Source organism: Podarcis pityusensis (genome assembly GCF_964106645.2).
Source record: "Podarcis pityusensis genome assembly, chromosome: 5".
Taxonomy (NCBI): Eukaryota; Metazoa; Chordata; class Lepidosauria; order Squamata; family Lacertidae; genus Podarcis; species Podarcis pityusensis.
Window position 1 is genome coordinate 53,877,534 of NC_138032.1, and position 541,920 is coordinate 54,419,453.

Sequence of the window (541,920 nt, forward strand, 5' to 3'; positions counted from 1 at the left end):
ACATAGGCCAGAGGAGAATGAAGTGGTGCATCAGAAGCTCCTCCAGGCACATTTGAACCACTGGGTCTAGAGCAGGTCTAGGGCACAACAACAACAATAACAACAACAACAGCAATTTATTATTTATACCCTGCCCTCTCTGGGCGGCTTTCAACAAAATATTAAAATACAGTAATGCATCAAACATTAAAAGCTTCCCTAAACAGGGCTGCCTTCAGATGTCTTCTAAAAGTCTGGTAGCTGCTGTTCTCTTTGACATCTGGTGGGAGGGCGTTCCACAGGGCGCGTGCCACTACCGAGAAGGCCCTCTGCCTGGTTCCCTGTAACTTGGCTTCTCGCAGTGAGGGAACTGCCAGAAGGCCCTCGGAGCTGGACCTCAGTGTCCAGGTAGAATGGTGGGGATGGAGACGCTCCTTCAGATATACTGGACCGAGGCCATTTAGGGCATAGGACTGTACCCTTAAGGCACCAAAATGTAAAAGTAGTGACACCTCCCTCATAGGCTTCACCCTGACACATTGGTGTTTCGCTGAACAAAGAAGAAAGGGAAAGGTTATATAAAACACTGCTGCTGCTGACATCTAATGCTGCTTGCCTGGTGCATCAATAAATTATGCAGTTCAGGATTTTCTCTTACAGATATCTGTCACCCAAACAGACAACATGCTTCCTTTATCTTGATGCGAGATATGTTTGTACTGACATTTCAAAAATGTTTCTGGCTTCTTGAGATTTCTTTGAAAGGACTCTCTCCCCCCTCTCTCTTTGGCAGTACTTTTTTCAGTCATGGCATTAACTTTTGTGTCCCCCCCCCCCACATTCATTTTCTCCAACCTATAATGAGGCCAAATAGACTATCTCTCCCACTTTCTTGCTGCTACCCATGGAATTTTTCAAGCTACATCTTTTGCAGAAACCTTTCTCTGTGATCAGAGAGAACTGAAGTGAAAAATGTTCAAGATGAAGTTCTATGATTGAAGTCCCTGAAAAGTTTGTGGTTACTTAGTTATTGTGTCCAGGACATAAAAATCAGAACATTTTAATTAGATGAAGAGCTATAGGCATCCTACTAGTATAAAGATACTTCTTGGCAAACAAAACCTCAAATAATGCAGGAAATACAATGACCTGTTATATTTCATATCCAATGGACAGAAAGCCTGTTTTATAGTTGGTTCTATGCTATTGAGTCTATAACATTTTTGTAGTGCACATTAAAATACCATTAGACACTGAACTCTTAGAGTCTTCCTGGAGGTATGCCATTGTTTCGTTCTAATTAGGGTTTTTACACTTGTGTTATATTATGTAACAGTTTTTCCTACATTTTCCTTCTTTACTTAAGCTTGTTACAGAAGTGTGGAGTCTTGGCTTTCTAAGTAGTGCTGCACTGTATCTTTATGATATCTGATGGCTGCTTCAAAACTGGTCACTGGGGCTTCTGAAAACTTCTGCATTCCAGACTTTTGTGTTGTGTTTGACGTATCTGAATGCACAATCATGCTCCTAATGAACTCAGTGGGATTTACCGTATTTTTCGCTCTATAGGACGCACCTGACCATAGGATGCACCTTGTTTTAGAGGGGGAGAACAAGAAAAATAAATTCTCCCCCTCTCTGCTCAGCGCCCCTTCAGCGAAGCGGCAGGAGAAACAGCCCCTTCCATTTCTCCTCCCGCTTCACTGAAGGGGAGCTGCGCAGCTCTCCCTCTCTGCTGAAGCCAGGAGAGTCTTGCTCTCCTGGCTTCAGCAAAAGGAACCTGAAGCCTCCGAAGGCTTCAGGTGGCTATCCCTGAAGCCTCAGGAGCACAGCGTGAGTTCCCGCTTCGCTCCGGAGGCTTCAGGTTCCTTTCCCTGAATCTGGGAGAGTCTTGCTCTCCCGGCTTCAGCAAAAGCAACGCAAAGCCTCCGGAGCGCGGAGGGAGCGCTCCCTCTGCGCTTCGGAGGCTTCACGTAGCTATTGCTGAAGCCAAGGAGCCTTCATTCACGCCATAGGACGTACACACATTTCCCCTTAATTTTTGGAGGGGAAAAAGTGTGTCCTATAGAGTGAAAAATACAGTACTTCTGAGTAGACATTACAGGGCGGCACTGTGGAATGTTTTGGCAGTAGCTAAATGAGGTGCAGAATGAAGTTCTGTGCCTATTTATTTCATTTCATTTTATACAATTTTGACCCCCCCCCTTGATTGTAACCCCCCCAAAAAATGCTATTACAATTACAATAACACAGTGGTGTGCCAATGAGAGCAGCCAGTTGAAAAAAGTAATATTATCATGGCATCACAGCAGGTGACCCATAAGAAAAGTTCATCATCATCTTATAAAGTGAGTTTGGAGTAGGGGGCTTCAGGCTCTTGGGAGTTATATGTGTCCCCTGGACCACATACTAGTCACATCTCTTTAATAGAACAAGCATAGAATTGAGGCAATCCTAGCAAACTGTGGCCATAATCTATTGCTTATCAGCCATATGCTATTTCAAGCAAAATTACCAAAAATGACATAATTAAAAGAGAGTCAATGCATACTAAATTAGCAAACGTTTGCAGCAGTCATTAAACAGCAAGACTCCTGGATAAATGGTTTTTCTCTAACAGGGAGCAAAAGTAAACAATCATTAAAAGAGAAATGGCTTCTGCATCTCTGCAGAAGACACAGCTAGCTTTAGTACCGGTACTTGCTGCAACCAGTGCAAAGGGGGGTGTTTGTAAAACATTGTAATTCTTGGTGTTTCATTGCAGCCCAGCCATAGAGCCTTTTGTTACAGAGTGGCATACAAGTGTAATTTGTAGGATTGCACAGCAATACAAGGTTCTTACATTAATTTAGTCCAGGGGCCACCTAAACCCTTCCATTCCAGCTCCATCACAGATATCTGCTGGAACATCACCCAGGTTAGTGAGGCTCATTTGACAACATGAAGGAACCAAACTAGACCTGTGGAATCCTCTGCCAATTAATATTCAGCAGGCTTATTCTGTCCCAGTTTCTTTCTTTCTTTCAATATGGATTCAATAAAGTAAGCAAACAAACAAAAATCCATAAAAAGATACTCATAATATTACAACAGTACTTAAGCCATAGCATCTCAGTTACAGGCTAGCAGATGATGAAACATCTTCTTCCACTTCTGCAGAATATTATTATATGTATTAAACCAATTATAATAAATACTTTAAGGTGCCAAGGCCCTGTTGTTTCCAAAGCTGGAATCACTTAATAGGTGCTGAGTGGTATACCTTAGCTCAATCAGCTCAGAATCTTTCCCAACAGGAACCCAGGAATTGGTGATAAAACTAATTACATTTAAATTTTCATCTATATGATTTAATAGCACCTCTGAGACCCATGCTAGGGATGGCTCTGTTCACACTCATGTTTCCTTAATGCTTCCTCTAGTTGTATTAGGCCTGAGGTTTATTAGGCAGTGCCAGTAGCAGCTTGTTCAATTGCTTTTTACTCGATATATGTGTTATCTGGAGAAGTGATAGCCTAGCATAAAAGGTTTGCAAGATCAGACACAAAACACTGTGGGGAAAGCATCTGACATTTTGATTCGCTTACTAGTGAATTAAACCAACCTTTTGCCAGCATAAAGGTAAAGGTAAAGGTACCCCTGCCCGTACGGGCCAGTCTTGACAGACTCTAGGGTTGTGCGCTCATCTCACTTAAGAGGCCGGGAGCCAGCGCTGTCCGGAGACACTTCCGGGTCACGTGGCCAGCGTGACAAGCTGCATCTGGCGAGCCAGCGCAGCACACGGAAACGCCGTTTACCTTCCCGCCAGTAAGCGGTCCCTATTTATCTATTTGCACCCGGGGGTGCTTTCGAACTGCTAGGTTGGCAGGCGCTGGGACCGAGCAACGGGAGCGCACCCTGCTGCGGGGATTCGAACCACCGACCTTTCAATCGGCAAGCCCTAGGCGCTGAGGCTTTTACCCACAGCGCCACCCGCGTCCCTTTTTTCGCCAGCATAGATCCACATAAACTCCTGGCTGAAATGGATGCCCCCCCCACCAATGCTGATTCGCAGGCCTCCCACATCCCAACACACCATGCAAGGTATGGGCTCTACCTCAATCTACAGAGCTGTCTGAGGCTGGTTTTGGCTCATCCACTTTACCTGTCACACCACCAGCTCTGCCAGAAACCATGTGTAGTCCCTTCTCTCTGGGGCATGTACGTTACCCTACTTGTCTCATCCACCTCTGACGATGCAGCAATGTCTCCTCCGTTGCCCAGGTCATGGAGATGCTAGCACAGGCATGAGCAGATGGGACTGGCTTTGCCTTCTTGGAGAAGTGCTAGGCCGCTTGCCCAGTCTAAGGATCAAAACCACTTGCTGTGCTAAGTTGTGCTTGACCCTTTGCCTTGTCACAGGGTTGAAAGGGACATGTCATTGTTGGATCAACATCTTTGCTTTCGTAGCCTTTGGTAGCACGGCACCTGCCGTGCCTGTGAAATGCATTTTGCCCATGCATCGAACTGATCTGAGCATTAACGATTTGGGTAGCATCCAGAACCATAGCCCCAGCAGAGAGCTTGTGGGAGTCGCGGAGTGCAGGATCCCAAAGAAGGATGCTAAAGACATGAGAATGGCTAGTTCTAGGTATAGACTTGAGGCAAAGCAGCCTGACAATTTCCTCACACTCACCACCACCACCATCACCACACACACAAGGCTGTTGTTTTAATTATTCAATATCTATTTTATTTGAGGAGATAAAACTGATGGGAATTCTGGAAACACTTTTCACACGAACATGTAGAAGAGAGACAAATAAAAGCTACAAATGCACGTGTGAGATGTTTATATGCAGATAAAGTAAATCAGCATTCTTTGTTGCCTTGACAAAGCAGCAGCATGTTGACAAGGCCCTAGATACTGGTTCTCTCACCTGGAAAGCTGTAAACTCATCTCATCGTACAAAGCACTGCCAAGGGCATTTGAGCAAATATCAGCATGGAGCAGAACCTGTTTCTCGATTTCAGCTGATTAAAAGTTCTTCAGTCAAGACTGTTTCTCGTTTGGCAAACTTCATAAGTGACATTTCCAGAGGTATTCATTATATAAACTTCCCCGTTTTCAGAAAAGTTGTATCAGGTAATAGGCTAAAAAGCAGAGTTAAGGCAAAAAAACCCAACTCCTACAGATTGGGGTGAGGGACCTTTTTAGCGTTATTTCCCCCACCTCCCATGGGACAAGTGTGACAAGTGGGCTGAGTTGCCCAACAGTCATCACCTGACCTCATAGTGAAGTCAGGTGACCTTGTTTGCCTGTAGGGATCTTCAGAAGCCCCTTTCAAAGTGTCGTCCAAGATAGTGATTGGTGGTGTCTCCAAGCCAGTGGTCCATCTCATCCATCATTCTGCTTTCACAGTGGCTAACCAGATGCTTTTGGGAAGCAGCCGCAGCAGCTCTCTTCTCCAATTGTGATTCCCAGAGTCATACTGTATTTCAATATAGAGACATCCTGATTTAAGTGAGTCTAATTATGACTAAGTCTGGATCTAACCCAAAGTTATCACAGATGGAAAATGAGTTCTCAAAGGGTGAATCAGTTTATGTTCCCCCACAGAAAGAAAAAAAAACATGTTTACCAAGATTCAGATTGCCATGGAGTTATCAAATAGCCCAGCTTTATAATGCCTGCTACCATTGCCTCTATGCTTAATGTCTCTCCCCCCCCCCTCCTGTATAGCACTTCTCAATATGCTACCTTGCTGTCAGTGGATGCTCACGATCTTTCTAAAGCACCCTAATTGCAAGTTCTGAAGTGTTGACTTTAAGTGGTCCAGCAGTTATACAGTGCATGAAATACATTTGGTGTGTTAAATGGGGGCTTCAGTGCCCCCTATTTCCAACTTGGGAAGAAATGTTTATTTTCAATTTCCACAAGCAGGCAACTTGGTTTTCTAGAAAGGAGGGGTGGATGTAATATTTATTTAGGAGTTTCCCCATAATCTACTGCAAAAAGGAAGTGTATCTAAAATAGTATTTATAAATCCCTAATGTAATTTATTTTATTTTTATTGATTTGCTCACTTCCTTTTCATTTCATGCTGTAAAATGCTGACAGTGTGCAGTGACGATGGTAGGAGATTATGCAAAATTTCCAACTTTTACAGTCCTATAAACGGGCATGAGGAAGAAGGTGAAGCAATTACTGTGCAAAGCTACTAAAATATGTTTTGCTAAAAATATAAGGAGGCTATATAGTGTGATAGAAAATGTCACCTTAGCCTTCCTTATCATTCTTCTAAATTATCTTCTGAAATGGCCAGATTGCCCAAAGAAATCAAACTGCTGCTTATAATGTCACTCTAGAATCTGTGGCATTGTCTCTAGCCTGTGTTCCTTAATAAATCTGCACAAATGGAGTAAGGTATAATCCTCATGCTATAGGGATTGTAACCACAACTATTCCTAGTAATATCTAAGCTTGACTACTGTAATACAGTGGTACCTTGGGTTAAGTACTTAATTCATTCCAGAGGTCCGTTCTTAACCTGAAACTGTTCTTAACCTGAAGCACCACTTTAGCTAATGGGGCATCCTGCTGCCGCCGCGCCGCCGGTCCACAATTTCTGTTCTCATCCTGAAGCAAAGTTCTTAACCTGAAGCACTATTTCTGGGTTAGTGGAGTCTGTAACCTGAAGCGTATGTAACCTGAAGTGTATGTAACCTGAGGTACCACTGTACATTATTGTATGTAGGGCTGCCTTTGACCTCTGAGTAACATCAGATAGTTCAAAATGCATAAACTATGCTGCTGACTACCCCCCATACCCTCCAACATATCTCTGATGAAAATAGGGACATCCCATTCCATAATGATAATTTTACTATTTATACCCTACATATCTTGTTGGGTTGCCCCAGCCACTCTGGGCAGCTTCCAACATATATAAAAACATAATAAAACATTAAACATTTTTTAAAAAAACTTCCCTATACAGGATTGACTTCAGACTGCTCGGATAACTCTATACCTTCCAACATTTCTCCATTGAAAACAGGAACATCATAAGGAAAAGTGGGACATTCCAGGATCAAATCAGAAACCGCGACGGCTTCTTTAAATCAGGGACATCTCTGGACAATAGTGACACTTGGCGGGTTTGCACCCCACCAGTTTTGAAATAGCTTCACAAGCTCCCCATGCATGTCTGGGTGCAATACAAAATGCTTTCCACAGTCCTACATAGTCCTATGGGGCTGGGAAGACTAACCTATTCCCATACAAACCTGTCTGTAGTGTTCAAAATATTCCTGGGTGCCCTTCTCTGCATTCTGCTCCCTACTCAGAAGAGGCAGATGGAGGCAGAGAAAAGGCCTTTTCTGTGGTACTCCCCTCTACACACATGTAAACATCCTACTTACTGGTAGGTCTGTAGACTAACCACCAACGGCTATGAGTTTTACAGGCCAGCTAAATTCTTTTTCAGTTTGCCAAGACATTTTAATTTCAGAGTATTATTTTGTTTTGCTCCCTGCTGTCTTCAAAACATTTACCAGTTTTTACACACTCTTTTGTTGCTTTTCTTGCTTTTGCTTCAGTGTCTTAGATTCAAACTGCAATGGACCATTTGTTTAGACATTGCTCATAGTATTTACAGCCCAATCTGTCTCTGAATGGATAAGGGCTAATATCATCTCAATCATTTTATACAAACACCTATTTTTCATATTGTGATTGATGCTGGTTTTTATAATGCAATCCAACCCTATTGTGATCCTGACTCCATTGTTATTTACACATAACAGAATGAATTATGCTTGGGAGGATGCTATTTTAAGCACTTGCAAACTAAAAGGGCAATGTGCATATACACCCCCCCCCCCGCTTAATAAGAGCCTAATATAAATAGTTGTCTCCTTGAGCAGGCAAAACAAAGGAGGAGTACATATAGTTGCCATATATTTTAAGTTCCCAAATTAGTTGCCTTCCTTCTACATCCTCCTACTCCTGTCTATCCCTTCTGTCTCTTCTATGCATGCAGTGCCAAGGTGTCAAAGTTTCTTTATTTGTGGTTCCTCATGAGAGCCCAAAATAACTTGACGGCAACAATTCCTAACTAGTCTGGAAACAAATAGGAAGCCAAACCAAAGCAAAAATGGGCCAAACTTTCAGATTTCCTTCCTAGATATAGCACAAAATAGATCAAAGACTGGAAAAACTGGTAAGGCAAAGCCAGTTTTGCACTGGGCATTTATTGATTTTAAAAAAGAGGCTCTCCCTTTTCTTCACATTTGATTCTAAATGAGAGGCCAGACCCCCCAAAAAAGAAAATAAAAAGAAGGTGTGAGTTCCAAAGGGAAATAGAATGGATACGCCATGTCATCTAAGCCAAAGGAGAAAGAAATGGCTGGGTAGAAAGTCCTATAGGATATTAAAACAGAAGTAGAGGATCTCAGGATAACTTCCAGGAAGCCAAAAATTATAGAATGAGAGTTGCTGTACAAAAAAGAAACAGGTCTCAAAATCAAAATAGATCTGATGAGATCAGAACTAGTTCATGGGACTAATCAAGCTGTTGGTTGTTAACAGAGGCAGCTAGAGGCATCAGGACTCACCAACCATATAAAAAGTCATTCTCTGCAGCCATTCAGAATGATCCAACCAAAATGAAATGCTTTTATATCCAATTGATTTAAATAAGAGAGCATTAAGGAAGAACTGTTTTTTTTTTAATATCAGCTGCTTAAAACGGCAGGACCTAAAAGTACTCAGGGTTTTTGGGGGCGGGTCAATTAAGTTTATTGAAAGTTTCCAACATAAAATACAATAAAGGCCAAACTAATTTATAGAAAAGGGGTTTTTAAAAACAAGAGTAAAGGAAGGGGGGGAGAAGAAAGGGGAGAGGGGGGGGAAATGAATTGGAGAGCCAGCTCATACAGTTGCTGTATTTTTCGCTCCATAAGATGCACCTGACCATAAGACGCACCTAGTTTTTAGAGGGGGAAAGCAAGAAAAAGAATATTTTGTGCAGCGCATGTAAGCGGCTCTCGCTTTTCTTGCTTTAAACCCTTCTGTCCCTCCTCCCGCTTCGCTGAGAAGCCAGCAGAGCAAGAGCGATAGCTGAGCAGCGTCTCTTCTGCTGGCTTCCCAGCAAAGCGGGAGGAGGGACGAAAGGGAGCCCTTAAAAGGGAGCGCTGAGCAGAGCCTCCCACCTGCATTCGCTCCATAAGACACACACACATTTCCCCTTACTTTTTAGGAGGGGAAAAGTGTGTCTTATGGAGTGAAAAATACGGTATCTCTTAACTGTCCACACACAGAAGGGTGAAACCCTCCCAGCTCTCACCTGGAAGTTTCCCCCTCTTCCCCCAGTCTCCCACCTTGGGGGGAAAATTGCTCAGCATTGGAAGGATTGAGCCCATTAATTTGTGCTAAATGTGTTCCACAGTGCTAAACAGATCGATGGCATTCACTCCTATGCATATTTACTCAGATAAAGTAGATTATATTAAACGTGTGAAGCCTTACACTGCAAGATAGAAGTCTGAATGTTGGAAAGGAGTGTACTAAGTTGGCAAATGTATGTGTCCATCACATCATCTCAGAGCAATGAGACGCATCAGAATCACTTAGTCCAAACCCCATTTTGTTAATGGGTTTAACTCATCCCTAACAGACGCTCTTTTGGTCTGCTAATCAATCTTCAGCAACAAACCAAGTGAAATGTTGCCACACTACATGGAAGGGAAATTGTAAGCATTGAACATGTAGTTTCATTCATTGCAGAGCTGTTGTAGCATTGGAAATTTGAGTGCTAAAGATATAAACCAAGATTGAAATACTGATTCGGTCTTTCTTACTGGCACAGTAGAAGAGAGACAACTATTATTAGAGAAACACAGGCTCTCATTTGATAAGTTTCTAGTTGCTGAGGAAAACACCCTCTGCACCATCACTTTCAATAAAACCTTCTATATTTTCAGTCTGAGATGAGGCTGAGCATCTGCCTGTTTCATCCTGGCCCTTTTCAACAGCAATCAATACGTAAGTCATAAAATGGATTTAGCAAGCAATAAGTGGAAGGTTTTTTCTAACATAATGTCAAAATATTAAAGACAATCCATCAATCTTTTTTATTTCTATTCTGCCTTTCCAAAGTTAAAACCATGCTCATGGCGGCTTGCAACACATTAAAAAAATTGCCTAACTACAAACGTAACTAAATTAGTCATAAACAAAATATCAAAACAACCAGACGGAACAATTTCCACATAAATCATAAGATCCAAAATAAAAGTGCAAAAAATTAGCAGCAGCAACCCCACCCACAACAAATAGCCCTACATAATAGCTTAGCAGTCTCAGCTTTTGTAGCTGGAGTCAGTCAGGACCCTGCCCTCCCAGGCCAGGTGGGAAAAGACCTGCAAGGCAGGGAGCAAGTCTTCCAGGACTCGCAGCCAAGAAGATTTTAGCCCTTATACTCAAATTACACTATTCAACAACAAATTTGTTGTCTGCATTTTTTCAGCTGATTTAGGATGAATCTGATGCGCTGAATCCAAAAATCACATTGGTTTTGCTCAATCAGGTCAAGTTTTTGAGCTATGGCCACATGTCTTTTTTTACATTTTTGTTCACATGTACGCTTGTGTGGAGCATTTTAGAAGAAGTTGGTGGGGGTAAAATGCCTTGTCAAATAATTGTTTTGATTGGAAATGATTATTTTAATGACAAGAAGTATTCAGGTCCGATAGTTCTGGGTGATTATGTTGAAAAGGGATCAGTTTGAAGTCATAAATCTTCCATAAATTGGTCCAGCAAAGCATAAAGTTGGGGGATCAAAACTAAGTTAATGGGGCAGCCGCCCCACGAAGTATCCTGATCTTCAATCAGCACGTCGTCCTGTAGCTCATTGTGATGAAATCCCAGTGCCTATCTTCAGAGAACTTCCTGACATTAGTGACGAAGATGCCTCCAGTGTTGAAGGACATGAAGAAGAAGAAGTTGTTCTTGAAGATGATGCTCCACATCCATTTTCCCAAAAGGAGTTGAATGATCTAGTTCGCGACCTCAGCTTGTCAAAGGACTCTGCCGAACTGTTGGCATCCAGATTGAAGGAAAAAAACCTCCTCTCTGACAGTGCTCGCATCAGCTTCTTCCGCAACAGGCATCAAGAGTACCTCCGTTTTTTCTCGGAGGTGAAGGACTTGGTGTACTGTGCAGATATTGCGCAGCTTCTGCTCAACCTTGGAGTGCCACAGTACGAACCCAAAGATTGGAGACTGTTCATTGACAGCAGCAAGCGATCACTGAAATGTGTTCTGCTACACAACGGCAACCAGTTTGCCTCTATACCCCTGGCTCACTCGCGTACACTGAAGGAGAACTATGAAGCGGTGAAGTACGTGCTGGAGAAAATTGGTTATGATCAACATAAGTGGTTTATTTGTGTTGACCTGAAGATGGTGAACTTTTTGTTGGGACAACAGTCTGGCTTCACCAAGTACCCATGTTTTCTGTGTATGTGGGATAGTAGGGACCGTGCTCAGCATTACAGGAAGAAGGACTGGCCTGTGCGGGAGGAATTGGTGCCTTGCAAAGAAAGGAACATCATCAATGACCCTCTGGTGGACAGAGACAGAATACTCTTCCCACCGCTGCACATCAAGCTCGGCTTAATCAAGCAGTTCACCAAGGCTCTGGACAAGGATGGTGACTGCTTCATTTACTTGTGCCAGGCTTTTCCAGGATTGACCATGGAGAAGTTGAAAGCTGGCATCTTTGACGGTCCTCAATCCGTCAGCTCATCAGAGATCCAGAGTTCGGAAACTCAATGAACGAAGTGGAACTGGAAGCGTGGAAGGCATTTGTTCTGGTAGTGAAGAACTTTCTTGGCAACAATAAGGCCAGAAACTACGCAGAACTTGTCAACAACATGCTGACTGCTTTCAGAAACCTGGGCTGCAACATGAGCGTCAAGATGCACTACCTATTTTCACATATGGACCGGTTTCCTGAGAACCTGGGTTCAATGAGTGACGAGCAGGGGGAGAGATTCCATCAGGACATGAAAGAGATGGAGACCAGGTATCAGGGTCGCTGGGATGCAGTCATGATGGCTGACTACTGTTGGACTCTGAAGAGAGACCTCCCTGCCACTGAGCATTCCAGGAGTTCCAAGAAACAGAAGTTCAAGCCCTGAAGTTTGAAAAATGGTGAAGCAACATGCAATTTACGTGTACTTACCTTTATCAATGCCCACCATTCAGTTTACAGAAAACCTGACCTGATGGAGAGAAACGGATGCCATTTCCTGATTCAGCAGTGCAAAAATATCCTAAATCAGTTGTAGAAGTCTAGACAACATTCAAAAAGTAAAAAATTGTTGCCCAGTGTTATATATCTATCTTAAGAGAACACCATCAATTTACATTTAGCTGCTTTAGAAATGCTTTCTAATATTTTTGCAGTGATAAAATTCATGCAATAGAAGAAGGTGGTCAGGTGATTGCTGAATGTTTCTTCTGACATCCTGGTTGCCACAAAGTGATGGTTTTGAGCAAAGAAGCAAATATTTGCAATTAGTAACTGCCATCTGAAAGCTGCAGCTGCTCCGGTATTTTTGTGTGCAATGATATAGCTGTTTAGAATATATTGAAACTCAAATTGTCCTCCTTACACAATCGAGGCAAGGCATATCCTCAACCAGCACAGAATGTGACTGTTGAAGATAAATTTTGAAGAGGGGTGGGGAAGCAGATAAGAACTTTTCAGGGTCACAATCATCTTAAGGTCTAATAATCCTCAAAATAGCAACTATTTCGCTACATATATGTTTCTAAGGTGGGTAACCTGTGTATTGGTGCCCTGGGGAGAATCTCTTCCGGGACCCTCTGGCAATATGATCTTGGGCTGCGGGAGAACAAGTACTTTAGTGCACTGTGAATCCCTTTCCCCATCAGTCACCTCAAAGGCAAAAGGCGGAGTGGTGCTGAGTAGTCTTTTCTTCCCTTCCAGAACTTCTGGAACCAATCAGCAGCACTGGCATGGAATAATGGAATATTCACCAACATTCCAATTGCTTAAATTTTCAGGTGCTCTTTTCAGCTCAGCTTAGCTAGCACACAGAGACAGGTAGGTCAGTTTTGAGGAGAAGCTCGATGATTGGGTCTAGAGAATGGAGAAGTTAAGAAATAACTGTGGAGACATGGTGAAGGAAGGCATGATGCAAAGGACTGTGAATGAGGAACCTAAGGAAAGGGTAGGTGGGGGAGAGACATTTACTGTGCCTACTGCCACAGAAGCACTGTGGCTTGGGCAGGGCCAGCCCATCACTTGTACTAACGCTCAGTAATAGTGTTTTGCACTACAGGTCATTTTGTCCAATCAGTTCTTTTGGGTCTTGTAACCTGTTCTGCTGACATTAACTTGGAAGGCAGTTCTTTTGAGATTAATGGGACAAGAATCCTGCAGTCAAGGAACTGGCTCAGAGGGCAACTAATATTATGCATTTGAAAGCCCGCCAGCAGTAGTGTAATTTGAGGAAGGGAGACGGCAGATAGGATTAACTCTCTCCTGTCACTTTTTTGCCCTTTTGGAAGTGATTTTTCCGGTTTAAAAAATGGTTACCTGGGCAAAGTTACATACACATATCTGCTTATATACTTTGCTGGTAAGTAAGAAGTACTTGACTATCTTGGTATTCTATGAAGCTCTATTGGGTTTGGCTCTAGAAATTTCTCCTCAGTTTATCTGCACACCTGTAAAGCCCTCTGATCTCTTGATTAGATGCTTTTTAAAGCAGCGCAGCAATTAATCAAAGTGGAGTTTGCAGGCTACATGTACGTGCTCCACTCTTGCTTATGTTGGGGAGCCTTTGCAAGTTTCTTCACAGCTGCACCAAGTAAACACCTCTCTCCCCACTTCTTACTTCCATGGAGACGACAAGGTTTTCTCATTTTTCCTGCTAGGAGACGTGGGCTTTTACCGTTGCACAGCAAACACAAATTCAGCAACGGTGGCTTTTCTGAGCATGGAGATGAAATGACACAGAATTTATTCCATGAAAAATGGGGGAACCATAGGAAAGCCTATAGTGCCATACTATGGATATGGATTCAGACGTAACGCCTGTTGAGTTCAATGGGACTTGCTACCAGGTAATAGTGCATAGGTTTGTGTCCTTAAAATACTTTCCTCATGTGTTGTCTTGGCTGATTATCTATCCAGGGAGAGCAAATTATGCCTATGGCCTCAGAGTCATGACCTCACGTGTCATTTCCCCTGAACACTCTCTATATCCCTGAAAGTCTTTACAATGTTGTTAATTAATCATAACTGAGTAATTTGATAAAGAGATTGCTGATTGATTTCCAGACCTGCTACTGCTGTTCACGTAGCCTCCTTTCTGCTTTGATTCCCTGAAATGTTGTCTTTGGCCTTGCCTGTTTCTTCCTCAGAATCCTACTCAAGCATCATGTCTTTGTGTGTGGGCATTTGCCTTCTCCCATTTGGCTTCTTTTTCTAGTGTCAATTTCCATAATATAGTTTCCAGTCATTTTCCTCTACCAGACTCACGCTGCAGACTTAATATCTGTTGGCCAGTTAGGTATCCCAAAATGCCTCAGCCTATTGTCCTCTTTTGAACATTCTATGGAAGTGGTATGAGCATTACTTCACATTGACCAAAGTTAGGTCATTTCCAAAGTTTCCTGTTTCATACCATTGGGGACCAGGGACAAGTGTGATTAAAATGCCACATGAGAAGTTTTAATATTAGTACTAAAGCAATCTGCAATGTGCAAATATAAACAGTCTCTTGACTCCTTTATGCGCTTCATTAGCAAACGTTTTCAAGCCCTTCAGAGGAAAACAATCTGCTTTTTTTCTCTATTCTGAGGATGGCTGTTTGAGTAGGAATTACTGTAATTAACTCTGGGTTTTAAAAATATCAGCATATGACTGCTGCGCTCTTTCTATCAAAATGTGGAAAAGCGAGGCTGGTTTGGTAATCTCCATTTGTAGAGCAAATATAAATACTAAAACTGATGAAGCCTTTAAAGATAACAAAAAAAAGCAACACAAGCTTTGTGGTAAAGTTATGACAATGCAATGCTATGCACATCCACTCAGAAACAAATCCCATTGATTTCAATGGTCCTGATTTCCAGATAGTATGTATAGAATTGCAGGCTTGATCAGCTTAAACTTGTCATTTAAGAGCCATGTAATGTTATTTCCACATTTGTAAGGCATTGGTCTTTTCTCATGGCAGCACCTACACCCAAGAACTCATTGCCTTTTGACTGGCACCTTTGCTGTACTGTTTCCAACACCTTCTAAAAATGTTTTTGTTTCGGCAAGACTAACCAGATAAGTAAGATTGATGTGTATTTTAATATGCATTTTTTTTGAAGAAATATATAATGTATATTTTTAACTGCTGGCTTTTTTATGTCTTGTTAGGTTTACTCCTTTTTTTAACTTGATTTTTATCAGTGGCGCAGCATGTGACTGAGTCACTCAAAAGATCTACCTCTTACACATGAGTATTCAGGACCATGCGTGAATTAAATGTACATATGTGTTCCTAGAGCCATTTGTAACAGCGTACAGTGGAACCTCTGGTTATGAACTTAATTCGGTCTGGAGGTCCGCTCTTAACCCGGAACTGTTCTTAACCTGAGGCGCACTTTTGCTAATGAGGCCTCCTGCTGCCGCCGTGCCGCTGGCGTGCGACTTCTGCCCGCATCCCGGAGAAAAGTTTGCTACCAGGAGCATATACTTCTGGGTTAGCGGAGCTTGTTACCCAAAGTGTTCATAAGGAGGATGGTACATAACTCGAGGTTCCACTGTATAGGTTTGCAGCCTCAGGCTACAATCCTATAACTGCTTTCTTAAGAATATGCCCCACCGAACTCAGTGGAACTTACTTCCAAGTAGCCATGCATAGGAATGTGCTGCATGCCTGCAAAACTATGCATGCTTAGCAGGGAGTAAAACCCAATGAATGTAGTGGAACCTACCTGCAAATAAGCATGCATCGTTAGGCTACAGTCTGAAAAACGTACACCTGGGATTGAGTCCCTTGTTGACCCTAAGCAGAACTTAAATTCTGAGTGAATCATACCATAGAGATAAAGCTCTGTTGGAAGCTAAAATGCTGTAAACCAGCAAGATGAAATATGAATGACAAGCTAGATATTTTGGCAGGCACAATCTACAAATGCTTGCTACGACTACAGGTGCTTCCCAGTTTGCAGGCCATATGGGTTCCTTGGTAAAGCAGCCAAATCCCAGATAATAGAGCGAACTATCATTTCTGCTGCAGTTGATTCTCTGGCAAGCTCAGCATCCAATGTTGTACACTGTGGTCTCATTGCCAGAGAGCAACAATCATTCCCACCGAACAAGGGTGGAATGCAAAACACAAAGAGTCTCTCCAAGTTCAGAGATACAATATGCTGTGCCAAACAATTATTTTGTTAACAGAACTGGGTGTTGCCATCCAGAGCAATATCCAAAGCAACCTTGCCAATCTGGTTCCCTTCAGATGTTTTGGACTACAACTCCCATCAGACCCAGCCAGCATTACTGGGAAGGGCTCTAAGAGCATAAGAGACTGCTGGATCAAGCCATTGGCTCACCTAGTCCAGCATCTGGTTCTCACAGTGGCCAACCAGATGCATGTCAGAAACCAGCAAGCAGGACCTGAGCGCAAGAGCACTCTCCCCTTCCACAGTTTCCAGCAACTGGTACTTGGAAGCATTACAGCAGGTTCCCAGCTTGATAACACAGTAATCGTAGCTAATTAAAAAGGAGGATTTATTGCAAAAACAAACAGATAGCTCTGGACGGCTCTAACAAAGCCTCCGGCATCATTACTCAAGATGACCCTTCTGAAGACTCCTTCCGGTGTTTCCAGCAAATATTGAACTTATGACCCTTATAACTCTTGTTTTGCTCCCTGTCTAACAAACCCTCCAATTTGCCAACTCCTCAGACTTATTGGATCAGCTCCAACTTCTTCCGGTTCTGAGAGGCTGTCTCTGAGTTTATTCATGCCTGATTGTGCTTCTGGCAAGCTTTGGCTGTGTTTTAGCCTCCTCTTATCTACTGCCTTATCAGTCTCTCCGTCAAGGTCAGGAAGAGCTGAAGTCTGCAGCTGCCGGCTCTCCCCTGTCTGACTAACATCAAAGCCTCTCTGTTCCTGGCTGCTTACTGCAGTTGACTGCAAACCTTCGCTGGGAGCTGGCTCATTCCTGACAATAGCCATCATGGATAGTAGCCATTATCTTCTATGAAGAGCTGTTACCAGTCAGCATGGACAATGTTGAACAAGATTTGTTTCTAAGATTTCCTACCTACCCTTCATAATAAGGTCCCAGGGTGGGTTGCAACAATATAATCTTACAATTAAACACAGATACAACAGTTTATAGAATTATCAAAACAATTCCCAACAAAAGCAGCATAATGAAGTTTAAACTAAACAGAAGCTGTGCAGCCCACAGAAATACCCTGTTGAAGATCAGGGTAAAGATGGACTGTTGATCAGACTCATCATATGCTAGATTCCTATCTTTAAAAAAAAACACTTCCAGTATTTATTTGCTATGTCTCTCTTTCTGGAACTCTTTAGCAGTGGTTCCCAACCTTTTTCTGACCATGCCCCACCTAAGCATATCTAAAATCCTAGTGCCTTCCCCCTGTGACATATAATTCTTATTATTCAAAAAGTGAACTCCTATTCATGTGGAGGAAGCCTTAAAGGCCATTAACTGTTAATATCTCATTCTCAAATTGCCCCCTTAAAAATCAAATTGCCCCCCTGTAGGGTGTGTGCCCTACATTGGGAACCACGGCTCTATAGTCTGTTGCTAAACTTTTAATATTTGCCATAACTGCCAGTTCCATTCTAGAAATATTTGCATGGCCCATCATGAAACTGCTCTATCTTCACACTGGGCATCCTGCCATATTAAGCTTTGCTATTATGTACCGCTACTGCTTCCATGCTGGCCAAAGCTGGTGAAAGCTATTCAAGGCCATCACCACCACCACCATCTAGACAACCAAGTAATGTTGGGGTTTCTATGCCACTTTTCATTCAAATGTATCCCAAAGCAACTTACAAACAATAAATAATATGGTAAAACATAACAGAATACCACAAATACAGCATACATCATTTAGAATAACGAGCAAATCATCAGTGAAAACAATTGTAATCTATAAAACACTGTTAACAAAGCAACAGCTAAAATATAAGCTATACATCACAATTAAAGCAAAAGTCGTATTATATGATTAATAAATCAACACAGCATTTATAACCTATAAAGCAATATTAGCAACATTAACAAAATAGCAGCCAAAAGATAAACTAAGTGCTGTTAAATTCATACACACACTCTCCACAGCCCCATGACTCATACTCTTTCACTCTGTTCACCTCATTAAAATACACGTACGCATAATGCCCAAGGTAGAAACTCCCTTCTGAAGGTTCCTCAGGTTGCCGGTTGAAACCAACCACCCCCCTTCTTGTATTTTCACATTCTATGTGCTGCAGGTTTTCAGCTGCATTTGAACAGCTTTAAAAGCTTCACGTGCTGTGACTGGCAACTCATTTTGCCTTGAAATTTTACTATATATTGAAAACCACATCGACTCTGGGCGACTTCCAGCAAAATATTAAAATACAATAATTCATCAAATATTAAAAGCTTCCCTAAACAGAGAATACTGTTAATACTGGTCGCTTTTTGTTTTTTTGTTTTTGTTTTTAATGCAAAGGTACAAACTTTAGGCAAGATATAATGGGTTGTGAATACATAGCTGGGTGAATAGATATGTACATCTGGATGAAAAATTTGAATGGTGTTGCTGTTTCTTTATGGACCAGCTACCCATCCTGTGGGTCTGAAGGATACAAGCTCTGTGTGCCCAGCTAGCAGAGATAGTAGGCTTCATGTGTTGCTTCTCTTCCTCCTATACGTTTATTCTTTGGTGTCCAAATAAAGTTAGCTTTATATAAATAAATAAAGTCTATACTTAATGGATTTCATTTGGAGTGTTATGTTGTTTATGGCCCATTCACACCTGCAGGTCATCCCTTGGTAACCAACCTGTACAGTGGCTTAGACTCCTTTGGACCAATGAGGCTGGAGTGAGCTATCCCTATTCATAAAGCTGTTGATACTGGTGTATGTGTGGGTGATACCTGTGATATCCTTACCTTCACTTCTCCCCCTACTCCTTTGCCCAGATCAAATATTACAGCCTACTACCAGGTCAGTGAGGCACCCATAGTCTCATAACTACTATATATTGATAAACTCCCAGAGTAATTCATGTACTACCACTCTGGATTTGTAGTCACATGGATAACTCACCGTCATATTCCAGCCTCTGGAAAAATATTAATTTGATTAAATGCAGTTTTGTTATGGAATTCAGCTCCAGTTCTGCAGTAATAAATGGAGGAAATGCAAGATTAAAGGGGGGGGGACATGATTACAGCAGGGAGGAATTATCTGGTGTTTTGTGATTTCTTTAAACCTTTTAATATATTTGTCATGGAAACTGAAAACAGAAAATACCTGCTTTTCCGATTGCACTTAATGGATTGTTTCTTATGGTACAAAATGTCAGCATAGTAATTTCACTGCCTTAAGTGCATCTTGGTGACATTTTAAAAGAGTAATATGAATCCATTCTTTGACTAATCTTTGAAATGCAAGTATTTTTTTATTGTTGTTACAGACCAGCGTATGTTGTAATGGGCATGAATAGTGAGATAGACAGCAGGCCTGTGCATGGTGAAGTAGACATTAATCACAAGTGGTGAATGGACTTCTTTCCTGCATAGAAAATCATCATGCATGAAGCAACCCTCATTAGATGTTTTTGCCATTTTGGTCTGTCTTAGTGAGAATTAGAAAATAAACATGTTTCGCCCTGTAGCCACACGAAGTATCACAACATTGCATTTCCTTGTTAAAAGCTGAGATGCCATTAACAACCCATCTGAATATCATGAGGCTGTAGCTGAATGGAGCACAGTATTCATCTGATACATCAGGATATGGACTGATCCACTCCTCACTGCAGCATTGTTAATAGTGAAGCAGTGGTCTAGTGCTTCACCAGGAGATGAGATAGCTGGCAAGTCCGCATTGAGCTGAATGACTTGACTCATTTATGATTCCTCTAGAGAGAAGCGAATTTGTAAACAATGGTAGAGTCATCATCACAGAAGTGGGTGGGAAGCTTTCCTGATCCACCCAGTCATCCACCCTGAAACCCATGACAACTTGAAATGGTCCAAGATACTCAGTAAAGAAAGGCAGATAGAAACATTATAGAATTCTTGTGGCTTCATAGTTCCACTGGTACTGGCAACAGAAGAAGTATAAGTGGCAAGGGATGCATTGGGGAGATTTATGGTTCTCTCTTTTTGTACAAGCCTCAGAAACAAAGATGAGAAACACGAGTCATTCATACTTCCTTTGCCATCGCTGTGGATGAACATCTGAAGCTGTTCTCAGAATAACCATCCCCAAACAATAATGAACCTGCAAAACCATCCTTGATTTTTTAATCTTGAAAACAAGCCTAGAAACGGCTTCTGTGCTCCTCCACATATCCTTAAGCTTCCATACCCTACAATTAGTTATCTCCAGTGCTTTTTTTCTGGGGGGGACACAGGGGGGACACATACCCCTAAACATTTTGTGAGTCTTTGTACTTTTTGTCCATTTACAGTGGTACCTCGGGTTACAGACACTTCAGGTTACAGACTCCGCTAACCCAGAAATAGTACCTTGGGTTAAGAACTTTGCTTCAGGATAAGACCAGAAATTACGTGGCGGCCACGCGGTGGCAGCGGGAGGCCCCATTAGCTAAAGTGGTACCTCAGGTTAAGAACAGTTTCAGGTTAAGAATGGACCTCTGGGATGAATTAAGTTCTTAACCAGAGGTACCACTGTATTTATTTTTCCTAATTTGAACTATAAAATGGTGATTTTCTTGAGTCAAAATGAGAGTACCCCTAAACATTTTTTTAAAGAAAAAAAGCACTGGTTATCTCTACCTCTAAACCGACTCTCCAGAAATCATTCATTGCAATGGCCATTATTGTTAACAGTGGCATTTTTAAAAGGACAGGGTGTTAATTTCATCTCTGCTTCTGTATTCAATTAATTTTTGCTTGGTTTTGTTTTCAAGATGAGGAATAGAGATGCTGGGCTATGCTAATCCATGTCAACAGCCAATTCGAAGCTGTCAATATCCCAACACATGTTGACAGTTATTCCCCTCGGGGAAACACTTTGCTTTTTTATATACTGGAGCAGGAGATGGCAAACCATAATGAAATGTTTGCTGCTGTCAACAGCAGGCCTTGCATATCATCTGCAGATTGTTTCCACCCTCTGCCATACAGCAAATGCTTTCCTTTTTGTCAAATCAAACAGCAAATTATAAGTGGCAACCAGATAGAGAGGGTCAGCTGATATTTGCTGAATGAAATTTGGTTTAGGTGCAGGGGAGCAAATTAATACAGTCAGAGATTAGCTGTAAGCAGTAGCATGCCTTCAAGGGAAATTGGGGTCAGGAACTTGGCATTTGCAGCCTCCCTGATTGAAATTTTTAATTCCGGGAGCTCAGTCGTCTAAAACCCATGTACCAATGTGCCAGTATTCAAGTAACCTTTATTTATCTATTGAATACCATAAAGTTGCTGGAGTAGTCTTTTGATTTATTATCTTCTTGAGCAGATGCTTTATCACTTTTCCTCCACCACATTCATATGGCGTGATGTATTGTGCTTTATTCCAGTCAGTATAAACAAAGAGAAGAAAATAGCACCACCATCGGAGAGAGCTATTGTACCTAAGCACTTCTCTCACTTAATAATACATTGATGGTCTCTTTGGAACTAGTATTCCCAGGGGATCAGCTTTCATCAGGACAGTTTGGGTCAACAGCAATTTCCCAATCACAAAAGTTAATTGATCAGAGACTAATGGTTGATCTGGGGCTTAACAGCACATAAATTCCTCTTCATATGGGAGTAATTTGCAGTGTGTTGGGGGGGGGGGGGCAGGAATTAAAATCCTAAAAACGCACTAGTCCTTTTATTAAAACCCAAAACTTCATTAAATCTTTCTATTTGGTCTCTTATTTCTGGAATGCCCTGCCTCCTGAGATAGCGACATTTCTGTTGGTTTCATGCTTTAAACAGTATTTGGAAATATAGTTGTTTTCCTTGAGTTTTACTTCTTAGTTAATTCTCCTCCATTTCTCTTCCTGTATCCCTCTTGCCTTTGTTAGTAAGGCCGCAGATAGGGATTATCTATAATTTGATTTATTCTACCACGCTTGTTTTCAAAACGCTTTTGGAATAATAGTTCTTCTTAAAGCATTGCTCTTTCTCTAGATTCTGGCCTCGTCTGTCTGCACCTGTCAGTTGACTTCCCTGCAGTTACCCTGAGATGATGACATGGGGCAATGGAAGGGTCAGATAAAGAGCTATGGCAAGTGGAAAGAGAATGCAGCACTTCTTTTGAGACTGGGCCAAATCAAAGAGCATGTTTGAGGAGAAGGACAAAAATAAGAGGAAGAGAAAATTACTGTATCTAAAAAAAAACCCACTTTAATAAGGGATCACCCAGTAAGATGTGCCACAAATAACATGTACAAAATAGAGTGGTCTTTTTGTAACAAAACCAAACACTGAATCGGGAGTTGCCCTTAAAAAAATATATATTTAGCTAACTGTCAACTCCTGATTTCATCACTGACGGATAACCGTCTAAATGAAGAGGGCGCCTAGGGCAACAGCCTTGAGCACAAAATCTTGACTAATGGACCTGCAAGCCTGTTCATGGTCTCCAGTGGCACCCTGCTCTACCTATTATTTCATAGCTATCTGGGGTCATCTGAAAACAGAGCAATCTGCAATGTTGCTAGGCAACTACTCATGTAATATTTATCAGGCCCTCTCCTCTTTTGGAAGACATTTTTGCCACAACATTAAGCAACAGGTGGTGTTCTGCAGCAGTGAATAGGGTCATGACTCCAATGGCCAAGAGGACAGTCCCTGAAGAAGAGTATGGTGGGAGCACATCCTATACACTGCTAATGCCTGCCATTCTCTTTATAGGTTTTCAGTTTGAATGGACTTTATGAAATAGTGATGCCCTTACTGCAACGTGGTTTTTGTTGTTGTAGCAAAAGGTGTTTTGACAAACCTTTTATAACTTCTTCCATCATTCCTATTGCTGTACTCCACCACCAGTTAAAATAGGATTTCATGTTTTTCTAGAACCTCGTGTAATTTTGTATCATGACGTTAAACTACAAAGCAATGTATGTAGGGCAAAGCTTTAAAAATGCAATGTATGTAGGGTTTCCGTTAAAAATGCTCCAGAAACTCCAGTTAGTCTGGATGAGGGCAGCAAGATTGTTAACAGGGCCTGGGTGATTTGCTTACCTTCAGTGGATTTCAGTCCAATGCCAGGTCCAATTCATGGTTAACCATTCATGTCTTAAATACCCAGACATGTAAAGTAGGCATGCATTATAATCTGTGATTTTATTTTATAATGTATTGATTTTATTCATGGTTTTTATTTATTTTTAACTTGTTTTTCACCTTGATTTTTATTGACATTTTCAATGTATATTTTATATTCTTTGTATACTGCTTTGAGGTTTAGTTTGCAATCAAGTGGTATATAACTTTTATTAAATAAATACATGGCTTGGATCCATACATGCTTCCATTTGCATGTACCTACTGGGACCTTAAGATAATATTCCTTCTGCAGCTGTTCCTTAGATCTGAGATTCAGAAGCAGCTATCCTTTAACATACAGGACACACTCCACCAAATTTTATGATGCAGTTCTGCAACTAAAAAATGAGTACAAAAAAGCATATATTAGGGGAAAGTGAGTATCAAAATGTATATAGAAGTGAAAATAACATACAAAAATGCATTTTATTCAGGAAAATGCCTTGCAGAAATGTGCATATTCTTTAAAAAAATAATATTTATTGCTTTTAAACCTTACAAAAAGAAGAAAAGAAAAGAAGAAGAAAAGCAAAAGAGAAAACAATACAATACAATATATAAACAATACAGTGGTACCTCGCAAGACGAATGCCTCGCAAGACGGAAAACTCGCAAAACGAAAGGGTTTTTGGTTTTTTGAGTTGCTTCGCAAGACGATTTTCCCTATGGGCTTGCTTCGCAAGACGGAAACGTCTTGCAAGTTTGTTTCCTTTTTCTTAAAACCGTTAATACAGTTGCGACTTGACTTCAAGGAGCAACTCATAGCACGCGGTGTGGTAGCCTTTTTTGAGGTTTTTGAAGACTTTGGTGATTTTTGAAGCTTTTCCAAAACTTTTCCGACACCGTGCTTCGCAAGACAAAAAAAACCGCAAGACGAAAAAACTCGCGGAACGAATTAATTTCGTCTTGCGAGGCACCACTTTATAAAACGCAACATTAACACATTAAACAAAACAAAAGCAAAAACAATTCAAAAAACACACATCATACCATCTCAATATCCTCTCTTTCATTCCCTTGTTTCATCGACCTCCTCTCACTTCCCTTTTTGTATTCCATTTCTATTAATTGTTTCAGCAAATCCTTTCCATCTTTCTCTATTTTCTGTCATGTAATTATCTTAACATATTTTAACCTTATTTTCCATTAATACTATAATACTTATTTATACTTAATTCCTTAAAATATTTCTACTAAAGCCGTATAATTCCCTTCCAACATTTTTCTAACACTCATTAATTTTACATTATTTCCATATATAGATTTTAAACTTTTTCCAATATTCTTCCACTGTCTCTTCTCCCTGGTCTCGGGTTCTGCCAGTCATTTCCGTCAATTCCATATAGCCCATCAACCTGGTGATCTTCTGTCCGAGGCTCTTAACTCTTTTCCAGGTCCCTTCTGCAAGTCTTCTTCATGTTTATACATGCACTTTACTTTGTCTTCTCCTGATCTTGTTCTTGTTTTCCTTCCTTTGATGCTGAAAAGTAGATCTCCAGGAAATTCCCATCTAGCAATGTTTTTATTCCTTCTCGACAAGTCAGCCAAATCTCCATAGTTAGAACTGAAATTCAAAAGATATTTCCAGTCGTGTTTCAAAGTTCCTCCAAGTCTGGCAGTCCCCACAACTCCAGTCTCCTTCTGACCCAAGTCCAGGTCCCAAAGGTCAATAAACCCCTGCATGAGGGGATCTATCCAACTTTCTTTCTCCAATCCAAGTGGGGCTCCAATCCTAAAAGTCTGGCTTTCTCTAAATTCAGTCTTGGAAGGCATCAACTTATAATCATCAAATTGCAACTGTAAGGCTGGGGCTCTCTCCCTCACCACTTGTGCCACTTTAGGTTCCACAGCAAAGACTTTCTCCCCCGCCTTCTCAATTTGCCATGTCAAAATAGATCCCTGTATCGATTCCTGAATAATTTCTGTATTAATATTGACTTTTTGTGCCAAATTAGTCACTTTTTGTTCCAAGTTATCAATTTTTATAGTCCTCGCATCCGTCTTCTTATAAAGCTGTTCCAGTGAATCATTAATCTTACAAAATGCAACCACTAAGGCTTCTTCTGTCAACATTCTTAACAATTCTAGTTCAATCCCAGATTCTCACAGTTTTATCTTGCAGGTGGAAAATTCCCCCAGCTCAGCTCTTGTAACAATTTCATAGGCTTCCTCTAGGGGGAAACAATTTCTATTTGTATCAATCCTTTTAAGCACAGTTCAAACAATAAAGTTAGTTTCAATTTTCAGTTACTTTTACTCCTTTTTAAACGCAGAAGGAGACAATGGAAACAATGTATTTCTCTTCTTTAACTTACTGTCAGCAGACGATCTATTCACAGTCAATGAGCATATCCGAAACTTCAATCTTACTAGCAGCCCGTTTCCAGGTTCAGAGCGGTGATAATTTGACTTTCTTCACTCTCTCCTGCAGGCTTACGCGATTTTAAATTTCCCCCCTCTTCTCCTGCTTCCAAGGGGGGTTTGATGATTTAACCGATGGAAGTTTAATCCTTTATGAGAGACTTTCCAAGGCTTTAGCTTGCAGCCTCTTTGCTTCAATCTATTTACAAAAGGGGAAGGCGGACTTCCTGTTTGAAACCTCCCCGTTTTGGTGCCAAATTAAGACGTTTAAAAATCCAATTTTCCGTTCTACTCACGGGTAGTTGTTTTAAGATCAAATTGTCCACAGGAAAAAGTCAGCGCTCTCCTGCAACAGCAATGCGGCTTCACTCCGTGAAAGAAGCAGTCGATTTGAAGCACCGCGCCACTCACCCCACGTCGCTCCGGATCCCCGAAACCGGGTTTCCCCGCGAGTAGGGGAGGCGCAAAAGGTGCCAGCCAAATCCCACGTCTACAAGCTTCTCCCGCCTGTGGTTTTTAGTGGGTCTCCGCCTTCGCCGCGGCGGCCAGACCCTGATTTCCACGGAGTGGATTCCTCCCGATCAGAGGAATTCCACCATTGCCGGAGGCGCTAGCCCAGAAGTCCAGAAATGTGCATATTTGGAAATAATGTTCACAGAAATGTATACGAATTTTCATTCCTACATGTAAATGTGGGAATGTGGTGAATTGAACTTGTCTGGGGGCAAAAATAGTAATTTGTAAAAATCAAAATTGTCAAATTCACCATCTTTACTTCCAAATAAACATGTATAACAGATGGTCTAGCTAACTTGCAGCCCTCCATATGTTGCTGAACTACAGCACCCCCATCCCTGATCCTTTGGCCATGCTTGCTGGACCTGATGGGAGTCCAACAACATCTGAGGGGGGTGGGGGTGGCACAAGCTAGCCATACCAGATATAAAGGCTTCCCCCCACCCCCCGACACACCTTCTACTATGAGTCCCATAATCCCAGACCATTAGTTGGAGCTGATAGAGTCCAGCAACATCCTGAAGGCCACATGTTCCCCAATTCTATCCTCTATCCTCTTGCAATGCAAAATTGCAATGCAAATGTAGTATTATTTCGTTACCAGTTTGAAGGCTGGCTCAGTTCAAATTCAGTTAAGCTCAGGTGGTGTTGGTGGCAACAGTGATAATGAAACACCATCAGATGGTTATGTTCAGCAGATGGTTGTACTGAGCAGATGGTATCCCATCCTACTGTTATTTGAAAACTCAAGGAAGCAGGACCAGATTTGGTTTAAATTGGACATATTGTATTGTTAGCTTCTGTGGTTTGGGATTCTACCAGGAACAAAATGATTTTTTTTTTATTTTTTTTTGAGGAATGGGCTTAATGGAGATGGAAGATGAAGATGTTCAGCTCCTCACAAGGAGCAGCTAATAGCTTAGAGGGCCACTTTTTGCACTGCTTAAACTAATATCCTACTTCCCTGTCCTCAAGTAAAAAAAAAAAAGTATGTTCAAAACTGTGTATGTTCAGAACATAAAGCAATCCCATTAGGGAACATTACCATAGAACACAGTGGAAACTACATTAGTTAACTGAATAGGGAGGAACCAAACCTATTCACAAACTGCAGGAAAAATAGCATAGCTAATGAACTATCCTAAGACAAAGGCTCTCTTTCCATTTTCCATTTAAAAGAAAAGCAAGAAAAAGCTTGAACTTTAGTTTTCAGAGTGAGAGATAATGAGATGGAAGAATTATTGATCATTCCATTTATATGGCCTGAAAGTTATTCTGAAGGGGAAAATATTATGGAGAATCTAATTTAATTGCAGCTGTAAAGTGTGGCTCACCCCAAGCAGATTTTATTGCCATTCCACCAAAAGGGAAACAAAGAAATCAACCCTAATTTTGATAGTGATTACTTCCTCACTAACAAGAGTGCATAGTTCTTGCACAAGCAGTTTCTAGTACTACTAGAAGGGTGGTAAGCCAGCCTGGTCCAGGGGAATGAGTTTTGAATGAAAAATGCAATTCATGCCCCTAATCAGTCATGGATTCTCCTATCTGTCATTTGGACAATCTGCAGAACTGGAACAGCGATCAATATTAACATAACAATAGGGCAGAGATGATAATAAATGGAGTAAGGCTTGCATGACACTTTGCACATACAAAACAGAGAACCCCACATTATGTCAGTGGTTTTGATATACACTTTTGTCATACAGAAATGAACATGCATGTGTTCCATAACACATGTTATTGTTAGATACAGCATGACAGATATAAGTGGATACGAAGGTAGCACTTCTAATTGCAAGAGGAGTCCATGATGGAATTCCCACAAAACAATTTCAGAACAGACAAAATGTAAATGGGGGGGGGGGACACAACCCACCCCCAGCAGCTCACTACAGACAAGACATGTAAACATTTCATCAGATTTGTTGCACTGGAAAGCAAATTAAATTTTTACCATTCACTCTCTTTTTGGCATCTGAATTAAAGAAAATGTCTGAGTGCTTTGAATCCCTAACCTCATGTTTTTCTCCTTAATAATTTAAGTGTCACTGCTTCCCAAGAGTCAGATCATTGCAGCCAGTTTTTAACACTATCCTTAGTTCACCTTTTGCATTCTCTCTCTCTCTCTCTCTGTGATATGCAACAAAACCTTTCTTATTGCCTAAGGACAATGTTTCAGACAGTTGAATGTTTTCAGGCATCTGTGGGGTTGTTGTTGTTTTTCAACCAAGACAGATGGTTTTTAATGAACTCACATAAAATTGTATGTGTGTGTGAGGCTTTTGTATTTTAGTGCTGTTCATTTGGTAGTTTGAAAAGTTTCCTCTAGGGGCAATATCTGTGTTTGGGAAGCTAGCAGTGGCAGTGCTGAAACAATGAGGGCCAGTGTGTGTGTGTGTGTGTGTGTGAGAGAGAGAGAGAGAGAGAGAGAGAGAGAGAGAGAAGGAGGGAGAATGTTGATTTTTATGGGAGGGTGAATGTGGTCCATTCTATATTGGAGTAAGTGATTGTAGACTTCCATTGATAGTTCTCCATGATGTGCTAACAGGATTGTACTCAACGCCATCCTCAACTTTTACCATACTCACTAAACATGGCATCAGAAATGTCATTTACATTGTGGCATCAGAAGCACTTATCTACATAGAGTTCCTAGATAATTGAAAATGAGAGGTTGTGCTGAACTGATTTATATAGCTAAACATATAAGCCATTTCCGTTTTTTTAAATCTACATGGTATACAATAATACATGGTTATAATCAGGAAAAGTAATAATAATAATAATACCCTGCCCATCTGACAAGGTTGCCTCAGCCACTTTGGGTGGCTTACAATAAATAAACACATACATATAGTTATGTAAATATACAAATATGCATAACTAAAGCAAGGGGGTTTATTACTGTAAATGGCCACAAGTTCCAGAGTATGGGCTAAGACATTAAAGTGTCCAGACTGTGTGCCTGCTTATTCAGAGAGAGTGCAAATGTAAAATCCAGTGGATAGTTAAGTTCAGACAAGCACATTAATATGATCAGCACAGATCAAGGCATCTTGTATCAGAATCTGCAAAACTCCAATTCAAAAATCCCAACTCCAACCTTGTGATTCAAATAGAGTAGGACAAGCCCAGTGTTCTATACTGATGGCAGCCTTTTGAGACCCAGAGCCCTTCAGATGTTCTGGATAATTTCCCTCAGCCTCAGCAAAAGCATTTGGGGGGGGGTGAGGTTGGCAAAGGCTGATCTAGGGGATGGTATATACTTGCACGTATTTAACATCTTAATTTCGGATGTTGTGTACTTTCAGCCATTCCAGAGAAAACCTACCGGGGTGCCTATGGCAGTAATAGAGAACTCAGAACTGATTATCAAGAGTTTATAATGTATCCAGCATGAAAGTGGCAACTGTGAGACATGGCATTGTCCAGAAGGTAAGACAATTTGGAAACATGCCAGTATGCCCCAGATATCTTCACAGCAGGATTCAGTTATAATTTTATGAGACTGAGTGTGTAGCTGTGGAATGTACTGAAATAAGTTCTACATTACAAAATCAGTTTGAAATGAGATACCACAATTCCATTATTCACTCTTCTTTTCCTTAACCTTCATTTGAGGGGCCTGAATATATTTTTCTTTCACAAGTCACTATGATTCCTAAAATGGTGGGTTTGTTACATTTGCAATGGTCAGAATGATAAGATCTTATATAAATCCAATGAACTGAAGGACTCTGGTACATTATGATAAATGATATGTGGGAGAATTTTTGCAGCTGGGAACTGATTTTCACCTTTTACAAAAAACAGCAATTCTGCAGGATGTTGTTGGTTATGTAATAAGTCATGAGCCAATACTTTGATGGCAACATTCTTGGGCTACCTTAATTGAATAGACCTAAATGACACAAACATTCTACCCTATCCAATTATTTGTTTTGTGACTTGAACACATTTCTGCTTCTTAAAAACCTGCACCATTTGTTCTTTTGATAAAGGAATTTCATATCATTGTCTCTTTTTCTTGCAATTTAAGAATGTCAGTTTAAGAACCAGGGCTTTTGTTACCAGCTCTTAAATTATCTGAAATGCTTTTCAATTGGATTAAGTTTGAGCTTTCAAACAATCCAATTTTCAATAGCATCTTTTAGAATTTAAGCATTGCTCACTTGCGAGAAAAATATTAGATTGTCAAAATACTAGCTTCCTGCGTTTTGCATAAAGCTAGTCATCAGCAAATCAGTGACACCGAACCCTGAAATTCTGGATGATGTTTCCCATAGGTTTCATGTAACCTCGCAGGCCAATGGTTAATGCATTGAACAGGAGTCCCCTAGGACCACCTACTGGGTTCACCACTCCAAGAAGGAACAGAGTCATTGGAAAACAGTGCCCCCAAGTCCCATCCCAGCAAGGCCACCCAAAAGGATGTCATGGTCAATTGTATCAAAAGCCACTGAGAGCTCCAGCAGAACCAACAGGGATACACTCCCCCTGTCCAGTTCCTGGCATAAGGCATCCACCAAGGTGGTCAAAGCCATCACTGTCTCATAACCTGACTGAAATGGATCTAGATAATGTTAAGAATAAGAACAATAGCACTCTTCCACTTGTGATTCCCAGCAAATGGTAGTCAGAGGCATATTGCCTGTGATATAGCCATTATTGCTAACAGGCATTTATAGCTGTTTCTGCCTTGAATTTATCTAAACCCAGGCATCACTACATCCAGAACAAAATGTGTAGGGTCAAATGTCTCTTCCTTACTCAACAGGCTTCAACAAAGTATTATGTTCTTCTTGCAGAGATGCTGAATTCAAATTACACAGCAAGGCAAAAATGAGCAATGCATTGTCTTTTTATCTTTCTTTTTTTCTTTCTGACATCTAGAATGACATCTAGAAAAGTTGCCTGAGGGCAGTTCCACACCATACATTTTGAGCACATGCCTTCTTCTTCTGTCCTTGGACATACCAACTGTGAAAGAGGTACATTGCAAAGTTAGCATTTTTAAGCCACAATGATTTTAAGAGGAGCCTAAAATTCACATTGACATCAAGATTTAAAAGTGCTTGAATTTGCAACACGGTATCCCAAATTTGTAGGGCACTCTGCATTTTTGCATTTTTAAATATACCTTTTCTTGCTTTTTTTTTTTTTTTTTTTGGCAGGTGAATGAGAAGCAAAGCAGCATTCCTCTGAGCAGTCACAGCTACATGCTATGTGCAACCCAAATGTAAGCAGCACCCGTGAAAACAGTATCCCTCAATTATCTACATCAGAATACAGCTGTTTGATTTTTATGACTTAAGAAGGTGACAAATCTAAAAGGACAATAGTGATAATATCCATGTCACAGTGACTTATTTTCTAAATGTGAATAAGTTATGTTAGCTGTTCCAGAAGGCAGGAGCCACAAGAATAGGTCATAAATCCCCTCAATGAATGAATAAAATATGGCATGCATTGTGAATGCATGTATGGATGGATGAATAAAAGATGACTCAAGTCGTGTGCAGATGACTGAAATGTGGAGATATCCATGTGGCTGGGAGTGTGAGGTTACTCCTTTTGATTCCATTTTGACCCTCCATAAATTGAGTTGGTTCCTATACACAGATAAACTGTAGAAATGGCCACCAGTATAAATAGCTATAAATGGGGATTAGACAAATTCGTGGAAATTAAAGCCTATCAGTGGGTACTAGTCATGATACTACCTCCAATAACAGAGGCAACATGCCTCTAAAAAGTACCAGTTGCTGAGAAACATGAGCAGGAGGGTTCTTGTGGGCTCCCTACAGCCATCTAGTTGGCTACCACAGGAACGAGGATGCTGAACTAGGTAATTTGTATCCATTGGGGCTCTTCTTATCATGGGATACATTTTGCCTTGAGAGAGCTGACTCCATCAACATATGGATGTGGGGCCTGGGGCCAGTAGGCACAATCCTACTCTACCCTCCACACTCATAGTTCCCACATATTGGTCCTCTGAGCATGGAGCTACTGATTGCCTCACTATATAGAACAAGAGGAACTACCGTAATACTAATAGTATTTACAAACTGTAAAGCAGAAACGTCATTCATGTCACTCAGCTTCAGTGGGGGAAAGGCCATTAATGATATAGCATGGTGAAATCTGACAACTGCCCTTTCAGGCTGCCCTTTTAGGTAAACGTATGTTCAAGCATTAAAGCTATAGCACGTCAACATTTCAGATGTCAGATAGGCTATTGCATTGAGGTACGTTTTCCATCCTCTCTTCACTTAATAAAACTTGGGAAATAGCATCTGACAGAGGCCAAGCCTTCTGTTATGCTTTTAAATGAGGTCACCAGGTCTCTGATTCTACAGTTAGATGTATTTGGATGTTTACAGCTAGGGAAAATCCCCACCAAATAGCTGTTCATTGCATGCAGGCATCTCAAAGGAGACTTGATGGTCCAAGTGAAACTACACATATACAAGGAAGATTCAAACTGAGATAGAAAAACTGTTCTCAACTCCAAAAATAACTTAGGCTCCATCTGCAGTATACATTTAAAGCAGTATTGTGTCACTTGAAACTGTCATGGCTTCCCTTCAAAGAATCATAGGAAGTGTAGTTTGTGAAGGGTGCTAAGAGTTGCTAGGAGACCATTGGTCCCCTTACAGAGCTACAGTTCCTAGAGTTCCATGAAAAGAGGGGTTGATTGTTAAGATGCTGTGAGAAATGTGAGAATTCCCTGGGAAAAGCCACAGATGTTTAAAGTGGCATGATAATGATTTAAATGTATAGTGCAGATGGGGTCTTACAACAATGATGAGAAAAGATGTAAATTTGTTTCACATTATTTAATATTTGTTTATCATTTGGGTAGCATGGCAGTATGGGGCCTGCAGTTTGGGCATAAACAAGATGGGAGGGAGAGCAAGTGTGGAAAATAGATGTACATTACTGGGAGCTAGAGGTCTGCACAGGGGTGGAAGGCTATTATAATGTGGGGTAAAGGTAAAGGGACCCCTGACCATTTGGTCCAGTCATGACCGACTCTGGGGTTGCGGCGCTCATCTCGCTTTATTGGCTGAGGGTGCCGACGTACAGCTTCTGGGTCATGTGGCCAGCATGACTAAGCTGCTTCTGGCGAACCAGAGCAGCGCACAGAAACGCCTTTTACCTTCCCGCTGGAGCGGTACCTATTTATCTGCTTGCACTTTGACGTGCTTTCAAACTGCTAGGTTGGCAGGAGCAGGGACCGAGCAACAGGAGCTCACCCCGTCGCAGGGATTCGAACCACCGACCTTCTGATCGGCAAGTCCTTTAACCCACAGTGCCACCTGCATCCCTTTTCTTTAGGTAGGATGCTTTAACATGCTTGAGGATGCTTATACAAAATTATTGTCATGTACATCTGTATGGTTTTGTGTAGTTTCTAGATGTTACAATCTCTTAGGTCTTGTAAGAGCTGCTGGATCCAATGCGAAATAGTGTACAGAACAAGCAGCAGTTTGACAAATGAGCTGCTACCCCTGCCTTGCTCTAGGCTGCCATACGTCTGGGGGAATTTCTGAAAGGTGGTGCTTTGTCCTGGATCTTAGGCAGGTCAATCAAAAAACCATGGAGTTGTTTTTTTGCCTTTTTGTAAAAAGAAGGTCAACAACTTTTGGGGTGTCCTGGTTTTTACTTTTTGAAATATGACAACCCGACATGCATACACAATGGTGAGATAGGAACAAACTGTCACAGTGAGAGCAACTTAGTGACACAGAGGGAAGGCATGTATTGAGGAAACTGAATCATGAAGTGACTCTGCAGAAATAGCAGAGCCACACACACACACAGAGAGAGAGAGAGAGAGAGAGAGAGAGAGAGGAGGATGGAGAATGAGAAGTTTGCAGCAGTTTGTGGGATATGAATCCTGTATACTATTAATAGGAAACTCATTCTCTGTGTTCTGCTCTTTGTTTACCCAAGATGGCACCATCTGTGCATAAGCAGGCCTGGGGGCAATCCCAAGGCTTGCAGAAGTACAAAAGGATACACTAAAACAAAGGGAAACCTGAAAAAGCCAAAGAAGACTAGAATATGGGCTAACTGAATGGAAAGGCATTGTGGCAGAGGAGAAGCAATGGAAGAAGGTATCCTGGGTCATTTCTTGCACATTCATCTGATTTGTTTTAATAAAGCTTGTGCTGAAGTTATATGATGTTTGCTCTTTATTGAGCATTTCTTTATCATTTGATTATCTCTCCTTTTTTATCATCATTTTACAGCAGTGCTGCAAAATCAAAGTCAACAAAAACAAACAACTATAACTGTCAGTTCTGGAGATTTTCCAGTTTGCAATTGAATCCCTCCTGCAAAATAGTGACAGTTTGGAAGAGCTCAGTGGCATGACTGGCTGGAACCTTGACCAGGAGCACTGCAACATTTTGTTGCAAACCCCACTATTTTGTTCTAAATTGTTTTGATCCTCATCAAGCCACTAAATTTAGAGAGTAGAAACAATGCTTTTCTCTGCTCCCCATTTACTTAGTACCTTCATTTTTTCTGAATGTTTAACCAATACTTTATTGTGTTGCCTTTCTCCTTATGTAACAAAAACACAATCTTATACAAAGCCTTGACAAAAAAGAAAATCCCCAGCACTGCTATTTTCCTCTCCCAGGTGATTCATTTAAACCACCAACTAATAGTGCTTAATAAAATGTTATGCCTGAGATATTGTGGAAATCAATAGTATCATTCAGGCCACTCAACCTTTGGCAGTATTCCTGACAAGTTAAATTTGTGCAGTGAATACACAAAGCTGTATTCTGTGACTGGTAGTGATATCCATTATGATATTATATCAAGTGTACACTGGGTTGTACATTTCACTAATGAAGAGAGAAGACACAACTGCACACCAGTTCCATGTTCCCTTAGGGCCATATTTATATCACAATAATAACCTAGCAATAATGACTGAAATAATTACAAAGCAAACAGAATTTAAAAATGTGCCTTTGCAGTCCAGACATCCACCAGCTGGGAAACAAAGAAATGGAGAGGGGGGGGGGGGCTAAATAGGCAAGTATAAACCTGAACCAAAAACCAAACAAATGATTGGGGGGGGGGGCTTACTTTCATAGCCTCTGTGATTCATGAAAGATGATTCTCCTCTTCCAGCAGCTTCTTTCTTAACTTACTGAATAGAATTCCTCCTCACAGCTCAGTTGTTGCTACTTACCAAGGCAGAGCAGTGGTAAGATTGGGGCTTTGTGGGCACACCGGCAGAGCCTATATAGCATGGGTAGGCAAACTGAGGCCCGGGAGCTGGAGCCGGCCCTATCGTCTTCTAAATCCAGCCCGCAGACGGTCCGGGAATCAGCATGTTTTTACATGAGTAGAATGTGTCCTTTTATTTAAAATACATCTCTGGGTTATTTGTGGGGCATAGGAATTTGTTCATCCCCCCCCACAAGGTCTGAGGGACAGTGGACCAGCCCCCTGCTGAAAAAGTTTGCTGACCCCTGCTATATAGTGTTTCTGCCAATGCTGTCATGCAGCTCCAACCTTTCCACTGCCACCACCCTTCTCTTTTAAATGGGACATATTGGGGTGGGGGAGAGAGACATTCAATGTTGTTTAAAGGCAAATATGCTTAGTTTGTCCATTCCAATATAATATGGGAACCAGAACACAACCGTCCTCCAAATTTCCGACTTTAAAATTTTGCAATGCAAATCTCCAGCCAGGTAATATGTACGGAACTGTGCATGCTCGGGGAAGGTGTGAATGAAAATGCATTATACTAGTGAGCTTCTGAGTGTCCAATTTTTCTTCTGTAGCCTAAAGAAGTAGGATTCCAAGGTCATCTGCTCAGCACTATATTTGTGCAATTATATTTACTCATGCAAATAAAACTACACATGGCATTGGGGGGGGGGGGAGCCTATAAAATCCATAAAGGCCCACCTTTAATGCTTAGCCTCCTGTAATGTAGGATAATTTTGTAATCGATTTTAGGACTCCCAGGCTTAAAAAAAAGGAAAGTTTTGTTTCTCCTCAATGATACCTATTAATATTCAATATTGATTTTGCAGTAACATCTTACTTTAAAAATTATGGGCGGAACAACCAAAAAATCAGTGTAAAACTGATGGTGTTGTGGCCCTAGGAAGAAACTGCCTTTCTTCAGGAGATGAGGCTGAGGATTTGGAATGTGAGACAGAATTGCCCTCAGGCCAGATATGCATAACCAATCAGAAGTACTTGCATAAGAGAAGCCCATGATGTCAATGCCTCTGTGGCCTGAGGACATTATACTGTCCTCCTCTGATTCAGAAGACTCCAGCTCAAGAGGCTTGATAGAACCAAAGTCTTTCCTGCTCCACTAGCATCAGTATGAAGGGTTTATATGAAGGCTCCCCTCTCACTGAAGGTGAAGACAGAACTGCTGCTTCTACTCAGGGCACAGTCTGAAGATGGCTGCTTCTGAAACAAATCCTGAGCCCTGTTCTCAGGGAGTCTTTAGCAGGAACCTTTCACTGAGCTCTCCATGGTCCTATGAAATCCTTGCCTTTGTACTGCCAAGGCCATGGCTCAAAACAGAAGAGGCTGAGGGTCCATTGGAAACAGTGCAATTGCTGCTCCATCAAGAGCAGGGGTTGGCAACCTAAGGCCCAGGGGCCGAATCTGTCCCAGTCGCCTTCTCAATCCGGCCCGCAGACAGTTCGGGAATCAGCGTGATTTTACCTGAGTAGAATGTGTCCATTTATTTAAAATGCATCTCTGGGTTATTTGTGGGGCCTGCCTGGTGTTTTTACATGAATAGAATGTGTGCTTTTATTTAAAATGCATCTCTGGGTTATTTGTGGGGCATAGGAATTTGTTCATCACCCCCCCCCTCAAAATATACTGGCCCACCACATGGTCTGAGGGGTGGTGGACCAGCCCATGGCTGAAAAAGGTTGCTGACCCCTGGTCAAGAGAAAGGAGCTTGGTCTGTGTGCTGATATTTACAACTGATAAGCTGGTGGAAAGTCATGCCAGAGTAGATTAGAACACCGCTTAGAAATTCCTGTGAATAAGTAGTATATAAAGATTTCAACGAAATAATAGATGTATGAGTGGTGTCTCACCAGCAGTAGGACCTGAAACAGGCCATTCTGTGGGTCTGTTGTGGGCAGGGCAGGGCTCAGCCTTGAATCCACAGGACCCAAAGCTGCCTCATTTCCCTGCCATAAACATAAATAAGGCCTAAAAACTGTATTAGCCCTGGAGCTGACACAGTTCATTTTCCTCCCACTGTGGTATGTGGGAGGGAAATGGGGTGGGCTGGAAAAGAAGTAGAAAAACTCCCTTCTAGGCAACAATCTGCCACACTGACTGTAAGGAGCTGGCAAGGCTTTGTAAGTGGCAGAACAAATGCCATGGAAACTTTCCTCAATGCCCCTCCCCCCCCCCCATTGAAATGAGCCTTGGTGTGCTCAAGAATATTAAGCTGCAGTATTAAAAAGGTTGTTTTCTTGTTTCTAAGGGACTGGTATTTTCACCTTAACATTTTATTTTACTTTATTGCATTGGGTGGCATACTTAGAAATTGCATTGGCCTGTAAAACACTTTGGAACTATGTTTTCTTCCAGTCATTACAATCTTATCTTAGAAACCTGTTTATGATTATTATTTTTCTAAAAAAAACAAAGAGAGAAAGAAACAATTGTGCCCTACAATGAGGTAAAATAAGCACACAGTCATGTTTTTAGTGAATGTAATTAAAACAAAGATGTCTATGACAGAAGCCATTAACTAAGCAATTTATAGATTCTCAAAGGAAACTAACTCTTCCTTATGCAACTACAAATGTATAGAGTTTTATAAAAATCAAGTTTTATAAAAATCAAGCCAGTTTAAGAACAGCAACGAAAAATACTGCAGAGTAAAAGGAAGCATAATCAAAACTAGGTTCACACAAGGTAATGCATAAAAGCCAGTTCTGCTCTGTCAGAGCTTTTGACAGAATATCCAACCCTTCCTCTTTGCTAGGGGCAGATTGAAAGAAAATAAGCCAGCAGCCAGAACCTTTCCGAAATGGAAAGGCCTTCTGGGCACAAAATTAGTACCAGTAATTATTTCCGTGTGGACCCTAGCAGCAGACCCTCCAAGTGTCCCTATTTTCCAGGGATGTCCCTGATTTAGAGAAGCCATCCCGATTCCTGATTTGATCCCAGAACGTCCCGCTTTTCCTTAGGGTGTCACTATTTTCACTGGAGAAATGTTGGACAGAATGGAGTTATCCAACCTCCAAGCCGCCTGAAGGCAATCCTGTATAGGGAAGGGTTTTTTTTAATGTTTAATATTTTGTTATGTTTTTAGACATGTTGGAAGCTTCCCAGAGTGCTGGAGCAGCCTAATTAAGATGTGTGGAATATAAATAGTAAAATTATCATTATGGAAAGGGACGTCCCTATTTTCATTGTAGAAATGTTGGAGGGTATGTAGCAGAATGAATGGGAGCCACACCAAAGAGGCTCTGGATTACTCTGCCCCCAAGAAAACCTCAGACCCAGGTCTAAATGTGGAATTCAGGACTCACCCTTTCTTTCCAGGACACAACCCTCCCTGACCTTTCTTCATACACTCCTTGAGCGTGTTTTGCCTGGCTGGAATATGACCTTGAACTGCAATAATGACGCTTGCTTCTCTGGATGGAGGATAGAGAGGGAGGAGTGTAGAAAGTAGCCTAGTGCACAGAGGTAACAATAATATCCATTGCTTCATCTGGCTTTGTCTCTGACCTACGACTAGCATGAGGCCACTGGAAGCTTGCCCAGTAGTCACAGAGGTCCTCAGACTAAAAAAGTTTCCTCACTCATGTCTTATACCGATTTGTGACCAAGTGATTCATACATTTGAGACACAGACCAGTGGCTGTGATCCCTTTCTTTCCTGTACGGACTTTCATTTTCGGCTGCCTTCAGCAAGATAAACTTTAATCTGATTATTGTATTACTTGCAGGTCATAGATCAGTATAAGACATGGAAGGATGGAGTAAGTAAAATTAGGGCTACTAACAATACATTGGGAATTCCAGTCATTGTCACTGGACACGGAAAAGTTGGATGCAGTGGGAAAGATCCACCCATTGTTATTAATAGCTCGAATAAGCAAGGCACATGGTTTTACAATTTCATATATCAATGCTGTATTTTCTTATTCTCCCAATGCCAGTCTAAATTAAATATTTCAATTGAGAATTGAAGACATGAAAAGTTCCTGGTTTTTTCCCCAGCTCACCACCAAATGAATAATGTGTGATTTGGAAAAGTGTGTCTCAGGTGTACCCTGGAAAGTTTTATTTCTGGTTGCCCTGTTTCTTACCATATTTGGTGGATTATTTAGCTGCCGTCCTTCAGTTACCAGTGTAGTTTCAGCTAACATTTTACAGCATTAATCCTGTGCTGTCCTTCACAGTCCAAGCTTTAATTCCTCCAAAATGTGGCATATCAACTTCAAAAAAGATAAGGGATTGAGTTCTTCAGATCAAAGTGGTGGTGCCGGATAAAAGAGAACCGGGTAGTCCTTGAGGAATTAGAGGGGCTTGAGAAAAGGTATACAGAGTACTGATTGGCATGTGTGGAGAAACAGAAGAGGTGCAGAGTCCTAACAAAGAAGCAAAGGATTGCTCTTAGTTAATCAAAAATTGAGATTGTAATAGGAGAGACAATAGATGACCACTCTCACTCCCCCCCAAAAAGTATTGCCTAATTCTATATGTTAGGTTATAGAATCACAGTCATGGCCCTATATTCAGGATAAGCCAGCTAAAAGGTATTCCATCATTATAATGAGAAATCAGTTGGGGGCAGGGAGATTTTATGACATAGTTATAAAGTGATTCAACAGATGATGGGAATCTTTAATATTTTACTTTGAAAACTTCTTGGGGCTATAAAACAGGGTTGTTACTGACAAGCTTGGTGGAAGTAGAATTCTGCACATACCCCAAGATTATGTGTTTATTTTGGCTTCACTTTGAATGAAAAACATAGCTCTAGTGCAAATAATCAGAGGAAGTTCATGCCAAGTATAAGTTGAGCTTAAGCCCAGAATCATTTATCTACGGGAAACCCCAGGGATTCCCAACAGGGATCCTCCCCAGAGTCACTGCTGTAGAGGGATATTTCCCTGCAGTAACTGATATGCATAATGAATCAAGTATCTGCATGTCTAATCAGTCCCCAGAACTTCTACCATATCTAATGCAAGGATAACCCTTATTTGGCATTAATTAATTCTAGATAGTAATGAAAAGGGGCAGCCTCCAGCAAGCATCTCCCCCTGGTAATTCAATTGCTTAAATTCACATTTCTTTGGAAAGCGTCAATACCATTTCCAGTGAAGACAAAATTGCACCCCAAGAGTATGCTTTGATTTGCTAAAATATTGCTCATGACTCCCCTGAAACTCTCTGGCAAGAAAAATCATATTTGATGTTTAGTAACACCACATTACCTGTCCCCTCTACCCAGCCCTGTCCTGAACACCATGCCTTTCAAGAAGCTTCTTCTCTACAACTTGATACCTCTCAATTCCTAATTTGTTCAGTTCAGTTTTCCCCACTTGGACTGTTCCTTGGTTCAGCTTGTTTGGAATCCTCCAGGAGGCAGTTGCATTTTACTCTGAACCTGTAGATCATTGTGGGTGCTAGGGTTCTTCTTTAACTTCAGCTTGACCAGGGATGGGGAAACCTCTGGTCCTCCAGGTGTTCTCAGATGCCAACTCCCACCAGCCACAGCCAGCATGGCCAAAACTCATGGACAATGAGAGCTGTAATCTGCCAACATCTGAAGGGTCACAGGTTCCCTATCCCTGAGCTAGACCTGTGGTTTTTTTGCCCTTGCCTTTAAGCAGTGTTTGTTGTTTCTCTTTCAGATCAGTTAGGAACCTTGCGGGGGAAAGTCTGCTTTTTTTCCCAAAGGAAAGCTTCTACTTTTAAACTGCTTGGGAGAGTTTGAATCTTATTTGGAAAATGAAAACCTTGGCCACTGCAAGGTAGCAAAGGACCAATGGTGGTCCTTTTAGAAAATAAGCTACCAATATCTGGCTCTGCTTATGGACCTACCATCCATAAGAAAATTCTGCCATCCATCACAATCTCATTTGGATGCAGACACAACCTTGAATGCTTAAATCATGGTGAAAAGCCAGTAAACTGCTTCTCTTTGCTCCCACTAATGCAAGATAGGCAACCCTTGTATGTGAACCATTTTACTTCACTTAGTTCACTAATCTCACATCTCTAGTTCTCTCAAAATCTGGACTGTAGCCAAATCTTCCCCCCTTTTCCTGGTTTGCTTATTCTCTCTGCCAATTTTAACAGGTTTCAATATGTCAATATATCTCCTCCTATCTCTATATCTCTGGGAGGCATTGGTTAGGGTGGTTAGTCTGTGTAGTTTGTAGAACATAGACTTCCTCAATCTAGTACCTTTGGCCAGGCTTGCTGGGGCTGATGAGAATTGTGATCCCAAAGAAAGGGTTGGAGTAGGCTGGTATAGTGTGCAAGATACCGTAATCAGAGATTCTGATCTGGTTCAGGCCATATGTAGAAGGTTTCTGACTTCCTGCTCATACTTCACAATGCTTTGCAAGAAAATACAATTCTAAGTTCTTCATACACTTCATACCTTTGGAAACTTAGAATGAGTAAGACCTCAGTTGACAAAGGCTGCAATAGTCCCTGTGGCAACCATTGGCTTTGACTGTCATTGTCATTGGTGGAGTGGGAAAGTTTGTGGCAGGCAGCTAACATGCTTACAGGCTCCGTGGAGTCTGTAGAATCTTAATTTCAAGGGTTTGGGCTTTTTCTGTAAGCATAGCGAAGCCGCCAGTAAACTAAACCTAACTCCTTTCTGTCAGTACTCTGTGGGCTTTAGAATGACATCTTGTTGCGGCTAGAGATGGAAAAGGGCAGACAGCAGACTTCAAGGTGCATTATCTGACAGTTGCTTTGAGTTTGGGTCTACCAAAGAGAATCAGATCCTGACAGGGCCGGCTTACCAACGAGACAAGGCAATAGCCTTGGGTGGCAGCAGCCACAGAAGCAGCAAAACTGGCCTCCTAGGAATGCATCACCTGCTGCTGCCACCACAGCGACATCAACAGCTGTGGTGCACTCCTAGGAGGACAGATCTGCCCCCCAATGCCACCTCTACCATGGTCTCTTGGTGAATAGGAGGTGCTGCTCGTCTCCTCCCACCCATGTTTCTGGTGTAGACGTTATTTCATCCTGTCTCTGATGTAGATCTTCACTTACCCATTTTCCCTGGTTGGGGGTGGGGCCTGCCATTTTGTGGTTCACCTCAGGTGCCAAAATAAATGTCAGCCCTGGATCCTGAACTACAATGTGTACAAAAGAAAAAAGGGGGACTCAGTGGCAAGGTATAATAAATCATTTCCAAATGCATGTATTGAAGCTTCCCTGTTTTAAAAAATGAAAAGCAATTTTGGAAGGAACGGGGAAAGAGATCCTTCAGATTTTATGCACAGGCCTCCTTTCTGCCGAGAGTTGCCCCCAGCTGCACCTCACAAACTAGTTACAAATGCATGTATCCTGAACCTTATGGGGCACCCTGAGGGGAGCAGTTTGGAGTGAATTTGTGTTGGGAAATGACCATTTACTTATTATTACATGCATAGCCCACCCAAGAGCTCAAGGTGTCATGCATGGTTCACCCCCCTGATCTCCAGTTTAAGGTCACCCAGTGACCTTCATGGTTGATCTCCCAGGTCTTAATAAGACACTCTAACCACTATACTATGTTGCCCATCAGGGAATGTGTTATGTACTGTCTTTTTCAATCTCCATTCCCATTTCTCAATTCAAAATTGCAGCCTGACTGCTTTTCTTTTATATAAAAAATAATGATCATGATTAGGGCTCCATTCTACAGTTTTGCTTGTAATGTGTGGTTTGACCTTTCTTCCTATTACAATGATCTTGTCACAGGAAATTTTAATTAGTGGGTGCTCCAACTTCATATTACGACCACACATTATGTAATCAATGTGGGGAATGGCAACGGCTTGTTTCAGCTGGCAATTCTGTTCTGGAGACAGAAGGGCAGAATCAACAGTATTAAGTGTGGTTCAAATGACATAGGAAGATGATTCAAAATGCACAATTATTGCGTTACCCAAAAAAAGACCCCATTAATCTTAAACAATCTGTTATTTTTCCATTAGCTGAATGTCACCAGTCAATGAAGACTTTCAGGAACTATTTTCATATCTGTAGGGTATTATTTGTTAGGCTACACAGTTATAGCCATGGATAACTGATACTATGGACATTTTGCCAAAGTTACCTTCCTTCCAACTAAGCCTCATCAATGTTGATCACTGACCTACCAGATTATCCTTTTGATGATGATGACAATGCAAAATAGTTACACATAATTTCTTAACAACCATCACTTTATCCACAGCAGGGGTGGGGAAATATCATCAGCTTTAAGGCCATATTTCCCATGGACAACCTTTTGTGGACAGCCTGCTAGGGATGGACAAGGCCAGAGGGTAAAAGCAGGAAGAGTCTGTTGTGACAGAGATTTTTACATAGCACCTCCACTCACCCACCCACCCAAATGCACACATCTTCACCCAAGCAGTGATCACAATTCAACAACACGTTGTAAGTTTTTAAACTGTTTTAAATGCTGTTTTTAAAATTGGCATCACTGCTCTGGAATCTTAGGGTGAAGAGTGGAATGATGAGAATAATAATAATAATAATAATAATAATAATAATAATAATAATAATATATTTAGCCAGGCAAAAGCACTTCAGGAGGGTGCAGAACCAGGACAAAGGGGGGTGTGTATGTGATGGTGTAGTAAAAGTATAGCATTATTACAATTGTATTCCACACAGTTGGTATTCCCCACGGTTGGTATTCCCACATTTTCTTCTTCCAACCATGAATCGTTTGTGACATTGCTATAGCATCAAGGTTGTTTTTGTTTGTTTGTTTGTTTGTTTGTTTGTTTGTTTGTTTGCTTGCTTGCTTGCTTGCTTGCTTGCTTGTTTTAAAAGGGAGAGAGATGGAAGTGGTCTTCATGAGGCCTCCATAAATCTGAGAAGGATTCATGGTGTTTGGTTTTAATCAGTAGTCGTGCCTCCACAATTCAGGCTGCAATCTATACACTCATTTAAAGGTACCCCTGCCCATACGGGCCAGTCGTGTCCGACTCTAGGGTTGTGCGCTCATCTCACTTAAGAGGCCGGGAGCCAGCACTGTCCGGAGACACTTCCGGGTCACATGGCCAGCGTGACGAAGCTGCTCTGGCGAGCCGGCACCAGCGCAGCACACGGAAACGCCGTTTACCTTCCCACTATAAAGCAGTACCTATTTATCTACTTGCACTTAGGAGTGCTTTCGAACTGCTAGGTGGGCAGGAGCTGGGACCGAAAGACGGGAGCTCACCCCGCCGCAGGGATTCGAACCGCCGACCATGCGATCGGCAAGCCCTAGGCGCTGAGGTTTTACCCACAGCACCACCCGCGTCCCCTACACTCATTTACCCATGAGTAATTCCCACAATGGTACTTACTTCTAAGTAGATATAGATTTCGCTGTTGGTATAATAATATATTACAAAAATGGAGTCTGTTATCTGTGTGAATGGCACATATTTATTTGTGTGTGCAGTTTTCAGAACATGTAGAAGTTGAGCTTTCTGCTTATAAAACAGAGTGAATATGCAGAAATATGAGTGAGCATGGGATTCTTGTCCCACTGTCCTATGCATGGGTAATAAGGGCTTATGCCACAGCATACAAATCAGGGTCAAAGTTTCTCTCTTAGTGTACTTTCCTATGTTGCAAAACTGCAATTTATGTCCTTCTATCAATAGCAGAGTAGGCAATAATCTGGGAATTAAGTCTTAATGGATTCTTATTAAACTGTATTTTAAGAAGGCTGCATCTGGCAAATCAATAAGACATTAAAGCATGGTCCATGTATTCATCCCCAAGGGCTGTTCAGGTGGATATTAAAGATCCTGTTTGAAAGGGAGAAAAGTTAATTCCACTGAGCCACTTAGCACGGAGAAGAAATATTAAGACTTCTGCAGGGTGTGGGGGCAGGGTGGCTGCACATGGCAACAATTACAAAATGTTTGCTGTGGTTTCAGTCACTTAAAAAAAAATCTCCTAAAATTGTTAGACATAGCAAAGTTTCTCCTCCTCCTCGTTAATAAAGATGTAGTAGATACAAAAGAAAAAAATGTATATGCCAAAAGCTCTTTTTTGTGGGAACAGTAAGTTTGTTTCAGTAAGTACTCCTAAAAGCTTCACACTGAGAAGCACTTAGAGTAGCCAAGAGTGAAACATATTGTATTGTGTGTTCTTGTATGATTATCTGGTTCTTTTAACTTACTATTTCTGTACTTGCTTCTCTTATCTGTCAGACGGAAAACTCTTGTTTGCATTTATCAAAAACTGAACACAGAACAGGAAACTTTGTGGTGTATTATAAAATGTAACATCTTTTTTTCTTCTCCACATCTACTAAATATTTTTGTCATTGGCTTGGATCTTTTAAAACGTTCACTTAAAAGGCGTATGTGGAAGGAAAGTGTCTTGTCTGCAGTCATGGTACCCACTCAAAATCTTAAGTGGGCCCTCCTGAATGAGATGAGATGGGGCAGAGAGGGGCTGCTGCCCGATGCAGGGAATCACCCCAAATTGAGTAGTGATCTAAGTCTGTCAGAGGTTGGGAGCTGAAGATGGTCTGGACACTTTGGCTCACTTTGATTTATATTGGATTTATACAGTGCTTTTTTCTATGTTTAGGGGTACTCTCATTTTCCTACTCATATTGAAATACCACCCCACAATGAGGCCAAACTTAGATTCACAAAATGTTTAGGGGTATGTGTACCCCTACATCCCCCCCCCCAAAAGCACTGGATTCATACACCAAGACACCCATGGTATATTACAATTTTAAAATACTAAAACAAATACAGTAAATAAAACAGAGACACAGAGTCTTCCCAGGCCAACTAGAAGCTGACAGTTGCACAAGCTCCCATGCCTGGGCTCCCTCGCTTTTCACTCCCTCAGCAAACACAGAGCTCTAGGGAAGGTAGCAGAGGAGCTGTCCCAACATTTAATTCAGTCCACTGATGGAATATGTGCTCCCTAGTCTTGACCCCCTCACTTCTGAATATGCTAAGGAGAGTGTTAATTCACTGGGACCAGGCATTGTGAGCATATCACACTGCTTTTTTTACAGCTGCACTGCATACCAATTCCTTTCTAGGTTCTCATCTAGTCTATATGTGACCCCAGACACTGATTTCAATATTTCCATCACCTCACCTGAGTCAGATATAAAGCAGGGAAGGAGGCAGGGGGTGGGGTTGTGTCAGGTGTCTTTTGCATACCAATAATATCCAACTTCAAAACCCCACATGACTAACTCAGCAGTTTAATGCAGACACTAAAAAGTATGAAAGATGAGATGCAACTCCACACTGCAGCTTCTTTTGAAATTCCATTTAGGTGAGTTTAGATTTCAGTCTAGTATTCTTAACCAGTATGTTTGCTACTGCTGCATTATAATTCTTCAATTAAACATATCAGCTCTTCAATGGACCGGTGTGATTGCTCGCTGCAAAGGATCACAGTTAGAATGGAAGCGGAGGAGTCTGACTGCCTTCTCAATGTACGAGCTTATGACTGGAGCAGTGCAGAAGCTGTGCCTGCTTGACAACACAACAGCAAACAAAAGCCCTTATTAAAACCTTTACAAAGAAAATGGCAAAATAAGCTGTAGATAATTTATGAGTGTACAACTGACTTTTGCTGCTAGCATATGTAATACCCTCAAGGCAGATCAGACTCATTTGTAGAATGTTGCTCAGCTCTTATAAAATAAACATCACGCTGCTCAGGTTGCAGTGACTACAATGTTCTCCTAGACTAATTGTTTCCCAGATGGTTGGTCTATGGACAGCCTTTCTCTGGATTTAATCTGTGATGAGGCAGACAATAAGACGAGAGAAGGGATGCTGCAGGGACAATGCAGTACATGCCACAGGGCTGCAGTCATGAGACTTGTCATTCGGGAAAGAGCTAGAGCAGAGAATCAAGAGCTTGCTATAGAATCCAGGTGATCCCTTGTCCAGACACTGCACAACTACTTTCTTAATATTTTACACTGGATCTCCAGTCCTGATCTCCTTTTAAAAACAAATAAACAATACAGTTGTACTTTGGTTGTCGAACGTCCTGGAACTCGTATGTTTTGGCTTCCGAATGCCGCAAAACCGGAAGTGATTGTTCTAGTTTGTGAATGTTCTTTTGGAAACTGAATGTCTGACGGGGCTTCTGCGGCTTCTGGTTGGCTGCAGGAGCTTCCTGCAGCCAATCAGAAGCTGCAATTTAGTTTCCGAATGTTTTAGAAGTCGAACGAACTTCTGGAGTGGATTCCATTTGACTTCCAAGGTATGACTGTACCACCTTTCCTCTAAGGAGCTTAGGGAGCTTACAACCTGCCTGCCAGCCCACTTGCTGTCCTCACAACAACCCTGAGAGGTAGGTTAGTCTGAGAAGTAGTGGTGAGTCAAGGTCACCAAGTGAGTTTCTTGGTTATGTAGGGGTTTGAACCTCAGCCCTCCTGGTCCTAGTCTGCAACTCTGACCACTCACAGTGATTATTACAGCAGCCACACTACCAGCATAGTTTGAAAAAGCTTCCTCTCTGCTAAAGCTAGTTGGTTGTTTTGTTATGAAAAGGCAGAAGGTACATATCTCATGACAATATACCCTGGAGCTCTGGCCTGGATTCTGGAGGCCATGTTCTCCCCTCCTGGGGGCCAGGGTGGGATGTGAGCAGGCATTGGCCCATTTAAATGGGCCAATCAGAAGCTTTGGAGGAGGCTTTTGGCCTTTTAAATGAGGGCCGCACCTGGGGCTCCCCCTTCATGGGGGTTAGTCATGTGAGGTTTGGAAGTTGGACATTATCAGTATGCAAAGGACCCTTCTGGAATGTTCTATATGAAAACAAATGAGGTTCCCCAAGCTGCATATATAAATGGTGCACAAAAACAGTCCAAAGGGCTACAAATGTTACAAATGCAGCACTAAATCTTTCTTTTCACACTTATTTACCTCACACATATTGTGAAGGCAGAAAAGCAGCAACACACAAGAGCTCTTTGGTGCCCTGAAACCCTGTTTGAGTAAAGCAAACACCAACATTTCTAATTAAAATTCAGTCAGGCAACAATGTTATCTCTGTGTCCCAGGGACCTGCAATGATGCAATTTCTTCCAAGTTTTAAGTAGAAGGAAGAACTTGGGGTGACACACTAATCACTGGGAAAATGTAGCAATTAATACAAATAATTAAGGGCAATAAAGCAAACTGAAAAACTTGGAAGGGGATATTTATGTGTAAGCAGAGCATTATTTCCTCACTCCCCCCCCCCCAAAAAAACACACCACCCCTTTGCAGTATGAATTAATATAAATTCACAGAATCGGATAAGACTTAAAGTCAAACAAATCCATTTTAGATTAATTTATTTTTAACTATGGAAACAGGGATGTTCTATCCAAAAGAGGTGTGTGCTCTCTATATTGCATCTGGAGCAACATGAATTCAGTCTGACAAGTTCCAAAGTTTTAAATATAGATGTAGCTCCCAGCAGCTGCCTGAATAAAATTAAACAGGAATTATTTGTTCTCTTTGAGGCTACAGAACTAAAAACATTAGCTATGTACAAAAGGGAATTGCTAAATCCAAAGATAATGCTGCTCAATGGATGGTCTGAGCTGCTTAAGAAGAATGTTGGGTGTCTATAGCAAAGTTATACGATAGAAGATCTGTGGTTTTCAAACTAGTTTGAGCATAGCCGTGGGTTGGCTCAGCAGCTTATTCATCATAAGATAATAAGTCATGGTGTGCAATTTTTCTGAATGTTTGTTCACCATTTTAACTTACTGTACCAGCTACTGCAGTGCTCTGATGTTTCCTTGGCCATCCGTACAAGCTGGGCAATAGAGGTGTGTCAGGCCTCACACACTAATATCCCTTTACCCGTGGTTGCACTAACCCAACCCTGAGATACAATAATAAAGAAGCGAAATAACAATAGACATCACATTTAAACACTTCAAAGTACAGTAAATGCAGTTGTTTATATGTAATTACAGTGTGTGGCTGATGTTTGTAACTCTCAGCACTTTTAAAAAATCTGATTGCTATTGCTTTGTAACAGTAAACCCATTCTCTATATAAGGGATTGTGAATATCAGCACCTTTAGAATGCCCAGGGCAACAAATAAACGGTCTAACTGAAATGGCTCCTTTGGATTTGATGTTCCTGCTCAAATCACGCAAACAGCTAAAAACAGGGTTGTAAGCAGTAGCAGTGCATGCGGTAAGACAAAGCCACCCTCCGAAGAGAGCATTGGTGTTGCTTCCCTGGATGAGAGTAGACAGTGGCGAGGTTGGGGTGGTGAAGTCGCTCTGCTGGGAATGCCATTGTCAATCTGTTACTCCTGCACAACCCCTAACCTCACCCCAATATCTGCAGTCCTTCTCAACCTCTCTAGACTGGACTTCTGGGATCTTCCCAGAGCAGTCAACCCCTCGTGAAATTCCATGTACTGAGCATGCCCCACCAGCTAGCTCTGAGAAGAGCAGGAAGACAGCAGCTGCCACACCTTACTCATACTATCCTCAGTCCAGAACCATTGAGAGCTAACATTGTTGCAGAAGGGCTATGTCTTGCTATAATGCTTATAATGATTTTTTGCATCGAAGGGTCTAAGGTCACTGCCAGTGACTGCTATTGTAGTCTTCGTTAAAGGCAATACTCCTTGGAGGACAGAATTGAAATGTGAAGGTCTCAAGTTTAGTACTTGTTACTATAATGCAAAAGGTTTGTTGAGAGGGCAGCAAGTTGTCACTGTGACAAAGCTAATTTGTTGCCATGGTGCTTTTGTAGCAGGAACAGATTATAAGGTTTACTACGTGTGACACTGGCATCTGGGCTTACACATCCAGGGATGTAAGAACTCTGCGAGGCTTCATTGTGCACCATTATGGGGTGGTAATTAAAGCATATTGCCATTGTCAACTGCTACTATTAGGATCAGCCACATGACCAATCACCGGCACATTTTTAGCATTAATACTACCTTCTGTGGTGTGGGCAGAATGTTTGGTAATCAAAGACGCTTGTGCTTCCAGTGGTGCAAAAATTGGACAGATGGAAAGCACTTAAGCATCTAAGAGACTTAATGTGCACCAGGAATGTGAATGAATGTAAATCCCAAACAGAGGCCTCCTTCAATGGCAAAAAAGTACAGACTAATATTCTGGCTCCAGTGCTGTATATTTATTTTCAAACTGCTTTTGAGAATTCTTGAGTTTTAGGCTGTAGTGCTATATACACCAACCTGGGAGTAAACCCCATTGAACGCAATCAAACTTACTTCTGAGTAGATGCATGTGGGGTGGCACTGTTACTCTTTGTTGTATACCTGATCAGGGAGATCATTTCCTAGTTTGGGGGGGGGGGGATGTGAGGTGAGTAGGTCAAAATTACCATGAAAGAAACCATACTGTGTCAACCATGGTTGTGTACGGGTATATTTTGTCCCTGCTTTGCATATTGCACCAGAGTTCCTTTGTCTGTTGCTCGGGTCGGGTTGTATGCCTTTCTTGAGTTTCTTCCATTGTGGGATGAGAGAGGATAGCTAAAATATTTTCCTCTGTGTGAATTTGAAGGAGCATACTCCTGAGTGTATGTGGTGCTGTTACAGACAGCACCACAGAATTTCCTCACTTGTTGCTAGTGTCTGGCTCTATTGTATTTCTTTCCCCATGTGGATTTGAGCCAGCAAACTACTTAGCACATGTCTGCCTTAGCAGACAGCACCACATCAGAGTTTCCTCGTTGAAACATAAAAAACCGTCATAAAATAGCAGTCAGGACAGATCAAAAAGGCTTTTGGTTAAATACTATTCTAGAAATTCCAGGCAAAACACATTTGGGTTACCTGATTTTCATAAATGAAAATCATATATGAAAATCAGGTAACCTAAAATGTGTTTACAACAACAGAGTTTATGATATAATGAAACTCATGGCATATAAATCCAGGGAAGAAGAACAGCACATTGCAGTTTTCTTTTCAGTCTGTCAAAGAGACCTATAAATGCTTTTAATGCCCGCCAGGGTAAAAGTGTGGGATCTCAGTCCATTTTTAGACAGCAGAATATCATTAATATTCAACTAAGAAGAAGAGCTTGCAATATTTGATGCAGATAAAATGCATATAGAGAGAAGTCAGATTAATAAAACATTAATTTCATATCAACCTATCAAGTAACATCACAGGTAAATAGAGAAGAAAGAGCGTCAGGTGTTTTCTGTAGGCTTGGATCCTGACAAAATGAAAGGGAGATATCAGGAATAATTAAGTCATCAGCCATACTTTAACTACTGTTCTAAATAAACAAGGCCAGATCCCATCTCAGCTAGGTAAACACGAGTGTTCCATTTGCTATTCATCATTTAAAGTTTGGAAATACTCGGCAAATCTCCAACTAACTGCACACTTGATGTATCTGAAAGTATATACTTGTGATAACCTAAGCATTTTGTTTATATGAAAATCAAGAAAAATAATGGTGGTGGGGGGGGGACAAGTTCAGAAAGTATCCTGTACTCATTTGGTCTTAAAATTCTAACATGCTGCACTAATGTGTTCTGTGGTGGTAAGGGTCATATTAAATGTGACATTTGTCACATAGTTTGCCCTTGCATAGTTGCACAAAAATAAATTGGCAGATTTGTTGTTTTTTCTCTTTAGTTGGCTTTCCTGGATCAATTGGGACCATGACACAAGGGAATATTAAATTTATCCCTATGCCCAACATTTATATTCCTTCAGAGGTACTAAGAACCTCTTTTCATACCAGCTTCAATAGCTACAGTAATACTGTACCATGATTATACTGTAGTAACAATACCCTATGTGTTTTAACATATGGGCATGCTGAAGATGGTGAGGTCAATACTTAGCAACTATATTTGGGGCTTATTTTATGCTAGCATCAACATATTATTTATATAGAACTTTTAAACATACAAAGTGGTTTATTTAATTACTAAAGGCCTTCTTCCTGCTTCTTCCCCATAGAAGAGGCTTCCTATTTTGCAGAAGGGAACTGAGAATGATATATAATAACTTGCTGTTAACTGAGCTTAGGACTGAGACGGGATAGAATTATCTCTGCCTAGTCCAGAACTACCTTTATCTTCTCTTAATGAATTTCACTGACAACCTTAAAGCATCTTGCAAATGTAATGGCTGAGTCTTGAGTTTTACTATTGAAGAATTCCTGCTAAATTGTAAAATATCTCTGGTACCTTTTCAGCTCAGATGCAAAGCTATGATTGCTCTCCAACAATACATTTGATCTTCAAATGTAATATATATTATTTAAACTGCTTCAGAGAAGGTGAATCCAAATGCTTTTGTCAGGCGAATGTGTTCTCAATCTGACTTATTGCTTGTGTGAATAAAACAGGGTAAAGATGAAGGAATGGGGGAAACTGAGCAGCTGCAGAATATATAAGCAGTGCAAAATATATGCTAGTGCAATGAAAATGTTTCTCCTACTTAGGAATTGTATAAAAAAATATGTTCACATTAGAACAGGGGTGAGGAAAATCAGAGGTAGGGACAGGAGAGAAATTCGGTCCTCTTTGCATTTAAAGGAAAATCTACCTAATTTGCACTTTCTGAAAGAACAAATTGAAACACAGCCATTTTTAAAAATGTGCACTTCCCTAAATTTTGCAGCACAATTCTCCAGCCAAGTAATGTGTGCAAAAATGTATATATTAGGGTAAAAACTCATACATTATTGAAACTAACATACAAAATGCATTATAATAGGGAGCATTGTGTTATAAAAATGCCTATATATTAGGCAAAAATGCACATTATTATTATTATTATTATTATTATTATTGGCAGGACTCAAGGTGGCTTACAGATAAAAACAAGAATTGTTTAAAACATAGGGGGAAATCTATATATAAATATTGTGTAAAACATACAAATAATTGCAATGGAAACAGCATGACACAAGCCCTTTCATTCAAAGCAGTCAGTTCCCAAAAGACTGTTGGAATAAGGGCAAAGGGGAAGCCAGTCTAGCTTTACAACACAATGCTCCACATGGAGGGAGCTCCGGAGTCTAGGAGCGGCCACCAAGAATGCCCTTTCTCACGCCCCCACCAAGCATCCCTGTGAGGATGGCAGGACCAAGAGAAGGGCCTCCCCCAATACCGTGCATATTAGGAGAAATGGGCATTAACATGCTGATGTTACTGAAATGAAGATTCAGGAAAAATGAGAAACCAGGAGAAACTGAATTGACAGATTTGCCCAGCAGTAAGTGGAGCCAGAGCCAAAAATGGGTAGAACGCCATCTCTCTCTCTCTCTCCCTCACCCCTTTCCTTTATTTTGGATACCCATCTCTCTCTCTCTCTGTCTCTCTCTCTCTCTCTCTCTCTCTCTCTCTCTCCCTCTCCCTCTCTATTTATTTCTCTCTCAGCCCAATGGATTTCAGAGGGAGGGACAGATCACTCTGAACTGATGGCTTACAGAGGGCTTTCTCTGCTCCTCTTCCATCTCGCCATACATTTCTGCTCCCCTTCCCTGTTTCTCTTCCTTCCCATCCCCCTCTTCTCCTTTGGGTTTCCTCCTACATCTGCATGAAATTAGGCCAAGGGCCTTGAGCAAACCTTGAGCTGCAAGTTGCCAATACCTCTATCAGAGCCCTAGGTCACCTGTTTTCATCTGTGAGATTTCCACCTGGCAGCTGCCTCCAGGGGCACGACAATAAATTTTGGTGTCTGAGGTGGAATAACAAACAATGCCCCCCTCCCAAATTGAGGTGTATATGAGCCCAGGGCTCGGTAAAAAACAAATGTAGATCATGCAAGCCTAAAGCTTGCCAATTTCTTGAGGTAAATACTCCTGAGAGCAGATAGCATCCAATCGTTCTACAAGAACTGTCAAAATAGTCATGTACTGCCGAAGGAAATCAGACAAGATGATGAATTCCACTAACTTTGTCTCTCTTAATGCATGCTTGCCACTTGGGCACGTGCTTTCTGAAGAATAATCCTTAACTGTAGTACATAGGCTGTTTACTCTGTTTTACTAGAATTATGATGGCATACTGAAGCAATCTTTCCCCAGAGTACATTGTGAATGTGACAGCGGCTGGATCTAGACACATCAAAGAAGCATTTCAGTTTGAAGCGGCGTAAATTTAAACAGGGAAAACAGGTAGAGAGAAGCGGAACTCCACATCACCATCTGGTGGCACAATGTTATATGGCACATACAACGTGTATGAATTGCTTTTTCTTTGCCAGTCTAGCTGAGTCCAGCCTTTGATACACACACACACACACACACGTAGGGATTGCTTTTTTTCTGGGGGGGGAACGCAGGGGTACGCATACCCCTAAACATTTTGTGAATCTAAGTTTGGCCTCATTGAGGGGCAGTATTTCAATATGAGTAAGAAAATGAGAGTGCCCTTAAACGGTTTTTTAAGAAAAAAAGCACTGGATGTAGGGTTCCAGTACACTAATGTCAGTGTACTGGAAGAAGCAAAGATCACCAGTGTCAAAGTGATGATTCTTCAACATCAACTTTGTTGGACTGGTCATGTTCTTCAGATGCCTGATTATCATCTTCTGAAGCAACTACTCTATTCTGAACTTAAAAATGGAAAGTGTAATGCCGGTGGTCAACAAAAGTAGTTTAAAGACTCAAGGCAAATCTTTAAAAATGTAGTATAAATTCTGACAACTGGAAAACATTGGCCTGCAAGTGCTCCAGCCTTTACCAAAGGTGTCATGGGCACTGAAGACACTCGAATTCGGGACAAAAGGGAGAAACGTGCTAAGAGGAAGGCACACTTGGCAAACCCTCACCATGATCAACTCCCACCCGGAAACCTATGTCCTCACTGTGGAAGGATGTGTGGATCCAGAACTGACCTCCACAGTCACTTACAGACCCAGTGTTAAAACAGTGTTTATGGAAGCCAATCTTATGTGGCTACGAGTGATCGCCTAAGATAAGAGATTTAGTGGTCTTGGGCTACAAATATTCTCCAGTGCAGTAGCTTTTATGATATTAGTATTGGGGTGGGCTGCTGGACAGGAATGGAACAGTACACATAGCTGATTAATTTCATTTCCTTCTGGACATGTCAGGACAAAGTCTGAATAATGCTCCACTTCCAAGCCCCTCAGCAGCCTTTGGCTAAGGAAGGTATTTTCTGTAGTTATGCTGTTGTTCCAAGAATTTATCAGTTAAATGGATAGCAGGTAACAAATCTAGCAACTCATCTCATGGGGAGGAGTAGCATTATGGCAATAATTACAAAGCTTCAGAGAGCAGAATGGTTTGAATGAGAAGGAGCAGAATGAAGTGGAAAGATGTTGTATCTGTTTAAGCCCCATTCAGGTATTCTTAAATTGCATCCCTGGAGAGGGGCAAAGGGTCCCTTTGTCAGCCTCACCTTCTCTGAGAGGGATGAATCTGTCAATGTTAGTTTCTCTCAGTGTCTCGTTTTATCAATCTTAAGCTCACTTTGTCACGATTTCTGCATTAGCTTGCATTTTTAAGTCCTCACAAAAACTGGTCAGCATTTTCGTGCACAGTTCTAAAATACACATTTCTGTATGTGACCTTGCCTAATAAACATGGGTTTGGCAAGCAATCCTCCTAATATAATGCATTTGTGTTTCTTCTTTAAAAATATGAAACTTGGAAACAGAGCCTAATTTTTATCTGCTTTGCTACAGAAACTCCACACGATCCTTTTGAAATTCTGTGGGGATATAAATGAGAAGAAGGTGGAAAATGTAGCAGTTCCTCGAGTGGTTTAAAATCCTGTTTATAAGGATGGGAGTTCTACTTTTGAGAGAAAAGTTGAAAGTTCTTTGGAAGAAGATGAGATTGTTTGAGGCCAAGCTTGTTTTTAAATGAGTGGCAGATCATTGCTGTGGAAGGATGCTCTTATATTTCAGAGAGCTCTTTTTGTAAGCGTTACCTTCAAACTCTGGACTGGGACTCCTTAATTAGGCATTTCTTTGGATCAATATTTCATATTCACTCCCTACCCAACATACCCTTGTTTTTGGAAAAAAGAAGGCTGCCTTGCTTTCCCATGGTTCTCAGGAGACATAAAAGCAGCAGTTATAAACAGGAACACTGTAAATAAAACCTACCATAACATTGCTGCCAATGTGCCCTGGGATTCACAAGCTGATCTCTTGTGCTGCCAAAACTGGTCATTAAAGCTACATGCATAGACAGAAGAGTACACATCAGTGGCAGCTAATGCTTTAAGGGACCATCTGTTGTACCTCTGGGAAATTCTGCTGTTCTTTCTGAGAAGTTCCTTGAAGAAGGAAATGTGAACATAACATCCCCACACATGCGCACACACAATCTAAGCGGAACAAGTTGTATCTCAGTAGATTTTCCTCACATGCTTTGAAAATAATTTCATCACCTGGGACTAGGGATGGGGTTCACAACCGTGTATCTATTTGTTCGTTCTTTTCTCACAGTAAACTTGGTTTGTTTCAGTTCTCAGCTTGTAAAATGCATGTCAGCTTGGCCTGCTCTCCCCTTTTATGAAAACGATGTAATTGACTTTGATTCTCCAGTTCTCTGTGTTGTGAGAACTCCTGACAGATTTTCAGCCATTTGCAGTTCTGCTCCTGTTAATCAAGGCCCACCAAATATCCATTCACTTGCCCCCAGGGATATTGTAATTTGTTCTTCTTGCAGTGTCTTTGATACCAGCAGAGCAACTTGGGCTCCTGACCATCTTGTCCCTTTTATATCACATTTCCCCTTAATTTGGTTTCAATGCAAGAAATAAAATGGTAAAGGGAATCAGAGAGCGGGGTGGCTGAAATTTTCTGCGATAGTTACTTAGCAACAGTAAAAAATAAAAAAGGTATAAGGGTGGAATCCTAACATGACTTACCTGGGAGTAAGCACCATTGATTTAAATGGAAGTTACTGCTGAGTAGACATGGTTAGGCTTGGTTTTCTGGCTAGGCCAGTTATGTACATAGATGCTATTATTTTACTATTTTTGTTATCATCTGTTAGCAAAAACAGTGACACTGCCATGGCAATGGCATCTTGTACAACATGGCGAAGTGTGTGTGTCCATGGATGTCTCTCTGTGTACAACTTTTACCCAAAAAATTAGTTTCCCAATTACCACCATTACACATTATCACCTTCACAAGCACACACATCACTCACAAAATCATGTCAGGATTTGAAACATAACAAGGAATGTTAATGGCTACTATCATCACTTCTATTAAAGAGAGTTCAAGAGAATACACATTTCAGCAGCAGAATAGATCTGACATTGAAATGGGTTGCGCAGTTATGGTCTGGTTCTATAAATTGCCGTTTAGCTTGTTATTTTTTTACGACTGGATAAATTCGTACTGCTGAGTATCAGCTACACTCAAATGAAATCTGATCAGCTCGCAATGCTCATGAATGGCTGTGAGCAAGCGAGTAGGACTCAGCTTGAGTGCAAACTTCATTATTGCAAAAATCATACCACTCCACTGGAGACTAGGGCTGCCAGGTTGCAACAGGCAGAGCAGCCCAGTAAGGATGGGCAAGAAAGAATCTGTAGCAATAGATCATCCAACCCTTTCTGTAAAATTTATTTTATTTATTAATTTGTTGTTGTTTTTTATAAGATATTTATTGAGATTTTCCAAATGTTACAATATAAAAATGAAAAAAGGGAAAAAAAGAAAAAAAGAAAAAATACAAAATACAAAATAAAAATTATTAAAAACCACTCAATTTTTCCATTACTTATTTTTCCTTAGCTTGTTTCCCGGACCTCCTCATACCTCCCTTTTTTGTATTCCAGTTCAATTTGTTGGTTCAGCAAATCCTTACCCTCTTTGTTTATCCTAATCTTTGGTCTTAAAATAGTAACGTTAGATTTTTACCTATTAACAACCCATTTTTCATATTCCCTTAAAGCATTACAGCTGGAAACCACTTAATTTCTATCCAACATCATTCCAACTTTCATTAATTTTACAATATTTCTGTAGATAGTCTTTGAATTTCTTCCAATCTTCTTCCACCGACTCTTCTCCCTGGTCTCGGATTCTGCCAGTCATTTCTGCCAGTTCCATATAGTCCATCAGCTTCATCTGCCATTCTTCCAGAGTGGGTAGATCTTGTGTCTTCCAATACTTTGCAATGAGTATTCTTGCTGCTGTTGTGGCATACATAAAAAAAGTTCTGTCCTTCTTTGGCACCAATTGGCCGACTATGCCTAGGAGAAAGGCCTCTGGTTTCTTCAAGAAGGTATATTTAAATACCTTTTTCAATTCATTATATATCATCTCCCAGAAAGCCTTAATCCTTGGGCACGTCCACCAAAGGTGAAAGAATGTACCTTCAGTTTCTTTACATTTCCAGCATTTATTATCGGGCAAATGATAAATTTTTGCAAGCTTGACTGGGGTTATGTACCACCTGTATGTCATTTTCATAATATTCTCTCTTAAGGCATTACATGCCGTAAACTTCATACCTGTGGTCCATAACTGTTCCCAGTCAGCCATCATTATGTTATGTCCAACATCTTGTGCCCATTTAATCATAGCAGGTTTCACCGTTTCATCCTGAGTATTCCATTTCAACAGCAAGTTATACATTTTTGACAAAATCTTAGTTTTGGGTTCTAACAGTTCTGTTTCTAATTTTGATTTTTCCACCTGGAAGCCAATTTTCTTGTCCAAATTGTATGCCTCCATTATCTGATAATAATGAAGCCAGTCTCGCACTTTGTTTTTTAATTTCTCAAAACTCTGCAATTTCAGTCTATCTCCATCTTGTTCCAGAATTTCCCAATATTTCGGCCATTTGGCCTCCATATTGAGCTTTTTCAGAGCTTTTGCTTCCATCGGTGACAACCACCTTGGGGTTTTATTTTCCAATAAGTCCTTGTATCTTATCCAGACATTAAACAATGCTTTCCTGACAATATGGTTTTTAAATGCTTTATGTGCTTTGACCTTATCATACCACAGATATGCATGCCATCCAAATACATTGTTAAAACCTTCTAGATCCAAAATGTCAGTGTTTTCAAGAAGCAACCATTCTTTCAACCAGCAAAAAGCTGCTGATTCATAATAAAGTTTAAAGTCTGGCAGGGCAAATCCACCTCTTTCCTTTGCATCTGTTAATATTTTAAATTTTATTCTAGGCTTCTTGCCCTGCCAGACAAATCTAGAAATATCTCTCTGCCACCTCTTGAAACAGTCCATTTTGTCCACAATTTGCAATGTTTGAAACAAAAACAACATTCTAGGCAATACATTCATTTTTACCGCAGCAATACGGCCCAGCAGTGAAAGCTTCAAATTTGACCAAATTTCTAAATCCTTTTTCACTTCAGCCCAGCATTTTTCATAGTTGTCTTTAAATAAATTCCAGTTTTTTGCTGTCATGTTAATCCCCAAGTATTTAACTTTCTTAACCACTGTTAAACCTGTCTCATTCTGAAGCCTCTCTCTCTCCATTGGTGTTAAATTTTTCTCTAGAACCTTGGTCTTTAACTTATTCAATTTAAATCCTGCAACTTGACCAAATTCTTGAATCAGTTCTAAAACTATTTTAGTACTAGATTCTGGCTCCTGTAACGTCAATACTAAGTCATCTGCAAATGCTCTCAATTTGTACTGTTTGGCTCCGACCTGTATACCTTTAACCAACCGGTCCCTTCTAATCATATTCAGCAGAACCTCCAGGACCGATATAAAAAGCAATGGGGAAATTGGGCAACCTTGTCTTGTCCCTTTTTCTATCCTAAATTCTTCCGTCACCACATTATTTACTATTAGTTTAGCCTTTTGTTCTGAATAAATTGCACTTATACCGTTTTCAAAACCTTGGCCTACCCCCATCCCTTGTAGGTTCTTCTTCATAAAACTCCAAGAGATATTATCAAAAGCTTTCTCCGCGTCCACGAATATCAAAACTGCTTTAGTATTTATGTTCACTTCTAGTTTTTCCAAAATATCAATTATATTCCTCAAATTATCGGACAAGTGTCTTCCCGGGAGAAAGCCCGCTTGGTCTTTATGAATCTCTTCCATCAATACTTTTTTCAATCTCTTGGCCAAAATGTCTGCAAAAATTTTGTAATCCACATTAAGTAACGATATGGGGCGGTAGTTCTTAAGCTGAGTCTTTTCAGTCTCTGTCTTCGGTATAAGTGTAATGTACGCCTATTTTATTTATTAATTTGTTTATTTATTAATTTATTAATTTGTATGCCACTCTTCATCCATCACAGTGCGGTTCACAACATAAAAATACAAAATGAGAACACAAAATATACATTTTGAATGCATTTACCCTTAAAATACATATTTATTGTACACATTATGGATAAAATATGCACTTTTGCATATGTATCACAAACTTCAGAGTACTGTGCAATCCAGCTGAAAACAGAATTCTCATCTGCATATATGTTTGGGAGCTGGGAATAGGCCAGTTTGTTTTAAAACGTGGACCAAATGAAATTCTCCTTTTTGTCAACTTCAAATGCATTTGATGTTTGCTATGTCAGCCTCCAGCTCTAATACATTGATAAAGTGTTAACTTTAAGGACACCATTATTTGAAGAGTGTGAGCAAGTTTGTGAGTCCTACACATGCCCGATGTGCAATATTGGAACATAGCTAGTCAGCACAGCTATTCCATGCTCACATGTAAGGAGAACCTGCAAATAAAACTTCTGAATAGGACTGCCATTTGGTCAACAGGTATTTGGTGAGCAGGGTTAGAATCAGGTTGGCAAATGCAATATTTTTGTTTAAAAGTGTTTCTGACAACCACAATTCTTTAAGAAGTCTAATATATTTTCAACTCTACTAATGGATGTAATATTTCAGTAATGTCATTCCCTTGTAATGACATTTGCAAGTGCAAGACATTTTTATATGTGAGTTGTGATGGTTCTTGCGGGATGCTTTATTTCCACATTAATTTTTGCTTTTTCAGCACTATTTCACAGTCAGATCAAATCATGGGGCTACTTGAGGGAAACATTTACATAAGCTCTTTCAACTCTAAAATTCAAACAGGGAACAGGCCACAATAGGAAAAATACCAAGAACTATTTTTTTCTGGCTCTCTTAACTCATGGCATGCTTCACTGAAAAAGTTAAAAATGCAAAAATAGCTTCCATCCGTCACTGCAGTAATTCATATAATCATTAATGAAGGATAACACAATAATGCAAATCTCATCCATTGTCTATGGACCAGGGAAATTTCAGCTGAGTTTTTAAAGATAGATTTATCTGGTTTGGGCAACTATGCCAAACTATGGAGAATATTCCATGAAGATTTGTCTTAGAAGAGACAGGAGCAAATGCTGTTGTTTTAAAATTGCAGATAGTAGTGGGTGAGGCTATGGCTTTTATATTCAGAAGCACAAGCCAGAGCTATAAAACTTATACACACAGAGAGAGAGAGTGGTGCTGTATTTAGGTATCAAGCCCAGCCAAAGACATTTTTTTTTGCCGGAGGTGGCACAGCAAATGACACTGACAGAGAGAGAGAGAGAGAGAGAGAGAGAGAGAGAGAGAGAGAGAGACAGGCCAACCAGCAGGGGTGGCTTCTCCCAACTCAGGTCTATGCTAAAGGGAGTTCCAACAAAATATAAGTTGGGGCTGTATATCCATTGCAGCTGCAGTCCATATATGTGGTTTAGAATGTAATGTACTGTGAAACTTCTTTTCTTTTTTAAAAAGGGTATTTTTTTGTTTTTGAAGCTTAAACGTAGGCATGAAAGCATATGGGCAACGAGTGACATCTCAAAAGTGAGACATGGGACCAACCAGTGGTCGGTGAGTCCCTTCCCGTGACTATCCCAAACAGAATAAATTATGCAAATATATGCAAATACCATTGGCTCTGTATAAATTATGCACGTTGGAAAATTCACTTTTCTTTAACATTATTATTATTATTTTTTCCTTTTAGGCCAACAAAGATAATTCTGATGGCTTGATCAGGCATTGATAAAGTATTGGTGAAGACTGAGTAGAAAACAGATGGAATTTTGTAATGTTGGTCATAGTAGTAGTAGTGGTAGTAATCTATTATTATTATTTAGTCCTCCTGTACCCAAGTTTCATCCCTGGCTTAAAGAGATTAATTAGTTAAATACAATACTTATTTGGAGTGAGGTTTTTATTCTTGCTGCTTACCCAATAGGAACAACCAACTTTTTAACTCATTAGGATTCTGCTGTACATCCGTTTCCTCCCACCCCCAAATGTAACTACATAGCTTCCCACAGAGAACAAGAAAACAACATCTACGCAGGCTGCCTTTTGCACTAAATGGGCCTCAATACATCACCCAGGACTGGTATGAGGGGTAGACCATGATGGTGGCTTCACTTGGCAGTATATCGCAAGTGAAATCACCACTCTTGGCTCCCTCCAGCTGGCACTGTTAGCAGAGGGACTCAGGAGTGGTGGCAGTTGCACCAGCAATATACCCGAGTGAAACCACCATCCCACTCTGCCCTCATACTGGCAGAGGGAGAAGCAAGCTGCATCCATGAGGTGTGATACAGCTTGTTCCTCCCTCTGCTTCTTTAAACTGCTCAGCTAAGGAGTGTGCAGCTGCCCTTGCCTCAGCCAAGCAGTTTTATAGAGCTGCCACCGGCTTGCATGAGCTGAGGGTAGGGTGTGGGGCTCCATGAAACTGCTCCACTGAGGGGGCAAGTGGTTGCTGATCTCCTCAGCCAAGCAGTTAACAGAGTCCCAAGTCTGCCGTTGGCTCATTCAGCTGGGGGGGGGGAGGCCTCTTCCACCTCCCAGCTGAGGAGTTCAGCGAAGCCCCGATACTCCTCGACTCGTACATGAGCCTGAGAGGCACTGGGACTCGCTCACTGTGTACAGCTGGGCCATGTATTTCGGCTGCTTCTTGCTTCCCTACGGCGGGAAGAAGCAGCCGAGATAAATTCCAGTCATCATGATATAACAGCATATCCTGGTATTTAGCTGCTGATATATCACGATGTTGAAAAGAAAGTATCGCCCAGCCCTAAACTAAATCATCAGAGGGTGAGCTGTCGTTCTAATCATAGTGGCAATTGGCTTAGCTATTTCCCCTGTTGGGCAAGATGAGGCATGAATCCCAAACTTGTAAGTCAAACCCCTAATTGGGAACCACTGGTATAGAATATTCCGACTATGTGTTCGGCAGGTACCTGGGAAATGTGGGGGCACTTCAAATTTCTACATTTGTTAATATTATATTGTCCTCTACATTCCTTTTCAGCAATAGTAACATATGGTGTTTCTGCTCCCCCTGCTGGCCAGGTGCAGGTAAATCTTTTAAATGTTAATTATTGCTGACACCTTAGCCCTGTCTAGGGAGATAAAGAGTCTAAACTTTTGTTGACACTGAGACAAAACCAACCAAAAAGTGAGGGGTGTGTATGTGCCAAGGAGCTCAGTGGAGACAAGGAAGAGGCTGGAATAGCAAGCAAGGCTTCTCTACGAAGAGCCTTGGGCCAGAGGCCTTCTGTAGGCTCACCCCCATCAAGCCCAAGTGGATAGAGTCAGAGAGGAAATATCAGATGGAGGCTCTGTGGGTGGCTGAGTCCTATGTCCTGTCCTATAACTTGAGGGTGCTCCTGGATACAGCTTACTCAAGCGTCCTCTGCAGATAGCAGTGCCTTCTATCAATCTTGCATGATTCCCCAGCTACAGCTATTCCTGGTCAGGGATAGCCTGGCCACTGTAGTCAATGTGCTGATAACCTCCAGGCTGGCTTACTGCAATGCACTCTAGACTGCCCTTTGGTCTGGTCTAGAAGCTCCAGCTGGTGCAGAATGTAGTGGCTGCTGAGAGGGGCAAGTAGCTGACATATGGCACCACTATTAAAACATCTGCAATGATTGCCTATCGGCTACCGACCAAAGTTCAACTTTCTTGTTTGCAAAGCCTTAAACAACTTGGGCTCAGACCAGCTTAGTTAAGTACTGCTTGAACCCTTCTATCCTACCTTGATCACTGAGAAGAATATCTATAGGAGCATCTTTGGTTGTCTCCCAAGTTGGCAAGGCTCATCTGATGTCAACACGAAACTGAGTCGTCAGGCTTAGCAGCCAAGTCTTGCGGAATGCCCTTCCCATAGAGATTCTCTAGGCATCATTCAAATTAATGTTTAAGAAAAGAAAAAATCTTAAAGTTAGCTGGTGATCTGTGATTCTCCTTACACAGGGAGGCCCAGCATGTGTGGATGTCCTCCCAGTTGAACGACGTGGCCCAGGGAGAGAGGGAAAAATAGTGGAAGTGAACAGCTGGCTTCGCAAATGGTGTAAACAGGAACGGTTTGGATTCTTAGATCACGGACTGCAGTTTCTTGAAGATGGACTTCTGGCAAGCGATGGGCTGCACCTCACAACGGTTGGGAAGAATGTTTTTGCCAAAAATCTCAGAATCCTCATCAGGAGGGCTTTAAACTGACTAATGTGGGGGAGGGAGACAGTGCTCCTGATCATCCAAATGTCATAGACCAAATGGAGCAAACAGCACACAGACCTAGTGGTGGGAGGAAAAAATCCTTAAATAAGAGACACGGGGGAATGATTAATGGACTTCAATGTCTGTACACTAATGCGCAAAGCATGGGAAATAAACAAGATGAGCTTGAGCTCTTGGTACAGCAAACTAAATATGACATAATAGGCATCACTGAAACCTGGTGGGATAAGTCCCATGATTGGAATGTAATAATGGAGGGATACAATCTATTTCAGAGAAACAGACCAGACAAGAAAGGAGGAGGAGTGGCGTTATATGTCAGGGATGTGTATAACTGTGAAGAGATCCAAGATTTAGAACCTCAAAGCTAAAGTGAGAGCATTTGGGTCAAAATTAAGGGAGAGAAGAATAACAGTGACCTCATTGTGGGAGTTTACTATAGATCCCCAAGCCAAACGGAGGACATAGATGATGCCTTCCTGGAACAGATGGCCAAGCATGCAAAAGGCAGGGAGATAGTAGTAATGGGGGACTTCAATTACCCGGATATTTGTTGGATGTCAAACTCAGCCAAGAGCATAAGGTCAAACAGATTCCTCACTGGCCTTGCAGACAACTTCATTGTCCAGAAAGTGGGAGAAGCAACAAGAGGAACAGCCATTTTAGATCTGGTCCTAACCAATGTTGATGACCTGGTTAGTGGGGTAGAAGTGGAAGGATCATTAGGCGCGAGTGATCATGCTCTTCTGAAGTTTACTATACAGCGGAAAGGAGCAGCCAAGCATACTAGGACTCAATTTCTTGACTTTAAGAAAGCCGACTTCATAAAACTTAGGGAAGTGCTGGGTGAGATCCCATGGGCAGTAATACTAAAAGGAAAGGGAGTTCATGATGGCTGGGAGTTTGTTAAGAGGGAAATAGTAAAAGCACAACTTCAGGCAATACCAATGAGACGGAAACATGGATGGTGCCTAAAGAAGCCAGGGTGGCTATCTAAAGAACTTTTAACTGAGTTAAGATTAAAAAAGGATGTGTACAAAAAATGGAAAAGGGGGAAACCACCAAAGAGGAATTCAAACAAATAGCCAGCACGTGTAGACACAAAGTCAGAAAAGCTAAAGCACAGAATGAACTCAGGCTTGCTAGAGAGGTTAAAAGCAACAAAAAAGGCTTTTATGGGTATGTTCGTAGCAAAAGGAAGAACAAAGAAACAGTGGGGTCACTCAGAGGAGAAGATGGTGAAATGCAAACAGGGGACACAGAAAGGGCTGAACTCCTCAATGCCTTCTTTGCCTCAGTCTTCTCCGATAAAGAAAACAATGCCCGACCTGAAGAATTTGGAGCAAATGATTCAGCAAAGGAAACACAGCCCAGAATAACTAAGGAGATAGTACAAGAATACTTGGCTAGTTTAGATGTATTCAAGTCTCCAGGGCCAGATGAACTGCATCCAAGAGTATTAAAAGAACTGGCAGATGTGATCTCAGAACCACTGGCAGTCATCTTTGAGAATTCCTGGAGAACAGGCGAAGTCCCGGCAGACTGGAGGAGGGCAAATGTTGTCCCTATTTTCAAAAAGGGGAAAAGAGAGGACCCAAATAATTACCGCCCAGTCAGTCTGACATCAATACCAGGGAAGATTCTGGAGCAGATCATTAAGCAAACAGTCTGTGAGCACCTAGAAAGGAATGCTGTGATCACCAATAGTCAGCATGGATTTCTGAAAAATAAGTCATGTCAGACTAACCTGATCTCGTTTTTTGACAGAATTACAAGCCTGGTAGATGAAGGGAATGCAGTGGTTGTAGCCTACCTTGATTTCAGCAAGGCATTTGACAAGGTGCCCCATGATATTCTTGTAAAGAAGCTGGTAAAATGCGGTCTTGACTATGCTACCACTCAGTGGATTTGTAACTGGCTGACTGACCGAACCCAAAGGGTGCTCATCAATGGTTCCTCTTCATCCTGGAGAAGAGTGACTAGTGGGGTGCCACAGGGTTCTGTCTTGGGCCCGGTCTTATTCAACATCTTTATCAACGACTTGGATGATGGACTCAAGGGCATCCTGATCAAATTTGCAGATGACACCAAACTGGGAGGGGTGGCTAACACCCCAGAGGACAGGATCACACTTCAAAACGACCTTGACAGATTAGAGAACTGGGCAAAAACAAACAAGATGAATTTTAACAGGGAGAAATGCAAAGTATTGCACTTGGGCAAAAAAAATGAGAGGCACAAATACAAGATGGGTGACACCTGGCTTGAGAGCAGTACATGTGAAAAGGATCTAGGAGTCTTGGTTGACCACAAACTTGACATGAGCCAACAGTGTCACGCGGCAGCTAAAAAAGCCAATGCAATTCTGGGCCTCATCAATAGGAGTATAGCATCTAGATCAAGGGAAGTAATAGTGCTACTGTATTCTGCTCTGGTCAGACCTCACCTGGAGTACTGTGTCCAGTTCTGGGCACCACAGTTCAAGAAGGACACTGACAAACTGGAACGTGTCCAGAGGAGGGCAACCAAAATGGTCAAAGGCCTGGAAACAATGCCTTATGCGGAACGGCTAAGGGAGCTGGGCATGTTTAGCCTGGAGAAGAGGAGGTTAAGGGGTGATATGATAGCCATGTTCAAATATATAAAAGGATGTCACATAGAGGAGGGAGAAAGGTTGTTTTCTGCTGCTCCAGAGAAGCAGACACGGAGCAATGGATCCAAACTACAAGAAAGAAGATTCCACCTAAACATTAGGAAGAACTTCCTGACAGTAAGAGCTGTTCGACAGTGGAATTTGCTGCCAAGGAGTGTGGTGGAGTCTCCTTCTTTGGAGGTCTTTAAGCAGAGGCTTGACAACCATATGTCAGGAGTGCTCTGATGGTGTTTCCTCTTGGCAGGGGGTTGGACTCGATGGCCCTTGTGGTCTCTTCCAACTCTATGATTCTATGATTCTATGTTCTCTGTGTGTGCTGAGCATATAGGGATGTTCTCCCCGTATCGGAGGTCCTTGCAATAGTCACACGCAACACCTTGTCCTTCATAGTGCTGGGCATCTTGCTAATACCACCAAACAAGGTGCTCAAACAGAGACAACTTCATAGGAGTGCAATTCCAATTCAGCATTTTCCCCTTCTCCACCTTCCCTCTCAATTATCACTTCTCTACGCATCCAACCTCCTCTCAATTATCACTTGCCTTTGCCTTCAGCCTCTCTCTTTACCTAGCAGAAGATAGCCCTGAATCACTGAGTAGCCAGTCACTATTACGATATAGAAGCAATGCAGCTGCGAGCTGCTAGCTTGAAAATATCACATGATGGAATGTTGGGACTGTTCTGTGGGAAACAGAGGGACAGTCAATTCACAGTGCGAAGCACTGGAATTAGCTCAGAGTGTAATATGAGCTCTTCCTTTTGTTCCTGTACAGGAAGTACAGGAAGTGTTTGTCTCTCGACTGCTGGAGCTTGAAGAGAGCAGTCATGTTTTTTGTAACGCTGCAAAGACAGAAATAAAGGCATGTAAATACGTTTCTGTCTATCTCTTTCCCCTGCCGGGGGGGCAGGAAAGAGGGGGGGGTGTTCTTCTCACGCTGAGAAGGATCGCCTATCGCAACCTAGCCTGGATCTTGCTGGGGAATGCAGCCAGGGAGGTCAACAAGGAGATCAAGCCGGGTGCCTGGAGAGTTGCCAGTTACTACTGATATAGGCTTGAATTCCGACAGTCACAACACACAAAGGCACTGGATTGATATTATCTTTGATAACTGCAGAGAGGTGAGTAGTAGTTATCTACTAGGGCAATAACACTGGCTCTAACCTTGCTGTCAGCAGCTACTGTAAATTACTATTTTTGCACTCCCCTGATGAAACTCCTCAGCAGCTCACCTTAAAACTCTAAGGCTTAAGGCCCCATAAGCTGGTGTTACAAGGTTACACTCAATTAAAAATGCTGTAAATCAATTGGCTTGCTCCAAAAAAAGGCAATCAGCAAAGGCAACCTTTGAGGAGTTTCTGACAGAACAGCACTGCTTCCAGATAATCTGTTTATTTAGCACTCCTCCTGATTTGTAATTTTTTATGATTATTATTTAATTACATTTCTATACTGATCTTCATCTGAGGACCACAGGGCAGCTTACAATATAAAAATGCAAAAATACAAAAATCTATAACACAATAATGAACAAACACAGTTCCCCCCCTCCCCATTTTAAAAGGCCATAGATTGTTTCATTAGCCAAAGACCTGAGAGAAGAGGAATGTTTTTGCCTGGCACCTAAAGATATATAATGAAGGCACCTTACCTTTCGTCCTGCACTTTCCAGGGACAGGTCTACACTTTAAAATTCAATGTCTGAGATCTTTTATTTTTCTTTTCTCCCATCACGTTGCCCAAGGAAACACGCTCTTTAACACTGGATCAGAACAAACAGCAATTCGGGTTTGCTGACTACAGTTTGCTGCTATTCAGCAGTAAAGAATGACTTTTTGTGGGGAAAGCACCAGGCAACAAAAAAAGCAATCAGAGGAAGCTTTAAAGCACAGACCTGTGCCTAGAAACGCAGCACAAAAGGAAGTCTGGATGAGCCCTACATCATAGTCAAGGACTAGTTATACCATATTTTCCAGTGCATTTCCCATCACCTTTCTTACTGATTACTTTTTTTTAATAAGCAGGTTTGTTGAACACTGGTGCACCTTGTAAAAATGTACCCCTTATTAGGGGCATTGTATGTGAAATTGTAGGATTGTGCTCTGATGCCACACCCTGAAATGTTCTGTGGCGCTGCAGTAGGATATACCTTGCCCATTTTGTTTCCAGAAACTGGTATGTATCTGTGCAGAACAGATCTTGGCTGCAAACAAATGGGTTAGGTAACAGGTAAAAATGGCCGGAGTGTTTCACTGCACCATAGCAAGACCACTGATCTCTTTGATTATATGGGATGAGAGCAAAATACAGGCAGCTCTGAAGTAGCCGTTGGACTACTGATTGCTTCAAATACATTGGCAGTCAGTTGGCTGCTCTTGTGCATAACCTGACTATGTTGGAGTGCTAGTAGAAAATGCAAGTAAAGCATATTGAATTTGAATGTGTGAATGCTATTTGAATCAGAAACTGTAATATTTCCATTTTATCAGCAGCTGCACAGCATCTTATGTGTGGGTGCTGTTCAATGTACAGTAACTATAGTTCCACAGCTGGTGACAGCTGTGGAGAAACTTTTCACTAATGATATTCACACAATAAATGTTGCACAGTACCTACAGGGAAATGGGACAAGAAGCCCTATCTTTGTTACTGCCCTCTAAAAAAGGGGGGGCTGTAAGTGTAAAACTCTTGTGGGTGGCAAGAAATTGCAACATGGCAGGACTTCATACCTGACTGAAATCCTATCTGCCTCTTCTATCTAGGCATAGCAAAATATTATAGCTGTCTTTTTAAAAATGGAATGAAAAATATCCACTTCTCAGACGCTGCTCACCTTATAATAACAGGTGATTCCACAACATATGGGGAATCAAGGCTGGAAAAGGCCACTTTAATAGCTTTAGGGTTGGCATCAGGGGAGGAAAATCACCCTGCACAATATGTATGCAAGATGCATCTTCCCATAAATTTGTGTAACCTACACACAAAGGGCTGTGTGTCAAGAATAACATAGAAAACCAGATGTATCAATCTGGTGGTGTCTATGATAACAGCACATTGACTGGGAAACAGAATTATCCTATTGTTTCTCAAAGCATTGTTTGGAAAATGTGTTTGTCTCTTCCCATCAGGGGATTAAATTTCTGAATTATTACAATACAGTATCACAAAAACCTATACAACTCCAGATCCTACAAAATTGCTGTCACCTTGCTACCTCACAAGTCTATTCAAGCCAGACAAAGCAGAAAATAGCAATCACTCTTTGCAAACAGCTTATCAACACAAGGCATTATCCAGAACAGCAAAACCCTCAAGTAATTATAGAAAGCATGAATGGTGCAGAGCCAGGAGTAAAAGAGCAGCAGGAGAAACATTCTCTGATCTGCGCTTCCAGGGAACTTCCTTACTACCCAGCTGCCTGGTCGTCTTTTGTCTTCAATACAGCACCAAGCCAGCCTCTGCCCACTTGGGAAGGACAAATCACAGAGAAAGTACAAAATAACATGCTTTTCAGTCCCACAAGGCTTGTTAGGCTTAAAAATAGATATCTTCTGTAAAAAGCTGCCAGTTACCAAGCAGAAAATTATTCTTAAGGAAAGAGTTTTCATCCAAGCTTGGTCAGGTAACCTTGTCTTGTTTCTTTCTAACAACCTCAAGGCAACAAGCAGCAAGCCTGTGGTTTTCAAACCGTGTTCCAGAGAACCCTTAATTACCTTACACTAGGAAAGAGAAATGTCGGGACTAGGGGCCAAATGCAGCCCATCATGCATCTCTATCTGGCCCTTGGGATTCTCCCCAGGCCACCCCCCCCCCCAGGCACGTTGGTCTCTAAGCCGCATCCTTCACCAGCCCTTCTTTGCATCCTCCTTGACTGTTTTTGACTGGCTATATACTGTATCCTTGAATTCAGGTAATGCCTCTTGTTCACCTTAGGTGAAGGGTAGGGAGGGTTCTGTGAGCGCCTAAAGTGCCAAGTAGTCACATTCTTATTTCTTCTACACACACTTTTGCTTCTGGCATCCCTGGCACGCCGCCCTCCGCCAAAAAAACCCTCCCAAAATAAATTAGAATTGCGAATATCGTGCATTTTCCTGCTCTAGATTTAGTTACATCTCCTTCCTTCCTCTGAACAATCCCTGCCTCCTCGCTCTATCGCAGGGCAGTAAAATAATAAATGGCAGAAATCCCGTCCGCGTGACTAAAGCGAGAAACTAAAGGCAATGTCTTCTCTGAAGGCTCCTGAGCATGCTCAAAAGAGAACGAAGGCCGGTTAAGCAACAGCAGTTTCCGTTGCCTTACTACGCGGAAAAGAATCAGCCGGGAGTCCTGCCCAATCTTTCCTAGGATCCCCTCCAACACCCCCGTCCCCAACACAAGCTCCAAACTGAACTATCATTTGGGGGGCGGAACCAATCTTCTTCAGCTGAGGGGGTACACCGGATCCGTCGGGGAGCTGGATTGGTGGTGCGCCATCTAACGGAGATCGCTTCCTTCCTTAGTTCTCCGTAGGTACTTTTCCCTGACCTGTCGGCCGCTCTGGCCCACCGGTCCGCCCCCACCTTGTTCCCTTCACAGCCATGCAGCCCTACATGGTCAACATCAAGCTGTCGGCCCGGACCCTCACCGGGGCGCTCAACCCGCAGAACCGAGGGGCGGCGGACTGGTGAGTGGGGGAAGCGGCGAGGGACCGGGGAGGAGGCGGGCCCAGGCCACGCAGGCCGGCGGGACACAGAGAGAGGGTCGTTATAGCTCCGCGCGAGCTACCAGAGAGAGAGAGAGAGAGAGGTGGCCGTCCCATCTCACATGCTGGAGTAGACTTCAGCGAGGCTTACTCGCGAGTAGGCGTGCACAGGGTCGCAGTGTATGGGCGTGAGAGGGGCGCCTAAGACCGACCAACCTTATGGCCCTAATGTGAGAGGGGATTTTAGGGGCAAAGGAGCCATTGTTTCCCTGAGGCGTGTAAGCTGCTAATGGCAGTTGAGTGAAGTTCATAGAGTCTTCAAGAAGAGTTGTGTAATGCAAACTATTGGTAAAGCCTGTATGGGGTTATGGTGCAAGTGTATGTGTGTATGTATATACAGTGCTTTTTGGGGGGGGGGTACGCAGGGGTAAGCATACCCATAAACATTTTGTGAATCTTTTGCTTTTGTCCATTTACTGTGCTGTATTTATTTTTCCCGATTTGAACTATAAAATGGTGATTTTCTTGAGTCAAAATGAGAGTACCCCTAAACATTTTTTTAAAGCACTGTGTGTGTGTGTGTGTGTGTGTGTGTATGTGTGTGTGTGTTTTATGGATGGAACCAGTGTTTTTTTTTCTTTAAAAATGTTTAGGAGTACTCTCATTTTCCTGCTCATATTGAAATACTGCTCCTCAATGAGGCTAAACTTAGATTCACAAAATGTTTAGGGGTATGCGTCCCCCCAGAAAAAAAGCACTGTATGGAACATGTGTGGGCTGACATGTATGTAACTTTGACTTCTCTGCCGAAGGCACACTCTTTCCAAGGTCCCCCAAGACAGACGGGTGCCAGCCATGTGTGGGTTAAGAAAAGGATGTCAGGTGTAGTGCTTGATTATGGGAGCAGCCAGCATAATGGGCATGTGAGCTTTGGCAACTGGGTTGATTTCAATCAAGTATAGGATGAAGAAACTTGAACTGGTTTGGTTGTCATCTTTCTGTCTCGGGAGACTACAGAAGAGTGCACCTTCGGGGGTAAAGTCAAACCGTTGGGAGAGTTACAGCGCTTGCTGTGGCTGTAGAGACCCATACAGGAGAGGCGTGTTTTGTTGCAGCCTGTCCTTATTAAGCAGAAGTGAAAGCTGTTTGTAAAACACTTAAGATGTCACGAGCGGAGGGATTTAGGGTAGGGTGGAAATAAAAGCACAAGACTTGCCTTCACTGGAAAACTGAAGGGAAAAGTCTCCTGTAGTTGGTAAATACAACAATTTGGGGGTTCTTTTTATGCGTAGGAGTGGTTGCCAAAAGATTCTTTCAGTTCTCTAGTGATTCAGCTAGAGTTGCTTTCACTTCCCCTTTTTTTTGGAGTGGAGGATGGTTTGAGACATTCAGTGACTATAACTTTGGATCTAATTTATTTCTATAATTTATATACCACTTAACACCAGTCTCCAAGAAGTGTAGTTTAATCATGCATTTCATATGTTTTGGCTTTGTTTTTGTTCTACGGCTTACCAAAATTATGTTTCTGTGTCTGACAGTATGATTACTATTTTCTAGGGGCTGGCAAGGGTTGATTGCATATGGATGCCATTCTCTTGTTCTGGTTATTGATTCCAAGACTGCCCAGACCCTACAGGTTTTGGAAAGGCACAAAGCTAATGTTGTCAAGGTAAGTTAATAACATTGTAACCTGTTTAATGTAAAAATCAGGTAAGAGAAAATAATCAAACAGCAACCCTATCATGTTTAGGCAGTAATTGCATTTGTTTTCATAATGCTGTTTCAGTTGTAAGAAGTAACAAACGTATTGCTATCTAACCACACCTTTTGACAGAAGTGTTCATGTTCAGTGTTCCAGTGAGCCATTATTTTCAATCAAGATATTTCATTCCTATCGTCCAGTTCTCTTATTTTTCTTTTTTACCTACCGCTCAACATTTTGTGGCTACAGAGTATATTCAGAGGCTACAGAGTATATCCAGTCTTCACTGGGCTCTTGTGGGGGGAGGTGCTTGTTATGGTTTTTTTTAAGTTTGTTGTACTTCTCCACATCTTGGTGGTCCTCCTCATGCTTTGGTTTAATTTCTGTCAGCACTTACCACTTGATTTCACTGTCAGAGAGAGTGCTGTGAATTTGAAATTTGTTAATTTCAAATTGCCATATAAGAATATTGGTGGTATTAGATTTGTTTGCCCCTTGGGATTTATTCACTCTTCCCAATTCATTTATTACTTACTATACAACCTCATGTTACAGATTTGTAAGTTGCATATACTAGAATTAGTCTCAGGTTCTAATTTCTTCAGTTCCTTTATTTATTTATTTATATTAAATTTATATACCGGCCTTCATTTGTAGATCTCGGGGTAGTTCATGACATAAAAATACAGTATATAAACGCAATTCATTAAAAATAGTATTTCATGCTTCTGTTTATGTTACAAATATCTCTGAATGTTGCTTACCTTCCTATGTTTAGGTTAAATGGGCTAAGGAAAACTACCATCACAATATTGGATCACCTTATTCTTTGCGCTTGGCTTCTGCTGATGCCACTGGAAAGATCATTGTTTGGGATGTTGCTACAGGAGCTGCTCGCTGTGAAATACAAGAGCACACAAAACCCATTCAAGGTAAGGAAACTTTTGTATGTGTGTGTGTGTGTGTTACACCATCGTGCAGTAATACAGTGGTACCTCGGGTTACATACGCTTCAGGTTACATACGCTTCAGGTTACAGACTCCGCTAACCCAGAAATAGTACCTCGGGTTAAGAACTTTGCTTCTGGATGAGAACAGAAATTGCACTCCAGCGGTGCAGCGGCAGCAGGAGGCCCCATTAGCTAAAGTGGTGTTTCAGGTTAAGAACAGACCTCCAGAACGAATTAAGTTCTTAACCCGAGGTACCACTGTAAATGGATTTGCTAGCTAAAAGAAGAAGGTTACGAACAATAAGTAGTCAATCTGTATGCTTCCATTTACATTCAAGTAATTCCTGCATGTGTGTTCCTTCTTGCGTGGAAGACATATTTCATGTACCTGTTTTTAAACATTTAATTTGCTTTGCTGGTGGGACTTTTGAATAGGATTGTACTGTAAGTATATCTGTTAGGAAAGTCCAGAGGCCCAGGATGGTGAGAAGTTTAGAAACCGAATAATCCTGTGAGGAATGGTTGAAAGAGCTGAGTGGGTTTATTCTGGAGGAAGATTTAAGAGGAGACAAGATAGTGGTCTTCAAATATCTGAAGGGCTCTCATGCAGAAGATGGAGCAGGCTTGTTATCTGCTGCTCCAGAGCACAGGTCTGCAATTAATGGGTGCAAAGTGCATGAAAGCAGATTTCAGTTGAACATTAGTAAAAACTTTCTAAAAGAAAGATTTGGTTTAACAGTGCAGCAGGCTGCCTCAAGAGGTTGAGGCCTCTTGTTTAAGTGAAGCTTGGAACAGCCACCTGTTATGGAGACTGTGGTTGCATCTTGCAGTGCAGATCCTACATTGAGCAGGGAATTGGGATTAGATGATTCTTAGGTCCCTTCCAACTCTATAATGCAATAGTAAATCCTTGCATTTCAAGGTCATAACTCTCTTCTCATCTCACCTCCTCTGGGCATAACAATCTCCCCCCTTAGTTTTCTGTACCCACTACCCCCTCTCACATCCTCCATGGTCTTACAGCTTCTCTTGGTTTATTTGTCCAATATTGACTTACTGTCTCGTACTGCTGACAAAGTCTAATAAATATAAACGACCCTCAATTTATTGTGTGGTTTATACATTTTGAAAAATGTGTTTATTTCAGTGTTCTGTTGCTCCTATCTATTTCTATTAGTGCCATAGGGAAAGGGTTTAAAACCTGCAGAGTTGGGCTTATACAGACTTTCCAGCCTTGTTAAATATGACAAACAATGCCCCATTGTTCAAGGCTACCCTAAACTTGTTAGCTCAGTTTCTGGAGAAGGCCACTCCGTCGCTAGGCAACAGTGAATTAGTTCAGCAGCTGCATTTCAGCTTGTGGTACAGGTTGTATAACTGCCGATTTGCATCCACAACCAACAAACTACACTATCACTGAAGCTTGCATACCCAGACTTGTTCATATTTTTTGCTTCATCACAATGCCTGGCAGGTGGGGGAGAAAATTTGGGATCTTTTATGTGAAAAGTAACAAGTATCCTGATATTTCTCTTGATGATGCCAGCAAAGCAATATTGGAGAAGACTGATAATGATATAGACTAACTTGCAAAAATGAAACATTGTATAGAGTCATAGCTCAGTGTCTGAGCCCCTGTAAAAGGTCTTCATGTCATCTCTATCTTCTTTTTCAGCCCTTTGGTATCATGTAATTGATCTAAGATGGATTTGGTTTAAAATCTAATAAAGGTATTTATGGTAACCCTGCCAGATCTATCATTATCAAATGGCACTAATTGCTCAATTTAATATCTTTCAGTAAAAGGCAGTAATAATATACAGGGATTCCCCTTTAAATTGTGAACTGTGGCATCTTGAGCAAAAAGAAAATACTGTATTCAACATTTTCTCTCTCACTCCCCCCCCCCCCAATTAATGCCCTCTAATGTCTCTCAGTTCTCTTGTGGCACTCCACTCTCTCTCCCCCTCCCGACTTTCCAGGAAGCTGTGCATCTCCTGCTGTGTATATGCTGCCCACATTCCTCATTATCATCACAGTTATAGATGTCTTTTATTCCTGAAGTAAAATTCACAGCATCTTGGTGAAATTTAATTCCAGCATGGGCTTTCATGAATAATTGATAGTTTGCTTGCCAAGTTGTCTCATAAAATTTTTCATGTACCATAATGACCCAAAGATTCCACCCCCACCCCTTTACTGCATTGCTAAAAAGCTGGTGAAGTTACACGAAATCTGTGTTGATTGCTTCTGATGATGATGTGGAAAAGGAAATGGTCACAATGCATAACTTAACTATTCAATGCTGAATACTTTTATCTAATATTAAGGTGTTTAATTGCTGAAAAAGTTTTGCTGTTATTTAGTTCTGATGTTTCTCTGTGGACACATTCGTTATCTATAAAGCTGCCCACATATGTAAGGTAATCTTTAATGCATTCCTCAATTGTTGGCAACATAAAAATGAAAGCATTGTAATTCCCTTCCAATAATTATTCACATTCTCTTCAGAATTCATTTTTCTTAGATGTCATTTTTACTTATTAATTTTAGCTTCCTCTGTCACAGAAAAGGAATAGTTTAAAAAGAGAACAATGATATATAGATTACTTTTTCCCAATGATGGAGGTGGCTGATACCCACATGATTTTTTGGCCCTGTCTCCTTTTTTGCTCTGTTTTAGAAGTGGCAGCCCATTTGTATAATGCCACACACCAAATTGCAGCAAAATTGTGTCATGCAACATATCCAACTGCAGCCATTTTCTGGCTGGCACCCCATAACATTTTCTCAAAACTCCAGATGTGCCCACTGGTCCCAAAAGGTTGGCAACCTCTGACATAAAGTTTAGTTTTGTGTAGACTTAGGTATTATTTTAAATTGCTTCAGGACTTTCCTAGTGAAAAGTGATGTTACAGTATAATCCTAAGATTTAGATTTATTAGATTTGTAAGTGCCATTTGAAGATCTTTATTGCTAGCTGATGGGCATAGAAATAAAATCTACACCCATTATGTCAGATATTCTGGAACAGTTATTGATCTGAGCCTTGGTGATCCTAGCTGTAAAAAAAAGAAAAAGACTTCATGATTAAGATTTGCTGAAACAACTTACTGCTTAAAAAGTGCAATTGAAATATGAATTCTCTTCAGTGAACTTAGTGGCAGGTTTTGGGTTTATATTTCATTTTTCATGCTTACCTGTGAAATACAGAATGTGTATTAATTGGTTGTCTTTAATCAAGTCTTCATTCATCTCTGTTGCCCATGGGGTGGGAAAAATTTCCACCAGAAATTTTTGTTCATTTAACATTTATAAGCCACTTACTAGAACAAAAGACCTCTAAATGGCTTACAATTTTCTTGGAAGTGCAGAAGAAACATCACGTAGCACCTGCAGAAGTGCTAGTTTCACAGACCTAAGTGCTTAAATGGGCATACACTGGATCAAGTAAACAGGTCTCAAACTGTTGATGGATTTATATACTAATAAATAGCACCTTTAATTTGGCCCAGTAACACATTGGCAGCTAGTGCATGTCTCTGAGCAGGGCACTGTGTTATGTCTGGGTCTCCTGTCAGTGGAGAATACTACAGCATTATTTGGATTGCTGATTGTAGCTTGAAGTAATCCAACATTGATGTCATCTGTGCCTGAACTACTAAAGTCACCGTATCAAAAAAAAATTCTGTTGGAATTAATTCATAACTATGAAAGTTGCAAATACAGCATTAGGTAATGTTGGCAGCTTAAAAGTTTTTAGCTAAACTTTGCTAAATACAAGTAAATAAGCATGCTAGGGAAAATATTTCCAATGCACCTTGAAAAATTTCTGCATTTTCTGCTGGACAAAATATTTTGGTTGAAGAATAACAAGTCTTCTGTGTACATGTGGAAACAAACAATCGTCTCCACCCTAATGGGCTGCTTGCTTGAAGCCAGCTCAGATCTCTCAAAATATTGTGTTAACACCATGTTGTTACAGTAGCTATGTTTTCAATTTTTATTTTCAAACCAATCTTCTTGCCATACCTCTCCTTCCTGACTTCCCAGTTAACAAAGGGAAAATGCAATTTACACTTGCACACTTATGTGGGTTTGGCTCAGGATTCCTTAACTGCTGGTTTTTACTAGCTTCAGTCTCTTTTGATGTCAAGCTCTACCCATGTACAAGTGCCATGTTCTTTCACTGATTGCAAATGTTCTGGGATGTCCTTGGGTGAGATACATTGGCAAGGGTTGGCAGCAGGACCTGGCTGAGTTGTGTGAGCTCTTGGGACCATGAGTTTGTATGAGGAAAGAGGTGCTGGCTGTGATGGCTCTCGTTACTTGTAAGATGGTTTGAGCAATTCTGGTATCAGTTTTTCTTTTTGCATCAATAATGAGAGCTCTAACTTTATGTTTTACTGATGCCACATTCTGATGTTTGCCTCAGAAACCTAGAAGATGAAAAGGGGAGCTGTTATTTTTAGTTCCAAGATTGACTGACTGTTTTCATCTCTCCCTCTCTTTCCTCCACCTTTCCTTTCCCTTCCTTTCCTTTCCTTTCCTTTCCTTTCCTTTCCTTTCCTTTCCTTTCCTTTTACTGTTTGACAGACATGCAGTGGCTGTGGAATCAGGATGCCTCTCGAGATCTTCTCCTTGCAGTTCACCCACCAAATTACATAGTGTTATGGAATGCAGATACTGGCACTAAACTCTGGAAGAAAAGTTATGCAGAAAACATCCTTTCTTTTTCGTTCGATCCCTTTGATCCTTCAAATTTGACATGTGAGTTCTGTTTTAGGAAAGTATGTTACCTTTCTGTTCTACAGGACTGAATATTGCTGTCATACAAAATCTTGCTGTTAGATTGTAACATGTGCCACAGAGGCTTAAAAATGCAACATGAGAACTGAGAGTGAATAACATCGGACAGCTTCATTAACCTTGTATTATTTTAGAGGTAGTTTGTGGGGGAAATGAATCTGAATGGTCAAATAAGATTGTGAAGGGAAGTCATGAATTCGTAGTTAATTACAAAGTTTGCCTCAAGTCAAAGTTGTGGAGAATGAAATTGTAGCTCATATTACAATGCAAATACAGCTTTATCATGCCTATGGGGTGTAATAATTAGAAATGAGGAAATAGCTTCTGTGTATTACATGTGAAGAGATACGTAGCTTGGCATGTTCACTCAGAAGATGGTCCAATTAAATTCACTGGAACTTGCTTTTGGGTGAGTTGTATAGGACTACGTCCCTTTAGTCTCAGCAAGCATGGCCAGTGGTCAGAGATTATGGGAATTGTGGTCCAAAACACCTTGAAGGTGCCTGGTTGGGGAGATTGCTTTGGGATAACACAATATAGTTGAGGAGCTGCAAGTAGGTGAAAATTAGTGAAGAGCAACTGTGTCTGCCAGTAACCTTACATAATTTTTTTTAAAAGGGTTAAACTTCCATGGCCTCAAATAAGAATGGATCATCTATCACTCTTTTCCACAAGGATGTTCCTTTTATCAGTTTGCCATGTATTTCAGCATTCGTAAAATTTGTTACCACTTTTCATTCCAGAAGTACATTGAAAAGTGAAATGCTACCATCAAATCTCTCCTCATATTTTACAGTAATAACTGTCTCTTTTCTTGGTGCAGTGCTTACAAGTGAGGGAATAGTGTTCATTTCGGACTTCTCTCCTTCCAAGGCTCCTGTCAGTTCAGGGAAAAAGGTTTACATTTCCAGCCCTCGTTCTAGTCCTGTTCATAACAAGCTGGTATCTGCTGCAGGGGCTAAAAAGGCCCTGGACAAAGTAAAAATTCTCATCACTAATGAAAAACCAAGGTAGGTCTTAAGCATGTGTTTTCTACTGTGCTCACAAGACTTGTTCTATATAGTTAAATCTATATAATGCCTACAGTGCAAGGCATGTTGTTCTGGCTAATCAAGAATAGGGATAGGGTAAGCCCAGTATTCCATTTTTGTGCTTGAGACCTGGGATTGCTGTCAGTGTTTCAAGCCATATATGGCTGTGAAATATCAGGCTTTCAGAATGAGGTATTTCCTTTATCCATGTAGACATGGTTACTTACCAGTTTTCCCTTTGTGACTTAAGTTATCTTGCTTCAAAAAAGTTTATTTACTTTTTCACTTTTGAAACAAGATTGCTGCCAACTGGAGCAGACTTCTGCTTGTGCAACCAGCACAACCAGCTTGTGCAATCCATCCTGTGTACCCTTGAAATCTGCTCCGGGCATCATTTGGAGCAAATTTTCGGGGCGTGTTGGAGACTGCTTGCGGGGTGAGGAGAGGAAAGCAAAGTCCCAGTGCACAAATGTAAGTCTGCTCGTGCACCATTTGGATTCCTCCCAAAGGGAAGCAGTGAGTAAATTTCTACTCTAAGAAGTGATGATTGGGTCAGCTCTACCAATAGGTAAGGGAAGGCAGCTCATTTTCAGATTTTGGAGTACCATTGCAGGGCAGAAAATCATAAGTTGTTTGTTTTTTTATATTCTTTTTGCCATTTGAGGGTGGTCTTACATAGAGTTTATTGTTTGTCTTGGCCAGTAGGGCTGTTTCTAAACAAAGATGACATTATATCCGTGGTTCCCAGCATGGGGCACATGCCCCACACAGGGGCAATTTGATTTTTAAGGGGGGCAATTTGAGAATGAGTTATTAACAGTTAATGGCCTCTTAGGTTGCCTTCACATGAGTAGGAGTTCTTTTTGAATAATAAGAATTTTATGTTACCAGGGTGGGGGGGTGGTTGTCAGGATTTTAGAGATGCTTAAGTGGGGCATGGCCAAAAAAAAAAAAAGGTTGGAAACCACTTCATTATATTCAGTAAATAAGCCAGTTGGACCTTTCAAAACTTTCTTTGAATGGACTATAAACTACTGCGTGCATTTTCAAGCACTGGAATTCATGGACAAGTTCCAGGGATTTGGATTCTGAAAAAAAGCAGTACCCTGAATCATTATCTCATGAAAAAATGAGGTTGCATGATAATTGTCATTATAAACTGCCCAGAATAAAAATTTCAGTAGTGCAATAAGAACATTTGAAGGGAGGGATGGTATTTTTGTTGTTGGTTGGTTGGTTGTATTTGTTGTAGCATAAAAAAATAAGTTTATATAAATTGCTTCAGAATTTATCTATTTGTTCACATGTGGTGGTATTTCTACATGGTTGTGGGGCATTTGAGAATGATCACAGGGAGGAAATGTGGTAAAAATTGGCTTCCTGATTGTGTAGTCTGCTGGAAAGCTCTCCTGTAAAAAGCCCTGTTTAAAATGTGTGCTCTTTTGTGGGTCTTGGAAGTGTCTACTGATGTGTAAATGTGTGGGGGGGGGGATCTCTGTTGATTTTTTAAATATTACCACCTATTAAACTTGATTATTGCATTTTGATATTTTTCCTGCAAACAATCAAACATTAAGCTCCATATGGCACAATTTTCCTTCCTTGTTGCTGTTTTTCATCCTGAATACCTTTAAATGTGTCAGTAATTGTTTTAACAAATTCATCAGACTGTATTGTGAATCAGTGCTGAATGCAACATGTTAATGTTGGTAAGATCAATACTTTAATGAGAGCTTTAAGTTTTGAACAATAGGCTTGATGGCATCTCATTTTGCAATTCTTTGTGAATTGTGATCTCGTGTCAGTTGGAAGGGCATGAAAAGCCTAGAACTATTTACATTTTCTCCTTGTCAAAAAGGAAACTAGTGGGGCAGCTGCCGTTTCTTTGTTGCCCAGTAATGATAGAAGTATTTTCGGTGATGACTTGCACATGCCCTTAAGAATTATGGGTCTTACCCAAGTTTCATTGATTTCAGTGGGACAAGTATAATTAACTTTGTCTGAATTGGAGCCTTTTATTAGGATTAGACAGATGTAAGTGCTTGCCCTATTCCATGCCCCTCTCAGATTGCTTTAAGTGAGTACATGCAGGTATGAATAAGCTGCAAAGGCTGAAATATTATAAATAAATGTGATATAATAGTGGTGAATTTCCATTTTTCTTTTGCTGTTCTCTGTAATCAGGGATGGGAGAAGAGGGCATTGAACATGACAGGTGGGTTATCGTAGCTAAAAACTAAAAGGGTGTGATGGTGGTGGTTGTAAACCCATGTAGGGAGCCTGGGTTTACTCCAGAACCTGAACCTGCGATTGCAACTGATCCTGGCTCTGTATGATGTTTTCAAAGGCACATTTGTCACAGTTTACATGTTCAGGTTTATACTTAAAACTTAGGTGTGTACTTGAATATAACCTGTAAGATTGTTCTCACTATCCAACCAATACGTCTACTCGGTTAATGAAAGAACCCTCTTTTTCTTGGCCCGGGCAAAACCCTTTAAAAATGCTTACTGCTTCCCTTAGTAACTAATGTAATGGCTCGGCTGTTCTTAAGAACGTGGAGAGATGCTGCTTTTATAGTTGCATAATCAATTATTGATGAGAGAAGCATCTGAGATGGGCTTGGTAGCTGTTTGCAAAGCTTGATTACATATAGCTGTTTAATTTGATCATAAATTGCATTTTGGATATTTGAACACTTGAAATCCTGGACCCTTTGCAATGAAATGTATTTTAATAAGACTTATTTGTGATGTGTCTAGTGCTGAATCAGTAACACTGAATGACTGCCTTCAGCTATCCTACCTGCCTGCCAAGCGAAACTACATGTTGTTACTCTACCCAAGAGAAATCTTGATTCTTGACCTTGAAGTAAACCAGACAGTAGGTGTGATAGCAATCGAAAGAACAGGAGTGCCTTTCCTCCAGGTAATAAATCCATCTTGCCATTGTGCATGCCTTCGTTTTCATTTTATCTTTAGATTTCCATTCTGCCCTGTATTTGTCCAAAGCTGTAGATGACACAAGAGACAAAACACTTTAATTTGCAGGCTAAATGCAACCCTGTGCTAAATAAGCTTGTTTCTTCCACAAAGCATTTCCCAAAGGTTTTATTGAGACTTAGTGCCTTGGCTCACTTGCTCTGTTTCCTTATGGAATACAGATGTTTCTGTTGATACACTGGATGTGTGCAAAAATCATCCAATACAAAAGTTGTGAGTCAGTGAGGAACATGAAAGCAAAGGTTGATTGCTAAAAAAATAAACTAACCTTGAAGGGGAATTACAACTGACAGCTATAACCTTGAGATCACTTTTTCCTCCTTGCTAGCACTATTCCAGAATAATTGTTGACAATTTGATTGATGTGAGCTGTTGAAGATTGTGGGTGACAAAATGGAGACTAGAACATAAGGCTGCAATCCGAATCTACTTACCTGGGAGTAAGCCTCATTGAACTCAGTGGGACTTACTTCCGAGTAGGCATTGCTAGGCTTTGCAAAGTGTATTTTATAAAATCCCACAAATACAATAAGCAGTTGCTGGGTTTTTATTGTGAGTTTGGATGCTGGTAGTCTTGCGGTCAATGTGTAGTGATAAGCAGTAAGGTATGAGACACTTAAGAGTCTGACATGACCAATGATTCAGCTCTTTAGTGTCTGCTAGAAAAATCCACCTCATTTTGTGGTATTATAAATATTACTAAAGTGGAAACAACCCCATAGTGAAAAGAAATGGCATGTTATACTTGTTTAGAAGTTTCCTCCAACAAAGGCACAAGCTTATTTGAACATCTGTTTCTGCTTGGTTAGGCAGCTAAGTCATGTCTAAAGCCTTATCTGAGCTGCCTTGATCTTTTAGAATATTTTATTTATGTGAGCTAAAAAGAAATAATGCTAAGCTTTATAGCTTTTGTCTGAAACTAAAATGTGTGTGTTTTCTCACTTATGTGAATGGTTCGCATTTATGGCTGCTAAGATGGTGCTATTTTGAATGTATTCATAAAAAATAAAATTCACTTTCATGTGATTATGGCAACAGAGGTTTATTATTTTGAGAAAAGAATTAAAACCTGAATGATTCCATTGATACAAGCACTCATGTGTTTTATTATGACAGAGTAGCTGAAATCCCCATTATAATTAAACAATAATATTGTTTTAACTAAATAATAATAAATAACTATAATCAGCTTTCGAGACATCTGAAAAATCGTTCATTGCAAAGCTGCCTGTAATTGGGTGTCCTGTCAGACATTTAAGTTTTTTAAATCTCATTCCCCAGTCTTTCTCTGCTGTGCTCGGTATCGCCATCAGTGTGGGAACAGCTGAAGCTGTCTTTGCTAGAGGGGGTTGGATAGAGCCTCTCATCTGATGTTTAAAGAAGTGGTGTACCTGCTGGTTGTCATATGATGTGCAGTTTTCTTAAACTGAATGTTCTCACTATACATATATACCCAAGGTTTTCAATACAAATTTTAAGGTGTGGTGGTGGTGAGTTAAATCTTCTACTACTTCTACTTCTACTATCCAGGTTCTTTAGACGGTATTAAACTAAATTATTGCATGAGCGGAACAACTTCATCTTGTACAATGGCAATTTTGCCCTTCTTCACTCCCTCTGTGTACCCTATGCTGCCCCCAAATCCTGTCCAAAGGGTGGAGGAAGCCTCAGATCAGATTTAGGGGTATGTGGGACGACGAGAAGGGGAAAATGTCCTGTTGAGCAATCTGAAGTGCTGCTTGTGCACTTATTTAGATCAGTACTTTGCACTGCTTTTTGCAGGGAAATTGCCCACTGTGGGGGGACAGGACACCTTCTATCACCCGTAATCATTCTAATTTTATATTATGTTAAGTGTGCATTTACTCTAAGCAGTAAATTACTTATTAGCATTAATAATTAACATATTCAGCCCTTTCTTTTTTGCAAGTAACCTGCCAGACTACCCTGTGACATGTACAAGCGTGTGTACAATTGGGAAAAATGGATTGATAGAGTTCTGTTTGTCTAATAAAATAGTAGGCTTTTAAAAAATGAGTCCCATCCTATTCCATAGTGAATAATGGGTCAATAAACTTTTAGGACGTTTGAGATATCTGTATCAAGTCCTCCTCTTGTTTACGTGATTTGTGCAGGTTTATTAATATGGAGGGTAAGATTTCAATAGGAACATGAAGAACAATATTAAACTTGGGGGTTCTTGTTTGTTTGTTTAGGTAATCCCATGTTTTCAGCGTGATGGGTTATTCTGCCTGCATGAAAATGGCTGTATTACTTTGAGAGTTCGCAGATCTGTTGGTTGTGTAAACAGTACATTAAACGAAGATCCAGGTGAGCAAGCTACTCCAGTCTACCGAACTAGGTATCTAGCATTTGAAGTTACAAATTCAATGTTACAACCAAAATTTGCATTTATTCTTATTAAAACTTTGGCCATCAATTTTCCTACCTGTATCATTTCCAGTACTGTATAGTAAATAACTTGAAGGTGTTTGATTACACAAGTCAAATAAAATTCCCCCACCTGGCCCAATGCTGAGATGGAGATGAGTGTAATCCCAACTTTGGCCTTGCCTTTCACTGGCAAATATTGCTGCATTGGCCAGCAATATATGTAGCACTCACACTGAAATAGGTTAGTGACCTCTGGCACAGATTCATTAAAATAGACTTGAACAGGGTATGAAAGACATAAAGCTGTAGATGTGACAAATGTACCCTGTACCCTCACATTCTAAATGTCTTTTTAGTAATTAGTTACTATGTCTTTATTATGTAAATCCTCCAGTGTACTGACCTGCCTCTGTTTCAAATGCCCCAATATTTTGTGTACCTCTATATTATTAAAAACATTGTCCGTTTTTATCATACTATAGATGTAACAGTGGTAACCAGCAGAATTAGCACAAGAGCCCGGTGGTTGCTACATTTGACTGAAAGCTGTGTGTATCTGCTATCTCATGTTTTGACATTTGCAGAACCTGACCCCATTCAGGAGCTGGTCTATGACTTACGAAGTCAGTGTGATGCTATCAGAGTTACCAAGACCGTTCGCCCCTTCACTATGGTGTGCTGTCCTGTGAATGAAAATTCTGCAGCTCTCATAGTCAGTGATGGTAGAGTAATGATATGGGAGCTGAAGTCCATCATTTCAGGCCGAAGTCAACGGACTAGGTAACCTTACTGAATGTTCAGGGTTTTTTTTAATTAGTAGTTTAAACACAAGGAATCCGTGGACTTGACTAAGCTGCTTCATTTCTAATGTTTATAACCATGTTGTTTAGTACAACTTTCTACAACAAGGGTTGTTGTTCAGCAAAGCTGTCATTTAAAATGAGCAGCCAGATGACTATGGCTAATAGTAACGTCTGACAAGACTTGTATATGATTTATACTAATGTTGTGTGTATTAGGCCACAATTAATAGGCTTATTGCACCTGTGTGATACAGCATGGGTTGTCATCTTGTTTTGTGTATTATTCTTGGTAATAGTGGTGCTGTCTTCTCTCACCTTCAAAATCAGTGTTGATATAAAATGAGCTCTCTCATTCTTAAAAGATCTCAGTTAGCTCCTCAATATCATTCCATCAGTTTAAATAGGCATGATCACAACAAGCTATGTCTGCACAGAGGACAAACTTGTATATAGCAGAGAGGTGCAGCATGTTGATGTCATCTGTACATGAGGCACTCTAAGGGATCTCAGTTGACACAGAATGGGGAAACCAGCCATTAATTGCAACAGTGCAGTAATGTGCTGTGTTTTACTCTTGCCCCTGGACATGAATGCCATTCGTTTCATGAAGGAATACCATCAGGGTGGAGGACTAATCAGTTGTTAATTCCAGCCACTGAGAATCAAGGATGCTCCTTTTTGTAGAAAAGGAACCTTTCTGCATAGGTCATTCTGGATTCTGTTTGGTGGTCAGGCTAAAGCATGATATAACGTTTCATTCTTCAGTTTTATTGTAATTGTCTTTTTGCAGCAATTCAACTGCATCACCTTTGTACTCGCCAGTCTCATTCTGTGGAATACCTGTTGGGGCATCTCAGAATAAACTTCCGGACCTGTCACTGGATAATATGATAGGTAAGAGTATGTGAGCCATAACAGTCATCTATATTTTACTTCAGCTTTGGTAACTATTTTAGCTTGCTATAGTATTCTAAAGCAAAAAGCTGTGTTTCACAGTTTTGAGATTGGTAATTGCTTATGGCCAAATCATGAAATCTATTTTGCTTTTTCTGTTATATTGTACATCAGGGCAAGGCACACTTTCTACCGAAGAACAACAAAAAAATTACTGTTTGCAAGAAGTGCATTTAAGGTTCCTGCTAACAGGGCTTCTTTCAGGACTCCCTTTGCCTCCCTTTGCTATCCGCATGTGCCCACCTCTCACCACAAAAAACTTAAAACAGTATCAGCCTCTCCTTGCTGTCGGTAAGTGTCTTAAACAGTACAGTTGAATATATTGCTCATTTTGACTTTTTGCAGTGATACGTTTGTATGATAAACTGTGTGTCATTCTGGGGACTATTGCTGTCTGACATAGCATGCCCTTGAGTTGCTTGAATTACTTCCCAGAATAAATGCTGTCTTAAAAGAGAGATGAAAAGTTTTTCCAGTTCTTAGATATTCCTGCCATATATATTATTAATTTTGTGATTTGTATCCCATTCGAAGACAAACGTTTAGTGTGGCTAAAAATGCATTTTCCCTCTCATTAAAATACAAAATGCTAAAAGAGCAGTGAATTTAAATGACCCCAGCTAAATACCTGCTTAACTCTGGCTCCAAAATGCCAATCAGCACATTAAGTCCTGGCTTATGTTTTAATATAATGCATTCTAAAAACTGGTTTAGTGAGGTATTAAAATGCATCTTCTGAAAGCAATTAATGGATTCAGTGTATAATGGCTGACCTGATCCCATGCTATGTGAAGAAATCCAAATTGTGCCCACTCAGATCTTGTCATGGCTTGCCTTAGCTTTTACACAGCACAATAGATTTTTGAAGGTTCAGTACTGACGCAAGTTGAAGTTTGATGCTTACTGTGGCAAGTTTCTCACTGACTTTTTAAAGGAAGCATTTATGTATGAAATGAGTCCTAAGTTCAGTGCATTCATTCTGCTTGTGCAGTGACAAGGTAATAAATCAAAATCAGTCTATCAGGATTCTGCCTTGAAGGTTACTTATGGTTTGGCACCCTCCTTACTTGAATATGCAGTGGTATCTCAGTTTTCGAATGTCTCGAAAGTTGAACGTTTCAGTTTTTGAACGCCAAAAACCTGGAGGTAAATGCTTCCGTTTTCGAACGCACCTCGGAAGTCGAATGGCTTCCGCTGAGTTTTTTTTCAATTTTCTCTATTGAGTTTGCAGACCACCCTTGAGTGGTATTCTCTTCCGGAACAGATTATGTTCGAAAAACGAGGTAGGGGAGCGTCTACCAAATGAGCAGACAGAAAAATCTGTCCCTCCACTGCCAGCCTGCTTCATTTCTTCGTTTGGTTGTAGATGAAGGGACTTCCCTTCCTTTACGGCTGGCATAGAAATGTAGTTGGCTGGTGGAGGGGTTGTGGAACATTCTGTCTCTCCTCCGACAGCTCATTGAATTTCCATGCTTGCTGCAGAGAAGGAGAAGCTTCTTCCCCCTGGCCTCCTTGGACGCTATCTTTGCAAGCATAGGAGTGAGAGTGGCCCATTTCACTTCCACTGTGCTACCCACTTTCCTCCATGGAAGTAGTCTATGTAGCCTATGGCTACCCGGTGAGCTCTTACACTCAAGGCTAGTGTAGTTACCAGTGGATCGGGCCTAATGTTGTGGGTGGGTGATGTAAAACCTGCCTAGCAATCTAATCAATCACTTGAGGATGAGTGAATAAAGGAAACTATGTGGAAAAATAAGTATAAGAGATTCACTTTTGTGGCGGGGAGGGGGACAAAGTTGATTTTAAAATGTCAATGTGATTTCTGTAAATTTTGCAATTATTCAATTGACTCCTTGCAGGAACAAGCAATGGCTCGGTCCTGGTGTATAACCTTACCAGTGGGCTCCTACACAAAGAGTTAAGCATTCATTCCTGCGAAGTCAAGTGAGTTTCTTTAAATAGTTGTTGATTTTCTGGAGAAAGGAAGATTAAAGTGTTTAATGTGCTATAAGCAATGCTGGCATTTGGCTTAATCATAAAAACTAAAAAGGAGTCAATGCAGGAAGATTGTTCAATAGGGTGGTTTTCTTTTGCAAATAGAGCCATAGTTCTGTGAAAACTGTTCTGCTTTATAAATATTTGAATTGGTAACTAATGTGTGTGTGTTGATCAAGGCTGAATATAAGCCTTTGTGTCCCTAGACATTGCAGCATAGAGAATTTCTGCCTAATGTGAGTCTGATTACAGCTATATTTATAAGGACCATACTATGTGCAAGGCGGTTCCACAATTCTTCCTCCTGACTGATATTTGTATTAAACAAAAGCCCTAAATGGCCATGGAAGTCTGAAAAGAGGAATGGAGGACCAGCAGCTATGGGAAGACCATGGACTGCTGAACTCTGAACTCTCATCCCATTGTTTGTCCTGTGTCTTTGTCCCTTGTGGGGGCGGGGAGGTGGACATGACAAGTAGGGAAAGGGTTGCACGGTCCTTTGAACCTGCTGACAGTACTTCACCATTGATCTTAGGCTTACGTGGCTGCTTATTTATTTAAAATTGAAACTTCAGGATATGGAATAATAAAATGGCTGTTACAAGTAACTTGGTTGCTTCGACTCTTGTGACATATTTCAGTGCAGATCAATCTGTCCACGGAGACTTACTTTTGTGCTACAACTGCATTTACAAGGAGATATACAGTTATGAGATGCTGCCCTTAGGTAACAATTCAAGAGGATACAGTCTCATGCTCAGCATGTTTTGTGAGCATCTCAGTGAATTCTGAAACTAGAGTAAACCAGACTTGTTGCAAAGCCTCTGGAAGTTACTAGCCTGGAAACATTTGTACCCTGTTCCTTTTTACTCAAAAGATTCCGCTTCATTTTCCCCCCATGGGTGCTGCTCTCATTATTACCAGGAAGTGGTGCCTTTCTGGTTCTCTTTCTCCTGCCCCCCCCCCCCAATTTTAATAATGGCACACCCACCAAAGGGAAGTGCTGTTGGAGACAGTTCAAGCTGCTTGAGCCAGTCCTTCACCCAGAGTATCTCTGGGCCCACAGCTTGGGCCCAGAAGCTGGTCCACCTGGCAAAGCAATTCAGTTTCCCCCTGCTTTGCCAGCCTATTCAGCTTCTATATACCTACCGCCTGAGGAGGAGGTGAATCCACTTCCTTTGTAGCCAGTATAGTCATTGATCTGGCTGGCAAAGCAGAGCTGTGCTCCTGCTTCACTCACCTGCATGGAACTCCTGGTCAGAGTCAAGACAGAAATAAACAAGCATGCAATTTGAATATACAATTACCCATTTGTACTTGAAGCATCAGGTGTTTGGTCACAGATATGCAGAGCTGATTGAACTACTGGTCTCTTGTACCTACCTGCTGATCTTTTTTTTAAAAAAGGCAAACAAAACTTGCCACAACCTTTCAGGATGTGGTATGCTGGAAAAAAATCTCTCTGACAAACATTATTTTTGTTATCTATGCACAGAGATAGCACAGTTGGTTCCGATAATGCTTTTTCCAGGCTACAAGCAAATCAGAAAGTGGTTTATGCAATACAGTACATGACATTTATGCGTGACCTGTGGCAGACCAAATTGCTTTGGCTTATATCACTGCTAAAGACATCAAAACACAAGAAGCAGTTAACTAGAAGTGGGTGATCATGAAAATCTGCTGTGAGCTTTATTGCCAAGTTCATATAGATGATTTCTATTGCACACAGCAGTGTCTAGGGAAAAGCGTATTTGCTTTTAATCTTTGTCTAATTTCTTTTCTCTTCCATCATGTGCTACTGTAACTTTGATATTCAGTTGCTCAGCTTTTTGAGTCTTTTGAATCCTGCCATGTTTTATATTAATATTGGAACATTTAATGCTTTAAACATTAGTCCTAATATTTCCCCAAAGTTAATTTTAAAACTATTTAAAATGCCTCATCTCATTGCAGTTTGAAAAGTGTCTTACATAATTTTATATACTTCACTTTAAGCATAATTATACTTTCATCTTCTTCTCAGTTTAATAATTGATCATGTTAGTTTGGGTATTGGAAAAGCCCAATCTTAAATGCAATCAAGTATTAAAAAACGTTTTGAACATTTTAGATTTTAAATTAAATTTAACTGAAATTTGCACATAGCTCATAACTATTGGGACTACCTCAGAAGTGCGTGAAATAAAAAATGAAGGTGTCTCACTTGAAGTAAGCAGATGGACAGAAGAGTGACAAAATGCAACTGAATTTTACATTTCCTAGCTACAAAACCATGGAACCTATTCATTATTAATTCTTCTGTTTTATATATGAAACAAAATATATTCTGTTTTGGGAAATAAGTTGTTATTATTCTTGTATATAGGTTCTGAAATTATGGATATTTTGAAAGGTAAAGGGTAAGAGTTTGAAAGCATACCAGTGCAAGTAGATAAATAGGTACCACTGCAGCGGGAAGGTAAATGGCGTTTCTGTACACTCTGGCACTCGTCATGGTGTTCCATTGTGCCAGAAGCAGTTTAGTCATGCTGGCCACATGACCCAGAAAGCTGTCTGTGGACAAACGCCAGCTCCCTCAGATATTTTGAAATATATTTGTCAATAAGCATTGTGGGACTGATTTACAAATGAGTGCCTGCCATATATTTTCTTACCAAGTCCTGCAAAATCAAATAGAGTAAACTCCCAAATGTGAACAGTGTGGGTATGTGGACATAGTCAGCAAACATTTCCTTCCTTTAAAAAAAAAATAAATCTGCCGTATTTCCAAATTGCTCAGGCACTGTTTGTGCTCACACCAGTTTTATCCTAGCAACAATCTTGCAATGTAGGTTAGAGTAGACCAGGCATGGCCAAACTTTGCCCTCCAGATGTTTTGGGACTACAGTCATACCTTGGGTTGAAGTAGCTTCAGGATAAGTATTTTCGGGTTGCGTGCTGCGGTGACCCGGAAGTAACGGAGCACGTTACTTCCGGTTTTCTCCGCTTGCGCATGCGCAGACGGTCAAAATGACGTCATGCGCGGAAGCGGCGAATCGCGGCACACGCAGACGCGGGTTGCGTTCGCTTCTGGATGTGAACGGGGCTCCAGAACGGATCCCGTTTGCATCCAGAGGTACCCCTGTACAACTCCCACCATCCCTAGTTAACAGCACCAGTGGTCGGGGATGATGGGAATTGTAGTCCCAAAACATCTGGAGGGCCAAGTTTGGCCATGCCTGGAGTAGACTAAGAAAAAGTGAATGGCTTAGGGTTACTCAGTGAGCATCTTGCTCTTCCAGAAGGTATTCATCTAAATGGGTACCAGCTTGGTGATATCCAGAAATTGGGGATTACAATTCCCATCAGCCCCAGCCAGCATGATGAGGGATGACTGGAGTTGTTGTGGTTCAAAACATCTGGATGGCAGCACCTCAGCTAGTCCTCCTCTAAAGCTCTGTGGGACTTTAGTGAATGCATTGAGGGATGTGCTTGCATGCAGGTGCTCCTTAGAACAAGCAGGTGTGTATCAGAACTGTTGAACTGATAAGCAACAATTTTAAAATAGCAAGGTGGAGGGGAAGGAGAGCCTAGCAGTTATTTCTCTTCTACAGGCCACATTTCCTCACAGAGGCTGTATGAATTTAATATTAAAGAGTGACTTGAGTAGGTTGTCTTGGGTTAGCCAGAAGTTAAGAAGTTGCAAAATTCAATATCTTTCTATTCCATAGTTAAAGCGGCTGTTACAAATTGCACTGTATATAAAAATACATGAGCCTTGCACTAAAGAAATAGGTGCAGTTCATAAAACCGGTGTTCTGTGACTACTAATTGCATCCAATGAGAGGTAGGTAGTTTTTTATGCCAACTTATCTGAAAAATGGCAATATTCCAGTAATAGATTGCTCTTGCATTAATGCTGGAACATTTGCTCTGATTTAATGCAGTGAACAAATTTCTTGCACCTTTATTCAAAGGACATTAGCGGGGAAAGGCTTTATCAAGCATTTATAAGCAGAAGTACACTTGACTCCCAATGCTTCTAAGTGGCTTTCCCCCCATCAGCATGAAACTATATTGCTCTCTATGTGTGTGTTGTGTTTAGATGTAGCAGAATAGCCCAGAATTCCAGAACAAAAAGATTCTTCTCCCCAGGACTCAGATAATAGGAGAGGACAAAAATGGGTAATGGGTTTTGTGTGTTGGAGACTTTTTTAGTGGATTTTGTCCTCAATTAAGAATATTTGTGCCATAAATCTTAATCCTGTACCTTATATTGCACAATCTGGTACAATAAAGTGTGTACAATAGAGTACATGCATCTTAACACATCAATGCATCTAAATTCTCAGTGGGTTAAGAGTAAATCATTAAGATCACAATCTCAAGTATGTTTACTTAGGACTCAAAACAGTGCCATACACTGATTACTGTGGGGAATGAGTGTGTCAACCTGCATCTGGGAACACCTAAACACTGGATTGTGGAACACTGCATTGTGGGAAACCGAAAGTGACCATGGTGTGTCGTACTGCAATTTGTAAAGGTCTGGTTTCAGCATCATAGGAAGCTGCCTTATCCCGAGATGTGTAGAGCCGTTGACACAATTGCACTTAAGTGGCCTTGTCATCACTGTGGAGTGTGCAGGCTGCCTTGGTTCTCTAGTGAGCTGCATGCCGTGAATCAGGGGGGCTGATGCCTACAGGTCTGGTGGAGTTAACATTTGTCCGAACCTGACTTAATATAGAGGAGAGAACATTATCATGCCTATCATATGGTGATGGTTCTCATCACCCTGGAATCAGAGTCCTCATTTTCAAGGGAACGAGGGCAAGGACTCTGAAGCTGAAAGAGAATGGCATACAGGGCCAGCCTCAAAAGCGTGTCCCCTGGATCACCCATTAGTGCCTGTGCCCTGCTCTGAGAATGTAGTGTTGGCTTCCACAGAACATCTGTTTGAAGCCACTGGGAGCTGTCATTGGATTTGGAGCAAGGTGACATCAATATGCAGGCGATGCCCAGCTCATCTCTCCCTCCCATCGTAATCAGGAGAGGTGGTTTGAGTGCTAGATGGTGCTTGGAAGTGAACCAAAAGGTGAATTCTCCTAAGACAGGTGTTAGTATGTTCAGAGTTCTCAGCTCAAGACGTGGGGAAATGGCCTGTTCTGGGGTTGCACTGTCCTGGAAGGAGCTGGTCCATATCTTGGCTGGGTTTCCATTTAGAACTCCCATCCTCCTGTTTTTTCAAAAGCAGCTGCTCAGATTGCTAGTTTGTTTCTGGGCCTAATTCAAGGTGCTTAAAGCCCCAAAAGACTTTGGCTTGAATTCAACACCTGGTCCCGCTAGTGGAAGTCCACTCAAGTACTTCAGCTAGTACAATGGGGCTTTCTCCCTCTCTCTTTCCCATTGCCTACCCCCCATTTGGCCCCATTTGACATCAGGAGAACCATCAGAAGAGCACATGGGAGGAGGAGTGGGGAGATGGTTCACTTGGGCAAGCAAAAATAATTGGACTTCTAGACCAATTGTAACAGCAAAATGTTGAATTCCTCCCTTGGGCCTCAAATATCTGAAAGACTGCCTCCTTCTCTTCCATTTCAAGGGAAGGGCAAGCAGAATATACTGTAATTATTATTTTTTAAGTAATTAAGTTTGTCTTACATACATTTAATGTTTCCAATTTGAGTGCTATTCAGTCCGCTATAATAATCTGTTGTATCTTCCTCCCTTCCTGCATCCCTGCAGCATGCAATTGGAGCCATATTTTCCCCACTCCATTAATCTGCAGCATTTCCTACAAATTCAGATAGTTTGCATAATGTGTTCTATATTTTCTACTCTGGCAGGGGCATTGAGTGGACAAGCTTGAGCGGCTTCCTTTCCTTTGCCACATCGACTCCTAATAATCTGGGGCAGGTGAGAAACGAGCTGCAGTTGGTTGATCTTCCCACAGGTAAATATATTGTGAAGCATAACTGTTGATGACAAGATAGGTGAGAAGTGATACCTGTGTAATGTAGGTTTTTTTGCAGGCTCTTATCAGTTGGCTTCATCTCCATTATAAAGACAGGAGTGGAATAACTGAGCAAGGTGGCTAACGTAACTATTTTGAACTCTGAATTCAAAACATTTTAGACCATGATAGCTCAGCAAGCCCCACACTCATTTCATGAATCATCTTCAGGGCATAAAGGAGAAGAAGTGTCTATGTCAGCAAAGGGTTGAATACTATTACAACTGCATATATTTTAGCTTCAACACCAATTCATACAGCACTAGGTTATAATTCCAGCTAACTCAGTAGTTTTCATACTTTATGCAGTCTTGTCCTCATTCTAAATTTACTATATTTGCTGTATTTTCAACATCTCCCATTGGAGATAGCCCATTTCTCTGCATAACTTGAAGGCAATGGCCTGTGGCGTAGTGTGACTCTTTCCTTCTACTGGTCTTGAAATTATTTTAGTTCACAGTTTGGACAGGGGTTTCCAATGTCTTCAACTTGGTTTACTATATGCAAGTAGTATATATTAATCGGTACGTGTTTTTAAATTTGAATCAGTTGGTTGAAGGAAATAGGATTTGTTCAGTTTTCATCGCAATAATTAAAATTGATATTTATGGCAATATCTCTTCAGATAAAGGGAAAATGTTCCATGTTTATGCAATTTTAAAAATACTTTGAACTATAGCTGGAAGTATTCAAAAAATAAAATCAGTTATGTACACTCAATATATTCTTAGATATTTAGAAAATGTAGTTTTTGCTGTAAGTTGAGTAATTAGCCCAACCAATGAACATCATGGCTGAGCTAGATTGTATGTTCAAAAAATAATGATTTAGCCACACCACCACACTGGTTTTCATACTGATGATACAAACTTAGCAGCCCTGTGCAAACCCCATTGAAATGAATTGTGATGGCTGGGACAGTGCCTTCCATCTTCTTTGTTTTCTTAGCAACTTAGTAGAATATGCTTGCTAGTAACAAACTTCATACTATATTGTGATTACTGCAGCACATTCAGCATATTTCTCAATTTCAAAAACGTTACCCAGATGGATTATGTTTTTAAAACGTTCATACTGTTTTATAACTATGAGCTATAATGAAAGAATGTTGGTGAGTAAATGTGAAAATACTGGATCAGTTCATTTTCCTCCACAGGCAGTCTGCTATTGCTGCTTCCTGTGATGTTCTCACTAAGTAAAGAAATCTGCCACTGATAGGAAAAACAATTTTAGAAACGGCTAACGAAATGGAAACGTCCTTTCCATTTTCTGAAATAGCTTTCCCACAGTTTTTTAAATATACAATTCTATACTATTTAATATGGGGTTTGTGCAGACGTAAGGGCAGCAAAAATAAGATTGTAATGATTTGGAAAATCTGTTCCTATTCAAGTAAGCATATATTTTGACATTGTGCTGGTATCCTTCTATTAAACATAGGCTGTGAATATATCCAATACTTATTGTCTTGTGTGGGAACCATGTAGTTGGAAATGATCTAACAGATCATGTATCCAGCCTCCAGTAGTACCACAAATTATCTTCACCTTAAATTATCTTCAATAGATGCTCATCTAATCCTTACCATAGGGCTTTAAAAAAAATTTAAGCACAAACAAATAAAACTAAAAATATGCAAAGACTTTAAAGGCACAATTCTAGGATCAGTACAGATAACCACTCCTGCCAACCTAGCAGTTCGAAAGCATGTCAAAGTGCAAGTAGATAAATAGGTACCGCTCCGGCAGGAAGGTAAACGGCATTTCCGTGTGCTGCTCTGGTTCGCCAGAAGCGGCTTAGTCATGCTGGCCGCGATCCGGAAGCTGTACGCCGGCTCCCTCGGCCAGTAAAGCGAGATGAGCGCCACAACCCCAGAGTCGGCCACAACTGGACCTCATGGTCAGGGTTCCCTTTACAGATAACCACAATTGATACAGAGGTCATTAAGATACCCAAATTTCTCTCACTTATGCAAAAAGATGAGTTCTGAATCAGAACCAGAAGGATATGTAACGAAGTCCCACTATATGGCATTATAATATTCCGGGACTTTTGTGGCAGTGGAAATTTTTAAATTATGAGAGGGTTTTCTGAAATAGCTATTGTCTCTCTGTTCTTTTACCAGAGTGTGATGTGCAAGTCATTTAGGTCTTTCCATTTTTGTTAAGTTGAAATATGAGCTGCTGTCAGTAGCCAGGTTGCTAAATCCTTCAGGTATTGAGTACCCACATGCCCATTCCATAAATTCTGCAAAGCAAGTTCAGAAGACATTATAATATTGGTTTTACGGATTTTAGTCCTTTCCTTATAGCCATCAGACCTAAATTTAGAGACCTATGGACATTCCCACGATAAATATTAGAAGATTTAGGTGAGATTGATTGAAAAGCAGCATAGAAATATAATTATCAATTAATCATTCACATGAATCACAAAGCAGCTTACAAGCAATAAGTAACCAGTTATACCTTCAGAAATCCAGTCCTGCCTCCCTGGGGCATTTGAAGTCTTTTGTAGCTTCCTTAGGAAATTGCTGCAACTTGCAGTACCTATTACAATAGTTTGCACAAATAAGGCACATTAGAGACTTCAGGTGTTGTGCTGATTGTTCTGTTTCTGTAACTTGAAACTGATTGAGTTAGCACAACATCAGCGAGAGATCGTTGGAAAGTCTTAAATCAAAAAGACTTGGAGAACGGTGGTAAATTGCAGATTGAAATCAGAGTTTTCATCCTTGTGTAAAGCAGAGGAAAATTGGGTTTGTATAATTGAATGGCTTGGAGCCAGCATTATAGTAATGCTTCATGCTCAATATCCATATTACAAAATGCTAGCATAATGTGTTTGCGTGGGCAGCAGAGACTCTACGTGCAGTTGAGTGCTGAGAAGAAAAAGCAAGATGATCAGTGTGATTAAATAAATAGCATTTGATATGTCAATTACAGTGGCTTTGCTTGTGGTTGCTACTTTACATCTTTTTTCCTGTATCTCTTGCGTCTTAGGTAGAAGCATTGCATTTCGTGGCGAACGAGGCAGTGATGAACCAGCCATTGAAATGATAAAGGTGTCTCACTTGAAGTAAGCAGATTGGCCAGGAAAAGTTTATGTGTTCCCCTGCATTGAATTGTGCTAGAATAATCCAGTACCTACAGTGCATTTCTTTCTGTAGGAGGAAGGCAGTTAAAGAAACATTATTGAAATATTGAGCAAACAAATCCAAATGTACTGATGAAGAACTTGGTTGTGTGCCACTCAAATACATTAGGCTTTTCTTCAGTGCTATGCTTATGAACTAGGACAGGGAGTTATTGCTGTAATATTATACCAATCTTCCCACTTTTCCATTTCTCCCAGAAGCAGTTCAGACATTATTTCGAGTTGCTTCCTGCACTGGTAGCAAGCTAGTATCTCCTTTCAAGGGGGAAGATCTGAAACCAGGAAGATCAAGTATTTTCTAAAGACTGGAGTAAATTTGTAAACAGTTAAAGTCTTTGGCAGGGATGTAATGACACTTGTAATGCGGAATTATTTATGGTAATTATGGTTATATAATAGATGGGTAATGGTAGAAGATGCAGTAAATTTAAATATAAATATTGAACCCATGGAGGGAGGGAAGGAGATCTGAAGGTTCGAAAGAACCTTGTATTTTAATGTTTGAAATGGTTTTGTTTTATGTGTATAAAATTGTCAAAAACTCAATTAAAAAGTTATATAGAGAGAAAAGTATCTCCTTTCAAGGTTGGAATTAAATATTACAGCCTATTCAATCACCCCCTGTCTCTTCCTCCTCTTTCCATTAAACATATGCGATTTTTGGAAACGTTGACATCCTGAAAAATGTTTTGTTTTGTTTTTTAACCAAGGAGGGTGGGATCAACGCTTGTTGCAGCAACCATGCTTTGTGCAGCTCCCATTCAGTTCAATAGTACTTCTAGCTACTGGGAAGTTCTCTTATGTATGTATAATGCTGTAAATAGCTTCTTTTTAAAATTTCAGACAGTATTTGGCAGTAGTATTTAAAGACAAACCTCTGGAATTATGGGATATCAGGACTTGTACTCTTCTCAGAGAAATGTCAAAGAACTTCCCTACAATTACTGCTTTGGTAAGGAATGAATTCAGTCAGCTTCTCATCAGATAACTAATTCTTACATACCTTCTTGCTTTCAGAATGGTGTCTGTCCACTAGTCTTAGAAACCTTTCACCCTAGGTGGTTGGACTAGATGACTCTATAGGTTTCTCCCAACTCTACAATTCTGTGATTCTCCCAATGTAAACAGCCAGTAAGGAAATGGGACTTGACTTGCATATTGTTATCTTTCATAGCATTTTTAAAAATCACTCTCATGCATGTAACACTGAATCTAATTTAGGGTTGGTAAATAATACCTTAAGATGTGAACAGTCATAACTTCTGTTCTTCCAGGAATGGTCGCCTTCTCACAACTTGAAGAGCTTAAGAAAAAAGCAGCTTGCAGCCCGCGAAGCTATGGCCCGGCAAACAGTGGTATCAGATACAGAACAGAGCAGTTTGGAGTCATCGGTGATCAGGTGATCAGTGAAAAATCACACCAGCTTCTCCTTTGAGTATTTGTTTTCCTGCCAAGAATGCATTGCATTAGCACTGAATTTTGGATTTACAGACCTTTATCGATGTTGTAATTTAAATGGGCTGACCTTTAAGAATCTTTGTACAGTGAAAGTAACAGTAGGTGGCAAAGCATGTGTCAGAATCTGATGCCCTGCATTACTGTAGCATGTAAATTGAAGCCCTGTATATGTGAGAGACATTATATGAATAGATCAGCTTCACTTTAATTTGTTGGTTTAATCATGGGCCTCTAGACCATGCCCTGGAACTAGGGACCAGAAACCGAAGGCGGTTGTTTCTTGCCTCCTTTAAGCTAATTGTGTTTGATTCTTTATGTTGCTTTCATTAATAGACTACTTAGGGTGGAATTCAACATTGCCCTAAGTTGATAATTCTGTCTGGCAAACAGAAGTGCGTGCGCTGATTAAACTATTTCCTCTCCCCCACATTCACTGTTTTGGGGGTTCACTTGACCTTCTAGAGCAATATCTGGGGATGGCATGCAAGCAAGGGGAGGAGGGCAAGGTCCTGTTGCACTACTAGGACTTCTTGTGCTGGCTTCTGTTGGTGCTGCTTATAATTGCAATGTTTGAATTAAGATACGGCTTTTTTCTAATTACATAATACATATACGTACAGTATGTGTTCATTTAATAGTGTAAGTGTAATTTGAGTGAATCTGATCGTTTTGAAAATAAAAATCAGCAGTTGGCTTCTCTTTCAAAGCTTATTGCAGGAAGCTGAGAGTAAATCGGAGCTGAGCCAGAACATTTCTGCTCGGGAACACTTCGTGTTTACAGATACTGATGGACAAGTTTATCATTTGACAGTAGAAGGGAATTCTGTCAAAGACAGTGCAAGAATTCCCCCTGATGTAAGTTCAGTGCTATATTTCTAACTTTTTATTCCTTTTATAGATTTTTACAAAACAGCTTCCAACAACATACTTCCAACTATTTTTTTTAAAATAGTAAATTTTATTAGTATTTTCCACACAACAAAAAACGAAAAATGAAAAATAACAATACACAAAAACATACATATGAAAAACAAATCCAAATCTTACAAATCGATAGTATAAACACTAAAAAAGAAAACAAACATTGACTTCCACCAATCCCACAGCACCTCCTTTACCTCTCTCCCTGTTTTCCTTATCATCTCGATCCTAGCATCTAAATATACATCCCTCTTTCTTATCCTTTCACTTCACAAGGCTATTCCAGACTCAGCCAGACTTCTGTCCTCGAACCTTGTCTTTTAAGGTATTCATTTAGGCACTCCCATTCCTTTTTCACAACACTTTTTGGTTTTTGTCTTATTATATCTGTCAGTTTGGCTAACTCGTAAGTATTCTGAAAGCTTACATAACCATGCTCCCCTAGTGGGTAACTGATTCCCTTTCCAATACTTAGCCACCAGAATTCTTGCTGCAGACGTTGCGTATAAGAAAAATTTAGTTTTATCTTTTGGGACATCGTCGTTTAATATTCATAAAAGGAATGCCTCTGGCCTTTTACTGTATGATATTCTTAGTATTTTCTTTATTTCTTCATGGATCATGCTTCAAAATTTCCCAATTTTAGAACTAAGGGTCATGCTTAGTATCACCGGAAAGAACACTGAAGAATATAACAACTATTCTTGAGGCAAACATTGTTAGTTTGACCCAACAACTCCAGTAGCCGTGTAATGACTCTGGTATGCACAAGGAACTCCATGCCAGTAGGATTTGGAATCTATTACCTCTGGCAGCAGAACTAAGAATACAAAATCTTCTGCTATGCTGTCCCAGTGTCTCCAGTAGGATTACTTGTTAAAAACACTTCAGAATCTGCTTTCTTCCTTTGCCTTCAGATTGGTAGCATGCCTAAACACACACTCTTTAAGTCATAGTTATGCATATGAAATGCTGACCTCCTGTGGCCACATAAACAACTTTTCATTGCTGAAATGTTCTAAATTATAGCCCTTGGCTACGTCCCTGAAGCTACTCACATTTGACAAATTCCATCAACCTTTACCATCTCTACATGATTTGCAGCTTCACTGTCAGTTCTTAAATATTTTCAAACAGAATATTTATTTTTCTGGTTCTTTGCTTTCAAATCCAAGTAACAAAAGGAGCTTCTAAATTAACCCCAGAGGCTAGTTTCCTGCCTTACTGCCCATTTATTATTTGACCACTAAACAATTGTAAATCTGACATCAAGAACCCCATTTGTCTTCTAAAGTGCCTGGATTTTTCTAAGCAAGACATGAAGTCATCCTTGCAGTAGCACACCATGTGTAATTTTGCCTACAGGCATTTGTAGGCTAAATGATTGTTTGGCTTCCAAATGCCATCATGTCACAGTAAAACTGATCCCCCTCTTTCAGGGGAGATGAATCGTGCCACAAAAGAGGACATTCTTGGCCCAGCTCAACATTTCACTCTGAAAGTCTTCATTTGTTCTTTTTCATTGCTTTAAAGCTTTACAAATCTTTTAGAGATGCTTTTCTCATGCCTCCTTTATATAGGTCAGCAATCAAGATATTTTAAAAATCCTTCTGTTCAAACTGTCAGGGTGTCTGTTTTCAGATAATGTGACAGCTATCACAAAGAGTGACCTGCTGTTATAAATCCAGCCTCCGATGGCTTTAGAAATATGTCAGATTATGGACTGGGGAGATGAAGAATAATAATGGCAAAACTCCTGTATTTTGTGGGGTCTTTTCTTTGGGGTTTAGTAGAAAATTATCTGTTACAAATATAGATGTAATATATAAATGTCGAAGCTACTTCAACAACCTTTTATGTGAATGTCATTGGTAAAGGGAGGGGGTTATTCAAGTGATAAATAATCTATTTTACATTCTGTATGGATAATGGTTTGTGTCTGTGCAGAGGCATACATATAATTAGAGAGCATACATGTTCTGCTATTTTCAAATCACTTAACATCAGTGGATTCTTAAGTGCATTTACTTGATTGTGTGTAGATACGTCTTCATTTTTGTATTATGTGCAGTATAGTGCTAAACAAATAAATAAATTGTGGTTCACGAGTAGTTTAAGGGTCAGAACCTGGCTCTCTGTTTTTCATCTCCGAGCTACATTATAAAATAGTTCATCTAAGCAAGTAGCTTTGTCAGGGAGGACCTTTTATTCAGTTATAGGATTAAAAGAAAAGGTAACTGAGGTTGACTGCATATTCGACCTTGGCTTCTCTCTTCCCTAAAGCAAACATACAGTTGCTACCCATTGATCCTTTTATTGACATTTGTGCTTTAGCATTTGAAAGCTTTCATTTTCAAACCAAGGAGGAAAAGAACCACAACTCTACAGTGTAGCACACATATTCCCGAGCTTTCAAAATACAATATTAAAAAAATAAGATTCTGGCCTCAAAACTATATTAATGTTGTTTTTAGTGGCCTCTCTTGTATCAACAATGGAAGAATTTGACTTACTCTTTTTTGGTATGAGGTCAAAATACTCTGCATGAGTTGGCACAACATCACAAAGTCTAGAAATTAACCACATAGTTGATAATAAAAAGCAAGTACAAGTTTGCATATTATTGCTTAGATCCTAAAGCAAATTTGTTTAAGAAAGTTCACAGAAGAAAAGTTTTCCATCCCTTGCAGCCACCTGCATGCTACTCCCACAAGCCTCTTCAGACAGTTGTGCAACCCTTACGATCAATGTGAGTGGAGTTCGGGGCAGTTTGGAATGATTCCCACATCTCCCAGCATCCATGCTGGATTTCACAATGATCAGAAGAGCCTTCTCACCCTCCAAAGAGGCTTTGCAACAGGGAGCAGGAAGAGCCTGCAGAAGAGACTTTCCTTCAATGAACTTTCTTAAGCTCACTTAATTTGGAATGCAAGCCCGGTTTAACTGTTTTACAAATGATTGATTGGTTTATACTGCCACTTATGCCTATTTTGTGTAGTTTCTGTTTCACAGCTTTAATCTCTGCTTTTTAAAACTTTGCAGGGAAGCATGGGCAGCATAACATGCATCGTGTGGAAAGGAGATATCTTGGTCCTGGGAGATGTTGATGGAAATTTGAACTTTTGGGACTTAAAAGCCAGAGTATCCAGGTAGTGATCTGTTAAACAACAACTACAAAACAAACCCCTCCAATGAAGCCTAATTCGCACATGACTCATGTGATTGCCCCCCAAAAAGTCAGAGATTGAGGTGTGGAAAGTCATTTTCTGTGAATCAATAATCCCGTCGTGAGAAGCTGCCCAGGAAAGCTCCTCTACACATACACCTCCAGAATCTTCCTGACATTTCTAGAAAATGCCCAAACCACGTGGGTTATGTTTCACAAAAATGGCTAACCATGCACACACGTAGGAGTTCAGTGCTGTATTTACTTTTGCTGGCAACTACTCTACCAAGTAATAGAGAAAGTGGATCTAATTCATAGCATGTGTTTGAAATAAGTCTAAATTTTGCCACAAAACCATGTCAGACCCAAGTTGTCTATGAGCACACTAGCTGTACACCTTTCTTTTTACAAAATACGGGTCCAGAAGGATTGCCACACAAATACTGGGACTGTGTACGTAATAAGCTGACATGATGCTGTTGCTATAGTGATGCTTCCTGAGGCGGTTTTGGGGTGGCACAACCAGTGTGGCAGCACAGGGTGCTGGGCTGCAGGGACCCCCGCAACAATACTGCAGAACGGAACGAGAGAGGTTGTGGGGGGGATGCGCCAAATTTTAGCATCACGGTGCTGCTGAAATTTAAGAGCCCAAAGCCCACCACTGATGCTTCACTCGTTTGCTATGTATTTAATCAAAATAAGAGTAACTGTAGAGGGGCGAAGTGGTGGTTTAGATGACAAGTTCTCCTTATGATTCCATTTAGAAGGAATACTTCCATTTAGATGGTCTCTGAAGTTTAGTTCTTCAGTCTGTCCTTAAGGTAAACTCAAGGGGGAAATGTACTATTTGTGTCCTACCCTTTCCTTTCCAGAGGCATCCCCACACACCGCGGCTGGGTGAGGAAGATACGCTTCGCCCCTGGAAAAGGAAACCAAAAGCTAATAGCAATGTACAATGATGGAGCTGAAGTTTGGGACACAAAGGAGGTCAGTACCAATTTTGCTTTACTTGTCTGAATTGGTTCTAAACTGCAAGCTTAAAATGATGCTTACTGGTGTCACAAAGGAGATTTAATTTTTCTTGGCTCTTTCAAACTGCTACCAGCTGCTTAGTTGGTTTTGCCTAGATTTTTCAGCCATTAAAGTGTTGCTAAACTAATTGGGTGAAATCCAACATCAGTCATACTCTAAGCAGAGCCACTGAAATCAATGGACTTGGGTAATTGTTTTATTGTGTTTATTATTTATCACAGATGCATTTGCTGCCCTGGGCTCCTTTGTGAAAAAGTGTGGGATATATATTTACTTGAATAAATCAGTCCATCAATTTCAGTGTATTTAATTTGTCTGATTTTCAGACCAAAGGTTCTTGGAAGTTAAATACATTCCACGTAGAAATACAACCAAGCATGACAACAACCGTTATTGAATGATGGCTTGTCCTTGTTTTTTCAATACTAGAGTTTTGCTTAACAGGCATTGTGCCCTGATCAGACACAGCACTACCATCTTGACTAGATTTAATTGAATAGAGAAGCTTCAAATTCAACCACAAGGGTGGAAGGGAGAACCAAGTATTACTAATTACAGTTGAATGTATGTGTAGTGTTAAATTTAATTTTTTTAGATGTTTATAAAACAAAAGGAACCCAGAAATATTTGCAATAAGGACTGACAGTAGTAAAGTGGAAAATATTTAAAGCATTTATGAAATATTCACATTTTGTAGACTGTCACAGTAATGCTGCCACATATTAGCTGGTAGGCTTTTACATTTTAATTTTTGTTTTATATAATTGACTCTAAAGGACAGCCTTTCTCCCTTGCCTGATTATATTACTGAGAATCATGGAAACAAAACATAATTTCACTGTGTCTGTACATGGAAAGGGAGACCACTTCGTCTTCTAAAGCTAAAATATGTTGCATTTTTTTCAGGTACAGATGGTGAACAGCTTAAGAACTGGAAGAAATGTCAATTTTAGAGTACTTGATGTTGACTGGTGTACCTCTGACAAAGTGATCTTGGCATCAGATGATGGCTGCATCAGAGTGCTAGAGATGACAATGAAATCAGCATGTTTTAGAATGGATGAGCAAGAATTAACAGGTATGGACAAAGGCCAAGCAAATGCAGCCCAATGCTTTATTAGATTGCATTCATTTGGCACATGAAGTGATCGACAGAGGAGTGTTCCCTGTTCAAATAGCCAGAGGATAAGATAGATGCATATATTTTTTTACCAGGATTATGGAGTCAGAAGAACTGAAATGTTCTTGATTTCAGGCAGGAAGCTACCACTAGCAGTTTTCCTGCCAGTGGTAGCGGCAAAGGCTCCAAAACTGAGTGTTCACAATAATATTAATGTTACAATATATCTGCCTTAAATGATTACTGTACTTCATAACAGCACTTCAGAATGAAATGAAGAATGTTTCTTTGTTGACTATGTATTCTACCTTTTAAAATTATTATTAAAAAATAATTGGCCCATTCTGAGGTCCTTTCTCTGGTTTACTATCGAAAAGGCCAGAATCCCGCCAGCATGTGCTTTGAAATCTATCTGATTTACTTGTTTAGACATTGCACTGTACAAGAGTTTAATCATTGTACTTTGGCAATTACCGTATTTTTTGTCCTATAGGGCGCACCGGCCCATAGGACGCACCTCTGTTTTTTTTGGGGGGGGGGGAATGAATAAAAAAAAATTATTTCCCCCCCCCCAGCCGCGGCTGCCGCCCCAAGCCTTGTGGACACCCGCCCAAAGCACGGGGAGCCCTCCGGAGGGCTCTCCGTTCTTCGGGCTGCAGGCTGCCGCCCCAAGCCTCGCGCGCCCGGCGGGACCTCCCGCCGGGCGCGCAAGGCTTGCGGATAGCTTCCTGAAGCCTGGAGAGCGAGAGGGGTCGGTGCGCACCGATGCCTCTCGCTCTCCAGGCTTCAGCGAAAGCCTGCATTCGCACCATAGGATGCACACACATTTCCCCTTCATTTTTGGAGGGGAAAAAGTGCGTCCTATGGGGCAAAAAGTACGGTACTCAATATTTTTGTTTTTAGTATCGTGACAGGGCAATTTCCTAAAGATACTTATACACAAATGTGTATGCAAGTTCCATGTTTAAAATAAATTGCCATCTTCTATTCAGCAGATTCAAGAGGTATTTCAGTCCATATTTTTTGAAAAATTATACTTCTTGAGTATGTGTTGGAGTACATCATTAATTCTCTTTGCAGTGTAAAATAATGATGCTCCCTGCTATTTTATTAGACTGCCAGTGTGATTTTTAATAATAATAATATCTATTACTATTCACGGTCTTGCATTTTGAGTCAGATTCAGATTTCCTGTTGTATATTTACTATCAGATATCCCCTGGAAACACAGACAATTCTGTGACATAGCTTGTGCTGTTTTTCCCCTCTGTGCTCCTGCCTTTTCATGAGCCACTTTATAATTCCTCTAGTGCTATCTAACTATAAGTATCCACTTGGTTTTTTTTTTATCATCACTGCTCAGATCTTTATTTAAATTGTGGTTAATGCCCTAGAACCAGAGCAGCAGAACTATATGATTCCAAGGCAAAATTACACTTTGGAGCTCTTATGTACTACTGAGAAATAATCGGCCTAAAATCTGTGCTGGACTTTCTTAAGCCATGCCCCTAAACTATGCATTTACTTCTTTAACAAAAATTTGATGGAGGAGATCCAAACCAGTTACCTTTTCAGATCAGTTTTTCAAACCCAGACTGCAGTATGCCTGCAAGCCAAATATTTCCAGTGAAGCTAAGCACTGACAACCGCGAACAAAAGAGAAAACCAGTCTCCTAACCCTTGGTCATGATTCCCAGGGTATGCACTCAAAATCACACCCGTCCATATTACGGTCTGTGCAACGGCAACAATTCTGGGGACTGCAGTTCTTTCTGGAACACTGTAATGAAAACAAGCCTTCTCATACCCCATTGCAGATGCACTGTAAGCAAACACAGATCCCAAGTTCTTTAATATCAGATTGACTAACAACAGATTTTCTTTCTTTTTTCTCCCTTTTTTTTGGTTCTAGAACCTGTGTGGTGCCCATATCTACTTGTTCCAAGAGCTTCCTTAGCATTGAAAGCATTTTTGCTACACCAACCGTGGAACAATAAATACTCTCTTGATATTTCACATATGTAAGTCTAATATATATTATTATATTGCAACGCCTGCTTTTTATAAATTGGCAACGTGCCCACTAACTGTTTAGGGGTATGTGGGTGGGTAATAAAACCCAACTATTTTCCATTTAAATACTTGAATTTTACCCATCTAGAAGTGATAGTTAATCATCATTTTAGTGTATCCATCCATGGGCAAAGTATATTCTCTCCTGTTCATGCAGTCCTGACTTGAAATGTAGAAAAGTGCCCAGAGTGACTCTGGGACATCTTGTCAGCATCCAAACACTGATCCAGACCTGAGAGAAACCCACTTATTTCAACTTCGATTGCTCTTGATTATTTTTGATTTGATTATTTAATTTGATTATACAAAACACTGAAGAAACAACAGACAACTTAAACAAAATATTACAAAAATCCATGGTTCCATATAAACATGTTACATTAATACAAAGTAGTATATATAAATCAATATCAATTCATTTTCCTTCTGACACACCCTCCCTCTGCGTTCTCACCCAGCATCCAAACAAACTTGGCGCATACAGAAAAGTTTCACAACGAGAGGAGTTCCTAGAAACAGCAGACAGCACTCTAGTTTCTCACTCTAGACTTGCTTTTTCCCCCCTTTGGCTCTTCTGAACTCTGAGCACAGCCATGCTCTTCATCAGATTGGGATGTTTCATCTGAGACTCTAGATATTTGTCTATTAAATCAAATGTTTCCTTTGCAGAAATTATCCAGAGAATGAAAACATTAAAAATCTGCTACAGGAACAGTTGCACTCACTGTCAAAGTAAGCATATTTCAGTTTGTGTTATGCTACTAAAATGCATTAACATTGTTTTCTTTTGAGTTCTCCTCTGTTTATCCCCAATATGCATCTTGAGAGATATTAATGTGGCAGTAATCTTTAAGTTCATATTTCTTATCAGATCTAGTCACACTGTTAACTTCAAACCTATATAGACTGAAATCCTATACATGCTAGCCTCAGAATAACTACCATTCAATTTAATGGAGTTTCTTCTGAGTAGTGTATAAGACTGCATGGCAGACAAGGAAGCTTTTAGAACAGTTTTATATTTTTACTTTTATGTTAGTACCGCTACTGGCAGTCATATTGATCTGGAAGCCAAATTAATGTTACGGATTAACAAAATAGTTTAGTGTGATGCAGAATCCGTGCTGGCACATACTACATGTACTTAAATACAGTTTTAATCCATGACTCAGCTTTATCACGTCCAAAATTTGCCATACGTTTCAAGCTTACTTTTCCTTTAAAAATCCACAGCATCCCCTTAATAATAAATGTTTCCACAAAATACTGGAGGGGCTATGGGAACATATTTTCATATATGCCAAGAATATAGTACCATTAATGGGTTCTGGAGGCAAACCATTGATGAAATTATGCCCTAGAATTTTGTACTTGTAGCTAAATCAGCAATGTAATGTCTTTTTAGACAGCCATCTTTTTGTCTTGCTAGCAGCAATACTAGAAATCGCATACCAGCAGGAGAATCTCATTGGGATTCTAGTGCAGTAAAACACTGATATTGACAAGCATACAAAACAGCTCCATGCTTCTAATTGAATGGCTATGAATCACCAATTAAAGAGTACAAATTATCTGATTTGTAAATGAGTTATTGGTTGAATGGTTTTGTAAAAGATGGATGTCATTTTGTATAAATAACTTAAATCCTGTAATAGTGATATACTGACTCTATATGAACACAGGAAGCTGCCTTATACAGAGTCAGACTATACAGAGTCAGACTATCTGTCCCCCTAGTTCCATATTGTCTACACTGACTGGCAGTAGCTCTCCAGGATTTCAAACAGGAGTTTTTTCCAATCCTACCTAGAGATGCCAGGGATTGAACCTGGGACTTTTTGCATACAAAGCTCCCTGTCAAGTTTCAGTGGTTATAATTTGTATGTTAACCTTTTTATAAAAATGTGTGGGAAATGGTTTCCTTTTAAGTAAAAACAACAACCACCTGCAGTATCTAGGTTGATGCACATAATGTGTCTGAATGTGTTTCATAGCAAGATACAAAACTATAAACTATAAATTATCTTTTCTTAGTGACATCAGGAAACTTTTGCTTGATCCAGAGTTCACCCTCTTGCAGCGATGTCTATTGGTTTCAAGGTAACAGAGAACTTAAGTCAAACGCATAATCCCTGTTTTGCAGTAATTTGTCTGTAGTCCTTAGCCTGGTGATCGGTATTTTTGTTTAAAACCAATAGGGCTATTAGAGCATGCTTTCTGTAACAGAATCAGCATCCCTGTATAAATGATAGGTGCAAAGGGGTATGTTACTAATAAAAAAAATCATTTGAAGTTCTGTATTTGATGGTGTTATCTATAAAGTTGTGTACAGTAAAAGCCTTTCAGTCTTTAACTACCTGTCAAATCACATTTAATCCTTTTTGTGCGACTGCATATATTTACTTGTGCAAGATACATCGTCTGGAAAGCATACATCAATGTTTGGGACTTGCCATGTCAGAATGCTGGTATGAGATTGTGTGGCTGAATGTTCTTGCCTGTAGAAAACCAGCATGTTAATTTAATTTTCTGTACATGTGGGGAAATAGTAGAAAGGACCATCTGCAGTAGCCAAAGGAGGCTTGCCCATTCAAGCTAATAGGGCACTGCTCCACCTGCCCACCTTCCTATATACAACCAGTCCAGGGAGAATCACTGCATGGTGTTGTCCTTCTGGAACTCAGCAGGGAGGAAGTTGGAGGCAAGTAGAATTAGTTGGCTCCACCTGTCATTGGTTCTGGCTCTACTTACTGATGGACTCACTGTCTTCTGCCCTACTAGCTCCAGTGGTCACCAGCCACCAGTGGTAGCATCATAATCCCAAGTGGGCTATATTGCTGCTCTTTGTCATTACATAGCAATAAGCATAAGAAGAGCACTGCTAGATCAGACCAAAGTTATATCCAGTCCATCATCCTGTTCTCACAGTGGCCAATTAGATGCCTATGGGAAGTCCACAAGCAGGACATGAGTGCAAAAGTACCCTCCCCACTTCAGATCCCTAGCAGTTGGTATTTAGAGGCATAATCCCTTCGATACTGGCTACAGCTATCCTGATTAGAAGACACTGATAGTCATATTTTCCCTGAATTTGCCTAATCTCTTTTTAAAGCTGTCCAAGTTAGTGGTCATTGCTTCTATGATATGCAGTAAATTTTACAGCTTGGATATGCACTGTGTGATGAAGTGCAACCTTTTGTTTGTCCTGAATCTTCCAACATTCAGTTTCATTGTATGAGCCTTGGATAGGAAGGAAAACCTCTGTCTGCTTCTCTATACCATGATTTATTTTGTACATCCTTTACATGTTATTTATCATTCTCAACTAAAAATTGCCACCGTTGTAACCTTTCCTCATGGGGAAGATTGTACAGTGCAGAACCATGTGGTGTAGCGGTTAAAGTATTGGACTAGTATCTGGGAGACCAGGTTTCAAATCCCCATTCAAGCCATGAAGCTCACCTTGGAGCAGTCATCACTCTCAGCCTAACCTACCTCCCAAGGCTGTGAGGATAAAATGGGGAGAAGTATGTACTCCGCCTTGAGTTACTTGGAGGAAAATGGGTTATATAGGTGATAAATAAATTGCCTATTTTCTGCATTACTTCTTTGTGTTGCTGATGGTGAATTTAATGGCAGCTGTTTTATTTTGCCAGGCTGTATGGAGATGAATCTGAACTGCATTTCTGGACTGCTGCTGCCCATTATTTGCATACTTTTTCCCGAGGGAAACCATTAACTGTAAAAGCTGAAGACACACTGATTCCTCAAGGAAAATGGATCAGTCCACTAGATATATGTTATGATATACTGTGTGAAAATTCCTATTTCCAGGTATTGCAAGATTTTAAAACTAAGTCAGATCTTTTTGACACAAAGGCTTTTCTCCTTTTCAGAGCTTTTATATTTAAGAGCATGTCTAATTGTTTTTGTTATTCGTGCACTAAAATATTTAATTATGTGTTTTTTTAAAAGCAATTATACTGCTTGGTTATAATAAAATCTCTAAGTGGTTTACAAGGAATGTAAATAGATGTACAGCACGGTTCAATGTTTGTTGAATTTAGAGAACATTGGTCACTGATCACAGTAGAAATAGTATTTATTTTTTATTTTGCATTTATAGCTACATTGCCCCATACATAGCCTGTGGCCTGATTTATACCAATTCTGCTCTAAAGACTAGGTGAATTACTATCAAGAGGTTCACTGGTCTTGATTGTGAATTTGAGGAGCTTTCAGAAACAGTGGAGTTAACTCAAATATTCCTGTCTCCTATTGTACAAATGGGCTAAAGTTCCAATAACTTAACTTCAATGTCAGGCAAACCCACAGCCTATTGTCAATCATAGACCCAAAGTGATGCAACCTAAATACCTGGATTCATTAGTGGTGTAGTCTCATATGTCTTGTTTTCTGAAAAATCATTCTCAGTTTCTTAATCACTTGATTATTTGCAGAAATTCCAGCTTGAAAGGGTCAATCTCCAAGAAGTTAAGAGATCAAATTACGACCACACCAAAAAATGCACTGACCAGCTGCTGCTTTTGGGCCAGGTTTGTGGCACCTAGTTTAGCCTTTCTACAGTTGTTCAGTTTATTAGCAGGCTAGGAATAAATGAGTGAAACATTGACATTAGGCATTGCTACAATGTAGTTTTTGTTTTCTTAAAAAAAAAAGTTCTCATACTTGTGTGGTGGGTTAGGTATTTCTGAATGTAAAAGAACCATTGAAATCTGCATAATGTTTTGTTTTTCCTCTTTCCTAGACTGACAGAGCTGTGCAGTTGCTTCTGGAGACAAGTGCCGAGAATCCCTATTACTACTGTGATTCCTTAAAGGCATGTCTGGTCACAACAGTCACTTCCTCAGGTCCTTCCCAAAGTACTATTAAATTGGTAGCGACCAACATGATTGCAAATGGAAAGCTGGCAGGTGAACTGTTCGTTCTGTTTCTTGAGCCCAAAATAATTCCTGAACTGACTTAGGGGTCATGGGGGGAGAGGAGAAGGAGGGCAAGTTCCTTTGTGCAGCCAAAAGCAGCACTTAGTTGGATACCACTCCCAGTTTTGAGTGCCGCTAGACACTTGCAAAATTGCCTGCACCATATTTAGCTAGGATAAAGTTCAGCTGATTTTATGCTGTGCAGGGACTGCCTTCATAGATAAAAACAGACGTATCTATACTTTTTTGTGCTAATGAAGCATTAAAAGAAGGGGGATAATAGAGTTAGGAAATCAGCCCTGAGTGCTTACTGGAAGAACAGATCCTGAAGCTGAGGCTCCAATACTTTAGCCACCTCATGAGAAGAGAAGACTCCCTGAAAAGATCCTGATGTTCAGAAAGATTGAGGGCACAAGGATAAGGGGACGACAGGGGATGAGATGGTTGGACAGTGTTCTTGAAGCTACCAGCATGAGTTTGACCAAACTGCGGGAGGCAGTGGAAGACAGGAGTGCCTGGCATGTTCTGGTCCATGGGGTCACAAAGAGTCGGGCACGACTAAACAACAACAATAGAGTTAGGTGCAAACACGGCACTGCAACTAAATGGTTTCTTTGAGCTCTTAGAAAGTTTATTTGGGCTCTTTTAAGTGTCTTTCTACAGGATAGAAGTAAATGTTTGTAAGTAATGGAATTTGGGTCAGAGGATAATTGGGCTGCTTGCACTCTCTAGGTAGAAATACTCACAATCTCTTTGAAATTCTCCATGTTTTTAAATTGTGTTTTGTTAAGCTCAGACAACTTCTTTTTCAGAGGGGGTCCAGTTACTGTGTTTAATAGATAAAGCTGCTGATGCCTGTCGTTACCTGCAGACCTACGGTGAATGGAATCGAGCAGCATGGCTTGCAAAAGTAGGCCGTTTTTCCTCAGTCTATCCTGTATGAGTTGCTCCTTGCTAATAAATGTTAAAGCTGGCACACTCTTAGTTCACTCGCAGGAATGTGAGGGATTTTCAGCTTCAGTGTTTTTAACTCTTGGAGGAGGTAAATTTCATGCATGCACATTTTGATGACAGCCTGTTCAGGAAACATCACACTTAAGATTGTTCAGGTTTAACGATACACATCAAAGAGAGTATTGCAGACTTCTGAATAGAAGCAACCAACATTGGGATGGCAGGGGGAGGCTGTTAGCCAATTCCAAGGGAGAAGAGTTGTTTAACCAGAATCATTGCCTTTGGAATTGAGCTGTCTATGACAGCTGACGAGTTGTTTTCTCTCATAATACTGCCAGGTAAGTCTTGCCCATGTCTCCTGATTGGAAACTCATAGATCTCCAGAATTTATTTTTATTTATTTATTTTAAAAAATGCAGTTCAGGCCCAGCTTTTACTTCCAGGTTCTTACTTTTGCCTCCCCAGCTGGTCTTTCTTCACAGTCTCCTTCTGACCTTATGTTACTCTTTGCCTCCAGTTCCTATGGTCTCTCAAGCTCCCTTGTGTTCTTTATTGTGGTCAGACATTTCCCTGACCTTGCCTCTTGTGATGATGTTATTGTTGCTTTCTGCTAGTCCACTTCCAATGCTTAACTGGAACCTTCTTGCTTTTGGGGAAATACGTTTCCACTCAAGGCTCTTGGCAGGACCTGACCTTGGAATTTGTGGTGGGAACACTGGTGCTTTCTGCAGGATGTTCACAAAAACAGTTGTGTGAATACAAATCTATAAAAATTCTCCCCACCCCCAAATGTTGTTTACTAAAAACCTTTTTAAAAGCTTCCACCCAAAGGAGAGGCAATATAACTGGTATGCAGTATTATGTATATTTTTGTACCTTATTGTGCTGTTTCTTGGCTTCTAAGATTGCTTCAAATATTTCTAATCTGTCGCAGGTTCGTCTGAATCCAGAGGAGTGTGCTGATGTGTTCAAGCGTTGGGTCGATCACCTTTGTTCTCCACAAATCAATCAGAAATCCAAGGCCATCCTTGTCCTCCTTTCCCTGGGTTGCTTCGTGAGAGTTGCAGAGATGTTGCACAGGTCAAATGAGGAGTTTTTTCTTTGCTTTGTTTATTTGAAAATTTACTAGGCATTCCTCAATAGATGTATATACTCAGCGGCATACGTAAAAATACTGTTGTTACAATTTTTGAGGTCAACAACAGGACCATATATACAAACAGAGGAAAACCAAAAGTAGAAAAGACACACATTCAATTGAGAATTAAAACAGCAATTATTCCTAAAAGTCATATCTGAATAAGTTCAAATGCATGTGTTTTCTCTGAGAGAGCATCTTAATTTTTCAGTAAGTACCGTATTTTTCGCTCTATAGGATGCATCCGACCATAGGACGCACCTTGTTTTAGGGGGGAGAACAAGAAAAAAAAATCTCCCCCTCTCTGCGCAGCGCACCTTCAGCGAAGCGGCAGGAGAAACGGAGCCCCTTCCATTTCTCCTCCCGCTTTGCTGAAGGGGTGCTGCGCAGCTCTCCCTCTCCCACATTGCCTTTGCCTGCAGTGAAGGCAGCCCGAAGCCTCCAGAGCGCAGCGGGAGTTCCCCAGGGACCACACATTTGCTCCATAAGACACACAGACATTTCCCCTTAGATTTTAAGAGGAAAAAAGTGCGTCTTATGGAGCAAAACATACGGTAATCTGATTGGGCTCCAATCCTGTACCCAGTTACCTGGGTGTGAGCTTCATTAAACTTCAGTAGACATTTATTGTATTGTGCTGCTGTTTGTGTTTTAGTCCGTTACAGCAAACACATTAAGTGTCCTTTTGTAGCCAGATACATTGTGGTATAAGCATTCATGGATTAGCTCACTTGAAGTGTCATTTTCAGTTGGTAGGTAATACAGTGGTGCCTCAGGTTAAGTACTTAATTCGTTCCGGAGGTCCGTTCTTAACCTGAAACTGTTCTTAACCTGAAGCACCACTTTAGCTAATGGGGCCCCCTGCTGCCGCCACGCCGCTGGAGCATGATTTCTGTTCTCATCCTGAAGCAAAGTTCTTAACCCAAGGTACTATTTCTGGGTTAGCGGAGTCTGTAACCTGAAGCGTATGTAACCCAAGGTACCACTGTATAGAAGTGTGCGAGCACAGTTGCACACAAACATAACATGTAAGAGAACAATATAAACGCTGGGCAGAGGTCTATGGAATACAAGCATTTTCATGGACTAGAGTCCACTCCATCAAATGCTATGGGGAATCTTCATCTGGCAGATAGATACATGCACGCAAGAGACATAATTTCACGCAGTGGGCCTCAAAAGCTACAAAATGAGTAAACTACTATTTGTATCTCCTTGTTAATGTGTTTGAACTGTTACATTTCTTTAGTCAGTAGAGGCTAGAAAATAGTACTTTTACTTTTAGTGGCGCAAATGCACGTGCTATATAAATTCTTGCTCAGAATTGGGGAGCTGAGCCTGTGACCCTTTCCAGGTTTTGCATTAGAGGCATTCCTGACTACAGTCGCAAGCCTCTCAACATACTCTCATAGTGACAGAGAATGTTGTAAGCTGCCTTGCCCTTAAGAATAAAAACCATCTATTCTCTTTTAACAGCATGAGGTATTTTGACAGGGCAGCCTTGTTTGTTGAAGCTTGTCTCAACTATGGCACAATTGAAGTCAACGAAGATGCAAATATCCTTTTTATCCAGCGACTGAATACAAGAAGTCTCTTAAATAGGATTGCTTTGGGGGTTCTGTACTGTGTAATGTGTGTTTCAACTGAATTACTCATTTTGAGAGAAGAAAAAAATATTCATTGTTGAGGGAAGGGATAACATTTCCCCCAAAATGATATGGATGATCCAGGTGATTATAAGCAGAGAGTTCAGTGAAAAATAGCACAAGTAGTATTGGGCATTTTCATGTTCAAGAGCCAAGTATTCCTCTCAGATAGTGCTAGCTTATTTAATTTAATTTAAATTAATTTGCATCGCTTTCTAGAGTCATTATGACTCTGTTTTGTGGGGGATGGGAGAGAAGAGGTCTGGTAGCTGGTTGTCTGTTTACTCACTTCACTCTGTGCATTCCTTAACCCACACTTTACAAAAACTCATCCATGCGATATTTGCAGACTATGCCAGAAGCCTGAAGACTCTGGGGTTTAAACAGGCTGCTACTTTATTTGCCTCAAAAGCAGGACCAGCTGGTAAAGATCTATTGAATGAACTTGAACAGCTGAAAGAAGAAGAATGACAGCTCTTAAGCGAACCACTAAAAACTGAGATTTCCCATCAGATGTAATCATCAGTGAAGTAACTCTTTTAAAAGACAATGAAGGGGGCTTCTTGGTCACAGTAGAAATTGGAAATGCTGAATGTCATGTGTGGGCAGAATTTTCTCCTAATTTGTAGAGATAATGAGTTAAGGAAAATGTCTGCATTTCTCTTAAACCAAAATTTAAGTGCCCATAAGAGCTTTTAGCTACTTAAGGTAAAGAAATGATTCATCTTCTGGTGTCTTTGAATGAAAAGTACAGAGCCAGGAGAAGTTCCAACATTTTGCAACCCCCAAGCACCCATGTCACATGATCTGACATTTCCAGCAGAGTCTCTTACAATGATGCAGATGATATTGGGACTCAGTCCTGCACTCTAGCATTCTCTGTGGCTTTGTGAAAAGGAGCATACATTTCTGTTTGTACACTGCTTCACTTGTTCTGCTAAATATATCACTGCTCCATGCAACATCTAAGCATCTTGCTCACTTGATACTGGAGATGACCTGGTATTTCATCTCAAAGTGAGCTTCTTCAAAAAGGGGGAGACTCTTTCACCCAAAAGCATGGGAGCTATGTAATTCCCAGAGCTTGTCTGACCAGTCTTCCTTACCAGTTGAGGAAAAGCTTGGACAGGATTCCCTTTTAAAGCATGATCTCTGTGTATGTCTTCCTTCACCCCCTCCCCAAGCCCACGTGACTAGTAAGCTCTGCTGTGGACTTGTTTGCAGCCACTTGGATGAGAAAATGTGTAATGGGATCCTGCCTGAGCTTTAGCACCTTGTTGGGATGCTTCCCAAGCATTGTCAGGCGAGCTCTGGAATTTCCCAAGTTCTTGCTGTGAAGGAGTTTGGAGGCCTTCAGAGCCAGCATTTGATACGCTTCCTGCTTGTGTCAAGGAGTCAGGCAAGAGACATAGATGAAATTTCAAGTGGACTTGAATAAAAAACATATGAACTCTGCTGGATCAGACCAAAGACCTACCATCTAGCCCAGCATCCTGTTTTCCATAGTGGTTAACCAGATGCCTATGGGAAGCCCACAAGCAGGGCATGAGTGCAATAGTCCATTTAATGCTGGACGTTTATGCAGAAGTCCCCATGCTGCCTCCGATTCTGGAGGTTGTATATGGTTATCATGACTACTAATCATGATAGCTTTAACCTCCTTTTGTCCAATCCCCCTTTAAAGCTGCTCATTTTCCAAACAAAACTAAAAATGAGAGTATGCTCTCATGTACATTTTGCTGAGCTCTCTTGGCTATTTTAAATGCACCTATAACCCTAACCTATTTTAAATGAAACCAAGGTTAAACTTCTGCCAGTTGCGTAATATTGTTTTCTGTTTGGAACTGGGACAGGGGCCCTTTCTCAGAGCCACATTTCCCTGTGGGGGCAGCCTTGTGGGGCCTGCATGCCAGTGGTTGGGGCCCAAGGCCATAGTAGGTGGAGCAACGGATAAAACTCTCACCTTCTGTAGTGCAGTCTACATTGCAGCCATGTGAAAGCCCCACTCCAGCTCTTCTATCCTTGATCCTACATTTAGGCAAGCAAGAAACATTATCAAAGTTCAAGGGCTCTTTTTTCGTAATTCTTTTTTGTGTTTTTTTACAGTCAAACTGTATAAATTTTATGAAATAAATTCCCACCAGACAAAACCACTCAAGGTAGCAGGCCAGTGGGGGCCTTGGCCTAAGGAAAGCTCTGAGGGCTAGAGAGGCTTAGAGGGAAACATTCGACCTATAGCTTGAAGGTTCTCTCTCCCTGGTTTAGGAAGACAAGCACAGTTCTGTTATTCTAATTCTTTATTTCTCCTTTTGTATTTTGGGCATTATGTGTGTGTTTAATTGCACGCTCAAATACATTCTGATCACGGCCTGGTCTCTTTGTGTCGAGGCTGCCATCCCATTCTGTATACATTAAAGCTTTATTAATGAAAAATAATGTATCTTTTAAATATTTTATGCAGCGTTTCTCCTCCAGAAAATCAGCATGGGTTTTCATCATCACTGTGGCATAATACGTATGGCTTCCTGAATCGCTTTGGTTCCACGGAGGTATCTATGGGTTCTGTTTTTTTAAGTATGCATCTTCAATGGAAGGGAGCACACAAAACTTTCCTCCTTTTTGGCTGATGATCTAATCTAATGGGTATACTGTGCAAAAAATGTATAGCTGCAGTACAGTACCAAATTCCACAATGCACTCACTCATTCTTAGAGCAGAAAAAGATGTTATCGCTTCGGGACAGCTTCTCCCTACATCATTCTTGATCGTAGGAGATAGTAGTAAATCATTCAGTGAGAGCAAATGTATATTTCACAAGCAAGCACCCTAAGGGTGGGGATGGAGAGTCAGAAATGAGCGAACACATGAAGACTTCATAAAACTTAGGAGGAACATTTCCTACCTACATGGGCTTCATAATAATAAAATATTAATGCAGAGTACAAGAAAACAGGGGAAACATACACATTTGGTATTTGGTCATTTAAACTTGCCCATATTGTTTTGTTCATTGTGTTTATTATAAGGGTATATTATCAGGACCTATTTGCATTCCATGATTTTATAATTTCACTTACGATTTGCACTTAGAAATGGGTTCTAGGTCCTCAAACACAACTTTGTTTGCCAGTTTAAATAAATCAGTTAATTGTGCAATACTGATAGATTGATGTGAAACCAATGTTTCTGCTTTGGAGCACAGCAACCACACAGACGGCTGCATTGCCTTTAACAGCTAATGTCACTTTGGCACAGCGAAGGGCGAAATGAAATATCTTATCAAAGGAAGAACAACAAAATAACCCCTTTTCAAGTTCTTGTGAGAGAAATGATCATGTTGGTTGGATTTCCAACTTCTCTGGGAACTGGATAATTGGTTTCTGGCAATATGTAATGTGCACTGAACTGTGGATTCATTTAACTGTGTTTTGAATGTCTCCTTTGGCTCCTTTTCATACAGATTGCTTCATAGGATCAGTGCAGTAGAGGATCTTTTGATGCCTCCTCTTTCATCTGGTTGTGATTTCAAAATCGTTAGAATTTTAGACTGAGAATAGTCTTACTCAGATTCTCAGACTTCTTGAAACACAGGGAGTCTTTGCAGTGGTTGAAAGGCTATTGTGGTTAACAAGACTGTTTGAGTGGCCTGCCTTCTGTGCTAGTGCTAAACAGTAGTGCTAGCCACTTGAAGACATCCTAAAACAATACCATAGCTAAGTAGAGATCTGTTCAAAACCCATTTATGATGTCTGGGAGCATTTCTATCTGCAGAATGGTCATAAGATGGAGAAATGTATGAAGGTGCTTGCTTACAAATGTTTTCAACCTGCAAGACCTTTCCCGCTCATTTATCTGGCAGGAATTGTAAAAGTCTGGGTGGAGGGATATCACTAATTTCAATTGAAGCATCAGATCTGTGGGCATATCTTTCTACGTGCATGAAAATGCTGCTTCCATTGAAATTAACAGGGCAGCTCACAGGAGAAATACCTCTATCAGAAAAACACAGATCTAGGATGTGATGACTGTATGATCGTATCTTTAGTTCTTTGGTTCACAGTGGCATTTCCCCCCCACATCTATTTTTTTGTATAGCAGGCCAAGTTATCTCTTAGAAATACTGGCTGGGGCAAAACATCATTATATGTGATTTGCGCTCATGAAAGCTGGTCAATTCAAAACAGTGCTTGTTGAGTGAATAATGTTCAGAAAACTGATTACCCTGATTTTGATAATTTGCTCATTTGTTAGCGGTTTGTCAGTATTCACAATTTTTGTAGTCTAGTTTTTCCATATATCTTCTAGTCTCTTAAATTTCCTTTCCCTTTCTTTTCTCCTCCTTATGAAAGACATGTCTCTGTTTTTAGGAAGCCTGTAAGAAACCCTTTTTAATTCAATTGACACACAATTACTTAAAGTTGCTCAGTAGTCTCAAAATTTGTGGATGTATTATTTTAATATCTAAACCAAGAGAACATTGCCAGTGGCAAACCTATTCACAGTGGAATTTGTTATGTGGCATTTATAATAAGCAAAATTGATGCCATTGCTTATATACATGGAAAACTGTAAATTATAATGTCTTGAAGTGTTCTCAAGACATTTTCCTCAACACATTTCACTTGTCATAATATGCATTCCTTTTAGACAATACAGGAAGTGTGCAACTCCTGCCAACTCACTTTTGAAACACCTTGCGGGTCTTTGTGTGGGTTTTTTTAAGTGTGCTACTGTCACATCACTGCATTCAGTGTCCCCTTGCAAGCTGTAGACAATGACTTGAAGTAGGAGACAGGAAGGAGGTGCTAAACATGATATTGCATTGAAAGTCAACATAGCAATGTCCTGGTCCATTGGTAAAGAGAAAATATGTAATAACTTGGCCTTGGGGAAATTCACAACAGAACTGGCTTGAGGCTTTAACTTTTAGGCTAAGCCACATAACATACTGTCAGCCATGCTCTTGGTAGACTCCATCATTAAGACATGTATAGCGGCAGCAGTCTTTTTGTAAAAACAAGGCTGTGCATTTGTCACTCTAGAATTTCACATAGCGATAGTTAACATTTTTTTAATCAGTACCATCATGTTTGGAAATCGTTGACGTTGAGAGGAGCCTTCTTACACTGGGTTTATGTGCTTCACAGCATGATCTGGTGCATGTTTACTCAGATGTAAGCCCCACTGTGTTCAGCTGGGTCTACTCCCAACTAAATATGCACAGCATTACAGCCTTAAAGTTTGTATATTTTGCACAATATGAAGTGCCCCGTCGATTCCTTGTACAAAGATGGGGAAAAAATCATTGTAAAATGCTTTTTGTTGTTGTTAAGTCATGGAAAATTTACTAAAATTTAGTTTAAAAAACAGTTAAGTGTGTTGTGATGTAATCATAGAAATTGTAGATGTACCCTGATATTGTACAGAGGTACTTAGTGAATGTGTCATTCACGTAACTGTGGCATAAGCTTTTGTGTGTTATATCTGTTTTCGTCTATCTGTAAGCCATTGGCTGAGTTGCTGTGGTATCACAGATGCAAGAAACTGTCAACACAGCGTTGACAAGCAATGTTCTTCCTCAAAGAAAGAGATCAGTTTGGGAGAAAGCATACAGAGGCTAGGGACAGGAGCAAGTAGGGAAGCTTTAGAACTGGAAAGTGTACAAACTACTTAAAACATAAGAATCAATTGGAAATTTTCTCCCTTCTACAATGGCTACATTGAACTCTTCTGCTGCCCCTGGTGGTGTGTAAAAGGTATAGCAGGTGGGGAAAATCATTATTAACAATTCAGTTGCCTGGCCACGGGTAATCTGTTCACCCACATGGAGCACATGAAAATGAGCTTTCGTGTACTAAATGCTTTTACACTTTCCTTTATGCCCAAACATATGCTGCCAGCATGTAATAGCTCCCTTTTCTTCAAAATAAGTGGATAAAATTCATAACTGCAAGAGAGAGGGTTGTGTTGCTATGAAGTGTAAATAGAGATTCCTCTGAAGGCAGGCTGGTGACAGGTTAAGTCATTCTTTTCTATTTCAGTTAGGCTTCACCTTTGACAATGATCTATTGGTTCTGACAAGCTGCCATAAGATTACTCTTCCCACTGCAGATCTTGGTGGGAGCAAGGTATGGGAGGAAATATGTATCCAGATGAGGCTCAAATGTGATCAGAAATATGAATGCTGCTTACAGTGGAGAGTACTGACCTTTCTCAGTTCTTACATACTGCAGAGCTGTCTTGAGTAACCCATGATGTGTTGTGCTACAGTTAGATTGAATGAAATGGAATGGCTAGATACTAAATTGAAAAATTAAATACTTGCAAGGCTCAACTGACAGCAATAAAAAACCAGGCATTTAGCATCAGCAGCAGTCCTATGGAATGCTCTGCCAAGAGATTCAGCAGGTGCCTTCTATTTCAACTGTAAACACATGCTGAAAATGTCTATGTGCCAGGTGTATGCAGGCAATAGTTAATGGTCTCTAATTTTAATTTTTTACTTAAAAAATACTTAGAGACTATAAACTTTGATTTTTATGATATTTGTTGTTGTTGTTTAGTTGTTTAGTCGTGTCCGACTCTTCGTGACCCCATGGACCAGAGCACGCCAGGCACTCCTGTCTTCCACTGCCTCCCGCAGTTTGGTCAGATTCATGTTTGTAGCTTTGAGAACACTGTCCAACCATCTCGTCCTCTGTCATCCCCTTCTCCTTGTGCCCTCCATATAGCAACATATTAATATTTCTCTTAATGTAGAAATGTTGGGAACAGCAAAATGTATAGCATGTTACTGAACTTAATGGGACCTGGTGACAGCACTCACTTAAACCTTACAAATGAAACTCTGGTTCCCATTGTATTGAGATAATGAGAGCTGTAAGAATACTTGCATTCGGTACCCTTAGTAGGTATGATAAATGTCAGCTTTCATTTTAGAGGCCTCAGAGTGCATGGTGGAGAAGTGTAAGTCGTCCCCCCAAAATTGGATTAATATGTAGCTGAGAGAAAAAGTTTCTAAAAGATGGGGGGGGGGGCATTACACTCTTTCACTGTGGCAGAGGTGAGTCTCAGGAGACTTTTTCTGACAGAGCTGTTAGACAGTGGAACGGACTCCCTCAGGAGGTGGAGAACTTAACTTATTAAAATAATAACCAGTTTTAAGTTGTTGTCTGGAACAAAAAAAGCAAGAGTGACTCAACTTTGGTTGATGAAATCTGAGCACTAGTGATGTGGAAAGAGCTGTTCTGGAAGAGCTGCCCCTCATGTTTCCTCTGAATTATTTCCTGCTACCAGCTTGTCTTCCATTCAGACCTCTCATTATCTCGTTATAGTCAAATTAATTGCAATGGGTGTTCTTAAACGTTGTTGTTCCTACTTTGCAAAACCACAAGCATCCTTCTTAAGGAACAATCTAAGCCATTCATGACAACATCCAACAGGCATTTCATCAGCAGGGCTCATTTTATCCTTTGTTTTATTCTTTTCTTTTTTCTTTTTTCTTTTTTACAGAGCCTTCCAGACTCGGAGGAAGTAATTTGCCAGATCATTGTTCTTTTGCTCTTGTTTTCATGGCTATGCCCCCCGCCCACCTTTCCTCTCAGGCACTTCTTATCCCAAACAGGAGACATGGGCACTAAACAAACTTGCTCTTGTTTGACTCACTTAGACTGGGTTCCCTGACCTGGAACTTGGCCAAGGCAGACTACATAATGTAAAGATATGAACCCGCGAGGCATAAAACCCAGGAAGTGAGCTACAAAGGCTTCCAAAAATATGGTGGGTATACTTTACTAATTTGGCCTGCCTCCCATTCTTCTCTCACACATCTTATGCTGTACAGCAGTCAATGCCCAAAGCCCCAGGCCAATGTATGCTGCGATCCACACCCAGAGCTGCTGCTCAAGGCAAGAATGTGTAAACTAACAGAGCTGTGTCCCCATTCAAACAAATGGGAAAGCTTTTCTCATGAGATAGCTTAAGTATGTGCATCATCAGGGACCCTGTGCCTATCAGGAATCCTTTGACTATGTGATTTCTGGTTTAGAGCTATCCTTTTTATTTTCATTCGTTTCCTTCTAAGACCAACTTGAGCCCCACAAAATGCCCATTTTCAATTGCTTTTCTCCTGCACTTGGCAGAACCGTTCAAATGCACACCTCTCCTCCTCCTCTCCACCCTCAGTACGGCAGCAATTGAGATGCTGCCTTTTCCAGTTAAGGAATCAATCCATAAATTATTCCTGTGTCCAGATAGCTTGACACACGTGTCACTCACTTCACTGGAATGCATTGTTCTGAGGCTGGAATTGTACGCTTGGTATGCTTGCTTCAGTTCCATAGAAGACTTTTGCTAAACAATAACTCTCCATGTGCAAGATTTAGAAATACCATGAAATCACATTTTTTCCTGCATAGCTAATAGTCTGAATTCTTATTTGTACATCACAGCCATGAAAGGGCTGCACAAGTAGAAAGGGTGGTGACTTGTGCTGGCTTCCCCTTGTTTAGGGGTAACTTGGTCAGCACCAAGTATCCCCCAAGCTGTGTACCTGCTCCTTCAGAGGGAGTGTAAATCCCATGAAGAGCAGGCAACCTCCAATCCATCTGGTCTAGGGAACCACCCACTAACAATGCTTAAGTCTTATCTAGATTGAGCTTCATTATATTGAATGTCATCCAGTCCATTACTGAGGCAAAACAATGATCCAGCTCTTTCACTTCCTGGGATAGAAGTTAAAACTTTTCTCTCTAAATGGCCTTGGTCCAGTATACCTGAAGGAGCATCTCCACCCCCACCGTTCAGCCTGGACACTGAGGTCCAGCTCCGAGGATCTGCTGGGAGTTCCCTCACTGCAAGAAGTAAGGTAACAGGGAACCAGGCAGAGGGCCTTCTCGGTAGTGGCACCCCCCCCCCCCCGGAACGCCCTCCCACCAGATGTCAAGGAAATAAACAACTATCTGACTTTTAGAAGATACCTGAAGGCAGCCCTGTTTAGGGAAGTTTATATTCTGTTGGGAGCTGCCCAGAGTGGCTGGGGAAACCCAGCCAGATGGGTGGGGTATAAATAATAAATTATTATTATTATATTATTCTATTACCTTTGATGATTGCTTCCCTATTCGGTTGTGCTTTTATTTTGCAGGTATGAATTGACCATTTTAAGACAAAAATGAAGAAAACAACGTAGCAATCTTGTCCCAATATTTTCTTACATTTGTGACCTGTCTTGTGCCCTACTTTGTAGCAGAAGGAATGTTATCCGTAAATGAAAGAAGTGTGTTACGTTATATTTTAGACTACATAATTATAGTATCATTAGGAAAGATGGTACTGTTCCGTTATCGTCTGACACCTAGCACAATGTAGTCTGATCTTTGACTGACTCTTCTTTGGAATAAATGTGCATATGATATTTACTGTTCAAAATAGTTGCTTTCAATGAAATGCACTAACCTGTAAATGATAACCATAGCTCCTTTAGTAAAGACAGTCACAGACATTCTTACATATTTAATCCAGCAGAGTGCAGCAGAGATCAGGGAATCATAATATGGAATACTTAATTATATCGGGGAATAGTTATTGTTGTGGGGAACAGAAACAAGCTCAGTAGTTATTTTCATCTAAAAGTGTGCTTAATGATATGGCAGCCCCAATATTACAATTTAGCAGAATAGCAGCAGTGTTGTGGCTTTTTGTGGAAAAATTACTATTTAAAATTTGAATAATATGCATAGGGCAATTTGCATTTGGAAAAATTTAGTTTGCATCAGAAAAATTGCTGGTGCCCTAGAATAATTAATTAACTTGTTTGTTTTTCTTTGTATTTAGTAAACAAAGCTAAAATGTTTGAAACTGCCAATTTTGCCTAATATTGTGTTTGCAGTTGGAAACCATTCATTGATATTAAAGAACTTATGAAATCAGGAGGGAAATATTTTGAAAAATATAGCAGTAGAAAATGTTCTGCCCCCTATCACTTGATAAAATATTTTCTTGAAAATTCTGCTTTTGTGTTTAACTGTCTTGAAAGGTAAAAATCCTATTGCTCTGCCAAGAGAAACCGGAGACTACTTTTTCTTAAAACTGTGGAAATAATTCAGAATGAAATGATTAAAGTAGTTTAATGTGAACTGATGGATTATTGGAGAACATTTGGTTTTCCATGAGACCTCAGTAACATCCTGTCAAAATTCTGAGGACAGAGATGTTAAAAGCATAGATGATGAAGGCATTTGGCTCAAAAGTAGTGAACAAACAGTGGTTTCTTGATTCCAAATTGAAAAGCAAACTACTTAAAAAAAATCATCTGACCTAGGCTTGAAGAACCTATCTAGAACTTGAAATGTGTGTTACTCAGATCAGTTTACATATCTTACTGACAGAAGAAAGGAGGGCATGAAAAATTTATGACAGGAAAGACTTGGCGTGTCAGAGTTTTGAAAGACACAGATCAACAAACTTGCTCGTACATGTTTGTGTGTTCTTTCCCCCTCTCAACTTCTGGTGAATTGTTGCTCCAGAGACTGATTTTACAGATTTAAACCTTTTCAATAAGCTATGACAAGGTAAGAGCCTAAGTGACCTCAGGTGAAAGAGACCGGTTACTGCTGGGAGATATATTTGTTCAATAAATCATCATTTCAACAGCCAGGTTGCTTTAACTTTGCCAGCCCTTACATCACCTGTTAAGAATGCTGCCTTGGCTGCGGAAATTCATTTTTAGGAGAAATTCAAAATGCTGGGGCTGTCCTTTTCTTCCTGTCCATTTCAGCATACAGTGTATTATTTAAGGCCTGGAGTAAGATTGTTCTGAAACAGGATGCAGAGAAGCTCATTTAGGAGTGCTACTAGGCAGCAGCACCTTAAAGCATTCCACCGTAAAGTCATTAGGGGACCACATTTCTCTTACAGTTTGCATTATGCTTCTCTCTGTGTGTCATTTGAGCTCTCTGTGTTTCTCTTAAACGAGAACCAACTGGGAGAAAGCCACATCATCGGGATGAAGAAGAAGAAAAAATCTCCAATATTGCTTTGGAAATTTCACAATCAAAAGCACATTTTCGAAGCCCAGCCACTGACAGTGTGAACTAAAATAGGAAACATATGACATAGGGAACATGACAGCCGAAAAGAGAAAGTTGAACATTGTGACTATTTCATTATTTGTCTTCAGTCTAGAGCAGCCTCCTTCAATAGAAGGCCCTTCAGATGATGCGGATTACAAGTCCCACCAACCCCAGCCAGCATGGCCACGGACAACCTGAGTTCAAATCCACACTCAGCCTGTGTAGTCAGCTGATGGGAACTAAAGTGCAAAACAGCTGAGAGCACCAGGTTGGGAAAGGCAGCTGCAGTCTCTCTCTCTCTCTCTCTCTCTCTCTCTCTCTCTCTCTCACACACACACACACACACACACACACACTTCAGAAAACTGTCCTAGCACTGCTAATAACTTTTTTAAAAAGATTATTTTGCCAATACATAAATCTAGTCACTAACTAAAGACTGTGCCACCAGCTTTTTGCCAATGCATGCTTGTACACGAGGAGCCACGTCTTGAGTGAGAGCTGAGCTAATGCATTCACTTTCTACTGCAGCAGCAGGAGGACTGGGAAATCTTCCTTCCAATGGTTGACATGTGTCCTCTTTTCCCAGGACGCATCCTCTTTTTCATGGGTAAGTAAAGTGAGAGTGGTCATAGCGATCCATAGTTAAAAGTAGAAGTCGGCAAACGTGTCCTCTTTTTTGCTCTTCAAAATACGGCGACCCTATTAGGTGAACAGAGCTGGCTTTAAACGGGAGATGAAAGCTCAGATCTGCACTCGCCTGATGTCAGCTACAGAGTACAGTGGTACCTCGGGTTAAGAACTTAATTCGTTCTGGAGGTCCGTTCTTAACCTGAAACTGTTCTTAACCTGAGGTACCATTTTAGGTAATGGGGCCTCCCACTGCTGCCGCACAATTTCTCTTCTCATCCTGAAGCAAAGTTCTTAACCTGAGGTACTATTTCTGGGTTAGCGGAGTCTGTAACCTGAAGCGTCTGTAACTCGAGGTACCACTGTACTGGCATTAACCAAACGACAGAGGCAGAATTAGGGGCATGTGACCAGTTCGATCACACTTGGTGCAGAGCCTCAGGGGTGCTGCAGAGGTCCACAACTATTATGTAGAATGGAGTACGAGAGGAGGGGGTGCCGATTTTTGACGTCACACGGGGTGCTGCTGAAATTTGAGACCCTAAGGTCTGGCACTGCAGACTAGATCAGGAATGGGAAACCTCAATCCCTTCATGCTTCTCTATGTGGTCCTTGGAGTCCTCCCCAGGCTATACCCCACACTGGTCCCGCTTTGCACCCTCATATTTTTGCCTGGCTGGAATCAGTCCTTTGAGTATAGACAGTAGACTACATTGGGTTTGATTGATAAATGGCTTGAGCTGTTATAAAACAGCTTCCTGGGTTCTTTATACTCTAAAGGCATCAGATTCATTTGCGTTTACACTCCATCAGAGTGTAGCTGTACAGAGCAACAAGATAAAAAGTAAAAACGCATAAGGATCATAGACAATGTAAAATGGCAACTCATTCTACTTTCTGGTGCAAAAGAAGAGAGAGGAGGAGGCTGCCCCTAAGTTAGTGGTGGGACCACACATTGAAGGGATCACTTTGAGAGTTAATATGAGCACATGGATAAATGGTTTTGGTAGCTGAGAAAGACAGTACGCGTGGAAGTGGTATCAAAATACAAGGCTGTGCTAATATTTATACAGCTGTAATATAAACAACCCCCTGTCCTTATGTTCCAGGTCAAGTAACTTTTTGGGTCATGTCCTTATCTTTTAAATATCTGTTTGGGCATAAAATAATCTCCCCTAAATATCTTAAAATGACACAAGATGGCAGTGTTTCAGAGCATTGCTTGAGTAGTATGCTATATAGCTATAGGGTTTTTTTAGATGTCCATCTCAGAAAATCCTCTCTGTCCAAGTGACCTGGGATACAGCTTAGCTTGATCATGGAGGTTTGTATAAACAGAACATTTCACCAGTGTATGCCACATAACTGAGACTGATGGGCACCGGCAGGGTGCGATTGTGACAGGCTGTAGCCCATTCTGGTCAAATGGCCCCAGGTTGTTTAGATGCCCTACAGCAGCTTTCCCCAGATCTGTGCTCCTCCAAATGTTGGACTGAGGATATCCGTTGTAGTCCAACAACAATATGGAGTGCACTAGGTTGGGGTAGACTGACCTAGAGACATAAATATGCAAACATGCTAGTATTTATGTTCCTGCATTTGTAAACTGAATCCCAAGGAATGAAAATCTCTTCAGGAAATTAGTAGTTCCACCAAGGGACTAGGGAACAGTTGATCTGAGAAAGATGTGCTTAATTGCCTCACTGTCTCTGCATGCTATAGGCCACCCTTGTGATGTCCATGCATATAATATGACTGAAAGTCATTAAGTGCGTGATTTTTCCATCCATCATTAACTTGTAACTGAAAGGCATTGAATGTTTTTTTTAAGAAAACCTAAAACCTTTTATTCCCCTCTCATATGTATTGCCATCAGTTCATTTTATTTGCTACTTTCTTTACAGCACTTTGCAGCATATGTTACCCAAAGGCATCAGAGCAAGCTATAACAGTTAATGTAGATCATAAAACATGAAATATACTATCTAAACTTGCCCAATGATTTATTCTTGGCCACTAAATGCCATCTAAAAGAAAATTATTGTATGCAATTTCTGCTTGGGCCACAAGTTTGTACTTTTCTCAGTCTTCGGGGAAAGGCTATTCTTCACTTGTGGAACAGCTATGAAGAAACCTCGCTATAAACCTTTCTTCTATATACAGATATTTTCATGTGTGGGGAAGGGAAGCTATGTTCTCCCCCCCCCCCTTTTTTTTTTTTTTTACCTCTGAGGCTTCCCTGATAGTGTAGTGTCCATGCAAATAAATTTGCTGGGAAATTTAAAATCTCACCCCAACACATACACCCAGTCTGTTTGCAATCCTATTTCAAAATGTGGCTCTGTAAATATCACGAGCATCTATTTATTAGCATTCGTAATATAGCACTAGATCAGAAACACAATTCCCCTCCCCTCTCTCACACTCAATACCAGTACAGTTTTTGTCTATGTTTAATATTTTCCCTCACTTATATAGATATATATATTTAAAAGGTTAGTCAAAAAAATCTTAAGGTTGTCCACTAATTCCCTCTCTGCTTGTCAGAATGTGCATCTTACAGTACAAGACTCCTGCTATTATTTTATGGGTACTGTATTTCACATCTTTCAAAAACATTTTCATTGCTCATCTGCTTAATTCGCCACTTTGGTATACATTTAACTTAACTTCAAAGTAGAAAAATCGTTTGTCCTAGTCATTGAATGAGGATGGGAAAATCACACTGTTTGTAGTAGAATGAGAAGCAGTACAAATAATGGCCATGTGAGTTCTGGGGCTTGCTGAGAAGCAGTTCCACATCATAATCTGCCATCGAAATGCCCACACAGACCTTAGCAGCCATTGTAGTCTTCTGGCTCAGATCATTTAGGGCTTTTAAGGGGAGATCCAGAACCTTGAATTGGGCTCAAGAACAGACAATGGAGTTTGTAAAATATTGTTCCATGCCACCCCAATCTCTGAGTGCTTCCAGGCACTTACTCAGGGTTCACATTTCCTGTGGGAAATGAGGAACAGAAGAGACTGTGGTGTCTTTAGGATATATGGTTTACACATATATATAACTTGATCCTACGATGGAGGGCTTCACGGCATTAACACTCCAAGAAAGTCTTGTTTGTCCCATAGGTGTAGCCTTGGATTCAAACACTGCTCTCAAACATCGTTCTGCCTCTCTCTCTCTCTCCAGCTTGCTGCTTTACTTCCAGGTAACATCACTGCCACTTTAAACTCTGGCTTCATCCTTCTAACGATGAGCTGGGGGAAGGGGCCAGACCTTCTCACACAGAGCCCCTTTCCATTGTTTCCCTTAATAGCCCATCACTCCAGCTATCCAAAAATTCAAAATTCAAAATTGGGAAAGGAGTACGGCAAGGCTGTATATTGTCTCCCTGCTTATTTAACTTACATGCAGAATTCATCATGCGAAAGGCTGGGCTGGATGAATCCTAAGCCGGAATTAAGATCGCCGGAAGAAATATCAACAACCTCAGATATGCAGATGACACAACCTTGATGGCAGAAAGTGAGGAGGAATTAAAGAACCTTTTAATGAGGGTGAAAGAGGAGAGCGCAAAATATGGTCTGAAGCTCAACAACAAAAAAACAAAGATCATGGCCACTGGTCCCATCACCTCCTGGCAAATAGAAGGGGAAGAAATGGAGGCAGTGAGAGATTTTACTTTCTTGGGCTTCATGATCACTGCAGATGGTGACAGCAGTCACGAAATTAAAAGGCGCCTGCTACTTGGGAGAAAAGCGATGGCAAACCTAGAGAGCATCTTAAAAAGCAGAGACATCACCTTGCCAACAAAGGTCCGTATAGTAAAAGCCATGGTTTTCCCAGTAGTGATGTATGGAAGTAAAAGCTGGACCATAAAGAAGGCTGATTGCCGAAGAATTGATGCTTTTGAATTATGGTGCTGGGGGAGACTCTTGAGAGTCCCATGGACTGCAAGAAGATCAAACGTATCCATTCTTAAGGAAATCAGCTCACTGAGTGCTCACTGGAAGGACAGATCGTGAAGCTGAGGCTCCAATACTTTGGCCACCTCATGGGAAGAGAAGACTCCCTGGAAAAGACCCTGATGTTCGGAAAGATTGAGGCCTCAAAGAGAAGGGGACGACAGAGGACGAGATGGTTGGACAGTGTTCTCGAAGCTACAAACATGAGTCTGACCAAACTGTGGGAGGCAGTGGAAGACAGGAGTGCCTGGCGTGCTCTGGTCCATGGGGTCACGAAGAGTCGGACACGACTAAACGACTAAACAACAACAACAGGCTATCACCTCAACACAGGAAGCTAGCCTGGCTTCTATTTTAACACTTGCTGGATCCAGGGGCTAGAAGGGTCTCACATACAGCTTCCTTCCCACCCCCAAACTCACAACTATATCACTGATGTGTAACAATGTCATTGATGGGCTCTAATCTGCAGTCTAGCTACTGAATTCTGCATAAGATGAACTTTCTGGATGCCTTTCAAGAGTAGCCCTGAAAAGTATGCTAAAAGGAGTGCAATTTGGAGGTGGCCAACTCTAGGAAGTTCATAGGGGGTACACCAGCTGAAGTTGTGTTCATTATCAAATCATGTTTAATAGTATGTTCATTAATGAATAATGTTTATCAGTGCATTGCATGGGGAAAGCTATAGTTACTACCCCCACAAAAACATATTGGCCACAGATGGCAGCCATATTCTTCCCTCACCTCCACTGTCCCACTGCTTTAACTTCCAAGGCATTTCAAGGAAATCCAAGATGGTGGTTGGAAGCCACTTAGCTGCAGAACACTGGAAATTTGTTTTAAAGGAATCAGACGTTGGAAGAGGTGCCTATAGAAGGAACTCTATACAACAGCACTTTGCTGTGAATCCCCTTAACCCTTGATCATGCCCTGTCACCATCCTTACATTCTAGGATCTGGCTATGGCATTTGCCTTACTGTTGAATCAGCTGTTCAAGCATATCCTGTCCATTCACAGTTTGTCAACTTGGCTTTGTATCTTTCAGGAGAAAGTGCTTCAAATCATTTTGTTACTCCCCAGAGGTACTTTCCCCTTTTTTTCTTTTATTGTTAATGAACAAAATCTAGGAATGCTTTCAAACTGTAGCTGTTTTCTATTTTAAAACATTTTTAGCCATTCCCCCACGTAATACAAAATAGAAGAGGTATTTATGAATGATGGCTGCAGCATGAACCAAAAAATTATTCTCTATTAAGACTTGTTATCGCCAGTCCTGGTCAAATGCCAAACTAAGCATTGCGGCCAGTGACAGTTTTAAGATCTTATATACCTTGGGGGTGGGGGGAGAGCTAAAGAAAGAGTTGACTTATGCTATTAGAAATTGTAGAGTCCCAGGAGCATACAGACTTCCTTTCTCGGCCTGGTGTCCTCAGACTCTGTAGCCTCTACATGACATCATTCCAGTATACAATCCGACTTTGTCCTTCCAGAACTCCCAACCCACCTGGCGTGGTGTAATATTTGTTGTTGCTCATTTTATGAACTACTACAGCTAGGACCCAACGAATCCTTAATTATAGTGCAAACTGCTTCTCTGCTACAATGCTTCCTGCCTTTCTCCCCTGGGAATTTGTAGTATTTTCATTGAGGCCAAAACTTGAGTGCAACAGATTTCTTTCCCTGTAGAGATCGCAAAGCTGTTTATGATGATAATAAGAAAATAATTCTAATATCTCTTGCTGAGGCACGGGAAGGGAATGCGGTTATGTATGTGTTAATTCTTTTAATACATGCAGTCAGCTGACAACTCAAGTGCCCCTAGTTACGTACAAGCTGCCTTTTCTCTAATGCACCCCCATGTGTCTTGGGTCTATGCATAAGTGACATAACCACACATGAATGGCTGCGGTTTAGTAGTGGAGCATTGCATAGAAAAGGTTCAAGTTTCAACAATAGGAACATAGGAAGCTGCCTTATACAGGGTCAAATTATTGATCCATCTAGATCTAGAGTGGCTGGGGAAACACAGCTGGATGGGCAGGGTACAAATAATAAATTATCATAAACATCATCACATACAGGTACTAGCTCTCCAGGGTTTCAGGCAGGGGACCCTCCAAGCCCTACCTGGAAATGCTCTACCTGGGACTTTCTGTATCCAGAACTGATGCTGTACCACTGAACTATGGCCCTCTATTAGCATCTCCATGGAGGGATTGGATAATCCCCAGTCTGAAAGCCTGGATACTTGGTGCCACTCAGGGTGGATGCAACAGAGCTAGATGAACCAGCAACCAAGTCTGGAATAAGGAACCTGTGACCCTCCAGAGGTTCCTGGACTCCAACTTTCATCAGCCATGGCCAGTTGGCAGGGATGATGGGTGCTGTAGTCCAACAACATCTGGAGGAACATAGGTTTTTCTATCTTTGAATTAAATGATTCTTGTAACACTTCAGTAGTGACTATTTAGAATCAGATGCTTATAGGCTTCCCTTAGGCATCTAGTTGGCCGCTTTAAGAACAGGTTGCTGAACTAGATGAGCCAGTGGGGCTCTTCATACATTCTTTTCACCCTACCCCGATTATGTGTGCACACAATAATGTGTAATTGATAGGGGTAGATTCATTTTATGGCTTGCTAATAATTTTGTTATTATGGCATGATGCTATATGTGTCCCAGCCACAGCTGTCAACGTTTCCCTTTTTTAAAGGGAAGTTCCCTTATTCCAAATAGGATTCCTCACAAGAAAAGGGAAAAGTTGACAGCTATGGTCCCGACCCCTTGGCCTACCTAGCGGCAAGTTAGTATGTGAAGTCCCCAGCCCAGGATTCATCCAAAGTCCAAACTGAAGCACAGCCCTAAAGCATCCAAGCTGAGGTCCATAAATATGGGCAGTTGAGTAGACCCAGCACCTCAGCTCTGCTGCCCTTTTGTACTCTGCATGTTGACTGCAGCATATGGGCTTGATGAGGCATATGACCCTCACCTGTTCCAAGCCCACTCCAGCTGAGGAGTCACACCCCAGGGCTAGCGAGATCCACCTGGCCAGCTAGGGAACTGGGCTGTGGGCCCTTGCCTGCCTCAGCCTCCTGGAGCACCCCGACTGGACTGCTGCTCACAATCCCTCAGAGCCTGCTGGACAGGGGCCCCTCTGGCTCTGGTGGTGGGTCCTGCTGCTTTCTGTGTACTGACCCTCATCTCCATGTCATCTTCCATCACTCTGTGAGTACTTCCTACACCAACCTCTCCTTCTCCACCCCCAGCTTGCCCTGGTGTGTCCCTGTCCCAGCTACACCCCTCACCAGGATCTTCTTCCTCCTCCCTGTAGCCCTGCCAGTTCATGACAATATGTGAAATAGATCCCTGAACTGCATTATTATTACTACTACTATTATTACTATTACTATTATTATTATTAATTTATTTCTTATATTTTGAATTGTTATTACAGCTATGTGATTTTTGGCATGCATTTTGCCATTAGTATGTAGTGTAAACCACCCTGAGTACAATATTCTCAAAAGACAGGACACAAGTTTAAAAGAAATAAAATGAGGATTGTTTGACTTTGAAGTGCCACAAGGCTCATTATAATTTAGAAAAAAAGCTTTGTCAGTTTATAGGCTGCTGCAGGTTTTTGTTTCTGATAGAGAGAAATGGACTAGAACTCAACATTCCTGGGGCGTTTGCTAAGAGAATGAAACAACAAACACTTTTTAATCTCAAGGGGGTGAAACCACCAAAATAACAAAAACAATTACTGAACCCCACACATTTGATACTTGTTCTCTTCTTTCCATGCTATTTGACTCTCCTAGCTTATTATGATCAGGTACAACTTTTTCGGACTGCTGCTTAATTCCTTATGATGTCCATTTTGATTTCTGTTAGGTCTATAACATAGTTCAGCTGACACTTCTGACTGGCACAACTCTCAGAAATCAACATTATTGTGGCTTGCACAGCTACCAGACACCATTTGATACCAAATATATATGCTAACCAAAGAACCATCCAGGCATGGATAAAAGCTTCTTCATGTTGTTCCTCATAGTGCTATCATAGTAACTTGGTTGGAGATGTCTGATGTCCGACTCTGCTCTGTTTTGTGCCTTTCTTCGTAGGTGCAAATTTGCCAGGGAAGCAAGATTTATGGTGTTCTTTGCTGTTGATTCGTTTTCTTTTAAGACAAGTAGCACAAAAAAGTGAAGACAGAAATGACTGGCAGAAAATAATAGACAAATGCAATTTACTTACATAATAAAAACAAACTTAGAGCATGTGTATCCAAGTTATGACATTGTGTTTGGTTCACTTGAGAGGAGAACCTCTTTTCTGATACTTGGCAAAGTACATCAAGAGACATTTTGTTTTGCCCTGATGCTACTCACTTGAAATCTAGAATCTGAATCCAAAGCAAGTGGAAATGTTGTGAAACAAATGCATTTTTATTTTTATGCAGACGTGGAATTTGCCATCATTGCCCGCTAGTAAATCTGTCTCCCTCTCCCTCGTTCTTTCTCTCCTTAGCTACTGTAATTTTTGTGTTATGCGCTCATTGCTATCCTTTCTCCATGACAGTCTTCCAAATTAAACTTTAGGATTCCAGGAAAAAATTCTAACAAATGTTTAAATCACTCAGAAGCTTGGGCTAATGTGAGGAAAACAGAAGCATCCTTTGCAAGACTTACACCGTAGCACTGGACCATTTTAATTTCCAGCGGCCCATGTTACTTCTCAGGGATTTCATATGGCAAAAGGATGTAAAGGAAGGTGAAGCTTCCTTTAGGCTGCAGTGAAGTGGGAATGAAGATACAGGTGGGCATTTGAGTTAAACCAAAAGAGCACAGGGAAACTTGTACTTGGAAGAACATTTTGACATATTTTTCCTGCTGGGATCTGACAATCAAAACTGAATTTTGTATCTTGTCATTTGTCTTCTACCACAATCTCTAGCCAAACCATCATTTGCCTTTTGCTGAATGGAAGTTGCAGTGATCTTGCTGCAGACTATTGACTGAGAAGCGGGGTGGCAGTGGCACTGAATTTTGGCATTACACAGGGTGCCACTGAAATTTGAAAGCACTGGAAACAGAACAGTTCTCCCCCAAAGTATTGCATTGGGTTCAGCAGGAGAGGGGAAGACGATGGCATATGTATTTATTGATTTGAAACAGCTTGGTGCCGTTCATTAAAGGTACCAAGTTGGTTCACAATGTACGTAAAATTACTGAAATAATCAGTAAAATCTACACTTTAAAATGGAATACAGTAAAATGCATCAGCATATATCTCAAGTTACCACAAAAGCTTGGTATTAATAGCCAGCAAATGCCTGAATGAATAGATGAGCCTTGTATGCCTCACATTGGGCTATAAGTAGCTGAGAAACACATAATCAGATGTTGGTTACATTCTGCAAGATGGTTAATTATTTGAAAAGCAACACTAATCTCACACGGGCCATTCACATTTTAAAAATAAATAAATCATTCACATATTGCAAAATCAGTTCCCATTATCAAGCCAAAGTACATTTATGTAGGAACAGAAATCTGACAGTGGAGCTACCCAGAAAAGCCAACTTTCCAGCTCATTGTATAGTTGGAACTATACAATATTATTGCATTTGCAATGTGATTTGTATGCTGGTACCCTGGGAACTGGATCTATTATTTTTCAAAGTGATGTTCACCTAAGTTTCTATCTCCCTAAGTGCAAGATTCTTCAAACGGGTTGGTGGTCTGTTCAAAAGTATCAAATCCCAGTAAGGGCCGCACTTGTTATCATACATATAAATGAAATAGCAAGCAACTAAGTGGGAACTGCAGTTCTAGGAGTTTTAAAATATCAAGTTTTGTTTGCTTGATGTTGACCTCGGTGCTTGCTGTAATTTGGAAATATAAGACCCTGCTGGGTTTGTTAGTTCTATGGAAGCCAGCCAGAGTACTGGAGCTTCTAGGAATGCCTGCTGGAAGAAACAGTGTAAGTGAAGGTTAGATCACTGTAATGCAACTTCCTATATTGCCTTCCTCCAATATACTATTATCAAAAGTTTCAGCAGGGTACATGGCATTGCCTGGGTTGCAGAAATGCATGCCTAGAATCCCTTCTTTGAATCCCACAGCATACACATTCTGTCTAAGCAAATTTCACGTGACAAAGTCTTATCCCTAAAGGTCTAAGTGATTTGGGTGTTTTCAAATGAGTGATTCAGTCCCATGCATGTCTCTTGGGTTTTATTACTTTGAGGGACCTAAACAATAATTTCTGTTGGGTCTTTGCATTCTTCCATTTCTTTACACCTCAACAGGTTTGGGTCAGTTCTTGTACTTGAGGTTGAAATCAGATTGATATGAACCACATGCAGGTACATTTTGGAAATAGTGAGACTGCTCAAACTTCCTGACCTCATAGGAAGACTGCTCTTTTATTTATAAGGCAGAACCAAAACTCACATTTTACCCAAACTGTAGCGAAATGTGCTTTCTAGGAAAATTCTACAGATTATGCTTCAACATAAAGCTTGTTAGGTTCAGTTTGTATGGAGAAGGCTGTTGTTCCTTACAAGTTCTTTGATTACACTGTGGTCTGAAATTAAGGTCTTTGACTGATTGAAGTGACCCTTGCAATATGGACTGGTTGCATGACAAGGTCCCCAGGGCCACCCCAATAACTCACATATCACACAGGAATTTTTGTTTAAGGTTTTTGGCATAATTTTGGCCACAAATTTATTAAAATACAAAAATGTGAGTGGTTGCTTAGGCATTGGTTGCGACTATCTGCCCCCCCCCCCATGGGGGACAGACTGACATTCCACACGCCTGCGAAAGTCAGAAAAAGGGAATACACTTGGGGGTAGCGACAGAGCAGGGAACCTGCCCTCAGCCCTCCCCAAATGCAACCAGGGTCATTTGCATGGCCCGAGCCCCTTGCTAGGGTGGACAAAAGCAATAGTTAGCCCCTGATTCCTTTAACGGAATCCCTTGTAGCAGCAGCATTAGAGGGGCAGGCACAGCCAATCCATGCCCCTCAACCAACCAAGCCATAAACCAATGCCTAACTGCAACCTTACAAGTTGTGACGATTTGCTACGCAGTAGGCAAAAACCAAATGGCCCCAGCCAATCAGCCAGATGGACAAAAATCCTAACGGGCCCCTGCCCCAAGAGCAGATGACCCCATGACCGGCATAGCAAGGTCAAAGCAAACAACCCTAAATATGGGGGGGGGGGCAATCCGATGCATGGGTGAAAAGAGGAAGCCCTAGCCTTGTGCAAGGAGTTTTAGCATTTCTTGCTGTCAGTCAACAAATGGCAACATTAACTTCTTCCCAACAACAAAGGAAGCCCAATCGCATCAGTGGCCAGCGATCAATTAGCCCGCCCCACAACTTTGGAGTGTCCTGTCAGTCCCCACCGCAACACGTGCTCTCCATGAAGGAGAACACGCTTTATTCCTAAAGGCTTTGAACGATGTTGTGTGCCTTGCCTTTGTACAGTGAGTTCTTAAATTCCTAGGCTCTGATCCAAAGATCTTTGAGCACAGCAGAGGGCGAGAATCTGTGAGTTCTCACCTGCCAGACATATGCTGATAGCGATGGTTGGTGCTGTCAGACCTGATAACTCTGTCTATCAGTTCAATCAGTGCCACGCATGTAGTCCCATCGTGGCAAATGAACTGTACATGCGTTTCATCCTTTTGTACATATGGAACCTAATTATGAAGGGATCAATGTATGGAAGATTTATTCCATGTGCCGACTGGTCCTTACTCATTCAGAACAATGGTGGTTGCCTGCTCTGAATTTGTTTGTAAAACTTTTCTGGAGGTTTCTAAAAGCACTCCATTTCCTGTCTCCAGTGGTGACAGAAATATGTTTGCCACTATTCGATCCTGTATTGTTCTAAAGCCAAGAACAATTCAGAGCTATTTATTTTAATATTGATGGACAGCAAGGATTCTATTTGGTAAATCATTATCCTAACAGTGAGTTGTTTCTAATATTATCTTGCTGCTTTTTGTATGTGTATATTGGACTCGTATGAAGATATTTTATGTCAAATACATCACAGATTCAGGGATGATCTTAACAGATGAACATTTATTTTGGGTTGCAGTTAATAATTTTTCACTTTGAAGAATTGTTGAAGCACTTCAAAGAAGTGAAAAAAAATATGCCAAGGGTGAACTACTTATTTTGAATCATTATGATCCATTTCAGGAATGTGACCTGGTTTATAGATTTTATAAATAGATTTTCTTTCCCAAGAATGCATTCAGTTTGAATCCCATTACAACCGTTTATGATAAAACTCTGATCTCCTTTCCCCCATTCTCCTCCCCAAATACATACAGAAACACAGAAGCAATCATGGAGGTCACAATTTATAATTATGAAACTAAGAAGACTCACAGTGTGGTTTGCTTCTTAATTAGCTATGAAACAGTCTCTTTTTTACCTTTGGGAAAGCTGGGTGAACTTTTTTTCTTAGTAAGTAAAAAAAAGGAGGTGTAATTATTATTTGTTGAACCTTAACTTCTCTAGTCAAATAAACATATTTTCCATTTAAAAAATCCCTGAAATTCCCTTGCAGCAGGGGATCAAATAACTGGGAACTGCTAATGTGTTCTAGATCCTCAAAGAAGATCAAATGGAGAACTGGTCTCGAACCACTGATCAATACATAATGTTCATAGCTTTTCAGATATGTTGTTTTGACAATATAATGAACAGTACTTACCACTGAACACCAGTAATATTCAGGAGTTATAGAGAAAACCGGTGATGTGGTAATGCAGAACAAAAAGAATTAAGGCAATCTTTAGGTTGTCCTTGCAGAAACATATGTAAAATCTGGGAAGCAATGGTTCTGGCTCAATGAAGCACTAATAAGAACTTGCTTAGAGTGCAGTAATGTTGAGAAATAAAAAAAAGATGACAGTGAAGATTATTAAGGCATTAGAAGTCAGGTAGGGCTGTACGAAACGCAGTTCAAACAGGGAAAGCAGGTACTGCATTTTCAAATAGTTCAAAAACTTACAAAATGGAAAATGGTTGTGCCATGTGTCCATTGAGGGTCGGATGGAATTGTAGGTGGGCATCTAGGTGCAAAGTAGAGGATTGGATTAGTAGAATGTGTGTTAGATGTTTAAAGAAGTTTGCAATAACTTTTCAACAGCAGCATCATTTCCCTTGTACACAGACCACATACTGATTATCAAATTGTGCTCAAGTATCACACAATTGTAAAAACACTCGCCCAATTCACAAATGCTGGTGTATTCTCTTCATTTTATATGGATCCTCACAGTTCTTATATCACCCCAGACCTTGAGTATTGTTTCACAACATCTCAGAGTTATATTAGTTAAAGAAGTACTTAATGTTTTAATCTTAGGTAATGTCAAAATGGCACAGGAAAGGGAGGGGGCGATATCTCTCTCTTTCTAAACACTGAATTCATATCACTCAGTCTTTGAGCTGGCTTTTTTCACTTGGCGGCTACAATGTCCAATAGAAGAGACTTCTTAGAGAAAGTCAGACATAATCTTCTGTCTTTTATGTACAATTCATGCTGACATAATTGGCTAAATAGCATTATTTTTCAATGGGGAAATTTGTACCGGCTGAATTAAAGCAGGCCAGCAACAATATGATGTGGTGGCTAAAATGTCCTTCCTGTTTGGCAGGAAGAGGATCCATGAAATCTATGGGACATCCTCCCGATTGATAATCACTTGAAAAACGAAGAAAGAAAAAAAGAACTGAAAGCTGTTGATAAAAAATATTTTAAAAGGCTGCTTTTTATTTAACTTTGCTCATACAAACACTGGCACATCTCTAGTTTATTGAGTCCCATGATATATGGCTGTACCAAAATGAGTTTGCAAAAAAGCCCATACGTTTCCCCAAGATGATGAAGATGTAGAGGGATTTTTTTTTTTATGTTTGATGTTTTATTATGTTTCTGTATATGCTGTATATTCATTTTTTATCTGCTCTTCACCATAAGATTTCACCATAAGATATAGTAATAATGGCACTGAGATATTATTTCCCGCCCCAGTCTCCAACTAACTTTAAACATTTATTTCATGCAACACACACATATACCAGAAATATATGATAGCTTCCCAAAGCCATCATGCAAATTTCCAGCTAGTTTTCTTTGAAAAGAATCTTCCAGGGATACATTATAAAAGTGAGAGAGACAGAGAGAGCGCAATTGCTTCATTTCTTGACAGAAGAATCTTTAAAAGTACAGCCCATGCCAAGGTAACAGTTCACAGCCCCATTAAACTTCTCCAGCGAATGCCAACAGCTTCTCGTTGTGTTATCATGACTAGACCTGACCACTTATATCTTTGGCCTCAGCTCCATTTGTTTTCATGTTTCCTATTCTGTTCTTCATAAGGTGGGGAAGACAGAACTGTTTGGCACGACATTCTTTCCCCCTTATTCCCTCAGCCTGCTTATCTTAACAGAGTCCAGGCTGGGTGATTTCATAGAAGCCATCTTACTTAGTCTTATCTGTGTTATGCTTCTATATTTAACCAGGGAGGGTTTTGCGTTGCCAAAGTAATATAAAGCATAATGCTACTAGGTGGCTGGCTTGTAAAGAGAGGCCATATATCACTTTTATGTGGCTGTTCAAAGAAGGAGGCATTTAATAAAGCCGAAAGACCAAGCCAAGGGCCTCAGTTAATATAGAACCAACAGTTTAATTATTAACGTCTCCAAGTACTAAATCAGCTTGTGGGAGGACAATGCCAAAATATTACGAAAGTCAGACTAGATAACTCGTTGCCTTGAGGCAAAAGGTGTAGAGCAGCACAATGCAGGGAGAGAGTGTTTTGTTTTGAATCTATATCTAGAGATTGGCCTTGGTTAAAATATGGGCTAGATTACATTTAATGGAGCCCTTGACCTTTGGATCATGGGTACTGGAATTTCATCTTCATTCAGAGTCATGGTCTGGATCTCAAGAATTTCTGACTAGCCCCATTCCCATATAAAAAGCATTCCTGTTTCCAGTGGCCTGAGCAGTTTTGACCTGCAGTAGTGTAGCGGCTAAGTGCATGCATACATAATGTTGTTGGCCAGCACTTTACACCGGTGATGGGGAACTTGTGGCCTTTCAGATGTTATTGGGCTACAAATATCATCCCATGCAGGCTCACAGGCTCCCTTCCAACAACATCGAATAGGCCACAGGTTCCCCATCATATTATTTGATGTAGATAACAGTAGCCATATTGGATAAGTGGTGAGTCATCTTCTACTCTTTAATAGCAATCCCTCAACTAATGATAATTTTATCCTGCTAAAGTTGGCCTACTTACACTGCATTCACATCATAAAATGTTGGTTTAGTCATTTGTTGATTAATGTATGTGTAACCCTTAGATTCTTCCATTTCTTCACTGATTTTTTTACAGAGCATCCTAGGGATTCTTAATTATACATCCATTTCATTTTTGAGATACTAATTTCCTGTCCAATTCCACATGATTTTGCTCTGGCTATTCCTTTTCACTCTCTAATTCCATAGTATCATTAGGAAATATCAAATATTGGTCATCAGCAAAAGCTAAGGGGGTTTGCTGTCAACACTATTCCCATATGCCATTGTTTGTGTGTATGCATGCACTTTCACTGAACAGCTCAACCATTCCAGAAACTCAGTAAATAGCTTTGGAAAAGTTCTCATTATTTTGTAAACATGCATGCATCATGTATGGCATAATATTCATTGTAAGGGTTGGGCTGATTAAGACAAGTCAGCATCTACCAAGACAATTCCAAAATTATTCTGTGCATTAATTACAGTGGCCTCCCAGATTCCATTTTCCCTTCTAAATTCTTCATAAATTTCCTGCACTTTGCCAAGTGTTTCTCTACAGAGTACGTCACAATTTCCCCACCCTTTTTGTCGTAAGTTTCAGCATTCTAAACAGCTCTATTGTTTAGAGCAGGGAGTATCAGATTGCCCCACACCCAGGAAGGAAGACATGAAAAGCCAGAGCTTTATTAAATTACCAAACTCAAGGAACTGCAACAAACAGGATTGGTAAAATCAATCTGGGCAGGTATCATAAGAAGTTCAGACAAAAGGGAGTATATATCCCAGTTTCCCCTGAGGGTGAACTCACCCTGGCTTTAATCGACTGATTGGAAGAGTAACTGATACGTGGGCACCTGGAGGTGTGCCGAGGGAGCTGTCGTTAGCTGCATGCCTCCACCGCTGTCCAGTGTCTGGAATCACAAGGGATGCTTCCCTCTCCAACCCCCAAGCTGATGAGAATGATGAGAGGTGGATTAGGAAGTACCCCTCCATATAAATAATATCATACATTGTGTGCTGTCACACACAAAAACGATACAAAGGATTTGAGGATTGCCCATACCCAAGCTGGAAAAACAAATGCAGTCATTTGACTGAGGTCTCAGGTTTGGGCCATCCATAGGACGCCTGATTTTTTTTCGAGCCTGGTCTGAAAATGTATTCAGAAGATAGGCCTTCCTTGTTAGTTAGCTAACTAATCTTTGCTTTCAGCTTCAGATGTTCTTAATGCCTTGCACTGTTTTCTTTGCTCAGTCAATAATACAGACCTTCTGTTCTGAGCATGCATCAATCATAGTGCAAATCCCAGACAAAAATAAACAATGTGTGTGTCTTCAAGGTGTAGCTGGAGTTGGGTGGCCATTTGTAGAAACTGAAGCTGCATCTTTCAAGGCTTGTTCCTTACAGTAGGCCTTCATTGCTGTGTCAGTCAGCATGCCTTTTGTGGACAGCTTTAGTCTATTTTCATTGCACTGACTGAAAAGAACTTTTGTGTAAGACTTGTCATCCCCCAGTAAACCAAGTTCTGAATGACTTGTCCAGCAACAAGAACAAATAGAACCAATGTATGCTGAAGTTACTATCTGCCTTCATAAAAAGTCTTTTGTTGTGATCTTAAAGCAACAACTGATTTAACCAATTATTGATTATTGTTTCAGTAACAACAACAACACAAGGCCATGAGTGCAAATCACAATGCACTGTCTCACGGAGTTTCCATTTACCCTATATTTTAAAGTTATTCTTATTAATAGGTGCCTGCTACCAGGAATGGATGAGAAATTGGTTTGGCTTGTATTTTAATCCAAACCTTCCAGATCCACATGTTCTGAAGCAATACATAAACTGAAACAAACTTCCCCCCTGAAATCTGTACTTCTCTGAATTTTGCAATACTGTTCTCCCACCAAAGAATACAAAAATGTCTATGTGCCTGAAAATAAAGTATAAAAATGCATTCCGTTCAGGAACATTGCTTGCAAAAATGCTTATATTAGACAAAATATCATACAAAATAAGTCAGTCGGTAGTATAATGAGTCAGTATATCCATTATAAATTCATATTATTTTCTCTTCTGACCACAAACTTCACTAGTTTATGTTTTATTCTGATTTTCCTATAGTTCTTTTTTAAAGCAATGATTATATATATGGTTCATATATATGAACCAAAATGATCCCTCAGAGCAACTTGCTATATACTGTATATGGTAAGTCACTCTGAGGGATAATTTTGCCATATGGCTGGACATGAAAACGAGACATAAATTAATTAATTGCATTACCTTGCAAACTTCTTTGACCCATTTTTGGCATGCAAACGAAGGTGGTGGGCGCTGACCACACACCCATGTGGAAAAACAGGTGCCCCCAGAAAGTGTTTAATTGCCACCGTTAAGCTGTCTTGCAAATCTGCAGCAGTCCTTCAAACTTTAGGGGGAAAACCAATCCAACTTTAACCTGGTCTCTTTTTTTTCTTCTCCTTCTGCAAATACGTCTGAACAATGACTTGAGTGTTCTCTCTGAAATCTCTTAAAAGGTGAGCGAATGGACCACTATAAAGTCCAGAGCTTTTGGTTATGAAGGGCACCTTTCATTTGCCTGAACGGGTAGCCACACAGCACCGCATAACATTTGGTATAGACTTGTGTCATCACACACCAGAAATGAGGTAAGATGTTTATGGATGGAAATGTAAGGAGTGTGGTCCTGTACCCCTGAAATTATGCACAAAACACTGTTTCTTCACCTGCCTGTCAAAAGCTAAATTAAGGAGGACATACAGCAAATTTCTTCAGAGGAAAACCTCCAAATCATTTATTTGAGAGCTAATTATGTGAAATGTGTTGACCTCCAATATGTGGTCCAATTAAAAAAGGGGCGAGGGGCAGCTCTGGAAACTGTGATATTTATTCATAGTTCACTAGTTTCTCAGGTAGTGGTGAATGCATTTATCAAAGAAATATTAGGACATCTATATAGTTAGGATACCATGTGCATTGAAGATTCATTTAAGTAGCTGAAATCAATTACACCATACTATATATAGCTTTCCAGCCTGTTAAGATCAGTTCTATAATTCAAAGTGGTATAATACAGCACAGATCACAGACGACGATGATGATGATGATACAGTTGCAGCAAACATTATAATATTGTGTGTGGGTATAACATATGCATTGCTTTTTATTGTTAAATACTGCATACAATTTTTCTTTATGCCTTAAAAGGCATAAGATTTTGCCAACATCCCATGATTTCCTGATAAAGATTTTCTGGTTTCTGTTTGCATTTCTAATTGCAGCTGAGATGGATCTGAATGCCTTTTATATAATTGTTTAAAATATATTAAAATAAACTCACTCATAATTTTGAGATTGTAAGGAATGAAACAAACAAATGCTTCTTCAGTGATCCTGAATATGGTTGCCACTGTTATTATTGTTGCTGCTGCTTTCTGGCTGGATGTTCTTCTGCTATGCAAAAACACAGGGAGGTCTGTAGCTCAGTGGTAGAGCATCTGCCTTGCATGTTGGATGCAAATGTCTCCTATCTGAAACCCTGGAGAGCCACTTGCAATCAGTGTAAATAATACTGAGCTGGAAGGACTAGTGCTCTGGCTCAGTGTAAAGAAGCTTCCTGTGTTCTTATCATGTCATGACATGGATAATCTCTCTTTCATTGTATGAAAAGGCCCAGTCCATTACTGTGGCTTAGAAACATTATGAATGTGCCCTCATAGTGGAACTTTGATATTCAGTCCTGTGAGCTGGGATGTTATATCCCCAGGGATGCTTCTGAAAATATTACCTGAATGCCCTCACAGAATTGGCATTCCAGATTACCTAGCCATGTCTCCAAAATGGAACTGATGCATTTGGTAAGACTAGGTCTAATGGGCCAGAGAACACCCCAAAATGGTAATCTGGAGGGATCGCCCTATTTGATTTGCATCTCGGGGTGATCGTAAACTAGGATCGATCCTAAAGGAGTTATCAGCCAGCAACCAGGTTGGCTCATTCAGGATACATACCCAATGCCTATGCCAAATTGATTACAGATTGATTATATCTGTAATCAATAAAGCTGTGGCCATTTTGATTCCAAGCCATTTTGCTGCTTCTACGCCCCCCCAGTGGCCCCCAGCCTGCTGAGCATGGGCCCGCAAAGATGTGAGTTGCTTATGTTGAAAACAATTCATTTTCATAGCCTCTTGGGGCCTTGAAATCCCTCCAGATAGAAGTTATCTACACTTTTTTGAGAACATAAACAATTGGTTTAAGAAAGTTTCCTTCATCTGTCTTTTATCTTCTGTACTATGAAGGCTATAATGAGATGCAGAATGGCATCCTTCCATTTTATAAGCCTAATTAGGTCAAGCAAGCTGGTTCTTGTTTAATGTTCTGGTTGCACACAGAGAGAGTGAGTGAGCGAGAGAGAGAAACAAACAGAAAGGCAGGTGGTATAGCAGGCAATGCCAAATGCTACAGGATTGACTTCTCAAAGGCAATGCATGTTTCTAGCACTAGACCAGGTGGATTGGTATAAAAGCAGCCATAGGAATGTGGAGGAAATCAAAATGCACTTGGTTCAGACAGATCTCCCAAACTACATGAGCTCACAACTGTGGTTCTTTAAAATCCAAAGCTTGTATGATTGAGCTATGCATAAAAATGAGAACATTTCACTATTTTAGACTCAGACCTCTGGCTAATCTATGCCAATACAGTGGTACCTCGGGTTACATACGCTTCAGGTCACATACGCTTTAAGTTACAGATTCCGCTAACCCAGAAAATAGTGCTTCAGGTTAAGAACTTTGCTTCAGGATGAGAACAGAAATCGTGCTCCAGTGGCGTGGCAGCAGCAGGAGGCCCCATTAGCTAAAGTGGTGCTTCAGGTTAAGAACTGTTTCAGGTTAAGTACGGACCTCCGGAATGAATTAAGTACTTAACCCGAGGTACCACTGTACAGCAATACTTCTCAAGCACTATATAAGTTATAACAAACAACCATTATTTCTCATCTGTCTTTAAAAAAAAGAGTTTTATAGTTTTAGTATATCATGTCTATGTTCTCGTTTGTTTTTCAAAAACCAAAACGCATGCTAGTGGAGAACCAAACACTTTTGCACAATCAAATCTAACCAACATGTTAACACCCTATAAATGCATATTGTTGGCTCACATAAGCACCAGTAATTGGGGTAGTGTAAATGACTATGCCATAGACATAGTCTTTATGCTTGTATCAACCTGACCAGAGGTAATGGTTATTTTAACTCATTATGAAAGAAAGTACCTGGTGTACTGTTATGGCATAAAGGGGAGTCAGATGCAGAAAAACTGGGATCACTAAGCAAGACAGGGGGGAGAAATTCAACAAAACTGGAAGCAGCTCAAATTGGGGAGCCATGTTGTTAGAGCAGATGTAGAAAGGCATTCCTTCTGAAGTAGAAAACTGGATGACTCAGAAGGTTTCGGAATCCCGAATCCTCGAAAATTCACTTTGGAAGTATAGTGGTCAAAAATGGTTTGAAAACTTAACGTGTGCCATTTTGATTGTATAAGTTGAGTGGGAGAGGTTGTTTGACAGTGTACATGCAATGGTGTACATACCTTGGGTACATACAATGAATTTCATGAAGGAACGTGGCAATCCACACACAGCTTTCATGCCATTTCCTACATCAATGTGAGTTCCATGGAGGAAAATTTAAAATAGCTCTGAAGAGCCCTAGCTCATAATACTGGAATCTGAGGTCATCCAATAAAGCTAGGCAATACAAAAGCATGTACTTCTACACACATAGCTAAACTATGGAATTTGCTAGCGTAAATTGTAGTGATGGGTTGGTACCCAACTAAACAGATCTTCTATTGCAAAGACTTTTAGCTGCGCAGTGAGAGACTATGTCTGGCTCAAGTCACTCAGCGAGTTTAGTGGGATTTGAACTCTGGTCTCCCAGGTCCTTGTCCAGCATTCAAACCACTACACCACATTGGCTCTCAGAGGTGGTATGACTTGGAATACTAGTTGCTGGGGTTCACAAACAGGAGGTTGCTATTGAACTCATGTCCTACCTGTAGGCTTCCCATGGGGAGCCAGAGTGCCACTGTGAGAACAGAATGCTGGATTAGATAAACCTCTGGTTTAATCCAGCAGAGTTCTTTTTATGTTCTTAGGAGTAGTTCTCAAATTACTACAATTCCATATGTCTCCGAGTTCATATATGACAGTCAGTGGAAATCCTTTATGTGTCTACTGAGACATAAGTGCTATTGAATTCAACGAGTAATTCCAGGTAATAGGACTGTGGCTGATGTGTGTTTTGCAGCATGATAGTGTCCTCACAAGTCTTGCAGAGGGCAATGTTGGCCACATCATGCATCTGGAAATGGAAACACTCATTAGGGTCCAGACATGCATATTTCACCTTCAAAGGGGGGGCATTTGTATGATTTTATTTTCAAACCACAAAATACACACCTGAGGTTGTTTGGCCCTTGGCAGCGGACAGGACACATTTTCTCACTGTGTGCATAGGTTACACCTGCACAAACACTTGGTAGTTGTGATATTGACACAGATCCTCAAGTTATATTTAAATGCAACCTTTATAGAAGTGTTTGTCTCTGCACTCTTCATTCTGGGCAATTTGTGTTTCCTGCCATTAAATCTCAATATACATTGAGACATTGTGCTTGGAGCTCTACTGTCTTCTCCTACATCTGTCTTAAGACTGGATGAGTTAATTCTCTGTTGATCAGAGCTAATTAATAAGACAAGCCTCCCACAAGTTGCCACAAAAAGAAAGTTTTCTTAATTTGCACCATTTCTGGTGGAGGCTTTTCCTCTTAACTCCAAAAAAACCCTGCTGCACCTAAGGGCCTCTCATAATCTTTCTCTTCCCTTCACGTCACTTTTCACAGGCTCCTTGTAAAGGAAAGTGGGTGTGAAACATTGGCATAAGGTAGGAGCTGTTCAGACCAGTTAAACATTACAACAATACATGTTGATTAGGCGATATTTTGGCCTCCTCCTTTGCCACATTCTACTTGATGACATCACCCTGTCTCATAACTCCTCCAGCCATGGCCAGTGGAACAGCAGTAAACACCGAATGGCTGTTGTAGAAAATGTCGAAACCACAGTTCCAGGGGGGGAAATAAAAAGGAGAAGGAACAGCCAGTTCTCCATGGGCGTCTTAACATTCAGGCTCACGTGGAAAAATCCCAAAGAAGTTGGAGCAAGCTGCTTCGCAACAATGGTTTAGGATCCCATAGTACTTCCATAGTTTGAAGACACTGAAGCTTCCCTTTACCAAACACATGTACGTCTGTGATATCAGCCCCTTATAAAAATACCAGACTCGTTAATTAATCCTTATAAAAGCAGAACAGCTACAACACATGAAAGCCATGATTGGAATAAATACCAATGTGAAGTGTAGAGTTTTGGAACACTATCATGTCTTTTATGATCTAAAGAGTCCTTAGTGGGACTTTTCCTGTAAATTGCAGGTTCTGGAGTAAGCTTGGGTTTGGCAAAGGCCAAAACAAGATGCTTACTGCTGGCATAGCCACTCTTTTCTGGACTAAAGAACATTATGCTTAACATTACCAAATAGGTGTTTCACTCTAAGCTAGCACATGATTGTTTCTAATGAGATGAGAAGGGGTGAATGTTGGCCATGATTTCAGCAGTGGATGCATTACTGGGAAGGCAAAAGCTAACAAACATGCAAGCAAGCCCACTGTACATCCAGGCTGCACAGCAACATGGAGGCAAGGAAGCCTGCTTGGGACTAGGCTGTCAAAGCATTGTATAAACTAATAATGGCAACAATCATTCTAGTTTCTATGCTACAGTGCTAGACTACTGAGGTTCATCAGATTTAGATGAGCAGAAGCTACTTACCAATTCTTATCTCTCAGCAATTGCTTCTACGTATTATTTATATGAAGCATGTGAAGTTCTTTGTGCATTCTGGGAAAACTCTATATGTCTATGCTATCGATGAGCATGTGTGCATTGGCAGGCACATGGAAGAAAAGCAATAAGTGGGATCAAATCTTCACTCCCAACAGGATTCTTTTTGTGCAGTACTTTGCCAATGTACAGGAGGACATCAAATAAGCTTTTTCAATATTTAGAGAATTGCCTCCCCAGGGAAATTCATCTGATGCCTGCATTGTTGTTTTAAGCACCAGGTTAAGACATCTTTATTCTCTTGATATTTTTAAATGAACCCTCTTTATTTAACTGTATAAACCAACCTTTACAAATAGATCTCAGGGCTGAATATGAATGAGTTCAAAATTACAAATGCATTCTAAATACAAAACAACAATGCAATAAAACGAAGAGGAACAAAACCCCTCAACCAGTTGAAAATACTACAATCTGGGGCAAGCCAGCCATATGGGCAGGGTATAAATAATAAAATAATTATTATAACCTAAAACACCTGGTTGTACTAATCTGGGTGTTATAGATTATAATCTAAAACACCCAGGTTTTGACTGGGTGCTGAAAAAATAGTGTCTGCCCCAAATATTGCTTTTGGGGGGGGGGGAGGGCATTTCTTGATTAGGGTGCCATCAGCAAAAGAGACCATGTCTTTTGTGCATACATAAGGCTCCTGTTAGGATGTGGGTAGTGCTGTGGTCTAAACCACTGAGCCTCTTAGGATTGCTGATCAGAAGGTCAGCGGTTTGAATCCCCGCGACGGGGTGAGCTCCCGTTGCTCGGTCCCAGCTCTTCCCAACCTAGCAGTTCGAAAGCACACAAAAAAGTGATAGTAGATAAATAGGTACCACTCCGAAGGGAAGGTAAACGGTGTTTCTGTGCACTGCTCTGGTTTCGGTGTTCTGTTGCACCAGAAGCGGCTTAGTCATGCTGGCCACACGACCCGGAAAGCTGTCTGCAGACAAATGTCTGCTCCCTTGGCCTGTAAAGCGAGATGAGCGCCACAACCCCAGAGTCGTCTGCAACTGGACTTAACTGTCAGGGGTCCTTTACCTTTACCTTTACCTTTACCTTTAAGGCTCCTATACATGGAGCACAGCAAAGAGTCTCCTTAAATCTTATGGGAAAAGAAGTAATTTTTTTAACATTGTAATGAGTCACCCCTTCTAATGTGTGTGTTGGGAGACCACCTGCTGCTTGTTGAAACAGCACATGCTCCAGTTCTGGAATTCTTTCAGAAATTCTCCTGATTTACATAGGAATTCAGGAGGCATAGAAAGCAGGGTAAGGCAAGCTAGAGAAATGATAAAGGAAAGGAACAGTGGAAATCCTCTCATCCCCTTGTAATGACACTAGACTTCTTATGTGGGAGAATGTTAAAAACAATGCAGATATATTTACCACCTAACGACTGCAATTTATGGCTGAAGAGGAATACGTTCTCTTTATTATTCAGTCATCAGATTTACGAAGTGAGTTTGCTCTGAGTAACCACAGCTATCCCAGTGGAAGCATCGAGTTGAATAGCAATTAAAGCATCCCGTTGCCAGGTGTCAGGCTGGGTCTTGCAAACGTTTATGTCACAATATGCTAACAGGATTAAAGTCGACGGTACGGAAGCAACTGGAGGTTTGCCTTGTGCTGCGCTTACCGTCTCGTGTTATCTTTGGTGTCTCATGCCTAAAAACCTAATACACAGCTACACACAGTGGCGAAACGTAATACCTTAAATCTCTGCCTTGTTCATCTGTTTGGCAACAGAGCCCGGAGTTATTGTTTCCAGAAATGGCAGAAGCAAAATGCGACATGCTCCCGGTGCCAAAGTAAACGGATGAGTATTGGCTGGCGATTAACATCCCCTCCCTGCTATGCCAATTGTTAACACATACCAATTAATTCTTTCTAACAAGCCATTTCTTTCCACGGAACCATCACTCACTAAACTTGGACAGCGCTCTCTGTGGATTTAAGTTACAGCAAAACTGCTCCCCTCATGCACTCTTTTGAATTCATATCAACACCACACCACTCCCCATTCCATACCACCAGTGCTGAACATCTCATGAGACACAGCAGAATCCAAACCTGATTTGAAGTCTTCTCTTCCATCTGTGAAGTCCTTTGCTCCCACTTGGGGTGTATACAGGCACTCTGTACATGTTCAAACCCTCTCTCTTCTCTTTATTATTGTTTCATACGTCCCAGGTCTGAGGGCAGAACCCTGGATTAAACTGAGCCCTGCAAGGTGATAACAATCGGGGGGTTTTAACAACCAAAAAACCCTCCAGTCCCCTCACTGAAATTAACAGAATTAAAGGTTTCCATGTTGCAATGGCTTTTTACGCAGTTGATCCTGAATCTTCCTGATACCGTGGTACCTCGGGTTAAGAACTTAATTCATTCTGGAGGTCCGTTCTTAACCTGAGGTACCAATTTAGTTAAAAGGGCCTCCCACTGCCACCACACAATTTCTGTTCTCATCCTGAAGCAAAGTTCTTAACCCAAGGTACTATTTCTGGGTTAGCAGAGTCTATAACCTGAAGCGTCTGTAACCTGAAGCGTCTGTAACCCGAGGTACCACTGTACTTCCATGAAACACCGCAACCTATTTCTAACCTGAAGGACTGCCATTTCCACACTGGTAAAGCAGAAGGAAATGTTAATTAATTGCCTTGATAGCCCAAGGATCCTAGAGTGATGTACATAGTTCTCCCTCTCCTTACAACAGCCTTGTGAGGCAGGTTGGGCTCCAAGTCACTGATTGGCCGCCCAGTGAGCTTCGTGGCCAAATGGGTATTTGGACCTTGGTCTTCCAATTCCTAGTCTGACAATCTAATCGCTATGCCATACTGGCTCTCTTAATATGAAGGTGACTGATCAGCTCTAGAAGTAAATGGGATGTTCTGCTGCTGTACAAACCCACTGATACATCACTGTCATGGGGAACTACCCCTGCAAAAAAAGAGAGGTGCTACTGTATTCGCATCTGCCTTCATCTGTACACAGGTGGGCTTAAATGTGAGTTTAATCAGTTTTAACTTCTCTTTTTTCGCACGTGGAAACTAGTTTGTAGAATCATAGAATTGTAGGGCTGGAAGGGACCCCACGAGTCATCTACTCTAAATCCTGTGATGCAGGAATCACAGCTAAGTGGGAAAAAAGCCCTTTAAAACATTGGGGAAGGGGAGATGATGGGTCTGAAGCAGGGTTGAGATATGTACAGTGCTTTTTTAAAAAATAGGACACACAGTGCATGGAATGCACGCTAAACTGCAGCGTGTGAAACACATCCTAAATACAAACCCTATTAAATAAACACAAGTATAATACACAGCAAAAAGCACAGCAATTAGTGCTGGGTGCTGAGCTGAGATTGTTGCAGGAATGCCTGGGAAAGATCAGTTGTTATTTTAAAGTTATTATATTTATGCAGCACAGTGAATACACACAGCCTGAGCAGAAATAACAGCTCGCTGCCCCAAGAGCTTAGAATCAAAGGTTTGTCAGTGCAAAGCAGCTCTAGCCAGAGTGGACTTTACACTGAACGGATGCTGACAGTTCAATTTTGTGAGATCCGAAGCCCACCGTAGCTTTATAATCTTGCCAATAAAGCAGCGGTTGTTATTTGGAGGAACTAAATGGCCCATAGCTGCCTTTAATATGTTTCTTTTCTTTCTTTTTTCTCTAGGAGAGAGTCCAGAAATGTGAGGGCTTAAGTTCTGAACCAAACACATTACTTTTGGAAATGTATCACGATAACCTAGCCCTAGGGATTAAGATTTGTTACTGAGGAATAGTTAGTAGGAAGTAAGAGGTTTCTCCTCATATGCCATTCCAAGACCCCTTGGCCCTCTTGGGGGGGGGGGGAGAGAAAAAATTCTATTTCCCTAATGCCTTCAGACCTCTGGAAAATCTATCAATGCCAGTTAGACACAGGTTTCCCGCCCCCCCCCCCCAACACTAGCAGTGGAACAGAGACCTCCGCACTACTTCAGAATGGACATTTTAAAAAATAATGATTTTCATGCATAACCAATGTAGACTACATTTGAGGCACTGACTCAAGAGGCGAAAGCTGCTGTATCCCATTACTCATATCCAGAGCCACCAGGACTTCATATGTACGAAGAATTATAGACTTGTAGATTCATCTTGACTTTTCCTGAAGAGAAAATATAATAAACTAGTACAGTGGGTGAGGCAGGTTAATCGCACACACACACAAGATCTCAGAAGAATGACGAAGCTGTGCTTCTTGTTCCAGTTTTGATGAATTTCTTCCAGTGATTAATTCAACTTGAGGAAACATCATTTTTGGAGTCTGTGGGCTATGCTGGGAATCTGACTCTCTGCAGTAACTCTTGTAAACTTGTTTGTAAAGACTGCATGGAATTTCTTTGGTTTAAAACAAGGAACATGGCCATTTTATTCTTCTTTCTCAAACAATCAAGAGCTTCTAGTTTGGAGCAGTAGGTTTGGGGCGAAGCTGTTCATTTTTTCAGTTGTGTAGTTTGGGTTAATGAACAACCGCAGCTTCAACTTACTTCAGCATATGGGTAGGTGGTAATTTATACTGAAGTAATCCTTGCCATTGGGGATATAACAGATTAATATTTGAAGACTCCAAATCTTCACGTTCTGAAAGCTTAGCTTGCAGTCTTAAAACTACTCCAAGTGGTAGCAAGTGATTGAGAGGAAAGAATCTGTGTTAAGTTTTTCAAATGTATATCCAAATGTTTTTTCTCCTATAATTTTTCCCCAAAACAAAATGTTGTGCAAGCAGAACCAAAACAGTAGTTAAGGAGGAACTTCTTGGAAAGGAGTAACTGTACTTTATATATTTTAAACTGTCAACATATACTCCCAATTAATCTTCTTTACACTTAGTGTAATCCGTTCCTTCAACCTGTTCTCATGGGATTTGTCTTCTGGCCTATGAAAATATTTTTATTTTCTCCCCTGAAATTTTCCAGCTTGACAAAGTCCTTTCCTGATGGATGGACAGAGCAAATAATACAATTTTCCAAGGCCAGGAAATGATGCTGCTGTTGATACATCCGAAAATGGCACTGGTTTTTGTTGTTGTTGCTGTACCACACTGCTGACCGAGCAGTTTGTTTTCTTCCTGGGCTGGGGCTGGCAAGACAGCGCTTCTGTCTAGAGCAGTTATTAAAAAAGAAAACCTAGTCTATTTGTGCTGGCTTCTTTAATTTTCCTGTAGTCATGAAACTCTCAACATATATTACTGCCTGTAGTTCAATTCGGTGTTATGATATATACATAGTGCTTTTTTTCTAAAAAAATGTTTAGGGGTACTCTTTTCCCTACTCATATTGAAATACTGCCCCTCAATGAGGCCAAACTTAGATTCACAAAATGTTTAGGGGTATGTGTACCCCTGCGTACCCCCCAGAAAAAAACACTGTAAACACATATATGTTTTCTTTTTAAAATCCCTTTTGCTAAAGCTGGACAAATGGAATACCTGAGCACTCGGATGCATTTATGCAACCAAAGTCTGTATTTCCTCATAGACAATCTTCCACTGAGCCAGTGAGAGCCAGTGTGGTGTAGTGGTTAAGAGTGGTAGACTCGTAATCTGGTGAACCGGGTTCGCGTCTCCACTCCTCCACATGCAGCTGCTGGGTGACCTTGGACTAGTCACACTTCTTTGAAGTCTCTCAGCCCCACTCACCTCACAGAGTGTTTGTTGTTGGGGAGGAGGGAAAGGAGATTGTTAGCCGCTTTGAGACTCCTTCAGGAAGTGATAAAGTGGGATATCAAATCCAAACTCCTCCTCCTCTTCTTCTTCTTCTTCTTCTTCTTCTTCTTCTTCTTCTTCTTCCATGGTTAGCTTGCCAGTAGTATGTGAGGTCGGAGCACAGAGCAACATGGGGGTAGTAATGGATGTGAGCCTTGTCCTTTTACAGTGGGCTTCATTGCAGTCACATAAAGGTCTGAGTTTTCTGCACAAAGGTAATCTAGGAGCGTGTGTAACAAGGCCAGTGAGGGCCATGGCCTGGTCAGAATCTCAAGGGTCTGGTAGAGAGGCCTGGAGTGCCACACTAGCATTCCCTGCTCCTAGTTCTTTAGCTACTTATAATGCCAAGGCCAACTCTTGCTCCTGGGTGGATAGTGCACTTCGTCTCACTCACCAAACCTGGTACCCCTTTTCTTGCCCTAGAAAACTAGATTGGCTGTGAGTTCTGGAAGACCTGCTCCCTGCCTTGGAGGCCTTTTCCCACCTGGCCTGAGAGGGCAGGGCCCTGACTGACTCCAACTACAAAAGCTGACGCTGCTGAACAGATACTTGGGCTGGGGTGTTTTTAAGGAGGTTGGGGGGGGGCGTTGTTGTTGATGTCATTTATTTGTATCTTTATTTCTAGATCTTATAATGACTTGTGTGGAAACTGTTCAATTATGGTTGTGTACTTTTTGATGTGTTTTATTGTTTATTACTGCTTTTGTTATGTTTGTAATTATGTAGTCTTTTCATGTTGTAAGCTCCCTTGAGCATGGTTTTAAACTATGGAAAGGCAGCATGCAAATTAAACGAGGATAGGAAGACACCTCCCTGAGATACCTTGCAATTTTAGAAATCTGGCACATACTGAAGGATGCACGCCAGCAGTGGGAAGAAATCAACCTCAGATTTTGTTTTTTGTTGGGTAAGATTAGGCTGAACTTTATTAAATATAGTTTTACATCATGTACTTTAAAATATTCCCTCAAGCACACACTCCTGTTTTTTCTAGTAAAATATATCCGGTAAAAGTATTTATTCCTCATGAATGGTTCCTATTTAGTTCAAGTTCCTTCCTTCCTCTTGAGGTTATTAAACTGGTTGGTTTATTAATTCATTATTAGATGTCACTATTCTTTAATTATAATGTGGTTTAAGTCTCCTCCCCCTGGAAAAATGGCCAGTCTATTAGACGAGCCCAATAGATCATTCTGACAGGGTTAGAGACTGAGCCCCTCAAAAGGGCATACAGTGTTAGCAAGCAGTGGCTGTTGATATGCCCTAACTCACAGCTGCTATTTTCCAGCTGCTGTGCTATACATAAAAAAAATATATTTAAAACTGCAACGTTGTTTGTTCAAAAACACAACTCGCTGTGTATTTTCCTTCATTCGACAAATGTGTTAAATATCATACAGGTTAAGCATTCCATTTAAGAGACATATGGCAAATAAAGGCACCTTACCAAGTCTCTCAGAATATAAACACCTTCTGGAGATAATGAATAAATATTCATTGCACGCAAGAAGAACATATTAACCTTTCGGGCTTCGGATATTTGCTTTGCTCATGCAAAGTCAACTCTTCTTTTCGAGACAGTCTTTAACTCGATCGTTTCTCAGAACCACTGAAGGAACACAGAGGACTTGAAGTGCTCAAATATCACATGGAGGAGGGGGGAAAACAAGTTTCTGCACTATCTTATTGTAATTGCCAATTTAGTTTTAATGAAATGTCAAATGCATATTATCTGCTGCCACTGCCAGCTGTTTCAGATTTTTAGAAAACGAAAATGGTGGTCCGGAGGAATTTGCCAAAGATTTCATAGCTGGCTTATTTCCGTTGGATCCATCTGCTAGATAGTCCTTTCAAAGGGAAATCTCCATTATCCATTGTCTGCTTGAAATATGCTATTGCTGGATGTTATGGGGTGAGAGACATGTGAACTTATTAACATTATGAACATGATACCTATAGGCTGTAGCTTATTGTGCTTTATATTGGATTAGGTAAGCCATACTCTTGCTGCTGTATCAGCTCTGACCCCGTATGGAAAATCTACGTGGCCTTTTAGATGAAAATTATATTTATATACCTTCCTCCAGCAAGCACATCAGGCAACAAAGGCAGAGCCTGACACAACATCCCCAAACCTTTGAACCAGTGTATTTTCCTGGTTCTTGGCTATGGTTGGTTGCTGGACTCACTTCACTTGTCATTAGCTGAGGCCAAGCTCCTTACTCTAGATCTCCTTGTATCCAGTCCCAACACGGTATCTGTGACCCTTCATGCAGTGCTCTAGGTTCCGGATTGCATCTCACTCAGCAGAGCTGGTACGTAGATCGATTTGCCTCAGGAATACAGTTTGGACCATTAGCTTTTGTTCTTTTACAGATCTATGGTGATGTGGCCAGGAAGGCCACAAACAGGACGAGAAGCACTCCATTGCCTCTTGAGACAGATGGATGCCAACAACTGGGGCTGGTGGGAGTTGAACAACATCTGGAGATCTTTCCCCTTCCCATTTCAGAGTACCACAGTCATGTACATATGCTAAGAGTTTATCCTGGTGTCCTGCTCATCCATTCCTAGTTCCCTTGCCTCCTTTTTTCTCCATCCAGTTTTTATACAGATTTGTGAAGGCCCCACTGTTAAGCACATGTGTTCTCTAAACTGCACTACATTTCAGCAATCATAGTAATGGAAACTTCCCTCCTTTTTGTCCCAGCAATGCCTCTTCCATTTTGCTGAACAGGTCAAATAAACATGTGTCTCTTGAAATCAGGGTTTCATAAACACATCCGGCGCTGCCTGACTGGAGACACCTTTCCTCTTGTTCTGAGGTATTTATACAATTTACAGCAAGCTGTCTTGGAAGGTTGACTGACGCTCTCCAGCATAGCCAGGAGCATCTGCAAACTCTGCATATTAAATTAAGAAATTCTCTCTCTCTCCCCCCCCCCCCCGCCACATCCTCACAAGTTCCTACAGGAGAACAATTTCACCCCTCAGCATTTTGCCTTTGGCGCAGTACAAGGTTAAACTTTCTTTTCATTAATCCTGATTTGGTGCCACTTGAAACAACAACAACAACAAAACAGTTGAAGGAACATTCTGTGCCCTGTTACTTATCTATTTGTCTTAATGTGCCATTAGCATGATTCACTCTGATAATTTAGTTTAAGGCTCAAATGTCTATACAAATATTATAGATTTGCACTGCTGTTTTTTATAGACAGCCATGCCACATCTGTACTGCCTCTTGAGTAAATATCAGGTTAAATCCCTATGGTTGATTACCAGACATAAGCATGCCAGCTGATATTATTTTATTGTCTAGAAGATTAGGACACTTATATTTTTAAGTGTTTTAATTTTTTAAAAAAACACCCACCTATCCACCCAAAGACCTATTTTGGTGCCTTGAATGTGGTGTTGTAAAGGAATTATGCATCATATGAGGCACTTTATTATTACGTCATGTATTCCAAGGCTAATCATTAAAGGCAACTTAGATGCCTCTAAGGCCTGCAGCCTAGGCGGCTGCCTAGTTGGCCTCATGATGGCACTGGCTCTTGGCTGAGGGGAGAATTGAACCCTGAACCCAGGTCTAGTCCAACACTCTAACCACTGCACTACATTGGTTCCATATTTCTTTCCTGAGGGCTCCAAACTGTACAGGTGTAGACAATAAAGAAGCGGAAGATACTTTGAGATTAAAAAAACAACGTTTTTTTGACAAGGGTCCCACTGTACAGAAGAAATGTTCCATGACATGTAAAGAAGAAACTGCAGGATTACGAGAAACCACAACTAATACAGGTGTCTTTTACAGTGAGTAAAGAGTTTGTTGGAAGCCCATAGTGTATATGTGTAGTGTACCAGCCTCATAGTTAGTGAGTGGGATGCACTGGGAATCATTCAAAAGTTTGGAAATTAGCAATTAGTCATTTCATGACAGAGGAGACAGGAAACCTAGACAAAGTAGTTATTAAAAGGGATCCATTTTTATGTTCAGGCAGGTTCCTACAGGAATCAGGTTGAAGCAAAATTCCAACTTATGAAAGCACCACTTTCAGCTGTGTAGGATATAGTTGGTTTTTGTTTTGAGAAGCTAATTAGGTTTTTTATTATTATTATAAGTCTATTTATATCCCATCTTTGCACCTATAGGCACATTCATTGTGCTCCAAATTAGTATTAGTTGCTGGGAATTAAATCTTGATAGACAGCTATAGGCAGAGCTGGATGTCCGTGCCAAAAACACTCGAGTCTGTGATAAGGAGAAGCAAATTCTGCTGCAATGGCATTATGTAAATACTGGGGGAAATGAATATACATTAATGTATTATAAGTGCAATACTTGCTTTTTGGGGTTTTGGTAAAGTTTTAATTGATTTTTATTGAAAATTTATTCAAGAAGGGGGGGGGGAAATCCTCAAAAGGGAAAAAAGCACAAAAGGGAAAAGGAAAAAGAAATGCTTCAGCTCAAATTAATGACACAATAAGCAATGCATGGAGATGTATGCTGGTAGAACAGTGGGGGCAATCATTACCTACTACGTACCCAAACATGAGCACCTGAAAACTACTTGAGTTTGAGATTGCAGGTCCCCATTTGCAGTCTTGAGTAGATGCTTGATTTTTCTTTCAAGAAGTAAAACAAATACATCTTTTGTTTCACTTTTAAAATGGATATAGACTTAAATTCTTATAGTTTTTAAGAGGGTTAGATAAAGGAGGGTATTTAAGAGGATATTTATGGAGCATATGGCTATCAATGACTACCAGCCATGATGGCTGCGTTCTACCTCAGGAGCAGGGAACTGGATGCAGCCAACATGCCAGATCCTTACCCCTCCATGGGGCAACTTTGATGGGTGGGTGCAGCTGCCTACCTGTTGATCACCTCATGCCATTATGATATCAGGTGACAACTCCCAAAGGGCTTGTTTTCAGTGCTGGTCAACTAATGACCCCTTTAAAGGAGTGCCATCAGCACCAATCAGCTGATTGGTGCTGACTCCGCATCTTGCTGATGGCACAACTCTGATTCTCAAAAAGTGTGGCAAAGCTAGTTGTGGTTGTGTGGATTTTTGTGGCTGTCATTTTGATTCCCCACCCTGATATGTTGATATTCTTGAAATATGCTGAGATATTACACACACACACACACACACACACACAGTGGTACCTCGGGTTACAAACGCTTCGGGTTACAAACTCCACTAACCCGGAAGTAGTTACCTTGGGTTGTGAACTTTGCCCCAGGATGAGAACGGAAATTGTGCGGTGGTGGCGGGAAGCCCTGTTAGCGAAAGTGCACCTCAGGTTAAGAACGGTTTCGGGTTAAGAACGGACCTACGGAACGAATTAAGTTCGTAACCCGAGGTACCACTCTGTGTGTGTGTGTGTGTAGAGAGAGAGAGAGAGAGTTAGTACTGAGGCAAATGAGTAACTGGAGATGTTTTGTGGACAGATTTGCACTGGTACATATTCTGGAGCAATAAACATTTTCCATTTTTGAGGTGTTTGTAGTTCTGTGTAACCTGACTTCTACACCACAGGGCGGCTTTTTGTATTTTAAAGGATAATCATTTATTAGAAACTCTGACTTGCTCATAAACTATTCAAAGAAGGGACTCTGGGGCTTTGCTCATTAAAAAACGTGCTGACACTGTTGGTCACTTTGTTCTGGGAAGTTTTATGCTGCAGTCAGAGTAAGCATTCCATGCGTGGTTTGCAAACAAAAATGGCCAATTGATGAAGTCAGGTGCCAGTCAGAGGCTGAGGTGAAGAGAGTGAGACCTCGGCATGGGAGAAAGACCTATTTTACCCATTAAAATGACTTAGTACGTTGTCAACAGTGGAAGTGATGCTATTTCAGTTGAGTCCCCAGAGCCATCATCTGGCTGCGGCACTCTGAGAATGCAGGACGACAGGGCAGTTACAAACGAACCTTACTTTCCTTAGGAGGCAACAGTGGTATTAAAGCACAGTTTAAACATTTACATCTTTAAAATGCAAAAGCACAAAATCAGTTTTCTCTTTGTTCCCCCCTCCCCCATGTCCATAAATTTGCTCTATTTGTCCACATCCCTCAATATATTTGTCAGCCTAATATCTTCTCTGATGTGCTAGTTTTCCACGTGAAGGTTCTTCTTCCTCTCCTCCTCCAACCCACTGCAGTCTGCAGTGCTATTGCCTGAACTCTTACTTGTTATTTGTAAGATTTATGCCTCAGTGGGGATTAATCTCAGGGTAGCCCTGTGTCCACCACACCTCAACAATTATCATATTATGTAACACCTTGTTTTTAACAATGTTGATTCCTTTTTAAATTCAGAATACCTGCGTTATTCATGTTAAATAGTTTGATATAATACATTGCATGGTATTTCCCCCCCCCCCTCACATTCTAAGGTTCTCCTAACACCTTAATCCGTTGCTTTAATAAGGGAGACCTTAAAACAAGGTGCAAACATATTTTAAAATAATTAAAATTTGAAATCCACTACACTCAGGGAATAGACGCAGGGAATAGAGGCTTTCACAGCGGCCCCTGCAGCAGAAATGGGACAAAGCACTGGGGGCAGAACAAAATCAGGAGCACACAAGGGATCACTTTTTTTAACACTGTAGGTTCCAGGGTTTGGGTCCTGAGTTGAGGGAGCTTTTGCTTCTCTCCTTCCCTCCCTCCTCCGCTTGCCTGCCTTCTTCCCATCCTCTCCCTGCCTATGGTCAGCGCCAGACTCTGCTTTGTGGGGCTTTCGGTGTGGCTCCTCCTCCTCTGAGGAGACCCAAGGAGACTCCTGAGTCGGTGGAGGGCGGCGGACCCGCTGCTGGACGCCCCTGCTGGGCGGGCACCATGGCACATGGCGCCACTCAGCCAAATGGAAAAGACGGCCCTGTATGGAATTGCTACCACAGGATATATCAAAGGCCACAAGCTTGGTTGGACAAATTAATGGAGAGTAACTCTTGTCAGTGGCTACTAGCCATGATGGCTATAATAGCTCAGTACAGGTATGCTCTGAATACCAGTTACTGAGGATTACAGAGGTTATCCTTCATCTAACCACCAAGACAGAGTTCACAATAAAGCAAAACTTGATGGGGTTTCTGTAGAGAGCAATTCTCGAGCCTATTGCAAATCTAGGTCATCCCTTGCCCCAACTGATACTGAAATGGTAACACGGAAACAATTCCTGAACCAAAACACAGTTACATAAGAACAGCAAGTGCCTATGATTGTATTTGTTCTTTGTGCTCTGATGACAGTTGTAAAAGTTGCACATGCAACTGCTAGCCATCTGCAAAACCCACCAGAGATTGCAGACTGGCCTCTGCAGTAATGTTTTCAGTATTATAAAAGATAATAAAGCTATAAAGAGGCAGAGGCAGCTGCTGGGATTCTCTGCTCTCCAGGTGTTGTTTATAGGCAGGCAAACAGGCACCTTTCAGAATACGATGCTTTAAGGTCACTCTGACTGCAGGCAGTTGTCAGAGATTAAAGGTGAGCTGAGTGCAGATGAACGTGAACAACATATTTGCCATATGTGCCTGGGGAACTTTGGCATGTTTTTTGTTCTTAGCATTCCTGTGCAAAGCCACAGCTTTCCATATTGGATGGTAAAGAATGCAGTATATCATTTGCAGTGCAATTCTATACATGCCCACTCAGAAGTAAACTTTGGTTTGTTCAACTGGACTTTCTCATAACAACAATGTAAGGAGAGCCATGCTGGATGTGACCAAATGACCATCAAATCTTGCATCCCGCCCCCATCCTTTTCTCAGGGCTTACAATGGCTTACGATCTGCCAGTCTCAGCTCAGCTAGCTGAAACCCAGCTGAGCAAAGATGGTGGACTTGTGGTAGAAGATCTCTGGCTGGGCTGGGGTTGGGGACCTACCGTGCCATACTAGCCCAGCTGAAGCAGAGAAGTAACCATCTGAACTGGAGACCTACTGGATCCCTGGTTCCCCACTGGATCTCTGGTTCAAATGGTTAGTTCCCACCTCAGCTGGGCTAGTATGTCAGTGTAAGTCCCCAACCCCGGCGGATCTGAGCAAAGGATTGCTTCCTTTTGTACATAATGGAAGCTGTTGGCACAACCTTTTATTTATTTGATGGCCACCAATTTGGGCAGCATTAAAAGTAGATTAGTCAAATCATTGGATGAAAAGGCTTTGCTTGAAAACTACATGGCAATTTCTTGAGCAGTGTACAGTCCCCCCCCCCCCCATTGAATAAAAACAAACAGTGTCAAAGTTCTTTGAGACTCTGCAAAGACAATGTCCCAGGTGTAAAAGTCAATGAAATACAAACAATTCACCATGGTATTATATTCTTTGGCTGTCCTTGAAGTCTTTTTTCTTTTCCTACAATTTCTACCCCCAACCATGTTCTCTTTTTCTTCCCTCGCAGTTATGTTTTGTGTTTTCTAAATTACAGGTTTCTAAGGGAGGATGATGTCATCTGTCATGCAGCGCTTAATAAATATGAGCAACAGGGAATATATTTTAGTTAATAAGTAGTTAAAGAACCCCATCGAAACATGCTGGGCTGTTTATACTTGCAATGCAGTCCCATGCGTGGTTACTCAGAAGTAAGCCCCACATTCGTTAATGGGGCTTACTCCCAGGTAAATGTTCACTGTCGTGCAGCTTAGTTAAAGTCATAGCCTAGTCACTGGCCAAAAGGCCCATGCTGCCTTGCTTCCTATTATCATCTCAAAATGAGCACAGTGTAATTTTATTCCCCACTGTTTCTCTTCTTAGAAAACAGGGAGCCACTGTGTGCACATGGATCTAGATCATGATCAGCATACACCAGGGGTCAGCAACCTTTTCCATCCCTCAGACCATGTGGTGGGCCGGACCATATTTTGGAAAAAAAATCGAACGAATTCCTGTGCCCCATAAATAACCCAGAGATGCATTTTAAATAAAAGCACACATTCTACTCGTGTAAAAACACGCTGTTTCCCGGACCGTCTGCGGGCTGGATTGAGAAGGCGATTGGGCAGCATTCGGCCCCCGGGCCTTGGGTTGCCTACCCCTGGAATACACTAAAGAGAGAGAGATCCTATTGGCATAACACACATCATAAATATACTTTCTCCAGAATCCCCCCTGCCTGAATGCTAGGACCTTTGTGTTTGGCTAGGCAAGCAGGTGAAAATGCCTATGGCCTTTGCAATTTGATAGCATGTAGTAGACCATCAATAGCATTGCAGTTTGCACAACAGCTCACAAAGCACCTTTGGGTGGCAATCGGCTAACAAGTTTAATCTAATAATAGTCATAATAATAATCATAGTTTTGAAAGGTCTGCTGGCCTCTGTCTTTAATTTTCAAATTTACCAATTGCTGGAGATTTCAACAAAGTCAACAAAAATGTCAGTGTGGTTTAAAGGCACATGATGTGACACTTTGTTGAAGCTAAGCAGATTTGGATCTGGACAGTGTTTGGATGGTGGTCCATCTGGGAACCCCTGTTTGTTTTTTTGTTTAAATTTATATACAACTTGATTGTTTCTTTGTTCTGGTACCAGGGCCCAGGAATGGACCATATACCACTTGATTGTTCTTTTTTACTTATATAAAGCCTTCAACGTGCATGGCACTTTGCACACTATAAGAAGACTGGTTCCTGTCCCAGAGGTTTTTTGTATATCATTCACCATCTTTATCTGCAATATTGAGTGAATGTAATCTTGCAAACTTCACACCACTGCTTTTTTCAGGCGGAAATGGTAGCATGTGGTTAATTAAATTCATGCAAACCTGAATCTGTATAGGTAACCAGGTTCATTAAGCAATGAAAATATTGCAGTCTTGATAATACCTTAACAAGTCTTTTGCACATCATTACAATGTCATCTACCTGAAAGATGAGTGAAGTGTTTGCACTGTTAATTAATCTACCCGTTCTGTATGTTTAGGTCATTAAATCTGAGGTGTTGCGTTTTTTCCCCAGACAGAAGATGTCATGTGCCTGAAGAAAAGGCTGAGCTTTGAAAGTTTGGCTACTCTTCTGCCAACAGATGGTGGTTAGCTAATTAAGTTTGGGAGATGCTTCTTGTTGTTAAACACCAAGAGCAAAAACTAGGGAGTTTTGGTAAATGGGGTCTTGCTAAGACCTGTTACTTTACCCTTGTGCCATTCCTATTCATTTCATAGGGTTTACATAATGAGAACTTGCCAGGGGATTCAGCCTTTGAGTACTGGAATGCTTGTTGTGGTGACTCTAAAATCATTTAAAAATGTCTAAAAACACAAAGGACTTCACCTTCCATTGACGGAAAGGCTTTGTCTAGCCACAAACCCCGGTGGAGTGATCCTGCTGGCAATTGGGGTGGGGAGAATCAGCAGAAGACCTCTCCCCTTTTCTGCCATTGGTGGAACTGATGCCCATATCCAATCCCAGAGCTGCTAAAGCAACAGGGGATTGTATTTAATGGCCGCTTTGCTCTCTCACACCCAGTTTTCTCTGACCCCCTACTCGAGATCCTAGATATTGGAGCCCTCTGCATCATTTCCTGTACAGAGGGTCCCCCAACTCTCAGCAGCAGCTTTGGGAGGGGAGGTGTTGCAAGGGGCCACAGTGGATAGGAGCGGTTAGCAAAACATGAACGTAAATGGTTGACATAAATGATAAAGCCTCAGATACAACTCATGGATCCATCCAAGGGGTGGATTACTTACCTGCAAATCCCAGATTTTTCTTCTTCTCCCTGCAAGATCCCACTGATCTTTTTGACAGCAATGGCAAAGGGGCAGAGGGTTTAAATAGGCACTGCTGAGGTGGACAGGGATAATTAATTAAATTTGTATAGGAATGTTTAAACCTCTCCTGGCAGCCCAGACCGTTATGTATTGAAGTGCTCACCCTGGCCACCAGGGGTATTGTGTATATAGTTTTCACTCAGGTCCACGTCAGTTAATTTAGGCGGGAAACCCTGGGGTGTTGTTACAGTGTTGACAGCCGGCTGCCTATAAAAGCAAGCCAACTGAGCTGTTCAGTTCAGTTCAGTTCAGTTCAAGCTTACTATAAAGAACCACTTGGAGAAATCTCTGTGTCGTCTGCTTTGTCAACCCATTACTTAATACAGATCATGGTGGGAAGGCACGCCACTCCCTTCCTGGTTATCAGATTGATCATTTTGATAAGCAGAGAGCGCTGTGTGTCTTTGTATGTGTGTTGTATGTGTAAGACTCTGGGTTAGCCACTCTCACTGCAGACATGTGGTTTCTGGAGTATGGGCCAATGGTCAATGCAGTCCTTGGGCCCCCCAAAATCCCCACCCCAGTCTTCTTCTTCTTTGGCAATCACTTCTGGCTGAGCAAGATTGTCTTTCATGAATATGGTCTTAACGGTGTGTCTGTGAGTGACTGTGGAGGCCAGTTTTGGATCCATACATCTTTTCACAGTGGGGACATAGGTTTCCAGGTGAGAGTTGCCGAACGTGCCTTCCTCTTAGCACATTTCTCCCTTTCGTGCTTCTTCAAAGTCCATGATGCCTTTGGTAGAGGCTACACTTGCAGGCCAGCATTTCCCAATTATCCATGCTTATACTGCATTTTTTAATATTTACCTTGAGAGTGTCTTTAAACCTCTTTTGTTGTCCACCAGCATTTCACTTTCCATTCTTAAGTTGGAAATAGAGTAGTTGCTTTGGAGGACAATAATCAGGCATCCATCACCAGTCCAACAAAGTTGATATTGAAGAATCATTACTTTGATACTGGTTTTCTTTGCTTCTTCCAGTACACTGACATTAGTTTCCCTGTCTTTCCAAGTGATATGTAAAACTTTTCAGAGACTTTCGAGGAGTTGGATATGGTGTTTATAAGTGATCCACATTTCACAAGCATGCAGCAAAGTTTATAGTGCAATAGCTTTGTAAACAAGCATTTTGGTTTCCCTAAGAATGTCCTGGTCCTCAAACACTCTGTGATTGAATCAGGAGAAAGCTGCACTCGCAGAGCTCAGGCGATGCTGGATTTCAGCATCAATGTTTGCCCTTGTGGAAAGATAACAGTCCAGGTAGGAAAACTGACCGACACCTTCCAACGTTACATCATTAAGTTGGATTTGTGGCACTGCAGAGGGATTGTTTTGTGCTTGTTGGTGCAGCACTTTGGGTTTTTTTCATATTGAGTGAAAGGCCAAGCTTTTCTTAAGCTTCTGCAAAGATATTTAGGATAGTTTGAACCCCTTAAACCTCTACTAGCAAGCATGAACCCTGCCTTCATTTTGCCCTGCTCAGCTTCCTTAAGCTACTCTGCAAGTAAAAAAGAAGGGGGGGGGACCCATAGATTATTTAAAATAATCTTTTAAAAACAAGCCTCCTATTTCACGGCTTGTTTCTTTTTTTAAAAGTCCTCCTAATATGAGGTAGCTTAATTCAGGAACTGTCATGCTTTGGGGAAATAAAGAGCCTAAGCCCCGTGTAATTCAAAACATCAAATTATATGGCCATGAAAAATTAGGGTTTCTAATGGCAATGACAACTGACAGTCCACTAAAAGCGATAATGTGAATGGCACTATAGAACATGATATGTCTGTCTTTGCAGCCTGCTGCATATGGAGATATAAATTATCCAGTTAAGCCAGAGATGGAAATGATGGCTCCAATCCAAAACAGACTCTACCACATGAACAAAGACTGGAGATTCTGAGCGGACTAGGTCATTAGTTATGTGATTAGACCAATGCCCATCCATGCATATTTCTAATTAAGTGCTTTGCATTGAAAATATACAGGCCTATAGCAACAGCTTAATTTAATACACATTTAACCACCATCAATGAGAGGAACCCTTTAAATTTAATCTAATATATTTTTATTTCCAATTTATTTCTCAACTTTTGACCAGGAGAAAAATTATGTACTGCAAAACCAGTTAAAATCCATTTAAAGGCACAAAAACCAATACAAAGCAATAGAAGAAACACACTGAAATCATAGCTGTCAAAATGGCAGCACTACAATCAACCAGACGTCTCAGCCCATTATCCCCAGAGGCCTTTCTAAATGCAATAGTCTGAAGGCCACAGACAACAAGTAAAGTGGTCCTCTAATAAACCGATTCCGTCCCTGGAAAGCAAAGTCCATAATGACAGCACCACCACCAATAAGTCCCTGCTCCTTGCATACAGTTCCAAAAAGCTAGTACGCCTCTTCAGAAGACCTAAGCATATGGAGAAGACTTGCACATAATTAATTTGTTTATTTGTTTAATCTCACAATATTTATACACAGCTTGATTGCAAAAAACAAACAAACCCAAAAGGTTTACAAAAAAGACATATGCAGCCATTTAACTGTACAGTTCAGCTACTAGCTATGAAGTAGCACACTAAAGTAGTTACTTTTAAAAACTTGGGACTCAGCTACACAGCTGCAAATAAAAAATTTTAAGTGTGTTGTAAAGTGCATTGTACAAATGGGACACTAGATGGCTATGGTGAGCTATGGCAAATTCAATATATTTTTCTAAAAAAAATTAAAAAGCATTTTTACAACATTTTCTTTAAAGTGTGTCTAGATTCCACCTTGGTCTTTTTCACAAGCTGAGTTCTCTCTCTTCAGTTTGAAAACAAAGAAAGTACCATGGCCAGCGGTAGCACACTCAGATGTTGCTGCATGCTGGGGTTGATAAGGGGGGGTCATAAGAATGGGTCCTGGTAGCATAACTACTAGAATTTCTCTCTTCCTGTCAGAAATTTCACTTAAGTTTGGTTTCTGAGACAGTTTTCTTCATAGCACGCCAGGAATGCATAACCGGTAACCGCATCATTACTTTTGCTCTATGTCATTATACTAATTGGGGCTTTCCTATCTTAAACACATTTTAGGCAAACTGGGCTTGTTTCTTTAATTAATCTTCTTTAACACAAGGAAACTGGGTGAACCCAGGAAGGTCAGAATCTGGGTCCTTTTTTGTATAAACTGTTCGAACCATGTAAGCGGTTTCTCCCCAGACAACATGAGGCAAAAGGTTGTTGGATGGAGGTTTGTTAATAAATGATTGAGAGGTCAGTAGTTCTAGGATAAGCATTTGATAAGCCACAAACTATTTGAAGCGATGTGTCCTTTGATCTGCCAGAGCCTCTGGCACATAGAGAAATGCCATCGTGCACCAAAGGCCTTCCTAATGTTCCCAGTGATGGTGTGCAAAGAATGCTTCAAAGACCAAAGTAGGTGGTGGGTGGGAAGGCCTTTCACCTCAGCTTGATTAGTGGACCTTTAAATCAAGAGACTGACCTCCCTTTCAAAGAGAAGCATCTGCTTGCATTAAAGCAAATACATTCAACAGTCTATGAAAGACACTTGGTTTTTGTCTATGGAAGACATTAAGTTGCGTCTCCAGAGTTTTGGTATTCAAGCCTATTCACCACCTCTCAACAGCCTTCACCTGCAAAGCCACTTTTAGATGGGAGGATGCTAAATGAGTTCCACCTCCCATGGGTTTCCCCGCTATCTGTTGGCACCCACAACACACTCTCAGATTTCAAATGTGCACTCTGGTCCAAAAAGGTTGCATTTCCACCGTAAACAATGCCAGCTTTCCCCCTTGCTGCCTTATCTGATGCACAAGATCCGTGTGATGCCATCTCTTCAAATTTCTCTGCAAAGCCACGAAGACTTTGGTGCATCATATCAGTCCATACATAATGCTATAACAAAGCTACGTACATCATTTAACTGAAACAAATGCATACTCCTTGTCTATTTAGCCCGCCTCGCACCTCCCATTTCCCACATGACATATTTTTAGATTTTAATCCCCTTTTGACTTTTTTCACATTGTAAAGTGCCATGCAACATTGTCATCATAAACACATATTGGCCAAAAGCATTCAAAATTTTCAATTAGAGCTTAAAAACAGCAACAACCCAATAACATTTGGCAACGCCAGCGCAAACTATTTGCATGGAAATTAGTTTTTAGACACCTGCTATCTCAAGAACTCAGGAAGTTGCAACAATAAGTTCTTTGGAAAGCCAGCCTGCAATTGTTGGGGCATGCCACTTCACCACCAGTAATACTATTGAGAGAATTCCCAGAAATGCAGCGACTCTCAAGAGGACATCCATCCCATTCCAATAACAATTCAAATGTCAGTAAGCTGGAGCTGTGGGCAAAGATGAGGTTCAGCCAGCAGACAAACAGCTAGGTTTACTCTATTGACATCTTAAACTGCACATTGCCCTCTTTCTGACGACAGTTGATGGTTTTCTGGTTCTTATGGAAACTGCAATGTTTAGATTGACTCTCTACTTCCTGCGCGTGTGATGGGTTCTCACTGTCTGAAGATCTGTTTCTCAGAAAAAGCTTTCGCCCACCACCCAGGAATGTTTAGAAATGTTTATTTGTCTGCCTGTGTATCAGCATGTCCATGGCTGTGGGGGCGCATGTTTGTAAGTTTAACTAAGTTTAAGTAAACTTTCTGGTTTGACGCTGATAAGGGCCAGATGAAAGTAATCACTGAAACAGCTGCCTGGAGCAATAAACAGAACAGCTTTGCACCTCATGTCTCCCTTAAAGGTAGCACCACACTGATATTATCAAATGGAGAGGTGTAATAACATATTTGTGCATTTGGACCAGTCAGTGTGTTGCACTAGTAATAGTGAGGATTAATTGTATAATTACATCATTAGCAGCTCAGCAAAATAACTGAAATAGAAGCTGCACCCACACTTCTCTGCTCCCCCGTAACCTTTCCCAAATACATCCTTAGCACTCTTCCCTATACAAACCGCACTCTCAAGCATTCCCACCAACCACATAGATGACACAGCTAATCCCCAGTCAACAAAATGTCCAGGCTACAAAAATATCTCTGGTAGCATTAAGCATGATTTAGAACCAGTTCGTTTGCCCACCGCCATCTACAACTATGCAGTGACAAACAGCGACATCGCTTCTCCCTGCCCATCTTCCACCCAGGTAGGGCCTTACTCTGTACTGATTCAGTCTCTGACACTGAGTTGCATTATGCAGCTTTGAAACACAAGCATTACAGATTATCACTCTGGGAGGCAAAAGCACAATGCCAGTTGCCACCTAATAATATATCACTTACCTCCTACTAAAGAATAAATTCAATAATGCATCATAATGATGCTATGGAACATGATTCACAGGTGAGGGCAGGGTCCCACCCACCTGCCAAAGTTGACCCATGGGATGGGGTGGGGGAGATAGTGAGCAGGATTGAACTCCCTGCCCATCATCAATCCTGCTTTCTTCAGGCTTCAGGCGTGCAAAGTAAGTTTCAGGTAATGGCACCTCTTTTCTTCAACAAAAAAAGCTCTGAATATTGGAAACTGCATGGAAAATAACATTTTCCAAAGCCTACTAATGCCAGATTCTGGTTGGGGCAATGGTTATTACAAGCAACATGCCATGGTGCTTGACGAGATTTAGCATACATAGTTTTTCAAATAGCATGTTCAGAAATGGTTCTGAGAACGGGCCCAGAATACTAAGCTCATGTTAGAAAGAAACCTCAGCCTAAGTGACAGATCAGTGACCGCTGCATAAATTAACAGACATAATATTCACGGCTACATTCCCTAGAGAGTAAACGTAGACATTTTGAAATATCAACTCCTTCCCTATAATTACAAAGCTACGTAGTCAGCCCCAATAGAATGGGTGCCAGGAGGTTCCTGGCATCTAACCCCAGAGGTTTCTATGAATCACTCTGGACCGCTTGACCACTGATTTATCTGTTTGCAACACCCGTAAATAATGAGCACTGTAACCTTGAAAAGCATATACTGTGTCAGAGCCATTCTTTCCCAGACAGATGCAAAGGTAATGGTAGAGAGTAGACAGTGTTCATTCAATAAGCTGCTAGTTCTGTTCTAGTTTATTTATATACCATGGGGGGGGGGCAAAGGGCCCCCAAATAGTAAACTGAATATTAATGCAAAAAAGGGAAGAAACAGAAGACTATACTATAAAAGAGCAAATCACCCAAAACCCACCACTGGGTATACCTTTGTGAACTGTATTCCTACTTTTAATACAGATGTGGCTCCCCAGCATTCCATCTCTCGCTAGCGAGCCGGGTTAAATCACATCTCCAACTCTCCAACCTGCAGATGCTCCAGCCTCTCACCTAGGAGCAAGTCTATCCTCAACCAGTCACCCATGGGGCGTGTCCTCACCCTCATCGCACCCTGAAGGAGTGACCCACTATTAGTGTCCAAACAGAGCTTCCTTCTATATCATGTATTAAAGTAGAGGTAACCAATAAGCCCCCCCCCAACTGCAGATGTTTGGGACTACAACTCCCACCAGGCCCAACCATGGCTAATAGTCAAGGGAGATGAGATTTGTAGTCCCACCTGGACGGCACCACATTGGCTAACCTTATATTAGAGTCTGCCAGGAGTTAACCAGAACAATGGCTCTGGTAACAGATATAAATGTTCCTGTGATCAGGGCATCTACAAGCCTACATTATCGTATCTGTGTGCAAAAATGCCTGCTTGCACAGTATAGAATTCAGATTAAGAGAGTCTTGGCTTTCCTTCTTTAAAAGTTAATCCCTATGTCATTAAAATTCTCCTTTTTTGCTTCTGTTCAGTTGTGTGGTGCATTAAGAGCTGCACCTTATAACACACCTTTTACCATATTTGATAAAGTTTCTCAACATGAAAGTCACATTGGTTAGAACTAGGTTTTGCCAAGAAGTGGTGTTGATGCTATCGGCAGCAACCTGCAGGGCCTCCTTACCCTCTGTGACATGTCAATCAACTTACCTTGTGCCCAGATGTCACTGTGCTGAGTTTTAGATTATACTCGTTAGTTTTATGCTGGTTGTAATGTGTGTGTGATTTATTTGTATTTGTCTTTTTTGTTGTAAGCTACTTTGAGTTACATTTGGTAAAAAAGAGAGAGAGAGGGGAAAAAAGATGATGATGATGATCCTTGCTTTAGCATTGTCTGTCATTACCCTCAGACAGGAAGGCACTGACTCCAGAACAGGAGGCAAGTTGCAGGATATATTTTAAATGAGAAATATTGCTGGACTACAATTCCCATCAACCCCCAGCCAGAATAGCTAATAGCACAAACAGCTCAGAACCATGATACCTCAAGGATCGCCTCTCTCCATATGAACTGACCCAGACCCTGCAATCATCATTTGAGGTCCTCCTTTGTGTGCCTCCTCCACGAAATGTATTCAGGGTGGCAACACAAGAACAGGCCTTTTCTGCAGTGGCTCCTTAATTGTGGAATGCTCTCTCTAGGGAAGCTTGCCTGGCACCTTTGCCACATATATTTAGGCACCAGACAAAAGCATTTCTGTTTTCCCAAGCTGAGGCAGGCAAGAGCCCACAGCCCACAGCACACCTCCCTAGCTGGCCAGGTGGGACTCGCTAGCTCTGTGAGGAGATGTGTAATTCCTTAGCTGGAGTGGGCTTGGAACAGGTGAGGGTCACATGCCTCATCAAGCCCAGTTGCTGCAATCAGCAGGCAAAGTAGGCCAGGGAAGCAGAGCTGAGGTGCTGGGTCTGCTCAGCTGCCCATGATACTCCAGGATCTGAGGGACTGTGCTTCACTTTGGACTTCGGACACTTGGATGGACCCTAGACTGGGGACTTGGCATACTGACTTGCTGCCAGGTAGGCCAGGGGATCAGGGCAATATGGCCTTTTAAATGGGGAGGGGGGCTATTGTTTTTGTTTGTTACCATATTGTGTAATTTTGTGTTTCTATGTTGTAAAATGCCCTGTGATCCTTGCATGGTTGTGGTATAGCAATTTAACGAATAAATAATTGCCAGAAATGATGGGAATTGTAGTTCAAAGATATCTGGGGACTCAAGTTTGGGAAAAGTTATCCTACTGGTTGTAGTTGTAGTTGCGGAAGGACCTGCAAGCTGGGCAAAGACACTAGATTCAAGAAGGTTTGTTTTGAATATTTGTTCCCATTCCAAATAGGTTGTTCAACTGGGCTACCTTAGGTAGTTCTCCTCTGAAGGTCATGTTTATCTGCTTCATAACACAGCTGGCATCTGTGTATCTGTGTTTGCTTAATTCATTGTTTACTTTTCGATGATTTCATTCTCCTGCTTGTTTTGTGCAACATGGTTCAGTGGCCCCGACCTAGAAGTCACGTGAGCCGAGTTGATCTGGAATGTACATGACGGCGCTTACATGTGGGTTGTATTTTCGAGCCCACATGTAGGAAAATGAAAATATGTGGTGATTAATGATAATTGGAAAAGATAGGTATCAATGTTTCCAGTCTGTGATAGAAAGCTCAGAGAGAAAAAATTAAGAAGCGCCCTGTGTTTCTGAGATCTGATTATATGGATAATGTGTGAAGAATGGGCTAGGAAGCAAGAAAAAGAGAAATTGCTGGACAAAAATCTGTAACGTGCCCCCATTAGTGCGTCTCTTCTATGCCTTTGCATCATTTTCCACCTGATATGCTTTTTCACTCTTTGGACCATTAACCAAGAAGTCAATGAAAGTAGTTCCTAGAAGAAGGTATAGAAGCATAGAAACCTTAGGGTGTGGGGAGTAGGCATTTTTCGTCACTGTCCCCCAATTCGTTCAGCCACTCTCCAAATAAAGAGCCCATTTAACTACACCACACCCATTGGAAGCAAAAGGTCTAATTCTGCCTGGCTGCCAGGTATTCTCTATATGGTCACTATTGCACATTTAAAGAGCAGCCATTGCAGCAGTGACATCAGATGCAGTAGCAACAGCAGCAACATCTAAGACCTGGAAAGAGGAACCAGTGTTCCTACTTTGCCTTATCTTATGTTTACTATATATACATTTTTTGCTTATTGTCAGCCTTCTTCACAGCCTGTTGTCTGGTATTTTAAATAGATGCACAGCCAAAAACAATCTCTTTGGATCTCCTCAGCGTTTTCTCTCCCTGAAGAAAGAGGAATAAGTAGCAGAAAGGATGAATAACACACAACATAGCTTTGGAAGCGAGGGAAGATGATCATGGAAAGAAGCAAAGTGATGTTCCCTTTTGGCAAAAGGCAGGTTAAAAGGGGATTTGCGTTTTAAGCCTGTGATGTGCAACCAGCATGGGAAGATGTTCTGGTGCAACCCTCTTAAAAACATGGTGATGAAGTTTCCACAAATGCAGTTCCTGTCAGAAAACAAAGATTGTGTAATTTGTATTCTTTGGAAAGAGGAGCAATTAAAAAAAAAAGTGGAACTGGGATAAAAGCTCACTCTCACCCTCTCTTCCCCATCGTCACAGCCATGGCTAGGCAAAGCCCCCTGAGAAATTTGACTAGTATCAAAACTGTTGTTGAGCTCTCTCATAATTCTACATGTCTGTATAAGCTGTTTCTTACACACTGCTTGGTTTAGTAATCATTGCAGTTTCTTACTTGGCCTCTGGGATCATTTATGGGCATCTGATGAAATGTAAGAAGGAATGCAGACCTATTTTGAACATCAAAACTACTTGTTTGTGGGGTGTTTTGTAAGACTTCTACGGATCCTAGGCGGGGTCAAATCTCTCTTCTGCCTAAATAGGACTGACTGAAAGAGTCTTTGTGAAGCTAGCCCTTTTGGTAAACATGACATCACCCCTCAATGTCATAAATCTCCTGATTCAGGACAAGAACCAACTAGTTTATAGTCTTGCTTGCAGAGGCACCAGCATTTCAAACAAAGTTAAAAGCTTTCTGCTAGACTATGATGCAACACTGGCTGCCACAGTTCAAATGCACACATAAGCGGGAATCACTCCGCACATTTGTGTCAAAGCAAGAAAACTGGGGGAGCTTTGATTTAATAAATAACACAATGTCATTATTATTGTGGTTAATAGGGAAATTTATCTGAGGGTGGCAGATGCAGGAAGTCTTTTTAATGTGGAGAAGTTTTTTTAACCAAGTAAACCTATCAAAATAATCCTGTACCACAGTTTCAATTACTAAATGCCATCTGCCCTCATCCAAAGTCCTGTTATGCACTGTGAGGCAGACACAGAATTCTTTTATGTTTTGTTTCCCCACTAACTTCAGTGGAGAGGGTGACTGAGGGCATAAAGGGATGTATAAAACATAAACTTAAAGAACCCCTGACAGTTAAGTCCAGTCACAGACGACTCTGGGGTTGCGGCGCTTATCTTGCTTTACTGGCCGAGGGAGCTGATGTTTGTCCGCAGACAGTTTTTCCAGGTCATGTGGCCAGCATGACTAAGCCACTTCTACTCCTGCTGAAATGGTTTGGGGAAATGACAGCATTTTACCCCAATCTACACTGAATTTTCCATTTACATAGGCGTATTAAATTAAAATGGAGCACCCATACATGGCAGGATTTGGTTTGCATTTGTGTGCACAAATCACTTCCTGGGGTGATTCATTAGCGTGCATGTGTTTATCGTGGAACCTATAACATGCTTTCATGTTTCCTGTGACAAGAGAGGAGGCCTAGATTAGTTGTACTTTCACTGATTGCTGCTGCCTTTCTTAACACGGCGGTCTGGATTTTTGTGAAGAAAACCCATCAAAGGAAATTGTTGCTGCTGTGCAGTATGTGGCAGAGAAAAGCTGCAGATGACATTCTATTTCCCGACTCCTTTGCAGTTTTCTCTGTGTGCCTGGAGGCACCTGCTCCTTCTGACCGTCTCTTCTGTTCCTCCTGGAATCTTAGGAACATAGAATTATATGAATGGAAGTATCCAAAGGGTCACCACACCCATAATCCTCCTCCAACCAGCACCCACAACCCCTACGGTGTGGGCAGCTGCTGCTTCTGCCACCATTAACCACGTGAGCCACCCTGCCATGTCCACATCAGCTTGACAGAGCAGAGTAAAAAAAAAATTAAAAAAAGATTCACACAAAAATCTTCATCACTGGCACGGCACACAACATTCAGAATAGGGGATTTGTAGAGGACCAGTTAGGACACCGCTCTGTCTTTGGGAAGAGGTTTAAAAAGAGGACATCTGGACATCCTTGGCATGAGCTCTGGAAGGGGGAGAAAATGTGAAACCTCCTTATGCTTTCTCTCTCACTTCTTCTGCTGAAAGCGTAGAGCAGCCTTTGGGGGAATTTCAACCCAAATTTAGAGGAGTAAGAGAGAGAGGCTTCAAAAACATAGCCTTTAATGTAGAAGATCATTACGGACATTCCCACATTCAGAAAAAAAAGAAAAAGGCAGTCCGATGTACCTCTTAATAATACATAACAGCCTGTTTGCCAATATCAGTTTTCTTTGTTTTGTAAGATATTTCCCCCCTCTCTACCACTTAAGGATGCCGTTACTGTTCATCCATTTCCAAGCATTTCACTACAGGAACTGAATGGAGCAGTGTAGCATTTAGGACCTGCTTTTCAGTGACGTTGCGGCCAGCTCATGAATGGGAGACAGATGTTTGGCTATTATGGTGCCGTGCTGAAATGCATCTTTAAACAGATTTTCAAAAGTGTAAATTATTTTGGGGCAGAGGCTGAGACTCCATGCACTGGAAATAGTCAAAAATACTGAAATTTCAGGTAGCCTTGTGTGTTGTGGGTTTGAGCCTTACGTTGGGTAAAAGATCCCTGCATTGCAGGAGGTGGGACCAGATGACCCTCATGGTCCCTTCCAACTCTACAGTTCTGTGATTCCTGTGGGCAAAGCAGAACTGCTTCCCATGTTGCTTGTCTGTGCACACATAATTCTTTTTTTTGTCCTTGTGCTATTTCCCCAGCATCAGTGACATGCCAGTAAGGGCTCTAACTGTGCCAGGACATCTGTTTTCAATGCCAGCACTCATCCCTACAAGACATCAAGTAAGGATGGTGTTGCCAGATAATAATAATAATGTTGTTGTTGTTGTTGTTGTTGTTGTTGTTGTTGTTGTTGTTGTATGAGGATACATACAGTCTGAGGCCAAATGCTCCTGAGCAAGTGCAGAGTCCATTTCCCCTCATCACTGTGTATCTTTAGAGAGACTTTATACATCAGTTGGGAAAGTTGGATGAGACTTCTAGACAGACTTGAACCACATGATTCTTTTCCCAGAAATTAAGCGTTGGTGCCAATGAAATTATAAGTGGCAAAGTGACAAGTGGGCTGATTAGCACTAAAAAGCAAGATGTTGCAGAGAACAATGCCTCATATATCCGAAATCCTTTCTCTTCCTCCCATCCTGCTGCTGGCTAGTGCGATTTTTAAAACCTAAGAAATTATCAGGTTCCCAGTTCGTTATCAGTCAATGTTTTTTGAGTAGATGCACTTACAGCACAATTCTATATGATGAGGTTTCACAGAGTTCAGTGGAGCCTACTCCCAGGTAAGTGGGTGTATAGGATTGCAATGTAGCCTTAGTCACTTGATTACACTCTCTTCTCCTTCCCTCTTCATCTTTAAAACACTTGCAGAAATCTGTTGCTATAAAAGGAATACTTTTTTTTATCTGCATTTATCACTAAAGGCATTTCTTCCCTGAGGGGATGGAGTGACATGCTCCTTTAGGAACTATGCTGAGGTATGAAACAAACCAACACAGCTGCATAAAGAGCATTAGTGAGTCTGTGTACTGATCCAGGCACAGCCATCTATTTATAACATGGCCTGTTACAGAATATTTCAGTTCCACGGTTTCTGATAATGTCCCAGTTTCTTTCTGCTACACTTTTGTGAAACTGCTAAGGGAGCTTCAAACATGATAGAATTTCAGACCTAGGTAGCACTTCCTATTAGAGAATAACATGCACATTACAGGTTGTATTCAATTAACTCGGAGTAGACCCATTGCAATTAATAGACTCAGGTTTGCCAGTTAGTTGAATCCAACCCTACATATCCATCATGACATGATGATGCCTAAATACAATCTATCTTGTCTTCCATTTTTCCTTTGCGTAGCGTCTGTTAGATTGTAAGTTTCAGGTCTGGGACTAGTTACTGACATTTCGCAAGCTGCTTTAGGAGCCTGTTTGGCTGAAGAGCCCGGTAAAAATAAATACATGCAAATAGATTTCAAAGGCTCCATCTGCTACAGCTTCCCATTTCATGAATGCACCACGCGATAGACCAATATGTGATGACCATATCTGACAATGTATAGACACCACTTGCATGTTTTTTGTTACATGTTCTGCGGCCACATGTGGGGCTGTAAAGACTCGTGAGCATTTTTTTGAAAGCACACTAAAGCCTCTTGGAAAACACTTCTGGTAGCAGAAATAGCAAATTCATGACTTGGGAGGCTACAGAAAGCAAAGGGGGGAATTTGTGCGGAAAACTAAAAACATACTTAGCCACCCCCCTTTCAATTTTCCTGCTCCTTTTGCTGCCCTTGTTATTATAGCTGCCTTCAGAGAGACCAAGCAAAGTTTGTGGGAGAGCGGCAGTTGCCAAAAGAGATCACTTCTGAGAAGGGAAAGCTTTCTGGCTTCCAGGATCTATCCTCAAATTTCCTAAACCTTTGCATTTCTGTCTGGCGGTCTGCGGAATTAGTACATCTAATCTCAGGGCTGAGGGTTGGTATGTACAGACAGAATCCGAAGAGGCAATATTTACAGAGGTCAATGCAAATATTTTACACTGGAACAATTTGCTTTGCCTTTGGTTTTTTAAAAAGGCAAACATCTCAGTGACACATTAAAAAGCCATCACGTTTCACCTGTGTTCGTGCTGTAGTTAAGAGAAAATAGATGGTTTTGAAGCAAACTCGTATATTGTCTTTAGGTCATCCCTACTCTGGGCCAGGACAGGATCTGTGTTATTAGGGTGCTCATAAGCTTAGGGAAATCCGCCACTCTTTCCTAGAAATTTCCAGCCGGTGGTATAACTGGCTCCACAAAGGATTAGGGAAGGCTTTGAGTATCTACCAGGCAAGGCTTCCTAGACAGGATGTTCATATTCTTCTACAATGGGAGGGGGCACCATAGACGTGTGTAGCACATTTCATTAGGCTGTGCACCCATGAATTTTGTTTTAATTCAACAAAAGAGGAGAATGACAAGACAAACAAATAAAGACAATGAAGAGACAAGGAGGAAAGAAGGTAACAAAACAACCACTATAGGAGAGGTCAAGAAGCTAAAACAGCTTTTCCCTGCAGAAAATAAGACCTGTGTCGACCAGATCTGGAGGGCCGAGGGCAGGATGACTCCTCTTGTTTGCTCACATGCCACAAAAGCAGCCCCTCACCCCCACAGATCTTTCTCCACCAAAGGTGGCCAATGGAGCTTGGACAGGGACAGGGCCTTGGGACAGAGACAGATGCAGGCAGAAGAAAAAGGCTGGAATAGAGACCCTCCACCCCATTCACCCCACGGCCACTTCCAGAGACAGATCCATTTCAGCCTTTTTCTTCTGCTTGCATCTCTCTCTCTCTCTCTCTCTCTCTCTCTCTCTCTCTCTCTGAAACATCAGAGTGTGCCTGGACATACTTAGCAACCCACCTTCCTTGGGCATATTTGAGGGGACCACATGCATTATAATATCGAAAAAAAGAATTCAATAAGTTTTAGCAGCTGCAGCGGGTCATGCCTGGAAAAAACCACTAATCCTGGGCAATACAAGAGACATGTGGCCCCATCATCATCATTTGCCTCATTTATTCACTTCCTAGTAACATCTAGATTTTCTCAGTATGCGAAGGGCAGTTCTCCTCTCCGTAATAGCAATGATCTGAGGAGGAGATGGAGAAACTAGGCTACTTATGAAATCGTCAAAAAGAGGAAATGCATCACCAAAGAAGAGTACAAAAGAAGATGCAGATTTGCACCAATTTTTCTTTCAAAATCTGAAAGAATTACTATAATTTAAATAGAGAATTCAGTACATCTCACCATAGTGAGGGGAAGTGTAACCAGGTGACCTGTGAGCCTGCTTAGTCAGTTGTCCAAACCCCAAGCATTTTGGAGTGATTTGACCCTCTCAAATTTGCCTTTCAACTTCCATCTTACTCATTTCAGGGTGGTTTCCCTTTTTGAAGTCAAATGTGACCATGTTGGATTTTCTTAGCCATGTGACACACTCTCTGTTCCCAGTTATTAGTTTTTTACACAGTAAGAGAGATGGCTCCAGCATCTTGTGACATCTGGATAAACCCTGAGGTAGGAAGAAAGCTGATACTTTGCCCTATCTTTACAAATAAGCACATATAAGCCCCAGTAGACAGAAATACTAGTCTCCAGTTTGGCTGTTGTTCTTCCTATCAGATCCTCTGGCTTTATTTAAAGGTAAAAATAGAGAAAACTCCTCCCCTCAACTATTTCACAAGATACACCAAATTTTTAGTGAGTGTTTTCCTCCAGACATATACCAAGTAATCAGCAATGTCATTTTAAATCAGCATGGTTTATTGAATAGTGTGTTCTTTCAAATACAAATGATTTTTCTTCACATTCTAAATGCAACTTCCAGTGAATAATATGTAGATTTATTAAATAGCCACAGAGAAACTCTGGGACATGACGAGGTTAGATTAATATAAATTCCCTTAACACTTCAGCAAGTGGCCCTTTTGTACACTCAAAAGCATTTAGCCTACCTAAAATTAAACCAAAGAAATCATGTGCAATATTCTCAGGGGAGAAAACAAAACCACCACAGGCTTTTCACTTTACTAAACCAAAGAACTGTTAATATTACTAGAGCTTAATGGAATTCTGAAGTAGGCCTCCCTGAAGTCTTGATTCTAAATCAAGGAGAGAACTCCAGCAAAGCAGGTCAGCCTTGGAAAAGCAAACTTGCTGCTTTTGAACAGTAACACCAGGGAAGGGGGTGGGGTGGGAGAAGACTTCAAAGTGGAGATGTTAATGTTGCTTGCCTTTTGCAATTGGACAGGTCAATGTAAATAACTTTTGCTTCGAAGCAGGGATGGATAAGAATGAATTTTGAATGACATTTGTGTTTTGGTTCGCACATTGGTTCATAAAGTGCGAATTAGGTTGGTTCGCATTAAAATGTGAACCAAACCGATTTATTCTCCAGCTCTACTTCTACATGTTTCTTTACTTGATCAATTATCCCATGAGAGCAGCTACTGATATGACTAAAGACTGTGAGACATTTGCAAACCCCACATGTAGAACTGGGCTGATAAGTAGAAGGGAGCCAGCAGAAGGGAGAACCTGTCAGTTTTGGTTCTCTCCATTTTACAAATCCTAAATTTTTGTAATTATGCTTCCAAATCCCCATGAAAATTCTGCAGCATTTTAGTGTGGATTTCTCCTAATAAAAACATTTTCAAGCCAATTTTAAGTAATGAGCACATTTTGCAAGCACGCTCCCATAATATTATGCGTTTTGTATGTTATTTTCACTAATATATTGATTTTTAAGCAAATTCATAGAGGCAGGGATGGCTTGGATGTGGTAAATTCTGAAAAGACTTGTCCATGAGGTGGGGAGATGACCTGCTCTGGACAGGATGGCTCCCCCTTAAAAGGAGCAAGTCTACAGTTTTGGGTGCTCCTGGCGTCAGCACTGTCCCTGGTGGCCTCAGTGGCTAGCATTGCTTTTTACAACTTCAGCTGGTTTGCCAGTTATGGCCCATGTTGGACAGAGATGACTTGGCAACTTCCAGATTGGATTGTTCCAATGTGCTCTATATGTGACTGCCTTGAACTTGACTCAGAAACTTCAATTGATCCAAACTATACCAGATTACTGGCTGGGGTTTCTTTTCGCTCACATAACCTCTTAAAAAAAACAGCAGCAGCAGCTGCTGCACTGGTTGCTAGTTTGTTTCTGGGCCCAGTTCAAGGTGCTCATATTAGCCTTTAAAGCCTCAGATAACTCAGGCCCCTCAGTTTGTTAAATTGTTGTCCAGAAAACCACAGGGAGGGAAATGGATGCCTTTGTCTTCTCCCCAATACTATAAAATCAACCAATCCTTTTTTCACTTATTTCTCAGGATTCATACCTTGGGGTACATCCATGATGTATGTTATTTTCATAAACTGTCCATAAAACAATTGGGGGGGGGGAAGGTTTTTAAAAAACACACACAAGAAAACACACTCAAACCTGGTCTGGAGGGCACTGTGGTATCCTTGTGACTGGCCAGTTGCATTTTGTATGTGCATTATGTAGAATGATACCTGTTATTCAGCCACCCCCATGCACCCATTGGCTCCTTTTGCACCTGGATTATGTTTGGACATCAATGCTAGACTAGTGTGATTCTTCATCATTCTTCATTATCTCGTGTTTCAAGTTGGAGGATTCTGCTGCCAATTAGCTGCTCAAAATATATAGGTTTGCAACTACATAATGTTGATATTACTCTGGTATAAGCAATGACATCTGTCACTACTCAATCTTTAAATAGTAGAGAAAAGGATATAAATTTATAACATATTATTGGCAAGCTACTTAGGGACACATTTTGGAACTGACATGGCAACCTTGTAAGGCATCCCCTTCCTCCCTCATTTCTCTGACTACAGGACCCTAAACCAACTTCTTCAAAACAATGATTACCTCAGAGATTGTTATTTGAACTCAATAATATTAAGGGTCCAAGAAGAATCCAAACAATATTCTACAGGTTGATCATTTATCACTGTGGTAGTTGAAAGAGCTGGCCTGCATTTTATACATCTGATTTTTTTTATACAGACAATTAATGCTAAGGAAAGAAAACCAAATTGGCTTAAAATCTTAAAATATAAAATAGCACCATTAAGGAATAGACACTGAATTATATTGTTTCACCTTTTTTAAAAAAATGTAAATTTATATATCAAACAGATGGGAAAGGAACCTACCGGTATTGCATTAATGTAATTTTTGAAATAGAATGGTCCCATTAGGATTTAGTTGTAGGAGGTTTTTGTTTGTTTTTTTGTATTAGCCCATGAAAAATGAAGCTGAAGAAAAGACTGTTGTTCATTTCCCTAATCTTTATATTAAATCTTTCTTCCAAGGAACGGATGTAGTGTCAATTACAGCTCTATCAGAATATTCTCACATTTTTGTGACTGTGCCAAGGAATATGCAATTTATGGAAATACTGAGAAGTGCTTCAGGGGGAGATAGCAGATATTTTACTACCTGCATCTTTCCTGGCCCCCACTTCAAGAAGGTAAAAGGAGACCAATGCAGCAGGTGGAAGGGATAATGAACAAAGACTTTTCCAAAGTAGGGAAGTAGCATGTGAATCACACTTGCAATTATTTTAGCTGTTGGGGTGCTGTTTTTTTAAGAGTTGAAATGCAAGGGTTAATAATTGAGCTTTGAATTTAGAAACAGAGGTCTTAGATGGGACTAACTTCCTCAGCCTCTCACTCCCACAGAGAACGCATTTATCAGATCGCTAATTAAAGTATATCTAAACAATAAAAAAAATTCCAGTGATGCAAAGAGTAAAACGTTCCTGTAGACAATAAGCAGCTCTCAAATCCTCAGTGAATTAAGGACTTCCCCTGCATGTGAAGACAGGTTCTGGCAGATTTATTTTATTTTATTTTATTTAAAATAAATTTATATTCAATAAATGAGCGAACAAGGTGAATAGTGGGTCCAGTGATCAAGAAGGCGGTTTCTGCATGTGCTTTAGAGGGAAATGAGGGACAGGTGGGGCTCATCAACCTGGGAAAGTAGCCCATCTAGGAGAAGGAAAGCTCTGATCCTGAAATCAGGGTGGGGTGGGGGGTCTTGTCATCTAGGCAGCCCAGGACCTCCATACACCTTACTCAGGCTTTCACCCTCAGAAGGTCACCTCAGGGCTGCTAACACAGCGTTTGACTTCACCCTCGGAGGCACACTCCATTTGTTTGTCAAGAGACAAACTGATGGCAACAAGCAGGTATAAAATATAACACTGCAAGAACAGCCTGAGAATATGGTCTGTTCTGTGGCCCATTAACAGATAACAGTAGCAGAGACCACAGAGCAACTCATCATTTCATTCAAGGAATGAGTGGATGTCTTCTTCTCTTCCATCCCACTATTGTTCTACGGGTTTGCTCTGCTCCACATTTTGCTCCCTAAAAGTAATTCAGGGATTGGTGCATGCACAGTTTGCTGATGTTTCAGTTCACATCTTTGCACCTCCCCAATAGGTTTCCAGTGCACACAAGCACATATGCAGATTGGACTAGAACTGGGCGAAATTGTGGTAGATCTCTGTATTGTTAGTATTAGCAGATACCATACCTCCTTGTGACATTGCGCCGATGTGTTCAGGGCTGGATTTAGGTTTGATGAGGCCCTAAGCTACTGAAGGTAATGGGCCCTTTATATATCCAACAGTCTTTTGTCAACAACAAATTGTCACTGTTTTTTGTGCTGAATATATGCTATATGGTAATTTATGGACCTAATAAGAGCCAGTGTGGTGTAGTGGTTAAGAGCGGTAGTCTCGTAATCTGGGGAAACGGGTTCGAGTCTCCACTCCTCCACATGCAGCTGCTGGGTGACCTTGGGCTAGTCACACATCTTTGAAGTCTCTCAGCACCACTCACCTCACAGAGTTGTGGGGGAGGAAGGGAAAGGAGAATGTTAGCCGCTTTGAGACTCCTTAAAGGGAGTGAAAGGCGGGATATCAAATCCAAACTCTTCTTCTTCTTCTACAGTGGTACCTCGGGTTACATACGCTTCAGGTTACAGACTCCGCTAACCCAGAAATAGTGCTTCAGATTAAGAACTTTGCTTCAGGATGAGAACAGAAATTGTGCTCTGGTGGCGCGGCAGCAACAGGAGGCCCCATTAGCTAAAGTGGTGCTTCAGGTTAAGAACAGTTTCAGGTTAAGTGCGGACCTCCGGAACGAATTAAGTACTTAACCTGAGGTACCACTGTATCTAAAGCCTACATGCAGAATGTAGGGACCCTATGTATAGAAATGAGCCCATCCCTAATTTTTTATTTTTATTTATTGGGGCCCTAAGCTACAGTTTGTTTAGCTTATACATAAATCCGGCACTGAAGGTGTCATATATGCATTGAGCAGAAATGAGATCAAGATGAAGCCTGTATGGATTTCAAAGCAACGACAAGGTGGGGATGTATAAGTTCATCTGAACCATTTGAGTGATGCTTCTGGTAAAGTAGCGTCATTGCAAGTACTGGTTGTTCTGCAGGGGGCTGGCATCCTGTTGAAGTGAAGAGGTTTTAGTTGTTTCCACAACTTGACAGCTCACAAGCTGAGGAGTCCTAGCAGGGTATGCACTGTGTGGAGTATGACCTCGGTTAACTAGACCTAGGTCATCAAATTGCATTATCCAGATGAATTATAAAGACCCTTAATCTTTCTGCAGAGATAGCCCACATTGCATCAGATTTTTTTAAAATCTTAATTTGAGCATTGGATTAAGCGTGTCATGGAACCTGTTATTTAGGGTTGTGAATGTTTTCTGCAAAGAAAAACATAACAACGTTTTTCAATTACACAAGCACGGGGTTACCATAGTAATTTACTTAAATCAAAATAACTGCACTTATGCAAATAGCCTTTGGGGAATTCAGAACATCTAATTTAGAAAATAAATAAATAACACCATGTTGCCAGATGTGGTATTTTAAAAATATATCCAGGAGGCATCGTTTATCTTGTCAGTGTGGAAAAGGTTCCTTTCTAGGTAATTTGAACCTCTTCTTGAGATAAAGTACTTATTAGGTTACAGTTTGGGAATTAGCCATTGGGCTAGAGGGTGAAAATATTTTGTTTAATAGCAAGTTTGCAGAATGTACTTCTTGTATTGGCATAATCTCTTTTTAAGGGAATGTCAGTTGAACATAGAGATAAGCAATGGCGCAGGACCTTTCCTGTGTCATTAAATTACATTATTTCCTTTCTTTTTATATTCCCTCAGACAAGATCAGTTCAGTGAGTATGCTAAAAAAAATGAACAGGCTAAAGAGCTGAACATTGTGTACCCTATTTTAATTACTTTTTGCCATTCTGTGAACAACGGCTGTGCCTTTTCCTCACAAAAGTCCAACTCTTTTACTCCATTCATTCAGAGTTTGGGCTACAGAATAAATATTTTACATTAAATCCCCATAACAGCAATGAAGTATTTAATATATCCATTTATCCTGGCAACCCCAAGATTGTCCCTGAGAAGGATGTCCCCAAAACCAAAAGAAGCATTGGATCTTTCTCTCCAGAGCTGAAGAGGGAGACCTAGGAGAGGGAGGCTGCCTTATAAGGAGTCAGAGCATTGGTCCATCTAGCTCAGCATTGTCTTCACTGATTGGCAGCAGCTGTCCAGGGTTTTTGGTCTCTCCCAGCCCTACCTGGAGATGCCAGGGGTTGAATTTGGCACCTTCCACACACGAAGCAGATGCTCCACCAATGAGCTACAGAGCTTGTCAGAATTTCCCTCCACTGAATCAAACTGCTTATATAAAAAAAATCAAAGTAGTATACACAGACCAGCAAAATAATTAACAATACTATGCAGGTGTGACTTCCAACCATGCCTTAGGACAAGGGTTGCCATTATGGCAACTGCAGGTACCTCTTATGGCACCTACAAAAGGTCTCAGAAAATATCCCCTCAAAAATCTAATGCACACTATTTACCACTAATTCATCATATCTGTATATTTCTTTAATCAGCCAAAGGCCTGGGTGAAGAGAAATGTTTTTGCTTGGTGCTTAAAGAGGTACCGTGGTACCTCGGGTTAAGTACTTAATTCGTTCCGGAGGTCCGTACTTAACCTGAAACTGTTCTTAACTTGAAGCACCACTTTAGCTAATGGGGCCTCCTGCTGCTGCCGCGCCACCGGAGCACAATTTCTGTTCTCATCCTGAAGCAAAGTTCCTAACCTGAAGCACTATTTCTGGGTTAGCGGAGTCTGTAACCTGAAGCGTATGTAACCCAAGGTACCACTGTATGTGAAGAAGGCACCAGGCGAGCATCCCTGGGGGAGAGAATTCCACACACACACACACACACACACACACACACACACACACATTTAAGTGAGGTTTAAACTCAGAATATACCCCACCACAGCATACACTTTGCTATTACTGATTATTTAACTGATTATTATATTAATATTTTATACTTTAGAGCATCTTGAGTACAGTTTTAATGCAAGTTCTTGGAAATACTTCTTGGAAATAAGAATTTAAAAAGCCTATGTCTCCTTTAGAAAAGAATTCAGGGAAAATGAAATGCTTGTCATATGGTGAAAATATGTTGAACTTCAAAGAAGGAATTAATAATAATTGAGAAAACTGCAACAAGTTTCTGATTTTTCTGAGGTTTGAACCTTATGCCAGATTTAACATTATGAAACTTTGACATGCCTTTCTGTTGGAGATCTCAAGACAGAAGGAATGTTTGGAAGGGGGAATTAAACCTCTTACCATTTTCCCTTTGGCATTGTGTAACTCTCTGAGGTGGTGGGTTTATGTGATGTTCTTTACATGCTGAAACCAGACCCTAGAAAATAATGTCGCTTACTTTCTTCAGTCAATTTCTTATATTCTCCCTCTCCCAGAAAACACCTTGTTATTTGAAGTCACAGAGAGTCTTCCCTGCTCTGATTCCCTACCCAACACTTACTATGGCATAGCACTGCAACATCAATAGCACTGGCTTATTATTTACTGCATTCAAAACCATCTACTACTTGTTCAGTGGATGAACAAAGAAAACAAATTATACCATTGCATTTGCAGAAAACATTCCCTACGAGGTGTGGGGCCACCACAGAGAAGGCACCGCTCACTTGCAGGGCACTGCTTGTATTAATGCATGGGTAGACTGATATGGAAGGAGGCATTATTTTAAATATTTGGACAACTGGCAGTTTAGAGCTTTGTATGTCTCTATAAGCACCGTGAATCCTGCCCAGATAATAACTGACAACCAGTCATATTCTTTTAAATCTTCTGTTATATGAGATTGGCTCACAGTGCTGGTTGGGTTTTGTTTTTGTTTCGTTTTGTTCTTTTAAAGCACAGATACAGATAGGAGGCAAACCTTTGGGGCAGTGCACATTTGCAACCTCTGGACCATTTATTCAAAGCTACGGTTGTCCAGGTACCTTGGAGTTTCCCGTTGCCATAGACTTCAGCCTTTTATTGTCTTGAAGTCTCATTCAGTTTTATTTTTTCACCCCCAAAATTAGAAGATTGAATCAACGCTTATAGGAATGAATCAGTTACAAATACATATACTTTATTTTATCTTTCAGTGTTCAGGTTTCCCATCTGCTTGTACCAGTATTGGAGCCGATGCCTTCCACCACTGTGAAACAGTTATCCAATAGCATGGAAATAAGTTGCCTACCTCCACAAGTATGAACAGAAAGTTGCAAGTCCATAAATGTGCAATAATTAATTTAAGAAACTCAAAAGCTGGCATCAAAGAGAATAGCAAGGTTTTTGCCTTAGGGATTAAAAATGCAGCTGCATGTCTGTAGGTTGGCTTTTAAAAGAGGCACACACTTCTGCAGGATAAGGCTCAATAATGCTTGTAGCTGTTCATAATGGCTATCAAATCTTTGGTATATCATCATTATTCCTTCTGTCATAGCAGCTTTTATACACATCTGCTCAAAAGTAAGACCAACTGAGTTCAAAGGTGCATACTCTCAAATGGAACTGGGTATAAACTCATTGGCTATGAGCAAACCCCATTGAAATATGCATAGGGTTGGGCTGAACAGTATCCTTCTAAAGCTCTTTCATCTACCATGGACTCAGCTATACAGCTGCAAATAAAAAGTTTTAAGTGCTATATACACTAAATGGCGATGGTGAGCCTTATGGAAAATTCAATGTATTTTTAAAAACCGTTTTCAGAATGGTTTTCCCTCATGTATCTCCCACACGGAACAAGACAAGGGAAGTAGTCATTGCTTGGCTTTGTGGCAACGTATCTGGCCAGAAGCACCGTGGGTCAGATGAAACCAAGAGCATCGTGGAACAATTCAATTAAGGCCAAAAGATTTACAGAGGAGGCCTGGACCTCAGGGGTGTCTATCTACAAGCCCCTGCAATGATCACACTGGTGACCTATGCTCAGACTACTGAGCAGTAGCAGCAGATGATGATGATGGCTGATGATAATACTTCAGTTTGAATTTTTTCTCCTACTGATTCAGTCAACCACAAGTAAATGATTTCCGTTCTTGATCCTTGGGATTTGGGGAAAAGCATGGTCACTTAGTCCTTTTTTTTTTTTTTTTGCAGAAAATGGTGCATATTGACTTTAGCGTCCAAAGCTCAGATTTTGACAATTCTACTCTAGAGAACTCTGCAGTTTAAAATTCCTAGATTTTTTTTAAAGCCTAAAGAACAAAATATAATGCTTTATTCTTGTACAGTATAACCTTTAGCACTGCATTCTGAGATAATCCATAAAGGAAAATGCATCTGAAACACATGCTTTGAACAAAGAGCAATAGTGTTCGGGGCTGTGTGTTTGTGTGTGTGTTTTCCAGTTAAATGAGGAGCCAACTTCCTGGAAGTTCTCTTGCACTCCTGGCTTTACTAGAGGGCTTTTCAAACATGTCTCAAATGTGCTTGTATGGGTGGTCTACCTACCACAGGATTTCTAGCAGTAAGCGACTTTGTTTACCAATGCAAGTATGATAACAAAGTGTGTATACAAGCACAAAACAGACTTTATATTTGCTAGGAAGATGGAGGAGAATGACGAATCATAACTGAATGCATCTTTTTGCAAAAAAAAAATAATGTTGTTCTGGTGCATGCATTAAAAGAAGTATTTCAGCTAAGCCGGGTTATTTTCTGCAGAAAGACAGATGTTTACCAGTAATTATTCTCTTTGCATAAAGCAGATCTGACTGTTTCTTAATCTCAAAATAAATAAGTAAGAATACATAGCCATATGTGGGCAAGTGTATGAGCGTTAACACCAAGTCAATGTAGTAGAGAACAGTATGCTGAAGAAAACTGATGATATTTGAAATTCAGTTGGTTAAAAAAAAAAGAAATTGTTGCAGAGACAAGCAATACTACTAGCTCCCATGAGAGTATACAAAAATGTTGCATCCATGTATAGGGATGAAGCTGTTAATTTTGGTTTCTCTCTATTACTCATTTCCCCCAGTCTTAAATTTCATTGTCCGCATTTCTGCATCAGTGAGCTTTCTTAAAGTTCTCATACAACCTCTGCAGCATTTTGGGGTACGTTTCTCCTAAAGTATGCATTTTGCATGCAGTTTTCTTTACTATACACCTACTACAAAACTATGAGTTTCCAGGATTTCCTAGGAAGAGAATGGCTATTACCGGTAAACCAGTTTAATCCTGCAGCATGGGTATGTCCTTAGTCAAATTACAGCTCAACTCTGAATTCACTACTTAGGATTGGGTATCTCACTGTGCCAGCTTCCATTCACCATCTGTAAAATGGAATTATCCTGCTCATTTTACAGAAATGCATTACAGAAAAAAGAACATAATTTACAATATTTTGCACTTTGAAATATTCTACATAATTGAAAGTGTACTTCTGATTTTTGTTCCTATCTCTTTTGGAGGCAGGGAGGTGACACCTAATTTGAGGCAGAAAACTATTTTTACCCGGTAAATTAGGAAACAGCAGTGAACTGCAAAAAAATAAAATGAAAGCTAAATGCAGACTCCTCAATTAAAGGTAAGGCATTGGAAAGTATTGTTGTGGCAGTTTCGACAACACTCCAGCATATTTAAAAAGGAGAGTTTGCTCCCACTTCCTCTTTCCGTAAATTATCAGCACAGCACACACCACTTGGCTCTGCAGCTCAGGAGAAGTTTCATCTCTCTTCTTTCCTGTGCACACAAGATGAAACCTTTAAAAATGCTTCTATGCGTGTCACTTTGTATGTGTTAGCTGATCCAGCTGAAATGTACACAATAATGAATTTGGTGGAATATTTATACAACTGAAACGTGGTGAAAAGTTCAAGCAATATCCGAGCATCTCTAAATATGGAAGTACCTGCCAAGCTGTTGACAGCCAGCAATACTGCAGAGTAAAATATTTAACAGTAGAGGGTGAAGAGGTATCTTAGGTGGATAATTGCTCACTCTTATTAATTTACATATCCCCCCTTTTTTTCCCCTGCCCCTTCTTCCACCTTCTCTCCCTTCATCTTTGAAGCAGTACAGAAAGTTTTGCTCAAAACAAATAAAACTGTACCTCTCGGAAAGTGAGAAGTTTTATAACAAACCCATTGCAAGAATAAACTTGTATCGGAGCTGCATCTCTTTGTTTATGATTTATTTAAAACATTTATGGCCCCTTTCTTTACCTTTGCAAAGTGTTGGCAACAATAAGTTAAAAATTAAACCAAAATGACTACTAAGTTAAAATACAGGAAAGATACAAGATTCTTTGATTAGGCATACTCTAGTAACATTCCTTCAGTTCCACATCTTTTTCCTTGTCTTCTTTGGCCTAGGATTCCCAATTTCCTTAAAATCATTTTATTTGTTATTTTTATAAAATTTCTTACCCATTTTTTCTTATAAAATAATCCTGAAACAGCAATCAATATGAAATACAATAGAGCAGTGTAATCAACCAATCAATAAACAACAAAACAGTAAAATGGGTGAGAGCAGATGCACAATCAAATAACATTACTATTTACAAAGTGCAGCAACACAGGTTCAGCTAAATGCGTCTTGTGTGGCAAGACTGGCATGGGGCGGGGCGGGACTTCACTCTGGATTTACTCTTTTCTTGGCTCCCCTCACTTGGTTTCGTGGGCCAATCGAAGTTTTTTTCTGAGGTGCGGCCACTGACACATGCTGACAGCTTCTAGGAGGCACAGGTGAGAGCTGAGTGCAGGGTAGAGACCAAAGATGGACAAACCCTCAGAAGCAGCATGTGTCACCCCCCCCCACAGAAGCTACCCCTCCCCTAACAGCCCATGCTCTGGATATTTGTATGGACTTCCTCCTTAATTTGTTTTCAGCCCTCCTTTTGCAAATCTCCAGAGTCATTCAGACCCTCCACGTGTCCTTATTTTCCAGGGACGTTCCTGATTTAGAGAAACCATCCCGGTTTCTGATTTGATTCTGGAATGTCCCACTTTTCCTTAGGATGCCCCTGTTTTCATTGGAGAAATGTTGGAGGGTATGGAGTTATCCAACCCCCCAAGCTGTCTGAAGGCGATCCTGTATAGGGAAGCTTTTTTGAATGCTTAATGTTTTATCATGTCTTTATTTATGTTGGAAGCTGCTGCGAGTGGCTGGGGCAGCCCAACAAGATATGTAGGGTATAAATAGAAAAATTATCATTATGGAATGGGACGTCCCTATTTTCATCGGCAAAATGTTGGAGGGTGTGAGTCCTTTCTGTCAGAAATCTGTTCCTGTATCCACATGGATAGGATTACGTTGCAAATATCACATTTATGCAGGCTCCCTGAATTATCTGTTAGTAAATAATTCTGTTTATTTCTATTTGAGCCCCTCTGTGCAACTCAGAAAAGCTTATGAACTTGCTGCCGTTTTCTGACAAAGACGCCAGGAACCTGTCAATTTATATTATACATGTGTGCTATTTAGGTGGGAAGAGCAGTCTGAGAGGGGGAACAGGTTGAGATAAAAATAGCACCCATCTCCTTTGTCTCCACTCTGACAGCCTGGTCGCTTGACTTTAAATGATTTGTCCCTTGAACCTTTTGATGCAGCTGATACAGAACCTCCCCTGTTTCCTAGCTTTGTGAACCAGAAGAGAGAATGCAGAGAGAGGAGAAAGAGAGCGAGGGCAGGGACAGTGTGCCTACCTGGTGGTATTCACAGCTATAATTTTCTCCACATGGGAACATGTGTTCACAGTTGTAAAGAGATGTTGAGTAATTGCACATGTGAGGCATCTTCTCTTTAACATCCCCAGCATGTTCAAAGGTTTTCCTCCCTCCCAACTCGCCCCCCCCGCCCCGTTGACAATTGCATTGTGGCCTTTTTGTTTGTACTTAAGAGGGTGCTGCTTCTAGCTATAAATATAATTAGTAGCACTTGTGCAGTCTTGTTTTCCTCACTGGCCTACAAACAATTATGACTTGTAACCCATTCTCCATTGCCTTTGGAGTTCTTGCCTCCAGTGGTTGAGGAGAGGCAGACTTATCAGCTCTGTGTCCCTTAAGACTATAGGTTATTATTAGGGAGGTTGATTGATCTCCCTATCATGGAGTTACTTGTATCTGCCACTCATTGCTAAGCTGTCTCCCAAGGTGGGGGAGGCTCAAACGAACAGGAAGCTGTTCCCCTGACCTTAGAGGTGTATGGGCTGATGGTTTTATTATGGACAGTTTTTGTAGAGTCGTTATGATATTTACTCTGTCTGTGAGTTCTAGGGCTGGAGTACATACTCAGACTTCCTTCCATCCCTTGATAGATTCTGCTCTCAGGTCAGGTCAGCACTCAATAAAGATGAGTAGGTTGATAAACAGTTGCTTTTACAAGGCACAACACATGGGGTTACAACACATGCTGCCCTAAAGGAGTTCCACACATGCTGTGGAGAGGATTATATGGAGAGTTCCTAGGGTTTTCTAAACCTCCATCGTCAATACCAATTGTAAAGCAACTCCAGTCAGAGAAACCCTATTGAACTATTGGCAATTTTGTTTGGTAGTTTTAACTCCTCTCTCTCTCTCTCTCTCTCTCTCTCTCTCTCTCTCTCTCTCTCCACACACACACACACACACACACACACACACACAACGTTATCTGCTTTGGGAACATACTTGACCAAAAAATAGGGTGGAACAAGTACTTTTAAATCTAGTAAAGAAAATATGCCGGGGGGGGGAGTGATTTTTAGTTTTAAGGATTTCCAGGGTTATTCATTCTAGGTAAAGAAATTCAGAGCTCCAAGTCCTCCCCCCGCACACTTGGATACAGTATCTGGAGTTATGCACTACAGCACGTCAAAAGGAAGCTGTTTAGGAACATCTGGCGACCTCTTCTATTTCCTGCAATTTCTTTTGCCTGGTTTTGATGTCATTAGTTTTAAAGACTCACTCCTTAATGGATGCTACCTTATCAGATGAAATAATTTCGGAGTGGTGGAGGATTGGGTGTGCTTTCAATTAGGGCAATTGATTTTTTTGATTTTTTTATTTTATTTGACTACTGAGGGCCAGGCCCTTGACCTACGATCGTAATTTGTTTTGTCTCCACTTGCTTGGAAAATGCTTCTCTGTTCTCTATCCCCCCCCCCCACACACACCGCCAAAGAACATTCCTCATCAGCAAAGCTGCCCACCTACCACTAAAACCAATAATTAAAAGATATTTTTACTATTTGGAAATACTGTGTTTAAAGAAATCAGTTTACAAGATAATAAAGGGGGTGGGGGAGCACAAACTCACCAAAAGAGAAGCTTACAATATAAAAGTGTTTCCACCGATGTTGTTACTTTGCTTTTTACTTCCATCTGAATATCTCCTCAGCACGCCTCTCTAGGGAGACTGTTTTTCTCCTTATATGACTACAGAGGGCAGCATTGATGAACTGTCAGAACTCATTTACACCAACAACGATTTAGGAGAATAATCAAATTAGGGTCCTGCAACTCCTTATTTGTTACAAATAATTAAAAAAAATCCACGAAGGCAGACTACATCTATGATCCCAGCGTAGCTGAAATGCATAGCTTTCTAATTTACTCATTTTTAAAAGTTACCATGTTGTACATCTTGCTTTAAAATCTTTTACACTTTTCATCACTGAGTAGAAACTAATTTTGTGACATTCTAGAAAAGGAATGAATAGTCAGAGCAATTAGGTTTCATTTTTAATTATGGAAAAGCTCCAGAATAAAGGAATATATGATGTGCCCTGAGGCTGCCTGCATATTTCCCTCTCATATTACCTCTAATTTAGCTATCGAAATGCAGGGACGGAGCTTTTGCATAGGGGAACTGGGAGGGTCTATCTCTGTCCATCGTTCAGCCGGCTGTTCTCCACAGAACAAGAAGCGCTTTTCATTCAGGTGTGTTTCTGATGAGGTGCACCAGACCAGATGTTAAGGCTTCTTTGTATTTTGAAGTGATGGCATAATCACTTCTATTAGTTGGATAGAAAGGGATGCGTTCTTCTTTCTCTCCCCTCCATTTTATTAACTTCTCCATCATCCTAGAAAAAGTGGTTCATTAACAAAACAATACCATGATGCCTGAGAGAATAGTTGACTGCAAACAAAATGCAAGGAGTTGCCACCATCTGATTGCTGAAAAAGCTCATTGGTGCAAACTGGGATCTTTTCCATGGATATGGATAATTTGCCAAAATCTATTCATATTGAGGGAAATATCTGGTATATGCAATTTATTTTTATTAACAGTATTTATAAACCCCCTTTCAATATATGTTCACAAGATACTGTGCAAGGTTAAATGATGATGATGATGATGATGATAAAATAAATTCCCAGTAAGTCCAGTTAAGACAATATCATTCTATATTCTATTAATCGTTTGCTATTAATTTGTAACCAGCCTTCATTGCTAGGTGGAGCAGCCACATTTCTAAGTGGGGCACATTTTGGGGTGGGATGGGAATGCACAGTGTCAGCCAATCCCCCTCTCTCCCTGACTGGTGGAGAGGATGTGAGAGCCAGGCCAGGGGAATGGAAAGGCAGTGATTTTCACCCTAACTCCTCCATGCAGAGAGTGTGTTAACTTACACAATGGACTATGTGAAAGTCAGAACAGAAAATTTACTATGAACCTTAAGAATTAAATAACTGGCTTTTTTATATAGGAGAGAAGGATGCTAAGGATACAGTGAACAAGGGGAAAGCAAAATATGTAAAACAAACAAAATAGCTCATACTATCACTAAGAAGTTTAAAACTAGTGTGGAATTTGTTTTCTCAAAAATCCACTCTGGTCTTGTTCTGGACATTTAGATTTTCCTCCTTGTTGGACAGTCAAGGGAAAACTGGTTGCTATATGGAGGACCAAGTAAATAATTGAAAACTAACTGTGAAAGGCAATTGGGTTTTCTTTTACTGGTGGCTGCGTTTATTTTTTTCTGGGGGGGGGGGACCACAAACTGAGCTGCACACATTGAGAAAATTAGAAATTGAATTACAGCCTAGCTTGTCAGCCAGTTACTAACTGTAGTGTGTACAGCAGTGTTTATATTCTTCTAGGGCGGTTTTCATCCATTGCCATCAAGTACTCAAGAAAATGAAGAAAGAATAGCCACTATCTTTGTGAGTGTTTTAAAAGAGTAATTTAGGGTAGTTCTTTTTCTTGATCACTTTAAGTTATCTCTTTATTTCACCATTCAGCAACCCAGACCTGCTCTACTCATCATCATAACTGCAGAGTAAACAAAACCTTAGTTCTTACTAAACACAAATATGTTTCTTTATTGCTGGGTAGGTAAAAAACACAACCGAAACCAAAAAGCAGTGTGAAATCCAAGGGATGGAGTCTAACTCTAGCCCATAATGCAGAGTTCTAATATTTAACTCTGCAAGGCTCATGTTACTATACAGGTTGTTGTTTTTCAGGACCACATATGTAATTATAGGGTGATTGTGATAATGGAAAATCCATACTCAATTCAGAAATGTCTTGAGTAAGCAGGTTCTTCAGAGGTTTTTCCACATGTAACTTTTGTTGTGCAATCACCCTGCCTTGCCCACCAAAGTTGTCAGAGGATCCTAAGCTTAAGTTGCTTCTGTTCTTAAAACAAGCTGACCTCCTTTAAACGTCATGTCACAAATTAAAAAGACAATATTCAATTTTTTAAAAAAATAAATCCTGGATGCCCATGCAACTAATAAAAACCTCCCATTGGTTGCCACTCGTTTTCTTTTTCAGTTTGGTATTCGTGTGCTTTCTGAATTATTTTTGTGGTATGGCACCCAATAGAACATATGCACCTCCTGCCACTCTCACACAGTATACCCAACACTGTGCTTTCCTTTCCCATTTGAAAGACAACCTCACAGTGTTCATTTCAATAGCAATAGATTCCAGTGCTTAAACAGATACAAAATTGCAGCCATAGAGTTTGAGCTGCTCAAGGTGAAACAGCAGTGTTTCTGCACCTACATTTTATGTTTTCCAGATGGTAATGTTAAAAGTGTGTGGCAAGTCTTAGCAAAATAGAATCAGTCCTTTTGACATTAATAAAGGTTGCAGTGTGAATAATATAGTAAGGGTATATGTGCTTATGCACACCCCTAGACTCACACTTCCATGTACACGTACCCACACCCTTACAAACAACAAGGGGAAATTGTGAATGAAGAGGAGGCTGGGGAGATATCAGCCAAGGTAGGAGAAGTTAAGTTGTAGCCCTGAAATTACAAAAGGGCAGCGTGTAGTTTATAAGTTCACACAGACGGCTGTGTAGAACATTAATACCATTTCAGATAAATCTCTATGCTTTTCAGCTGAGTTAATTAACACACCTAAATCCCAAAGTTATATTTTAGAAACAGATTTTTTTCTCTATAAACCTGGACGTGAGTCATACCTTAATTTGAACCAGAATACTCCCAAGGAAATGCAAAAGTGTGGCTCTGCAGCACAGGATAGCATAATAAAGAGACAGTCTTTTAACGTGTGCATTATTACTTTTCTGCATTTCTACCTTTCAGAGAGGTATGCTCATCACTTGATGGTTGCAACAAGTGATGATTTCTCTGTATGAATGAGCCTCAAGTAGAACTTTCAGATCTTCAGATCTTCAAATGGAGATGACCTGTTCCTTGAAATTGGTACATATATTCAGCTATCTACCATACTCTGGGACGTTGTAGTAATTGAATGCATGAACCGACTGGTCAGCTAGGCCAGCTCACTGCCTCAGTGGGTGACCATATGGGAGCCATATGTCCACCACCCTGGGTTCCATGACAGAAGAAAGGTGAGATATAAATGTAAAAAAGTGTTGAGGATAGGAGAGACAAATTATGTACATGGTGGTACATATGGGACTATGGGTGCACAACTAACCCAAAACTGTATGACAGAAAAGCATGGTAGCCAGAGGAGAGTGCTAGAGATCCAATCATGTTAAGGATTGCATCCAACTAAATTCTACTCAGAGTAGACCTATTTAAATTCAATGGACCCATTTACTTCAGTTGGTATACTCTAACATTGGGGGCAACCACAAGCACTGAAATCATTGCAACAGAGGGGCATATGAATGGTACTTAAAGCAGCCACTCAAGTAAAAAAATAGTAGCCAGTTAGTCAATAAGGCTGCAATCCTGTGGACTCTTACTTAGGAGTTGGTCCCAATGGACTTGGGACTGGGGAGAAAAGTGTTTCTGTTTCCCATTAACTGTGAACCTGAAATGTGTGCATATCTGAATTTTGCAGTGCAGTGCTCCAGCCAAGTAATGTTTTACCAAAATGAATGTTCGGAGGCAAAGGGTAGATTCAAAAGCACATATTAGTAAAAATAACATACAGAAAACCATGCTCTTGGGGTAAACTGCTTTGTGAAAATGTGTATATTGGACAAAATTGCACACATATGCCTGTTCAGAGGAATTCACATTAAAATGCTGGTGAATTTTCATGATGATTTTTAAAAAATCTCTCAAACTGATGTAGAAATTTGGATATCTGGACCTAAGAATGGAGAAATAAGAAACTGAGAGAAATGAAAACTGACATATTTGTCTATCCTTCCACTGAAGACTGTGTGACTTAGACACATAGTAAACATTTATAGGATTGCACTATATATTTACTCGTGGGAGGAGAAAAACAATAGTTTTAAAGCAAAAAATACTTTATTTTTATATTATCTTAGATATCTCCCACTCTCTCACAAACATGGGAGGGAATGTGTGTTTTATATTTACTTTAAAGTAAGCCCCACTGAGTTCAGTGAGACTTACTCCCAAATATATACACTTAGGATTGCAGCCTTAAGATGTCTCTTGCTATCACCAATTTTTAAAAGTGCCTGTATTAAAATTTATCTATGCTGGTTAATCAGCAGCACTTTTTAATTACTCAAAATACAGGAAAAGAACCACACATCCAACCTCTAATTTAGGACTATAGGAGATCTTTCTGAAAGATCTGATAACATATTGCACTTCACTATGATGCTCTCTAATTTGTGTGGCCATTAATTGCAGCAGCAGCCCCCCCTTTTTTTTTTACTTTTACAAGTACATAATGTATAATGAGATTAATAGCTGGGATAATGAACATTCTGGCAAGGCACGGAAATAGTAGCGAGGAGAAAAAAGGAGAGCAAGATCTGAAAAGCTAATGATCCATTAAAGTGAATACTGGCTCTGTGTAGATCCTGCATTGTTCATTACTGCATAATAAATTTAATTGACAGTGATAGATTCAGCCAAGAAGGGAGCTCATCAAATAAGCCAGAAAACCTCCTGCTTAATTCACTGGGCAGACACTTGGGAATTCAAAGATAATTGAATTACAGTTTATTATTGATATTAATCCCCACAAGGATATGCCTCGACTACAGAAATGTCTTCTGATATTTTATTGAGTGGTGAAACGTGTTACTCTCCATGAAATAATGCACACATAAGCTGTCTTGCTATGGTGCTATCATTTTCCCAAAGAACCAAAGACAGTCATAGGTGAGGGTCACACTTCAGGGAAACTGCCTGTACTAATTCTCCCAGTTGTCAGAATACCACTTTGCCCTACATATACTGGAAATGTCACATTCAGTCCTCCAGAAGGTATGTTCTTATCACTCAGCAAGCCTTCCAGTTGACTTGGAAATAAAGAATAAATCATTTAATAGTCTAGCTTCCTCAGGAAATTGTGGAAGTGAATATGCGACCTCTCCTATATTATTTCCTCCAAGCTGTGGGTCTTGTGACCCTTTTCTTAATTGGCTGTCTTCCTATCTGTCAGGTCACTCATTCAGTACTTCCACTGGGAATGTTCTCAATCTGCTCCTCAGGGTTCAATTCTTGGTCCCCTGCTATGCTGACTCCATCTCTTCTTGGGTGACCTCATCAAATCCCATAACCAGTGCCATTTTTCTAGAAAAAGAGGTGCCGGAACTCACCATGAACGCTTCCCTCTTTCTCTTAGAATGGCAATGACACCTACCTGAGGGGTGTCGGAACTGAGTTCTGGTGAGTTCCCCCTGAAAAAAAGCCCTGCTCATAACTATTATTACCACTGACTGATGCTGATGATACCCTCCCATAAACACCCTAAATGAATAACCAACAATGTTGAGCTGATTCTGCTTGCTTTCTGGTTTTCTAAAGTCTCTATTCTTGGTATACATGATTAGATTTCAGTGGATGGATTGCATCTTTAGCTGTGTCAAGCCAAGAGCTTGAAAAGTACATATATTTAACAGCCAAGTTTCTTCAGGAAAATAAACTTGCCATCCTGTTAGAAACTGCCTTCTCTGGGAAATGTGATTAGACTTCAACCATTGATGTAGAAATGACATTCTTTCTTTTGGTTCAATACTTCCCAGGCGTGATTCACCTAAGAAAATAAATTTTCATTTATGACGACTATATAGCAATATGCAGTCTTCAACATGGCAACTTTCCACTTCCTATCCTTATTGGCCTTGCTATATGATCACACAAAAGAATCTTTGTTAAATTCACCACACAGTTATTTATATGCTATCCCCAGCACCTTCCGTGGAATGTAATTTCTTTGCTGTGGTTCTTCTGCAGTTCTTCAAAAATTACTAAGTGTGTATTGTAATCCAGCCGATGAATACTTTCTCTCATCAAAGTATATTTCAATGATGGGGCCAAGTTGGCAGTGGTGTGTGAGGGTTACAAGACTATGTGCTTAAAAAGGGAGCAGGACTGCATTTGGGTCACATGCATGGGAGATGTTTTAGACAGATTGTACCTAAAAACAATTTGTTTTACAGTACCTTGGTTCTCGAATGGCTTAGTTTTCGAACAAAATGACTCTCGAATGCCACAAACCCAGAAGCAAGTGTTCCGGTTTGCAAACGTTTTTTGGAAGCTGAGTGTCCGTTGCGGCTTCCACTTGAGTGCAGGAAGCTCTTGCAACCAATCAAAAGCCACGTCTTGGTTTTCAAACTGTTTTGAGAGTCGAGCAGACTCCCAGAATGGATTAAGTTTGAGAACCAAGGTACCACTGTATTAACTAAAAACCACTTATGTGAAAAGAGATATTAGTGGGAGAACCATTGTTCAATAGCCTGTTGGGTTTTTTGTTTTTTGTTTTATCAGTGGCATTTCCACTTGTGATTGGAGTCTAGGGTGGGATCCTCACAATACTTGTCAGTTGCAATCTAAGCCCAAAGAGGGGGAAAGTAATAAACCAACAAATGTGCAGTTACTGATCCTGAAATTGTACTACTATCTGCTTTATTGTTGCTTTTCCCCCCTACAGTCAAGCAGTATATACATTTTATGACATAAATAAAAAATAAATGTGGCTGTTTTGCTTATGCAAAGGGTTTCACAATGTGATGCTACTGCAAAAATAATAACAGCAGTCCAAACTCTGTAGGCCGACTATGCTGTTTACTGAACGTTTGCTATTTCTACTGCAGCGACTCTTTCTGTACAGATTAATTTATCTGGATGGTTTAAATCTGAAAGAGGAAGCATTCAAAACATTTAAACATTCAGAATGTGAGTGCTGGAGCTGTGGGGGGCATCAGCAATGGACAGATCAGCCTATTTATAATCCATGTCAGGTTCAGTGTGAGCAACAGGGACTTTCATGGGCAGCAACTAAACACATGCAGGCTTTCACTGGATCCCACTTGGCACAGACTTCTTATTAAAAAATAACAGGCTGTGTTCACATTTAAAGCCCCAAAGAGCCCTGGGAAGTGCCGTTTACACCTCACAGAGATATAAGCCCCATCTCAGGTCTCATGATGCTTTGGGGGAAGTCATGTGCTTTAAACGTACAGTGTGTGCGCAACCATTGTCCTACACTAAGTAAAATAATGCAGGATGTGTTCAGCTAAATGAAGAAACCTGTTCAGAGAAATGGGCTGTTCCTGTCTGCCTTAGCTGACTGAGGTTAATGGCTAGCCATCTCTGACCTGGGTCCAAATCCAGATCCTTGCCAAATTCCTGCAGTACACTTCTGTATTCAGGGAGCTCCCAGTTGAGCTAATTGCCTAGAAGAGTTAACCACTGGATTTGAATGAGTGACAAATAATGTGAGGGTTTAATCCACTTCTGATCTCTGACACTTTGGGACAAGTCTGTCCCATTTCTGAACTACTCTGCGAATTATTTATTAAAATGCTTACAAAGATTTGCATTTAAATACAGGTTTAACAGTATTTCTGAATATGTACCTCAAAGAATCCATTTCATATATGTGTGTGTTTTTGATCAGCTTTTTTTGAACTGAGAACTGCATTGCAAAATGAAGAACTATGCTCCAGTTCTTAAATTATTGTGGGAGGTGTGGATCGGGTCAGTTCATATTGGAATTGCACAAAGATTGAATAGCATCTCTGGAATGGTTTTTTCTCCCCCTAAAGGTCTCCTGTTAAAATAACTAGGAACTCTGACAGAACTGAATTTTCCATAATGGCTTTTTTTTTTTACTGCTGTAATACATAAACATATGCAGACATACACAGAGAGAAGCATTCACTTTTCGCATTGACTATGAAAAAAAAAACCCATTTAAAAATATTTTTATTTAAACGACATGATATAAGGCCATTTTTTCCAGTGCAGCCAACTGAGCATAGAGAGAAGCTTTGTATCCCTGTGTTAGTACAACAGTGATATGCAGCTACTGTCAGGAGACGGAGAAGTTTATATTAGAATTCATGACCCCAGTAAGGCAGAAGTACAAAGAGGTGCTGCCTGGAAGCTACTTGCCTGACGTCCTTGTAAAATAGAAGGAATTCTGCATGCAAGGAGACAAGGTTTATTTTCCTTTTTAAAGTGTATCGAAGAACAGATCTAAAGTACTTCTGCATAGATTGCCCAGCAAAGTTTTTTCAGACGCTTGCAGTCATTTTATTTGTACTGAAAAATAAGTCAAGCACATGCCATTTTAATGTGTTTCCACCCCAAGACCTATTTAACATTAGTTTGGCAGCCTGATATTTAAGCCAGTGCAAGTACTGCGAAGCGAACAGTTCAGGTGAAAATGAAACCCTACTGTCAAGGCATCCAGAGGCACCTTGATCACTTATTTTATGAAGCCATTCATTCAAGGATTTATAAACTGCATTTCTGCTCATAAAAATGCCCAGTGCAGCTAACAACAGACTTTAAAAGAGAGATTTAAAATAACTTAGCACTAATTTAAAGAAGCTTAGCGTCATACGTGTTCTGCTGGGTGCTCGTAACTTTGTTGCGTAAGAGATTGCGGAATCCGTTGCGCAACGTATTTCCGCCGGTTTGATGGTTGCATTGGGTTCCGCTGCTGGACAGCATTAAAACTCACCCACCCATTAGTGTGGAAGCCCTTGTGCTAACAGACAAATAATGTTGTATGCAGCCCAATCATACGTCTTTTCTGCTTTTTTGCAATAAATATAGCAATCACACTATTGAAAGAGAGGCAGGAGATAAACAATTCAGAAATAAATAACCAGCCCACTAGATTAAATGTCTGCTGAAATGAGAAGGTTTTTAAGAAGTGCCCCCCCCCCAAAAAAAACCCTCCAACAAAGAAAGGAGAATCTAGTACATTTCCAAGCACAATTCAAAGTTGGTGCTGACCATTAAAGCCCTAAACGGCCTCGGTCCTGTATACCTGGAGGAGCGTCTCCACCCCCATCGTTCATCGCGGACACTAAGATCCAGCTCTGAGGGCCTTCTGGCGGTTCCCTCATTAAGAGAAGTGAGGTTACAGGGAACCAGACAGAGGGCCTTCTCAGTAGTAATGCTCGCCCTGTGGAACGCCCTCCCTTCAGATGTGAAGGAAATAAGCAGCTATCCTATCTTTAAAAGACATCTGAAGGCAGCCCTGCTCAGGGAAGTTTTAATATTTAATGCTGTACTGTTTTTAACACTTGATTGGGAGCTGCCCAGAGTGGCTGGGGAAACTCAGCCGGATGGGCGGGGTATAAATTATTATTATTAATCATTATTATTATTATTATTATTATTGATGTATTTCCAAGGGAGGGTGTTCCACAACCTGGGCACCACTACACAGGGCTATGGCTTTACTCCTTGTTGCTGTCCAGCACCTGGCACTCTAAGGGACACAGGGGCTCTGAACCTGAAATTTCCATGATTGTTACATTTTAACGGACATGTCCTCTATGATCAAGTGGGGAACCTATCTTATGTCAAGGGCTGCAATGCGTTCCAAGGATAGAATGGGCTAGAGTTGGCAGGAGGAGGAGCCAGATTCAAAAGTGGGTGGGGCTAGAGCTGTCTGTGGATAATCTATTACCATCTTCCCCACTTTCTCCCTTTCCTATTTTCAATCATTTCCTTACACACACACACCCCTCCCTCTATTCCCATTTAACAATATTTGTGTACCAGTTATCTGCTGTTTACATTAAATTTATCAATAGAAGTCAAACTTTACTCATTTTCTACTTCCTCTTCTATAGGATTTACACATATCCACCCCATGATTTGCCCTCAAATAAGTCCCTGTATCACAGGGAAGCTGCTTGTTTGGCTACTCTGCCTGTGAAAGGCAGCGACAGGTTAGAGACCCTGTAGCCTTATCGTGCATTCCCTTCGTCAGACAAAATTCCCACTGACATCAAAGGACCAAAGAGTGTGTGATTAAGCTCTATGTATAACTAGATTCCAAATTCACCTTGGTTCCCAGCTTCATTTGCGCACAAGATGAAAGTAAGCAAGTGATTATATGTTCTCAGATAATTGCACACATTATTAGTCTTTGGTGTGAGACAAAGCTTCTTTATAAACAGAAAGTTTGTTACTGCCAGAGGTCCACTTTAAAGCTTTCAGCTGACCAGTTTCGCAAGCTACCTAAAAAACTTGTCTCTCTGCCGAGCACAAGCTCCTTCACTCAAATTTAATTACCATTGACTGGAATGTTATAAAGTAATTTATGATACGGGGGCAATACTGCTTTTGGAGTTTTAAAAATTAAAAGGCACAGTCTGATGTCATTTGAAAAATAGTGCTGTGGTATTTGAGTCATATATGCAGTTCACCGACGTTACAGATTAGGAAGCCTGACAAATGAAGCCATTCCCCAGAAGTATACATTTCCCCCCACCATGTTTTGTTTCATTGGGGAGGGGTCTCTTATTTCTTTATGTATTTTATTTCATTTATTCCTCACCTTTCCTCCAAGAAGCTCAGTGTGGCATGCAGAGTTCTCCATTTAATCCCAACAACCTTGTGAGGTAGGTTGGGCTGAGAGGCAGTGACTGACCCAAAACCACCCAGTGATATTCATGGTCAAGTTGGGATTTGAACCCTGGTCTCCAGGCCCTAGTCTGACACATTCTAAGTGCTACAGTACACAAAGCCAATCATGACATTCATTGGACTTCATTATAAATGGTTATCTCATTCCCCAAGCTCTGCAAAGGGTGGATCTGGCCAGGCAGCCATGAAAGAAATTGATAGAAGTCACTGCACACTTCTATTTGTGTGAATAAACTCAGCTGCTGCCATCTTCATTTTGCCCTTCTTCCTGAAGCTTTGGGGCATCTTACAGGTATCATCTTTATACAGGTATTTAATGCACTGAAACATATGGAAGATGAGGCAGAACACTGTTGTATAGGTGAATTTACAATGTCAAGTGAGCCACAGATCAACAGGTATCTTACATGCACAAGCAAATGCACAGTCGTGATTTGTACAAAATTTACAGCTGACAACTTCAAATCAATGACAATGTAGCTAGGAGATACAATACTCAGTTCCAGATCTAAGCATCTCCGTGCTTTAATACATTTGGGTCACATATATAGCTCAATTTGTAGTGATTTGTCTTACTGAAGATCATCATCATTGTTTAGTTGTATGCTACTTTCTCACGGCAACCCATGCTCTAAATCACGGGTGTCAAACACAAGGCCCGCGGGCCGAATCCGGCCCGGCAGACCTCGTCATGTGGCCCGTGTAGCCACCGCCGGCCGCCAGCCTTCACCTTTTATTCTCGGTTGTTGGTTTTTTTGACACAAGAAAGCCGCCTCTTCAGCGCATGCGCGGCAGCCTACAAGCCAGAGAACGCCTGCCCTCTAGCGGCGCCGGCCGTTCTACACAGGAAACCTCCACTTTACATGCATTCAGGAAACCTCCACTTGTTTTTATATTGAGCGCATGCCATCCTGTGATGTGACAGATCCAACGGCTGCCTGAACCCTTCTCTCCTGTACTGTAAGTCCTACAGATACAACCGGCCCTTTGAGGGTGACCAAACTGCTGATGCGGCCCCCGATGAATTTGAGTTTGACACCCCTGCTCTAAATGATGCATAGCAGCAAAAAATGTTATGTAAGATAATTCACTAGCATTTACAAGAGGCAACCCAATGTAAACAGTCATACAAACAATAGGTTAATAATGAGCATCACATTAATAAATATACAATCCACTGATAAGATGGGCCCCATTTAGGTGGATTTAAAAAATGGCTATTTTTGAGAAACTTTAAAAGCCGCACTTCATTGGAACTTAAGTATAAACATGCTAAAATGGAAATTAATGAGAGGCAATGATTCCAACGCAATACAGTTGACAACAATGAAAAATAATAGTGCTCTCAGGAACACTGGAAAGGGCAGTGAGCAGAACAAATCACTGCACAAACACTGGCTGCCTAGGATGCCAAAATACTCAACAGACCAAGAGACGTGACGCGAGGTGGAGTTGTGGAGGAAAGAAACAGCGGCATCCAGAGGGCAGAACAAACTTCAGAGTCTGCAAAAAACTTCACACTGTTTACCAGAAAGTTTTTCTGTCTCTCTTTCTCTCTCCATTTGGGTATTCTTAAGAACCCAAAGGAAATGGAGCAATTTCTCTAACTCCATGTTTTATTATTCCATTTGCAAATGAGTCACAAAGGAAGACTTTTTTTATTATTGGTAAAATGCTGGTTTCATGCTTTTTTTGTTTTTTTAAATAAAATTGTCAACGTGTTTTGGATTCTGAATTCATCGCCAGCTAGAAACTTTATAAAACAGTTCCTTTATACAAGTGAGGGCTGCCCATAACCTGGTGGACATTTTTGTCAAAGAGAATATGGCCAATGTGGGGGGGGGGGGGGACCCTCATATGATTTGAATTAAGCTTAGATAATATCCACATTTGGCTCCTCTAAATTTGGAAGGAGGGTCCATCTGAATGACTCCTTGGAGACTTTGGCTTTTGCGTAACTTTTATATTGAGGATTAGAAATGATGGCTTATTTCAGAATAGAAAAAGAAGGAAGGAAAACAGTTCAATTCCTTCAAAGCATGTACATCAAGGGGCTGCCAGCCTCCATAAGCTTGTGGGTACCACTTCTTTTTCTTCTGAGTGCGTGTTGTGGGCACCACATCTTCTGGTCACTTCCTGCCTCCCTCTCCTGGACCAGAGATGGGAAGAGAAAAAGCATTCTGACACACACTTCTAATAGCCTAGGCTGATCTGGGCTTTGCCTACAACAGAAGAAGAGCTACTGAAAGAAAGCTATATAAGAATTTAAGACCTTGCTGGGTCATCTGGGTGGTGAACCTGCTGCCTTCCAGATTTAATTGGATTACAGATCTGATGATTCATGGCTATTAGCCACACTGGGTGGAGCTGATGGGAGTTGGACACCAGCTATGTTGGGAGGGTCACAGCTTCCCCATCCTTGGGGTAGTCTGGCAGTTTTTTAGCAGCAGCCAGCCAGGCCCTCACAATGAGCGCATACATGATGATTATAGATTATAGAATCATGGAGTTGGAAGGGATCCTAAGGATCATCTAGGTCAACCCCCTGCAATGCAGGAATATGCAGCCGTCCCATACAGGGATTGAACCTGCAGCCTTGGCGTTACAGGCACCACACTCTAACCAACTGAGCTGTCATGGAACTGACACAGCTAACATCCATGAAGATGCTCAATTTTTTTCTGTGGTCTAACTCCTCATCCCCTCAAATCTAAGCTAGTTTATGTAACGGCTTGCTACATACATTATAGAAGCCTGATGTCTCCTGGGAACTGTCCCAATTAATGGCCCTTTGGGCAACGACTTTCTCCTCTTTCCTGGGGCAAAGATGCTTCTGATACTATTTCAAATTTTAGTAATTATTTTAAAGTTAAAAGGAAACTGGCTCTATATTTAGACTTGTAAAGGAAAATGTGGCGGGATCCTTTTCTGGGCTGTTTGTTTTATTTGCATATCAGAGCTCATACTATAACAGCTTTTAACATGAAATTAGCCCCTGTTGAGTATAAAAGGGAGCAGTTAATTATCTCCCTTTGATTTACATAGCCTGAAGTTGGAAGAAGAGGGAAACCGGAGGGAAAGGAGAGTTGTGGGATGCATATGAACATTGTATTTTGCAAATGCCTCTCAAAACTCACTGAATGGCTGGTCACTGCATAGGTATATCAGGGTGTATTTAGCCACAGCTGATTTGAATTTGTGGGAAGAGAGTGTTTGTAAAGCTCAACACTTCAGAGATAATGTGGCACAGGTGACTCAGCAGGACTTCTGCTTTCAGCCTAGCTACTTCAAAACACAATAGGAATGAGTCATCAATCCATATATGGTCAGCCTAACCACTGGACAGCTAACATATTGCCTGAAGGGCAGCAGGTGCCCCTCAATGCATTCTTGTAGTCAGCTTGCCAGAGACTATTGGAATCATAAGAATGTGAGCATACATTTTTGAATTTTAAATATATAAAGTGTCTAGCCCTCATGGCTGGAAGGGGGAAAAAAGCGTAATGACAAAAGGGGCGGGGGGGGGGCTAAAGAATCAAAACAAAGGAAATCCAGATTTTTTGCATTATGTTTCAACATTCAGAAGGGAATAATGGAAACACAGTGCAACAGAGCCAATCAACTGCAGCTTAGTTCTGCCATGACTGCAAAAATTACATACATGTTGTGTTAATTGTACTTACGTTGCACTTCCAAGCAAACAACTCCACCAAGATGAAATCCGAGATGTCAGCTTTCTCGTTAGAGGCAATGGAGCATTTGAACTCAAACTAATCAGCAACAGCTTTCTAGATTATTGTACATTTCTGACACAGCTGAGAATCCCTAACAAGAGGCTGCATTTATCTACCCATATACGGTCCTACTGACTATCTGCAAAGACTGAAGATGAAGCAGAGACAAATCTGGAAGCTTCACAAACTCTGTCCATGAACTTTTATGCAAGTCCACTCACCTTCCCTGGTGTGGCAGCATTGTGGGCCAGTGGTGGCCTCCCTTGGGCCCAATGAGGGGGCTCAAGTCGGGGGGCCACTAGGGGGCGCATTGGAAGATGGCTGACAATACCATCTCTCCGACCCACACGGGGTAATTAAGAGGCTGTTATGGGAGTAGGCAGCCTCCCTTGTTGCCCCAAGGAAATGGGGAACACTGCCCTTGCCTGCTGTGCCCATAAATCACCCCCTAATTTGAAAGAAGGGGGTGAGGGCCCTCGGCAGAATGCCCCCGTGTGGACCTCGGCTCTCCTGGACGCTGTCTCTGATCGCGCACTAGTTGCAGCAATTTGGAATAATTAATTACAAAAGAAGCAAATGCACATATTTCAATTGAAGAAGGGGAGTGAAGTCTGCTAATTTAAGTGACCTCTGCGAAAGAAGACGACGGGCTGGAGAAACAGGAATATTTTACGATGAAGATACACCAAAGGCGGGGTATGTTGACAACGGGGCTGAATGGGGGGGGGGGAACCTTTTTTACTTTCCTTCTATGTGATTTACAAGAACCCCTCCTCATTAGAACCGTTGGTTGAACTGACCCGAGCAGGATGATTAAGGTCTGTGTGGAAATAAACTTTAACCAAAAGTATGCTTTATGGAGACCGAGAAGCAATAAGAGCTTTTGGGAATGGCGCAGCAATTAATTCAGAGTCGCCATCTTGCCAAAGGATTTACAGCCGGGAGGAAGAACGGATTTGTTTTCAGACTGCATTCCTAGTGAATCTCCTCAGAGGTTTTGAGAAAGGAGGCAGATTGGTGAAGGTTAATGACGCTAAGACTGTTTTGATGTATGGAAGTGATGTTATATGGAAAACGTCTGGATATGGCTACTGGATAAAAAAAATAATATCCACGCAGGATTACAAACTGTTCTAACCAGCTTGCGGAGACTATCAGAAGTCACAAAGAGAAAGGAAAAATATATGAAAATAACAACAAGAGATGTGGAAAAATAATAAGAAAGGACTGGATAGTACTGTGAACATCATAAGGTTAGATTTGTGGACATTAAAACAGCAGTAAGAAGCAAAAAGTTGATTGGATCCCTTCGGAACTTGAAATATGGGTACCCCCAACAAAAATTTAAAATTCGGCTCTGTAATTTGGAATTTATGTAATTTGGTTTGATTTGATGTGATTGGTCGGTTAATAAAAAATAATTCTTAAAAAAAAAAATGAGGGGGCTCAAGTCACTGGAATCGTGCCTGAAAAGGTGAGGAGCTGGATCCAAGCCTGCCTGCGCAATTGGCCAATCACAGGCAGGCTTGGATGCAGGGCTGGCCTTGGGGGTGGACCTGACACAGCAGGTAGGCTGCACCTGGTTTGTCTGCAAAGATTGAAGAGGAAGCTGAGACAAATTCTGAAGCATCACACTCATTAGGAAGTCACAACTGAATGATGCCCCACATTAAGTGTTCTCTGCACATCTGCAAGAAAGAAAGAAGCATAGACTAGAACTGAAACACATGGTAGTATTCAACCCTGGAGGAATCTCAGTCCATTGTGCCCTTGTCCAGTGCATTCTGAAGTAGTACAGTGCCAGGGAGACAGTATCACAGTCCTTTTATGAATATGGATTCAGTTAAGTTTCACATTCCATGCATTAGAATATATTATGTAACATAGCCTAGTCATAGAAATTTGCTTAATTTGCATATGTCACCCCAAGCACCAATGTAAGTCTGGGATTCATTTGCACTGAATTTTAACTTTTCAATTTGGGGTACATGCAGCGATGCTTATATATGTATTTTGATTGTTTGGAAGAAATGACATTTCCGCATACACAAGCTAGACTTCTACAAACTAGTTTGTTACCTTTGGCAGCCTTTCAGAAGGAAGAACACACACTCACACATATATACATATATACTGGGTGGGTGAAATGCTAGCTTTCCGATTCAACAGATCTAATCAAATGACATTGAGCAAGATCTCATGTGCCAAGAGGGAGGAATATGGCTGTGTTTTCAATGTCATTGTGTGGCGTATGTCATTCTATGGTGCCAGCTGTTTTGCTGGTATCAATTAAGCAACGCGTCTTGTGTTTCTGCTGGGAAACCTCAACAATCCTACATTTTTTCCCTCAGAGAAAAAGAAATTGTCTATTTGTTAGTGAAATAATTAGAATAGAAGTTGGCACAAATCTTTCCCGGGGGTGGGAGGAAAGAAACATGCCCAAGGCTAATAGGAACGTTCTCCATCATAAGGCCATGTCAACCGAATGCCAAAACACTGACAAATATACAAAGTGTTCTGTAGGCAGTAATTCAAAACCCTTCGTTGGTATGATGTGTGCGAATTAGCAGAGCGTTGTTGTGAAAAAAAGAAAAGCCTTCATCGAAGCTGCAGGAATGACTGCTTTTGCTTTCTCTGTAGATGCTTGAGAGAGAGTAAGCCAAGCTGTATCCCACCCTCACGTTCATGTGAAGTAGACAGATATCTGGGTTTCATGCTAGAAGGGATTTTGACCTTTGTTCTTCCAGCTGTAGAGTTTTGTGAGACTGCTGTCTCATTTCACCTCTAGAAAGTTTCATTTACTGCACTCCTGTTGATGGAGCTGCACAGCTGTGAGGAACCTTTGGCCTTTCAGACGCTGCTGAACTCCAACTCCCATCAGGCCCAGCCAGCATGGCTGATGGTTAGGGAGGAGGATGGGAGGTTTTATGGAAGGCTTTCCTAAAAATGATCAGATTTGTCAAAGCAACAACCATGATATAATAATAATAATAATAATATCTTTATTGTCATTGCCCCCTTCGGGGACAACGAAATTACTTGACTGCTCCATAAAAACACTAATTAATCAATACAGTATAATACAGCAAGGGAGAGTAGATGACTTTCAAAGTCCGGGCTTCCCATTCAGGGCCGAGATCGCTCTGGAGAAGAAGCTGTTCTTAAGACGGCTCGTTCTTGTCTTCATCGTCCTGTATCTCCGTCCCGACGGCAAGAGCTCGAAGAGACAGTGACCAGGATGCGATGGATCTTTTACTATGTCCAGTGCCTTCCTATGGCACCTTGTGGCATAAATCTGCTCTAAGGTGGAGAGTGGGCAGCCAACAATGCTCTCTGCTGCCTTAACAACCCTGCACAACCCCATCCTGTCCTGGGTAGTACAGCTTCCGTACCACACACATAAGCCATAAGTGAGCACGCTCTCAATGGCACAGTGATAGAAGGCAAGCAGCAGTTTCTGCGGAAGATGGTTTTTCCTTAGTATTCTCAAAAAGTACAGTCTCTGCTGCGCCTTCTTCACAAGCCCCCTTGTGTTGACACTCCAGGACAGATCCTCTTGTAATTCAATGCCCAAAAATCTGAACGTTGTTACCCTCTCCACACAGACCCCATCAATCAAAAGTGGCTGGATGTTGCTCTTCTGTCTCCTGAAGTCCACCACAAGCTCCTTTGTCTTCCTTGTATTTATGAGCAAGTTGTTAGCTCTGCACCACTCTGTCAGCCGCTCCACCTCATCTCTATAATCCGTTTCACCCTCCCTTTCAGAGATGAGCCCAATCACGGTTGTGTCATCTGCAAATTTGACAACCCTATTACTAGGGTATGCACTGTATTTGCATAGTACAGTGGTACCTCGGGTTACATACGCTTCAGGTTACATACGCTTCAGGTTACAGACTCCGCTAACCCAGAAATATTACCTCAGGTTAAGAACTTTGCTTCAGGATGAGAACAGAAATTGTGCTCCAGCGGCTCCCATTAGCTAAAGTGGTGCTTCAGGTTAAGAACAGTTTCAGGTTAAGTATGGACCTCCGGAACAAATTAAGTACTTAACCCGAGGTACCACTGTATCTAATTTAAGTTGAAGTTCCTGTTCATTCAGTTGGATATCATTATTACAAAAGTGATAAAGACCCCTGGCCAGCTTTTTTTTCTTTTTCAAAAAAGAGAGCACTGATATTTGGAGACCATCGACTACTTTCATTTCATTTTGAACCAATGGTTTGAAACCTTCTTCTGGAATAACAAGAACAAGGCGCCTTATTTGATTTGCAATATAATAAAGTTCTATATTAGAGAGTCCCCACCCCTGTCACTTGAGGGGAGATATAATTGTTTTTCTCTTATCCTTGGGCGTTTACTTGCAAAAAAATAAAAGAATTTAATTGTCTTTGCCAGGAATGCAATTGCTTGGATATAATCCAAACCAGGAGAGATTGGAAGAAGAAGAAAAATAAGTTTTACCTATGTTGTTAGTTAACTTAAGTAGCACCAAATCACCTGGGAGAAAGGCAGATTTTGACTCATCCCCGTATTCACGTTAATATTGGAGATATTATTGGAGATAATGTTGGTGTGTGGAGGAGTTGCAGCATGGCTTGTCATGAAACCCCTAGGAAGCAGCAGCGTGAAAATGGCTTCACTGCTGCTGGGGGGAAAAGTGAGCATCAGATCCAAACACGTTGAAACAGCTGCTGCCAATTCTGTGTCCCTTCACCAATCCCCAAAGATCCACCTCACCTGCCATGGGCCATCTGATTGTCCAAACATCCCAGTTAGACGATACCAAACATTCACTCTGCTTTTTCATATATCAGTGAAAGTGGTCTTATGGTACAATGCTATCCATGTCTGTTCAGAAGGAAGTCCTGTTGAGTTCAGTGGGACTTAAGTGAGTATAGGACTGGTGCTCTCATCAGCAATTAGTACACTGTTGGTATTAGACAAATGGTAATAAAGGCTTGTAGTTATTTACTTACATTTAGAAGATAATCTGTGGCAATAATACAGACACAAAAAAAGTGGGAAGCGATTTTGTAAGCACTTTTCCCATGTGCTGTAGAATGCTTGGTCACCACAGCAATTGCTTTTTTTGGGGGGGGGGGGGTCATTTACAGAGAAAGAGATTACTATCAAAATTTGGTCACCAAACTGCAGTAATGCAAAGGGCGGGGGGGCAACACAAATATTTGTCTTTGCATCAGTCATCCAGCAACATAATTTTCTTTCAGGGAGTTTTACAGGACATGACCCATTTAAAATTTTGACATGTTGTATATTTTACATGAGAGGAAACTAGAGAAAGGTATAAAATAACAAACTACATTTTGCCTATAACAAATTGTGCTTTTAGAGGAGAAAATGTGCAGGTTTCTCTGTTAACATTGACATTATTCATTGGTTATTTTATTTTTAGCATTAACATTGTTATGACTGGTCTTTAATTATTTCCCATAGCTTTGCACAGTAAATCTGGTTACAGTATGTCAAAAGGTTAAAAGTTGCTTCTATTACTCTTACTGATATTGGTATTTTCAAAAGCTGCCTACATTTCTTTAAAGAGGTTGCTTGTATAAACACCCTACATTTAAGGCACATTCAAAGTATACAGCTTCCATAGAAAAATCATGGAAACTGTAATTTGTTAAGGTTGGTGGAGGTTGCAGATCTGTGAGGAGTAAACTACAGTTCCCAGTGTTCTTTGGGGAAAGTACAACAGTCCCATTTCTCAGAGGTGAAGAACAAGAAGTTGTCCCATTACACATACAGAAACACATACAGGAGCCCTCTCATCAGATGACTCGACACTGGCAATAGGAGGGCATCATCTGGAGTGAAGAGCCTAAGTAGCATAAGGTGGCCAATGTGGAGCCCTCCAGATGCTGTGGACTACAGCTCCCATCATTCCTGGCCAATGGCCATGCTGCCTGGGGCTGATGGAAGTTGGAGTCCATCAGCCTCAGGAGGACACCCCATTGGCTACCCTGAAAACTGTGGAACAAATGGTCTAAAATTAACAAATGCATTCGAGCCAAAGAGAAAATCTCCAAATATAAATCATTCTGTACACTCATCTCTTCAAGCAGACAAAAATAAATTCTGTGCCTGGCTTCGACTGTGACAAAGTCATTGCGAATGATCCCATTGTGATTCAGCGATCAGATGATTTGCCTCTCATTGTTCCAGAGGGATAAAGCAGTGAAATGCTCTTGATTTGTGGTGGATTGGAGGCCATTTTGAGCCCTTTTGGAGGACAGAAGGAATGTTCTCCAGTCTTAGTGAGTATCGGGGCAGTAGTATAACTAGACGCTCGGGTGCCTGGTGCGGCAAGTGCATCCTGCAGCGGGGGGCGCTGCACACTGGGTGGAGCCTCTCCACCGCCTCCCCCTCCGCTGTAGGGCGGCTGAGGGAGAGGCGGAGGGCAGATGCAAGTCCCATGCTGCTGTTTCAGGAGAGTGCTGGGCCCCGCAGTGTGGCGCCCAGTGCCAGCCATGTTTTGTTGCATTTGTTGACTGAACTAAAAAGTTTCGTGAGCCCAATTTTTATTTTATACTCATATTTTTGTCATTTTGTCACCTACCCACCCCAGTGATGACACCTAGGATGACCTGCACCCCACCCCACCCCTTCCTTCATCACTGATCAGGGGCAAATACTGCCTCAGTTCAGTTTCAATATTTGGGAAACATTTGACTGAACACGCAATAGTTAACAGAGGGGCCAGGAGCATGCACGCTCCACCCTCTCTCTCTCTATCTCACGCACTCACACAGCTCCTAAAATTAATATCCACACCTCCTTGTACAGGACTGAAGCAGACCCACTTTTAAAGAGATGGATATGCTGCCATCATGTCTTCTTTGGTCCTGATATAATTATAACTGAACCAAAACAATTTGCATAGCTTGGTTGATTTGGTTTTGTCTGAACATGCAAGCCTAGGAGCTTTTGTAGGATCCTGCAAACATGTTAAGGAGATAATTGTTGTGAAGTCTAATTAAATGTGTTGAAAAACTTATTGGCAGCTCTTAAAATTGCAATCTAAGTGATGCAAGAAATCAGAACCGTGGTGTCATTTGCTGGCGGGGCAGATTATAAAGCTGCTGCAAGAAAATATTTTGCCTAATTGAAGTCCTCAGGGTGCTTTTTTCATGCATGTAACATTAATTGAAAATAGAAGTTTCAGGGTATTGAATCTGATATGCTTTCAGTAAGACCCCCATGTGGATTTCAGCTAACAGAGAAAGTTGATTTGCTGTCCAGAGCTGCGATGCCTACAGCCATGGACTGCTCATGTGGTTCTATAAGCATGTATCAGTGCAGGTCTAGGTTCTCAATAGATGGCCAATAGTGTCCAGGTAACTTCACTAGTTACCTAGTGCACAAATCATAAGCCATGGTAGGGAACGTTTCTTGGTCCAAGGACCTTGTGCCTTCCAGGTCCAACATCCCAGTGGTGGGCAGGGCCAGAGGCAGAAGTGGATAGATTTTACCTCTGTGCATTAGGATAGCTTCTGCATATTCTCTCACACAGCCCTCTAACCTATAGCCAAGCAAGCAAGAGGCATTTTCATGGTTTGAAGATACAATCCAGCAATGCAAAAACTTTCAAGCAGGGACAGTGTGTGATGTGGCTTGCAGAGAGAGGCTGTGTCTGAGGAAGGGGTGTGGTGGGCCAGATAGAGGCTTGGAGGGCCACATTTGAGCCTCAGGTTCCCCACCCCTGTCCTGTTCCATTATAGCCAATCATGTCTGTAGATTTATGTGTTGGATGCAGCACAAGAGAGATCCCGTGCTTGAAACTGAGTGCCTTTTGGGAGTATCCTTGAGCAATTTAGTGAACTTTTTTTTCTGCACGTCAGTTCAATGAGGAGAGAGGGAGGGGAGGGAGACACCTCTAGCTGCCCTTATTTCAGTTGGTTCTCCATTATCCTGTTTTATTCTCCATTTATAATTAAGAATCCCCGTCTTTACAACGTTGCACCAAAGTTCTGCTGGCAATGATAAAGCACAAGAGAGAGCCCCAGTTGTCAGATTCACTTCATAGCAAAGGTTGACAATGACACTGCTGCCTTTTAGTTACCAGGTTAAGACATTTTTATTCTCACAGGCGTTTTTCCATAAAATGAACGTCAAACATTGTGATGGTAAAGGAAGCTGCATTTCAAACCTGGTAATGTAATCACCCATTCTGCTGTGTGAATTGATTCTGAAGTGGTGACAAATCTGAAAATGTGCTTGCGTCCCTACCATTTTAATTATGTAATTGCATTTTACTGTAAATTCTAATTGTAAACTGTCCTGGAACATATCTGCATGAAGAGCAGTATACAAATACAATGAAATTAATTAATTTGGAATTAGTTCAGGCAATATTGCATTAGTTAAGACTCTCACAAGGAAATGCTGACATACGTAGTCTATTCTAACCATGGAGGAGGAGCTACAATCTTATGCAAATCTTCCCCTGCAGCATTCTTCACCCTAAAGCCACATCAAATTAGTGCCAAAACACTAAAAAAAGAAAGAAATGCACAGTGTGCTCTGCCGTTGCTAACTTGAAACCCTTTATTAGTACGCAATGTGCTGATTCAAAGTGGTAGGGGGGAGTTATGTTGAGAAATCTCTTTGAAACTGAGCTTTCTTTGTAAAAGCTTGCCTTTTTTTACATTTACGGTATATCCCACCTTTGTATCCCAATCAGGTGCAGGATAGTGCTCACGCTCTCTCTCTCACACACACACACACATACATCCCAACAAATTTAAAACAATCCGAGCACTGAAACAGCAGTGTAAAAAAAGAAAGCTCAACATGTCAACAGATAGCAATCACAGGCTCTGAATATTCTGTTGATTAATTAAAAGATTTCTGTACAGCATTTCATTTGCATAAAGAAGTATTGAAGCAGTTCACACAGCAATAAAACATAACAAGCCCATACAAACAGTGATCAATAAAACCAGTAAAAATTGTAGTAACCAGTATTGATAATATTAAGGGTCAGTGAAAGCCCGAGTGAACAGGTATGTCTACAAATGGTAGCAAAAAGACCTCATGGTTGGTGCTCACCTGATCTCAATGGGAAAAGAATTCCACATGGTAGGTGTCAGACCAGAGATAGCTCTCTTCCGTACCCCACCAGTTGGACCTCTGCGGGCTGTAGTATTGGCAGGAGGACCCCATCTTTAGTAGTCTATATGGGAGCTGCCATTCCCAGCACTCTTGACAAACTGCAGATCACAGGGTTTTCCATGACTGTGAAAGCAGTATGATAGTCCTTTAGATGTGTGGTGTGGATGCCACCCTAGTAAGCAAAATGTGAGATGTCACATTCTGAGATACGTGCTACAGTGAAGTTGATCGTTGTCATCAGATGGTGCCTTCTCTTTTCCACATTAAAAACCCAATCAGATTGGAAGCTGAGTCCTACTTCAACTCTGCTAACAGGACATTGTCTTCTACTACCCTTGTGGGTAGCAGCCTACCTCTTTAGGAGGTGCCCCTATGGCACAAACAACCCTTCCTTCCTGCTTACTGGCATCTGCCGCCTAAGGCAGCTGCCTCACTCTGCCTAATAGTAGGGCTAGCCCTGACTGCCATGTCATCAACATACTGAAATGTCTTTGCCACCTTGCTTGCCTATAGGACCATCCTAATGACACTGCAGTGCCAGCTTCACAGCTGTATTTGTTGTGTTGCAAAGGCACCCCCATCTTAACCATATATGAACTGGCACAGCAACTCTTGGAATAAGATCACTGCTTGCCCAATTTACTCTCCATGTAAAGTTTTTAATGCAACCATTTATGTAAGCCTCTGGTTCATCCAGACCTTTGATCTTCTCAGTGTTTTGAATGCCCTCCAGCAGTTGTGCTCTTTCTTTTTAGGCCACTGTTAGTCAGAGGTTAGTTAGAAAATGCTTCATTATCCAGCCTTTCAAGGAAAAGTCCTGGAATAGTACAGTGCATTGGAAGTTTTCCATATTCCTTAACAAAGTAAAAATATTTGGAGAGGACATTTCCAATCAATTTAAATGAAAGGCCCAGATTTTATTAAAACCACCAATGATCAGGTTAAACTGCTCACTTTGGCTGTTTTTCTGCAAAGGGAAGTGTTACAAGATCCAAGGACAACATGCTGTAGGTTGAACCGCTGAGTTACTAAATGGTATACCATTACACCAACATTAATTGCCATTTTATTTTTATTTCCCCCTTATTCTCTTTCTCCTCGGCCTCAGGCCAAGAGAAGGAGGAAAAGCCATTTTGAAAAAGATTCCTGTTCTGAACTCTGGGGACAAGGATAGGAATCCAAAGTGGTACAGTATGTGCAGTGCTCTGCACATACATGAGGATTTTTCACAGCTCCCCTGTGGCAGCGCTTCACACACACACACACACACACACACCAACACACACACACCAAAAGACCTGGCTTGATGGTCTGGGTCCCTCTGGAGAAGCATCCCAAGGATCTGGAGAGACGCACTGACACAAAAGATTGCCCAGTCTTTGCACACATGCAGAAGCACTTTGTATGCAAGCATGGGTTCCTGTAAGTTCAGGCCAAGGCTTTCAAATCTCATTTATTTCAACCAAGCTTGTTCTCCTGTAATAATTTGGACAACACCTCATGTTCTCAAAGTATGTTGTTGCAGCATTTCATTTCCTTTAAACATGCTGGGTCTAAAGATGTCTGGAAAAATCTCTAACCCAGTGTGTGGGCGCTGGCGATTGTTCCTGAGACGTGACTGTGTCTATCCTTGACCAGCACAACTGGTGCCCTACCATACCAAACACGGCCCACCAGCCAAGTATGATAAGCTGCCAAGTGCTTCTCAGCCCTGTTTCGAAGGCCAAGCAGCAGAAAGAGGAGGTTTATCATGGCTGGTAAGCCCCATGTTCTGTTGAAGGAGCAATTGCTAAAGGAGGTAATTCACCCTATGTTCTTGGGGGTGTCTTCTAATGAAGAGTTATCATGAAACCACTGCTTGACCTTTTGCGTCAAGCAGTAGAAGCCCTGGCAGCTCTCGGTATGAAGCCAAGAAGCATTTTAAATGTTTTAAAAGCATGTCTAATGAACCTGGTCAATCTTTCTCTACTTACCCAAGCTGCGACAAATATATCAAAAGCAGAAAGGGTAAAAAAAAAATAAAAAAATACTCCGCAGCAGCAGGCTTTGACAGTGTTAAGCCTGGTGTTTTACTGCCTTGTTACAGAGTTCTGCATTGCACCCGTTCCAGTGGCAATGGATGGGGTATGACTGCATTACACTATATAACAGCATGTATTTTTGAGGTGGCAAAGTGCTTTTCAAACTTCTCAGAGAAGGTAATAAACTCCTCCACCTACACTAGGCAGTAATCTCTAGATGTTTCTATTATTTTGCTGGCAGTATCGCACCATTTTAAGGAAGTGTGTCAAGAAAAATAGAAATCCAGGCACAAGGAGGATTTAGGGCTTGTGTCAGCATATAATTTTGCCAGAGGGCCACTTTTCAAGGGAGTCTGGTGAAGGTTTATTCTATTTTATATCTTGCCTTTCACCCAAGTTGGGATTCAACATTCCCCTCAGTAAATTTTCTGGGGTTTTTTGTTGGATGCCTGTAATCTGTACCAAAGGTGTGGAGGGGAAGACAGAGAAGATAGAGAAGGGGTGGGACATCATAAGACAAGTATGCCCACCTCCTTTTCCTGGCTAGGCATGCAAATTCAGGAAGACTGCTGATTATTTTGAGTGGATCCTTTGAAACAGAGTGTTTAGCTCGTGGTTCTCTAGTTGTTGTTGGGTTCCAACTCCCAGCAACCGCACCCAGTTTTAAAACAGTGATGGACAACCTGTAACCTCCAGATGTTGTTTGACTCCAATACTTACCAGTCCCAGTCAGCATATCCAAGGGGTCAGGGATGATGGGAGGAGCAGCCCAGCAACATTTAGAAGCCCATATGTTCCCCAGATCTACTCCCCCATTTTCTTTTTGCAAATTATATTTTATTAACTTTTATAGGGACATAGGAAGCCACCTGGCCCATCTAGTTCAGTATTGTCTACACCAGGGTTTCCCAAACTTGGGTCTCCAGCTGTTTTTGGACTACAGCTCCCATCATCCCTAGCTAGCAGGACCAGTGGTCGGGGATGATGGGGATTGTAGTCCAAAAACGGCTGGAGACCCAAGTTTGGGAAACCCTAGTGCATGGGTAGGCAAACTAAGGCCCAGGAGCTGGATGTGGCCCAATCGCCTTCTCAATCCGGCCCGCAGATGGTCCAGGAATCAGCGTGTTTTTACATGAGTAGGATGTGTCCTTTTATTTAAAATGCATCTCTGGGTTATTTGTGGGGCATAGGAATTCGTTCTTCTTCTTCTTCTTCTTTTTATCCAAAATATAGTCCGGCCCCCCACAAGGTCTGAAGGACAGTGGACCGGCCCCCTGCTGGAAAATTTGCTGACCCCTGCCCTAGTACATAGTGATTGTCCAGGGTTTCAGATAGGGATCTCTCCCAGCCCTACCTGGAGATGTTGAGGATTCAACCCAGATGCTCTTACCACTGAGCAACAAATGCATATACAACACACAAGCAGTCAACAAAAACTGAGTACAATACAAGATCCTTAAAGAAGTATCAGTGAAAGTACCATCTGTGAACTGTAGGCTAAAAGAAAGATTAAAGATGTTTCAGGAAAATAGGTTATGCCCCACTGTCCATTTGTCTTATCCAGCCTCTCCATAAGGAATCGTGCTTAATGGGGGTGGGTGAGGGTGGGCACAGACTGACAGGAATCAAATATGGCTGTGAAACAATAACAACAATCCATGTATGCTGCATTAGCTTTTCAGAGAGAGCCGTGTCAACACCCTTTGCCAACAGATCAGTCCCATTCCCTACTTTAAAGAGTCAAAATACTGTTTAGCACCATTTGGAACTTTCCCTCTCCTTTATGGCATTTCCTGTATTAAACTGCACTTGATGAACTCAACTGGTGGGAGAAAATGAGTGCAGTAGTCCTGTTGACCAGTTGAGTTTTCTCATAGTACCAAAAGGGGAAAAAAGATCCCCTATTCATCTCCACAGCAGCCTTCTCCAACCTGCTGACCTCCAGATCTTTTGAGCTACAACGTCCATCAGTGCCCGCCAGCTAGGCTATTGGTTAGGAACATTGGGAGTTTGAATTATCTGAGGGGTGCCCCTGAAATGCACTGGAAAGTGCAGGCTACTGATTTTTGAAATCCTCAACTAATGCTTTAAAGAGATCTGGGGATTGTTGGGAATGCAGGTTCAGAGGAATTGGCACGTCAAAGAAGGTTGTGCAAACTTGTACATTCAGCATAAGCTTATAAACTTTGCTCCAAGCCGGGCTGAGGTTTACATTTGTACTAAGTACCAAACCAAATCCAGCCCGCATTTGGCCAGAGTTTGAGGTTCATTGCACATAAATTCACACAACTTCACTGATGCCCCAGATAAATGGAGAATCCTGGAGCCAGTTGAAGAACCTCAAGGTGTTCCAAGAAAAGCAATTTTTTTTTGCCAAGAATATCTTAAATGGAACTAACAATAGTTGAGACCTGAAATCATGTTATTTTCCCCACCCCACCCCCCACAAAAAAGTCATCTAGCTAAGTGCAGCACGCAGGTTTCAAGTACCTTCGGCGGCAGAGAAATTAAGCAAAACAAAAAGCTACAAAACATCCAATGGAATTTGACTTGCCATCCAAAACTTGTGGTTCTGCTTTTCTTTCATTAAAGGAGAGCATACTCAGTTTTCAAGCCTGCTTTCAACTCATATCCCCTTCCTCACACAAGCCTGCTAGCCCCTCAAAAAATGGCTGACTCATTACTGCCCAGGGGCTGGATGTGGCCCCCAGGCCTCGCTATCTGGCCCTTAGAATGCTCACCAGGCCACACCCCTCATGGGTTGGCTTTGTACTTTGAATGTTTTTGCCTGAGTGGAATAAATCCTTGAACTCTGATAATAGCTCTTGCTGGTATGGATGGAGGATACCAGGGTATGTGTGCTGGAATTAGCCTACTGTACAAAGGTAAACTTTCCATTTGTTGCTTGGCTTGCTTTTTCCCCGGCCTCTCCTGGGACATTGCAGCCCTTAGGCTGAAAAGGTTTCCCACCCTTGCTTTACAGGATGGTTTGTTTCCTGCTCAAGTTTTGCTGAAGCTAAGCAAGCCTGGATCTGGTTAATGCCTAGTTGGGTCACTGCTTGGAGACTGCATTTAGTGGAATATAAATATGAAGTGGAGAAACATTTGAAAACAAGCAACTCCCATTAAACTCAGGGGGACTTACTTATGGGTACACATACATAGACATCCATACAAACTGTGAAGTAGATAAAAAATGGTTTATGAGCACTTCCTCTTTCTTTCTTTCTTTCTTTCTTTCTTTCTTGCTTGCTTGCTTGCTTGCTTGCATTTATATCTGACCTTTTTTCTCCAAGGTGGCGTACATGGTTCTCCACAACAACCCTGTGAAGTAGGTTAGGCTGAGAGGAAGCAACTGGCCCAAGGTCAACCAGTGAGCTTTAGTGCCAAGTGGGGTGACACTGCAGTCTAAACCACTAAGCCTCTTGAGCTTGCCAATCAGAAGGTTGGTGGTTCGAATCCCCATGACAGGGTGAGCTCCCGTTGCTCTGTCCCAGCTCCTGCCAACCTAGCAGTTCGAAAGCACACCAGTACAAGTAAATAAATAGGTACCTCTGTGGCGGGGGGTAACCAGCGTTCCTGTGCACTCTGGCATTCATCATGGTGTTCTGTTGCACTAGTAGTGGTTTAGTCATGCTGGCCACATGACCCGGAAAGCTGTCTGTGGACAAATGCCGGCTCCCTCAGCTTGAAGTAAAATGAGCACTGCACCCCATAGTCGCCTTTGACTGGACTTAACTGTCCAGGGGTCCTTTACCTTTACCTTTAGCTACCAGGTCCAGGTCCAAGACTCTAACCACTACACTGGCTTCCCTGCCCTTCTCTTTCTATTCTTTTTTTTTAATCCATATTTTCTGGCACTACATTCCATGATGGTCTTCAAGGATTTTATTTTATTCTTCATACCTGAAGAGTAAGCTGGTATGTGGAAGCATGCAAACGTAGCCAAAGCTCTGGAGGTAATTTGAAGCGCAACCTGTATTGAACTTGGCATATATACTTTTGAGGAACTTCAATGGCACTCAGAATGGTTTCCATTGAAACTTCTCTAGCTCACGCTCCTGATGTGTTGTTTCTGTTTTCAACCAATTCACTCTGGCATCTGTATTATACAAAATGTTTGCAATCCTTGAAGTTCATCTCACAGATAGCTTTGAGGCACATATTTAACATATGCATCTGGAGGAATGAATTGCTCTGTTCATGCCAGAACTAGCCATGCTGCCTTCTTTTCTACTCACATACTTGGAGGAAGAACATATGCCTTTATCAAAATCTCAGTTATTCAAACTTGCTGGATACCTTCAAACCATTCGCATATACAACACTGCATTTTATGGCAAAAAAAATGAGTTTTGTGGTGGTTGTTTAAGAGAGACACCTACTATATTTTTGAACATGACTCTGTTGTAGGTTTCCAAGCATCACAATTTCACAGAATATAAGAAACAAGCCAATGACACAAGCTCTGAAACATTAAGGAATTTTTGTACTAGCGGACACCTGTTTCTATAAATACAGACCCCTCTGAAATAAGTGAGCACTGTTGACTTTAGAAAGACAAGCCTTGAAAGGTGTAATGAATGAATGGGGTTTAGGGTAGAAGTCGCCTGTTTCCTCTCTCTGCAAGATAAATTATTACTAGAGATACAAACAATCATTCTCCTTCTCCTTTCCACAATCTCCTCAGCAAATCCATCTCCAACCCCCCTTGATGTTAACAGATGACCAAAAGAAGCAACTCGTGCATTCCTCCCTATGAAGTTTTCTTTTAAGCAAGCAGTATATGAAATGTAAGGGATGCGGATGGCGCTGTGGGTTAAAACACAGAGCCTAGGACTTGCCAATCAGAAGGTCGGCGGTTCGAATCCCCGCAACGGGGTGAGCTCCCATTGCTCCTGCCAACCTAGCAGTTCGAAAGCACATCAAAGTGCAAGTAGATAAATAGGTACCACTCCAGTGGGAAGATAAACAGCGTTTCCGTGTGCTGCTCTGGTTCGCCAGAAGCGGCTTAGTCATGCTGGCCACATGACCCGGAAGCTGTACGCCGGCTCCCTCGGCCAATAAAGCGAGATGAGCGCCGCAACCCCAGAGTCGGCCACGACTGGACCTAATGGTCAGGGGTCCCTTTACCTTTACTTTATATGAAATGTACATGGTGGCCCCCTCAGCAATACTAACAGTGTTTTCTAAATAAATTATATTGCTGTTTATGCACACTGGGGTAGGGAGTTAAAAGTCTGACATCTAATTTACTAACAATCGATTATATACCTAAAAACTTAACTCTGTCATCTGCACCCTAGTAAAAATCCCATATAAATATATTCATGCTGCTTGCAGTGTAATAGCTTACTGTAGGACGGATGCAGGTACCCACTTGTGGACCAGTCGACTCACTTCAGGGCAAATTACAGTGTGCAACCAATCACCTGTAGCATCCAGACATGTGGAGAGGTCCAAGCAACCCGTCGGAAATGTCAGTTGGCACATGGCCACTTGTGACTCATGTTGATTCGCCTAGTGGCTACCACATTGCAAGCAGTTGCGCCTAAAGACTTATTAAAGGCAGAGCCTCCAAAGTCAATTCAAACAATAAGCATAAGAGCATAAGAATAGCCTGCTGCACCAGGCCAGTAACCCATCTAGTCCAGCATCATGTTCTCACAGAGGCGAGCCAGTTGCCTGAGGAAAACTAGTGTCAGGGACTGGGCAGAGGAGGAATGGTGGAGACCACCTCCCCAGCCTGACCCTTCCAGAGAAGAACAGTTCAGAATTACAACAGGGGGTAGAGGGAGGCCACAGCTCAGAGGAAGATGAGGGGGAAAGTTGGGAAATAATGGGAGAGGAAGAGGAGGCAGAGCCGGAGCAACTGGCTGACATGTTATCACTAGAAAGCATTCCAGACCCACCATCTCCCAGAACCTGGCGAGCCTTAAAAGTAGGAGAGCAAACGGCTCAAAGACAGATGGGCCTAAGCGGCAACCATAGAGTGGGCAGTGCTGTTGATGAATGAGGAAGTGGTAGAGAAGGGGGGTGGAGATTCTCTCGGGACAACGCCATTATTCCAAGAGGCTGCATTTCCAAGCCTCTCTCCGAAAATATTGAATAAAAAGCAGGTGGTAAGGACTTTTCCTTGTCTATCTGTTCCTGGCAACCTGCCATGGGGGTTGGTTCCTCTGCCACCTGACAACTAGTGAGCAGAGCATGAGAACAAAATACTCTCCCTTTCTGTGGTTTCCAGCAACTGGTATTCAGAAGCACGGCTGCCTCCAGCTGTGGAGATAGGGCATGCCCATCATGGTTAGTAGCTATTGACAGGCCTCTCCTCCAGGAATTTGCCTAATCATCTTTTAAAGCCATCCAAGTGGCCATCACTGACTCTGGGCAGAGTTCCATAGTCTGACTGTATACTGCATGAAGAAGTACAGTGGTACCTCAGGTTACAGACGCTTCAGCTTACAGACGCTTCAGGTTACAGAGTCTGCTAACCCAGAAATAGTACCTTGGGTTAAGAACTTTGCTTCAGGATGAGAACAGAAGTCGTGCAGTGACAGCAGGAGGCCCCATTAGCTAAAGTGGTACCTCAGGTTAAGAACAGTTTCAGGTTAAGAACGGACCTCCAGAACGAATTAAGTTCTTAACCCAAGGTACCACTATACTTTCTTTTATCTGCCTTAAATCTTTGAATGTCCAGTTTCACTGGACGTCCATGAGTTCTGGTGTTATGAGAAGTGTTATGGAGTTATGTGATAACATCAACTATTCTGTGACAGCTGCTAAGCAAACACAGATCTACAAGAAGAGAGCACTTTTTAATTATTATCCAAGCATAGATCTCTCTCAGAAGAAACTTGCCATTCACTTATTCCCAGTGGACTGAGTTCTGGGGCTGTGAGGCCTCCTGAATTCATAAAAAGAATTGCTACAAGTGGAGTTTTGACCCAAATGAAAACTCCAGCAAGCTTAACTTTATGTAGCATAGCATGGGAATTAACGGGTTTTTAACAGGGAATTCTTAGCACCTTCACATAACTATTTTCTAGGGGTTGCTTGAGGTATAGCCTCAAATGACTCTACATTAGTATAAACTAAGCTGTGCCAAACATTCTCCAGGTTCAGTTTTCAGGTAACAGATGCTGATTTTGGTAGGGTAGAAATATTTTCCCTAAAATGTTTTGTGTGAGTTTTTATCTTTTTCTTTTGGCTGTTGTAGTTTGGGAACCACGTGCTACCTGCACTCACAGTTTCTGCTTCCTGTCTTAGTCCTAACCAATCAGGGTTTTTAGTGAATATTCTGGTCATAAATAATGGGTTTTGGCAGGGTGGGAATGTTTCCCCAACACCACCACCCCAATTAGTTTGTGTGGCTATAAACTTTTTTCATGGTTGCGGCAGCTTGAGAATCATTTCCCCCTTGGCTTCAACTTCTTAATCATTCCTGAGTTGGTCACAACCTATCAGGGCTCATTTAGTGAATGGGACGATGTCACAACAACACCTAACATGGGCACTAGTTCCTGACTTAAATATATGTGTGATCCCAGCCAATCGTGGATCTTACAATGAAAAGATTGATGTCATGACATTGTAAGGCCAGACATATTTGACTATTTGATAATGTCAAGTGGAGCCGAAATGGAGCAATTTGAGAGTTAGAACAAGAGCAAGAGAGGGCAATGTCAATGAACAGTAATCATAAAAGACAAAAATGTTTAAAAGGAGAGGCCTTTTTAGGCACTTCTGGAAATGTTCTTGAAATTATGAGTATTTTTGGCCCAAGCCTAGTGGAAATTAGAAATAGCACACTGTTATTCTCTTATTTCCATGCAAACTATTTAGCTATAAAGATTTCATTTTAAAAATGTGAATGTTTACTGAAAACAAGCTGGCACATAAAGTGACCTTAATGATCTTGATTGGAATGGCCTTAATAGATCCTGGGACATCAATTGATCATCTTTAACCTTGCATAGAGAACTGATCAATTGGGTCATCCTTTAAATTAAACACCAGCAACAGTCCTGCGTGCTGCAACACTTCAATTCCACATTCTGGGTAGACATTTAACCACTAACCTCTAATTGGAAAAATAAAAGGACTTTCTGTGTGGACTTTATTAAACACAGCATCTGGCAAATAAGACATTCACATACAGATTTCATTTTGTAGCAAAATATTACTCCTAATTTTTAGCACATTTACAATAATTTTTTGTACCTTGGATTAAAGAGAATGCCCTCCTCTCCCCGTCATGCTAAATTCACTCACTCTACTTTCAGCTTCAAACATTGTACCCTAGCTTATTCCTTGCCATGGAATTTCAGTTTATATTTGAGGGGCATTACCTTATTTTACATTGACACTTTTTATTGGAATATATGATTCAAGGCCACCCCAAAACCAATAAAATTTAGATACAGGTCCAAACTTTGCTTCAAAACCACTTTCTTGGATGATCAGTCTTACCACTTCCTAACTACTTTAATAGCAACAAATATCCTGTTTCAACAGAAATATTGCAAGCTCTGTCTTGAATTACAAGTGCCAGCAAGAGTCAATGTTAAGGATAGATGATAGATAGATAGATGGATAGATAGATGATATAGATAGATGATAGATAGATGATAGATAGATAGATGATAGATATAGCATGAGAGAAAATTGCTTAGCCAAGTTCATACAATGAGTTTATAACTTTTGGGAAATTTGAAGCCGGATCTATCTCAAGCCCTAAATCACATTAGCTTGAAAGTATGAGAGAGACTGTGTGCACATTACCTTCAGCTCCAATGCACTCCTGCTGCTGGTGTTTGAGGCTGAGTACACATAATGTAACCTGTAGTTTTCTTGTTTGATGTTTTCCCCTCTCAGTGATAACACCAGGACATACAGGAGGTTAGAGGAATGGGCAAAAAAATCAGGTAATATGCTTCAGGTAAAGCCTCTTCTCTGGTATGTAAAGGCAAAGGTAAAGGGACCCCTGACCATTAGGTCCAGTCATGTATGACTCTGGGGTTGCGGCACTCATCTTGCTTTATTGGCCGAGGGAGCCGGCATACAGCTTCCAGGTCATGTGGCCAGCATGACTAAGCCGCTTCTGGTGAACCAGAGCAGCGCACAGAAATGGCGTTTACCTTCCCGCTGGAGCAGTACCTATTTATCTACTTGCACTTTGACGTGCTTTCGAACTGCTAGGTGGGCAGGAGCTGGGACCAAGCAACGGGAGCTCACCCTTTCACGGGGATTCGAACCGCCAACCTTCTGATCGGCAAGCCCTTGGCTCTATGGTTTAGACCACAGCACCACCTGAGTCCCTTCTCTGGTATGTACAGCAAAGTAAAAATGAAAACAACCTCTGCATTTTAATTGCATTTTAAAATGTAAACAACCACTGAATTTAATCCACTAATGTGTTTTAAGCCAAAAATCAGTACATAAGGCTGAGATATTTGAAGCTTAAGCTTTAATAAGGGGAGTTCTGAGACTGTGATCAAAAACTTAGGGGACAGGCGAGTGGAGACTAAAAATTCACACCACACAGCATATTTTGTTTTTACGACCTCCTATTTTATAAAGACACCTCCTGATTCTGGTATATGTCTGACAATTTAAGTGATTGCTGGTGTGAAAGTCCTTATACGTTTGAGTTTCAGCCACTCTTTTCATAGGGTCATATTTAATCTGTTTGTGATACAGTTCCTACATAACTTAGGGCAGTGCTCATATTCGTGTGATGGAAAAGTGGGGACACCACCTTCCCTCTAGCATACAAATGATGCAGTGCAAGAGCTGAGCCCTCCATCCAACCATAGCTGTCAACTTACAGATTTGAAAATAAGGGACCAGCAGTCTCGGAAATAAGGGATCAGCAGCCAAAATAAGGGATTTTAGTCAACCAGCAGCCAAACGAAGCCTCAAGTGGTGGTTCCCACAGCGCAGCAACCTGGCAAAGGGGATGCAGCAAGGAATACAACCGTCACCTCTCCACTGGGAAGCACTGAGCAAAGGCGAGGCCCCAGGCAACGCAGCCGATTTGATCGGCACAAAGCATGCAAGCTCCATCCGCCAGTCATTCTTAGACTCCTTATTGGTGAGCAACACAGCCAAGCAACACAGTTGGAGTCTCCCTCCTCCCTGGCCAGCAGGGAGGGAGGGAGAGGAGCTGCTTCCTTTGAAACCCAGGAAATTTAAGGGACATCATCAATAAGGGACAGCAGCGGGACACAGTGCTGGGATAAGGGGCTTTCCTGCCAAATAAGGGACGGTTGACAGCTATGCATCCAACACCCAGTCATGCAGAGCAGTTCCATTGGGCAGATAAATGTAGGTTGGCAGGAGGAAATCTATGCAAGCAGGGATTCCATGCAACTGCCTATTAAATCATCTGGGCGAGGAATGGATGGAAGGGGTGCCCCCATTGTTCCACTGGCCTCTCCTACATAATTCAGCTGGGCATCTGATTTGGCATTTTTGACATGGTGATTATTATTCCAAATGTTCAGGCAGGTGTTGAGATTTCAGTTTATCCCATCCAGACCAAAGCTGAACCTTGGCTTTTTCTGGCTAGTATGTTTCTTACAATTTACATCAAAACTAGAGGATGGAAATATTTCCATCCTATGCTAAAGCTGTTCCCAACAATAGGTTTTGCTAAGCTGTTATATGATCCTGGGTTTGGATATAAACCATAACAGGCTTCAGGCACTTGGACAAGTCACTAGTATCTGAGAGTGTTGGACCAGCGTGTGGCCACAGTCTTGCCTCTGAACTTGTATCAAACCAATGGCCTGGCAATTTATTGGTATATGGAAGCATGTTGCCTTGATTGAGATGGGATACCTCACCACCATTTACAGCCATAGGTGGAAAGAGAATGGAAAAATGTCTGCCCTTAGGCTGCGCCTCACAGGATCAATGGTGTTAATTTGCATTTTGGTTATTTTCCAGGTTGGGAAAGCAACTTTTGCCCAGCTTAGTACTTTTTAAACTTATGATTAAATGCACAACCATCTTTCTCATTTCCTGCTCCCAGTTGATGTGTAGGAATACTGCTCACTACTCAACAACTTCTTCCTTGTCTGTTATAGCAAAGGCAAAACTTATTGTGGGGAGGTGGTTTCATTATGATTAAAATGCTGTGTGATTCTTTCCTAATGAAATCCCCAGTCAACTGTCTATTTTTAACACATATTAGTGCTGTGCTTGAGGGAAATCAAAAGCAACTATAGAATAAAGATAATGACTTACAGCATAGTTGTAGATATATTTATTTCTGTAGATGGCCAGTTTCCCTAAAGAATAAGTTGGGGAAATATTATCAGCTCATTATTACAAATCAGTAAAGTACTCAGGAAAATATTCCATTTCTTTGAATTGTGCAATACTTCAGAAGAAGAATGACCCAACAGTAAGAAATAATAATTTATTGAATGACAAGTAAATCAAAATGTAGATGCTAATAGAAAATGAAGTAGGATCTGTGATCTTCTGCTTTTCAGGTGCATATATTTCATTTGTCAACTTTCCCTCCTACTGATTGCTTTTCCCCTGGTGACCCTTTGTCATGATACAGCAGTAGGGATAGAGAAGAAATTCATTTCAAAATCTCACTTTCCAAATCAATAGGCAAACCAAAACACAGCTATCCTCCCAAATTCGCACTTAACCAGATTTAGCAATGCAGTTCTCCAACCAAACGGTATTTACAAAAATTCACATATTAGGTAAAGTATGTGCTTAAAAATGAAGCTTTAAGTGAAAATATACCAAAATGCATTATATTAGGGAATTGCTTTCATGCGCGCGTGTGTGTGAAAACTACATATAAAAATGTGTTTATTAGCAGAAATTCACACTAAAATGTTGATGAATTTTCATGAGGATTCTTTTTTAAACAAACTGCTGCACAATGCAGAGAACTGGGTTTAACATTGGAAAAGTGAGAAACCAAAAGAAGTGAAATTGACAAAATGTTCCACTTCAATTCAAGAAGATTGGCTGTAGCAGAATCCCCTGGGAGACGGGGTGGTGGTGGTGGTGCATAGATAAAATAATGAGCTCCTTTGATGCAAATGACATGTTCACATTCCCCTAGCTGTCACTTTGCAGCTGTTGGCTGGTCATTTGGTTTCCCAGATCAAGGTCTGCTTCTGATTGTGTGGTTCAGGCTTGAGCTCTATGTCAGTGCTGAATTCAAGAGTTCTGTATATATTGCTACAAATAAGAGGCCAACTTAAAAATAAATTACACTGAGGACAAATGGGTGAAACCAACAAAAATTGGTTCCAGTGGTTTATCATAAACCATCCATTATGAATATGAAACTCAGTTTACATAAAAGAAGAAACATTTGGTCAAACTGTGAAGTTCCATGAGTGTGTGGTCGGCTACAGATGTAAATTTATGGTTCACTGTGACATGCATGAGCCTTTGGGCTCACATGTTCCCATTTTCCCTCTCATCTTTTAGCATGGACATGAGTTTTCACTTCTATTTTGAACTAACTGCCATTTCTACAATCTAACTAACTATGATTAGTCTTAATAATGGTTGAGGGAAACGAACCATCTTCAAACCATTGTTTACAATCCTGGCTTGTTTGCCTAAACCATCAGTAGTGTTAACCATGGCTCTCAGTTCAGACCAATCAGCTGTGGTTAGTTGATAATACAAGGAAAGGTTTCTGATTCATGGCTGCTCAAGAGAAGTAAAGGGAAACTCGTGAGTCTAAGGCTTGCCCAAGATTGTTTCTATAGCGCTGGATCAGCATTACATCCAACTGTAGCCTATGTGTTCACATGCATGCTGTTTTGTGTTGGTTAATTTGTGATGTTGGTCAACTCCAGAGATTAGAGATTGCCCCCCCCCCCCAACAGTATAAAGCACATTAGGATGCTTCCATGATCAATGTGGGTATACTGAATGCATGGAGCAGGGAAGAGAATTGTGGTGGCTGGCAGTACCTCTGACATCCACACAATCATCAGCTGTTTGGCACAGAACCTGACTGTGTGCAGCATGTACAAATGCCATGTGCAGAACAGCAAACAGACAGACCTTGCCCACTCTTTGATGTGCTTGCTATATCTATGTTGGTGCCATGAAGAAAGCTGTTGTCATGTGTGAAGAACACATATCTGTGTGTCTCCTCAGTGGCATGACACTGACATGATTTGATTCGATTTGATAGTGGTCTGTGTGCATGATCATGTATACGTGTTAGCCATGATTTTTACTGTCTAGAAATTAAAGGAAGAAGAAAACTCCTTTAGAGTTAAAGCTTACATTGTGATTTCTCTCCATCAGGCCAGAAACTAATATATTAATAATAAAGGGCTAGTATTCTCGTGTACTAAAATCAATGGATGTTTCTCTCTATACCATTATATGTGGGAATGGGGAAATTGTGACATGAGAATTAAACAGCAACTCTAAGAAACTGTGGAGCTCAGAAATAGCTAACTAAACAGAGCTCCACATATTTGTAGCATGTATATTTATTGTAGCTGATAATGCGTAAGCCCTAATAGTACTTGGTGTTGGAAACAGATAAGTGAATGGATGGTTTATATTACTAGCTATTCAGACGGCCTCCCTACTGTTCAAAACACCAGAGAAAGCACTTTTCAGTAGAATTATGGCTTTGTATTCACCCAGTGACCATGCATTATATATCTGCTTATGTGTCAGGAAAGTCCAAGTAGGAGCCACATTGACTTCCTTGTAGTGAACATTAGAGGCACTTCACGGTGGGGTTCCACCAATTACGATGACTGCTTTTCCCTCCAAGCATACAACAAGAAGGCTCAAATTTGCTATGTGAAACATACAAAGTGGAATAACTGAACAGATGTCTTAGTAAAGCATCTAGAAGTGACAGGAGGGCATTAGCTGCCTGGGGCCAAGGGGAAAAAATTGTCAAAACACAGCCCAGACAAAATAAATACTTAGCAAATGATGTTTCTTTGGCAGGTCATCAGTGAACGCTGGTCAAATGAAAATAGTGATGTGCCCAACCGGCTTTGAGCGCACTTATTTTAGGCAACTGCAAAGAGGGAAACACTGGGGGCTTTCATGCTGAGATGACGGGTTTGCTTGCACCTCTGCCATGTTAAATGCCAATTACTTTGCTCTTGTATAGGTGCACGCCCAAAAGGTCACTTCAGGCAAGATGTATGCATGTTATTAAAAAGCCACTGCACTCTTGTTTGTTGTTGATCTGGCACCATTGCCCATCGTATCTCAAGTAGCTCTCTGAACATCTAGAGCAGTGGCTAAGAGAACGAACTATAAATCAGAAAACAGGACCAGCCCTACCGTAATGAGGTGTCCACCTCAGGCAGCTGGCTTGGGGTGTTGTGAAAGGGCAGCAAATTGTTAGTTATTTTTAAATTCTTATTGTTGTCTTTTTGCTTCCACAGAGGGGAAGAGGCACTACAGGAATTTTCTGTCTTAGGTGCCAAAAGCTTAGAGACCATGTACCTTGAGGCAGCGGGGGGTAGGGAGTGCCATTTGGTGCTGTGCCTCAAACAACAGCAACACGTCTTGAGATGGCCCTTCAAATCTCACACCTGCCACAAACCCCATTGCTAGACTTAGGCAAACCATCCTCCATCCTCTCTCTGCATTAGAGCAGGATATTAATAAAATATAGACTTGCCTTATAAGATTGTTGTTAAGGATGACATGACCATGCATGTTAAGTGCTTGAGAGGCTATTCTTTCTTTAGACACACACACAAATATACCACCTGTTATGCAGGCATATCAAAGCTGTGTATGAGAAAATATATGGTATTCAACTAAGTATTACTCAGAGTAGACTAACTGAACCTCATGACTATGAGTTAAGTTAGGTCCATTAATTTCAATAGATCTACTATGAGCAAAACGTTGCTGAATACCACCCAGTATGAATATACTAATGATATAATACCGTAAAATCAGGCACACAGTAAGAATATAAGATTATCTTAACAGCTGGCATCAATAGCCAGAAAAAGCCACGTTATACCAAAATGTTTTCAGCTTGTGCTGGAATTGCATCACTGTTGGTTCATACCTTGTATCTAGGGGGAAACTATTCCATAGAGCAGGCGCCACCACGGAGAAGGCCTTCCCACTGGTTAATGCCAGATGGATGCCTGCAGACTGTACGGCTCACCAGAAGGGCCTCTGTAGATGATATTTACTGATGGTCAGGTCTGTATGGGAAAAGGTGTTCTCTTAGATAACCTTGCCACAACTTGCTTAGGGACCTAGAAGCTAATACAGAACCTTACACTTGGTCCAGAGCAAATTGGCAGCCAGGTTTCTTTTTCTTGTCGTCTTTTGTATGTTTGGCGCGAAGCAAAGCACCATGTATTCAAATAAAGGTAGCATTCAATGTGGGATAGATGGGTCAATCAATCAATGTTTATTATTATGGCAAATAAAAAGGTAAAGGGACCCCTGACCATTAGGTCCAGTCGTGACCGACTCTGGGGTTGCGGCGCTCATCTCGCTTTACTGGCCGAGGGAGCCGGCGTACAGCTTCCGGGTCATGTGGCCAGCATGACAAAGCCTCTTCTGGTGAACCAGAGCAGCACATGGAAACGCCGTTTACCTTCCCGCTGGAGCCGTACCTATTTATCTACTTGCACTTTGACGTGCTTTTGAACTACTAGGTTGGCAGGAGCTGGGACCGAGCAACGGGAGTTCACCCCGTCGCGGGGATTTGAACCACCAACCTTCTGATCAGCAAGTCCTAGGCTCTGTGGTTTAACCCACAGCGCCACCTGCATCCATTATGGCAAATAGCCAGCATTAATATGGGATGGATGAATTAGCTCCAGTTTGTTTCAGTAGAATGATGAAAGCTTCATAGTAAAGATACCAACACATGGTTTATTAAAAATAAAAACAAAAATCTTTTATTTGTATTTCAAGGGCATTTTACATATAGTCCATTTTGTACAAATGGAACACCACTTTTATGCATGCCATACGCTCCCCCAGAGTCCTCTTACTGAGTGGATTTTGCCACTGTCTGAAAACTTGTTTCTCTAATATGAAACCATTTAGAAGTAACCAAATCAATTAGACCCTTTTTGAGCTGCTGCAAAAATATTCAATGTTCAGTTTTGATGTTGTATTTTTAGGATTATAGTCAATCATATTTTATATGTGACCACAGTACTTGCTGCAGAGTTATTGTATCCCACACTGGCATCCTTCTGATGAGGGTTAGTCAACAACTCCAATAAAGAATCATATATTACCAGAAATGACTAGGAAGTTCAGTTGGATAAACTTTGGCACAGTAATTACCTATCGAAGCTGCCTAAAATTGAGTAGAATGTTTGTGATGAAGTTTGAAATTTGGCTGGCGATTCCAAGGCCGTTGGACAGAATGTCTGGCTAGAGATACAGTGGCAAATATGCATTAGTTTGTGGTGAGGAATTCCAATGGATTTTGGATACACATTGCAGTGGGGTGGTGCGAAATAGAGCTTCCAGAGGCAGAAGGTTCTGCCAGAGGGGTGTTTATTGTGGGATTGGTGCTCTTTACACATGCAAACTTTCTCGCAACACCCACATTGTTATCTAAATGCCAGACTGTATCACATACACACTAGATTAATCTGGATTGACCCTTCCCAGTAAATTATAAAAATCTGTTGCCCATTACCCATTTCTGGTGTCTCAGTGATCTGTTTACACTATCGAACTCTCTGTCTGGAAGCAACCAAAAAGTCATTCTGGATTGCCTCCCTTTTCCCTATCAGAAGTGTACATTTTTTTAACCAAAAGCAACCGTCCTTAAATATGGTTTCTTAGGCTTCACGTTCTTACATCCTTGTTCTTTTTATGTTCACATAATAAAGTTAGCATTAGCTGGAGCCAGGACACTCACAATGTTTCTATTTTTGTTGCAGCTATACTGCGTTCTTTTCATTTGTTTAATCAATTCATTGTGTTCTAACGTTCAACGTTACTATACTTTTTCATCTTATGACCACAGCTAGATAGATACATAGATAGTAAGAGTGTGTGTGTGTGAGAGAGAGACAGAGAGAGACAATCACATCTGTTTATACTAACATAAGAGGCGAGGATAGATTGAACTCCTGAAACCATTTATTCAAAAGGTTCCCGATACACCTAGATTTAAAACTATTACTTCCAAATTAGGCAATTTTGGTTACAATGGCTTTCAAATGTAATACTTGTCTTTGAGAGCTCTGTCAATAAAATTACCTAACTTGCCAACAAAATTATTTTTTCTTCATGTTTCACACAGGATGTATCAGTGAGGTTCTTTAAACCTACACTTAGCGATAGGCAGATATGTTCTTTTTTGTTTCCCTCAGTTCATCATTTTTCCAGTATTAAATACAGTTCTCCACATTTCCTTGTCCGTTTACAAACTGTGCTTTATGTACACTTTAACTCAGTATAGGTATTTTTTATACACGTTACTTGGCTGGAGAAATACCCTGCAAAATTCAGAGAAGTGTGTATTTCAAAAGCTGGCTGTGTTTTGCTTCACGTATTGTTTGGGAAAGTGCAGATTAGGGAGGGTCGCCTTTAAATGCCAACAACATTGAAATAAATGATGAGGTCCAAGGCTTTGAGCAGAGTTCAAAAGGCAGGTGCGCAGTGCCGCCCTCCCTAGGGCTTTTTCCCCTGTTAAGATAAATGCAGCTTCAATTCACAAACTCCCTCCTCTTACAAAAGGCCTCTGCCAGTCCATGTGACTGTTGCCCCCTGCAATGTGTGGCTTGTGGATTTCAGCATTTGCTATCACACTCTTCACCTTTTAATTAAACTGCACTCAATGAGAGAAAGAGGGAGAAATAAAAGGAGTTCTATTTGTCGCAGGAAATTTTACAGCACTGACAAAGGGATGGCCAGTGGCAGGCAGCCAAGGAGGAAACTCAATCTTGGTCAGTTTTTATTAAAGTAACTTTACACTGTTGACATTTGCCTTTGTCCTTATAAAACTCCCCAAACGCTTGCAAGGATAAAGGAGGCAGTTAAGCTAAGCATGGGAGTTGTTGGGGAGGAGGAGTTGGGCTTTTTTGCTTTTTTAAAAAGTCAGCTGCATAAGCAGCCGCAAGTCAGAACTACAGCAGCATTGTATTAACTGCTCCTAGTGAGCAATAAATTTAAACTAACTTGAAGGTCATAACCAGAAAATGCTGGAGCTGAGGCCGTAATGTCCATGACACAGCTTCAGACAAAGAATGCTTCAGGTTACAATATGAAAGACTGACCTTCTCTCATAATATTGAGTTTGCTGGGTATGTTCACAGGCTACCTCCTAGTGTTTTATGGCTTATTATTTTGAGGGACCAATCAGCCTGAAAATGTCTCAGACAGCCTGGCAGAAAACACAAAAACAGGAGAAAAAAGAATGAAATTGCAGGCATAATGACTGTAACGCAAATTCATTTGGCTCGACTTGGTTTCCAAGCAAACGCGTGCAGCATAGTGCATATTCTCTCTCTCATTCTTTTTTTCTTTTTCAATAACACATGATGTGCCGTGGAACTAATCCTGGAATCTTGTATAACCCGAATATAATTTCAGTCCTGCATTAGAATTGTTAAATCTCAACAGAAACACACACACACACACAGAGAGAGAGAGAGAGAGAGAGAGAGAGAGAGAAGCCATGAAACCTAATGAAACAACTTATTTCAGACATTCAGACTCAGCTTTCACGCCACATTTGGAATCACATTAATAAAACTCTAAGCACTTGGGTGCTCCTTTGGAAAGCATAGAGGGGCTTTTAACTGAAAGCTGGAACCCCCCACTGTTTGCGATGACAGACAAACATTAATGTGGAAGATCATTTCCAATATGGTTAGCCTGAACAGCTCCATATGGATCATGCTGAACTCATTTCCCCCCCCCCCAAAAAAAACAACTCTTGAGTTTTAATCTCCACAACATTTCTGATGATGTTCTTCACTGAACACATTTTCCTTCCCCCGTCCCTTTCAAAAAATTCAAATGGAGAGCTTCTGAAGCGACATAACCTTGACGTACATTAGCTAGCCAAGATGACCATTGGCTTGGGTATCTGTTGGGGGTGTGTGTGTGTGTGTGTGTGCTTGCACTAAGCCATCCATCTCTGAAACCATGTGAATGTCTCTCACTTGTATCAGCCTTCATTTCAGGAGGTGAGGGGAACCAAGCCAACTCACACTCAAATCCAGTTTGCGAGAGTCCTCTGAGCCTTATCAAACCTCAACATCATGTCAAGAGTGCACCACTGAGGAACTGTAGTCCATTCTCATATGCTTGGAAATATGGTGGGTGTGTGTGTGTGTGTGTGAGAGAGAGAGAGAGAGAGAGAGAGAGAGAGAGAGAGAGAGAGACTTTCAGGTCATGGGGAATGGCTTCCAGATTATCTTTCTCCCCAGGACAGCTTTCCCAGTTGGTGGCTGTCTCTTCATCTTCAGCGAATAAATTCCACAATTTAATGATACACAATACAAAATAAATAAATAAAAATAAAAATATTTTGTCTGTCCTGAATTTTCCAGCATTCAGCTTTCCTGGATGAACCCAAGTCCTTGCATTATGCATTTGTTATTTTACTGCCTGTTCACCCAGTTGGGTTAGAACAGAATCCCTTTTTGTTTTCACCACATTGAACAATCACCTGCAACCTTGGCTACCTCAGTGTTCACCTTTAATTCTAGGTCATTTCTGAACAAGTCAGAAAGCACTGGTCTCAATACTGATCATTGGGAAAGACTCTACTGTCTACATCCTTCCATTAGGAGAATTGTCAATTTATTTCTGTGCTTTGCCTCGAGTTCCTTAACTAGTTACTGATCAATAAGAGGACCTCTCCTCTTATTCCATGAGTGCTCAAGAGACTCCGGGGAGCTACTTTGTCAAAAGGCTTTACATAATGTCAGTTGGATCACCTGTGACAATCTTCAAGAACTCTATGCAGTTAGTGAGACAGGACTTACTCTTGCAGAAACCATGTTGGTCCTGTTGAGCAAGCATTGATTTCAATATGCTTGGTAATTCTATCTTGTCAGGCAAAGTGGATTAGAGCGGTTGTAAGTAGTTGCATACCTGAGATCAATGATAGCACCGAGGCAATGAGAGGAGGATGGGGTACAGAGCCAGAAGTGGCAGAATCAATGCTGCATTGAAGATTCGAACAGTGCCAGTTTTGGGAAGAAGAAGAAGAAGAAGAAGAAGAAGAAGAAGAAGAAGAAGAAGAAGAAGAAGAAGTGCTGATATTAATATATTGGTAAATGTGCTCTGGGTGGCAGCACAAAATGGCTGCCATGGGAACACACACACAAAATGAGGTAACAGTATTCCATACTGGTGAGTATTGTCACAAGGTGTACTGGAATACTCACCAGTATGGAGTACTGGATAGAAGCATAAAATGGGGTGCATGGGATTTATAAGGTTTCGTTTCATTTCAAATAAACGAATGTTCCACAATACAAGACCTGAACCTTTCCTGTGGACTTATACAAAGTTGTGGTTGTTGCGGGGGGGGGGGCAGGGAGAGCAAAAATTAGCCATCCTGTACTTCAGTAACCTCTATTTCACATTGTCAGTAGGCTTGATAAATTCTGTATGAGGAAAACACACTTTGGACATTTCAGTAGCATTTCTGGATTCTGATGCCAGATAATATTGGATAATAAACGTCTTATTATGATGTTTGCTGAGTTCCCATTGGTTCCATGCTTCTTCGTTGAGCAATGAATGCATGCATCTTGTGAGATAATAGGATGCCATATAATGCATATTAATATAATACTGTATCTCTTTGTATTATATTCAGTAATCTGTTCTTTATTTTGTTTTTATATGGTGCATAATCCTATTACGACAAAAGCTGAAGCAATAAAGCTGGAACAAGTTCCGAAAGCTCTAAATATTGTTGCTTTTTCCATGTCTGGAGTTGTAACTTTCCACACAATAAAAGAATGAAAAATTCAGGAATGTGTAGTTATACAAACCTCAAAGATGCACAGTCAGGGGAAAAATATGCTTTATTTTCATCTAAATGCTGAATGTTGCTTTCTGCATCAACAGCAACAAAATGTTTGTTTTTCAACTCAATGTAGTAAACGTTTTTTAAAAAATAACTATATAAAATTATCTCTTCCCTTATTTTTTAAAAGCTATATTTATAGTTACCAATTGTCAGTTTTAAACTGAAAAACTCTTTCTGGCATCCTGTCTTTTAAAATGTTGGTTCTATTTCTATACAGTCAAGAGCATCTATTTTCCATTTGCTGAAGAGTAGTTCTCAAATTAAAACAATGCACAAAGTCTGATTGCCCTTTAAAGCAAATGGGGGGGGGGTAGAAAAAGAAATTTATTCCCAACCCCGCAGAACTTTGCTCTGGGCTTTCTCTAAATTAAAAAAGAAAAGAAAAGAAAAGAGAGCCATTCAAGTTGCAAAACACAGAAAACAAAAAGCAGAGCAATAGTAAATATTCAGGGTGGAATTTCACGCAGTGCTAAGAAGAGAGTTCCATCAGCTTAAGCATTACAACTTGCCAGGGGGAACAGTCTTCTCTTTCCTCCTCCTGTGCACTCCAAAGTGGATTTGGGGGAGGTGAAGGGGTTCAGGTAAAAGGTAAAGGTAAAGGACCCCTGGACGGTTAATTCCAGTCAAAGGCGACTATGGGGTTGCAGCACTCATCTCACTTTCAGGTTGAGGGAGCCGGCGTTTGTCCACAGGCAGCTTTCCAGGTCATGTGGCCAGCAAGACTAAACTGCTTCTGGTGCAACAAAACACCGTGACGGAAACCAGAGCGCACGGAAATGCCGATTACCATATTTTTCGCTCCATAAGATGCACTTTTTCCCTCTTAATATCTAGGGGGAAATGTCTGTGCATCTTATGGAGAGAATGTGTGGTCCCTGGGGCTGGGGGTGGGGGAAACCTGGGCTTCCCCCGCCAGCCCCGACAAGCTCTGGGAGCAGCGGGAAGGCTGCGCTGCTGTTTGCTGTCAGTGACGGGCTACCCTTCTCCCTCCTCGGGTAAAAGTCCCCAAGAGCCACACACACACTCCACGCAGCTCTTTAAAGGGAGCGCTGAGCAGAGCCTGGGACGCATACAGGCTCTGCTCAGCACTCCCTTTAAATATTTTTTTTTTCTTGAATCCCCCCCCCCCCAAAAAAAAATTAGGTGTGCCTTATGGTTAGGTGCGCCTTATGGAGCGAAAAATACAGTACCTTCCCACCGCCACAGTACCTGTTTATCTACTTGCACTGGCGTGCATTCAAACTGCAAGGTTGGGAGGAGCTGGGACCGAGCAACGGGAGCTCACTCCATTGTGGGGATTTGAACCGCTGACATTCTGATCAGCAAGCCCAAGAGGCTCAGTGGTTTAGACCACGGCACCACCCACGTCCTTGCAGGGGTTCAAGGGAGGGTGGAGAGGTGGAAATCTAGGGGTGAAAAGGTAGGTGTGTCAACATAAGATAAAAAGTGTGGTGCAGTTTGAACATGAGGAAGCAGATTGTATTGATTTTAATCAGTGAGCATTTATGGGCTCTTTTAATTCATGTGCACTAGATGATCACGGAGTGAAAATCATTAGGAGTTAGTGAAGAGCATAGCCATGTTTGGGCATGGGGCGGGGGCAAGACAAAAGAGACCATTTGGTGACAGTCAACAAAAAAACCCTGTAGATAACAACAATATGGCAGTGGAATGCTGAATGGCTTTTCTTGGTGCTTAAAAATATATTCTTTTTCTCAACAAAACACTTGGTAATTAGACAGCCATGACCTCTGGAATAGCTATCATTTGTAGGAACAAAGGAGGCACCAAGCTGCTTAGCCATTCCATGCAATTAATCAAAGTGTTCCCCACCTAAACATGAGGGACACACATTTGCCTTGCCTTGTGTTTCGTTTAACTTTTGTCTCCCACTGTCCTTGGGCTAATCTTTGTGACTGTTATTTTTGTGCTGGTTCCTTGTAGTCTCCAAGTTTAGCGTTTTTAATTCATCCATGCTGAATCTGAGACGTTGCACCTGGGCACTTCTATGCATGAATATCCCTGTAAATTTGATAACATCATCCATTAGGAAATGCAACTTGACAAGAGTTTATTAGAGAAACTCTACTTCGCACACTTTAATATGGCATCCTCTATAGGTAAGGGTGGGACGCAGGTGGCGCTGTGGGTAAAACCTCAGTGCCTAAGACTTGCCGATCGCATGGTCGGCGGTTCGAATCCCCGCGGCGGGGTGAGCTCGTGTCTTTCGGTTCCAGCTCCTGCCCACCTAGCAGTTCGAAAGCACCCCTAAGTGCAAGTAGATAAATAGGTACCGCTTTATAGCGGGAAGGTAAACGGCGTTTCCGTGTGCTGCGCTGGTGCTGGCTCACCAGAGCAGCTTCGTCGCGCTGGCCACGTGACCCGGAAGTGTCTCTGGACAGCGCTGGGCCCCGCTTCTTAAGTGAGATGGGCGCACAACCCTAGAGTCGGACACGACTGGCCCGTACGGGCAGGGGTACCTTTACCTTTATAGGTAAGGGTGGGACGCGGGTGGTGCTGTGGGTTAAACCACAGAGCCTAGGCTTGCCGATCAGAAGGTCGCCAGTTCGAATCCCTGCGACGGGGTGAGCTCCTGTTGCTCGGTCCCTGCTCCTGCCTACCTAGCAGTTCAAAAGCACCTCAAAGTGCAAGTAGATAAATAGGTACCACTCTGGTGGGAAGGTAAACGGCGTTTCCATGCGCTGCTCTGGTTCTCCAGAAGCGGCTCAGTCATGCTGGCCACATAACCTGGAAGCTGTACGCCGACTCCCTCGGCCAATAAAGTGAGATGAGCTCTGCAACCCCAGAGTTGGCCACGACTGGACCTAATGGTCAGGGGTCCCTTTACCTTTACTTTATAGGTAAGGGTGGAGAAAATGAATGCTGGCATACTCCACCACAACGACACAATACATTGTGACATGGCTCCAAGCATGGGTGCTCTGCATAGCTTACCCACTTATTTTTTAACCGCTGTGACACATCTAAGTTGTAAATGTAGTAGGACCATGCAACCATTCATGCTTTCCCACAATAGCTACATGGAGCCTCTTTATGTAAAGCAGTGGTGACATGAAATAGAGGAGATAGTGCCAGGATTGTGGATGAGCTAAGATTAGCTTCCACCAAAACTAATTTGCTGATGAAATTAACACGGCTGGCATCCTGAAAACGCCCCCCACAATATTCATGGAACCTATGGGGGAGAATGGGATTGTGCCCACTAGCCATGCTCCCAATGACAAGATGCACATTCCCTATCCACATACAAATGTGCACACATAGAAATTCAAAAGGAGTGGTCGTTTTGGCCAGTTAGGGTCCCTTGTTAGCACTTGTCTATGAATAATGTCTCTTCAGACCAAACTGGGTCTGTGTGTTCTGCCACTAGGAATGTAGGCAGCAACCGCATTTGTGTCCAGGGGTGCGGCCAAGGAGTGTGATTCCATATCCCTCACGCAACTGGTGACTGCCTTCGAAGAAGCTCAGTGGTTTCATGAATAGGTTCACAGGTGCAATCACATTTAAAAACACACAAACATTAATACACACACAATTATAGAGGAGGTGCACAAGGGAGAAAAGTCAAAAACTGGGCTTCAATTAAATAGGAAGGGAATGGAGACAGATACAGTACTAAAAGAATGTGAAAAGAGGACGTATACACAGTAATATAATTGTTTTTTTCATCATGAGTTTTTGGGTCTGGAAACACCCAAACCACAGTCCCGATGTGGTAAATCAAGAGATATTTACTTGGCATTACTCTCCTATCTTGTAATCATTGTATGATAAGCAGTGTGACCACAGTTTCATTCTAAGGGAAATGGCACGAACTAGAGAAATTTCACACTTTTAATCTTGAACTCTCTTTTTGACTTTGTCGGAAATGCATAAATGCTGTGCAGGGACACACATGCTCCACAATTGAAAAGCCCTGCCTGGCAGACAGCAATGGCTTTCTTATCGGGCTTGACCACATGGCCACTTTCAGTGCCAAAGTATATACATTTCCAGAGCACTGCTTGGAGAACAATACAAAAGTTGGTTGTCCCTCTTCCAAATGTCCATATACTGCAGTCAGTGTCAGCTCATTTTTCCTTCTTGGATTGTGTGTATGATTCTGTTCTGCTTCCCCAGCATTTTTCTTTGTTTTCTAAGTGTTGAACATTGCCATGAAGGTTGGCTTATCTGCAGCATGGGAGGCATGAACACCATTCCTGAAATGGCCCTCCTCAGTACTTTTTCTTGAGTCCATTTTAATTGTCCACCCTGGGTCAAATGGTCTCACTGTGTTGCCCTTATCTACGGTTTGGCAATAGCAAGCTTTAGATATGGCTCATTACAGTTATTAGCAACGGCTGTGCTTCCTAAAGTGTTAACAACCTTTGGCTTCCCCTCCTGATGGTTCGCAGACTAGCAGGTCATTAACCACTGGAAACGACCATGTTTCTAAAAATTATATTCTAAGCTTTGGAATCCACACAGATTGTACAAACAACGTGTCCTTTGTCATTTTTCTAAAAAATTAGATGGACTCCCTCTCTTTTTAAACACAAGGCAGCCCAATTCTTTAATCCCTAAATATTTCAGTTTATATCCAACTCAGTTGTACTCAGTTATACCACTTCAACAGTCATGGCTTCCCCCTAATGAATCCTGGGAGCTGTCGTTTGTTATGGGTGCTAAGAATAATTAGATACCTAGTTCCTTCACTGTTAAGGTTCTGAGAGTGGTTTAACAATCAGTCCCTCTTCTGAGGGAACTTTGGGGATTCTAGCTCTTTTTGGAGGCGGGGATAGAGATCTCCCAAATACTCTCAGCACCCTTAACAAATGACAGCTCCCAGGATTCTTTGTGGCATAAATAGTGCTTTAAATGTATGTTGTTGCTGTAGCCCCGGACACCCAAATCCACTGGAATCACTACCAACTTTGCTAGGTAAGCCCATTAGGGCCCACTGATAATGAAACCTCGAACTGACCTTGCAACAAGTGAAACCCAAATTCGTATTCCAGGAGAATGTGGTAGGATCTCTGTGATGATCTTGATGTCTGGAGATATCAAGTGAGTTAGGACTCTGGCTTGTGTCCCAGCTTGGAAGCAATGAAGGCAACTACTGCATGAAACTTTGAGGAACTGCTTCTGCAGCCTTGGCAGGATTTCCACTGCACCACCCTTTACTCAGGTTGCCAACAAACCGAAGCAAGTGGTTCACCCTGCTCTTGGCACATTTTACAAGAGTTTGGATGCTTTTTACACAATGGAAATAAGCATTATCACCTTCCTCAATGGTTGGTTGAAAAGCTGGCAGGACTACTCTTCTTTGACCTTCCTCCAGAGTCAAGCTTCCACGTGGTGCCTTCTTCCTTAAGGAAGAATCTCACTGTTCAACTTCCCTCACCAAAAAAGCAGAAGGATCTGCAGGTTTGGATGTACTTCCACCATGCGGTCATTTTACAGCAGGATGGGTCACATGGAGGGAACCCACATGCAGTGCAGTCCTGTCCGTGTCTACTTAGAAGTAAGCCCCATTGAGTTCAAGTGGGACTTATTCCCAGGGAACATTATGCGATGTTTCCAGAACTGTCATTTCAGGTGATTCAAGACCATTTTTCGTTCCTGATCCATTTCACCCATGCAAACACATTCTTGCGATATTAGAATTCTCATGTTTGTGGTTCAGTTTTCAGCTTGCAATTTGCTCCAAAGTGCTTCATATTTTCATTCACATTACAGGGCTGCTGAAAGATTTTTGGAGCAGTATCTCATTATTCAAAGCTTGTTTGGACAAACCCTTTTATTGCTCTCCCTCCTTTTTTTCAAAAGGAGTAGGTTATATTTTTTTAAAAAATGTTTTAAGCCCTTTCATTTCTGATGCATATAAAATGTAATGCCTTTGGTAGGCCTGTACAGTCTTGTCATCTCTGCTTCTCATGTGGGATGAGAGAAAAATATTTCATACACCTTCCAGTGCATTATTGATTTGCGGTTTTCTTAACAACTGTAATTAAACTGTGCTGGGTCTTCTCTGTTAGCATATTTGATTCTGAATTTGTGGAACAACTTTATTCCTTTCATTGCCGGAAGAGCCTTATGGGATTGAATATGCTAGTGCTTGTAATGAATTTATAAGCTCCTAATTCTCGCCGTCCTCACTGTCATTCTTACAAGCTCAGGAATCAAAATGTGTGGTATGAGGGAGGGTAAGACAAGACTGGAAGTTTCATAGTTGAATACAGATTTTTATCACTGCACTTTTGAACAAAAATTAATATATAAATTACTATTACTACCCATTTCCTTAATTCACAGATTACCATTAGTTACCATTAGTTGTCCAATGGTCTCGTCCCCTTTCACTGTCCACATGGAGGGTGCTGAATGTTCACATCAGGGAATTTTCTCTTCTTGTGCAGGCTCCCTGTATAGAACCCTGATTATGTAGATTTAGAACTGTGATTCCATGTGTATGGAACGAGTATGGAATGAGTATCCCCTGAAGACGTTCTGCACCCAGTATGTGGATGGCAACAGGGAGGACACAACAGAATGAACAGGCTGGACAGTCTCAACCTCCTACTTTGCCTTATTACATGGGAGGTATGTAACTGGGGCTGCAAAACAATGATAGATCTCAACTAAGTGTTCATAGTCCTGTGAAAAGAATAAAGGGGGGTTCCTATGTGATCTGTAATAAGGAGTGAGCTATAGCAGGTGCAACTGGAGTTGGAACCACCTGTCAATTTCCATCCCTCTCAATTTCTCTAATATTCAGTTCTCCACATTTCTGCAGCAATTTGTGATTCTTTCCACAACCCCCTCCCCACAAACCCTCATGAAAATTCATCAGCATTTAGTATGAATTTCTCCTTATAGACACATTTTTCCCATGCAGTTCTGATTATCATTTTTGCAAGCCCTGTCCCCATAACGCAATGCTTTTTTATATGTTATTTTCATGAATATAGACATTTTAATGCACACGTCCCCTAATATGTGCACTTTTGTACACACATTTTGGTTGGAGAACTGCACCACTAAAAGTGTGAACTGTGAAGAACAGTTGGGGCTAGAGCTGTGCATTTGCTCAAGAAGTGTAGTTTCCTGTTAAAAATGCAAACAAAATTAAATTTCCCCCCTATCCCTGGGTGCAATGCAGCTTGCAGGGAAAGGTGGGGGAGGCAGTTTGTTGACTTGGCAGAATACAAGCCTTCCTCCCCTCTTGGGCTGCAGCAGTGGGTACAGATGAGTTTCATGCTGCCCAGCTGTTACGTATCCTTAAGTGGAGAGGCATTTATTCCCCATTCACCAAATTCAGAGCAATTCCCAACCAGCCATCTCTGGTCCTGCAGCCCATAAATTGATAAGCATGCACATAGGCATGCTTTCAACGTAAGGTATGAACAAGTTTCCTCATAGCTTTGTACTTAATTGATTCATTTGTCATATTTATAGTTTGCTATATACCTAAAAGTCTCAGGGTGGGAAAGCATTAGTTGTTGTTTTTTTAAAAAAAATTACAATAAACCCAACATTTCAGTAAAATGTGCAACGAAAACACTATACAGGTGATATATAAACCTACCCAAATAGCTCCTAAAACCTCACTCGCCTCCCAAAGGCTGAGTTAAAGAGTCTTCAGCTGCCAGTGACAATGTTGACACTGGAGGCACACTAGAGAGGAGGTTTTTCCAGAGAGAGGGAGCCACCACAGAGAAGGTCCTGCAATGTGTTGCTACTCCCCTTAAGACTTCCTCAAGTGATGGAACCTAATTTTTAATTTAATACTTTGTTGCTCTGTATGAATGTTCCATGGTAAAAGCACAAATAAATACACTATCTCTTAATTTGGGAGTACTGTATACATCAGGAGGTCTCTGTAAATATTCACTTCTACTATATATATATTAGAGAAAGGCAGAAATTTATTTATTATTCTGGAATTTCTTCAGAATCTGGAAAGAAGATTCTGTCCCAGCCAAGGAGGAGTGGTAGACTAAATTGATGGACTATGCTGAAATGACAAAACTTACGGGAGCAATAAGAAACTAAGACGGGGGGGGGGGCTTTATCAAAGACTGGGCAAAATGTGTGGACTATTTGAAATGTTTTTGTACACATATAAGTTCATTATCAGGATTAACTTAAAACCAAGCAGTTAAAATAAATGTTAGAGGAAAACTGTTGATGTTGTTTAGTCATTTAGTCGTGTCCGACTCTTCGTGACCCCATGGACGAGAGCATGCCAGGCACTCCTGTCTTCCACTGCCTCCCACAGTTTGGTCAGACTCATGCTGGTAGCTTAAAGAACACTGTCCAACCATCTTGTCCTCTGTCATCCCCTTCTCCTTGTTCCTTCCATCTTTCCCAACATCAGGGTCTTTTCCAGGAAGTCTTCTCTTCTCATGAGGTGGCCAAAGTATTGGAGCCTCAGCTTCACAATCTGTCCTTCCAGTGAGCACTCAGGGCTGATTTCCTCAGAATGGATAGGTTTGATCTTCTTGCAGTCCATGGGACTCTCAAGAGTCTCCTCCAGCACCATAATCCAAAAGCATCAATTCTTCAGCGATCAGCCTTCTTTATGGTCCAGCTCTCACTTCCATACATCACTACTGGGAAAACTAGAGGAAAACTAGGGAGTAATTACATCACTACTGGAAAAACTAGAGGAAAACTAGAGAGTAATTAATAATTAGAGTAATGAAGGAAATGCAGGGTTATGAATTTTTTTTAAAAGACACCACAAAAGGGGTGGGAGAAGTCAAAATATACCTACATGTTTATTGAGGAAATACTGGATTTGTATTTCTGTAAAAACTTTCTTACAAACTGAAAAATAAAATTTATTTAAAAGGGGGGATTTAATTATTATTATTATTATTATCATCATCAAAATTTATATTCAGCCTGAGCATAGTAGAACTTCCAAGTGGTTTACAAGAGAAAATCCCTAAGTGGTTTACAAGATGAAAAATGCTTAAGTTTATTCTATGTTGTGTTTCCAAATTTAAGTCACTCTGTAAGGTAGTATACACACAGACAATTATTTTCTCGGGAGCAAAAGGAGGAATTTCCCCCCTACTGCTTCTGTAGCATTGGCTCCTGACCTTGTAGCTTGCTAATTGAAATAAATATAATGGAAAATAGGAGATACTAGTTTGTTTTTTGAATTTATACCTCACCCTTCAATGTTAATATCAAGTCATGCTTTGAGTGCTTGTTTCAGCATTTCTGGACTACAGACTGAAGCACTTCAAAAATCTATAAAACCAGTTTGTCAAAAGAAAACTTTGGGGTGCAAATAAATAAACAAACTAATGAGGGATGCCTATAAATTTTCTGGTTCTGCATCTCCAAGAAGCCATTATTTGTATAAAGCCAGGATTACTTACTTAACTTAATTCCTTTCTTTCTTTTTAATTGGCTAGTAAGCTGATTAAATGCAAGACCACTTATATTGACTAAAAACTTCATCAGCCTTAATGCCACTGACATCATGCACCTCCTGTACTTTGACGGTATAGTCTGAGGGGATCCTACTGGCCTTGCAAACCAACTCATTTATGTTGCAATGTATCTGTCACTGGTGATACCAGTTGCGGTTCTGCCTGTGCGTGTCTGATTTCCGCAAACATTTTACAGGGTAGTAACATATCTATCGCTGTGGATATCGATCATTGTACAAATTACTCTGGGACTTATTGTTGGCAGATCAGCTCACTGCTCAGAAACAGGCTCTGCTCAGGACATAAAGCGTTGCTCTTCTTCTGCAGAGACTTCTTCTAGATGGAGGGGTGGAGTCGGCGGCTCTCCCTGATCCAGGGCTGAGTCCAAGTTTAAGTCACAGTCTCAACTCTCATGAGGGAAGGAAAGCCACAACCAGATGGAATTTTTCAAAGCCAAAAACGAATGGCAGGGTAGTTTTGAAAACAGACCCAGATGAGGGACAGATGAGACCCGAACAGGCATATAGACACAGTCTCTTTTCCCTGCCTCTGTAAGCTAACCTTGAAATTGTTTTTAAGTGCTCTAAGGCCACAAGTGTAAATGTCGACCTCTTGCAAAGCAGTTACAAATTTATAGTTTTGCTTTAAACAGAATTTTTGTTTAACGATAACATTGAACTGAACGCCATACATTTCCTTTGATTTAGCTACGGTAGGTCCCAAAAGCATTCCCTAGAAAACAATAAACAGCTTTCTTAACCCAACTAGGAGCGGAGTTATCCAGAAGTGATTTACGCTGTTGTGAGTGACACTTTCCAGTACTGCTTTGCCCAGACAATGGGACAGTTCAAAAGAGCCCAAGCTGTGCCTATGAAATATAGTCCCTCCCAGGCGCCCTCCTTGAGAAATTGCTTTCTAATTTCCAGATTGGAGGTTTATGTTACTAACTCCATAGATGGCTATTTGGCTTTCCTGCCCTTAACAACATTCAGATATGAGAGCAAAAGGAAAACATACTTTATGGCTCTGTGTGATGAAGGGCCTTGAAGAATGCGCACTTGATCCCTGGACGCAGAACGCGCAGGTATGCGTCATCTTGCATGTGGGTTATGTATGTTTCTGGTGCTGCCCCACCACTTTAATTAAACTGGAAACAGAAGGTTGTTATGAATGGCAAAATATCTGCCTTTACAAAATGTTTCCATTTCTCCAGCATGCACACAGGGTAGGGCTTATTCAGAGGCCGCCAAAGTTGTTCATTTCAACAAGGTGTGAATTAGCCCTCTTAAAATGCAAGGTTTTTCGAAAGGTTTCTAAAATTTGGAACCAGATGACAAAGATGCTCAGAAATGCCTGTCCTAATGTTCTTGCTGAAACAGAGGAAATGAGAGTGAAAATTTGGTTTAACAGTTGCAACCATGCTGATTTTGTCAACAGATGAACCAACCCATGATATGTATATATATATATTTAAATCACCCCACTCTCCCCTTCCACAAAGATGTTACTCAAAGTGTCCTAAAAGATAAAAGCCAACATTTTAAAATTGATCCAACCATAAAAATGCTGTTCATATGCAATAATTTGTCATTGATCTAAAAGGTATTGTAATAAGTTTGTGGTTAGGCTAAATGAGTTTTGGGGTTGCTTTCAATTCTGTGATTTTATAGCTGCAAGAGCAGATTCTGTAGAAATTAAAGGGATTGATGAAGTGGTCAAACTAGGCAGGAAACTTAGCTTGGTAGATTCTGCTTCTTTGGGACTTTGCATAATACAGGGCTGCTGAAGAAGATGGTTCATAAACTTCAGCTATTGCAGAATTCAGTGGCCAGGTTGCTCACAGGGGCAAGACAGTTTAAGCATAATGCACTGATCCTGGTCTCACTGTACCAGCTGCCAGTTAGTTTCTGGGCCCAATTCAAAGTGCTGTTTTTGGCCAATAAAGCCTTAAACGCATTAGTACCGATATACCTCAAGGACTGCCTCTCTCCATATGAAACTACCCAGACACTGAGATCATCCTCTGAGGTCCTTCTTCATGTGTCTCTTCCATGGGAGATCTGGAGGATGGCAATGCAAGACTGGGTCTTTTATGCAGTGGTTCCCCATTTGTGGAATGCTCTCCCCAGGGAGGTTTGCCTGGCACCTTTAGGCACAAGGCAAAAACATTCCTCTTCAACCAGGCCTTGGGCTGACTGACATTCAATGTAGTTTTAAATATGTTGTCGGATGGAGGATTATTGGTTTGTTTTTGTTCTTTTTTCATTTTGTAATTTTATGTTGCGAACTGCCCTGCGATCTGTGGATGAAAGGTAGTATACAAATTTAATAAATAATAAACAACAACAATAATAAAGAGATCACCAAGTACAAATGATATGTTGCCATCAGACCTAAAGAACCTTTGGGAAGGTGAACAGAAAGGAGCATATCTTCTCCCCTAGTCATCAGCATGTGTGAAAGAGAAAAAACAAACTAGCAAGTATAGAGCTGTAAGAATAGAGCTGTAAAGGAAACACAAAAGACTTGGCCTTTTCCTCCGTGCAAAATCCAATGGTACTCTGCCCTTCCCCCGGGCTGGTCACCCTAGAAACCTAATAAACCTATTTCCAAGTAAACCTGCATGAGATTGCAGTATAAATGTCATTTCCCTTGGTCTCTGAAAACACAGAGGGCTGAAACAGGAGCTACAGTGTGTCTGTTACGAAGCAAAGTAGAAGCTGGAGGCTTTTTAATGCCAAGCCTCTTGCCTTAGGTACTAGGCCAGTTTCTATCCAAATCTCATGTGCCCCAATTCTTTATAACAGAAACCAGGTTGCCTAGTAAAACAGGATTTAACCCACTGCCCTTCATCTCCTTCTCAGAGCTCCTTGGGGGGCTACAAATTGCATCTATGTAATTATGAGAAACCGAGTACCCTGGTGTACTGCAAACAGGGTACACCACAGGGGAACAGAAATACTGGGATCAAATGGGAGACGTTCCTATCATTTAGCCAAGTTATGGTAGATTTTTTTGTTGTTTCACTGACTTGGAGGCTCAGTCAAGAAAACCATCAATATCTTGTTCTTTTTAACATACAAACAGGAAAATGTTAACACTCATTTTGATCATCTTTGGGGGAATTTGTAAAAACAAATAAATCCATGTTTAGCATTTACTAGTTCCCAATACATTACAAAAAGAGGTAGACGTTATATATTCATTATTCTCTGGCAATGTGTGAGGTTACAACTGGCTGAATCTCATCACATTGTAGAGCAGAGGATGGAACTGCAAAATGATTGAGACACCATAACCCAGATTCATTTGTAGAACAAATTGTAAAATCAGAACAACAGAGCATGGAATGACCCTGGGGCCCCTTCCCGCATAAATCAACTTTGAATGAGAACAGAAGAAATCTGTTGGAAAATGTTGTGAAATGTCCATATGGGGCAGTTCCACAGTCCCCTTGAATTACTACAGAAGCTTGAGTGGCCAGAATGGGAGGCAGAGCAAGTGAAAGTGAATGCAGGAGACACAGGGTTGGAGCTTGGAACAACCATGGGGTCAGAACATTTTAGTTCTTTTGAGATGCACCAGATGCCTCTATTCTTGGTCCCACTTCTTCATAAACCAGGGCTTTTCCATTTTATGACAGTGCTCATCAATACAGAGTACTGATGCCTCTTTTTTGCTGTCCATGGCAGCCATATTGTGCTGGCATCTATGACACTTTATCAATATATGATCACCAGCACCTCATTTTTAATCGAAAAAACTCCCAGAACTGCCTAAACCAGAATTTTCCTATCTCTCAAATCTTCAGGTCCGGAAGGAGTGCTTGCAGGATTCAGTCTTCCTCTTTGTGTTTTCTAAACACTCCCATAATATGCAAAAGTTTCATAATACACCCGTGCTAAACCCATTAAACTATTTTCTGTTTGCTTAATGCTCTGTAAAACGGAAGAAGAGTTGGCCTTCTAGCTACACGGAAATGACTCTTCCTATAACAATCTCATTGCAGTAAAAGAAACAATCTGTGGCTGTTCTATCCATGCAAAAGATGCAAGTCATCATCAGAATAAAAAAATGATGAGCTACCTTTGTGCTCTGATGTTGCCGATTAAATTAGCCACCAGGGAAAGACTTGCTTCTTTCCAACTCCAAGACTGGGCAGCCTAATAGCTTATGTACTGGCAATAGGGAATGTGCAGGTGATTATATCCTGGTAAGTAGTTAAGGTTAAAGTCCAAAAGTCTGTGGAACAAAAAGCTGTTTTCTATTCACATTTGGCTAGAGATACTCAAAATGAAGCAGACCACCCACAGCCTGACACTTAGGGAGACTGCAGTGCATTGAATCTGCTGAAAGTCGGCTACAAAAATAAAGTTGTCAGGAATCTGCTAAGAGCTAAGGAAAAAATTACATACAGTGTCATTTCTAAAAAAGAAACTCATGACCTACGCACATATATATGCTTAGATAGTCCTAACCAATTTTATATACAGAGAGAGAGAGACAGGGTACCCTTTCAGGGTTTTTTTCATGGGGGGCGGGGAGTATTCACACATTTGCGGGGAAGGGTTAAAGGCCTGTTAATGTTTGTATTCAAGACTTTATGAAGAAAGAAAGAAAGAAAGAAAGAAAGAAAGAAAGAAAGAAAGACATTTGTTGTGGTGACTTCTTTGTAGCTCATAATAACCTGAAATTGAGGCTATGGGATCCTTAAAATCAGGGTATATCTGAAAAGGAGGTAGAAGCAAGCTTTCTTTGGCCACAGTAAGGCTTTACCTGGAGGAGTACAGAAGAAAGATAGTTAAAGCCAGGACTTCTGAGTCAGACAGCCTAGAATTATTGCAGTGAGACCTCTTTTGGGTTCAAGAATATATCACCTAAAATTCCATGATGGAAGAAAGGCACATAAGAAGAGCCCTGCTCCTAGTTCTTCATCCTGTTCTCACAATGGCCAACAGCACTGAGGCCTAACCACTGAGCTTTTTGTGCTTGCCGATCAGAAGGTTGGCAGTTCAAATCCATGCAACAGTGATGAGTTCCTGTCACTCTGTCCCAGCTTCTGTGAACCTAGCAGTCTGAAAGCACACCAGTACAAGTAGATAAATACCGTATTTTTCGCTCTATAAGACGCACCAGACCACAAGACGCACCTAGTTTTGGGAGGAGGAAAACAAGAAAAAAAAAAATTCTGCATCTCAGAAGCCAGAACAGCAAGAGGGATCGCTGCACAGTGAAAGCAGCAATCCCTCTTGCTGTTCTGACTTCTGGGATAGCTGCGCAGCCTGCATTCGCTACATAAGACGCACACACATTTCCCCTTACTTTTTAGGAGGGAAAAAGTGAGTCTTATAGAGCAAAAAATACAGTAGGTACTACTGCGATGGGAAGGTTAATGGTGTTTCCGTGCACTCTGTCACTCGTCACGGTGTCCCATTGGTTTCGTCATGCTGGCCACATGACCTGGAAAGCTGTCTGTGGACAAACGCCAGACCCCTTGGCCTGAAGCAAGATGAGTGCCGTACCCCATAGTTGCCTTTGACTGGACTTAACCATTCAGGGGTCCTTTACCTTTACCTTTTAGTTTTTCATCCTGTTCTCACAATGGCAAATGAGATGCCTGCGCAAGGTACCAGCTCCTGGGTACAGGAGTTTTGTCTGTATCACCAAAAGAGTGGTATCTGTATATCTATAGCCCACTCCCCAGGGCTGATACCGACATTGGAGGATCTAGATCAGGAAAATGGCACAGTGGAAAGAGTAAACCCTTTCCTCCTTCAGGGGCAATGCTACAATAAATTCAGAGCCCCCTGCAGCTGCTTTAAGTGCAATAAAAACAAGAGGTGCTCCCATCACAGGTTTTCTGCATCCCATGTAATTTGGCTCTTCGTTGGAGTCTTCCCAATAGGAAATGTATAGTTAAGCTCACAAATAAAAGCTTGTCTAGGAAGGAGTCTCCAAATATATCCACCTTAAGGCATATAACTTCTTAAAATGATTTGTGGTGCTCTGGTGTGATTCTGATTTCCTTCAGTATTCCGTCTTCCTGTCCTGGAAAGTGTATGTCTGTTTACGTCATGTGTCACCACAGCCCCCTTTATAAACAACCAGGCAGAGAATTCTTCATAGAAAGATAAATGCAAGGCAAATCCAAATGCCGTCCGTAAGGATTCACAGAGGCTTAAGGGGAAAGGGCTTGCTTGAATGAGATTCTGGCAGATGCACGGGGAGCTCTGCTCCTTCATGGGCTCTTCCTTCAATAGAGGTGGGCCCACAGACTTTGCAGAATTAAACTATCTGTAGAGTTTGGTCATTCTCTATAAGGTTTCAAGGGCTAAAGTTGTATTTTCATGACATTCACTCAGCACTGCAAATAGGTTATTTTTACCGCCTAAGCCTATGTCTACATCAAAGTAAGAGTGGTATGTGTATGTTTTGCTTCCCCTATATGTTGTATGGAATATTAATATACTATATGAGTCCCCCTTCTTTTCTATGATATAATGCTTTTTTTCCTGGGGGGATGCAGAGGTATGCATACCTCTAAACATTTTGTGAATCTTTGTACTTTTGTCCATTTAATGTATTTCTTTTTCCCTATTTGAAATATAAAATGGTGATTTTCTTGAGTCAAAATGAGAGTACAGTGGTATCTCGGGTTACGAACTTAATTCGTTCCAGAGGTCCGTTCTTAACCCGAAACCGTTCTTACTGAGGTGCACTTTCGCTAATGGGGCTTCCTGCCGCTACCGCACAATTTCCGTTCTCATCCTGGGGCAAAGTTCGCAACCCAAGGTTCTACTTCCAGGTTAGCAGAGTTTGTAACCCGAAGCGTTTGTAACCCGAGGTACCACTGTACCTCTAAACATTTTTTAGAAAAAAAGCACTGGGTATTTATGCGTATACATACACTGTATATATTAAGGCACTTGGGGAACCTTTGGGTGACAAGTCACTAATACGTTTATGACCAATGATGATGATGATGAAGAAGAAGCTCACCATACCTTGACAACATCTGAGCTCCTGATTTTTAAACTTTAGGGTTGTTGAAATATATACAAAAAATAATAATCAATTTGAGTTGTGTGACTCAAAACTGGGTCTACTAGATCCAAAAAAATTAAGAAATGTGGACTAAAATCACTTCTGGGGCTCCTCCTGGATTAGAGGTCCTGCAGCTTAAGCTTCAGGAGGTTTCACAGTAGATCCACTCCTACCCAGCAGACCTTCCTTGCTCAGCAGGGGATGGTAAGGTGCACATGGACATGGGGATGGAGAGAGGGAGAGGGAGAAGGTGGAGCTTGCATGTGTGTTTGCCCTTGCCTCCTCTTAACTATTGCCATTCAGGCAAATGGATGTTTTCCAAATGTTGAAACTGCTCTGAGGCAGTATTTGCCCCTGATAATCACTAACAGTGGAGAACATTCCTTCTAAAAGGACCAGAATGGCCTTGATCCACTATAAATCAAGAACATTTCACTGCTTTATCCCTCTGGAACAATGACAGGCAAATCCTCTGATCGCTGAATCACAATGGCATCATTCATGATGACTTTGTCACAGCCAAAGCCAGGCGCAGAATTTATATTTGTTTGTTTGAAGAAACGGGTGTAGAGAATGATTTATGTTTGGAGATTTTCTCTTTGGCTCAAATGCATCTGTTGATTTTAGATCATTTGGTCCACAGCTTTCAAGGGTAGGCAACGGGGTGCCCTCCTTAGGTTGATGAACGCCAACTCCCATCAGCCCCAAGCAGCATGGCCATTGGCCAGGAATGATGGGAGCTGTAGTCCACCGTATCTGGAGGGCACCACATTGGCCACATTCACTGTATGATTGTTTTATTCCTGCATGCTACTTAGGCTTTTCACTCCTCATAGGAATGGTGGAGGATACTATCCCATGGCCAGTGTTGAGTTATCTGGTGTGAGGGCTCCTGTATGTGTTTCTGTATGTGTAGCGGGAGGACTTCTTCTTCACCTCAGGCCAACTGTGACTTAGGCTTGCTTGTTTGTGCTAATAGCAGTGAAGTGTATGAGTGAGTAGCCTATGGATAACCCCCGTGTGTGGCATTCAAATAAATAAAAGGGTATTTCTATGACTGGCTTTCTTCAGTGCTCTAACGTGGCAAGGAGCAGGGTGAACAGGTTGCCAGGCAAAACATCCCCCTCTGTCCACAGCAGGACAGCCTATTGCTTGAGCTATGCAGCTAAACCACATTAATAGGCTGGGGTTGTTAGTTATAAATCACATATAATAGCACTGAAGTTTTATCCAGAAAGGAGTCCTTTAAAGAAGGGAGAAAGCCTTAAATTAATTATCTTTCTAGCTGTTCTACACTCCTGTGCCTTTATGCATTATAGGTCTGCTGCACAGGAAATCAGTTTCTAAAAATAAGATAATTTTCATTAAATTAGAATTATAGAGAGGATGCTATACGACAGTTAATCCTAAGAAACTCTGGGAGCTTTATAGTATGGTTTCATGGTGGCTTTTGAATGATATATAAGGTAAGATATGACACTCTGTGGTGCTTTATATTATCCATATGGCAATCATTTGTTCTGTGAGTACCCATTTCCCTATCCTTATAAGAGCCCATAAAAAGGAATAATAAAACTAAAAGTGATAGGGAGGTGGGTGCTCTTAATTGACACCACATGTCTGTCATATACGCTGCATTGCCCCTCTCTCTCAGAAGGAATTTTGCTCCTACAAATGAAATCTAAAGCTGTCCTTTCTGCACATTTTCAGGACCAGGCAGCACTGCCCTGTGTCTATTGAACAAATCCCCGCTGCAAACCTTAATGCCTGCTCATGCTGAATAGGTTGAATCTTTAGATAGGCTATCCTATTTTCTCTTTCACTGGACCAGACAGTCTTCAGTACCCTCAAGTGAAAACAGAGCCATATTTAAAGGCAAGTCTTCTACTGTCACATGTCTGGCCCACAATAAAGCCTTCCCAATGAAAAATGGATTCCAAATACATGCTGACCTTTAATGATCTTAAGAGTGGGGATGCAAGAAAGCATCACTTTCTGATCCACTCTGTATTTGTTGCATGCATCACTGTTTCTATTCCACTATTCAGTTTGCCTTCCACCCAAAATGCTGGCTATTGTGGCCAGTTACATAACTTATGTACCTATGTAATTAATTATGTAAACTACATTGTAATTCATTATTCTGCCCCATTCATCTCAAAGCTATGGAAACCATGCAAATGGCGGAAAACATAATCAATTACATATTGATTGTGAAAGCTACATAAAGGTAAAGGGTAAAGGGACCCCTGACCATTAGGTCCAGTCGTGACCGACTCTGGGGTTGCGGCGCTCATCTCGCTTTATTGGCCGAGGGAGCCGGCGTACAGCTTCCGGGTCATGTGGCCAGCATGACTAAGCCACTTCTGGCGAACCAGAGCAAATACTAATTGTTTTCACCACACTAATTTCCATCCTGGACATGAAACAAATCAGCAATTTCTGCTCCTGTTTTTGTTTTCGCCAGAATTCTCTGACATCTCTAGTTAATGTGTGTGAATGACTTTATTTTAACATTCTCATGTGTGCCAGTTGGCTAACCAAAAATTTCAAAGCAAAGTTTTGTTCATGGACCATTTCAATGATCTAATGTCCAAAACCCCATGCAAGTAAAGCCTACAGAGTTTAGTGGGACTTGCTTGTGAGCAAAAACAGACAGGTGAACCTTCTGTAAGGCTGCACTACTATATACACCTACTTGGGAGTAGGTCCTATTGAACTTAATCCTACAGAAATAAATTGATCGTTCAGAGATGGGTTATGAGTTTTGATGTAATTCCTATATTACACCTGGAAGAAATTAGTGTATGGAAATAAAGGCTGTGTCCAGATGGCAGCTTTGCCCATGGTTGATTTAGCACTGAAGCACTAAACTGGAAGAGGAAGAAAATATAAACTTGAAGAGGAAGAAAGAGATGACAAGGAGGCTAGGACTTTCCACAACAGGCACTCTTTTGAACTATGCCCCAATGCAAATCCTGCTAGATGCCACTGTAGAAGCCCTTAAAGTAGCTCTTGTCTGCTACCAGACTCTTGATTCTATAGCAGATAGAAGTGTAAGAATAACTCCACTACACCTAGAACTCTGAATCTGGATCTTTATGGAAAGCAGCTTACACATTCGGGCCATTTAAGTTTAAGTAGCCTGGGCTCAACTGGTTTGACAATGGAACTCCGATGCAATTGAAAAATGTTGCAACTATATTACAAAAAAGTTGAGAGTTTTCTGAACTACTTTTCCATTCCTCTTTGGAGGAAAAGTGTGGTGGGTCTGGAAAGTTGTAAGCCAACAAAAACAAAACATTACAGTGAAATCCAGTGTGTTTCTTTTACTAGGATAATAGTCTTTTATATGTGCGCCTTCAGCTAATAAATGTAATATAACTCAAACATTACTTACGTTATTTAACAAAAGGTGTTACTGAGACCAACATGCATTACTATGATGAATCAGGCCATCAAGTTCTCTTGGCCTTTGAAATATTGCTAGCCTGGAACTATTCCTTGCTCTCACCATTTATTGATGGTTAAGATGGAGCGTTTGAAGGTAAGATGTTCACCACCATGGAACTTACTTATGATTATGTTATTTAAAACATCTTTAAATTGTCCTTCATCCTTACAGGTACCAGATGCTATACAGTGGTTGTGACTAGGTTAAGTAACTGATGGATATTGGAAAAATGCACAATTATCAACAAAGTGTATATATAGAGAGAGGAGAATATCCTCACCTAAAAAACAACAACCCTGAAAAGCTATCCCATACTGAACTGGAACAATCAATAATTAAGTAAAGAAAAATATTTGGATTCTTTTCCTAAGAGGGGACCCCTTATAATAGAAAACAACCATTATAAAAACAATCCTAATTATGAAGAACAGAGGAAGTTGCTGCCATATACTGAGTCAAGCCATTACAGTGGTACCTCAGGTTACATAGGCTTCAGGTTGCAGCCTCCGCTAACCCATAAATATTACCTGCGGTTAAGAACTTTGCTTCAGGATGAGAACAGAAATCGTGCAGCAGCGGTGCGGCGGCAGCGGGAGACACCATTAGCTAAAGTGGTGCTTCAGGTTAAGAACAGTTTCAGGTTAAGAATGGACCTCTGGAACGAATTAAGTACTTAACCCAAGGTACCACTGTAGTTCATTTAGCTCAGTATAGTCTACACTGACTGGCAGCAGCTTTCGAGAGTTTCATATACAGTGGTAAGGTATATGAAGGTAAAGGTACCCCTGCCCGTACGGACCAGTCTTGCCAGACTCTAGGGTTGTGCGCTCATCTCACTCTAAAGGCCGGGAGCCAGCGCTGTCTGAAGACACTTCCGGGTCACGTGGCCAGCGTGACAAGCTGCATCTGGTGAGCCAGCGCAGCACACGGAACGCCGTTTACCTTCCCGCTGGTAAGCGGTCCCTATTTATCTACTTGCACCCGAGGGTGCTTTCGAACTGCTAGGTTGGCAGGCGCTGGGACCAAACAAGGGGAGCGCACCCCGCCGCGGGGATTTGAACCGCCGACCTTTCGATCGGCAAGTCCTAGGTGCTGAGGCTTTAACCCACAGCGCCACCTGCGTCCCTATACAGTGGTACCTCAGGTTAAGTACTTAATTCGTTCCAGAGGTCCATTCTTAACCTGAAACTGTTCTTAACCTGAAGCACCACTTTAGCTAATGGGGCCTCCTGCTGCTGCTGCGCCGCCGGAGCACGATTTCTGTTCTCATCCTGAAGCAAAGTTCTTAACCTGAAGCACTATTTCTGGGTTAGTGGAGTCTGTAACCTGAAGCGTAACCTGAGGTACCACTGTACAAGTCTTCCAGCCCTACTGAGAGATGCCTGCCCTAGTGAGAGATGGGACCTTAGATGCTCTCCCACTTAGGCTAGCCCTTTTGAAGAGAAGGCACCGTACCAATATGCATGGCTAGTAATTTCCCCCCTAATACCTAAAAGCAGACAATGCAGGAGTCAACCTGATTTCCCAGGGCAGGGAACTCTGTGTTTAACTCATCACTAAGAACCCCGCCCCTTCTCTCATGGCCACCAGCCACACCTCAGAAGAAGACAGGAAGTGGGGCAAGCAGATTCATGTTGGAGGAGGGAGCCATTTGGCTAGCCTGATCCAAAACCATTTAAGTTCCATGAAACCAAACAAAAGAGGGATTTATTATTTGATAGGTTTTCATAACCAGGCTACTTTAGAGTGAGCCCTTTGGGGACTGCTGCCAAGACGATATGATTAATCTGTATTCACTTTTGACATACTGCTGTCGTTATCTGCTTTATCAGTGACAGGGCCAATCAAGTCATTCTGCTTCTTTTATGGCTTGCTTTGCTGAAGCTTTAAAAAGAATTACAGGCTGGAGGGATGCAGAGTTCCATTTTAAATCCACCGAGAAAGGATGCCAAATGTTTATACAACTACTGAGACTTAACAAATTTGTAGTTCAGCCATAGTGCATTCATTGCTTATACAAACAGTATTATTGTTTTTTTGTCAGATAAACCTCCTCTCTCTCTAATAGGGTGCTTAATCTGTTCACATTTCATGCACTGGGACAATCAGAGCCTGTTCTAGAGTCAATCCCAGAAGAGAGTATAGTTGAATGGTTAATTATACTTGTTCCAGTAAGGGAGTCTTCAAAAATACAGCATGATCACACAGAAACACATTTTCTCCTTTGTATATTTCCATGGGTCAGGAAAGTGACCCAACACTGAACAGATTCCAGACTGTGGAGTATATTTCGCATATGTAGTATGTTCAGTAAACATGGGCCAAGACATGGCAACAACAATAATAAATTCTGCTTACATCACAGTCCCGTGCATCTGCACTCAGAAGTAAGTTTCACTCTGTCCAATAGGACTTACTCCCTAGTAAGTGTGTTTAGGATGTAGACTCAGTACAGGCATAACCAATGAGGTGCCTTCCCAATGTTGGTGGACTACATCTGCCACCATCCCTGATCATTGGCTAAACTGGCTGGGGATGATAGGAGTTGTAGTTAAACATCTGGACGGCATCATGTGAGCAAGTTTGGGTTAATATAACACTTTTACTATGTGCTGATCAAAATTGTTCACATAACATTGTTTGTGAACATTACAACAGTTCCTTAAAGTATAACCACTATAGAGTGTTCTTGGTGAAAATCAATAGCCTCCACAAATGCAGCAAATTTGCCGGATTTTGAATCAGCGCGTGTCTGTGGATTCTTCTACCCTTCAAAATGTCTGGAATATTTTTCTAAGCACACTTAGCTCTCTGCATTTTCAGAACTGTCCAGTTTTAGATTTGATTTGAACCCTGTGCTTTTCAGCAATGAAATCCACATTTTCTCTCCCCCACCCCATCCCACCCCCAATCACATTTGTTATTTGGTTCCACAGCCTTGCTTGGCACTAAGCATCCAGTTCCTGTGCCGATCTGATTAGGTCAAATTACATGCTTTTACTACTCCTACAAGCAAATGCAGCAAGCCTCCAATTAAGTGTGAGGTGCTTTAAATCCTAAATGGAGCTAATGTCTGCCCTCACCAAAAGCCTGAGGTCCTCATTCCCCCCCCCCCTTTTAAATTGCTATTTTTTTAGGCTGCTTTCCAACAGCTGAGCCCCTATGACAAGTCAGGACGGTGAACCTACCTTACAGTTAGAATTACTCCCTGGCCATTTTTAGCATCTTTGACAGCTTGTTGAACATACAATATTGCCCTTGTAAGGGAAGAATGAATGGGAAACAGCACTGTGATGTCATTCAGTGTTATATAATATCGGCATTGAGGGAGAAACACAGTTTTGATGCATCCAGGGACGTGTGATAATTGCTGTTACCTTTCATGTCTCCTATCGTTTGGAACCCAAATAATAATCTACTTGTAAAGAAAGAAGAAAAATGGAACTATTTTGGCAAGCAAACTGAAAGCCTTAGAAGTGTTTGCAGCCCCTTGGCCCAATGCTTCCTAAAATGATGACAGAGTCTCCAAATTTGTTATGCTTTGCTATTCTGAAAACAGCAAAGAAGGAAATAAATAAATGACTGATAACTTGGCTTATAGCCTCTGGACCTTCGGGGGGAAAGGACTCCTTGTTCAATATGATTATATTTAATCCGCTGCTTCTATAAGTTATGGCAATCCCTACTTCGAGGTGAAATGTGAGATAATTCTCTAGAATTGTACTTATGGAAGTTGCAAGCATGTGGCCTGTGGAAAGGCACTAAATTAATACAGTCATACCTCGGGTTGAATGTGCTTCAGGTTGAGCGCTTTCGGGTTGCGCTCCGCGGCAACCCAGAAGTAACAGAGCACGTTACTTCCAGGTTTCGCCGCTTGCGCATGCGCAGACGCTCAAAATGACGTTACACGCATGCGCGGAAGCGGCAAAATGTGACCCACGCAGACGCACCATTGTGTCTTACGTTCTGTTCAGGATGCGAACGGGGCTCCGGAACGGATCCCGTTCGCATCCCAAGGTACCACTATAGTGCAATCCTATGTATGTCAACTCAGAAGCAAATCTCATTGAGTAAATGGGAAAAATATACTGGGGAGTCCTGCCCCAAGGTTGCTGGACTACAACTCTCATCATGCTGACCACTGGCCATGCTGGTTGGGGCTGATGGGAACTGAAGTCCAACAATATCTGGGAGGTTCCACATCCCTGCCCAAACCTATAAGCTGCTATGCATCAAGATCTAGATTCAGGGTTCAAGCTGTAGTGATCTTGACACTTCTGCAGACTAGGGATAATCCTCCCAAATTCATTGATATCACTTGTTTTAATTACGTGGCGCTTTTCCAGGGCACATGGGATACTGCAGAACATAAAAGTCTGAAAAAAAGTTGATCTGATGTGACACATTATTTTAAAAGATTAAACTAGAGGCCTGCCATCAAGGTTTGTGTGGATAAATACCTACACAGATAACATTCTCTACCCCTTCAACAAACAATGGCCTTCCTTCACTCTTTGTCTTGTCAGTCTACTACTCTCTGCAGCAGTCTTCCCCCACTTGGTACACTCTGGAAGCTTTGGATGAAAACATCCACCATCATTTATCTATATATTTCCCACCTATCTGAGTTGTTGACTGGAATGAATGGGAGTTGTTGGCCAAAACATCTAAGAACATAAGAAGAAGCCTACTAGATCAGGCCAATGCCCCATCAAGTCCAGCTTCCTGTTCTCACATTGGCCAACTAAATACTTGTGGGAAGCCTGCAAGCAGGAGCTGAGCTCAGCAGCACTTTCTTTCCTTTCTCTTCTTATGCCAGATGTGCCTACTTCTTCACATCCCAGATCCTACTTCCTGCGAAGCTTATAGCCCTCAATGCTATGCTTTCCCCCTCTCTCCTACCAGCCTCCGCTTCTCCAGCATCCTCTTTCATTCCTGCTGGTCTTCTTGGCACTCTTACATGCAATATAAGACGGGACATTGGTCTGCATTTATTTTTTTACTTCCTTTATTCTTTGCACATCCTCATTCATCCTCTTTTTTCCACACCATAGAACATTAGATACAGCAATGCGGTACTGTGGTAAAGAGAATGTGGACGTTAGATGTTGTTGGCTGTTCCAGAAAATAAATTATAATGACAAGTCTCACTAGGATACTGTTTCCCTTTTCCATGAAAAGGAAAAAGAACTGGGGCATTTCGGAGATCTCCACCAAGGAACAAACAGATCTAATTTCTGTCTTTTCTTGGGATAATTTTTGAGATAAGCCACTGTGTTTTCCATTTTAGGAAATACAATTCCCCCCATTTGGATCCAATTCAGAGAAAGCCACACACAAGTCCCCTTGAAATTAATAGGATTTTTGTGAGACACAACTAATTTGATCAGTTGATTTCATTGCTCAGCTAGCTTTCTCTGAAAAACATGTTTCAAACGTTCTACTCTTTTGTAATGCTTTAGCTGGATACATCTCATACGATATCCCCTTAAAATACTTTACTTAGAATAATATCTTATTAGAATATTTTATTAAAATAAATCTTTTCATTAAGCTATTTTTACTCAGAAGTAAGACCACTATACACCGTGATACTTACTTCCAAGTAAGTGTGTTTTGTATTGTTTTGGTTTTGTTTGTTTGTTAATCACCTTCCGCACACACTCTTCAAGACAAGGTACTAAATGCAATTTTAAAAATCTAAAAAACTTAAAAGCAACACAGACAACAGCAGATAAATTTTAAAACATCCATGGCAGAAACCTATTCATTCAACTAGGAAAGTGTGTCAGAACAAAACAAAACAAATCTTGTCATTTCTGAAAAGTGCAGGTAATAGGCTCTGTCATTTAAGAATGCATCCTATCATATTGCTATTTCTGTTTTTTGTTTTTTTGTTTTAAGTTTCAATCCATGTTATCCAAAAATGCGTATGTATCCTGTACTTTGTTATCACATACTACTATTTGATGTGTTGTTTCTCAAACTGGCTTCACATTGGATGAAGTCCTTAACCTGTTTTTAGAATTTGTTTTAGGATTGTTTTGAAGGTCCCATACTCATAGCAGCTGCCCAGAGAGCTGAACTAATAAGCTGAGGTATAACACTTCTTAATAAAAATTCTAAAAACCCGGGTTTTTAGAATTCTTGTTTTTTTTAGAATTCTTGATTTATCCAGTAGCCTGCTTTCATTGTTGCTCCCAAAGATCTAATACCTTTCTCTGTTCCAATTTGATCCACTCCATTATGCGTATCTGGATATTTGTCTCTCCACACGATTAATATCCTGTGAAGGAAGAAGAGGAGGTGAGCACACTTCCCCATCCCTGCCATCACCAGGCAGAGGTCCTGAGGGTTGTTGGTCCCCACGTTCAGTTTCCAACACATACATGTAGGTGGCTGAGTAGAAGAGGGTCAGATTTTTCTCCTTTTTGTTCTGGATATTGTTTGGTTCTTACCATGTTAATTGTTTTTACCTCCCCCCAAAAAATAAATAAATAAATCAGATTCTGCATCTGCATCAAATTGCTTTAGATTCTTCTACATGTGGTTTAAACAAATAAATCATACTAGAGGGAAAAAGTTGTTTTCCCCACATAGCTAAGCTACAAGAAACTGTACTGTACAAGTGTGATGCCTGCAAACCATCCACTGATTCCCTCCCACCCCTTCTTCTTCCTTGTTCTGTTTTGGCACCAGTATGTCTGTGTTTAACTTTATATCTCTTTGCCAGATTTGGAAAGTTGCTTAAAGTAATTATCACATTTTTGTCTGCAGGGAGGAAATTGGGCCCTGTGGCGGTGCTGAAGAAAATAATAGCAAATGGGGATACAGGGGTGTATATGAATAGTTAAGAAACCACTGCTATGATCTAGGACAAAATTTGTATTCAGATAGTCAAGACTTTTCATTAATACTTACTACAGGAGGCAGGCTATTAAGCTGCTGTGTGTGGGGGGGCACTATTCAAAAATGTCCCATTTCATAATCTAATTTGAATTAAGTTCTCTGAATGCCGTTGCTTATGTTGCCAAAACAGCAATAGTAACACAAAGAGGAGGTATCAGCAGACTTGGGGGAACCTGGAGATCTGCAAAACCACAAAAAATATTCAGGGGAAAAACCCTAAAGGGAGGGGACCCCCAGACACAATCCAGTGAGAACTGAGCACACTTAATGCCCGTGTAATGCTGACAGATTGTCGAAAGGGGGGAAAATGAAAACCAGGTAGAAGGGGAATGAAATAGAGTGGCTGAAAAGGGAAGATTGAGGAAAAGACATATAGGGCCCCATGTGCACTATACATTTAATGTAGTATCATACTATTTGAAACCGTCATGGCTTCCTCCAGAGAATCCTGGGAAATGTAGTTGTTAGATGTGCTGAGAGTTGTTAGCATACCCGTATTTCACTGACAGAGCTACAGGGGATTGTCTCCTGTGAAGACAAAACATTCTTGCGTACAGTGAGTTCAGGTATCAGGGCTTCTGCTGTGTATGTTTGAGTAATAATCCTTTACAGTACATTCTCATTTTTATTTTTAACTTTTCAGCACTTCATTCTCGTACCTGACAGCGTCTCTTTAAATATAGTCTCACCACCAGCCCTGGCAAAACGCTTCTGGCAACACTTTCTAACGAAAGGCCAATCCTGATTAGTTCTACTCTTGATACTCATTTCAGCTGCCATTAATCATGATGAACTCGGCGTGCCGATCTTGACGGCCATGTGTAATTTCTTTGGAATTTCATTTTCATTTAACATTAATTAAAGAACACTTATGATAAAGTGTTACCAAAATGAATTCCTGCTCTGAAGCCTTGGTCTGCCAAGCTTCAACCTTCGGCAAATTGTTATGGGTGACTAATAGACATCCTAGGAAAATGAGCTTTATTATGGAATCTTAATCTTAGCTGTGCAGCCGATACAGCAACATAACAAAAGGGAGGACAATTTTGAAGGAGGCTATCCACTTGCAATCGTATTTCTTGCCTGCTTTCTATCTCCTCCACCCCTGCACTGCCTGAAAGCATTAAAGACGCTTAGCAAGCTAGTTTGGTGTAAATGTGGCCTCTTGACACAATGGATCTTTACTCTTGAGAGACTGATTATGACACACTGATCAGACGCAGGATATTAACCTAGCTGGCAATTCAGCTTCCTGTTGCTGAGGTTGTACAGACACCAGGGTGATCCTTGAGATGCAGCCTCGTTCATGAAAAAATTTATTTCTTCACTCATATTTCTTGAAGCTGTCATATCCCTGTCAAGAAAGAAAGCAACTGTACGCATTTGCTATGTCTTCTTCTACCCCGACCCTTTCCATCTGTGACATTCACCATGGGGTTTATACTTTACATTTTTTCCCCACCTTCCCAGCCTTAGAAGGAGAACCACTGTTGATATAAAGGGCTTTCGCTGCATTCTGTTTTCACAAGAAATTCTGAATGGATCATGAATGAAATAAGTAAACTTTAAAAAGAGGTTGGTCATTGTTCTTTCTCATTCTCAGTGGACATTTACCATTCATCCCATAGATTCAGTTCCGTCATTTTGGCATTGCTCCCAGAGCACAAGGAATGCAACAGGTCTACATAGGGAAGGGGACGACGACCCACTGAGGAAGCAAAGAAGGGTTTCAACGTGATTCCCCAGTTCAAGACCTACTGAGCATGTTTCCTACATCCACACCATGCATTTAAAGCACTTTTCTTCTCCCAAAGAATCCTGGGAACTGTAGTCTACCCTTTGCAAAGCTACCATTCCCGGCACCCTTGGCAAACTACACTTCCCAGGATTCTTTGGGGAAGCCAAGTATTCGTTAAATGTGTGGTGTGGGTGTGATGGATTCGGGACCAATTCACATGTGATGATAATAAGAATAAGAATAAGAATAATGTGATGGTACCTGATGTGTTTTACATAGTGAATATCTCCTGTGAAATTGCCCACATGAATGAATGTGTATCCCTCGGTTTTCTTGCTTAAGATTGTTTCGTTTCACCCACCTGGCATTCCAGTCCTCCTGAGTTCCAGTTTTACCAATTGAAGTTTTAACGTTAATTCTACAGCTGAGCATGTGGCATTTGCTACAGCTTTTGGCTCCTTAAGTTCATTTACATCTCCCCCCTCCCACCCATTGTGCTGCATTTGTGCACTGATAATAATAATAATAATTAAGAATAATAATTTTATTATTTATATCCCACTCATCTGGCTGGGTTTCCCCAGCCACTCTGGGCAGCTTAGTGATGCCTGGGGGTTTTGTGTCAGCATCACTTTGGTAGGGTCTCTTTCTATTCTCTTGCTATGTTTCCTTGGTGGTGAAAGAGGTTGGGGTGGCCTAGGATGTGGTTGATTGTCTTTGGTTGGCTGCAGTGAGATTTCGCGTGGGGGGGGGGGGTTGTTGGGTTAAGTTAGCCATTTTGAATCGTATGCTGTTGGTGGGTTCGTGTTGTATAATTCTTTATCTCCTTGACATCTGAAGGGAGGGTGTTCCACAGGGAGGGCGCCACTAACAAGAGGGTCCTCCAAGCAGGAGATAGCACCAGTGCTCTTCTTCTGGGGGGACGCAGGGATATGTGTACCCCTAAACATTTTGTGAAGCTGGCACGATGGCCTCATTTCATGTCCTGAGTCTCAGACGGAGTCTGAGTCAAAATGAGAGTACAGTGGTACCTCGGGTTACATACGCTTCAGGTTACATACGCTTCAGGTTACATACGCTTCAGGTTACAGACTCCGCTAACCCAGAAATAGTGCTTCAGGTTAAGAACTTTGCTTCAGGATGAGAACAGAAATTGTGCTCTGGCGGTGCGGCAGCAGTGGGAGGCCCCATTAGCTAAAGTGGTGCTTCAGGTTAAGAACAGTTTTAGGTTACGTATGGACCTCCGGAACGAATTAAGTACTTAACCCGAGGTACCACCAGTGGCGTAGCGTGGGTTGTCAGCACCCGGGGCAAGGCAAGTAATTTGCGCCCCCTAACCCAGTAGGGGCAGAGAGCTGCGAGTGCGAGCGCACCCCCCCCAGATGTTGCGCCCGGTGCGGCTGGCCCCCCCTGCACCCCCCATGCTACGCCACTGGGTACCACTGTACCCCTAAACATTTTTTGTATATATAAAAAATCACTGGATAGCACCACTCTGGCAAGACAGTCTGCAGGCAAGTAGAGTCTCAGCCTGTGATAAAAGAAGGGAAAGAAAGAAAGAAAGAAAGAAAGAAAGAAAGAAAGAAAGAAAGAAAGAGGGAGGGAGGAAGGGAGTAAAAGATGTGATCATACTAGTCTCCCATCAAAATTCTTTTTGTGCCATGTTATGCTGATGTAATCCTCCTGCACCCCTGGTAAAACACCACACAAAATGGACCTGGATGCAATTCTACATAGGATCCCATCAAGGTTGCTCTGTTGCACTGTCCCCAGAGCATGCCTACAGTAATGTAGACTTGGTGGGGAAGACATAACTGAACCAAAAGAACGGAGAACTTCCTAAGCACAGTGCTCAGTACCAAATTTGTAAATGTATACACACAAAATACTCTAGGATTTCTAATATATCAATTTGGAAAAAGGACCGGGTAATTCAGAAATCCCAGGGGAAATATTGGATGAGGAGAATGTTATAGGCACCCCTAAAAAATAGATTTGAGAATAGGCTGACAGATTGTAACACAAATATGCCGTCAATATTTTGGAAAAGCCCTAATGGTGTGGGAGAGATGCTATTCCAGCACCAGCTCCTCCACTGTTCTCTTGTCCTAGCTCCTCCTCCTGTGCATGCTGTAACAAGCACATAGTGCATGCCTAAAAATGCATTTCATCTCAAGATGACAGTAGACCTGACAGTGCTGCCTGAGTCGCTGCCATTTGTCACTGCATTGCAATTGATACACATACCAAAAAGGTGTCAAAAGTAGTTTCATTTCTAAGGAGACAGAAAAAGGTGGTTGAAAAGTTACATTTGCAGATTTGCACTCATATCAGAATTGTAAAAGATTGATTTTATTTGAATAACCAAAAGTGTTGTCACTGGATGAAATAGAACCAACCTAAGACAGCCTCACAGGGCTCATGTGCCTCTTTTCTTTCTGGCAAAACATATGTGTCTTCAGCATGGCAGGCCGCCATTCCACAGATTTATTTTAATGTGTATATCAGAGGCATTTTACTCCACTCTTCAGCTGACAAGATTCCTGGGCAAGCTTACATAAAATCAATAAAAATAATAACAAATCAACAAAAGCAGGGAGGGAAAGCCGAGCCGATAAAAAACAATTAGCAATGAGCCAGCATTAAAAACAAATTTTAAAATCCAAAGCGAAAAGCTTCTTACTTTGTGCCAAAAGGAAAACAAACTTGTGTCCATTAAACCTCGAGGGGAGAAAATGGGAAGGTCAGGGCACCACAACAAAGAAAGCCCCGATTGTATTTGATGTTGGGCTAAGTAATGTGTTTCCTCAGTGCAAGGAATTAATCCTGCTTCACAGAACATCCCCCCCTCTTTCTCCCACCCTAAGCCTATTCTGGGGTTACCCCAACCGTCCAGAGCAGATTTCGGGGGTGGCCTGGGCAGAGGGAGGAGCAGCTGGGTAAACTTGCCCTGGGCCTCAGAGGGCTAAGCTGGGTGGACTTGCACTGTCGTGCCAAGAATCGTATTGCAACAAGACTCCCGGCCTAGGCCTCGGGTAAGCTTGCCATGGGCCTGGGACATGCATAGGAAGAGGAGAGGGGGGAAAGTCGTGTTGCACAAGCAAAAATCCTGGCATTGATGGAACATGTTAGTTGGATACCACTCTTTATCGTCAGTCACCATCCACCTCATCTTAGATGGCAAGGAGACCTGAAGAAGCACCTTTCAGCAGATTATAAGATCCCAGCAAATTCCTCTGGTCAGTGCTCTCAGGTACCTGGTCCCAAGCAGTGAAGATTAAAACCAGCCCCTTGTTGAAACTTCCTCCAATTTTTTCTTGCCACTTAGCATCAAATATCTATTTTCCACTGATCACTTGAGAGAGTTTGGCTTTTCTGGTCATCTCTTCATGTTTTCACTGTAAGTGAGGTACCCATTTGATATTTACATTACCGAATACATTCAGGAACCCCAATTAAGGGGTAACCTTCAAACTGAAGCTCAAAATCCTACCATTCAGCCTCCCACTACTAAACCACAACCTTCCTAAAACAAGTTGTTTTCATTGCATCTTTTTTCAAAAAAACAAAAACAAATTGTGAATAAACAAGTTATGCAAGAAATGGAGGAGGGAATCTTTTCCCAAAAAAGAACAAACATTGCCTGGGGCTTAATATGGATGTCTGAATGTTCACTCACATGGATGATATAATGTGCTCTACTAAAAATAATATAAATTAACGATGAGCATTTCCCCTCTCTGAAGCCAACTAGCACACACCTTCTTCAAGCATCTGCCTGCAGCAACTTATCTACTTTTTCAAGTGCCAGGAACACGCTAACAGAACATTGTGAATGAAATCTGAGGCTTGTGATTTGCCTCCGGACAAGGCAGGGAGAGACAGAGAGAGAGATTTAAAGTGATAATTGTAAGGATCTTGGGCAAATCATTCGAAGGTCCCCTTTTGCTTCCCACAACTTTCTCATCCACACCATCCAATTCCTCCTCCTCCTCCAGAGTCCACTCTCAAACATATGATACTTGTATAAAAGGACTGACTTATTTCATGCTAACAGCAAAGAAAATACAAAGAACATAGGATACATGCTGAATTAGATGTGTTGAATGTATCAACTTGTACACAGAGTTTTTCTTTCGAATGGCAAAGAAGCATTCCACAAAATCTATCGGTGAAGTCCATGCAGATATCTGATACAATAAAAACAGAGCCCATCCTGCCAGAGCTGACCCTATTATTAGGCAATGTGAAGAGACTAACACTCAGGCAGAATATGCTGATGAGCAGGAAGTGGTAGAGTGGTGTTGAAGGACAGAGCTGGGTGTGCCGAGTGTCCTGCCCTGCCCCGCTTAATGGACATTGTCCATTGCCAGTGTTAAAGTAAGATTCGACTGCCAATTTGATCAGGTTTTGTAGGTTAGGTGAGACAGGAACATCTTGTCCTTTGCCTCAGGCAGTCTAAAGTCTTGGGCTGGTTCTGCCTCATGTTTAGGTCATGCATATAACTGAACAAAGTTCAAAGATATAACCTGAATGTGTTTAAATCATCTTGAAGTTTGCTGATGTTAAAATATATTAAAACCTGACCCCTTTGGAGTTTAATTTGATGGCACCAAATTTCAGACAAAGAGAAGCAATAACTAAGAGTGTATATTTATGTAGGTGGAACCACTTTTGACATAGAGAGGATTAACAGTGCTCTACCAGCACAGAGTGGAAGCTGTGGAATGAATCTTGTTGGAGATATCCATCACTCCATTTAAGATCTCCATTTTATGACAACATTGAAGAAAAATAAGAGCTCCATATGTAACTAACATTTGTTAGAATGAAAAGAGAAACAATATAACCACCAGGAAAAGTACAGTTCTCCTCTTGTTCGCATTGATATACCCAAAATCTTACATTTATTGAAATGTTGTGAAGTAAGGAGTTAAATGCTTCTGTAACTATGGAAGAAGCAAGAAGCTCTTGGGGTATGAATGCTGTGCACCCCTTCATTGTAGACTCGGGCTGTATAAACCATTTTTCATAAAGACACTACCGGGTCTGCTGTGCCTCATTTTTCCAGAAGGAATCACAGACCCTGGGTAAGCATACCTGGAACCCCTTAATCTCAGACAGCTGTAGAGATTAGTGTGGCATGTAACAATAGTCTATGGCTACTGAGCATTATTTTTGCAATGGTGCTCACAGCCTGAACACTGGAAATAGAGGGGAAATGGCATACCCAGAATTACTTAGGCACAGTGACTTCATCTAAACACATTTCCTATATTTGCACTGGTAGCTTGAGTGCTGTGTTTTATTACCCTGTTTTTCTAAGCAACCCCCTTCTTCTCTGTGTATTGGAAAAAGCAGGACTTTGAAGCATATGTTCCACTGAAAACAATGTCTGTTCTAATTTTGGGCTTTGCGTAGTCACAAAGGTGAGTAAGGATAACTTATTGCCAGCACCCCCTTCGTCGCTTCTCATCACTTCTTCTCTTTCTTCTGGTTTCCACTTCCCACTAATATTCACAATATGTTGCGTGAAGTGATGAAAACGAGAAGCTTATTTCCATGACAAATTCAGAAATCACAACAGGGTGGAAGAAAGCGCATTTAGCAGGCAAAAGATTCATGCAGAAAAGACTTCCCTTCTCATCCATTTGACAAAGTGTGTTCAGTATATTATAATCCAAATTTCTCTACATATACTGTTATCATTTTTCTTTTCTTTTCTTTTTTACCATTCAGATAGTGCTCCCTAGCTTCTCTGGAGTATGCAGGGAAATCTGGTGAATGTTACCATTCTTTTGCAGACAGGAAGTGACCGCATCATTAACACTATCCAGAAGTGAGCAGTGATAAACCTTGGCAAGGCTACAGACAGAAAAGCTGGGCAGAACGACACAAGACACTGATATATATATATATATATATATATATATATATATATATATATATGTTCCAGTTCAAGGAAGAAAACCCACATGAACTCAAAACACACCCCATCCAAATAAACCTTGTCCTTTGCAGACTATAAACAGAATATGTTCGAGGCTATATATATATATTAGCTATGGCAGGGTAGTGAAATGAGATATTTTGCTGTTTCAATATAAATGCTGAATACATTTTACTTTGGGTTTATATATACACTTCAGAATATGGTCTCATTCAGTAAAGACAAGTTGTAGCTACCATCTTGAATTTATCTTGCGAGAGAATTTCCTGCTGTTATTATCTCAAGATCCTGGCAGCTTAATTGACACTGAATGCTGCTAACTCCACATAAAATGAAAAGAAAAGTACTGGGAGGGAGGGCCTTCCGAGTTTCCTTTAGGTTTAACCTGAAACTTGAGAAGTTACCTGACTACATGCTGCCTGTGACTCTTACTGCTGTGCAGAGTGAATAGCTGCCACCACTCTTCTTCGGTGTAAAATAAGAGCTTGCTAATGAACTTCCCTTATTTTCTGAAAGGTTCACAACACTTAATTCATATAATCTGTGACCCTCCCTGTCCCCCACCTATAGAGGTAGAAGAATGCAAATACACTGCTATTTAATCTATCATTCACTATGAAAATTAGATTTTTTTACATCTTTTTGATGGATGTAAGGACCTGAATTCTGCTCAACTGAATTTCCCTCCTTAATGAGTTCAGGGGAATCTAAATATTTGCTTTGGCTCACTAGATATTTTTGCTGCATATATTTAGCCCGTTCAGGCATGATCAGAAGCAGGAGAATTCAATAGATTTTCTTCCATCTTCCTAAGTCTGTGGATTTGATAGCCAAGTGCCAGCTTAAAGTAGTCCAGACAACAGAGTGGAAAAAGAAACTTTAATACTAGGTGTGAAAATGGTGTGAAAATTACGTAGTGTAAAGGCACAAGATGTAGCCTGCACTTTGAGAGGGAGGAGAGACACGCCAACCAGTAAACCCAGCCACCCTTCTCTTGGCCATCACCCTTGCCACCAAGAGGGCATATTACGTCTATGGCTGCTCCCAGTAAACAGACTTTTAATATCTGTAACTTGCTTAGGGGCTCAGCAAACTCACTATACTGGGTAGTCTGCTCAGGCAATTAGTTGTAGAATGAATTCCAAGGACTCCAGAGTAAAGGAAACCAAAATCAAATAGGGCACTAGAGGTTTTTGTAGAACAGTAATTAAAATCATTATTGTCAAAATATCATCATTTTAAAATTTGATTTAATCAGTCCGAACACAAGAGCAAGGGGAAATTACAAAGGAAAACACATTGGAAAGCTGAGTGTAGTCGGACATCCACTCTGGACTTGAAGAAGACTGGTTTTGAAAAGCTTAAGGGACTTCTGGGTGAGATCCCCTGGTCAGAAATACTCAAACATAAGGTGGAGTCCAAGTTGGATGGGAGTTTCTTAAAGGTGGAATATTGAAGGCAGAAAAGCAGCCGATTCCAACAAGAAAGAAAAGTGGGAGGCATGTGAAGAAACTGATGTGGCTACATAAGAACAACATAACTGTTAGGTGGATTTGTAGCTGGTTGACTAACCCAATCCAAAAAGTGTTCATTAATGTTTTCATCGTCCTGGGAAAAAGTGACAAGTGAAGTGCCGCTGGGCCTGTTGTTATTCAATGCCTTTATAAAAGACATTATAAAAGAATTGACGGGATGCTCATCAGATTTTCAGATGACACAAAACTGGGAGGGGTAGTGTCAGGGGTGCTCCCTAGCAAAGGAATGCACACAGCAGAAATTTCACTCTTTATTGCCAAAGCTAACACAGCAGTTTCCATGGCTCTGAATACCACACACACCAATTTAGCGTCTAGGCAGCTATTCCCAGGTCTGTATTCTACAAAGCAGTTGCAGCAACAGGGGCCATGCCTCCTCCACCATCTTATGTATAATCCCCCTATATCTGCGTGGAAGCTGCCTCTGTTCTTCATGCCTCAATTCTCTCCTGGTTCTGGGGGAAAGTGGAGCAGGAGAGGGTGGGGCAGCACCTGGCCCTTTACTTGCCTGACCTGCCACTCTCTCTGCATGCTTTAATCTTGATAACTATGGTGCCTGGCACCTGATATTTAATTTTCAAAAACACACGATTGTTGATGTCACATGTCACTAAGGCTCATGAAGACAGGAATTGCAGGAAGAATTCTCCCTGGAAATGATAGGAGCTGAGTGTCATGGTACTGCCAGAGAATGCCGCGGAGGAGCAGGAACAGGCAGAGGGAGGTGGGCAAGAAGTGGCGATTGAGGAAAGAAGGGAAAGCCAGGAGGCGGGAAGGCTGTCGGATGTTGAAGCAGAGCCTCAGCACCGCACAGGAAGGTCTGGCACCGATAGTGAGACAATGCCTATTCCATCTGCCAGGGAGAGGAGAGAGTTAAAGAGGAAGGGCGAGAGGCATCACATGAAACTTCCCTGCCTTTTCTGTTGGAGGAGAAGCCGGCGTAGGCCACTCCCAGAATCTGAACTGGAGGATTCAGATGCACGATTGTAATGCGCTGTCTGTACATATGTAAAATAAAGAACTGTATATATCTCTGAGTGAGCAGAGGTACTTATTGAGAAGAGCATTCACAAGCCATCACACTGAGCCAGATGGAAAAGTTGAACTTTTTCCTTGTTTATAGTAAAGATGTTCTTTCCTGTGAATTTATTTATTATTCTCCCCCCCCCCCAACTCCAAATCATGATGCTTTGCTGATTTTGCGTACGTTGTGTTATGTTTTCATTCTGTTGAGAAAAACAGTGGCATTCAGTCAAATGGCATTACTGGTACTGCAGTTCCACTATAACGCTATGAAGATCTCTGAGTTAGATATATTCCTTTCCACCACATTGGGGCTTATAGATGCTCATCTTTTAAATGTATAAATATTTATAAACTCGTTCTGCAGAGCTGGTCTCAGTTGTCATAGGGGTATTTGAGTACTCTTGCCCTGCTTTTGAAAAATCAACCAGGACCTCTCACATTGAAAATGTGCCAGTAACTGTAAACCAAATGAGTGGTGGATGCCTTTACTTAAAAAATGTTTTCAAATGCTGTATTTTAAGAATTTGTCAGGCAAAAAAATAAAAACGTGCCTCACAATGAAAATCCTATATAATGGATTAGAAGATGAACCAAATCCCAATGTTTATTCAGTCTAATGGAAACAAAGAATAAACTTGCTAGCATATCACAATAGAGAATTGTAGAAGGAGCCATAATAGGCCTCTTCTGACAGCCAGTGAAAAATAACATTTGTGCCTATAAAAAAAATCCCTCATGTCTATATTTCATGTTGAAAAGCCAATAGGAGACTTCAGCCAAACATTTTTATCACTACACTATCTAGATTTATATTCTGTTTGAAGTCCTCAAAATGAAACTTTCAATCTACTCCTGGCTAAGTATAAAATTATTTTCACTTTCCCTGGATATGGGACTGAGGGGTGGAGAACAGCATAGTCAATGGTCAGGGATGATGGAAGTTCCAAGAACATCTGTCTTACACTACAATTATAGCAGACACACCAGCACAGTCTTTAAAGGCTGTGTGTAATGGTGGTGGTTGTGGCAACTTTGGTAAAGGAAATGGAACATTTCAGGAAATCTAAAATGGGTGGGAAAGAACCATAATGTTCTAGGCTGCCCTTGAACTATACTGTGTTAAAGTTCTGTTAAAGTAGCTTGGGCTAAAATTTTACAGCCTGGTCTAGAGATTTTGCAAATGATTCCTACTGCAGGTGTTGGGCCACCTGAACTTCCTGATCTGGTGTTATATCCTTCTTCCTCAGCACAAGAAAACTCAAAAACAACTGTGGTAATCTTAATCAAGAAAGAGATCAATGAGCACATGTTTTTGCATGAGGGTCGCAAGTTAAAAGGGGCAGGAGATGGAAAAGAACTCTGCCTGAAACCTTGTTGCCATCAGTAGACCTGTATTCCTGGCACCTGCACCACGAATTCAAAAACTGTGATGAGGAGCTTGTTAGGAATACAGTGAGAAGCAGGGTGTTATGTACTGAGTTGAATAGGATCCAAACTGTAGCAGTCTGATTGGTCCTAGAACAATAGGATCCAAAAGGCAGCAGTCTGATTGGTCCTAGAACAATAGGATTCAGAATGCAGCAGTCTGATTGGTCCTAGAACAATGCAGCAGTATGATTGGTTGGCAGGAACCACCCAATCCTGCTCCAGATAGAAGTGAATCCACAACCTGATTGGCTTACAGTAGAATTCCAGAATTAGCCAATCATGTGCAGCCCATTGTGTAAATAATGTATATAAAGCAGATACTGTGAGGGGACATTTATTCATTCCTCCTCACCACTATGAGCTGAATAAAGAGCATGTAATCACTTTGCGACTCTGAGTATATTTCACTGGCGACGAAGGTGGGATCCCGCTGAGCTGACTGCCACACACAGCACCGCAGCACCGCCAACTGCCGCACCGCTGCCTCGCACCGTGTATCCAGGCTTCAGCTCCGGGGCACAAGGAACTCAGAATGGCAGCCAACAGCAGCTTCTCGCCATTCAACCCAGCATCTGGAGACTGGGAAGCGTACGCCTCCCGTTTCACCTTCCTCCTAGAAGCCAAAGGGGTCACCGACGAAGAAGACGCCAAGAAGAGGGCGATATTCTTCAGCGTCTGCGGAGAGGAGACGTTTGAAATCGCCCGGGCTCTCCTTGCGCCTGAAGACGTCGCTACTGTTCCATACAAAACAATAATGGAACAGCTGAAGGGGCACTTTTCGCCGCAGCCCTCAGTGGTGGCTCGTCGAAATGCCTTCTACGCAAAGCGGCAAGCCCCTGGGGAAACCATAACTGGGTTTGTGACCTCTCTCCACCAAGCCGCCCGGTTCTGCAACTTCTCAGAGCTGGAGAACATGCTTCGTGACCGCCTCGTCGGTGGCCTGAAGGATGAGAAGCTGCAACGACGCCTCTACGCTAAGAAGGACCTAACGTTCCAGGTCGCTCTGGAGGAGGCCCTGGCAACAGAAGCTGCCGAGAGGTCGACCCAAGAGGCACGGCCGAGCCTGCCATCCCAACCGAGGGTCCACCATGAAGACCTCACCGACGACTCAGGATCCGACAGGGAGGAGGTGCACCGAGTACAGCAGCGCACTCAAGCAGCGCACAGACCACAGCTGCCTCGACGAGAAGGAGGGAACTGCGCAAGCTGCGGGGAGAGTCACGAGAGGAGGACCTGCCGTTTCCGCAACGCAGAGTGCAGGCAGTGCAGAAAATCGGGACACATCGCCCGGGTGTGTCGGGCTCGGCCCACCCGACACCAGGCATCAGATGACCAATCCAAGAGCCCCAGGTCCCGGGGCCCAACGCACCAAGGCAACTCGACGGAGCTCACGGACTTCCAGGTATACCAGTTGCCCCACCCCAACGTAGAGAAAATTTATGTAGAGGTACAGATAGAGGGGGCCCCATGCCGCATGGAGCTTGACACGGGTTCAACTCTATCCATAATCTCGGCAAGGACCTTAAGGAAACTGTGTCCCACTGGGGGTCCCAAACTCAGGCCGGCCCCATTCACCCTCCGGGACTTCCAGAAACGTAAGGTCCCCACAATGGGGGTGGGGACCTTCAGGGTGCAATACCGAGGGCGGACGCGGCAACTGGACTTGCTTGTGGTCAAGGGCCCCTACATTAGCTTACTGGGATTGGCATGGTTTGGACCACTGGGGCTAGCTGTCACCGGGGTGAACCACACTAGCTTACAAGTGGACGTGGACGCCATATGCAAGGAATTTCCAGGGGTTTTCGATGGGAAATTGGGACAATATACGGGCCCCCCCATTGCGCTACAGCTTGACCCCGCAGTACGACCGGTCAGGCTCAAGGCCCGCCGGGTCCCGTTCGCCTTGAAACCCCGTATAGACGAGGAATTGGACCGACTCGTAGAGCAAGGAGTGCTGGAGCCGGTGCCTAATGCTCCCTGGGAAACCCCAATCGTCACACCCGTCAAGCCTAATGGTTCGGTCCGCATCTGCGCAGACTACAAATGTACCATAAACAAGGCCCTCACGGCCCACGCATACCCAGTGCCAGTGGTCAGCCATGTCCTTGCCACCCTGGCTGGGTCGAAAATTTTTGGCAAGCTGGACTTGGCCCAAGCATATCAACAGCTACCAGTAGATGAGGCCACAGCAGAGGCACAGACGATTGTGACGCACAGAGGAGCGTTCAGGGTAAAGCGGCTGCAATTCGGTGTCAGCGTGGCACCAGGCATATTCCAGAATATGATGGACTCTCTCCTTAAAGGGATTCCTGGCGTCACCCCCTTCTTCGATGATGTGTTGATTGCCGGCCCCACACCAGAGGAGTTTGAGGACCGCCTCCGCACCGTTCTGCACCGTTTCCAGACGGCGGGTCTCAAGGTGAAGCGGGAAAAATGTCTACTAGGAGTGCCTCAGGTGGACTTTCTGGGATTTATGGTGGACGCAGAAGGGGTCCACCCGACTGGGGACAAGGTACGGGCCATTTGTGATGCCCCAGCGCCCAAGAGCAAGACTGAACTTCAGGCCTTCTTGGGACTATTGAACTTTTACCATTCCTTCCTTCCCCACAAGGCGGCGGTAGCGGAGCCCCTACACAGACTCCTGGACAAGCGGGCCCCTTGGGTGTGGGGCCAGCGCCAGGAGGCCGCATTCCAGGCAGTCAAGGACTTGCTTGTCTCAAACTCGGTCTTGGCACACTTCGACGAGAGGCTGCCGGTGGTGCTAGCATGCGACGCCTCACCCTATGGCATTGGAGCTGTCCTGGGGCACCAACTCCCGGATGGAAGAGAGGTACCGGTGGCGTACTTTTCCCAGACACTCAACACAACCGAGCGGAACTACTCGCAAATCGACAAGGAGGGTCTGGCAATCGTAAAGGGAGTAAAAAAATTCCATGATTTCTTGTACGGGCGGCCCTTCACCGTGGTGACTGACCACAAGCCGTTGCTTGGCTTGTTTGCCCCCGAAAAGCAGACCCCCCAAGTGCTGTCTCCTCGCGTCCTCAGGTGGTCAATTTTCCTTGCCAGCTACCAGTATGCACTGATTCACCGACCTGGGAAGGCGATGGGCCATGCGGACGCCCTCAGCAGGCTACCACTACCGGAAACAGGCCCTGACCCAGCACCTGCACAAGAGGTTATGAGCCTGGAGCTGCTTCCCGACCGCCCCATTCAGGCACAAGAAGTTGCACACCATTCCAAGAAAGATAGGGTCATCTCCCGGGTCCTGGACTGGGTGTGGAGGGGATGGCCCAGCAGCAGCCCCGGGCCAGAATTCGCCGGCTACACAACCCGCAAACATGAACTGTCGGCCCACAAGGGGTGCCTGTTATGGGGAAGCAGAGTCGTTGTTCCCCAGCCCCTCTGCAAAAGGGTCCTCACAGCCCTACACGAGACACATCCAGGGGTAGTAAGAATGAAGGCCCTTGCCAGGAGTTATGTGTGGTGGCCGGGGATCGATGGAGAGATAGAGGCCTGGGTCAAACACTGCCAGGCCTGCCAAGAATCCCGCCCAGATCCCCCAAGGGCCCCAGTCCAGTCCTGGGAGTCCGCCCGAGCACCATGGTCACGCCTGCATGTGGATTTCGCTGGCCCCTTTCAGGGGAAAACATTCTTCATAGTGGTGGACTCCTACACCAAATGGCTGGAAGTCGCACTGGTACCGTCCACTTCCACGTCCGCAGCCATCCGGGTACTACGCAGGCTGTTTGCAACCCACGGGCTCCCTGACACTCTCGTCTCAGACAACGGGACTGCATTTACGTCAGGAGAATTCCAAACCTTCACAGCGCAGAACGCCATCCGCCACATCCGTTCGGCGCCGTTCCACCCTGCCACCAATGGCCAAGCAGAACGCATGGTGCGGACCACCAAGGACACCCTTCGCCGCATGACGCAAGGGGACTGGGAGTACCGCCTTGCCACATTCCTTCTAGCACAGCACAGCACCCCCAGCTCAACGACTGGCCGGAGCCCCGCTGAACTACTAATGGGTCGGCGCCTTGCAATCAGATTGGACCGCCTGCACCCCGATAGAGCTCAGGATGAGGTAGTGGTGGGGGAAGGCAGGAACCCCCGGACCTTCGAGGCCCAGGACCCAGTGTACGCAAAGAATTTTGGGGCAGGCCCAGCATGGGTACCCGCCACAATCACCAGGGTCACTGGCCCCGTGTCGTACGAGGTGCTAACGGATGGGGGGCAATGCTGGCGCCGCCACTGCGACCAGATACGGCGACGATTCCCGGGAGAAAACCAGGAGGAGGACAGGTCAGAGGAGTCCCAAGGGAACAGCGGGGCAGTGAGGCCCATAGAGCAGGAGGGGCCAGCAGGAGAGGCAGAATCAGTAAATACAGAGAGGACCCGTGAGGCCGAAAGGACACCGGAACCAGAACCACGACTGAGCGAGCCGGTTGCACCAGACCAAACAGCCGCATCACAGCCAGCATCCTTGGAACACGAGCCAGAACCCGGAGCCCGGACCAGGGAACACCCCAGGCCACAACGCACACGTAGGCCGCCGGCATACCTTGAGGACTATGAATGCGACCTCCCGGGCAGGACTGGAACTTAGAGGGGAGGGGTGTTATGTACTGAGTTGAATAGGATCCAAACTGTAGCAGTCTGATTGGTCCTAGAACAATAGGATCCAAAAGGCAGCAGTCTGATTGGTCCTAGAACAATAGGATTCAGAATGCAGCAGTCTGATTGGTCCTAGAACAATGCAGCAGTATGATTGGTTGGCAGGAACCACCCAATCCTGCTCCAGATAGAAGTGAATCCACAACCTGATTGGCTTACAGTAGAATTCCAGAATTAGCCAATCATGTGCAGCCCATTGTGTAAATAATGTATATAAAGCAGATACTGTGAGGGGACATTTATTCATTCCTCCTCACCACTATGAGCTGAATAAAGAGCATGTAATCACTTTGCGACTCTGAGTATATTTCACAGGAACAGGGAAGATCCAAGGCAGATCATATCAAAAACAATCCACTTACAGGAGGATTTGATATCTATCCCCACAGACCAACTGAAAATTGCTGATGGTCTTGGATTTTTCTGCCCATTCAGTACTGTTCTAGATGCTGAATGTTTTTATTATTGTTGTATTTTACAGGCATGCCGCAGACCACCAGAATGAAGGCCCCTGGACCGCAGGTAGGGAATCCCTGCTATAATTAAATTGAGGCTGCTAGAGGTTACTTTTGCAAGCAGGTAGAGCAACCTAGGGCTTAAACCAGGTATAAGGAAACTGTGGTCCTCTAGATGTTACTGTCCTACAACTCTCACCATCTCTGACATTGGCCATGCTCACTGGGACTGATGGGAACTGGAGTCCAACAACTTGAACTGGAGGGCTAAAAGTTCCTCACCCTTGGCCTAGCCAGTTTCTGTGTCAACATACGATCATACCATAGCTGAAGAGACTCCTTGCTGATCCAGTACGGTGAGGTGTTTGGTTATATGTGAGGTGGTCCATTGCATCTCCCAAGGCCAAGGAAGTTTGAGTGTTGTGCAACAATGAATCACTGTTCAAGGTTTCTTTCACTGCAAGACAGTTTTCAAGCAAAGGTGGCAATTGACTTGCTCTGCATTCATTCACTCTAATCTTAACAACACACAAGGAAATCATTATCCCTGTGTTCACAGTAGATGTTATATAGTTGGTGGTTCGCTAAACTAAAAACTTAAGCTCATATGGAGTTTCAGACTTTATAATAACAAATCTCCACACTTCCTACACACAGAACAAAAAGGTAGACTGCATGGGGGTGTTCACTTCCTTTTGTGTTCATTGCATAAGCCAAAAAACCAACTCCACAAAGTAAATGAAGGTTCTCCTATTGTCCTGTATAAACACCCCTTTGTTGCTTTCCAGTGAAAAACGCTTCTTAAAGAAAGCTTTATATAGATTTCAATAAAGAAAGCACTGTATGAAAAACTGGATTCACAACACAAATTAGACCAGCTCTGTTGCACTGACTGGTGCATGAAAACTAAAGCCAACAATGTCAGATAATATTTTATTTGGAGCTAAAGTGACCCATTGTGAACTTTGACATGCCACCACTTCCAAGTTATGTGTACCACTTTGACAAAAACTGGGCTGAATTTCTTTTGGCTGGGAGCCTATAGGGACCTATATTCCAATTTTACCTAATATTAGAAGTAATTTTCTTTTTGCCTTACTGGACAGTCACAATTTTCCCCACCTACTGTTTCGTCTTTGCCGAATCTCCTCATAGTTCTCGGTGCTATTCTTTGTTTGTTTGCTTGCTTCATTTTAAAAATAAAACTCAACTGTTTTGCTCCAGGAAACATATACGAAAAACGGTCAGAGCCCTCTTTTAAAATCTAATTGACTCCTGTATCAATCTGTTGCTGCTGGCTTATCAAAAGCAAGGAGAGCCACGGTGCTGTAGTCTTAAAAAACAAACGAACACTCTTTTGTTACCATAGATCCAAAAGGGAGGTATGTACATATTTGTAAAATGGATTCTTGCAGACTTTTCTCTGACAGTGCCCTAACTTCTGCCCAGAAAATTGGATTATTTGAGGTGATTTAATTGTGTGGTAAATGCTCATATCAATACAGTCAAAACTTCACATTTTGGCAAAGCTTTGGAAGAAGACTCAACTATAGGATCTCTTTGAGTGTTATGCGCTGAATAATGTGTGCAAAGAACAGCACCCTCCTAGGAGGGCCTATACTTCAGGATTAGGAGACAGGATCATGTGTGTGTGTGTGGCCAGATCATGCTTGGATGTCCTATAACATTTTATCAAAAGTCTGGAAAGGGATATGGTAGAAGGTTTACTAACTCCATATCTATTTATTACACAGATATCCTACCTTTCCTCTGCAAGGTAGGTCAGGCCAAGAGAGTGTGACTAATCTAAGCTCAGCCAGTGAGCTTCATGACAATGTGGGTCTCTCCAGTCTTGGTCTAACTGCTACCGAGAGAGGGGTGGAAAAGCAAGTAGGAGACTCTTGGTGAGAAGGCTACCCTGTAAATTAAACTCTCAAACAGTAACAGTGATAAAGCAGTGGAAAGGTTCATTTATAACTGAGAATAAGAGGATCTGTGATGCTTTTACAGATTATTACTCTCCATTACACACTTCCAAAATGACTCTTATATCCACATTCTACTAGGAAGAGCATGGGTTTAGGAAAGTTACAAGGAAGAGAATTCTACATGTGTGTGTTTAAAATTAAAACTAGAAGCCCATGAAAGAATGGTATTTCCTTACAAAGAGTTTGGGGATATATTCAACCACCCACTAGCCGCTTTATTTCATAGGATTGTCTCCAAATAGATTATTCTTGAGAAGAATCCAGAATCCAGATTGTATTTAAATCTGATTAACAGAAGAACCCTAACCCCTGATCCGCTGAGCTGGAAGGGATTAGGATGTGGTGAGGGTGTCCCTCCACCCAGCTCTGCCATTGCAGAGCTCCCTGTTGCACCAACTGAAAGCACAGGCAGTCTGAAGCTATGATGACATTGCACAGCCACAAGAAATGGCTGTATAGTTAAGGGGAGGAGCTAGATTATATTGCATGAATCTGCGGTAGCTCACTATGGGTTCAATTCAGAGAAGAATAAATCAGCAGGTAGCCTTCGCTCTGTCGTCTCATGCGAGAGTTTGTACAATACCATAAAAGGCAGATGTGAGAGCAGTTCTTGCGCTTCTACTTCTGTAAGGGGTTGCACAAGCTCCAGAAAGAGTTGTACAATAGCACTTCCATCAGTAGAAGTCCCTTTTCTCACGAAGTATTTTTTGATCCCACCTCTTATCTTGCCTATTTCTTTTCAAACCCTTCCGTATTACTTTCAGCTGGACAAAACAAAGATGAAAATATAAACATCTTCATGTTGAACAGTTAAGCCAGCGATGTATACAACATGGTCACAGAACGAAGGTGGGGAGGAATCAAATACCTTTTAAATCAGTACTGTAATTTACATGATAGATGGCCTGTGAAAGTTTAATACAGAGTAATGGAAATAAGTTACTAATGCACAGGTCAGAATGCACATAAATTGAAAGGGGGCAGGCTTAATGCAGAGGACACCTAATAAAAGAAACATACAAACTGGCAGCCAGCCAATGCAATATTAATATCTACAAATAGAGCACTGTATTAGATATGACAAACATTTCCACTGCCAGCCTAAATGAAAGAAAATGTTTAGTCTTAGCACACAAGTATGACTATGAAGTCATCAGAGGCCTTCATTTCAGGCCCATTTAAAATAAGCATTCCAACTAGCATTTCTTTCAACCAACATGTCTTCTGGGCACCATTTACAAAAATTCAAATAGTGACATAAGGGACCGTCTTAGATTCCATTCAGTACCAGACCTGCCCAGAGCATCAATAGATCCTTTGGCCATTGCTGCTGCTGTTCAAAGAACTGCAGTTCTGCACTATGGTAGGGAACAAGGGTTTTCTTGCTGCTATAGTAATTGACAGGCTCCTTTCACTCCTGTTCCAGTCTGTTATGTGGCATTCAATAAAACAATGTCTGGAGGAGATTCATCACAGTGCTATCTCCTTTTTAAAATTTAAAGTTCTGGCAGCTTGCTGGAGTGCACGATCTCATGGCAGTTGCTAGCATGCAGTCTGGCAGGCCAACAGGTCCAAAGTCCTGTCGCCTTGTCTTGCTTCTTTAAAATAATTGTTCTGAATGCACAATACAGTTTTCATATATTAATTCTTGACTACCTTCAACCTGGAAGACAGGAGACTATGCAAAATGTTGCCTGTGGAACACCAAAGAATTCTGTTAAAGCACAGCAGCAGAGGATTATTTTTCTTTTAAGTTAAAATCCTATGCAGATCTGCTTAATAAAAGAAAGAAACAAAAAGTTTTCAAATTCTGCAGGCACCATTCTAGACAGCCTCATATGTTATGTCCCATTGGAGCACACAGAGAGAGGGGAGAGAGAGGGAGAGAGAAGCAAGAATATGCACTACTTGGCCATGTCTTAATGACCTTAAGGTAAGAAAAAGAGAAGTCTCCATTCTGCCCTGCCCTCATAAATAAAAAATTATTGAGAAAAGTGAATCCCCTATATGTCTACAAGTTGGCGTACGTATTCTACTCTGGAGAGGCTCATGTGCCAGTTAATTCCATCCACTTTGGCCAAAAGGAAAAAAGGTCAGAACCATTTTTAAAATTTTCCATTATAGTGAATGTAAACCACAGAGCTTCATTTTATGCAGAGCAACTTGGGATACAGAATACACACTGAAGTGCAGAGAACATACAGCTACTCAGAAAGAGAATGAGATTTACAGAGCATGCCAATGCAAATTGAAACCTATGCAACCCCCTAAAGCATATGGGTGGACTTAGACCAAGAGAACGGCTCAGCTATGAAACTCACTGGATGACCTTACACTTGTCTCTATCTTTCAGTCTACCTGATGAGAATAAAATGGGGAAACTGGCTGTGTTTCTTCGCGAACTTCTCAGGTAAATTAAGTGATTGTACAAACATCTGAGGAAAAAGCAGTGAATTTCCACAGCCTTGCCCGTATACAGATTTTAACTATTTGAGATATGTAAGCATAAGGTGCATGCATTATATTAGACCCACAGAAAGAGCCCAAATTCAACTATTGGTATGGTTATCAAAGCCACCTAGGTTTTTTCTCTCAACAAATTTCTGTGAAATACGGGGATTAGGGAAAATGTGAAATTTTATCTCTCTTAACAACAAATGGCTGGCACTAGGCGTTCTCTTAAAACACCTTTTTAATGGTCCCCTGAGATCACTTATCACTTCCAATCCTCTTTACATTCTAGCACACACTCCACCATGAACAGGATTTTATAAATACTATCAGCTTCATACTTCTTCTTTGACTTCCTCAGACAAAACACTTCTTCATTTCTCATTGTGCCATTATCTTTAAACACTCAGAAACATCATTTTTAATGCATACCTGTTGCCAAAAACAGCAAAGACTCTTACATTTATACATGCAAGAGGAGATAAGTGCTTAACCCTGTTACCGTACAATTAGAGTCTTTCAGCATGACATTTGCTTGACAGATCCCTGCAAATCCCTCCAGTGACTTGCTGCAGACTGTGTTCCTTAAAAAAAAATCTCCAGATGAGCCCCATTGAAAGGCAAACCAGTGCCTAAGAACAGCAGCAGCCAACTATATTTTAGTGCCTCAGCCAGAAAATCCATATGGCCTTCTCCCTTCAAGCTGTAGTAGCATTTGGGGGGTGGGGTTCCACTTTGGTTGTGCCTGCCTAATTTGCACTTTCCAGAACAACTGAACTAAACTGAAATGTTTGAAAATCCCAACTTCTCCACACTTTGTGATGCCATTTTCTAAACAAGCAAGGTGTACCAAAATCCATATAATAGGGGGACGTGCCTGTAAAAAGTGCATATCACAGTAGTAATAAACATACAAAAAATGCATCATGTTAGGGAAAATTGTTTGTAAAATATCTGTACATTTGGCAAAATTTCATACAAAAATGTGTATATTAAGAGAAAAATGCACTAAATGTTCTTTGGGGGATTTTTTTTAATGCAAACCGATGTGAAAAATATGACAAACTGAAATGAAGAGTGGAAAAAATGAGAAACTGAGGGTAACCAAAATTAACGATTTGTCCTTTCCTAGGTAATATATACCATATATTTTACACAAAAACCACAAAATGTTTCAATCCTTTTTATTGCTAAGAAATTTTATCTACAAGCACATAAATGCACAAAAGAAAAAGGTATGTGTGTATCTATGCATACACTTACACTAAGCAGAGAATAAACTTTTGATTTCATATATTTCCAATTGGGGGGAAAGAAAACAAGCTGTCCCTATTGCAAAGCTTCTAATAAGTTATATGGTTGAACATCATCTCGTACCTTATTGTTCTAGTGCAGTACATAATAAACATGGACCATTTTTCAATGAAACTTTTATTTCCCTTTCTGTCTTTTCTCTATTTAATAATGTCTGTAAGTTTCAACATGTATATCACATCCCAGATCCTACTAATCTTCTCTTTCAGTGATGGCGGTTCTTTCTGTTTCCACTTATGGCCAACTGCTATTGTAGCTGTTGTGAATTCCCTTTCAAGGCATCCCAAATCAGCTGCTGATTTAAACACAATGCTCACTTTTGTACTGATTTATCTATAAGCAGAGAAACAGAACTTTTATTGAAATATTTAAAAAGTTCAGTAAATTTAAGTGTGATGGTGAAGTCGTACGTATCAGACTTCTGCACTACAGGAAAAGAGAAATGTATCTGAAAGTGGTTATGCAAAGTGCCTCAGAGGAGATCAAACCCAGTACACAATTATATATTAAAGCAAACCTAATTTGAATTATTTTAACGTTACCCATTGTGCCCTATACCCAATACAGCAAGCATGGAACTTAATGTTATCATATTTCGTTGGAAGCTGCCCAGAACCTAGTCTGGGGCAACCTAGTCAGATGGTGGCATCATCATCATGCCTGTATTGTTGCTAGCTGATCATTTCTTTCTTAGGCCAACTGCTGGTTAGCAAACCAGTATAATAATCTACTCAGAACCTAGTCTTAGGAAACCAGTCATTACACGTCCACCATGGCTCAACAACCAGCACTTCCATTTTAGCCTTGGCTCCTGCTGATTTGAGCTTCCTCTTGACACCCTTCATTCTCACACTAGCTGCTGACCTTCCTGAGCCCCTACTGTTTGCTTGTCCGGACTCTGTAGCCCTGCTGACGCCTATCAACTCTCTAGAATAGGGGTGGGGCACCTTCAGCCTTCCAGATGTTGTTGAACTACAACTTGCATCATCCCTGACCACTCACCACGTGGGCTGGGGCTGCTGGGAGTTGGAATCCAACGACATCTGGAAGGCCAAGGGGTTCCCTACACATGCCTCAAAACTAACCGTGCCACTTTGAATGATGTTTTACTAAATAACTTGGGGCAATGGCCCTGTTACCATTTGGAATGCTGATCCTTAGTGTACCATCATAGATCCAATAGGCAGGAGCAAAGGAGAGGGGAAACAAACTATACAGAACTCAATGGTGTGCGGTCCATGGACTAGTGGGACTAGCCTAGTCCCCTTAATGTTCCCAGCGGGACCTTTCCATGTACCTTCTGTGATGGAACTCCTACTTGGGGACTTCCCTGGCTTTTTTCTGGCCCACGTAGGAGCAGTCTGGATAGTTAGCCTTGGTGAAGACTTGACGTTTTCCTCCCCAAAAAAGTTTTTGAGTTTCTGCTGAAATGAGGCTGCATTTTAATGTTGCATTTTAATCTTGTCTTTTAAGTTGTATTTCAATCAATTGTTTTATATCTGGTGTTATACCTGAGCCTGGTCTTGGCTGGGGGGGCAGGGTATAAATAAAATTTATTATTATTATTATTACCTGCTTAGCCAGTGTCTCCAGGCTCCGTGTATGTGTGCATGCACATCTCTCTCTCTCTCTCTCTCTCTCTCTCTCTCTCTCTCTCTCATTACCTCTGTAATCATAACAACACACACATGAGTAGGAAGTGGCTGCTTGAAGCAGAACTGCAGCCCCTTCTTCATTTTTTAAGGAAGAGCAGTCAGAAAGCCTGATGTGCCTATGGGGTAGGGGTGGAACAGCCACTGTGTGTGTGTGTTTTGAAAGCGTGGTGTTTTAATAACATAAACCCCCAGCCCCAATCTGCCAGAACCTGAAGGATCAGCAGCAACATGCAACAACCACCAACAACATGATAATAGAAAGGGAGATGATGAAGAAAGGGTGTGTGTTAAAAAGGGGTTTTTTTAAGGGGGGGTCCACGCTTCCACCTGGGGTTGTCTTTTTAAAAAACAAACAAGGCCAAGCCAAACTTTTCTTCTTTTTGCAAGCTGCTTGGAACTGGCAAATTGACCAGCTGGGGAATGGACTTCCTTGGGAGGCTGTGGATTCTCCTTCATTGAAGGCTTTTAGGTATCTGCCAGAGATGCTTGAGTGGAGTTCTGTCTTGCAGGCAGTTGGACTAGAGGACCCTTGGGGTCCCCAACTCTACATTCAGCCCTGTTCCCCTATAAGAAAATTCACTGCACGCCACTGACAGAACCTGTTGGCATGCTTGTGTTTCCATGCATGCAAGGACATGTTGGGGAAAGGTGTGTCGTATGCAAAGGGAAATTTGTATCTAGCTGCTACTAAGTACATGCATGGCTGGCAGAGAATAAGCCCCCAGATGTGTAGTCAGCAGGATTATTAACTGTGTGAGCCACTGAACAAACAGTTGCAATGCCACCCTGGTTTCTAAGGTTTCTTAACATCTTTCTACCGGTGCTCCACACCTTCCTGATTAGCAGGGCTTAGGAGCAATGGCTGCTTTTGAACCTCCTGTACTGATCTGTTTTAACTTTCTAAATTGACCGGCTTTTTCTGTTGGAAGACAGCCAATTGCTTTAATGGCTGCTTTGTATTTTGTTTTTTTTGAGGAAGGGGGAAGGTACGCTGCTGCTTCTAGGAGTTTTGTGATTCTGTATTATTATATTTAACATATAATAAATATATATTAAAAGGCCTTCAGCCTTTTTAAAAGACATATAGGAGAAAGTGGGACAGAAATAGTTAAATACATAAATAGATGCCATAATAAATCTGGTAGTCTTTAGGGTGCCACAAGACTTTGTTGTTTTAGCGATTTCAAATCTATCACTGTTGTTCATAAGACCACAGCTGTAAACAGTTTGGAGCATACTTTGCTGAACTGATTCCTCTGAAGCATTTTTGAAACATCAAAGGTGTTTTGCATCCAAGCCTTGATTCAGGGCTTTTCCTTCATGCAGTTGATATTAATAGTGAAGCAGGTGCTCCGCGAAAATGCCCAGTTGTGTGAAAGCGTTTTGCCGTACAATTATTTTCCCCTCAGAAAGGGGGGCGGGGAGGCAGCAGGAAGGAAATGTGTGGAGAATCCAAAAAACTCAAAGACATGTTTGAAACCATCATGGCCTAAAAGCAGTCACCCAGCCCTGCTCCCAATAAAATCATTGCAGTTTTAAAAAGTGGCTTCTATGAGTTCTAATCTCACAGCTGAAGACTTTTGAAATTCCCAGTCAGTTTCTCTCATGTGTGGGGGGTTAAACATTTCAAAATAATACCTTACTCTTGACTAGGCAGTGACTATGTTTGTGAAACCATATACAACAAACCATCTTCCTTTTAACACAAGTGTGGCTTTTCATGCTGAAGGAACTTCCCACCTCTAGTGTGACAGTATAACGTCTGGGCGTGATTTAAGGCAAGCAGAAAGAACGCTAAGAGTCTGAAGTGAAGTTATTCAAAACCAGAGAAGAATTTTAGGTAATGGAAAAGCTTGAAGACTGATAGGCAGCTGTCTCCTCCAGCTTCAGTAAATTAGGCCTTCGGAGTTACGGCTGCTGACAGCTACCTTAACATCTGTCTGGTATTTTTAAGGTGATAACATGCAGCTGATGTCTTTGATCTTAATGGAAAATGCACATCAGTCGCAACACTTGGAGAGGCCCCGTTTTTGGATAGAAGCGTTTACCAAGCAGGAAAAATTGCTGAGAATCTTTTCAGTGTACGGTCAGAAGAGAAAAGGAACTAATGTTTTAAAAAAATTCTCCAAACAGGCTTCCCTGCAGAAAAGATTACCAGTGTGGCCAAAAGCCCACCCTTTTCCACACAAGAGCAATTCCAAACAACCTCGAACCTTGTTTTTCAAAAGGATACTACGGTGAAAGGTATTCGCTCCTATTTCAGTGACATGAGCATTTGCCTCATACAAACTCTGGTTTCAATGTCTCTCAGTATTTGTCTTTAACTAACCACAAGGGCTCAAGGAATGCCTCTAGTTTTCCATGTTCCTACAGCTCAATATGCTTTCAATTATTTTCCTGGCAGAGGTAAAGAAAGGGGGTTTGATAGTCTTAGGTCCTTATGTCAGGAGCATATAAATGTGCCTTTTTTAGAATGATACAAATATCGCTTTCTTCTCTGACTGTCTGATATAGTAGCAATTTCTAAAATGAAAGAGCAGGCTTTTCTTACAAGCACTGAAGAAGACATTTGAAGACGGGAAGCAATGCCTTTTATCTGTGCGTCCCTTGTCAATATTCTTGGGCTCCTACCTCCCACTGAGGGAGTCAAAACTGAACCAGTCCTGAAATCTGGGCTAAATGTGTATTTATTTTTTTCTTGAACTGGAACAGAATATGAGCAATTAGTTGCAAGTGTGCTGAACCTGAGCCAGAACAGAACCTAATGAATAGGTGCAGGTTAATGCTTCAGAATATCAGCTCAAAAATATGGCTGTGTACACACTATACATTTAAAGTATATGACTTCCCCCAAAGGATTGTGGTAACTGTAGTGTGTCCCTAACAGAGCTACAATTCTCAGCACTCTTAACAAACCACAATTCCCAGATTCCTTGGCAGCAGCAGCAGCGATGCCAGCGCCAATGCGATGCCGCTGCCAATGCAGACCTCACTCCAGACCCCTCTGCAATGCTTCCACTTCTGGGACACAGTGCCCTTCCAAGCGTGCTCTCCTGAGCATATGTGTGCCCCCCAACCTCCCCATTAAAAAAAAAATTAGAAATGCTCCCAAACCCCAGACATTTGTATAAAATGCAAAAATCCACCCAGATGGGCATACTGCCCCCCCAAAAGAGGACATGTCCAGACATATGGCAACCATAATATATGCATGCAAATTTATAAATAATTATATGAGACATCTCACTATAGTGTGGAAGGCTGTGGCCATGTGACCTGTGTCTGCTGTTCGAGTGCTAAAGAAATAACTGTTGATGGGTATCTTCAAGACTTTTGTTCTCCCTTCTTGTAGTTCTTTGTCTTTAACCTGGCACAGGATCCTTCAAACAGACAACTGTCCTCTGACAGCCCTCTGAACCGACGACTGTCTTCTGTAACATAGGAAGGGAACTTGTTTGAACCGAAGGCCCTCTGGCCAACTACACACACTGCGAACACTGGATATAAAACAGCTCAGGATTAACAGACATCTTGGTTAGTTTACAGCCGTGAGCTCGATGCAGAATTGTAGCAGCTGATGTAATGGAATCCGCAGAGTCCATACCAAAAGAAGAAACTGAAAAGTAGATTAAAATAAGAATAATCTAGCCATTTGGATTATTATGCTTCCAAATACCAGGAAATAGCTTGGAAATTGCTTTCAGGTATCATGTTTACTAAAATTGCTTTCCTGTATCATGTTTACGAAAATGCAGAGTTATTATCACCTACCGGGGGGTAACTGGATATAGACTGTAGTGTTTGTAACATAAGAATTATTGATGGAGCAGTGAGTTAAATGCAGGCTGCCACAGAGTGCTTGAGTGTGCTTTTCCCTTGCAGGTGAATGCAAGCATCCTTTCTGTGAGTTTACTGTACTATTTAATGCAAAATGTAGGGGTGATTATTCCTTGACTATCAGGATTAGAGAAGCTTGTTAAGCATAACAGCTATGAGTCAACTTCATACTCTTTTATCTTCCACTTAACTGATTTCACGCAAGCTAGGATATCCGTACCAAGGAAGACGCCAATAATATCTTCTCCCTTTTCTGAACTCTAATTTTGCAGATCCTTTTAAGAACAGAAAGGTATATGATGCACACATTTGGTCTGCCAAAAGGTCCAGCAAGCATTTCAGGTATCAATGAGTGCTTTTGTTTAAAGGACACTGAAAAAGACACCATATCTCACAGACGTTTCCTATTAGAAAGTACATTCCTAATTTTACCCAAGTATATAGAGATGCTGTGCTCTGTTGAGAAGATGAAATTTTGGATAAAATGTGTTTCAGGCCTCCTGCAAAGTGAACTTATCCAAGTAACTGGTCCCTTCAGCTGAACTAGAAATAGTACTATTAAAAGTGATGGGAACCATTTAATAGGGCTGTAAACCCGAATACAAATTCCTTAAATTCCTTAAGTTCCTAGTTGTATTAAACAAAACAGGTCCCAATTGTTTGTTCATCCTTTTCAAGGCCCAGGGAAATCCCTGGGTTCAAATTGGCTAATAATAATAATAATAATAATAATAATAATTGTACCCCAATCATCTAACTGGGTTGCCCCAAAGGTTTAGCTACTGTAGAATTAATTCAGCTTCACACTGTGATGTTGTACAAACAGTAAACATACAAAAAAATGCAGTAATCACATTAACACTATTGTCTAAGACATTGATGTCACAGGACTTCAGTTTGGATGGTGTATGACTCAGTTTGGCCCAACCCTGGATCAATTTGTGTCCAACACAATTGCAGCATCCACACCATTCAGCACTTATTATACCACTTGAACAGTCATGGAGAATCCTGGGAATTGTAGTTTGTAAAAGGTGCTTATCAAGGGTACCGCTGACCTCACAAAGCTACACTTCCCAGCAGGGCCTTTTTCCAGCCAGAACTCTGTTCTGGCACCTCTCAGGTGGGCACCATTGCCATTATAAGAGAACAAGGGAGGTGTTCATTGTCAGTTCTGACACCGCTTTTTCTAGATAAATAGCAGTTTCCCAGTACCCCGGGACATGCCCTTGGTAATAAGATGTTGCGCACCACTGCAGCAAATACAGTTGCACAACTACATTGTAGGAGAGATGGATATGACCATGCCTTGTTCCACTGAGATCACATGAAATACTATTATTCTGGATACACATGTCAATGCAGATATATATCTGCATCTGATATAGGAAACAAGATCGCCTGTGGCTAAAGGTAGGGCAAGACCTTCCGTCTTCTCCTCGGAAACCATCTTTGTTTTTGTGATCATGCAATCAGCAAGAAACTCAAGGAGTTTTGTGAGTACTCATAAGGAATGATTGCAACTGCAAAACCCAGGTGATGGACTCCTCCTCCCTTCCATTGCACATGGGGGTGGGGAGGTAAGGCAACAGAAGGAGCAAGTGTCTGGTTCCTCAGACTCCAGATTTTTAGATAATATTTCAGATCATGCTCAGAAGTGTCACTTTAACCTCTGGAGTTGGTTGTGCCAGCCAGTGGTGAGGCCCTCTGTCTTCTGTCACTGGTTGCCCTCCCCTTTGTAAGGGGAGAATCTGTCAGATGAAGGGGTCTAAAGTTGTGGCCTTTTTTTGAAGTTCAATCCATAGATGACCCCAGTGAGAAAGCCTGCTTCTGTATGTGGACCTCTATTACTGGCTCTGAATAATAGGACAAAATAGCTGAAGAGAGCCCATGCTGGGTCAGTTCAGGCCTTGGTCACTGCTTGCCAAACTGAGCCTGATTTAAAGTTTGGTTGCTGTCATCCCTCTGATAAGCATGACAGATAGGGTTGCGCATGGGACAGAACATTTGGTGTTCTTTAGCTGACACCTTTTATCTTTAAAAGAAAGTTGCATAGCGTTGTTGCTTTCTTTTTGCAGACTTGTGATTTGTACGTTTTGTTCTAAGAAAGAAAGAAAGAGTTAAATTATTTATACTGCTGGTCTAACCCATGCATCATCTCATGCTGTACCACTCATGCCAGTGCAACAGTGGGATGCAATTTGTAACTGAAACCGCTTCATTCTAATGACAGCAAACAGCCCAAATGGCATTTAAATGGGAATGGAATTTAAAGTAAAGGAATGGAATGTTATTCTTTCTCAACTCATTGGGGTGGAGGGAAGATTGGGCAAAAGTAAGTTCTCCTGCATGCCTCTCTGTTGAAATGAATTGGAGCTGCACAAGAGCATGGCTACAAACACATGCTGTTCTGTAGTAATTCCATGCAGGGCCAGCCCTATTATTAGGAAGAGTGGGGTGGCTGATTTGAGGTGTCATGAAAGGCTAGCTAATTGTTATTTATTTAATTATATTTTTACTGCCCCAGGAGGGTGAAGGTGTTTGTTAGATTTTCTGTCTCAGGCACCAGAACAATTTGACCAGCCTAGGATATCATGCACTTTGACTGCGGGGCAAAGGTGTTATTTATCATTCGTACATTGAATAAAACTCATTTATCACGCTCAAGACAGAGCACTTTCTAAGGCAGGGTACAAGAAAGTAGAACAATATAAATACTCATTATATTCTGGGTCTAGGCATGCTTCTTCAGAAAATATCCAAATCAGTCTGAAAACAGCTGTTTTCAGTCTCAGATCCAAAGCTGCCCACAAGGGAAGCCATGGCAATTGGATATACTCATTGCAAAGCCAAAATGACCAGTTACAAGCTTTCTGAAGCTCAGTAGCCTTCTATTAGTTTGCCTTTGCTTTGAAGTTGAGAGCAAGGCAAAGCACCTCTCTGCTTATTGAAGGCAAGGGCAACCCACTACATTTTGCTGCCTGGGCCGAGTGGATAAGATGGTATATCGCCCATTTCAAGTACAGAAACCTGTCAGATTGCCAGTTTGAACCTCCAGCACTGGCAATAGGACCAAGGGGTGGCAAGGTAGTTGAAAGGGTGGAGAGTGGACCACCTGGTACAGACAGGTCTGTACTGCTACAGAGGGAGAGAGGCTCAAGCAGAATGGTATTGACTTCCTCACATGCACACATACGCATAGTGCCTTGCTGCCTGAGGCAGCAGCCTCACTCTCCCTAATTGTAGGGTCCTGCCAGAGGCTCATGCTGACTGAAGGAAGCATGTGAATTAGCTACCTCTCCTAGAGTCCACTGCATCTGTCAGTCACGGAACTGATCCTGTGTTTTTATGGAATTGTACGGGTTGGGGATGGTGTAGAGCAGGGATAGGAAACACTTTTAAGTCTGAGGCCAGATTCAAACCTGGCCAACCTTCAGTGGCAAGAGGCAAAAGGGGACAGGCAAAAGTGGCTGGGGTCAAAGGTTGCCAAAGCAAAAAATAAATCAATAAATACAGTGAGGCAAAAAATGCTGTAAAATTGCATTTTACATAATGTTGTGTGTTCTAGAGACATTATCTGACGTCATACCCATGCAACGCATGCTGGGGCCCCTCCATCTTAGGCACGACAGCATCTTCAAAATAATACCATTGTGTAATAAACCTGTTTGCTGCATAGGAGCATTATTTATACTTACTGCCTCTGATTCGACTGTTAAGGTAGGAAACTCCACAATTTATTAGTCAGGCCCTCCATTTCTAGACAATTGACAAGCATTCTCCAGAATCTGCAAATATGTCCTGTTTTCATGAAACAAATGCCGTCCCTTCTTGTGGGGCGGGGGTGCCAATTCATCCCCACAAACCAGTTTTTGGAACAGCATATTAAAATGCATTTGGGTTAAATGTACAGCTACGCTCATGATCACACAGCAAAATGCCGAAGGCACTGTAACAAGCAGGAGAGCAGGGATGGGTAACTTGCCCCCCTCCAGCTGCTGTCGGACTCCAATCCCCCCTGACCATCAGCCTCATGGACCAAGGTTGATGGGAGCTGTAGTTTGTCAGCACTGAAGGACCACAGGTTAGCCGCCTATGGGCTGGAAAGAGGATCACTACTGCAGGAAGAACGCTGAACTAAATATCTGGTTGCAATGAATCCAGAATGATTCAGTGTGTGGTGGCTTGTGGGGAAAGGGGGAAACTATTTTTCTTCTGCTGCTCAGAACGGTAGGAGCTAAAAGCCTTTCATAATGAAAAGTATACAGAATGACAACAGCAGAGGCCAACTCTCAAGCCTATGTATAAACATAATTGCTCGATTTGGGGTTTTGGAACGTTTGTTCCTCCAAACCTTATACTCTTTTTTTTTATTTTCAAATAGCATGCCCCCTGCCAAGAAGTTACATTTTTTCCTCTCTTTAAAATAAGCAGTGAGGGCAATGGCATGATGAACAAATTTCATTTCTTCTGTTCCATTTTTTCCATCTTTAATACAGCCTCCAGCAGGCCAAATGGCACCAGTGCAATTGCTAGTAAGTCAATACATCTGGCTGCATTCCTGAAATGACAAATCTGATGGATAGAACTCCAGCTCCTATACAAAGCCTCTTTTCAGAATGCTCTCTCCCTGGTACTTGTCTGCTTGGAGCAAAACCTAATGTGTGAAAACAAAATAAAAATCAAGCTCTTTCACCACCCCGTGCTAGTGTTTCATTTTCAGTGGGCTAATGTTATTATTAACACAGCTCTCTCGTGCTGCCCAGATTCTGCACCTCTGCCTGGATACGATGAGAGCTTTCAATTTGGCACCAAGGAGATGAGCGGCTGTTCTGAGGGCTCCTTGCTTTGCTACGAAAGCATGACATGGCACACTGCTAAGTGTCTAGAACTGATCAGTATCCGAAGAGATACTGCTTTGCTCACCAAAAGCAATGTGATTGTGTTGGAAATTGCCAGTGGTGAGGAATGCAAGCATGCAGGGAGGCGTTTTACCTTTCAGCTTTGATGATCTTTCAGCAAGAAATTATGAGCTAGACATCATGTGTGACCTTGTGACTGTATATGGGGAACAATCTGTCAGCACATCACTGGGCTTTAGTCTGTGAAGGATTCAGCACATGCCCATGGCATGAAGGTGGGATACTTGGCATTCCATTACTTTAAATTTAATGAGCAACTAACACCAGATCTGTATGAACTGGATTGGCTAAGGAGCCAATATTGACCTTTAATGTTTTCTATAGTCTCAGACCATGTTGCCTCAAGGATTACCTTCACCTGTCTGGACCAGCGCAACCCTTAAAACTGGCCATGGTGGGCCTGCTCTTTGGTTCATTGGGAGTAGACATGCCTCGTGGCTCGTTAGAGTCAGTACCACAACTCTGAAATATCCTCTGTGAGAAAATCTAACAGATTCTACTCTTCCTACTTCCAGATGGCCTATGAGGACAGACATTCATTATTGGAGTTTTTAAACTATTTGAACGGCTCTTGTGCCGTCTTATCTTTCATTATTATTTTCTTATTATATTGCTTCTGTTTTACGATAATTTTTTATTATTTAGATAAATACAATTTTTTTTATGTAGAAAAGTGGGATAGGAACCTTCCTCCTACTCCTGGTCCATGGAATCAGGGTACCCCATTAAAAGGATTCAGGGCCATAGCGCCCACAAAATGGTGATTTCAGAGGAGGGGGTTGCCCTAGTTTGATGTACATCATAAAGCGATTCATATCCTTGGTTAATCCTGCCAAATAATCAACCAGCAGAAGAGGTTAGTTGATTCAGACTACACACCCAATGCCTGCACCAAAACCTGCTGACATCTGTAATCAATAACGTTGTGGCCTGTTTAAGTCCCAAGTGGTTGTCCTGTGTTTACTGCAAGTTCACCATGCCTTGGCCCCACCACCTGCGGCTTCACTGCCCCTGGACCCACACACTGTCCTTCCAATAACTTCCTTAGGATTTAATTGACTGCCCTCAGAAGTTTTGTGGTACCTTTGTGGAAATGTGTTTCACCTCTAGATTAGAATGAACAGGAAGCCGCCTCCATCCTAAGAAATGTTTGCACTAAAGGAGATATGAGGCATATCCCAGAACCTCATGTCTCTAGACTTCTTGGGACTCCTCTCAGAACCAAACCTCATTCTCCCACTGCCTGCGGAGGAAAAAAATGTCTGTTGGCAGGTACAGTCTGAATCCAAACCTAATCTCCAAACAGACTGCAAACCACCAGACCTGCAAACCCACCAGCCAGATCTAATTGCTCACCTTTGACATGGGCTTTGCTTTTTGAAATAAAACAAATAAAGGAAAACAAATGTTGAATTAAAATTTGCCCATTTGAATGCCACAACATGAAGATGTTATTTTCAAAAAATGCATTCTCAAAATGTAATATTTCAACATGAAATATTAGATAGCCAGGCAAAATGTCCAGTTCATCACATTCAGAGCTATTCCACTGAATTTTTCTCAAATGCATGTACTTTTTTTTCCAATGGTATGTTCCTTGATCCCCCTTCATCCAGGAAATCCTGTACAAATGATGTAGCTTCTTCCACAAAGACATGACATTTCTTTGTATTTCTTGGCCACACAGAGTGAGGGAAAGGGGCGAGGCTTTTACAAACGTCAGAAACACTCTACTATTTCTGTAGTGAATTTTGTCCAATGATACATAGATTTCCCTGTCCAATATAACTACAGTAGTAAATACTGAAAACAGTGACAAGAAACAACAAGCACAGATCTGTACAAACTCAGGAGAGTAAAGCAGCCTAACATTAGTCCCTTTAACTCATCAGCAAACTGAATAAGGTAGCAGTAAATCTGTAGGTTTAAACCCAGCAGAAAGTATTGTGGGTGTGGAGATGACACCCCAGTTAATGGAGCAGAAGGGGCACCAGCGTACCAGTGAGAGGCAGTGTAGCGTAGTGGTTAGAGTGTCAGACTAGAACCTGGGAGACCAGTGTTCAAATCCCCATTCTCTGGGTGACCTTGGGCCAGTCACTCACTCTCAACCAGACATACCTCACAGAGGTGTTGTGGTGGTACAATGGGGAGGAGGAGGGGAACTATGTATGCCACCTTGAGATCTTTGATTGGGTGGGGGGGAGTGGGATTCACTGTTGTTGGCATCTGTCTGTCTTGAGAAACAGTGGAATGCGCCTCCAGGAGTGAAGTCAAACCACTGTGTTAGCAGCACCCAAGTGACCTCTCTGGAGCACAGACCTGGGCAGTGTGTATGGAGGTCCTGGGCTGCCCAGACAATAAGATCCACCTCTCAGCCTCACTGATGTGGTCCAAAGGAAAGCAGAGCAATACGTTTGGCACCAGCTTGGTTGCAGGAATGGCTGGAAGGAGGCATACAAAGCGCTATCTAACCGTCTTAGGGGCTGCACTCTGGATTTGTGTAGGGTTTATTCTTAAACTGCAGCAGTAGTTTAGGATCAGAGTTGAAACTGCCTTCTTGTCTGCTGGGCCCACTATTGGTCTCATCTGCTCAATCCACCAGAGCCTGTCTTTGCATGCCGGGGAAGTCTCACCAAGGGTTCAAGACCCACTGGCTACCCTCACTTGGTTTAGCTGGCCAGTTGAAGCCATTCCTGGGGTGTTGCCGCTGTCACATGCTGACAGTTTCTAGGAGCCACAGGTGAGAGCTGGGAGCAGGGTGGACGGCAAAGGTGCACGAACTACCCCAGAAGGAGCATGACATTTCCCCAGCCAGAGGTACTGCCGCTCCCCTAACATCCTATACACCCCTCGTTGGGGTACAAATATAATAATATAAATAAAGTGAGCCTGAGAGTTTTTAAAAAGTGAAGCAAGGAACCTTTGCAGAGGGGAAGTGCAAGCATTCAGAAGTTTCCATCTCCTTCACCCGGGACCCTTTTCCTCTTAAAATCTCTTGCTCTCTTGGCTCTCTTCTCTTCCATTTACTTTCCCTCTTATACACGTACCTTTCTACTATATTGCAACTGAACTGAGACTTATGTCTATTTTGGCCCTGAGGCCTTTATCAATAGTTCCACATTCTAGGTGATGCAGAGAGCAACCCAGGTAATGGCCAATGAGCCTAGCTCAGCAAGTGCAGCAAGAGGCTCTTAATCTCAGGGTCGTGGGTTTGAACCCCACATTGGGCAAAAGATTCCTGCATTGCAGGGGGGTTGGATTTCATGACCCTCGTGGTCCATTCCAACTCTACAGTTCCATGATTCTTTTTTTTTTTTAAATAATTTTTTATTAAAGTTTTAAACAAAGAAAAAAGAAAAACAACACACACAAAAAACAATACAAAACTTAACAATGAAAACATAAAACATAACAATTAAAAACAAACTCTCTTTTCCATTTCCAATTTTAAATTACTTATTTTCTGGACTTCCTCATACCTCCCTCTTTTGTATTCCAATCCACATTATTTGTCCAGCAGTTTCTTTTCCACTTTTTTATCCCAATCTTTAATTTAATAAAATGTTAAAATATATAACTTCAACTTTTTTTTAGACCTAATCCTTACTCTTAATGTCATATAGCTTTAAATTTTTCCCTTTTATTATCAAATTTCCATTTCTTTAGACATCTTTAATCTTAATCTTTAATCTTAATCTATCCTTAACTTTAACCTGTACAGCTGGAAACCACTTATTTTCAATCCAACATCACTCTAACATTCCTTAATTTTGCAGTGTTTCTGAAGATAGTCTTTGAATTTCTTCCAGTCTTCCTCCATCGACTCTTCTCCCTGGTCACAGATTCTGCCAGTCATTTCCGCCAATTCCATATAGTCCATAAGTTTCATCTGCCATTCCTCCAGCATGGGAAGTTCTTGTGTCCTCCAATACTTTGCGATGAGTATTCTTGCTGCTGTTGTTGCATACATAAAGAAAGTTCTATCCTTTTTTAACACCATTTGGCCCACTATGCCCAAATATTCTATCATCTAGATAAAGTGATAAATACATATTGAGACATCTAGATTGACAAATAATATGCCAAGTTGTCTGCACCGTAGTATTTTGGGGAACCACTGGGGAGCACTTGTCTCACAATAAGTGTGTTTACATATTACATTTAACACAATAGCTGAGCAGCAGAAATCAACCAGTGTACCCCCTTTCACACAAACACTTGTAAACGTGAAGAGACACCTTGTACCTGTGTTCAGTATAATGTGTGAACAAGCCTTTTGTGCAAGTTTGGGCACTAGTCGATGCTTTGAAGCGTACATACAGAATGCTGGATTGCAGTAGTGTTGTGATTTAAGCAAACTGATGATTTTGAGTATTTAAGAGGAACTGAATGCATGCAACTTCATTCACAAATGAATTTAAGGTGGGGCATAGCTTATATGTAGTGCGGCTTCCAGATTTGCACCCCATTATGATGTCTATCATCTGGAGATGAAATAGAAAACTAGAGGTTGCTATCTAGACAACAGCAAACCATGGCTGCAAAAAATAAAGGCGCTTTTCAAGGTTCATTAAGCACTAATCAATGCCTAGATTAAGACTAAGGAATGACAAGTCTCAGACGATTTGAAAGGGTGTGTTTCATGCTGTTAAGAAATTCAAGAGCCAGACAAGGCCGTCCCGCAGTCTATTTAATTTAACAGATAGTCATCTATTATACATTTCTTAGAGGACTGAGAGCGTACTGTATGTCTTTCTCAAAACTTTAGAGCACACAGTAAAAAGAGTAGGAAAGAAAACAATCTGAGTGAAAGGAACACAATTTTGGAAAAGGACCAGCTTCCTTCTGTTCCCCAGCCCCCAGAAAAACCACCAATTAAAGTGACATTACTGCAGAACTGTGCCGGAAAGCCAAGTGGATGCTGCTTGGATCCAGTCAAGCAGTTCACAGACTGATGGAAAGAACTGTTCATACCACATGCATTTAGCAGTTAATTGACCTCATCCATGAACACCGACTTTTGCCAACAAAAAATTAAAGTCAATATCCCTATTTATTTCATATGCTTGTTTGGTGTTTGCTGAATGAGATATGCACCGGGTTTTTATTCCAGTGCTGGAAAGAATGTGAGAAAGATTGGTCAACATGTATGTTTATGCTTTGTCTCTGTTCCACAATCGAAAGGGTTGTCTATGGCAGCCATCATTTCTGTGCTGACTAGTATTAGTCAGGGTCCAGTGCTAGCAGTGTAATACCTGTCACCATGATGTGTGTGAAAGAGATAAATACCTGCCATAATGCAATGGAGTGGTTTCTCTCTCTGCTCTGTGAATTTCGTCCCATCCCCCACCCCATCCGCAGCAATATTTTGAGCCTCCTGGCATACTTAACTATTTAAGAAAATAGGGAGGGGGGTGTTCCTGTGGGACTCCTTTCAGATCTGTCAGTTTGTCAGCTACAAACTATATACTGAATATTTGTCATTTTCCACTTAAACCTGCAACAGCTATGATGCATATTAACTATCTTCTGCCCCCCATGAGAAATTGTGAAGGAATTTATAGTGTTTGGGGTTTGTTTTTTTAAAAAATATATAAATACAACTTTTAAAACATAAAACTAGAAAATAATAATTAAAAGTGTGTGTTTTCACACATGTGTGTATTTTCCGCCAGACATCTCAGGTTTATTTCTCTATGAAAATTAGGAAAACTGTTCTTCCCCACTCCTGAATCTTATAGCACTGCTCTGACGGCAGCCTTGACAGTGTGACGTGATGCATGTTTCGTAAGAGAAAGTAAGTCCCATTGTGCCCAATGGGATTTACTACCTGGTCAGTATATTTGGGATTGGACCCTAACAGTGCAACCCTATACATATCTCCTCAGAGGTGAGTCCCACTGAGTTGAATGGGGCTTACTCTCAGGAAAGTGGGGAAGGAATTGCACTTACCTGGGTAAAGTGGTGCTTTTCAGACTGTGTTCTTAGGAAGGCTGGGACCCCATAGAATCCTATCACAGTTTTCTCAGCGAGAAAAACCTTGTTCAGGTGTTATGCCAGTTCATTCTGTTTTGTGACTTTTAAAAATGCAGTTGTTTTCAATTGCAAATTATATTAAATATTTTATTGTCCAGAGAACTTGGTTGAGTGAACGGCATATAATGTGACAAATATATGATTCAGCTTTGCTGTTAGACACAAAATCATATTAACAAATAGGCTACTGCCAAATTTGTATCTTATGCTACCAATATTTAGTTAGTTTCTGAATTCTTCCTCCTAGCAGTTCTTCACCTTTTCACTGCCCTGAAGCCCCACTTCTCATGAGGAGCTTTTAAACTTCCTCCACATTTAAAAAGAGGCATTTTTGTTGCTTCTTTGGAAAAAGACACACCTCAGCTCTGTGCACCTATCAGCCCATTGTATGTTTTCTTTCTGTTTCTGGGCCACCAGCGCCCTTTGATCACAATGAGAGAGATACATTTGCAGCATTTACTTGCTGGCGAAGTTTTAAATGGCTCCATTTATTTGCAATTGAAGGTGTACCCAGCCTTAGAAAGACATTCATCAAATAAAGGCAACGCATAACTTTCCCATTACCTAGGTGTAGCCTGAAACTGCCACTATACAATTTGAAGAAAAAAACAAAAAAAGCTATAACTCAGCTTGCAATCTGGCTCCCATGCCCATTAAAGCTCAGTCTAAATATAATTTTGACTGCCACCCCCAGCCTTTATAATATACTGTTCAGTTTTACATGTAAACTCATAAATGCTCTATAGCACATGGTACTGGTGGCTACCCAGAAAAACCTGAAAAGGGTGGGTGTGTTGCCTTAAGATACTATTGTGCTTTGAGATAAGCCAAGCAGCAAACAAAGCACACTTTATAAGGAGCTGGCATAGCTGCTGCCTGCCATTTCAAGCATCTGAATGGGAAAACAGCTCTGGATATTTATGACAAATGTCTTGTTTCCTGATTTATGTTAGTACCATGCTGTGCTCGAGCCGATTTTGGTCAGAGAATGGAGCTAATAGGCTCGCAATTCTTTGCAACTAATTGAATGTGAATTGCACTGGGCAGAGAAAAACCTGACTGAGAGCAAAAGCCAGTGATGTTGAAAGGCTAAGGGAGCATGTTGGTAGGAAAAAGCAGGAGAAGAATCCACAGTGAAAGCACTTGCGAAAAAATCAGGAATGACCACAAGGATGGAGCGCCTGACTTGGAGCCAAAAATCTTTTTACATTTTCCAGTCACAATATCAAATTCTTAGCTTCCATATCTGGATATCTGACATTCGTAATGTGCAGCAGGCAAAGCCCCATTTTCTATAAATTCAGAGTATGCAGAACTGTAGGAAAATAAGAAATGGGCAGTACAAAATGGATTGGTACACTTTTTCGGGTATGTAGACATGTTGAATCAATCACATTAGACTCAAGCCTGGCATAGAATTTATCCTGCAAAGCTAGAGTTAAGCTCTGGCAGAACAGGGGTGGCTAAGCTTTTAGGGGCTAAGGGCCACATTAACTCATGGTGAACTCTCTGGGGGCAACATGGCAACTTGGGTGTGGTCAAAATGTTGAAGTGGGTGTGGCTAAAGTGTAAAAGCAGGTGTGGCAAGAGCTATTTAACAATTAAAGCCATAAGCAGCCATCAAGCGGTTTGATGCTCACAAACATTTCAAGGAACATTTGGAAAGAATTTAGAGGTAGCTTCAGCACAGACTTCCATTTAGCAACAAACTGCTCCTGTGTAGGAAACAGATATCTAGGGACTGAGAAAGGAGTCGATTTCAGAAGTGCCGAAAGGGTATGCTGGAAAACGAAGACAGTTAGATTTCCATCAGTTATAGGATAAAAGTCTTTGGGACTATTTTAAGGGGTGAAATGGGAGAGCCCACTTTGAAAAGCTTGATTAGAGAAAACCAGAAGGATTTCTTAACAGGGAGAGTCACGCTTCACTTGGCTATTGGAATTCATGAAAGTTTTCCAGCAGCTATGGGATATCGTACACCAGCTATATTTTCTGGCTATATCATGCAGTCATTCTTCACATTTAACTTTCTTAAGTATAGGGAAAGGATAAGTAGATGGCATGGGAACTACGTAAAGCAAAATGTGCTTAAGCCTTTTGGGAAAGGTCGGGTTTGTGAAAATGCAACCCTGACTCACGAAGCTAATTGCATATGTAATGATCATGGTTCAGACGGAGGGTGGAGGAAGCTGAGACAATGAAAAGGCACTTTCCATGAATTCAGCATTGAAAGCAGTTGGCATAGTAAAACCTCTACCACCAATGAGATGTTTCTCTCCATGCAGTTGAGAGTGTATGGAGAGAGACAGCAGACACACTCACCCAAGCCCTGTAGTCACAGCTGATTCCACAGAGCAAGATGGCTTCTTGTTGAGATTTCCACAAATGCCTAGGCATGCTACGCAATCCTATCCACTGTTCTTTCCATTGGGTTCAGTTGGGCTTCCTTCCAAGAAGGCATGCACAGGATTTAAGCTACATTTTAGTAACCAGAGCAAAGACTTTTCTCCTTACATATCATAATGAACACATCTGAGCCCCCACATAATCGTTCCATTTAAATATTGACACAGTATAGTAGACATTCTGCCAGGTCCTGTTTTCTTCGCAATTAAGTGTTAGATAACAGAACATATGTACCCAGCTGGATACAGAAACCCAGAATTTCTGAACAGCGTCCCAGTTTCAGGAGCCGGCATGGAGTCAAAATGACCTCTCCCTTGCCAGTGCTAACAAATTTAGATTAAATATACAGATACAGAATTCATTGCCTGATTTATTGTCAATACAGTGTTAATATTTGCATCCACAGGATCTGACATTTTTTGGGTACCAAAGTGAAGCAGCACATCAACCATTTGACAGTGCTGGGCTGAAAAGAAGCTGGGGATTTGCTTCCAGAATGACCTGGAAAACAGTGGAACAATTGGAAAGGTTTACTTTCTAGGTATGAAAAATCATGGTAGGCCCAGTAAATAAAGCTTTGAAAGAAGAATTTTAAAATGTAGATTAGGTGTGTAGACCCAGTGAGCCTCCAGATAATAATTGGCTACAATTCTCACTGGCCCTGACCATTGGTCATGCTGGCTGAAACTCTTGAAATTTGGGGTCTAATAACGTCTGGAGGCCCTACCCCACATGCAGATCTTTCAAATGCTTAAGATTCTACCCCAAACCATTTTCTGGTGGGATTAAAGGGCATTGCTTCCAAGTAACTATGTTTAGGAGTGGGTTATAGAATCATGCTAGCTCCTTACATATCATAGCTCTGCACACTGCCACCAGGCTCCCCAAAGAGCATCCATTTGATCTTCATTTGAAAGAGTTCTCCCTCCAATACAGAGTGTGTGCGGAGAGGGACTGTGTATAATCTTGATTTTAATAGTGGCTTACAGGGAAATAGTTCAGCAACCCTTGCCCACTGTTGCTACTCCAGTCGAATTCACAACCCCTTTTTCAGGGTTTTTTGTGTTTTGTTTTAAGGGGACTCCTGGATCTCATCTATTTTGGCCCAGATTTAAAGAATATATTTTCAAAGAGCTCTAGTTTTAATTCCATAGTATTACATCAGCTCCACACACCCAATGTCTATGATCATCAGCCCAGCAACAGTTAAAAGTGCACCATACTTAGATTATTATTTTTTGAAAGAAAGAAAGGGGATTTATTTCACACAGTCTTCTAGTCTAGTCATAATAAAACATATTTTGAAGTTTCAAAAAGATTCATTCACTCTGGTTGTTGCAGGGTATCAATCGCCATCACAAACACAGTGCATTTACTCTATATGACCACTGTTTCTTCACAGAATAATTTCTTTTAAAAAAACACTGAATGCATATTTGTATGAAAGAAATCTTTGATTCCATTTATGCAATGCAGCTGTGAAGTCAAAAGGGCCATGTATTCTTATTTTTTATTTCAGTCTAAGTTGTATACTATGTTACAGAAAGATCTGCACAAACAGTATGAGTTTACAAAGTGAATTTGACATGCCTTGGCTTTTAAAACTGCTGAGCACTGTGGTGGAAAAGTGACACATAATATTTCAAAACACAATCCACCAACAAAACAACCTTACATCTAAATAAAAATAACTCTGTTATAATCAGCATAGCAACAGGATTATAGCATCAAGCTAACAATATTAAGGGGACGCGGTGGCGCTGTGGTCTAAGCCACAGAGCCTAGGGCTTGCCGATCAGAAGGTCGGCGGTTCAGATCCCCACGATGGTGTGAGCTCCCGTTGCTCTGTCCCAGCTCCTGCCAACCTAGCAGTTTGAAAGCACGTCAAAGTGCAAGTAGATAAATAGGTACCGCTCCGGCGGGAAGGTAAACGGCATTTCCGTGCGCTGCTCTGGTTCGCCAGAAGTGGCTTAGTCATGCTGGCCACATGACCTGGAAGCTGTCTGTGGACAAACACCGGCTCCCTCGGCCAGTAAAGCAAGATGAGCGCCGCAACCCCAGAGTAGTCCGCGACTGGACTTAACAGTCAGGGGTCCCTTTACCTTTACCTAACAACATGAAAACTAAAAAGCTATTCAGGCTATTTAAACAGATGCTTAACTTCATGAAGACTCAACCCCAATGAGAAATCAGCCATTTTGAACTGTCTTGAAAAGTCAGAACCGTCCGGTGTGTAAAGTGCATGCTTTGTCATGGGACCACTCTAAACCCCATTAATCTGCAGTCAGTTCCAATGGAATGTTTCTCAAACTATTACTTGTGGAAACAGAGCCAGTTCTACCATGTTGTTTCCTGAGTTCCCTCCAGACCATTCCCCTCTTAGAACACGAGGAGAGCCCTGCTGGATCAAATCAAAAGCCCACCTTGTTCAGTAATCTGTGGCCAACTAGAGAAACCCATAAGCTGGACTTGAGCACAACATGAACACTCTTCCCACTCATGTTCCCCAGCATCTGGTACTCAGAAGCACACTGCCTTTGATACTGAGTTATATAAAGCCATTGTGACTGGTAGTCATTGATAGCCTCATTTCCGGGTTGGAGGACATAGTCTGTGTCACATGGCCCTCCACTTGCTTCCGAATACAGTTTGCTGCTCGCAAGTGTGGTGCAGGATTCTATCTCGTTCCCAATTGTAATGGGATGGGGCATCTTGTTTTTCTCTCAAGAGGGCATAATGTGGCCCTGTGTGAAAGTAATTGTTATATATATGATATTGATGGATTCCTCAGTAGCAGATATAGGCTGCTATCTTGCACACAGGATTAATCCGCACTATAATTTTAAAATAGTATTGTACCACTTTAGACAGTTCATGGCTCCCAAACAATCATGAGGACTGTAGTTTGCTAAGGGTTCAGAGAGCTATTCCCTTGATAGAACTACAGTTCCCAGAGTTTCCTCGGAAGAGGGTCTCATTGTTGAACCACTATGAAAGCCGTAGCTCTGCAAGGAAGATAGTGGTCTCCTAACAACTCTCAACACCCTTAACAAATTACAGTTCCCAGGTTTCTTTGGGGGAAGCCATGACAGTTTAAACTGGTATGGTGCTACATTACATATGTAGTGCAGATGGGGCCTTAGTTAGGAATTTTTGTTGTTGTTTAGTCGTTTAGTCATTTCCGACTCTTTGTGACCCCATGGACCAGAGCACGCCAGGCACTTCTGTCTTCCACTGCCTCCCACAGTTTGGTCAAACTCATGCTGGTAGCTTCGACAACACTGTCCAACCATCTCGTCCTCTGTCGTCCTCTTCTCCTTGTGCCCTCCATCCTTCCCAACATCAGGGTCTTTTCCAGGGAGTCTTCTCATGAGGCGGCCAAAGTATTGGAGCCTCAGCTTCAGGATCTGTCCTTCCAGTGAGCACTCAGGGCTGATTTCCTTCAGAATGGATAGGTTTGATCTTCTTGCAGTCCATGGGACTCTCAAGAGTCTCCTCCAGCACCATAATCCAAAAGCATCCATTCTTTGGCGATCAGCCTTCTTTATGGTCCAGCTCTCACTTCCATACATCACTACTGGGAAAACCATGGCTTTTACTATACGGACCTTTGTTGGCAAGGTGATGTCTCTACTTTTTAAGATGCTTTCTAGGTTTGACATTGCTTTTCTCCCAAGAAGCACTAAAGTCAGTAAGTTTTATGAATAAACATTTATGAGATCAGACTGTTAGGTGAATACCACTCTACGCTGGAAGTTTTCTTTGCATATGTGTTCACAACTAAAACTTGCCAGATGAGTGCAGAAAAGTAAGCCAGAACTGGTGCATCAATTGGGTTTTTTAATGGGATAGGACCAGGCTACTTTTGTTCTGGTGGAGAAATTTAAACCAGCTGTAGTCATGTGGAGTTAAGAAGGCAGAGTGATGACTTGCATCTGGATGCTGGTGGTGGTTTGTGACTCACCTTTGCTGGAGGAAAACACCAAAGTTCATTTGAAAGATCCACTCTTTTAAAAGCCTGAGAATACAGCAGAAGAGATATGTTGTAACAGTTTTTTTCTGCCTGCTCTGTGCTGTGAACTGGGATCTCGTGAAAACCTGGAGAAGGGAATTGTTTTATAAAGCAAAATGCAACACAGTAGAGGTGATGGAGAAGAAAGCAATGGCCGCAGAGTTCCCTGTACACTTGTGCAATGGACTTATGGCTATGTCCCCACTCCCAATATTTTTTGGGGGGGGGAAGCAGCCCTAATGATCAGGGGGCAGTGTAGGCTGAGTACAGAGGAAAGTGCAGAACTGAGGGTGCCATGGCTTCTGTGGGTGGCTACTCCTGCTGCTGCTGCTGCTGTGGAAAGAGCCCCCAGCTGCTCCTGACATTGCAACATGACATCACACATGTTAATAATAATAATAATAATAATAATAATAATAATAATAATAATTTTATTTGTACCCCGCCCATCTGGCTGGGTTTCCCCAGCCACTCTGGGCGGCTTCCAACAAAAATTAAAAATACATTAAAATGTCACACATTAAAAACTTCCCTGAACAGGGCTGCCTTCAGATGTCTTCTAAATGTCAGGTAGTTGTTTATCTCTTTGACATCTGGTGGGAGGGCATTCCACAGGGCGGGCACCACTAGCGAGAAGGCCCTCTGCCTGGTTCCCTGTAGCTTTGCTTCTCGCAGTGAGGGAACCGCCAGAAGGCCCTCAGCGCTGGACCTCAGTGTCCGGGCAGAATGATGGGATGAAGTTACACATGCACACACACACCCCATCTGCAGCAGAAGTTGGTGTCTCTGGCACTACACCTGAAATATACTCAGAGTCGCAAAGTGATTTCATGCTCTTTATTCAGCTCATAGTGGTGAGGAGGAATGAATAATGTCCCCTCACAGTATCTGCTTTATATACATTATTTACACAATGGGCTGCACATGATTGGCTAATTCTGGAATTCTACTGTAAGCCAATCAGGTTGTGGATTCACTTCTATCTGGAGCAGGATTGGGTGGTTCCTGCCAACCAATCATACTGCTGCATTGTTCTAGGACCAATCAGACTGCTGCATTCTGAATCCTATTGTTCTAGGACCAATCAGACTGCTTCAGTTTGGATCCTATTCAACTCAGTACATAACACCCCTCCCCTCTAAGTTCCAGTCCTGCCCGGGAGGTCGCATTCATAGTCCTCAAGGTATGCCGGCGGCCTACGTGTGCGTTGTGGCCTGGGGTGTTCCCTGGTCCGGGCTCTGGGTTCTGGCTCGTGTTCCAAGGATGCTGGCTGTGATGCGGCTGTTTGGTCTGGTGCAACCGGCTCGCTCAGTCGTGGTTCTGGTTCCGGTGTCCTTTCGGCCTCACGGGTCCTCTCTGTATTTACTGATTCTGCCTCTCCTGCTGGCCCCTCCTGCTCTATGGGCCTCACTGCCCCGCTGTTCCCTTGGGACTCCTCTGACCTGTCCTCCTCCTGGTTTTCTCCCGGGAATCGTCGCCGTATCTGGTCGCAGTGGCGGCGCCAGCATTGCCCCCCATCCGTTAGCACCTCGTACGACACGGGGCCAGTGACCCTGGTGATTGTGGCGGGTACCCATGCTGGGCCTGCCCCAAAATTCTTTGCGTACACTGGGTCCTGGGCCTCGAAGGTCCGGGGGTTCCTGCCTTCCCCCACCACTACCTCATCCTGAGCTCTATCGGGGTGAAGGCGGTCCAATCTGATTGCAAGGCGCCGACCCATTAGTAGTTCAGCGGGGCTCCGGCCAGTCGTTGAGCTGGGGGTGCTGTGCTGTGCTAGAAGGAATGTGGCAAGGCGGTACTCCCAGTCCCCTTGCGTCATGCGGCGAAGGGTGTCCTTGGTGGTCCGCACCATGCGTTCTGCTTGGCCATTGGTGGCAGGGTGGAACGGCGCCGAACGGATGTGGCGGATGGCGTTCTGCGCTGTGAAGGTTTGGAATTCTCCTGACGTAAATGCAGTCCCGTTGTCTGAGACGAGAGTGTCAGGGAGCCCGTGGGTTGCAAACAGCCTGCGTAGTACCCGGATGGCTGCGGACGTGGAAGTGGACGGTACCAGTGCGACTTCCAGCCATTTGGTGTAGGAGTCCACCACTATGAAGAATGTTTTCCCCTGAAAGGGGCCAGCGAAATCCACATGCAGGCGTGACCATGGTGCTCGGGCGGACTCCCAGGACTGGACTGGGGCCCTTGGGGGATCTGGGCGGGATTCTTGGCAGGCCTGGCAGTGTTTGACCCAGGCCTCTATCTCTCCATCGATCCCCGGCCACCACACATAACTCCTGGCAAGGGCCTTCATTCTTACTACCCCTGGATGTGTCTCGTGTAGGGCTGTGAGGACCCTTTTGCAGAGGGGCTGGGGAACAACGACTCTGCTTCCCCATAACAGGCACCCCTTGTGGGCCGACAGTTCATGTTTGCGGGTTGTGTAGCCGGCGAATTCTGGCCCGGGGCTGCTGCTGGGCCATCCCCTCCACACCCAGTCCAGGACCCGGGAGATGACCCTATCTTTCTTGGAATGGTGTGCAACTTCTTGTGCCTGAATGGGGCGGTCGGGAAGCAGCTCCAGGCTCATAACCTCTTGTGCAGGTGCTGGGTCAGGGCCTGTTTCCGGTAGTGGTAGCCTGCTGAGGGCGTCCGCATGGCCCATCGCCTTCCCAGGTCGGTGAATCAGTGCATACTGGTAGCTGGCAAGGAAAATTGACCACCTGAGGACGCGAGGAGACAGCACTTGGGGGGTCTGCTTTTCGGGGGCAAACAAGCCAAGCAACGGCTTGTGGTCAGTCACCACGGTGAAGGGCCGCCCGTACAAGAAATCATGGAATTTTTTTACTCCCTTTACGATTGCCAGACCCTCCTTGTCGATTTGCGAGTAGTTCCGCTCGGTTGTGTTGAGTGTCTGGGAAAAGTACGCCACCGGTACCTCTCTTCCATCCGGGAGTTGGTGCCCCAGGACAGCTCCAATGCCATAGGGTGAGGCGTCGCATGCTAGCACCACCGGCAGCCTCTCGTCGAAGTGTGCCAAGACCGAGTTTGAGACAAGCAAGTCCTTGACTGCCTGGAATGCGGCCTCCTGGCGCTGGCCCCACACCCAAGGGGCCCGCTTGTCCAGGAGTCTGTGTAGGGGCTCCGCTACCGCCGCCTTGTGGGGAAGGAAGGAATGGTAAAAGTTCAATAGTCCCAAGAAGGCCTGAAGTTCAGTCTTGCTCTTGGGCGCTGGGGCATCACAAATGGCCCGTACCTTGTCCCCAGTCGGGTGGACCCCTTCTGCGTCCACCATAAATCCCAGAAAGTCCACCTGAGGCACTCCTAGTAGACATTTTTCCCGCTTCACCTTGAGACCCGCCGTCTGGAAACGGTGCAGAACGGTGCGGAGGCGGTCCTCAAACTCCTCTGGTGTGGGGCCGGCAATCAACACATCATCGAAGAAGGGGGTGACGCCAGGAATCCCTTTAAGGAGAGAGTCCATTATATTCTGGAATATGCCTGGTGCCACGCTGACACCGAATTGCAGCCGCTTTACCCTGAACGCTCCTCTGTGCGTCACAATCGTCTGTGCCTCTGCTGTGGCCTCATCTACTGGCAGCTGTTGATATGCTTGGGCCAAGTCCAGCTTGCCAAAAATTTTCGACCCAGCCAGGGTGGCAAGGACATGGCTGACCACTGGCACTGGGTATGCGTGGGCCGTGAGGGCCTTGTTTATGGTACATTTGTAGTCTGCGCAGATGCGGACCGAACCATTAGGCTTGATGGGTGTGACGATTGGGGTTTCCCAGGGAGCATTAGGCACCGGCTCCAGCACTCCTTGCTCTACGAGTCGGTCCAATTCCTCGTCTATACGGGGTTTCAAGGCGAACGGGACCCGGCGGGCCTTGAGCCTGACCGGTCGTACTGCGGGGTCAAGCTGTAGCGCAATGGGGGGGCCCGTATACTGTCCCAATTTCCCATCGAAAACCCCTGGAAATTCCTTGCATATGGCGTCCACGTCCACTTGTAAGCTAGTGTGGTTCACCCCGGTGACAGCTAGCCCCAGTGGTCCAAACCATGCCAATCCCAGTAAGCTAATGTAGGGGCCCTTGACCACAAGCAAGTCCAGTTGCCGCGTCCGCCCTCGGTATTGCACCCTGAAGGTCCCCACCCCCATTGTGGGGACCTTACGTTTCTGGAAGTCCCGGAGGGTGAATGGGGCCGGCCTGAGTTTGGGACCCCCAGTGGGACACAGTTTCCTTAAGGTCCTTGCCGAGATTATGGATAGAGTTGAACCCGTGTCAAGCTCCATGCGGCATGGGGCCCCCTCTATCTGTACCTCTACATAAATTTTCTCTACGTTGGGGTGGGGCAACTGGTATACCTGGAAGTCCGTGAGCTCCGTCGAGTTGCCTTGGTGCGTTGGGCCCCGGGACCTGGGGCTCTTGGATTGGTCATCTGATGCCTGGTGTCGGGTGGGCCGAGCCCGACACACCCGGGCGATGTGTCCCGATTTTCTGCACTGCCTGCACTCTGCGTTGCGGAAACGGCAGGTCCTCCTCTCGTGACTCTCCCCGCAGCTTGCGCAGTTCCCTCCTTCTCGTCGAGGCAGCTGTGGTCTGTGCGCTGCTTGAGTGCGCTGCTGTACTCGGTGCACCTCCTCCCTGTCGGATCCTGAGTCGTCGGTGAGGTCTTCATGGTGGACCCTCGGTTGGGATGGCAGGCTCGGCCGTGCCTCTTGGGTCGACCTCTCGGCAGCTTCTGTTGCCAGGGCCTCCTCCAGAGCGACCTGGAACGTTAGGTCCTTCTTAGCGTAGAGGCGTCGTTGCAGCTTCTCATCCTTCAGGCCACCGACGAGGCGGTCACGAAGCATGTTCTCCAGCTCTGAGAAGTTGCAGAACCGGGCGGCTTGGCGGAGAGAGGTCACAAACCCAGTTATGGTTTCCCCAGGGGCTTGCCGCTTTGCGTAGAAGGCATTTCGACGAGCCACCACTGAGGGCTGCGGCGAAAAGTGCCCCTTCAGCTGTTCCATTATTGTTTTGTATGGAACAGTAGCGACGTCTTCAGGCGCAAGGAGAGCCCGGGCGATTTCAAACGTCTCCTCTCCGCAGACGCTGAAGAATATCGCCCTCTTCTTGGCGTCTTCTTCGTCGGTGACCCCTTTGGCTTCTAGGAGGAAGGTGAAACGGGAGGCGTACGCTTCCCAGTCTCCAGATGCTGGGTTGAATGGCGAGAAGCTGCTGTTGGCTGCCATTCTGAGTTCCTTGTGCCCCGGAGCTGAAGCCTGGATACACGGTGCGAGGCAGCGGTGCGGCAGTTGGCGGTGCTGCGGTGCTGTGTGTGGCAGTCAGCTCAGCGGGATCCCATCCTCGTCGCCAGTGAAATATACTCAGAGTCGCAAAGTGATTTCATGCTCTTTATTCAGCTCATAGTGGTGAGGAGGAATGAATAATGTCCCCTCACAGTATCTGCTTTATATACATTATTTACACAATGGGCTGCACATGATTGGCTAATTCTGGAATTCTACTGTAAGCCAATCAGGTTGTGGATTCACTTCTATCTGGAGCAGGATTGGGTGGTTCCTGCCAACCAATCATACTGCTGCATTGTTCTAGGACCAATCAGACTGCTTCAGTTTGGATCCTATTCAACTCAGTACATAACAACACCCTTCTCAAATCAGCTCCAAAGGGTTGGGGTGGAGATATACGCAGGTGCATTTTCACCTGTAACTCGTAGTGAGAACCTGACCACTAAGACTGCAAACCCTAAACTTATTTGCTTGTGTCTTGCTGAAATTGGGGGTGGGTGGGAAATACTTCTGAGTTAACATGGTTAGGCTTATGCTGCAAATTAAATTGAAAGAAAAGTGCATACTACGCATATTTAAGTGGCAGAAAGGGGGAAGAAATACTGTGATTTGTTTATTGCTTTGCAACTGTATACTAAAAGAGCTTGCATAACATCAGCCTGTAGCAGTTGCATTGAGCTGATTAATGCCTTTTGATTTCTTAAACTCAGAAAACAGAAGAGTAGTAATCTCCCCCCCCCCCACCCGGAGCAGGGCACAGTTTCAGGTATAAACTTGTAAAAACATCAAGCGCTAATGAAATGAAAAGATGGTGAAATCTGCAGGCTGCAAGGCAATCAGTTTTAGGGAATACTAAAGAGGAGCAGATTGGTTCTTGCTTAATGTTTTATAGCAATTTTTTTGTTTAAAAAAATAAATTAAATGCATATTTGAAAACTAACATTTATTGCCTTATGGGACACATAAACTGTTCTACAATCCTAGCTGATGTCCCAGCGTTCAGAGGGGATCTTAGTCATATTAGGCTGCAGCACTGAAAATATGTTTGCTTGCAGAATTTATATTGCTTGGTTTAAAAACCTATAGACACCTCAGCTAGAGACTACTCTGGTTTCCAGACTTGTAAAACAAAATAAAAACACTTTAATTAGCCTTGAAGGGGCATTGGAAAAGGGCAAACCAATCAAAACTGAATAAACATTTTTTGCCAAGTTACAAGCATGAGTAAGTTCTTACTCAGCTTTGGTTCTACACTGACATGTATTAGACATAGAAAATATACAACTCTGAGCTTGGAGCAAAGTTGCTAAATGAGGAACTAGCATTTATCCAAAATTCAGTTTTTAAAATGCTGGCATCTTGGCCTTAATCATGTTTACTCAGATAGGTAAGCACATTATGGCCCACCCCGGAAAAAATAAACATAAAACATGTAAGTAAGCCCCATTTATTTCAATTAGCTTGACTTCCAGGTGAAAATGCTTCAGGTCATGCTCTTAGGTTGCAAGGCAATGCCTACTCATTTGGAAACAATTCCCATTTAGTGAGATTTCAGTGGAGATTTTACGTCTGGACAGACATGCATAAGATCAAGTTGCTTACCTGAAATCTTAATCACACTATGAATCAATGCAAATGTTCCAAATCCATCTTGTTTTCTCCACCCAGGCCCTTGCCAGCAGAATGGAATGTCTGTCGCTCTTTCAGACACTATCTGTGTTTCTATGTGTAACATTCTCTGCTGTTTGAGTCATTGTTCCTTTTTGTTTGGTGTACTAAAGGCTTGTTAAGACACTGTCCACCTAAGGTGACTGAAATATGTGAACCGCAAATGAACTTGGCATGAACGGTAAATTTAACCGCTATTACTCACTTCATTTTTATTTCAGCTAGTTATCTGGGCTTGTTGCAATGCATTCTGGAACTCAAAATAAGCCTTCCATTTCATGGCTAGAAGTAAATCAATAAACAGACATTACCTACATGATAATGTGTTGATCATTTCTTGACATCAACGAGAGTACAAAATCTACCAGGTGCCTAATAATTGTGGAGGCTGTATATCAATTTATTTAAACATCTGATTATAGAAAGAACATGACAAACATACTGAGTAGCCAAATTGTCTTGTAGGCCATTTCAATAAACAAGATTAACAATGTGTTCTTAAATGTAATCATTGGGTTGTATCCAAGAAAGTCATTGTGTGAGTGGAATGACTTCCTCTCACTCAACAGAACCTTCCCTTCTTCACTCTCCCTTGTGTACTACCTGCACTGCCATCAAATTCTGTTCTGAGGATCAGATTTGCAGCTGGTGCAGATTGGGAAGGCTGTGTCTAACAGCCTATATTTCCATGCTTTGCTTTGCTGCATGGCCAGGCTCCTGAGGAACTTACTGCTGTTTTAGGCAGAGAGACAGTGGTCACCGGGAGCAAGATCCAAGAGTCTGAGTTGCTATGGCCAGTGAACAAGGCTCACCCAGAACCCTTTGCTATAGAGGTCAAGGTATATCACCTAACCTGATTGGGCCTGTTGCTGCAAGGAGGATTCCTTGCTGGTAGGGATGGGGAAGAAATGCAGTTCATTTTCCTATTAAAGTGATCCTACCTAAATATCACTTTTCAAAACAGTAGGCAAACTGAAAGGCAGCCAAATCTTTGAAATTCGCACTTCCTCGAATTTTGCAGTTCATTTCTCCAAATGCATTTACTAGACAAAGTGTGCATAGAAAAGCATACACCAGCAAAAATGACATACAGAAAGGCATTATATCTGGGGAAAATACGTATTAGGCAAAATTGCATACTAAAGCATGCCTGTTAGCAGAAATTCTCATTAGAATGTTAATGAATTTCCTTGAGGACTTATTTTTGAAAAGAAAACTGATGTGGAGATGCGGAGAAGGGTTAAATATTGGAAAAATGAGAAACCAAAACTGTCAGTCACTGGTCCTTTCTTGCTGCTGAAGCCAATCACCATGCAGATGACATCACCATGAGTGATTCTGCTCAGAGGCTGAATTCTCATTTGATATCTCTTATATTAACAGTTCAAGACCCACTGCATACCCAAGTTTAACAGCAGAAGGGTGGGTATTTAGGAAGCCTGATCATTTGAAACAGATGTATGGCAAAACTGAGATTCTCGTGTCCTAAGTCAAAACCAGGATTCCACAGATTTTACAGCACATGGAGACCCTGATTTTACCGTGCATGTCTGAAAACAGTAATCCCCAATCTGGGGCCTTCCAGATGTTTTGGACACCTATCAACCCTGGCTATCGGCCATGCTGGCTTGGACTGATAGGGAGTTTGTGTCCAACAGTTTAACCACCCCTACTTTACAATGCAATTTACCCCTTTCCATACAATAAATAAGCCTATGCAAACAAGGCAGACCTTTACGTTTATAAAATGGAAGAAAGTATTAATCACTTGGTATAGTATGTAATGCAACAGTTATTTTGGGTGTGTTCCATAACAACAGGCAAAGGCAGATACTTCAAAGGAAGATGACCAAATATTACGACATGACAGACAGCTCCATCTTCTGAATCAACAGCTTGCTCCACAAGCCATTTGACCCATGCTGACTTTTGGTCCTGAGTTCTGGAACCAATCCCTGGAAAATGTTCTTATAATCAGTCAGTTCCAAGAAGCATCTCACAGTAGGTTGCTCATGGAATCATAAATGGCAAAAACGCACTGCTGATACCAGATTTGTCTTTGAAACACACATTTCCACATTCTTTGTTTGTGCCACTTTGAAAATGACTCACACAATGGTGATTTTATCTCTTCCTGTGGGACACCACTCCACCAACAAGAAGGCCTTGTAGTTAGGAATTTTTATTTTTATTTTATTGGCAAAATGCGAATTTGGGAACCATGAAGGCTGCTCTTTGAGTCCACAATGCTCAGTAGGGTTCAAACTAAAGCAAAATATATCTTTCCATCCAAAATATTATTGTTTTTCTGGAAGATTTTTCTGAGAATGCAGAGTTTGAGAAGTAGCAACTGAAATAGGAAATCAAGATTATAGCACATCATTACTTGTAGTTTCATGCCTGCAAGTAATAGCTATAATGACTACCCAATCTTTTTTACAGTACTCTGGAAGTGAGAGGAGAAGAGCATTCAGGCATCCTTTACTCAAGAGAAGAAGAGGAGGAGGAGGAGGAGGAGGAGGAGGAAGAAGAAGAAGAAGAAGAAGAAGTTTAATTTTAATATCGTATCCAGATTAATCAAACTGTATCAAGCAGGGAAATCACCATCACTGCCTCAAAGTACATTTACTGTAAACCAGGGATGGGGGAACATTTTTCAGCCTGACACACAACCTTCCAGGGGCCACATATGAGGAGTGAGCAGGGCCAGAGGCAAAAGTGGGTGGAGCAATGGATATGGCTCTTATTTGTATACAGAACACTACATTCCAGCTACACAAATGCCAGGTTTCTACACCCACCCATCCCTTTCCATCCTCCGTCCTGGTATGTAAGAGGAATTATCCCAAATGAAGGACAGGCAAAAGCACTTGTAGGGTGTGTGGAAAAATGGGCCCAGTGAAGAGAGGCTGTGACTTGGGGAGGAGCATCACCTGGGGAGAGTGCCAAGGGCCAGACTGGGAAACTTGGAGGACCTCATTCTCCCCTGGGGCCTGAGGTTCCACACCCCTGTTGTAAACAATAAAGATGATTTCAGCCTTCTCTGGAGAGAGTTCCAGTCAGCTCACTTGCATCCAGTATTGAGTAGGTACCTTGGGCAATGCCTGGTGTGGGAAAAGGAAGCAGGGTGGTATCAAAGTGGGATGCAAATAAGGAGTTGGGACTGATATTTTCCACAATGCCATTGGCCTACTTCACTAGAATTCTTCTTTTATATAAGTGTGTCATTATTAGATTATAAACCCTTTCACTGGGTAGGCACCATGGTTTATATTCTGTGTTGTATCTGCTGTCTGGAAATAACAAAATGAAGAAAAAGAATTTGATCCGCAGCAGTCTATCATTCTATACTTACCTCGGCTAATACAGGGAGCAGTGTGACAATATAACAAATCTGATCCATTTTAATGATGCAAAGAAGTTAGCTTAGCAAATGTTTTGCTTTATCTCAGTTGGACACACAGCAGCGTGAGAGATAAAAGCGCTTAGAGACTACCCTCGCCCATCCGCTTAAATCAGGCCAGTGCAAACATGTGATAAATGAGACCCATTTGAGAGAAATGATTAACATGGAAAGTTATACATAACCAATTAAACTTGTAAGCTAAACTTAAATCCCCGAGATTCCCAAGGGACATAAGTGCAAATGACGTAACTGTGTGATTCTGGTTTCATGAAAACGGTGGAGAAAGTGAACTTTACGTACTGTATGTGGGGTCTCAGCTTTCCCCCATCTCACAACAGCTACTTCATCTCCAAAATAACATTTTATCTGTAAGTTTATATGCTTGCTTAGGAATGGTAAACGGTCTCTCTCATTGGTTAAAAGTGAAAACAATTCCTTCAGTGGTAGTTGTCCGTGCGGTCAAATATACTCCAACTCTTAGGATGCATAATAGCAATATACCATCTCCCCTGCTGTTCTTTGTGTTTGCAATAATTATATAAGCAGTTAAAAATCACCAATTATGATGATAAATTATAAATAAACTGTTGTTACACTCTGGGCAAACAATTTTCTTGTCATTAATAACAGAAATGATAGGAGTAGTAGGAGTAGTAATATGTAGTATTACATATTGAGTGCTTTTTGAGCACTCAAAGTATTTCATGTACATTATATCAGTAATCAAATATTTGTTTATTGTTGCTATTTTGACCATCATGGTCATATCAACCACAGAAATAAAAATAAAATAAAATAAAATAATAATATACACTGGCACAATATAGAAGAACAATGTTGAGTAAAATATGCTTTTACATTAATATATACTTAAATAATCTAATAATAATATCTCAGTAATCATTGTGATAGTGAGTCTGTTGCAGATGGTAAAGACTGATGGCAAGAAAATATAGCTTTTGTTAAAGATACAGAGGCTTAAGGACAAAGGTGTGAACTGACCACCACTGGAGATCTCCTGGATTTCCTGGGAGGGCAGCTGAAAGGTCACAGGATTCTGCAGACCTCCCTCGTCCTGATGGAGAGGGATGTCTACCACCAGAGGGATGTGTGCAATTGGAAGTCTCCATGGTGTGACGGCAGAAAGTTCTGGCGATGTGCTATGATGGCAGGAGGGCCAGCAATGGGACATATGCATTGCAGGGAGGCCATGGAAAGAGTCACTCTGCTCTTAATTGAAAAGACAGTGGCAGAGTGAAGGAAACAAAATTAGACCTAACGTGTGCTTATTTCCCTAGAAATTTTAACAACAACAACAATAGTAAAGCTTTTGGCAGTGATGACCCTGGAATCAGAATCCAAATGCTTGTGCCTCGAGTGCTTATTACGTACTTCTATTAAGTGAATGAACTTAATGCCTATAGAAATTGGCATAGAAAACATCTTCACAATACCAGATTGTTTTATTTGGACATGGTTGCAACCACTGAAAAACCTGGTACTAATAAGGACCATATATGCAGGGTGGTCTAGGAATCACATGCTGTGGGGGTAAATTACAGTAAGTGTTCAAATTCTTGGCCATCAACTTGGAAACACTTCTCAGTTCATGGTAGATGTGTGAACATTTTTAAAGCGTGCAGATTCTGATATTGGAATTCTCATATCTTAATTCTGGGATCAATGCACACAAGCATTTTATGGTGCTTCCACGGAAATAAGCCAATATTTTTTCATATGACTCTGGCATCTACCACTTGTCGGGAATGCCAGGTGTTAAAAGTCATGCCTAGGGACAACAAATGTTACAGTGCACCATTCTGCTGAAACTACAGCTCTGCCCATATTGTCAAAAAAGTGCCATCCAGAATAGGCATTAGGAATATCTACAGCATGTACAGATATGCTTCATTGTTCATTTTGCCACAGGATCAATTTAAGCAATCTCCTCAGAGCCCTACCCACTATAAACATTTTGCACATGAATCATCCATCAAGGCCCCAAGTTTCTTGGCTTAACAGCAGGCATGGTGCCTGTTGACATTACATCTGAAGCACAGTATGAAACATAGATTTTGGATTACCCATATCATTCTTCAGAAGAACGCTTTGCCACTTCAAGAAAGGGTGATGAATTAATATGGAATCATCTGCCTTATATATTACATTAGTTCTGGCTCTTTCTTTCATCTTCCTTGTAAGAGATCATTAGTGGCTTCAAACACGGCATTTAAAATAAAAACCAGTTGAACCAGAATCATAGCCTTAAAACCTTAAGTTTGTGTTTTCATGGTCATATGAAGTTAGTAATTTCCACACATACATTTTCAGGGTTTCAATGCTTTGTTCCACCCACAGTGTTTGGGGTAAAAGGAATGTACACATTTTTTTTGTTGTTGTTCCAGGCATGTTTTTTGTGTCCCAAGGACTCAGGACAACTCTTACTCCTGTGAACAGAGAGTGAGGTACTTCAAGCTCATACCCTCCAACATTTCTCTGATGAAAATAGGGATGTGGTATTCAATTGTAGTAGTAATAATAATAATAATTTTATTATTTATACTCTGCCCCTCTCACTAGGTTGCCCCAGCCACTCTGGGCAGCTTCCAACATATATAAAAACATAATGAAACATTAAACATTTTTAAAAAAACTTCCCCATACAGGGCTGCTCTCAACTGTCTTCTAAAGGTTGTATAGTTGCTTACGTCTTTGGCTCGGAGATCACATAACTCCATAGCCTCCAATATTTCTCTGATGAAAATAGGGACGTTCTACAGAAAAAATGGGACATTCCAAGGTCAAATCAGAAACTGGGATGGCTTCTGTAAATTTGGGACTGTCCCTGGAAAATAGGGACACTTGGAGAGCCTGCAAGCTGGTTTGTCAATCATCTCTTCCATCCAACTGGGAAGCAGTTTAAGCAGCAAAGCCAACCTCCTACATGACTTGTAATCGAGCCAAATAGAGCCAGATTCTCTATCAAACCAGCAGAAATGCCATGGGGGCTCAGGCAAAGAGACTGCCTGCCTTCCTGACCAATGAGTGACTGGGCCAATGAAAAGGCTGATCACCTGGCCACATAAATTCAGCCCATGGACCTAATATGACCCAAGGGGCTGTTACTGGCAAACTTCACCCCTTCACTAATCATGTAGTATCATTTGACATCACTTATAAATCATTTCGATCTGCCCTGATATTTTCTGTGGCGTTCCCAAGGGAAGACTTACAATTTTACATACCTTACACATTTGTAAACATTTTACATATTTCATATACAATTTGCCCAAGACATGGAATGCATTAAATTATGTAAAGTACATAAGATGCATATTTTTTTAACCCCTAACTTGCTTAGCAGCTTTCTTCTTGTCACTTCTTGCTTTGGTCATGCCCACTTGGGCCCACCCCATTTTCTCCTCTGGCCCTGCCTACCATAAGAGGCCTGGCCAGGTTTGAATCTGGCCCTTGGGCTGCAATTGGTTCCTCACTCCATGCTTTTCCATGTGACGACGACTGTACCAATTCCCAGACCTTTCAAATGCCTTCAGATTTGAATTCTTAACATGCCACGGATCTAGAAACAAACCAGGCCTTTCCCTGCCTATCCTGCCTCATGTCTGTAACTGGGGAGCGGAGGAGGGGATAACGCACAGTCTTGTCTGCCCAGCCCCTTGTGTTACCTCAACTGCCATTTGTGCTACACTTAAGCCATAATTGGCACACCTGCTTCAATCCCAGCCCTCAGCCAAGCAGCTGTTAGAGCTGTGTTTTCATTGGGGTGGATGAGCAATTAAGAAGGTCAATGCACAGCTTTTGTCTGAGACTAAACCACACACACAAAAAGTTACTGTAGCCAAATGCTCATGCTTCTTGTGGTATATGAGTGCGTGATGACAATCCCCCACAGATTAGAACCCTTTTCTCATCCTAGCCAAACAGAGTGAGGCTCTGCGCATCCAGGAAAGAAGGATGTGCTGTCCCTCCATCTGTAAATATACAGCAGTGATGTCAGTGCTGAATCTGGTAATGTCTAAGGGTCAGATATGACAAAAACAATGCACTTTGCAGACTGACTGGCAAAAAGAAGAAGAAAGTGTTCTCTTTCAGGCGCAGATTCTTGTGACTTTCACTTCAGTAAGGAAATAAAGTTTTTGTCCTGATTCACGTAGTGCTTGCAGGGTGGTGGAGGATGGCGAGGAGATGGGGGACAGTGCTCAGGAACCAGAGAAGCAGGACCCACCACCAGAGCCAGAGGGGCCCCTGTCTCCCCAAACACGGCAGGCTCTGAGGCATAGGGAGCAGCAGGAGGAATGCACTAGGAGGCAGAGGCAGGCAAGGGCCCACAGCCCAGATCCCTAGCTGGCCAGGTGGGGCTCGCTAGCTCTGGGAGGAGGTGTGTGATTCCTCAGCTGAAGTAGGTTTGGAACAGGTGAGGGTCTCATTCCTCATCAAACCCAAATGCTGCAATCAGCATGCAGACTAGCAGAGCAGAGGTGCCGTGTCTGCTTAACTGCCCATGTTGAGGGATCTTGGCTTGGATACTCCTGGGCCTCTGAGGGACTGTGCTTTGGGTTCGACTCTGGACTGTATGCTGACTGCTGGACTTCAGACTTGGCTACTTGGATTGACCCTGGACTATTTTTCCTACCAGGTAGGCCAGGGGTTTAGGACACTAGGGCTGTTTCTCAACCAGAGGGGTGTATAAAGACCTTGTGTTCCAAAAAAGATGTACAATATAAGTACCTAACAGACAATATTTTACTATAGTAGTGTGAAATGTTATGTTTGGAAGGTGACAAGACCGTAGGCAACTTATTATGTGATCTGTATGTCATCATGGATGAACAGTAGTTTGAAATTATCTCATGTCCATTAGCATGGAAGCTTACAAGGAAGCCTTTTAATCACTGGCATTCAGTCCTCCAAGAGGCATTTTTGAAATTGATGTTTGAATCAACATGCCAAAGATGATTTTGAACAATTCACTTCTGAAATGTTTTGGCTGAAGTTTCTCCCTGTGTACCCCCAAAACAGGAAATCAGGGCCTGCACATCATTATTCTGATTTCGCCCAAAGCTGGTTTCTATGTTCTTATGGCAATTAAAGCAAAGGAGCGCAACAGACTGGATGTTGAAAGGGACTTAGGATGTGCCCAGAATTCAAAAGCTTAAGACAAGCATGTAGCATCAATGCTTGCACTGATAATAATTAAAGCTGAATCCTAATTTAAAATTTCATGCTAATTTTTTGAAAACTGAAAATTTCTTTTAAAATGAGCAGTGCTTTGCTTTTGTTGTAAAGCTTGTTAAAAGTCATGTTTCAATCCTTTTGGAAATAAAATAATTAGGGGAGCCAGGTTTGAAGTGGGCTGTGAGATTTGTATGTTAGGATTTTTATCTGTGTGTTTTGTTTTTTTAAGAAAACAAGGTTGACAAGCACTAACCTCAGGTTTCTGCTCTCTATGTGTCCCTAGTGAAAATCATGGATGTGCAAACAGGTTCTGTGTGCATGAATCATTGGTCTGATTCAGCAGCTGGGGCTGCACATGCCTAGCTCTCTAAAAGGAGGAGGAATCACACTAAGAAACCATTTGGTAGAGACACTGCAGTGGGAGGCAGGTGACTGAATTCAACTAAGTTTTACGCAAAGTAGACTTGCTTAAAATAATGGACCTAACTTAGTCCCATCCATTTATTTCACTGGGTTTACTCTGAACAAGCCTTAGTTGAATACAGTGGTACCTCAGGTTAAGAACTTAATTTGTTCTGGATGTCCGTTCTTAACCTGAAACTGTTCTTAACCTGAGGTACCACTTAATGGGGCCTCCCGCTGCTGCTGCCACCGTGCTGCCACCATGCAATTTCTGTTCTCATCCTGAAGCAAAGTTCTTAACTCAAGGTACTATTTCTGGGCTAGTGGAGTCTGTAACCTGAAGCGTCTGTAACCCGAGGTACCACTGTACTCCCATGAAAAAACCTCAAGTTTTTGAATTCCCTTACTATTTTTTGTATTCTTTCTGAACTTATCTTTCCAAAAATGGTGATAGTTGAAGGGTTGGGGGGGGGGGAGAGAAGTCTTGCAATATTACCAGGAGTCCCTCAGCCAATATCAATTCCTTCTGTAGCCAGATGTTGCGTATCCCTGTGTTGCTTCAGATGTCAGACAAAGCAGTTATCTATTCCTTTTGCCTAACACAGGCACACACATATATAAACACATACATTTCCATGGAGGGAAGGAGGGAAGTGCTGTTGCAATCAAAATAACAAAAGACGTGTCTTTCTAAAAAGAGGGTGCACAAAATTGTTTACTTATGTAGCCATGTGGCTTTGCAGAACTTGCGAAATATCACTTTCTTGGCCTGAATTAACAGAAATCTGCCTTCTTCCAAGACAGAATATTGTATTAATAGCTGCTTCATTCAAACTGAAAAGGCAGCATCAAATCCACCCTGTTGCTGCAGAGCTGGAGATCTTGCTCTGTGTCATTTCGCAGTTCTCCATACCCACGGAAACAGAATGATACATGTGAGGAACTCCACAGTGACTCTTAAGCATGAGCCTCATTATCTTGAATCGATCTTTGCTTTGCATCTGGAATAGCTGAAAGTTAAAGCCCTTTGCAAAGCTCATCTCCTGTGTAGCCCCACTTTGACCAAACCACCCTGAAGTTTGAAATGGATTCAAGAGGATCTGGAAACTATAGCCAAGCTGACTGATGGCACTTAATTGCATTCTGTGTTTCATAAATGCTATACCGTAAATCTACTGATTGTCATGGAGAACAGGGTGATTAATGGGGGCCGCGGCTGTGTGCAGTTAGAGTTACAAAGAAATCTTGAAGATATGGAAGCCTTTGAGGACACATGTGTTCAAACGACTGATGCTTCGTGCTAGAGCAAGGAGACTCTTGGGGTCAGCAGGTTTGGAAGGAGGAAGGGCCCTGAGAGCAGATATAGTAGATAGCAAACATAATGCATTTCTCTTCCTTCATATACTGCAGAAAGTCATGAGAAGTATTCAGTGTACTGGTTTGCACACAATGCTAAGTCATGGTTAACATTAATCATAGCTATGTCAACAATAGCTAACAAATTATGGTTAAAGCTTAGGCACCTGGCAGAAAACTTAAATCATGGCTTATTTCATCCCCCTCGTTCTCCTGTTAAAGGAGACACTGGCCAGGAAGATCCACTCTTCACTCATGGCTCTATAGCTTTTGGGCAGTGACAGATTATTAGCCATAAATAAGAAAGAATATGTTGTGACTGGTACTGAAATCAATTCAAAACCTGATAGCCAAGTGTACATGTGTGTGTGTATGTGTATGAATATGATTTCTTAGTTTACAAAAATATGAGCATTGTCTCTTTTTTCAAGTTTCAAGTTTCATTTTCTACAGATCAGTTTCATTTGTTGTGAGACATTAGTGTTACATACAGTGTTAGGTTAGGAAGGAAAGTGGGGAAGAGGGGGAGGGGAGAGTGATGTGGGGTCAGGTGGCAAAGTTTCTATTCTTCTGCTTAACGTACGTGAGGGGTGTTGTGTCAGCGTCACTTGTGTGGGTTCTCTTACTATTCACTTGTATTTCTTTGGGGGTGAGAGAGGTTGGCAGTGGCCTAGGGTATGGTTGGTTGTCTTTCTTGTCTTTGGTTGGCTGTAATGAGATTTGTTTTTGTGTGTGAGTGGGGTGGGTGCGTGTGTGTGTTTGGATCAGGTTAGCCAGATTGATTCGTATGTTGTTGGCGGATTCTTCTTGTTGTCTTGTTGGGCTGTGTATGTGGCAAAGGGGAACCCTACCGGGGTGAAGGCGTCTTCTATTTGTTCCCATGTTGGTTTCAATTTATTGGTTAGTTTTTCTAATAAGGCTGTTTCCCATACTACATGATGCCAAGTATGTTTTGAAGATTTTATAAACTATGTGAGCCATATGTGTGTAGTTTGATCAAATCTCTCACCCACTTTAAGCACAAAAATCACCCCCAATAATTAAAAATGAAGTGTAGTAGACTAATTCTGAATGGGAAGATGAGGGTTGGGGTTAACTCTGACATTAGGAAGGAGAATGTGACTTGCCGCAAGCACCAATTTTAAGATATAAGAAAAGATGAGTCTGCCTGAGCAGGCCAATGGCTAACTGAGACCAGTGTCCTGTTCTGTTGTCCACCAGTTGCCTGTGGGAAACCCGCAAACAGGACCCGAGTACAAGTGGTCTTCTGCACAGTGGTTTCCCACAACTGGCATGCATAAGCATTACTACCTGTGAGTAGTAATGAGGCAGAGCATAGCCATCAGGGCTAGTAGCCATTAATAGCCTTGACCTCTACGAATTTCTCCAATCTGCTTTAAAAATCATATAAATTGGTGGTCATCACAGCTTCCTGTTGGAGCAATTTCCATAGTTTATGTGCTGTTTGAAGTACCTTAGTTTCACTGGATGTCCAGTTCTGCTGCTATGAGAAAAACTCTCTACCACTTTCTCCATAATTTTCATTAAAATTTTAATTTATCATTAAATTTAATTAATCATTAAATTTATCACATTATATTTTTACCACCATGCTGGGAGGGTTGTGATTTAAATTTTCTGCTGTAGGCATTTGCAGTGCCATGGACCATTGCAAGAACCAGTCTATGTTGAAAGTTTGAAGAGAATTTCAAATCTCCTTGTTTCAAAATGCTTACCCTGCTCCTTCCTCATGTCCCAACAAATGCTGAAACAACAATAAGCCACTATCTCACTGAATTCACTCCCTCCCAAATGGTCTTCTCTGGCTTTGTTCTCAGTTGTAACTGACAAGACTTCTACTATCCTTTACCTTCATGTTTATATAGCAGGATATCCAGATGGCATTGAATCTTGAACCCATAGCTCTTTCCACAATACCCTGGGACCATTTGGTGAAGCTAGCAGGCTACAAATAATAAAATGCTACCTGATCCCATTATGGGGGGAAACTATGTAATGAACCTAAAACAAATGTCTTCCATTGAGGTGAAATTTCTTGGCCCATTTCAGAATGATTTGGCCCAAAAATTATTTGGTGCATCACTTTTGGAACAAACTCTTCCAAGCACACATTGCAAACTTCCTTAAATGATCCAAAAGTTGTTGTTCTTTTGCATCATTAGGCAGGGCTATTTTAATCTGTCAAGTGTTTGAGAGCTTCGTATCTGGGATACAAAGTATTGTATGAGGGCATGTGTGGGTGAGAACTAAGTTTATTGACTTTTAAGGAGGCCTGGAATGCATGATTTCACCATCCCTTGGTGTGGTTGTGAGTGATAGGCAAAAGGTTATCACAGCTAACACTCAAAACGAAACGAACTACTGTGACTTTTAAAAGCTACAGTTCTATGCCCACATATGAAGGAGTTAGTCCCACTGAACTTACTGGAACTTATTTCTAAGTTATGTATGGGAGCAGCCTGCATGAACTTGTCAGAAGTCAGATTAGACATAGCTCAAAAGCCTCTGATCTTTTTGCTAAAGCCCTCCAAAAACAATGTATTCTAAGATGCTAGAAGGACATCTTGTTAATTTTTTTAAAAAAAACTAAATCTAATTTGCAAAAATCACTTGTTTTGTTTTTCTGATTTTACAATCATTGCAGCTATAGCCATTCATGTTGCAAAAAATACTATTCAGTTGTCAAATTACATTAAGTAATTCATAGAATAACTCATTAAGTGCATTCAAATGTTTATGTTGCACTTACTCCAGTGAATTCAATGCTGTGTACATGTCAAGTTCTCTATCTTCACAACAACCAAGAGAGGTAGGTTAGACTGATAGTGACCAAGCAAAAATTAGAATCTATGTCAGTCATGAAGTTCAATGGGTACCTTGAACAGGGATACTATCTGCCTGTAAGTTAGCATCAAAATAAATGCTACTAGTAACTTTGAAGGCTTTAACACTCTATGCAAGCATGCACACACATGAGTTAATGAAAGGGAGAGAGGACATTTTCATGTTATAGATCCCAGTGGCAAACCTTTTGTGTGAATCAATAGCTTCATATTTGGCTTAAAGGCAACATGCCATATTGATTCCCAACATAAGATGACTCTATAGCAAATGTTTGAAGTTTCCTTGAACACACTGACTCTGGGACATAATGACATAGAATTGTGACATTGATGCTATTGTTTTTGTAAGTGTCCATAGCTCAGTATTTAGTTTCCAGTTTGTACATCTCTGTGGCAACAGAATTTGGGGCAGAAGGAAGCACTATATTCTACTGAATATAGACCTTTAAAAAAATAAAATAATAAAATAAACTGCGCCAGAGAGAAATGTCTAGACGAAATACTGTATCTTGGCCACAACCCTCTTTGAAACGTGGTTCTTGGCAGGATGGAGTTTTCCATAAATTCTCACTTTTTCTTGTTTGAACAGATTATGCCATTGAATTCTCTAAAAGGGGGGCATGTGGAGGAGTTTGTGCTGCACTTAGCACTCTTCTAGCCCTTCCATGACCCCTTCATGACCCTTTCTGTTCCCGAGAGAACAAAAAAAAATTGAATTCTTAAAGCCCAGTGTAAACCACTCCATTGCAGGGTCATTGGTACAATGAAGCTTTATCATCTTTTGCAGTTCGGGGTTTTTGTATGGGGACAAACTTTGCTTGTCTTTTTGCTTACTACTAGCATTATTATTAACTATACTTGGTTGCCCTTTTCCAACTACAGTGGTACCTCGGGTTAAGAACTTAATTCGTTCTGGAGGTCCGTTCTTAACCTGAAACTGTTCTTAACCTGAAGCACCACTTTAGCTAATGGGGCTTCCCGCTGCCGCCGCACGATTTCTGTTCTCATCCTGAAGCAAAGTTCTTAACCCAAGATACTATTTCCGGGTTAGTGGAATCTGTAACATGAAGTGTCTGTAACCCGAGGTACCACTGTACTGAAATAAATTGGGAATGGTCTGGAAAGGACATGTAATGGATTGTGCTGAATGTGAACGGCCATACGTTAACGATAACTAACACAAACTAATAGGGTGTTTATTCCAAACCAGAAGCCATTTTGTAAGACACAAATGATTTAAAAAAATAAGATGCATGACATTTATTTTGTAATGTTAACATTAATATCCGTAGAAAGATTTTTATTGTCAGTACAAAAATTAACAGATTTTAATACTTTTTACCCCCTCCCCCCCATTTAAAAAAACATGTAAAGTCGGTATGGATTGCATTCATACTGCATGGCTACACCAGGGTGAAAAGGTGATTTGAATGTGAAAACATAATGCTTTAAATTCTGAAAGGCAAGTTATAGAAATGCAGTAATATTTTTGGCCAGGCACCAGGGCTGACACCTGGTACAGCAGGATGGTTTGGAAAGCTGTAATGGAGCAAGAATAAAATAACCCCTCAGAAAGATGGTCAGATTCCAACACAAAGTTCTGTAATTGCCATGATGACAACCTTGGTGCTCTCGTAGTACTAGAGGAGCATCAAAAGTGTGTGTTTGATCAAAATATCCAAAAGCATTATTGGATCTTCAGCAAACATAGTTGCTAATCTGAAGCATGTACAGAAAGCTAAGAATTGAGGTTTAGGGCATTTTAAAATTGTAGTTTAGACAAGCTAGAATATGTCCTTATTTCAGTAAACTATGGAATAAGTCTCAGAATTTTGGGTCGTTCTACTGAGCAATTTAATTAATTTTTTGCATTTGAGGAGTTGTAAAGTGTGACAACCAAAACAGCTACACACCTGGCAATACAGGGAGCAAAATACGTTCTCATTAAAGGACACTTTATTATTTCTGAGAGTTTTGGTTTGTTACAGCAATAACCTCTCATGTAACTTTAGGCTGCAATCCTATACCTGCTGAACTCAAAGGGTAGACATGTATAGCATGTCACTGTTAAAAAAACAACCCAAATTAATTAAAACCTTAATTCCCAAAATTAGTTATATACCGTAAATATTTCTCTCTTTTTTTAAAAAAAGATCTGACAACTAGTAAAGTTTGAGCAATATATCTACTAGTTCTCTGTGCTGTCTGCATAGAAATGCCATTTAAATTACAAAATAACACAACCCTATAAAAGATTAATTGTTTTGTACATTACCAATTAATTAATAAATTAATGAGATAACAATTTTCCCTGAAAGCAAAGTATTTTTCACCTTTAGGTGGTGATATTTTAAAAAAGAAAAGTTTTATGTATGAACAGCAATTACAGGTAGCTGTTTCTTAAAAAAAAAAAAGGCTAATTTTGCTTGGTGAAGTGAGACATCCATTTTCAAATCAATACAAAAAATAATTCATTGTAAATATATATAATATATATTTATACATATTTGATTATATTTACATACATCCAGCACCTATATACTGCATTTGTGCTCTGTAAGTGTGTGCCAACATATATTTTCTCCAAATATTACAAAATAAACAAGGAAGGCTGACCCAACATTTGCCTCAAGTCCAACTGGTCCACTGAATGTAGAAAGTGTGTTGCGGCATTATGGCCCATAAAATTCTTCTTCTGAAAATTGTTTGGCATTCCAAAGTACATCACTTTTCGCCCGGTGTGATCATGACACCTTTTGCCAATTTTTTTTGCTTTTGTTTTGGTCCCTACAATTCATATGTACAAACAAAAATCCTGTGTGTCTGAAGGAAGGCTCTTTTTTTTCACATGGTAGGTAGACATTCTTGTTTTCTTACTCCTTTGAGGAATAAAATAAGGGTTCTTTTCATGTTTTGACACTGCCGTTTATGTGCTGGTACTTAGGGAGGCAAGGTTCATAAGGCATCGGATCGGCAGAAAAAACAGAGTCATCACCTGAAGAACAGGAACTCCTTGTGTCTTGGTAGCTAGGTGAATACTGTTCCAGTGGTCCACTAAGATCTAGGTACTCCTGTAAGAACAATTCATACAAGTATTTACTTTAGGAGTGTACACATTTACTTTTGTGGGGTGTGCGCATGTGTGTGTGTGTGTAAATAATATCATATTCATATAGGAACACAAACAAAAAAAACAGGCTGACACCATTCAGCATTCAAAAGTAGTTTTCTTGAACCAGTTCACATATCACAGTAAACCATGGTTAATAGCTCACTGTAAACATGCATAAGAGGACTCTGTCACTTTTCCTGATCTCACTGGTGCTCTGTACCCCAAAGGGTTTTTATTGGCTTACCAATTGTGATTTGCTGGAAGCAAAACAAACCATGATACTTGGGTTTGGATGGAATGCAAAGCCATATGTTGTGGGTCATTTCATCTGCATGCAAGCATGAAGGAGCCATATTGAGAGCAATCATGGTACAAACTACAGTTTACTCAAGATGTGCATACAGGGCCAGTGTCAGAACTAAGACTATAGAAACTCGGGTTCAATCCCTACCCATCCATGATGCTTTCTTTTGGGTTGCTGGCTTCATTTCTCAGCTAACTCAACTATATAGAGGATGTGAGGATAACACTGTAAGGAAAGAAGGCCTTAAGCTCTTTAAACGGAGGGGGGAGGGTAATAGCTACTCATAAAACTAGAAGTCACCAGAGGAGTGTGAAAAGGGAACGGGGGACCCAAACCAACAAAAAAGGGAATTCTGAGGCAGATGTGTCAGTTCTAACAACATCAACTTTAACCACACCAGTCGAGACATATACTGTAGCCACATCAAAAGCAAACATTTTGCTTACGATGATAAAAACAAAATTTCACCCTACACAGAACTATTTTTTTTCCCCAGCACATGGAAACAATTTGCAGAGAGAACTATCCTTTCTTTCCAATATCCATTTGGTTAAGCTTGGCTATTTTGTATTTTATAATATCATATTTCAATTTGCATGTGCTCAGTACCCAAGTCCCTGCAATACGGTACTCTAAGTATATATTTTTGCTCACTGTAGTTGCTTCCACCAGCATTTGTGGAACTCAATAAACTTAGCAATGATTTTGAGCAAGCCCCAATGAAATCAGAAGGAGCATGGCACTTTCATTCAATGAGTCTAACACAGAAAACCTTCCTAATCGCTTGTGTCCTACATTTTCATAGCTGGGGGGGGGGGGCAAATAAAACCCAGTGATTAAGCATAGGGACCTAGGATTCTTCTTGTTGATGGCAGAGTGACCAACTCCGTCTTGTCACTGGAAAGCTGTACCAGAGCCACCAATAGAGACCTGGATTAATTAGGTCTGTGACATAGACATGACATCTGGATTGTCTTAGCCAGAAGAGGACCATCAAGGGTGTGGTGTGTTAAAAAGGGATAGGTTTGAGAAAGTTTGGTTTTTCTATTTCCCTTTCATATATAAGGAAAAGCATACTTTGTATCCCCCAGTCTATCCAGCTCCTATATGGAAAGGCCTTTTGAAAGTGGGGCATAGGATATAAGGCATAGGATCCTTGCCTTAAGATGAATTTCCAAGTCCATGGGAGCAGAGTGCTCACAGTCTTACATTGGTGGATACTTCCCTTGCTACTGTATTGTGCTTCGCTTTGTACAGTCTTGTAACAGCTACATTTCTGTGTCGTTTTATTTGTCATTTGTAAATGTTTAATGAAAATAAAAGAAATCTTTAAAAAGAAGAGGAAGAGGAGAAAAAGAGCTATAGTGTCAGCTGAATCTGAAGCCAGGGCTATAGAAGTTCTTGAAACAACAGTTTTGGCAGGAGAATAAAGTTATTTTTTCTCCTTGAAATGCTGCTTCTCTTTCAACTTCTGCAGAGCAGCTGTATTCATTTAAATACCAATCTCTTCATTTGCTAAACCACAAGTTACGATTCTAAGATGTGAAAAATCAATTTTTAAAAGCTGGGCTGCGTGCGTGCGTGCGTGTGTTTTTAACAAATTATGTGATTTTTCTTTTTTTAAAAAAAAAAAAACCAACAGTGAATGTTTTCCTATTAAGACAGTGATGGTTAATTCAACGTAAAATAAACAGGAACATGGCACACAGCAAAAAAAACTTCATAGTACACTTTTGATCTGATGTTACTTCCATATCTTGTAAGTACTCTTTCATGTCTGGTCCCTGTGATCTCCGTGTCTATTTAGAGACAATATGAATCTATCGGTATGCACAGGCTAAAATTGTGGCGCCTCCACCATCAATGGCAAATAGCCCATTGACTTCAAAAGAAGTTGTCATTTCCTCAATATAAATTAGCATGACAGCTTTTAGGAAAAATATGGAGCGGGAAATTTCTACCACAAATGGAAGGAGAAAGCTATTGGGATACCCAGTGAAAGACTTTATGCATGTGATTCACACATATTCAACAGATCCATATATTCACTGAAGGATGGTTCAGATGACAAATTTATGTGATAATCCTTATTTGGTTGTTAGCTTCAATATGCGGCTATAGTATGACCCCTAGATGTGGGGAAGTCCTTGCAGCTCACAATTTACCATGGAAGACAATCCAGGATAGCTGGTATTCAAGGGTGTACTACTTCAAAAATAAATACCAACTTTTGAAGAAACTCCATTTCAAATTAAAATGCAAGCCTAAGAAATTTTATAATTTGTGGGTTCAACAGAATCTCCAATACTGTTTCTCATCTACAATACTTAACTGATCTTGGTGCTGTGTTCAGACTTATATTTCTACTATACATACATATATGGAAATCAGAATCAAACTGCAGTGCACTTTAACACTGAAAAAGAACTCAGGATGGAATGGGTGATTCTCACTGGCTGGGATTATAAAAAGGTAAAGGTACCCCTGCCCGTATGGGCCAGTCGTGTCCGACTCTAGGGTTGTGCGCCCATTTCACTTAAGAGGCCGGGGGCCAGCGCTGTCCGGAGACACTTCCAGGTCACGTGGCCAGCGTGACGAAGCTGCTCTGGCGAGCCGGCACCAGCGCAGCACACGGAAACGCCGTTTACCTTCCCGCTATAAAGCGGTACCTATTTATCTACTTGCACTTAGGGGTGCTTTCAAACTGCTAGGTGGGCAGGAGCTGGGACCGAAAGATGGGAGCTCACCCCGCCGCGGGGATTCAAACCGCCGACCATGCGATCGGCAAGCCCTAGGCGCTGAGGTTTTACCCACAGCGCCACCCGCGTCCCCTGGCTGGGATTATAGGAAGAGATTAATACACTCAAGGCCCCTCTTTTAGTTTATCCCTAGAAATTAGTGGTTGTTTTTCAGATACTTGGACATGGTTGTAGTGTGGGCAAAACCAGTGCTCAGTGCTTTGTACTCTGTGAACAGGGATTCTACCAGGGTATGTGTGCAATGTGTATTGTGCATAACTTGTGCATGTGCCCTTCATTGCCAGGGGCCTTGCATCACACATACTCTCCTTAACATACCTTGCAATAGGCATGCTCTCATTTAAGATGCTCCTTATAACAATGGAAGCATTTTGCTTGTTCTTTCAGAAGTTTAAAAAGCAAGTGCCTTACTCACCTCATTAGTTGTGAGAGTGAGGATCCGATCCAAGTCCTCCACAAGCTGCTTAAAAGTAGGTCTCTGGGAAGGCACAGCATGCCAGCAATCTCTCATCATCATGTAGCTGTGGAAGGCAGAATTTCACTGTGTTAATTAACTCAATGTGTCTATGTCAGGCATCTTCCATCTTCACAATACTTCAGGGCTGTTCAGTTAAAGTCAGGGTGTGTTCAAATGTTACTGCCTGGAGTATTTAAGATGCATGCATTATGAACGATGGTGATTCCCATTGATGCTTATTTGTATTCTAGATTTATTATTATTATTATTATTATTATTATTATTATTATTATTATCCTTAGTAGCCTATGTTCTGTCTTTTGAAATGAAACTCAAGGCAGCTCACAGGGGAGAATTTGAGTAACCATTATGTGAAGCATACACTAGGCAAACCGAGAAATTCTTTCACTATTTGTAAATACAAAAGTTCATTTGTTTGACAGTGTATGCACTCTCAGCAGTTTTACTGTTTTATTGATCAATTTAATACAGTGGTACCTCAGGTTACATATGCTTCAGGTTACATATGCTTCAGGTTACAGACTCCGCTAACCCAGAAATATTACCTCAGGTTAAGAACTTTGCTTCAGGATAAGAACAGAAATTGTGCTCCGGTGGTGCGGTGGCAGCAGCAGGAGGCCCCATTAGCTAAAGTGGTGCTTCAGGTTAAGAACAGGTTAAGAACGGACCTCCGGAACGAATTAAGTACTTAACCTGAGGTACCACTGTATACAAATTTATTGCATTTCAGTGGTATTGTATCTTGCTTCAGGATTATTTTAGAATAAACAAACAAACCATTTGCCTAAAAACAAATGCTTCATGCTGATAGCTAAAAGCCTGAGGGATTGGCCAAGGGGTATCTTTCGGAGCATTGTTAAGTGACACAACTCCTCCCACCCCACCCCCAGGCTCAGGCAATTTGTGAATCTATATTTGAACCACAGTGTTGGAGCACTCATATAACTCTAAGTGAGCAATCCAATCCCAATATCGGCTGGGATTAGTGATTTTGAAATAGGTGGCTCTTCAACTGAATTATCACCATGACTAAGTTGTTGTTTAGTCGTTTAGTCCTGTCCGACTCTTCATGACCCCATGGACCAGAGCATGCCAGGCACTCCTGTCTTCATGAATAAGTTAGGTCCATTAATTTCTATGGGTCTACTCTGAGTAAAACATAGTGGAATGCTACCCCAAATTTCTATTTAAAAAAAAAAAAAAAGTGGTGAGGCTTCTCCATCCCCTATACTCTTCTCTCTTGCCATTTGTATAGCCTGTTCCAGCACCGGCTTTGTTCAGTGACAGTCATACAGCTCCATTTCCAGCCCCAGGCTTGAGAATTACAGGATCACTATCCACACTCTTTCAAATACATTATATGGGGATGAGCTAGGGCATTACTGGCATTAGACTGGGGCTATTTCATGCATAGCACTAAAGATAAAACATGTTCCTATAATTGACTAAAAGGCTCCATGTATTGGGCCACAGCATATATGTGAGCAGAAATCACGAGTTCCACTGCTGGTTACTTGATGAATCTGTGAACCATATGCTGTGCTTAAAATGGGTCTGGGAAAGCAACTTTGGGATGTATGAGACAGGTGCATGAGTAAAGTAAATACTTTAAATTAAAAAAAAAAAAAGCCTGTAGGGTTTTCAGACAAGATATACTCTTGCATGATTCAAGTCAGATAGTGGGTAGAAGGCCTGCTGTTGATGGTTCTCTGGCTAGAAGTGGGTGAAAAAAGATCACTAGGGAGAGGAGTTTCAACTTAGGAAAGGACAAGCATGTACTTAACTATAAAGTGCTACATAAATGTGGTGGAATACATTTGCCCAGCTAAGGTTAGGCAAAACGCAAATTGATGATTGCGGGTATCTATTTCCTGTCCCTGTGCTTAGGGCACTGTCTAAGTCAGGTCTTCTTAAAACAAATGGTGCCACCACCACCCCTCCCCAATGAATCATTAATCACTCCTGAGATCCACCCAGTAAACCCCCCTATGGCTAGTTCAAAGAAGCCAAAGTGGGCAAGGGTCAAGGAAGCAGGTGGTCAGCCACACTTCTTCAAGCAGCTTGTCCACATCCTTGGGCTGCAATAATTTAATATAATATTCTAATATCTAATAATTTGCCTAAATATGGCAGGTGAGCACTGTGGATAGAAACCAAGCCATTCAAGGCCTGTACCACTATCCCACCCACTGCTAAAAAGCCATCTAAGGGCCCAGAAGAAAAATGGTTGACCCCCCTGGGTATGCATAGAGCATGCGTGTTGAGAGGGCAGCAGCAGCACTGTGCTGAGGGCCCCTGAAGTCTGCAGCTGGACCTGGTCTAAGTGCAACTCAAACAAAAAGATCAACTTATTGAGGTGTACTTTTGGCAGGTCCAAAACTGACTGCATAATTAAAACTTTCCCAAATCATACGCTTCCTGTTCACATTGCTAAAAATATGCAGTATCAGACATGTGATGTTTATCCTGGCTTTTAACAGCTGAGATGTGTATTTTCAGGACCCACCCTGTTCCTGTGACTGATTAGTTTCATCTCTTTTAATACTCATTTTTGAACCTGCCCTGTGTGCACATGCATATAACGTTATAGTGCTCCCATTGTATCATATAAATATTGTCAATTATATCAGCACATCCCTCTTCAGCCCATGGCCCAGCAAGAAAGAGTTCTTACAGTTCACTGGTGCAATTGGCAGGTTTGTCCATTCTGTGTCCTTCTTTCAGCAACTTGAAGAGCTCTTCCACTGGAATTCCTGGATACGGTGACCCTCCTAAAGTGAAGATCTCCCACATTAGCACACCAAATGACCATCTAAAACAAGAAAGGGAATAAGAATGGGGCTGAATCAGATTTACTAAAGACAGCATAGAGATATCTACTTTTAGCTACCTACCTTATGATCTAAGCAGCAAAGTTGTTTAACACTACTTCCCTTGCTTGTTTTCCTCTTTCTGGCGGCAGATGAATAATGATAGCTATCCATCTACCTTGCCATTTTTTACCAATCCTACAGAAACCAATAATCTACCCCCCTCTCCAAATATAAAAATCATTTTGTTTGAGGAAGTACTTCATGATGAAAACAAAGAAAGAAAAACAGAGAAATGTTGGGGGTGACTCAGTTCTATTGCTAAAAATTGAGCAGATCTGCTTCTGTGAACAACCTGGATGGAAAACCTCTGGGAATCATGCAGAAACTGCTCTGAGTGCCTTGGGCGAAGAGTATGGCAGGGCTAGCCAATGTGGTACCCTCCAGTTGAAGTACAACTCCCATCAGCCCCAGCCAATGTGGCCAATGGGCAGGAATGATGGAAGCAGTAGTATAACATATGGAGGGAACCACGTTGACTGCCCCATAATAACACACACATATGAGAGAGACAAAGAGACACAAACAGAACCACGGAATCATGGGATGTAAGCAAGATCCGGCTGAATCTGATCCAAATATAAGCAACCTGTTCCATGGTTACAATCCAAACCATATTTGCTTGCAGATATGTCTCGACAATCCGTAAAGGCAGGACTGCGTAAGGCAATGGCATTTGTGTGTGATCTGCTATCAGAAGCTGATGTGCATCCATTATATAAGTCTGATCAGCCCAAAGGTGGCATGAATACAACAAATATGTGCACCAGACATTTGCATGGGATTCTGAAACAGACAAGGACTAGCATGGGAAACAGACTGTTTTGACTATTTTGCTTCTTGTCCAAATGTACCTGCAATTCTGAGGAAGCCCTTGCAGTCACAGATTTACGAACAATTAACAGCAACTCAAGTCTTAGAGTCTCCATGCTTTGGTTCAGAAAATGCTCCAACCAAACCATTTAAAACAATGCTTCAGAGCTGCACATCTGTAAAGAAGGTTCAAGGGAAGTAAACTTCCGCACTGGCAAGAGGAAGCCAGTGTTTTCTACCTTTCATGTGCTTTGAAGCCAGCCAGATTAGTAACAGAGCACTGGTCTGCAGTCTTCCAGAAAATCCTCACTTTCTAAGGCTACCACTTACTGGGGAATAAAACGGCAGTCATAGGTCTCAGGAAGTAAAGGAGGGGAAAATAATATAAAATCTACCAAAGTGAGGTCAACAATATTGCTGAAAGAATGAGTCCATGAGGCAGCAATGAGATTGAAAATATCCATTGTTTTCTTTGGTTCTGAAGTTTTCTATGGTAATTTTTAAAAAAATAAAAAAGCCTTTGCGAAAAAACAAAGCACAAAAAGCTTTTCTTTCCAGCTTTTTAACCTGCCAGAATAAAGGTGTCTGGCTTGTAGTAAATTAATTTACCTTGGTAGATCAAAGGTTGAGAGACATATTTTAATCTGTTGCATATATATTTCTATTACATGTAATTCAAGTACACTGGAAGAAGCTATAAATGAATAAAAAGATAAAAGTAAGGTTCTGAGATAAAGTTACTTACACATCACTTTGATGTGTGTAAACCCTGTCAAATAGAGCTTCTGGTGCCATCCACTTCACAGGCAGCCGACCCTGGACATAAAATAGAAAAGCAGCAACTGGTTATCTACTGATCATTAGTCAATTTCAGCAATGAATCTGGCAAAGATTAAGTCAAGCTGCAATACTAAATTTTGCTAAAGCAAATTAACAGTTCCATGAAAAATTAGAAAACACAACCCCTCTTTCCTTAGTCTCCTGGCTCATTAACATAGCTGTGATTCTCATTAACTTCTATAGAATGAGAATTTTAAAACGTCTTATTAAGAATTGAAAGAATCAGAAAGTCAAGCTCTGCCACAGCTTCCACGCCACCAAGGCATCGTTCCCCAATCAGCAGCACTCTGCAGAACCTGTACAATACAGGGAACGCTTTACTTTGCTGTATTCAAGCATACTCAGGGGTAAAAAAAATTAAAAACCAAAATGTTGGAATATGCCCTTGTGCAGGTGGCAACCATTTTGCATGGGGATTCCAATTCCTGGCCCCCACATGCACTGCATTAGCCTGCCCCTGTTCTGCCCTCTGCTAGGTCCAAAAGGACCCGGGCATCAGTGATTGTGTGTCAGTTGGACAAACACAAAATGGTCGCCGCCTGTTTAGCAGTTCCTCTCCTCAACCAAAGTCAAATAGTCCTTCTCAGTGTCACATGCCCACAGACTGGATCTGTTCAATGCCTAAATGGGAGACCAATGGGAGACCACCGATGTAAAGAACCCTGATTTTTGTGCTGTAAAGAAGATGCAATATAAATGTACTAAATAAATAAGTTAACTAAAATGACTACTGACCCAGAAATATGATTCATGTGAATGACCATGCAGGGGCATCTAGTATAATGTGCGAGAGAAGCCCCACATGTTAGGCCTTTTCTATGTAGATTTAATCACTACTTTGTAGGCTAAGAGATCCTGTTGCTTTTAAAAAAAACAAAAAACAGAATAAGCTGCTATCCACAGTGAGGGCATGCCATTTAAATGGGGAGTGCTTGTTATTTAACCAGCGGATTGCCAAGAATGTCATAAGCTTCTGCTGAAATGTGGGTAATAAAAGACTTCTACAAAACTAAAACCAAATGTTAGTAATTTCATAATGGATACATTCCACAAAATTATCCATTGATTACAAAAAGCCAAATTTATATTCATATTCGGTATCTAGCTAACAGTCAAAGAATGTGCTGCAAGTTTCATGGAGGCCATAAAACGAAAAAGGCTAAAGCTTATCCTTTAGAAAGCATCATGTAACACGTACTCTCCCAGCCGGTGTAAGCAGATAACCTTCCTTTCCTAGTAAAAAGGGGTTAGGAATCCTAACACACTTGCCTATTATTTTCATTTCTTTGATTAAAAGTTAGGCTGCTGTACAAGAAGTCCATTAGGAATACATTTGCCATACTTAAATGCACCAAGGAAAAAAGATACCGGATCAAGTGATAAGGCTGCCATCCACTTACATTAGTAGTCTTTTTATAATAATCTATATTGTTGATGTCTCTGGCCAACCCGAAATCAGCTATTTTCATGACGTTGTTTTCAGTTACCAAAACGTTCCTTGCTGCTAAATCTCGATGGATGCACTGGAAAATAAAATTTTAAATATGAATTCACGGAAGTGAGTACATGCATCCCATCTGCAACCCAATTCCCAACTTGATAAACCTTCAGCCATCAGAATTCACACTGCTTCATTCAGGTACACACAGTCAGGGACAGATGTGAAGGCTCAGAGAAAAATGGAATCATTCCAGAAAAAGTAGGGGTTTCCCCCCGTTTTTAAAAAGCACTTCTCTCCACCCCCCAAAAAAAATGTAAAACATTTTTGGATTATGAAACATTTTCTTTTGAAATGATGAACAAAAGAAGACAAGGAGTTCATATATTTAGTCCCTCAAAACTAAAATGGTGTAACACAAAGACTTTTGTATTAAATTATGCACAGATCACTACAATTTGTTTATGCTGCGGACAAGCAAGTCCTGAGTACAAGCAGACAAGCAAGTCACTGAAAGTACACAACTCAAAAATGCAAGAGCAAGACGCATTTCTGCCTCTTGGAGGGCACTGCCATTGTGATCTTCCTTCGCTTGGCATAGTTGATGGATCTGTTTCTGTCCTATGGACTATGCCTCAAACGATTGGGAGTGGAAGGAAGTACACAACAACATAATTTTGTGACCATTCGATTCCTGCTGCTATAATCTGACCCTCCCACTATTTCTCTCAGCTGTGTTTCTGCACCTGGGGAAAAAACATTGCTGGGAGACTTCAGAAAGGGTGAGGAGGTGGGGAATACAGGTGGAAACTAAATGACATGTGGCAACCACTTGAAGGCAGGTTTTGTTTTAAAGCATAGAAAACAATTCCCATTGGCCAACTTTCTATACTTAAACCACATTTGTCAGAAGACAATTCACTCATGTTAAAGCTTTCTGGGAAGATGGTTTGAACATCACTAAAAATAGTCAAGCAATATGTACCAAAGGCTCCAGAAATACTGTCATTTTTCCTAAGAAACCAGTCTAAAGTCTCCTGCGACTTAAAACCTGCTGATTTTATCTTTCGCCATTAAAGTACAGCTCTGCAATAGTATACAGTGATACCAAGTAATTATTTTCCACTGCTTTTATGAGAGCGTTTAAAATACTGCAAGATAGCAATCAAATCTTTCCCTTAGTGACTACTAGAGAAATCTCTAAGAAAATGCACTTGAAAACTCACAACTCCGTTTCATGCTGCGAAAGGAGACCATCCTTCAACTGAATCAAATGTTTAAAACTGCACATTAAATTGTATCATACGGCTCCTGAAATAGCCTCTCAATGACATCCGCTATAAACCCTGTTCGTATGGACTTAACAACTTCTAAGTTACATTAGAACAGGATTTCAAGTTAACATGTGCAGTCAGAGTGGCTACTTTTTGCAGAAGTATATAAAAATAAAAACAACTATATTCTCTACCCCACCCCCCAAAAAGGCTGAAATGTAGCACATTTGTGGCCTCTAAGATATCCAGCATACTAGCTGATTGGCATTTTGAAACCAAGTTACCGACTTTTAAAAAACTAACATTTTGTAGAAAACGTAAATAATGAAATTTGAAAGTGGTCTCCTACACCCTTAACCTTCTTTCCTCCCTTCACGTCAGCACCTTTTTGAAAATGTACAATTGACCTTTCTTGACTCAGAAAGGAAGTTCTGCCTGCTGATGGAAACCATAGCTTGCTTTAAGCTTTTCTGTCATTAGTAATAAGAGGCAGCAGGAGAAACATGTTGTGAAACTTTCTACTGGATTTTTCCCCGTCTCCTTTTGGTCCAGGATATCATACTTCCACAGCGCAACACTACATGCTCTTATTGATGGACTTTTTAAACAGAAAGTATTCTTTGTCATGTTATTTCTTTTAACCAAATCCGAATCACAAGGTGCAGATCTGGCTTTGATCCACTAAAATAAAAACCCATAAAATATAACATTGTAATAAAATTCCAGCAACATCAAGATCTATATTAGAAATTAATGGAATGCCATTAAATTCCAGAAGAATATTTGCATCACAACAAAAACAGTGGTCCAGTTTGCACATTATGGTAATGTTTTGCTCCCCCTTAATCTCACAGGGAAGGAACAAACTATGAACCTTGGCCGAGTGTCAAGTCAGAACTAGTGCTGTGCCAGGCATTTTCCCCTGCATTCAAAAACTATCAAAAAGGGAGAGAAAGCGTCATTGAAATTCACATGGTGGGGTGCAGAGGGTTTATGTCACCTTACTTTTGAGGTGGCCAAGACTGTGAATGGGCCTTTCTTTCATTCTACAAATCATTTTCAAAATGACAGGGGCAGATCTAGATTTCGGGGTCTCAAATTTCAGCGGCGCCCTGGGCAACGCCAAAATCAGCATCTCCTTGCCTCTCATGCTCCGCTCTAAATCATAGTTGTGGCATCCCCCTCCCCCGTGGGTCCAGTGCAATCAAACCAGCCGTGCTCCCCTAAATCCACCTCTGGATTGCACAGTCTTGCTGGTGCAACACATTACATGACTCAGAGAAGCAGTAAGACCCTTGTAAACACTACAGTTTTTTTCAATTCTAGGAAGCGTTTTTCAGTGATTTCTTTCTATCCACCACAGTCAAGCCGAAGGAGTATAAAGGGGAGGAAGAGGGACTTTTCTTTCGCTTACCAGTCCCACAAGGCTGCGTGGTGATATAAAGAAATAAGCATTATTTCATTACAAGTTTAACTGCCTGATAAAATCTGTTGCATTTGCATTTTTTAAAATTTAATGTCATGTTATAAAGATGGCAACTGGACACGCTGAATTTCTCAGTGTATTTCTGTTCCTGGATGGTAAGAACATCCTGAAAATATAAACTCTTATTATTTCTGCCCTAAGGATCAAGTAAGGGTATGGGGAAGCTGGTGAAATGTCAATATTAAGCTGTTTGAAGAATCAGAATGTGTTTCTCAGATGTGACTACTATCTGTTTAATGCCTTGCACTCTCAAAACCTTCCATTATGCTGGTCAATTTCAGTTCTTTTGGGGCGTTGGCATTCATTCAAGGATGTGGTTTCTCCTTCTCTAGGGCAGAAGATATGTGCAACTGCATTTCTCTATTTAAACAGCTGAAGTTGGCTTGCATGCCAAAAAGACAATGACCATGTTCCCACACGATGCTAAACCATGGTTTGGCACTATGTGCACAAGCACAGCATCCAAAAAATGGAATGTCTGCCTGCAAAATTTAAACACAGACTAAAATATTTAGAAAATACTACTTCTGGTGTAACAAGCAACTCACAGAAAGGAACATTGATTAGCATGTGCTAGTACACAATGCTGTAGTCAACAACAAAGCCAATTATGTTCTGTCTGACTCAGTTACTAAGAAAGCTGGCCTTGCACCTCCACCATCGTCCTTATTTAGTCTATTAAGCAGAGGACTGCACTGTATTTACAGGCACAGGAAAATTTAAGGTTTAGCTGTGAAGGAATCTGCCAAATAGGGATCTCCAAGGACTGAATATCAAAATGATGCTATTGCAGTTAGTTTTCTCAGTAGGCAAATATTTTAAGTGAAGACAAATGACTAATTTGCTCACAGGATTGCTGCTGCTTCTTTTCACCAATTAGCCAATGCCGGCAGATGGAATTCCCTTGAAACCTCTTGGGAAATGAATGCCGCTCTCTTTCATATTCAGTAAGTTAGTAAACTGTTTGGGCTTTAGTTTAATAAGGAAAATTTCAAGGTTATGCTTTTGTTGCCTGGCTAAACAGCTCACAGTTTATCCACATCAATATTGGAATTCATGAATATCTAAGTTCATTTTCATGATTTCTTTGTTCTGTCTTTAAAAGAAACCTTAGCCGGCATAACCTGGCATTTGATTACTTACGCATACATTTGCTTCCAAATTAAATGCAGCTCTTTACTGGAGCCTCTATGAACAATTCTGCTAGTAAAAATGCCTATTAATATTAAAATAGCTGAAGCTGCCTTTCAAATGGATCAAACTGAAAAACTTGAAAAGGATGGAGTGGACAAGTTATTTAGCACTAAGGGTTACTTGCTTTTATTTATTAATTTTGCAGCCCCAATCAACCTAATTTGCAAAATATTCTATGACTGTTGCCAACTGCATTTGGAAATGCTCTGCAATTCCACGAGAGGTTTCTCCTCCTATTCCCCTACAGTCCCACCTTTCCTGCATCATCCGGAACAGGATTTCCCCTAGATTTCCAGAGTTGACTCCCTCACCTTCTACCTGAGGAATCATCACTGGAATTTAGAATGTAATAACCATTTGCCCAAATAGTTAAGAACACTGCTATTGTCTCTGGGCCTGAGCAATGCCCATAAGCTTGATGTAACACTGGGACAGGCGGATGAGTATAAAACTCAGAATGTGTTGTGACATTCAGGATGCCAATCTCATGTTTCAGATCTGTTTCTTCAAAAATGCAATTTGTAGATGGATGGAAGGGAGGGAGGGAGGGAGGGAGGGAGGGAGGGAGGAAGGAAGGAAGGAAGGAAGGAAGGAAGGAGCAAGCTCATTTAGTAACACAAAGCTGTCATCTTTCAATAACACTGGCTTACTTTTTGTGATGCTAAGTATTCCATGCCTCTTGCCAACTGGTATGTACATGAGACTAAATCTTTGAATGTCATCTGCTCTTCAGGAACCCGGTTAATATCAAATGAATATTCCATCCCTGGTGGCCGCCGTGCTCGCAGGTACTCCCGCAAATTCCCTTTCGAAGCATATTCAACCAGCACATAGAGTGGTCCTTCAAAGTGAGCAGATAAGACAGCATATGAATGAATGAAAACCAGGAGCAATATATATATATATATATATATATATATATATATATATTCCATTCTACTGACCCATAAAAGTATAGTAGCATGCATCTTTTCCAATTCATTGGATGATTTTTCTCAAAATGCTCCTGCCATGTATTTATTTAGAAAATAAGTTCACTCTATCTGTAGTAGAAGTAGCATGTTTATTTTTTTAATTAGACTTCTCACCTTCCCTTCACCTTATGGTTCTAGGACAGGTTGCAACAATATAATATACAATTATAAAAAAGAGATAAAACCATTGCAATGATAAAACAAATAGAACTATTTCCAAATAGAGCAGAATAGTATAAATTCAATAAAAGAGGTGATTCTCACAAAGTAAAAGTTACTGGAGTACAAAACACACCCAACTCTTTAATACATTCAGTTCAAATCAGCTGCCTTCAAACATTCACATTCTCTCTCCCCCCCCCACTATGACGCCATACCTACCCACCCACCTACTCCAGGTGAACATACAAAAGATCACAAAGCAGAATATGCACTCTTGCTACATTTTGCCTTCATCATAAGAACTCCCTTCCAGTCTTACCAAAAGCAGAAGGGAGGTGGAGCAGTTTCTGCTTTATATTCTTTAAGCTCAATAACCAGATTCAGGTCTCTCCTCTATTGGGGGTGGGGAAGGAGATGAACCCATGGGCTTGACCGCCTCACATGCACCATCTCTCTCAGCATTTGTACAGTCCCACACATATTGGGGTCTGAACTTCTGCAGCAGGGAACTTTTTCTACCCAAGTAGGCTCCATGAGCAAGTCTAGCAAACTAAATCAGGCAGGGATTCTACTAAACAGCAGGCTCCCAGCTGCAAATGTTCAGCACCAACATATGGGGTTTGCAGCAATGCTGGCAGAGATGTGAGGGAGGTGGTGAGCCAAACGAGTTCACCCTTGCTCTCCCTTTCATGTGACAATAACTGAGGGGGTGGAAAGCAAAGTGCATATGAACAGGGCTATTGAGATTGGCACGAGATGTTTAGGTAAAACAAAAGGAGCAGGAAGTTTAACATGCCTTGTACTTTTTATTCCTCTCCATTTCTGACCATGTGAAATTCATCTCATGTATTTCATGTCAAGGAAATGCAGAAGGTCCACTGAAGAGCTAACTTGTGCACATGAATTTCATCATGAAGTTCCACCCACTCATTCCCAACTACTTTTTGGAATCTTATTTGCTCTTCATTGTTCCATCAAATGAACAGGAACAAAAACCACTGTGAAACTAGTGTTCAGCACAACACTAGCTTTCAGTTTTCAACGCTAGCTTTCAGTTACCAAAGAGTTAGAATAGGCTGTAATACAGGAGGAATGCAGATCACATTCTGTCGGTAGAGCTGTGCAAGAGTTGCAGTAGATCAGCAAGGTTTCTGGCTCCAAATTGCTGAACAATAGCAACAACAAAAATATTTGTTTCCCTTCTAACTAAGGAAGGCTGCTGTGATGATGAAAGCTGGGGTGGAGGGAATCAGGAGTGGATTGTGGATTTTGAAGTGGCAGGGCTATAGACATTCCTGCACTGAGCATCCACTCAAAGGTGCCCTGTTCCTTAATTCTGAGAGAGTGTTGTCTTTTCCCTAGCCAGTATTCTGCACCTGGCTCCAGTGAAAAAACAAAGTAGATCCCAAACGCCTGAAGTCTGCCCACCCCTAGAATGAACTTAATTAATGTTGTTATTGTAACATGCCCTAGCAATCAGATGGGCAGGCTGAAAAAGAATCACATAAATACATAAATTAATCCACCCAGCATTTGAATCAGAGAAAAGTACTGTGTAAAAATAAATGACGAATGTTGCTTCTATATTCCTCTCCTTTTAGCCAGAGATGCAAGTTCCTGCAGCTTTTCAAAACAAATTCAATATGGCATCCAGCTATTCACTCCACTCTCCCACAGTATCATTTTTATTACACTTGCACAGAATTAACAGACAAGAGTATGTCACATAATAAAAACGGCACTATATCACCACCTTTGGTCTGTAAAACCAAAACGACACTCACCGTCCTGAGTGCAGGCCCCAAGAAGATTGATGATATTTTTGTGCTTCCCAATCATTTTCATCATCTCCATCTCGGACACTAGGTCAGAGAGGTCTTTTTCTGTAGCATCATCTGCACAAGACAAAATGAGTTCCACCAACAGTTTTAAACCAGCGCAATAGGTTTTTTCTGCTACAATGTTTCCTTGCAGGCTATCCAACTAGCTTGATGTACTTTACAGGCCATTAAGTTATAGATATAGTAACACTGTTTCCCTGCAACTCTGGTTCCCAAGGCCAGCAACAAAGTAAACCACTGGTCCTTTGTTGTTTAAGCTGTGGGCTCTGTATCTCATTGAGTAAACCTCCATGAAAACAAAAGAACATATAACAAAAATTAGGAAAGCGCACACATACAGTACGAAGGGAAACTGTATCACAAATAATTTTAAGAAACTTATATACCATCAAAAAGTCCTACTGTATGATGTAGTCCAAATGTTACAATTTCAATGTGATGCCTTATCAGTCTCTTGTATGGGAATTCTACCAGTTCAAGCAACTTCGGAAACATATATATATATATATATATATATATATATATATATATATATTATATCGCAGGAAGGTTGTAAAACACGCCAACCTTGGAAAGCTTTAATTTCCTACTGTGGTTCTCCACCTCCATAAAACTTAAAACCGATTTCCATAAGAGATGAATATGCCTTGTGTCATGTCAGACCATATAAGACAGTAACACTTTACATGAAGACCTCCTTAATTGCCCATCTCTGCACCTTGAATGCAGATATCCCAGTTGCAAACAACATATCAGAGAATTACTGGCAAGACTTTCATGTGAAATACTTTTATTTTTTCCCGTGTTCAGTGATTTAAAAAAAATATTATTATATTAATACATTAAACATACAATGATTTAGACGACATACAGTACAAGATCCCTGACAGCACACTAAATAATGGGTTGGCTCCATAGTTAGTGATGCATATGTCACTCAAAAGTTATCCTAAATGGTCTTTTTCTTTGTTTATAAGCATTCCCTCTCATGCTGGAGGCTTTTGTTTGGGCAAAAGACATTTGAAGAATTACCTATTTTGTTTACAATGGCAGCCATTATTCAGGCATAAGTATAAATATGTATTTTTAAAATTAAGATCCCAGAATAAGTATAGTATATTTGTTTTATTACGGTCAATGACCAGTATCAAGATAAAATTACAAAATTTAAAAGCCCACAATTGTATAAAATCCCATACACATAAACATATACTAGATCCCAGAATAAATATCATCATCACCATCATCATATTTCTATATATTGCCTTTTACAAATGTTTGCACTCTCTCTCACACATGCACATTTTTTAAATGTGTTAAAAGAGACTAGGTCAGGTCCTGCCATTTGTTTACCTAAGGCATTTATGCTACAGTTGCCTTTCAGTAACTTTTAGCCAACCAAATGAAAGCATGTAGACTTCCCTGTGGATCAAATCAAGAGTTGAGGAATAAACAATTGTACCAAGACTTTGACTTGCTTGTAAATACCTGCTGCTAAAGATAAATAGGCTGTCAAAAGCACTGATTTATACCGAAAACTGCTGAAGCCTGAGGTGAACAAAATGAACTTTGGCCTTCTACAGTTAGAGAGTTTGGACGCCACAAAAGAAACATTATTCACAGAACCTGCCACCTCGCTCAATACTCCCTTTCACCCCATATTACCTTTCAGCATTTTCACTGCAACAGTAACGGCTTCTTTCGGCCTGTCTTTGTCGATTCCCACCGCTTCCGCCATAACAACTTGACCAAAGCATCCTTCCCCAAGGGGCTTCCCTAGCGTCAACCTAGGGGTGTAAACAGAGGATTAGCGCCTGGCATCTGATGAGGAGATGAAGTCGGTGAAACTCAAGAGCGAAAAATAAAATAATCTTTCAGCAGACCACTTTTGACCAGAGCATTTGTTGTAAGGACTAACAAGGGTCTTACTAGATTTCAGGGCTTGTGCACACGCCTCTAGCGAGTTTTCTGAGGAACAAATTCTGTGTGTGCACTTACCACTTACATGACAAACCCTCTTCATGTACTTGCAGAAAGAGGAGCTGCAATTCCCAGAGTAGTTTAGCGATCAATCTATCTTTCCAGGGAACTCTGGGAACTGTAGCTCTGAGGGGAATAGGGGCTCTCCTAACAATTCTCAGCACCTTTAGCAAACTACAGTTCACAGGATACTTTGTGGGAAGCCCTGATTGTTAACATGGTATGATTTGTACGGTGTGGATGTGGCCTTGTTTAATTCCCCCCTCCTTCGTTTTCCAGAAAGGCCACAAAGTGACAAGGAAGCTTAATTAGAGAGGATTCTCTTTTCTAGCGACTTTGGGGAATGCTTCATCTGAACCACCACAGAGCATGTGAAGAGTATCTTTTTCTTCACTGCTAAGTAATGGCTGTGTAAGAAAATAAGGCCTATTCATTATTCCCAACATATCTAGACACAAAGTGTTGTAAACTTTACAACAATGGTACTAGAATCTCCTCAGCCTCTTGATACTAATGGCCAAAGAACTTCCTGTACGAATGAAGGCAGAAAACCTTTATATTGATACAGTGAATCATTATTTGTGACGTACATTTTACCACTGTGAATTCAGAGAGATTTCTGCGAGGAAGCTCTTTGTTTGTCAATGTTGCAAAGGTGACCCAACTGCCTTACTTAATTGTAAAAGGTGCCCTCCCTGGAGCAAGAATTTATCTTGAAATGAATTGGGGATAAGTGATCCTGTTTTTCATATGCAGCTTTGTTTGTTTGTTTTCTTTGCTATTTGCTTTGCATTTTTGACTATTGTTTTTTCAGTTTTCCACAGCAGACAGATAGAAATTATTGTTGATAAAAAATCTCCGATTAGAAATTAAACACAGACCATATGTTAAACTAACAACAGAGCCTCTACTGCCTACCTCTTCCACTAGTTCTGGCAATGTGTCTGGTGCAAGAGGAGTCCACTGTATTCTCTCCTGGAGAAAATTAAGTGGGCTTGGCAAAATGCCATGATTAAAAATCAAATGGGATGAGTTTAAATAGGGGCTTTTAATTGAAAAAAGCTCTCAGTTTAATCATGCTGATGTGAATGTATACACTGGGCTATATCTGTTATGAAAATGGCATGCTACTTTGACAATACACAAAGACCAAAGAGTTGTATGTTTTGTGCATCCCCCCCCCCCCCCCGAAACCAAAATTGAATTTAAGATCTTGGCAGAAAGCAAACATTTGCATTGGAAAATGGTTAATTTATGTGCTCTTGTGCTTCTAATATGAACACAACAATTCTGTCATTGTGTTTCTGCGGACCCCAATCTAATAAACTGCTCTTAAGAGCCTTCTTTCATTACAAACCCTCTCCACCCACATTTATGCCGAATGCTGTTTTCAAACGTTTAATGCTCTAAGATTTTCCGCATTAATGTTTCCCCTAAGGGAAAGGGCTGACAGAATTATATAGACAGACCCCCACTGTTGACTAGAATCTTGCAGGTGGCAAGTGAAATTCATGGCACCATCTTTCATCCACATAATTAAGACTATTTCCATAAATACACATAAAAGATTTTTCTCCCTATTTTTTTTAATCAACAGGTAAAATTTCAAAAAAGTGCTTTTAAGTTTTCAAACAGTAGCACAGTTTCTAAAATGTTTCTATTTTTTCCTGTAAATTCAAAACTAATTAAAATTAATTATAGTTTTGATGTGTGTCCTGTTTCATTTCAATATTATAAGCTTAGCATACACCAGGCACTAAAGAGCATAGGTTGTATCGAACCGTGTTGTTCAGCTGACAGTAAGCTTCTCCAGGGGAGTAGTTTTCAGTGATTCTTCCTCTCCCCTATGGCCCCCAGTATTCTGGAGGGTGCCCCCAGGCCTGTGGAACTGATTTAGAGAAGGCTGAAAGGGAAATGAGGAATTACTGGAAATGGCTTCCCTCTACATCATGCATAGGCAAACTCGGCCCTCCAGATGTTTTGGGACTACAACTCCCAGCATCCCTAGCTAAAAGGACCAATGGTCAGGGATGATGGGAACTGCAGTCTCAACACATCTGGAGGGCCGAGTTTGCCTATGCCTGCTATACATTCTTTGGACAGAAACTGTACTGTCAACTGAGCGCTACTGTTGGATACAACTCCATATCAGCTCATGGTGGCAGTGGGGAAAGCTTTGCTCATGTTGCTTGAAAGCCCCTTAGCCCTCTTGATGCACCATCATGTTAGTCCTATTGATATACCACAGATGGCATTCCAAAAGTGAAAGGTAGCACATGACACTTAGGATGCATAAGAGAATCCACAAAATATCAATTTGTATTATTTAAAAAAGAATATTTTTTTAGTCTGTCATGGCTGCTGGAAGTACCAGTCTGGAAAAAGGGGAAGTCAATATGAGGGGCTGCAAATTGTGTCCATTAATTTCTGGGAATTAATTTAATGTTTCTTTGTCCATCTTTCAACCGAACAACATTTTGTCAAACAATAAATAATGGAGCTAGCATTCAAACGAGAAGAAATATATATACTTCTCCATTAAGGTCATTTTCTCTTTTTGGGCTGTTTTATACAAATATGCAGGCAGGAAGCTGATAATAAAGATAGTATCTCCTCAAGGAATACTACGTTCTTCAGAGGAAAGTCTTAAATTTAAATATATATAATTTGCCTACTACTATGGTTTGCCTTAGCATCAGCAAACGCAAATAACATAAGTGGAAGAACTGTAAATGAAAAGAGCATGGGAAGCATGGACTGAAGTCTCCTTGCTCCACAGTTACCAGAGCTATTGAAATACCATAAATGGCAAAATTTTGCTTACTTATCTCTTGGGAACTCCCATTTTGGATCTTCTGGTAGTTCATACTCTGAGACTCCTGCCAACATTGGAGCATCAGCATTGGAGGAGAGACGAGTGGTTATTCTCACCAAAGGTGTGTTGGAGTTCATGGAGGAGCTAGAGTCTGCAGACACCTGTTATGAGAATACAAGATGCAAAACGAAGATGTAATCTTGGTCCAATTACTGCAAACTGGCAACCAAGAGAGCAACCAAGCCAGGTCATAAATGGCACTCGGCTACTAAGGCACTGCACTTGAACATGACTTCAGGGTTCCAATCAGTTTTGCCTTACTTCTGCTAACTGGCTTAAGATGAGTTATGGCTACAAACCCAAACTTTTAATATTCTGATATAATTGGATAATTGCATTACTGTCACTGTTTGTAACCATCTTCCTCTCTCACTCTGCAAGTGAATATTTTTTTAAGAGAGCACTCTCTCTCTTGCTCTCTCTTTATGGTAACTTTTCTCTTAAAAAAATTAAGCACAACTAGAAGTGGTTTTCCATCCATATGTGTTTTTTAAAATTTGAAGCAAGCTTATTATGTTCATCAGTACATACAAGGAACTTGTCAAGACTTGAGTGACTCAGCTGAAACAGTGTTGTTACTATGTTGTTAAAAAGCACTTGAATTATCCTAGGTATCCAAATATTATTTTCCTATTTAACAGCAAACAAAATATCTGTTCAGATCTTGATGTATCTACTTAGTAAACTTTTAATCCACACAGCCAGGGAAAGTTATAGCACCTCTCCAATACTACGACTTGAATAATAAGAGTCTGTCAAATCCTAACAAAATTTAAATCTCCACTACTCTACAGATCAAAATGACAACAGGCCAATATGAATACGAAGTTCTCACATAATTTTTGGAAGTTCCTTAGGCACTATTGGACTCTCTAGTGATGGACACCAATATCTTTTTCTATATCACCAATAGTACTGATAAGAGTGTTCTTGGTCAATCTTACAGATAGGTGTGTTTGCAGTCAGTAAACAACAGCCACTTCTGAATGATCGCAGCTCCCCTTAGTAAGCTGAGATATGCCTGAGAGCTATGCACCTGCAGGCAGTTCCTTTGCTTCCCCATTTATCTGAGTGACCAAGGAAGCCACAGTAAGCTTCTGCTTACATCCAAAAAGGGAACTTTGGTTAATAGATTCCAACAAGTCAGGAACTGGAAGTTCATATCAACTCTGGCTTCCTGCCTTGTTTCACCACTTCTGTGAAAGGAAGAGTGAAACAGGAACAAAGGAGGCTGTGTGCTAGTGCATGAAGCTCATGCATATATCAGCTGATTAAGCCGAGATCTGACTGTTGGAATATGGTCACTGTTTGCAAAGTATCAGAACAGGAGAAATGTTTCTATGGTGTCTGGCCGGATTAAAAACTCCAGTATGAATTGTGGCCAGAGGGCTAAAAGAAAATACTGAAGACTGCTCATGTCTGATTCAAACATGAAAGTGGCAGGGTGTTTGCAGAAACAAAACAATTCCATAGGTTCAAGATTCCTGGATGCTATTTTAATAGGTTTTTCCCAAGGATCAGCAGGACAGAACAGTTCAGTGTCCAACCAGCCCCAGGCATGGAGGCAGATGTAGAGACTTACAATGCAATCCCATCAACCTCCATAGGGCTGGTGGCACACTGGCCATCTGAAAGCCTTGGCGGTAACATTCATCCCAATGACATAACATATGGATTTGGCCATAATGATACACACCAGAAATATGCAAGCCTACAGAGAGTGTTCAAGTACAGGGCACATGCAGCACACTCTAAGAGGCACAAACAACAGTCAACATGCCTGAACCTGTATGAGGTCACCACAACCTCCCCATTAGTTGTAGAAAGACGAAACAAACATTTCCCTGCTCACTGTTGCAACATGCAATTCCATTTGCAATAGGTTCAGGAACGCCTCAAATCTGAAACTAGAAAAGGGGCGCCAGGGAGGCTGAGCATTTGCTATCCTGGTGTCTCTACTCCCCCACCACACACACACACACTTGTAAGCCTTCAGTTGCTGATCACTGCTTCAATATTTGTCTGGGTGCAGTTTCAGTTGGGTTACCTACACCTACTGTAGTCATTTCGCAAAAGAGCACATTGAATGTGCAATGCAGTTCCGAAACTGAAGTGGCTTCACAATACTTACCACTTAACAAAACTGGACAAAGGAACTTTGTTTTCATAAACACTGTTGGAATAAGACCAAGCAATGATGCCACTTAATACATGGAAGTGCCATTCCATGCAACACAATCTGGTGGTTGATAATTCTGAAATGAATAGGCTTTTTCCTTTTCTATCTCTTCCTTCCAGATGGATGTTGAAATGTTTTGCAGCCCATAGCCTACTATCTTGTTAGAAGGACAGATGGACGTTCTCGTGCCAAACGTTTTCTTTATCACTTGACAAGAAGTACTTGAAGAGCAGGTGATTACAACGTTCCAACCCAAACTAGAAACTGCACATCTTTTAACACAAGATACCCGACCTTAATCATGGTATAACATTTTATTAAGACTTTGCATGCAAGTTATTTTATCAATTTCTACATGTTTTAAAAGCACCTTGAAGAGTTTCAAACTTGCTCCACAAACCAGAGTAACAAATGAAGTTATTTTCAATAAAACTGTGCTAGAAAAAGGAAAATATCACCTCCTATATATTTTTGGAATCTTCTATTCACTGTGACTTAGAACCTGCTGACCTGGTACAACATAGCTTTCTGAATGGCTGCAATGACACGCCAAAAACTAATCTAGCCTGAATTCAAACAACTACAGCTTAAGTAAACAATGTAAATATGCTTACTTAACATACTACAATGGCTAGCATGCTACAATGGACAGGATGGCTAACTGGCTCCAAGCAGTAGCTCCACATTTTTTATTTTCTGAAATCTTTCCATTTATTTTAATTTCATTTTGTCTTGAACTGTATTGAGATCTCATCATGAAGTTTCAAGAGAAAGGGCAGATTATGAGAGAAATTGGTAGAGAAACGCAAATAGATACATAACCTTGGTGTAAACTCTTGTGAGAAAGGAGAGCACTGAGCATGGTGGAAAGGCCTGGTTTGCATGCCATGCTAAACCATAGTTTAAAACAAACTATTATTTAATGTGAACAATCCAAGGTTGGTTCTGGGCTTACTGCTTATGATTTGTTTGCACGAGAAACAAGCCAAGAACCCGAGCTTGGACTACATGACAAGTCACACTCTGACATGTTTTGTCTGCAGTGTGGCAGCAACAGGACTATAGGAGGAGCATTGCGTAAACTTTGGGGCAGTGTAAGAAAGGCCCTGCTGGATCAGGCCAGCCTACACCAACATCCTATACTCACAGTGGCCGACCATACACCAATGGGAAGTCCACAAGTAGGAACTGAATGCAACAGCACTGTTCCCACCTCTGCTCCCTAGCAGTCTCAATCTCCAATGCATTTCCCTAATCTTATTTCAAAACCATCTTTTAAAACCATCCCTTCCATAATTTAGCCATGCATATCTAACAACATGTCAACACACTTCTCATCCACATTAAACCATTTTTTTTTTTATACTATGTGATGTGCAAGCTGTGCCAAACTGTAGTTGTTGCCCTTACTACACTACAAAATTGCCTGGGAATTTTTTAATGTGAATCCAAACCTGGCAGAAATTCAGTATAGCACTAACTTGGCCAAAATCAGTCCAACCCAACTCTATGTTGAGTGAGAAAATAGGCAATCTGGACTACTACAGAATGATGTTAGACAGCCTGCCCAAAGCCAGACGCTGTTTTTCAGAGTACTGAACTATGACTGTTTTAAAGTAAATATAGATTCCTTACATGGTACCTCATACATATTGGAAAATGATCTGAAATCTGCTCATTTCACCACTCACATATCAATTCACCAACATTTATCTCAAAGGTCACATCATTTGTTTTCCTAGACAGAGAAGAGTAGTGTACAGTTTTGCTGGGGGAAGCCTGTTTAAACTTTAAATCCATAGCTGCACTGTGTTGCACATGATGACGTTACAGGAAAAGCTTGAAGGAACACTTTGCCAATTCAGTCTACGTTTGCAGGGAGGGGAGCAAACTCACCAGTAAGTGTAACATCAAACAAGTCCTCAGTGTAAATACCAAGACTGCGTACAAAAAAATGACTCCATTCTAGAAGGAATATTCAGCATTAGCTATTTTTTTAAAAAAGGATCGGGCCAGTCTCAAAGGTAATGTATTTTTGATTGATTCATTGGAGCAGAGCATGGTATTATGGAAGCTGAAGGACTATTAAAAAAAATTGTCCATTGGAAAAAGAAGAGTATAGCAGCACAAGTTGGCCCAGGGTCTAGGAAGGCCTTCTGGGACCAGCCCACGCTTTTAAAAGCCTTGTTCTTCCACTGAGAAATAAAAAAGAAAAATGCCTGGGCATTTTCACTTTCTATAGGTTATTTCATTTTACACAGATTTGCTTCTTAGAGCCTTTTGTCTACACAAGTTAGAGTTGCACTCTGTCAAAGCCAACCTTCTGCAGGACTCAGTGGTGGATGGGGCTAGGGTGAAATTCTACTGAGAGGTCTCACATGGTAGAAGGTGCTCCTTCAGATCATTTCAGGCCTCTGGATTGAAATAAGAACATTTAAAGGAGGAAAAACATGTCTACAGCCCCAAGTTGAACATCAATGTTTAATATCAGACTACCAGTATCAGATCTTCCTTCCTGGTTCCTCCATTATTTAACTCTCTCCACATCAGAGTACATGGCAAACGGGATGTGGGGGAATGTGAAAGCTAGGGAAAGTAAAATGAAGGAAAAGCACACTGGGCTTTATGTGCAAACCTCATACATACAAAACCTACAACACCATGCTCAGGGCTTCAGCCATTCAATCAGAAGGAACAACCCCATGGCTCCTTAAACAAAACCACCATATTTCAGAGATCTTCACCTCACATTCTTAGGAGACGTTGTTTCCAGACACACACACACACACACACACAGTTATATACAGTAGTACCTCGGGTTAAGTAATTATACATTTTCAGGCAGAGCTGCACATTTCTATAACTGTTCTAATAAAGTTAAAATGACAACATCACTACAGTGGTACCTTGGGTTACATACACTTCAGGTTACAGACTCCGCTAACCCAGAAATAGTATCTTGGGTTAAGAACTTTGCTTCAGGATGAGAACAGAAATCGTGTGGCGGCAGCGCGGTGGCAGCAAGAGGCCCCATTAGCTAAAGTGGTGCTTCAGGTTAAGAACACTTTCAAGTTACGAACAGACCTCCGGAACGAATTAAGTACTTAACCCGAGGTACCACTGTACTCAAATCCATATATGTAAAAAATATTACTAATCTGTTGGAAGACTGATTTCTTTTAATATGACGTTTCAACTTCAGTGAGGCCCACAAAGCCCATGGTTGCCTTTGCCAGCCTGGTGTCTTGAAGCTGTTTTAGATTACAATTCCTGTTAGCCCCAGCCTTAAGGAGGGTGCCTTATGATACTCAGTATACCAGAAATTCCCATACCACAAACTGTGATTTTGGAAAGTTCGATACTTAATCCTATACATGTTTACTGACAACTAATGCTACGTCCTATGAACGTATTTCCAGGTAAGTAGGCATAGGACTGTGACTTATATCCTTTTGAGAAACCTGAAAGGTGATCTCTCTGTGTTATGTCATCACTTCTTGCAAGCCCCCAAGTGTACACAAATAATCTCCTTTGGGACTCTGCTTCTCAGCTTTAAAAAGTAAGAGTGCCATCAACCTTCTCTACAACTTCCAAGTCACCTAAACTAACTGATCCGTAAATCCTGTTCAAAGGTAATCAGGTTATTTACTCCTAAAGCTACAGATCACAAAAGTATGGAAGAACACCCTCTGCAACTTTTTATTTGACTGAACTGATATTTAGGTTACTGCCAACTCTTTTAAAGGTTTTTAAAAAGGAAAAGAAACAAGTCTCAAAAATACAACCAAGGCTTGCTGGGACTCAGTGCATTGCAACAAAAAAATAGGCCTATTCAACTAATCCAGGAACACACGCCTGTTAAACAAAACACCCTCTGTTTTTCTAACTCCTTCAGATTTACAGCAAATGTATGAAACCCTAACCTTTAATGTACAGAAACTAAACAGTTACTTCTGAAAATCTAAGTACATTAGTCTTTGCCTCTGGAAACCATGATTTCTCTAACTGCTGCTGTTGGCAGAGAGCATTACTTCAGCCCAAAAATGTATTGAGAACTATGAAAATAGAAACACATTTCCTTGCAATGCTTACAGCAGATACTTTCACAATCCAAAACTTAGCAGTGGCTGCACCTGAAAACATGGAATGGAATAAACTTGGAACAACATACAGAAGCATTTCTAAAACTACCAGTTGATACCAGAAAAGTATTTGGTTGGGGAGTATTTTTTTTACATGGGTAAAAAGGTAAGAAAACTGAAATGTCAGCTACTCAACAAAACCAGAACATGAACAACAGTGCATCAAGTTTACCATAAGCGTGCAGAATACAATGTTTTAAAGTTGGTTTATAGAGGAGTTTCATTGTGCAACTGCATGACAAATGATGGCAGTGAAGTCTGCTGTTGGCGAAGGAAGAGACAATTGATGAAAGAGTATTTAACAAACCAACAGACTGGGATAACTGCCCTTTGGAAAATGGTGAGTTTATGACAATCCATGGTCTGACCACTGACAGATGGATTATATACCAATGGTATTTTCTCTGTCATCACCACATGATCAGGTCATCTTGCTGTTTTCATTCCAGTCACAGCCCAATAATCTCCTTTTATTCCAGAGCTGATACAAATAGCCTATTCTAAGTGGACTTAGACTGAAAGCTCTCTTTAGTAGAGAATACAACATTCAACTTTTCCTGGCATACGTTGTTTGTGCAAATGCATGCACGTGTACATGACACCCACATACAAAGTTTAGTACTCCATAAGAGTAAATGAAATAAGTGTCTCTCGTACAATTGCTTAAAGCATTTTAATTCTACAAGTGGATTAAGTCGGCTCCCTAGAAGACTTTGGCCACACTGCCAGCTACATAGAGGCAACTGGGAAGCCTTTGAGTCTAAATTCTAAGACTCTTAATTTAAGCAGAATTAAGTCAGAGAGTAATTGTCCTATGCCATGGGATTTCAAGTGACACCTTGTGGGTACAAATTAATTGGGCAACTTTCCAGGGGCAGATACACATTGGCCTGGTTCACATATAAAGTACATGAACCTTAGGTTCATGCACTCCCTTTTCTGCTCCTCTCTGGCCACAAGGAACACAAAAGCACCTGCTTCCATTTTTACCTAACCATAGTTTGTTGTTCGCTTCCAGTTAAGAACTGTGATTAGTGTTAACTGTAGTTTATTGAAACAAGCCAATTTTGCTGGTAAACAATCCTGGATTGCTTCAATAAACTATAGTTAGCAGTAACCACAACATATGGCACAGAGAGCTGTAATAAGTAGGAGAGATCAGCACAAAACAGGAATGTCACCTTGCATGATCAGAAATTTCCACTAGTGCAAAACTACAACGGCATGCAAGCCTTAGCATTTATGTATATCTAAACTATAACCAGGGATGCGGGTGGCACTGTGGGTTAAATCACAGAGCCTAGGACTTGATCAAAAGGTCGGTGGTTCAAATCCCCGTGACGGGGTGAGCTCCCATTGCTCGGTGCGCTGCTCTGGTTCGCCAGAAGTGGCTTAGTCATGCTGGCCACATGACCCGGAAGCTGTATGCCGGCTCCCTTGGTCAATAAAGCGAGATGAGTGATGCAACCCCAGAGTCGCCCATGACTGGACCTAATGGTCAGGGGTCCCTTTACCTTTACCTTTAAACTATAACCGATACATATCTCTTTTTCTCAGCTGGGTTGAAGAATCAGTCATAGAAGGAAACAGAGGTCCATTCAGTCTAGCCTACTCCTACTTGGCATGGCCAGCAGTTTTTGTTTCGCTGTTCAAACCATTCTACCTAGGCAGCAGTGTGCTGCAAGTATGGAACAGCTGCACAGCTGAAAAAGACCTGTAGAAAAAGACCAGTCGGTCTGATAGTAAATTCTCTTTGGCTCACACATAGCAGTCAGTTAGATCTTCAGAATGAGCAAAACCCAAACCCTGAGTTTTCCAAAAACTCCCAGAAAATATTGGAGCAGGCATTCTATATCCTGTGGTGCAGTCCCTGAAGCCTTAGAGAAAGGGGAAGAGGCTGAGCAGAGAATCCAAATAAGACTTCAACGAAGCCTCATTGGTCAAATTCACGACACTTGCAGTTAAGTTGGTCTTTTTCTACATACCTCCCACTTGCAGTAGCTGAAACAACAAAACCCATTTGACAGGCAAGCATTACTATAGGTGAGATTGAAATAGGACATGAAATAGGACACATGGAGAGGACACATGATTCAATAAAGTTCCAAATGTGCACTCATTAATTATACTCAGCAAAAACATATCATTGTACACAATCCAATTCCACTGAAATCTGATTAAACACAGGACATGACAGGTACTCTTACTGATGGGAAATAACCTGAATTTTTTTTAAATACAATTTTTCCAAAAAATATTCAGTTTTTCTTTCTTAACACTGCTTCCTTCTGCAGTCCTAAATCATTGCACGAAAAAATTCCTGAAATATTTCGAGCTCCCCCTGCCCCCCCAACTTCAACATGTTCAGAAATCACTATATCCACTAACGGAATATAAACAAAGCATTCAACTCCTGAAAGTCCTATTTGCATTGAATATACATACTTTTGGAAAAGCTGCCTTCTTACAAAGGAAACAATAGAATATATTTTACAACCAAATGTTCGGCTCAGTTGAAGTGATATATATCCATGTCCAAATTTACAACCTTGCTGGATAACAACACTTGTGACCTGCTCATTATTTTTAAAAATACGATTCCTCTCTAGAAACAAACATATATTATAAAAATATATCATGTGAAATGTCTCTGCACAAGAATACTTGAAGGGAAGGAAGGGAGAAAACATTGAGGAGTGGGGGGGGAGCACAACTCCCTCCCAGTTATGCGTTCCTGTGTTTAGATGCTTTAGCAAAACATGTGACTTCCCCTTTATTCCACTGCCTGTGGCACCGGCTAATCTGATAAGTAGCTCAAATGGAAGACACACCTGAACATATACTATTTTACCTCTTGTGTTTCTTAAAAGTGTTCATATTTACCACATCCTCAAAAAGCTTTTTTTTTTTCATTTTCCACTGGAAATTTAATCACGCTTCCTCAACTTTACAGCATCAAAGTTCCTGCTTTGAGATTAAATAATTTACAGCAGCCCTGCTTTATTTGGCCTAGTGGTTTATTGATGTCAGAACCCAGTACGAGATTCAGGAACACAAGTCAGGTTCTGGAACCACACAAGTGAAATCACCTTGATCCAACATTAACTGTAACAGCTGTGCTCCCTAGCTTCAGACCTGGTGGAAGAGCAGGGTGCCTCTGAGCTTAAGCAGAGAGCCCTTGCGTCTCCACTCAACCACTACAGGATTCTTTGAGACACCAAGCTTGAGACAGGGAGTTATGGATTCAAAGCAAAATGGAGTGCTACAGCCTCTCTTCTTAGCAATCAAGTGCCACTTCAGTCCCACGTGTTTCATGAAAAACGATCTGCTGGCTTGTTTCGTTTATAGGATAATAGGTTTTTTAAACTCTTTATCTACTTTCTGTTACCTGTCTGCGCAGAGGAATGCGCTTAGTCAGCTTGTGCACGGCAGGCTGGCTACTGAAGTCCGGCTTCTTGGTGGAAGATCTCATGTGGCACAGAATGACTGTCACCACCATGCAGACAATCAGGAAGACCCCTACACAGTAAATGGCTATCTCCAGGTAGTCTGGCGAAGTTGGAAACGGTTTGTCTTCTACAGGGCCTAGAGTGCAAGTACGAAGGAGGAAGAGTCATGAGGAAAAATTACAAGGTAGCGAAAACAAATCGGCAGTACACATCAAACCAAGTGGTCCCACACCAGGCTTGCAATGAACTACACGAGATAAAAGAACACTGCTGATTTCCACAGTGTGGAAACAGCTACACTGAGAGTCTCCACACAGCCATTTTTCAAAGTGTCGGCTTAAGCTGGCTGCTACCTCGGCTAAGCGAGCTTAGTGAGGTACTTCTGGACAAAATCACTTTGGTATGAATAGCTGATCTTATTTAACTTCACAACGAAAGGCTAGATGCTTAAATTATGCCTGTGATCACCTTTTCTTCTCATTCTATTTTTCTTTTTAGCCAAGCTGCTTGAGACAGGGAAGTGGGCACATAATTCACTCCAGATGAATCAATATTTATCCCAATCTCCCAATCTCTGGCCTGAAGCAAATGACAGGTTTAGTAAAATAATTTTTCAAGAGCATTGTGTTTAACTCTGTGGGCCACCTGAACACACAATGAAAGGCAAACAAGCACTGAATTAGCTAGCTGAAAAGCAAGGCTTATGGGACGCCGAAGCATAACAAAGCTCAGGCATGAACTGGCCTGGTTTAGGTATCCAAATACTTCTACTGAAAATCAGGATTCACAAAAAGTGTTGAAATGTATTGGACAGCGAATTTGTATCAACAGCACATCTCTATGAACACTTACTTGGGAGTAAGCCCATTTAACATAGTGGGATTTACTTCTGAGTTAATAGGCACAGGATTTGGGCTGTAAAAGTCCATAGGAATTGAGTGGCTAACTAATCTTTGGATATTCTGAAAACAGCAGACTGCTGTGGATCTCCTTGACCACTTTCTCTTAACTAGGTCCACGCCAGTTCTCAAGTACCGGATTTAGGTATCAGCATATTCCCTGCCCCCTTCAAAAAGTAACTCATCCAGCTTTCTTCAAAATTCTTCAAGAATTCTTCAAACTGGGCTGTCACATAGCAGGAGGACAGTATGAGATTCTACTCTGACATTGGTAGATCACTAAGTTCCAGAACCAAAAAGAGAATGCATTTTTTAAAATAATAATAATAAAATTTACATATATTGGTATATATTTACATATATAGGTAAGTCTACGGATGGAAGATCACACTCAGATCTTAACAGCCCCTAGTCTGTGAATGGCATCAAATGGCAATGCTAGTTTTACAGTTATTCTCTTCATTAAGTAATTGCACGTAATTTATTTTTCTGTCATGATTTAACTAATTAAGAAAGTATTCCCATTTTTTACATTGCAATGATAACACTTTAGTTTATTAGGTGGGGTTTGACAGCAAATAAGAATTGTGACAAAGCACTTGTCAAGATATTTTTTGTTATTATTAATATTATTATTATAATCTGTTCCTAATACTTTTACTTCATTACTCTGAATCATCACCATCAGCATTCTGCAGCAATATCTGATCATTATGCAAGCAATGCACATTGCAACATGTTCTTCTGTCTCATTTTGTATTAATATAAGCATTCACTCAAACTGATTAAGAAGTGGTGCTTAAGCGCTTGCAAATATGGAAAGAACACTGCAAGCAGAAGCAACTGCAACTTTAAGCACTGACTACCTGTTTAGTGGTGAATGCACCTCGGAAGCCACAAAGGTTAATAGTTAAAGATGGTAGTAATGTAAGCTATCTCTTACATAAAGAGAGAAGAAATAACATAGAAACCTTGAGAACAACTCATATAGCAGCACAGTACTTAATGAACACATGCAGTTACCAAACCTATATTTTAAAAACATTAATACTTAATATATATCTTGACCAGCAAATTATTAACTGTGCAAGTAATTCGGCAGTTGCTCTGCATTGAACAGTTATAAAGCAAGAAAGTTTAATTAGTGCAGACATCTAAAACTATATTTTACGACAGACAACCAATTTTAGGCAATGAAGCGCATTAATGTGTGTTTCTGCTAAAAACAGAAACAACATCAATCCAAGCATGGCAATACATGCTTTGCAGAAAAGCAAAGTAGCTCATCATTTGCTTAGAACATGCAACATTTAAAGATACACCAAGTTGATTCCAAAGATTTGTAAAAACACCGCTTCTGTAATCACATTTCAGCACAGCCAATTCTCATATATACATGTGTAAACCCAGGCAATTTGACTGGGTTGTGGTATTTCATAAAATGCGACTTTGAAATTTCCCTTTAAAAACTTCCCAGGAGAGGATTTTTGAGTTTCTCTCAGGGAGAAGTTTATGATTGTTGATTTTTGGTTATATAATCAAGTGTCAAAGAAAGCCTCTTTTTTCCAAATTTATAATGAACATTAAGGTAATTGGGGGGGAGGGGATGTTTAAATGAAGTTTGAAAAAATTACAATTCATCTTTTTAAGTTGAAATGCAGCCTTTTGCTGCGGTGAAGAACATTTTAAAGGAAACCAAAAGTCCACTTCTGAGACAGAAGCTGTGCTAATTTTGCAGCAATCAACAATGAAGCAGGGGGAAGGGTAGGGGAACCACTGAAAGATAGCAGTAATATACCTGGCAGAACTGTCAACCATGCAGAGTGAAAGGATATCCCAATAGAATTACCCGCCAAGCATGTATACTCCCCCGCATCCTCAAAAGTTACATTCCGTAAATAGAGAACCTCAATCTCTTTGTCCGTGGTGTTAACACCGGCAGCCTAGAAAAAAAAGGGAAGCAAGAGAAAAGCTAGACATTTTAGGAATTCTTGTGGATGGGAAGTGGAGCCACGGGGAGCTTGGCACTTCAGAAGAAACGACCGGTGCACAGCCGTGGGGGGAGATCCCATCCACAAAGCCCTCAACCAAAAGGCAATTACCAACAGATCCCAGCTCACCTCAGAGAGGAATGAATCATCAACACCCTTCACCAAACCTACTCTCACCACCTAAGAAGGCATGCAATCAAAGAACATGGAAAAAATTGTCCACAAAATGTTTGGAGGAGAAAATGACATAAACACAAAGAAAGATGAAACAGACAGAAGAAGAGGGGGCAGGACATTCTGTAATGTCACTTAAAATGTCCTTCAGATTAATGAAGACATACATTTCAGAGACATACAGGGAAGGACTGAAAATAAAGAGACAAAAAGACTTCAAAAAGAGGTGTTTTCATTACAACCTGTATTAAATATAGCCCCAAGAGTTCCTTGTAACCAAGGGCTGAGGGAGAACTCAGGCTATCACCGCCTCAAATAATAACTTAAGTCAAACCTAAGATTTAAATATAATGGAGCAGTTTAGGAATCCACCATGAACCCAAACGCAGGTTTGTCACAGGTAGGAATGCTCAGACAAACAGTTGGTGCTAGAAGTAAACAGGCCACTACTGCTTCAAGTGATCACAAAAATAAAATGTATGGATAATGGATTTTCTAGATGTGCTTACTTGCTTACATTTGGGTCTATTATGATGACCCAAAGTCTGGAAACAAGTTGGTCTGAACAGTTCACCTTATCTAGAAAAAAAAAATTGGGCCGCCCAATGTGGTGAGAAATAGGTGTACTGATAAGGCATACAATAGGATTTACAAATACGGGAATGTAAAATTCAACAATCCCTGCTTAACAAGATGGTAACTATTGCTGCACTGTCTTGAAGTAAACAAAAGGAATCAAGACCTATATATGTATGCCAAATGACCATGGAAGAGAATTAGTTCTATTCAAATATTAAGATTTAACTTATTTGCATTTTTAAAAGAGCATGAAGCTTTTTGCAAGAGCTAAAGTGCATACCACACTATTAAAAAGGTCCAAATGAGACCCATCACATGGCTATACAGCACTTGTGTAAAGATGGAAACAATGATATAAAATGCTGGCTCGTCAAGTGGATAGGTCTCCATGAATTCATGTTCAGTCTTCTACCAGACTGAGACAGGTGGCATTGAAGGTAATCTGGTATGTGCAACACCTCATCACTTGATCCAACCTCAATGAGTAGCTATGATTTCCAGAACAGTGATCAATATGTAATACAAAGAAATAGAAGGCAACAGTGCAAAAGTAAGGAAGACTCAGAGTGGTCAGATTCTGCTGGGGGGAAATATATACGAAGACAAATGATACATCAAAGAAAAAACAGAAGAGACAAAAGGTTTCAGAAGAGGTAACTAAAACAGTATTTGTGGGAATTTTTCCATGGCTACTGGAGTAATACCAGTTGCATCTCCAAGAGAGGATTATAAATACACCAAGGTCATGGAGTTATCCTACAAGCTGCCTGCAGAGTCCCAAAGCACCAATTTTTTCCAGCTTCTACATCCAGCTTTCTTTAACAGACGTCGTTACCTTTTTTTAGCAGAACCGTAAGCCAGGCAGACTGGTTGGCCTCCCCTATATAATTGGAGACCTTACAAATATATTCTCCAGCATCCGCCTCTGTCACATTGTACAGTTTCAGCACTTCAGCATTGGAACTATTTATCCCCGAATGCTAGAACAGACCAATAACACAGGAGAACAATGTAACTACTGCCCCAAATGTAGACACCACCATGGTCCCGCCACCAAAACACTTGAAGGAGTCTTCCAGTTACTACAAATGCTAGCATTGAAATATTGCACTTTAAAACAACAGCAGCAGCAGCAAGAAAGATTTCTTACAAAATTGGGGCAGGAAAGCTTCTGCCCAGATAAACTACCTTTTTTGTTTCTTCGCTGTGCAAAATCATAAATTTCTGGCTCTACTGCTAAGCTTCATGGGAAATCACTACTATAAAATTAGCTGTTCCTTAGGAGCAAAGCCAGGCAAAAATGACATATTTTCAAAATGGCTGCTACCCCTAAAATGATTGCCCAGTCAATAGTTCACACTTGGGGAAGGGGGACACACTCCGTATCTTTATCATAAGGAAAATGAGCACTGACAACATCCTTTGGCAACAAATATGGTCATTACAGAAGGGCCTATAATGTTGTCCAAACCTCTTAATATATTTCCTTTGATTTATTTTGGATACTCTTTGCCAATGCACAAATCTCAAGTGATGCCAAGATAACGGCACTGCAATTCTTTTAATACACAACCATGATGTCTGAAAAATAAGCAAACAATCATGCTGATGGATAAAAGACTTTAAGGAAGGTGAAATGCGGAATGAATTTTTGCTTTTGTTTATACCAGCAACTCAGTATTCCACTGTATTTATGTGTGCTGGCAAGGATAAAAGTCAATTTTAAAAATCTATCCCTTGACTTTGTTCAAAAAGCTTTATAACATTCTAAAAAGAATTGCTTATTGTTCAAAAGAAAATAAGGGGGGAAAGCTCACCTTTAAAACTTTCAGGTACGGCAATCCATCTGGCCCATATTTACTTCCATTCTTTTCTGTGTGTTTTATCCACTGGATATGAGGCTGAGCATCACTGTAGACTTTGCAGACAAACTCTGCATCACCCCCAACAACTGCGGAAGTATTTGCTGGTAGGCCAGCTTGTAGGATAGGCCTGTGAGGCGATCGCTCTGTCAGGAAGCAAAGATGGGGCGGGGGGAGAAGAGAGAGAGAGAAACGTATAAAGAAGCAGAATTAAGCAGCACTGCCAAGAAAACTGTTAGTGAACATGAGCCAAAAAGCCCTGTAAGCCTGTTGGCTGACTTCACTGAAATAACGCTGTAACCAAAACGTAGAACAAAAACTGCACTTCAAAGGAGGTGCTTGAATACTCCAGTTGGAGTGCTGTCTAAAGACTAGCCTTTTAGAAGAAAAAGAAAAAAAGATGGCACAGAGCAGAAGACTGTATGAAGTGGGGGAAGGGAAAATAGGGCACAATTAACTAAGGATACTTCTTTTAAATCACAGAAACTTCTATTTATGTGGTATCAAACATGAGAGCACCACTCTCTGGGGTTGTTCCCCACTATATGGGGTGAGGGAAATCTATCATCTATCTATCTATCTATCTATCTATCTATCTATCTATCTCTACCATCTATCTATCTGTATCTATCTATCTATCTATCTATCTATCTATCTATCTATCTATTATCTATCTATCATCTATCTATCTATCTATCTATCTATCTATCTATCTATCTATCATCTATCTATCTATCATCGTCTTCAGTTGTACAGTAATTGATTTTAATTAATGTCAAACTAGAAAACAATATTATGATTCACCAACTTAATAAAAAAGAATTAAGTGTGTCCTAATCTGAAGTCAAATCTACAGTGGTACCTCGGGTTACATACGCTTCAGGTTACATACGCTTCAGGTTACAGACTCCGCTAACCCAGAAATAGTACCTCGGGTTAAGGACTTTGCTTCAGGATGAGAACAGAAATCGTGCAGTGGCGGTGCAGTGGCAGCAGGAGGCCCCATTAGCTGAAGTGGTGCTTCAGGTTAAGAACAGTTTCAGGTTAAGAACGGACCTCCAGAATGAATTATGTTCTTAACCCGAGGTACCACTGTATTGCCAAATCCTTTGGGTGAGGGTTTACTGAGGTATATTGTAACTGGTAATTAGGCAAAAATAAAAACATAGAAGGGAAAAAGAGAAGCAAAGACCAAACAAAAATACTACCAAAAACAAGTAATTTTTTTAAAAAAAGAATAAAAGACTAAAATGAGCATCAATTAATATATATTATTATAGAAGGCATTCACTAATTGTGAACTATAATCATGAACTCATAATAGTACTGATAATAACATTACTGTAAAGAACATATATGGCATCATCTCATATACATGTTGGTTATGTAACAACCTCAGTCAAGGAACCATTATAGATTTTCCACAATTAGGCCTATTGGGTCTGTCCCAAAGGGTACCATCAGTGCATAGGACCATTACCTCATATGAACCAGAGTACCAGTGGTATTTCACCAGCAACCACTACTACCTCATATCCATACCCTGGTTTGTAGGTAGTAGCTCTTGAAACTCTCAACTTTAGGGAACTGCTTTTAGAAGACATGCTTCAGAAGCCACACTGTATGCCCAGAGCTCACTGTGTGGCCTTCTGCGTTATGATCACAACTGGCAACTACTGTTCTAAAAAACAACTTCTATTATTTCTTTTAATAATGGGCTTTCCAAAGGGCTTTCCAAAGCTCTGAACTCATGAGATCATTCTGTGGTTTGGGCCTTTGAAAGACTTGGTACCAAACGTAAAAGGGTCAGCTTATTAAGTTCCATCATCCATCATCATGAAATGATGCACAATGGTCTTTTTCCAAGATGGTCATCAGGGAGAATACTGAATTGGCTTCTTGGCAAAATCTGTATGTTCTTATTCATCAGCTTGAATTATTTCACAGCAATCTTGAAGTATTAAGACTCAGCAGTAATTTTATGCCATTGGGAAGAAAACACCATTAAGGGATTAGAAGCAATGATTTTCCTTGATGGTATTTGGAACTCAAGAGTATCTCACATGTCAAGAAATGCAATCTTTTTTGTTCTTGTTCTGTTTCATTACATGTTTGTTTATTTATCTGATATTATTTTGCCTCTCATCTCAGGGCAAATTATAATAAACAGGAAAATAAATCCAACAATTAGACACCTGAAATGAAAAACTTATTAAGTGCTTTATTTTTTTGTAAGTGTAAACAAATTACACACAATTTCTTTTGGACTGTTCATTTCTTTTGAAGAACCCACTGGGGTTGGGAACTTTTCGCCTTCCTGATGTAGTGGAATACAACTTCCATCAGCTCCAGTCAGCATATCCAGTCAGCGGTTCCAATCCCCGCGACGGGGTGAGCTCCCATTGTTTGGTCCTTGCTCCTGCCAACCTAGCAGTTCTAAAGCACATCAAAGTGCAAGTAGATAAATAGGTACCGCTCCGGCGGGAAGGTAAACGGCATTTCCGAGCGCTGCTCTGGTTCACCAGAAGCAGCTTAGTCATGCTGGCCACATGACCCGGAAAAACTGTCTGCAGACAAACGCCGGCTCCCTCGGCCAGTAAAGCGAGATGAGCGCCGCAACCGCAGAGTCGTTCGTGACTGGACTTAACTGTCAGGGGTCCTTTACCTTTTTAGAGATACATTAATTATTAAAACTAAATTATAGTGATTTGAGGAAACATTAAAAACCATCCAAATTCCAAACAGCATATAGTCTGCCATGCAGTGCAATCCTATACATGTCTGCTCAGAAGTAAGGCTCACTGAGTAAAATGGGATTAAGCTCTGGTACGTTTGTATAGGACTGCAGCCTTTAACATGCTGGCTTCCAAAAAAAAAAAAAAAAAAAAAAATTGTCTGAAAAGCACAACACTGGGGTGTAACAGCAAATAATGACACTGCCAAACAATAGGATCTTTAATAAAGGCCATATATTTGGCACTCTGCAAATGCCTATGGGGAATTTACTTACTGAGGCAGCGCTGGCAACATACTACAAAGCAGAAGCCTTATTTAACTTTAGCTCTTGCAGTGCTGTTTTTAAATTACTTCATGGCTGTATGTTGGACGGTGTGTATGACTTGAATTCATCCAACATTAAAGATCTGCTATAGTTAAGGTCTGGGAACATAAAAGGCCTTCACCTGGTGACAAAAAGACATCTATTTAAGCACCTATAAAGCTTCTCTGGGAAAGAATTTCATAAACAGGGTGTCATGACTGAGAAGGCCCTCTTCTCACCTTACTTAAGATGGCAGGGGCACCCAGTGGAAGCCCTGCAGAAGATGTGTGGGCAGGTTAATACTGTATGGGGAAAGTGGGCCTTCAGGTCCCAAGCAATGCAGAGCTTTAAGTACTAATTCTGAACAGCACTCAGTAATGGACCATGGGGCAGTACATTTCTTTTAGCACTGGTGAGTTGTGTTTCCAATGCCCAGTCTAAATTCGTATTCTAGCAGCTGCATTTTGGACCAAACTGCAGTTTCTGACCAATCTTCAATGGCAGCTCCACACACAATGCACTGCAGTAGTCTAACCAAGACTCGGTGAAGAGACTACAAGGGTGAGGGAATTTCACCTTTCGTATTGATACATATTCCTAATGTATAGGTATTTCTTATTTCATTCTTAAAATGTTTTACTTCTTCTTTTAGGACAATGACCTCACAAATTGGTTTCCAGTGACAGAAAATACAAATCACCAGGAAAAATGAACAACGTAAGGGCAGCGTGAGAGGGATCACATCCACAAAGCCTTAAACGTCAGGGAAGGCTAAGCTGAACAAACAGTTCCAAAGTGGGACTCCAACAATTCCCTCATGGAGAAATGAATAAGCAAAGCAGGGAGAGCTCTTTGGAAGTGAAGGATCTGAACAAATGCAAGAAAGCGCAACTCCATCAACCTTCTTATATTTGCACAAGCCACTCTCTGTGTGTTGCCTTGTCAGATGTAGGAATGGTATACTTTTTTTAAAAAAAAGTGAAATGCAAATTGTGGTTTAATGTAGCAGTTAATATTTTTAGAGTCCTGGAGAAAACTTATAAAGCTTTCCACCCTTTACTAAATAAGCTCTAACTCCATCTCCCCTACCCATGTTTGGGTAGAAAAAGAAAAAGAAAAAACAAGCATGATCTCGCTTTAATGGAAACCTTACACCATCTTCCAAAACATATTACAATCGCCTTCAGTATAAAATGAAACCTTAGAGAATATTATTTAAAATGTTTTTAGAAAGTCAGTAGGCCTCATGTTTCATTTATCCACATCAGGGTTTGATTTCCTTCACGACCTTACTTCTTGCCCTTAAATGGGGGTGGGGAGTCCCCAATACCATTGGCGGGGGTGGGGGGAGAATCACCACTAACATTAACACACAATGTGTTTTGTTTATTTCACTTGAAACTTTTTAAATTTTAGCTGCATGTGCTAGCTTGCCTGAAATACATGTAGCTGATCTGAGGTTGGAATCTTTAGCTCTAACATTTTAAGGGATGTGTAAAAGTGTTTACATAAGGCACTGGCTGTGGATGATTAAGAGTAGAAAATGTTACCAAAGTTTGAGGCATTTTAGTAAAGCGCTGCATATCGAAGCTCCCGTCATTCAGTCCCAGCTCCTGCCCACCTAGCAGTTTGAAAGCACCCCTAAGTGCAAGTAGATAAATAGGGACCGCTTTCTAGCGGGAAGGTAAACGGCGTTTCCGTGTGCGGCGCTGGTGCTGGCTTGCCAGATGCAGCTTCGTCACGCTGGCCACGTGACCCGGAAGTGTCTTCGGACAGCGCCGGCTCCCGGCCTCTTGAGCGAGATGAGCGCCCAACCCTAGAGTCGGTCACGACTGGCCCTGACGGGCAGGGTACCTAATCTGGCCTAAAGAGATCCAGGCATCTATCTAACTGCCTTAGAACAGAGTTTTTCAAACTTTTCGTGTTGGTGACACACTTTTTAGACATGCATCATTTCGCAACAAAGTAATTCAGTTTTGCATCATTTCGTGGCACAGTAATTCAGTTTTACTAGCAAACTGGATGTTAAACTAACCCCTTTCCAGCCCAGGAGGAGCGCAGGGAGCATTCGCACGACACACCTAGACACTGCAGCCGACATACTAACATGTCATGACACAGAGTTTAGAAAGCTCTGCCTTAGAAGCTGCTGAATTTTCAGTGATATTACACACACACACACACACACACACACACTGCACTCTATGTGGGGCTACCTTTGAGGTGACTCAGAAACTACAACTAATCCAGAATGCGGCAGCTAGACTGGTGACTGGAAGTGACCACCAGGACCATACAACACCAGTTCTAAAGGATCTTCACTGACTCTCAGTGCATTTCTGAGCACAATTCAAAGTGCTGGTGCTGACCTTTAAAGCCCTAAACAGTCATGGCCCAGTATACCTAAAGGAGTGTCTCCACCCCAATCGCTCAGCCCAGACACTGAGGTCCTCCATTGAGGGTCTTCTGCTGGTTCCCTCACTGTGAGAAGTGAAGTTGCAGGGAACCAGACAGAGGGCTTGCTTGGTAGTGGTGCCATCCCTGTGGAACACCCTCCCTTCAGGTGTCAAGGAGATAAAGAACTGCACAACTTTAGAAGACATCTTAAGGCAGCCCTGTATCAGGAAGTTTTCAGCGCTTGATGTTTTATGTTTTTAGATATGCTGTAAGTCTATCTAATGCAAGACTAGTGGCTTTAAACTGTCACCCTGTTCCCAAGCAATATGAAATATTGATAGACTGCTTTACATGAGAAGCTGGCATTCCACAGCACTAGTATGACCCAAATTTGTATCAGGTTCCCCTTCCTTGTTCTCTCTTTCATTTAAGTGACTCTGCAGTCTCACCACTGATGGAGCGGCTCCAGCTATTTACTAAGCTCAGACTTAGGTGTTTTCCAGATGTTTTGGACCACAATTCCCATCATCCCTTACCATTGGCCATGCTGGCTGGAGCTGGGGAAGTGGTGCATTTAATAATCATTATATGCAAAGTATGCATAATTGGGACAAAATAAGGGTGAGAGGAAACGTGGGCAAATGTTACCATATTGTTCTCTTTTAATTTGATAGCTCTGTGGGTTTTTTTTTACCAAAGCCTTTTCACTATGCCTGCATGAAGCAGTGTATTAAAATATAAAATCTGCTGCAGTTCATTTGTCAGGTATCCAGATCCTGCCTGTGCATTCTGACTAAATATGGTAATTTAAAACATTAAACATTACATTGTTAGGCAGCTGTTGGTATATGGGCAAGTAGCAGGGGCGATAAGAGACTATGACACATTCCTGAAGAAGAATAAAAGCTGTGTTTATGAAAATATCTTAAAGACAAAGGCTAGCTCTAAAATACAAAGTACTGCTAAAGTATGCTAAATAAATATATTGGCCTTTTGGAGACCAATTATATTTTGTTCTACATCTGAAAACAGTTAAAGTAAAACTTTATTAATTCTTCATTCCAAACTATAAATGTTAAATTTTAAAACACACACACAACTTCAGAGCCTTTGCTTTCCCAGTGCTATAAATCCATCAGTATTCAGTATAGGTATTCTCTTATTTACTCATGCACAAAAAGGTCAAATAGGCACATGGGAAATAAATCTTTGCTAATTGAAACTTCAAAAGTTTCCATTTTGAACATGTAGATGGTTGGGTTGTATAAAGCATGCCAACACCTTTCCCTGTAATTTTTATTTAAGGGGCCTTTACATACAAGGGGGGAAGTTCCTGGACACTTCAATCTACAGTGTCACTGATAATCTTTGAAAGAATAAATATGCACTCATATATATTAAACAAAATCCTATGGAGTTTGGTTACCCGGAGTTCAGTTCAGGATTCAATGGGGGAAATTACTCCTAGTGATGCAATCCATGCCAACAATTCCATGGGGGAGAGGAACTGTAAGCAAAGGGTGGTAGGTATCATTCCACCTAGAAAATAGCTATATCAGTGTCTGGAAAATAAGCCAGTGAATGTTTCTGATCTGGTTGCAAATTGCAGAGAAGTCACCTTCTCAAATGTGTTTAATAAGACATGGGCAATTCAAGTTCTCAAAATCTGCATACATTATTCTAGTAATCCTTATAAAATCCTTGTATGTTCATTGAATAAGCAGAGGGATGAGACCAAGAGAACAATGGTTTGCCTAAGGTCATGTAGTGAGTTTGCGGACAAAGTAAAAACGCTACATTAACCACACAGTCAATGTACATCCTTAAAACACTGCCCTTGCTACACAGGCAAGTAAAACAGTTCCACTATCACTAGAGTTCAAAGTTTATAGGGAAGTTACGAAAAATTCTTGGGAAGTTAAGAAAATTTAGATAAAATCTCTGTGATGGATAGCTGACATACCAGAGTATCAGGTGACTCAGCACATCATCTACAAGAACTCTCATGATCCAATAATTTCATCTATTGAGACATCAAGTACAGCATCTTTGGCTGTGGTCAAGGCCAGATAAAGAATGTGGAAAGTGTTGAACGAATGTTATCTGGGGTCAGCCTTGTTCCAACCCTTGGCTCATGTGTTTAAGCATTCACTCACGATACTGCTGTAACTGTGAGGAACATTGCTACATAGCTGTTTTATATGTGAGATGAAGCTCAAGAGCAAAATGATTTCTAGAGCAAGATTCACATCTCTTCATACCACACCTCTTTCACCTGCAGGCTGCCATGAGAAAGGATAAAATGAGCTATATGTTGGCTACAACACTGTGGATGGATGTTCATGCATGGGGGCTTTCTATATTATAGGGGCAAAGTACAAGTATGCGCTGATCCACAGTGGACCATTAGCTTTCTTACAGTGTGAATTTCTGATAGGAGAGGGTTGCTCCTTTCCCCCTTTCTGGCATGAGTCTCTGGAAAATCCCCAACAATATCCATGGACTTTGTGCAAATGGCAAGAGGATTGTGGCCATTAACTGCAATACAATCCATTTAATCCTATATGGAAATGAAGCACATACTGTTCTGCATTTTGGCTCTTTTTGTGAACAGGGACACCTAATGGTACAATTCCAATAAGACTTTCAATGGCTGAAGTTAGTGTGCGGGCAGTTACTGTAGACCCTAGATTATTCACTGCAACTAGGAGCATATTTGACTGAATAATCAGTAGACAAAAGGTATTCTCACTGTTTAAGCTCCTTTACAAATTAGCAGTCATGTGCACTTACAAGAAACAGTGAAACAATACTATTAGGGAAACAATGTATTGTTGAAATGGAGCAGAATGAGATTACTAGATAATAGCCAGTTTTAGAATCATAAAGAAACATTGGCAGATTCAACAATAATCAAATGAGCCAGAGTTCAGAAGTACATGTAGTGTTGTGTATGTGCACAATAAAACATTTACAATTTTTATTCGTTCGCCTATCTGAAGCCTGGTTCCTCAACATCAAAGTATTCTTATCTAGGACAGTCTGAAAAAAGACAGCATTGTTTAATCTTTAAAGAAATTTGCTGCCAAGTTCAACTCGTACCTCTGTCTATGTTTTCATCACTGATTTAATCCTTAGCAGTGTTCAGGAATCTGTATCTTTGCAAAACTCTCAGGTATGTTGACTATGGCTGTGATCCAGAGGTCCATGTATGAGCCTTATGCCTACTAGAATGTTTTTAATTTTCCGTTCTCAACAGTTGCTACTGATTTTTTAGAACTCATGAGTTCAATTAGGCACACATCCATGCAGCTCCAGATACCACAGTTCTTGAAACTGCAGACAAAGAAAATATGCCCAGAATGCGCAATAGCCATTGCTAATATTGTGGCCCACTATATTCTCCAGATATCTTCATGGATGGTCAGACTCATTAGGAGGTGTGGGGAACTTCTGGTTCCCCAGATGTTTCTGAACAACAACCCCTAACATCCATGCTTCTTTGGGCTGATGGGAGTTGTACTTCAGCAACAACTGAAGAACCAAAGGTTCCCCACATATTCTCCATAGGAAACCTGGCACCACTTGGCAATAAAGGCTTCACAAATGCTGAACATGTGCACTCAGCTGGTAAGAAGTCAAAGCAATGGATGTCAAAGCAACAGATGCTGCTGCTTCTTTTCCTTACAAGGGAAACTGAGCAGAGTTTTCAACAAACATAATTCAAATTTGGTAAAGCTATTGGGGTGTGTGTTTCAGACAAAGTAGCTTCACTTAGCCATCCTCACCCAATATCTTAATGGGTAAGGAAGAACCATGTTTCTATCCTTCATGATCTCTGCCAATTATGCACCCAGTTTTACCACATGAGAATCAAACTATGCTCTTTGAAAATGTATCCATTACAAAGGTTTAAGTGATACAATGCACCACCAGCCACTCAGAAATTGCAGTACGCAACATGAATGTTCTTGTTTTAAAATGTTCAGTTGTCATCGCTGGCTAATGGTCTTAATACCAGTCCGCTCTTCATGCAGAGAAACCCATTGTTAGGCTGCCACAGTGTGCATTTCATGAGCTTCCCCAGAGGAAGAGGCTGTCGTGTCTACCCTGCTAATCTTGGGGTTAACCAATATGATCCTTGTTACGGCACAGGCAAAAGCCAAAGCTTTAGAACATCTGAACTACCAGGAACAGCTTTGCTTGGGTGAGGGAAAATATGGAAAGCATAACAATGAAATAGTGTGACTGAAGGATTTTTTTATTTTGTTATTTAAAAAAAACATTTTTGGATTGGAAAAGAATAAAGCAGAACTACTCTGGAATGTGAAATGCAAGACGCAATTTCTCCCACACACGGCTGAAACATAGAACCAGCCAAATGGGAGACACTTCTAGAATCTCATCATCAGATTTTTTTTGGAGCTTGATAGCAGTTAGGAATGCTTGGAGATGAAAATCATTTATGTCAGCCCCATCACAATACAGCCTTGCAATGGTACTGCTGCATGAGGTTGGTAATTGCGGTTGGAAACATAACACTGAAATGCCAAATCTGATACAGAGTAAAAGGGAAGGGTAGGTGGACTGTGCTATCATTATGGCCCCAGCCCCAGCCCCATTCCATCCAGGATATGATACATAAATGGTTGGTTCATTGGGTACATTCAGATGTTGGGATTATTGCATTCATTTTCCTGGCAGTAATGCTAACATTCTGTCCCTGTTTCCAACATTCCTTTTACACTGAATTACCAATTGTGTTATAGAACTATGGTGTTTTTTATTATTATTGATATAACACTATGTCATGCTAAATTTCATTTACACCAGCAGCCATGCTGTGACACAACTGCAGATGTCATTGGACATGTTGCCATCCTTTATGCACATGAATGCTTGTTTTCACCCAAGAAAATGGCAGAAAGATTACCTTCCCAAATTTTGGCATCCATGAAAAGGGTTGGGAAAGTACAGCACAAAATTCCTGCAGTTCTCTGAGTTAACAGGGTTGCAAACAGATTTTTTTCTGGAAGCATTTAACACAGAAATGAGCACAAAACTTCTGGTTGATTCCACTTGGTTTGCAAAAGGGGCTTTTATGTCATGTGAAAGAGTGTTTATCATGCAGAAATTATCAGGTAAGGAAACATCAGGGAAATGGAATGAAGTGCTGTCTGAGTATAAGCCATAGTCATTTTTATGTCATGTCCTTACCACTGTAATGCACATACAACTAAAAGCATCACTAGGAAAGCTACACACTGTTTGTAGGGAGAGAGAATGCAGCTGAATGTTGTTTCATTGCTACAGGTTAAGAACATAGGAACCTGACTTAAGTCAAAAGGTGCCAGAGCCTAAGTGCATCTAGCTCAGTATTGCATGCACAGGGTGGCAGAAGCTCTCCGGAGTTTCAGATACAGATCTCTGCCAGTTGTACCTGGCAGAGATTGACTAGGGACCTTTTGCATGCCAACCATGCAGCCTCCACTGATCAGCAGTGCTGCTCTGCAGTATGAGATGTCAATATGTCCTAATTAGTAATGTTGATTGCAAAGCAATTGACCTTTCAATAAAACACAGGGCTAGAAGGCTGCCTGCTCCAGAAATGTCTCAATTTGGTTTCCAGCCCTGGAGAAAGATTACAAAATTTAAAAATGATGATATTCTTTAAAGTGCAAGAATTCTGCTCCGGAGTTCTCATCAGCTTTGGACTTGAGAGAGAAACAAAAGGTGTGTGTAGGTGTGCATGTGCCCTGCGTTGCATATGTAAGAACTGGGGAAATGGTAGAAAAGGGCTAGTTCTATACTCTGAAACGTGTTCTCCATTTTCCTTAAAAGTGTTCTTCCCCTGCAAAAGAGCCCTGTGCTTTTCTTTCTATTTCTCCAAAGTTCTGCAGCCTCCCTGGCTGCTCACACTTCCTGATCTAAAAAAACCTCAAGGGAGAATTGACACCTGGGTTTAACTGAAGCCCAGGAATCTGGGGACACTGGCTACTGCATGCATGAGACTGGTGTGCTCAATAATTTAATTTATTCAATAAGTTCTTCATTTTACCTTCTTAATAGTTCAGTTGGAAGAGCATGAGACTCTTAATCTCAGGGGTGTGGGTTCTAGCCCCACGTTGGGCAAAAGACTGCAGGGGGTTGGACTAGATGACCCTCGTGGTCCCTTCCAACTCTACAGTTCTATGATTCTATGATTTCTGCACTGACTTCTTCAAAAATGCCTTCACTTAAAATAAGAGAAGAATAGCTGACAGAAGCACAGTGTCCAGCTAATGATGACATGAGGTTTTTATAAAGTGCAGGCATCTGGGGAGGCTGCAGAATACATATCTTAGATGATATGGTTTGCAGAATAAAAGAAAGGACACTTACAAAACACTTCAGCTGCCATGAAATTAAAACAAATGCAATGAATATCCAGCACCCCACTCATGAGAATGACATGAAAAAAAATTCTCCACTTTGATAAGAAAATTTCTTTTCTCATTAATTCATGAAGAATGGTTATCAAAATTGCATAATATATTTTTGGCACAGCATTAAGAAGGACAGAGCAAATAGATGGTGAGCATATGGGCATGTAGTGGCAAGGAAGTAAGTTAAGTGAGGGGCTGTGTGATCCAAAAGACGCAATGCAAGTATGACAGATCCAATGAGTAACAGCACCTGGATTTTTTTTTTTAAACCCTTTGATAAGCAATGACATTCGCTAAGAGCAAAGCACACAGCCTCTAGCTCTAAACAATTTGTGTAGGGTTTCTTTCCTCTCCCTCTCTCTGAGCTAGTTGCTCAAGTGTTGCCAAAAGCCCATGCCAGGTGTAAAGTCCACAGTCAGGCTTTTCTCTTGCTTTGAAAGAAAGTTTCTTCCTTCTCAGTTTATCCAAATACCTAGAGGCAAGCACCAGTGTGGATTCCTGCCTGCCTCTGCCCCTGTCTCAGCACGTCCCAGCCCTCAAGTGCTCAGGTAAGTATGTCAGGCTTATCCTTGCTCCTGTAAAGAGTTAGTCAACAACTGCAAACCTCGCTGCCAGAAAGCAAGTTGTGACTTGGATAGACTATATACATTTAACTCTTGCTGGAAATTAATTAAGCAGAACTTGAACAATTGTATTAAGGATGGAGCTTTCTCTACTGCTGTGGCAGAATAAGGTTCAACTAAACCTTGTAAGGACACCAACTTGATTATCCCCGTGATAAAAAGGCTCTCCCTACACCCTCATCAACTACACAAAGGATATAACACTATTGTCAAAGGAGTTGTGGAATATTGTACAAAGATCAACAAGAGCTTGAACAGTCATTTGGAAAGGCCTGAAGGCTACCCTTAATTAATTCCTGAAAACAAATGAAATGTTTTATTATGTTTTATTTTTAGTGATATCTGACTACTGCTTTGGAGAAAGAGTTCTGCTAATACCTGCAGATAGGTACGTGACAATTACTCTCACACCCTTTATTGTGTTTTGTGTTTGGACTCCAGCAGTACAACCTACCCAACAATAATCTTACATAAGCCCACTGTAAATACCCATTTATTACACAGACATAATATATAGGACATATAATATATATATAATATATAGGACAGTGTTCTCGAAGCTACAAACATGAGTCTGACCAAACTGCAGGAGGCAGTGGAAGATAGGAGTGCCTGGCATGCTCTGGTCCATGGAGTCACGAAGAGTCGGACACGACTAAACGACTAAACAACAACAACAACAATATATGGCTGCTGTTCCCTATGTTCATAAATTCCATTGTGCCTCAGAACAGCCATACATAGACTCAACTGAGCTATAATGCACAAGTTCACAGTGCTTCTTCCAGACTGACATAGGCTCACCATTGCAGACTTGTAACTTACCTTTCTCTGACTGCTGTAATAATTACACACAAACCCTGTTGCTTGGTTGTAACACCATAACGTTTTTAATTATGGCTATCATCAGCCATACTTTATGTCAAAAACCAAGTAAGTGACTCATTTTCAATCTCTGTCCAATCCTTTCGCAAACTTACACTCAGTGGGACATGGGGGACAGAATCTACATGTGCAAAGTGTATAGCATGTTCCCAACACCCAAACCATACTTTTGCCACGACACCTAGTATGAGTCACACACCTAGTATGAGTCTCTTATCCAAATTAATACACGGCTGTAGACCAGACTTGCTTAATGCGTAGTCGTTAGACTACAACTCCCATCATTCTTTACCTGCTGCCTGGAATTGTAGCCCAAAACATCTACAGGGCACTAGATTGATGGAGCCTGTTTTCTACTCTTCACACACGATCAGTTTCCTACACATATGTCACTACCATTTATGAAATCAGTTACTCCCGATGCATGCATGCAATGTTGCATGTAACGAACTTATGGACAGCAAGAAGCATGCAGGGGATTCAGTAAAATAACTACTTCTGTTCACTGCACATGATGGCATTCACAGTATCAAACTCAGAAGTGATATCATACAGAAAATTCATGTTGAGTGAAATGGTCCAGAACTCTTTTGTAAGGTACTAGTTTATAATAAACATGCCAAACGTCTCCCAATATAAGCTCTGAACAACAAGCTTAGTTTATATGGTACAATTCTTGTGAGGAAATGATTACTTCCACAGGCTAAGACTCATGTTTTTATTGCCATAATCATAAAATACAGACACATATTACTCAGTGCCTGCTCACCCTTTCAGGTTCCCACCTACATTACACCCACTATGGCACTGTTTTAAGGATATGCATTAAGGCAATCTTATACCTGGAATATGATCATTTTAAAAATTGACCAATATTGAAATTCCTGAAATTCTAATTAAAAGAAAGGGGTTGGGAGAGGCTTACATGAATGCAGAGCAGGTAGGTCATTAATGGCCAAGTTGCCAATTTATATGGGGGATGAAGATGTACTCCGAGAGAAACAGAAGTAGCAAACTGTACTATAGATGCTTTAAAAACATGTCATCTTCTCTCCTTCAATAGAGGCTATACAAGCCGAAACGTAAACACTGCCATGTCCTAGCTACTAAGCAAGAGCCCCATCTTGAAAACGGGACAACGTCAAGGACATTTGCTGAACAACAGATACATAAAACATGTAATGAACTGGCAAAAGTAAATAGGGAACACTTGTTTGTCCTTTTTCACAGCACCAGAACTGTAGCTATCTGACATATTAAGATCAAGAGAGACTTTAAACAGACCAGGTTTTTTGTTTTTTGTTTTTCCCCCCACAACATTATGCTGTTGAACTGAAAAGAACATGATGGGCAACAGAGTTACTGAGTTTAGACAGAGCCAGTCATTTTCAGTAGAGCTCAGCATCTACAGCTAAAATAGCCAAGGCAGAAACCCTTAATGCATGTGGTAGCCTTCAGTAACTTACAACTCAAGAGTGAAAAATACTTGCAGTTTATTTAATTGCTGATTTCATCAAAGCCGTATATGTACCACTGAAGCCAAGATGCTGAGCTAGAAGGATCTTACATTTCTATCCTCTAAAAAATAGAATAAAATGTTCTCTGCCTTTTCCCGTAATCTGCAGCCCCCAAACTGTACGGCTGCCTTTCCTATTAGTACCCAAATTCTATTCCATTTTCTCTGCTATCAACAATGTTCCTATCTAGGGTTTGCAGCAGTTGCCTCTCTGCAGGGTCATCCCAAGCACATGCCAAGAGCAAGGTAAGAGTGCATTATCAGGTTGCCTGGGAATGAGTGGGCTTATTTCCAGTTTGGATCTCTTCACCCTTCTATAGCTTTTCTGGCTCCTCAATGTGGAAGCCAGACACATGCACAAGCACACAGCATTCTGTTGCAAATAATCAAAGTCATAATTTCAGTACAAGAAACACGAAAAGTAGAGAACATTACCAATCATCAAAATGTCCACCTAAAGCAGTGTCTGTTTTACTTCCGAGTCTCCAGACAAGTTCTACTGTGCAGCCAGAAGCTAACTGGACTACTAAGAAAATTCTGCTTAACGCCAAATGTTCTTCTCACATATGAAGCAAAATATTAGATGGTGATGCACTTCCTACATTCACAAATCTGAGCTAACAGCTGAGAATATTTAGCATAGGCACTTCAAATGAAACCCTTCACATTCTGCTAGCTATTAGTGCATGCACGGTGAAAGATTCAGGCTTTCAAAAGTTATTACAGGCGAGTTAATAATGGCTATTCCCAATTTAGCATTGTGTCACCATTTGGCAACAGGCTTGCTGAGAAAACTCCAAAATCTGTGATGTAATAAGAGGTTACACTACAACGTGTCACACAGACACATTACTATAACGTACTGCCATATTTTAACACTATTCATTACCATTAATATCAAACAGGTCTGCTCTGAAATCAGCTGAACCCATGGAAAAGAGAGAGGAAAGAAGGGAGCCAACAGGTTAGCTTAGCTGAAAGCACAAGGAACGAATAATGTCTGAGAGGCTTCCTTCCCTACACTAATCTATGCCTGTGTATCACATGAAGCTCAACTATTAATACTGCTTTTCCTCCTCTTCATCCCTGGAACATAAAAAGAACAAGTACAAGAAGAGATGAAAGAGTAATAGAGGGGAAAGGGTTTAGATTTCTGGGTTAATGCTCTGAACTTTTATCACAAATCCACACACTGTAACTGGATTATTCATGAACATATTTTTTTTGAAGATTTAATTAACTTTCCGGAGTACTTCTACTTCTCTTTCCTATACCCAATTCATCTTCTCTATGTTTTTCATGCTCCACCTTCGCCAGGGCTGGAGCAGTAAGAGACATGCTTCATAATTTGCCTCTGCTACTCTTTCCTTCTCTCCCCCTCCTCCCTGGTCAAATTACCATTGGGTAAATTACTCTCCAGCTCTATAAAAAGCTTGGTCATCTGCATTATCCTAGCCAAGTATTAAGGAAGATTTTACTACACATAACATGCAAATCTATGGTAAGATGTGTGGTAAAATGATCATTAATATGAGCTTCACATCTAACTAGAATCCTGACTCAAAATCTGTTAATCTCTCATCAGTGAAGAAAATAGTAAAAATAATAGTAATAGTAGTAATACTAATAAACAAAAATTCCAACAGATTAGTTTATGTAGAAGGGCAAACAACTAAAACAAGCAAAGAGAAATTCATTTTATACTGCCCAATTTAAATCTGGTTTCTATTCTACAATTTACTCAATTGTTTCAAACTTAATTGAGGGTCAATGTGTTTTAGCAAAATGGGTTCACCACAGGGCAACCGACTGTGGTCAGTTGTGTACTAAATATGAAGGGACATTTGCTCTTCAGAGTTCTACACACTTTTCCCTGGATCTGTCATCTAACCACCATCTAAGTATGTGATTGCTCTGTTTGGTTAACGAATGTAGCACCAAATCAGTTCCATTCTGAGCTGTGTTTAGCAATGGGAAGTATGAGGAATACAGTGTTGGGGTAACAGAAGGAAACTTTTAAAAGTATTATCTACCTATATTATTTATCTTGAGAAGAAAGAGACCCACACACTAGGGAATTCAAGGGAAATAGCTATTGCAGGTTTCTAAATTATATTCTGCATTACCACATAATTCAACTCTATGCTACAGTAATCACCTAACTAAAGGGGCAATAATCTTCACAGTGTACCTTTCTGGCTCTTACAGATGAATGGAATATGAATAGTGACCAAAGAACCACCTCTGTGGGAGAAACTGAAACCCAAACAGTCAAGTGGAAGAGTCCCCTGTGGACACTTCAGCACTGGGCACCTGAATCTAGCTACCATTTTTATTTCCCACAATGCTTCTGATACAGCATCACTATGGCGTATTGTGAGAAAACAAAATGGTGGCTAGACCCAGCCAACCAGAACTGCAAGAGAACTGAACTGGGGTGGTGGGGAAGAGGCATTTAAAGGAAGGCCCAGCAGCTTCCCAAGGATGCTAGGTACTGATGCCAGCCCTAAATAAAGGTAAAGGTAAAGGTACCCCTGCCCGTACGGGCCAGTCTTGACAGACTCTAGGGTTGTGCGCGCATCTCACTCTAGAGGCCGGGAGCCAGAGCTGTCTGGAGACACTTCCGGGTCACGTGGCCAGCGTGATGAAGCTGCTCTGGCGAACCGGCACCAGAGCAGCACACGGAACGCCGTTTACCTTCCCGCTATAAAGCGGTACCTATTTATCTACTTGCACTTAAGGGTGCTTTCGAACTGTTAGGTGGGCAGGAGCTGGGACCGAACGACGGGAGCTCACCCCGCCGCGGGGATTCGAACCGCCGACCATGCGATCGGCAAGTCCTAGGCGCTAAGGTTTTACCCACAGCGCCACCCGCGTCCCGCCAGCCCTAAATAGGACAGTCCAAAATGTGTTGAGCTCAGAAAAACCCTCTTACTTCTGCAGGTTAGAAACCAAAGGATAAAGAAACCCGGGGTTCCTTTCCCATCATTACCAGTGCTGTTTCCTCTTACTCTGCGCTAAATTTCAAATTCTGGATCATTTCCCAAACCTGGTGAAACAAAGCTTACCATGGTTGCAGCTGAGACCAACAAGTACTGAAAACAGCACCAAACGTTTCAAAATGTAACTAAAAAGCCCAAATTCTAACATGCCATTGCCAAATAAATATAAAGAGAATTAACAGACAAACACTACATTTTCCAAAATGGGTTTGTAAATACTATAGATTTCCTTTAAGAAAGGGAGGTACATGCTTTCAGAAAAAGTGCATTTCTAGACCCTCAGAAGAAGAAACGAGACCCCATGATGGCAACTGAGCACATTCAGAAACCCCTAATCACGATGGAAAATCTTGGCCTTACTGTTTACTTTTATGATTCTCTCTATGAAAGTAGCAGACATAGCAATAAATGACATAACTCTCATTACCATTCCATTCATTCATGCAAGTCACCAATATTTTCTGCCAGGAAAAATAAACTGTGCAGAATATTCTTGAATGTAAGGCATTGAAAAGCTTAAAGAGGAAGAAGAGGCTAGGGGCTTCTGGTAAATATTTGCCTAACTTTCAGAAAACAAAAGAAAATTTCCCAAAAAAGTAAAACTGCACACACTGTGGGGATTTCAAGACAGTGTCTTTTTCAATCAGTTTCATTCCTGGTATTTTAAAAGAAGTTTTTTCCTTCTAGACTCCCCTACTTCTTTTCTGCAACACAATTCTTTGAAGTACTGTCCAGGAAAGGAGAAAATACTCTTAGGAGAGAAGTGTATATATTCCCTTGGTTTCCTCCTTTGCTAGATATTGTGGACACACCCACTCCCTGGTGAGGGAACATAATTCAGCTGCACCCTTTCAGCAGCTGGTCTGTACAGGATGGAATCATGTGGAACGCAATTTACTACCATTCCTGGCAGCCGTTGGAGCTGCACCTTCAATAAACATTGTTTAAACAAGTGTTCAAACAAAAAAAATGGTTTAGTCTCCAGGTTAGTTCACCTCAGCTGAATAAGGAGATTTTGCTGTGGGGAGGTGGAAGAGAGATATCTATAGCTCTCCAACATCCTAAGTTTCTTTGTGTCTTAAATAATCAGGCCACACACCACAAATTAAACCTATCAAAGTGATTAATATTAACCCTGAATTATGTCAAGGACCTATCATTTTAAAATTTAAAAATTTAAAAAACCCATCATTCCATTTGTTAATTTACTGTACTTAAAAGCACTTATAAACAGTTTGGTATTTTAAAATCTCTAAGCAGGAACAATAATGATCATTAAAACAAAAACACAACAGTAACAGAAAAGAATATAAAAACAGGAATTCAAACTAACAGAAAAACAGGGCCTGATCTGAAGCAACTAATGGTCACTGCTTCATGGTATGGCCTATTCTGCTTCACATATGCTCCATTCTAAGTCCATTTTAAGTTTTACATTTAGTTATTTTCACCTTTTAAAAAAAAAGATAATTAGGAGGAAAATAAATCTAAGTCATCACTTAAAGAAAGGAAAAAAAACATTTAGCCACTGAGAGTTTACTCACCAACAACATCAAGGTGGTATGTGTGGTTGATGGATCCATGAATATTCTCCACAATACAGGTATAATTTCCTTTGTCTGATGGGACTACGCTCTCCATTATAAGACTCCAATGCTGATTTCGGACCTAAGAGAATTTCAAAAGTGTTTTAATTAGCTGACACCAACCCTCATCATGGTCTCACAAAGATGATAATAATTCAAATAATTCAATGTTTTTCTACTCTAACAGAGCACAATGGCTGTGGTACCCTTGAAAAGTAGTCAGATGCTTAGAAACCCATAGTGGAATAACCTGCATCACTATGTCAGCATGGTGGCAGTGTCACAAAACTCCAAATACAGCAGGAACAAAAACCCAAATGATACAAAATTAGCAATTCTGCATGGATGTAATTATCTGGTCAAATTCATTCTAAGTGCCGACATCTGCAATTTTCTGAACTGAAAGAACAGAACAGAAAGTGAAGTATTTGTTTAATTACTCTTTATTAATCTCTGTCACACTTTCTTTCAAGCACCTCAAGGAGGCATACATGATTTTCCCCACCTGCATTTTACCTTCACAACCCTGTGGGGTAGATCACCCTGTGAGCCCAGGTGACCCAGTGGGTTTTGTGGCAAAGTGAGGGCGCTGATTCCAGCCAATACGCTAACCACTACACCACACTGGCTCACAAGAGTTATGAAAAGTCACAGGAGATGGAGAACAGTGATGAGCACAGAGGATATACTTCCAGATGACTAAACGCTCTACCTATGGCTCCCGTTGTTTATTGAGATTTTAAGAGGTACAGCTGCAATCCAAAGCCCTACATAGATCATGGAGTTCTGAATAAACATGGCCTAGTCCATATTCTTTAGTGCTGAGGAGTGCTACATGTTGAAATTCACACATATCATTTTCCCATTTCAATGACAACAACATAGTCCGTTCTCTGGCAAATCCCTGATAGCACATCAGAGATTTTATATAGAGATGTGGCAGAGAGGCTAGGAACTTTTTTCATTCTTTTAATTGACTACAATATGTGAACACTACTTCTGGGGACAGTGTTTCTAAAACAACAACAGATGTTTAATGTTTGCAGAGCTTTGTGTCATAGGTGCTGGTGGCTGCCCTTTTGAGCTTGGGACCTAGTTATGGGAAGGAGTGCTGACCTCTGCATAAACCTGACCAATCCTTAAGAACAGCCTCTGGGGCTTTGCTCATGAGCCTTCCATCAAGAAATATTAAAGGGGAAGGTATCATAAACAGGGCCTTTTGGGTGGTAGCTCCATGTTCATGAACTTTCTTCTTTAAGGCTGATCATATGCTGTCAGCCTTAAAGGCACTGAAGACTTTTCTATTCCAAGCAGCTTTCAATTAGCATTTTAGTGCTTCATATTTAACTGCTGCTGTTTTTTTTAACCTTTCAATTTTTTAGCTGCCTGATTTTATACCCTGCTGATCCCGTTTCAGTTGTTGCTGGTATAATAATAATAATAATAATAATAATAATAAATATATATTTTAGTGTTTTATAGATTACAGTTCTATGAACTGTAATTATGTCATAATGAATTCTTATTATGTTGTGATCTGCCTTGGGTGGCTTAGCCCTGAAAGGAGGAATGTAAAGGGTGAAGCTCAGATAGATTATATGCTATTTTATACAAAAACAACTACTCAACAGCTTTGTACAGAGAAAACCAGCATGTCAGGCAAAGGGGTGGCCCCAACACTGGGTTATCTATGTACAGGATTTTAGCATTTTGCTTTGGTTTCGACAGAGGAATACTTCATCATGTGTGTTTCAGCCTGCAGGTACACATGATGTCACCTAGAAACAGGTGTTCCTCCACATCTGCTGTTTGTGAAAAGTGATGGGGTTTTATTCAGCAGTGACTCGTAGGGGAAAACACTTCTGCTTGCACAAGTCAGGGCACAGAAACTTTGCCCATTCCCCACTCCCCATGCAGGAATGCCTAAAACCAATTCCAATTCTGATCAGCAGGATCCTCAAACCCTCCAGACCTCTGAAGCAGCTGGGGGGGGGGGAGGCTTTTCATGGATAGGAGAGATTGGTAAAACTAAATAAATAAATGGGTGTCCTGGCTTGAAAGAACAGAAACACCTTATACTAAGGCAAAGTCACCACTGTCGTGGTTCTCTTTCAAGTACACAAAGTCTGTAGTACGTAGGTCAGGACATAAACGTACAGGAGAGAACCGCGCACTGAACTTCAGTTGCAGCTTTCCATTTCCACTGCAGTAACTTTCATCAACAAAGGGATATCCCCACTTTTTAAAAGAGCAGCTTCTCAGCTCAGCAAAGATCCTGCCGCACACAAGTAATGCACGTTTGTGTCCTTATTTGGTTACTGGCCATAGTTAACATAAAATCTCTTTTATTTCCTAAGAGTCTCATTAGGCAGCAAGGCACCGGTACTGCTATGTTATGAATGCAGGCTTTGAACTTTAAAGCATCAGAAAAAAGATTTTCTGTGCCTGCATTTTTTTCCCCTTTTCAACTCTTGCTTTTTCACATTTATGAGCCCAATGCTAACCTCCTGGTCAGGAATGTGATATAAGATAAGCATCAATTCCAGAATGAAAATTTGGGTGTGCTTGTACATTCAGCTAGCTATTACACACCAGGAAACAGTCTGTGAGGAGCCAAAGTTTCGGTCTTAACAATCACTGCCCCTGCAATGTCCCATTCCCCCGTCCTCACTGTGACTGAGGCAGGAGTAGCTCAGCATAGGTAGAGAATTATAAAGAGCAGTTATATAAAAGAGGGCTAACTATAGGGTGCAACTGAAAGGATAAAAGATGTTTACTGATGTATACTGGGAACCCAAAATGCATACATCTTTGCCCCTACAGGAACTTGAAACCAAAGCAGTTCCCACATCCTACACAGCAACTGTTTGGAGTAGTTCTCCCGATTAAACTTAGTGGGTTGTGAATGTGGATGGTGTAGGTGCATGCAGCAGTCACCACTGAATGAAGCAGTTTTTAAAAAATGAATTTGAGAAGCACTCAGTCACCTGAAGGAGCGTCTCCACCCCCATCGTTCAGCCCGGACACTGAGATCCGAGGGCCTTCTGGCAGTTCCCTCATTGCGAGAAGTGAGGTTACAGGGAATCAGACAGAGGGCCTTCTCGGTAGTGGCACCCACCCTGTGGAACGCCCTCCCTTCAGATGTGAAGGAAATAAGCAGCTATCCTATCTTTAAAAGACATATGAAGGCAGCCCTGTTCAGGGAAGTTTTTAATATTTAATGCTGTATTGTTTTTAACACTTGATTGGGAGCCGCCCAGAGTGGCTGGGGAAACTCAGCCAGATGGGCGGTGTATAAATAATAAATTATTATTATTATTATTATTATTATTATTATTATTATCCACATATTGTGCTATTGCTTGACTCACTTTCAGCCCCTTTGTGTGGTGCATGAAGGCTGAGTTGCAAGCTGGGCACCTTCTGAAACAATCATTACTGTTTCAGTGAACGTTTTGCACATGGCAAAGCCCCTTTCAACCCAAAGCCCACAACACATCAATCTGATTAAGTGAATTAGCTAACACAGATAATTCATTCAGTTCTCCAGCACACAGAAAACACAACTTGTTTGTTCCTTTACATTATAGTTCAGTGCCATTCATTGAATCTGGATGGCGTCTGCTAAAATCCTACCAGCACCATCTTATCACTTCTTTCCAAAACTCTATACAATTTCCACAGCACTCCACCTATCAAGCTGCAATGTCCTTACCTCTATATTTAAGTCTTCTCAATCCCTAGCTATAGGCTGATCTCAAACTCATACAATTTAAAGTAATGTAGAATATCTACTTCTTTCCACAGAAGATTCCTTAATGACCTCTTCATTCTAAGCTCCGTTGCAGTACTCTTCAACTTGCAAATAGTGTGTGTGCTGCCTTATGGGAATTAACAGGCATGCCCCATGTCTTTATCAGAGATATTTTCCTTCTTGCACTGATTTATTATATAGCTATAAACTGCTTTACCATATTTCACACTTTTGCAAGCACTCTGTTTCTCTCTGTGTGTAAACAGCTTTTACAATATCTGCAGCTAAAGATTTTTTTAAAAAAATGATTCTGTAATTGTAACCAATAGAAGCAATTACTATAGCACTGTTAATCTACAATGTACTTAAAGGCTTTATCTTACATGTCCTTTCAATCACTCTAATGTAGAACCCCTATTATTTCCCTCATTTACTAATGAAGAATTGAAGACGAAGGTTCTTTCATATTTCTGAAAGTGGTAAAAAAAAATATTGTGTAAACTGTGGGATATGTATGAGCTGATCCACATCTGGATCCCATGCATCTCTCACACATGATGAAGGTATGATGTTCCTCTTTGCGTTTCAAAGCAAAAGTATGACTTGCAGTGTAATCCTATGTTTATTAACCCAGAAGGAAGTCCCACTGAGCTCTGTGGCGTATACTCCCAAGTATGCAAGCCTAGGAGTGAAGCCTTACTTGTGCTTCCCCTTTCGCTGGTGTCTCATGAAAGAGTCCTGGATGAGTCCAGATTATCTCAGTTTAATAAACTAATATATGAATGAGACCTTTGGTGACATGCACAGCTCCTTTGCTTCTTCCTTCAGATGAGCAGGCAAACCAACCAGGAAATTTCAAATTAATTTAAATTAATAGAGCCAGTGTGGTGTAGTGGTTAAGAGTGGTGGACTCATAATCTGGTGAACAGGGTTCGCTTCCCTGCTCCTCCACAAGCAGCTGCTGGGTGACCTTGGGCCAGTCACACTTCTCTGAAGTCTCTCAGCCTCACTCACTTCACAGAGTGTTTGTTGTGGGGGAGGAAGGGAAAGGAGATTGTTAGCCGCTTTGAGACTCCTTCGGGTAGGGATAAAGCGGGATATCAAATCCAAACTCTTCATCATCATCATCTTAATGGAGAAACTATAGGCAACAGCTTTTGAACAAGTCCAGATATTAAGACAACATAATGGTCTGGCTGGTTCTTAAGCCTTTATCCACAGTTTCCTGGTTGGGATGACACAGCAAAATAGGTAACGGAAGTCTCACTGGTTTGCTTGCTTGGCTGAAGCAAAGGGCTGCATTTACTTACTCATTCATTTCATGAAGTGATTTAACAATTTAAAAAACAACATAAAAACCATTTCAAATCCAAGAAGGATACAGATTGGGGCAAAGATTTCCACTTAAAAGCCTTGTTGAAAGAGGATGGTCTTCAACAGACATGGAAAATAAAATAAAGACAACACCTGTCTGATACACAACAGGAAGGAATACCAAAGGTTAACTGTTCCCACACTAAAGTCCCAATTCCTACATCATATGGAACGGATGTCTTGATGAGATGGTACCTTTAGGAGACCCCATCTGGCAGAATGCTGTGATCAGCTGCATATTATGATGGGTGAGACAGTCTTTTAGATCTCCTATATGCTGAGTGAAAAGGCTCACTTATATCTCTGCTTATTTAAGCAGAGATATGATCATACAAACACAGAATTATTTTCCTTAGACTAAGCAGAGATTCTCCTTAGATTTGCCCAAGTAGAAGCTTGAAACCAGGTCCAAAAATGTTTTAGGAATGACATTCCCCTGCATCTCAGCTGCTTCACATTTTACACACCTAGTTCCTCATCATCATTTTAAACAAAAGAGAAATACCATCATATGTTCTGATTTTTGTAAGGGGGAGGTGCCCACATGCACGCACACGCAAATTTTTTATAGTTAGCCAACATAAACCTGGTATCTTTACCCTATCTGGTTTGAAAATATGAAAAGCAGACTGTCTGAGACTACAGCCATTCCAGTGTCTAATTTGGGAAGATAACACCATCAGTTACATTGCATATAATATGAACATGAAGATATTGCCAGGTTTGTGGGTAGGGCTGGGGGGAGAACCTGCTACACTGACAATATTCATCTAATATTCTAAGTGAGATTGATACTGTGTCTACTTTTAAGCCCACAACTTTTAAGCCTACCTACGTCATACCAAATAATCACTTTAGTTGCACAAAGTGTTTATGACACCATGTCAAGAAACTACATTTATAATGGCTGAAGTTATTCATCTTGTTGACAAGGCAAAAACCTAACAAGATCTATCTTTTTCTTTGCTGAAGAGGCTGTTAGCTGTTGGGAGATTACTGAATCAAGCTGTTAACCAGCTAATCAATCCTCATCAGTTCACAAAGTCTGGGCAGACTGTTAATGTAGACAGCACGTATTTCTTTTTTTAGAGTCCCTCTCTCCTCTTTATGAAACTAGTTCTGAGGAGCAAAATTTTGTAAGTCTTCTGCACTACTCAATGAAGATTTAGCTCATGCAAAGTATGAACACAACTGGCTGAAGCTGAGACTTTCTAGTGGAATAAACAGTGTGTGCGACATGTGTGTGACCTCTTCTTTACATTAAAGGTAAAGGGACCCCTGACCATTAGGTCTAGTCATGACCGACTCTAGGTTTGCTGCGCTCATCTCACTTTATTGGCCGAGAGAGCCGGTGTACAGCTTCCGGGTCATGTAGCCAGCATGACAAAGCCGCTTCTGGCGAACCAGAGCAGTGCACGAAATGCCATTTACCTTCCCACCGGAGTGGTACCTATTTATCTACTTGCACTCTGACGTGCTTTTGAACTGCTAGGTTGGCAGGAGCAGGGACCGAGCAATGGGAGCTCACCCCGTTGTGGGGATCTGAACCGCTGACCTTCTGATCGACAAGTCCTAGGCTCTGTGGTTTCTCCCACAGTGCCACCCGCGTCCCCTCTTCTTTACATTAGGCAAGCCATTTATGCTTCAGCACATGCCATAATATGAAAACCTACGTTCTGTCACAGAATGTTATTCCACATAAGAGACAGCCAAAAAAGATGGAAATTATGCTTTTGGAAGTCACTAGAGTTCAGTTATGTTTACTATGCAAAACCACTAACAAAAAGATCCCGGTACAGACCTTTGAAGTATTGCATAAACAACCCAACTGCTGGCTTTATAGGCATCCTGTTTTGGACTCCAACGTGCTACCTTCGCCAAACCCGTCTAATGGAAGTTCAGAGAGTGCCATATCAAATATGCACAATTATGCTTGGTAGACATTCAAGCTTCTTCAGCGAGGGGCACCAGTTCCGCCTGAGGAACCTTGAGAATCCACTTGCTGGAATACAGTAAGAATAGTCCCAGAAAGCTGTGTGCTGGAGCAAAACTAAGTACCAGGAAAGCAAAGCTACTGGGCTCCAAAGACATAAGAGGAATCTCTTAAATTTTAGACTGGGTGACGAGCATGAGTGGACGGGAAGAAGACCATGAGCAGTGACAGCACAATTAACCTATTTACAAAGCCAAACTTCGTATGGTTCTGCAGCATGACATTTGGCCTATGCCTGCCAGACTGGGATAACAGACAAATGTTGTTCTAATTAAAAAGAAGCAAGAGTAGGAAAAAAAATACCCTGGCTTCTCTAAGCAGGTTTTGACAAGCTCTGAACACCATCCTTCTCAGGGCTAAAAATGACAATTCACTGAGCAAGGTTGTTCGAGAACTAGAAACCTCAGCTAATGGATTCCGCATCCCCCAACTTGAAGACAATATCTTTGCTGCCAACTGTTACAATGAGTTCTGCATTTGAAACAGAGTCTTTTGATATCTCCTCCTAGATTTACTGTATCTTGTCTCGGGGAAAACTCATGACCCAACTACTGGATAGTAACAGCCAATCAGAATGCTTCTAGATGAGTGCATTTCATGTTATTTAGCTCCCTTATTAAAAAAAAGAACGAAAAAAGTCAGTATACACTAGAACTTTTGTACTCCATTTTGTTAGACGGGTTTTTGTTTGTTAGTTAGCTTTTTTAAGGATCCAGGCCAGTGGCTATAGCTATAGATTTTGCTGATCATATGTTTCGAGAGCTTTGAGCCTCCAAAGTAAGGTTTTTTACATGCAGTGACATAGTTAGGAAAATAGGCTGTCACATGCAAGCTGCCACCTTTCACTTGCCTTGCTGATCTAGTACGTGAAGAGGTTTTTAAGCAGTGATCAGTTGCTCTGAATCCCACCTGTCTTCAGCTGACTTGTTCTGAGATCTTCCTCTGTTACAGCATATAGAAACAACAGTGGGAGCCAATTTATGATGCCAGTATGGAGGTATCCATGGCATTTCCTTTTCCAGTTTGGTACCATAGTCCCCATAGTCATGGTGAAATCTCCACGAGTTCCTCCACGCATGCAAATGAGGAAGAGAGTCACTAACCTTCTCTATGTGACAGAAAAGAAGTAACTGCGTTTTGATCTCTGGGATAGAATAGACACAGGATAGTGCTGGCACATCCAACCTATACAAAGAGATATTCACAGCCTGATCCTGTCCACGTCTCCCTCCACCACTTCTTGTTGTTTAGTCGTGTCCGACTCTTTGTGACTCCATGGACCAGAGCATGCCAGGCACTACTGTCTTCCACTGCCTCCCGCAGCTTGGTCAAACTCATGTTGGTAGCTTTGAAAACACTATCCAACCATCTTATCCTCTGTCGTCCCCTTCTCCTTGTGCCCTCCATCTTTCCCAACATCAGGGTCTTTTCCAGGGAGTCTTCTCTTCTCATGAGGTGGCCAAAGTATTGGAACCTCCACTTCACGATCTGTTCTTCCAGTGAGCACTCAGGGCTGATTTCCTTCAGAATGGGTAGGTTTGATCTTCTTGCAGTCCATGGGACTCTCAACAGTCTCCCCCAGCACCATAATTCAAAAGCATCAATTCTTCGGCAATCAGCCTTCTTTATGGTCCAGTTCTCACTTCCATACATCACTACTGAGAAAACCATAGCTTTAACTATACGGAGCTTTGTCGGCAAGATGATTTCTCTGCTTTTTAAGATCCTGTCTAGGTTTGTCATCGCTTTCCTCCCAAGAAGCAGGCATCTTTTAATTTCATGACTGCTGTCACCATCTGCAGTGATCATGGAACCCAAGAAAGCAAAATATCTCACTGCCTCCATTTCTTCCCCTTCTATTTGCCAGGATACGTTTCAGTGAGTTCAATGGGATGCAGGGTAATCTCTCCCTCCACCACTTAGTATTAATTATTTCTGTACACAGTGGGAATAGCTCAGTTGGCAGAGCATGAGACTCTTAATCTCAGGGTTGTGGGTTCGAGCCCCATGTTGGGTGAAATATATCTGCATTGTAGGAGGTTGGACTAGATGACCTTTGTGGTCCCTTCCTACTCCACAGTTCTTTGATTCTCTTCTTGTGTTTTCATAATAAAAAATGATCATAGGATGGCAACATTTTGTATACCTCTTAACTCCTCTAAATCACAATGGATTTCTGTTCTGTTATCAGAAACTGAAATCATGAATTGAGCAGCAAAGAAAGGAATGAAGTGCAGCACTCTGCACAATCTCCACAAAAGAAGGCAAATGGTTACGTGGCTCCTATAGATTTGCATCCATATATTGAAAACTATCATATATTTACCCAAGCTGAGCTACAGTGTGTAAAAAGGGCTGTGGTAAACGTAGCTTATCAAAACACAGCTGTGGAAACAAACACCCCTTTTAATACTTAAAGGCGTAAAAACTGATAGGACTCGATTTACTTTCTGGGAGGTGAAAAAGAAAGTAAAGAGCCTTGTTCAATCTTATTGGCATGCACTATCTTGCTACGGTCCACACAGGCTCCCCATTTGGGGAGGGGGAGATTATACAGGAATTCTTCCAAAGACCCACAGCCATGTGTGTGAGGAGGAGATGGGGATGGTAGTCGGAAGAACCACACTCAGCTTGGAAAAGACACAAGAAGCCAACAGCTCTTTGAAATATGACCTCTGCGTATCTTGGAAAACCCAAGTGTTTCCAAATGTTTGAAAAACAGAGTCACTCACAACAGAGGAATCAACTTCTGAGTTATAGTTTCCTAGAGAACTGGCATCATTTGTACACTTCAATCCTGAATAAAAAAATGAAATGGTACATTCATCGAACAAAAGGACAAACTGCTAAACACACAGTCATGGGCAGGTGTGTTTTTTGTTGTTGTTGTTTATTTTAAAGGGTATCACACTTTCTGTTCAAGAAGGAAAATGATAACAAAGGGCTTGTCCACACTCTTCCGCTTGTCCAGTGCCTAGAAAGCAAAGGTCTCAGCAGTTATTCACTTGATTTGAGTCTTCTGGGAATGGATCCAAGTGGTTATGCCTTTGCCCGTTGAAAACCTGCTCCTTAGCGCTAAATTGGAACAAACTGCAATCTACAGAAAACCTACTTGCTTGTTGTTCTGATTCAGTGCGAAAGATTGGGTTTCCCCAGGGGAAAGTGTTGGGCAAACAGCAGTGTGGATAAGCCCTAAGATGAGCCAAGGAGCCATAAGGAATGTCATGTTTTCCTTCGTCTAGTTCACTATGTCAGAAAAAGAAGCTGTATTTCCATCCCCCAATAATGCAAAAGTCTGTGTATGTGAGGTCAACTGCAGTTGCAGATATCAATATTCCACTGTAACACAAAATGTCTTCTATCTTCTAGTGGTGATCTGGATTATGAATATGTCTGTTGGAAATATTATACCTATAAAATCAGAGCCATTTCCTACAAATCTGATTTACAAAAACCTAATCCTTTGGCATGTTTTGCTGAATGCAGCTCAACGGTTCAACTTTTTTTAATGCCTATCCAGACAGAGAGATAGCATGAGAAACCTAAAGCACAGATTGGCCAATACCAAGGGGTCTTCCCCCGCCCCCAACTTCATAATTCTGCTAAAGTAAAACCATTGACTTCACAGTGATTCCCTGAAATAACGTTCTGATCAATGCAGCCTAATAAACAGCAGACCTATCCAGTTTTTATTATTATTATTCCGCTACAGCAACCCATGGAGGTCAGAAGAGTTTAAGAGAAAGGAATGGTAACCATGAAACCCATTGGTCTCATGTAATAATTATGGGGGGGGGGGACTCATGGAACTTTAAGCATGCCATTTGGGGGCTCTGTAGTTTAGGCTTCCCCAGCCAGATACCCTCCAGATGCTGTTGAACTACAACTCCTATAAACCCTGGCTAGCTATTTGGCTGGGGTTGGTGAGAGTCCAGTGACAACTGAAGAGGCTGTATATGCACATTTAAAGGCTTACAAAAATGACCATTTAAAATGATTGAAGTGCAGTGAGAAACAGGAGAACCTTTTGCTACACCTAATGGATGTCTGTGGACTGTACTCGTTAAATTTGGTAAATACATTATCTAACCCCCCCACACACTTTGCATAAAGCAAACAAATATACCCCTGCTTCTAATTTATGGCAGACAATTCACACACTTCAATTCACTTCAAGGGTGCGCTTCTGGTAAGGGGGTGTCACATTTTCTCAACATTTACTCCAGTCTTTTGCTACTGAAATGTGTTGTCCTTATCCCAGGTATGACATTCAGTTCTATTGAGATTGTTGTGTGGAATGTGGTTGTGTGAACATCACAAATCCCAGCTTGTCACTGCCCACTGGAGTAGTTAAGCTCTCTCCCACTACCATGTATGTGTTGGCAGGGGAAGCAAAGTTGCTCAATTTCTATTTTTTTTATAATTTCTGGGGCTGTGCTCTCTTGATCAAGGTGAGACATTCTCAAGGCAAATTCTGGAGAAACTGCTTGCATGTTCACCTTGATGACAAGACCAGCCGACAACTTCCTCCAATAGCTACCTTCTTCTGGTGGGGCTTGCTGCCAAGATGAACTGGCAACCTCTGAAGTAGCCCCTTGTCAGTTTCACACCTGTAAACCAACCCAGTTAAAGACTCTAGGTAAAGTCTGGAGGCTTATTTTTTATTATTTTAGCTCTTTAGCAGTTGTTTGTCCTAGACCATTCTGGCATTAGAAAAGCTATTTTGGAGGTCCATTGCCTTCCTACCAAAATCTTGAATCTGGAAATGCTCTACAGTGGTGACCCAAGTCAAAGAATTGCATAAGCCTGCGACTTTCTGCTAGTGAAAGGCCACAATCCAAAGAGCACTACTCTTCTTGGGCAAGCCAAGTGGGATTTCCCCCCTTGCAATATTGCAGGGAGTGGAAGCATCTGCTGTTCAGACTGCTTTCCAAGTGCCCTCCATTTTAGAAGTAGGCTAAGTGACTCTAATCAGTGAACATCAGCTTACAGTTTTATGTGTTTGTTATTCTTTGAAACAAACAGCTGCACACCTTTTTCCCCTAAAAGGCAGAACACTCATTAGGATTGGAACAAAGTTTCTCTTGTGCTCCAAGACTAGACTGACTTTCTTAATTGGCTTCATTTCACTCTATCATCCCCAAGACAAGTGTGTAACATTGAATGGTAGCCAATTCATTTATGCGTTTTGGTATTACGAAAAGCAAGGAGGTGTTGCCAGGTGCACCTTTATATTTTATGAGGTAAGCAAATGTAGTTAGAAAAGTCTACTTCATTAATTAATGTTCATCTGGAACATTAGCATGCCTCCATCTCTGGAAAAACTTATAACCTATCCTGGTAAGAAAACCATGGAGAGCAGTAAAGGGCTGGAACAAATTGGCCATTGTAGATTTACAAACTGAAGTTAGGCATTTGTGCCCTTGAACAAATATATGAATTCATATTTGCAGAATTCATATAATGAAAAACCACTTAACTGGATGCTTTAAGAAAGTCCTTACAGGCCATTAAGGGGTATTAATGCTATAGCCCTCACCAACCATCCTTGAGGGCACCTTGGCATCCCCTGAGACCCATGTAGCTGCCACAGCTAAGTCTTCACCTGCCCCATTATAATTTCATCTCAAAGCGCACCTGGTTTCCTCTGATTAGGCAAGTTAGACATGATTGGTCCCTTTTTTATTTTCCAGGCCACTTTCTTCTTTTTTGCATATACAAACTGCATCCATACTTATGAGAGCTTGAGCTTCATGGCTCAATTTGAAGCTCCCTCTCCAGGTCTACAAAGCTGCTATGATATTTGTAGGTGCATTATCAAAATTACACCCTCATGAGTGCACCTGCAACATTTTGTAGCAAGTCCCACTTCTATCACTAATTGCCCGTTTTGCAAAATACAAAAGGCAGGAAGCGTTTGCACTTTGTATGCTTCTCACCCTATCATGCATGGTGCCCAACATACAGAGAGTTTCCTGCCACTTACACTTTTCCCATTGGCTGAGCTGCCACAAGCAGGGGACAGTGTTTTTTTGGAGAGTTCAACATGCCTAATGGTGTACATAAAAGTCCAACTAGATTTTGTGCATATTTTATTCACAGTAAAGGTTTCTTTAATGATGACTCTTTTCGTGTGAGGGTTTTTGTTTTTCGTAGTTGATGAGGGTTATTTTGTGGAAGTGTTTGTTTTGTTTTTACATACATAAAGATCATCCACATGTCAGCTTAAATAACCAAATAACAGCAAAATTATCAAATCCTAGTATTTTTCCCCTTCCTGACCCCGGTAGGTACCTAAAAGGTTTAATATTAACTCTAACTTGGCACTCTAGCTAACCTCTCTAGATGTCCTTTCTAATCAGTAACTCACAGTTTGAATGGAAACAACTAATCCGATGCTACTTTCAATTCAAGCAAACCATTTTAAGTAATTGCAATTACTTGCCCTCAAAACACTGCTTTCTGCATCTATTTCACAGACCATAAAATCCATAAAAATAGTCTTCCTGCTCATTAAGTGTGCAGTCACCAAGCCATAAGATTTTTGTTTTGCTTTGTTTTACTATATGTCTGCAAGTTGGAATATTCTAGGCTGTCGTAGCACAAAAGCACAGACTGTTAAGAACACTTCTACAAACAAGGTTTTTCGTAAAGTGTTTTTCCCCCTTGTTGTTTCACCACTAACCCCTTACTCAGTAAGAGCTCTATTCACAATGTCTGATCTTTTGATAACTTGACCTTACAAACAGAAAATAAGAAAAAGAAAAAAGCTCTAGGGAAGATGAAGAGAGCCAGAACCAGACTCCTTTAAAGGTACTGCATGTACTTTTACCATTTACTCAAAACTCTACAGAAATTTACTATAGTTAGGGCCAGCATTGTCCAGCAGAGGCAGGCTTCTGGGCATATCAGAGCTTCAAATCTGAGTTTAATTATAAACACAGTGAATAGGAACATAGGAACCCACATTGTACAAAGCCAGACCACTGGTCCACCTAGCTCTGTATTCTCCATACTGACTGAGGTTTCAGGCTCCCCATCCCTCAAAAAAGCCCTATTCACATGTTACTCACATAGGGAATAGGTTGGAGAAAATAAACTACTGACGTAAACCAGGTCACATGACATGGAAATATAACTTTCCTACAGAATAGCCACATCCTGTGATACCTCTGCAGCAGCCACGGGGAACATGTGGCCCTCCAGACATTGATTAGACTACAAGTGCCGCCACTCCCAAGCATTGGCCATGCTGACTGGGGCAGATGGGAGTTGTAGTCCAACAACATATGGGCTGCCACAGGTTCTCACGACTGCTCTACATATTGCTTTACATGGCTGTTATGAGCATGATATAAGGGAAGTCTGTACAGCATGCTGCATCTAAATCTTATTGGCATTCCTACGTATAATACACCAACTCCAATTGGCATGTGGAGGAAGGAAGATGTGTCTTACCTTGTATCCACCAATGCGATGCTCTTGCTTAAATTCTTTGCCATTTTTTAGCCACCTCATGGTTGGCAGGGGGTTTCCTGTAGCTGGACAACGGAACTTGACAGTGTTAGCTGCTGGAACTGCATGTAACCGCTTTTCCATTTTATCAGTTTGTGTCCATTTAGGTCCTTCTGTTTCCAAAAATGAAAGAGAGAGAGAGAGAGAGAGAGAGAGAAGAAGAAGAAGAAGAAGAATGTAATCACTTGTCATTTGCATGATTTCCAGTGTGACACAACATACTTTAAGGGGAGCACTGAAGTTCTACGTTGTTGATTTATGTCGCCTTTGGCAAAGCAAACAAGACACTCGAGTACCTTAGAAATTTCAGTGTGTACCTGAAGCAGTGTGTACTCTGCTTCAGCTAGAGTTATTGCTTGTGATTCATGCCTTACAGCAAGTAAGGAAAAGTTATTTCAAGAAAGAGAGAGCTATAAAAATAAAATGACACCTGTCATCTTGCCATAGCCTTTAGGCTTGAGGTAACCATTTTAAAATGCAGAAATAAAAATTGTACTAAAATGCAAAATGTTTGAAACTTTGACTGTGTGAGAGAGAATCAGAGCCTTCATTTGAAAAGCTGGCCTTATTTTCCTTTGGCTTGGACTATAATAATCAATGACTGCCTTTCAGATAACATGTGTGTCTGTGTGTGTTTAGAACTGCTGTTTTAAAAAAGGAGAGAACAACTATGATAACGAACAAAATCACTGGAATTGTTTCAAAGAAGGATCTGGCATTTTCCCCAACCCAACCCAACAGCAAAACAAGGTCCTCTCTCTGCTGCTGATCTCCCAACTTGCAGTACAACATGGTATGAAATTCTATGTCAGAGTTTGGATGGGAAGCAAACAAATCTCTGACCAGAGTGCTTGTTAAAACATCATGGTTTAATTCTAGGAAAAACAGACACTCACTCTAACTAGATACTCAAAAGCTATTCTACACCCAGGGGAATATTCCTGATGTTCCTTCTCTAAAAACACACACACCAAAAAAACAAAACAAAAACCAGTGCACTAACTTCAATAGAAAAGGAACACTATTTCTAACCTCTCCTGTCCAAAAGGTTTTGTGAAAGTTATATATAGATTTGGTTAATACAGATAACGATGGCATGAAGACAGATGTGCCTGTTCCAGATATTTGTACCAATCCATGCCAAGTGATCAACTCTGTCCCGTGTTTACTGATCTTACATACCAGGAAAAATCAGCCTAAGTATAAAATCACGGGAACAAACAAGGAAGATTCTTGTAACGGGTGGATTATAACACCTAGCTAAGAACCAACAAAATTACCATCCCCAATTTTAGCAATGTTTTATTTTCATTTTGAAATTGGAGTTTCTGAGTGCAGAATTTTTCCAAAGCAGTATCCTAAAAAATCTTGCCCCCCCCCCATAGCTCCTTTGACACCCAGAGTTCAGTAATGATGCCTATTAATAATATTATGTGGGTTTATGCAGCCAATCCAATACTATGAAGAAAACAAACGTTACATAATATATTTGTTTATCCCCAATAGCATAAATCCTCTCAGTAGTCTCCAAGAAAAAATAAAATAAATACAAAACAAGCTGTTTAGAAATGACTGGTAAACCTGTGCCCCCCTCTCGATGTTTTTGGACTACAACTTCCATCATCCTTGGCCATTGGCCATGCTGGCTGGAGCTGATGGGATTCAGAGTCCAATGACGTCTGGAGAGCCACAGGTTCTCCAATCCTGTCTTAAAACCATAAAATGCAATACAGCAGAAAATAAGATAAACAGAACTCACAGATCTGATACATCTTTAAACTCCAAGAATAAGCAAAGATCTGTAAGCCACTAAATGGTTTTATGATTGAAAAGCCTGGAAAAATAAACAAGGACTTCAGCTGGCACCAAAGGGATCACAATGTGGGAGCCAGGAGAGTCTCTCTGGGAAGAGTGTTCTACAACTGTGGCACCAATTTGAAAAGGCCTTCTCTTTCTCATAGTCATGAGCCCCAGCTCATTGGGCAGAGCCTCATTATATAACATGTGGCATCTGGACATCTCTGTTGGCCAATAGACACTACAAGACACCCACTGGTAAGTTACGTTTTGACAAAAAAAATGATGTTACTGAATGTCAACACATCAGTGATGAACTGCAGAAGACTGAATTTTCAAAGGTAAATAAATGCTTTTAAATGGACACCATAGCTAAGCCCCCTCCCCCCAAAAGCAGGATCATTACTAACAAAACTGAAAACAAATCTGAAAGCACAAGAACTGCATTGGCTTAGCTGAAATTACTACAATAGGTTTTCAGTATCTATCCATAATTATCCTGCTGTACAGTAGTGACCTGAGCCCTCTACTGCAGATAACAAGAAATCTGATTAACTGCACAGTTACATAATGACTGTGCTTAATTCAGTTCACTCATTTACCTGTTTAAAAATTAAGGATGGAAATCTATTTAACGGTAAGGACTTTTAATTATTTTACAACAGATCCTTCCTGAAATAAATCCATTTACTACGGACATTTTTAGGACCAGAGGGGTCCAGAAACATAACCATTCCTCTCTCAGCCTTAATTCATTTCCTTTATTACAAGCTACCGCTCCATAGCAAACAAACCCTTCCGTTCGTCAAACGTTTATGGCAGTTCTTGAAATCAGCACACATAGAATTCCTCCACTCCACTTCCCCCAACAAACCAAAATAAAAATACAGCTGGAGAAGAATACAGCAACAGAGTCCTTAACAAACCTCCTCACTGAAAGAAAATATTCAAATTTAAGCATTAAAATTATTCTAGAAATGATACTTGACAATTTCATTTTAGCCTGAAGCTTTAAAAATTAATTAAGTGGAAAAATCAATGGATATTTGGAACATGCAGTTGCAAGCATAACACCAGGAATATTATAAATATTTAAAATTAAACTGCACAACCAGCAAAATTTTAATTATTCCAAAAGATACATAGGAGAAAGGGCCATTAAAATGATTTGTTAGATACAAAATTGCAACAACACTACAGGGGAATGTGGAAATAAAGCAGTTAAGTCGAGGATTACAACAAAAAAAGGGGTTCATCTAACATGAATGTTATTAAGTACCGATACATGAGTACATTTTTCTTTTTTTTTGCTCTAGCGCTAGCACGTTCCACAAAGCAGTTTCTTTTGATCAGACAAATAACCCTGCTGGAACAAATCCCAAATTCCTGATAAAGTTAATCCAAACAGCACATGAACAAGACTGGTGCTAAAGAGCACAGGAGTCAGCCGGCGCTGCTATAATCACAAGAACCCAGCAGATGCGATGATTCTTTCAGTGCTGTGAACTCCGTTATCAGTGACAAGCACTTTGGCAAGAGCACAATGGTTACCCGATTTCTAGTTACTGGGCCTTTCCATCACACTGCCATCTTGGTTTCTCGTCATTTCCCACCACCATAATGATTATAAATCTGAGAACAAGCAGAGTAGGAAGCACATTAACTGGCCCTGGGCAAAGCAACGTCTCTCAGGGTGAGACTCCCTCTCTGGTTCATTGTACATATTACTAATATGATCTGAAACATTTTGTATGCTGCACTGTTTCGATAGCATTTTCTGATAGTTTCATTATTGCTATTAGGTTGCAGATCGATGAAACACAGCCAATCTTGGGTCTATTTATTTATTACTCTGTATTCACCATCAGCATTTAAGGACCATACAAAGGTGCCTTTAGGCCAGGTGTTACATAAACCCCTATTAACCTCTCTGTAGTCTTGGATCTTGCGGGATCCATTACATTGGCAGCTACGTAATACTGTAACATTAATGGTTATTAATGTTTTTTATACTTTTTACAATAAGAGATGGAACAGGATAATAACTGGAAAGTGTGGAACTGAAGTGGGAGGGGGAAATTTACATCATGGTATAGAGTACTATATTAAGGAGAAAGAGTTTCATGGGGAAGTGCTATCTGTTGCTTTTTAATTCCAATACTGGATGGTCAAGGGCCGTCTCTTGATAAATCTACTTTACTGGTTACTGCTTGAAGCTTTCCGTTTGTATGTTTGTATGTATGCCACCCCATTAGTCTGTTACAGCCAGAGTGTTTTTATTTCTTCAGTGTTGAGCAATGCAAGGTTTGGCAATGGTCAATAAGCCTGTTACCAACTGGAGAACTATACTTCTGATTATAATATGCAGGAGTATTGTTTTCAAGTTCCTGGATAATAGGTACTCAGCAATTTCCTGTATTATATCCAGTACTGTGGCCCCAAAGTGGGGTTTGTTGTGTGTGTGTGTGCAGCTGCACAAAATATGCATAGAATCAGATCTGCTCCACTTACACCTCCAAAAGCATATATTTTCGTGATAGATCGATTTAAAGAATGCTTCCTTTAAATTAACACTAATTAATGGTGTTGGTATAGGTTTTTGTGTTTTGTATTCTTGTTTTGAATTCCTCTGTTGTTAATAGCCCTGGGATCATTGGATGAAGAGTGGTATTATTATTAATATTATTATTATTATTATTATTATTATTATTATTATTATTAAAACAAGCATTCCCATTCAGCTTGTTGCATTGTAATATTACTTGCAGGCTTCCCATGAGCATCTGGTTCACTAACGTATTAACAGCATGATGGACTAGCTTGATCCAGAAAATATTTAAATTATTTAATCAGTTTTGTTCTCTGCTTTATGGCCAGAGATCTGCATTTTTTGCTGCTGCTATGTTTGCACCTCATGGTAAAAAAGTAACATTCCAACAATAGGTGGAAGTAATATAAAGCACATTCAGTATACTGCTTGGATTTAATCTAACCTATTGTTTTCTCAGGATATCTGCCCACAGATGAGGTAAGAATTTATATATACAACGTATATTAATAAGTGTGTGTCTCCATCACAAAGTTGCAGTAGAAATAAACATGGCATAAAATGACAAATGAAAATGACCCACACACATATACGTAAAGTTCAGAGTCTCCTCTTAAAGCAACAAGCTGCAAAGCCTTTCCTTACTTTTCACATTATAAATCTAACACTCCTGTTATCACTGATCATTACAAGAACTGCCATCTAAGCCTATATAAAAGCTCACACACGTAGCTGGGCTTGCCCCTAAAGCTATAAACAACCCTACGCCTGTGAATAAACACGGCTCTAATTTGCAAGTAAAATAAGCCCACCTACAAATCACATAAGCCCACACTAGCATTACCCAAAAATATACTAACCCCTCCCAGAAAACTCATAATAATTCAGCATCTGGAGATGAAAGGTTCTAAATCAGGGATGGGGAGCCTGTGGACATCCAGGTGTTGCTGAACATCAACTTGCCTCAACACCTGCCAGCATTGCTGATGCTCAGTGTTCCAGGGAGAGGCACTCCTACATCTGGAGGGTCACAGGTAAGCAACCCCTGTTCTAAATCTTCAGGCTAGAGGGTACTTTGTATAATTTAACACCATGGCTTACTGGAAATGAATTGTCCCCAAGTTAAGGCTTCTTCACAACCAAGGTTCTTTACAAACACTTGTTGACTTTTCTTTCCACGAAACATTTTCAATACTCTAGCCACAGCAGGCATTTGCCTCTATGGAACTCTGGTTTCTTAGAAAGAACCTCCAGAAGCATCAACCTAGGCAGATGTTCCACCCCCTGCCTATTCAGGGCCAGCAGTACCATTAGGCAGAGTGGGGCAGCTGCCTCGATGTGGCAGATGATGAGGGAAGGAGTGTGGAGGTGAGGTGCTAGAGGAGAGGGCTGTGGCTGCCCCTCAGAGCCTGCCCTGCAGCCCTTAAGCCTGCCTGCTGGTCAAGAGCAGTGGAAGATACCAGGATTGGAATTAGATTCGGCTGTCCTTCCTACCATCTTTCAATATACGGAATGAAGGGCGCAGAAAGATCTCATCCTTTGTTTCAAGCAGCAAAAATGTCTTGGTTGGGGGCTGCTGAGCAGTTGAGCTGGTCTTTTGAACGTTGAGCTTCAATCCACAGTATTTTATACTATGTTGGGCAAAATATATTGCAGCAACACTGTTGTGGGTGAGTGGTGATGGGGCGGGTGGTGCTCCTGTTAGGATCAGAGATGAATCAAACCATTTCTCCAAATGCTGATCTAGTACTTTGGAGGATTTGTGAATTCTTACCTAGGACCATGTCAATGAGCTTGCTGGGCCTTGAACCTTAAGACTTTCTATTTGCAAAACATTTATTCTACCCACCGAGCTATGAGCCTTCCCTTACAGACATTCTCGCCTCCTTCTGCTGCATGTGTAAAACTAGACCAGTTTTAAACATTTGGTAGGCCTAATAAAAACTACATATTAAGGTATAGAATGCTAAAGGAAGCATTTGGTTTCAAATTCTTCCAACCCATATTACTAATGTAGGAACAACATATAAGCGTCTGCCTAGACAGCTAACCAAGTAGAGTATATTCTTTGGGACTAGACCATACCATCATTAGGAAAGCTTAAGTTGGAAAGGGTCATTACATTCTCTTTCCATAGATTTTTATTTTCACTACAAAATTAATTACAATTCAATTTCATAACCATCTCTTGAATGTTGTCATTACAGGAAATTACAACTCTGATCCAGAAATGAAGAAAGAGGAGGTGTCAGTACAGAACATGTTGAGTTAAAAAAGAAGAATTGCTAAAAGGTTAATGGCAACTAAGACAAGAAAGAATAAACAAGCAGGCAAGAATATGATAATAGTTTATTTCCATGTTTCAGAAGACCAGAAATACACAAAAACCAAGAGGAAACAAGCCAGTTGAAATCTACAGCTAATAGATTGCTCATGCATTTAACAGCCAAGAAAGTGCTTGAAGAGAGTGCAGAAGATTAGGTGGGGGAAATATTTCCATATGGATTCTGCCAGGCACCTTGAGCAGTCAGAGAGTTACTTACTGATTTGGTTGTTGTCATTCACAAAATCCTCAGAGCCATCGTTGTCATCTTCATCATCTCCAGATGAAAGAACATCTGAAGTTTAAAAATTTAACATTGTTCACCTACTACACATTGCAAGCAAACACACCTATTTTCTGGACTCATGTTGTTTCTTTTATGTCACATCTGGAACAGATCTTCTTTAAGAGAAGCAGCATCACACACTTTATGGCATATATATATATAGTCCATGATCCACTGAAGCTATATGTTTGTGTAGGTAAAAACTGTGTACACAGCCAGAGGCTTCTTTGAAATATCTGCTGCTAAGGAACCTCCAACTGAGTGCACTGTTCATCCCTGCATGTACATATAGTCTAGTTGGGTCATGGCCATAGATGTTTCCAAGCAAAGTTTCTTATTCTAAAGAGCTGCTGATATTTTCTCTCTTTGAAAATTAAACACAAAAAAATAACAAGAAAAGATTATTTACTTGTTCCTGAAAAAGTGCATGTGGTCTACAGTGTGTGTGTGTGTGTCTGTGTGTGTGTGTGTGTGTGTGTGTGTCTTTGAAGGTTTCGATACTTTAAAAAAAATGGAGTTCTGGTATAGTTGATCATGGAGAAGATTTGGAGAACAGTTTCAAATGATGGGTGTTTTTATTTTCTAACATGACTGTGTAGTAGAACCAAGTATTGTCTCCACATTGGTTACCCAGTTCTCTTAATTATCCATACACACTCTGCCCTAGTCCCAAGTATACATCTAAATAGGCCCACATAAATTACCGCTCATTTGAACCAAATTAAGTTTCTTTTAAAAAAATTATCTCTTTGTCAATGAATCAGATTTTAGGTTATATACAAGTGGTGGAGAAGGAAATGCAGCTCTTAAGCTGAAGAAAGGTTCCCCGTCACTGCTATATAAAGTTTGTAGCTGTATGTACCAGAGTGGGAGGGTAGAACTATCAAGCAGAAGTTTTCTTAAACTGACATCACTATAAACTTCTGTTATATTATTTCATTGAAACATTATTCTACCACCCTTCATCAAAGCTGACTCCAAGGTGGCTTAATTAATACAAATGCATGGGGTGGCTTTTGAAAATAATGGGACTATGCAGAAATGGCAAAACTGACAATGAAATGGTGATTTATTTTTTTAAAATAGAATGGAGGAAAATATAGTCAAATCATTTTTTAATAGAATGGAGAAAATATTATAGTCAAATCACGGGCAGGAAGAAAAGTGATAAAATAATTGTAATAGAGAAACTTTTTTTGTAATGGATAATGATATAATGTAGCAGAAAAAGTATGAGTAAAAACATTATGGAGGTGAGGGTGGGAAGTCAACTAGTGAAACAATGTAATTATTTGATTTGAAGGTTATTGTGAAAATGTTTGAAAAATGTATTTAAATATATATATTGCATAAAGCAACAAATAAGATATTCCACATTATTATTATTATTATTATTATTATTATTATTATTACCCCACCCATCTGGCTGGGTTTCCCCAGCCACTCTGGGTGGCTCCCAACAGAATATTAAAAGCACAATAACACATCAAACATTAAAAACTTCACTAAACAGTCCATAGCATTTATATATAGCAGTCCATAGTGTGCGCACGCGCATGCACACACACACACACACACACACATCTCTCTCTCTCTCTCTCTCTCTCACACACACACACACACACACACACATATTATGTGCTTGAAAGAAGAAAAAGCTTTTTCCCCTGGCACCTAATTGAGCCACCTGAGAGGGCGAATTCCAGGGCACCACAGCTAAAAATGCCACCCACTTTACCATGCAACAGGGGAAATGATCTAAGAGTATGAGCAAGCTGGCAAAATAAAGAATATTATATACGACCAGAATGTCTCTTTAATGCTTGAGCAGAAACTGGCTATACATACGCATATAATAAATTTAGGTCACAGCTATTTGCATGTAGTAAAAAAGCAAACTCACCTGTAATATTTATAATGAAGTAGAGGGTCTCACTGTCTACAGCCCTAACAGCAGTGCAAGCATAAAGGCCTGAATCTTTGGGCGAACTATCTTTAATCCGCAAGTATTCCCCAGTCATGATTGTTCGATTGCTGGGCATCAAATGGACCCCATCTTTAGTCCAAGTGATCTTGATTGCATCTTTCAGTTGACAGTGCAACATCAAAGAGTCTCCCGGAAGTATAGAGTATACATCAGGCTGAGAGATTTGATATTTGGTTGGTGGCTCTGCAAAAGTGGAAAGTAGATGGGCACAGAAGAAGGGTGGAGAAGGGACAAAGGGGGGGGGAGAGAAAATTTCCAACAATTGTCAGTGAAGGCCCTCTTTGAAAATGTGTGAATTTCTCATAAAATTGGGGAAAGGCAAGCAAAACTGATGAAGCAGCTTCATCCATGATGTGCTGCAAGCTTACAGGACAGTATAAAAAGTAGAAGGCATGGCTTTGGATAAGAAAACCACAAGTTCAAGGAAGGTGGTGATGCTCAGGCCAGGAAGTGTGCAGTCTGACTATACGCTACACACAAGAATTCTAGTAACTTGATAACCGCATCTGATGAAGTAAGCCCAGGGCTTATGCAAGCTCAAGTTGCAATAAATTAGTTTTTTTAAGTGCCATGTGACATTCTGTCTTCTTTGCTAATAATTTACAGCCTCCCATGCTGCGGAGTGCATGCAAGGAGAGGGGTGTATGAACAAATTCTCAGTATTACAGCTAATCAGTTCTAGCTCTAGAAAAGGGACTTGGAACATGTGGCCATTCAGATGTTGTGGGACTCCCAGCATTCATCAGCCCTGGCCAGCAGGGCCAATAGTCAAGGAAGATGTGAATTGAGAGTCCAGCAAGTCACAGGTTCTCAACTCTGTTCTAGAGGGAAGGCCATATACAACACAATTATAAATACATTTAAATGAGAGACGTTCATTTCTTGGAACAGTGTTCACAGTTTATACCCAATATGGGGGAGCAAGTGTTGGCTATTTACAAACCCAAGCGCAAGGTAGGTAGCCTTCTCACTCTTTTATTGTCCTTGCAGTGTCCTGAACTGGAGAAGCTAAGTAGCATGTAACCTTCACCAAAATCAGAGGTGTGATTTGAGCTACATCCTGTTTCTCTGCTGGTAGAATTTTGCACATGAGGACAGTGACTAATCCTTCCGTAAATTAGCTCTGCAGTACCACTGATTATTTTTCCACAGAAAAAATGTTCCCCTCACAGCCTCTTCTCCAATTTGCACCATCAAGGAAAAGCAATTCTTCATTTTCACAGAGTAAGATTGTATGACTGCTATACGTACTGAAACTGAGGCCTAAACAATATTTTTATACAAATGTTAACATTTTACATGTTTAGATTTTACAACTGGGTCTCAAAATGTTCAACAGATCAAAATTATTTGGCAAGCAAGTATTCTATGAACTCTTGTACAATTTTACACTTCTTTTTTACAAACTTGATGAGGTAAATATGTATTCCATCAATCCATTATACAGGTGTTACAATTTGCACCAACTGAGGGTTGTTAGGAAGGCGGGGGGGAATCATTATCCAGATGGAGAATGAGCTGTTTTCTGCATATATATTTTATATCAGTAAAAGGTTAAATCCAAGAAATGTAGCAAAAATGTCACAGAACGAATGATTGATTTTAGGTTTGCTGACACTTCAGAACAAGCAAGACTGGTTTACTTTATAGAATTGCATTCACTGTTCTCCGTAACCACTGCAGCTCATTCTATCTGGTGTAGTAAATTTGTTATACTGAGCTTAGTTGTGGCCAGCATTTCCCAGGAGTCTTTGAAATTGACCTTCAAAAAGAGTGTATGCACAGTGGTACCTCGAGTTACAGACGCTTCAGGTTACAGACACTTCAGGTTACAGACTCCGCTAACCCAGAAATAGCACTTCAGGTTAAGAACTTTGCTTCAGGATGAGAACAGAAATTGTGCGGCGGTGGCGTGGCAGCAGATGGAGGCCCCATTAGCTAAAGTGGTACCTCAGGTTAAGAACGGACCTCCAGAACGAATTAAGTTCTTAACCCAAGGCACCACTGTATGTAGATCACTTTATTAAGATACCAATTTTGTACAGTGTCTAAATAACCCAATGAGGGGCTTTACCAACTAATTAAAAAAAAAAAAAAACCCCAAAAGGATAGAAATGAAACATGTAGCCACAACATGGTAGGTTGATGTTAAATTCCCCATTTAATAATCCAGTGATTATAAAGCCAGGAAGAAGCATTGGATCTGCATGTTTCCTGCCTCCCCTTGCACACCAGCTTTCATACTGTGAGATCCTAGACCACTTAGAAGCAGCCTTCACTGACCGTATGTTCTTCAGATGTTTTGGACTAGAAATCGAGTTGATGGAAGGTGCAGTCCAAAACATCTGGTGAGAACCAGGTTACCGAAGGCTACTTTAAATACAGCCCCCATGTTAGAACTGAAACATAAAACTGTGGCTTAATGTTTATTTACTAACCAGGATCAAATCATGGTTTAATTTCCTGGTCAGTAAACAACCATTATACCAGAGCTCCTTAGTTTGAACAAAATGGGAAGTTAGTCTAAAGAGATCGGGACTGCGGCACCCAAGGCAGTTTGTGAAGGGAGAGGTGAGGAATAAGCAGGCATAACACTCACTCCCAGCTTCCTAAACCATAATTAAAGAATCTGGGAACATTTCAGTTGAAAAGGCCTGAATGTCTTCAGCCATTATTCTGGCGGCACTTGCGTGCTAAAAACCCGTACTCTTTTTTACTTTGTTTTTTTAATAAGCATCCACTGAATCCACTTTCAAGAGATGATAAGAGTCAAATTTGACCGTAGTTAGGAAATAAATTGCTAATGATTCAGAAAAAGGAAAAGAACAGTTCTCTTAGGATTTGAACTGGGCATATAATCTACAGTATAATGCAATTTCAGGATACTCCTTAATACAGTATTCTTAGTCACACCAAGTTTTCCACTTTTCAGCCCAACACTCAGTCATCATTCTGTGGCAACTGAGCATGCTCAGTCCACACTGGGCTGCGGTTTCCTCCCCTTGGTGTTCTTTTTCGTTAAAGATTTGTTTGTACTTCTGCTAACCTTGGAGAATGCCGCCGCCACCCCAGAGTGGTGCTGCCATTACATGAACTACATGAGCATCACGCTTGAACTTCAAAATTAAAAGGAACTGATGCTCCTCCTGTGACTAAGAATGCCATGGCAAACATAGGATATCAAGAATTCTCATGACATATAAATTCGTTTGGAAATCAATATCTATTTCAGGTAAGCTTTTTGTTCTGCCAAATTCAAATCTAACAGCACTTAAAGACTGTCACTTTTTATAATGTTTGCCTATAAACTCTCCCAGCACAGTTTTTGACGATGTGCCCAAAAGCAAACAGAGAACAGGTGGGATACTACAGCATTGTGCTGTCCAATTCTTTCATGTGAAAAGTCCTACAGGTTTAAGCACTTAAGGAGTTCCAGCCAACATGGAAACTGCTCTGCTCTGCAGAATTAACCCATCTCCCACTGTAGTGCTCTCCGCCAAGCTTGTAAAAATACTTATTACACTTACATGGAGCTTAACACACAAAAAAACTATGAAAGATAAGCTCCTGCACTGACTTACAACAAAATTTTGAACTCATTGCTTTACGCGTCCTTGTGGGTGAAGACTGAAGAAAGGAGGTTCAGACCCCAGTAGGGTCTTTCAGCCCATCACATGACTTGACTGGCAGCTGCCATTGCAGTTTGTGCAATTCTCCGGCTCCTAAAGGAGAGAGACCTTGCTTCCCAAGGGATGCCTCCCTTGTTCCAAGTTTAACACTACAGCAAGCAAGATACCTTGGCCCTTGGTGCTAGCCAAGGAGCTAACATCTTTATTCCTTAAGCAGCAAAGTAAACCTCAATTTCCCAGTCTAACCTGCAACTAATTATTCAGAGCTGGCTGGAATAGAAAGAACTAAAAGAAGCTACTCGTTCCTCTTGGGTTTTTTTATATCTGCTGCATAACAACAGTTTGGTGAACTGGTTACCTGCAATGCCTTGCCAATTGCTGTGATAAATAAATATCGCCAGACCACAGCTCACCAGATTTCTGATCAGATGCTAATATTTGGCAAAAATTTCCCTCAGCAGGATACGAGAAGTCCTACTCAGGTGTTCAAGGTTCATTTCATTGAGATGAACTCAATGTCTCTACCCCCTCTGTAGTATTCCAAACAGCCCATCCACTGATTTTTTAATTAATGAAAAGCAATTTTCTGATGTCTTAGAAAGTGATATAACTTAGCATGTTTATATTACTTGTGTAGTAAGGCCAACATCTTGAAGTTGCCTGATATTTTATTTGCAACTGGCATCCATTTACTTTTTGCTAATGAACTCATGAAATGGAAAAAAATTCCACGGGGAAAATACGGCACTGGTATTTTTTCTGGAGGGGAAATCTATTTTGGAAAACCTTGTGTAGGGTCTCCATATGACTCAGAACCCCTGAGCTAGTACAGAAGGCTCCCTTCTGCAGACGGTCACACTGCATTGTCTGGAGCACTGCAGAGCTAGGTTGAGAGCCAGTGGCGACAAAGAACACATCTCCACGAATCTTTCACTTGATGAAGAGCATGTGGATTTCAACGCCTGAATAGGGCTAGAGACATGCAGCTTACCAAGCTTACCAAGTTCTTTCTACTATATGAACTGCCCATCAGTAGGAGAAACTAAAAAGTAGCCAAGTGTGTCTCCTAGAACTGTAGGAGGCTGAGCTCATCCCTTTCTGCTGAGGAGGTGGGACCCTGGAAGCAATGGGAAGCTTGTTCTGCTGCCCGTTATAGATAATTTATCCCTTTATCCCATTCAAAACTTGGATGAGAAAGTAGTGACACAGGCACAAACCTAGTTTCCTGATCAAACCTTGGGCTCTTTTTCAAAGTCTGTTCTTCTCTTTAAGGAAATATGAAAACATATTCCAGTTTTTTACAACCAAGAAATATTACATGCTTGTTCTAAGAAGCAGGTATTGAAGGTCAAAAAAAAAAAAAATTCAGCAGGATGTTGCAGATCTTTCCCATGTCTTTTACTGGTGCCGTAAAAAGTAGCTGAAGTAAAAAAGAAAATTGGAGCTAACTTCTGGGTTGTTATTGCAAAATTCTCATGGACCAGTCTAAGAATGTGCTATTGCCCGCCCCCCAAATGTTGCAACCGACTAGGGTTGCCATACATCCAGATTTTCAGTAGTGTCTGAGCGGAAATCAGGAAAATGTCTGGGAAAATCCAGACATATGGCAGCCCATGGCAGCAGTGCCATTTTCCCCATAAAAATAGCTCAAAAGCGGCATTTATTTTTGTGCTTTTGCCCAAAAAGCTCAACAACTTTTTTGTCTGGATTTTCACTATTTGAAATATGGCAACCCTACAACAGACAGATTGTTTCCCACTGCGAGGTGTCTCTAAAATAAAATTAAGAGGATACTGAGCTTTAGACTAGCTGCTAACCGAAGTAGACTTAACAGTTTTTGTCATACTAAAAGTCCTACAGAAAGTATAAAAAGCCCCCCCCCCAGCAACATGCTTTAAGAGACAATTACTTGAGCACTTTGGATCAAAGAAAATGGCTTCTCTTAAAATCCCATCCTCAGAAATAGTCTACCACTAACTGCCTTTTAAAATAATAATAAAAATACAAAATCAGCCAACCAGCTCACAGCTGTTTCCTTATTTATCATCCATCCATGGAATCTAACGAAACGGGTTTTGTAAACACAGGCTACAAATATTAGGCAAATACCATCAATTTTAAAAAACCCTAAAGTATCATTCTTGCCTTATACGTATGGTAAATGCTTCCCCATTTTAAAAGTGCATCTCTTTTTAGCTGTGTGCAAAGTGTATTGTAAACCTCTGAAGTTATCTCTCTCCATCCTGGATCGACTAATGGCCAGTTCCTGCTTAGCTTCTCTGGCATAGCTGAGGCTTACCCTGTACTGATACCATGGGAAAGGAGAAGGCTGTGCGGGATGAAGTAGCTACATCCATCAAAGGACACCTTTCCAGAGCCAATGGCACTGACATGGGAAATCATTTATCCTGCTCTCCCAAGTTGGGCATCTACAGGAATTTGTCTACAGAGTGAGGCAAAGTAAAAAAAACACCACACACTCAAAGTGGCGAGCAGGCTTGTTTCGCACACACACAAATGATAAATATGATGTCTGTACGTGTTGCCTCCTATCTCAGGTTCTACAAATGCTAAAAAACAACCTTACTCTCTCTCTTTTTTAAAAGGAAAGTTGAGAATGTAGGAATCATAGTTACTCAGGAGAGGGAACTGCTCCCACTATAGGACTCCCATGCCTCCCAAACCATAGAGCCTCCCCATGTCAAACATTTATTGGTTTGGCATGGGGCTTGAGCATGCAGAAGCAGCAACCACAAAAGATCGGCCCTGAAGAGATGCCGCTGCCAATTGACATACTACTAGACAACTTCTCATCCTTCAAATATTAACACTGCAGGACTAACAAAAGCCCTATACTGAAGTACTACACATTTTTAAATGGTCGCTCCTCCTTCAGGAAAGCTTTGAAGCCCGCTTCTTTCCAGTACTCTACTCAAGAGGGATTTCCTATACTGCATTGTAGAATTGTACAGGTGAAAGGGACCCTAAGGGTCATCTAGTCCAACTCCCTACAATGCAGGAATCTCAACTAAAGCCATCCAAACTGTGCTTTGAAACCACCAGTGAAGGAGAGTCCACCACCTTCTGAGGGAGTCCATTCCACTGTTATTCCTCAGAAAGTTATTCCTCATGTTTAGTTGGAATCTCCTTTCTCATAACTTGAAGCCATTGGTTTGGGTCCTACCCTCCAGAGCAGGAGAAAACAAGCTTGAACTTCTTTTGGATGGATTTACCTGCCAGATTGTTGGTTGGTTGGTTGGTTGGTTTGGAAGGGGGGAAGAGGAGGGATATGTATTTTTAAAAAATATTGTTTTTTCAATGTTGTGAAATATTGTTCATTTTTATTATCTTAAAATTATTTATTCTATTTATTAGATGAATAACTAGTCTCCAAGTGACTTACAAAATTTTAATAGCATAAAGACTATTGTGAAATCAGAAAATTAATTATTATATTTTATTGTATCACTATTATCATTTGTATTTTGTATAAGTCACCTGGAGTGAGCATGACTCCTGAGGGCAGCCTATAAAATTCTTGAAATAAATAAATTAAATATTCATTTAGGTTGCTCTATGGTTTGATATCAACATATCTTCTTTTGGTTTTGTTGTTGTTTTTAAATAATGGATTGGGACCTAGACACTGCGCTTAATATGCTGAGCAGAGTTACGGGGGGGGGGAGTATTTTATTTTAAAAATAAATGCAATCATTCTCATGTTGTCCTGTTAGTAATTTGAGCAACAACAAGAAAAATAACACAGATTTTTACATTAATGTCAGGGCCAGCCAAGGCATTTTCCTACCTGAGACGCAAGAGCAACAGGTGGTGCTCACCTCACCTCAGGCAAAGTGCACAGTTCCCAAGGCCTACAAAGCTATTCTATCACCTGAGAAAGAAAATCCAGTGTCTCTTCCACCTTCTCAGGAATAAAATCAAAGCAATAAGAAATTCAGTAAATATAACAATTTGTTGCCTTTTTGTGACATCAAGATCAGCTGACAGTGGTGGCAGCTTCATTCTACCTAATGGTAGAACCGGCCCTGATAAATGAATAGGTCAAACCACTTCTGTGCAAGTCACAAATCATTAAGCTTGCCTAAGCGCTTATCTGTGCCTTTATCTTCTACCTGTGCCCCTTTCCCCCTTACTCAGAACTAAAATTCACGTTACTCAGGCAAAGATGCCCCGTGGTCAGTATTCCATACCTGAGCATAAAACCACAGAGTTCATGGAACTTTGCCACTGTGCATGCACCAACTTTTTCTTTTGGTATCTGTGAGAAACTGAGAGGATTCCTTCGATTCCAAATTTTACTGTGTTGAATGGAGAGATTTAAAAACCATGCTGCAGTCAATGAAGCAGCAACATTATGAAAGAGAACGTTCATGAACCCAGTTTGCTGCCAGCCTAGATAGAGTACATTCTGTTGATCGGGTTTTGGGGGGCAGGGGAAGGAGGAGTATATTTTCCTGTTGACTTCAGACAGCTGCCTGTCCTATTAGCAGGCGAGATGATGGGGTGCAACCAGATCTAGCAGAAAGAAGCCAGAGCATGTAGGCTGGTCTGGTGTAAGAGAGAGACAGGGCAGGAGTTAGACACTGTGCTTCTCAAACTTAGGTCCCCAGCTGTTATTGGACTACAACTCCCATCATCCTTAGCTAGAACAAGTGGTCATGAATGATGTGAGGAGGAGTTGGATGTTTCCCCATGCATGAACAGGCACACATACGTTCATCAGTTTAAAATATAGTCATACCTTGGGTTCCAGACGCTTCAGGTTGCGTTTTTTCAGGTTACGGACCCGCCAAAACCCGGAAGTACTGGAACGGGTTACTTCCAGGTTTCGGGAGTCGTTCATGCTCAGAAGCGCCGAATCGCAACCCACGCATGCACAGATGCGCCACTGCGGGCTGCGAATGCTGCGGGTTGTGAATGTGCATCCCACACAGGTCACGTTCGCAACCAGAGGGTCCACTGTATAACTATTATCCTTTTATTATTATTTATTGAATTTAGGAATCGCTTCCCATGAAAATATCTCAGTGTGATTAACCATTATTAAAATTATAAAAAATCATAAATAATAAATTACATCAAATAAAAAACAGCCATGGACAATTCCTGCCCCCCCCCCCCCGCTAAACTTCTGTGCACCGCTCAGCAAACTGGTCTCAGCATTTAAAAGCTTTGAAACCACATTGTCCATATGTGGGGTTTTCTGTGCAACTATCAACTTTTCCAGCTGTGCTGATGAATATTCAGTAAGCCCATCATAAACATCCTCTTGGACGATGAAAGTCCTCCTCTGCCAAGGACAGCCCTACAAAAAGGCAGTGAGTCCCCCCCCCCCCGTCTAAATACAAAAAAAGACTTCAGTAGCAGAACAATGCAAAGGAAAGGAATTTGGCTGAATTTTCGAACTCTTTGACAAACTACCAAACTCATACGCTGGGAACTTTAATTATAATATACAAGCAGGAAAGTGTGATAAATATGAGATTGTTGTTTGTGCCGGGGGGGTGGGGATGGAGAGCATGGGAACAAAGCTGTTTCTCTCATTGTACTCTGAGGCAGATATATCCAAAACAAAGAGCACATTTTCCAACACTTTTATAGGAGGACTCCTAAATCTGGAAATGCAAAACTGAGACTTAAGAAATCTCTTGTTCCGTTATTACTGATATTTAAGATAAATGCAAAAGGGAAAATGGAGACCCTGCTTCCATTTACAGCCACACAGACTTTCAAGGCTCAAGTTATGGCTGAGGAGTTTTCAGAAGGGAAAAAGATAATGTGAAGCAGCAAACACAGTAAAAACTGGTTCAAGTTATAGTGTGCCTGAAAAACAGAACTAACTACTCATGACCGGAAAGGGGAAACTGGCCCCTTTGGAGTCAGCTGGAATGAGCTCCCTCACCAGACACGCTACTCTGCTATAGGTGAGGGATCCTATGTTTCAGACTCCGAACCATATAACTAGCAAGGTAACAGTTCACTGCAGCATGAACTGTGCTTGCATCTTAGGCCACATTTACATCGCACATTTAAAGCACTAGGACACTATTTTAAACAGCCATGGCTTCCCCCAAAGAATTCTGGGAGCTGCTTAGTGCTCTGAGAGTTGTTAGGAGTCCCCCTATTCCCCTCACAGAGCTGTAATTCCCAGAGTTCCCTGGAAAGACAGGTTGCTGGTTAAACCACCATCAGAACTGTAGTTCAGGGAGGGGACCTGAAGTCTCCAAGGTCCTATTTCAGCACTCTAAACCAACCTGCACCGTTGTGCCCAGGGAAGGTCTCCATAAACATCGTTCAAACATGCACAATGTGCAAGAGACCGATTGCCTTTCCTGCTCAGGAAATGTCTGCACTGGCTTGGCTCTCTTACATCCCCTTAGATATGCCCACATTTTACTGGATGCCAAGCCAGGACACCCACCCTCCATTCTGGGCAGAGGAGAGGTGTGAAAAGCTTCATTGTGAGTAAGGGTGGCGGTAGCTAATACAGGTGTTTTCCTATATATGGGGCAGCTGATGGGGAAGAATATGCCTGCCTTACACGATTTTGGGATCCCACCTCTTTTTTAGCTGATTTAAATTTGCCAGCCATGTTGTCTTGTGCCATGCCACCACAGTAGCCATTTTCTGACTGGTGTTCACTGCTCTTTCTTGAAATTCCAAATGTGTTCACTGGCCTAAAAAGGTTGGCAAGCCCTGCTCTAAACACTACACTGCTATGCACACACTTCAGTGCTGTGAATATCCAAAAGTGCCATCCAAATACTAAGTATGACTTTTATACTGATACCATCTGCCCTGTGTGAAGGATGAAGAGAGAAGGGAAAACAAACAAATACACCACCAGGGCCTGCTCCAGAGACAGGCTGTCCCCTCCTCACTACAGGGCCAGCTGGCACCATCTGCCCTGTAGGAAAGGACATGTGGTGTTGGCTCTTGTTTCTTTGCCTGTTGTTTTCTTTTGTGAGTGTGTGGTTCTTGGTGTATCTGTTGTGTTTTATAAACGATGTTAGCCACTTTAAGAAACCTAGTCAAAAAGCAGGGTATAAATCTGCTAAGTAAATAAATAAATGAACTCTGTATAACAGGAGTCTCTCCCCACCCGCCCACCCGCCCCCCGCCCCTCAGGGAACCAACAAGGGGAATCAACAAGAGAAACCAACAAAGATCCAAGTATTCCATCCGAAGAACAAAAAGTGAGAAAACAGAGGACCCAGTTCTAAAATGATCTTGGCCTCAACATGCGGAAGTCTACCATTACCTTGTCACCAGCTTTACTGCAGGGCCAAAATGGATGCAGCAGAAACAAACCTAGTTGCCAAAGCATGAACATGCATAGAAAAATACAATATTCACTCAGAAGGTGTGAATTTCATTGAATAATTTAACCAGCTAAGCCCAGTTCCAATAAAAATAAAACAATACTGCACCATACTGCTCTTAACTCAAGAGTATCAAGTCACGGTATTTTCACATTGTGAAAAGCAGCCCACATTCAACCTAACTAAAGCCTTTCAGTGACTTTCTTCTATGCTGTCATATGAAATGAATATTGCACTTGGGTGGCAAGTTGTGGCCAGGCAGGACAATTGCTCCACAAAAGTCAGAGCTAATCACTCACACCTATTAATCATTCACTATTCAATTACGATTTTGACAAGATTTGCCCCATCGGTGGTAGGCACCCATGAGGTCTCTCATTTTCCCCAGGATAGACACACTCGGCTACCTTAGCCATTTAAACTGCTTAAGCAGGCTTGCCATTAGGAGAGCCTGACTAGCTATTACCTTACACATGCACACACCCTGAGATTGAAGGGCATCATAAAGCTAAATGACAGAGACATGACTATAGTGTCTTGCCTCTTTATTTAAAGATAATTAGCTGACATGGAGGTGCATGACTTTGAGTGTTTTTAAACCCAAAGGTATCACCTCTGCCTTGGCCTGCTTTGTGACAAGAGAACCTGAAAATGTGTGCACACAACATTAATCACAACTTAGCTGCACAGTGGGACCCACGCAAAATGTAAAACCTTTATTGGCCTTTTAAAAACCGATTAATATTCTGTGCTGAGGACCAAACTAGTCACAAAAGAGCAGCCTTTTGTTTTAGGTTCAGTTGCTGCTGAGTGCCTACAAAGAACAGAGCAAGAAGGAATAAAAAATGCAGCATGGGCTGAAGTGAGGGAAGTTGAAATGGAACCTTCCCAGGACTGTGCTTTCCGTCCATCCCCGGAAACCATTTTAGAGCCATTTGTCTTTTAAAAGCTTAAAAACTATGTAGGCTCTGTTGACTGTATGCCTGTGAATGGTGTATGTGACTCAAACTAAGCCTGCAGCCCGCAAACCACTTAGTAACGTCAACAACACAGAAAGTGATCTGAGCATTGTAGCCTAAGTATTATAAAGAGAAGACATTGTCATAATTAAACAAGGCCACCCTTCCTTACTGAGGTGGCCTACTTCACATTTGGGGGCAAAAACACACACACAATGGGTTGAAGCATGAACTAGTGCAGTACAATCCTATGTGTATTTACTTGGAAGTTCAATGGGGTTTACTCACACATAAGTGTGCATAGGATTGCTCTCTCAATTATAGTACTGTAACTTGAAACTCTCGCTTCCAATGAACTGATTTTAATTAACTGGCCTCGTGATAATTTCGCTGACTTTCTATGGCCACTCAGCCATAGAAATAGTATAGCCATAGAAATAGTATTCCAGTATCGTTTCAGACTTAGAAAGCAAGAAACCTTTCCTATAGCCTTCATCATTTTCAAAATGGCAATTTCCAGATATCTTGCTCTATTACCTATACTTAAATTACACAGTCCTTTTCTTTATAAATCTATTTCCAAATAAAATATTTACTTTAAGCAGGAATTAAATATCTGGTTAAATGAGGTACTAAAAGTAAGGAGATTAAAATGTTTCTAGCAAAGTTGGAAAAGGGGGTCTACAAAATATTAAGTGTCACGCTGCACTTATTATGGGCACAGATTGACCATTTGTTGCCTCATCCATTATAAAACCATGACTTCCCTTAAGAACTCTGGTCCTGTCAGCATTTTCATGGTAAACTCTCTTGTCACTTGTAAAATGTAATTACAAATTCTCAGGCCACAATAAACTATTTTAAAATTTGGCTATTTCCCATTTTAACCATCGGTCTATGGAAAATAACTAAGAGTGAAGGGTTCTAAGGAAGCTATGTAGGATGTTGGATGTAGGATGCCAGGTGAGGGTTCCATGAAGCAGCTTCCCCAACCTGGTGCCCTTACCATTATCTCTAAAGGTAAAGGGACCCCTGACCATTAGGACCAGTCGCGAACGACTCTGGGGTTGCGGCGCTCATCTCCCTTTACTGGCCGAGGGAGCCAGCATACAGCTTCCGGGTCATGTGCCCAGCATGACTAAGCCGCTTCTGGTGAACCAGAGCAGTGCACAGAAACGCTGTTTCCCTTCCCGCCAGAGAAGTAGAATTTATCTACTTGCACTTTGATGTGCTTTCGAACTGCTAGGTTGGCAGAAGCAGGGACCAAGCAACGGGACCTCACCCCGTCGCGGGGATTTGAACTGCCGACCTTCTGATCAGCAAGCCGTAGTCTCAGTGGTTTAGACCACAGCGCCACTCGCATCCTTTCCCCGTTATCTCTAGCTCCCTATTATCTCTAACCATTGCCCATGCTGCCTGGGGATATCAAGAGTTCAGCAACCTCTAGAAGGCACCAAATTTTTCTTTTGAAAACAGCAGGCAAGAAAACTCCTACCTGCGAAGGCAGGAAATGGAACTGGACCAAGAGGGTTGTCTCTCCCCTGAAGTATCCCTCAAAGCTTTTTTTTCAGACTTCCTACCAGTGGGTGGAGACAACCCACATCATGGATCCCAACTCTCCCCTACAGGAGGTGGTTATCTTCCCTTAAACAGAAGAAGTTGCCCTCTACAGACAAAAATCATTGGTCCATCTACCTCAGTACCGTCTCTATATTGACTCACAGTGACACTCTGAGTTTTCAGACAAGGATGTTTTCCACGCCTACCTAGAAATGCAAGAGATTGAATCAAATCACTCCTGCATACAGAGCATATTCTCTAAAAGTGAGCCAGTGAGTTAGATCTGAAATATAGCCATCCAAAATGAGTAAACGTAACTAAGTTCCTGAATTCAACATACAATTTTAAATGAAAAGCACAGCTGCTCAATCTGAAATGTAAGGCTTATATTAAAATCTAGGGCTGTATGCAGGAACTCAGATGCCAGTGGTGTCTGAATGCATACACACCTCATTCCACAAAATCCTGACATTTGGTCCAAAATTACCAATCTCTGCAGGAATTGTAAATTTCAAAACTTTGAAATTTCAAAAAAATAAAATAAAATTGTTTCACACAAATAGTTTTGCTTCTAACATATGGCAATTAATAAAAGCCCTTTGCTTTTGTTCACTTCTACAGCATTCCCTAGTAAGATCCATGAGAGAAGACTCACAAGATCATAATCTGTGAACATCTGAATGCTTCTGTTCACAGTATAAACCTCTTTGAAAAAAAAAATGGAAGTTTGGAGGCAACCAAGACAAGAACTTAAGCTTGGGGTCCATGATGTGGCACCAATAGGGGCATAGCGCCAGCAGATACACATTACCTTGGCACCTGTGAAGACCCCCTAATTTTTAATGGAAAAAACCCCCCTGAGCTTTTACCAAGGGTGGTCCTAAGTGGCTAGAATGAAAAGCAGTCATCCAAACACTCCACCTTAACCCTAGCTCCTAACCCTCTCTTTCCCAAAAGCCTTTGGCCCCCGCATAGATGTGTGTTCCTCTTGGGTTTTGCATGCTTTTAAATTTTTTGTCTGTTCTTTAAGACTGGGGTGTTTTGCCCAGCTTTTCTTTTTGTTTAGTAGGGGCACTTTGCCTGTTTTGTAAGGGAGATGCTGTCTACTTATTTTGCCTCAGTTTTATTGGGGGCGGGGCTTGTTTGAAGATGGAATTCTAAGCATCACCAGTTTTCTTCCGTGAAATGGATCCTCTGAGGCCCCCATGACAGTTTGCTGTGCCCTTGAGCCATAAAGGTGTCCCTGGCTTAAAAACTGTACCTTGGGAATATTGTAAATACTTTTGTTTTCAAAAATGAGAGAGAAGTTTAACTTAGCAATGGTTTTATTTAAAAACCCAGTGACAGTTTGTCTGTACACCAGCTGAAAAGGGATTTAAATGCCAAAGAGAGACCAAATTAACTAGCCCAGCAGGTTTCTCAACAGACAACGTGAGTGAGAGAAGGTCAAGAGTGAGCTTGCTATTTATCAAATACATGTCTAAACTAATTATTCAATTCAACGAAGTTGTCTTTCAACCAGTATGTGCAGTCAAACCTCCCATCCTTAAGGGTTAACTTCATTAGGGTTCACTCTGTGACAAGAATGTTGATCAGGTTTAAAAGCCTCTCTCAAGACACAAGGCATTCCACTTACACAATGCAGAATTAATACAGATTTCCTGCTTTAAAGGAACTGGCAAAAAGCAACTGTAGGAGGCAAACTGCAGCTTAAGTCTCACTTTTTATCAGGAAGAGTCACTCCAGGGTGATTTACCCGATGATTGACATGTTGGAGATTCCTTAGAATACAGCCTCATGTGGACCGATCAAGATTTACTGTGTTTCCCAGAAAGTAAAATTTTACAGATGTTAAAAAATATCTGTGCAGAAGAAAACTTACATACAAAAAAATTAACCTCTTAGCTTCCATTCTAAGTCATAAAAAGAAAATGGGGGGAAGTAGAATGGTACTACTTAGCCATGAAGCTCTAAGGGTGACCTTGGGTTTCCCACTCAGCCTAACCTACCTCACAAGGTTGTTATTAAGATAATATGGTGGGGAGGGAACCATGTACGCCACCTTGAGCTCGTTGGAGGAAAGGTGGAATACAAATGCAATAAAGAAAGAAAATAAATAATATTTCGCTAAGCCTACTCTCTTTCCTTTTATTGAAACAATGCATGTGTACAAAAGCGTACAATGTAAGAAAAGCACCAGTACATCGTCAGTTGTCTGTATTTAATATGTGGCTATACGGCAAACATGGGGCTTGGGAAAACCCTCCATGTCCCAAACCTGTACTCAAAAAAGCAACTGCGTATAGGAATCTGAAATCATAATTGTGTCTAGGATTTTTTAAAAATTAAAAACCTTGTCCCCTCTAATTCAAGCACCATTTCCCAGTCCAGCAAAAGTGCCATGTGTTCAGTTATATGCATTCTACCATGAGAGTAACAATTATTAGAACTCATGTTGCTGTAAGGAAAAGCGGTGGGAATTAGTTATGTTTTAGATCAGGCTTCCTCAACCTTGGCCCTTCAGATGTTTTTGGTCTACAACTCCCATGATCCCTAGCTGGCAGGACCAGTGGTCAGGGATGATGGGAATTGTAGTCTCAAAACATCTGGAGGGCCGAGGTTGAGGAAGCCTGTTTTAGATCAAATATAAAGAACCCCTGCTAGTTTGTATCTAACAGTGTTACTCAACTGATGGATAAGGCTTCCATCGGGGGGGGGGGGGAGCAGTTTCTGTTGTTTCCCATTGTCCCCTCTCCCCTGCAGCCCCCACTCCTAATATGCTCCAGTGGGTTCAGGGACCCTCCATAGCAGATTTAAGAAGGCTGCAGGGGCTGTGGTAGTGCTGTGGGAATCACCAAAATTGCTTCCCTCACTGTTCTGCTGAAAAATGCCTTATATCAGCTGGCAGGACCACAGGATACAACACAGCAGTTAGTACGGTAAGTCGTATCTTCTGGAGAAAGAGCTGAAGCTAGGATTTTGAAGGCAATGGCCAGGAAGAGCTTATGCCCAGTTACAATCTACCAGAAGACCCTCAGTGTTCAGCCATGGGCTGCTTGCACAATAGCAAAGACCACAGTGGCATACTTTTGGGTTGTTGAGCCAGGGTTATTATTATTTTTGAATTTGCATACATTTTGCCCATCTAAATTTTCCAGCAATGGCATTTGCTCAGTTCGCATACAGAAATTCCATAGCATTCCATGCCTTGTTACACCTGGAAGAAATTCTAGCACAGATGGCAATGTTTTAATATTGTCTAGATGAGATTAGATACTTGGGATTCTAATAACAGGCCCCCCAAACTGGGAGCTACATGCTAGTGTTTCTTAACTATGTGCAGCCTAGCTCTGCAGTTACTCATGCTACTTTACGGCACTTCACAACAGAATGCAGTTGTTTAGTCATCTGGGGCTGTGCTGGTAATACTGGGTTGTCATCGTGACTATGCTTGGCAGCAAACTTGATACCACAAGGTGCAATGGCGTGCTTACAGCAAACATATTCCGGTGTACAAATGTGGTTTATTATTTGCACAACAGCAGTGCCTGAAGGCTGCTCTCAAGACTGGGGTCTCATCCATTACTATGCAAACAGCAATTAAGACAACATTATGAGAAACTGGCAAGCAAAGAACTGATCATCGACACATGTAAAAGTTACTTAACCACCTTGAAAATGTTCCCATCAAAATAATGCCATATAGTGGGTTTAGTATCATCTACTAATCAAATTAACTGAATTGTTAGTAATTCATCATTCTTGAATGAAAGCACATATTCAGTCAGATACTCTAAATGCCAAGCGTTTTGAAGTCCCTGAAGATGTGCCAAGACAGAAGCCCCAACGGGACTCATGAGCGTCCGCTAGGTATACTCTTTCATAAATGGTGTTGCTTCATTTAAAAATCCATGCTTGGAAGTTCACTGGAGTCTGTCCTTGAATTTTAGGAGAACTATCTTAAAAATGAGAAGGTAAGGTTCTTCATCATGGAGCCTACATGAAGGTGCACCTCAAAGATGCCCTTGGCCACAACCACTACCTGCTCTTCTAGGTATAGTACCACAAGCACCAAGTTCCCTGAAATGTGTTAATGTTCAATTGCTGTAATAGGTTTTGGACTTCATATTCTATAAATGAGGCACACTATAGTCACAACCACACCATACAGGCATTACTGGGAACTGTAGTTCATTAAGGGTCCTAAAAATTGTAGCTCTGTGAGGAGTCCCCTAACAACTCTCAGCACCCTTAACAAACTACAGTTCCCAGCATTCTTTTGGCTGTTAGGGTGGTATAAATGTGCTTTAAATGTATGATATGGATGTGTCCCAAGTGTAGTAAATGAAGGGGAGAAAAGCTGCTGTACCCCCTTACCTGGGAGTAAGCCTTGCCTCACTGAACTCAATGGGTCTTACTTTGGAGTAGAGATGCTCAGAGGATATGACTGTGTGCTCACCAGTTAAGTATTAAGATGCTATAATATATATGTGATATTCTGAGAACTTTCTTGTTAAATAAATAATACGTTCAATTTCTTTGCAGTTTAAAAATCATTTTATAATAATTTTGTTTGATGAGGTTAATCCAAATTTAATCCGATCTTACACTCACATTTTTAGAAGAAGTCCCAGGCAAACTTTCCTGGGAGTAAGCCCCATTTTACACGGTGGGAGTTGCTTCTAAGTAAGTATGTGCTGGATTCTGATGTTAACCCAATTCACTAAATAATTCCTTTACAGTCACATGAAGTGTCTTACATTCTATTCTTGACTCAAGTAGTAAGGCTTAGGGGGATGCCGAGGGGTCTTTAGACTTCCCCAGAGAATAAGCATGGTTTTTTCCTCTGCAGAATGTACCACTGAAAAAATGACAACAATGTAAAAAAGTAGTGTTTGCAAAAGGAGCTGAGCAAATTATGGCGTTTGAATTCCATTATCATCCCACACTTCTGCAGCTCTTCTGCCACATGAAAGTTCTTATTATGCCATTAGGTTTGGAAGCCTGTTTTCTCTCTGCTAGTAATTCTCCAGTGTTCTCACATCTGAAATTGTTTCATATATGTAAACGACATTTCTGCTGCAGGGGGAAAAAATTGGTTGTTTTTCAATAATGCCACATGCTGATAAGATCCAGATTCTGTACAGTGAATATGTAGTCCAGAAGCAAGATGCTTTTAAAATGCACACTCCCTTCAAAGAGCTAATCAGAAGATAACCCCCACTCCTAAAAAGAACAAATAACTACTATGATGACCCCAAAGAGTGGATTCTTCCTTTACTACAACATTCTGCACTGTGCTGTAGAAACATCCCTGCCACTTTAAGCCTATGATCAGGGGGCTTAGAATAGGAAACAGCCAGCAAAGCAAATTACTGAACATAAACCAAGAAGCACACAAAATGTTTGTTTTGTGTGTTTTGTTTTTAAAAAACAAAAACAAAAAAACCCTTAAACTTTCTTTGGAAAACAAGTATAGCAGGCTGCTAGCCCTCATGGTTGCAGAGAAAACCTTGAACACATGTTGGTGATTTATCGGGAGCAATATGGAAAGTGCATTGTTTTTCCATTCTGTTTCTACCCTCCCAGCACCTTCTCCCAAAACGACCTCATAATATTGCTAGACACCTTTTCATTCCAACTTTTCCCCCCTCCACTATTCTAGTCTATACTGATGGCAGCAGCGACTGCTGGTAGTGGAGGAGGGAAAATGAACAGCATAGTAACATCAGGACACAGGATAAGTTGTTCTTCATATTATGCTAAGGCTTCATCCCTGATCCCTGAATTCCTCTCATGAACGCTGGCTGGGGCTGATGGGAGTTGGAGTCCAGCAAGGTCTGGAAGGCCTCTGTGGAGGGAATATAGGACCAATAAGATATTCAGCTGCCCTTAAAACAGCAGGGCTTTAGTTGGATGCATTCCCAAGGCAGCAAGCAAGCAAGCTGCAGGTGCATGCCTTAAAGATGTCATGAGTCCTGCCTCTTTTAATCTCACCCAATCAAAAAAGCCATCTCTAGTGGGCTCGACTGAAGACAGGCTGCACTATCACTACACTTCATTAAGATTTAATGTTTTCCTAGAAATGCATAATTCAACCGGGTCACCAATGTAAATAAACTCTAAGAACTGATTCTCAATTTCTGGGTATCTGTAGGAAGGCATAATTTCATATACAAATGAGTAAGCAAAAAGAAACAGAATCAATTATGCATTCCAACAGATGGAGGAGAGGGGTGGGAGAGGGACGAAGCAAGCCATAGTCTTATATGATATACAGAGGCCAAATCGCCTCAACAAAGCATCTGGGAGAGGACACGTTTCATGAACATTAGACTGATGAGATTGTTTTGACAGCTCAGTTAATATAAATGTGTTAGCTCATTGTATTACAAGATAACAGCAACTATATTAAGAATGCACTAGGCCCCTTACTGTGAGGCCCAGAAGGTGGGGGGGATAGAGCACAGGGGCCCTCTATTCCATTCAGCATAACGCAAACTTTTTTACTCCCAATACATACACTGTAATCAAAAGCATCATTTTAAAATTCCAAAAATACCACAGATTGAGGAACTTGGGAGTCTGGATGTCCCTAAACGAATATCAGCTCCAGAGAAGAGCTCCAAACGATTACGGCTGCAAAAACCCTCATTTGTACAAGACACAATAGCAATTTGAAGTGTTGTCATTCTTCTGTGTTTTCTTTGGCATGCACCGGCATGCAGATTTTGTTTGGATTTCAGAACACCCCCTGTAGCGTTTGCACCGCAGGATTTTTCTGCGGCTTAGAAACAATAAGGGGAAAAGTCGCTAGAAAACTAGCAAGAACCAAACATACCCACAAAAAAAGGGTCCATTTTTCCATTAACAGCCCAACACAATATGCTACTCATGGACTAAATGTGGCCCCACGTGTCTGTTTTGGGGGCCCACCAAGGATTCCCTTCATGTCTACCATGCACCATTTATCAACTCAGTGCTGTCCCAGAGTTGCAGTCTTTGAATATTCACAAGCCTTTGGGACAGTTTCCCAAATTCTGGGGTGCACCTTTTGGCAGTACCAACACACCTCCGCAGCCTTAAAAACTACCTTTAGACACTGCATCTATCTGGAAATGGTATCCACAGATTCTCCACCCCCCAATGACACAAAAGATGCCAGTACTACACCTTCATGAGCTAATAATAATTGGAATAGGGGGCTTGGGATGAAAGGAAATGCAACAGAGAAATCTTTAGCAGGTGCTTAGATAGTAATAAATGATAATGCAAATCTAGTGATGTAGACATCTATGAGTCCAATAAACATGGCTTTGCTCTGTCAAGTAAATTAAGATATATAAACATTAATTGTGTTGCATGTGGTTCATGACACAGCTAAAGGTCACCCCCAATTAATGATAAGTGGTAATAAAATGGCTTTTGTGGTCATTTTTGAGCTATGCATCTCTTTTCAATAGACTACCTGTGGACAAAATTACAATGAACAAACAGAAAGGGGTTGTTGTTTTTTCAAACAAGAGAAGCAATCTTTATGCACAATGTTGCCTTTTTTGCTCTGAAATAGCTCAGCATGAAATTTTGGACTGAATCCCAACAGACTGTTGTTAAATACTATGGTTTAGAAGGCCTTATTCCTCTTGAGAAATGACTAAAGCCTTATTTGACGATGGATACCCCAGTGTGAGCCCCTTACAGTCTTTTTTCATGTTACTGATGTCATGTTTAAAGACTGAGTACAGGAGATGATGACCTTTCAGAAATCAAAGCTTAGCTCAAACAAAATTCATGACGTTATTTGTAGGCTTAAGTTGTCAAACAATGAATTAAGCTCCCTATTTTGCAAAGATGTACACATCTCCTTAACCAACCAAGAAACAGTGCAAACCTATAAATGTCTATTCAGCAGTAAATCCCAGTTTTCAGTGGCTTTTCTCCCAGTTAAATGTGTACAGAATCACAATCTTAACCTTCTTAAAATAGTAGTAGCTTACTTGCGAGTTCTAAGGAGGAAAGCTTTGAAAATACTTGTTCTAAGGGTCACACTATAACCAACATGGTAGTTACATATATGTTACCAATACATCCTCCTGTATTTTGTCCATAGCCACATTTTCTCCCTTAGCACTGTAGCTAAAATAGTCACACCTGGAATTAGTCACAGCATCATTCTTCTGTTGGGTCCAATAGAGCAGTGTCAATGATAACAACACAGGTGACAGAAAACTAAGTTCCTGTGTGGAAGAGTTTCCACAAGTCACACAAGTGATGAGATCACCTTGGTGCTGGTGGTAAATGGTTATTTATACAGAGCCTGAACTTCCTCGGAAATTAATGACCCCATTCAAAAAAACAAAACTTAAACAAACAAACAACAGTGACTCACCTTCAGGTTCCAAAGTGGTGTCTTCACCAACTAAATTGTATGATGGCCGAGCCAACGAAAATCCAGCCATGGTGATCACCACCAGGCAGATAAGGCAACATGAATTCCAGCTGACCATCTTCTCAGTGCCAGTCCCTGATCCTCTTCCATACCTCCATGTGGACTTTACTCCCATCTGAGCTCCTCTACACAAGCATGGGCTGAAAGGAGCACCTTAAGCCTTGATAATAAGTACCTTCTTACTCCCGATTGCTGCTGGTTCTCCTAAGGGAAAAGGAGAAGGACATTTGGTGAGTTAAGGAAACCAGAATTTCTGCATTTAAATTGCAAAATCCCCAATCATGCCTCCGTTTTCATCAATGGTTCAGACAAATCCGGGACCTGCTCCATTTTTTATTTATTTTTATTATTATTTTAGGAGGACTCCAACAGAGGAGGTTCCTTGGAGTCCCGAAATGAGTTGGAGGGAGAAGTAACATAAGCAACAGGTTGGGTAGGAACCGGGTGCAAGCCTGTGTGAGCCAAAAGGCTAGAGAAGCACAGAAAGGATTACAAGGAAGCTCACAGCAGGTTTGCCTGGGTGTTTGCTGATAAAACTTTCTCTTCTGTTGGAAATCCTTCACTCTATCAGAAACTGCTACAAATTACACATCATTAAGCTTTAGCTTCGTTTTCAAACGGATCATCTGAGGCTGAAGAAATATAGTCATAGTGGTCAAATACTAAGTCCATTCTTTTGGCAAAGCCTACATAAGTATCAGTAGGCTCTGGAACATTTGTATTCGAGTTCTACATCTACTGACTCACTGAGCCAATTTAAAGCTACAGAAATAACACATAGCACCTTACTGGATGTTACTACTTTAGTGCAGGTAGATGACCGCCATGCTTGAATATTTCAACACCTAAAGAATTCCCCTCACACAGAAAACTGTGTGTGCCACTGAAAATAATACCATTCCATCATTTCCCCCCTGATGGGCTAGTTTACTGTATTCAAGGAGACAGTTGTGTTGCCTAGAAGTGATAGAACATGCAATCAATCACGTGCACCTTGAACTGATATAATCAAGGAAGAGTTTCACTACGTATGTGCCATATTGCTTTTGTTGCTCCCTCTTTTATATCATAGAAACAGACAAAAAACTAAAATCTCTCACTCAGCCTCAGGTCTCAGTCTGTGAACCTGCCTCCAGGGTTGTTCCAAAGGGAAAACAAAATAAAGTACATTTAATGTGATATAAGCAAGGAGCAACAGCAATACGCAACTACCAATCTAACCTTCAAACACTCCTAACACTATGGCTTAGTATACTTTCCCCCTGCTTGAATTATACAACATATTCCAGTTTTTATTCTAAAAGCCAAAGTCAAATATTAAGTACAGGCAGTAACCATTTTAGGTGCGTCCAATTGACATTCAGTCGCCAACACGGGAGAACGGGAGCAGAACGGGGTGGAACACGGGTGGGGAGCACAGGAGCCAGGAATGGAACCCCATGTGAAATGGTCACCGCCTCCAGTATTAAGTCGTCAACAATGCAGAGTTCTAAATCTGAAAATGCAGGTTACCAGCTCAAGGCCCAAATAACCATGCAATATTCTTTAGGATTTAAAACAAGGAGCCCATTCTCAGTTTTGAACAGATACACCTGACATTTGAAAATACTCATTCTATACATGCAAAGCAATCTTGCACATTTGCTAGGAAGTAAGTCCCATTGTGCTGAATGGGGCTTATTCCTCAGGGTGTTTAGGTCTGCAGCTTTATTGAACTAGTAAAGCACAGAAGGTAATTGCACCGTGCCATTCCATGAACATTTGCACAGTTCCATGTTTTGTTTTGTTCATTGTATCCCAGTTTAAAAACAAACAAACAACTTAAGTAAGAAAAGCTATTTATAACCATCCTATCCTAAACAGTATAAAGACAGTATAAAGTCTGTTTTGGAGACCTAATCCCGCCCGCTGGTTGGTTTAATCTGGTTTATTGGTTTATTTCCTGGGGTAAAATCTTTTAAAAAACTCAACAACTTCAACCCTAAAAACTTTGGTCGGCCCTTCACTTCATCAAACCTGGTCCTCTTTGAAAAAAGTTTGGACACCACTGGGTTAAAGGCAGCTTCCTATGTGCCTATGTACCTGTTGTCTGACTATCTGTTATGAAGCATGAAGGCAGCTTCCTCTGTTTCTAAGAAGAAGAGGAAAGAAAAAGCAGCAGCGTGGTTGGCCCTCTTGCCTGGAGAGATGCAGCAGCAAAGACAGAGAAGGAGTTGCTCGTTTGGGGAGGAGGAAAAGAAGTATTAATGGGACCCATGTCTCCAGGATACATGAATATTTCTTCGTGCTCTTGGGCTGAGGAGTTTTCAGATGCCAGCACATTGCTTAAGGGAGCTACTTTAATCAAAAAATATCTATGAAGTTTGTTTTAAGCAAATAACATAATTGTATACATGTGCAGGCCCATCGTGTTTCGTTTTACAAAATTACCACATTCTATTTTTGCGCTGTGCAAATCCTTCCATGAATTTGCATGGCAGAAGGCCAAGAATCAATTAGAGCAGACTCTCTCTCTCTCTCTCTCTCTCTCTCTCTCTCTCTCTCTCTCTCTCTTTATCAAGGTACACACGGCCAGACAATGCAAGATAAAGATAGAGCAACTCGAAGCTCTGTTCAGGGAGAGCTAGCCTTACATGGTTTGGAAGTGTACAATAAAGTGCCCTTTCATGCAATTAAGTCTGAAATCTTCCAAACATTCAACTCCGGAGCATTCTGTTCTGGAGCAAGTGATTACAAGACTGAACATTCTGGAGTATGTGATTTGTGGGCTGAAATGCGCATTTGTCTATAAAAGCAGTTGTCCTGAAATCGGGAACTCTGGATTCATCTTGCTGACATCTGTAACTGTTATTGCTCAACACTCATATGGCGCAGACCATACAAGGGATAGAGTCCCAGTCCAGGAGGCTTGCAAGCTAAACCAGGCAAGGGGAAGCCGGGAAGAAGTGATGCTGTGGAAATGGAGTAAAGGAGAGGCAGGTGCCAAAGGAGAAGCAGGTAACATGAGTTAATTTTACCCATGATTCCTTTTCGCATCTATTGGAGCACCTGCAGCAACTCACTCAGGAAACTCAGTCCTTGGTCTCAAGCAATCCACCATGCTTTCATCCCCACTCCCCTACCTGCAGTATGGATATAACAGTGCTTCCACCAACTTAAAGGTAAAGGGACCCCTGACCATTAGGTCCAGTCATGACCGACTGTGGGGTTGCGGCGCTCATCTCGCTTTATTGGCCAAGGGAGCCGGCGTACAGCTTCCGGGTCATGTGAACAGCATGACTAAGCTGCTTCTGGCGAACCAGAGCAGCTCACGGAAACACCATTTACCTTTCCGCCGGAGCAGTACCTATTTATCTACTTGCACTTGACATGCTTTCAAACTGCTGGGTTGGCAGAAGCAGGGACCGAGCAACGGGAGCTCACTCCGTCGCGGGGATTCGAACAGCCGACCTTCTGATTGGCAAGTCCTAGGCTCTGTGGTTTAACCCACAGCGCCACCCGTGTCCCTCCACTAACTTAGCAGGACACTTAGAGAATCATAGAGTTGCAGAGTTAGAAGTGGCCCTGAGAATCATCTAGCCCAAGCCCCTTTAATGCAGGAATATGCAGTTGTGCCATTCGGGAATTGAACCTGCGACCTTGGTGTTTTTATCAGCACCCACTCCAACCAACTGAGCTTGTAAGGATTGATTGAGATAACATATGCAAAGCGCTTTGAAAAGAGAAGCGCTGTGAAAGAGAAGGGGTTGTGCACACCCACATTCAATGCACAAGTGTGTGAGAGAAGTAGCTGCAATCTGATAAAACAGAGGGCCAATGAGATACACAATTCAGCCAAGGCGACAGCTCCCATGAAAACTCTGTTGGTCTGGATGAGAACAGCATTTACGAAGCACCTTAGTAACTGGACCAAACAAAAACCTCTTTTGTTCCCTCACACAAACACAGCACCCAGACTTCAGGAGGCAAATAAATCAAGCAGCCATGGCAATTATGCTCTTCTGTGTGATATGGTCAGTGATGGATTTCCAGAGGTTATCTGTCAACTGTGAAAGAACAATAGATAAAGCTATTCTCATTTTACCTATTCTGCTCTCATTCATGTGCTACCCTCTTACACACTGAGCACAGCAATAACTCAAAAACCTTTCTTCCCTCTGGATGCGGAAGACCCAAATTCCAGTTACTACTCTTTGTTTAGCTTGTGCTCTTTCTTTCTCTCAACCTAACATACATCACATACTGTGAGTATATAGGGGTAAGATGCACATGTAAAGAGCTCTGCTCACCCAAAGATCTAGAAGTGGTGTGTTATCATGCTGCCCACACTAGTTATCTCAAAGTATATCAGGGAAAAGTAGTTATGGGCAAAATCCTTCCAGCTCAATATCTGACAATTATAGAGACCATGTATGCTGCCCAATAGAGAAAATGCAATCTAGGTTTTCTAACGTATTACAGTGGTACCTCGGGTTACATACGCTTCAGGTTACATACGCTTCAGGTTACAGACTCCGCTAACCCAGAAATATTACCTTGAGTTAAGAACTTTGCTTCAGGATGAGAACAGAAATCGTGCTCTGGCGGCAGCGGGAGGCCCCATTAGCTAAAGTGGTGCTTCAGGTTAAGAACAGTTTCAGGTTAAGAACAGACGTCCAGAACGAATTAAGTTCTTAACCCGAGGTACATCATGCTTCAGAAACAGCACATGCAATTCCTTAAAACTTTTACCAGTAAGATCTTTGGTGAAATAAACCCTTCAGTGCACAATATTTTCTTGAAAGTTCACTGTTGATTTGATACTTAAAGCTAGAAAATGGGACTGAGTCAACCTCACATGACATATTAAAGAAACTGGTGAAATATATTATCAATAAAGGGCATGGGGGGCTTAAAAGCATGCAATCCTTTTAAATAAATTTAATTTCTATAGTTGCATAATGGTTATAGCCAACCACGGAGACCCATTTGTTCTGCTCTTACAAACCACCTAAAGTGCTTCTCTTAAACCCATCAGTCCCTCACCAGACTACTGATGCCTTGTTACAGGATTCATAGTCTCTCTAAGAGTATACAAGTTACCCATAACTCTATCTTAATGGAAATATAGACTGTCGTCATTTTAAAAAGGGATATAACATGAGGCTTTAGGGGGAGCAGGGGGAGAAGAGGAGACAGAAGAGTTTATTCTATGAAGCTGTAACAAAAGTGAGACTAACATCTTACAACACACTTAACTTCAACAAAACTACCAGGCAAGGAACTTGGAAGTCCAACTTGACATATTTTTAAAGAGCACAATTCACTCTTTCCCTATAAGACATTGGAAGCAATATACCCCTTACACGTCAACAGCAAACTCAGCAAGCCTTTGAATTACATAATTCTCACTACATCATTTCCACAGGGAACATTAGTCTCCCCAATTACGGAGTCCCACTTCCACCTCTCCAAGAATATGGGCCTCTCTAGAAGGTGGAAGGGGCAGGGACCCAGACTCCAGTTCTTTCCCTTATCTTACTTGCTATAGTCGCTGCTAGATGGTTTTATAGGGAGACCTCCTACCCTGGGGTAATTATGTACCTATCTCAATGTTTGGCACACAGTCCCAGCATGCTTCTTGGCCTTCACAATTCTGGCTTCCTGACTACAATAGCATAATCCCTCCTGGAGTCTCAGGCTCAGTGAAAGCCACACGTAGTGTTTATTTTTCCCCTTGAAAGGGAACTCTTTTCTCTCTTCTATACTGCCCTATACTGGGGAAGGAGTTGTCAGCCACCCATGATTGATGGCTTGCCTGGCCACCCGCTCATCAAGTCAATTTTCACCTCAGTCACATACCTGCCCAAATGTCTTTGCCAAACTGACAAGCATGGGAAAAAACAGCCTGGGGTTGGAGCCCTACCAAATTCCTTCAAGCTGCCACATTTATTTACTTTTTTTTTTTTAATGCGCACGCAAACAAGTTGTGCTTGTTCTAGAGAGGCAGTAATTAAATCCAAGCCTAAGTATTCATTTTAATCTAGCTCCATTGTTATGTGGGCAGTGTTTATCACTCCCCAGGGAGGTTGTAATTTGCAGAGAGTATGTCATCCAAATCAATACTCTGACCTGTGTATCCTCCCTAGGCATTTAGAGTACAGCCAAAAAAAAAAAATCTGTGCAAGTGTGGATCAATGTCCTCCACCAGCTTATAGAAAATTAGCTGTATAGCAATTAAGTGACAGTAGACTGGGTCTGATCGCAGGAGGAGAGTGAAGCCCCGCTAACCCCTTCACACTGCCATCTTCAAAGGGATCGGCTATTAAACATTAATTCTGGACGCTTATTCGGGGAAAACAGCCTGGCAGCATCAATAGTTTTGCTTTGTCTGAACTTCCTTCATTCACTTTTCTTGGGGACTAGCCTGTTTTTCTCCAAGTCTTCTGCGGATCAGAGAGAGAGAAGGGGAAATCTGCATTTTAATTGACATTCCACAGAGGTCCAGAGGCCGCTTATTGCAGTCTATTCAAACCAAACAGGCTTTTCAGATGAAAATGAGTAAAGGCAAGTAGAAGATTTACAGGGATTTGGTACAAAAGAGACAATGGGGTTTGAAATGTTGATGGCGCTTCACACCAGCCACATAATGGACCCCTGTTTGAAAGGCAGTTTTATACACAGAATATATATATTCTTTTTTAGAGGAAGGAAAATTATGGATCGCATCACTAACACACACACAAACTCCCCACGAGAAGGACCTCCTGTTCTTTTGGTTTGTGTTACTTGTACATCACGTTTCCACTAAGCTCCATGTAAATCACTTCTCTCCATATGCACAGATTGTTGCAACAGTCACTAAAGGATTCCATGTGGGGTGGTTTGGGGGGGGGTTGAGGGGGTTTTTTTGCCTAACTAGGTCCTTCCACAGCACTATAGGTGAAAGAATCTGCACAGGCTACAGGTTTTGCTGTGTTCAGCATCGCTAAAGCCCGGTTCCCCTTCTTCCTGCAACTGAATAAACTAGATCCCCTCCAATTCCCCCCCTCTTCAAACAAAAGCCCTTTAATGCCACGCCAATTAAATCATAGCTCTACAATTTGGGTCCTGTTACAACCGTAAAAAAATCCACAATGATTCCTTTTCTTTATGAATACAGTCTGCATATCATCTTATCTGGAAATATAAACAGGGGTGGGGGCTCAGCCGGGGTTTAGAGACTAAAAAAAATAAGCTGCCAAGTGAAAACCTCTGACCTAGGAACAACTGTCCTTTAAGGCAGCTCAGCCAGCATGGGGAGGCACTCTGCACATGCTCAATAGTTCATCTTGTCATTTTTCCAATGTCCCAAGCCCTGGCAACAGTTTTTTAAGCAGGTACACCTTTGCTCAAATTATTGAACTCAATAGGCTAACATGCCAGAGGAGGATGAAAGATGAATAACAATACTATTTAAACTTTTTTACTATGGAGAAGAAGAAGAAGAGGAGAAGTGGTTCTGAACTTCGCCTGCTTCTTGAAAGGAAACAACAACCTTGTCACCACCTTTGCCATCCTAAGCACTTCCACCTGGGCGCAAAGCCCCCAGGAGCCCTTGGAATTTACGCACTTCCAAATCCATGTGTTAAACCGCAGCCTCGCCTGCCATGCCATCTAAACCACATCACCACGGAAGACCTCTGAGCGAAAAGCGCCGCTCGCGAAGGGCTAAAAAGTAGAGGCTGACGACGGGGTGCAAACTGTCAACTGCAAGAGGAGCGCGAAGGATCCTTGCGGGCGCCCTTTCGGAAAGGAGCTCCCGCGCTCCCAGCCCTTCGGGTGGATCCAAACCCGCACCAGGCCCCACGCCACCTGTGGGGGCCACCGATCAGACCCACGCAAAATATGGAGGGCGTGCGCTTACTACGCCTCGGCAGTTGCCACATGTCGCTCGGCGAAAACATCCCAAATGCCAGGGTGCGCAACGTCGCCGCTCCGGGAGATGCCCCGGCTTTGCAGGGGGAAAGCTCTTGCAAATTTCGATCGCGCAAGCGGCACACACGTTGCTTCACAAATGCACAAAGCGATCGCACGGAGGTGGCCCAGGGAGCCTCACTCCTGGAGATCCTGAGGATTCCTCTCACTCTCTCTTCCCCGATCGCCCCCCTTTCCTTTCCTCCCCGACCCCCCTCTCCTCTCCACTGCAAGCCAAGCCTGGTCCAATTACCTGGTATGAAAAGGCTCCGCGTAAGCGATCCGCTCTTCCTTTGCAGCAGGCGTGTGTGCGGGATGAAGCCCGGCGGCGCCCGCAGCCTTCTTTTTCCCCGCAGCGGGGAGAGGAGGAGAAGGAGAGGAGCACCTCTCCGTAAAAAAATAAAATAAAAGCCCCACGATCTCGCCTCTCCGCCTTTACTCCGCGCGCAGCCGCTCCAACCCGTCGCTGCGAAGCCCCGGACCCGCGCGGGGAGACTGGGCCACCGTCGCCCCCATCACCGCTGGCGAGCCAAACGCTGCCTTCTTTTCCGGCGCCCCCAAACCTCTCCAATAATTAAAAAAAGCTGGACGGAGCAGCAGAACGGGGCTGCGTTTGCTCTTTTTATTTAGAGAAGGAAAAACTAAAAGGGTTGAGGAAAAAGGAGGCAAGCAGTGTGTCGCGATTTTTCGTTTTCTTTTGCTCTTCTCCACTTCTCTAAAGATCCAGGTTTAGGGAGAACTTTCCCAAAAGTTGTCGTTGCTCAGAAAAAGGAAAAAGCACAGCTGCCTTTAAGTCCAGATCCAGTCCATTCAGAATCCCTGTTGCAAGCAAACTCGAAAACTTTATCAGGTCTACAAGCCCTTTCTCTCTCTCCCTCTCCCTCTCTCTCTTTCTTCCCCCTCCTTCCTCTGGTCACTCCCCCGAAGTTGAAACCTGAGCCATTTCCTGGACAGTTCCTCTGCCAATCACAGCAGTTCAGCAATAGTTGAACTCCGTAGGCTCTTCCCCTCGCACTGGAGATGCATTAAGGAGAATAGGGCTCTCTTTCTCTTTCTCTCTTTCTCTCTGCCTCTCTCTCCCGCAACCTCATAGAAAGCACTCCGGGGGAAAACGCCTCCAAGCGGCACCACAAAACCAGCAAGCAAAGAAGTAAAATAAAATGTCATCTCTGCACACACACACACACAAACACACAGCCTCCTGATGTATTGCTGATATTCACAGCCTTGACTGGAGTTTGGAAATGATGTTGGAGCCCAGCATTTTATGCTGTGCTGTAGATGCTTTAAAAAGAAGAGATTTCAGATAATTGAGTGATCACTTTTTGCCCTCTGGAATCTCCACCACCTGGTGGGCACAGGATGACCCACTGAAGATGTCAACACACAAACACATGCACATCAAGACCAAATAGAGCTGTTCTGTGTGGCAGCAAAGATCACTTTTGTCCAGTCCGCAGGGACATATCTTAACGTTTTGGGAAGATGACTAATCTGTAATTAATTTCTTGTTGTAGCATCACTTGGCATAAATGCTCGTGAACGAAAACTGAAATGGATGCAGCATTCTGCTAGCACGGCATAGCCTAGTAACATCTTGTAGAAGCCAAGATGTGAGGGGGTTAAGGAGAAAGCAGAGAAGAGGAAAAAAGAGTTCCTGATAACAGGGGAGGGGGGGGGGAAATCAGATGTGAAAAGATAAATCTCTCTCCCTGCCTCCTACCCACCCACCCACCCCAACAAATTTTACCAAAATATTGGCACACCACCCACAGATTCGTAGAGTTGGAAGGGACCATGAGGGTCATGTAGCCCAACCCCCTTACAATGCAGGAATCTTTGAGCAATGTTGGGCTCAAACCCACAACACTGAGATTATGAGAGTCTCGTGCTTCAGCTACTGAGCCATCCCAGTATGTATCCATAATCCATTGGGAAATTCTCATGCGTCTGTTGAAATTAGTGTGTTTCTGTTAATTTCAATCTCAATGTTTAAAGGAAAACTTCCAGTTGGATTTGCACAGAAGTCAGAACAGCCTTAGATCAGCTTTCCCCAACCTGGTGCCCTCCAGATGTTTTGGATTACAACTCCCTTCAATGGTCAAAGGTCAATGGTTAGGGCTGAGATTTGTTGGGTAAAACATCTGGAGGGTGCCAAGTTGGGGAAAGACTAATTTAGATTTCAGGTTTCCTACATGAAAACACTGGAGGGGGGGGGGCAAATAATACATATGGAAACAGAAACTTCTAAACCCAAGTTGCAACACTAAATGACCATATCATATTCATTCATTGTCACCATCTATTAAACCTAACACAATCTATCACAGAATTAGGTGTACTTAAACCTACTTAAAGCAATGGACCTCAGTGTCCATAACTCTACATTGAATTGCTGCCATGATCCTGCAGACTGCAAGTACATGGTGGGACTACTCCTGAGTAAGCCACTGAGTAAGTAACTTGAGGGGTACATCATGAGAACTTGCAGAATTGCTTACCTTTCTTTGTATATATTATGAAAGCATTAATCATGTAACCATACCCCAAACTTTCAGTCTCCAGTCCCTCTAATAATCAACCTTGGTGGCTCAGCAGGAACTAGTAGGGCAATGAAGCACCCACCCACAACACAGGGATTTATGCATATTCAAGAGTATGGAGAATTTGCTGTGTGTGTGTGTGTGTGTGTGTGTGTGTGTGTGTGTGTCAGAAAGAGAGAGGGAGAGGGGGAGAGAGAGAGAGAGGGAGAGGGAGAGACACCCAAAGAACCTCCCTAACAAGGGCTATATATGAGCAAATTCCTTTCCTAGGGACAAAAAGATAGAACCTGTCATGAAGTGATGATAAGGAGAGGATGGGAGGGAGGCTATTGATAGCTGGGAAATACAAATACAGTAGAAAAAGATAGTTGGTCTGAAAAATGCAGCTAACAATGGAGAGCTGTTGGAGAAAGAGAGGTGGGGAAAATGAGGGTTACCCATGGGACCACAGGCCGATTTCTGAGACTGAGTAGAAAGAATTTAGGAGGAAACTGATAGGAGATAGTTGGCCATCCATAGGGGAAGGAAGAGAGAGAGGGAGAGCAAAATTATGACACTGCATACTGATAAAACCACTGTACTTGAAAGACAACAAGAATAGGAAGAAGGGACATTTCTCAAATAGACTGAAACTGTTGTTGCACAAAGTAGATATTACTATCATAGTGCGAGTGTGTGAACCCCTGAACACTTTACTACTACTATTCCTCCTGTGTGCTAAGCCATGGTTTGTCTCTGAACAAACATGGTTACAGCTTGTGCTTTATCTGGGATGAAACACATTATACACCTGGACTTGGGCGCCATGCTGAGCTAAGCAATGGATTACCTCACCCCAGTACAGCCGCAGAAGGACCAGAGGTAGGACCAAAGCGGCTTACCGTAATCTCTTCTTCTGGAATCCACACCTTCATGCTCAACCATGATTTATTATTACTATTACTATTATATCTATTTATTTAGGATTTTTTTATTTGTTTATAAGTTTATTTAGATCCCACCTTTCTCCCAGTCTGGGGCTCAAGGTGGCTTTTGGTTTGTGTTACATACTTACCAGGTTATGGAAACTTTGTACAATAAGTTGGGGCAAAACAGTAGGTTGCTTACGCCCAGAAAACATACATGTTTTGAAATGGCAGGAAAATATAATACGCACAAAACATAGCAAAATTGGTGTGCGGGTGGGGGTGTGTGGGGGTGGGGGTGTGTAGAGGTAACAATAAAGAAAAAGGGGGGAGCAGATGCATGTTTTAAAAAGTGAAATAAGAAAAAATGTTAGACACATCAGTATGTTTATTGAGAGTATTGCAGGGACATATAATATGTCTACATAACAGTGGGATGGTGGTGGTGTGGTTTCTTTTTTACCAAGAAGAGCTCTCCAGAGTGCCAAACGCATAATCAGTTTTGATAGAGGCAATTTGACACACATGTGCCAATATTGCTCAGGGAACATTTTAAGTGTGAATAAAGGGATGATTGTTACCAAATATATTGTTGCAATGGAAAGGTCACTGTCCCCTTTGTAACATGTTCAAGATTTTTACAAAATCTTTTCACTGTTGAACTGCTGACAGCATTTCTTAGAGAATATTCACCAGTAAAACAATACATTGTCTTTGGGAGACAATCCAAACATTCGCCTTGGATAGAAAGTACCCTGTTTTCAAATATAGGGAATAGGTGCAGGAAGAAAAGGCCAAGGCCAAAATAAGCCAGACAGTTTATTGCCAGTCCCCCATTGTTTTTTATTTTATTTTTTGTCACTTAACAGCACAAAAATGATTGCTGAGGTGGAGAATCTAATAAATAAATAAATAAAATGATGTTTATTTTGTGCCATTTGAGGAAAATTTTTCGTTTTAAATTATTTTCAATATTTTGGTTTAATCTTTCTTTATTTCCAACCTTTACTTATTCTTTCACTGTTAGCCACTTTTCTTTTGAAAGCAGAACATGTGCATTTTGGAAGGCAGTTGGCAAAAACACACTTTCAAGGAGGAAAAATAAAATCTGCCCATCCCGCGGCAAATCAAAACCACATTTTATCATTTTTAAACTCCTCTTTATTTATGACCTATTTTGAAATGATTTTAACTAAACAATCTCAATTAAATTATTTCTACAACCTTATTACCATCACTAAAAGATAAACAAAGCCTGAGAAAGTGTTTGCTTTCATGAGTTAATGGTGGATATTCAATTTTAGATCAAATCCTTAATGATACCATGAGGATTTCAGAATTGTTGTTTTAAATATAATTCTTATAGTTTCAGATAAGTGTTTGGCATGATTTAAATACAAAAATGGAGAAGTATAGCCACACATTTATGTGATAGTAAGTCCATAAGATTGCATTGTTAGATCGTGTCAGTTTACACATGCTCATGAATTAAAATTCAACAGGAAGAGTAACAGAGTCCAGTGTGAACATTTAAGATGGACTGTTCTGAAATAAATCTATTTAATTTTAACTGACATATTAATTCATCCGCATGCAGAGAAATAGCCTTCCACATATAAATATACTAAACAAGGAAGGCAATAAGTTTCTTTATTGGGGAAAAGCACGCATTGATATAACATATGAATTAGTTTCCTCCAAAACCCTTGCCAGCAATGCTATTTTGGGTAGTCAGAAGCCCGCTACTAAGGCAACACATATTTCTAATCATGATTTGACATTTGTACTTACAACATTATTTAAAGGTAGCCATCATATTCTGCTGTTCTTATTTCTTTATAAAACACTATCACAAAAGTGCATACCATGTTAACAGAGCCAACAACCTTCTCAAATTCAGACTCAGCTCTGCAAGAACAGAAAAACAAAAGCAACTTAAACTGCTTTCACATTGACTCAGGATACCTTGCACTGCTTTGGCCCATATTTATGTTCAGATAGATAACGATAACAGGTTAAGGCAAACAGGAATCATGTTTCTATAAAGTCTGTGTTACCTCTTTCATCTCAAATAGAGGCTTTCCAATCCCACTATCTATCCCCTAAACTTTATGAAAATTATCCAAGTGGCATCAGCGGTGAGTTCAGGGCAGAGCTGATGAGTAACCGATGACAAAATTGGTTTGCCTTCAGCCTAAAGCAAAGATGGTGAATCTGTGGCTCTCTAGACGTTACTGAACTCCAACTTCCATCAGCCCCAGCCAGTGCAGTCAATGGTCCAAGACAACAGGAGCTGTAGTTCAAAAGCATTTGGTTCCCCAGATTTGCCTTAAAGGGTGAACATTTATTCAGGGGAAACAGAATGAGATATGAATTAAGGCATATTAAAAAAAACAAAAAAAAAAAAACAGAGAGCCAACTTAGCTAAGATGAACTAAGCAGTGCCAGGGGTGTAAAATGCAGTGAGCTTCTTGCCCCCATCTGCATTTCAACCAGTATTGCATGGAGCTGTTCACATCAGCGAGGGAGGCAGGGATGTCTCCACCAGATGCACATGACCTTTTTTGTTTCCCAGCCCCTGCAACCCACCTAGAACTACTATTCATTAGAATGATTGAATTGTAGGGCTGGACGGGATCCCAAGGGTCATCTTGCAATGCAGGAATTACAGCGGAAGAAACCCTGACAGATGGGCAGCCATCCTCTTTTTAAGAACCTCCAATGGAGGAGAGTCCTTCACCATCTAACTATCATCTGCACTTGGGTGCTCATCTGTGTGCTGGCTGTTAGGCTATATATGTTCACATTAACACTTACTCCACATCCAGTTTTCTAATCAGATTGAAGCTGGTCTGGTGGCGGGGGTAGGGAATCAAACAGCAGTATTTGTCAAGGGCTGATATGTATTGTGGCTAATGTTGTGCAAATGCAATCTCAAAAAATGGAATGGGGGCAGACTAAATGTGGAGTAAGCAGTAATGTGAACAGTTTCTATCCAAATGTGATTTTGGTTTAAATGCAGTGTAAACTCTCTATGGGAGTATATTGTATTTTTAAAATGGGGTATCAGAGTTTTTAGGGAGCTAACCAGGTTGCGATAGCAGGTTTGTTGGTTTTGAATGTCTTATGTAGATTTTTTTTTCAATTTTGTTGCTCTGTATGGGACATTGACAATAAAGATTATCGTATTGTATTGTATTGTATTGTATTGTATTGTATTGTATTGTATTGTATCATATACACTAAATTACAGGAAACTGCAGCTGTCTAATCCTCCTGCTGTCTTTCCCTTTCCTGTCTCTGAGGCTCTTCCTTCCATCCTGTGGAAAGCTTCCCTTTTCCCACCTCCATCCACCCTGGCTGTCCCTCCTGCTCTCTCTCTCTCTCTCTCCTCCTTTCGTTCTGTTCACCTGTCCTCTTCTGTCTCTCCTTTACTCAGCCATTTGTCACTCACCCACCTTGCCTGCCAACTGATCCCAGCCATGTTCTGAAGTCGATCAGGTGCCTGCAGCCCCCTCTCCACTGGCCAAGGCTTCCAAGTTCCCCATCGGTGACCAAGTTGGCCTGCAGCATCCCAGCACCCACAGGTGATATTAAGAGTGGATGCCAAGGTGGTACCCAAGAGGTGAAGGGATTTCCTCAACTGAACCCAACATCTCCTCATCACAGGGCCACTATCTAATGGCTACAAGCAAGCCAGGGCTCAGGGCTTAGTTCTCCTTAGGTCCTGGATCCTTAACAACTGCTCAGCAGTGTTGAACAACTCAGTTAAACAGTGCATACATAACTATGGTATCTGATCCCAGAAGATGAGGTGATGGTCAACATTTTGGAGGATTAGACAAATTCATGGCAAAGAGGTTGATCAGTGGCTATTAGCCATGATGGCTATGTTCTACCTCCACAGTTATGTCCTTATGACCCATGACTCTGGAATCTGTATCTTTACCAGGTCTAACATTCTAAAACACTGTACTTTGGTCAAGAGATAAAAATGAGTATATATAATAGCATATATTATAATGTCATCACCAATATAAATTATAAACATCTTGGGAAGTAAGAAAAATATTTACGATGCCAGAAACAAATTGCATATCTTATTAAGCCAAGATAGACAGTTGTCTAAAAAGAAACGCTCCATTAGGAATAATCTTAACATGCAATCCAAACCTACACTGCAACTTTAAAAAAATGTGTATCTGGGAATAAAGGACATAGATGAATCAATTAAATTAAAGCAAAGTGACATTTAAACAAGAGCCTTAATTTATTCTGCAGCTATTTAATACAATTGAACATTTTGTATCATGTCTTCAATGCTAACAGATAAATGCAACTTTCAAGGACAACAAATCTGCAACAAGATTGGTTCTCTCAACTGAAATAAAGCCAATGCAGATTCCTACTAAATTTAGTAAGACTAAGATCCTCCAGCTCTATATTTGCATTCTTGCAGATATCACAAATTTCCTTACAAATCTCCAGAATTCCAGTCCTACAACTTTATGCCCCTGTCGCACAAAAGGCTTTTGCTGAATTGCACCTTTATTTTATTTATTTTTTAATCACCACACGTCTTGCTACAAGTTTTGAGTTTTCTAATTCAGAAATTAACATGTCACAAGCATGGTACAGATTTCACAGCTCCAAGTGTGTCTCTCTCCCATTGAAAACATTGTTAACACATTCTCACATAAATTACCGGGGAGCACAGGAAGTAGCAATAGCTTTACTCCATTCATCAATAAGTTGGCTTCCTCTAAAAAAAGAAAAAGCTCCCCCAAAGATGACAACATATAGACACTTAATTTTTATGTCTGGAAGCAGTTTTCAGAATTTATTCTTTTGGGTGATGAAAAGACAACAATTTATCAATAGCACCCTCTTCATTTAAATGAGCCAATTTTCAAGCTTGGGCACAACAACCCTCTCAGTTAAAGAAAAGCAGAAACATGTTTGGCAGTTAAAAAAAAAATCAATGCTGTCATCATATTTAGGCTTCAAGTGATCTCAGAAAGCCCAGGAAGCTTTTCACACTAGTTAGGATGCTGAATGAAGGAATAATCTCTTTACGGGTTTTTTTTATATATTATTATTATCATCACCATGCCCCTCTTCTTCTCAAAGTGGCCAGAATCCTTTTTGTCAATTCTGCTGCACGTGAATAGTGTGGCTAATAAGCCTATTAATGAGGTTCCACAGCGGAGTGTGAATAGGTAAATAAGCCCCAATCTGTCGAGGTTCAGCAGCAAGGGCAGTAAAGCCATCAAGAGCTAAAGGTGACAGTTTGAACTGAAATAGGAACAACAGCTCCAGGTTTCAAGCCAAAGAAAAGGCAGACAAGGCGCCCATTCAGACACTTGCTACCCCCAACCGAACCCTATTATCTTGCTGTTTCTTCCCCCTTTATAAAATGCCTCGAGTAGTCGCTGTTTAAAAAAAGCTCTTGAGACGTCCTTTTTCATTCTGGTAATGATACATCAAGAGGGAATAAGGAAAATTAGGACCCCACTACCCCTCTGCACCACAACTTTCAAAAGAAGGAATAGTGCTGCCTCTCAGCATATGGACTAAGTGAGAAAGGGATGGGGGGGGGGGAGAGAAATGAAAAGGGGGGAGGGAGCCGGCATTCCAGATCCATGGATTCACTTTGTCCGTGGTTAGTCTGTCTATTTGGTCACTATTTATGTATCAGATTTAATACATAGACATACCCTCCAACTTTTCTCTGATTAAAACAGGGACATCCTATTCAATATGTATTTATTTATTCATACACACATACATACATACATACATACATACATACATACATAGGGATGTGGGTGGTGCTGTGGGTTAAACCACAGAGCCTAGAGTTTGCTGATCAGAAGGTCGGCAGTTCGAATCCTCACGACGGGGTGAGCTCCCGTTGCTCGGTCCCTGCTCCTGCCAACCTAGCAGTTCTAAAGCATGTCAAAGTGCGAATAGATAAATAGGTACCGCTCCGGCGGGAAGGTAAACGGCGTTTCCGTGCGCTGCTTTGGTTCACCAGAAGTGGCTTAGTCATGCTGGCCACATGGACCTGGAAGCTGTACACCGGCTCCCTCGGCCAGTAAAGCAAAATGAGCGCCACAACCCCAGAGTCATCAGGGGTACCTTTACCTTTACATACATATCCTGCCTATCTGACTGGGTTGCCCCAGTCAAACATATATAGTGCAGGCTGGAAGGATGACATGAGGAGGATGCAACAGGGCAAGCACACACCCTTCCAATCAGTCCTCCCCACGCTACACCCCTGTGCACCTTCACTAGGCCTGGAATTCCACAGCCTCAGGGCAATTATAGGAAAGAATCTTCTCCTTGCGGCTGATGCTTTCGCTTTGCACAGAGTAAAGCTCATGGACACGGCCTTGTCTGTGCTGAATGTGCATGGCACAAGGGGTTAGATAGGGATGGTGCGTTTCTAATAGATGTTGGTCCCGGACCTTGAAGGAGTTTAAAGCTAAGCACCCAAACCTGGCACTGGGCCTAGAAACTAACTGGTCTCAGAATTAACTGGTTGGATGTGTTCATGTCTTTGCACTACCCATCTGTTAATAAGAGCACTTTACATGGCCCTCTAGTGGAAGGGATATGCCAGATCTGCTCATGTGTGTAGACATTTATTGACCTGTTTATCAGAAAGCAGTTTCTGTAACCACCAGGCCTCCATCAAAGGACTACAGCGTTGTTTAGAGTCAAAGTTGTATGGTAACCAAAGCAAGAAAGTCTTTCAGATACGTGTGTGTGTGTGTGTGTGTGTGTGTGTGTAATATTAATCAGCAAAAAGAAAGAAAATGCTTTGTATTGTAAATTTTGGAAATCAATCCAACTTCTATAGTTTCTTCCCCTCAGTCTCTCTGTCAACTCTAAGGAATTCCCAGCAGTAACCTATATAAAATCCTGCCAAGTCCTAAGAAAGAGACAAGTGCTGATTGTACAATAGATTTGTGGGTCATGCAAAACGTTTACATCAATTTACATGCATTTTTTTCATTCCCACTGGCTGCTGGTGGCAAAATGCCCAGCATTGAATCCAGCAACAGTAGTCAACAGATAAGATCAATGTGATCAATATGGCGAAACTGTTTATTTGGATCTTTGCCACTGGCCAGAATTAAGAGAGTATTAAAAGGAGATTGTGGGCAAGAGTACTAAATTTCCAAGCTCTGCATAATATAAGTGCACAAACAGGGAGGGGAAACGTGGGAGTCTAACAACAGCTGGAGCGTCACAACTTCCATCAGTCCCGGCCAGCATGGCTAATAGCCAGGAATGATGGGAGTTGTAGTCTAGGAAAATCTGGAGGTTCCCCATGCCTGCGTTAGAGGCCAAACCACCCAACAGTGTGATTATTGTGAGCCAAATTTCCTCCACCACCCAAATTGAAGATTGCTAATGGTGGATATCATCCCGTTGTGATTGGATGTGTACCACTACAATGGCTCCACAGCAGGATCAGCCATGACATACTGTGATATGAGCAGGTCTTCTGGTAGAGTCCTCATATTGCTCATAAGCAGGGCTTTTTTCAGTTGGATCTCACCAGAACTCAGTTCCGGCACCTCTCAGGTGGGAACCATTGCCATTATAAGAGAACAAGGGTGTTCTCTTTTTCTAGAAAAATAGCACTGCTCATAAGCAACCAAAATCCATTTTGAAAAATCACAACACTGCCCCATCACAACCTGAGTGATCAAGAGTATGTTGTTGTTTGCTGTGCTTGGTTTTTGTTTTTGTTCTGCATGTATATTTTGAAAGGGAAAAAAGAAACCTGGCAGGCTTCACAAGGTTTTATGGAGTATGCACAACAAGCTGTCCATCTTGGTAAGCCAAGGCATCATCATGCGATACTACAATAGAATGGTCTGTTGATTTCCTTCTGGGAAAGAATAAATTCTTCTCCTAAATTTTACATTATATATACACCGTATTTTTCGCCATATAGGACGCACCGGCCCGTAGGATGCACCTAGATTGGGGGGGGGATAAAGGAAAAAGTTTTAATTCCCCCCCCGCCAGGCGCGGGGCTGGTGCGAGGGAAGCCCGAGCTTCCCCCGACCCCAGCCCCCAGAACGGGAGCCAGAGCTTGCGGGGCTGGGAGCTTGCGTGGCTGGGAGGATAGCTTCCTGAAGCCCGGAGAGCGAGAGGGGTCGGTGCGCACCGACCCCTCTCGCTCTCCAGGCTTCAGCAAAAGCCTACATTCGCCCCATAGGACGCACACACATTTCCCCTTCATTTTTGGAGGGGAAAAAGTGTGTCCTATAGGGCGAAAAATACGGTATGTGTGTGTATATATATATATATATATATATATATATATATATATATACACACACACACACACACACACACACACACAGAGATGTTTGAAACTGTGGATAAAATAATAAATCCAAGGAATTTCCAACAGTAACCTATAGAATACCAGCTCTTTAAATAGGACATTGTAGAACTCATTTCTTCTTACCTGTCCTTTTATTTTTAAGACATAGTAGAAATTTTAGTGGCCCTCGATCCAAATAATCACACACCTAGTTTCACATGCCTATAGGAACTTTAGACTAGTATTTCCTATGCCACAACCCCTCATGCCACTTACCACTTCTATTTTGGAATGGATAATGAAGTGCAGGTGGGTTTCCACAAGGCAAGGCAAGGCACAGTGATAACAGCAATAACCTATATTGAACTACAGAACTGAATAACAGTGGCAAAGCAACTGCTTATATACATTTCTGAAGGCCTGGGCCACTCCCACTCCCAATGTGATTGGCTGTCTAAACTTCCAAGCTGCGAATCATGACTCAGAGTTTAAGGGCCAATGGCAGAGGCCCAAATCCTGAAATGTTCTATGATTGGATATCATGTATTGAATCAGAACACTTAGTCCAGACTCAAGCTCAGAATTCTTAGTCCAGACTCAAGCTCAGGCAAACACAGACCACTGAATACATAACAGATAACCTCTTCCCAAAGTACCTTGCAACATGACATGGCGATTTCCCACTCAAAGAAACGAAAGGGCAAAGTCCCAGGGATTCTGGGCATAGGCTGCATTCACACCATGCAATTAAAGCACAAAAAGAATCCGGGAAAATGTAGTTTGTTAAGAGTGCTGGGGATTGTAATTCTGGGGAAGGTAAACTACATTTCTCAAGATTCATTGGGGAAAAAATTGTGTTTTCAATGCACTTTCAGTGTATGGTGCGTACGCAGCCATAGCCTCTAATAAATGTATGGCTGTTGTGTGCTGTAAATTCTACACTCAGAGCATTTACCTCACAGACCCTCCAAGTGTCCTTATTTTCCACGGACAGTCCCAGATTTACAGAAGCCATCCCAGCTTCTGATTTAATCCCGGAATGTCCGCTTTTCCTTAGGACGTCCCTATCTTCATCAGAGAAATGTTGGAGGGTAAGGAATAGGACGTCCCTATCTTCATTGGAGGGTATGGACTTCATTGTTAAGTTGTAATGCATGATTAAGGTTGGGATAGAGGGCAATTTCAAGCAATGCACTAGTTTTCAAAATATTTTGCTCTGAAAAGCAATAAAGAGGGAAGCTCTTGGACCGTAAGTAAATATCAAATCTGCTAGAAAAACTATGACTGCATTTCTAAATAGCTTACCATTTCTAAATACCATGCAGCATTTTAAAATACATTCACAATAAACTTAAAGCCATTTCTCACTAATAAAAATGCCAGCAGGATCCAAAATAGTTGCTATGCGTTTTAAATAAAAAAATTAAAGAATGTAATTTAAAATATAGGAATGCACCAAAAAATGATAAACACCAAGCTGGTACACACACGATATCATTATTCACCGATCTAGCTCTTCAGAGAAAAGAAGATTATGCAGGTTCACACTAACCATTTATGCAATTTAAAAAGCTGCAGCACAGAAAAGGACAATTTCTCGCTTGTGAGTTATATTCCCTAAAGCCTTACATTCAGCAATCTGTTTTCCCACCTACTCAGCATGTAGAAACAAGCTGCCAATTACATTCTGGAAAACAGAGAAGCTGACACATCTTGAACAGAAATGGCTGCATTCTCCCAGCGAGTAGGGAGGAATGAGGATGACAAATTCCTTAAAAGGGACGGTATAATTGAAAAATGAAAAATAGAAGAGGAATGTCAAGAGACAAGCAGAATGGTTAAGGCTCAAGTCAGAGAGTCAGCCAAACAGAAGACTACACCCTTTCTCTTTTTATACCTGGAATCTAAAGAAGCAAAAGAAACTGCAAGAATAACGTAACAATAAGCAATCCATGTGGACTTTTCAGATGTGTTTATGGAATATGGACAACTGTGACTCCCAGCTGTGAAAATGGACAGAGTTATCCAGTGAAGGTCAGAATTAAATTATTTCAGCAAGGGTGAGAGGAAGTAGTTTGCAGCTGGCTGTGTGATCTGTATTTTGTGAACGAACCCAAAGCTTTCTATTCTCACCCCATCCTTCAGAAGTTTAAACCTGATGAAGTTGGGAGAAGGTAACGGGGCGCAAGCAATGCAGAAGTGTCACAAAACCTTTGCCCAAACAAAAGTGACATTAATACTAAGCAATATCTGGGTAATCAGCTAAAGGTTAATTGTTAATGGATTGAGGTTGAATCCTGACAATACAGAAGTACTGTTTTGGGGGGACAGGGGGCGGGCTGGTGTGGAGGACTCCCTGGTCCTGAATGGGGTAACTGTGCCCCTGAAGGACCAGGTGCGCAGCCTGGGAGTCATTTTGGGCTCACAGCTGTCCATGGAGGCGCAGGTCAATTCTGTATCCAGGGCAGCTGTCTACCAACTCCACCTGGTACGCAGGCTGAGACCCTACCTGCCCGTGAACTGTCTCGCCAGAGTGGTGCATGCTCTGGTTATCTCCCACTTGGACTACTGCAATGCGCTCTACGTGGGGCTACCTTTGAAGGTGACCCGGAAACTACAACTAATCCAGAACGCGGCAGCCGGACTGGTGACTGGGGGCGGCCACCGAGACCACAAAGCTCCCAGCTCTTGAAAGACCTACATTGGCTCCCAGTACGTTTCCGAGCACAATTCAAAGTGTTGGTGTTGACCTTTAAAGCCCTAAACGGCCTCAGCCCAGTATACCTGAAGGAGCATCTCCACCCCCATCATTCTGCCCAGACGCTGAGGTCCAGCGCCGAGGGCCTTCTGGCGGTTCCCTCATTGCGAGAAGCAAAGCTACAGGGAACCAGGCAGAGGGCCTTCTCGGTAGTGGCGCCCGCCCTGTGGAACGCCCTCCCATGAGATGTCAAAGCGATAAACAACTGCCTGACTTTCAGAAGACATCTTAAGGGAAGTTTTTAATGTGTGACATTTTAGCGTATTTTTGGTCTCTGTGGAAGCCGCCCAGAGTGGCTGGGGAAACCCAGCCACATGGGCGGGGTACAAATAATAAATTATTATTATTATTATTATTATTATTATTGTTTGATAAGTATTTCATATAATGCTGCAATGCCTCCCCAGCACCCCTGAACAGAGCACAAATCTAGACAAGAGTGGGTATTAGGTTCAGACTGCACAAGTTACTGGCCGTATTTACAAAAAAATATTGGCTTATTCTCTGATTTGTTTTAACTGTTCTTTTTCTCTCCTAAACATCTCCATCTCTTTTCGTGTTCACTTGTCACAAAATAAGGATCATATCACCCCATTACTGTCAAGGGTTAAAGTGGAAGTTTGGAAATGATGGAAATCATATGATAAATCAGTTTGCATTGCCAGACTTTCCAGAAATCAGCCAGTAATTTTTATGTAGGGCATTCAGAAGCTAGGAGGAGTGAGTAATCTTTTGCTCCCAAGGGCCACATTCCCCTTTGGGTAGCCTGCCAGGGACCACAAGGCACTGGTGGACAAGGCCAGAGACAAAAGTGAGTGGGGGGGCCAGTGGATATAAATGTTATCATTGTACAGTAGGCAAATTTCTCCACACATTCACACACTCCTCTGTAGCTTCCATACAGGCAAACAAACAAGAGTCTTTATTAGAAACTGGTGGAGGGTGTGTGTGTGCTGGGACCTCCCTAACATGTTGTTGTTGTTTAGTCGTTTAGCCGACTCTTCGTGACCCCATGGACCAGAGCACGCCAGGCACTTCTGTCTTCCACTGCCTCCTGCAGTTTAGTCAAACTCATGCTGGTAGCTTTGAGAACACTATCCAACCATCTCGTCCTCTGTCGTCCCCTTCTCCTTGTGCCCTCCATCTTTCCCAACATCAGGGTCTTTTCCAGGGAGTCTCCTCTTCTCATGAAGTGGCCAAAGTATTGGAGTCTCAGCTTCAGGATCTGTCCTTCCAGTGAGCACTCAGGGCTGATTTCCTTAAGAATGGATACGTTTGATCTTCTTGCAGTCCATGGGACTCTCAAGAGTCTCCTCCAGCACCATAATTCAAAAGCATCAATTATTTGGCGATCAGCCTTCTTTATGGTCCAGCTCTCACTTCCATACATCACTACTGGGAAAACCATAGCTTTAACTATACGGACCTTTGTTGGCAAGGTGATGTCTCTGCTTTTTAAGATGCTGTCTAGGTTTGCCATCGCCTTTCTCCCAAGGAGCAGGCGTCTTTTAATTTCATAACTGCTGTCACCATCTGCAGTGATCATGGAGCCCAAGAAAGTAAAATCTCTCACTGCCTCCATTTCTTCCCCTTCTATTTGCCAGGAGGTGATGGGACCAGTGGCCATGATCTTCGTTTTTTTGATGTTGAGCTTCAAACCATATTTTGTGCTCTCCTCTTTCACCCTCATTAAAAGGTTATTTAATTCCTCCTCACTTTCTGCCATCAATGTTGTGTCATCTGCATATTTGAGGTTGTTGATATTTCTTCCGGCAATCTTAATTCCGGCTAGGGATTCATCCAGCCCAGCCTTTCGCATGATGAATTCTGCATACAAGTTAAATAAGCAGGGAGACAATATACAGTCTTGTCGTACTCCTTTCCCAATTTTGAACCAATCAGTTGTTCCATATCCAGTTCTAACTGTAGCTTCTTGTCCCACATAGAGATTTCTCAGGAGACAGATGAGGTGATCAGGCACTCCCATTTCTTTAAAAACTTGCCATAGTTTGCTGTGGTCAACACAGTCAAAGGCTTTTGCATAGTCAATGAAGCAGAAGTAGATGTCTTTCTGGAACTCTGTAGCTTTCTCCATAATCCAGCGCATGTTTGCAATTTGGTCTCTGGTTCCTCTGCCTCTTCTAAATCCAGCTTGCACTTCTGGGAGTTCTCGGTCCACATACTGCTTGAGCCTACCATGCAGAATTTAGGAAATCCCGAAGTTTTAGTGTTGTCACTGTAAAGGTCATTTTAGGCAGCTGAGATTACTTTCCAAATAAAAGGTACAAAGATAAAAATTGAGCCCCTAACTTGAATTTTGAATAATCTAGAAGATGACCATCACATAGTGGTGAATCTTACAACAAAATCTGTTTATTGATTCAAATGTTGTCTGGCTTCCTTCATAAGCTAAAGTGGATGAACTATGTGATAAAGTTCAGGGAAGAGAAAGGCTCTCCAGCTCAGAGAAAAAGGGGTGCAGGTGAAATCCTTTTTATCATGTATTAAACCAGAAAGATGTAAATGATGACATCTGATTGAATCCAACAACTTCTTCTCCCTCACCTCCTTACAGGAACACCCCTCCGCTGAATCTGATCCAGGTGGATGGAGGAAACCCCAGAACAGACGAGGGAGCAGTTTCAAAAGCCAAACGGAGAGAGGAGAGGGAGGGGAAGCTCCCTTGGACAAGCAGAAGTCAATCCATGGAACTTTCATAAATCATTCCGATGGCGATTATTTCCAGGATCACACGGCAGGAAGATTCCTCTACAATCAAGCTTCTAGTCACATTGCTGTGGACATTCCTATCCCCTCCCATAACTTCACATTGCTTTTTAATTATTTGATACAAAAATGTTCTTAAAATTTCAATGATCCCCAGAAATTACACTACCTTAGTCATCTCAACATATCCAAAAGATTCCGTTTTCTTTTTCTTTTGGTTCTATGTAGGCCTATTACAATATTGAATGATAGCAAGCTGTTTGGGTCACTGCAGTAGGATTGTATTTTTTTAAAAAAACAAAAAAAAACAGAAATAAATTTCTTTTTTAAAAAAAAGCTACACACATTTTGATTACCTCCAGAGGATGTGGGAGAGGTTTCTGTGGTGAACCTGTGGTTGATCTGTTTATTTGTTTGCTCTAAATTATTGGTTCTCACCCTGTGATCTGCAGACCGCAGGTGGTTTGCCAAAAAACTTCCCGATGCTGTTGACTCTCCCTCCCTCACTTCCAGTGGATGAATGGCATGTTTAAAAGCTTTTGAACACTTTCCCAGGATCTTTCTCTCCTGTCCATCTGATAGCCTGAGCTTCCAGTGCTATGGTGTGAAAATGCAATGAAGCAAAACTCTACAGGGCAGCTGTGCCAGAAATTCAAGGCTCCATTTTTCATGGGGCTACAAGCTTTCCCCATCCCATTTTGTGGACCATCTGAATTGTTTGTCACAAACATGACCACTCCAAACCTCCTAGCAACACACACACTTTCAACAATAGTTTCAGAGCACTCATTCACCAAGTAGGCCAGCCTTTCCCCAACTGATGCACTTGTGGTCAGCATACCCAATGGTCAGGGCTGATGGGAATTTTATTGCAACAATGTCCACAAGACACTAGGATGGGAAAGGCTACAAAGAAGAGTGGCAATAGGTGAATTAGTCATCACTGGTCTAATGATATTGGGTTCAGGTGACATATTACTAAGCCAAATATTTGCTAAGCTCCCATCCCATGCTGTGTTAAAAGGACAAGGTAGGAGCAATAGTGCTGCAATATCCTTTCTAGGAGCTAACATGGTTACATGGTTCCCGTAAGCTCGAGTCACCAACATTCCTGGAGTGGGGTGGGAGGGTGCATTTAAAATTTTGAAAGCAGGCTGGGGTGCCAGTCTCAAAAATGAATTTCATGGGGGTAGGATTACATGGGGGTGTGGCATAACGCAACATTAGAGAGACAGCCACCACCACCCAGCATCCTTCTGCTTACCACGGGACTTATGCTGAGTCTGCTGGATCAGGCCAATGGACAGTGGGTATTCAGATGACTATGGAAAACCTGTCATAAGAGCCCTCTGCTCTTCTGTGGTTTCTACCAACTGGCATTCAGAGGCATTACTGCCTCTGAACATTAGTATTATTAACTGCTATGAATTATAGACATGCATTTCTATAAGACCATGGAAGCAGGGCATAGCTAGTAGCCACTGATAGCCTTCTTTTCTGTGAACTTGTCCAATCCTTTTTTTAAAACCATCCAAGTTGGGGACCATCACTGCCTCCTGGGGGAGCGAAATCCACAGTTTAGCAACGCGCTGTGTGAAGTTCTTCTGTCTGCCCTGACTCTTCCATCATTCAGCTTCATTGGGTGTCTATAAGTTCCAGTGTCATGTATGAGAGAGAGGAAAAACTTTTCTCCATCCACTTTCTCTATGCCATGCATAACCTTCAATCATGCTGTTCCATACTCACCTTTTCTGTGTAAACTAAAAAGTCCTAAACGGTGCAACCTTTCTTTGTGGGGAGTTGCTCTGTCTCCTTGATCATTTCGGTGGCTTTTTTCTGAACCATTCCAACTCTACAATATCATTTTTTGTGGTGAGGTGGCCAGAACTGTATATCGTATTCCATATGTGGATTCACAATAGATTTGTATAATAGCGGTATGATACCGGCAATTTTATTTTCAATTCCTTTTCTCGTGATCCGTAACATGGAATTTGCTTTTTACACAGCTGCCACACACTGGGTTGACAACTTCATCGAGCTATCCACTACAACCCCATGGTCTCGTTCCTGGTTAGTCACTGCCAGTTCAAACCCTTTAGTGTATATGTGAAATTAAGATTTTATTTTATTTTATTTTGTCATGACATTCTTCAGTTGACATTTGTTTATATTGAATTGCATTTGCCATTTCACCATCCATTCACTCAGTTTGGAGAGGTCCTTTTGGAGCACTTTCTGATCCCTTTTTGGACAAATCCTGTATGTTGTTTTCCCCTCCCTGCAAATCGGAGAGTTACGCTGTAAGCACGAGCCATCAAAGCCTTCCCTCTATGCAGATAGCTATAGATAGAGGAGTTCAGCACGAGCGTACAAAGGAAGATAAGACTGAGAAGATAATCTTTAGTGCACACTTCACATTTACCAAAAAGCCTGACAGTGCAATCTTACATGTGTTTAGTCTGAAATACGTCCCACAATGTTTGGTGGGGCTTTGCTCTCTTGTAAGGGTGCTTAAGATTGCAGCCGGAGAATGCTTGCTTTCAATTGTGCCATTAACATGAACGAAGGCAGCCCCTTGTCTCAAAACTTCTGTAATTGCATTTTGGATACTTATCCAATGATCATATCTGTTGGCACTCAGACCAAACAGAGAGGCAACCGTGGCCTCTGGGAGAAATTCCTGTATAACTCATTCTGCTATCACATGCACCTTCGCAGTGACACACCCTGCCTGTGTTTGCTGGAGAGAACATAGATAACCTCTTCTAAGGCTTCAAAGGGATTGCCAAACCAGACTGAAACAAACGTGCAGCAAGTGTGCGGGGGAGGATCTTATGGTGGTGGTTTAGATAGCAATTAGATTAGCATCCTTGCCTTGGGGGGAGCCCAAGGCTGCATGAGTTAGGAATGCGCAATTAAACATTTTGACAAAGTGTGATATTCGACTCCATCTCAATCACTGAGGCAAGGGACCGCTTGGGTGGTAGATGATATCACCTTTCCCAATATCAGGCCACAGATAGCTACAAGGACAAAAATTCTTCTGGCCTGCTAGTATAGCAAATCACTAATCGACACAGAAGCGCCGAAAAGAGTTTGCATATGCAATGGATGCACAGTCCAGTCGAAGATGCCGACAGTGTGCTGGTTCCCTACAGCCCATTTATCAAATATGTCCTATTCCGCAACCTGGCTCCCTTCACGTTTTATGGACTACAACCCTCAATGGCCCCAGCCCATTGATGGTGAAGGATGATGGGAGCTGTAATCCAAAAGGACTACTTCCTAGCACCTGAAGTGGGTGTGTTTTAAGGGAAGGATTTGTTTTTATTTTTAAAATTTATGAATAGCAGGAGCAGCTGTCAGGCAGCCGTGCTGCCTTCCTGCACTTACAGGAAACCTCAGACAATGGGGTTGCAGAGGGCAAATCAATGGATTACTTACAAAACAATATTCACAAACACCCCTTGGCAACCTCAAAGATAAGATAAGTGCAACAAAAAACCTGTGCCCCCCCAGTAGTATTTTCTCTGATCTTTTTCTTTGAATTTCTCTGATCTTTTTTCAAATGCAATTTCTTTTATTATTTGAGAAAAGTATGGCGAATGGTCAGGGAAATTTGGGGGGGGGGGATCCATCTGGCTGTACTGGGAGAAAGCAGTTTCAACTCCAAACTACCTGCCTTTTGTCTCATGGGAGAAAATATATAGGTACCATACGGCTACCTGTGGTCACATCCACCCCACATTTAAACCACATGGTTCTCCCCCTCCAGTCCTGGGAATGGTAGTTTACCCACACACAGCTACAATTCCCAATACCCTTAATAAAAGAGAACTCCCACGATTCTTTAGGAGAATATCTATACTTTAATTGTGCTTCAAATGTTTGGTAGGTCTTGTATGTTTCTTCCCTTCCCCACTTCCATCACAAATAGCAGCTTTGGCAGGTGGTGTTCCAATTAGATCATGAAAGCAGCATGGGAAAATGGGTCAAAAACTATCCCCTCATCATAGTGGCTGCTCTTTCGAGTTTTAAAAAAACTCACACCTGATCGCGATGATAGATCTCACGTGCCTCCCCTGGTTGCACCATCTATCTCAGAGGCATGTAACACATTTCAATATTGTAAAATAATATGTAGACACCTTAGATTAGAAGGCCGGTGTATGGGGTTGAGCAAGTGTTTGAACTTCAAACAGGAATTACACCATGCAACATTTTATCACGATTTCTCAATCTTCATGGGATGTTGCATCGTAATGCCTTTGCGTTATTCCTCCCCTGAAAATGGGTGGTGAGACTGTCTCTGGAGTTTATGCTAGAAATGCAGAATGTGCAAAACTGAATGTACAAAACTTGCATTTTTATTTTTTTTTTGCATTTTTCTCACAACTTTGAAATAGGGGGGAGGTAGCATCTCAGCTATGAATGGTTATATACTATGGAAGTGTTAGGATAGAGCTGATGTTCTTACATGTAACCCAGAGTTGTGATATGAACATGGGGACCAAATTCCACTCCATTATGTTAATGGCATTTCAGGTCACAAAGCAAAGAAGTGGACAAAAAGCTAACTTATCGCTGGAACGCTGAATGAGAGTTTAACCTATCGTTTTGCTCTATTCAGCCAAACTAAACAAGGAAGGCTCTGATCCTGGGGGGGAAATCAACAAAACCCATTGTAGTGTATGTTACTAGAAAGGGGGGGGGGAGAGAATGTGATTACTCACTATTCAGTGTCACTCTGAAGCTAGTTCAAGTTTGCAACTGGAAGTAGAGAACAGGAAAGCATTCAAACCGATTGCATATTGTCTATTTGAAATATTTGACTTGGAAAATCAGTTCTAGGTGGTATTAACAGCTAACATTCTTGCCAGTCAAAAATGACTTGCTATGATTTTTCAAGAGAGAGGGAAACGACACATTCCCAAATTCGCAACATCTGCATGAGCACACTGGTGTCTGCAATAGCGCTGTTCCTTGCTGCATGTCACACAATCATATCCAGATCAGTATGTTCCAGCCTAAGCCTCAAAACAGGAGAGAAGTGAAGAGAGAACATGGCACTGGCATTCAGACCTATTTTTTGATGGTACACCAAATATTCTGTGTGGAAAAATCAGAGTCTCTAGAAGCTAGTCAGTCTTATTGCCCTTGCACAGTGGGACCGCCACTTTCTCTCCATGCTGCCCCGGGTAGCCAGCAGCTAGCTACATGGAAGGGAAGCCCAAAGAGGAGCTACATATTAAGTGTAGCTCATTCAGTCATTTATTATTTGCACTGATTTCGTTCCAGGATTCCTGCCCCGAAGGTGAAGCAGCAATGGCTGGCTGAGCATCTAACACCCCTCCTCAAGTGAGGACAAAGATATATTGAAGCTCAATCATGGATAAATTATGCACAGACAATAAGGCCAGATAATGGGCTGCATGGCAGAGACGGTAGCAGGAAAATAACTCCTGCTCTGAAACCATGCTTACTACTCCCCACTATTTCGATATGATTTTTAAAAATTATTTATATCTCACCTTTCTTCCATCATAGAACTCAAGGGAGTTTGCAGGGGGGGGGGAGTCACCTGGTAGTCTGTCCTCCAGGCACTGTCCAGACCCAGACCTGCTTAGCTTCAACAAGGTGTCTGCATCACATATCTTGCCAGAAACTGCCTGAGCAGCCTATGCAGACACCACAGGCCAGATAGCATTGGAGCATATCCAAAATGGCAGACATGCCGTACATTAGCAGAATCTGAAGGTTTGTGATTTGAGTCTTAATTAAAACTTAGAGAGGACCATTTAGAGCAAGCTGCAGAATTTAGATGTGCCATCACAATATAAATTCAATGTGGTCCAGCTAATGCTAATGCTAGTACCAATAATCATTTGGGTTACTGGAGTTCTGCAAGAACACCCATGCACAAACCAAATGTTCCAGCATGTTTTGTTCACAGCGGTCCCTTGAAATTCTGCCCCGCTTGTATGAATGCTAGCTTAGAAGTACTTAAATTACCAATGATTTAAACCAATTTCAAGGGTTAAAAACCCGAGTTGCAGTTCCTAAGTACAGCTTGCCACACTTTTGTCTCAAAGAGTTTGATGGAGCTTAAACCAAACTGAGTACATGATCAGACCAGCAGTTGAAAATCCCTTAGAGATATCTTTAGCTTCCTCTCCCCAGCCTCACCTTACATTTAGGCTGTGCTGAAAGCCTCCTGATGTCACCGAGCAAACTTGGGTGCTCTTATTTCACAGACAAACAATGGTCATTGATAATACTAAGATACAGAAATCAGATCCACTAAACCATTTTTAAACAGTAGAATCTCAAACCAGAGACTAATAAAACCCACATCTTCCTTGTCTTTGGAGTAAAGCCAGCTCTCCAATAGAATTAAGTGACTTAATCTATCCCATGCATGCCATGGGTAAAATAAATAACCCCTTTGAGATTCCTCTCAGCAGGAAAGCCAGAAGGGTCCACTCATCAGCACATTTCCAAAACAACTTTACTGATCCTCACTCTAATAAAGGCTAATACAATATTTCCAAGAAACTGGCAGAGCCACTCCACTTATTCCTCACTTGCTAAAATGTCCAACTATATAAAACAGAGATGAACATTTGGCAGTTCAGCTATGGTGATGGAGCTTTCTGCTGCTGCAACAGGAGGCTTCTAACAGTAGATGGCCAATAACAGGCAAAGTCAGCTGATTCTAGTTTTGTCCCCCATCCTCCTCCTTGCAGGTTCTACAAGGGCAACAATACTTAGGAGGAGGAGGAGGAGGAGAGGAAGCCAGTGCTACCACCTCAACTGGTTGTTAGAAGCCAGGCAGGTAGGTGCTGGCTGAGGACAGACTGGTGGGGCATTTGTCTGCATGGACCAGTCTCTACTGCTTATCCCATGAACCTCCTTTGCCACCAGCAGAGAAGGAAGCCCACAGGATCCAACAGCCTCAAATCTGCCCCCCCAACTTAGAATTGCTCCCTTAATTTCAATTTTCTGCTACTTTTAATGAATGCCGTCTTGATTTTCAAAAATCAAATGTTTATGTTCTTATTCATATCGTCTTAATTCCGTAAAGCACCCTGGTACTTCTGACACCTTCATTATACCGTTTCTGGCAAATGTTGAAGACACATCTCTTTACACTGGTTTTTGACACTTGAGGTGTATATTTTAAGGACAAACATTATTTTTGTGAGTGTAATTTTTTTTTAAAAAAAACTGTTTTTAATGTTGTGTTTTAATGTGGAAACTCGCCCAGGGACCTTAGGCTGAAGGGTGGGTAAATCGTCAGCGTCGTCATCCAGAACACTGTTTTGGGATAGTCCCATAGGCAACTCCTACTTTGCTCTCCTTCAAACAAATCATAAGCCAAAATTTTAATGTTCATGCCTATAAAACTTTACAGATTAATAGCTATAATGTACTTGGTAATTCATTTAAATCACATCATGAAGGAGAGTTAGAGAATTTAGCATTTAGGGGGGCAATTTCTTTGCTGGTTAATGAAACAAGCAATGAAATGGGGGAGAAAAGCAACTTATTTGCCAATTAGGTTTAAAGCACTCAACTCAGAGTCTTGTACTGTATACACATAGCCCAATTAAGTTTGACCACTTATGGCTGAGGTGGGCTTTCAATCAGTACCACCATTAATAAAAGCTGCAACAGCCAACTCACTCAGGACTCAGCTATACAGCTGCAAATATAATGTTTTCAGTGTTTTAAGTGCAATATACAATGTGGCACTAGATGGCCATGGTGAATTTATGGAAAATTCAATATTTTTTAAAAAAGCATTTTCAGAACGTTTTTTATATGTGTGTAGATTCCACCTCTGTCAAAATCAACTGCCTCCTTTTCATGGTCAGTTTTGATGTATAAATAAATGTACTAAAATATAGTTGTACAAAACAGAAGTGAGCACAACATTTATATCATACTTAAGTAAAGTTATTCACAGTAGGTAAAGGTTAAGTCCAGTCAAATTTGACTATGGGGTTTGGTGCTCATCTCCACTTTCAGGCCAAGGGAGCAGGTGTTTGTCCACAGAAAACTTTCGGGTCATGTGGCCAGCAAGACTAAACCGCTTCTGACGCAATGGGACACAGTGACAGAAGCCAGAGTGCACAGAAACTCCATTTACCTTCCCACTGCAGCGGTACCTATTTATCTACTTGCACTGGTATGCTTTCGAACTGCTAGGTTGGAAGGAGCTAGGACAGAGCAACAGGAGCTCACTCTATCACATGGATTTAAACTGCTGTAATTACAACTGACAAGCCCAAGAGGCTTGGTGGTTTAAAGGCAGTATTCGCAGCAATCCTGTTGGACTCGTGGACAGGATCATCTGCCTTAGGCAGTGGTCTGGGAGCAAGATCCCTATTGTTGATCTGTTATGAGGGGCATTCCCCTGCATGATTTATCTTGATAAGTAGTTAGAAACAGCATCTATATGAAATGCTTCCCCACCCCAAGGGTTGCTCTCAGTTCAATGCAACAATGACAGATTTGCAAATGTGGAGACCAGCAAAATATGCTGCTAATTGCTAGGTCAAAGCAATCATCAAGGAAACCTTGACACGCATGCAAAGAGCTAACTGCTATTCAAGAGGAGATATGGTTAAGGATAATGAAATCTGCAAGATGGAATTGCAGACACTGGTACAGTGGACCTGGCCAGTATGGTAATGTCCGGAAGGGACCCTTTCAGTAAGACATACTCTACCCAATGGGGTAAAGGTGTTACAGGCCAGCCCAATCTCTGCCGAGCAGTAGCAAAATTCCAGTGGTCTTGGTACTTAACTAGGATTGTGTTTCTGTTGGGAAATCAAGACACAATGGAGACTGTCATCTTTATGAAATATGGTTTATCAGGGTAAATATGATTGACAGATATGGTTTGTCAGGATAATGACTTTGTCATCACCTGCCTTTGTTCTTTGACAGCACATATCTACAACCTGTTTAAGTGTAGAGAGAGTTCACAGCATTTAAATCCCAAGGGGGCTCATCCTTTCCTAGCAGCCCAGCATTGGATTCAGAGGCATCCTAAGCCCCATCTCTCTGTAACAGCCTGCTCCAACCAGCCAGCATGGCTGCTGCCCTTCAGTCCCTGCATGGAGTTCTGCCTACTTCCACCTGCTTCTTCCCAACAGTCGTTGCAAGAAAACACCTCCGCTTCTGCTTCCAGCATCCATCCCCTGCCACCCTGGCAACCTTCGTTTCAAAGGCGATGACATCTCACCCCCTGTAACCCTGGTAGCCTTCTCCTTTCTTTTCTGATGCTGAATGTCTCACCTTTTGTCAGGGCAATGACTTTGTCATCACCTGCCTTTGCTCTTTGACAGCACCTCTCTACCAAGCTCCTAGGAAGCTGGCTTGACTTAAAAAATGTTAGGCCTTGCTAAATCCATTGATCAAACCCCAGCATTTCCTAATTTCATAAATTATGGGGATACTAGCATACAGAAATGGTAGGGGATCCTTGTCCCCTGCAAATCCATCACACTAGACAAAAGGAAATAGATGACGCTTCATCTTAGACTTTTGACTGCCCACTCATGGCTCTGGTGGTGGCAGAATTACAACCCACTCGAAAGTACTTTCCTAAGTAATTTGTATCACGTATAGATTTTGCCATCAGAAAAGCATCCATTTAATGGCTTTCCTTGTTTTAGACTTATTCTCTACCCCAAATCTTCTCCCAAGAATCAACGAAGTTCACAATTAGCAGCAGCAACAATTCATTGCTTCCTGTCACCATTAAGAGGTTGCTTGTCTGCAGGGGAAATGTTTACATGGGAGGACTCACAATGAGCATGAACATCTGGACACTAGAAAGCTTGCGTGTGGATGCTACACACACACACACACACACACACACACACACACACACACTGCCTGCTTACTCCCTATCTATCTATATTTGTAGTAAATAGTATTATTAAGTACTGCAGCATTCATCAAATACTTAAACATATGGACCATTTTCAGTAGGAAAATATGTTCACAATAAAATAAATCCCTCTGCCTTTCAGGGCTGCAAATTCCATTTTAAAGGAGCAATAAAGGCTCAGGGAGTCTCAGAGGAAACAATGCATTACAAGTCTTCGCTAAAGGTTGCCTCAGCCATCTGACCCTTCTGTTCTTGGCTCGGTACGGTGAGCTCTCCAGTCACCAGTGGGCCAAGATGTCTTTTCTTCAAGTGAAATGCTTGGAGGGAAGTTCTCTCCAAGGCGTATAGTCCCTGTATATCCACATCATATATTTAAAGTGCATCCAACACACATTTAAAGGCTGTGACTTCTTCCCAAGGAATCCTGGGTACTGTAGTTTAAGAGGGCTGGAAATTGCAGCCCTGTGAGGGGGAACCTCTAAGCCTCATGATTTCCCTTAAGCCTTATTAATCAACATTGTTAATCACCTCAGCCACACTATTTCTTTCAGTATTTTTTCATCCCACCCCTCCATTCCAAAGTGAAGCTTTCCAGGCAGATAACATCAGCAACTTAAAATAAAAGCATACCATATAATTAACATAACCATTGAAAAACACGGTAAGATAAACCTAGGAAGAGCCTGCTGGATCAGGCCAGTGGCCCGTCTACTCTGCCCACAAGCAGGATTTGAGCAGAACAGCATTCTTTCCTCTTGCAGTTTCCAGCAATTGATATTCAGAAGCATACAGCCTCCACCTAAGGAGGCAGAGCTTAGCCATGATAGCTCTTAAGGATTAGGATAGCCTTATCCACCATGAATTTGTCCAACCCTCTTTCAAAACTATCCAAGTTTCTGGTCATCCCTGTCTCTTGTGTGAGTGACTTCCATACCATAATTATGCACAGTGTGAAGAAGTACTTTCTTTTATCTGCCCTGAATCTTCCAACATTCAGATTCATTGGATGACCATGAGCTCTCATGTTACAAGAAAGAGGGGAAAGCCCTTTCTCTAGCCACTTTTCCACGCCAGTCATCCTTTTTCTACACTTTTATCGTGTCACTTATTATTCACATTTTCTTGAAATTAAAAGCCCCAAATGTCGGAACTTCTCCTCATAGGAAAGACTGGGCAGCAAAAAAACAAAAGGTCTATATTTCAGAAGGAGAAAACAAAAACGGACACAGAAATCAGACCAAAGGCCTTTAGATCACAACAGAAAACCAATTAGGAAGCGGTTTGGAGCAGGAGTGATATGAGTTCAAATCCTACTCCCTAAACATTCATAAAGCTCACATATGGACCAGAAACCAGTGGTAAAATATATTCCTACCTGATGGTCAAGATTTCAGTCAAGAACGTGGTAGCTGTATTTTGAACTACAGTTTCTAACAGCCTTCAAAGGCTACCCCATGACCAATACACTACAGCACAGCGGAACTTCAGGTTACATACTGTCCTCCTTATACACGCTTTGGGTTACGAGCTCCACTAGCCCGGAAATAGGTGCTCCTGGTAGCGAACTTTGCCCTGGGATGTGAGCGGAAGTTGCGCGGCTGCGGCAGCAGGAGGCCCCATTAGCAAAAGCGCACTTCAGGTTAAGAACAGTTTCAGGTTAAGAACGGACCTCCAGAACAAATTAAGTTCGTAACCGGAGGTACCACTGTACTCAAAAGCCAGAGGTTACCAGAGCCTTAATTATATTGGTCATACTTAGATGATTCAAGTTTAGTCACCTCAGAGTGGAAACAAGTTTCCATGGTATAAGGCAGTGGTTTTTTTTTCTTTAAAAAAATTTTAAGGGTACTCTCATTTTGACTCAAGAAAATCACCATTTTATAGTTCAAATCGGGAAAAATAAATACAGTAAATGGACAAAAGTACAAAGAACATGCATTACTCATTTTGAAATACTGCCCCTCAATGAGTCCAAACTTTCACCAGTAAAACACCACACATCCACATTCCATACTGCTTCACACATTAAACGCTCGCTTCCATCTGAGACTCAGGAAACACTGTGGTGATAGGAAATGAGGCCGCCATCAGGGGTAGCAACGAAACTGGCAATTCACTGTGCTAGAGAAGAAACTAAAAGGTTTTTTTTTTTTTTTTAGGTTTTTCTCCCATTAGATTCACAAAATGTTTAGGGGTATGTGTCCCCCTGCATCCCCCCAGAAAAAAAGCACTAGTATCAGGTAAAGATATCTCCAAGCTCTGCTACTGCAGATGCTGGTGATTAACCCTGGAATACCATCCCCATGTAATTCATGTGTTTTAACACCTGTTCCATTTTTTGGAAAACCTGAACATAAAGCCTGGATACAGCACTGCAGGTTACAGTCAGTGAGTGTACACTCTATGTACCTGTGCACGTATTTACACAGCAACTGAGCTGTACTAATCAACCAATGGACAGCCTTTCACACAAACACCTATACGTGTACAGAGACAGCTTATACCTGTGTTCGGTCTAGTCAGCGAACAACAAGCCCACTGTAATAAGCTCTGTGAGAAATGATAAGTTGCAAGGCAGGAAATACCGTCTCATAAAAGAAGCATGTTTCATTTTCACTTAACATTCTCATCAGCAAGGAAAGATTTATGTGAGCCAAGACTTTAAAAGGTCAAATCAACTCCATGACTCTTGAATCAAATTAGATGGCTAGCCTTTGGAGCATGAAAGGTTGGCAACCACTGGACTAATGTTACCTGAACTGGTTTTGCCTTGAAGAATCTCCCAAATCCCTTGGACTATCCATCCATATTTGCTCACATCACATTATGAGATACAGAGAAGCAGGTCATAGTGCAGGAATAGGGAATCTGTAGCTGCTCAGCTGTCATTGGGTTCCAACTCTCATCAGCCCCAACCAGCATGGCCAATGGTGAGGGATGATGGGAGTTGTAGTCCAGCAAAATCTCGAAGACCAAATGTTCCCCTTGCCTATCTGGATTTTTTGCCAGTGCAATGCTGCCTCTTGCTTGCCTGGATAGGGAGAGATGCCTGAATGAGAAGGAATGCTCACCACTGCTTTAGAAGAATGACATATTCAACAAGAAGCACAAAGCAAGGCATGATGAGAACTATGGAGTCTCTGGTTCTCAGTCCAAACCACTGTAAGTCAACCACAAGATTGTTTCCTCTGCATCCTGCCCAGCCAGCTCAGTAAGACATCCACATGGTCCCTGCATGACCCACGCTTTAGTAAACAAAATCAAATAAGCAGCAGAAGAAGCAATTTTACATCGAGAACAGAGTCAAAATACAAAGGAAGGCAGCAGCATACTGCGGCCAGCAGCTGTTTTCATCCTGATGCATATACGATTTCCCCGCCTCCAAATGCCGTGAAGAAAATGCACAGAAATGTGCAATCAAGAGGCTCTGCCTGGGGACCTTCGTACACGGCAGCCCAGAGCCCATTTAAGTACAGTTCAAAAATAAATGTCACTTTACCTGGTCTCTGTTTCTCCATTCAGTACTCAGAGGCTTGAGGAGCACGAGGCACTACGAGGGCAGACAAAGTGGTGCTTGAATAGGTGTGTCGAAGTAGCTCCTGCATGTTGCAGCTTGACAGCTCTCCTCTGTCATGTGGGTGGCATTCTTACAAAGAAGCAGAGACTTTGCAACTCTGAAAAATGATATCACAAGGCCAAGTTAACTCACTGGGTGCCTTAAGAGGCAGAGAGCAAATGCACGTCACAGAACAAGACAGTCTTCTCTTGCTGACAGCAACTGCACAATTGCTACTTATTTTCTGCGTGGGATCAAGGCGCCTTCGCTAAAGAAGAGGCTGCTTCGGGTGCAGGCAGGTTGCGTTTTCTAAGCAGTCGACAAACAATACTGAGGAAAGTACAACTTGCTCAGCAAGACTGTTGTGATTGCTGTGCACTTGTACAAATGTCACTGGCAGCTATTGAAAACTGCCTGAAGACAGGGATGCCATTATCTACATTCTTTCTGTTTTGTTTTGTTTTAAGAAAGTGTTAGATTTTGGGTGTTCCCTTGCTGAATGAAACTTGTGGAGGAAACCTGACCCAGTTCTTTTTAAACCGACAGCAGCAACTCCATTTTCCACCCATGCAGATAAACTTACTTCACTCATTTTTTCATTTACCTGCTCCTCTCCACTGTTAGAAAATTATGAAGTGGGTATTAAGGGAATAACAACTCTGATCTCACCCTGCCAGAGCACAGCCTCTCTGACATTTGGCATTTTGAGTAGTGGTCCGTATAGTGGGGCAGAGCTATGGAGTCAGCCTCACAACACTGATATCACCAAAACTTACTTGAATGGGGATGAGGCACAGGGCAAGTGCATGGGTGGGGATGCATGGATCAACTAGCGCTGCTTCCAGGCCACCCATACAGCCCAAATTGTGCTCTTCCCCTGCCCTGGCAGGGATGCTGCCAGCTGAGTTAGACGTTGATTCTACTAATGTTAAATTTCATTTACTATCTTCTCATGAAGGTTGCTATTCCAAAATGTATCAAATGACTTATAGCTTCTTAAATTATCCAATTTCTCCTCATTTATTTGTTTGTATGCATATCTACCTCTTTTTTTTATTTTGGCAATACATAAATGACCACCCTATCCATTTTCTCTTCCTTTAAAAGAGTTTTGTCAGAGACTTAAGCCTTCCACGCAGACAAAAAGTTCTGGCCCATCAAAGAATGATTGAAATGTCTGAAATATTTTAAATGGGAGTAACATCACTCAGCATGAAACGAAACACCAATGAATACATTATTATCTGCATATCTAATAAAACATTTCCAGCAAAACTCCTATTAGATATAATTCTTTATATTTCACTTTTTTTAAAGGAAGCAGCTTATTTAGTGGCACCACTACTCACAAGAGGGAGGTATCAACATGCTGCATTAGGGAATCCTAAATTTTGCAGAAATACTAAACAAACAAACAAACAAAGCTCAAAGCAGAGAAACCCACCCGCTAAAACAGCCTAGTAAGTAAATACTCCCTCGTCATGCCCCCCCTTTTATATTGTTATTTCCATCTTCAGTGATTTGCTTGGTCTGAGAGGTACAAAACATTTTAAAAGATTCCAGAAAACTAAACAATAGAATAACACATAGTCTCCCATATTTCCAGCACTACCAGAATATATGTACAGTATCTATTGTGGAGGTCTTCACGTGGATTGCATTTCACTTAACAAGGCAAGAGCTGGAGCTCTCACATGCACTGTTCTTGGTCTTCCTGATTGAAGGTTAAGTCTCTCTCTACCCCATCCAAGCGAGGCAGCCAAGAAAAAGAAGGAACAACGGCTGCTTCTGCCTGTGCTACTACTACTACCACAACTACCGAGCACAGAGGCCTCCTTTTTTCAATATGTGATTTATGGAATGAAGCTCTTGGCATGTCTGCCACAGGCTGTCACAACATGTGTCAGAACTCCAAGACTGAAATATTATCCCATTGCCTTCCAAAATGGATTGCGGCTTCGAGCAAATTCTTTTAAACAAAAAAAAAAGGGGGGGGGAGAGAATTTGCAGGCAGTTCTTTTCTCAGGAGTCTCTGTTCTTTCTTCCTGCAGCCACGTGAAAAGAATATTAATCTGACGTCTTTCTCCGACAGCAACTTGGGATGCTTCTTATTGTTCTTTTGTTCTTTTAAGTGTACATTCAGAGGATCTCAGGGTAGGAGAAGACGGCTTCCCTCTCTGCATTCACTATCTCTGCTACTCGGAGCGCTAATAAAACATGGGTAGTACTTATCCAGATTGGCTCAAAGACAGTGGCGCCTCATTACTCAACTGGAGCTCAGGGGCTGACCAGGGAAGCCGAGAAATGCATATGGAAGGGGCTGATGGAATGGATATGGGAAGGTGGCTTCCAACATTACACATCATGCTTTGAAAAGCAACTCTTTGTTGCACTTTGTTGTTTAAGTGGCAATAAAGTGCATTCTTCTGTAAAGTGTCAAATGTAAAAATGGGCAGATATGAGCAAGATTTGAGCCCAGCAGAAAAATTCCCAGGAATCCCACTCTACATTATTAATTCACCACAGTCACCGCATTACCAAGACAAAGGACATTGGCCATTTTCTGCCCACTCCAGATGTCCTTTTTATTGTTACTTCATGATGATGTGTGTTCACGATACTATGGGGTTGGTTGTACGGGGTTCCACTTTGAGTACTGTTTGTGCCTGCAAGTTTCAGGGCAGACATGCAGCTTTGTTTTCGACTGGTGCGTGTTCTGTAGCTTCCTGCCGAAATTCTGTAGCTTTTTATACAGTGAATGCCCTTTTGCATCCTACTCGTGTTGTGCTATAGTGCAAGGCTGCCCCTTCAAACAGCAATCACATTGGGGAAGCATCACAGAACTAATAAACTGAAATGATGTGCCGATGGTTCAATATAAATCCACTACCAATGTCCTTTTAGTGCATCAATGGTATGAATACACCTGCAAAAAACAAACAAACCCCAAAAAACCACCAGTCTGGAGGGGTGAAGAAGTGAGACTTCAGAAGTGGGACTTCAAACTTCTGGAAGTGTCTTGGAGTCCTCACACCTCCCCCACAAAAAATTGCACTAAGCATGGCCATGGGCATAGCCAAGGAGGGGGAGGGAGGGGCAGCTGCCCCCCATCAATAAAAATCAATTAAATATATAGCTGAGGTTCTGTTCACCCCCCAACAAAAGGCCTGCCCCCCAAAAAAAATCCTATCTACGCCCATAAGCATGGCCAGCCTGGGGCCCACCCATTCAATCTGAGAAGCTGTTAGGTGGATTCACTTCTGCTTTCTAAAAATGTTAATTTCTTGTTAATTTTCTGTTGTTAACTCTTTTGAATATGGCACTCCATTTTTGTCATGAACTTCATTAGCTCCTGCTCATCTCCTGTATTAATTGGAAATTGTATGTTTACTTCCATTCTTCCTGTGCAATTCACTTCTGCTTTTCCTGCTGACCACCTCTCTGCTATTAGCCATTCTCTTTGGAATTCTCTTCCCAAGGCTGGTTTCAGGTTTAAAGGAGTCTGGGGCAAAGTAGGACTTCAGGTAGGCCTTGTCCTCTGTTGGCATATTCCCCTTCAGCTTACCTGGTTGGTAGCAGGTAGCTGTGCTCTGAGCAATGACACAAGAAGCAACTCAATGTCCAGGAATGATGCTGCATCAGGTGCATTGTGGAAAATTCAACCCAGATTTTAACCTTTATTTAAAAACAATAATAATGGGAGAGTAATGTCAGCGGTGGGCTCTGGTAGCTGTCCAAGGATGGCAGGTGCTGATGCCAATCATGATTAATTCTGCTAGTATTCTTGTTGCTCTTTCTTTGTCTGTGTTCTGATGTTTGTCTTCCAAAGGTTTACTATTGCTATTTCTGCTCTTGGAAGTACAGTAGTCTCTGTGGGACTACTAGCAATGGGCAGCTTCATAATGCTTCCATGTTCATGGTCTTGAAGGAGGCTTTGCTAGGGATTTCATATAGCACAAGGCCAATGCCTCTGAGGCTACACAACAGCTTCTAGACTCAGTCTGCATAAGTATGGTCAATGAAAGTCCTCCCCTCAAGGATAAGTGACAAGAATAGGTGTAGGGGACGTCTGTCAGCTATATGTGACTTATTTATTATCATTTATTTATATAGCCGCAATATCATTAAAAAATCAGAACACATTAAAAAAAAAATCAGAGACCATCAACTAAGATTTACAGAACAATTATCACTTCCTTGACTCCTTTCCTTTAAAAATGTAGGTTCATAATTTTTTTTAAAGAAGGGAATAGGAATGACAATATGATGGATTATACAGCAGTGGCCATTATGTATTATATCTACTTTCAGTGATGGGCTCTATCACTGTCCAGGGACTATCACAGGAGATTCTGGCTGTTTGCAGCTGTGTTATATAATGTTCCTCACTTCCAGAGGTCATGAGTAGGAATGGCTTCAGATTCCATTGAGTTGCCTTCAAGACCACATCCTGCTTCCTTCACTGAAGAATAGAAAGGAGCAGAGATGCTCTGAACCAGGTATTCTTTCTGCCCACACTCTTCTCCCCTTCACTGGCTATGTGGCAACCATTCAGAATTTTTGCTCCTAACAATCAGAGCACAGTGATCAAAGTATATCCATCCATGCCTGGGCTATAGGTTGCATGGCATTTCTATCAGATAGCACAGCTAAAATTATAAACATCAGTGGGATGTTTATGCACTGAACTGCCTATGAGGGAGGGATGACATACTACTTAAAGGAGATCACCTAAAAGCAGTTTTGGAAATTTTATTCACCATCTGGTTCTCTGCCTCATTCAGAAGCAGGGCCCCAGTGTATTAAATGCTGAAGAAGCTATAGGATCTCAAAGAGCTCTTGGTGCAATCTACCCGTAATGGATATGTAGTAAATTGTTACTGAAAGCTAAGACACAGTGAAAGAGTGCCCAGATGATGGAAATAACCAGTATCCATCTTGATTGCTCTGTATCTAAGCTTTGTTGCTCTTGCATTGCAGAAACAGAGGACGGACAGCTGCCTCATTAATTAGCATTGAAAAGAAACACAGAGCCATTTGTGGTACATGAATGGAATGAGCTCTTAAGGGTATAACATCAATACTACGGTAATGAACAACAGGGCCCAGGGGGACTGTGCTAAAACACAGCATCAGAATCCTTGCTAATTATTAAACTCAAAAGACAATTGGATGTAAAAGAAAATCATGCAGCCAGTTGAAAAAATTAAATAATAAAAAATCATAATGAGAAAAAATAAAGCGAATAGGAACTTGCCATAAATCCTTTCTCAATGCAATTTCAGGAAATGGCTTTAAAGCTTGCAGGATTTGAGTTTCAGCTTGAATCATATTATTTCAATAATAAGAATTACAGTGACATTTTCATTTCATCCGTTGACTGAAAATGTGTGAAGTGTGTGAGACCAGGCAGGCAGGCAAGCAGGCAAAGAGCAGTGATTCTAAACCCTTCTGCTGAGCAATCTTCTTTTCCTCTAACACAGAATAATTTCACTTTAGAAAACCAACCACTGTATGTAATCAAATTGGTAAGCTGAGAACGTAAGTTAAATGGATCTCTGGGATTTGATGAACTATGAACCCATTCAGTGGGCTGCTGAATTCTGTGCCCAGGTTGTATTTCAGCCTATGTCTACCAGACTCTTACAAAGTTTTTTTTTTAAAAAAAAAAAAAAGCTGAAAGGTGCAACAAAAATGTAAATTTAGTTGCAAAAATGTAATTTTAGTCGCCAGGAATGCCCACGTAACACACAACTTTATGTGTATGACATACCTGCCAAGTGCTCCAGGAAAAAAACATGGAACATTCCATTTTTTAATGAGAGATTGCAGGGGCCCTTTTGGGTGCTGTAACCACATCAAACCCAATCTTATTTGGGCACAAGAAGTGGGAAACACCAAAGGTGTCTCTCCTTGGGAATAAAATACAACCGTGATAAATTGAATAACTAACAATTTGCTGCTTTTTCATGGTGCCCAAAATCAGCTGCCTGAGACAACCACCCCACTTTGCCTAATGGTTGGGCTGAGCCTGGAGTTATTTAACCAAATATGGCAAAAGATGGGATGCCATTTCCACTTTGCTTTGTATCCCAACTAGCACACACAAATTGGGAAGGAATTGGGCAAAGGTCACCTCTCCTCAGCAACTGCACTTGCTATTTCACCGATGGAATATGGCCATGGATAAACTTGCAGGATGGAAAATGAACCATTCTGTGTTTTTCACCTTTTTTAGAAGTCCAGAAGCTTTATCCTTTTTCAAATTGAGCATGTGAATCCATGTACTTTTATTAAAAGTTACTACTGTTGATCATGACCATACCAAATTGGTTTTACTAGCTTCCCATAACTACATTTGAGCTGGCATCGCTTTAGACATTTTACTTCAGAGAAATGTCAAGTATGCATTCGTCTCCCTGACCGCAGCTCAATTCAAACAAACTAGACTAGACATCTAATAATAAGTGTTATTCATTCGAAAAGGGCTCCTCGATGAAACAGCACATAACTTGTCACTAGTATTTCATACTGTATCCAGCAAGATATATTAGGCAAGGAGGGAAGCTAATACTCTTTCCTTCTCTTTTAATGACGTTTTGCATTTTATCATGTAAGACCACAGAAGGCCTTCAACTGAAGCATGCCTTCAACTCTCATATTGGTTTTCATTCTCTTGCTCCTCAGACCGCCAGGATTTTCTTATTATTGGAAGCAGGAAAAATACACAAGATCCAACATTACAAAGCCTGAAAAGTCAATTAGAACTAATTGTTTCGGGTTAGTCTATGAAAACAGTATGGCAATGCTGTATTTACAGCCGAGTGCCAAAATAAAGAACAAAAGGTAGCTTGCAGAGTTTTGTTTCTCATAGGAAAATTTATATTTTGAAGCTTAATTTCTAGCAGACTTGGTTAAAAGTTGGCCTAAAAGCACAATGTGAGGTCTCAATCCACGGATGTTTTGTGGTAGCTACTCTTTGTCTCTCTTTTTGTTGCATGCCAGGGGACCTCTTTTTTCTCTAGCATGTGATGACTTTAGAGTCACAGAGCTTAGGCGCAGAAGGACAATTTGTTTCCAGTTTAAAAGCAGAGCCCCACCTACCAAACCCCCCTCCTTGATTCCACCCAGCATGAGAGCCTTTGTACTTCAAGTGGTCCTTTTCTGTGGTGTATTAATGATAACACACAACCAACTCCCTTGTTCCCACCCTCCTGTAAAGAAAATCAGCACCGAAGCACGAGCAAGATAGGTTGAAGATAAAGCTAGCAAGCATGGAAGAGCAGTGATCAAATCTTCAGCTGTTACCGGTAATTTACTAATGATCTTGCTACCTAACTTAGAAACCAATACTGAAGAGTTCTGAGAATGAATCCACCATTTCTGAAGCATCTTCTTCCAGATTAGCACTTGAGTTAGGTGAGCCCTGCTCGTCATGCATCACCACATAAAAGACACAACAATTTGTGTGCCAGAGATGTGCACAGTACCACTAACACATACATACAAACAATCCTTCCTTGGACATCCTTGGCTAAAAGAAGGGGATGTATCAAACAGGATGCTTGAGCAACATCACCATCACTCATCATAAATCACAACATGCAGACTCTGAATGGCTTATATACTGACTGTAACGGTGGTACGCCCCTTCAGTTGGTGTTGTTCAGCAAACCCAGGAACTCAACTACAGTCCAAACTAGGTTGGCCCAAAGGGTCAGCTCAGTTGTCTTGAATCAGAGTCAATCATACTCTAATACGATTTTGCCAAATTTTTGTTGCACTCTTAAGTAACCACTCTATTTCCTTCTGCAAAAGAACATCAACTGGGCCCTGCTCGGTTTGTACAGTGCTGGAAGATCTGCACTCAGCTGGCTACCCAACCGCAGAACAATCTTAGGTCCCAGATTTGATCATTACCCCCAGGAGGGAAAGAAACAACTTGAGGGTCTGTTCCAATATACTTGCCATTCTTAGCTTGGCATTCCTTTTTCCTCGGCCAGATATCTGATCTCATTCCCCAGAACTTGCCCAGAGTTTTTGTTGTGCCTGCCTGAAAACTCACCTTCAGTATTATTCCTCATCCAGTCAAGACCAGATATCCAAAATGAAACAATCTTAATTCTCATATTTATTATAATAAACTACAGAGAGAGGAAGGATGGAACAACCAAGGAACACTGTATCATCAAAGCCTGCGGCACAAACAAGGACTGTATTAAAATGCTTTCAGATGGCTCAAAAAGGGCTCTGTCCCAAGCAGTAGTTTTGGTGCTCTGAATAGACCCCAACGTAGAGTACAGGAGCCAAAAACTTTATTTTAAAAAAAATGACCTTGTTTTCACTTGAACTGAAGCACAGAATTCTTTCATAAGCAGACATGTGGATTTGATGACATGCCAGTTTGACTTTCGGAAATAAAATAGAATCTAAACAGAGTTGTGCATTCATAGTAAAAGTCACACTTCGGCACATACAAACTGCACTTTTAAAGGGTAATGAGTTAGCTCTATCTTACCTGTGTCTTCTTTGTGGCAATGCAAGCTGCTTGTTCCTAGTTACTGAAAGCAATTAAGCCATTCACAACATAAGGTAAGGGTTGGGTTTTTTTAAGCCTCCGTGGTTGTCAGCCAATTTGACAAGAAGGAAAATTTCCTCTTGACAGCAACTATGGTACCATGTTAGACCCTTACCCTTATTTGATCAACCTTCCCTTTGGTTGGAGAAACTGCTTGGCATGAGGCTCAGTGATTGTATAAACACAACACCCCCAAGCCTTACAGCAACTAAACTTGTACTTCTCATCCAAATGGCAGACTGAAAGTTTAGCTGGGTCAGGAAAGGCAACACAGTCTAAATGCAACTGCCCATGGAGTTGTTATTCATTCTGCCTGCCTGCCTGCCTCCCTTTTTTCTGAATTTTTGTTTTCTTTTAAATCTGGGGCACCTGTGGCCCTCCCAGATGTTATTGGACTCCTGTTAGCCTCAGCCAGCATAGCTAAGGGACAGAGGCACTGGGAGTTTAGACCCAGAACTATATTTGGAGGGCCACAGCTTCCCCATCTTTGTTTCAATTTTATTATTTTTTTATTAAATATTTTCTTGTTTTACAGAAGCATGTGTAATGTCTCTCGTATTTTTTCCATGTAACATTTTTACAAATCAGTTTCATTTGTTGAGAGATTGGGGGGGGGAGGGGGTGGAGGGGGGAAGATGGGGGGGTCGGGTGGCGATGTTTCTATTTTGCTTAATGTATGTAGGGTTTGGTGTCAGCGTTGCTCGTGCAGGTTCTCTGCTGTTCATTTGTGTTTCTTTGGTGGTGAGAGAGGTTGGGGTTGGCCTAGGGTGTGGTTGTTTGTTTGTGGTTGGCTGTGGTGATCTTTGTTTTCGCGTGTGAGTGGGGTGGGTGGGTGTTTTGGATCAGGTTAGCCATATTGATTTGTATGCTGTTGGTGGATTATTGTCATTGTCTCGCTGGGCTGTGTATGTGATAAAGGGGAGCCATACCGGGGTAAAGGCGTCTTCTTCTGTTTGTCCCCGTGTCAGTTTCAGTTTATTAGTTAATTTTTCTAGTAGGGCTTTTTCCCATACTATTTGGTACCATTGGTCCATGCTCACTCCTGAAAGGTCTCTCCAGCTTTGTTTTAAACAGAACAAGCACAACCATGACGAGGGGGATTTAGAACAGGGAATTAAGGTATAATGGGAACAGGTTATGACTGACAGGGGAAAAGGGATTGATGTGGTGTCCATAGATTGCTTCACAAACCTTTGTACAAACCCGCCGCCCCCAAGTTACCACATGATGTCACCTTTCCCTCCATCATTTCAGGAGATGAAGATACATTTGAGTACAGTGGTACCTCGGGATCTGTTCCGGAGCCCTGTTCGCATCCTGAACAGAACGTAAGACGCAACAGCACGTGCACAGGTTGCGTTTCACTGCTTCCGCGCATGCGCGTGACATCATTTTAACCATCTGCGCATGCGCAAGTGGCGAAACCCGGAAGTAATGCGCTCCGTTACTTCAGGTCACCGTGGAGCGCAACCCGAAAATACTTATCCTGAAGCATATTTACCCCGAGGTATGACTGTACTTATAACAGCCCAGTTCACTCAATAGCCCCATCCTGTACTCATCCCCTCCCTCACTGCAAACCCTTATAGATTGCTGAAGGCTTTCCTCCACCTGCCAAGATTCTATACTGATTTACTCTGAAATAGCCTCTCCTGTACTGGCTTGAGAGGCAGGTGTGTTAGAAGCATATTTTGGCATTGAGTGCTATAGAAATAAATACATTACTGCTGCTAACAATAATAACCATTTCCATTTTGTTTATTTATTATTTTATTTTATACCCTACTTTTGGGTCCTCTTTACACTTCTGAATCATTTTAAATAAAAAGTTTAACAGGAAGCTTAGTCTCACAATAAATCTAGTTAGACTTACAGAAAATGTAGAACTCAGCAGTACTTACTAGCAACTAGCATGAAAGACATAGGTGGAGCCATGTGGATGGGAAAGTAGTAGACTCTAGAGCATATATATATATAAACATTACACACGCACACATACACTGTTTATTTTCACCAAAAAACCAAAATGGGAACCAATATTTACCAGGAAAAGGCATCAGAATACGGAAAATTTGAGCATGCGTGTCATGTATGGAAGTCTGCTACACAGATGTGTCCTTCGTGAAATCACTTGTTGTTTAGCACATGCATGTAATGTGTAAGATCAGAGTGGATGCCTCTGAGCATTTTTTAAAGACCTCCAGATAATTACTCATAACTGAGTTGCATCTCTCCCAAAAAGGTGGGTCATATCAGTATCACCTCCACCACCTGTGTTTTCCTAATAACTCTTTTTTTAAGCAAAATTTAAAAATTCAAAGGAAGAAGAAATAAGAATACAGAAGAAAAGGGCAGATGAGATGAAAGACAGAAAGACAGAAAGAAAAAACACAGGAAGAAATAAAGACAGAAAAGGGGCCTAATGTGACTCCAAGCAAATTTTTCTGGTCCCTCCCCAAATTCAGTTTTGGACAGGGGTGTGGGGCAGTGGGGAGCTAAGTAGACAGGGTGCTATGATGGGGAGAAAGGTTTAAACCCAGCCCCTTGATGAGAATACAAACCACTCCCTCCCCAGTCATCAGCCAAATCATTTTATAACTAGGGAGGAGGTAGCAATAACCATTGCTGCCATTTACAATTCCCATACAACAAGTACAAGTACAAGGTGAAGTTGCTCGTCTCTCTTTGGAGGAAAGCAACCATGAAATGCAAACCAGGCTAGTCTCCATCTCAGCGATTCCAGGCATCAGATACTGTTGAGCCCTGCTGCTGAGCAGGCAGGCATTGGCACAAAGCTTCTCCCTATGCTAAAGGAGGTTGGCATGTTGCCAGTGACCACCTTCCTTTCAAACAGCTCTGTGTCACATTAACTTGGAATATTGGAGGTCACGACGACAGTCTGTCTGCAGCATTTCAAACAGTCGAGAGAGACACGCAAAGAAAACAGTTACGAGTTCCCAAAGTAAACTCTCTCGGCTGATCAGCAAAAGGTCTGCTGCGGCTGCACATGGACTTCAGAAGGCGAGTGGAGCAACTGCTATGGATCAAAAGCAAGTGAGCTCCCTCAGTTTAACCACCAAAAAGCTGCCACAGTGAAATATTGCACTACAATTAAATGTGCCACCCTTTTTATGCCTGCCATATTTCCTCTGTTGGTCTCTTCAGTTTCAACCCAATTTGTCTCCTTATTTTGCATTGTTTCACGGTGCTCATAAATGTTTATTCCTCTCTCCTTTTTTCCCCACAGGCCTCTACAGAAATGCTAGCTATGCTGAGGCACAAATTAGACCTAATATTACAATGTGAGGGGATGCAGGTGGCGCTGTGGGTTAAACCACAGAGCCTAGGACTTGCTGGAGGTTTGAATCCCCATGATGGGGTGAGCTCCTGTCGCTCGGTCCCTGCTCCTGCCAACCTAGCAGTTTGAAAGCACGAAGTGCAAGTAGATAAATAGGTACCGCTCTGGCGGGAAGGTAAACGGCGTTTTGGTGCGCTGCTCTGGTTCGCCAGAAGCAGCTTAGTCATGCTGGAAGCTGTACACTGGCTCCCTCGGCCAGTAAAGCGAGATGAGCGCCGCAACACCAGAGTTGTCCATGACTGGACCTAATGGTCAGGGGTACCTTTACCTTTATTACAATGTGGGCCTGTCCCAATCACATATAAAAGAGCCTAGCTGTGAAAAAAAGTCTTTACTGTATATACTTTAGAGATTGCCCTCCTGGATTAGGCCAAAGGCCCATCTATCCCCACATCCCGTTCTCACAGTAGCTAACCAGATGCCTGTGGGAAGCCTGCAACCAGAATTTAAGTGCAACCTGGCTCCACCCTGCTCTGTTTCCCAACAACTGGTATTCAGAGACACACTGATGGTGGAGAAAAAACTTCTACTAGCCATTGTAATGGCTGGTAGCAATTAACAGCCTTATCAAAAATAACTTGCAGGAACAAATTCCATAGTTTAACTATGTGCTTTTCTTCATCTGTCCTCAATCTTTCACCATCTTGCTCAAGTTCTACTATTATTATGGGGGGGGGGGGGGAGAGATGTCTCCAAGCTAGTGGCAGCAGGCTCCAAAAAGATAAGACACAGGCAAGGAGAGTTTTTTCTGTCAACTATTTATCTACCCCTTTTGCTCCAAACCTTGGTTCCATCCCTGCTCTGTATGCTGTTGGGGCAGGCCCACATTGAAGAGATGGCCCAGTTTCCATTACCTCTTGGTTGGTTCCTGCAGAGGTCTGCTTGTTGAATCTGCTACGGAAGAGTGAAGGACCAATGTTGTTCTATAGCCCCTGTTTTTTCTCCAGTATGGAACAGCAATCCCACAATGCATCTTCATCCTGCTATTTTCACCCCATGCTTCACTCTTTTTCAACTATGCTCCAGTATGTCATCCAAATGAGCTCAATTGCCCCTTTGTTTCTGCAGGTACAGCTAGCCCTGGTACAAAGGCACTCCGTCTTCAGATTGCCATTGTCTCAGAGTTTGTTTATTGTGAGCAACGCCGGAGCCCTGCAGCTTCTGGTGACTAACACTGCTAAGCATCACTATGCCTCTTCCCATCCCCAGAAAGGGAACGAAACAACACAAGTCCTCAGTACTTCTTTTGTGCAGGCACAAACTGAAAGCAAAATGTCAGGGTGAGCAATGCAAATGAGGTTTCTTAGCCAATGGTCCATCTGTCCTCTCACTTCCCTTTCTGTCTCATTTTTCTGGATGCAGGCAGTGTTCATAAATAGTCTATATATCAAAGGAACCGTCTGAGTTTACACTCTAGCTCCTCCTGTTTACCAGGTACAGTCTCCATTTTCCAATACCTGTACCTAGGCAAAACAATGTCCTTGGTTTTTGCTGTTTGGGATGAAGCCAACTGAGTTCAATGGGCCTTACCCCAGAGCTAAGTGTGCATAAGATTGCAGCCATGATTATTTGTTCTGGGATGAATTGGAGAGAATTGACACCTTCTATTTTAACAAACGCTGAAATCCCAGGCACATTTACTTTTGAGTAAACAAATGTAAAGGTAAAGGACTCCTGAATGGTTAAGTCCAGTCAAAGGCAACTATGGGGTGCAGTACTCATCTCACTTCAGGGAGAGGGAGCCAGCGTTTGTCCACAGACAGCTTTCCAGGTCATGTGGCCAGCATGACTAAACCAGCTTCTGGTGCAACAGAACACCATGATGGAAACCAGAGCGTATGGAAACGCCATTTACCTTCCCCTCGCAGTGGTACCTATTTATCTACTCACACTGGCATGCTTTTGAACTGCTAGGTTGGCAGGAGCTGGGACAGAGCAACGGGAGCTCACCACCATCAAGCGGATTTGAACTGCCAACCTTCTGATTGGCAAGCCCAAGAGGCTCAGTAGTTTAGACCACAGTGCCACCTGCATTTGTAAACAAATGTACAATTGGTCCACATGCATCAATTGTATTAAACATTCTTGAACTTAAAAGGGGGACATGGGTCAGTTTACTGACATTCCTTGCTTTTGAAGCTGTTGTGGAATAGGCTGTTGCCAACTAACAGAATAAAGCTTCCGTCAAGCAATGAAGAGCCCTGATCAATGAGGGCTTAAGAGGCTATGTGTGAGGTTCAAGCAGTGATCCTTGAGCCAAGAACAGAAATGTCCTGCTGTAACTACAAAACAGAGGGTATGGCTAACTTAAATACAGTATATGTCCAAGTTAGAAGGGGCATAAGGAAGTTACCCAAACACCCACAGGCATGATATTCAGAAGATGGGAGTTTGTGGCTTTGGGGGCCTATGTTCATACCATCACAGTGAGGGGTCTGTAATCAGTAAAAGATTCACATCTAGGGCACCAGTAATACAGAAAAACCATCCTTACTGGCTGCCTTTCAATTGACTTCTTTCCTCTTGTCTTAATTAAGAATGTGGCAGCATTTTCTATCACTATAGGAGTGTTTCAATTCCCCCATATCTGCTATGGAACCATTGTCAAAGGTTTATACCAGTAGCGGTAACCTCAGGCCCAGGAATTGTCCCTCTGCCTCCAGTCCTTTCTGTCTGGCCCTTGAGACTCTCACCAGTTCACATCTCTCACCAGTCCTGCTCTGCATCCTCCACAAGTGTGTCCATGATATTGACTCTTGCATGCTTGTGGAGAATGGAAAAACATGTGCGGGTGACAGAAATATCTAGCAAAAGCCATAAACCTTTGCTTTTCGCATAGGTGGGATATACAACATACTGTATGAAATTAAGAACCTGCACTGTTGCTCTGGTCATTTTTGCCTCTGGCCTCACCCACCACTGGCCTCACCCCCCAGCCCTGCAGAAGGTCACCCACAAAGGATGTCACATAGAGGAGGGAGAAAGGTTGTTTTCTGCTGCTCCAGAGAAGCGGACACGGAGCAATGGATCCAAACTACAAGAAAGAAGATTCCACCTAAACATTAGGAAGAACTTCCTGACAGTAAGAGCTGTTCGACAGTGGAATTTGCTGCCAAGGAGTGTGGTGGAGTCTCCTTCTTTGGAGGTCTTTAAGCAGAGGCTTGACAACCATATGTCAGGAGTGCTCTGATGGTGTTTCCTGCTTGGCAGGGGGTTGGACTCGATGGCCCTTGTGGTCTCTTCCAACTCTATGATTCTATGATTCTAAGGAATGTGGTTCTCAGGTTGAAAAAGGTTGACCTCCCCCTGAGGTGCGTCTCTCTCTGCCCTCTCTCTGCCCTTCCATTGCTGCCACCCAAAAGCCCACTGAAACTTAAAAAGCAGAAGAAGTATCTCCTATCAGCTGTTCAGAGCTATTCTGTTAAAACAGCTGCTTATGCTGCATTGTTGGAGAAATAGTACATGGATTTTCACAGACAGATAAATGCAAAATTAGCAATAATTACTATACTTTAATTAGAAATACTGCACATCTCAACTTCATGGGGAAGACTGTGACCAGATGACCTGTTGCCTGCTCAATCTGCTGTCTGGGTGCTAAATACTGAGAGGCAACATCAAGGGCCCAACTCTCTCTTCCTACGGTTCTTTAACTTTAAGGTAGTGTTGGACCAGGCAGCCCTTTAAAACAGACTGCCATCTTTCAAATACAGGGCTGCAAAGTAGGATATGCGGTTTAGCATCTACTGGACTTCAGCAATGGCAGCAGGCATCAAAGAATTCTCCTTATCGAGAAAGGAGCTGGTGGGACATGGTGCACTTTGGAGTAACAGTGGAGTGTTTGAGCAGGAGAGTGAGGTGGAGCACAGAGTGGGGCCTGCTCATCAAAAAGCACACTGAGTGTTTGTGGAATGTGTAAGAGTGAAGATTAAAGCTTACTTTGCACTTTCAGGCTCTCAAAAGTACAGCAAACTCTTTACTGCAGAAAAAGAGACTGTTGAGGGTAAATTCAGTGTGACATGTTAAACGTAAGGTCATCACAAGTCACCTATAGAATAGCACAGGAACAAAAGGCTCATTAGATCATTTTGTCACTGAGTAAAGGGAGTATGTGTAAGTACTTGTGATTCTCTTAAAATGGTTATTGTTTCTTCACCCTCTCAATGGGTTCTGATTACAAAGTAGAAAATAAGGATTAGACTAGGTGGACAAGCTTTCAGTGGCTGCTTCATAAAGAGGTCCACAACCAGAGTTACCACTTAAAGATGAGTAACAGGAACTTTGAGAGGGAAAGACCACAATGTAATGAGTTTCTTTTAAAACAAATATTTGTGGTGGCTCAAGGGCAAACAGCACAAAATCTTGCCAGCATTCAGTCAACTGACTCTGCAGAGCTCTACTCATAAAACACCGTGCAAAGGATAGCCTGTTATTTGTGGCCAGTGGTTTCCACTGATCATGCTCCCAGATGTTAGGAACATTTACAGCATTTTCTTCCCCTTTGCAGTGGTGCGCCCCCAAACACCCCACATAAAACACAGCAGAGTAGAAGTGGCACAGAAACCCAGGGTTCCTTCCAGCTTTAACAGGCTGGACTCGAAATCACTGCATCATGAAAACATAAAACCTTACGTTTTGTGCAGGGCTTCCAACAACAGAGGCAGTTTCATGGAACATTACAAACTGCACGTAGACACATGAGCCATATCCTCCACCCACTGAAACACCAGCACCACCACCTCTCCTAAACTGTACAATATGCACATCGCAGCCCAACTTAGCCAGCAATCAAGGAACATGGGATCCAACTCAGCCAGTGCTATGTAGCCAGACAATATGTGATTAAGTTTGTTGGGAAGGCCTCCAGAAGGGAGAAGCCAACATGGGAAAGTGCATGATAAAAGTGCTGAAGATCTCAGCTTGACATCCAAAATTAGATATCCCAAGCACAATGCTGGGCATGACATCAGCATGGAATTTACAAATGAATTTGAACCTACCGCATAAGTAAAGCTCTTGTTTTTTCCTCTTGATGGTCTCTCGGTTTTGTGGTTTCTTCTGCTTATCTTGGGAAAGCAATTAGGTCATTGGTTTAGACTCTGCTTGGGATGTAATGTGATCAGAGAATAAAATCCTCATATGCGAAGGCAAGATTGTAAAATGTTATTATTTCAACCCTCACCCCCTAACCGGCACCACAAGGAGATTCTGGGCTATTGATAGTCCCTTTGACTAATCACAGCTTCTTGGCCCTACATAACAGCGATGTGCAAGTCATTTGACATGGTACTATCAAAAGCATAGAAGTTTCTGAAAGAGCATGGACCCTGACAGTGAAATCAGGAATCATCTTCTTCTGGCTTTAGCATATATGAAAGGTTTCAGGGAGAAGAAACTTTGGTCCTACACATGTATGCAGAAAGAGAAGTGGGGAGCAGCTTCTGGGTGCAAGTTTCAGGCAGATGAAAAGGAAACTCATACACAGTATTACATATGTCTATGCTTGAATGAAATTTCAACATGCAGAATTAATTCTATTTTAGGTTGCTCTTTCCTACTGTGGGGAAGAGACCTTAGTTCCATGCTAAAGCATATGCTTTGCAGGCATCACAAGACACAGATATCAATACATGCATATAAAAAAGTAATACTGGTTACAGTCAAAAGAGTATTTTTGGACATGAACAACATCAAGGGAGGGGGGCTTCAAGGACAAAGGAGAAATTGTGATGCTCCCTTGTTATTTTTGATACTGGATACTGCATGTTGCTTGATAATCATGTTATATTGATAGTATTGAAATGTGTTACTATGTTTTGGTTTTGGTATGTTATCATGAAATTGTTTTTGTAGCGTTTATAGAAATGCATCCCTGTTTCTTTGTTGTAAGCTACTTTGAACATGATTTTTTTATGTGGAAAAGCAGCATACAAATAAAAAGAAGGAATAAATGAAAATTAGCAGTGGCCAATTTCTTTGAAAAATAAAACCAAGACTCTCTGAGTAGTATCTTGACTTGGCAAGATAGTTTTTTATGTGTTTTCCCTGTGTTAGGACCATTAAATGCTGCTATGGTTGTCTTCCCTATTTTAATAATCCTGTTTGCACTGAATATAATGGGTAAATTAACTTTAATGAGACAAGAATGTCCTCTTGTATCAAATCAAATCAAATACCTTTATTGGCATCACAGTACAAAACATTTTAGGTCACTGGGACAATTAAAAGAACAAGGGTGAAGCTGTCGAGGGTCATAAGGTCACACTGTGATCGTGTGTACTTAGATATTGTCCTCTTGTAAATTCTTATAAAGTTGTTATAAAGTTGTCTTTTTAAAAACAACAACACGATGTGTAAACAATATAAAGCAGTATAGAAGCCCATTTCTTTCTAGACTTCAAGAAATACAAACTGCATATAACCAAGCCATCAAATATTCCTTTTTGTATTTCAGCATCATATTTCTCCTTCATATCTCTCAAAGGAAATGTTTAAAGTAAAAAGGGAATGATTGCTCCAAGCACATAATTAATTGTTAAGCAAAGATGAATCATGCAATACTTGGAATAGTTTAGGCAAAAGTTTTCCTGCTCATAATTAATTGTGGACACAAATGATAGCACTCAGGCACTTAATTAACTAATCGTCCCTTTAGCTGCAGTGAACAAGCAGGTATTCACTGTCGCTGGCCTCATGATGAATGACATCAGGAATTTTAGTTGCTCTTGCAAAACCGCAGGTGTGAAATTAAAAAGCCAAGTTCTAACCTATTCAATATTGTGAGGTTGGTTTTTTTGTGTAGAGAGGGGTGAATAGACAACTATCTCGCTCCCTCAGCTGGGCATTTTGACTGTTAACATGGCCTCTTTATTTATTTATTCAACACACTGTCATTCTGCGGAAAGTTGAGAGCAGTTAGGATCTCCACCCCCACAACATGAAATTCATTTTGGAAAGGGATTTGCACAATGCCCGCCTGCTTTTCCGGTATACACATCCAAGTGAAGGAGCGCTACTGCATTCCACTCATAATATGGAAGAGCCACTATTAGTCACAAATGAGCAATAAATTCAAGCAATGAAACAGCAGGGTTACATTCCACCTTCATCCACAAAGGACAGCAAAGAGTGATACAGCAAATAGCAACAGTTGCAAACATTTAGAGCCTCCCCAAAGCCAATACATTTCCTTTCACAAATCTCCCCCCCCCACCTTGTTTAGCCAGACTTACTTCCCTTTCTGCATCACCAGGAAAAGGGCAAGTTCTTCTAGTTGCAGGTGGGGATCCTTTTCAGCCTGGCAGGCCAGATCCTGACCTCACCCACTGGGCCACTTTGTCAGATGGGTAGGGCCCATCTACCTGTCAGTCACCTGACATCACCATCATATCAGATGACCCATTTTCCCTTTCCAGGGTGGCTTTAATTTAAGCTGCACTACAAGGACAGATCCCAGCTGATGCAAATGGGCTTCCACTTGTCCTAGATGTTACAGAGAGAAAGGGAAGAATTAAATCTATGGCTGCTGTTCTCAATACTTGCCACGTAGTCAACGTCGTTTGTTACTTGGGCCTAACAACCAAGGTCAAAAACACCACAGCAGCATGAAACAAGAAGGATTAAGCACAGTTTTCACCCACAAGAGGTGTTGTCCCTATTTCTGCTAAGAAAAGTCTGGTTGCCTCAAAGTGTGTGGGAGGTAAACTATGCAAGATAATGTTGCTGGATTACTTGGTGTTAAAGCCAATTGCTTAATTGTTGTTTTGGTAAGTTAGCACACAAGTAATTTTAATTTTGCAGTAGACAGAAGAAGCAAGAGTCACACTGTGTGTGAGAGATTAGAGAGAGAGAGAGGGGGGGGGGAGAGAGAGAGTTCCCACTGAAATGCTCTGAAGAACACCATACTCATTTACTGCTACTTATGCTCGGAGATGGAAAATGTTGCAGCAGTAGTACAAGCCTCTGTACTCATGTCCTTGAAGCCCTTTTCCCTCAAATGCATTGAGCATGCTCAGGGATAGTTTCTTTTGCATTATCTTATAGCTTCCTGGTATTTATTGTTATTTACAAATGATGTCTCAAAGCAGAATACAAAAATAAAATTCCAATTCACAATACTTAAAAACAACAAGCCACTTTATCAACCATCAAGGTGATCAGACCCTAAAAAACCAAATCTCTCCATCCCCAAACATAGGCTTGACCACCAAAGAATGACCCAGAAAAGGGTCCTACCAACTACACAAATTAACACCCTAAAGAAATGTCACCCCCAAGATGCCAATGTTGATGCCAGGTGACCCTTCCTTGGGAAAACATTCCATAAATACAGTGGCTTTTCCATGGATGTTTATATCCTCCAGAACCAACTGACTGGTGTGGCCTCCAGCACATTTGAGACCACGGGGAGACTACTAGGCAGTGAGGTAGGCAGTATTATCAGCAGAACCCCCAAAATGTTACATGTCCAACTGAAAGTACAAAACTCTCCAGACTTGTACTCAGCCAGACAGGAAGCCTGAAGAAAGAGCGAAAGATCAAACCTAGTGACCACAATGGTCCTCCTCTTCTTGGTCCTTCAGTCTGCTCTGAGGCTGCATTGAATACCCAGCTGGGCACAGGTGGGAAAAAGCAACTCCGCCCTTCTCAGCCACCTAGATTTCAGTTGTGCATGCCCGTCCAGCCTCCTCATCCATGATCAGGTTGTAGATGGGGAGCTGAATGTGTGAATGCTCAGAGCATGGAAAGGCCAATCCAAAATATTTGGCTCAATTTAAGCATGGCACACGGGTGGCACTGTGGTCTAAACCACAGAGCCTAGGGCTTGCCAGTCGGAAGGTCAGCGGTTCGAATCTCTGTGACAGGGTGAGCTCCCATTGCTCGGTCCCTGCTCCTGCCAACCTAGCAGTTCAAAAGCACATCAAAGTGCAAGTAGATAAATAGGTACCACTCTGGCGGGAAGATAAACGGCATTTTTGTACGCTGCTCTGGTTCTCCAGAAGCAGCTTAGTCACGCTGGCCACATGACCCAGAAGCTGTCTGCGGACAAACACCGGCTCCCTTGGCCTATAGAGCGAGATGAGCGCGTAACCCCAGAGTCGTCCGCGACTGGATCTAGGTCAGGGGTACCTTTACCTTTACCTTTTAAGCATGGCATATTGATTTTGGGTGGAGGTTGTACATGAATCAGTTAAATGGAGAAATTCCTCTCATCTGAAATATAACGCACAAACCAGAGACTCATTCAGGGAAAGCAGACAAATAGGTAAGCAGGCACATGAGCTTGGATGTGTACTGACTATAGATGATAAGGAGTTGCGTGCACATGCATATCATCTGGCACAGAATTAAGAACTTTTGGAGGGACTTGCATTTTTCCTGGGGTATTAAAGCATCTATTAGAATTGTGCAGTACATCTTATCAGAAATAAACTTCAGTCCAGAACTTACCTGGATCCAAAATCCCCCATGAGTAAAGTTCATTTTGTTTGTTTGATGTGCTCCATAGAGTGCTTAGCAGCAGCAGCAACAACCCCTTTTTTGTTCTTAAGGCTGAAATCCATCAGGCACCTCTTGCTGAGTGCCAGTCTCCTTGGTATTGGAATAAAGATTGCAAGTCAACCCTAGTGATGGACAGCATTGCCTTTGATAGTCAATCAATTAACCCTGTCCTTACTCAGTAAGCAAGGGATGAAATTTTGGAGAACAGTTTATATCAGAGCCAGTGGTGTGAAGAATCAAGAGGGAAAGGGAGGCGAAGCAAGTTGAGGAATGCAAACCTTTTGGATACAGTATGATATTAAAAAATATATGAGATATCTTGCTATTTTGATTAAACCTTTAAAAAAATGATAGCAGACTTAGCAGCTGTTCAAACAGCAGTGGTTAACATCCTCCACAGGTCTGTCAGCAGCAGAACTATAATGTATTGTGACACTCCTCCCACATTTTGTTTTTTAACCATGAAGAACTACAATACAAATGGCTGCTTATAGCACTAGCAGCTCTGCCCAGGGAACACAACACTGAAGGAACTTTCAGTTCATTTTTTCTTTTGTTTGGCTAAGAAGATCACGGGAGGAGTGAAAGCTGACTTTGGCTCTTACTTTGTTTTATTGGGCTGATGAGGCCCACCTCAGAGAGAGAGAGAGAGAGAGAGAGAGAAAGGTAGCCAGAAAGGATGACTAGTTCTGGAAAGTACTCATACCTACAGAGTACAGTTTACATTAAGGTTCAATAGAAACTGGCAATTTAACTTTGTCTAAGTTCTGCATGGTGTTAGAGGGAGTCATATCAAGCTCTAAAGGTGCCGTGTCTATTGTTTTTGTGAATTAAAAGTGTCAGCCCAACATTCCACAGCACACATGAATCAGTCACTGAGATTTCCAATGTGCCAAGTTTCATGCTTGGCACACCGGCTTTTGAGGTTATTTAATTAAGATGAAGAAAAGAGAACTGTAATAACACACAACCCAGTCTTGCAATCCATTGTGAAAGCCGCAGAGGAACCATGAAAAGCCCTGTGTGATCCTGATTCCATTTAATTTAGGAGGAGTTTTCGAATGGATCCATTCAAATGGGAAAACCAGAGGACCAGTAGACCATCTGAGTTGACCAACACAGTGAGGTTGAATGAACAACAAAAATAGCTCAACACCAGCACAGAGAAGAAGCAACGAGCTGTCATTAGAGAGCAAGTGTGAACAAGATGCAAACACAGTCTGCAAAGCATGTTTGTTTTTAACATCTGAGTATCCAAAGCGCCTCAAAGTTGAGGGCACTTCAGAAGGATCCCACCTTGGCTCAGAGAAGCATGGAATCTATCCAAGCAGCCCACTTAGTTCTTGATACAGGATTCATCAGATGCATCCCATAATTTTTTATTCAGAAATCGGAAGTAAGTGCCAGTAAAGCCAAGGGGGGGGGGGGGAGCAACTATAGTTTCTGAAAACAGATTCAGGAACAGAAACAGCTGTCAGAACAAAAAGTGGTGAATCAACCCAATGGGTCAGTCACAAAGACCAGAGATTTTACACCCATTCATTAATAATGTTTTATGAATAAAAAATAGGAGGCTGCTAGAAGAAACAGATGGCATGGCCTTTTGTTTCAAACTTAAAATTATTCTAGCCCCTCCCAACTCTTTAGATTCTCTAGATATGCAATACTGACTATTCACCAGGTTTTTAAAAAATTGCTACCATGAGGTGATTTCCTTTCCCCAATTATCTTGTCCAATGTGCATTGGAATCATGGTGCATCCCAAGTCCAGCAAAGCTGCTCACTGATGAAGCTGTCATAGACTGGCAGAGTAGACTGGATTTAATATCAATATGAAGTCAACCATACATTTTGCAAGGAATAAAATATAGCTGCATCTGCTTATGTGCAAGTTACACAGCTCCTTTGTGAACAAGGCAAATCATGTTCAGAAACTGGTAGCAGGGACATAATCTTTTTCCATGTCAGAGACAGGTAAGAAAATCACATCCTCACAGGGAAAACCGTGTTTCCTTTCTCAGGAAAAAGGAAAGATTAAAATATTCTACCACATCCCAAGCTCCATTAGTTGGCTTTACAGAGAAGTCAATCAACACATGCTACAAGTGCATTCCTGAACACTGAAAAGCCAAAGCTCTGTGGGAAGGAACTAAATGCAATAAAATATTACTAGAACTGTGTTCACATTTTGCTTCCCTGAATAACTGACTTGGTTCCAGTATTGAACAGCATTGTTTATAACCACAATCCAGGTATCTTAAATTATGACAGCACACAATGTCACGGTTAGAATTAGCATAAAACCTGGATGGAATACAAAAGCCTCTGGTACATTAGCATTTTATCAGAGGAAAAGGTTGTTTTTGTGATTGTCAATTTTTGGTCCTGAATGCCATACTGAATGCAGATGTTACCCAAGAGAGAAAGAATGTGGTCTCTTTTCACATGCACAAATCATGGCACTGAATTCAAAACACAGGAACTGTGGCAATGCACTTCAAAGGCTTTCTGAAAGTATCATTTGGCAGCTGGCTGGTTCTTTAGAAAAACCTGCTAGGGAACATAGTTGTGGAGTTGCATTCCTCCGATACAGTTTTCCCCAATCTAATGCCCTTCAGATATTTTGATAATGCCTGACCACACTCGCTGGGACTGATGGGAGCTGTCAGCAAAAACATCTGGAGGGCACCAGGTTGGGGAAAGCTGCATCACCTAAGGCAAACACTCTTTGAAGGGCCTTCAGTTGAAACTCCAATGATCCATCATATAAAGGTCTAACCCAGCCCTTTTTCATTCCAGAACGTTTCCAAAGTTCCAAAGTTTCCAAAATGATTGCAGAAAATGATTACTCAAAGCATAATTAACACATTTTTAAAACATTTTAATTACTGCCTTCCATACCACTCGAAAGGCAGGTTGCACTCAATGGGGTTGACAGAAACACTTGTTTTATATTACGGAGCAACGTAGAAATAGTACAATTTGGGGGGGAAATCCACATGAGCCAACCACTTTTATGGGATGACAATATGTCTCAAATCATTTTTTTCCCAAAATCAAGTAACTTTGTTTAAGAAATTACAGCAGAAATTGGATTATTTCTCATGGTTGCTATTTCGTGTTCTAAGCCCCTTCACTGTGCTCATAAAGAAAAAGAAAACATACTCCGTATTTAAGCGTTTCCTTTGTTATCTATAAATGAACCTGCATATGTCATATGGTAGGTGTGGGGAATCTTTGGTCCTCCAGATTCTGCTGGACTACAACTCCCATCAGCCCCAGCAAGCATGCCCAACGGCCAGGAATAAAGGGAGCTATAGTTAAGAACATAGCAACAGCCTACTGGATCAAACCAATGGCCTATCAAGTTCAGCATCGTGTTCTCACAATGGCCAACCAGATGCCTGTGGGAAGCCATGAAGCAGAACATGAGCACAAGAACACTCTTACCTCCCGTGGTTTCCAGAAACTGGTATTTAGACACATTACTGCCTCCAACTGTGGAGGTAGTGCATAGCCATCATGCCAAGTAGCATGATAGTCCTCTCCTCCATGAGTTTGTCCAATCTTCTTTTAAAGCTATCCAAGTTGGTGGCCATCACTGCCTCCTGGGAGAGCAAGTTATGTGCTGCATCAAGAAGTACTTTCTTTTATCTGCCCCAAATCTTCCAACATTCATCTTCATGGGGTGTTCATGAGTTTTAGTGTTATGTGAGAAGGAGGGGAGGATGTCTACCCACTTTTTCCATGCCATGCATAATTTTATAAATTTCCAATCCTCTAAACTAAAAAAATCCAAAATGCTGCAACCTTTCTTCACGGGGAAGTCGCTCCATCCCTTTGATTATTTTGGTGGTCATTTTCTAAACCTTTTCCAACTCTACAGTATCCTTTTTGACCAGAACTGTACACAGTACGTTAAAGCTATGGTTTTCCCAGTAGTGATGTATGGAAGTGAGAGCTGGACCATAAAGAAGGCTGATCGCCGAAGAATTGATGCTTTTGAATTATGGTGCTGGAGGAGACTCTTGAGAGTCCCATGGACTGCAAGAAGATCAAACCTATCCATTCTTAAGGAAATCATCCCTGAGTGCTCACTAGAAGGACAGATCGCGAAGCTGAGACTACAATACTTTGGCCACCTCATGAGAAGAGAAGACTCCCTGGAAAAGACCCTGATGTTGGGGGAAATGGAGGGCACAAGGAGAAGGGGACGACAGAGGACGAGATGGTTGGATAGTGTTCTCGAAGCTACCAGCATGAGTTTGACCAAACTGCGGGAGGCAGTGGAAGACAGGAGTGCCTGGCGTGCTCTGATCCATGGGGTCACGAAGAGTCGGACACGACTAAACAACTAAACAACAACAACAACAAACTAAAAAAATCCAAAATGCTGCAACCTTTCTTCACGGGGAAGTCGCTCCATCCCTTTGATTATTTTGGTGGTCATTTTCTGAACCTTTTCCAACTCTACAGTATCCTTTTTGACCAGAACTGTACACAGTACTCCAAATGAAATCCCACCATAGACTTGTACAATGGCATTATGATCAGCAGCATATGGAGGGTCCATGGTTCCCCACAACTGCACTATGGCAAAGAGCATGAAAAAATCTATTGGCCTACTTCAAGCTCACCCAGAACATGAGAGGAGCGAGCATAGCTTAGTGGCAGAGCATACACATGCAGAAGGTTCCAGGTCCAATTCCTGACAGTTAGAGATCAGTAGCAGGTAACGACAAAGACAAAGACCTGAGATCTTGAAGAACCACTGTCAGTCAGAGTAGACAACACTGGGTAATAGGGACAAATCACCTGGCTTAGTGTAAGGCAGCGCTCCTTGTTCTTGGAACCATTTTGTGTAGACATAGGCACTGACATTTTTTTGACTCCCCACTCCCTCGAAGAGCAGACCTCCATGCCAAATCACAATTCATTTTGGAAACTACCCTTTTAAAAAAAGGCTTGGAAGCCGCCATTCGTGAAAGAAGTCCAAAGGCCCTTAGCTATGAAGCTTTGGGTCTGGGCCAATAACTTCATCTGATAAGGCCATTAGATCAGCACCACAATATTAGGCATTAGTTTCATCTGTACTACTTGAAATGAGTTTCATATTTACAAAGGTATGGTTTTAAATAAAGCCCAAGTGGACCATTGTTCTTAAAAGTAACGATATGCTGACTTAAGTCAACAACTTGCAGAACTGCAAGGGCTAAAATGCACTAACACAAAACGGAGAATGTAAAAGGGAGGAAGTATGTGTGTATGTGTGTGAAATCCCCTCCAGAAGAACTGCGTTTCAAAGCCTCTCATAATCAAAGCATTTGAAGAGTCCCATATAGCACCCTTAACTGAGCCTGACTGTATTTGCTAAGCCTAAGTATTTTTTCACAAGAGCATGGGGGGGGGGGGGACTAAAGAATCCTTGAATCAGCCTGACTCCACAAAAGGACCATTGTTTTATCAAAGCTCAGACAAACACAAGAGCATGTGATCATCCACATTAGAAGCCACCTTGGTTAATTCAGCTATTTTCTGCCATGATCTTAAAATGCCTTTTTAAAAAGTGTGCTATGAGAGAAGCTGACTGGATTTAAACTGTAATTATTGGTTCAAGCAGAATATGAACACATCACCCATTGCTGCAACCTGCCAGAAACTAGTGTTCCTTCCCACCTTCATTCTCCTAAATCAACCTGCAATCCCATCAAAAGTTCTCAGACCAGATTTGCAAGGGCAGCTAATCTTTCACCATTCATGGTTACCTGTTTGTAACTTCATTAGAAAAGAACAATTCCTGCTGACTCAGCTGGTGAATATTAGCAAAGATTTGCTGATGATCCAACTCATGAAAAGGCTCATATGTGTTTCCCCAATGATAATCACAAATCATTTTATACAGGGCAAAATTCTTCATTCAGTCCTAATGCAAGTCAAAGACCAGGTTGCTGTCTATGTCAACAATTACTGGGCTACAACCACTACAGCCTATGAATTTTCTAATATGCTTGTTACATTCCTTGTATACACTAAGCGTTTGTTCAGATTTGTCTTGGCTCTGATTTCATTCTCTTTCCAGTTGTGTCAATGTGTGTCCTCTTTCTCTCTCTCTCTCTCTCTCTCTCTCTCTCACACACACACACACACACACACGAATCCTGGCTTGACATTTTTTTGGATGAACTTGCTCCAGTTTATCTTTGGATAGTAGACTATGGTAATATTATTCCAGAACAAGATCTGTTTGGATTAATAGCTTCCAATGGTCCTCTCTAAATGCCTTGTCCTTGCTTACAAAAATAAAACTGACAAAGCAGCAACTTTAAGTTATCTTCTATGATACAGGAAAGATGACACCAATCTTCCTAAAGGCAAAGACCTTGGACCAGGAATCTCCAGCTTCTTAAAGAAACTATATGACCAAAAACAAGGAAGGAGCAAGCCACAGCTGCTGGTCCTGAGAGGGGTGTGGTTCTTCCTCCTGCCCAGCCTTTCCCCAGAAACTTGGGTGCTCCACCTCGTCTTCAGTAAGAAAGAGTGTTATGGAACAGAGGTAGCCTTGCAGTTGGCAGCAGAGGAACATGGTAAGGACAAGGTTCAGGCTACTTCCTCAGAGAACCACCAGTATCTCATTCAGGGCTCTTTCAGCTGGAGGACACAACCCTGCCACCATCTTCTGACTCAGGAGGAGTACCATTGACTCCCCAGCCTCATAGAAGCCAATGACTACAAAAGAAGATGAATACTCTTTGCAGTTGCCTTAGCAGGGCACCCCCTGGAGCTGTCCAAGGTCATGTGTACACTCTTGTTGATGTGCCCTCTTGACTGGATACTGCGTCACACTTTCACAGAACATTTATCCCATGATCACTGGTAGGCCTGCGGTTAAGCCACAAATGAAATGCCTCAAAAGACGAGATGGTATTATTATTATTATTCCTACCCCACCCAGCAGAGAAAGCCCCCATAGTAGAAGTCTTTATCCAATTGCCATCCATCCCATATGTGGCCTAGATGAATTTGCTGTGTTTTTGCCATATAATCCATTTCACTAGATCCCTGCATAATTAAGTTGCTCTGCTTCCAGTTTTATATAAGCTCCAGGCAATTTGGAGAAATAAAGTTATTTCCAAACTAATATGAAGTTTAATGAAAAGGTTGAACATTTTATAATACCCACATTAAAATTAGTATTTTTAAAAATTTTGGCTGAAAATGCAATCCTTAGGGGTGGGCCTTTATATAACGGAGGCATCATGCAGAAAGAAACTGCTAAAGAGAGATGCTCCCTTTTCCAGTTTGGTTCTATTTTTCAGCTTCAGCTGCTGTCATTCAAACTGTAACCCCCACACCCTCACCAGTGCCATATCCCAATAAAATCTTAACCAGGGATAGGGAGCCTGTGGTCCTCCAGATGTTGCTGGATGGCAGCTCTCACCATCCCTGACAATTGGCCATGCTGGTTGGAGGTGAGGGGAATTAAAAAAAACAACAACCCAAACACATAGAAGGCTATGGGTTCCTTAAAGGTAAAGGTAAAGGGACCCCTGACCATTAGGTCCAGTCATGACCGACTCTGGGGTTGCGGCGCTCATCTCGCTTTATTGGCCAAGGGAGCTGGCGTACAGCTTCCGGGTCACGTGGCCAGTATGACTAAGCTACTTCTGGCGAACCAGAGCAGCGCATGGAAACGCCGTTTACCTTCCTGCTGGAGCGGTACCTATTTATCTACTTGCACTTTGATCTGCTTTAGAACTGCTAGATTGGCAGGAGCAGGGACCGAGCAACAGGAGCTCACCCCGTCGCAGGGATTCGAACCGCCGACCTTCTGGTCGGCAAGTCCTAGGCTCTGTGGTTTAACCCACAGCGCCACCCGCGTCCCTATGGGTTGCTTATCCCTGTGCTAAAATAACTGTAGTATTCTGGAAGAGCATCCCCCCTCCCCGTACACAAAAGAATTACAAGTTGTGAATCTGATGGGCCAAGATCAGATAGCCAATCTTCCTTGGTTAAAAAAGGCTGGGATGCTATCTCTAAATGAGACCAACCAATAGGTTCAACTGCTTAGTTGGCTGACAGCTACAGCTAGTTGCCCGTTTAGTTGTTAAAGCTGATATATTTTACAACTCTGGTCAATTGCATTGTTTCTTGATGTGCCAAACAAAAAGACATTTCTCTCGGCTCCTGTTCTGACAGGTGGATTTTTAAAGCTAAAGGGAACCCCTGCTGAGATCAGCTTTGTTTTGCTAAACAGAAAGCAACTAATCAGGTGTTAATTGACTGAACACACACACCTCTGTGCTTATCTACCTTTGGGTAACTAAAGCAGCTGCATGGCTGCGGAAACTTGCCCTTTGGAAAGTGGCAAGAATGCATTGTTTTGCTCTCAGTTTACTTATTCCTTTTCAGGTTACAATGTAATAGCAATCAGAAAGAAGAACATCATTGCCCTTTACCCAATATCATAAAATACAGCGGTACCTCGGGTTAAGTACTTAATTGGTTCCGGAGGTCTGTTCTTAACCTGAAGCACCACTTTAGCTAATGGGGCCTCCTGCTGCTGCCACGCCACCGGAGCACAATTTCTGTTCTCATCCTGAAGCAAAGTTCTTAACCCGAGGTACTATTTCTGGGTTAGCGGAGTCTGTAACCTGAAGCGTATGTAACCCAGGGTACCACTGTATACAATACAGTGTTGGAGAAGTCCAATAAACCACAGTATTGGAGAAGTCCATTGTTGTATATCAACCTATAACACTTTTCTAAATAAAAAAATCCTTCCAGTAGCACCTTTAAGACCAACTAAGTTAGTTCTTGGTATGAGCTTTCGTGTGCAAGCACACTTCTTCAGATACACTGAAACAGAAGTTGCCAGATCCTTCTATATAGTGAGAAGGTGGGGAGGGGTATTACTCAGAAGGGTGGTGGGAATGGGAGATAGGCAGATAGCTGGGATGAGCCTGCTGACGACTCTTAACGACTGTAATGGGTCTTACAGGAAAAGGCAAGGGGTGAGAAGGTGAGAGATGGCTTAGTCATGTATAATGGGATAACACTTTTCTAAATGTACACTAAAAGTATCCTGCTATTTCTTGCTAACAACAGCAGTAAATTAAAAGATCACTGAACTGATCCGATGGATTCAAGAAACTATTTATTCACACAACACTGTCGCCTCTTGCATAGCTGCAAAACAAATCCTTTGTCTTAGTTTGGGGCGAGAAAGAAAAATGCTCTAAGGAAATAATTAAAATTTATCACTAAATAAAAGCATTGGAAATTCAGTGCAGAAAGGCAAGGATAGTGTAAATCCACACATATTCCAAATGAAGAAAAAGAAAGGCATTTGGTTCTAATACAGGAGAGGGCTGAATTGATGGTTTTTCTAGAAATAAGTTTTTTGTTTTTTAAGTGCAAAAGTAGCCTAGCTCGAAAGCAGCTAAGTCAGAATTGGCACTAGTGATGTTTTTTATGCCAACAAGGAAGGAGACAATGCTAGTTTTATAAGCAGTGTTGTGGTTTTTTAAAAAAACTTCTGTACGGGTATTTATGGACATATTTCAGTATTTGGTTAATAAGTACATGATGTTCCAGCATTATCCCTTTGCATGATGGCCAAGGCAAGGAATGGAAGACTGGTTCGAAGGAGATTCTGCATTTCTCCCACCATCCGCTCACATTCCTAAGCGGGTATCTTTTTTCACTCTCTTTATGGATTTTCACGAGTTCACAGAATGACTCCCATATGAAAAAACATTACAGGGACAGAAACAAATAAAAGTTAATGGTAGTAAAACACAGAGGGCAGAATGGGCTGTAAGAGAGGAGGTGGTTCAAGAAAAGGGGAAGGGGGGGGTAAACTGCTAGAAAAATATATATATATTTGTCACAATTCCTGCAAACCTGTATTGTTTTTTATAGCGATACAGGAAAACTGTTTCTTGAAACAAGTTTTGTCTTAACCCGTTAACTTTCCTAATGAAGTTTTGCATGCAAAGCAGGATGTAACAGGGCTTCAGACAAACCTGGGTGGTTGGGAGGAGGAGAGGAAAATCAGGCAAGTTTTCTTAATTGGAATTCGCTTCCCAAATAGGACATGCAAATGGCTCAGTGACTGAAGTGCTCATCGCAATCACAACCTGGCAGGGGGAGCAGTGAGCGGGAGTGAGGCCCCTAGTTGGTGAAGTTGTGCATCTATCCTCAGGATGATAATAATAATTTAATAATAATGATCTCAGCACAGGGACAGCACAGGTCTTCCCCAGAGTAGGGAGATGCCTATCATCATTACAGGCACCTCCCCTCTTGCATGCAATTAGCATGCCTCAGACCGCTAACACATGCACCATTTCCAGCACCACAAGGGGGCAGGGCGGGGGCTGAACAGGGTGGGGACATGTGTGCCGTGCCTTGGAGCGTAATCCCAGGGTCAAAACAAATGCAAAACAAATGAGACATATCCCATACAAGCTATGTGAAATATATACTATATAAGAGCTCTGCCTAGGACACACCATTGTGGTCATATTCCTTTAAGATGCATTTAGGTTAATTATCTACACCTGTCACATGGTTTTGCTTATTAATGGTGTATTGAGACTCACTGGCCATTACTACTGAGAATTGTCCAAGAATCATTGCTTACGTAATCTGTTACACACTTCGATGGTATGTACAACCTCTGTATCTTCTAATGCTTGATAATGCTTAATAATGTATGAACTCTATTTTTTAGTCATGATATAACAGATTTATATTTGTGATCTCTACATGCCAAATATTAATCATTGTATTATCAAGTGTTTATATTTATATTATATACAGTGGTACCTCGGGTTAAGAACTTAATTCGTTCCGGAGGTCTGTTCTTAACCTGAAACTGTTCTTAATCTGAAGCACCACTTTAGCTAATGGGGCCTCCTGCTGCCACCGTGCTGCTGGAGCACAATTTCTGTTCTCATCCTGAAGCAAAGTTCTTAGCCTGAGGTAATATTTCTGGATAAAAAAATCCTTCCAGTAGCACCTTTAAGACCAACTAAGTTAGTTCTTGGTATGAGCTTTCGTGTGCAAGCACACTTCTTCAGATACACAGTGTATCTGAAGAAGTGTGCTTGCACACGAAAGCTCATACCAAGAACTAACTTAGTTGGTCTTAAAGGGGCTACTGGAAGGATTTTTTTATTTTGACTATGGCAGACCAACACAGCTACCTATCTGTAACTGTAATATTTCTGGGTTAGCGGAGTCTTTAACCAGAAGTGTCTGTAACCTGAAGCATCTGTAACCCAAGGTACCACTGTAGAACTATTAACAGCTGAGGAAGCCCTTCAGGGCAGAACAAGGAAATATCCAGAAACCTTGTTCCACCCAACCCAGCTGCCTGAGTCTGCTACCTATGCTAGCCAACCTCATCAGCTGTATTGTCGGTGACATTCCAGGGACCTTTCCTTAACCACATTTGAGGACTGTGTACTACAGTACAGTGGTACCTCAGGTTAAGTACTTAATTCGTTCCAGAGGTCCGTACTTAATCTGAAACTGTTCTTAACCTGAAGCACCACTTTAGCTAATGGGGCCTCCTGCTGCTGCCACGCCGCTGGAGCCCGATTTCTGTTCTCATCCTGAAGCAAAGTTCTTAACCTGAAGCACTATTTCTGGGTTAGCGGAGTCTTTAACCTGAAGCGTATGTAACCTGAAGCGTATGTAACCTGAGGTACCACTGTATATGAACTCAAACAAGAATATATTAAGAAAGGAAGAAATATATCTGCATTGGATTTAATTAAATAAGTCATATACCTTGCTTAAGGATTGTGTATGGTGCACATTCTGGACTTGATTTTTATGTTCGGAAGTAACCAGTAAAGAAATTTGTTACAAACATTACCATTCAGCCTGTTGCACTCTATATGTTGTAACCTGGAAAGTAACCCCTGCATACTGAGAGTTGCCTGTACCTCACTGAGGTGAGGCAGAGACTACCAAGGAGACTTTGAGGAAATGCTAGGGGAGGGACCTGTTCTTAGCCTGCTCACATGCCAGTCCTAAGGCGTCACCCTATTTTAGGATTGTGCATGAGCAGGGCACTCAAGGGACACTTGCAGCATGGGCAGCCAGGACATTTCCTTAGGTACAACAAAGAGTGGGCATCCGCCTGCCATGTGCATTGATCACAGCTGATAATTTGGTTCCCTGTAAATGTTTAATAAAAAGGAGGATGAAATTTCAATCAAGAACAGTGCCTGTCTCTATTGCTGCTATTCCTAAGTGGAGATGCAAGAAGGTAGGTTGTAAGGCAGAAATATGTGAGACAGTGCAGGTTTGCTTCTTGCAAAGTCCCATTTCTGAAGGAATTTGCAGGTGAATAATGCTTCTCTTAAGTCAAAAGGTGTGTTGTGTTGTTGCTTTAATACATCCTGCAGTTACATATTATGCTTTCTACAAAGCACTTGCTCATTTTGCAAATGGATAATCAAAATCCCTCTCTACCCCCCCTAAACTGAACAGAAATTTTAGCTGAAAATTAGTTATACTGTATCATGGATATTTAATCTTTTGTTATTTTTTCTTTGTTCTAACATACCTTCTTTTACATAGCTATACAATATGCCCATTTTGGATGGCATATGCCAGAAATGTGGCTCAGCATTTAGTTATCACTTTTTTAAAAAAACAGCTGACATGCCCAAGCAAGGAGAAGCTTCAATGCCCTCCTTCAAAGTTACCCACATTAGCCAGCATTTAAAAAGTACCTAGAAGAGATGTACTCTGTTGCTGTCCCTCATGCCTGCTTTTAGGACAAAGTTAGAGTTCATCGCCTCTAACACTAGCTAAACTGATGAAGTGCATTGCAGGAAAACCAAAAAGTTTGATTCAGCTGTCACATCCTGGCTCTGTGCTATTCTCATATACTTTACTAATCCATCACAAAGAATCAGGCAATGAAGACACTGGGAGTTCTTAAGATGTCTTTTGAAAGAGATTAAACAGACTCCACATTGGATTAGATGCCTGACACTTTTAGTTTCCGTTACATTTTGTATACCCCCTCAGTGCACAAACCTGTTCCAAACAATGTATTCTAATGCAGATTTCCTTGACTCGCTCTAGGATTTCAGGGTATGTAAGCCCAGCTCTGCAGGAAATTCTATTATTAAGCTATCTTCACATCTCAGGGGCAGTGTGATATGCCAAACAGCCATCTCGAGGATGCTGAGTTATAACAGGGGTGAAGTGGGCAGAGGTTTAGCTTAATAAAAAGGCCAACTTTCATCTCTGGGTCCCAGTGAGAGGGCCCCTTGTGAAGTGTTTGAGCATTCCAGGGCATTCTCCAATTATATGTAAGCACACTTGTGTGAAAGAAAGCAGAATCTCACACTGGAGCACACACACCGATTTAGTGTGTTTGTGAAGAATCTGTTACTGGAGATCAAGTTTAGCTAAGACAAATAATATATAACATGCAGTAAAATAAGCCTACGAAAATATTCCACTCCTCAGTGAAACTTTTTTTTTTCTAAAGTAGAGAATGGTATTTCCAACAAAAATATGTATTTTCCAGCCACTCCACCATATCTCACAGGGGTGGAGGGGGTGGGGGCGGGAAAACCACTTGTATGAAATAATTCAAAATCACGAAGCCCTGCTGAAAATGCTATGCAGGAAAAGTATAATCAGGAGCAACAGGGTATCTTCTGCATACTAAAATGGAGTAAGAAGAATTTCTGCTTTCAGCTTAATAAGGAGAGGGTTTTTTTCAAGGGAGGTCTACCACTAGAGCTGTTTCCTCATCTTATTTTTACTGGCAGTAAAGATGTAAGAGGCTTACAAAGAGAAGTAGAAAGGTTTTCTGTTTTTGGCTTTTCCTAGTCCTGTGGCCAACGAAAAGGATGTACCTCCATGACAGAAATCCCTGGGCCCCTGTGGTTTGTTCTTTTTGGGGTGTTTTCATAGTAAAACATAGAATAGTTAATTTCTACAAACCTAATAAAACTTCTCCCTGTCCACATATGTTCTGGAAGCAACTGCATCAACTTAATAAAGAGTCAGTCATTCCAATTGTTGATCGTGTTTTCCAAGCGCTTTCGTGGGGATGTAGGAAGTTGCAATTTGGGGATTGTTCAAACAATCGCAAACTGCTGTGTGATATGGTCAAGTCCGATTGACTTAAATACATATTTCAAAATGAACTGTGACGGACCAATCCTCATTCCGTGATCCACACTGCTGGTGGGGGTTAGGATGTGGTCAAGGTTCCCCTTTGCTCTGCTTTTGCTGTGCCTGCTGAAAGCATGGGGGAATGCATGGTACCACCAGTGGTATTTCCACCAGTGGAAGGCGCTGAAACCCCCCTAAATGTGGTGTGACAGACACCAGATTTAAATTTTAATGCAGCAGAGAAAGTTTAGCCATGGATCTATTGGGGAGGCACAACGCGGGTCCCTCTGCTGCAGTAGCCAGGAGTTCGATCAATGAAAACGGCCTCCCCTCCCTTTACCCTGGCTGGTGTAAGCAGCAGGACTTCGGATGTAACAGTAGTTCTGCTGCTTTGTTCTGGCCTGTTTCTCCTACTACTTTGTGACCCAGCAGTAGTAGATAATAGCACAACTCCATCCTTCTTTAGAATCCCGGCCTTCTAGGCACAACCCCAAAATTAATGCTTTGATTCCAGCACACAACTCAATCCTTGCCTCAGAGCAGATATTCCTGTCAAGCTTCCTTTACCCCAACAGCTACCCATATTTAGTATAATTGATATGCTCCCTTTCCACACTGACTTATAAACAGAGATTGATTTATGAACCCAAAGCGCACAATCAGCTAATCATACTAAAATAAAGTACCATGATTTGTTGTTGTTTAGTCATTTAGTCGTGTCCGACTCTTTGTGACCCCATGGACCAGAGCACGCCAGGCACTTCTGTCTTCCACTGTCTCCTGCAGTTTGGTCAGACTCATGTTTGTAGCTTCGAGAACACTGTCCAACCATCTCGTCCTCTGTCGTCCCCTTCTCCTTGTGCCCTCCATCTTTCCCAACATCAGGGTCTTTTCCAGGGAGTCTTCCCTTCTCATGAGGTGGCCAAAGTATTGGAGCCTCAGCTTCACGATCTGTCCTTCCAGTGAGCACTCAGGGCTGATTTCCTTCAGAATGGATAGATTTGATCTTCTTGCAGTCCATGGGACTCTCAAGAGTCTCCTCCAGCACCATAATTCAAAAGCATCAATTCTTCGGCGATCAGCCGAAGTACCATGATATAAAGTACCATAATATAAAAAAACTAAATTAAGGAAGTAAAACACTTTTGAAAACAATTAAAAAAGCAGAGCAGCTAACAGACCAACACTTAAAACACCAGGGCAAATAAAAAAAAGGTTTGCAGAAGTTTATGGTTGATGAGTCATTTTGTATCTCTGAGATCCTCAGTTCCCATTTCCAGTTTGCCTAAGCAAGCTAAAATTCAACATTTTGGCAATTATTTGATTGGTTAAAAAAACACCACCACCAGATATCTTCAAAAGTACTTGAACAGAACCTCTGCAATCTTTTTATCTCCACCACACTAAATTTTACGTTTTAAAAATGCTAACCTTATGACTTGCTCCCAGCTGCTTGGTCTGGTGTCAGCCAATAAAAACAAGCCAATGGGGGAACTTGCAAGCATTATTAATATGGATTAGACCATAGCTATGACACTGGTCCCTGGATACACAAACAAGACTAAAATAATTCTAAGGTGCTACAGACTTACCCCATGTCAGCTATCCTTTACTTTATCCACAAGTCACTGGGACTGCATAAAGAACCACAAACTCCACCCCCTCTCCACACCATAACAACAGCTCAATTAAAGTTATTGGTTTTTTTAAAAAGTTTTTTTAATTTTTTAAAATTAAAGTTGTTGTTGTTGTTGTTTAGTTGTTTAGTTGTGTCCAACTCTTCGTGACCCCATGGACCAGAGCACGCCAGGCACTCCTGTCTTCCACTGCCTCCCGCAGTTTGGTCAAACTCATGTTAGTAGCTTCGAAAACACTATCCAACCATCTCGTCCTCTGTCGTCCCCTTCTTCTTGTGCCCTCCATATTTCCCAACATCAGGGTCTTTTCCAGGGAGTCTTCTCTTCTTGGCAGGCGCATCTACCCAACACTGCTATTCAGTGAGGTGGACAGGATGCGGCAGCAAGACCCCCAGTGGCAGGCAGGGTGGGGGTACCTGGCTTGCACCCCCTCAAAATGTGCATGGGGCTACAGCCCCCTTAGCTCTCCCTACGCTAGGCCCCTGTTGCCAGTTGCTGCTAGTCTACAACTCCCATCATCCCTGTCAACGGGCTTTGTTGGCTGGGGCTGATGGGAGTTATAGCCCAAGATATCTTGAGGGCACCAGCTTGGGAAAGGCTGCTGGAAGACACGTCTGAGCATGAAACTCACGTGAACCTGCCACATGTGGCAATTAATGCATGGATTTTCCACAGTGTATTCAGTTTGTTGCTTCCATGTAGGAATGTTCAAGTGCGTAGAACAGCCTTGAGCAGCTACAGAAAGTCAGCCGGAGTCCTTTGTATTACAATTCCCTGGTGTCCGGGGGAAGTGTGGTGTTTATACAACCACACAGCAATTATGTAGGAATTTATCTCTGGTTGGCTTGGCTGAACTCAGGTTACTACAATGCTTTTGCATGGATGTGTGAAAACACCTCCAGACAGCAGGCAAAACATGGCCAAATGCTCTTGGGGGCGAGGTGATGGTGGTGGAAGCATACTATTTCCTTGCCACTTGAAAACATTAGCAGCTGTCAGGTATTATTTTGGTTATCCATAATGAGCCCGCTTAATGGCTACAGAGAACAAACAAGATATTCAAAAGGGCTGCAGCAAATAAGGAGAGTAAATGTGGAAAGTCAGGCGCTTCGACAGATGTCGAAATGTGTATATATTTATTTTTCTTCCATCCACATTGGTTTTATTTACACTCATTTTTATTGTGGATTTGTGTACACAGTCTTTATTGATATATCTTTCTGGGAAATCTATTGAAAAAAGGACACAAAACCCTTTCCAAAACTCATCTAATCCCAGTAGAATACTCCAAGGAATGAACCAACGAATTACAACCAAGTCAGAGATGGACCTGAATAAACAAATGGGAGTTGCTCTGCAGCGTGCCTCATCATGTCTTATCTTGTGTTCTCTCGATTCTCAACATCTTCATTTGTGGGATCAAGCTCAAGGGTTTTTAAAATGCAAATTTCAGATTTTGGAAAAGAAACATTTGCATCCTGTAAAATCCCTTGGACTGCAAGCTCTGCTGAATGTTTGGTTTATTTGTGTTGTGCTTGGTGCAGGAGCCTTTACTTTGGCAACCAACCAAGCTCTGCTGAGGTGCAGCCGCCATTAATTAAAATGGGGCCTGTGTGAGAACTCAAATGGAAATCCTACCGGCATTAATGGGCATTGTGCAGCAGCAGTGCTTAAAGGATAGGGCCCTTCGGAAGGAAATTAAAGGAAACAACAGTGGTTAAGAGAAAGTACCGTATTTTTCACTCTATAAGACGCACCAGACCACAAGATGCACCTAGTTTTTGGAGGAGGAAAACAAGAAAAAAAATATTCTGAATCTCAGAAGCCAGAACAGCAAGAGGGATTGCTGCGCAGTGAAAGCAGCAATCCGTCTTGCTGTTCCGGCTTCTGGGATTGCTGCGCAGACTGCATTCGCTCCGTAAGACGCACACACATTTTCCCTTACTTTTTAGGAGGGAAAAAGTGAGTCTTATAGAGCAAAAAATACGGTACTTTCAAACTCGGTTTACAAGTATTCAGTAGGTTTTTAAATGGCTGAGATACACACTCACACCCAACAGGTTGTAAAATTATCTTTAAAGAATAGGAAATCAGGTGATTATACACACACACACACACACACACACACACACACACACAATCGCAGGGGCAGCTGAATCTATAGGCAATCAATTTATAATAAAGCTGCCCCAAAATCCCATTCCTAGTTCTGTCAGCAGTCCAGCTCAGACTGTAATTCCTTTGCTTGAACCCTCCCCCCGCAAAAAAAAAGAAAGATATACCCCAGGCCACTTCCCGCCCAAACAAGTTGAAAACGTTACACATTCCATGTGTCAGAAAGGGAAGCCGGCTCCCTGCCACACTTTTCCTTGAGGGCACTGAGTACGCAAGCACAAAGAGAGCTTTAGTTGAAATGGAGATCCTGGCTTGCTCAGATTTACAGTGTATGCCATATGCACGCTTTCTATTTTAGATTTAAAAAATAAATAGCCCCCTGGGAAAAGCTGACTGTAGGTCAATTTAATTTTAACTCACCTCACCACAGCTCCGAACAAGGCCCCCTTTCTTGAAGGAGGCCTACTATTCCTGGCTGTTTTGATCAGATCTGAACACATGCCTTTTCCTTACAATACTTGAGCAAAACAAAAGGCACTATCTTAAAGAGTCAAAAGAGCCTTGGCTGTAACTGGGGGGGGGGGGGGGGGAGCAACACAAATCTGACATTAAGACCAGCCATGAAACCACTAGAAATGCTCAGTATTTTCATTATTATTTCAGATTAGGCCATTTCTATTTTACAAGGCTTGCCTTGCTCTGGAACTTTTCTGGGCTGGTTCACACATTAAATTTTCAGGATTTGCTAGGGTTGCCATATTTCAAAAAGTAAAATTCCTGACACCCGTGAAGTTTTTTGGGGAAACCTCCCCCCAAAATAGTGATTTTTCCAGTGCACTGCCATACACCCGGGTTTCTCCTGACATTTGGTCGGTTTTGCAAAATTCCCCCTGACACCATTTTTACACCCGAAAACCAGGACATGCCAGGAATTTTCCTGATGTATGGCAAGCCTAGGGTTTGCTGCCACAGAACATGTAAATCAACTTGTTTTTTCCACATGCTTATTTACTTAACTACATATGGAATGTGTGGAGAAACTTTTGTGGAAACTGAAGGACATAGGAAGCTATCTTACACTGAACCAACCATTGAACCATGTGATTCAGTATTGTCTACACTGACTGGCAGCACCTCTCTAGGGTTTCAGGCAGGGAACATTCCCAGCCTTCCCTGGAAGTGCTGGGGGACATTCTATGTGCAAATCAGATGCTCTGCCACTTAGCTGTGGCTCTTCCCCATAGCTACAACCACTTCCATGATCAAAGAGCCTCATCATTGACATGCATGTGAGTTCTCAATGCATGCAACAAGCTCACACTATTTGTTTTCATACAGTTATATTCTGCTTTTCTAGTGGTTATGTTGTGGGTTATGGACAGAATAAGGGCTCAAATCATACCACCCAACTTTTTCAGACCCCAAACCAGGATGCGTGTCTTCTGGGAAAGTTCAGTGATCCTTGCCTTGCTCTCACCATGAAAAAGTGCTTTTTTCAGGTTGAGATCTCAGCCCCCCCCCCCCATGCTTTCTTTGGAGCAAGAGCGTAGTGTTAGATTGCGGCTTCCAAAATGGCTGCCACGATCTCACAGGAAAAAAACAAGAAGTCCCTTTTTCTTCCAGGGCACTTGGCATATATGCAAAAAAGATATGATACTGACAATCTGTGATAACACTCACAATTTATTTTTACCTGGGGACGCCTAAAGTTTCAGGGTGGGTAGGTAACAAGTGCCTGTATCAATATTTGCCTATTATTAAGTCACACTCAGATAGACCTAATTAAATTAATGGACTCAAGTATTAAGCCCATTTATTTCACTGGGTTTACTCTGAATATAACTTACTCGGGTGCCTATATTTTTTGTGAGATGAGGTTAACAATGTGAGGGTTTGCATTAGGTCAGGGAAAATGGCAAAAATTTAAGGTCCCCGTGGTGACAGTCACAACCTTCCCAAGCCATGCCAGTTTCAGCCCTCAGTGACACTTGTTTGTGCGATGGCCATACCATAAAGTGTGCCTGTGTATCAGTTCACATTGATTTAGCTGATGTGCTTTGCGATCAAGCAGTCTGATTTGGATATGGAAGTGGTGCTGATGAAAATGAGTATTACACTACCAGTCCACTGTACTGCACTGCAGATAACAATATCTGCAATTAATTTTATGATGTGCTAAATCCGGATGCAAGTTCTTGGGGCACTCTGATGATTTATCACCTCTGCTTTCGACCTGGGCTTTCCAATACAAGTCACCCAAAGGAAGTACTTCCGTAACACCACCCAAAAAAAAATAAAAAATGGCCAGGTGAACCAGCCCTTGACAAATGTTGCACATGATTCAGAAACTGAAGACAGATGTGTCAAAGTAGAATGCTGCATAGGCTTAAAGGAGGAAATTTAGCCTAATGGAAAGGCAATGAAAAAGAAGCCAAATTCAACAACACAGCCCTGACTTATAGAAGCTTTGGTCAGGCAGCAAACATAAGCTTGTAGTCAGTTCAAAAATCGGGTCACTCAGGAAAGCAGTGTCAAGTGGTGGGGGATTCATTTTAAAACTAAAAATATCCTGTTAACAATACCAAGAGAATTGGTGCTACGACACAACTGTGAATCAAGCTTTTACAACAGGAAACGCTAACCCCCTGGAAAACATTCTGCTAACGCATCAAGGAAATCAAGCCAACCTATGGGGAATTGAACATTGTATAACCTACTCCTCACTCTCTCTCAATATTAATAAATTATAAGCACATATGCTCAGTGCACTGCTCCCAGATGGGGGAAGTGCTAAGCTTCATAATGAAAAGTGGGACTAGTAGAGAAAGTCTGATAGGAAAAACAACCGGAAGGGAAGGTGAGGGCAAACACTGATTTTATGAAGTAGCCCCATTAAAGGGTGATCATTGCAATCTCAAAGGCTTGTAAGTGCAATTTTTTATAGCCCACCACTTCTAACAATTCAGCCGCAATGTCTAACCAGGGACAATTAAATCTAATTTTATTGTATCTATAGCAGTGCATGATAGAGATGTCTCTTGGATTCTGAAATCCAACAGCAGCAGACCAAACCTGGTAGAAAGCTGGCATAGCTAAAAGATTTGCTTTTACCCAGTTAATTAAAATGTATTTATTTTAACTGATTAACATTGGAATAAGGTGGTAGTCAAATAACAGTTCATGAATACGATTACCTGTATATAACTAAACATTCCTATAATCAGGAGGTATAAAGAACTTGTTCACAAAGCTGCCAACAGAACTGATTTAGTCAAAGAGTATTTTAAAAATATTTTTGAACGTCTACATTACTAACTAGTGGCACCAATTCAGCTTTGCAGTTCATACTATACAAATCTACTTAGTCCTTCTAACTGGAAAACAGACTTGTCCATCCATGGACTTTTTCTGCAGTCACTGTTTCCATGGTGCCAACCATCAAATTAGTTGCTGCAGTGTTGCTTTCATCTAGAGTAATCTTCTCATAAGACAGGCAATTTTTTATTTTTAAAAAAGATAAAAGTATGGTAGAAACCTGGACATGCCATTGACGGATGCCTTACTGTAGATGAAACACAGCCAAGACAAGCACATGTTTTCCAGAGAGTCCTCCACATAGCTAAGCTGCGGCTGTCCTTTACACTGTGTAGACCCCGTGATGGCTGACAACGCTAGATGATAAATGTGGAACCTTAAAGCTCTTCTAGAGACTCTTCCATTGACCCTGTCAGGGAGAATGATTTCATATTTTTTAAGTACTGAAGGGGGGAAAGAGGCAAAAGGTAATTTAACTGACTTTGATGGTGCTGTTTATGGAGATGATCCCTTTCCTCAGCCTGCCTGTTCATGCAGAGCCTAATGAGGTGATGTCTCTGCTTAGCAGCTGCTTGTCTCCAATCCAAGTTTGAACTACTGTTTGTCTCCCCCCCCACACACACACCTTGCCCCCATTATTAAAGTACTGAGGAAACAGAACTTTACATTAGTACAAAATTAACACATGGGCTTCAGACCCGGAGAAGTTTGTCATTCCTATCTTGGTTGCTTATCATTTTGAAGCATAACTTTTCTTTACCCAGAAGACAAAAACTGGACTAGGAACACCTACACCTATCTAAGCAATATTTCCAAGCGCCAATGAAAGTTAACTTGCCAAGGAACTGGGATGTGCGTTTTAGGCGCTGGTCTTGTCTAGACTAGATTATCGTAATTCTCTGACAAATGACATTTCTTCCAGCTGCTTAAACAGCCTTTACTAAAGAGCTGTCTCCTGATGTTTTTCTGTGCTCTAGACTCGCTTCAAAACAAAATTTATTACAAGCATTTTTGCGCTTGTGAAATGCTGCAATTTGAAAGAAACCGATTTTGTAATTCTTTTTTGGATGTATTCCTCACCTTTCCACTATTGTTCCAAAAGAGGCTTTGAGCAGTTTGATGCCATCCAGATTCTTGACTACTAAAACCAGTGCTTTTTTTCTTTAAAAAAATGTTTGGGGGCACTCTCATTTTCCTTTTCATATTGAAATACTGCCTCGGAATGAGGTCAAACTTAGATTCACAAAATGTTTAGGGGTATGTGTACCCCTGCGTCCCCCCAGAGTTACCCTGTGCTGTGGTAGGTCCCTTTTGAAGCAATTGCAATGACTAAAAACAAATAATAATTCACTTTAAAAAGAATCACAGAAATTGTTATCTGCTGACATTGGTGAGAATGGGAAGATGGAGGACGAAATGGGACTATTTCAAAATACTGACTTCTCCAATTTGATAATATTTTAAAATGCGTGTGATACCTGTGGTGCATTTTAGGCAGAGCAATACTACTGTTTTCCCTGCCTAACCAGTGTATTAATCTTCTCGTAATGAAAAGCTCCAAGATGTGCTTTTTGGAAAAATTATGAATACTTACTTGGCAGTGTTTTAGAGGAAAATTTTAGACAGACTTCAGAGCATAAAGCAACAGACTTGTCACTTGGAGATTAAGCAGTGATGTCATTGAAATAACTTCAGAGGAAAAAATTGTTAAGTAGGGTGATGGGTAAAATATTAGTTTGCTTGTGCAGTAATTGGTAGCTGGTGTTCCTGGCTACTGAATATCATTCAATTGTCTATCATGATTGCAACACACTTTTCTAAAATCACATCTTTTTAATTGGCTGGAGGATGAAGTTTGTGTGTGATACATGCATTGCATATTCTACCTTACCTGTATTTCACAGTTAAAAAATAAAATAGAGGGGCTATAAGCAGCCAAGAAACACTTACAACTACTGTCATCTTTGAACACTTGAGAGTGCATTTGAAATGTAATGGTTTAAAGATAATTCTATCCCTTTCCATTTTGAAAATTTAATTTCCAAAAGAAATGTGGTCCAATGTGAAGCATATTCAGCAGTAATTAGGTTTTCTCCCTAATAGCCAAAACTGCCTTTAACAAATGCACAATTTCTAGTCAGTCTTTCCCATGACTGTGTAAACACTTTAAAAAAGAGAGATAGTAAAAATTAGATTTGGCCGAGGTTGGGTATCATACATAGGCAATGCAATTGTTTTTTGTTTTGTTTCTTCAAATGTAAACTTTTCATCTTCTCCCTAATCCCCATTAACTTGGCTCAGTAAACTCTGCAAGAAATATCCACTTCAACGGGTTTTGGACTGGCCGAGTACTTTAATGATCTGACACACACATCCTGTGATCTTAGGGACTGTATTAATGATAAAATCAGTACAAGGGGAAATAGTCTGCTTGCTTAATGCTCTAAGTGCATATACCCTGAGTTACAAATACCAGTCCTAGTCCCTTTCAGTTTCTATATATCATATACAATGAATGCATCAATCATAAAAAGAACCAGCAAGTTCTCAGTCATATACTTGCACTTGTAATAAAGCAGGCAACCCTATATAAAGAAATATGAAATATTCTATTTTTCCTGGTTCTGTTAGAGATATATTATATATTATCACATTTGTCAAGCTTGGTTTTTTTTCCAGATAGCAACGAGGAATTTAAATGGTGTTTAAAACAGCATACAATGTGCTCAAGACTGCTAGGAAGATAATTAGCAAAGTCAGTCCTAACAGCTATGATCTCCTGTTTAAGGTGGAAAAGAGCCTGAATTCAGGATCACTGTATGAGGATTAATGTCTGAAATAAAAATGTTTAAACTGCAAAGTTATACAACTCTGCTGATTGTTTATCAGTGCAACTTTTAGACGTCTCTTCATTACAATCATAGAGCAATTTCCAACATAATAGGAGATATCATGACAAAAACTTTTTTTTAAAAATCCCACCAAATTACTGACCACTTATAAAATCAACACACATAACAGTAGTTCAACAATGCTATAAAACATTGGGCAGTCTACCTTTCAGTCCTCAAATCTGTGAGCTGGAGAGATACAGGGACATTGCATTTACCTTCCTACATAGAACACCTGAGGGATACACCAGTGATTGCTACAGGTGCTGAGGGAGAGTTTGAGGTGTTCCCATTTGGAACACTAAATATTGTGCTTGCCTCCTTGCCAAGAATTTGCCCTCTTCTAAGTTACAGACCACCCTTCTTCACTGCATGCAGTTTCCAAACATCTGCAGCTTGAGTAAAGCACCTAATGGTACTCTGTGCAGTACGGATTCCAGGCATGTATGTTTACAAACCAAACCAAATTCTGGGTGCAGGTGGCCAGAAACCACACACACAATATAGACTCTCAGAATGGGATGAAATATGCAAGAATCTAAGCAATTAAGAGAGAGAAAATGGGACAGGACAGTTTCCTTCAAGGAGCTGGCCTTGAGTGCAAACACATTTCTCTGGCATTTGTGCAAACAGGCAAGAAAATATCCTTGTTACGTTATCAGTTGTCAGGAAAATCCCTTAATGAGGTCTTAGTTTTCCTCCCAGGCCTTCTCCCTTAGTTCTTGCTTTCCTCCCCCTCTCTGCTTGCGGCCTCCACACCCCCACCTACATTGTGAATGGAAGAAAAGTGTCGTCTAGGACGGACTATTATGCAGATTCATGAATTTATAATACGCGCGCACACACACACAAAGAGAGAGCCATCAAAATACACTTCCTCTTACTTTTTTTCCACCCAATTGTTCAGAAAGTGAGAGTGCTAAGATACAAGAGCAAGGGAGATAAATATGGCCCACCAAAAAAAAAGAAAAGAAAAAAGTTTTCCCACAGTCTTTAGCCTCTTCGGGATGCTAATCCTATTGAGGATATTTATGCCGGCAAAACAATGAAGGGAATCCCAAACACAACCCCAATAGGGCCAGTGCTCCTGCTGGCTGTCCCCCTGGCACAGCAAAGGCACTTTCCAGAGACCAGCTGCCTGTTGCCATGGTAACCTCTTTGCGAAGGGCAGCCCTTGGCACCACACTTAAAATACTTTAGACTCACCACATGCTTAGCCAAAGAAAGGCTGAGAGTTTCCATTTATCTCCTTGGCATCCTGATTAACCTAAAGACAAACTACATCATTTGAGTTTCAATCAAATGCTCCAGCACAGGATGAAGCCTTCCAAGGCTGTATTGACTCAGGAGAGGGATGTCTCTGCTGAATCCGCCGGGACTCCTTTATTGCAGATTAATCCTTCACAAGAGGGAAATCAAGATATTTTCTGCTCTGGGTTTTAATAAACACATTTGACAGATACGGAGAATTATACAGGGTAACCACAAAAAGAGTAAACTGATGGCTCCGATTTCAGCGATAAGCAATAAAAGGAGTATCAGCTAAACTTGTAGCTGCGAAATCCTTATGGATATTATTCTAATGTGATTTTGTGCTATGTATACACTAGCATAGTTTGTTTGCCCTTTACAGTGGTACCTCGGGTTACATACGCTTCAGGTTACAGACTCTGCTAACCCTGAAATAGTACCTCAGGTTAAGAACTTTGCTTCAGGATGAGAACAGAAATCGTGCGGCAGCAGCGGGAGGCCCCATTAGCTAAAGTGGTACCTAAGGTTAAGAACAGTTTCAGGTTAAGAACAGACCTCGGGAACTAATTAAGTTCTTAACCCGAGGTACCACTGTACTTTAAATTTCTTTGCAGGAAAATCTCCCAATCTTATACTCATTTTAACACTTTTAGTCACATGCATACTGTATGGGTGGGGTGAGCAGGCATGACCCCCCTCTGGTTCATGGCTCCTCACCCCTCGCAGGTGTTAAGTGTACAATGTGTAGAGATCTGTCTTCTGATCAATGGTGAGGATGGGCATGATCCTGTAACCTCTCCCCACACTGAGTATAATTGTGTTCAAAGGCATGAAAGGGGCTTATATGTAGAGACAAATGAATATGTCAGTGTTTGTTTCCCTTGGTGTTTATTTTTCCAACCATCAAATTCAGTTTGTCACATTTCCTCATCAGTTTTTATTTTTTTAAAATAAAACATTGTGACAACGTGGCAGCATTTTACTGAATATTTCTTTGCAAGTAATTTCCCCTGATGCGATGCATTTTTGTCTATGCATTTTTATGTATACTTTCCCCTAATACACACATTTGCACACATTTTGGGGCTGGAGAACTTCATTGCAAAATTAAGGCATGTGCACATTTCAAAGGATACCTGTGTTTCAGTCTATGTATTGTTGGAAAATGCAAATCAGGTCAATTTGCATTGAAACGTGAACCAAACTGAACTTCTCCATTTTCTAGCTGCATGTGGGTTGAAACGCTTCAGCAGAACCACACATTATTTTGTCAACTTATGGAAAATAAATATGCCAGTTTTCATCTTCCATAGTTAAATGTGACAGCAACACTGAAAGTCTTGCCAAGTGGTAATAGAAGAAACACTTTACTACTACATTCATGTTAACCATTAACCCATCCACACATAGTGGATAAGGACATCTTTGATGCAGGGAACTGGGCTCGCTCCCCAGTTTTGAGATTTGGAGTCATCCCCCCCCCCCCCCCGAAATAAAGTTAGCGGGCATTAGGTCTCTCTCAAAAAGAAACCTGCTTGAAGAGAAGAGCAAGTAAAAGAAGATTGGCCAAAAAAAGGGGGGGAGAAAGAGAGAGAGAAGCCATTTTGGATCAGACCAAATAAAAGTTCATCTAGTTCAATATCCTTCCCCGCCCCCGCCCCCATGTGTTTGTGTGCAGGAGAGAAAGAGGGAGGGAGAGAGAGAGAAATCAAGGCTATAACTTCTGACTTCAAAATTTGTGGTGCACAGTCACTGCAATTTATTCTCCTCTCCCCTTTTCTGTCTTTCTTCCCCCAGGTTATAGAATTTCAATCTCAAACCACAGCCTAATTTTGGTATAAAGCCATCAGTGGGTCCCATGTTTTCTTAAGAGACTTGGGAATTTATTGGATAGCCTTCTTGTTGGACCGTGTGTCGAACGAGGCTTGGTTATTTTGGCATGAGGGATATGCTGCAAACATTTAACATCTTGCTTGCTCTTACTCTTTGGCTTGGCAGAAATAGGTGCACCGTTGCCCTGGGGCCTAATCTCTCATTTGTATCCAGTCCAACGGAGCTGCTGAGTTTTCTCCTACTACTGTAGATACTGCTGCTGAAGTCACAAGAGATAAAGAGGTGAGGGGGAATTGAGGGTGAAACCGGATGCGATGCTAATTGAATCTTTGCATTTAAAATGCAGGTCTTCAAAAAAAATTCAGATAACACCTGCTGGGAAGAGGGTCTGATCATTATTGGGGTTGCATAACTCATAAATATAGCAGCGTAGGAAAAGCAACAAGATTTAGCAAGCTGAGCTTCCTAAAGGTCAATAGGAAATGGGCTAAGAAACATTTGCACAGGTCCATAGGATAGATGGTTCTAAACATCCATAGATGTGGAGGTTGATGTTACTATGGAAATCTGTATAGAGTTCTATACAGATAGAGGAGACCCAATAAAACGAATTCATTGAGTCTACTCTGATTATAATTTACATAGATATCACCCCCATTGCTTTTTAATGTTAACTCTTGAACAGAGAGTATCAGGATAATTTGACAGTTTGATTTATGTATCCCCATTTAATTTTAATACGTTTATGGTTTGTGTGTTCTGGCTAAGGAATTTCTTCACCTTCCTTGAATTCACTTATGGTCCATTGGTCCGCAAATCCTAGTGATAAAGTGCTTGCTCTTCCTCCAAGGTTGCCATTAGGCGGGAGCAAAATGTTTCTCAAAATACGAATTTCTCTCTCCTTCAAACAAGGGGAACATCTTGATAACAGCCAAATGCACACTACATGTGCACTCCGTTTGTAAAAAGTAAACACAACAATGGAATCATTTGGTTTTAATTTGCTGGCTGGCCTAGAGAGCTTCCCCAAGAGGGGATATGGAAAGCAGCCCATAAATTATCAACAAAGTCTGCACGATTTTAGCTGCATCCCTGCATACGAAGAGCTGCTCATCTGTAATCTCTAACCGTGTCGCCCATAAAAAGATAACATAAACTTTGGCAGCCTTGCGCACTGCCTCAGAGGGGAGGCTCAAAAAGTAGGCATGCTGGATTTGACCTGCATAAACTCAGAGCTGTAGTCCATAAGGAGAGCCCAGATGGAGCAGACAAAAGGCCTATCCCATCCACAGTGGCCAACCAGATGCCTATAGCAGGCCCACTACTTAACAACTTACATACATTACCCATTTCTACTGTAGTGCTCAGACTTCTTTTCTTGCTCCAAGGCCTGCTTTGTTCCTGGTTGTCCCTGAAGTATGGATGAGGACTCTCTCTCTCTCTCTCTCTCTCTCTCTCTCTCTCTCTCTCTCTCTCTCCCTACCCCAATTCCAAAGATTATTGCTTTCTCTGAGTCTAAAAGTCAATTGGTTCTGCTGGAACGATATTGTTGTAAGGCTGGAAGTTTGGACAGGAGAGGATTAATGGATTTCAGGAGCAGAATACTTTCCTTTCAGAAAAGAGGAACATGTCTCAGATGTCAGAAAGCTGACGGGACTTAATTCAACAGCTCAACAGCTCATGGCTTTCAGCTTCCCTTGCTATTATTATGAATAATATTTTTAAGAGCAGATTTCATGTACCCCTATTCTCGATAGAACATCTTCCTTACTTTTATGAAGCTCGCACACACACAAAAGTTACTTAAAGACAATATTTCAATGTCCAAAATAAACATAAAAATGAAACACCTTCCCACTTGGGATTTTAGCCACAGACAAAGCAAAAGAATACAGGAAAGCAAGCATCTTTGAAATACGTCACTTCTAAGCTACTCAAGGGTCAAAATAAGTGTCTCATTGTGGTGGCAACTTAGGATTTAGGATTCAGAACCTCTCATATCCTAAACATTGCACAGTATTTTACACAATTATTTATAAGTAGTGAGAAACATGACTTATGATGGGGATCTGCTTTGGTATGGAATACCTATGCTGATCGTTACATCTGAATTCCCACACTGATTTAATTAAAAACGTGTGTGTGTGTGTGTAACTATTATGAATAGAATCATCATGAGTAAAATCAAAGATAAAACTTTTAACACAGATGTGGGTAGGTTTTTGAAACAAAAATGTTTTCAGCAGGCATCTGAAATATATGGCGAGGGCACCTGCCTAATGTCAATAGACATGGGGATATACAATATGAAGATGCCCAACAAATCTCTCATTATTTAAATTAAGTGCCCCTTTTAAAGCCAAAATCTTCACAAAACCAGATGGGCAATGCTCCCCCCTCTTCATCAATAAGCACAAGCCTTCTGTGGTGTCTTAACATTGATCTGCATCATCCATCCATCTTCCATACACCCTCCTCTGGCTGCAGCAGCTGTGACATAGTATCTGGGTGCCAATCTTTTAAAAGCTGTGCAGTTCTGTTGGTTGTGGGTTTAGAGTCATTTGCATCCAATCCAACACTGCTGCCTTCTGCAGTCTGCTATTATTATTTTTCTAGCTAGCAACATAAAAAATGCTAGCAACATTCCAGAAGTTTCCCTTTTAAACTAAGAGGACTGCAACACATTTCAAAGTATACAGATAGCTCATGTGGAAATAAATGACTGAGAAAATGGTCTACATAACTAAACACTTATTTAATACGACCAGCACCTCTTTCTTCTCATCCACACTCAAAGCAACATGGTGAACTTGGTCATGATTCTTGCTACTAGTAAAAGGCTCCTTGTTATGATGGGAAATAGGTATTGGTGAAGGGCCTGTGTTCCTCAAATGGGCTAGATGGTGTGGTGTGTTACCAAAGGATGATAAATCAATTCAGTGTTGTGCCTTCTTGTATTAAGTGTAGAAGCAGGCCATGTTCTCATCAAAAGGTTATCCCCAAGAGTGGGATCTTGATCAAGGCTCACCTGGTTCCTCCTCCTTCTCTGCTGAGCCTAACACAGCCACCGCTAATACTTAGCATTAACAATGTGTGGATTTTTAACATGGTACTCGTATGCAATCCATGAGAGACAAGCTACTAAGAACACATGAACCCTCTCAGTGGACCAGCCCAAAGGCCTTTCTAGTCCAGCATCCTGTTCTCACAGTAGTTAGCCAGATGCCTATGGGAAGGTCACAAACAAGGCACTCATGATTCCCAACAACTGATATTAAGAGGCACTGTGGTCTAAACCACTGAGCCTCTTGGGCTTGCCAATCGGAATGTTAACAGTTTGAATCCCCGCAACAGGGTGAGCTCCTGTTGCTCTGTCCCAGCTCTTGCCAACCTAGCAGTTCGAAAGCATGCCAGTGCAAGTAGATAAATAGGTACCGCTGTGGCAGGAAGGTAAACAGCATTTCCATGCACTCTGGCTTATGTCACGGTATTCCGTTGCACCAGAAGAGGTTTAGTCATGCTGGCCACATGACCCGGAAAGCTGTTTGCGGACAAACGCCGGCTCCCTCAACCTGAAAGCAAGATGAGCGCTGCAACCCCATAGTCGCCTTTGACTGGACTTAACCGTCCAGGGGTCCTTTGCCTTTTACCTATTAAGAGACACACTGCTTCCAACAGTAGAGGGAGAACACAGTCATTGTGGCTAGCAGCCACTGACAGTCCTATCCTCCATGAATTTGTCTAATCTTCTTTCAAAGCCATCCAAGATGGTGGCCATCACAACCGCTTGTGGGAGCAAATTCCATAGAGGACGATTCACGAGCAGGTCCCAAGGTGGTTGCAATTATTTACATAGTATTAAAAACAGTCAAAACAAATTACAGGAACAGTGGGTCCTAAAAACACACATCTCTCGTGTCAGGGTAAAGAGGCGCATTGTTGGAATTCGCTGAAAGCTGCATGGTGAAGGTGTCAGAAAAAGCTCTGTGGGGAGGGAAATCCACAACTCAGGGGCTTCCACAGAGAATGACATCTCTGGTGGGCAAACATAAGCAGCAGAACTTATAAACTCTGATGCTGTATGAAAAAAGTACTTTCTTTAATCTGTCCTGAATTTTCCACCATTTTGCTTCATTGGACGCCCCAAGTTTTGTATTATTAAAGAGAAAGAAAAACTTCTATCCTCTTTCTCTACACCACACATAATTTTATATACCTCTATAAACTGCAGCATTGTAATATCATACCTAGGCCATGTCATCCCCACAGGTACTCATTAAAAAGGGGGGGGGATAAGTTTCAACAGCTTTCAAGAATAGAGACAAGCTTGCATCTTATCAGCTTGTATCTTCTTTCCTTTAATGAGCTCATATTATAGACATATAATCTACAGCCTTTAAGGTAAAACTAGCCAGTTTTGAGGTTGAAGTGGTTTTTCACACGTCACAAGGTAGGTGTTAATGCTGTTGGGATTCATTCTGCCCGCCATAAATGGAAGTTGAAAGGAGATTGGTAAGCAGGGCCATTATTAATACCGGAGGGCTGGCAATGAGGCAGCTTCAGTAGCTTCTTCTCAGAGGTGTGAGGATTGGATTAAGGGCATCCTGTCATTTCTGCTTCATTAGATATATTGCTTGTTTGTCGGCAGTTTCCATGGTCGGTTAAGCAGCGGGAACCCAGGAAAGAAATATGAGGGATTACTGGGGGGGGGGGGGTTGTTGGAGGCAGCCAGATATTCTTTGTCCATGTGCATTGGTGGTGGCGGGGAGAGAAAAGGGCAATTGCCCCCACAGATGAACCATAACCCCCAGATTCTCAGTTTTCATTCGGAATTTCTTCTTCTTCTAGCATTTGTACAGCTTGAGATACAAGACCATATGTATGGCAATTATCTTCTCACTTCTTAAAAACGAGACATCAAGCGTGCTCCCACCTTTCAGTATTTTATTTCCCTCCCCCTGAAAAATTCCTGCTGATGCCCATGCTTTCTGCATGACAAATACACCACCACAATTTTAATTCATTTCAATAATCTGATCTGCCAGATGTAATGTAGATTTGTGCTGTGGGGTTGGGGGAAGACGATGAAAACTAAGCGTACGTATTGGGCTCTGAAAAGCAAACAGGTCTAGCGCCTAATATGCCAGAACCGATCAGCAACTTCTAAGCTCCGTGGACCAGATCATCTGGTCACTCTAGAGAAAAGCAGGTGAAAAAAATCTTAGGAGGCTTGGAGAAAGCAACAGAGACAGAGCACTACAGTAGAAATGGGTTGTAGAAATAGTGTTTAAGGATCATGAGAGGTCAGGTTTCTCCTCCTCAGTTGTATGGTTCATCAGAAATAGCCATTCTGGGGTATATAGAAAGTGGGCAATCATTCGGTGGAAATAAGCAATAGATTCAACTCATGGCAATAGGCTACATTTCCAGGGTTGCTGAGAGAAATGTAGGTTGTTTGACAAACCAAAACATCTGAGAGGGAGGTGGGCAACATGGCAAGATCATGTTCAGCACATTCAGAACTGCGACTGTAGGAGAAAGTGATCTAGAAGTGGCTGGACTGGTCTTCTTGAGGAGCAATTGGCCTAGGAGTTGCTGTTCTTGGAAAAGAAAACCAGCTCTCATCCCAGCTGAAAGGGCAAGGAAACACCAGATACACTCTAGACAGCACCACAACTGGAACAGGAAGTGCAAAATAGAGATCATATGAAAACAGAATGTTCTTCCACATACTGGAGTAATTAATCTTTTTAGGTATTCTGGTTAGGGAGAAGGAATCCAGATTATAAGGGCTGGTATATTAGACAGACCTGAAGGATACATACACATTTTTTTTTAAAGAAAGTAATAATCAGAATCCCCCCCCCCAAAGTGAATATAATTATTTGAAAGCCTTCATGAGAACAATACCTTCTCCTCTTTCCCTCCCCCCCCCCATAGCACACAGCACACCTCTAAAATTTGCTCTGTTAGGTTGGGGGACTCTTCAGAACAGAGTTTGAAAGGTGCACAGGTGGAGAGAAGAGAAACCAGAAGTCCCACTGGGCAAGCAGATTTCCACTGCACGAGCAAGATCACACCACTGGAGGTTGCTCAGTCTATTGTTAGTATGGCTTACACCATCATTTTAATTCCAGCTGCTCCCAAGTATTCCAGATCTGAAAGTATATTCCTTGTTTCAGAGTCCTTCCATTGATTTCCCCCCACCCCCTAACATGCACTCTAATATACTGCATAATCTTACTAGATTATTTGCTTGTTAGGTGTTGCTCCATCAATAGACAAGAGTTAGGTTACATTGCATCTGGATAATCAGCTTTAATGAATGGGTGATGTTTAATTCAGAAACGCTGGCGGAAATGACCACGAACACATAACGTACTACTTAATATTTCCATTTCTCAACTTTCCCAAATCCTTGACACAATAAAATTTATTGCTTGCCTACCTAACAAATTACTGCCTAGCTGGCATTTCTCATCTTCCGGTGCCAGTGAAGGGAAACAATGAGACCTACTTAACATTAATTAATTTTATAATGAATGATTTTAGAGTGTTGTTTGTGCTGTACTTTTGTACTGTTTTATTGTTGTTAGCCGCCCTGAGCCCGGCTTCGGCTGGGGAGGGTGGGATATAAATAAAATTTATTATTATTATTACAAGAAGTGCCTGCTAGATCAGGCCAGAGGTCTATCTAGTCCAGCATGCTGTTCCCACAGTGGCCACCTAGACACCCTTGGGAAGCCCACAACTAGGACCAACATTACTCAACCCTCCTGTGGTTCCCAGCAATTAGTATCAAGTACCTGGATGCAAGGCTTATATCTGACGTCTTCTCCGTGTGCATGCCTATAGCACTTTCATTGTAAACTGCTAAGAGATTTGTATATTAAGGAGTTATATATATATTTTTCCATAAAGAAGGCTGATCGCCAAAGAATTGATGCTTTTGAATTATGGTGCTGGAGGAGACTCTTGAGAGTCCCATGGACTGCAAGAAGATCAAACCTATCCATTCATAAGGAAATCAGCCCTGAGTGCTCACTGGAAGGACAGATCCTGAAGCTGAGGCTCCAATACTTTGGCCACCTCATGAGAAGAGAAGACTCCCTGGAAAAGACCCTGATGTTGGGAAAGATGGAGGGCACAAGGAGAAGGGGACGACAGAGGACGAGATGGTTGGATAGTGTTCTCAAAGCTACCAGCATGAGTCTGACCAAACTGCGGGAGGCAGTGGAAGACAGGAGTGCCTGGCGTGCTCTGGTCCATGGAGTCACGAAGAGTTGGACACGACTAAACAACAACATATATATTTTTAATAGTAACATTTGATCTTCATTTCATTTCTCATTGTAAAGGTGCAAGGTAGCTCTACATTGCTTCCTAAAAAATTGGTAATAGAAGCCTCCACCCTCAGGGGTATTTATTCTAGAATTAGAACAATTTTATTCCATGATATGGTCCTTTTGCTTGCTTCCCCTGCCTCAAATGAGAAAAAAGCTAAGGAGCAGTCATTTTAAAGTGATTATTCCTAAGCTATCCTGGTTCGCTAATGGTCACTTAAGCTTCAACTCACACTAAAAAAGTATTAAAGATCCATTACTCACACACAGGACACACATGGTTTCAAGCTGGAGTGGGACTCTGATCTGACCCCTGAGGGAATAGCTCAGTCAGTAGAGCATGAGACTCTTAATTTCAGGCTTGCGGGGTCAAGTCCCACATTAGCTGAAAGAATCCTGCATTGTAGGGGGCTGGACTAGATAACCCTCATGGTCCTTGCCAGGTCTGTGATTCAAGCAAGCCTCAAGGCCCAAGGCCCTTCCTTTCAACAGCTACGTGTTGAGCATTGTTTTCAGTAAAGGCACTCCTGTTCATAGCCACTCGCTTGTATACCACAGGGGTTTCGTGCAGCCAGGAACTCTGCCTCACTGGGCATCATGATCACATGAAGCCCCTATAATATACAAGCAGCTGTTTGTACATAGGGTGTTTCCTTGCAGAAAACTGTGTTCAACATGCAGACATTGAGAGGTTGTGTTGTGTTATGTTTTATTTATAGACTGCTTTGGGGGCAACCCTCCCCAAAACCCAGTGAGTATCAGATCAATACAGAAGACTGCTACAGTAAAAGTACAACCAATCCAAACAATATAAAATAGTAAAATCACACAAATATCCACTAGGCACCCTGGGTGTGTGTTTGTGAGCTGCATTCACGCTTTTACCATAGGTGTAGCTCTCTACCAGTCTATCCCTTGGAAGATAAACTAACTCACCTCTCTCCCCAACTGCTCCAAACCGAACAACCACCAAAGGGAGTGTCCTTTTTCTTGTCATACGCCAAATGGGTTCTCTCTCTCTCTCTCTTCAAGGCTGCCCCACTGCTGCCAACAACCCACCGACAGCAGCCTCCAAACAGGCCTCAGTCACCCTTGATAACTGGCTACAGCTGTGGCAGATTTCTTGCTCTTCACCATCAGCTGGCAAAAGCTGCTGGCTCCCTCACCAGATGGAGCAGAAAAGGTTTGGGGAGGCTAAGATTGGTATCTACCCCAGCCAGGAATACAACTTTAGGTTTCAAGCTGCCCTCCTCCAGCTTGAAACCATGAGTACTCTGCATGCAAGACAAATCCTATGGAGTGTCTCTGAAGCCATTGGCACAGCCATTCTCATAGTTCAACAAGCTACTTTTAAAACTGAACAGTCACTTGCCTGTGGCCAGTGAGGACCGCTGGAAAGAAAGCTGCATTCACCTGTATGCCATTTCTTTGGATCACAACCTTAAGAGTCACAAGTGAACCAATAAGCTGAAGACACTAAAACAGCTTACTCAGCGCTGTCTTTGTGACTCTTTACTGCATCCATTGTAGCATACAAAAGGCATATTTCATATAAAGTACTTTTTAAAAACACGACAATTACTTTCAACTCCCGTGGCTTAATATAGTGTAGCGATTGAGCTTCTGCATCAGGATTTGGGATGAAAGCATTCAAAGAGAAGCAGGGGAAAAGGCAGAATTGGAACAGTAAGGACATTGTTGAAATGACAAAAAGCTTATTACCAACGAACTGTATGCGATTTGCAAGCTTTAACATGCCCCCTGGTGGCACACCCACATAGCCTGTTATTTTATTTTATTTTGTCTGATGGAGCACAATTTATGTAAAAGCACCAGGACTGATCATTTTAGGTTTCAGCGCTTTACAAAGTGTTCCGATTGACTTGATTACTACAATAGCATTCCCTTGCAGTTATTGTGGCATATAAGCATTCAGGGACACTCTGCCTTCAATTAAGTCTGAAGATAACATTTGTGGCTTCCTTAGACAGAGGAGGTAAAGGTAAAGGTACCCCTGCCCATACGGGCCAGTCGTGTCCGACTCTAGGGTTGTGCGCCCATCTCACTTAAGAGGCCGGGGGCCAGCGCTGTCCGGAGACACTTCCGGGTCCCGTGGCCAGCGTGACGAAGCTGCTCTGGCGAGCCAGCACCAGCGCAGCACACGGAAACGCCGTTTACCTTCCCGCTATAAAGCGGTACCTATTTATCTACTTGCACTTAAGGGTGCTTTCGAACTGCTAGGTGGGCAGGAGCTGGGACCGAAAGACGGGAGCTCACCCCGCCGCGGGGATTCGAACCGCCGACCATGCGATCGGCAAGCCTTAGGCACTGAGGTTTTACCCACAGCGCCACCCGCGTCCCTTCAATGGGACTTACTCCTCGGTAAATGAGCCTAAGACTACAGCTGCATTTATTTCTGTATGTAGACTCTGAAGTTATTTCAAGTACCATATTTTTCGCTCTATAAGACACACCAGACCACAAGACGTACCTAGTTTTTAGAGGAGGAAAACAAGGGGGGGGGGGGGAATTCTGAATCTCAGAAGCCAGAATAGCAAGAGGGATCGCTGTGCAGTGAAAGCAGCAATCCCTCTTGCTGTTCTGGCTTCTGTGATAGCTGTGCAGCCTGCATTTGCTCCATAAGACGCACACACATTTCCCCTTACTTTTTAGGAGGGAAAAAGTGAGTCTTATAGAGCAAAAAATACGGTACTTGGTTCTGACTCCATCTCTCTGCATTTCCTTTGTTTTTCTTCCCCTTTGTGCATTCAAAAACATCACCCTTCTTGCTGTGTATTATCTGATCTTAGATTGTGAGCTTCAGGGCAGGAAAACATGTTTTAAATTTTATTGGATGATACCACACCATCGTAGGCACTTTAAAAATAAAATATGAGAGGATGAGGATGATAGCAATTATGTAAGGCACGTAATTTAGGGATGAATCTTTTGCCTTAAAACAGGTTCCTGTGCCATAGATGAAGCCCAGAAAAATGAGGTGTATGGAGAACAAAACAAACTCTTTTTTAAAATGTACTGATTCATCAAACATCTTCTTTCTTGAAGACAGTTATTGTCCTAAGGGACAGAAACACATAATTAAAGGAGATTGTAGCTATTAAGAGTCCTCATACATTCAGAGGAAATGAGGCAAAAATGAAAAATATCAGGAAGACAATTACGCATAGGTTGTATCCATAAATCCTTCAACTAAAGGAAGTCATCATGTAGCCTTAATGAATGCTGTCCATTTCTGCTTCCATTTTAAATAAATCAGGTATTGTTTACATTAATCCAGAAAACAGCTTGCGATGTCAACATAAACAAAATCCACAACACAATGCAAGGTGAAAAAGCTTAAGAAAGCTTGCACTTCCTATATGATGAAAGACCTATACAACACTATCTCCATAAACTACCCTACATGGGCAGAAAATATACATGCTAGGAAGAATGGCAGGGGGCAACCATGTGACGCTGGCAATAACAGATAAAGTGGACTGAGACAACTGTAACAGACATCTGGCTTCATAGTTAAGCTTAGATCTCCATATTTTGGGTCAGAGGGGGCATTTGTTTCATTTACTGCTTATTTTGAATGTCTCAAGCATTGTGCTCTGTAGTCCAGATTTCTGTGTGATTTGTGATGATCCGCTTACAAATCACAGTGTAGGGACCATTCAGATATCCTGCTGAACAACTGCATTAAAAAAAAAACGCCTATAAGAACTTCTTTAAAAGTTAATTTATCCATCTACAGGGTCCACAATGCCCTATGGCTAAATGGGTAGGAATGCTTTGGGGGCAGCTTTTGTGAAAGACTGAAGGGTGGTCCGACATTTAACTCAAAGGTCATGAAAACGAAACGGAATTGAGTTTACCCTGAAACCAGACATATGCCACTCAAACAGCTGCCAAACAAGTGTCATTAATGTGTCTACTCCAGAGCTTTCCAAACTTCTCATGTTGGTGACACACTTTTTAGACATGCATCATTTTGCGACATAGTAATTCAGTTTTACTAGCAAACCGGAGGTTAAACCCTTTTCTAGCCCCAGGAGGAGCATGGGGAGCGTTCACATGACACACCTACATACTGCAGCCGACACGTGTTGTGACACACAGTTTGGAAAGCTTTTGGAAAGCTACTCAATTACACTGGGTTTTAGTAAAGCCTATATAGCCTATATAGAGCCTATATAGCCTATATAGCCAATCAAATGGTACAGGATGCAAACTGATATATTTATAGATACTTAGTGGCTAGAGAGTTGGACTAGGACCAGGAAGACCAGGGTTCAAACCCTGACTCAAATATAAAGCTCACTAGATGACTTTGTGCCCAACTAAATTAGAGTACAGTGGTACCTCGGGTTAAGTACTTAATTCGTTCTGGAGGTCCATTCTTAACCTGAAACTGTTCTTAACCTGAAGTACCACTTTAGCTAATGGGGCCTCCTGCTGCCGCTGTGCCGCAGGAGAACAATTTCTGTTCTCATCCTGAAGCAAAGTTCTTA

At 41.5% G+C, this 541,920-nt stretch overlaps 2 protein-coding genes and 2 long non-coding RNA genes across 8 annotated transcripts; 2 read left to right on the plus strand and 2 right to left on the minus strand.

Annotated features, from left to right (window-relative positions):
- Window positions 1-72,156: 72,156 nt before the first annotated feature.
- Window positions 72,157-120,140, plus strand: WDR11 (WD repeat domain 11). Its single transcript, XM_081005198.1, has 29 exons — window positions 72,157-72,441; window positions 74,020-74,131; window positions 74,943-75,096; window positions 79,711-79,884; window positions 80,747-80,933; window positions 83,717-83,882; window positions 86,173-86,287; window positions 86,935-87,130; window positions 87,944-88,047; window positions 88,222-88,398; window positions 89,967-90,051; window positions 95,931-96,037; window positions 99,100-99,175; window positions 100,097-100,205; window positions 100,528-100,652; window positions 101,419-101,566; window positions 104,675-104,781; window positions 105,671-105,785; window positions 106,737-106,908; window positions 108,863-108,971; window positions 109,693-109,755; window positions 111,058-111,123; window positions 112,680-112,857; window positions 113,484-113,579; window positions 113,792-113,957; window positions 114,779-114,876; window positions 115,855-116,000; window positions 117,535-117,614; window positions 118,027-120,140. The coding sequence occupies exons 1-29, from the start codon at window positions 72,356-72,358 to the stop codon at window positions 118,173-118,175; spliced, it is 3,666 nt and encodes a 1,221-aa protein (XP_080861324.1). The 5' UTR covers window positions 72,157-72,355; the 3' UTR covers window positions 118,176-120,140.
- A 16,718-nt stretch (window positions 120,141-136,858) lies between these two features.
- Window positions 136,859-173,753, minus strand: LOC308477331. 2 transcript variants are annotated; one of them, XR_013986495.1, is made up of 4 exons: window positions 173,468-173,753; window positions 145,535-145,676; window positions 142,423-142,483; window positions 136,859-137,556 (listed from the first exon to the last, which is right to left on the minus strand). It is a non-coding gene; the product is annotated as an uncharacterized lncRNA (long non-coding RNA). The 2 variants fall into 2 exon arrangements; XR_013986496.1 differs by lacking the exon at window positions 173,468-173,753 and adding an exon at window positions 147,013-147,118.
- A 3,220-nt stretch (window positions 173,754-176,973) lies between these two features.
- Window positions 176,974-368,569, plus strand: LOC308477104. Of its 2 annotated transcripts, none has more exons than XR_013986385.1 (3): window positions 176,974-177,104; window positions 289,313-289,353; window positions 364,773-368,569. It is a non-coding gene; the product is annotated as an uncharacterized lncRNA (long non-coding RNA). The 2 variants fall into 2 exon arrangements; XR_013986386.1 differs by lacking the exon at window positions 176,974-177,104 and adding an exon at window positions 196,115-196,173.
- Window positions 339,320-451,571, minus strand: FGFR2 (fibroblast growth factor receptor 2). 3 transcript variants are annotated; one of them, XM_081005218.1, is made up of 18 exons: window positions 450,929-451,571; window positions 442,681-442,944; window positions 420,717-420,983; window positions 418,748-418,822; window positions 411,803-411,972; window positions 397,182-397,305; window positions 377,705-377,895; window positions 374,942-375,086; window positions 372,184-372,380; window positions 362,424-362,575; window positions 359,285-359,406; window positions 357,563-357,673; window positions 355,293-355,483; window positions 350,651-350,773; window positions 349,156-349,226; window positions 347,402-347,539; window positions 344,665-344,770; window positions 339,320-341,145 (listed from the first exon to the last, which is right to left on the minus strand). In XM_081005218.1, the coding sequence occupies exons 2-18, from the start codon at window positions 442,853-442,855 to the stop codon at window positions 340,981-340,983; spliced, it is 2,523 nt and encodes an 840-aa protein (XP_080861344.1). In that variant the 5' UTR covers window positions 442,856-442,944; window positions 450,929-451,571; the 3' UTR covers window positions 339,320-340,980. The 3 variants fall into 3 exon arrangements, with proteins under 3 accessions (XP_080861344.1, XP_080861343.1, XP_080861345.1); XM_081005217.1 differs by lacking the exon at window positions 374,942-375,086 and adding an exon at window positions 376,723-376,867 and having other exon boundaries at window positions 450,929-451,570; XM_081005219.1 differs by lacking the exons at window positions 418,748-418,822; window positions 420,717-420,983.
- Between the last annotated feature and the right edge of the window lie 90,349 nt (window positions 451,572-541,920).

What these genes read in the sequence shown, in the direction of transcription:
- WDR11 (XM_081005198.1), top strand. Translation starts at nt 72,356, where the DNA reads ATGCAGCCCTACATGGTCAACATCAAGCTGTCGGCCCGGACCCTCACC. An exon ending in ATAAAGGTGTCTCACTTGAA is followed by an intron (nt 99,176 to 100,096) that starts GTAAGCAGATTG and finishes TTAAAATTTCAG; the next exon opens with ACAGTATTTGGCAGTAGTAT. An exon ending in GAGCAGCATGGCTTGCAAAA is followed by an intron (nt 114,877 to 115,854) that starts GTAGGCCGTTTT and finishes AATCTGTCGCAG; the next exon opens with GTTCGTCTGAATCCAGAGGA.
- FGFR2 (XM_081005218.1), bottom strand. Translation starts at nt 442,855, where the DNA reads ATGGGAGTAAAGTCCACATGGAGGTATGGAAGAGGATCAGGGACTGGC. An exon ending in ATTATAAAAAGACTACTAAT is followed by an intron (nt 349,227 to 350,650) that starts GTAAGTGGATGG and finishes TTTTATGTCCAG; the next exon opens with GGTCGGCTGCCTGTGAAGTG. An exon ending in TACACACATCAAAGTGATGT is followed by an intron (nt 347,540 to 349,155) that starts GTAAGTAACTTT and finishes TTCTTGTTTTAG; the next exon opens with ATGGTCATTTGGTGTGCTAA.